General features: G+C 45.2%; 10 protein-coding genes, 1 long non-coding RNA gene, 3 other non-coding genes and 1 pseudogene across 38 annotated transcripts in view; 8 read left to right on the top strand and 7 right to left on the bottom strand.

Annotated features, from left to right (window-relative positions):
• LOC119040665 (uncharacterized) overlaps positions 1-39,036 on the bottom strand; it is a 59,206-nt gene extending 20,170 nt beyond the window's left edge. The window contains exons 1-3 of the long non-coding RNA XR_005080905.2: positions 38,967-39,036; positions 27,328-27,434; positions 23,500-23,588 (exon numbers count right to left, since the gene is read on the bottom strand). This is a non-coding gene — a long non-coding RNA (uncharacterized LOC119040665). The remainder of the gene's footprint in view (positions 1-23,499; positions 23,589-27,327; positions 27,435-38,966) is intronic.
• Positions 39,037-54,271: 15,235 nt separating this feature from the next.
• METTL16 (methyltransferase 16, N6-methyladenosine) lies at positions 54,272-154,378 on the top strand. 2 transcript variants are annotated; one of them, XM_037133747.2, is made up of 10 exons: positions 54,272-54,404; positions 58,461-58,588; positions 91,981-92,180; positions 98,908-99,048; positions 101,500-101,615; positions 109,583-109,725; positions 120,930-120,999; positions 122,157-122,246; positions 140,224-140,397; positions 140,731-154,377. In XM_037133747.2, the coding sequence occupies exons 2-10, from the start codon at positions 58,461-58,463 to the stop codon at positions 141,355-141,357; spliced, it is 1,689 nt and encodes a 562-aa protein (XP_036989642.2). In that variant the 5' UTR covers positions 54,272-54,404; the 3' UTR covers positions 141,358-154,377. The 2 variants fall into 2 exon arrangements, with proteins under 2 accessions (XP_036989642.2, XP_036989644.2); XM_037133749.2 differs by lacking the exon at positions 98,908-99,048 and having other exon boundaries at positions 140,731-154,378.
• Positions 154,379-157,203: 2,825 nt separating this feature from the next.
• Positions 157,204-172,916, top strand: MNT (MAX network transcriptional repressor). Its single transcript, XM_037133745.2, has 6 exons — positions 157,204-157,613; positions 163,026-163,587; positions 164,178-164,219; positions 164,358-164,469; positions 169,082-169,274; positions 169,445-172,916. Exons 1-6 carry the CDS (start codon positions 157,541-157,543, stop codon positions 170,212-170,214), a joined length of 1,752 nt encoding a protein of 583 aa, XP_036989640.2. The 5' UTR covers positions 157,204-157,540; the 3' UTR covers positions 170,215-172,916.
• A 2,447-nt stretch (positions 172,917-175,363) lies between these two features.
• SGSM2 (small G protein signaling modulator 2) lies at positions 175,364-210,245 on the bottom strand. 10 transcript variants are annotated; one of them, XM_053662763.1, is made up of 26 exons: positions 210,006-210,245; positions 206,315-206,390; positions 193,241-193,371; positions 193,090-193,139; positions 192,757-192,918; positions 192,403-192,470; positions 192,162-192,307; positions 191,701-191,835; positions 191,059-191,183; positions 190,587-190,654; positions 190,198-190,358; positions 189,908-190,034; positions 188,191-188,325; positions 184,368-184,521; positions 183,539-183,603; positions 183,303-183,448; positions 182,706-182,834; positions 182,113-182,295; positions 180,545-180,675; positions 180,038-180,410; positions 179,673-179,797; positions 179,251-179,333; positions 178,938-179,047; positions 177,765-177,861; positions 177,056-177,223; positions 175,364-176,872 (listed from the first exon to the last, which is right to left on the bottom strand). In XM_053662763.1, exons 1-26 carry the CDS (start codon positions 210,060-210,062, stop codon positions 176,784-176,786), a joined length of 3,294 nt encoding a protein of 1,097 aa, XP_053518738.1. In that variant the 5' UTR covers positions 210,063-210,245; the 3' UTR covers positions 175,364-176,783. The 10 variants fall into 10 exon arrangements, with proteins under 10 accessions (XP_053518738.1, XP_053518740.1, XP_053518739.1 ...); XM_053662765.1 differs by having other exon boundaries at positions 177,056-177,157; XM_053662764.1 differs by lacking the exon at positions 193,090-193,139 and having other exon boundaries at positions 193,209-193,371.
• A 1,122-nt stretch (positions 210,246-211,367) lies between these two features.
• On the top strand, positions 211,368-223,171 carry TSR1 (TSR1 ribosome maturation factor). Its single transcript, XM_037133718.2, has 15 exons — positions 211,368-211,481; positions 211,667-211,770; positions 212,110-212,329; positions 212,486-212,620; positions 212,954-213,378; positions 214,460-214,619; positions 215,113-215,270; positions 215,629-215,825; positions 217,145-217,307; positions 217,654-217,764; positions 218,662-218,794; positions 220,494-220,610; positions 221,018-221,158; positions 221,262-221,336; positions 221,464-223,171. The coding sequence occupies exons 1-15, from the start codon at positions 211,385-211,387 to the stop codon at positions 221,640-221,642; spliced, it is 2,415 nt and encodes an 804-aa protein (XP_036989613.2). The 5' UTR covers positions 211,368-211,384; the 3' UTR covers positions 221,643-223,171.
• On the top strand, positions 217,884-217,974 carry LOC119040700 (small nucleolar RNA SNORD91 family). The gene has a single exon (XR_005080911.2). It is a non-coding gene; the product is annotated as a small nucleolar RNA SNORD91 family (small nucleolar RNA).
• Positions 218,930-219,024, top strand: LOC119040699 (small nucleolar RNA SNORD91 family). The gene has a single exon (XR_005080910.2). It is a non-coding gene; the product is annotated as a small nucleolar RNA SNORD91 family (small nucleolar RNA).
• Positions 221,402-237,774, bottom strand: SRR (serine racemase). 13 transcript variants are annotated; one of them, XM_053662744.1, is made up of 10 exons: positions 237,583-237,774; positions 235,407-235,489; positions 232,796-232,974; positions 226,854-227,032; positions 225,357-225,480; positions 224,857-224,960; positions 223,632-223,751; positions 223,203-223,277; positions 222,503-222,712; positions 221,402-222,191 (listed from the first exon to the last, which is right to left on the bottom strand). In XM_053662744.1, the coding sequence occupies exons 4-10, from the start codon at positions 227,019-227,021 to the stop codon at positions 221,976-221,978; spliced, it is 1,017 nt and encodes a 338-aa protein (XP_053518719.1). In that variant the 5' UTR covers positions 227,022-227,032; positions 232,796-232,974; positions 235,407-235,489; positions 237,583-237,774; the 3' UTR covers positions 221,402-221,975. The 13 variants fall into 13 exon arrangements, with proteins under 13 accessions (XP_053518719.1, XP_036989617.1, XP_036989621.1 ...); XM_037133722.2 differs by lacking the exon at positions 235,407-235,489 and adding an exon at positions 229,117-229,228; XM_037133726.2 differs by lacking the exon at positions 235,407-235,489 and adding an exon at positions 229,159-229,228.
• Positions 237,771-475,148, top strand: SMG6 (SMG6 nonsense mediated mRNA decay factor). The gene is made up of 19 exons (XM_037133716.2): positions 237,771-237,961; positions 240,701-242,441; positions 242,984-243,176; positions 243,658-243,768; positions 247,013-247,119; positions 247,379-247,457; positions 254,686-254,796; positions 255,205-255,417; positions 292,718-292,779; positions 299,532-299,677; positions 349,178-349,294; positions 350,893-351,061; positions 363,210-363,411; positions 452,706-452,882; positions 456,772-456,918; positions 466,682-466,835; positions 469,851-470,062; positions 470,375-470,456; positions 473,425-475,148. The coding sequence occupies exons 1-19, from the start codon at positions 237,874-237,876 to the stop codon at positions 473,553-473,555; spliced, it is 4,242 nt and encodes a 1,413-aa protein (XP_036989611.2). The 5' UTR covers positions 237,771-237,873; the 3' UTR covers positions 473,556-475,148.
• LOC119040701 (U6 spliceosomal RNA) lies at positions 310,187-310,293 on the top strand. The gene has a single exon (XR_005080912.2). It is a non-coding gene; the product is annotated as a U6 spliceosomal RNA (small nuclear RNA).
• Positions 342,015-343,813, bottom strand: LOC119040662 (60S ribosomal protein L10a-like; annotated as a pseudogene).
• Positions 475,149-475,304: 156 nt separating the features above from the next.
• HIC1 (HIC ZBTB transcriptional repressor 1) lies at positions 475,305-479,898 on the bottom strand. 2 transcript variants are annotated; one of them, XM_037133720.2, is made up of 2 exons: positions 479,773-479,898; positions 475,305-478,322 (listed from the first exon to the last, which is right to left on the bottom strand). In XM_037133720.2, the coding sequence occupies exon 2, from the start codon at positions 478,300-478,302 to the stop codon at positions 476,158-476,160; it is 2,145 nt and encodes a 714-aa protein (XP_036989615.1). In that variant the 5' UTR covers positions 478,303-478,322; positions 479,773-479,898; the 3' UTR covers positions 475,305-476,157. The 2 variants fall into 2 exon arrangements, with proteins under 2 accessions (XP_036989615.1, XP_036989614.1); XM_037133719.2 differs by lacking the exon at positions 479,773-479,898 and adding an exon at positions 478,652-478,902.
• A 9,301-nt stretch (positions 479,899-489,199) lies between these two features.
• OVCA2 (OVCA2 serine hydrolase domain containing) lies at positions 489,200-490,963 on the bottom strand. Its single transcript, XM_037133766.2, has 2 exons — positions 490,631-490,963; positions 489,200-490,302 (listed from the first exon to the last, which is right to left on the bottom strand). Exons 1-2 carry the CDS (start codon positions 490,803-490,805, stop codon positions 489,803-489,805), a joined length of 675 nt encoding a protein of 224 aa, XP_036989661.1. The 5' UTR covers positions 490,806-490,963; the 3' UTR covers positions 489,200-489,802.
• DPH1 (diphthamide biosynthesis 1) lies at positions 490,215-499,799 on the bottom strand. Of its 2 annotated transcripts, XM_037133765.2 has the most exons (13): positions 499,315-499,443; positions 497,234-497,386; positions 497,049-497,112; positions 495,408-495,529; positions 494,842-494,999; positions 494,588-494,709; positions 493,014-493,082; positions 492,459-492,615; positions 492,221-492,321; positions 491,631-491,709; positions 491,231-491,371; positions 490,977-491,084; positions 490,215-490,302 (listed from the first exon to the last, which is right to left on the bottom strand). In XM_037133765.2, the coding sequence occupies exons 1-12, from the start codon at positions 499,370-499,372 to the stop codon at positions 490,995-490,997; spliced, it is 1,314 nt and encodes a 437-aa protein (XP_036989660.2). In that variant the 5' UTR covers positions 499,373-499,443; the 3' UTR covers positions 490,215-490,302; positions 490,977-490,994. The 2 variants fall into 2 exon arrangements, with proteins under 2 accessions (XP_036989660.2, XP_053518737.1); XM_053662762.1 differs by lacking the exons at positions 490,215-490,302; positions 490,977-491,084; positions 491,231-491,371; positions 491,631-491,709 and adding exons at positions 491,734-491,931; positions 499,780-499,799 and having other exon boundaries at positions 492,229-492,321.
• Positions 499,800-503,033: 3,234 nt separating this feature from the next.
• RTN4RL1 (reticulon 4 receptor like 1) lies at positions 503,034-570,777 on the top strand. The gene is made up of 2 exons (XM_037133769.2): positions 503,034-503,521; positions 567,643-570,777. Exons 1-2 carry the CDS (start codon positions 503,509-503,511, stop codon positions 568,965-568,967), a joined length of 1,338 nt encoding a protein of 445 aa, XP_036989664.2. The 5' UTR covers positions 503,034-503,508; the 3' UTR covers positions 568,968-570,777.
• Positions 570,778-573,118: the final 2,341 nt, after the last annotated feature.

Here is a 573,118-nt window from a genome sequence, read left to right as displayed (position 1 = left end):
CCACGTGTCTCAAGTTCTTTAGATTCTATATTTCCCATACTATTCTTGCCCTCCCCCTATCTATTTTCTACCTACTATCTATGCTACTTATTCTCTGTACCTTCTCCCCCCTTCTCCTTCTCCCACTCCCCTGTTGCTAACCCTCCATGTGATCTTCATTTCTGTGGTTCTGCTCCTGATCTAGCTATCCTCTTAGTTTGGTTTTGTTTTAGGTGTGGTTCTTAATAACTGTGAGTTTATTGTCCTTCCACTGTTCATCTTTTTTATCTTCTTTTTCTTAGGTAAGTCCCTTTAACATTTCGTATAATAAGGGCTTGGTGATGATGAACTCCTTCAACTTGACCTTATCTGAAAAGCACTTTATCTGCCCTTCCATTCTAAATGAAAGCTTTGCTGGATAGAGCAATCTTGGTTGTAGGTCTTCAGATTTCATGACTTAGAATACTTTCCAGCCCCTTCTTGCCTGCAAAGTCTCTTTTGAGAAATCAGTTGAGTCTGATGGGAACTTCTTTGTAGGTGATTGTCCCCTTATCTCTTGCTGCTTCTAGGATTCTCTCCTTCATTTTCATCTTGGCTAATATAATTATGATGTGCCTTGGTGTGTTCCTCCTTGGGTCCAACTTCTTTGGGACTCTCCGAGCTTCCTGGATTTCCTGGAAGTCTATTTCCTTTGCCAGATTGGAGAAGTTCTCCTTTGTTATTTGTTCAAATAAGTTTTACAGTTGTGGCTGTTCCTCTTCCCCTTCTGGTACCCCTATAATTCGGATGTTGGAGTGTTTAAAGATGTCCTGGAGGTTCCTAAGCCTCTCCTCATTTTTTTGAATTCTTGTTTCTTCATTCTTTTCTGTTTGGTTGTTTCTTTCTTCCTTCTGGTCCACTCCACTAATTTGAGTCCCAGTTTCCTTTCCATCACTATTGGTTTCCTGTGCATTTCCCTTCATTTCAGTTAGTTTAGCCTTCATTTGTTCCTCTAACTTGTGATTAAAATCAACCAGTTCTGTGAGCATCCTAATCACCAGTGTTTTGAACTGTGCATCTGAAAGTTTGGCTATCTCTTGGTCGCCTAGAATTATTGGTTCTGGGGCTTAGAGCTGTTCTTGAGCCATAATGTTTTGGTCCATTCATGCCTGCTACCTATGGATGAGGGGTGGAGGCTTAGGTGTTCACCAGGGCGGGGCCACCCAAATTGCTGGGTTGTGACGCTATGTGTGGGGGTGGGGTCAAAGAGGGGCAATAACATTTGTTCTGCTCTCTCTCAGATTTCTGTCCCCTCTGCCACTTCCCACAAGCAAATTGGGCCTTTCTGGTGAAAAAAGTTAAATTCTGAGACCTGCTACTACATGGATAAACCTTGAATACATTATGCTAAGTGAAATAAGCCACACACAAAAGGAATATTGTATTATTGTATATTAAATATTATAAAAGTCAAATTATAAAATATCATAATTTGCTATATGATAAATGGGATTTCATTCTAACTTGCATCCTTTATTAGAAATGTTGAACATTTTCCCCCTCTATGTATTTGTAATCAATTTTTTGCTTGTTTGTTTATTTGGTAATGTTCTTGGTGCATTTTTCTACTGTTGAATCCATCTTTTCCTTTTTGACTAGTAAGCAATATTAATGGTTTGTCTGTTACACATACTGCAAATATTTCCCCCAGTTTGACATTTTAAACTTTTTCTGTGGTGGGATTTGTCATAAAGAAGGTTTTTGTTTTTGTTTTTTCAATCAGAACTGCTTTTCTTCATGTTTTCTACCCTTAGGGTCATATTTAGAAAGTCCTTCTGTTCCCCAAGATTATAATAATACTCAATTTATTTTCTTTCTGGAACATTTACAGTTTCATTTTGCACATTACTTTGCATGTGCTATAATGTAGAAATAATAATGACCAATATTTTAGGGCACACAGTTTGTGTGATATGTACCATGTTCTGTTTTTTTTAACATATCTTTTTTAGTATTCACAACAAACAAGGTAGTTACCTTTACTACCTTGTTTATAAATATGGGAGAAATGAGGTTTAGGGAGGTTAAGTATCTGGCCTATAGTTACATAGCTAATCAGTGACCAAACTGGCATTCAAACCCTAAGTCTATTTACCCTGAGAGATCTTAATTATTGCTGTATATATTTTCTATCCACCTCCAAAATTCATTAGTCAATTTTTCAAGTATTATTTGTTGTAAAACCCAGCATTTCCCTCACTGATCAAAATGCTGCACTTATCATTTGGTAGCTTTTGCAAAGTTCTTGGGTCTATTTCTGCCCTTTTCTGTTCTATTGATTCCTCTGTCTATTCCCGTGCCAGTAACACACCGTTCTAGTGACTGCTGAATTATTTATACATTCTATTATCTGGAATGCCAAGTCATCCCTAGATTCTCCTCTGTTTCAAAGTTTTCTGATCTTTCTTCATCCTTTATTCTTCCAGAAAAACTTTGGAACTTTGCTGCAAAGTCCCCAAGAAATTCCATTGAGATTCTTGCTGAAAAATAAGAGTGTGAGGGGAGGCTGGGGATATGTTGCCTGCTGAGAACTGAGTTTATCAGGTTCCTCAGTTCATAGCATATATGGTCTGTGTAAGGCCCTTCACTTATCTTAACTCCTCTCTTATTCTTGGTCTACATTCTCCTTCCCCCACCCCCTTGTAAGTACCCACTGTTATGTGTTTTACATGTGCCCTTGGATATGTATGTATTACTGTAAAATACATACCTCTGTTTTCCACCTGTGCTTTAAACATATATAAATTGGTCTAAGGATCTTTTTATGTCTCTTTTCTTAAATTCAACACTTTGTTTTTATAACATATTTATATTCCCATATGTAAAAATCTAGCTGATAGTGTAATGGGATATAGGCTGGGAGGCCCCAGGGACCCCCAAAAGGGAATTTGTAACAGGGTCCAGAACTTGGGGTATCCAGTATTACAGGATATCCCCGAAAGGTCTGGCTGAGGGAAGGGAGACAAGGAGCAAGATCATTGAGGGTTATTTTACATATCAGTAACAGCAGACTAGTCTTTTAGCCTGAATGGAGCTGGAAGGTTTGCATAACTTTGACTCATGATGTAACTGAGAGGCAGCTCCCCTTACCATGCCTGCACCAGAGCTTGGAGATGGTTCAATCCACACCACAGAGCCACACCTGCCAAGACTAACTACGGCAGCCAAAAAAAGGCTGAAAAATACAGGAGTGCTGGCAGGTGTAGCTGATTGTGGGAGGAGTCGGAAATGGGGCTAGGAGGAAGTTACAGGCTGTGATTTAATCTAAAGGCAGGCCACCACCAGGTATGAGAGACAATGGAGGACCATGTAGGAAGGACAATTCAAGGCCATGTGGGAAAAAGAGGGGTGAAAGGACTCCTGCTGGTAGGCCATGAGGAGGTGCCATGTGGTTTTCAATTAAGAACTGGAGATCTCGGTGGTGACAGAGCTGATGGTACTGGAGACTGTGGGAGACTTGCCTGGCTGAGCATGGATTACTGGGAGGAATGGTAGCCAAGCTACAGACTTGTATTTCTTTTTCCTAAGATATGGGCAGGTACCCCTGATTGGCCTGCTTGGACAAAGCTGGGGAAGGCAGGACTGTGTGTGTGTGATTGTGGGTGTTTTAAAGGATCTTTGGGATTTTAAAGGTGACATTCCCCCATTACTCTAAACCTGTATAACTTTTGAATAAATAGTTCCGTTTTACCAAACTCTGGCATTTCGAGCCACAATTCCAAACACCTGGTGGCAGGCAAGACAAACCTGCCCAGAAAAATCCCAGGGGAAGGAGGGGGCTTGTTTTGTTAACAGTATCTGGGCTCTTCCCCCACACCATGGGTTCCTTTCAGTAACAATAGGTTCTACTGCTGAGGAGCATTATAAAGGATATACCCAAATATTCCACTAGTGACAGACACCTAGGATGCCCCCAACTCCTTATTTCCACAACGGAGTTGCAATGAACATCCTTGTACATGATCCCCTATGGACCTGAGAAGTCTCCAGAGGACATACCTTGGATTGAGATTGCTGGTTGTTGGGTCTTGGCATCATTGACATCCTCAATTCTGCTAGATTTCTTTCTAGAATATCTGTACCAGTTTGCACTACTATAACAGGGTGCAGCCAAGAGGAGGGCCCCAAATATGGATTTGTAATGGGGTCCAAAAGAGCTTAGAGATAATTGGCTCCTGACCACAGGGTCACACCTGCCCAGAATGCTGCCAGCTGTGGCCAATTGTAGGCAGAGCCAGAAATGGGGCTGCAGAGGAAGACTGGTGCTGGGATTTAAACCTGGGGGTGGCAGCCATTTGGCTTCTTTTTGGGACCACACAGCTTGGGCATCTTGTTAGTACCACCATGTGGCTTTGGCAGAGGCAGGACCATGAGGCTTTGCAGAGGTTGGGACCACGCAGCTGTGGAAAAAGAGGGAATCACCATGCCACCTGGGCAGAGGGCAAAACCATGAGGCTTTGGGGTGCTCCCTTTTGCTATGTGGCTTAGGAAGCAGGAGAGACTTTGCCTGGAAGAAAAGGGGCAAAAGAACTCTTGCTGGTGGGCCATGAGAAGGTGCCACATAGCTTTGGATTAACAGGAGATTGTGGTGGTGACATAGCTGATAGTGCCAGAACTGAGGGGCTGCCTGAACCATGGACTTCCACTTCTTTTCCTGAGATACGGTACCCGAGACTGGGCAAAGGGGAGAAGGAAGAACTGTGCATTTGTGGGTATTCTAAAGAACTTTAGTATTTTTAATGAAGACATTAAGTCATTAATCTAAGTCTGTATAACTTTTTAAAAATATATTTTATTGATTATGCCATTACAGTTGTTCTATTCCCCCCCTTCATTCCCCTCCACCCTGCACCCCCCCGCCCCCACCATTCCCCCCCTTTAGTTTATGACCACGTGTCTCAAGTTCTTTAGATTCTATATTTCCCCTACTATTCTTGCCCTCCCCCTATCTATTTTCTACCTACCATCTATGCTACTTATTTTCTGTACCTTCTCCCCCGCTTCTCCTTCTCCCACTCCCCTGTTGCTAACCCTCCATGTGATCTTCATTTCTATGGTTCCACTCCTGATCTAGCTGTCCTCTTAAGTTTCTTTTTGTTTTAGGTGTGGTTGTTAATAACTGTGAGTCTGCTGTCCTTTCACTGTTCATCTTTTTTATTTTCTTTTTCTTAGGTAAATCCCTTTAACATTTCATATAATAAAGGCTTGGTGATGATGAACTCCTTGAATTTGATCTTATCTGAAAAGCACTTTATCTGTCCTTCCATTCTAAATGAAAGCTTTGCTGGATAGAGCAATCTTGGTTGTAGGTCTTCAGATTTCATGACTTGGAATACTTCTTTCCAGCCTCTTCTTGCCTGTAAGGTGTCTTTTGAGAAATCTGCTGACAGTCTGATGGGAACTCCTTTGTAGGTGACTGTCCCCTTATCTCTTGCTGCTTCCAGAATTCTCTCCTTCATTTTAATCTTGGGTAAGGTAATTATGATGTGCCTTGGTGTGTTCCTTCTTGGGTCCAACTTCTTTGGGACTCTCTGAGCTTCCTGGATTTCCTGGAAGTCTATTTGCTTTGCCAGATTGTGGAAGTTCTCCTTTATTATTTGTTCAAATAAGTTTTCCACTTGTGGCTGTTCCTCCTCCCCTTCTGGTACCCCTATAATTCAGATGTTGGAGTGTTCAAAGATGTCCTGAAGGTTCCTAAGCCTCTCCTCATTTTTTCAAATTCTTGTTTCTTCATTCTTTTCTGTTTGGTCATTTTTTTCCCTCTTTCTGGTCCACTCCTTTGATTTGAGTCCCAGTCTCCTTTCCATTACTATTGGTTTCCTGTGCATTTCCATTCATTTCAATTAGTTTAGCCTTCATATGTTCCTCTAACTTGTGACTAAAATCAACCAGTTCTGTGAGCATCCTGATCACCGGTGTTTTGAACTGTGCATCTGAAAGTTTGGCTATTTCTTCATTGCTTAGATTTATCGGCTCTGGGGCTCTGAGTTGTTCTTGAGCCATGTTTTGATCTGTTTGTGCCTGTTACGTATGAGGAGCAAAGCCTTAGTTGTTCACCAGGGCGGGGCCGCCCAGGTCGCTGGGTTGTGAGGCTGTATGTGGGGGCAGGTCAGAGAGGGACAATAGTGGTCCCCTCTGCCACTTCCCGCCACTGGGGCCTGCATGGTCTGTCTCACTGCTCACTCCTTCACTGTTTTATCTGCGCGTGAATGTGTGACCGTGGTCAGCCCTCAGTGAGTCTACCGCCTTGCGCCCTCAGTGGGTCGGCCCGCTACTCCACACCTGGTATACGCCCACGGTTGCCAGCGTCCCTGGGTTGCGTGACTGGGTTTGTCCAGTGGATCTTTCCTGCCCGACCCTGCTCTGCTGCTGGCTCTGCCCCTCTTTCCGGTTTGCTGAACGATTCATTGTTGTCAGACTTCTGTATAGTTCAATTTTCTGTGGTTTGGCTGCATTTTTGTTGCTAAAACTTTGTTGTTTTTAAACTTGGTTGTGTAAGAAGGCACAGTGCTTCCACCTATGCCTCCATCTTGGCGGAAGTCCCCCTAAGTCTGTATAACTTTTAAATAAATAATTCCTTTCACCAATCTCTGCCATTGAGAGACCTCTTTTCTCTGGCAGCAGGCAAAGTAAACCTAGTACAGGGGGAACCCCAGTAAAAAGGGGGATCCTTTCAGTAATAATATATTGTTCACCACCCCATCTATTCTGTAACACTAACATAATAATGCAAGAGGATTTTCATTTCTCTGATTCTCACTATCACTGGCTATTTTCCATTCTCTAATTTATGCCCCTTTGACAGGTATAAAATGGTATTTCATTGTTTTAATTTGCATTACCTGTGAATTTGAACTTTTCTTCTTATGCTAGTGAGTCATTTCCATTTCCCCTTCTGTGAGTTACCTATTGATACCCTGTGCCCTTTTCTATAATGGGCTTTCTGTTTTGTGTGTGTGGGTTCTTTTATCTTTTACATATATGTATTTAATTCCTCTGGAGTGCAGATTAGTGTATAGTAGGTAGTAGGAATTATACTTTATTTTTTCTCCAAATAGTTAGGCAGATTTCTTGATGTCATCTACTAAATAATTTGTCCTCTTCATGGTGACTTATAGTGTGATCTTCATCTTATAGCAAGTTCCCAAAGATGTATGGCTCCATTTCAGGGCTCTCTATTCTGTTCTTTTGGTTTCTGTATCTATTCCTGTAGTGCATCATTCTTGCTTTATGACTTTGGCTTCATATTATCTCATAAAACCTGACTGACCTAGTCCCCATACCCCTCCCCGCATTGCTCTTTGTTTCCAAAATTCATTTAGTTACTCTAACAAGAATAAGTTTGTCGGATTTCTAAAACAATCCTGATGGTATTGCATTTAATTTACAGATAAATTTTGGGAAAAATCGACTTGTTAAAGTAGTACAAGTACACACATTTAAAAGTAAAATAGAATTATAAAGTTATAATAGCGTTCAGCAGTCTCCTGCTCTGTGCCTCCTCATCCCTAAACCCCACTCCTTAGGAGCCACCACTTACAGTGTCTTATCTCTTTCTTCTAGTATTTCTCTCCACACCTCTAAACAAGGTACTTACAACTGTCATTTTAAATGTTCCTATTTTAAATGTTATCTATTGATTTCTTACAATAGAACAGGACTTTTCTCTATTTTGCAGCAGACATTGACATACAGACACGTATTCACCTACACATACTCCTTCATCTTCCCAGTATTAGTTTTATTACTAATTATTAAAATTAATTATTACTAAAATAATTATTTAAAAATAATTATTAAAATTAATTAATTGTTAAAATTAATTAATTATTAAAATTAATGCTCAGTGCTTAACTTTTTTTAACATTAAGGCTCAGTTTCTTTATCTTTTTTTATTGTTCAAGTACAGTTTTCTGCCTGTTCCCTCTACCCCAACCCAATACCCCAGCCCTCCCCCCTTATTGTCTATCTGTCCTTTATACTTGTTCCTGCAAACCCTTCACCCTCTTCCCCTGAAATTCCCTTCCCTGTCCCCTCTCTGGTCACTGTTAGCCTGTTCTCAATTTCAGTGTCTTTGGTTATATTTTGCTTATTTGCTTTGTTGATTAGGTTCCTGTTAAAGGTGAGATCATATGGTATTTGTCTTTCACTGCCGGCTTATTTCGCTTAGCATAATGCTTAACTTCTTATAACCATGTAAAATTGTTCACAGGTAAGCCATAAAGTATGCCATGAATGTATGTCTTTTTTTTTTTTGACAACTTTCTGTTTTCCCTGGGATTAAAAATGACCTTGCTTTTCCCAGACAAGAAAAAGCTAAAGGAATTCATCACCACCAAACCAATATTACAAGAAATGATAAAGTGACTCCTTTAAGAAGAAGATAAAAATATGAAGAATAGAATGGCAGTACTACATACCTATCAATAATTACTTTAAGTGTAAATGGATTAAATGTTCCAGTCAAAACACATATGTGGCTGAATGGATAAAACAACAAGACCCACCTCAGATCAAAAGACAAACTAAAAAGGGTAAAAAAATACATTTCATGAAAATAGAAATTTTAAAAAACTGGGGTAGCAATACTTGTATCAGACAAAATAAAATTTAAAACAAAGGCTATAATAAAAAACAATCAAGGAACCAGCAATTCCACTTCTGGATATTTATATAAAGAAACTCAAAACACTAATTCAAAAAGACATGTGCATCCCTATGATCATTTCAACATTACTTACTGAGATACGGAAGAAAGCTAAGTGTCCATCAGACGGTGACGGCATGAAGAAGTGGCACATATGCGCAATGGAATATGACAGCCATACAAAAGGAAAAAAAAGAAATCCTGCCATCTGTAACAACATGGATGGACCTACAGAGTATTATGCTGAGTGAAATAAGTCAGACAGGAAAAGACAAATACCACATGATTTTACTCATATAATACATAAGAAAATAAAATGAATGAATAAAACAAACTCATAGATACAGAGAACATTTTGATTGGGGGGTTTGGGGGAATGGTGAAAAAGAGGAAGGGATTAAGATGTGAAAATTGCCAGTCATAAAAATAGTCGCAGGGATGTCAAGTACAACATAAGGAATGTAGTTAATAACTATGGAATTGTAATAACTATGTATGGTGTCAGATGGGTACTAGATTTATTGGGGTGATCACTTCATAAGTTATATAAATGTCTAATTACTATGTTGCACACCTGAAACTAATATACTAATATAATATTGTATGTCAACTATAATCAAAAAATAAAAATTATTGCCCTGCCTGGGTAGCTCAGTTGGTGAGAGCACTGCGCCAGTACACCAAGGTTACAGGTTCAATCCCCAGTAAGGGTACATACAGGCATCAAGCATTGAATGCATAAGTAAGTGGAACAACAAATTGATGCCTGTCTCTCTCCCCCCTCCATTCCTATCTCTAAAATCAATTTTACAATTTTTTTAAAAAGAAAAGAAAAAAATTGTTTAAAAAATGACTTTGCTTTGTTGGTTGGCTGGTTTCCTATGCACCTAATACATGCTCAAAATCTTCAGAATCTATCTCTAAAACTGCTCTGAATGTACTCAAACACAGCTATCTTGGTAACATTGCCTAGACATTTAGGTTGGAAACCAACTTTTCTTTAGAATTTTGAAGACTTTTCTCCATTGTCTTCTAGCTGCATATATACATATGTTTTCATCTTGTTCTTATATAGATTTTTAAAAAATTATTTACTTAGATATAATTGACATGCAACATTATATTAGTTTCAGGGGTACAACCAATGATTTGGTGATTGTGTATTAACCATATGACATAAATATAGCTGATATTCATGATGAGAAATCCAGTGTCATTTTGATTCCCGACTCTGTTTGTGACGTGCCTTATTTTACTTAAGATTTCTGTTGCTTCCAGTGTCCTGATATTTCAGGAAGATTGGCTTGGTATAGGTCTTTCCTCAACAAACATGCTGGATAATTAGTAGGTTCTCTCCATTTGAAAACTCATTCTTTAATTCTGGGGAATTATCTTGTGCTTTAATACTTTTCCTCCAATTATTTTTTCTGTTCTCTTATTTGCTAAAGTTCCTATTATTTAGTTCTTGGGTCATCTAAACAAATAATCCTTTCTTTATTCTCTTCTCTCGCCCTCCCCCTTTTCATTCTATATCTTAGATTTCTTTAACCTTATCTCCCAACTTTTTCTGCCTATATATTTTAATTTTCAAAGAGGTACTTCTTACTTGTTGAATGTTCTTTTAATAAAGCATCCTGTTCTTATTTCATAAATTGATGCCTCTCTGACCACTCTGGGAATATTAATCATACTTTTTTTTTAAGTTCTGTTCTCCTCTCTCCATTGTTTCTATTTCACCTGAGGGACATCAAATGTCTGGTCCTTATCTGTCCTTTTTTTAAATAAATATTTTATTTATTTATTTTTAGAGAGAGGGGAAGAGAAGGAGAAAGAGTAGAAGAGAAACAACAATGTGTGGTTACCTCTCATGTGTCCCCTACTGGGGACCTGGCCTGCAACCCAGGCATATGCCCTGACTGGGAATTGAACTGGTGACCCTTTGCTTCACAGGCCTGTGCTCAATCCACTGAGCTACACCAGCTAGGGCTCCATTTATTTTTATGAGCGAGGCACACAAAGGTAATTAGAAACTCTGCATAGGTAGGGCTTGATATCTGGTAGCTTCACTGTGGGTGAGGGACTCAGCCATTTGTTTGACTGACCCACACATATCAGTATCTGTACAAACTTTTCTCTCATGTAGTCAATTATCCAGAGAGAAACCCTCCAATTCCAGAGTAGAAGTTGGTGGGAAGTAGTAGTAGTCTCAGCAGTCAGTGTTCCTGACACCAGGGAGAAGGAAGGAGGCTATTAAAGTATGTAGACTTCCACTTGATCTTCCTCTCTTCAGTAAAGCACAGTATTTCTGCCCTACTCTCAGCTATGCCAGGTGTTCCCAGTCCAGAACTTCTTTAATCTTTCTAGGTAGAGTACCTCCCATCTTCTGTTGGGAAGAAGTTACCTGCATTTGTAGCCTTGGAGAGTGAACTACTTCTTTATACACACTGTCTGCTAATGCTTCTGCACTTAGCTCTAACCTCCACTCCCACCTTAAGGATATTCAATACTTCCAACTTCTGAGGCTTTTTTCTTCAAAATGAATCTGCTGTTGCTTCCTTCTTGCAGCCTTATTTCTCTGGAGGACTTAAGCAGACCAGAGACAGCTGACACCTAAATCAGTTACTACTAATTCATTCTTTTTCCATCTTTCAAAATGTAGTTGGCATCACTTATATGTTTCCTCTGCTACTGTTCTCTGAACTATGGGGCTTACCATAGTTTTAGTTCTTTCCTGTGACTTTAATAGGGTAACAGGAGGAACCAAAAAACATTTAGATTTAATTGGCATGATTAACTAGACAGCCTTTAAGTTTTCTGTTTTCATATACCTTTCTTTTTCTCCTTTACTGCCTTATATTGAATAGGCTAAATTCTCTATTGTTCATTTAAATGGTATACCTATTTTTTATTCTTCTTGTGGTTATTCCTAAATAATACAGTGCTGACAAATGTTTGCCAATTGGGTCTGTGAGGGAAACAAAAAAAGCCCTGATTTGTAGGGTTTGCCAACTTCCATGGTATAAATACTCCAATCATGGCCAATTTCAAACTTCCAAGGTAACATCACTGAACATGGAGTCTGAAAGAGAGGTGCAGCAGAGCACCACTATATGATGTTTCTACCACACATACACAGTAGATGTAAATAACATCACAAACAGAATGAGCAAAATATATTTACAATAAATTTTGAGTCTTACTTTTTAAAAACTATAATTAGTTTAGCCTTGGCTGATGGCTCAGTGGATTCAGTGCTGGCCTGTGAACTCAAAGTTCACTGGTTCAATTCCCAGTTGGGGCACATCCCTGAGTTGTGGGCCAGGTCCCCAGTTGGGGGTGTGCAAGAAGCAACTGATCAATGTTTCTCTTCCAAATTGATGTTTCTCTCCCTCTTTTTCTCCCTTCCTTCACTTCTCCCTAAAAATAAATAATATCTTACAAAATAAATATGTATACACAGGGTGGGGGGGGCTGGGGTGGGAGAAATAGACAAAAAACTGTACTTGAAAAATAACTAGGAAGACTTCCACCAAGATGGAGGCATAGGTGGATTTGCCGTGCCTTCTCACACAACCAAGTTTAGAGACAAGTAAATATTAGCAACAGAAAACATAGCCAGAACATAGAAAATTGAACTTTTCGGAAGTCTGTTAACAACAAATTCTTCAGTCTGACCGGTAAGGGGCGAAACCAGCAGGTGACAGAGCGGGGTAGCACAGGAAAACTCGGTCAGACGAACTCAGGTGCGTGGAATCCAGGCGCAGGGTGGGACCTAATGAGCAACCGAGCGAGCGACCAAGCGAGCCACCAGCGAGCCACTGCGGGGAAACAGCGAGGGAGCAGGGCTGTGGGTTGACTGTGGTCGCGCATTTGTGCGGGGATGGACAAGGGAGTGGGCGATTGGACCGGGACCCAGTGGGTCCCCACAGCAAGCGGCAGGGAGGGTGCCGCCATTTCCCTGCTCTGACCCCACCTCCACATACAGCATCATAACCCAGCGACTCTGAGTGGTCAGGTCCTGGTGAACCACCTAAGGCGCTGCTCCTCACCCAGCAATGAGAAACAGCAGAGGGGGCCACCATTTACCTGCTCTGACCACGCCCCCACATACAGCATCACAACCCAGCAACCTGGGAGTCCAAGGCTCCACTCCTCACACTTAAAGGGTGGGAACAGACCAAAAATGGCTCAAGAAGATCTCAAAGCCCCAGAGCCTATAGATCTAAGCGATGAAGAAATAGCACAACTCTCAGACGCACAGTTTAAAACATTGGTGATCAGGATCCTCACAGAACTGGTTGATTATAGCCACAAATTAGATATACATATGAAGGTGAAACTAATTGAAATGAATGGAATTGCACAGGAAACCAATAGTAATGGAAAGGAGACGGGGATTCATATCAAAGGAGTGGACCAGAAGAAAGCAAATAATGGCCAAACAGAAAAGAGTCAAGAAGCAAGAATTCAAAGAAATGAGGAGAGTCTTAGGAACCTCCAGGACATCTTTAAACGCTCCAGTATCCGAATTATAGGGGTACCAGAAGGGGGAAAGGCACAGCCACCAGTGGAAAACTTATTTGAACAAATAATAAAGGAGAATTTCCCCAATCTGGCAAAGGAAATAGACTTCCAGGAAATCCAGGAAGCTCAGAGAGTACCAAAGAAGTTGGACCAAGAAGGAACACACCAAGGCACATCATAATTACCTTACACAAGATTAAAATGAAGGAGAGAATCCTAGAAGCAGCAAGAGATAAGGGGACACTCACCTACAAAGGAGTCCCCATCAGACTGTCAGCTGATTTCTCAAAAGAGACCTTACAGGCAAGAAGGGGCTGGAAAGAGGTATTCCAAGTCATGAAATCCAAAGACCTACAACCAAGATTGCTCTATCCAGCAAAACTTTCATTTAGAATGGAAGGACAGATAAAGTGCTTCTCAGATAAGATCAAATTCAAGGAGTTCATCATCACCAAGCCCTTATTATATGAAATGTTAAAGGGACTTATCAAAGAAAACAAAGTTAAAGAAACATGAACAGTGAAAGGACAACAAACTCACAGTTATTAAGAACCACACCTAAAACAAAAGCAAACTAAAAGGACAGCTAGATCAGGAGTGGAAACATAGAAATGAAGATCTCAAGGAGGGTTAGCAACAGGGGAGTGGGAGGAGAAGGGGGGGAGAACGTAGAGAAAATAAGTAGCATAGACAGTAGATAGAAAATAGATGGGGGGGCAAGAATAGCATGGGAAATATAGAATCTAAAGGACTTGAGACACATGGTCATAAACTAAAGGGGGGTAATAGTGGGGATTTGGGGGTATGGTGGAGGGGAATAAAGGGGGGAATAGAACAACTGTAACAGCATAATCAATAAAAAAAATTTTAAAAAAGGAAAAAAAGAGCTTCCCAAAGAAAACTAGAGTTCATCATTACCAAACCATTGTTATATGAAATGTTAAAGGGATTTATTTAAGAATAAGAAGAAAATCAAACCATAAGTGATAAAATAGCAATAGATACATTTCTATCAATAACTAAATCTAAAAAACAAACTAAGCAAACAAGAACAGATAGACTCATGGTTGTCAGATGGGAGGAGATTGTGGGGAAATGGGTGAAGAGTTAAGGGGATTGAGAAGTACAAATAAGTAATCACAGCATAGCCATGGAGATGTAAATTACAGTATACAACATGGAGAAGCCACAGAACTTATACACATGACCCATGAACATGAACAATGGTGTGGGGATGGCCTGAGGGCGTGGTTATGCTGGGTGTAGAGGGGAAAAGGGGAAAAAATTGGGACAATTGTAATAGCATTATTAATAAAATATAATTTTAAATGTTTTTTGTGTTATAAAATCAACTTTTAATGACAGTATATGCTTTAAAAATACTTTAAGTAAAATTTTATGATTTGACATATATATATGTATATCTGTGAAAATCTTACCACTATCAAGCCTATGAAAATTTGAAGCTGGAAAGTAAACCATTATGTCTACTAAATTTTTGTTGTTTGTTGATCTGAGAGAAAAAGAGAGAGAAACATCAATTTGTTGTTCTACTTATTTATGCATTCACTGGTAAATTCTTGTATGAGGCCTGACCAGGGATCGAACCCTCAACCTTGGTGTATCAGGGTGACACTCTAACCAATTGAGCCATCTGGCCAGGGCCAATCTCCACTATTCTCTGATTCAGAATTTTTGTCTCTACAAATTTTTTTCTACTAAAAATGTCTATTTACTGATACAAGAAAAAAGTGAATAAATTCTAGACAGGCAAAAACAAAATACAGACACTAAAGGTAAGGTAGGAAGATAAACTGCCTGAAGAAACTATCATTTATAAAGTAGTTTCCATATAAATTATCTATACCTTATAAACCACCCCTAAAATTACTGCCTTGTTCATGATTCTGTGGGTCAGCAATTTGGGTTGGTGTAGCCTGGATGGTTCCTCTGCCAGTCTTAACCTGGAGTCATACATCTGTCTTTAGTCATCTGTGGTCTAAACTGTGACTAAATGGTGTAAAATGGCCTCATTCACTTGTCTGGCCATTGGCCAGTTGGACATAGTCAGGCTGCATGCTGGGCATACTTTGTTATCTTTTGAGCTTTGTATTAGGTTATTTCAGGCTTGTTCATATCTGTCTCAGGTTTACAGCCACAGACAGAAGGGGGCAGGCCCTTATGTATGAGCATATTTTAAATCTCTATTTGTATCACATTTGCTAATGTTTCATTGGCTAAGACCAGACCCAAGGAGTAAAGGAATAATCCCTACCCCTTGATGGGAGGTGCAAAGGGACTTGCACATAAATGTCAGTAAAATCCTTGCAGCCATGTCTGTAAACTAATGACTTCTCCTACCACCTATTTAATATGTATTTAGTTAGTAAATGTTATGGAACATAAGCTAGGTTCTAGGTGTAAAGAGAAAACAGACACATCATCTGTGCTGAAGAAGACTGGATTTAGTAAAGAACACAGACAACTAAGCTAACATCACAATGCAGTGCAATTGGAGCTACAACAAAATTTACAGGATACTGTGCTAGGAGGTGGGAGGGCACATGTTTCACACTGGGTCAGGGACACAGGAAGGCTGCCTGGAGGAAGTGACTGCAGAGAAGAGTCTTGAGACCCTCTTAATTTGCCTCTTCAGTGGGTAGAGGGGCAGGGGGAGAAGGAAGAAGGAAACATTGAGAAATGAAGTGAAAGACGTAGAAGCTTCTATCAGCCTTCAACCTTCAACTATCCTGCTTTCACTCATTAAGTGTGAAATCACAAAATTAAGATGGAAGCCCAAAGTTAAGCAGAACAAGAGCAAAAATGTCAAAACCATTTTTTCCTGAAGCTCATCAGTGTCCCAGTGCCATCAGATTTTCCTTAAAAGCCCCTTTGTTAAAGTGATTTTCCTATAGAAGGGTTGTGGACGGAGTGGCTACTGCTTACAGCATCAGGTCTGGAGCACAGTCTTTTCCACTTATTCTCAGAGATGCCACCCAGCACAAGTTACTAGAAGAAGGCTATGATCAGCATCATGGCCAAACACCCTAAAGAAAAGCAAAAGAATGAAGAAGAAAATGTCACAGCGGTTCAAAGTACATGGTGCTCAATAAATACTGATTTAAAAAAATGTTTGGGACTTTCGGCCAACATATAGACATAGGTAGACACACTGTGCCTCCTCGAACAACCAAAATAAGGACAACAATTTAGAAACAAAATAACAACCAAAACTGAGAGAAAAATTGAACTGTAAGGAAGTCCGACAACCAAGGAGTTAAAATAGATACATTCATCCAGACCGGTAGGCCAAGCAGAGTCAGGTGGCCAAGTACAGAGGGGTCAAGGCACAGGAAGCAGTGACACTGGGTGAGCAAGGCATCCTGGGTGCACAAGACAGCACCAGGCAGACCCTGGGTCCCCAGGAGGCAGCTGGCAGACCCCAGGCATGGGGTGGCAATGGGCAGACCCACTCAGGTGGCAATTGAGAAGTGGGACACCGCGTGCAAGGTGGCTGGTTGACCAGGCAGCTGTCCCACATTCGCACTCAGATAACTGGGGAGAGAGACAGATAGCACAACCCAGGGGCTAGTACCTGGAAATGAAGCCTCAAAACACTAATTGAAAATACATGTGGGGGTTCAGACACAGGGAGAGACTCCCAGCCTCACAGGAGAGTTTGTTGGAGAGACCCACAGGGTCCTAGAACGCACACAAGCCCACCCACATGGGAATCAGCACCAGAAGGGCCCAGTTTGCTTGGGGGAAGATGCGGACAGGACTGAGGTGTAACAGAGAGTGGAGTAAAGTGCCATTGTTCCCTCTCAGACCTCGCCCCACATACAACGTCACAACCCAAAGACTGGGTTGCCCCACCCTGGTGAACACCTAAGGCTCTGCCCCTCACACGTAACAGGTGCGAACACACCAAACCATTATGGCTCAAGCAGAAGAACAGCTCAAAGTCTCAGAGCCAATACTTCTAAGTGACAAAGAGGTAGCCAACCTATCAGATGCAGAGTTCAAAGCACTGGCGATCAGGATGCTCACAGAACTGGTTGATTTAGTTACAAATTACAGGAACAAATGAAGGCTACACTATGTGAAATGAAGAAAAATGCACAGGGAACCAATAGTGATGGAAAGAAAACTGGGACTCAAATCAAGGGAGTGGACCAGAAGAAAGAAAGAAATGACCAAACAGGAAAGAATAAAGAAACAAGAATTCAAAAAAATGAGGAGAGGCTTAGGAACCTCCAGGACATCTTTAAACACTCCAACATCCAAATTATAGGAATACCAGAAGGGGAAGAGAAAGAGCAACAAGTGAAAAAGTTATTTGAACAAATAATAAGGAAGAACTTCCCCAATCTGGCAAAAGAAATAGATTTCCGGGAAGTCCAGGAAGCTCAGAGAGTCCCAAAGAAGTTGGACCCAAGGAGGAACACACCAAGGCACATCATAATTACATTACTCAAGGTTAAAATGAAGGAGAGAATCCTAGAACCAGCAAGAGATAAGGAGATAGTCACCTACAAAGGACTTCCCATCAGACTGTCAGCTGATTTCTCAAAAGAGACCTTACAGGCAAGAAGGGGCTGGAAAGAAGTATTCCAAGTCATGAAATCCAAGGACCTACATCCAAGATTACTACATCCAGCAAAGCTTTCATTTAGAATGGAAGGACAGATAAAGTGCTTCTTAGTTAAGGTAAAGTTAAAGGAGTTCATCATCACCAAGCCCTTATTATATGAAATGTTAAAGGGACTCATCTAAGAAAAAGAAGACTAAAAAAACATGTATAGTAAAACGACAGCAAACTCACAGTTATTAACAACCACACCTAAAACAAAAACAAACTAAGCAAACAACTAGAACAGGAACAGAACCACAGAAATGGAGATCACATGGAGGGGTAGCAACAGGAGAGTGAGAGGAGAAGAGGGAGGGAAAGGTACAGAGAATAAGTAGCATAGATGGCAGGCAGAAAATAGGGGGAGCGTAAGAATAGTATAAGAAATGTAAAAGCTAAAGAACTTATGACACAAGGACATGAACTAAAGGGGGGATTGTGGGTGGGAGAGGGTGTGCAAGGTGGAGGGGAATGAAGGAGGGGAAATGGGACAACTGTAGTAGCATAATCAATAAAATATTTTTAAAAAATGTTTGGAAGGAAGGATACACAGCCAACAGTTGTTTGTGTATTGACCTCTGGTGTGGTCACTGGAATTTAGGAGAAGCAGAAACTTTCATGATTGTTTATATTTACTTCTATATCATTTGAATATTTAACAGTCAGCAGATAGTACTGCTAGCATTGTAAGTTTAAAGACTTTGAAAAGAGAGCTAAAGGTCTGAAACCTTACCATCTGATATTACTACTACCACCAATAAAAATAAGTCTTAGTGCTCAGTTGGTATGTGCTAAGCATTTTATAAGTATTTAACACATTGCTACTCTGTCAGTTAGGTATAATCGTTTTTCTTACTTACAGATTAAGAAACTGAAACTCAGCTAGGTTGTATAATTTGTTCAAGGCAACACATCCAACAAGTGTCAGAGTGAGAGTCTGACTCTGGGTCATTTGGCCAGAGAGCCTATTCATAACCACTGCAGTGTACCAAAATACTGCTATCAGCTCCGGGAAGGGACAAATATTCCTGGAAATCTGAGAGTTAAGCCCAAGGCAGCAGGTGTAATTTCTTTAAAGCTCATGTTTTACCCTTAAACTTCACTATAAATTACTTTCTGTCTCATAATGCAAGTACATTTGTTTGAAAATAAAAGCATGCAAGTTATTTGCCATCAAGTCAGATGAATGCTCCAGGAAGATGCCCCATGTCTATCCTATGGCTTCATGTGTCCTGGACACCCCCCTGTTTGTGTCCAGAGAACTGTTTGCCCCAGGTTGAGAAACACAGTCAAAATCAGTATTGTGTTGCTTCTCGCCTTCTCTGACAGATTAGTGAGGTCAGAATGTTTTCCTAAGATCCTGAAACAGATCAAACATCAGTTAACTCTGGTCTCCTTCAGTTCCAGTTCAGAGGATCTTATTAGTAGAGCACACCAAGTGACCTGTCTGGTGACAGCTGACAGATTGGCGGACCTGCCAGCCAGGGTGTGACATTCCTCAGGCTGGCCCCAGCTGACTCTGACTTGGTCAACTGTTCCTTAGAGTTCACAGCCCACTTTCCAGGAATTCACACACAGTGACTGCTGCCATAATACAGTTCAATCGTACTCAGCTCTAGAAGGTTTAGTAAGTGCAAAAGTTTATCCACAAAGAAGAAAAATTGGAAGTAGGTAGTGGTACTTGTTACACACCATTGTGAATGTAATTAAAGCCACTGAATTCCACATTTAAATAAAGTTAAAGTGGCAAATCTTATGTTACATATTTTACCACAGCAATAAAATGGTAAAAAAAAAAACCCACAAAATTATCCTCAGACAAACAATATTTGGTCTGGGTCTCATGAATATTTTGGGATTGGGAAATGGAAACTGTTCCAGACGGATGGAACCATTAACCAAGGGGAGAGCAAATCTAATCCTGTAACCTCTCACTGAAATCCCTTCAATTGTTCCCCGTTACTATTGGGATAAATACCAAAAGCCTTAACAGCTTCTGAGGTCCTATGTGGTCATCTTTCTGATCTCATTTTGTGCCACTTCTCCCCTTGCTTTTCCTGTCCCAGCCACCCTGGCCTTTCTTCTTTTCCTTTCAACATGCAAAACTCCTCTCCACTTTAGGGCCACTGCAAAGGGACTTTTTCCCTTCGCTTGAAACCATTTTATACCCCACTCCATCCTTGGCTAACTCAGTCCAAGCATCACTTCCTCAGAGAGCCCCCACTATGGCTCATATTCTATGTTATATATGCTGATAAAACCACATATCTTCTTGTTGTAAATGAAAATCACAGAAAAACTCCAAATAACAGGGGCTTAACAAAACTAAACCTCATTTCTCTTTCATGTTCACAAGTCCTGGGCTGCTCCATGGTGCCTGGAACTCAGGTTTGTTCTATCATTTTGTTGCATTACACATGGCTTTCACTCTCAAAGTCACTTCATGATCTAAGACAGCAGCTGGAGCTTCAGCCATTATGTCCACATTCTCACAAACAAGAAGAAGGAGGAGGAAAAGAGGGCAAGCCTCCTCCCTTTAAAAACATTTTCTGAAAGTTGTACATACCATTTTTGCTTACATACCAGAATTTAGCCACATGACCACATCTAGTTGCAAGAAGGCTGATAAATGTGTTCGTTATTGTAGGTAAACATATATACACCTGGTAGTGGACATTTACTTATGTTACTCATAAAGAAGGGAAGAATGGACAGCACAGAATAAAACATTTCTGTCAACAGAAAGCTCTTTTGGACTGCATGGTGTCTAATGCAGATCAAAAATTGCCATGTGTGGGCCAAATTTAGTTCATAGCAGTAAAGCATGATGATTAAGAGTAGTCTCTAGAGCCTCATGCCTAAGTTCAAATTCTGCTCTGCAACTTATTAATCATATGACTGGATAACTGCCGCGGACCAGCCTCGTCAGGAGAGGGGAGGGGGCGGAAATGAGTTAAGGACGCAGGGAGTCAGGTTGGAGAGGTCTCAGCATCCCGCTGAGCCCCGAACTCCGTTTATTCAAGGCTTTTATTACAATTTTGGGGAATAAGCAGGAGGGGGCTGTACCCAAGCCAGTTTCTTTGTCCTTTCTGCAAAGTTACTCTACGGAACAACAGGGGAACACAGGGTGCTATCAAAACTTCTCTGTTTATCAAGCACCGGTGCATGACCTACCCTTCTACAGGGAAACAGGCTGTCTAGCTTTCTTGGGAGACCTATTGTCTAGCCACAGCAGGTTCCAGGCAGGGAGCCAAGCAAGGTGGAGAGGAACTGTGCCACGGGCAGCGGCCTTGCCAGCTGACCCCGGCCCCCCGGCTTTGCCAAGGGGGGCTTACGGTCACGTCTCCACGAGCAGTAGCTATGCCGGCCTGACCCCCTGGCTTTGCCAAGGGAGCTAGTGGCGCCCACAGATAACCTAATTTCTTTGCCTCAGTTTTCTCATTTGTAAAGTAGAGGAAATGACAGCAACGACTTTACAGGTTGTTATACAGACCAAATAACTGATACTTATAAGTACTTAAGAAAGTACCTGACATATAATAAGTACTCTTAAATACTTTGATTTGCCTATTAGTTACTAACAAATGAAATGGAAATCAAAATGAAAATCTAGGCTTCTGTCTTCTTTTTTTCCCTTTTGCAAAGCCTGGCAACCCAGCCTCACATCATTCCTGATATGCTATGACTGGCCAGAACAGAGTGGCAGCTGCCCAGTTAAGATGGAGCATAAGCCCCACTCAGAGCAGGCATCTTTTTCTAATTTACACAAAGACAGAGTGTACGCTAGTGGGCAGCCCTGGCAAAGGTGCCAAGCACAGGGACATCAAACAATGTCTTAAGGAGGGGGAATGTCAGGTGGTTATCCAGGGTACTGATCACTAATGTTCAATTTTAAGCTGTAGTCTAAACTGTAAAGTGTTGTGATTCTGTATTTTAAAACTTTAATGGAGTCTGCTGCACACAAAGTTTGAGGCTAGTATACAGCATTTTGGTGAAAGGAAGGAATGTGGTTGTCCGGAAAGGAACAAAAGATGATGATGAAAACAGCAAAGACTGAAAATTTTGTAGTCTCTACAACGAGCCCCTTGAAAAATCTTAGGAGCTCATTTGGGAGTGGGCACCAGAGTATGTGGAATAGAGGCTAGAATCCTTGTATTTGAATAATTAGGAAAGCATGACTCACTAAGGCTGGAAATATTGGCAGTCTCCCGAGGTAGATATCTGGGTTATAGACTCATACACCTTGAGAACAGGGAATGAAGAATTTACAACTTCATAATTCCCTTTTATTTCTTAGTATATCATAAATGTCTTTTCATGGCATTCTTTTACATCAGTGATTCTCAAGGAGGGGAGAGGTCATATCAGAATCAAACCACCAGGTGCTTCTTCATGCCACACAGTTGGGACAGTCAGGAATCAGGTGAGAGAACAAAATCACTTCTGATGTTTAAAAACAGAATGGATTCAACACAAAGATTAAGTGATGACCAAACCCCTGGAAGGGTGGGAGGAGCAGGCTCAAGGCTTGCTTTCACAAATGCCTCCCAGGACACTCCCAGGGAGCCATTCCCTTTTCTGCCTTCAAGAAGTTGAGTTCCAGGATATGCTGCTCTAGCTACAAACCAGGTACCAGAAAGCTGGGACCAGGAGACTGCTGCCACCAGCCCAACCTGGACACTGGCATTTGGAATTCTGCCACTGCTGCCCCCAGAATTTCCTATCAACATCCCTGAACCTGGAGATGGCACACTGGCAATCTCATCTCAAAAATATGGCACAACCCCCACCCCACTTCCAATTTTCAAATCTCGCAGAACCTAATTTGCACCCAGAATCCTAGCTGCATGAATGTAGCTTCATCCTTTCAGCCTCTGTAGCACAGAAGACCCCTGGAATCAATGATGATTCAACCATATCATTTACAGAGATTCTAGTGTGTCAGCTCTAGGAAATCACTCTTTGTTATATGCAAAGCTGTTTTTATCCTCCTTGCTACCCAGGTCCCCTTGTTCTAATAATAGTCCCCTGATTTTCCTTTTGAGAACCACTCTTCCTACTTGCAACCATTGCAGTGGCTGAGGCTGACCCCAGATCTCAGTCCCAAGGGAGGGCACAGGTCCCAGCCCTGGGCAACTAGTATACTCCATCTCCTATTCTTGCTCATTGTGTCATCCCTCAAAGAATATGTGAAGAGGTGGATACCATCCCCCTGGAGGCATGGGGAACAGAAGAGACAGCCATTTATCTTGGACTGTTGAGAATTTACCAACCTAGAACCTGGGGGCAGAATACTATGATTCACCATCACTTTCTGCTCTAAGACTTGGCAATTGCCTGACTCGTGTGATGCAGATAAGCAAGTCATTCATAGGTATCTTGCAGAATTTTAAACTATCTACAAAAGACAACCCTGGTTTGAAATATTCTGTCCTTTAATTAAATGAAGCACTAGACCACAGTCTCAATATAACATCTTCACACTCAGCCTAAACTTTTTACACACACACATACAATTCTACCTCTACCTCTCGCCTTCCGTTAATCTATTCTCTCTATGTTGGGAACTCTACCCTCAGTACCAACATCCACAGATGCTGGTCACTCATCTCTCCAGAAAGTGGACAAAGGAACACTAAACTAAAAAACAGAAGGAAAAAGAGGTAGAGATAGTTACCTGCTTAGGTCCTGGTGACTGAGTGTTCCTAGAGACACAAACCTGCTATCCATGTTGTTTAGTCTTGTATGGCAGAGCACCTCGACCACCTACAATAAAAGTAGCTGTGAATGAGACAAGAGGGCTGGCTCTGAACCTGGTCAGCCAAGTGACCCTGGGTGATCTCTCTGGGCCTCAGTTTCTCATTTGTAAAATAAATGGGTTGGGCCCACTTATTTTTCTGGTTTTGATGGTTTATAGTCATACATCAGGTCAGTGTTGATTTGAGGGTAAGATGACATAAGACATAACATAGTTTATTTTAGAAATGCCCCACTTGTGAAGAAGATAAACAGGATTGTATTAAAGAGCTCTGAGCTGAGCCAGGAGCCAGGAAACCTGTGCTCTGGTACTTGCTACATCATAAACTCTGCATCAGTGGGTAAGTAGTGTGGCTTCTCTGTGCTTTAAAGGAAGAGGCTTAGAGCAGATGGTATCTAATGGCCTTTCCTATTGTGAGATCCTACATGAGCCCACTGCTGGGGAAATAAATCAGAGGGGGAAGTGAATACCCTCTGTGGGTGAAGGAGCCACACCTGACAGGTTTGTCTGCCTCCTGGATTCATGGGAGTCTTCCCTGTCCTTTGTGTCTCTCTTACTTCCAACGGCCAGGGTTAAGGAGCTGGCACATCTGAGGCCCAGATGGGCTGAATGAGCAGGACCTTCAGTTCTGCTGAGTCCTCCTGTGGCTGCAGTCCAAGGGTTGAAGACCAGACTTTCCACGAAGCTTATCAGGGTACGTCACCTGCTGAACCCAGGTGACTTCTTGGCAGTGGACTTTGTTTGATCTATTAAGTGCCTCAGAAGTGCCACTTTGACTGGCACCCTCACCCATACCAAACCCCATGCTGTGTGGGTCTTGTGACCTCTAAGTCTTGATAAAATGAAAGTCAGTAAAGGGCCCTGGCTCATGTGGCTCAGTGGATTGAATGCTGGTCTGGAAACCAGAGTCACTGGTTTGATTCCCAGTCAGGGCACATGCTTGGGTTGCGGGCCAGGTCCTCAGTTGGGTGGTGTGAGAGGCAACCACACATTGATGTTTCTCTCCCTCTCTTTCTCCCTCCCTTCTCCTCTCTCTAAAAATAAATTTTAAAAATCTTAATTTTTAAAAAGTCAGTAAAGGGAAATTGTCCTCGGAGATTTTCCAGACTGAGACACTTCAGAAAGGTATCACAGGGTAAGATACACTTTTGAAAAAAATGTGGACTAAGGAAGTCTAATGGGAATAGACTAAGGGCTTGTGGGAGGAGGTACAGAGTGGGGAATTCTGGAGGTATGCACATGGAGAGCAAGGCTTGAGATGAGTGAAGTGAAAAGATGCATAAAGTCCAAGAAATCTATTTCAGCTAGACCTTCATGTGAATAACAGATTAAAATGTATATAAAATAACATTCCAAGCAGCCTAAGTACATATGCTACCTTCCAGTAATATCCTCCCTGATTTTAAAAGTAAAAATTATATATGGAAAAGAATAACTTAGAAAAGAGAAAGCAGCTATAACTCTACCACCTAGTAATAACCACTATTAATATGTTGGTATGTTTTCTTCTGGTCTTTTTTAAAAAGATTTTATTTATTCTTAGAGAGAAGAGAAGGAGAAAGGGAGAGAAACATTGATGTGAGAGAAACATCTATCAGTTGTCTCTTGTATGCACCCTGTTCATAGGCCAAATCTGCAACCCAGGCATGTGCCCTGACCAAGAATCCAACTGGTGACCTTTTGATTTCTGGGGTGATGCCCAACCAACAGAGCCACACCAGTCAGAGCCTGGCCTCTTATACATATGTACACAATGTAATTTTTTAAAAGAATTTATTTATTTATTTTTTAGAGAAAGGGGGAGGGAGAGAGAAAGAGAGGGAGAAAAACATCAGTTGGTTGACTCTTGAACATACCCTGACCAGGGACCAATCCTGCAAACCCAGGCATGTACCCTGACCCAGAATCAAACCAGCAACACCCAACCAACTGAGCCACACTGGTCAGGGCACACAATATAATTTTTAAATGGATAATAATGCATGCACTTTTTTCTAATCTGCTCTTTCCACTGAATATTTTTTCTTCCCAGTCAATATTGATTCTCGTCATCATTTAAAATGGCTGCATAATGTTAGATCATGTGGATGTACTATTTTTTATTTAACGATCACTAGATATTTAAATAATGCTTATTTTTAACCATTGCAATCATGCTTCTTTGAACCTCTTAGCACACATATATACCCTTGTACATCTGTCCAATTATTTCATTCGGATAAATTCCCAAAGTGGAGGTAGTAGGCCAAAGTGTATTATACATACTGACAAATTTCCCTGTGGAAGGATTGTCCCAGTTTGTTCTCTACCACCTGTGTCTCTGATGCTTGATCATCCTGGGTTAACAGCTTTGGCACTTTATGTCTTAAGACCGTGGCTGCATATCTCTTCTTTAACATCAACATTTTACAGATTTTATTCTTTGATTCAGTAATTACACTTCTGTGTAAATGTTTAAAGAAAATATCTAAATTATACATACATAAAAGGTACAGATAGACAGGGAGATAGATTGATTAACTGATTGACTGATTGATGTGGGGGGTGCAGGGGCTGTGACTGAGCAAGCCAAATATTTTGGACAATCATTGTCCCTGTGGACTGGAAAGAGCACCATTCCTTGTGTCTGGGCTTTATCCATCTTTGATAATTGAAGGAGAAGGGACAGGCAATTACTCCTAGTTCCTTGGACAGTGCCAGGTTGTACATAGGGTGAATCTCCTGCTTATACCATGCTTTCTCGCCTCTAGAACCTCCCCTCCCCTTCCTTAATGATATCAGAGGCCTTGGCTCATATATAGTTGTCAGCCCTACCCTGTCTGTCAAAGGTCACTGCTGACATGTACCCAAGTATTGTTGCAGCATTAGTTATGACGCAGAATAATGGAATGATAAGCAGTGTGTTCTTTCCCCTCCCTTTGGGTTGTGAGACTAGAGGCCACCTAGAGAAGTTGTTTGTATAGAACCACAAAAGAAAGTCAACAGAATCTCAGTTTTTAAACTCATAAACTATATATTCAAGTATAAGAGTGAATGATGTATGAAGAGACCTGTTAAAACATGTCAAGCAGCCCTGGCTGGTGTGGCTCAGTGGATTAAGCCATGACCTGTAACCCAAAAGGCCATGGGTTCAATTCCCAGTCAGGGTGCAGGCCTAGGTTGCAGGACAATATTTCTCTCCCCCTCCTTCTCCCTCACTTCCCCTATCTCTAAAAATAAATAAGTAAAATCTTTAAAAAAGAATTTTAAAAAATATGTCAAACAATGGTCAAAAACTATTTTCCCCACCTCTACTCTAAAAAAGATAAAACCTATTAGAGAGAGAAGAGAGGTGGAGAATGTGAAGAGAAAACAATACAGCAGGGACTGTGCACCTGGCTCCATATGAAGTTCAATAAACCTCCCAGTTCAATTAACTGGGGGGTTGAAAATACCTTGATTCCCAGGCAAGGCCCAGGCAGGTAGCAAGCCTCATAGGCAAATCTCCCACCTTTATGGTGCAGATTCTATGTAGTAGAAATGACAGCTTGGTATATCTAGGTTTGAGGTAAGTAACAGAAGATTCTCCCAGCCTCTGGGGGGTCAGAGGCAGGGGAATCTTCTGGCTGAGTTAGGAGGATGCCACATGGACAGATAAGAACGAGGCTACATGTCAGCAGATTGCCAGCACAGAAGAGGGACCCTTCCCAACTTCCACTCACATGCCACCACTGCCACCCTTCTGGGGGCCAGACAGGGACTACTCACCTGATACACTGGAACAGGAGGCTACCCTAAGGCAATGAAGAGAAAGCTCAAGAGGTAGTTGTCCCCTCTCCATTGACTCCGTCAGCAGCAGAGAGGTAGGTGAAGAGCTGGGAAGAACAGAAAGATTCTGATTATAATTGAGTTCACCTAGAAGGACTTGATTATGTTTTTTACTTCTAGAAATCTGAGGCTTAAGAAAGATATTTATTCAGTTATAGAAAAATAAAGAAAGTTATTTTATCCACACATCAATTCATGCAACTGTGAAGTTTGAGCCCTCTTTTTTTAAAGATTTAATTTATTTACTTTTAGAGAGAGGGGAAGTTAGAGAGAAAGAGAGGGAGAAGGAATCAATGTGTGAGAGAAATATTGATTGGCTGCTTCTTGCATGTCCCAACCAGGGACCTGGCCCACAACCCAGGCATGTGCCCCAACCAGGAACTGAACCTGTGACCTTTCGGTTTGCAGGATGATGTCCAATCCACTAAGCCACACCTGTCAGAGTTGAACCTTCTTTTACAATAGAGAAAACACTGGGAAAACTGAGGAATCCAATAAGAGGGGAACAGTTGTAGTGTTATACAATCATTTACTGTTTACAAATACTATACAATAATATAAAATGTATGTCCTTTTTGATTACAACAATGTTTAAAAGAAAAATTTAAAAATTATAGTTGAAATAAAATTTGGGAAATAAACAAACAAAAACTTCAACTGGTTGTCTTTGGAGGGAAAGCTGTGGGTAATTTTTTCTTCTTATTTTTTCTTAATTTGTCTTCATGAGCACACTTTTCGTTACAATTAAATTTATGTATTTAAATATTTATGTGTGTGTATTACTTTAAGCATGGCTTGATTCATGGCCTAGAGCTTTGAAGAGGTTGGAGAAAAGAGGGAGAAAGGTAAAAGGGATTTTTCCAGGCCCTGTTGAACTCTGTTCAGTTCAGTGACTGAACTGGTCATCAGTTCAGTCACTCTCTTTCTTCCTGCCTGGTAAGTAAATGTTGGGTGATCTCATGGATAGAATGAGCCACAAAATGATAGGCCATGATGAATGGGATCCTCTGTTCATGAGAAATACAGGAAAACTCGTATAGTTTCAATTTTATGTCAGTGGTTCTCAAAGTGTGACTCTCAGGTCAGCGGTCTCAGCACTGCTTATTAGAAGAGCAACTTCTCTGGCCCATTCCCAGACTTACTAAGTCACAGCTTATGGAGTGGGACCAGCTAGGGATATTCTAACAAGCCCTGCAGGGGATTCTAATGCCTGATAAAGTTTGAGAACCATTTTCTTTTTCTAAGTTTTATTTTAATTTATTTTAAGATTAAGCTTTTAAAAATAAATATTTTATTTTTAATAGTTTTAGATTTATAGAAAAATTCCAGGACTTCCAGCCAAGATGAAAGCATATGTAGATACTTTGCTTCCTCACACAACCAAAAGGATAACAACAAATTTAAAAACAAAAAATAACCAGAGTTCCCAGAAAATTGAACTGTATGGAAGTCCGACAACCAAGGAGTTAAAGAAGAAATATTCATCTAGATTAGTAGGTGGGACAGAGGTGGGCAGCTGGGGTAGAGAGGACTCTCGGCAAAACGACAGCTGGAGGATCGGGTGAGTGAGGCTGCAGCTGGCACAGTGGACAGTCCCACATTATGTGTGCAGAAAAAACAGGAGGAACAATTGGGGAGTGAGACAGACTGCTCAACCCAGGGTTCTAGGGCTGGGAAATAAAGCCTCAAAAATCTCTGACTGAAAAAAACCCATTGGGGTAAGGCATCAGGAGAGACTCCAAGCCTCACAAGAGAATTCACTGGAGCGACCCAGAGGGTCCTGGAATGTACAGAAGACCACTCCCCTTCTGGAATCAGCACCTGAAGGACCTAATTTGCTAGTGGGTAGCAGCAATTATCTAAGGCCCTGCCCCTTACTACATAATAGGTGCTCAAAGATAAAAAATATATAGCCCAAATGAAAGAACAATTCAAAGCTCCAGAAAAAATACAACTAAGTGATGAAGAGATAGCCAACCTATCAGATGAAGAGTTCCAAACACTGGTAGTCAGGATGCTCACAGAAATGGTTGAGTATGGTCACAAAACAGAGGAAAAAGTAAAGGCCATGTAAAGTGAAATACAGAAAACCAACAGTGAAGGGAAGGAAACTGGGACTCAAATCAACAGTTTGGAGCAGAAGGAAGATATAAACATTAAACTGAAACAGAATGAAGAAACAAGAATTCAAAAAAATGAGGAGAGGCTTAGGAACCTGTGGGACAACTTTAAATGTTCCAACATCCAAGTCATAGGGGTGCTAGAAGGAGAACAGGGAGAGCCAGGAATTGAAAACGTTTTTGAAAAGATAATGAAGGAGAACTTCCCCAATCTCATGAAGGAAATAGACTTCCGGGAAGTCCAGGAAGCTCAGAGAGTCCCAAAGAAGTTGGACCCAAAGAAGCACATGTAGATACTTTGCTTCCTCACACAACCAAAAGGATAACAACAAATTTAAGGCACATCATAATTGCATTAGCCAAGCTTAAAGAGGAGAGAATCTTAAAAGCAGCAAGAGAAAAAGAGAGAGTTACCTACAAAGGAGTTCCCATAAGACTATCAGCTGATTTCTCAAAAGAGACCTTACAGGGACAAAGGGGCTGGAAAGAAGTATTTGGAGTCATGAAAGGCAAGGACCTACATCCAAGATTACTTTATTCAGCAAAGCTATCATTTAGAATGTAAGAGCAGATAAACTGCTCCCCAGATAAAGTCAAGTTAAAGGAGTTCAACCCCGAACTCTTATTATATGAAATGTTAAAGGGACTTATCTAAGAAAAAGATGATCAAAACTATGAACAATAAAATGACAACAAACTCACAACTATCAACAACTGAACCTAAAAGAACATAAACAAAAACAAAAATGAACTAAGCAAACAACTAGAGCAGGAACAGATTCACAGAAATAGAGATCACATAGACGCTTATCAGCAGAGAGGGGGAGGGAAAGAATGGGGGAAAAGGTACAGGGAATAAGAAGCATAAATGGTAGGTACAAAACAGACAGGGGGCCCTGGCTGGTGTAGCTCAGTGGATTGAGCTCAGTGGATTTGATTTGTGGGCTGCAAATCAGGGTTGCTGGTTCGATTCCCAGTCAGAGCACATGCCTGGGTTGTGGGCCAGGTCCCCAGTGGGGGGCCATGTGAAAGGCAACCACACATTGATGTTTCTCTCCCTCTTTCTCCCTCCCTACCCCCCTCTCTAAAAATAAATAAATAAAATCTTTTAAAAAATAGACAGGGAGCCCTGGCTAGTGTAGCTCAGTGGACTGAGTGCGGGCCTGCAAACCAAAAGATTGTGGTTCGATTCCCAGTCAGAGCACATGCCTGGGTTGCAGGCCAGTTCCCAGTAGGGATGCACAAGAGGCAACCATACATTGATATTTCTCTCCCTCTCTCCTTCCCTTCCCCTCTAAAGATAAATGAATAAAATCTTTTAAAAAAATAGACAGGGAGAGGTTAAGAATAGTATGGGAAATGGAGAAGCCAAAGAACTTATATGTACAACCCATGGATATGAACTAAGGTGGGGGAATGATGGTGGGAAAGTAGGTACAGGGTGGAGTAGAATAGAGCAGAGGAAAAAATGGGACAACTGTAATAACATAATCAAGAAAATATATTGGAAAAGAAAGAAAAGAAAGATTTCAAAGGTATTACAGAGAGGACATTATACCCCTACACCCAGCTTTTCCTACTGTTCCCATCTTACATTAATATGATAAATTTGGACAACCATTCTAATGAATAACCACTGATGAGTTCACTTTAGATTAGTCACTGGGGTAGGTATCAGTCCTGAGGCTGGACGGAGCTAGGAAAGGTGCTTACGATCAGCATCATGTTTGTTCATGTTTAACTAAGGCTTTAAGATGGTTTAATTCATTTTATCCTCAGTAGATGCCTTTGAAATAGGCCAAGGAATTATCTCCACCTAACAGATGAAAAAAACTGAAGATCAGAAAAATTAAATGATTTGCCCAAGATCACACAACTAATAACTTTTCCAATAGGCCAACTCTCATTGATAATATATCAATAATACATCAACAGCACATATATGTTATCTTATTTAAACCTCACACATATTTTGTAAGGTAAGTACCATTGTTATATCTTCATTTTATAGACAAGAAAGCTGAGGCACAGAGAGACTAAGTAACGTACTTTTGAACATACAGCTTTTTAAAAAAGAGGTTCAAATAGTGGGGTTTTTTACAGTTTACATTAAATATTATTTTGCATTAGTTTCAGGTAGACACACAGCTTTAAATAAAGGAACTGCAGTGGAAACTTGGGAAGTCTGATTCTAGGGCAGGTGTTCATAACTATTGAGCTATATAGTATATAATGCCTTTGAAATGTTTCAGCTTGGTGAGACTAAATTACATTTCCTAGAGTTCCCTTTTCTGTATGTTTCCAGTAAGCATGATCCATAAGTTTCTTGTGGGAGCTTTAGAGGGTGGCAATAGAGCAGCAGCTAATGTAGCTGACATATGGAGTGGATTATCTGCTGCCTCACCTCATTGACGTGAGGCAGCAGCTGTGCGTGTAACTGCTTCATCTTCCCTTGAACCTTCCTTCAGCCTGACTTCGGGGCCAGGTATGGGTGTCTGGCTGTGCAAAGAACCCTGGCCTCTGCAGGACACCCACACCATCAACTCCAGAGGCCATAAGAACTGACACTGACTTCAGTCAATCCTCATGGGCTCAAGCTCAAGCCTGTGAGTTCCAGCTTATTTTTGTTCTCCTCCACTTCATCTCCGTTTTCTATTCCCAACTGCCTGCTCTGTAGACTTCAAGGTTCTGTGTCAGACATGAAGACAGCAGCCTATTCATGAGTCTAACACTTCAAAAGGCCAAAACTTAACATGTCAGAGTTTGCAGTAAGAAAAAGTTTGTTGATCAAGAAGGCACCTACTGAGAAGATGGGAAACCTAATAGTGCCTCAAATCCATCTTGCTCACCGGGGAAGGTTGAGGAATTTTAAGGGGCTCGGAGAAACAATTATGCAGAAGTGCTGGTGGGTCAAGTTTTAATTGGAGGACCTCGGAACTTGGCCATTTATGGTAAAGATGCATCAACACGAGATCTTCCTGGACAACATGGACCTTTGGCTTCTGAAAGGATTCAGATGTTCAAGTTCCAATTATGTCCTGGTTCTTTGTTCTGCTGGGGGTAAGGGTGGAAAGACCTTGTTTCTGGGCACAGCTGGATGTCGAAGTTCTCTCCCATGCACATGCTTTGATTGCATGATTTGCAGTTTTGGTCCGCTGTTTGTGTGATGTAACCGGGCTAAAATAAATTTTATAGTTTTAAATACGTATATCGGAAAGGAAGAAAGGCTAAGAATCAATATTTGAAGCATCCATGTCAAAAAATTCTTTTAAGTGACAGATTAAACCCAAAGAATGTTAAAGAATAAATAATTAACATAAGGGCAGCCCTGACCAGTGTCGCTTAGTTGGTTGGGCACTGTCTAGCAAGGCTGAAGGTCGCCAATTTTATTCCTGATTAGGGCACATGTCTGGGTTGTGGCCTGGTCCCCGGTTGGGGCACGTGTGAGAGACAACTGATCGATATTTCTCTCACACATTGATGTGGTTTTCTCTCTCTTTTTTCCTCTCTTCTTCTCTCTCTAAAAATAAATAGATAAAATCTTTTTTAAAAATGTAAGAGCAGAACTTAAGGAAGTAGAAAGCAAACATACAATAGAGAATATTAATAAAGACAAATGGTATTTTGAAGAGATTAATTGCTAAAATTTTGGCACAACTGATCAAGAAAAAAAGGTTTAAATAACCATTATCATGGAATTTTAAAAAAAGGGATAGTACTACAGAATCTACAGATATTTTAAATGAGATTACAAACAACTTTAACCCAATAATTTCTACATTTTGTTGAAATGGGCAAATATTCAATATAATAAAAATAAAACTTCCCAAAATGAACACAAGAACAAGTAGGAAACCTGGATCATTCTATACTTACAAGTAACTCTAGGCCCAAATAGATTTATCATGGCATTCTACAAAAATATTTAAAGAAGAAACAATGCTAATTTTACACTAACGTTATCTCTGAGCCTCAGTTTCCTCATCTGTAAAAGACCGGTTTGGCCCAGCCAAGTTCGTGTTTGCCCTTGATATCCCTCTTGGTGCCACTTCTGCTAGGTCCTGGTCCTGGGTGAAGTTGAGGACTTTTGGCTTTAATGGGAAAAGATTCCTTAATTCTGTGGGTTAGGACCTACTGACCACCATCAGATGAACGGTAGTCACTGGGGTCCTGTCCTTTATGCTCTATCATTTGCAATGGAGGTTGCTATTTTAACTCAGGTCCTCTTCCCATGGTCCTGTGACCCATACCACTGTCCTGCACTCCCAGGGAAGCATAGGAAACTTCAAAGTGTCCTGTAAGAAGAACCCCAGGAATAAGGGTACATAGGGTCATGGGTGCAATATTTATTTCAAAACCTGCAGACTTACCCTTTTAAGCATCAAAACTTTATTTTAACCATCTTGCTTGGAGATTGTGCTAAGTCTGTTACATCCAATACTTCTTCCTAAGTATAGATAAACAAGCCTACATTCTTTAGTTCTTCCTTCAGACTATGGGGTCATAGTGATGAATGTCAGTTATTGTAATCTCAGTGAAGCAAAATATAGTTATTGACTCCTGCACAAACTAAATCTTTCCAATTTTCTACAATTTTTGAATTCTTGTCTGCCTTAAAACAATTTTTCTCTCTACATGTTAAGCTGTTTGCAATCACTTTAGGTATTATAAATGCGTTTTCTAGCCCTGGCTGGTGTAGCTCAGTGGATTGAGCTCGGGTCTGCGAAACCAGACAATCGTGGTTCGATTCCCAGTCAGGGCACATGCCTGGGTTGCAGGCCAGTTCCCAGCAGGGGATGTGCAAAGGGCAACCATACATTGATGTTTCTCTCCCTTTCTCCTTCCCTTCCCCTCTAAAGATAAATAAATAAATTTTTTAAAAAATGTGTTTTCTTAGCAGCTACAGATCTCTTTTCTACTCTGCTGCTTCTATTTTTCTGTGAGTTAAAAAAAAAGAGATAATCGGGAATGTGAATTCTGTGTGTAAACTAGGAGTAAATAAACCCCACTGGAGATAAAAAATTTTTATTTAGATATTAACCTATGTACACAGTCTCCTCCTTCATTCAAGCAGACAATAGGTCTTATGCTACTAGTCTTGGGGAGAATTTGTGGCTGCTATTAGTGAAATTGGGACTGAGAGAGATGAATTTCATCTGACCAGGGATTCTTATGACTTAGGCCTTTGAACTTGGATGGGGAAAAAATCACGTTTTTCAGACTTCCGCCAAGATGGAGGCATAGGTAGAAACGCCATGCTTTCTCCCACAACCAAGTTTAGAGACGACATAATATTAGCAACAGAAAACACAGCCAGAACACAGAAAACTGAACTTTTCGGAAGTCTGATAACAACAAATTCGTCAGCCTGACTGGTAAGAGGGGTGAAACCAGCAGCTGGTGGAGCGGGGTTGCACAGGAAAACTCAGTCAGATGGACTCAGGCACACAGATCCCAGGTATGGGGTTGCAAAGGGTGAACCCAGTGAGCGACCCAATGAGCGACCGGTGGACCCAGCGAGGACGCAGGGGGGCAGGTTGACTGTGGTCCCACATTCGTGCGCTGATAGACCAGCAAGAGAGTGGGCGGTGAGACGAGACCAAGCAGGCCGGAGCGGCGAGAGGCAGCAGAGGGAGCTGCCATTTCCCTGCTCTGACCCCGCCCCCACATACAGCGTCACAACCCAGTCATTGAGTTGACCCACCCTGGTGAACATATAAGGCTCCACTCCTCATAATTAACAGGCACAAACAGATCAAAAATGGCTCAAGAAGATCTCAATGCCCCACAGTCCATAAATCTAAGCAACGAAGAAATAGCAAAACTTTCAGATGCACAGTTCAAAACACTGGTGATCAGGATGCTCACAGAACTGGTTGATTTTAGTCACAAATTAGAGGAACATATGAAGGCTAAACTAATTGAAATGAAGGGAATTGCACGGGAAACCAATAGTGATGAAAAGGAAACTGGGACTCAAATCAAGGGAGTGAACCAGAAGGAAGAAAATAATGGCAAAACAGGAAAATATGAAGAAACAAGAATTCAAAAAAATGAGGAGAGGCTTAGGAACCTCCAGGATACCTTCAAACGCTCCAACATCCAAATTATAGGGGTACCAGAAGGGGGAAAGGAACAGCCACCAGTGGAAAACTTACTTGAACAAATAATAAAGGAGAAGTTCCCCAATCTGGCAAAGGAAATAGATCTCCAGGAAATCCAGGAAGCTCAGAGAGTCCCCAAGAAGGTGTACCCAAGAAGGAACACACCAAGGCACATCATAATTACCTTACCCAAGATTAAAATGAAGGAGAGAATTCTGGAAGCAGCAAGAGATAAGGGAACAGTCACCTACAAAGAACTTCTCATCAGACTGTCAGCAGATTTCTCAAAAGAGACCTTGCAGGCAAGAAGGGGCTGGAAAGAAGTATTCCAAGTCATGAAAACCAAAGACCTACAACCAAGATTGCGCTATCCAGCAAAGCTTTCATTTAGAATGGAAGAACAGATAAAGTGCTTCTCAGATAAGATCAAATTCAAGGAGTTCATCATCACCAAGCCCTTATTATATGAAATGTTAAAGGGACTTACCTAAGAAAAAGAAGATAAAAAAGATGAACAGTGAAAGGACAGCAAACTCACAGTTATTAACAACCATACCTAAAACAAAAGCAAACTAAAAGGACAGCTAGATCAGGAGTGGAAACATAGAAATGAAGATCACATGGAGGGTTAGCAACAGGGGAGTGGGAGGAGAAGGGGGGAGAAGGTACAGAAAATAAGTAGCATAGATGGTAGGTAGAAAATAGATAGGGGGAGGGCAAGAATAGTAGGGGAAATATAGAATCTAAAGAACTTGAGACACGTGGTCATAAACTAAAGGGGGGAATGGTGGGGGTGGGGGGTACAGGGTGGAAGGGAATGAAGAGGGGAATAGAACAACTGTAATGGCATAATCAATAAACTAAAATTTAAAAAAAGGAAAAAACCATGTTTTTCTTTTCATTAATCTGTATCTGAAATGTAGCATTTCCTTCCATTATGAATGCAGGCAATAAACCACTGTCGTATTAACAGTGCCAAGCCTTTTTCATCAGCAGAAATCAGCTCTTTTCTTGTCCTATCATGGGTGTTGCAATATGTTCAAATATTAACATTTCTCAGTACTTCCAAAGTATGAAGTTATTAGATCCATCACTAGATCTTCATATTCAGTCTAAAAAACCATGCATTACTACATGGTGTCTATTTTTAAAATACCATGATAATTGTATATACTTCAATATTTCTCCCCAGGCTGGAGGAAGGAAATAAGGAAGGAGCAGAAAGGGCTGTGAGACTGAGAGCAGGCGCACAGGTCCCTGCAGAGGGCATAGCTACTCACTGCATCCAGGGACTGTGTCCCATGCCACCAAGTTGGGAACAGAAACTGCAGACAGCCACTGTGCCCTGTAGGGATAAATGCCTGAGGGCTGAATAGCCCCTCCCAAACAAACCCCTCCCAAAACTGTGCAAAACTTTGGAACCCCCTTCAAAAGCTAAGTTCTGTTTTTCATACAACTGAGTTTGAAGGCTAAAGTTTGTGGCAGCTGTGAAGTCTCCTCTAGTCACTAAAAGGCATAGCTTCAATTATGGAATTTCTGTGCACTGTAAACATGAACAGCATGGGAAAAGTTAAACATCTGTGCTCGGATTGTATGATCTAGCCTGGACCTGCTATGCATATTGTAAAGTTAAATGAAAAAAGAGCCCCCCCTTTGTGTTATAGTAGGTAGTCTCAGATATGACAGTTGAATAATAATAATAAAAACAAAACAAAACAAAACAACACAAGCTCTAATCAGGTTGCTCGGGGCCTTTGATGGAATCCTGAGCAGTGGCTACATTTCAGATGGGGGCTGACGTATGGCAGTCTGTGTGTGCCAGCGCTGGGAGAGGCCATGTGCAGTTCTGGTCTCTCCATTTGCTGCCTCCCCGGCCAGGGGACACAAATGGGACCCCAGACATCTTTGTACTGAGTCCAGTCTCCACTGCCTCCATTAGAGTGGCAGCCTCACAGGTCAACTCAGCCCTCTGTCTCACTTTCTCCTGTTTCTTCATTTCAAGATAAACGCTCAACTCAAGGGCTAACGGAAGGACCAGGCCAAAGCTTCCTCCTCCATTCTACCTTGTCTACAAACTCCCTCCCCAAAATTAAATACCCACTTGGGGTGAGGAGGAAAAGAGAACTCCCTGCTCCCCTCAACTCTTGTGGAGAGCTTGCTTTCCCACCCCTACATTCCCTCCTCAGGCCTTTCTTGCCCCCAGTGTACCCCAACCCCTGCAGGGAGAGAGGGAAGGGTCAGAGGGAGAGGTAGGGGTAGTGTCTAAATTTTTGTTATTCCCTGAATCCTCACTTTGCCCTTTTATAGCTGGGCCTAATGTGGGAAGAAGAGCCTCAGGCCTCAGCCTGCCAGATTGTGCAATGGACCAGCTGACAGGTAAGGAAGGCCTCTCCCGCCCTCAGATAATGTCAGCAGTTTCAAAGGCAGTATCTTCTAAGGTTGACTGAATAGCTTCTTGCTATTGGATGAAGCTCAGGTAGAGCTAAGCTAGGCTGTAGGTCCGTCTCCCTCACCTCTATCCCTTGGCAACAGGGAGGCAAAGGGATGGAGAGACTGGAGACTGGGTTGTAGTCCAGAATCTGTCAGTAAAGCATCACTAGTCCATCCAAGTCTCCTTCCCACTTTAGTCTTAGTTGTTCCATCTTTAACATAAATGGGTAAAACTAAATGAACTTTAACATCTTTTTCATCCTTTAATGGTCCTTGCACATTATCTATGTTCCCAAAAATACTCTCTCTAGGGCGAACCAATAGGCTCCATGGCAATGAAGGGCCTACCACAAGCCACACAGTCAGGCAGGGGAAGAGGGGATTGGAACTCGCCTATTTAGAATCCTAATCTACTCAACTCTATTGTTCAAGGCTTGACCTCACTCAGGAAGGAGCTCTACCCCTCTTCTAAAGGTTGGGTGTTCTTTCAATTAATATACATGCATGAGGGGAACGTTGGAGGCCCAGGAGAGTTCTGCTCCTGCTGCTGAGCTCATAATCAGGAAGAAAGCCAAGAAAGCTCATGACCAGGAAAGGAGAAGGAAGCCTGGAGGCCCAGCGAGATGTGACACTGGCCGATGAAAAATGATAGATGCTAATGATGCATTAGGATAAGAAAAAATAGGTGCTAGAATGGCTTACTTGTTCAGAAAACAATGTTCCCAAATATATGTTGTTGTCAGAGAAAAGTGGCATCTTATCTAAACATGCAATCAGCTAGGCTGGGAAAAGAGGCCATGACTTAGTGACACATACAGTCTGTGAGAAACAGATTGGAAAGGGGCAGAACAGGGGCTTGTGACTGGTTGCCTCTCGCACACCCCCAACTGAGGACCTGGCCCACAACCCAGGCATGTCTACTGACCAGGAATCAAACGCACAACCTTTCGGTTTGCAGGCCAGCATTCAATCCACTGAGCAACACCAGCCAAGAGTGGATTTTTATAAGCTTCTGTTGGTCTCTTCAGGCTTGACATTTTGCTTCCTGGTCCACACGCCTGTTGGAGGAGACATGGGGTTCAGAGGATAAATAACCTTGAGAGACCACAGTAGTGACTAGAAGTTTCATCTTTCTCCCTCTTTATTTTTTATATTTTGAAATATTTGATATAGCCCAAAGAACATATGTTACATATATGTAGTCATATGTATAATAAAACAAACACTTGTAAACCCACCACCCCACATAAGAGCTGGAACATCACTGTCTGTGCTCTAAGATCTCTCCTTACCCTGAGTAGTGGCCACGTTTCGGGTGGGGGCTGACGTATGCTGACAGCTCTTCTAAATTTGTCCCACAATGTTTTGCTTTCCTTTACATTTTCCTACACATAAAGCCCCAAACAATAAATTGTTTAGTTTTGCTTATTTTTAAATTCAACAAGAATATATATTATGAATTACTTTTTCACTCATATTTCTCAAATTCATCCATGCCAATGTGTATATAGTTTATTCATTTGTACTAGGTATAGTATTTTATTGTGTGAATACATCACAAATAATTTATCCATTCTTTTGTCCAAGGGCATTTGGATTCTTTCCAATTTTTTGCTGTTTTGGTGTCTATGTTTGCTGGACTCCAAGTATAAGAGCTTCTCTGGGGTGTATACCTTGGAGTAGAATTACTGGGTCAAATTGTTTTTCAGAGCAGATGGACCAACTCATGTTCCACCCATCAGAGTTCCTGTTGTGCTGCATCCTCTCCAAGATGGGATTATTCTCCCACTTTCCAGCAGGATCCCTAACTTGGGTATCTCTGCTGGGGACCGAGTTAGGCTCCCACCTTTCCCAGACAGAGCCTATGGATTTTAAATGCCCCAGTGAACATGCTGAGCTCCTTCTATGTACCCACAGTCATTAACTGAATAATGTTAAGCACCAGGGAGAGGAGGAAATGACAGTTTAAGGATAAACTAGATAGTTTGGGGGTAGACAGTTTAGGTCTTTCCATGTGACTATCAGAATCATTGGATCCTTTCATTTATTTACTTATTTTTCACACAAGGACATTTTTTAAACTGATTTTCTTAGACAGGAAAGCAGGGAGAGAGTACTTAGAGAGAAAGGGAGGGAGAAAGAGAGGGAGAAAAACACTGACTGGTTGCCTTTTAGTATGTGCTGAAATCTACCCCGTCCAAGGCCCCAACCCACAACCCAGACATACGCCTTCACTGGGAATCGAATCCCAGACCTTTTGGTTTTCAGGATGACGCGCAATCATCTGGGCCACACCGGCCAAGGTGATCAACGGATCCTTTTAGAGATTAAAAGGAGATTTGTTTTTTATAATTTTTAATTTTTTCTAAATATTGTCATCTTTATCATATAAAAATTTCATTGGCTTATCAAAATCTATGATTGCAAATACCTAAAACTTTTCACAATTCACAGGAATTGTCAGCCTAAGAAAATGAGCTCACTGTTGGCTATTCTAGATGATGCATTCCATGAATCTTGGTGAAACCAACTTTTTTGGTGTAACAGAATTTACAAAAATCACCAGATATATGTCATTTATCTGTCTCTAATGAGACCATGAGGCAGGCAGGACCCTTTACACAGATTTCATCTGAGAATTGCCACTTCTTCTTGAACCATTACACGAGGCAGGTTTGACAACTTTTTATTTGCATACTAAAAAATTGAGCACTCCATTTGTTAAAATAATTTGAACAAAAAAATGGCACTCTGATTGAAGTGTATTTTACAGCCTGCAGGACACCTTGGACCCGCTGGGTTTTTACTCTAGGTCTTACTGTGCTCCCACCCAGCTCTTCCTTCACCCAGTTTCTCCAGTGAACACTATTTACCTCCCTCTACTCTCTCTTCCACTCTCTAAGTCAGTATTTCTCCAAATGTGGCCCACCACCCAACCACACGACAAGCAGCTAGCGTGTTTGTTAAAAATGCAGATTCTCGGACTCCTCCTCAGACCGAATCTGACTCTCTGGAGTGCAGTTCTGGAGCCCGCAACAAGTTCCCCAGGTGATATGTGTGCATGCTGAGGCTTCAGCGCTGTTGCTCTAAGCACTGCCATATGGGAGGTAATGCCAAGGTCATCTCCAGGGACATTCAGACACTCTCCCTACAGCTCCTCCATAAGGGACGAGTCAAATTCCACCTTCTCATGACCCTTCCCCTACTTTCACTGTTCCCCAGGACAGCAGGGATAAGAGGACCACTGAAATTGTAGCGTCTGTGTGTACAAGATGTGCAGCTCAGCAATTTTTTTTTACATAAAAATAAACTGATTTCTGGTCAACTAACATAATGGTGTATCTTTCCAATGGAATCCTGTGCAACTATTAAAAGTGACCTTATATTTTGATGACTGCATCTCCATTTTCATTGAATCTTTTTATTAAAAAAAATTTAATATTTGAAAGAAAAATACCATATGATCTCACCTTTAACAGGAAGCTAAACAACAAAACAAAAAAGCAAACAGAATAAAAACGAAAGACACTGAAACAGAGAATAGGGGGGCAGTGACCAGAGGGGAGAGGGGAGAGAATTTAAGGGGAAAAAAGGGGAGGGATTTAGAGGAACAAGTATGAAGGACACAAGGACAAGAACTAAGGGGGGTGGAAATGGGAGGGAGGTGGGGAGCACAGGGCGGGTTGGGCTGGGATGGGAGAGATAGACAGAAAACTGTACTTGAAAAATAAGTAAATAAAATTTAAAAAAAAAGAAAGTAGGATGACAGCTAATTGGGTGGGGAGAAGAGGGGTTGAAGGATTGAACAAAAAGGAAAAAGGACTCATGGACATGGACAACACTGTGGTGATTGCTGGGGGGAGGAGGTATAAGGGGACTAAATGGTAACGGAAAAAAATACAATAGAGATTACATTAAAAAATTTTTTTAAATATTTTATTTATTGGTTTTAGAGAAAGGGGAAGAGAGGGAGAGAAATGATGTGTGAGAGAAACATGGATTGGTTGCTTCTCACACACACCCCAACCAGGGATTGAATTTGCAACCCAGGAATGTGCTCTGACTGGGGATGGAGCCAGCAACAAGTCAGGGCAATTTAACATGATTTTTAAACATATACACCCCAATGTTCATAGCAGCACAATTTATAACAGCCAATTGCTAGAAGCAACCTAAGTGCCCATCAGTAAATGAGTGGATGAAAAAACTATGGTACATTTATACACTGGAATTCTACACAGCAGAAAGAAGGAGCTCCTACCCTTTGTAACAGCATGGATGGAACTGGAGAGAATTTTGCTAAGTGAAATAAGCCAGGCAGTGAAAGACAAATACCGTATGATCTCACCTTTAACTGGAACCTAGTCAACAAAATGAACAAGCAAGCAAAATATAACCAAAGACACTGAAATTAAGAACAAGCTGCCAGTGACCAGAGGGGAGAGGGGACGGGATAATGGGAGAAAAGGGTGAAGTGTTTACAGGAACAATTATAGAGGACATATGGACAATAACAAGGGGGGATGGAAACAGGGGAAGGAGAAGTGGAGGCTGGGGTGGTGGGGAGAGGTGGGGGGAAAGGGCGGAAAACTGTACTTGAACAACAATTTTTAAAAATATTTAAAAAAAAAAGATTTGGTGAGCCTGGTACCCTGAATGATTGGGCATCATCCTGCAAAGCTAAACCTCTCTCCCTCTTTCTCCCTCCCTTCCCCCTCTCTAAAAAACAAATAAATAAATATCTTTTAAAAATTAAATAAAAAACATATCAAATTATAGTTTCCACTTTTGTTTGAATTTCTTGCAATATGTAGACGTTATCTTTATAATCAGAAAAATACAATGAAACACAAAATACAAAAACATCCAAAAGCATTTGCTGGATATTTTTAAAGGAGCTGGTTTAGATTATTCAACAAGTCCTGACAACAAACATCTTTAAATTATCAAAGGAAACACTACAGGAAAAATTTTTCAGATCTGAGGAACCTGAGTTTCCAGATTAAAAGAGCTCACCAAAAGGCAAGCACAAACATCCCTGGCTGGCGTGGCTCCGTGGATTAAACACTGGACTGGGAACCAAAGGGTCACTGAATTTGATTCCCAGTCAGGGCACATGCCTGGGTTGCAGGCCAGGTTCCCAGTGAGGGGCATGTGAGAGACAACCACACACTGATGTTTCTGTCCCTCTCAAAGAAAACATAGAGTACTGAAGTCACCATAATGTAATGCCTAGAATTGAAAAACTGAGAAATTGTAGGATATGCATATTATTTAAAATACGGTTAAAAACAAGGGAAAGAGTTGAAAGTAATTGCCTCTGAGGAATGGAATAGAGATATGATAAAAGACTAGTGTATTTTGCCATAAGCCTCATGGTAGTATTTTTTTAACTACGTGATACATGCGCTGGGCCACAGTGTCTGCGGTGTTTTAGATGAGATAAGATACATTCACATGGACTACTGAGTCCTGTGGAGGAAAAGGGACAGCACGGCTACTCTCTCAAGGGGAGAGTGCCCCATCCCTTGCCTTGACGGGTTTTTATTGGTTTTCAATTTGCATAGGAATACCAGTAAAGTTCATTAATCATTGTCAGGCAGTAAGGATCAAACAATAGATAGCATACGAAGAACTACAAGGGCCTATTCTGAGTCAGGGTCTGTTAGCTACAGGGCTACAAAACTTTGGGAAACAAACTCATTTCCTGCTTGGACCCTTATCATTTAATTGAGAGTATTCTTATCAAAGCAGGTTTCACAGGATTTTATGTATTCTTTCTTAGGCCTGATCACCCCAGGACCCATGCTTTCCAGCACAGGGCTGCACTGTCCTTTGTCATTGTTTCAGGCTTATGTCAGGCAGGGGAAGTAAGGCAGCCAAAAGATTAGGAGACTTCTCACAGACAGAATGAGGACTCAGGCTATGTCAAAGCCGAGGGATGAGGGTTCATCACCCCCTTTTACTGCAGCCCCCCTAGTCCTTCCCAGGGACCTCCCTGTGATCGTGCCTGTCTTAGGTCGTTCCCCTCTTGGGGAATCTTACCCATCATTGGCTAACCAATCAAGCATTGGGGGCCAGTTATGGATGAAGTAAAAGGAGCAGAAGCAGCTCTCCTGCCAGGGAGATAAGCTTTGTCTCCTTAGTGGCTTATGGTTCAAAGGTCGCTCACTCAGCCTTAGCCATGGGAGGGTTACAGCTTCTGAAACCAGGCAGGGTGGTTCCCAACAATTATGCACACTTATTATTTTTGTAATGAAAGTTGGAACATACATACATTGCTATTTGAATGTAAAATGATTCAGTCATTAATTTAAAAAGTCAAACATAGCTCCAGCTGGGTGGCTCAATTGGTTGAAGCATCATCCTATACACCAAAAGGTTGTGGGTTCAATCCCTAGTCTGGGTGCATATTGGAAGCAACCTGTCAATGTTTCTCTCTCACACAGATTTTTCCTCTCTCTTCTCTTTCCCTCTCTCCCCTGCCCCTTCCTCTCTCTCTGTAATCAATAAAACATGTCCTTGGGTGAGGATTTAAATAAATAAAAAGTTAAACATAGAGTTACCATATAACCTGGTAATTCCACTCCAAGAAATATAGCCAAGAGAATTGAAAACAAGTGTTCAAACAAAAACTTACATAGGAATAGTTCAGCACTATCCACAATAGCCAAAAAATGGAAACATCCCAAATATCCATCAACTGATGCATGGATAAGTAAAATGTGGTATATATCCTATAGTGGAATATTATTCAGCCTTACAAAGGAATGGATTGATATATGATGAGTCTTGAAAACATTACCCTAAGTGAAAGAAGCCAGACACAAAAGGTCACATATTATATAATTACATTCAGAATAGGTAAATCCATAGAGACAGAAAGTTGATGACTGGTTGGCTAGGGCAAGGGGGAGGGGGAGTGAGAAGTGACTGCTTAATGAGTACAACGTTTCTTTTTTGAGCTGATGACAATGTTCTGATGATGGCTGCACAACAACTACTGAATTGTACACTTAAAAATGGTCAAGTGGTGGATTTTGTTATGTAATTTTTATCTCAGTAAAGAATACCCAATTTGAACTGCCTTAAACAACAAAAGAGATATTTTGAGTTTAAAGCATTAAAACACACACACACACACTCCAATATGCATGTTTTCCCTCCATTCTCCCAGGCCTAAATCTACTGTGCTTCAAGGTCCCGGTACACTGAACTGCAAGAGGGGTTGGGGAGGCCAGGGCATTGTAGTGGTAGACGCCTGAGAGCCAACCAGGGTTACAGCTCGGCCAGTAACTTGTTGTAAGACCTGCAGAATTCTTAACCTAATTTTTAGTTTCTTCACCACTAAAATGGAGCGATAACAGTTCTTATCTGTATGATGGTGAAGATTAGAAGAGATAACCTTTTTTAAAAGCCTTACCAAGTTTAAAACATCAATGTGACAGAGACTTTCATCGGTTGCCTCCCGTACCCAACCCAACCCACAGCCTTCTGTGTATGGGAAGACAACCAACTGAACCACCAGGACAGGGTGAGATAACATTTTCAAAGTCCCAGGCACAGTGTCTGCCCCACAGTAAACACTTAGATAATACTAAACATAACCTCACTTAGTGGACTCTTAGTTTAATATTAGTATTAGACAACCCCTAAACACCAACTTGTGGAAATGATCCTCCTGCTCCTAGAATGAGCAGTGTGAGCATAATGAAGCAGAGCAGGTAAGAGAGGATTTCCAGAAAACACAGTATTATATTTATTGAGTGCTTACTCAGTAACAGGCTCTGTTCTAAGGCCTTTTCCCATATGAGCTCAAACCCCTTGCCCACCTGACCTGCCTGCTAACACCTGTCTCAGGGAGAGACGTGTTCCTGGGGCCAAAGATGCTGGGGTTTAAGATTAAGACCAAGCAGCAGGAAGGAGGCTGGCACTGATCAGAGAATTTTGGGGCAGTGGTCAGCGGCTTCAGCAGGGACCCAGAGGTCAGGTGAGGGTGGACCCGGGCAGGAGCAGGATGCAGTACAGCCTTCAAAGAAGGCCTTCAGGGACTTCTATACTGTCTGCCTGCGGAAGGTCCCCGAACAGGAGGACAGTGAGGTGAGCAGGGGTGGGGTTGGGCCACAGGAACCAAAGGGGCTTTGAATTCCACTGGACAAAGTGGCCAGGCCCAGTCCCCCAGAAAACCTCCCCTGAATGAGCCCTGCCCCTTCTCTAGAGCCCTCTCATTCTGAGCTGCCCACTAACCTTTCCTGTTCACAGAGCTCAGTTTACTCACTCTGCTAGTCTGAGTTGTTCGCAAAGTTGCATTTTATCCTTTTTAAACAGTGGGCAAAGGTTCCAAACTGTGTGCCTCTCATGAGCTCCAGCAGACCTCTGGGCTCCATGAAGGCAGAGCTGGTCTTTCATCTCTGTAACCCCAGTGCCTAACATTTTGTAGACGCTCAGTGATGGTGGTTGAATACATAATGAATGGCTATGTGACTGAACTGCCTTTCTTGGGACCCAGATCTCACCCTTGGCACTCTAGAAGCAGAAGCAGAGGGCTATGACAGGAGCCCTGGCCCAGAAATACTAACTGGCAGTTACTATAACCCCTTACATGTACATACTGACAGACAATGTCAAAGCATCCTCATTACTGTTTTCTTCTTTAACTCCTTGGTTGTTGGACTTCCATACAACTCAATTTTCTGTTAGTTCTGGTTGTTATTTTGTTTCTAAATTGTTGTTGTCCTTATTTTGGTTGTGTGAGGAGGCACAGTATGTCTACCTACGCCTCCATCTTGGCCAAAAGTCCCCTTATACTTCTTGTGGCTGGTCCAATACTCAAGCTGATATAGGACAGATTATATCAATACTGTCTTATAAGATTAGGTCCAATACTTAATCTGATATAAGACAGGTTAACAGGAACCAAATTTAATTACTTGTATACATATGGGAATTCCATAAGAATAGGGGGCCAAGAACAAATTGGAAGCTGACCCAGGGAGAAAGAGGGGAGGGTAATGGTTTAGATTTCAAAGGGAAGGTAGACACTTCACAGGTAGATGAGAAGGTGTGAACGTTGGTAAGCAAATTCTAGCCCAGCCACCCAGAAACAATGGGACACAGAGGGGAGTCTAACATTTGTTCATATTATGCTAAGGTGATAGTTAACCTTCTTTAAGCATGTTTTTACTTCATGTTAGCCAAAAGGCCAAGAAGCTATCTTTTTCTATCTGAATTTCTTTAGGCAGGTAAGGTGGGGGTGAAGGGGTATAAAGGTTTCTCCTTGAGTCTTTCGTTTCTTAAAAATAACCTGCTTAAAATAATCAATATCCAAAAAAGGTATATTTTGGGGCAGCAAACTCTGGTCCCCCTCAATATACATATATACTCAGGAGTTCATGAAGTTTATCTAAAAACAGTCACTCATAACCAGAGTTCACAGAATACCTGAGGAGAATACCAAGTATACACATGCAAAATACTGATGTTAGAGTCCAACCTCATAATTTCCTGGAATGGGATCAAAGAGTGTGGATTTTTTAAAAAATGCTTTCCATGAAAAAACAAAAATGCTTTCCATGGCCCTGGCCTGGTAGCTCATTTGATTAGAATATTGCCCCGATGTGCCAAGGTTGCAGATTTGATTCCTGGTCAGGGTGCATACAAGAATCAACCAATGAATTCATAAATAAGTGGAACAACAAATTGATGTTTCTTTCTCTCTCTCTCCCTCTCTCTTTCAAATCAATAAATAAATTTAAAAAGTAATTTTAAAAAGCTTTCCCTGGATTCTGATGTGCATTTTTATTGTTCTAATGCAAAATTGTTGATCACAGACCAATAAAAGAAGCACACAAATAACAACAAAGAACAAACTGGAGTAAGCACATTAATGTAGTGACAAACCAAGTACTATGGACTTTCAAAAGAGGGAGAAGTCACATCTGGATGAAGGAATCAGGAAATATGAGTAAAGTGGCAATCTGTGAGGGAATATAAAGTATGTATAGGTTATGGACCAGTTGAAATTGTGGGAAGGAGAAGAAGAGGCCATTTCAGTAAGAGAGAGCAGCTTGAGGAGAGAGAGAGAGAAGCAGGAAAGAATACAAAGTGTGAAAGTGTGTTCAGGGACCAGACCATAGTGAGTTTGGCTGGAGGCTGACTAAACATGAGAAGAAAGGAGTGGGGACTTTCAGTCAAGATGGTGGCGTAGGCAGACACGGCTCACCTCCTTGCACAACCACATCAAAATTACAACTAAATTATAGAACAACCATCACTCACAACTGTCAGAAATCTAGCTGAATGGAAGTCTGACAATTACGAAATTGCAGAAACCATACCCATCCCACCTGGTAGGAGAAGCAGAGATGTGGAACAGGCTGGTCCCTCACCCCACATGTGGTGGATAAAAATTTGGGAGGGATATCTCAAGAGTGAGGAGTCCCAGTCCCACACCGGGACCCCAACCCAGTGTTGCACTACCAGGAAGATAAGTACCCATAACTTCTGGCTGCAAAATCCAGTGGGAATTGAGTTGGTGGAAGAAACTGCTGGAATCCCAAGCAGCTCCCCTTAAATAAAACTATGAACTATAAAATGGCAATAAGTACATATCTACCAACATTTGAACCTAAAAAACAAACAAACAAACAAACAACAGGAACACAGACAGAATCATGGATATAAAGAGTGTTTTCATGGTTGCCAGATGGGAGGACAGAGGGGGAGATGGGTAAAAAGGTGAGGGGATTACAAAGTACAAACAGGTAGTTACAGAACAGCCATGGGGATGTAAAGTACAGTGTAGGAAATGGAGAAGCCAAAGAACTTATATGCATGACCCATGGACATGAACAATGGTGTGGGGATTGGCTGAGGGAGTGGGGGTGCTGGGTGGAGGGGGGCAAAGGAGAAAAAATTGAGACAACTGTAATAGCATAATCAATAAAATATAATTAAAAAGAAAAGAGAGAAATGAGTGGGACTCTGTTGTGAATGGTCTTATAGGTCAGACTGAAGTCTTATTTTTTTAAAATATTTTATTTATTTATCTTTAAGGGGGAAGGGAAGGAGAGAGGGAGAGAAACATCAATGTATGGTTGCCTTTCGTGGGTCCCCTGCTGGGAATTGGCCTGCAGGGAACTGGTCTGCAACCCAGGCATGTGCCCTGACTGGGAATGGAACCGCGATTGTCTGGTTCGCAGGCCCGCGCTCAATCCACTGAGCTACACCAGCCAGGGTGAAGTCTTATTAAATACAAATGGGAGAGTGTATACTGTAGAGATGCTGATCCTCTCAGAATGGATATGTATATTTAATGTAATAACAATTTAAAATCCTGAAAGAATTTTTGTAGCAAACTTAATAAAATGGTTTCAGAGTTTGTCTGGAAGCATAAACTTGAAAGAAGAGTCAGACAATAAAAAGCTATGATAATTAAAACGCATGTGTGCATGTGTAGAAGTAGGCAGACAGATCAATAAAACAAGTCTAGAAATAAACCTAAGTATACATTGGAACTACATAAATTACTAAGAGGACAATTCAAACTGATGGGTCAAATATGGTATTTAAATAAAACAAGCAAGTCACAAAAAAGATAAATACTGTATGATTCCACTTATATAAGCTATCTAAAATAGTGAAATTCACAGAGATACAAAGTGGAACTTTGGTTACCAGGACCTAGGGGGAGGGGAAAAGGGAGAGTTGTTTTTCAGTTGATAGAAAGTTTTGGTCTTGCAAGTTGAAGAAGTTCTAGAGGTCTGTTTTACAACAATGTTCAAAATAACAGTTAAAAATGGTTAAGATGGTAAACTTTATGTTATGTGTGTTTTACCACAATTAAAAAATTTTAACAGTATTCCAACATTCAGCCAGCCATTGGATAAGGTCCATACCTCGTTAGATTCCAGGTAGAATAGATACAACAATGGTGAATATTTAGAGAATGAACACCAATCCTCCTCAAACTGTTCCAAAAATTGAAGAGGAAGTAACACTTCCACACTCATTATGAAGTCAAGATTATCCTGATACCAAAAATCAGACAATGATACTATCAAAAAAAGAAAACTACATCAATATCCCTTATTATCATTAATGCAAAACAAAATTACATAAAACATTGATCCTCCACAAAATACTAGCAAATCAAATTCAATACCATATTACAATACACCATGACCAAGTGGGTCTACTCTTGGAATGCAAGGAAAGTTTAATATATGAAAATCAATCTATTAATATACCACATAAATGGAATGAGGGAAAAAAACAAATGATTATCTCAACTGATGTGGAAAAAGTATTTGACAAAGTTTAGCATCATTTCTTGATAAAAACACTCAACAAAGTAGGAACAGAAGAAAACTACCCCAACATAGTAAAGGCTATATATATGAAAAGCCCCAGCTAATGGCATACTCAATGGTGAAAGATCAAAAGCTTTTCCTTGAAGATGAGCAGTAAGACAAGGATGCCTGCTCATGCCGCTTCTGTTCAACATAGTACTGGAAGTCCTAGCTACATCAACTAGGCAAGGAAAAGAAATAAAAGGCATAAAGATTGGAAAGGAAGAAAAAAGGGATCTTTGTTCACAGATGACATAATCTTATATGTAGAAAACCCTAAGGATTCCAGGAAAAAAATAAACAAATTCATCAAAGTTGCAGAATGCAAAATCAACAAAAAATTAGGTGTATTTCTGCATACTCACAATGAACAATCCAAAAACAAAACCAAGAAAGCAATTCCATTTGCACTAGCATCAAACATATAAAATACATACTTATGAATAAACATAATCAAGGAAACTATATCAGTTTGCTAGGGCTTCCACAACAAAATACCATGGACTAGGTGGCTTAAACAACAGATACTATTTTCTCACAATTATGGAGGCCTGGAAATTCAAGATCAAGGTGTCAGCAGAACTGGTTTCTTTTGAGGCCTTTCCTGGGCTCGCAGATGGGCACCTTCTGGCTGTATCCTTTTACGGCTGTCCCTCTGCACTGTCTGTGACCTAATCTCCTCTCCATATAAAGTCACTAGTCATCATGGACTAGTGACCACTCTAACAACTTAACTTGATGTGGGTCTTTTAAAACTCATTCAGTCTGGTACACAATGAACACTTAATTTGAAGATTTCTTTCTCAGCTTTAGGAAATTTTCTTCCTTTCTTTCAAATTCTGTATTCTCATCTTGTGGAATTTATGGTCTGAAGGTGCATTTATGGTCTGAAAAATACAGTCATATCTTCTGTTTTGGGGACTTGGAACAGGAGGGAGAGTAGTCAAGTGTACACTTGGACCCAGTTCTTCCATTAGCTTTTAATAGTTGGAAACTTACTTTCCAAGTTCTTGAAGGAATTCAGCATTGTTTTATAAGAATAAAAAAGATGATGTACTAAGTGTGAAGTAACACTTGAGTAGCTCTCTGTTATGGGAATGTAAGCAGAGAAAGTCATTATTCTGGGATTAGGACATAGCTTTTTTGAGTTAATTAAGGTGGCCATTAGGTTTCTAATATATTAACTTAGTCCCCAAGAAAGAGCTGGATAAATTTATATAAGGAGGCCAGGGTCTTCTGGGCTAGAAGGAATTGATACTCAATCACTGCTCTCTAAGACAAGAGGTTAGAGAGCCCTATGGATATTGACTGGCTGGCCTTGGCCAAAGGACAGTGGCAGGGAAGAGTAACAAGGTCTTTGAGTAATTAACTTCTGTAAGTGGGAGTCCAGACTGATGTCCTCTGGGGTTAATTTCAGCACTGCAGATGGCTGATGCTCAAAGCAGTTCTGGTACAAGCTAAGCAACGTTTCAGAATTAGCAGCATTGCCCACTGAATGTGCAGAATCAGTTTCCTACTACAAAGGGGCAGCATAAAGCAAAGGTATAATTAACTAATTGGATGCCTATACTTTCTTTGCTGGTGTGTGGAAGTTGGACAGACTTCTCGTACCAGATTATATTCTTGGTGATTTGAGAGTAAATCAGGGAGATGAAACCGAAGAAGCTGATGTTGAAGATCTTATTAATCTATTTTATGCAATCTCTAGATAATTTTCATTCTATGTAAAAAATTTTATAGGAGATGTAATTATCATTTTACCACAATTTTAGGAGCAAGCCAACTTACGTCCACCCATAGGGAAATTAGTGAAAAAATTGTGCTGTGTCCATACAATGGAATAATGCTATGCACCCATCACAAAGAACTATACAGAACTATATAACTGAAGTAGGAGAATCTCCAAGACTAACATTTGAGTAGAAAATATATAATGTTTTTATAAAATTATTTAGTTATATATAATATCCTTATGAATATATACAGGTCCAGAAATTAGGTTACCAAAATTTAATGGCAATTGGCTCTAGGTGGTGATTTAGATATGTTTTGCTTTCTTTTTTACACTTTCCTGTATTATTTAATTTTTTAAAAAATTTACTATAATGAACATATTTTATCTTTATGAAACAGTTTTTTAAAAATGGAAAGTGACCAGAGATGTTATAAGGAATGATAGTAATATAATAATAGTAGAGTAGTAGCTTACTGTATATCAGAAACTATGCTAAGTATTATATGCATTATCTGACTTATTCTCACAACTCGGTGAGATTACTATTCAGTTTTGTGATATTGAGGAAACCGAAGCTTGAATAGTTTAAGTACTGTCCATACTCACAGGGTTAATAAGGGGTGGGGGCAAGATTAAAGTCCAAATTCCCTGGCTACAAAGCAAGTCTCTCTGGTTTGAACCACAAGAGAGTTGGATCTCTAGAGCTAACAGAGAAATTCAACATCTTAAATATAATCTACTTTCAACCCTACTAGTCAGAAAAGGTATTTCCTCTTTTACCTTTCCAGAAGAAAGCACTAAATATAGTAAAAATCTCCAGCACCGAAGTCACTACCAACTAAAGACAGAAAACCTGTGGTATTTGCTACAATGGTAGATCCAATGAACCATACCTTCCAGTACTGGAAAGCAGCATAGTCCCCTCTTCTTGAATATGGCCCTTTGACTTGCTTTAACAAACAGAATATGGTGGAAGTACCAGTTCTGGGCCTAAGCCTTGAGAAGGCCTTTCAGCTTCCACTTTTGCCTTTTTGGGAGTCCTGAATCACCATGTAAGAAGCCTGACTACTCTGCTGGGGAAATTATGTGGAAAAGTCACTTGGAGAAGGAGAGGATTTGAGACTACAGAAGAGAGAGACCCAGTCATTCCAGCTGAACCAGCCTCCAGTTAATGTTACTACCAACAGCAAGTACTGAAGAAGAATGGCCTGGGGTGGGGGTGTCCTAATCCCAGCCCACACTGGGATGTTTTTAATTACACATTTTGGAGTGGTTTATTACATAATAGGTAATAAAAACACCTCTTTAACTTTCCTTGGATGACTACTGATACACTCAGTTCTGCATAAAGGTGAGATCGCCATTCCTTACTCCCTAATTCTGTTTTATAGCAATAGTTTACCAGAAGCTTTCACATTAATTACATGGACCTAGGGAAAAAAAAAAAAATTTAATGGAAACCGGTACTAGGTGAGGATCCAGAGACTTTACTCCTGGTTTTGTTACTAGTTGTATAACTTTTGCAAGTAATCACCCTTTAATCTCAATTGTAAAATGGGGAAACTAATGCTCAATTTTCCAGAGGGTAAATATTCATGTAACCGAGTTGAAAAGAAAATGAAACGCATTTAACAGCGCTTTCAGCTCAAGAGGCAGGTAAAGAAATACAAAGAACATGGACTTGATGTCATCAGGGTGTAAGATCTTGAACAAACGACCCCAAATTCTTCCTCTGTAAACGAGACTACTCTGTCTTATCTCACCGTTTATCTGTGATGTTTAAATGAGATATCCAGGAGACCTGTTGCACAGTAAGCGCTAACTGCCCGCCATCAAATCCAAAAGCACTTTCCCCTGCCCCTCGCCCGCCGCTTATATATTCTGACCAACCCCAAAGACTGATTAGTAAGTCTGTAGTGAGGCCGAGAATGCAACTTTGTTTCAAAAAAAATCTACATTTGTAAAAAACAAGTTACCTAGCAGATTCTAATGCAGGTACCTTCTTCACGCAAGACTCCACTTGCTACCACCCCCCTTTTTCTGTCAAAGGGAACCGCGAACTCCAGATCTCGCGACAGTTTCTTCTTTCTTCAGAGTCTACTACAGATCGCGCGAGGTGTTGATGGTCCAATCGCGAAGCTAGATGGCTGCTCAAGATGGCAGCGCGCTGGGAGCGTACGTTGTGCGTTTCTAGGAGCTTCGCGCTGCGGGTAGCTTAAGATTCTCGTGTTAGAGGCCCACTCCAAGTTGGTGGTTGGCTGGAATTTGGACTCCATAGGTGAGTCGTTTATTATCCTTCATGCGGGTTGCTAGTTTACTCCATCCATGTATCACTCATGTTTCTCATTCCCAGGTTTTGGGCCCGTGGGGTGCTTACTTCGGGGTCTTAGGAGAGACCCAGTTGGGGGTGGGGTTGGGGGGCGGGGAGTTCACAAATAGACTGCAGACTAGGATTGAACGAGGGAAGACCCTGAGGGCTGAGGTGGTTTAGAGATACCTGAAACTGAGGTGGGAACACAGACTGAATGGGTAAAATGAGGGTGTGGAAGGAATGGAAGAGAGGGAGAACTGGTGGTGGCGGAACCACAAAAAGTCGGATTTATGAGGGAAGGCAACGGGGTAAAAACGGAGGTTGAGGTTGAAGTGGGAGGACTCTGTTATGAAGAAATTAGGACTTACGAAAGCGGAATTCAGACTGCGTTAAGTGGTAGTTGAAGATTATTTAAGGGTCAGGAGAAATCTCCTTGGCTTTTTGGGCGGTCTCGGGCAACCCGGAAGAAAAAAACCCAACCCTAGGACTGAACCTTTTTGAGAGTCGAGGTAGGGGACTGTTTACCAAGAACGAGGATGCTGTTTTTCAGTGGTCTGGACGGTGAAAATAGTTACACATCATGTTATTAATCAACAAGTCTTACTAAGTCCCTACTCTCCCAGGCCCTAATTTAGATGCTGGGAAATCACAGTGAACAAAATAGACAGGAGGTGTTCCCTCATGAAGTTTTTTGGCAGGGCCATTTTTTCAGAAAGTAAAATAAGTAAAACGTATGGAATATATGGAATGTCAAATAGGTAAATTCATGTAAAGATTGAAGCTAGTAAGGGAGACCAGGAGTGTGTTCACTTTAAGTAGAGGTAGTCAGGAAAGACATCAGTGAGAAGGTGACATTTGATTCGAAGACCTGAACAAGGCCAGGGTATCTTGTATGTATGTATTTCTGGGGAAAGAGAAATCCATGCAGACTATTAGCAGATACAAAAGTCCTGAGACAGATGTATACCAGAATTGGTAAATAAGGAGGTCAATGCAGCTATAGTAGAATGAGCCAGGAAGACAAAAGTAGATTAAGTTAGAGAAAAGGAAATGATAATGCTGATCCCAGGTAAGAGCTGACACTCAAATTGAGGAATCTGAGAGATTTGGCTAAGAACCCATTGCTTGTAGAAGGAGCTTGGTTAGCAAAGAAGTGGCTTTATTGACTCATTCTGTATCTGTTCTGACCAAAAAAGATTAGTAAGGTAGGAAATGAATTGAATCTGGCATACATGAATGTAAAAGGGTCTGTGTATTATAATAAACCTGACAGGCTCAGTGACCAAAAGTAACCACACAAGATGGTCTGATCACAAATTCCAACTGGGCAGGTCATAGCGGGTAGTTAATATCAGGCTTTATCTTATGAGCTCTGTGTATTGTTCTTAATGCATCTAACTTAGCATACTTTTGAATTGTCAGAGTAAATGAAAGAAGAAAAATGAAAAGACCAGTATGTCTGGAGTACAGTGTTGGAAGGGGTAAGTGGTAACAAAGGAGTCTGGAGGGATAGACAAGGCCCAGATGTATGCTTTGTTAATAGTAATAGTTTTGGACTTTATCAGCCTAATAGCTTTAGGAAGCCACTGAAGGGATTTAGCAAAAAATACTTAATGATGATGTTTCAGCCAGCTGAACTATCCATCCGGGGCAGGTTTTAAAATTTTATCCTAAGAGTAAGGCTTTGAGCAGTTGGGTATATGTGGAGGTGGGAAAAGGAATAGAGAGAATAAAGGTGGACTCTGGGAAACCAGTTAAGAGACTGTTAAAGCAGTGTAGGTAACTTGTATTGGGCTCATAATGGTGGAGATAGGGGAAGATACATGGATTTGAGAGGTCCTCAGCAGACTAAGTCCGCAACTTGGTATCTTGGGCTGTGAGAGAGAAAGCAATCAGATGATTCCTAGGTTTCTGGCTTGTATAATACTGTTTAGATGAATGCTCACTATGAAAAAGTAGAAAATGCAGAATGGTATAAAGAAAATTAAAATTGTCTTCTGCCCTGGCTGGTGTGGTTCAGTGGATTGAGTGACTGACTGTGAACCAAAGGGTCACAGGTTCGATTCCCAGTCAGGGCATGTACTTGGATTGCTGGCCAGGTCCTCATCATGGGGCCTGCAAGAGGCAACCACACATTGCTGTTTTTCTCCCTCTCTTTGTCCTTCACTTCCCCTCTGTGTAAAAATTAATAAATAAAATCTTTTTTTTAATTTCTTTAAAAAGCCCTGGCTGGTGTAGCTCAGTGGATTGAGTGCAGGCCTGCGAAACAAAGGATCGTGGTTTGATTCCCAGTCAGGACACATGCCTGGGTTTCAGGCCAGTTCCTAGCAGGGGACACACGAGAGGCAACTGTACATTGGTATTTCTCTCCCTCTCTCCTTCCCTTCCCCTCTAAAGATAAATAAATAAATAACTAAATCTATAGTCTTCTTTAAAAAATTTCTTTTTGATCCTCACTTGACATTTTGTAAGATTGCGTTTAAAGAGGGGGCAGGGAGGGAGAGAGGAACATCAATGTGAGACAGAAACAACAATTAGTTGATTTTTATAGGCTCACCGATTGGGGACCGAACCCATAACCAAGATGTGTCCTCACTAGGAATTGAACTTGTGACCTTTGGTATTTGGGACAATGCCCAATGAACTGAGTCATACTGGCCAGGGCTCTAAAATATTTTTAATTTACCAACTACTTAGAGATTTACTAAACCACTGCAGTGGCCTGTCTTCTAGTTTTTATTTCTTGGTATAAGTGCATTAACTTTTTTTTCCTCTTTATAATCTGGTAGGAGACAAAATTATGTTTGTTTTCATTTGGTTTTAGCTTCCTAGGAATGACAAGACTGAAATTTATAAAGGAAGTTAGAATAGAAGATATTTTTTGAAACTTCAGTGATCTTTGGTACCCTAAAAAATTCACCCATGCAAGGCCACTGTAAAAAAACTAAGTTCTGATTATAATATTTCTAGCTATAGATTACAGTACCTTCTACCACTCTGATGCTTTTAAAGGAATGGTTTTTAATTTTCTTTCTTGGTTCGGGAAAAAAAATCATATGTTGTGTAAATTTTTTATTGTGGCAAAATATACTTAACATAAAATTGACCATTTATTTGTAAGCGTATGCTCAGTGTCATTAAGTATATTCATAATGTTGTGCAATATCACCCCTAACCCTTTCTAGGAGGTTTTTTAATCCTAAGCAGAAACTGTGTACCTATTAAAGAATAACTCATAATTCTTCTCCCCCCCCAATCCTTAGTAACCTCTACATTACCTGTATGAATTTGCCTAGTCTTGGTACCTCATATAAGTGGTATAATACAATATTAATATAATATATAGTATTTCTTTTAAGTGTGGCTTATTTTCTTTAGCACAGTGGTTTTAAGGTTTGTCCATGTTATAGCATGTATCAGAATTTCATTCCTTTCTGTGGTCGAGTAATATTTTATTGTATCTATATACCACATTCTGTTTATCATTCAGCAATTTGTGGATACTTGGTGGTGTTTCCACCTTTTGGCTGTTGTGAATAATGATGCTAGGAACATTGGTAGGCAAATAAATGTTTGAATCCCTGACTTCAGTTTTTTTGCTTATACTTTGGAAATACTGGATTATATGGTGATTCTGTTTTAACTTTTTTAAGAGTCACCAAACTGTTTTCCATAGTAGTTGTACTATTTCATTTTCCATATGCAATACATGAGGGCTCTAATTTCTTCACATCCTTTCCAACATTTGTTATTTTCCTCTAAAAATTTTTTTAATAGTAGCCATCCTAATGAGTAGAAGTGATATCTTATTATGGTTTTGATTTGCATTTCTCTAATGACAGATGATGTTGGAGCCTCTTTTCATATTCTTATTTGTTGTATATATTTAAAAACATAACTTCTACTTTCTCACTTGATTGGCAAGGATGTGTTGGCTGAAACTGTTGACTTGGCAACCAGCTTTTCCTCATTAAGATTTTTAAAACAAAAATGCTGATCCCCCCCTTTTCTTCTTTTTTAAAGATGGCTCTGAGTAAATCAATGCATGCAAGAAATAGATACAAGGACAAACCTCCTGATTTTGCATATCTGGCATCCAAATACCCAGATTTTAAGCAACATGTTCAGCCAAGTCTGAATGGAAGAGTGAGGTAGGTAACAGATGACGAATTCTTGATACTGTATTATTCTAGTATAATATGAATGGATACAGTGTAGTGGAAAATGTACTGGGCTGATTGTAGACCTAAATGCTAATCCTAGACATTTTATTAAACATCTTATCTGACCTTGGACAAGTCACCCTCTTTGGGTTTCTTTCTTTTAGATTATTTTTTAATCCTCACCTGAGGGTATGTTTTTTTATTTTTTTATATAGAGAGAGAAAGGAAGAGAAATGCTGATGTGAGAGAGAAACATTAATTGGCTTCCTCTCCATACGTACCCCAACCAGGGATCAAACCCTCAACCTTTTGGTGTGTGGGATGATGCTTCAGCCAACTGAGCGACCTGGCCAGGGCTCTGGATTTCAGTGTTTTACTCTATAAAATGACAGGATTGAAGCAAATGTTTTTAAGTTTCCTCCAGCTTAAAAAAAATCGAAAAAATTTCTCGGTATCTAAATTATTTCTTACCCAGAAGAGATCCCAGAGCAGCTGCAGAGACCTTAGAATTGTGCTGAAAAACTTGGTGGCTGGTGAGGGTCTAAAGTCCTTTTTTCAGTGTTATATTGAGGTAGGAAGATAATAACTGTGACATCAAAACTGTGAATTCACAGATATTAGGATGGTACTACAATAAGTCAAAAAGTTGATTTTGAAAAAATTAATAGTATGAGTGCTTCAGGAAATGGTTGACATTAATGATAATGGTATGGGAATGACATGTTGGCAGTATACCCTTCAGAAGGAAATGTTTGATTGCATTCCTAAACTCTAAGTTACAGAGCAGGTGGAAATTCCAAGCGCGCCTAGGGAAAGGTGTATTGATTTAGCTGTGGGGAAAAGGAGGAACAGGATTTGTGAGGAAGACAGAAGGTAAGTGATAGTAGAATTATAGGGCTGACTTCTTCCTTCCTCCTAGCAGTCTTCTTAAGTAATAGAGGTCTTAGGGCAGCACTTAACCTGAGGCTCAAGATACCTTAGAAATCATATAAAAGTGTTTTCAAAATATATATGCATTCATTTTTCTGGGAAATAATCCTTAGTCTTCATAGGATTCTCAAAGTGATCTGTGACATTACCTCCATCCCCAAAAGGTAAGATCAGATGCCCCAGAACCATGTTTTTAAACTTGCTTACTTCATTCAGTGAAAAGTTGAGCACAGCCTCAATTATGAATGCTTGAACTACTTAATATTTATTGATTAACCATTTTGTGCTAAGTTCTAGGAAAGCCATTATAATAAGAAAGACATGTTAGGTATGTATGGGGGCGACTTTGCCCTCCAGTCCCCCCATCCCCCATGGATGAAAGTAAACACTACCAAGACATGATCTGCTTTGGGAGGAGAGGTGCTAAGTTTCTCAGAGGAAAAAGGCCTTGAGCCCCTTCCTCCAGGGGCTTTTATTGGGTTGTAATACACAGGAATACAGGGTGGCAAGGATCAAACAGATAACATTTCAAAGAAATCTGAGGGCTTACTCTGAGTCAGAGTCTGTCAGGAAGGGGGTTTGCAAGAACTTTAGGGTTTCCTGCTCGGACCCTTAACAAAGCACTCTTATCAAAGCAGGTTTTACAGGATTTTTTAGAAGTTCTTTCTTATGCCAGATTTCCCCCATCTGCTCTAGCAAGGCAAGGTGCTGTACTCCTCCCCATCAGGTTTTCAGGCTTAAGTGGATTAGAGCCAGGAAGCACTTCTCCCAGAGGACATGGGGACTCAGGCTATGTCACATAGCTGGGTGGGGACAAGGGTCCATTGCTCGCTCTTTGTTGCAGCCCCCCAAGTCCTTCCATGATGGCCTCCCAAGTGATCAAGTCTGGCTTAGGTTGCTTCTGGCTGTGAGGAGTCTTACCCGTCTCTGACTTCCGACCATACTTTGGGGGCAGGGAGAGGAAACTGAGGCAGCATTCGCTACCAGAGACAAGCCTTTGTCTCCTGTGGCTTGCATTCCGGAGGTCACTGGCTCATCCTTAACCATGGGAGGTAGTTACAATTCCTGAAACCAGGCAGAGTGGTCCCTAACAGGTATGTATTACATGTCACTGAGTTGGCTTCCACTCTTGGTGACCCTGTGAATGAGTGATATCCGCAGTGTCCTCTTCCTAACAGCCCTGCTCACCTCCATAGACTCATTCCTATGGCTTCTTTTATGGAGTCCATCCATCTCATACTTGGTCTCCCTCTTTTCCTACTGCCTTCTGTTTTTTTCCAGCAGTATTGTCTTTTCCAAAGAACCCTGCTTTCTCACAATATGCCCAAAGTAGGACAGCTTCAGTTTTGTCATTTTTGCTTCCAGCAATGTTTCTGTCTTTATTTGCTCTAGAACCCATTTGTTCATTTTTCTGGTGATCCAGGGTCCTTAGAGCTTTCCTCTAACACCATATTTCATGTGAATCAATGTTTTTATCATCCTTCTTCATTGTCCAGCATTCATATCTGTACATAGTAGTTGGGAATACGAAAATGTGGGTGTTCTCTGATGACACATTTGTTCCTGGTGATCTTTCCTAATTCTTCCATTTCTGCCCTTCTGAGTCTCAGCCTTTTTTTGGTTCTTGGCTGTAGTCTCCATTTGAATTGATGACTGAACCAGTGTAAACAAAATCATTAATATTTTAGTATCTTCATTGTCAACGTTAGAGTTGTATATTTTTTCTGCTGTCTTGATTTTTGCTTTGATGTTCAAGTTCAGTCCTTTGGCACTTTGTATTTCACTTTCATGAGAAGTTGTTTCAAATCATTGCTACTTTCTGCCAGTAAGATAGTGTTATCTGTATATCTTAAGTTATTAATGTTTATTCCACCAGTTTTCACTTTTTATCCTGAGTCTGGCCCAGTTTTTTTGTATAGGCTTTTCCAAAGATTTCAATAGGAAAAGAAAGGCAAAAAAAAGAAGAAGAAAGGCATTGTCACTGCCATATTTGGAGTTTACACACTAGTGGGGGAAGTATATGCATAAACAAGCAGTTAACCTTGTTTGCCTCAACGTGGTAGAATCTGAGGGGTGCAGTTGAATCACATAGGAGGAAGACCTGACCCTGACTTTAGAATTTAGAGAACCATTTGAAACAGAAGTGGTATTCTGGTTGAGTTCTGAAGAATGAATAGGAGTTACTTAGGTAGCAAGATGAGTATTATAGGCAAGGGGAGCAGCATGTGCAAAGAGCACTGAATAGTAGCAGAATTGCTAAGTTGAACATGCCTAGCATGCAGTAGACAAATGACAGGAAATGGGGCTGGGGAGAATTATGCTTGCAGTACTTCATAAGGCCCAGTGAGGAGTTTGGAATTTATCTTAAGGACATGGTGTAGAAAGTTCTTGTGTCTTCAGAGTTATCTATCCCAGTACTTATCCACTGAAGTTGTTTTTTTTTCTTTTAATTCTTACCTGTGAATATGTTTATTGATGTTAGAGACAGGAAGTGACAGAATGGGGAGAAGCACATCAATTGGTTGCCTGCCATACATCCCCTGACTGGGAATCAAACCCGCAACCTTTTGGTGTACTGTACAACACTCCAGCCAACTGAGCCACCCTACCAGGGCTCCCCTAATTTTAAAGGAGGGGAATAACATGTTCAGAATTGTGTCAGACAGTGTATTCTAGGAGCATTGTGAAAGATGGATTGCAGGGGGAATTAAGATTGGAGGTACAGGAAAGTAAGTAGAAAATGGTTTTAATAATCCAAATTAGATACATTGGTGGCTTAACTAGGTAGAGACAATAGGAATAGAGATCACTGGATGAATTTGAGAGAAATTCATGAATAGAATTAGCAGGACATACTAGAAATTAAGAAGTAGGAGCCAAGTATGGTTCTCTCGATTTCAAATTTGCAAGAGGCTATGCAGTAGTGCCATTTACTGAAGTAGGGTCCAAAGGGGAATGAGTTGGTTTAGGGGAGATGATATTTTCAGTTCCCAGCATATATAGAGGGAGAAGTCTGGGATATTCAAGTGGAGTATTTTGTAAGCTATTAAAAATAGTAGTCTGAAGAGGGACACATAGGTGACAGGGGGGTGGGGGGGAGGTGTTAGTGAAAGCCCTGGGTCTTTGAACTGAATACTGAAGGATGAATAGAAGCAAGGGGGAAAATTCCAAGTACACGGAACAGAATTTTGTGAAAGGCATGGTAAGTTTGGAGAACTGCGTGTAGATGGAGCTCAAATGGATATAGGACAGCGGATTGAGGAATAAAAGAAGATGAGACTGAAAGGAAAACAGAGCAAGTGACAAAGACCCCTTCATAGCATGCCATAGAATGGACCTGATTGCTTAGACATTGAGGAACCAGAGAAGGATTTTTAAGATGGTTATAATTTTGAAGATGGTTTGAGATTTATATTAAAAAAAAATAACCCAGAGAGACCAAACAGATCTGTTATCATAACCTTTCTGAATAGACATTTTTTAAATAAATATTTGTTGAATCATGAGAATAATTTCTTTATAAAATCTACTTGCCATTTACATATGGCATACCTAAAACAAAATTACAGATAAATGAAAACAGGATGGGCAGAAATATACTAGGCAAATGAGAGTTCTCTCCAAATCTGAAAAAGCAAAAAAAAAAAAAAAAAACCCATAAAATTGGAAAAGCTACTGTTCATATTGATAAAAGACAGTTTTCAAATAAGATTTTAAAAGGAAGACTTTTAGCATTTTGAAAAATACTTCTATAACAGAAATATTTTTTTAAAGTGTTTGATGTAATTTGGAGACATTTTTCTTTGTATTTCTACCCAAATAGAAATACTTGGTTAGAAATACTGTTAACTGTTAACCAAACAGTATCTTAGTTAATAACCAAAACAATATTTTGGTTAATACCCAACAGTATTTGGTTAATACTATAACTAAAAATAAACAGAGAACAATGGTCTTAAGATACTTCCAGAGGATCCATGAAGGCTACAAAGACAGTTATATAAAAATATTTACTTTGTGTATGTTCTTTTTCTTTTAAGATTTCATTTATTTATTTTTAGAGATAGGAGAAAGAGAGGGAGAGAAACACTGATGTGTAGTTGCCTATTATGTGGCCCCCACTGGGGTCCTGACCCGCAACTCAGGCATGTGCCCTGACTGGGTATGGAACTGGCAACTCGCAGGTTCGCAGCCCACGCTCAATCCACTGAGCCACACCAGCCAGGGCTGTTCTTTTTCTTAAGGAGTTGGAGTTCAAACCTTTAACTTGTAATTTAGAACCTCACTTTTAAAAAGGTTATTGACCCCCAAAAGGGTTAAGAACTTCACTTTTAAAAGGGTTATTGACCCACTGTTAGAGGGTCTAGTTACATAATCGACTTAAAATTTTTTTTAATGTATTTATTGATTTTAGTGAGAGAGACACACACACCCACCAACATTGCTTTCTTGTATGTACCCTGAGAAAGGACCGAACCCACAACCTTGGTGTAGCAGGGTGATATTCTACCTGTGAATCAGCCACCTGGCCAGGGTGATTTAATCAAGTTTTTTTTTGTTTTGTTTATTTATTTTTAGAGAGGAAGGGAGGGAGAAAGAGAGGGAAAGAAACATCAGTGTGTGGTTGCCTCTTACACGCCTCCACTGGGCACCTGGCCTGCAACCCAGGCATGTTCCCTTACTGGGAATTGAACCAGTGACCTTTTGGTTTGCGGGCCAGCTCTCAGTCCACTGAGCCACACCACTCAAGGCAATATAATCAACTTCTTAACCTACAAAATGAATGCAATTTTTTTCAAACAACTTTTCAGGCATATAACATTAAGAAGTATAAAACATAATAAATAAAAAAAGATTGATAGTTTTCCAAATCCTACTTGGAAATTATAATTGCAATAAAAGATTCCATTCCCAATAGCAAAGGGAAGTAGGTTTGGCAAAAAAATGTGTGAAGATTTATGTAAAATAAAAGAATTACCCTCAGGAGCCCAGAGGAAGACATGAATAATCTAGGTACATAATGTGTTTCTGAATGGGAAGACTCAATGTAGTGAAAAATGTCAATTTTCAACAGTCACTATACCTATAAAGTTTTCGGGAGAAAAAGTGATACAGTGTTTCCAAATGAGTAGTAGAAATGCATAAGGGTGTGAACTTTCCCAGATGGAACTTTAATGTGAAGTTAACTATATTGTGAAGGTAGAGTCATTAAAATCTTAGTATAGTAGTATTAGAGCAAGAACGGGCTATAAGTAGTTGTCCTTCCCAGAATGACTTTTGGTAACACACTTAAGTCTAAATAGCAGAACCTTTGCAAATGCAGGCTAGATCAGATGGTGATTCCTCCCAGTCATTGTACTCCATAGTGTACCTCCCAGAGGGAATACAAAGTAGGGAGGGTGAATCTTCCCTTCCTTATCAGGTCTTGAACCCTGTGTTTCTCATAATTTGAATACCTCACAGTGCTGTGAATGATTAAACAGAATTTCCAGTGTAACTTGAAGCATATTGGATTTTTACTTTGTGTCTTTACTTTAGGACTTGACTCTGAATTAAAACTACCCCACCATGTAAAGACTGTAGTGGAGAATAACGGTAGCATTTCAGGTCATTAGGGGTGGGAATGACAGTAATGGATTTTTTTTCTTTTTTAAAGCCAAGAACTTTTAAAAAAAGATTTTATTTATTTATTTGTTTAAAAACTATGTTTTATTGATTATGCCATTACAGTTGTTCTATTTCCCCCCTTCATTCCCCTCCACCCTGCACACCCCCTCCCCCACCACTCCCCCCTCTAGTTTATGACCACGTGTCTCAAGTTCTTTAGATTCTATATTTCCCATACTATTCTTGCCCTCCCCCCTATTTTCTACCTACCGTTTATGCTACTTATTTTCTGTACCTTCTCCCTTATTTGCCTCCTCCCATTCCCCTGTTGCTAACCCTCCATGAGATCTTCATTTCTATGGTTCGCTCCTGATCTAGCTGTCCTTTTAGTTTGCTTTTGTTTTAGGTGTGGTTGTTGATAACTGTGAGTTTGCTGTCCTTTCACTGTTCATATTTTTTCTCTTCTTTTTTTTAGATAAGTCCCCTTAACATTTCATATAATAAGGGTTTGGTGATGATGAACTCCTTGAATTTGATCTTATCTGAGAAGCACCTTATCTGTCCTTCCATTCTAAATGAAAGATTTGCTGGATAGAGCAATCTTGGATGTAGGTCTTTGGATTTCATGACTTGGAATACCTCTTTCCAGCCCCTTCTTGCCTGCAAGGTCTCTTTTGAGAAATCAGCTGACAGTCTGATGGGAACTCCTTTGTAGGTGACTGTCCCCTTAGCTCTTGCTGCTTCTAGGATTCTCTCCTTCATTTTAATCTTGGCTAAAGCAATTATGATGTGCCTTGGTGTGTTCCTTCTTGGGTCCAACTTCTTTGGGACTCTCTGAGCTTCCTGGACTTCCTGGAAGTCTATTTCCTTTGCGAGATTGGGAAAGTTCTCCTTTATTATTTGTTCAAAAAAAGTTTCCACTTGCTCTTCCTCTTCCCCTTCAGGTACCCCTATAATTCGGATGTTGGAGTGTTTAAAGATGTCCCGGAGGTTCCTAAGCCTCTCCTCATTTTTTTGAATTCTTGTTTCTTCATATTTTTCTGTCTGGTCATTTTTTTCTTCCTTCTGGTCCACTCCCTTGATTAGAGTCCCAGTTTCCTTTCCATCACTATTGGTTTCCTGTGCATTTCCCTTCATTTCAATTAGTTTAGCCTTTGTTGGTTCCTCTAATTTGTGACTGAAATAAGCCCGTTCTGTGAGCATCCTGATCACTAGTGTTTTGAACTGTGCATCTGATAGGTTGGCAATTTCTTGGTCGCTTAGAGTTATCCGCTCCGGGAGTTTGAGTTGTTCTTGAGCCATGTTTTGGTCTGTTCGAGCCTGTTACAAATGAGGAGTGTAGCCTTAGGTGTTCACCAGGGCAGGGCCACCCAGGTCACCGGGTTTTGACACTGTATGTGGGGGCGGGGTCAGAGAAGGAGCAATGGTGGTCCCCTCTGCTGCTTCCCACAGATGGAGCCTGCACGATCTGTCTCACTGCTGGCTCCTTCACTGGTTTATCTGCGCTCGAATGTGTGACCAAGGTCAGCCTCCAGCCTTGCACCTTCACTGGGTCCACCCGATGCTACCCCACACCTGGGATCTGCCCTTGGCTGCCTGCACGCCTGGGTTGGGGGTCTTTTTTGCCCAACTGGCTCCGATGCTGGCTCTGCCCCTTTTACGTGTCTGGCTGAATAGTTTGATGTTGTCGGACTTCCATATAGTTCAATTTTGTGTGGTTTGGCTGCGTTTTTTTGTTGCTAAAACTTTGTTGTTTTTCAACTTGGTTTTGCGAAAAGGCACAGTGTTTCCACCTATGCCTCCATCTTGGCGGAAGTCCTATTTATTTATTTTTAGACAGCGGGGAAGGATGGGAGATCTGGCCTGCAACCCAGGCATGTGCCCTCACTGGGAATCGCACTGGTGACCCTTTGGTTTGCAAGCTGGCATTCAATTCACTGAGCAACACCAATCATGGCCCAATAATGGATTTTGAAAAATATATTTTATTGATTATGCTATTACAGTTGTCCCATTCCCCCCCTTTATTCCTCTCCACACCCTCTCCCACCGAAATCCTCCCCCTTTAAGTTCATGTCCACGTGTCTTAAGTTCTTTTGCTTCTACATTTCCCATACTATTCTTGCCTTCCCCCTATTTTCTGCCTGCAATCTATGCTACTTAGTCTCTGTACCTTTCCCCCTATCTCCTCATCTCAGTCCCCTATTGCTACCCCTCCATGTGATCTTCATTTCTGTGGTTCTGTTGCTGTTCTAGTAGTTTCCTTAGTTTTCTTAATTTTAGGGGTGGTTGTTAGTAATTGTGAGTTTGCTGTCATTTTACTATACGTGTTTTTTATCTTTTTTTTCTTAGATAAGTCCCTTTAACATTTTATGTAATAAGGGCTTGGTGATGATGAACTTCTTCAGCTTCACCTTATCTGAGAAGCACTTTATCTGTCCTTCCATTGTAAATGAAAGCCTTTCTGGATAGAGCAATCTTGAATGTAGGTCCTTGTCTTTCATGACTTGGAATACTTTCTAGCTCCTTCTTGCCCGCAAGGTCTCTTTTGAGAAATCAGCTGACAGTCTAATGGGAACTCCTTTGTATGTAACTGTCTCCTGTTCTCTTGCTGCTTCTAGGATTCTCTCCTTCATTTTAATCTTGGCTAATGTAATTATGATGTGCCTTGGTGTGTTCCTTCTTGGGTCCAACTTCTTTGGTACTCGCTGAGCTTCCTGGACTTCCAGGAAGTCTATTTCCTTTGCCAGATTGGAGAAGTTCTCCTTTATTATTTGTGCAAATATTTTTTCCACTTCTTCTTTCCCTTCTGCTATTCCTATAATTTGGATGTTGGAATGTTTAGAGATGTCCTGGAGGTTCCTAAGCCTCTCCTCATTTTTTTGAATTCTTGTTTCTTCATTTTTTTCTGTTTGGTTGTTTCTTTCTTCCTTCTGGTCCACTCCATTGATTTGAGTCCCAGTTTTTTTCCCATCACTATTGGTTCCCTGTGCATTTTGCTTCATTTCACATAGTGTAGCCTTCATTTGTTCATCTAATTTGTGACTAAAATCAACCAGTTCTGTGAGCTTCCTGATCACCAGTGCTTTGAACTCTGAATTTGATAGGTTGGCTATCTCTTTGTTGCTTAGAAGTATTTGCTCTGGGGCTTTGAGCTGTTCTTCTGCTTGAGCCATAATGTTTTGGTGTGTTCGCACCTGTTATATATGAGGGGCAGAGCCCTAGATGTTCACCAGGGCGGGGCAACCCAGTCTCTGGGTTGTGACGTTGTATATGCTGGCCGAGTCTGAGAGGGAAGTATTGCGCTTTACTCCACTTTCTGTTGCGCTTCAGTCCCTTCCCGCTTCCCCCAAGCAAACTGGGCCTTTCTTGTGCTGATTCCCATGTGCGTGGGCTTGTGTGTGTTCTAGGACCCTGTGGGTTTCTCCAGCAAACTTTTCTGTGAGGGTGGGAATCTCGCCCTGTGCCTCAACCCCCCACGGTATTTTCAGTCAGTGTTTTGAGGCTTTATTTTTAGGCGCAAGGACCCTGGGTTGCGCAGTCTGTCTCGCTCCTCAGTTATCTCCGTGGGAATGTGGGACCACTCCCTGGTCAGCCAGCCACCTTGCTCATGGTGCCCTGCCTCTCAATCACTGCCTCGCTGGGTCTGCCTGTTGCCACCCCATGCCCAGGGTCTGCCAGCTGCAGCCTGGGCGCCCAGGGTCTGCCTGGTGCCATCTTGTGTGCCCAGTATCACCACTTCCTGTGCCGCATTTCCTCTCAGCCCAGCCGCCTGACTCTGCCTGGCCTACTGGTCTGGAGGAATGTGTCTATTTTAACTCCTTGGTTGTTGGACTTTCATATAGTTCAATTTTCTGTCCATTTTGGTTGTTACTTTGTTTCTAAATTGTTGTCCTTATTTTGGTTGTGGGAGGAGGCACAGTGTGTCTACCTATGCATCGATCTTGGCTGGAAGTCCAGCCTGGATTTTTAATAGATGCAGTTTGGAGAGCCATGGCAGGGGTACGTTATATTCTCTTTCCTACATGCGATGTGAAGGAAATTCCTGATCGTTTAATTATTTCAATATATTTATATTTTTAAGCACCAGAAAAACAAAATAAAGGTGAATGTCTATAACTTTGGGTGAAGGAATGGTCTTTCTAGGAATGCTCCAAGGATAGAATTAAGTTTTTTAAAAAGGTAGATTTAACTACATAGGAAGTAAAAACTTTACATATTAGGAAATACTAAAGGTAAAAGGCGATGAAACAATATAAATGTTTCCAGTATATAACAAAAGTGTTAATTTCTTTTATATATAGAACTCTAATAAGACAGTAAGAAAAATTTAACAGATAAGGTCAAGGATAAAAATGGGTAATTCACAAAAGGGTGAAATGGACTAAATTAGCAAAGATAAAATATTACAGGGTTCAGCAGTGGCAGAAATGTAGTTAAGTGACAGTGATAAAATACTGGCAGAATTGCACCTTGAAAGTTCTAAAAAGCATATGTAAATGAAAAAATATAGGCGGGGTGGGCTCATAGGGGAGTAATAGAAAACTGTACTTGAAAAATAATTAAATTTAAAAAATGAAAAAAAATAAGTATTTGAGGATGTTTATCCCAAGGCTATTTATAACAGGAAAATTGAAAATAATTTAAATACTCAGTAGATAGGTTCTTAGAATGAAGTTTTGTACAGCAGAATAGCATGTAGTCTATAGAATGGATGTTGAGGACTTCCAGCCAAGATGGAGGTGTATGTGGAAGTACTGTACCTCCTTGCACAACCTAGTTTATGAACAACAAAGACTTAGAAATCAGAACACAACAAAAGCAGAAAACTGAAATGTACCAAAGTCCAAAAACAACGAACCATTCATCCAGACTGGTAAGAGGGGCAGAGTCGGCGGCCAGCAGAGAGGGGTCATAGCAGAAAAAAGTGGGCAGACCAACCCATCTGTGCAGGTGGTGTTTGGCAGATCCCAGGCGAGGGGTGGCAATGGGCAGACCCAGTGAGGGCGCAAGGCGGCTGGCTGACTGTGGTCAAACATTCATGCGCAGATAAACCAGGTGAAAAAATGGACAGTGAGACAGACGGCGCAACGCAGGGGCTTAGTGCCAGGAAATAAAGCCTAAAAGCACTAATTGGAAAAACTTTCAGGGGTTGAGGTGCCGGGAGAGGCTCTCAGGCTCACTGGAGAGACCCACATGGTCCCGGAGGGTACACGAGCCCACCCACCTGGGAACCAGCACCAGAAAGGCCCAATTTGCTTTTGGGAAGCAGCAGAGGGGACTGAAATCCAAGAGAGAGCAGAAAAAACGCCATTGCCCCTCTCTGACCTTGCCCCCACATACAGCATCACAACCCAGTGACCTGGGTTGCACCACCCTGGTGAACACCTAAGGCTGTGTACCTCATACATAACAGGCACAAACAGGGCAAAATATTATGGCTCAAGAAGAACAGCTCAGAGCCCCAGAGCAAATATTTCTAAGCAAACAAGAGATAGCCAAGCTGTCAGATGCATAGTTCAAAGCACTGGTGATCAGGATGCTCACAGAACTTGTTGATTTTAGTCACAAATTAGAGGAACAAATGAAGGCTACACTATGTGAAATGAAGCAAAACGCACAGGGAACCAATAGTAATGGGAAGAAAACTGGGACTCTAATCAAGGGAGTGGACCAGAAGGAAGAAAGAAACAACCAAGCAGAAAAGAAGAAACAAGAATTTTTTTTAAATGAGGAGAGGCTTAGGAACCTCCAGGACATCTTTAAACGCTCCAACATCTGAATTATAGGGGTACCAGAAGGAGAAGAGGAAGAGCAACAAGTGGAAAAGATATTTGTACAAATAGTAAAGAACTTCCCCGGCAAAGGCAATAGACTTCCAGGACATCCAAGAAGGTCAGTTCCAAAGAAGTTGGACCCAAGGAGGAACACACCAAGGCACATCATAATTGCTTTAGCCAAGATTAAAATGAAGGAGAGAATCCTAGAAGCAGCAAGAGATAAGGGGACAGTCACCTACAAAGGAGTTCCCATCAGACTGTCAGCTGATTTCTCAAAAGAGACCTTACAGGCAAGAAGGGGCTGGAAAGAAGTATTCCAAGTCATAAAATCCAAAGACCTACAACCAAGATTGCTCTATCCAGCAAAGTTTTCATTTAGAATGGAAGGGCAGATAAAGTGCTTCTCAGATAAGATCAAATTCAAGGAGTTCATCATCACCAAGCCCTTATTATATGAAATGTTAAAGGGACTTATCTAAGAAAAAGAAGATAAAAATGATGAACAGTGAAAGGATAGCAAACTCACAGTTATTAACAACCATACCTAAAACAAAAGCAAACTAAGTAGACACCTAGATGAGGAGCAGAAACATAGAAATGAAGATCAGATGGAGGTTTAGCAAGAGGGGAGTGGGAGAAAAAGAAGGGAGGAGAAGGTACAGTAAATATGTAGCATGGATGGTAGGTAGAAAATAGACGGGGGGGGCAAGAATAGTAGGGGAAATGTAGAATCTAAAGAACTTGTGACACATGGACATGAATTAAAATGGGGGAATGGGGGGAATGGGTTTGTAGGGTAAAGGGGAATGAAGGGGGGAATGGGACAACTGTAATGGCATAATAACTAGAACATTTTTTTAAAAAAGAATGGATGTTGCAGTTTATAAAATGTAATTTTGTTTCAAACTAAAACCAAAATATTTGCACTGATGTGCACAGAAAGGGACTAACAGGTTGTGAACTCTAATGCTCAGAATGGTTTTGTGTGACTTAATGACTCACGTGACTTAAAAGTTTTTTGCTTTTTTTTTTTTTTTAAATATAATTTTTTTATTGATTATGCCATTACATTTGCTCTATTCCCCCCCTCCCTTCCCCTCCCCCCTGCATACCCCCTCCCCCACCATTTCCCCCCTTTAGTTCATGAACATGTGTCTCAATTTCTTTAGATTCTGTATTTCCCCTACTATTCTTACCCTCCCCCTATGTATTTTCTATCTACTATCTATGCTACTTATTTTCTGTACCTTCTCCCCCCTTCCCCTCCTCCCACTCCCCTATTGCTAACCCTCCCTGAGATCTTCATTTCTCTGGTTCTGCTCCTGATCTAGCTATCCTCTTAGTTTGCTTTTGTTTTAGGTGTGGTTCTTAATAACTGTGAGTTTGCTGTCCTTTCACTGTTTGTCTTTTTAATCTTCTTTTTCTTAGGTAAGTCCCTTTAACATTTCATATAATAAGGGTTTGGTGATGATGAACTCCTTGAATTTGGTCTTATCTGAGAAGCACTTTATCTGTCCTTCCATTCTAAATGAAAGTTTTGCTGGATAGAGCAATCTTGGATGTAGGTCTTTGGATTTCATAACTTGGAATACCTCTTTCCAGCCCCTTCTTGCCTGTAAGGTCTCTTTTGAGAAATCAGCTGACAGTCTGATGGGAACTCCTTTGTAGGTGACTGTCCCCTTAGCTCTTGCTGCTTCTAAGATTCTCTCCTTCATTTTAATCTTGGCTAATGTAATTATGATGTGCCTTGGTGTGTTCCTTCTTGAGTCCAACTTCTTTGGGACTCTCTGAGCTTCCTGGATTTCTCGGAAGTCTATTTCCTTTGCCATCTTGGGGAAATTCTCCTTTATTATTTGTTCAAATAATTTTTCAACTGGTGGTTGTGCCTTTCCCCCTTCTGGTACCCCTATAATTCGGATGTTGGAACGTTTAAAGATGTCCTGGAGGTTCCTAATCTTCTCCTCATTTTTCTGAATTCTTCTTTCTTCATTCCTTTCTGTTTGACCATTTTTTTCTTCCTTCTGGTTCTCTCCCTTGATTTGAGTCCCAATTTTCTTTCCATTACTATTGGAATCTTTTGTATCCCCATTCATTTCAAAATTTAGCTTCCATATGTTTCTCTAATTTGTGGCTAAAGTCAACCAGTTCTGTAAGGATCTTTATAACCAGTGTTTTGAACTGTGCATCTGAAAGACTGGCTATTTCTTCATCGCTTAGATCTATCGGTTCTGGGGCTCTGAGTTGTCCTAGAGCCATTTTTGGTCTGTTCGCGCTGTTAAGTGAGCGGAGCGAAGCCTTAGTTGTTTACCAGGACGGGGCGACCCAGGTCGCTGGTTTGTGAAGCTGTGTGTGGGGGCGGGGTCAGAGAGGGAGCAATGGCGTTCCTCTCTGCTAGCCCAGCGTTTCCAGTCACTCCGCACGCATGGGGTTTATCCGATCGGTATTGCGCCGGCTTCCCTTCTCACTGGCTTCTCCGCACGTAAATGCGCGTGACTGAGCGACCCACCGCGCCCCTTCTTTGTGCGCTCCGGCAGCCAGCTCGCTCGCAATCGCGCCCTCGGTTCCCTGCGCGAACCGCGCACCGCCCCGGGAATGTTTTCTTGCTAACCTGCTCCGCTGCTGGCCTGGCTCCTCGTACCGGTCCAGCCGAGTATCTAGTTGTCCTTTGGACTCCGTATTGTCGATTTTCCGTGTGGCTTGGTTGTGACTGCTGTTAAAAATAGTTGTTCTTAGATTTGGTTGTGCACAGAGGCGAGGTGGACCCTCCACCTACTTCTCCATCTTGGCGGAAGTCCAGTTTTTTGCTTTTTTAGGAAAAAAGCATTTGTGTGTGAAGGGTGAGGCAAGCATTGAAGGGCTTTGTGATACCTTGTGGCTGTACCGTTTTCATCATCTTGGTGAAGATCTAATAAATTGAAACCCATGTTGGAGTAAAATCAGGAGGGTTCAGCCATTGTTGTGTTGGCGGTTCACTGTTAGAATGATTGATATCTTAACCATGAGTCACAGAATATATCCTTCTAAATGCCATCTATGATGGTAATACTGTATTCATCAGTAGCTGTTCAGGAATCATTTTAGGGAAATCTGACATGAGCCTATTGACAATAGGCTATTTTGTGAAGCTGGAGGTGTTAAACATCAAAGACTGCTGGAGTAAATTGCTAATTTCATGTGAGAGCTAATCTTAGTTCCTGTGATCTCAGAAATGAGAATGAGCCCTGGCTGGTTTAGGTCAGAGGATTGAGCGTTGGCCTGCAAACTCTTTAAAGGGTCTCTGCTTGGATTTCCAGTCAGGGCACAGGCCTGGGTTGATGGCCAGGTTCCTGGTTGGAGGCATGCAAGAGGTAACCTGTGTTTCTCTGTCTCTTTTTTTTTTTCCTTTCTTTTCCCTCTCTCTAAAAATAAATAAATAAAATCTAAAAAAAGAAAAAAGTAATGAAAATGAAAAAGATCTTCCCTGTGCTCAGAATTTTTGAATGTCCCAGGGTGCTGAAGTGACCTAAATACTTAACTAGTAAAGTCGGACGACTAGACTTTGTCCTACAAAAAGATTTCCAGCCGTCAAATTAGTGTCTGTATTTTCTTAGAAGTAGGAAAGTTAACTTCTTTTTTTTTTCTTCACACTGTACAACCACCTTCAGTGCTCACAGCCCAGAGAAGGAGGCTGGGCAATGGTTCGAGGCTGCAGTTTACTCTGGCACGGGTAACTTTTTTTTTTACTAGTAAAGTGGAAGAATCAACTCTTCATTGATTTTTCAGCTTTCTTTCTTCAGTTAGACTAGCCTCTGCTTGGTACATGCTATACTTTATGGTGATTAGGATGTGGTTCCTTATTTAAAATTGTATGCTCTAGTCTATCAAAGTAAATACATATATATTTTTTGAATAACAGAACTGTGTTTAGAAATAACTCAGAAGACACTAAGGAAACAATATATTGCTACTTCTCTTGCTCCCAAGAGTTTCATGAAGCTGTGCAATGATCAAGCTGCAGTATTATTTCTTTTTAATTTTTTAAATCCTCACCCAAGGATATGTTTATTGATTTGAGAGAGAGAAGAAACATCAGTGTGAGAGAGAGGTATTTTTTGGTTGCCTCCTGAATGTGTCTCAGTTGGGGATGGAAACTGCAACCCACATATGTGCCTTCATCAGGAATTGATGTATAGGATAATGCTCCAACCAACTGACCCACCCAGCCAGGGCTTTGCCATTGTTATTTTGATAGAGATACAATCATACATTTTGTTTTTACCACTACTTGATGACAATTATAAACATTTTTTGTATAGTTGTGAAACACTTATGAAGGTGATATTATATAAAATATGTTCAGATAATACAAAAATATGAGTATGAAAATCTCTACTCCTCCTCATCTACTCACACATTGAGAAGTGGTTCTAGCCCTTCAGTACTTTTTAAAAATTGATTTGAGAGAGAGAAACATTGATTTGTTGTTCCCCTTATTTATGCATTCATTGGTTGATTCTTGAATGTACCCTGACTGGGTATCAAACCTGCATCCTTAGCTTACTGGGCTGATGCTCTAACCAACTGAGGGACCCAGCCAGGGCCTTCCAGACTGTTTTTCTTATGCGTGTATAATTCATACAGGGTCTTTTTTTGCTTTGCTTTTGTTTAATTTTTCAAGAATGTGATCATTTTCTACATACATGCTTTCACTCAAACTTTTGGCTTTATTTTTTAATCAAGGAACCTGGTTTATACAAGAATATGTGGATCATTCCAGTCTTACTCCTTTTAATGACTACGGAGTATTCTCTTGTGTGGATGTATTTTAACTTTTTCATCCTACTCACTATTGTTTACTTTAGGTCATTCCTAAACTTTTTTGTAATATAAAACACATTTACTTGGGCCTGTGAACCAGACAGTTGCAGTTCGATTCCCAGTCAGGGCACATGCCTGGATTGCAGGCCGGTTCCCTGCAGGCCAGTTCCCAGCAGGGGACGCACAAAGGCAACCATACATTGATGTTTCTCTCCTTCTCTCCTTCCCTTCTCCTCTAAAGATAAATAAATAAAAATCCAAAAAAAAACCCACACATTTACTTAACTGTTTCTCTTACTATTGGACTTCTTCTTATTTAAGTTTCATTGAATTTAGGATAAGTCACTCGGCTTTGCTAGAAAATTACTATACTCTGAATAATACTTGGAAAGAGTAAAGAGGTATTAGGATGACCAGGTTTTTCTTGTTGTTTGCTCTTTAGCTAGCATGGGGATCTGCATTTAAGAGATAATCCAGGTAGTTTCTTAATATTTTGCAAGTAGGATTTTGGGTTCTTTGGTTCATTTAGGGCTGTCAATAATAATCATTTCCACTGTTTCAGGATCTTTACTTTTGTATATTACTAATAGTTTATTTAACCCATGGCAGTCTTAAGGGTTTGTTTTTTGTTTTTAATGATCTATTTATTTATTTATCTTTAGACAGCGGGAAGGGAGAGAGGAAGAGAGGGGAACATCAATGTGTGGTTGCCTCTTGTGTGCCTCCTACTGGGGACCTGGCGTGTAACCCAGGCATGTGCCCTGAGTGGGAATCCAACTGGTGGCCCTTTTGGTTCTCAAACTGGCACTCGATCGACTGAGCCACACCAGCCAGGGAAGTGTTAAAGTTTTTAAAACTCAGTTGTAAAGAGGAATGAGTTAGTGGAAAACACAATGGAAAGTCATGTGTTCAACAACCAAATATTATTATTACTACTACTAGTAGTATATTCTTTTTTAATTTATTTATTTTTGATTGATTATGCCATTACAGTTGTTCTATTTCCCCCTTCATTCCCCTCCACCCTGCACACCCCTCCCCCACCATTACCCCCTTTAGTTTATGACCATGTGTCTCAAGTTCTTTAGATTCTATATTTCCCATACTACTCTTGCCCCCCCATCTATTTTCTATCTACTGTCTATGCTACTTATTTTCTGTACCTTCTCCCCCCTTCTCCTCCTCCCACTCCCCTGTTGCTAACCCTCCTTGAGATCTTCATTTCTATGTTTCCACTCCTGATCTAGCTGTCCTTTTAGTTTGCTTTTGTTTTAGGTGTGGTTGTTAATAACTGTGAGTTTGCTGTCCTTTCACTGTTCATGTTTTTTTAACTTCTTTTTCTTAAATAAGTCCCCTTAACATTTCATATAATAAGGGTTTGGTGATGATGAACTCCTTGAATTTGATCTTATCTGAGAAGCACTTTATCTGTCCTTCTATTGTAAATGAAAGTTTTGCTGGATAGAGCAATCTTGGTTGTAGGTCTTTGGATTTCATGACTTGGAATACCTCTTTCCAGCCCCTTCTTGCCTGTAAGGTCTCTTTTGAGAAATCAGCTGACAGTCTGATGGGAACTCCTTTGTAGGTGACTGTCCCCTTAGCTCTTGCTGCTTCTAGGATTCTCTCCTTCATTTTAATCTTGGCTAATGTAATGATGATGTGCCTTGGTGTGTTTCTTCTTGGGTCCAGTTTCTTTGGGACTCTGAGCTTCCTGGATTTCCTGGAAGTCTACTTCCTTTGCCAGATTGGGGAAGTTCTCCTTTATTATTTGTTCAAATAAGTTTTCCACTGGTGGCTGTGCCTTTCCCCCTTCTGGTACCCCTATAATTCGGATGTTGGAGCGTTTAAAGATGTCCTGGAGGTTCCTAAGACTCTCCTCATTTCTTTGAATTCTTGCTTCTTGACTCTTTTCTGTTTGGCCATTATTTGCTTTCTTCTGTTCCACTCCATTGATTTGAGTCCCAGTTTCCTTTTCATTGCTATTGGTGTCCTGTGCAATTCCATTCATTTCAATTAGTTTCGCCTTCATATGTTTGTCTAATTTGTGGCTGTAATCAACCAGTTCTGTGAGGATCCTGATCACCAGTGTTTTAAACTGTGTGTCTGAGAGTTGTGCTATTTCTTCATTGCTCAGATTTATAGGCTCTGGGGCTTTGAGATCTTCTGGAGCCATTTTTGGTCTGTTCTGGCCCTTTAAGTGTGAGGAGCGGAGCCTTGGACTCCCAGGTCTCTGGGTTGTGATGCTGTATGTGGGGGCGTGGTCAGAGCGGGGAAATGGCAGCCCCCTCTGCTGTTTTGCGCAGCTGGGTGAGAAGCAGAGCCTTAGGTGGTTCACCAGGGCCGGGCCACTCAGAGTCGCTGGGTTATGACGCTGTATATGGAGGCGGGGTCAGAGTGGGGGAAATGGCGGTGCCCTCCGCTGCAGCTTGCCACTGGAGCCTGCTGGGACCTGTCCAGTCGCCCACTCCCTCGTTTGTCTATCTGCGCACAAATGCGTGACCACAGTCAAATCTCTGCCCTGCTCCCTCGCTGTTTCCCCGCGGTCGCTCACTCGGTTGCTCACTAGGTCCAACCCTGCCCCTGGGTTTCGCGCGCCCGAGTCCATCTGACCAAGTTTTCCTGTGCAACCCCTCTCAACCAGCTGCTGGTTTCGCCCCTCTTACCGGTCAGGCTGAAGAATTTGTTGTTATGAGACTTCCGAAAAGTTCAGTTTTCTGTGTTCTGGCTGTGTTTTCTGTTGCTGATATTTAGTTGTTTCTAAACTTGGTTGTGTGAGAAAGCACGGCGTCTCCACCTATGCCTCCATCTTGGCGGAAGTCTACTACTAATAGTAGTATATTCTAACTCAATTAAATACTCCATCTACTTTCTCTCATATTTTCCCCTTATCACAGGAACTTTACACAATCTCCTATTCCTTCTTTTAAATATTTAATCCCTCTCTACCAGCTTCTCCCCTTTGACTTTTTAAAAAATAGAGATATAATTTACATACCATAAAGTCACCATTTCAAAGTATACAGTTTATTAGTATGTTTACAAGGTATACAAGCAGCATCACCACTATCTAATTCCTGAACATTTTCATCACCCCAGAAGGAACATCGCACCCATTAAGTAGTCACTCCCCACTTTTCTTCCTCAGCCCCTAGCAATCACTAATGCACTTTGTTTCTACAGAAACCTCATATATTTGGCCTTTGTGATTTTTCCACTGAGTTTTAAATGTGTTTTAACTTTTCCATTAAAAAATTTTTAATGAACCCCCCCCTCCAGACTTTTCATGGCCACATTTCTCTTCTCCCTTGCACAGCTCTACTCCCTAAAGAATTGTCTGTTTTTACTCTCTTCATTTTTTTCATATCCTTAATCTCTCTCTCGTTCCAGAATGGTTTTTAATGCTACCACTACCAGAGTAGCTCTTGAAAAGGTTGCCAGTGATCTTGTCACTAAATTCAGTTTCAGTTCTCAGTTGATTACTGAGAAGCAGGTCACTCAGCTCACACTGTTCTCCTTCACGGACACCCTCTTCTTTTGGCTTTCTTGGCACCATACCACATTTTCGGGTTTTCTTTCTTCCACCCTTTCTGTCTTTTTGTGTAGCTTTCCCTGAATTGATTGTGTATTCAACCAGTAAAAGATTCTTCAAGGCTCAGTGTTAAGCTCTTTTCAGTTTGTATTTTCTCTTTACGCACTCTCCTTGCCAGGGCCTCACTTGTTTGTAAACCACTTACACATTTGTCTCTGCAGACTGGTTTTTCTGAGCTCTGTACTTAAGATCACCGCTTACTCAGTATCTCCACTTGAATGTCTCAGATGCAGCTCATATTTATGACATTGCTCCTCAGAAATGGGTCTCTGCCAGAGTTACTGCTTTCCGTGAATGGCACTATCTATCCTGTTGAACAATCCAGACTCATAGGAAGTACATCCTCCTGCACCTCACATATTAGTCCATCACCAAATCTGGTAAATTTTTCCTCCTAAATCTCTCTTAATTATTTTCTTTCTTTTTTTTTTTTTTTTCCTATTTTTGCCACTGCCACTTTTGCACAGCCTCTAAACTCAGGTAAAGCAATTGTTTCCTAATTGGAGCCTATGCTTCCATACGGGTCTGCCTGTCTGACTTTATTTCATCCCAGATATAAATGGTTAGCATAGATTATAATTTTCTGATGTGATTATAACAGCTTTTACTTGCACTTTAATAGAATCCTATATTAAATGATAAACTTGTATTTGCCCTAATTATTAGGCTCTACATGATCTGGCCTGATTTTCTCTCCAGCCTCATCTTGAGCTGTGTATGCTTACGTTGCCCTCTGCATTTTAGGCATAGTGGCTCTCTCAGTACCTGGAATTCCCCATAAATTTTCTCCTGCCTCAGGGTCTTTGTACCTGCTGTTCTCTTTATCTTACCTGGGACCCTAGAATGCAGTGCATGTTTCCTTCCCCTAGTGCTTTCCATTGTTAATTGTTACTCTACTCTCCTTAACTCAGCTACCTCCTCAGGTAAGCCTTCTCTGACCTTCCTAAGACAGTTCCACTTAGTATGCAGGTTTCATAGCACCTTGTACCTACCTACATTTTACAGCATTCTTCACAGTTACAACTTCACATGTATTTGAGTGATTTCTTAGATTGATACTTATCCTCTACCCAGACCCTCTGCTTCATGAAGGGAGAGATTATATCTGTTTTTGCTTACTGCAGTATCACCAGCATTTTACAGAATGCTTGGCGCATAGTTTGACACATAGCGACTGTCTGTTGAATGAATAAAGGAACAAATGCCAGCTATCACAACTTCTTAAAAATCTAACCTATTCCATATAACTCAGTTGAGCAAAATAGTGCTTGAAGAGAGTGAAACTTTTTTTAAAAAGATTTTATTTATTTATTTTTTTAGACAGGGGGAAGGGAGGGAGAAAGAGGAGAGAAACATCAATGTGTGGTTGCCTTTTGTGTGCCCCACACAGAGAACCCAGCCTGCAACCGAGGCATGTATATGCCCTGACTGGGAATCAAACTGGCGACCCTTTGGTCCACAGGCCCGTGCTCCATTCACTGAGCCACACCAGCCAGGAGAGTGAACCATTTTATATTTTATCTTTAAAAGTGTAGAATAGCCAAATACTCCAACTTAAAAAAAATAATTCCCTTACAGTAGAGGGTACAACCTGTGAGCCTGCCTACATGGATTTTAAGAATCAGGCAAATTTAATATAAAATTATGGGTTGCTGGTTCATTTGAAAATTTTAGAGATTTGGCATAACTGAGCTACAAATCCCCTTGACATTAATTACCTAGAACAGAGTGGTGGTCATACCCTTTGAAATTGTTGTGTCCTCTTGTGTCTTTTGACATAGAACTGCTAAAAGTGTGGTCATCGAGTGACTGCTTGGCCACAATCTCTTTGTTACTAGCCACAGAGATAGAGGACCTTGTGCCACACATTTAATTTAGTTCAGCAGCTTCTTTGGTTGCATGACTTTCTTCAGTGTGTTGATTTACATTCTAGCACAAGGCTCCATATCTTGTCAGGCACTGGCACTTCAAGTAGCACCTTATACATATTTGAGTTTGCAATTCCTGATTTTCACAATTTTATTTAAATGCAAGTACAAAATAACATTCAGACGTACTAGGACAGTAATTAAGTCAGTAGATACTGCTCTTAGGAATATTGTTGAAGATTATTTTATAATGGATGTAGATTAAGTTCTTCAATACAAAAGTTCTGAAATTTTACATTTCAGATTTTAAGGCATTGAACATAGACATTTTATTGGGATTTATATTTTTTTGTATGTTTAGCAGTGAAGTTTAGAAATAGACTGAGCTACTATTATAGGATAAATGTGAATTTACTTGAATGCCACAGTATGGTACTCAGATGTGAACTTCTTTTCATGTGTAAAAATTGACTCATCTCTGTGCCATTAAAGAAAGAGTTGGCTCATCTTTTTTACACACTTGATTGCTTTCACAGGAATAAATATACAGTATGCTTGTATTTTTGTATTCTTTCACCTTTTTGTTGCTGCATCATTCATTATCTTGTTGAACCTGAGTTTGTACTGCTTTTAAATGAGGAAGAAATACAAAAGTAGTGCATGGTTTTTTTGTTTTTTTTTTTATTTGAAAATTGAGGCACTTGCTCTATGATCGAGTGAAGCAGAAATAGGTTCATGGTTGCTAGCCCAGGATTAACTCTCTGTTATCAGTCCCCACAAGTGACAGAATTAATATGTCTCTACTTCTCATGTCTAGAGGGAGACTTAATATCCCTTTAAATAGACTTAATATATTTTAATGAGACTTTTTGTTGCTAACATATATTGATATAATACACTTTCACTGTTTTATAGAAACAGGTCTTCAAAAGATCACCAATTCCCACCTAATGTAAACTCACTCCTTTTTAAAATTATTCTCCTGACTTTGCCTCCAGCATTTTGTATTTTTGATTGTTTCTACACAGGTTATTCCTCTTCTCATTTAATCCTTTTTCCCCCTCAAAATGTAAGATTACCTATTGTAAGATTCATGACTACTGTTTCTTTTTACTTACAGTTGACTGGAATACTGTTACTTAAGCTTCAGTTTTCAGTTTTTGGATTTTGATTTGGTTATAGTTTTTGTTTACAGCATAGTCTATCATAGTTGGTTTTGTCTTTATGATCTGAGTCTTACGAATTTACCGTTTACATGTATTCACACTTGTTTTATGTTGGGCTGTTTTAATTGCTTCCTTTTTTTTCTTTATGCCGTATGATCTGGGTTTCACCTCCCTTTTATTTACACACACACACACACACATTTTTTTTAATTTGAATTTCTCTCCAGGAAATTTTTTAAAAGATTTTATTTACTTTTAGAGAGAGGGAAAGGGACCGAGAAAGAGGGAGAAAAGCATCTATGTGTGAGATGTTTCCTCTCACATTGCTGCCAACTGAGGACCTGGCCTGCAGCCCAGGTTTGTGGCCTGACTGGGAATCAGACCAGAGACCTTTTGGTTTGCAGGCCAGTGCTCAGTCCACTGAGCCACATCAGCCAGGGCTATTTATATATTATTAAAGAGAGGAGAAGGGAAGGAGAGAAATATCAATCAGTTGAATCTTGGCGTGCCCTGATTGGGGGTGTAACCTGCAACCCCAGCATGTGCCCAGACTATTAATTGAACCTGCGACCTTTTGCTTTGCAGGACAACACCCAGCCAACTGAGCTTACCTCCTTTTTCTTTGTCACATAATTTTATTTGATTATATTAATTCTCTTAATTTTTCTAGTGTTTATAGTCTTAAATGTCAGCTTTTATCTCTGCTGCTTTTGTTAATGCCAGAAGAAATCTTGACCCCATGTATAAAAGATAAGGAAATAATGTACTGAATAACTTTTCTCATTTCCCCTCCTGAATTTTAATTATGTGTACATTTTCATAGCCGACAAGCATGTACATTGTATTTTGTAGCTACAGTTCACAGGTGTTTTAATCTTAGCTCTCTGCTTAAAATAGTTTCAATGCTCACTGCTAGTCTTTGTGCCATAGTTTTTTCATCTGTCTCAATTGGTTGAACTTTTTCCATTGGGAATTTTTTAACAACAGGATCAAGAGAACTGTTATATTCCTTGAGTTCTTGTATGCTCAGAAATGTTAATCTGTCATCATTGTGATTAAAGTATAATTTGGCTGAGTATAAAATTGTTGAGTAACATCCTTTTTTCCCCAAAGGGCTCCAAAGTCACTGTTCTTTTGTATTTGTACCTGCTGGACATCTGAAGCCAGCTTTCTTTACCTTGCTGCCTACCTCTCCACCCCGTAACAGGTGATTGAACCTTTTTGCTTTAGATGTCTAAAGGATTTTTTTCTCTTAACCCTGGAAGTCTAGTAACTTTTCTGGGTATGTGTTCATGTTGCTAATTTTGCATTAGTTTTTCTTGGGACACTGAGTTTTTTGTTTTTGGAAAATTATCTCTAACCATATCCTAGAATACTACTTTGTTCTATTCATTTGGTTCTCTTATTCAGCAACACCAGTTACGTGTATGAGAAGTCTCCATTATCAACCTCTCCCATATTTATTATTTTTCTCTAATTTTTATTTTTTAAAGGTATTATTTATTTTGTGGGGAGAGGGAGGAAGAAAGAGAGGGAGAGATACATCAAAGTGCATGAGTGATACAGTGATCAGTTGCCTCTCTTACAGCTCCAAGTGGGGACCTGGCCTGCAAACCAGGCATGTGCCCTGACTAGGAATTAAACTGGTGACCTTTCAATTTGCAGGTTGGCACTCAGTCCACTTAGCCATACCACCCAGAGCTATTTTTCTCTAACTTTTAAAAACTTCTTGTTCCTTTTTATTTTATTTGTTTATTTAGGTAGAGTTCACATACTATGAATTTCACCCTTTTATTTGTTTATTTAAAGATTTTTTAAAATTTATTTTTAGGGAGGGAGGGAGGAAGAGAAACATTAATCAGTTGCCTCTTACACGCCTCCTCCTGGGGGCTTGGCCCACAACCCAGGCATGTGCCCTGACCGGGAATTGAACCAGCAACTTTTCAGTTTTGTTAGAAGACACTCAGTCCATTGAGCCACACCAGTCAGGGCTCAAGGACTTTTTTAATTCTATGGGCTATAATCCCTTTTTAGCACTCTTCATTCAGATTGCTCCAGATTTGGCCAATGGAAACCCTTTCAAGGTGGCCTGTGTCCTTTTGACTCATCCTTATCCTCATCTTTGAGCATTTTCAGTTCTCTGATACAAGAAAATATTCCAGACTAATTTTGTGCTTTCATGACTCCAAACCTAAAACAGCCATTTACGTAAAGAACTCTGATTCCTTTTAGTGGTTGTGCTATTTCGAAACCAAATTCTGGAACTCTAGGTTTGCTCATTACTATGTAAGTGTCATTGCTTCTAAGCTGTTACTGTATCTCTTTAGATTTCACTATGGCCATTTTCTTTCTGTTTGCTGTAAATTATATTAGAATTTTGTTCTTAATATCTTGTATTTTTCCCTGTAAATTAGTAGCCTGAGCATTCTTAAAGATCACAAGAAACAATTATATTCAAGTATAGAGTATAATTTTTATATATACAACTAACAAATTTATATTCCTGAAATCTAATTCTGCCTATCATCACTCTTTTCACAAGTTCTTTTATCATTAAAATTGCGTTTTTCTAAGAGTAGGACATGTCGTCTAACAACCACTGTATATTCTTAATATAATAATACTGTGTGCTTATATCATGTAGCAAAAATAGAATTTTTATGAGCTCAAAGTGGATTATTGAAATTTATCTTCAGTAACTGTTTCTATTGTTTCATATCTCTCTAATTTGCTCCATTAATTTTTAAACGGCTACCTTAGTACTAGTTCACAGTGTTCTTTATAGAGCCATAAAATTTTACCTGGAAAAACCCTTAAAGTATTGTGTCCAATTCCTTAATTTTACAAATGGAGGCACTGAGGCCTAAGAACTGAACGGACTTCAGGTTCATGGCTAATCAGTTACAGAACCAAGATTAGATCCTACGGTAGGTTTCTGAAGTCACATACTAGAACATTTTTCCTTTTTTTTTTTTTTTAAATTTTTTTAATTGATTATGCTGTTACAGTTGTTCTATTCCCCCCTTCATTCCCCTCCACCCTACCCCCCATCCCCACCATTACCCCCCCTGTTTATGACCATGTGTCTCAATTCCTTTAGATTCTATATTTCCCATGCTATTCTGGCCCCCCCCCATCTATTTTCTATCTACTGTCTATGCTACTTATTTTCTGTACCTTCTCCCCCTTCCTCCTCCCACTCCCCTGTTGCTAACCCTCCTTGAGATCTTCATTTCTATGTTTCCACTCCTGATTTAGCTGTCCTTTTAGTTTGCTTTTGTTTTAGGTGTGGTTCTTAATAACTGTGAGTTTGTTGTCCTTTCACTGTTCATGTTTCTTTAACTTCTTTTTCTTAGATAAGTCCCTTTAACATTTCATATAATAAGGGCTTGATGATGATGAACTCCTTGAATCTGATCTTATCTGAGAAGCACTTTATCTGTCCTTCCATTCTAAATGAAAGTTTTGCTGGATAGAGCAATCTTGGTTGTAGGTCTTTGGATTTCATGACTTGGAATACCTCTTTCCAGCCCCTTCTTGCCTGTAAGGTCTCTTTTGAGAAATCTGCTGACAGTCTGATGGGAACTCCTTTGTAGGTGACTGTCCCCTTAGCTCTTGCTGCTTCTAGGATTCTCTCCTTCATTTTAATTTTGGCTAATGTAATGACAATGTGCCTTGGTGTGTTCCTTCTTGGTTCCAAATTCTTTGGGACTCTCTGAGTTTCCTGGGCTTCCTGGAAGTCTATTTCCTTTGCCAGATTGGGGAAGTTCTCCTTTATTATTTGTTCAAATAAGTTTCCCACTGGTGGCTGTGCCTTTCCCCCTTCTGGTACCCCTATAATTCGGATGTTGGAGCGTTTAAAGATGTCCTGGAGGTTCCTAAGACTCTCCTCATTTCTTTGAATTCTTGCTTCTTGACTCTTTTCTGTTTGGCCATTATTTTCTTTCTTCTGGTCCACTCCATTGATTTGAGTCCCAGTTTCCTTTTCATTGCTATTGGTGTCCTGTGCAATTCCATTCATTTCAATTAGTTTCGCCTTTATATGTTTGTCTAATTTGTGGCTATAATTAACCAGTTCTGTGAGGATCCTGATGACCAGTGTTTTAAACTGTGTGTCTGAGAGTTTTGCTATTTCTTCATCGCTTAGATCTATGGGCTCTGGGACTTTGAGATCTTCTTGAGCCATTTTTGGTCTGTTCTGGCCCTTTAAGTGTGAGAAGCGGAGCCTTGGACTCCCAGGTCGCTGGGTTGTGATGCTGTATTTGGGGGCGTGGTCAGAGCGGGAAATGACGACTCCCTCTGCTGTTTCTCACAGCTGGGTGAGGATTAGCGTCTTAGGTGGTTCACCTGGGCCGGGCCACTCAGAGTCGCTGGGTTATGACGCTGTATGTGGAGGTGGGGTCAGAGCGGGGACATGGCGGCGCCCTCCACTGCCGCTTGCCGCGGGGACCCACCGGGCCCCGGTCCAACCGCTCACTCCCTCGCCTGTCCGCCCGCACACAAATGGGCGACCACAGTCAACACACAGCACCGCTCCCCTGCTGTCTCCCCCGCGGTCGCTCGCTAGCGTGGTGGCTCGCTCGGTGGCTCACTAGGTCCAACCCTGCTCCTGGATTCTGCGCGTCTGGATTCCGCGCCTGAGTCCGGCTGACCGAGACCTCCTGTGCAATCCCGCTTCACCAGCCGCTGGTTTCGCCCCTTACCGGTCAGGCTGAAGAATTTGTTGTTAACGGACTTCTGAAAAGTTCAATTTTCCGTGTTCTGGCTGTGTTTTCTGTTGCTAATATTTAGTTGTCTCTAAACTTGGTTGTGTTAGAAGGCACGGCACATCCACCTATGCCTCCATCTTGGCGGAAGTCCAGAACATTTTTCCTGTAGGTATTGGAGGAGCTTGAATCCATGGTACCTATCTGAAGTTTCCATGGTAATCACGTGGATAGAACATTCTTTTGTCTTTGCACTCAAGCATTAGGGCATTGAGTTTTTCAAAATGATTGGTCATTCGATGACTTAAAAATGGAACAGAAAAGAAGATGGGTCAGTTCTTTTATAAAGTTATTTTTTTTTAATTTTCAGTTACAGTTTACATTCTATATTATTTTGTATTAGTTTCGCCTCTATAGCATAGTGGTTAGATAATCATTACATTACATTACAAAATGTTCCCCCTCCCCTGAATTTCCAGTACCCACCTGGAACTGTATATAGTACAATATTACTGACTATATCTTCTGGTATACTTTATATCCCTGTGACTATTTCTGTTCTCTTTTCATTGCCTTATTTATAAGTAAGATCTGTTGGTTTTCTTTTTTAAGCTTTTCACTTTAGCAACATTTTGATATCAAAATAAATTGGCACAAGTTTCTTAAAAAGTTAAATTTAAATGTATTATATAATTCATTCCTAGGTATCTAACCAAGGGAAATGAAAACACATTCATGTGAAGACTTGTATGTGAATATTTATAGCAACATTGTTCATAATAGCCAAAAAGTAGGAACAGTACAAATGTCCATCAAGTGGTAAATAGATAAACCATAGATGTGGTTATTTGTATATTAAACAAACCACAATGTAGTTATCCATACAATGAAATATTACTTTCCCATAAAAAGGAATAAAGTACTGATACATGCTACACCATGTTTAAACCTCATAAACATTGTTCCAAGCCAGCAATTTTCAACTGGTTTGCTGCCACTGGCACACAGGTGTCTTACAAGAATTTTTAAATGTGCAATACCTGACTATTTAGTCACGGGCACTGAACTTTTTTTCCTTTTCAGTGTCAAATTAAAAAAATGACAACAGCCAACACAACAATAACAGTTTAGTGTGAATGAATCAAAGTTACACCTCCCCCCCCCCCCCCCCCCCAGATTTGTAAAAAATAAAATACTAGGTTGGCCAAAAAGTCTGGTCAGTTTTTTCCATAAAATAAAAGACATTAAAAATGTTTTTCAATATAGTTTATTGATTATGGTATTACAGTTGTCCCATTTTACCCCCCCATTCCCTTTCGCCCTGCACACCCTCTCGCTTCCACATTCCCCTCCTTTAGTTCATGTTCATGTATCACAAGTTCTTTACCTTCTACATTTCCCATACTGTTCTTACCCTCCCCCTGTCTATTTTCTATCCACCAGTCTATGCTACTTTTTTTCTGTACCTTCTCCCCCCTTCTCCTCCTCCCACTTCCATGTCACTAACCCTCCATGTGATCTCCATTTCTGTGGTTCTGTTCCTGTTCTAGTTGTTTATACTTAGTTTGTTTTGGTTTTAGATGTGGTTGTTAATAATTGTGAGTTTGCTGTCATTTTACTGTACATGTTTTGTATCTTCTTTTACCAAGGTATATCCCTTTAACATTTCATATATTAAGGGCTTGGTGGTGATGAACTCCTTGAATTTGATCTTATCTGAGAAGCCCTTTATCTGCCCTTCCATTCTAAATGGAAGCTTTTCTGGATAGAGCAATCTTTGATGTAGGTCCTTGGCTTTCATGACTTGGAATACTTCTTTCCAGTCCCTTCTTGCCTGTAAGATCTCTTTCGAGAAATCAGGCAACAGTCTGATGGGAACTCCTTTGTAGGTAACTGTCTCCTGTTCTCTTGCTTCTTCTAGAATTCTCTCCTTCAATTTCATCTTGGCTAATGTAATTATGATGTGCCTTTGTGTGTTCCTCCTTGGGTCCAACTTCTTTGGGACTCTCTGAGCTTCCTGGATTTCCTGGAAGTCTATTTCCTTTGCCAGATTGGAGAAGTTCTCCTTTATTATTTGTTCAAATAAGTTTTGCATTTGTTGCTCTTCTTCTTCTCCTTGTGGTATCCCTATCATCCAGTTGTTGGAATGTTTAGAGATGTCCTGGAGGTTCCTAAGCCTCTTCTCATTTTTTTCAATTCTTATTTCTTCATTTTTTTCTGTTTGGTTGTTTCTTTCTTCCTTCTGGTCCACTCCATTGATTTGAGTCCCAGTTTCCTTCCCATCACTATTGGTTCCCTGTGCATTTTCCTTCATTTCACTTAGTGTGGCCTTCATTTTCTCATCTAATTTGCGACCAAATTCAACCAATTCTGTGAGCATCTTGATCACCAATGCTTTGAACTGTGCATCTGATAGGTTGGCTATCTCTTGTTACTTAGTTGTACTATTTTTGGAGCTTTGATCTGTTCTTTCATTTGGGCTTCTTTTTTTTTTTTGGTCTTGATGTGCCTATTCTGTAGTGTGGGCCGGAGCCTTAGATGTTCACCAGGGTGGGGCAACCCAGTGGCTGGATTGTGACACAGTATGTCAGGGAGGGTGTCAGAGAGGGAACAGTGGCTCTTGCTTCGCTCTCTGTTGGATTTCAGTCCTTTCCACCACTTCCCCCAAGCAAACTGGGCCCTCTGGTGCTGATTCCTGGGATGGTGGGCTTGTGTACATTCTAGGACCCTGTGGATCTCTCCAACGAACTTTTCTGTGAGGCTAGGAGTCTCTCCCTGCACCTCAAGTCCCACAGTTGTTTTCAATCTGTGTTTGAGGCTTTGTTTCCTGGCGCTGGGACCCTCGGTTGTGTGGTCTGCCTTGTTCCCCAGTTTTGCCTGGTTTATCTGCATGGGAATGTGGGACCGCCCGGTCTGCCAGCTGCCTTGTGCGCCTTGCCACCCCCCCTTACCCCCTTACAATTCCCCACCTCACTGGGTCCGCCAGCTGCTGCTTTGCTGCAAGTTCTCTCCGCCCCTCCTACCAGTCTAGATGAATGTTTCTTTTTTAACTTCTTGATTGAAATTCTGGATGAATGTTTCTTTTTTAACTTCTTGGTTTGTTAGACTTTTATATAGTTCAATTTTCCATCAGTTCTGGTTGTTTTTTTGGTTCTGAATTTTTGTTGTCCTTATTTTGGTTGTGGGAGGAGGCACAGTGTGTCTACCTATGCCTCTATCTTGGCCAGAAGTTAAGACATTTTTAATTTTTACCAATAACTTTATCAGTTTAGATATTTTGGGTATGTTGGCTATCTCTGCTGTTGGCTTCTAGTGAATAAAGGCCAAAAGTGCTGCTAAACATCTTCCTGTGCATAAGACAGCCCCCAGGAAAGGATTATTTGGTCAAAATGTCAATAGTACCAAGAAACTTTGGAAACCAGTTTGGCACATTCAGTCAGTCACTGCACAAATATACTGCACAAATCTTTTTTTGTTTCAGTTGCATTTTTATCTTTCTTGAAATAATAAAGCGTAATATGCTAAAAATGTTGCGTATTATCTTCCATCTTCAATATTAAGCTGCAGAAAAATTCACCCATTTTGATAACTTTTTTTTTAGATTTTATCTATCTATCTATCTATCTATCTATCTATCTATCTATCTATCTATCTATCTATCTATCTATCTTTAGAGGGGAAGGGAAGGAGAGAGGGAGAGAAACATCGGTGTATGGTTGCCTTTTGGGCATCCCCTGCTGGAAACTGGCCTGCAGGGAAGCAGCCTGCAACCCAGGCATGTGCCCTGACTGGGAATCGAACCGCGATCCTTTGATTCGCAGGCCTGTGCTGTATCCACTGAGCTACACCAGTCAGGGCTTGATAACTTTTTTTAATGTACGCTGATATGACAGCTGTCACAATATAATTTTTAAAAATTGTTTCAAATGAAGTTAAAGACACCTAAGTGCTATTAAAACCATGTTATGGAAAAAAATCAGCGAACTTTTGGCCAACCCAATATATTTTTTGGAGTGCCACAGAATTTTAGTAACTAGTTTATGTATGGATGAAAAATGTTGAAAATCACTGTGCTAAGTGAACAAATCCAGAAAAAGGAACATGTATTGTGCGATTTCATTTATGAAGTATCAACAAAAGGCAGATTTATGGAGACAAAGTACATTACTGGTAGACTAGAGCTGAGAATAGAAACAAGAAATGACTTGCAAATAGGCATGAGGTTTCTTTTTTGGGCTGATGGAAGTGTTCTAAAATTGGATTGTGGTGATGGTTGCACAACTCTGTGAATATACTAAAAACTACTGTATTGTATACTGTAGGTGAATTTTATAGTATGTAAATTACACCTCAGTAAAGCTGCTAAAAATGGTCAGATTTTTAAATTTGATATTTGTAATATTTCTTATATTATCATATCCTATTTTCATTATTAAAAATTTTCATTTCTAAGTTTAATTTTCAAAGACTGCTAATGTCAAATCAGGTTAATTGATAATGCTAAAAATGGCCAGCATTTCTAAAATAGTTGCTGGGCATTATACTAAGTACTTTTTACAGATTCTCTCAGAAGCACTATGATATAGGTACTGTTATCCCCATTGTACAGCTGAGGAAATAATGCTCAAGTTGTCTTAAGTCACATAGCTAGCTAGATAAGAAGTCAATCAGGCAGGAATGCAAGAGAGACATTCTTGTCCTCTATCTTTCATGTGTGAAAATGCAGTGTTTGGGGTGGAAATTTATATACTGTTTATACACTGTCAATGTGTTAAACATTCTTGTGTGGATGCCACTGTGCTGAATACCTCACACAGCTATTTATGTGTCATGTCTTGGGACATTCAAATGGGTGTTTGGTATTGCCTGGCTGCCATGAAGCTTATACAGCATAGCAAATCTTATTAATCAGTTTTACTTCTTTTTCTCCACCCTAGTCTTAATTTTAAAGACCCTGAAGCAGTCAGAGCTCTGACTTGTACCCTCCTGAGGGAGGATTTTGGACTTTCTATTGATATTCCATTGGAAAGACTAATTCCTGCAGTTCCCTCGAGACTCAACTATATTCATTGGGTAGAAGATCTGATTGGTCATCAGGACTCTGATAAAAGTACTCTCCGAAGAGGAATTGACATAGGTATGTGGGGGTTTTTTTGTTGTTTTTTTTTAATTTATTTTATTGATTATGCCATTACAGTTGTTCTATTTCCCCACTTCATTTCCCCTCCACCCTTTACACCCCTCCCCCACCATTCCCCCTCTTTCATTTATGACCACATGTCTCAAGTTCTTTAGATTCTATATTTCCCATACTATTCTTGCCCTCCCCCCTATTTTCTACCTACCATCTATGCTACTTATTTTCTGTACCTTCTCCCCCCTTCTCCTCCTCGCACTCCCCTGTTGCTAACCCTCCATGTGATCTTCATTTCTTTGGTTCTGCTCCTGATCTAGTTGTCCTCTTAGTTTGCTTTTGTTTTAGGTGTGGTTCTTAATAACTGTGAGTTTATTGTCCTTCCACTGTTCATCTTTTTTATCTTCTTTTTCTTAGGTAAGTCCCTTTAACATTTCATATAATAAGTGCTTGGTGATGATGAACTCCTTGAACTTGACCTTATCTGAGAAGCACTTTATCTGCCCTTCCATTCTAAATGAAAGCTTTGCTGGATAGAGCAATCTTGGATGTAGGTCTTTGGATTTCATGACTTGAAATACTTCTTTCCAGCCCCTTCTTGCCTGTAAGGTCCCTTTTGAGAAATCCGCTGACAGTCTGATGGGAAGTCCTTTGTAGGTGACTGTCCCCTTAGCTCTTGCTGCTTCTAGAATTCTCTCCTTCATTTCAATCTTGGCTAATGTAATTATGCTGTGCCTTGGTGTGTTTCTTCTTGGGTCCAACTTCTTTGGGACTCTGAGCTTCCTGGATTTCCTGGAGATCTATTTCCTTTGCCAGATTGGGGAAATTCCCCTTTATTATTTGTTCAAATAAATGTTCCACTTGTTGCTGTTCCTCTTCCCCTTCTGGTACCCCTGTAATTCAGATGTTGGAATGTTTAAAGATGTCCTGAAGGGAGCCCTGGCTGGTGTAGGTCAGTGGGTTGAGCGCGGGCCTACCAACCAAAATATCGCAGTTCGATTCCCAGTCAGGGCACATGCCTAGGTTGCAGGCCAATTTCTAGCCGGGAACACACCAGAAGCAACCATACATTGACGTTTCTCCTCCTCTCTTCTTCCCTTCTCTTCTAAAGATTAAAAAAAAAAAAAAAAAGAATGGCCCTCCAGTTAGGGTCTTCATTAAAAAAAAAAAAAAAGATGTCCTGAAGGTTCCTAAGCCTCTCTTCATTTTTTTTGAATTCTTGTTTCTTCGTCCTTTTCTGTTTGGTCATTTTTTTCCTCTTTCTGGTCCACTCCTTTGATTTGAGTCCCAGTCTCCTTTCCATTACTATTGGTTTCCTGTGCATTACCATTCATTTCAATTAGTTTAGCCTTCATATGTTCCTCTAATTTGTAACTAAAATCAACCAGTTCTGTGAGCATCCTGATCACTGGTGTTTTGAACTGTGCATCTGAAAGTTTGGCTATTTCTTCATGGCTTAGATTTATCGGCTCTGGGGCTCTGAGTTGTTCTTGAGCTGTGTTTTGATCTGTTTGTGCCTGTTAGGTATGAAGAGCGGAGTCTTAGTTGTTCACCAGGGCGGGCCACCCAGGTCCCTGGTTCGTGACGCTGGGCATGGGGGCAGGTCAGAGAGAGGCCACCCAGGTCGCTGGTTTCTGACGCTGTACGTGGGGGCGGGTCAGAGAGGGACAATGGCGGTCCCCTCTGCCACTTCCCGCCACTGGGGCCTGCACGGTCTGTCTCACCGCTCGCTCCTTCACTGGTTTATCTGGGTGTGAATGTGTGACTGTGGTCAGCCCTCAGTGGGTCTGCTCGCTACTCCACACCTGGGATCTGCCTACAGCTGCCAGTGTGCCTGGGTTGCGTGCCTGGGTTTGTCCAGTGGATCTTTCCTGCCTGATCTTACTCTGCTGCTGGCTCTGCCCCTCTTACCAGTTTGGCTGAAGGGTTCGTTGTTATCAGACTTCCGTGTAGTTCAATTTTCTGTGGTTTGGCTGCGTTTTTGTTGCTAAAACTTTGTTGTTTTTAAACTTGGTTGTGCGAGGAGGTACAGTGCTCCCACCTACGCCTCTATCTTGGCAGAAGTCCACGGTATGTGGTTTTAAATTCTTTTTACTAAATGTCAGTTTTATAAATTTCTCAAGGTCAGAATCTTCGTAAACTCCTCTGGTTATTCATGAAAGAATGTGACTATAGATATTACTGCTCTTATTCCTATACCAGCGTTTTCTGCCACTGATTTCTCTTAAGAAAAAGTTGTCAGCACCGAATAGAGAGCAGATAGGTGAGAGGAAGCGAGGCTCTTGTTTTTTAGCTTTTCAGATTACGGTATTAGTATCTGTGTATATTGGGTATTATTTTTACTCTGAATTATTTAGCATTAGTAATGTAGTTTCCATATTGTGTTTTTTAGTGATGGCCATTTGGTAAAAGATCATGTGGGCCTGAATACTTTCAGGAACCTCTTGAGTGATTATTTGTAGAGGGTATTTAATCCAAAATTAAAAAGTGAAGAAAAGTCACTGAGTTAGAGTAAGATGTTCTCAATTGTAAACTGCAATGGAGGAGACTGTTCAATCTGATTCATTTAGAAGAGTAAGTGGATATACAGAAAGAAAGGAAGCCAGGGTGTGTTTTGCAATTATAAATGTATTATATGTTTGTCATAGCTGATATTTCTATTTGATAACATTTAAATTTCTTTTTAATTCTGTGACCTTTACCAGTCCTTTATGAAAAAAATTAAAAGCTTTGTGGCTCTATTTTTAAATATAGTATAGTTGATAGCAGACACCATTTTTAGATAGTAAATGTTTAATTATGACATTTGCATGCATTTTCAGTCCTTGTCACGCATGGCATTTTTAGCAGCATTCATTATTGACCCCTCCTTTCTTTTTAATACACTTTCCATTGGCATCCATGACAACAGATTCCTGGTTTTCCTCTTTCATTTGTAGTCTCTCTTCTCCTCTTTTCCAGCTCACTTTCCACTAGGTGTTCAAATCCTAAAGCTCAGTCTTTAGCTCTTTTCTTGTTTAGCACCTTACCACTAGGCAATTTCATCCACATCTAGGACTTTGTTTTCCACTTCCATGCAGATAACCTACAAATTTATGTATTTCTTCAATTCAGATTACTTTTCTAGTCTCATATACATGAGAAACTTGAATATCTCAGAAACATTTTAGACTTTGCCATGTCGAAGACCAGACTCATATTCTTTCTTTTGAATCTTGATCCTCTTGTGTATGTGTGTGTGGTGTTTTTTTTAATGTTTTAAAAAAAACATTAAAGGAGAAGGGAAGGAGAAAGAGAGGGAGAGAAACATCTGTGTGTGGTTGCCTGTCACACAACCCCTACAGGGGACCTGGCCCACAGCCCAGCCATGTTCCCTGGTGGGGAATTGAACTGGCAACCCTTTATTTCACAGGCCCATGCTCAATCCTCTGAGCCACACCAGCCAGGACTCTTCCTTTGTTTTTTATTTCCCCTCTCCTCACTGAGAATGTCTGTCACCATATCCTGTTGATTTTCTCTCAAATATTTCCTAAATCATCTACTTTTCTTCATATCCACTGTCACCATCTCAGTTCAAGTTACCATTAACTCTCCTGGTCTACAGAATAAGCTTCTCATCTACTCTCTTGTCATCCACTCTGGTGCCTCTCTATTCCATTCTCCAGAAAGTAAAACTCATATCTGATCACATCTTTACTACTTTAATGGCTTCCTATTGTTTTTGTGAAAAATACCCAAAATCTTGACTTGGCCTATGAAAATTTTCATTGTCTGATTTCTGCCCTCTTTTCTAGGCCTCCCTAGAGCCTCATCTTATGTGCTTCTCTCTTTTTTTTTTTTTTTTCTGCACTCTTTAATTCTTCTGTGAAGGCATTATACCTCCAGGCCTATGTACACATTGTTCCCTCTATATGGATCTTCCCACCCTTACCTTATGAAATAGTCTCATTTACAGTAGTTATTAACTCAAGCCTTATTTCATCAGGAAAGCCTTCTCTGACCTTTCAGCATAAGTTCCTTGATTATGAACTTTGGAAAACCATGTTTCTTCCTTGGCGTTATTTTTTAGTTTTTAACTACACATTCACTTGTCTGATTGATTAATGTCTTTCTCTACCACTAGGTTGCAAAGTGCAGAGCCTGTATTTTGTGCTTACTAACAAGGCCTAACAAAGGTTCTAGTACATAGTAGGTATCCAGTAAATGATTCGTTTAATATTGATAAATATGTGATTCTTTCAACATTCAAAAATATGAACAACCCATATAAGCTGAGCAGAATATAAAAATAACGGAGTTTAACAAAAGCTTTTGCTCTTTTATGTTAATGGCAGAAGATTGGCTTGATGGGTTGTAGAAAGCTTAAAAAGCTTGAGAGCCTATTTGGTACTAATTTATTTTAATTATGCCCTAACCCTTCTAGAATAACACTTGGGGATATAGGAGGTTAATGGATTTTAGCTCTTCATAAGGTGCACTGGTGCTAAAATCACATTCATTCTAATTAGGGTTTTATATAAATTCTTCCCCCAGACTCCCTTCAGTGTGCTCTAATTCTATGATTGTACACTTTCCATTTTTATTTATCATTACAAGTTCTTTTTTTTTTCTTCCATGTAAAATATTGTTCAGCTTTCTGAGGTGCTTAGGATGTTAGAATGCAAGTCTTGTGGTCTAAAGAATTGAGAAACTTGATTTTTTTTTTCCGGAAGATAAGCCTTTACCTGTGTCTGTCATTAAGCAACTGAAGAAAACTTTTTCATGTGTTTATTTGTTTTGCTTTAAATAAAATTGAAATATAAAGAGAGAGGCAATCATGTGAGAATCAAGGGCCTGGGGTCTGGTCTGTAATTTTTTTTTCCATGCAAAGATGAAAGTGCTACTTGAAATTCCTTACTCTGAGCGACTGTGGCTTACCAGAATGGCTAACAGGTAGCTAAATAACTGGCATCTGAGAGGAGCTTGAGTACCCTTTACCATCCTTTCCTCATGTTGTCACATGTCCTCAAGGAGGTGTGTGTTCTGTACCATCAGGGCCTGGATGTAAACATGATAGAAAATTTAGCAATCATGGTGACTGTCAGAGAGCTTTAAAGTTCTAGCCATCAGTTGTCCTGTGTTTTACTAGACTGTTCAGAATACTTAATGAGGAAGCAGTAAAATGAGTCTGGATTTCCTCTGGGTTAGGAGTATCTCTAGCTTCCCTTCTTCTGCACCAAGATATGACCAGGGAAAACAGGCCTGGAGTGGCTGGTATGGGCTAACTACTTAGACCCTTAGGAGAAACACCAGATTTTCTTCTCTTTAAAGTTTAATTGGCTGCCCTGGCTGCTGTGGCTCAGAGGATTGAGCTCAGGCCTGCAAACCAGAGGGTCACTGGTTTGATTCCCAGTCAGGGCATATGCCTGGGTTGCTGGGACACTTCCCCTCTCTAAAAATTAGTAAATAAAATCTTTTTAAAAACCATAAAGTCTTACTGGCCAAGATTAGTCAGTGGTTATAAAAACAGTATTTGAGGTTAGTATATAGTCCATCTCATCCATGGTTAAGGGTTCTACATACAAATTTAGGACCAACCCCTAGTTGTCAAAGAGTGATCTTTGCCTGGAGCATTTGCCTCTGAATGTCTTCCTTAAAATTTTGGTGGGGCAAGCCAGTGATTGATGTTTTGGTTCTGGATGAAATGTGTTTCTATGTCTCCACATCTAAGATGCATTTTCTCTTTAGTTTTAGCTTTTGTTTTTTTTTTTATAAATTCTGGTTTCCTTCAAGTAACAATTCACAGATATGTGAAGAATTGAGTGGTTTGTTACCATAAAAACTTTATAACTTATATATTTTTTCTGTTTTGGGGAGTGGGGTGTCTAATTTAGTACTGTGGTGCTTTAACAATTAGCATTGATTTCTTTTAAGAAAATCCAGTTTTGTGTGAAATTTAAAATGAAGACACTTTATAAATCAAATTAAAAAATTTAAAGCTTTGTTTATTTATTTTTAGAGGAGGGAAAGGAGGGAGAAGAAAGGGAAACGTCCATGTGTGGTTGCCTCTCATGAGCCCCCTACTGTGGACCTGGTCCACAATCTAGGCATATGCCCTGACTGGGAATTGAACCAGTAACCTTTGGTTCACAGGCTGGCACTCAGTCCACTGAGTCACACCAGCCAAGGCCAAATTAAATTGTTTTAACAATTTTCAGTTAATTGGTTCTGTATTCCTTGATCACCAGCCAATTATGCACACTTTATTTTACATATAACATACAAGGAAAAGAGATCAGCAAGATTTGTATCCTCTAAGAAATTTGAATCTAATTATGAGGCAAGACTACGACACATGAAACAACGGAGGAACCCAGTAGCCACAGTATGTACATAATTAGGTACCAGCTTGTGAATTAAACTGTCAAGGCCATAAGAAGTCTAAGAAGGTAGCCCTGGCTGATGTAGCTCAGTGGGTTGAGTGCCGCCCTGCAAACCAAAGGGTCACCAGTTGGATTCCCAGTCAGGTCACATGCCTGGGTTGCAGGCCAGGTCCCCAGAGGGGGCCACATGAGAGGTAACCACACATTGATGTTTCCCTCTCTCTTTCTCCCTCCCCTCCCTTCTCTCTAAAAATAAATAAGATCTTTTAAAAAAAAGAATTCTGAGAAGATAAGAATGGTGTTTTTGCTTGCTATTCTTACCTCTTCCTCACGTATGTGCAGTGTGATTTGGATTTTCACTTTACTAGGTACTGGGGCATCCTGCATCTACCCTTTACTTGGAAGTACCTTAAATGGCTGGTACTTCCTTGCAACAGAAGTCGATGATATGTGCTTCAACTATGCAAAGAAAAACGTGGAACAGAATAACTTATCTGATCTTATAAAAGGTTAGTTCTACAGAACAAATGTCCCTTTTAACCTTTACTTATTAACCTGTTTTTCTAATTTAACACATCTTATCTTTTGCTTTAATATACAAACTTTGGTAATTGAAAAAGCCTGGTACATTGTAATTAGATTTGCTGTGTTTTTTGTTTTGTTTTGTTTTATCAGAAGTAATTCAGAAAGAAATACGGTAAATACAGTCAGTCCTCGTAATTTGTGGATTCTGTACTTGTGGATTTGCCTACTTAGGGTTATTTTTAACCCCAAAATATATGTTCCTGGTGCTTTGGTGGTCATCTACAGACATGTGCAAAGTGGCAAAGAACTTGAGCCACCCAACGTGCATGTTCCCAGCTACAGTTGAACAAGGCGATGCTCTGCCTTCTTGTTTCAGCTCTTATACTGTAGTCAAGGATCCTTTCCATGGGCTGTTTAGTGCCACTCTTTTTTTCACTTCCGTGCTTTTTCTTGGTGATTTTGCTATTTAAAATGGCCCCTAAATATAGTGCTTAAGTACTACCTAGTGTTCCATAAGTATAAGAAGGCGTGATATGCCTTACAGAGAAAATATGTTAGATAAGCTTCTTTCAGACAGGGTTATAGTGCCATTCACCATGAGTTGTGTTAATTAACCAACAATGTATATTAAATAAAGTGTCTTTAAACAGAAACATGCATAAAAATTGGTTGATGAAAATGTTGGACCAGAGGCTTGCAGTTACCTAACTCATCTTTTATTTCTTTTTTTTTATTATTTATTTTTTTATTGATTATGCTGTTAACAGTTGTTCTATTCCCCCTTTCATTCCCCTCCACCCTACCCCCCCGTCCCCACCATTAACCCCCCCTTTAGTTTATGACCATGTGTCTCAAGTTTAGATTCTATATTTCCCATACTATTCTTGCCCCCCCCATCTATTTTCTATCTACAGTCTATGCTACTTATTTTCTGTACCTTCTCCCCCCTTCTCCTCCCACTCCCCTGTTGCTAACCCGCCTTGAGATCTTCATTTCTATGTTTCCACTCCTGATCTAGCTGTCCTTTTAGTTTGCTTTTGTTTTAGATGTGGTGGTTAATAACTGTGAGTTTGTTGTCCTTTCACTGTTCATGTTTTTTTAACTTAGATAAGTCCCTTTAACATTTCATATAATAAGGTCTTGGTGATGATGAACTCTTTGAATTTGATCTTAATCAGAGAAGCACTTTATCTGTCCTTCCATTCTAAATGAAAGTTTTGCTGGATAGAGCAATCTTGTATTTCTTTTCACAGCCAGTTAATTCAGTATACACTAATTCAGTGATTGTGATGACTCGATAGAACACAAATAAATGTTCATATACTGCAAATAGTGAGGATCAACAATATAAAAAGTAACTTAGTCACTAAGATTTTAAAAGGAAGAAAACCCAACTGTTGATTAAAATATACCATTTTTTTTTTTTTAATTTCAGTACATGGAACTGTGCTACAAATAGTTGAATTTCCTTAATAATCAGTTACTTTTTATTTTTGTGTTTATTTAATATATAAAGGGCTGGATATTCTGTTTTGGGGTGTTTTTTTCCATTAAAGGGAGTCCCATAAAGAAACTCCCAAAAGTCTCTTTATGGAAGAAATAGGCTTTTCTTGCTAGTGTTAAACATATGATTGTAAGAAGAGATAGTGATATTGTTGATGCATTTTTTAAGGTATCCATCTGTATTACAGATAACTCTAAAATCTAGCTTTGAACAGTGAACATTTATTATCATAGTTTCAATGAATCGGGAGTTTGGGCATGGCGTAGTTACGTGGTTCTGGTTCAGAATTTTTCATGGGGTTGCCATCATCTGAAGGATTGACTAGAGGTAAAGCTCCTTCCACCCCGACTGGTGCGGCTCAGTTGGTTTGGTGTAATCCTGCATAGTGAGAAGTCACCAGTTCAGTTCCCCATCAGCACATATGCCTGGTTACAGGTCCCTGATTGGGGCACATACGAGAGGCAACTGATCAGTGTTTCTCTCTCACATTGATGTTTCTCTCCCTCTCTTCCTCTCTCCCTTCTCCCCTCTCTAAAAAGAAGTAAAAATTATTTAAAAAATATTTGCTTCCAAGATGGCTCACTTCGATGGCTCTTGCCAGGAAGCCTTAGTTCATTGCCGTGTGGATCTCTTCCAAGGGTTGCTTGGCCATCCTTACAGCATGTCAGCTGGCTTTTCCTAGAGCAGGTAATTCAAGAGATAGGACAAGCAAGAAGCCATATTACTTTTTATGGCCTAGCCTCAAAAGTGACACCCTTTTACTTCCATCATGTTCTATTCAATAAAAGCAAGTCTGTGAATTCAGCCTATACTTAAAGAGAAAGAAGTCAAGCTCTACCTTTTGAAGGGACTAGTATCAAAGAATTTGTGGACATACTTGAAAACTACCACAGCATTTATAGTAGTTAACAGTTCCTATGTTTTCTCCTAGTGGTAAAAGTACCACAGAAAACACTCCTGATGGATGCTCTTAAAGAAGAATCGGAGATAGTCTATGACTTTTGCATGTGCAATCCTCCCTTTTTTGCCAATCAGTTGGAAGCCAAGGTAAAATATTTTCTCCTTTAAAGTAATTGAATATTCATCTAAGTTTACTTTGTTTGCAAAAATAAGAACAAAAAACAGCTTTTGTTTGGGAATCTAAATGTGGCTTCTTTGCTAATTAAGCATATGAAAACACAAACATAATTTAGATTGACTTAACAAGAAAGGACATTTATTGGTTTACATATCTGAGAATCCAGCAGTAGTGTTGACTTTAGGAACAGGTTGATCAAAGGGTTTATAGTAGTATCAAAGGTGAGGCTCAAGTTTTGCAGGTTTGTCTTGGCTCTGACCTAGCCCTTGGTTGGTTTTGTTTCCAGGCTGGTTTAATTGTGACAGAGTAATATTTGAGGAGGGGGAGAGAGTGAGGGAAGAGCTCTTTTCTTCCCTAAACTATTCAACTTTTGGGTTTCTTCTGATTGGACCAATTGAGGTTACAGTGTACTGCTGAATTGGGTTAATTGGCTTAGGGAGGAGGTTACTGTTTTTACTGCCACCTATCATTTGATAGGAAGCAAATTTCCAATTTAGTCTTTACAACTTCCAATGAAAAATGTATATGAATATGGAAAGAAATGACACTGGATTACAAACAAAGAACCTGCCCTGGCTGGTGTAGGTCAGTGGATTGAGCACAAGCCTGTGAAGCAAAGGGTCGCTGGTTTGATTCCCAGTCAGGGCACATGCCTGGGTTGCAAGCCAGGTCCCCAGTAGGGGACACATGAGAGGCAACCACACACTGATGTTTCTCTCCCACTCTTCTTCCTGTCCCTCTCTCTAAAAATAAATAAAATATTTAAAAAACAAGAAAAAACAAAGAACCTGGACTTCCGGCCAAGATGGAGGCGTAGGTGGAAACACTGTACCTCCTTACACAACCAAACTTAAGGACAACAAAGATTTAGAAACAAATACACAATCATAACAGACAGAAAATTGAACTGTACCAAAATCTGACAAAAATGGACCATTCACCCAGACGGGTAAGAGAGGCGGAGTCGGCAGCCAGCAGAGAGGGGTCCCGGGAGGAAGATGTTGTGGTTGGCAGATGCTGGGGTGGGGAGGAAACAAGCAGACCCAACCCAGTGAGGCACGCAAGGTGGTTGGCTGACTGTGGACACACATTCGCAAGCAGATAAACCAGGCAAAAAAAGGGGGGGGGGCAGTGAGACACACCATGCAACCCAGGGACCCAGCTTTGGGAAATAAAGCCTAAGCACCAATGAAAAAAACTTGGGGGTTGAAGTGTCGGGAGACATTCCCAGTCTCACAAGAGAGTTTGCTGGCGAGACCCATAGGGTCTTAGAACGTACAGAAGCCCACACACCCAGGAAACAGCACCAGAAGGTCCCAGTTTGCTTGGGGGAAGTGGTGGAAGGGACTGAAATCCAACAGAGAGCAAAGCAAGAGCCACTGTTTCCTCTCTGACCCCCTCTCTGACATACTGTGTCAACATAGCCACTGGGTTGCCCCGCCCTGGTGAACACTTAAGGCTTTGGCACACACTGCAGAACAGGCACGTCAAGACCAAAAAAAAAAACAACAAACAAGGCCCAAATGAAAGAACAGGTCAAAGCTCCAGAAATAATACAACTAAGTAACAAAAGATGCCAACCCATCAAATGCACAGTTCAAAGCATTGGTGATCAAGATGCTCACAGAACTGGTTGAATTTGGTCACAAATTAGATGAAAAAATGAAGGCCACACTAAGTGAAATGAAGGAAAATGCACAGGGAATCAATAGTGATGGGAAGGAAACTGGGACTCAAATCAATGGAGTGGACCAGAAGGAAGAAAGAAACAACCAAACAGAAAAGAAAGAAGAAGTAAGAATTGAAAAAAATGAGAAGAGGCTTAGGAACCTCCAGGATATCTTTAAACACTCCAACATCCGAATTATAGGGGTATCAGAAGGGGAAGAGGAACAGCCACAAGTGGAACACTTACTTGAACAAATAAAAAGGAGAACTTCCCCAATCTGGCAAAGGAAATAGACTTCCAGGAAGTCCAGGAAGTTCAGAGTCCCAAAGAAGTTGGACCTAAGGAGGAACACACTAAGGCACATCATAATTACATTAGTCCAGATTAAAATGAAGGGGAGAATCCTAGAAGCAGCAAGAGATAAGGGGACAGTCACCTACAAAGGACTTCCCATCAGACTGTCAGTGGATTTCTCAAAAGGGACCTTGCAGGCAAGAAGGGGCTGGAAAGTATTCCAAGTCATGAAAACCAAGGATGTACAACTAAGATTGCTCTGTACAGCAAAACTTTCATTTAGAATGGAAGGACAGATAAAGTGCTTCTCAGATAAGGTCAAGTTCAAGGAGTTCATCATCACCAAGCCCATAATATATGAAATGTTAAAGGGACTTACCTAAGAAAAAGAAGATAAAAAAGATGAACAGTGAAAGGACAGCAAACTCACAGTTATTAAGAACCACACCTAAAACGAAAGCAAACTAAAAGAACAGCTAGATCAGGAGTGGAAACATAGAAATGAAGATCACATGGAGGGTTAGCAACAGGGGAGTGGGAGAAGGAGAAGGGGGGAGAAGGTAGAGAAAATAAGTAGCATAGATGGTAGGTAGAAAATAGATGGGGGGGAGGGTAAGAATAGTAGGGGAAATATAGAATCTAAAGAACTTGAGACAAGTGGTCATAAACTAAATGGGGGGGAATGGTATGGGAGGGTGTGCAGGGTGGAGGGGAATGAAGGAGGGGAATAGAACAACTGTAATGGTATAGTCAATAAAATATATTTAAAAATAATAATAATACCGATATCATGGGGCTATCGTGAGGATGAACTGAGGTTTGGAAGGAGCACTAAGCAGTTAGCTCAGAATCTAGTCTGTGTTGTTATTACAGGGTGGGGCGAAAGTAGGTTTACAGTTGTTTGTAAGGAAATAGTACAGTAATTAATAAATACTAATACAACAACAACAACAAAAAAGGGAGTATATTAATCACAAGGAAATAAAGGAGTGTATATACTTAAAGCTTTGAGAGAATAAACTGTTTTCAGAGTCGGTAAGATACCCCATAAGTACCAATTACGTAACTCATAACAAACTCCAGATGTATTAAATATTTTTCAGGGGAAAGGAGGGAAGGGGACAGGAATTAATGAACAATACCAACATTCTAGATTGGAACAAAAGTTGAAGCAGCATTTAAGAAATCTTTTTTTAAAATATATTTTATTGATTATGCCATTATAGTTCTATTTCCTCCTTCATTCCCCTCCACTCTGCACGCCTCCTCCCCCACCATTCCCCCTCCTTTAGTTTATGACCACGTGTCTCAAGTTCTTTAGATTCTATATTTCCCATACTATTCTTACCCTCCCTCCTATCTATTTTCTACCTATGGTCTATGCTACTTATTTTCTCTACCTTCTCCACCCTTCTTCTTCTCCCACTCCCCTGTTGCTAACCCTCCATGAGATCTTCATTTCTATGGTTCCGTTCCTGATCTAGCTGTCCTCTTAGTTTGCTTTTGTTTTAGGTGTGGTTGTTAATAACTGAGTTTGCTGTCCTTTCACTGTTCATCTTTTTTATTTTCTTTTTCTTAGATAAGTCCCTTTAACATTTCATATATTATGGGCTTGGTGATGATGAACTCCTTGAATTTGATCTTATCTGAGAAGCATTTTATCTGTCCTTCCATTCTAAATGAAAGTTTTGCTGGACAGAGCAATCTTGGTTGTAGGTCTTTGGTTTTCATGACTTGGAATAGTTCTTTCTAGCCCCTTCTTGCCTGTAGGGTCTCTTTTGAGAAATCCACTGACAGTCTGATGGGAAGTCCTTTGTAGGTGACTGTCCCCTTATCTCTTGCTGCTTCTAGGATTCTCTCCTTCATTTTAATCTTGGCTAATGTAATTATGATGTGCCTTGGTGTGTTCCTCCTTGGGTCTACCTTCTTTGGGACTCTGTGAGCTTCCTGGATTTCCTGGAAGTTTATTGCCCTTGCCAGATTGGGAAAGTTCTCCTTTATTATTTGTTCAAATAAGTGTTCCACTTGTGGCCGTTTTTCTTCCCCTTCTGGTATCCCTATAATTTGGATGTTGGAGCGTTTAAAGATGTCCTGGAGGTTCCTAAGCCTGTCCTCATTTTTTTTTAATTCTTGTTTCTTCATATTTTTCTGTTTGCTCATTTTTTCTTCCTTCTGGTCCACTCCCTTGATTTGAGTCCCAGTTTCCTTTCCATCACTATTTGTTTCCTGTGCATTTCCCTTCATTTTAATTAATTTAGCCTTCTTGTGTTCCTCTAATTTGTGGCTAAAATCAACCAGTTCTGTGAACATACTGATCACCAGTGTTTTGAACTGTGTATCTGATAGTTTGGCAATTTTTTGGTCACTTTGAGTTATCAGCTCTGGGGGTTTAAGTTGTTGAGCCATGTTTCAATCTGTTCTCACAGGCCGGGGCTGCCCAGGTTGCTGGGTTGTGATGCTGTATGTGGGGACAGGGTCAGAGAGGGAAAAATAGCGGTCCCCTCTGCTGCTTCCCACCGCTGGGGCCTATGAGGTCTGTCTCACAGCTGGCTCCTTTGCTGGTTTATCTGTGCTTAAATATGTGACTGCAGTCAGCCTGCCGCCTTGAACCTTCACTGGGTCCGCCTGATGCTACCCCACACCTGGGATCTGCCCTCGGCTGCCTGTGTGTCTGGGTTGGGGGATCTTTTTTGCCAAACCCGGTCCACTGCTGCCTCCGCCCCCAGTACCAGTCTGCCCGAATGGTTCATTGCTGTCGGACTTCCATATAGTTCAATTTTGTGTGGTTTGGCTGCATTTTCTGTTGCTAAAACTTTGTTGTTTTTAAACTTGGTTTTGCAAGAAGGAGTAGTGTTTCCACCTATACCTCCATCTTGGCGGAAGTCGAAATCTTTTTGTCTTTGATGCAGATAAATTATAAGAACTAATATAGCCATATCTGTAGTACATTTTTTTAATATTGCAATACCACATATATGCATAAAAGTACATGCTATAAATGTAAACTGGATTTTCTAAAGTGAACACACCTTTGGAATCAACATCCAAATAAATACAATGTAGGGTGGGGCAAAAGCAGGTTTGCAGTCGTGAGTACCCAAAACACAGCATTCTTGATTGATTGACTTATTTATTTTCCATGGAAACAGCTGTAAACCTTCTTTTGCCCCACCCAGTATTACTAGCATTAGAACTAAATAACTTTTTATAACACACCCACTTAAAAGGTAGAATTTAATTATTTTTTGAATATTTACCGAGTCGTACAGCCATTGCCACAATGAATTTTAGAACATTTTCATCATCCCCTTTTCCGCCCCCTTCACCTCACCCCCACCTCCCCTCCAAAAATCCAAAACCAGTTAGTCTCACTTTTAGTTACTATTTCTATGGATTTGCCTGTTTTGGACATTTCATATACATGGTATCATACAGTATGTGGTCTTTTCTGATTGACTTTTTACTAAGTATAGTATATATTTAAGGTTCATTCATATTTTGGCATCTTTTTTTTTTATTTGCCAAATAATTTTTTATTGTATAGAAGTAATACATTTCACCTAGCCATTCATTAGTCGATGTACATTTGGGTTTTCATTTTGGCTGTTACTAAAATGGTGCTGTGAAGAATCGTGTACAAGTATTTGGATGTGTTTTCATTTCTTTTGTTTTTTGTTTTTTGTTTTTAATTACTTTATCGTTGTTCAAGTACAGTTGTCTGCATTTTCTCCCCACCACTCCCCCCAACCCCAGGCAAACCCACCTCTCTACCTTGCTTCCACCCTCCCTCTTGGTTTTGTCCATGTGTCCTTTATAGTAATTGCTAAAAACCCTTCTCCCCTCTATCCCCTCCCTCCTCTCCTCTGATTGTTAAGATTGTTCATAATGTCAGTGTCTCTGGTCATATTTTGTTTACATTTTTTTTGTTGATTATGTTCCAGTGAAAGGTGAGATCATATGGTATTTGTCCCTCACGTCCTAGCTTATGGATGGAACTGGAGAGCATTATGCTAAGTGTTTTAGTTTCTTTTGGATATATAGGCAGGGGCCCCCCAAAACCCCAGAATTATCTTCTGGACGGTGGGCATCTTGTAGTACATAACTTCCCCACTAGCTGAGTGTTCTAGGAACCCATCTGTTTCAGTGGTCCAGCTGGCATTGGACCACTTCAGTGAACTTTTTTGAAGGCTGTTTCAACACATTTATTCATTTCATGATGGGTAATCTATGAGCACAATTCCCCACACGGTGCTCAGTGTTTATCTGTTTTTGACCAAAAACAGCAGTACCCTTGTGCCCCACCCTCCCTGTTTCCCAGATCTAGCTCCAAGAGACTTTTTTGGTTTCCCCAAATGAAAGAGTCCTCAAAGCGGAACATTTTTGCTCATGTGGAAGAGGTAAAACAAAAAACAGCAGAAGCACTAAAAAGCATCAAAGTCAGTAAGTTCAAAAACTAGAATTTACATACTAATTTGGTGAAGGAAATAGACATGCAAGTCCAGAAAGTGCAGAAACTCCCAATTATGGATGCAAAGAGGCCCACTCCAAGACACATTCTTATTAAAAAGCCAAAGTTTAACGATAAAGAGAGTCTCTTAGGAGCAAGAGAAAAGACGTTAATTACTGGAAGGTTGCCTTATAGGAGAGGGGCCGAGGATAACCAGTGAAGAGGTGAGAGGATTAAGAAGTACAAATGGGTAGTTACAGAATAGCCATGGGGATGTAAAGTACAGAATAGGAAATAGAGTAACCAGAGAACTTATACACATGATGATAGACGTGAACGATGGTGGGGGGAATTGCCTGAGGGAGTGGCGGGTGCTGGTTGGAGGGGGCAAATGGGAAAATCAGCATAACTGTAATAGCATAGTCAATAAAATACAATTTTTTAAATATTTTAAGCAATGAGAAAAAAGTCTTCATAGATGAACAGGATCAAATGGAGAGTACTATGAAGGTGACCAAAGTTTAAACATGTGAAAATAAATACACAATTTTTATAACTAAAATCTGGGGGAGGTTGGGTGCCTCATCCCACCAGCAGCGGTGTTTAGAGTTTTAGTTTCTTCACATCCTTGTTAATTATGGCTATCCTAGTGGGGATAAAGTGGTATCTCATTTTAGTTGTGATGTGCCACTTGTCTGATGGCATTGAAAATTTTTACATTTGCCTATTGGCCGTTTGTATATTTTTGGAGAAATACCTCTTCAGATCCTTTGCCCCTTTAAAAATTGGGTTATTTTTATTTTTATCATTGTAAGAATTTTTTTTTGTATTATAGATACAAATCTCTCATTCGATATACTATTTGCAAACATATTCTCCCATTCTGTGAATTGTCTCGTTACTTTCTCGATGATGTCCTTTGCAACTCAAAAGTTTTAAACTTTTATGCACTCCCATTTATTTATATTTTTTCTGGTGGTTGTTGTTGCTTATGCTTTTGGTGTCATACTTAAGAAACTGTTGCTTGATCTAAGGTGAAGATTTACTGTTATGTTTTTTCTCTGAGTTTTATAGTTTTAACTTTTATATTTATATCTGTGATCCATTTGAATTATTTTTTAAATGTGGTATGAGGTAGGAATGGACTAAATTTTATAGGTAAAACCATTAAAGTGCTAGTGGAAACATAAGTAAATATGTATATAGTCTTTGGGTGGAATACTTACTGTACATGATACCAAGGCAGAAAACATAAAGAAAAAGTGACAGAATTGGGTGCATAAGAAAATAAAATTTTTGTATGTTTATCCACAAAGATGGAAGGTAAATGATCCTAGGAGGAATATTTGTATGAATGCAGATTTTAAAGTGTAATATTGGAATGATTATATGATTTGTAAGTCCTAAGTCTAGCATGATATTTGGAAACTAAAATTATATATCAGCACTCTTACTCAGAACTAGACTACAGTCAAAGACTCAATCTAAAGGTGTAAAATTTACATCAGGCTTTTGTTTTTGTTCAGGGAGTGAACTCTCGAAACCCTCGAAGGCCGCCCCCTAGTTCTGTGAATACAGGGGGTGTGACAGAGATCATGGCAGAAGGAGGCGAGTTGGAGTTTGTTAAAAGGATCATCCATGACAGTTTACAACTGAAAAAAAGATTAAGGTAAGTTGATTATTACAATCTGGTAACATTTTCCCCTGTGTAGTTCCAAAATAAAAATGCGACACTTAGAGTCAGCGTAATCACAATGATCTAAAAAACGAACATAAAACAATTGAAAAGGTAGCAGCTCCTGCAGTCTGCAAAGACCCTGTTTCTGAGGAGCGCTCATGCCTTTAATTGATTTGAGTTTCCTGTAATCATCTGTACTACATGGACAGAAAGGAGGAAAATACCATATATTACTTTTATTTCGGTACTGTGATGGAACAAAACTGATTGAAATATGGCTTTTGATTAGAAAGCAGATGGGTTCAAATCATTCCCATGAACCAGAATAAATTTGATGCCTAGTCCTCAAAGCAATTTGTGTTCTTGGAATCATTCTCCCAAACAACGACAGATGTGAGGATATTGAACTGTCAAGAACTTAATGAAGGGAAACTGAAATCACTAAAACAGTTCCAGAGGAAAGTTAAGTTAAAAGCTAATTATTTTGAGCAACATACCTGTTATTAAGCAGCATAAGGTAGTCAAAAAGAGCTATTTGCCTCACTTGACTTCTCACCCTGCCAAGTGTTGTTAAACGTGGTAGTTTAAAACTAAAAGGTTTTCAACCCTAGAATTTAGCTTTGAGACATAGAGAAGATTTTTGTTTTTAAGATTTTATTTACCTTTTTTTTTTTTTTTATAGCAAGGGGAGGGAGAAAGAGAGGGAAGCATCAATATATGGCTACCTCTTGAGTGTCCCCTACTGGGAACCTGGCCCATAACCCAGGCATGTGTCCTAACTGGGAATCAAACTGGCAACCCTTTGGTTTGCAGGGCAACACTCAATCCACTGATCCACACCAGCCAGAGCTAGAGAAGATTTTTTTAATTGAGGTAAAATACACATAACAAAATTTACCACCTTTACCTTTTTTTTTTACCTTAACCATTTTTAAAGCATAAAGTTCAGTAGTGTTAAGTACATTCATATTGTTGTGCAGCTGATCTCCAGAACTCTTTCCTTTTTGGAAAGGTAAAACTCTATACTCACCCAACCCCTGATAATCACTGTTCTATCTTTTGTCTTTATGAATTTGATTGTTCTAGATACCTAACATAAGTGGAATCATATCATTTATGTTTTTTTCTGACTGGCTTCTTTCACTTACCATCATGTTCTCCGGGTTCATCCATGTTATATTGTTTGTGTCAGAATTTCCTTTTTAATGCTGAATAATATTCCATCGTGTGTGTGTGTGTGTGTGTGTGTGTGTGTGTATATAGCACTTTTTTTTTTTATGGACATTGGGTTGCTTCTACCTTTCAGCCGTTAAGGGTAATGTTGCTGTGAACATGGGTGCAAGTAGCTCTTAACACTCTGCTTTCAGTTCTTTTGGGTGTATTCCCCAAAGTGGAATTGCTGGATAGGGAATACTTTTTTCTTTTTCTTTTGGATTTATAGGTGTTTAAAATTGCTTATTTTAGTAAAAGGCCAATTTCAAAATAAAATATCCTGATTTGTTAAATGAGTTTTTAAAAAATATTTGTGGGAAGCAACTGGATTATTGGATGATCTCTCATAGAAAATTCACACATTGTTGAAGCCAAAGGTTAATAAATTATTGTTTTAAATTGATCCATTCAAAGATCCGTTACATATTTAGAAAAAAGAGGCTAAGTAATACTGAGCACTGAGAAGAGTCTGAGTAGGTAACATAAATCTAAAGAGCCTGAAACTCATAAAAAGAGGTAATCTGGGCCATTTCCAGTACCTGTCATCTTTTGAGGGGACTGGTGGTAACCAGGAAAATGGAGAAGGTTGTTTTCAGGAGACTTTTAATCAGTAAATTTCTGTTATTTCCAAAGTCCCTTTGAACTACAAAAATATGTTGTTAAGTAATACCAGTCTAAGGGAGAGAAATTGGCCAATATGTTTCAAGTCTGCCTGTACCTGGCTCTGTGGTAGCCCATGAATTGAAAAAAAGGAATACATTTGCTAGGAAGGATAAATTTTGAGAACCTGTCATGTCTCTAGAGTTGACTGGAGCTTGGTGGCCCCTTACCCAGTTCTGATTTAAAACCTGGTTTCAGCCCTGGCCTGGTGGCTCCATTCACTGGAGTATCATCCCGTGCACCAGTGGGTTGCGGGTTTGATCCCTGGTCAGGGCACATAACTAGATTGCAGGTTTGATCCCCAATTGGGAGGCAACTGAATGATGTTCCTGTCTCACATCAGTGTCTCTCTCGAAAATCCATGAACGTACTTGGATGAGGATTAAAACAAAAAAAACAGGGTTCAGGAGTCTTGTCTGCTCCAGCAAGTTGGGACAGATGAATTTCTTGAATGTATTATTTGCAAATACTGTTTACAGTTTCATACTGTGCTATGGCAACTTTCATTTGTACATGTATTACTTGTTCATGTCCTCCTGCATATTTTTATGGTCAACATAATGTTTATGCTACTATGCAATTCTCAAATTTTATAATGCTGTGGAAACTGCATGTTTTAAAGCTCTAAAAATAGATCTCAGTGATGACACTCGAGATAACTCCCCTGTAGCACCTGCACTTTTGTATCTTAAGGAATTTTGCAGCTGGGAGTCCTTTGGGGGGTACAAGTTGTACCGCCTCTTAGTTTTACAGATTAGAGACTTGGGACCCATTATCTCCTGATTCTGGTCCAGTGCTCTTCTCACCACTCCATTTAGCCTCTGGGGCCCAACCTGCAATTGGACTTTTAATTAGACAGCCTTTTTAAAAAAAAATTGATACAATTGACATACAGCATTATCAGACAGCCCTTCTGTCAGCGATTTGCAGGTGTTTGTTGTGCCTATGACTTGAGTTTACTTACTAGCATTTTCTTTTTTAGAGACTCACTCTCTTAACCTTTTAAATAAATTAGGAGACTTTATCAAACTTCTTATGGCCTAAATTTCACTCTTGTCATTGGTTAGTAGTTCTGTAGATGATGCCCTTTATGAATAATTTTACTATTTTTCCAGGAATTAAACCTTTGTATCTAACAGTTCCAACTTAATACTGGTTTCACCTAGTCTCCCTCATTTTCCTTTTTTCTTTTCATTACGTACCCCCAGCCAGATGGTGGATGCTTCTTGAATTTGGGTATAATCCAAGTATTTGGTGATGGGCAATAAATTTAATAATCTGGGCCTTTGAAAATGTGATTCAGAGGACTTCCGCCAAGATGGAGGCATAGGTGGATGTGACGTGCCTTCTCACACAACCAAGTTTAGAGACAACTAAATATTAGCAACAGAAAACACAGCCAGAACACGGAAAATTGAACTTTTTGGAAGTCCGTTAACAACAAATTCTTCAGCCTGACCGGTAAGGGGCGAAACCAGCGGCTGGTGAAGTGGGGTTGCACAGGAAAACTCAGTCGGATGGACTCAGGCGCGGAATACAGACGCGTGGAATCCAGGCGCGCGGAATCCAGGCGCAGGGTTGGACCTAGTGAGCGACCGAGCGAGCCACCAGGCGAGCGACCGCGGAGGAGACAGCGGGGAAGCGGTGCTGCGTGTTGACTGTGGTCGCGCATTTGTGCGTGGGTGGACAGGTGAGGGAGTGGGCGGTTGGACTGGGGCCCTGTGGGTCCCACGGCAAGCGGCAGTGGAGGGCGCCACCATTTCCCTGCTCTGACCCCACCTCCACATACAGCGTCACAACCCAGTCACAACCCAGCGACTCTGAGTGGCCCCGCCCTGGTGAACCACCTAAGGCTCTGCTCCTCACCCAGCTGTGAGAAACAGCAGAGGGGGTCATCATTTCCCGCTCTGACCACGCCCCCAAATACAGCATCACAACCCAGAGACCTGGGAGTCCAAGGCTCCGCTTCTCACACTTAAAAGGCACGAACAGACCAAAAATGGCGCAGGAAGATCTCAAAGCCCCAGAACCTATAGATCTAAGCGATGAAGAAATAGCAAAACTCTCAGACACACAGTTTAAAACACTGGTCCTCAGGATCCTCACAGAACTGGTTGATTATAGCCACAAATTAGACAAATATATGAAGGCGAAACTAATTGAAATGAATGGAATTGCGCAGGACACCAATAGCAATGAAAAGGAAACTGGGACTCAAATCAATGGAGTGGACCAGAAGAAAGCAAATAATGGCCAAGCAGAAAAGAGTCAAGAAGCAAGAATTCAAAGAAATGAGAAGAGTCTTAGGAACCTCTAGGACATCTTTAAACGCTCCAACATCCGAATTATAGGGGTACCAGAAGGGGGAAAGGCACAGCCACCAGTGGAAAACTTATTTGAACAAATAATAAAGGAGAATTTCCCCAATCTGGCAAAGGAAATAGACTTCCAGGAAATCCAGGAAGCTCAGAGAGTACCAAAGAAGATGGACCCAAGAAGTAACACACCAAGGCACATCATAATTACATTAGCCAAGATTAAAATGAAGGAGAGAATCCTAGAAGCAGCAAGAGCTAAGGGGACAGTCACCTACAAAGGAGTTCCCATCATACTGTAGAGCTTCCCCTCCCTTTCTGTTTTTTAAACCTGGTGTTAGTATAGTTATGAAGTGTTACAAGTATTAGTTGTAGGGAACAATTGTATTGGTTTTTTTCTTTCTTTCTTTTTTTTTTTTAATTTGTCCTGACTGGGAATTGAACCAGCAACCCTTTGATTCACAGGCCAGCACTCAATTCACTGAGCCACACCAGCCAGGCCAAGTGTAGATTTTATAACTGAGCTTTTAGTTAATCCCCCAACTGAAAGGCTGTCCAGTTCTGTGAACTTTGACATGCCTTTGTAAAAGGGTAGGTCTGTAAGATTGATGCGATACCTTTTATGAAATTAAATAACAGAAGAACATAGCAGTCAGCTCAAGCCAAAGATAGGATAATGTGAGTTCAGAATGAATAATGACAATAATGTATTATAATCACCAAGTAAAATAAGCAGTGCAGTATGTAAGGAAGATAAAGAAAATGTTCTTCATTACAGTAGAATGCCAACTGATTAAATGTAGAAGGAATAATAAATTTAGAAAAATCATTTCATAATTGTTACAGTAATAATTGATTTGTGAAAGAATCAGCAATGGAAAATTTGGAAAGAAACAGGATATTTACATAGTTTCAAAGTATCTCCCCACAATTTGTAGTTACAAAAAGAAATATGGTAACTTCATAGTGGAGAAATCTGGAGGAATACCACCTTGGTTAGGCGATCACCTCCTGATACGAGGCACCTAGAAGGGCACAGCAGCACCTTTCTTCTCTTTATGCCCAAAATGTAGAACTTGAATCTATGAGGAAGCTTTAAACAAACCACCTTGAAGGATTTTGTAAGACAGTTCTTAAAAAATATTAAGGTCATGAAAGTGAAAAAGCATGCTGGCTGATGTAGCTCAGTGGGTTGAGTGCTAGCCTGCAAATCAAAAGGTCACCAGTTCAGTTCCCAGTCAGGGCACATGCCTGGGTATTGGGCCAGGTCCCCAGTTTGGGACACTCAGAGGCAACCACATATTGATGTTTCTCTCCCTCTCTTTCTCCCTCCCTTCTCTTCTCTCGGAAAACAAATAAATAAAATATTTAAATGTACAAAATATTTAGGTTTAAAGGGGCATAATGGTATCTTTAGGTAAGTATCAAATGGTTTAGAAAAAATATATACACACAGAACAAGGAAATGGAGGAAAATGTTCATTGGTGAATCTGGATAAAGAGTATACCGAATCATTGCAACTCCTGCATGTCTGAAATCATTTCAAAATAGTTTCCTTGAAGCCTCCTGTTTCAGAAGAATTGCTAAATGCTGTAAATAGAAGAGTGCTATTAGTACAGTAATTGTTAAAATAGTATAATGGCTTCAAAGTCTCTTGGGTAACTAGATCTTCTTTTTAATCATTTTTTTCTACCTGCATTTTGATTAGTTGTCACAGGATTCCTGTTGAGAGGAGTGAGGTTAACACAGAATTTTTAATACAACCAGTTTACTACCTCTGCTTCCTTTCTATAAGAAATATAACTTGCAAAACACAGTGAAGTATATTGATGAGATTAAGTCTTAAAAAGATTCATAATACAGTATTCACCTTTTACAGCAAGGGTTTAAAGAAAATATGAACTCTCCCAACCTTTTTTTTTTCTCTCCCAAGTTTATATAAAGTACCAATGACATATTTTACCATTATAAGACTTAGACTTACTTATCCAAACATTTGCTTTTCTTCATCTCCTGAGGGAATTCATAGTATCTTTCTTTTGTCTCTTCTGGGCTCTTTCTGTGGCTTCTGGTGACTATGATCTAATCTGCCCGGGAATGTTAATTTTAAAGGAAGTGTGTTAATTAACCTACTTTATAGGTCACTATGTGAGTACTAATTGCTCTTTTTTTGTATTTTATTTATTTTTAGAGAAAAGGAAAGGGAGGGAGGGAGAAAAAGAGGGGGGAAAACATCAACCAGCTGCTTCTCACATGCCCCCAAAAGGGGGCCTGACCTGTAACCCAGGCATGTACCCTCACTGGGAATCAAACCAACGACCTTTTGGTTTGCAGGCCAGCACTCAGTTACACTGAGCCTCACCAGTCAAGGCAAATTGCTGTTTTTTTTTCTTCATCTTGTTCTTAACATACCAAAGGCTTTAAAGTTCCTTTTAGCCCTGGCTGGTGTAGCTCAGTGGATTGAGCACTGGCCTGTGAAAGGGTTGCAGGTTTGATTCCCAGTCAGGGCACATGCCTGGGTTGCAGGCCAGGTCCCCAGTAGGGGACACATGAGAGGCATCCACACGTTGATGTTTCTCTCCTGCTCTTTCTGCTTCCTTTCCTCTCTCTCTAAAAATAAATAAATAAAATATATATTTTTTATTTTTCTTTTTAATTCTTCATTTATACAGTGTCTTCTTAAAGGGAACATACTATTTTTCTTCCAAACATTTTAAAACCACTAAATGAAATTGATTATGTTCTAGGTAAATTCACCCAGGTTTGTTTAAAGTACTTTAGAACAATTATTCCTTTGTATTTTCAAAGGGAAAGGGGATTGATGAAACAAAAATAGGGCAGTCACCTGTTCTTGAATGCACAAGTAATGAAAACAAAATATTTGTTAGTAAACTCTATTTCTAAAATAATATAATAGTGTATTCCCTTAATCTGTAATTTCTCTTTAAAAGTAATGTGCACCCTGGCCCAATGGCTCAGTTGGTTGGAGCGTTGTCCCTGTACACCAAAAGGTCGAAGGTTTGCTTCTTGGTCAGGGCACATAGGAGGGGGACCCACCCCCCAAAAAACTGGAATTTATTTTAAAAAATTGTGTATTCTTACACAATTATGCTTAAACTTTAGTCACCTTTAGAGTTCTCCATTTGTTACACTACACCTATTTAGACTTTTTTCCACTGCTCAAAACAGATTTTGAACTGGTCAGTTTTGGTGCCCATTAACGTTTTCACCATTTTTTGTTTCACCTCTTCCACAGAAGCAAAAAATTTTCCTTTGAAGACTTTTCACGTGGGAAAACAAAAAAAGTCTCTAGAGGCAAGATTGCGTGAATAGGGAGAGTGGGGCACACGGGTCATGCTGTTTTTGCTCAGAAACTGCCGAACACTCAGCATGAAATGGGCAAATGCGTTGAAACAACCTTCAAAAAAAATTTACTGAAGCTGAACGGAGCCTCTCTCAACAATGCCAACTGGACCACTGATAGAGATGGGTTCCTAGAACACTCGCCTAGTGGGGAAATCGTGTACTGTAAGAGGCCTGCGCTCCAGAAGATAATTTTGGGTTTTGGGGGGTCACCCCTCATATATAGATTGTGGTTTGGTTCCCAGTCTACATATATATAGGAGGGAACTGATTAATGTTTCTCATGTTGATGTTTCTGTCTCTCTAAAGTCAAGGGAAATATCCTCAGGAGAGAATAATAATAATAATAACAATAATAATAATAATAATGTGCAATTAGCACTGACTGGATATCTCAGTTGGTTAGAGCGTAATCCTGGTACACCAAGGTTGTGGGTTCGATTCCAGGTCAGGGTACATACTATAATCAAACAATGAATGCATAAGTAAGTGAAACAATAAATTGATGTTTCTCTTTCTCTTCCTCTCTCTCTCTCTTTACCCCCTCTCTAAAATCAATAAATGAAAAAGTTTAAAAAGTAATGTGCAATTAGATAAATTTCAAATGACATGGGTAATTGTGATGATTTGAAAAAATGCAGGATAACTATGGATTGCTAGTGTAACTTAGCTGTTGTAAGCAGAGAAACATGAAACATTACTCTAGTAACTATTCTTTATCTACATTTGAAGATATAAGATACATCATATTTAGAAATTTATATTCAAATGATTTTTGAGGTATAACTTACATACAAATTGAAGTAAAATTCTCCAATTTTAAGTGTACAGTTTAATGAGGTTTGACAAAAGTGTATGTAACCACCACCACAATCATGATACAGGACATTTCCATCACCCTAAAAAGTTCCATAGTGCCCCTTTGCCATTTGCCTCACCCATGTCAACTTCCAGTGACCATTGATCCTTCTGTCAGATAGTGTTTGCCTGGGCTAGACTTTCATATATATGGGGTCATACACAATGTAGACTTCTGTACCTGTCTTTGCATTATAAATATTTTTTATTTTTTATATATTATGATGTTTTGACTCCTTGAAAATCTTTTTGGTTAGAGACAGACTCCCCTACCTGGACTAGCCATTTTTTAGAGATGGCAAAGGGCCCAGCTTGAGCATGCCTTTGGTCTGCAAACTGAAGACGATGTGGGATGGAAATATTATAGACATAGATATAGATAATGGAATAGTACTCAGCCATAAAAAAGAATGAAGTCTTACTACTGACAACAACATGGGTGAACCTAAATGGTATTTTGCTAAATCAAGTCTTGGTCTGTTTCTAATTGACCAAGACTGATTTTTAAATCCTGGTCGTGAGTTATTTTCCTGCTTCTTTTAATGTGTGGTAATTTTTTATTGGATCCTATACATTGCAGATCTTATGTTTTGTGATGCTGTCATTCATTGTGTTTCTTTTTTTAAAGAGTGTTGGATTTTGTTCTGATGCTTTCTTATTGGTGATCATTTGATCCTTTAGAGTCTTGATTTTAAGCTTCAGTAAGGGAAATACAGAATAGGTTCTAGTCCCATTATAAAACAGTATGCTTTCCAGAACTCTACTAGATAGATGCCACTTTTATCAGCAAGGGCTGTCTGCTTTCTCTAGGGTAACCACAGACTAATCCCATCTGTCTGTACTCGGAATTGTTCAGTGTACTGCTGTCTAGGAGTAGTTTCCCTGGCCTCACAGAATTCTGCCTCACCTGTGCAAGTAATTATTTTGCAAAATATTCCAGGGAACTCTTCTGCAGGTGCCCAGAATTCTGTCTATGCAGCTCCTGCTTTTGTATTTTGCCATTTAAATCCTTACTCCTTTGGCCTCTCACAACTCCAATGTCTAGCTCATCATTTCAGCAGGATTATTGGGCTCCGTGTGTGTGAGTTTTCTTCCCTGCATTGCAGTTTGGAAATTTCCTTCAGGTAGTAAGCTCTGGCAGTTGTAGGACTCACCTTGTTTGTTTCTCTCTCTGAGAGCATAGGTCTTCAGTTATCCAGTGTCTGAAAAACAGTTTTTTCATATATTTTGTCAAGTTTCTAGTTGTTTATGGGGAAAGGGAAATTCCCGTAGTAGTTAATCTTTCATAGGCCACAGAGAAATCCCATATAGTGTTTATACTTTTCAAACTTTTTAGAGTAATTGGAAGACATAAATTCTGTTCCTTTATTTATTTGTTTGGTTTTTGTTTATTTATTTTTAGAAAGAGAGGGAGAGAAACATCAATGTGTGGTTGCCTCTCATTCGCCCCCACAGGTGGCCTGGCCCACAACCCAGACACGTGCCCTGACTGGAAATCTAACTGGCAACCCTTTGGTTCATGGCCCGCAAGCATTCTACTGAGCTACACCAGTCAGGGCTGTTCTTTTATTTTTTAATCAGTTCACTCCATCTTCTCTGCACTTCCTGTTCCAGATTTGTACTTACTACAGAAGAAATATATCTCATGTTGAAACTCTAATGTAATATATATCGTTAAATTGTTATAGGTGAGGGAGGGCATGTGAAAATACAGGTTCATAATATGTAATTTTTAAAATACTTTATTTATTTATTTTTTAGAGAGAGGGGGAAAGGAGGGAAAAAGAGGGAGAGAAACCTCAATGTGTGGTTGCTTCTCATGCACCTTCTACTGGGAACCTTGTCCATAACCCAGGCATGTGCCCTAGGAATTGAAATGGCCTTTGGTTTGCAAGCCAGAACTTAATCCACTGAGCCACACCAGCCAGGGCTATAATTTTTTTATATGGGGAGGGGGTATTTATATAGTACGTGTTTATTGTTGTTGAGGTATAATTGACACATTATATTAGTTACAGGTATATATGTTTCAATTGTTATTTATTAACTAATTTCTGTCCTAAGGCTAAATGGCCTATATTCTGAGCATCACAGGTAAGACCTCTCACTCTTTCACTGTCTATACAGATATATAACAGCCCTGAATGGTGGTGAGTCTAAGTGGATTTTTCTTTTTTAAATTGCTTTGGGCTTACTTTGTTTGGCTAGATTTGTTTTTTGTATAAATATTTTATATACAAGTCTTATTTTTGTCCCTTATAACTTAATTGAGCATTTGTTTGCTACTGTTCTTATCTTGTTCACTGGAATAATGCTTAATTTAAAAAACGTAACCACATGCCCTGGCTGGTGTAGCTCAGTGTATTGAGTGCGGGCCTGCGAACTACACGATTGCGGTTTGATTCCCAGTCAAGGGCACATGCCTGGATTGCAGGCCAGTTCTCAGCAGGGGATTCGCGAGAGGCAACCATACATTGATATTTCTCTCCTTCTCTCCTTCCCTTTCCTCTAAAAGATGAATAAATAAAATCTTTTTAAAAAAAATGTAACCACATAGCCCTGGCTGATTAGGTCAGTTGGTTGCAGTGTCCCTGCCTCTGCCAAGGTTGTTTGTTTGATTTTGATCAGGGCACATACAAGAGGCAACCAATGAATGCATAAATAAGTGGAACAACAAAATTACTGTTTCTCTGCTCCTCCTCCCCTTTTCCCTACCTCTCTCAAATCAATTTTTTAAAAATGTAACAACATAAACAGTGTTTTACTTGTCTGATTTTTTTCCCCAGGTGGTATAGCTGTATGCTAGGAAAGAAATGCAGCCTTGCTCCTCTGAAGAAAGAACTTCGGATACAAGGGGTAAGCCTTTGTCATTACTGTTCTTGTGTTCCTACTTTAATGCTACTCGGAATATAGAATTTTCCTTTATACTTTCAATCTCTAAGTGGGTTTTTTATCTTTGCTTATTTTTTTATTTTGTAATTTTTGGACTAAAATGGACTTTTTATAAATTATTTATATAAGGCCTTGTTTGACAATTATTCATAACAAAGAAAGTGGCAAAATAGGATGTAGAATGTCGGTGTAGAATGTCAGAGAAATTATAAAGGATGTCAGTATAGAATGTCAGAGAAATTATAAAGAATGTCAGTGTAGAATGTCAGAGAAACCAAAAATCAAAAAACTTGGTTGGTATCTACCTTCTTCTGACCTCACATCTGACTCCTTTATAATTGTAGAAACTCAGGGCTACATAAGTTAAGAGACTTGTTCTAGATTATGCATCTAGTTATCAAAGAACAGCTAAAACCAGAACAGTCCTCAGCATAGTTTGTTTCCCACTATGGTACAGTCCATACCGGTTCAGCCCCTTGATTCTGTTTTGCAAAGCAGGTGGCAGATACATACTTCACCCATCCTTTCCAATGCCCTTCCCATTTTGCGCTTTTGCCTGAGTAAGCCTGAGCAGGATGACTTTTCAGAGAAGGAGATCAAATGTAGGGTCAGTGGTAGAAGCCAAATTTCTAATTGCTGGTTTATCTTTGACATCCTATTTATCTTATGTTCCCTACCACACCTTTTCTTTGTTAAAATTAGAACAGCTACAAAATAGTTTTTTCTTTCTTAAAATCTGGTAGACAAAAGGGAGACTACATAGCTGTGTTTAGCCATTTGGTGGCTCTCTTCCTTAGAAAAAGAAAACAAACAAAAAAACCATTGGAATCATTGTACCAAAGATTCTTGGAAGAGCTGTGTTTGGGTGTTTCATTTATTTGGATTGCAAGCCAGAACTATAAATTCTCTCTAATGTTTTATAGTAGTGGGGGGGGGCATCTCGTAACTTTGTTGAGATAATTTATTCATTGATTTTAGGCCATTGTGCATAATTGTTTTTGATAGTAGTGTTTGTTAACTGAAAAGGAAAGACCAACACACAATTTCACATGAGGCAGCAGCCAGAAACATATTGATAGAATGACTTCAGTTTGATGAGATGCTATGCTTATTGGTTTCAGGTTCCTAAAGTCACCTACACTGAATTCTGTCAAGGTCGGACAATGAGATGGGCTTTGGCTTGGAGTTTTTATGATGATGTAAGAGTACCAGTAAGTAGAGACCTTGCTTCAATTTCTCCAAATGCCAGTACGTGGTGGGTTTTAGTAGGTCATAAATGAACTAAATTTGTACTGTCTTGTATCCCCGAAGTTCGCTCCAAATGCTTGCATCAGGATGGAAAGTGCTTGTAAATAAGAGAGTCCTGGAAGGCCAGCTGTGGTCACTGAGGGGCCTTATGAGTTGGTGCAACACAGTGATTCTTGCTCAGCCAGCGTAAATGAATTGGAAGTGCATCTTTTAGGAATTACAAATTCAGATAATATAAGTTGTAGAAACACTTTGTGGGTATAATTATTCTTTTGGACATTCCTCAAGAAGTGAAGTGGAAATCTATTTTTCTTTGCCTGCTGTTGCTTTCCTAGAGTAGCTGTCTCCTAGGGCTCCTGGTTGTACACAGAAATTCACCATTTGGGTTTGCAGGCTTTTGATGTGTAACACTTAGAACACTTCACTAGAATGATCCCTATGTTGGCTTAAGATTAACACTAGAATGCTGATCATTTTTTGAAGCTGGGTGATAGATCATTATCCTATTCTTTATACTTTGTGTGTGCTTGAGCTTGAACATTTTTTGTAATAGAACATTTTTTCTTTTAAATGATTTGTTCACAAACTTCTTGCCCTCTTTGCTGCTATATGTAAAGGAAAAAGACTTAGGAACTGGTGAGACTGAATATATTTTCTGGGCTATACTGAAAAGTTGTAATAGAATAGCATCTGTTTGTTCTCACATTTCCCTCATAAAAGTAATTGACTCTCGCTGTCTGTAGTCTCCCCGCTTAAGTTTAGGCACACTTTGCTCTGTCTGTGCTCCTCCTGCCCATGGTGTTGATGGAGGCCTAGTACCTGACCCTTCAGATCTCTAGACCTTTGCCCATAGAATAGGGTAATTCTCAGTGCTCTTCTCCAAAGGTTTTAGCTGCTCTGTCTCTAAAGTCATCTTAAATGTTGCTGTATCTTGAGCTTCTTTCCCCACTCTCATAGGGCAGAGGAATAGAGACACATGCAGATGTAGAAGGGGACAATTTGCAGATGTTTCTGAATACACGAGCTTGAATTTGAAACTGAGCCTGTCCTTCCTAACACTCTGCAAGTAGGTATGCTGCTGAGTTGAAATAAGTTTCACAGTCAAGTTTGAATGACCTATCCCATGGAAGCCTAGACCCACCTCTCTGTATAGTGATTGCTGTAGGGTATCTAAAGGTTAGAGTTTGAAATAGTCACTGGTTAAAAAGATGTTTTTGCTTTTTGGACCTTGCTCCTTTTTCTGTCATCTTCTAGAATACTATGGCTGTCACACCAGATTGTTAAAATCATTAGTAATGCCCTGGGTTATTCCTGTGCAGACGCTAACAGCTGCAGGAAAGTGGAACTGCACCTGTTTCCAAATGTTTTCTGTTTAACTTGCTTCCCACATTTGTTGGCACTGCGGGTGGAAGAGCTCATAATGAGCTCTGGCACTCTTCACGTCATCTCAGAGACCAGAGGTGCCCTCACACTCTTGGATTAGTAGCTATTTCAGATCAAAGTATCAAAGGGTACTGTTTCTGTGTTAGCAAAAGCAGCTTATTTTGAAAAGGAATGTTGTAAGCGTTCCTCCGGTCTGTCTGTCTTTTAGGCCATCCTTGAGCCCTTTTCATAGTTTCAACCATCAAAGAATGCCTTTTGCTGAGTCTCCAGTTTCTTCCATGCTAGGGTACTCATCCCTCCCCATCACTGTCCCAACCCAAAGCTCTTAATAATGCATTCTCAGGTGTTCCATTAGGTGCACTTAAACTGCTACAGGGAAAATGGCAATTTCTGACTTGTGGTAACCCAGCAACAGTTTCTTAGCACTGGTGCCCTTGATCAGTAACTGCTTTTCCAGGGGTAGTCCCAGGGCACACATGAGGTTTTTCGTGGGCTATTCTCTTGGTTCTCCTCCTCTCTGCTTGGACCACCCCTTGCTTTTTGAAGGAGTAACTGTCACCTGATTTTCCCCCTCTTGCTACTTTTGAGGGTGGAAAAGAAAGATGCTACTTTAGATGAGGAGAGGAGGCCAAGAACTAGAGCTTGTTAGGCAGAAATATTGACCTACTTCCCTGCCTCTCGTCCCCAGTACGGCCTTTTCAGGGTAAATGTGCAGGTTACTATGGCAACTTCTGTTTTTACTTATCTCAGACCTAACCGACTCCTTTCTATTGGTGCTGAGTGCTGAAAAATTTTAATTCACTCCTGATTCAAGTGCCTACACCAAGGCCATTGCTCTTGTCTGGATTTATTTTAGCAACAAAAAGACAAGTCTTAGTGTTGATAGCATTTTTGTACAATCATTTTTGATTGATGATGGATATAAGGAAGCATCTTGTAAGGACTGTTTCTTTGCAGAATTTTAACAAGCTACTTAGAATGCCTCTTTGTCCCAGCTTCTTTCTGATTGCTCCAGGCATTATTTTAGCTTTGCTTTCAGAAGTTTGATGCTTGTTAAAAGAAAAAGGAAAAATAATGTGTCTCCAGCAAGTTGGACACTCTTGGTATGAGCCTTGCTGAAGAACTCTGGTTTTAAAAAATTCTTCCTCTGCATTCAAGGTACTTCCTAGGACTTCCCTGCCTAGGGAATAATGACTAGAGAGCCTTTGGGATTGGAAAGCAAGGGGAGGGAAGGGGAAAATTAATTAGGTCGCCTTGTTAGTGTCAGGGTTTGGGGTCTCCTGACAGTGGCTGTGCTGACAACTCCATAGGTTTTCAAACAAGTTCCAGATAGATTAGGGATTCCTTGTAAATGTCCCAGGGGATGACAGTTGGGGGACAGACATCAAGTTGGTACTTCAGGCCTCACTCTCATTTTAACCAGAGCTAACTGCTTTTAGCAATGTTATGTATTGATTTTATTTGTTTAAAGGATTCATCATTAAGAAATGGTTTGAAAAACAGTACTATACCAAGTTATACATTATAAAACAGATGTGATGATTAGGGAGTTGAGCTCTTGAGAAAACCAAAGCTAAGGACCCTCTTTTTTATTTACTTTTCTTATTAAGTATGATCTTCATTGTGATAATACCAAGGAAATGACACCATTTTCTGTCTCTTGTGATTAGTTTTAGTGGGGAGAAAAACACATGAAGCATTTATGCAAAATTGTATCTGAGTAAGTCCTGAAATGATGGTAGGGACCAGAGTGGTTGAGAATTAGAGTTAGGAAAAGGCAGCGGTTCGGGCTGGGCTGTCAGAGGTGACTTCATGGAGGAGGAATTTTACTGTTGGTACTCAGTATTTTCTGACCGTGGAAAGCAGTGATGTAGCACAACTAAGGTGCAGCATTGTGAGCAGAACATTAGTAAATTTGAAGAACTGGATGTTGTCTTTGTTATTTGAATGGTTTACTTCACACGCATTATCTATCATTTCATATAAACCTGACAACAATCAAGTGAACGAGATGGTATTATTTCCACTTACTAAATGAGTAAACTTGAGACTCTGAAACATCAGGTTGGAGCCCAGTTAGTCTGATTTCAGAGCCTGTACTCATAGTCTGATACTCTGCTTTCTGCAGTACTGCCTTTTGTTCCACTCTGGTCGTGTAAGAGCCTGCTCATGTGGACCCTCAGGTCTACATGGTCTACATGCTTGTAGACCATCCTCAGCAAACCCTCTTTTCGTATAAGAGTCTCTTGGACTCATCCTTAGCTCACCTTTCTGCTCAAAAAGTCATGAGTGGCTACCTACTGCCAGTGTCCTTGTTTGGCTCAGTGGGCCTTCCAGATCTCTCTGACTTTATCCTAATCACTCCCTGTTTTTCTGACTATACAGTTTTCTGCCATATTGGCACGCAGTCAGCTTTGACTTTGGCATCATAAAAGCCTTTGTTCACAGTCCGTTCTCTGTCTGGTCCTTTTCTCGGACTTCCCTCTACTGCAGCTCAGCTCAGTTCCAATTTCTGCATAAAGCCTTCTTAACTATTCCGCCCATAGAAATCTCTGGACTGGTACTTATCTTTTTCAGTCATTTGTATATACTTTGAATTGGTCATTTGTTTAACTCTGACACAGTGGATAAACACAAACTATTGTACGGTATATAGAAAATGCCTTTTGTGAGCTGGCCCCTGCCTAGTTTTATGTTGAGTAGGTTATTTAACTTCTCTAAGCTTCAGTTTCCTCATTTGCAAAATGGGGGGGTAATGATAATACCTACCACATAGGGTTTTATGGATTAAATATACTTAACACAGTGCCTGCTAAATAGTAAGTTCTTGGTAAAATATATTGTATTATCATTTTCCAGTTTGATGCTACAGTAATGTTGAGTTACTGCTGAGATTCTTTTTCTTTTTTTGACATAAGAGAATACCTAAGTAGTCACTAGATTACTAAAAATTATCAGGAGCGTGCTCTCTGACCATCAGACTCCTCATCTATCAAGTTAGTTCAGATACTACCTTCTGTGAAGCTTGTCCTGACTCTTCTGAAATAGATGTGATGATTAGGGAGTTGAGCTCTTGAGAAAACCAAAGCTAAGGACCCTCTTTAAGTATGATCTTCATTGTGATAATACCAAGGAAATGACACCATTTTCTGTCTCTTGTGATTAGTTTTAGTGGGGAGAAAAACACATGAAGCATTTATGCAAAATTGTATCTGAGTAAGTCCTGAAATGATGGTAGGGACCATTGGGACCCTTCTCCTGTCTTCACTGTAGTACTTGCCTGTATTCCTGTCATTATATCTTTTATGTAGCCCCAACCTAGCATAAATGTCTGGTTCTCAAATAGTAATCATCAAGTGAATGAAAATAAAGGAACAAATGATATAGGACAGTGATTCTCAGACTTTTCCACTGAAGTACCAACGATAGTAGAAAACAGTTACTGACAAACCCCTGAGCATCAACATGACGATAAAGCAAGCTATGCCCATGAAGTGTCCTATACTTTTCTCTTTTAAAACCCATTTGAAGTTTGTATTCTATTCCATAGATGTGTTTATTTTCATTTTTAAATATTAAGTAATTTTAATTCTGAGTCAAATTGACAATCTAAGAATACCCCATATTTATCATTTGGTTCCATTATTATTTTTACAAAGTATGACAAATAATGTTAATTTTATAAATCATAAAAAAGGTTAATTCTATTTATAGAATCATTTCTTTTTTAATATTTTATTTATTTATCTTTAGATGGGAAGGGTAGGAGAGAGGGAGAGAAACATCAATGTATGGTTGCCTTTCGTGCGTCCCCTGCTGGGAACTGGCCTGCAGGGAACTAGTCTGCAACCCAGGCATGTGCCCTGACTGGGAATCGAACCGCGATTGTCTGGTTCACAGGCCCGTGCTCAATCCACTGAGCTATACCAGCCAGGGCTAGAATCATTTCTTTTTTAATATATTTTATTGATGATGCCATTACAGTTGTTCTATTCCCCCCTCATTCCCCTCCACCCTGCACACCCCCTCCCCCACCATTCCCCCCTTTAGTTTATGACCTTGTGTCTCAAGTTCTTTAGATTTTGTATTTCCCATACTATTCTTGCCCTCCCCCCTATCTATTTTCTACCTACCGTCTATGCTACTTATTTTCTCTATCTTGTCCCCCCTTCTCCTTCTCCCACTCCCCTGTTGTTAACCCTCCATGAGATCTTCATTTCTATGGTTCTGCTCCTGATCTAGCTGTCCTCTTAGTTTGCTTTTGTTTTAGGTGTGGTTGTTAATAACTGTGAGTTTGCTGTCCTTTCATTGTTCATCTTTTTTATCTTCTTTTTCTTAGGTAAGTCCCTTTAACATTTCATATAATAAGGGCTTGGTGATGATGAACTCCTTGAATTTGACCTTATCTGGGAAGCACTTTATCTGCCCTTCCATTCTAAATGAGGGCTTCGATGGATAGAGCAGTCTTGGATGTAGGTCTTTAGATTTTATGACTTGGAATACTTCTTTCCAGCCCATTCTTGCCTGTAAGGTCTCTTTTGAGAAATCAGCTGACAATCTGATGGGAACTCCTCTGTAGGTGACTGTCCCCTTATCTCTTCTTGCTTCTAGGATTCTGTCCTTCATTTTAATATTGGCTAATGTAATTATGTTGTGCCTTGGTGTGTTCCTTCTTGGCTTCAACTTCTTTGGGACTCTCTGATCTTCCTGGACTTCCAGGAAGGAAGTCTGTTTCCTTTGCCAGATTGGGGAAGTTCTCCTTTATTATTTGGTCAAATATCTTTTCCACTTGTTTCTGTTCCTCTTCCCCTTCTGGTACCCCTATAATTCGGATGTTGGAGTGTTTAAAGATGTCCTGGAGGTTCCTAAGTCTCTCCTCTTTTTTTTTTTTTTTTGGAATTCTTGTTTCTTCATTCTTTTCTGTTTGGTTGTTTCTTTCTTCCTTCTGGTCCACTCCACTAATCTGAGTCCCAGTTTTCTTTCCATCACTATTGGTTCCCTGTGCATTTTCCTTCTTCACTTAGTGTAGCCTTCATTTTTTCATCTAATTTGCGACCAAATTCAACCAGTTCTGTGAGCATCCTGGTCACCAGTGTTTTGAACTGTGCATCTGATAGGTTGACTATCTTTGTTGCTTAGAAGTACTGGCTCTGGGGCTTTGAGCTGTTCTTCTGCTTGAGCCATAAGGTTTGTTCTGTTCGCACCTGTTATAGATGAGGGGCAGAGCCTTAGGTGTTCACCAAGGTGGGTCATCCCAGTCTCTGGGTTATGATGCTATATGTGGGGGTGGGGTCAGAGAGGGAGCAATGGTGTTTGCTCCACTCTCTCTTGGATCTTGGTCCCCTCTGCTGCCTCCCCCAAGCAAACTGGGCCCGTTCTGGTGCTGGTTCCCGGGTGTGTGGACTTTTGTATGTTCTAGGACCCTGTAGGCCTCTCCAGCAAACTCTCCTATGAGGCTGAGACCCTCTCCCAGCACCTCAACCCCTGAAAGTTTTTCCAATTAGTGCTTTTTGTCTTTATTGCCTGGCACTGGGGCCCTGTGTTGCGCTGTCTCACTGTCCGTTTTTTCACCTGGTTTGTCTGCATGTGAATGTGTGACCATGGTCAGCCAGCAGCCTTGTGTGCCTCACTGGGTCTGCCCATTGCCACCCCACACCTGGGATCTGCCAACTGCCGCCTGCACACCTTGGGTCAGTCCAGCAGCCACCGCTTTTTCTTGCCTTGACCCCTCTCTGCCAGCCACCAACTCCGCCCCTCTTACCAGTCTGGATGAATAGTTTGTTGTTGTCGTCGGTCTTTTGTACAGTTCAATTTTCTGTCTGTTTTGGTTGCATTTTTGTTTCTAAATCTTTGTTGTCCTTAAATTTGGTTGTGCAAGGAGGTACAGTGTTTCCACCTATGCCTACATCTTGGTGGAAGTCTTTTTTTTTCCGTTTTTTGTTTTCCCTAATTCTTTTCCAAGGACTTTTTTTTTTTTTTTAATGATTTTAGAGAAAAAGGAAGGGGGCTGGATGTGGGTGGCGGGGAGAGAGAAAAACATCTATATGAAACAGCAACAAGATTGGTTGGTTACCTTCTGTATGCGCCCAAAGCGGTGATCAAATCCACAATCCATGTATGTATCCTGACTGGGAATCGGTAACCCACAACCCTCGGTGTATCACCTGGCCGGGGTGAGTAGTTTCTTTTTTAAAATTAAAATTTAATTCTACACATACAGAAATTTAAACATCAAATAGTACAAAAGAATTTATCATAAGCAAGTTAGCCCCGTCACAACCTTTTTATACCATCCCACTCCCCAGAAAGCACGTATAATAGTGGGTTCTGTTTTCTATTGTGGTGCCTCCATAGAGCACTCTCTTTTTTTTTAATCCTCACCTGAGGACATTTTTTTTTCACTGCTTTTAGATGGGGAGTGGGGGGAGAACATCAGTGTAACAGAGGAACATTGATTGGTTGCCTTCTGTAGGCTCCCAGGCGAGGGACCAAGCTCGCAACATAGGTATGTGCCCTAACCAGGAATCAAACCCCTGACCTTTGGGTTTACAGGACAGACGTTGCTCCAGCCAACTGAGCCACACTGGCCAGGGTGGTGGTACCTCCATAGCTCTTGATCTGTGCTGTCCAGTATGATGGTCATGAGTGTCTTGACTCTTTAACTTAAATTAAAATTCAGTTTCTGAGTCTCACTACCTACATTTCAAGTGTTCCAATAATCACATGTTGCTAGAAGCTACCATATTGGCCAGCACAGATATAGAACATTTTTGTCATCACAGAATGTTCTACTGGATAGCAGTACTCTAGAAAAAGATATACTTTCACTTTTACTTCTTCGTTTATCAACTTCAGGCCATTTTAATTGCCTTGGTTCTGTTTCTATTCAGATATAATTTTGTAACCTTTTAAAAATGGAAAGGTATGTGCTGTTACAAAAAGATACTAGTTATAAATTTGAATCTTAATGACTTATTTACTAGTAACCCAAATTCCTCTTATGCTCACTTGTAATTACTAACTCCTCCCTCCTGTTGGTGATCTTTAGTATCTAGTTTTTTTCATACAAATTATGTATGTGGGATTTATCTGCATTGGTTTGAGGAAGAGTTTGTCCTTTGAAACAGTATTACTGTATCTTATGAGTATACTACAGTTTATCCATTTTACTATTTAGAGACATTCGAATTGTTTCCAGTATGAATAATGTTTCTGTGAACATTCTTGTACATGACTTTACATTTCAGTTGAATATGTATTTAGGAGTGGAATTGCTGGGTCATGAAGTTTAACATCTTTTTAGATATCCACTGTTTGGGTATTCTCTTTATGTCAAGTGTCTGCATTTCTTGCCTATTTTATTACTACATTTAAAAAAAATGGAATTGTTCTGGAGGGAGTGGGGGTAGAGGGATTGAACAAAATAAAAAAGAACTCGTGGACGTGGACAACGGTGTGGTGATTGCTGGGAGAGTGTGGGGGATAAATGGTAATGGAAAAACACAATAACAAATCATGTAAAAAGGAGAGTCAGAGTGTAGCCATTTTCAGTATTTTTCTGGATACAGGCCTCCTTTTAGTACAGGATGGGGCGAAGTAGGTTTATAGTTGTGAGTGCATAAAGTAGTTTTTATATTATTACTTATTTATTATTGTATTATTTTTTATATGAATAACTATAAACCTACTCTTGCCCCACTCTGTATGTTACTAATATTTTCTCCCAGGTGTTAGCTTGTCAACACCTTTGTATAAAAAACAAATCGTAATTTTAGTTTAACCCAAAGTGCCAGTCTTTTCCTTTGTGGTGGTTAGTGCTTTTTGTGTCTTGTTTAAAAAAATCTTTCCTGCCTTGGCTGGTGTGGCTCAGTGGATTGAGTAGAGCTGGCCTACGAACCAGAGGGTTGTTGGTTCGATTCCCAGTCAAGGCACGTGCCTGGGTTGTGTGCTAGGTCCCTGGTTTAGGTGTGTGAGAGACGGCCAGTCAGTGTATCTCCCTCGCACATCCGTGTTTCTCTTTCTTTTTTTCTCCCTTCCCTATTCCCTGAAAATAAATAAATAAATTTTTGAAATCTTATTTCAAGGTCAGGAATATTTTCTCCTATATTATTTTCTAAAAGCTTTATCGTTTGATCTTTCACATTCAAAGTTTTTCCTTTAAAAACTTTTAAAGGAAACTTTTGATTATGATAAATATCAAATTTATGAAAAGATAGAACTCCCATTTATTTTGCTCCCATCTTATCTATCACCGGTATCACTGTTGACAGTTGGTGCCCATTCTTGTTGCATCTGTAGCCCCATGTACTCCTTTTCTTCTGCCCTCAAATTCTGAAGCAGATCTCAGTGTGTTGTTTCATCCGTCTTTTCATATTCATCTCTAAAAATAGATTGTTTTTTTAAAAACCGCGATACCACAATCACAACTGAAATGATTTACAATAATTCCTCTTGTCAGCTCTATAGATGATCAGATGATTTCAAGTTTGTCAAACTAGGATCTTAAGTTTTACACATTGTAGTTGTTGATGTACCCTTTAAGCCACTTTTACCATATAAATGTCCCTCCCCTTTTCTTCCTCTCCCTACCTCCTCTCCTTCCCCCCTTAGCTCGCTCCCTCTTGCTGGTTGAAGAAACTGGGATATTTGTCCTCTGAAGATTTTCACATCTAGATTTTTCGGAGGGCATTTCCATGGTGTTCCTCAGACCCTGTCTTTCCTGTAAATTAGGATTTACTTCTAGAGATTTGATAAAATACAGATTTTATTTTGGGGAATGAAAGGACAAGTCTGCTTTCTAGGTGTATTGTATACTTCCATCGGGAGGCACATAGTGTTTGCTTGTGTCTTTTTCTAAAGTTTCTCTAAAGAGAAATTTACCTGCCCTGACCAGTGTGGCTCAGTTGGCTGGGCATCTTCCTGCAAAGTGGAAGGTTCAATTCCCAGTCAGGGCACATGCCTGAGTTTCAGATTCAGTCTTCCCTCAGGGTCCCTTCCTCAATCTCTAAAAATAAATAAAATCTGTTAAAAAGACTGAGTTAGAGAAAATTGCCCTTAGCAATTACTTTGTTACCCAACAATTCATCTGGTAAAAGCAGGATAAATGCCTGGTTATTTTGCTTTGTTTGTTTGTTTGTTTGTTTGTTTGTTTGTTTAGAGAGATGGGAAGGAGAAAGAGGGAGAGAATCATCAGTGTGTGGTTGCCCTACTGGGGACCCAGCCTGCAAACCCAGGCATGTGCCCTGACTGGGAATCAAACCAGTGACCCTGTGGTTTTCAGGTCCATGCTCAATCTACTGAGCTACACCAGCCAGGGCAATTTTGCTTTATTTTTAAGAATGATGAATTGGTGGTTTCCTGGCACCTCCAAAAGTGACCAAAGGGGGTGATTTAGTTTTTGTTTTTGAGTATTATGAGCTCATGGATTTACACTTTGAAGATTTTTTAATCTATTATTACACTTAACTATCTTTATGGGTGCATAGATTGTCCGTCCACCTTCGGCCCCTGGGAGTTTCTTCAAGTTGATTCCTGAGTCATCTTACTGTGACCATTATATATAGTCTTTGGTAGCTTCCGTGCTTTGTAGTGTGACAGGTTGTCCTGGCTTGTGTCTTTTTCTGTCCCAGACCTGGAGTCAGCCATTTCTCCAAGGACCTCTAGTTTATTTTAGTGGAAATGGTATTTAGAGGTATTTGTCTGAGCACTTGGTTGGTCATTACTGAGTTGGTCATTGTTTCTAGGCTTTTTCAGTGGATAGAGCTAGAAAATTTTTTTTTTGAGATTCTATTCATTTATTTTTAAGAGAGAGGGTAAAGGAGGGAGAGAGAGAGGGGGAGAGAAATATTCATGTGCTAGAGAAACATCTATCAGTTGCCTCTCGTGTGCCTCCAACCAGGATCCCAGGCCATAATCCTGGCAACCTTTCGATTTGTGGGGACAATGCCCAACCCACTGAGCTACACCAGTCAGGATGGAATTACTTTCTTTTTAAAGATGAAATACATTCTAAGTGTATGCTGTACTTTCTATTCATTTTCTATTCAATATCACCATTGTCCGTCTATATCTCCTATTGAAAAAAATCCCATGTCAGCAAGCTCAGTCACTGAACGGATACTGTTGTAACATAGCTGCCCAGTCACTGAATGAACACTGTTGTAACATAGCTGCTCAGTCACTGAATGGATACTGTTGTAACATAGCTGCCATCTGTTTAACCCGCTGTCACACCACAGGTCTCAACACTACCAGTAACAGAAAGATTTGTGAAAGTAGCAAATTTTTGCTTTATCTTTTTTTTTGTTATTGTTCTTTGGGGACAATCTCACAGTGTCTTTGGTATTAATTTTGTTTTGTAATTATATATTTACACGATTTCAATATCAGATCTTTAAAAAAGGTGATGTAATCAAAAGTCTGGCTTCTTTCTCTTGTCTTTCACTCTGATCCCTCACTGCTTCATGGGTTATGATTTAAACAGTTTATCCTTCCACTTTTTTCTTAAGGTGGGGAGGGAGGGAGAAAAAGGGAGAGAAACATCAATGTGAGAAACATCCACTGGTTGCCTCTTGTACACACCCCAACTGGGGAGTGAACCCACAACCCAGACATGCGCCCAGACGGGGAATCAAACTGGCAACCTTTTGCTTTGTGGAACAGTGCCCAACCAACAGAGCCACACTGGTCAGGGCTCCACTGTTTACTTTTTCATACAAGGAAAGGCACCTATAGAGTTATAACTACCCTCCTCTTAGATAGGTAGCATTCTACATAAATTTTTCTTTCCCTTTGCTGTTTTATTTTTTACTGTTATTACCTATATGCTGGGAATGATCAGGACATTTTGAACAGTGACCCATCTAATTACGATAATAGAAATATCCACTGGACTGTTAACAAGGAGGCTGCACCCTTAGGCAACAAAATATTCCATTTATTTGTTGGCAGCAGAAGTGGCACACATCTGAATACAGCGCAGTTGGGAGGTAGTCTGGCTGTCCTTCCCAGCTCACCTTCTTTTTGTTCCATCCAGGTGTTATTGTCAGCCCACTGGCTCTGTCTCTCCAAAAATTGAGGGTCTGTGCTGGATCCTGGTTCACAGGCTATTCTGCTTGTGCCTAGGGGGCCTGGGCATGTAGCCCTTCAGAGTGCAGCAGAGCAGCAAAGATCCCCATGCCAAACGTGCTCCTTTCTCCTCCATACCACTCTTTGACAAGCTGCTTTGTCAAAACAAGGAGGCTGTAGCTTCATGCTCAGCAGATGTCATGAATGACTCCCTTTTTTTATTGCAGATACTAGAAAGAATACAGTAATTTCATGTAGCTTGTGGCTTCATTGGGAGTTGTTGCCTTAGCTATTGTTGACAGCAGAGCCTTGGCAGTATGGCAGATGCTACATGGATTTGTGTCAAGTTACACCTAATTTGAGAGTTTCTTGACTGATTGCACCAGTGAAATCTAGAAATTAAGAGTGAGGATTTAAGAAATTTATACACAGTCCTGCTAGTTAAAGCATATTTTCAAATTTAAGAACTGTTTTTTTGTCCAGTTATGGTTTTAGTCTAATGTGTTTTTAATAATGCAACAAAATAACATTTGAAGGTCCTCCACCTGCTGATTATTATTCATTGAATCCTTGCAATTCAAAAGGTACAAAACCTGTATACACTGTGGGATTTACTGCTCCCCACCAAGCCTCTTTCACATTGTAATTTCAGCTGGGTAACATTAACATCTTCTAATGTGAAATCAGTTGTAAATTTATCTGCTGGTCCTTTGCATTAAACTGAATTAGCCATTGTAAAGAATTGATTTTTTTAATTATACTTTAAAATGACAGATTATTTATGTTATCTTGCCTGTTAAACTAAATTATGACAGTTTGAATATAGCACTTTTCATTTAAAACATTTGTGGTTGAGCCCTGGCTGGTGTGACCCAGTGGACTGAGTGCTGACTTGCGAACCAACGGATCTCCTGTTCAATTCCCAGTCAGGGCACATGCCTGGGTTGTGGGCCAGGTCCCCAGTGGAGGGGTGCATGAGAACCAGTCATACATTGGTTGTTTCTCTCCTTCTCTTTCCCCCTCCCTTCCTTTCTCTCTCTCTCTCTCTGGAAATAAATTTAAAAAATCTTTTTAAAAAAACTGTGGTTTGAGATTGTAAGCATATTAACAAAAGATCATCTCAATTGGGGAAAAACAAACAGCTTCTATTTACTAGTGTTGTGGCAGGTAATAAAATTTACCTACTACCAGGGACCTGTGGGGTTGATTTCAACTATTAATTTCTAAGGACTTGCTCCTGTATTTCATTCTGGCCCTGCCTACCAAGAATTTTCAGTACAAATCTGAGGGGGAGAGGAATGATTGCTATAAGCCAGGCTTAAGTTCATCTTTAATCATTTAAAAACTTTGCTTGAGAATTTTGAGAATACAAATTATCTCACTTGAGTACTGATATTGTATAATAGAGTAAAACTAAAATAGGAAACTGTCTATGTATATTTGTATATCCAGATTTGTCAATTATCATTGTGTGTGGAAAACTGGGGCCAGGGTACAAGGTAAAAGAGCCATATCTGAGACAGAGGAGTTTCATTTTAGTCCCGGGATACCTGGGCAGTAAATTGCCTATTTTGTTGTTTCTGACTCCTTTAGGACTTGGAAAGTGGATCCTAGACAGAATTCTTGCTAGGTTTGGTGAGGATGCATTTCTCTCCTTTAAGTTGTAGAAATGATGATGAGTCCATTCTTTTGGAGAAAGAAGATGATTGCAGGCTGACTCTAGTGAGACAAATAAGAAACACAAACATAGCAGCACTGTCTTCACTTTGCTGGTTGGAATTTGTGAACACAAAGGATTACCACTTCCGTCCAAAGGGATGTAAACACTGTCCTTTCACCATTTGTCGATAACCTTTGGTGTGCCGGGAGGGCTGTTAGGGATGGCCCTGTTACAGTGGCCTCTCCGTAGTGATAGCCTTGGATGGATGTTGGGAAGTATAATAGGGAATCTGATTATTTTATTTTTATTTTTTATTTACAGTTTACATTCAATGTTACTTTGTATGATTTTCAGGTGTGCAGTATAGTAGTTAGACACTCACAGGCTTTACAAAGTGTTGCCCCCTAGTATTTCCCCCCAAAGTGTCCCCCCCTCCCAGGAGTGGCACCATACATAGTACTTACAGTATTATTGACTATATTTTCCATGCTGTACTTTATATCCCTGTGACTATTTTGTGGCTACCAATTTGTAGTTCTAATCCCTTGTTCTTTTTTTTTTTATTATTAAATTTATTTTTTTAAATTGATTATGCTGTTACAGTTGTTCTATTCCCCCCTTCATTCCCCTCCACCCTGCCCCCCATCCCCACCATTACCCCCCTTTAGTTTATGTCCATGTGTCTCAAGTCCTTTAGGTTCTATATTTCCCATGCTATTCTTGCCCCCCCCCCCCATCTATTTTCTATCTACTGTCTATGCTACTTATTTTCTGTACCTTCTCCCCCCATCTCCTCCTCCCACTCCCCTGTTGCTAACCCTCCTTGAGATCTTCATTTCTATGTTTCCACTCCTGATCTAGCTGTCCTTTTAGTTTGCTTTCGTTTTAGGTGTGGTTGTTAATAACTGTGAGCTTGTTGTTCTTTCACTGTTCATGTTTCTTTAACTTCTTTTTCTTAGATAAGTCCCTTTAACATTTCATATAATAAGGGCTTGGTGATGATGAACTCCTTGAATTTGATCTTATCTGAGAAGCACCTTATCTGTCCTTCCATTCTAAATGAAAGTTTTGCTGGATAGAGCAATCTTGGTTGTAGGTCTTTAGATTTCATGACTTGGAATATTTCTTTCCAGCCCCTTCTTGCCTGTAAGGTCTCTTTTGAGAAATCTGCTGACAGTCTGATGGGGACTCCTTTGTAGGTGATTGTCCCCTTAGCTCTTGCTGCTTCTAGGATTCTCTCCTTCATTTTAATTTTGGCTAATGTAATTATGATATGCCTTGGTGTGTTTCTTCTTGAGTCCAACTTTTTTGGTACTCTCTGAGCTTCTTGGATTTCTTGGAAGTCTATTTCCTTTGCCAGATTGGGGAAATTTTCTTTTATTATTTGTTCAAATAATTTTTCCACTGGTGGTTGTGTCTTTCCCCCTTCTGGTACCCCTATAATTCGGATATTGGAGCGTTTAAAGATGTCCTGGAGGTTCCTAAGACTCTCCTCATTTCTTTGAATTCTTGCTTCTTGACTCTGTTCTGTTTGGCCATTATTCGCTTTCTTCTGGACCAGTCCATTGATTTGAGTCCCAGTTTCCTTTTCATCTCTATGGGTTTCCTGTGGAATTCCATTAATTTCCCTTAGTTTAGCCTTCATATGTTTCTCTAATTTGTGGCTATAGTCAACCAGATCTGTGAGGAAGCTGATGACCAGAGTTTTAAACTGTGCGTCTGAGAGTTTTGCTATTTCTTCGTCGCTTAGATTTATCTCTGGGGCTTTGAGGTCTTCCTGCGACATTTTTGGTCTGTTTTGGCCCTTTAAGTGTGAGAAGCGGCGCCTTGGACTCCCAGGTCGCTGGGTTGTGACGCTGTATGTGGGGGCGTGGTCAGAGCGGGGAAATGGCGGCGCCCTTTACCCGCCGTGGCTGGTCCAACTGCCCACTCCCTCGCCCGTCCGCTCGCCCTCGCCCGTCCGCTCGCCCGCAGACAGGCAATCGCAGTCAACACGCAGCACCACCTCCCCACCGTCTCCTCAGCAGTCGCTCACCTGGTGGGTCGCTCGGTCGCTCACTAGGTCCAACCCTGGGCCTGGAACCCATGCGCCTGGATTCGCGCGTCTGGACTCCGCGCCTGGGTCCGTCCGACTGGAGCCCTCCCGTGCAACTCCTCACGAGACGCTGGTTTCGCCCCTTACCGGTCGGGCTGAAGAATTTGTTGTTAACGGACTTCCGAAAAGTTCAATTTTCCGTGTTCTGGTTGTGTTCTCTGGTGCTAATATTTAGTTGTCCCTAAACTTGGTTGTGTGAGAAGGTACGGCACATCCACCTATACCTCCATCTTGGCGGAAGTCCCCTTGTTCTTTTTTACTCAGTCCCCAACCCCTCTCCCCTCTGGCAGCCATCAGTCTGTTTCAGTTTTGTTTATTTTGTTTGTGAATCCAATTCTTGTGCCCCATCCTCCTATACACCACCATCTTTCTTCCTACCCAATTGAATCTCCTTAGTGCAAAATATTTAGGCTCTCAGTAGACTAGAAATTGTGTTTCTTGTGCTGGGTGGTTGAGTAATAACAGTACTATTGGCTTAATGTCAATATGAATTTGTCTCATCAGGTTTTCTATCAAAGAATAAACTATTTTGTATATATATGTAGAGGGAATGGGATTGCTGATTAGTTGTTAAAAGGCCTCACCCAGTAGTTAGACCCTTCTGTGTGTGTTTGCACCTGATCTGACACTGTTTCCAGGTAGATTTGGAGTTAACAGCAACACAGTTAATCCGGGACTCAGTTTTTGTAGGAAAATATCTGCAAGGCTAAGTAGGTGTTTCTCTTTTTAAGCCTTTCTTCATCTTCATCTGTTCATCTTGACCATGACCTTAAAATTACCTCAGTTTTTTTTAAGTTTTGATAAATTTTGTCAAGTATGAGACTGTCTCCAAAAATAAAGTGTCCATAATATATCTGGTCTTAGCTGAGTTTTTTTTAAATATTTAAAAACTTCTTACTTTAAAGAAATAAATTTTAAATACAGCAGTGTCATTTGATTTATAGAATGGAACTTGAGTCCCTCTAGTGGGTAGAGTACAGTTCACTTTCTAAGCTTGAAATAGAAAGAAAGATAACAGTTTTGAATTATGTGGAACCAGCTTTCAAATTCACTGTTCTCATTGGTTCTGGTGCCCCCTCTCCACAACTGAGAGGCAGTGCCAAGCCAGTGGCTCTACTATGAAGCAAGATCCAGCAGTCCTCATTTTCCACCCGTGTGATCCTAGCACCCTGCTCATTTTTAGCATGTGATCTCACAAGCTGCAGCTCACCAGCTATTTTCTTTCAAGCCTTAGCAAGTATGAATTCAAACTACAAGTTGGAGATTTTTAAGCCATGAAGTTCTTTATAAAAAAGAACACAGTGCCTTCAGGAGTCCTTGAGTTGCCATGAAGGAAATAATTATGCGGGCCTATTGGGGACATCACAGGTAGATAAGGACATTTAGTTATTGGAGGAGTTGTCACATATGACAGCCAGAACACCAGAAGCATGGTGTGACAGAAAGAACCTGGGTTTGGAGTCCCATCCTAACTTTGCGGTTATTGCCTATGTGGCCTCGAGCTGGTCACACAGCCTCTCTGTATTGTAGTTTTTTTTCTTCTGTAAAATGGGGAAGCGATAGGCCTGTTTTCAGGGTTAACTATTACAAACATACATACCAAAAAAAGCCTTTGTGTTTTGAGTACTCTGTGATTGGTAACAAGTCATGGACATTTCCTGGCTGAGTTCATTATAATGCATTAAATTATTTGGATAACTTTCTCCTCTTCTCCCATGCCTTCTTCTTCTTTTAGTCACCACCAAGTAAGCGAAGAAAACTAGAGAAGCCAAGGAAACCCATTACATTTGTAGTGTTGGAGTCTGTGATGAAAGAATTATCCCTCAAAGTGTCACCTTTGGGCTCTGAGACAGTGGAAGGCATAGTAGTTGTAACGACATGGATTGAAAAAATTCTCACTGATCTGAAGGTACCTAATTAATAAACACATTGAAAAAGTACTTATAATCTCTTTCTTATTTTCTTTTCCTTTTTTTAAAAAAGATTTTATTTACTTATTTTTAGAGAGATGGGGAAGGGAGGGAGAAAAAGCGGGAGAGAAATGTGGATGTGTGAGAGATACAGGGACCTGGCCTGCAACCCAGGCATGTGCCCTGACTAGAAATCAAACCTGCAACCCTTTGGTTCCCAGGCAGGCACTCAGTCCAATGAGCCACACCAGCCAGGGCTCCTTTACTTTTATTTAAAGAAGTTTTGAGTAGAAAAGTGATTTCCTATAAATTTTTGTTTTATCTCTAAATAGGTCCAGCATAAGCGAGTTCCCTGTGGAAAGGAGGAAGTTAGTCTTTTCCTAACAGCCATAGAAAACTCCTGGATTCATTTAAGGAGAAAGAAAAGAGAACGAGTGAGACAGCTGAGACAACTGAGAGAAGTTCCTCGAGCTCCTGAGGATGTCATCCAAGCCTTGGAAGAGAAAAAGTTCACCCCCAAAGAGTCTGGCAGTAGCCAAGATTTGGCTCAGGGCCCTGGGGAGAGTACTGGGCCTGCTGTACAGGAAGGCGAGTCAGCCCCTATGAGGGGCCATGGCTCAGTCCAGGATTCGCTTTCTCAGGAAGAAAACCCAGAACCCATGGAGGACGAAAGGAGTGAGGAAAAAGGAGAGATGGAGGGTTTGGAAAGTTGTAAAGGCTCTAGCAATGAAACCCAGGACCAAGAGGCTTCTGAGCAGTTCAGCAATCCAGTGTCTGAAAAAGGGAACCATCTTCAAGGAGTGGCTGGCCATTACCTATTCAAGTGTTTGATAAACGTTAAGAAGGAGGTAGATGATGCCTTAGTTGAAATGCATTGGGTTGAGGGTCAGAACAGGGATTTGATGAACCAGCTTTGCACCTATATACGTAACCAAATCTTCAGGCTTGTTGGTAGCTAACTCCAAACTTCTAGCATAGTTGGGAAAGTTTTATACAGCAACTTGTTTTGGAGTGGCCTGTGGGTGGCAAGAGGAATTCTACCATTGGCCTATTGGTAGGTCACATTATGTGGTATTATCTTTAAAAACAGGAAAAAAATTCATTTTTTAACCCCCCCCCCTTTTTTTTTTTTTTTTAAGTTTCAGGGCATTGTAGTATGGTAGTTTAGGAGGAAGAATTGTGGTTATCAGCAGCAACAAAAAGCCATCAGAAGACTCAAAAGGGATTTAAGCCTGACTTAAACTGATCACCTTAGCTTTAGATTTCTTCTGAGGCCAGAAGAATTATTTTTGGAATCTGGTCTGGGTCATAATTGTGTAGAGCATCGTGCTTTCTCACCCCCCAAATGGAGGCAGGATACCTGGGCAAATAGGCTGTGTACCCTCTTGTAGAGATACTCTGAAGACTGAAGACTTTCTCGGGGTATATATGATTGATTACCCCTGTGTCAGTACTAAGAAGAGAACTGGACTGATGGTAGGTAGCAGGAGAGTCAGGGAGAGAAAGCTTAGTAATGCCAGAAGAAGGGCCAATCTGGGCAGCACCTGGAAACGTCACGTTCCTGACTCATGTCTGTTTTGATGAAACTTATTTCAGAAACAATTAGGTAAGCGAAACTCCCAGATGTGACTGAGACACAACAGAATGAAGCCATACCCCATGCCTCTGGCCTTTTGAAAGTACTGTTTTGTAGCAGTTTTACTAGTGTATGACATTTGAAATGGAGCTTTGTTTTGTTTTTTTAATATAAGAGTATTCAGAACTGAAAACTGTCCATCCTGTTTGAATCCTAGGGTTGGGGAAAATATTTTCTTGGCTTTGAATGGGTAAATGATGGTAGAAATGAGTAATGGAACAAGATATGTGATGTAGGCTGCTTAAGAAATGCTCATCTATTGGCAAATAAGCTGTAGCTGATCAAATACTGCCTTTTGTGGGTTCCTTTGTAAACCTCCTCTGTGCTTACCTGTTAGCGTAGAGAATTCTGAGGTCAAGGTAACCCATGTTCTTAAAACACATTTCCAGTTGGAATGTCAGCTCAGTGGGAATGCCTCTGGAAACGGGTTTTGTTTTTTGTTCTGTTAGAGTTTTGGTTACCCTCTGCTTAGCTTCAGTTTCAGCAGCCTAGTGTTCTGTTTAATCTGATGTTTTTAGTATGGTGCCAGAATTCCTTGTTATCTGCAAAGAAGACTGGAGCTGCATAGTTAAGCCACACTTTTGAAAGGTGGCTGTTGGTTAGGGCAGAATACTTAATGACCTCAGCATATTTTGACGGTAGCTTCTAGACCAGGCCCTCCGTAAAGATACAGGAAATGAAAGGACTATAATATACCTCACTGTGGCAGTGGATCCTGAGCTGCAGAAGATAACATACTAACCCATCATTGTTCTTGACCTGGTCTGTGACTCTCTAGAGCATCCATAAACCTCCTGGCTTGTTTTTAAAAGCTCTGTGAGCATATGTGGGGTTTTTTTGTTCGTTTGGTTTTTTCCTAGAAAAGAGTGTTTTTGAGTTAGAGTGGTCAGTAACCCACTGAAGATTAGGTAACGCTATTCTAGTCTAACTTCTCACTTGACAGACTGAGGAAATAAATCTTGGGCTAGGTCACACAGAGTCAGATTTAATCCACGGCCTTGGATTCCTCCAATCCAGTAATCATCTGTACCCATCCACACTGTCCTGCTGTACTTACCTGTGGTGACACAGTGAACTGTATGCCAGACCCAAACCCAGTTTCTACCTTGATGGAATTTTAGGGTAATTGAGTTAGGTGGCATCTATTCATTCAGCAAGTGGTCAGTAAATATTTATTATTTACTTGTTTGTTTCATTAAAAAAGAGTAGCATGTTACTCATTAAAGATTTGGAAAAGTGAAAGAAAACAGTAACAAAGTCACCCCTAGTCTCAGCCTTCTCAAACACAACCACTACTGGTACTTTAGTATTTCCTTCTAGTCTCCCTTTCTGTAGATGGGGTGTGAGATTGTGTGGGTTTAACTGAGGTCATGCTGATGCCATTTTCAGTTTTATGTTATGCTGTTTTTCATTTAACACCTTATAGGTATTTTTCCATGTTATAACAATAGTGTATTTATTTACTCTCCTTGCCTGTTCAAAATGTATTTCAGTCACAGTATTAGCCTTTGTTTAGATCTAGTACTTAAAAAAAAAAAGATTCCCAGGGAAAATGCTGAGTAACTGGAGGCATGAAAGATTTGTCTTGTGTCTTTGTGTTTCAGTGCCCCAGGTTTAAGGCTTGGTGTCATGGATGAGCTTTTATAGATATTATGTTAATGCTCTTAGAGTTTAAAAAGTACGTGACAAGGGAAGCTTCTATTGCCAGAGCTGAGTGCCTTCTTTGGTATTGGATGTCTTCATTTCCTTCTCTGAGAATAGTTTATCTAATGAGAGAACACTGAAAATTAATAAGACATAAAAATAATTTCAAGTATGCATATACTTTATAATTGGGTGATAATGTGATAGTATATACCTTTGGTATGGGGGAAAGGAATTTATTTTCTTTAAAGAAATAGGTTATTGACCCATATATCATGTTGAATGATATTTGCCTTAAATGTCTAGAGTTCAAGTTCATGTTGGTGGATTGGTATGGAATTAAATCTTTGTGATATTATCTTAAATTCTATTCTGGTCCCTGGCATTGGCTTACGATCTTCTATAACTCAAATGGGAACAGAAGCTGGACTTGTTTTCCAGTGGGTACTAAAGCAGCTTTTGTTCTTTGGAATCTGCTTTTCTTCCAGCAGGTTGGTTCTCTCACCCCACATCCTTGCCTGACTGTTCACTAACCAGAGCATCGCTGCCTGTCCTAGCAGGGTTGGAGTCTGTGGTGGGGTTTCCACTGATCTTAATGGTTCATATTGATTACTTAAAACTTTAGTATACATATTTAAAACATGAAACCTCTTTTGTTATAAGTCAAGGCTTATGATGCAAACCTACCAAATCCTACAAGTAATAAAACTGTAAGGTTTGGAAAAGATGCAAAACCCTGTGGAAATCCCAAGGCCTCTTAAAAGGTGTTAGCACCTCCATCTTAAGCTGCAGCATTTTCCTCCGTGGCCACATGGGGGCACCCTTGGCTCTTTTTATCAATTAACTGCACCATGGGAATAGTTAAAATTGTGTCTTTGGTATTTTCTTGAAATACCCATTTGCTACCCAGATAAATATTTTTATGTAAGTAAAACGTAAAAAATAAAAGTAGGAGAAAGAAAAAAACCCACTATTCCATGTCTTTTTTAATCGGCATAATCTTTCAATGCTTTTAAGTTTCTTTATGGTCCTAGTTGACTCTTCATTTTCTTTCCTTTTCTTTCCATCTCTCCTGCTACTCTAGAACATACCAGGTTGGGTTAGTCTTTTGGATCAAGTTTTTATTAGTATCTTGTTAATTGGGGTACTGGAGGGGGGGATGTTTAATGATCTTAAACAGTAACTTTTCAAAAAGCCTTATGTTCAAGGAACAGAAATAGCTCTAAGAAAGAAACTGTTTTCAATGTTCTTTTTGTCTTTAAATTCTTTCGGTTTGTCTGGCCTGGGTGACTAGGAGGCATATAATGGTGTTGTTTACATCAAAAGTTGACATAGTTGGTTCTGTGTTGTACGTATTCTGGGGTTAGCTGGGCCTTCTTTCCCACAAGGGGGGTTTCTGTGTAGAACATGTGTACTAACCCTGGGGTCTTTGTGGGCTCAAGAGGAAGATCATCTACCCTTGTTTGCATGGCATAGGCTCAGGTGTTATGGGTGGACACCCAACAGATCTGCACATTAGGAGGAGAAAGTCCACTTTGGGAAACTAGAGCTGTCTAGGAGTAGGACAGTTGCAAAAGTGCAGCAGTTTTACCGCCACCCAGGAGCTACTCCCAGGAAAAGGACCTAACCACGTTATTTTTTAGGAAAGTTGGGGCTTGGAAGACTTGGTTTGCTGAATGGGCAGTAACCCTAGTAAAACCCAGGAGAGGCTTACCAGTAGAATGAACTGGCTTCTGCCTCCCGGAGCAGAGCATTGGCGGTCTTGAACCTTTCTAATGTTTTCAAGTGTTAATCTCTTGGTGCTCCAGCTACCCCAGTATTAGCCCTGCGTGGGGCTCACCCTACTAGCAGCAGGTCCTCTGCTGTGACTCACCCAAATGGCTAAAACAGCAGTTTGTTATTTTAATTGCTGGTTGGAACAGCTAATGCTGCCTTTTGGAGACTATGCTTTTACTCTGTGTTGTGACTGAGTGAAGCCTTGCACGGCTGGATGCCCTTTGAGGTGTAGGCTACCCGCCTGTCTCAGCTCAAGCAGAAACCTCAGAGACTGCGCTGTCTTCAGGGAAGTGGAGGGTCACCACTGGTCCTTACTTTGAGCCATGGAAATGAAATAAGGAATGAACCAGAAAGTACAGATGAACTTGGCAGAACTGGCTTCTATATGATGTTCTTAAGAGGGCCGTGGTTGTTTTAAGTCACAGGTGCTTTTTCAGCCACCCTAAGGGAATGAAAAACAGAAAAGAGTACAGGCTTCACAGTTCATCAGATGTCAGTTTATGTTCCAGTTCCACTTACAGGGTAAGTCGGTTCCACTAAGCCTTGGCGTCCTTATACATAAGATGAAGAATTCTTGCCCCCCAGAGTTGTAGCAGCAGTTAAGTGAGAGAAGTACTAAAACATTTGGAAGCATACATAGACAAGGAGTAGGCTTTTCAACCTATTCATCTCTTTATTCTTTTGAGTTTTCAATTTCTAATCAAAAAATCTTCCAATAAACTCAAATGAAAAGGCCAGGGCCTCTGGTGTATAATAGCAGGTGTAGACTACCACTTTCCGACCAAGAGCAAAACCCAGGCTTCCATGTACTGGAGGATGAACGGTATTGATTAGCCATTTTCTATATAAATTGTCACATTTAGTAACCCCCTGCAAGCGGTGTGGTGTCCCTGTGTGATAACTTGATGAAATAGAAGCTCAGAGAACCTAAATGACTTGTCTTAAGGTTATTAACAGAGCTAAGTCGGCTGAACTCAGGTTCAGAGATCCAAGATACCAAATCTCAAGATTTGAAACAAGTGCTACATTTAGGGTGGAAATCCAGGCTAAATTGACCGGCCTCTAGGGAAGGAGATGTCAGTTATTTGACACAGGGAAAAGAGAAAAAGCATCTCTTATCCAGCCTCACAATTTAGCTCCTTGAAGTAATATTTTCCAGGTCATGATCAATGACAAAGATTTAATAAGTGAGATTACTTGTAATTCTTAATTTATGCTACCAAATCTTCATAGAATTTTGTATTTGGCAGTTGTGCAGATAATTACGTAGTCAGTGAAACCATAAAACACCTTTTGCATGTATGTGTTGGATCAGAATCATGTAAATAACTGATAATTAGATAATGACTTTTAGACAATACCTAGTGTATAATAATTGAAGAAGGATTTTTAAAAAATAGTAGACAGCACTAAATATTTCATGTATAGGATGCAGAACTGATGTGCTTTTTAATCTTGCTGGAGAGGGTAGTTGTCAGAAAAACAGCAAGTCATCTTTGTCAGGTAGGGTAGATGAACTCAAAATCTGGAAGAAAGAAAAGACTGCCTGCCGTCTGGTAGACCCATTCAGGGAGTGTGGCCTGAGAGTCTAGAAGCCAGAGCCAGGAGGTTCTCAGCTGGGGGACTTGGCTGGCCCCAGCAGCCTGTCAGCCCCCTGGGAAATGCACTGCTGCTGCTGCTGTCCAGGAGAGAAGGCCATCCAGAGAGCACTGCTGGGCCTGGGACTGTCGCTGAGGCAGGCCTGCTCCCATAGATTGGCTGGGAAAGGGGGTTCCCAGTCTGATGTGACAGGATCCTTCATTCAGACCTGGTTGTCCCAGGGTTTCTGCCTTCAGGGCCAAACACGGGCATTATGGACCAAACCCTGGCCTGTATTTCAGTGACCTCTAGACGAGCACTAATGAGGACTTCTTCATTCACAAAGGGAAGTACAGTACTTCCTCATCTTCTACACCAGGGGCCAGGCAAGAAGGGATAGCTCATGCTCTGACTAAAAGGAGCTAGCTTTTATTCAGTTTCTGCTGGTTATTGCCATGCAAAAATATCACCCTACCAACATCCAACCTATGTTGGTGGATCATTAAATTTTTTTGAGGGAAGCCCGAAATCCAGATTTATGGGAAATTTACCTAATTGTAAATCCTGACAACTAATTATTATATAAAAACCTGGTAGACTGTCAGCTTGTGGCTGCTTCTATTCCTAACTCTCATTTACTTCAGCTACTGAAGTCTAGTTCTGGCCACCCTCCTTTTTTAGAGTTATTCTCATCTCTTTAAGAGAGTATCCCAAAGATTCTGTCCATGGGCCATGTTCACTCTTTTCTCCCCCTTATGGATGACCTCATATACTTCCATGACATCAACTAGTGCTCACCCATACATTCATGCCCAGATCTAGCCCTTTTCTGAAGTTCCTTTATCCACATATCTAACCAGCTAAATACAGAACATCAACCCCCGGGACTGTGGCTGTGTCAGATTCAGCTAACTGTCTGCACCCGCTGCTTCTCCTTTATTCTTGATCACCATCCATCCACCTAGCTGTCCAGTCACTGTCCAGACATGAGTTTGTCATCTGTGCTCCTCCCTCTTTTCACCACCAGTTACTACAGTCTTCCACCTTAGAAATAGCTTTAAATCCAGCCCAACCTCTTTATCCCTAGTGCTGCTGTGTTAGTGCTGTTCCTCATGTCACCTGAATTCTGAGGGTAGCCAGAACCATTTCTGGGGAATGTGAGAGCTAAGCATCAGAAAGAGCAGGTTTAGGTAGGATTGAGAAGGGAAGACAAATCTGCTTTTGAGGGTAAAATGAGAGACCTTTCAGAATAAAGACTTAAGATGGAAAGTAGACCCACAGCAACAGGTCAAAGTAGTTGAGATCAAGAACCGTGAGGCCCTTCCTCATAAAGCACGGGAGAATTTTTTTCCCCTTTGACACCATTTCATTTTACAAAGTAATACATTTTCATTGTAAGAATTACTCAAATGAAGTTATTTTACATTTTATCTGTCTTAGTATTTTTAAGTATATTTTACAGATTATGTTATTACAGTTGTCCCATTCTTTTTTCCCCTTTATTCCTCTCTGCCATGCAGTCCCACCCCCCACAGTTTTCCCCCCCTTAGCTCATGTCCGTGAGTTATACATATAAGTTCTTTGGCTTCTCCATTTCCTGTACTCTTCTTAACTTGCCCTTGTCTTTTTTGTACCTCCCATTTATGCTTCTTATTCCCTGTACCTTTTCCCCCATTCTTCCTCCCCCTCCCCACTCACCTTCCATGTGATCTCCAATTCTGGGATTCTGTTCCTGTTCTAGTTGTTTGCTTTGTTTTTGTTTTCATTGTTTTTCAGGTTCAGTTGTTGATAGTTGTGAGTTTGTTGTTTTACTGTTCATATTTTTTATCTTTTTCTTAGATAAGTTGCTTTAACATTTCATATAATAAGGGCTTGGTGATGATGAACTCCTTGAACTTGACCTTATCTGAGCAGCACTTTACCTGCCCTTCCATTCTAAATGACAGCTCTGGATGTAGGTCCTTGTCTTTCATGACTTGGAATACTTCTTTCCAGCCCCTTCTTGCCTATAAGGTTTCTTTTGAGAAATCAGCTAAGAGCCTTACAGGAACTTCTTTGTAGGTAACTGTCACCTTTTCTCTCGCTTCTTTTAAGATTCTCTCCTTCATTTTAATCTTGGCTAATGTAGTTATGATGTGCCTTGGTGTGTACATCCTTGGGGCCACCTTCTTTGGGACTCTCTGAGCTTCCTGGACTTCCTGGAAGTTCATTCCTTTGCCAGATTGGAGAAGTTCTCCATTATTTTTTCAAAAATGTTTTCAGTTTCTTGCTCTTCCTCTTCCCTTTCTGGCACTTCTATGCCAGATGTTGAAACATTTAAAGTTGTCCCAGAGGTTCCTAAGCCTCTCCTCATTTTTTTGAATTCTTGTTTTTCATTGTTTCAGTTTAATGTTTATTTCTTCCTTTTGTTCCAAATTGTTGATTTGAGTCCCAGTTTTCTTCCCTTCACTGTTGGTTCTCTGTATAGTATTCTTTATTTCACTTTCTCCTCTTTTTTGTGACCATACTCAACCATTTCTCTCTTTTTTTAAAGATTTTTTATTTATTTATCTTTAGAGGGGAAGGGAAGGAGAGAGAGAGAGAAATATCAATGTATGGTTGCCTCTTGTGCATCCCTGCTGGGAACTGGCCTGCAACCCAGGCATGTGCCCTGACTGGGAATCGAACCGCGATCCTCTGGTTCTCAGGCCTATGTTCAATCCATTGAACTACACCAGCCAGGGCTCAACCATTTCTGTGAGCATCCTGATTACCAGTGTTTTGAACTCTGCATCCAGTATGTTGGCTACCTCTTCATCACTTAGCTGTTTTTCTGGAGTTTTTATCTCTTCTTTCAGTTTGGCCACGTGTCTTTGTCTCAGTGCACCACCAGTCTGGATGAGTTTTTTTTTTTTAACTCCTTGGTTGTGACCTGCATACAGTTCAGTTTTCTGGCAGTTCTCATTTTTGTTTGTAAATTTGTTGTCCTTCGGGTTGTGCAAGGAGACAAAATGTATTTACTTACACCTCCATCTTGGCTGGAAGTCCCTATCTTAGTATTTTTATATGCATATATAATTTTAAACAGCAAATGTGGGATCATATTGTATATTACTGTTCCATAATCTTTTTCATTTAGCAATATATGATAACCTTTTTCTGATTATAAAATTATTCTGTATCAGAAAACTTGTGAAAATAAAAATTACCAGTAATCACACTGCCCAGACACAGCCATTGTTAATATCTTGGTACATTAACCCTCTTCGTCTTCACATGCTATATTGTGAGCATTACTTCACTAACCCAATTGTTCCGTGTTGGGAATTGAAGTTTTCTGGTGTTCAGTATTATAAATAATGCTTTATTGAGTATCTCTCTAAAAATATTTGTTATTGGTTTAGTGTAAACTTACATAAGAATCACTGAAGCAGAAGATAGGGACTCTTTTAAAGGTTCTATATGTATATTGCCAGTTTGCCTGTTAAAAACTTTTGGGCTACTTTACACTTTCATAGGTGCCTGTTTTTACCACACCTTTGATAGCATTAGAAGTCTAATTTTTAGAAATCCTTTTATCAATTTATTATGATATTGATAAGGTCAAACATTTTCATGTATTTATATGTACAACATAGAAATATGTTATACAACATTTTGTTGTATATACAGGGTCTGATATAAATAACACCCCTTTTTTAAAATTTATTTATTTTATCTTTAGAGGGGAAAGGGAAGGAGAAAGGGAGAGAAACATTAATGTATGGTTGCCCTTTGCGCATTCCCTGCTGGGAACTGGCCTGCAGGGAACCGGCCTGCAACCCAGGCATGTGCCCTGACTGGGAAACGAACCGCGATTGTCTGGTTCGCAGGCCCAAGCTCAATCCACTGAGCTACACCAGCCAGGGCAATAACACCCCTTTTAATTACAAAATCTTTTACTATAAAATCATAAGCATGTAATTCTATAACACAACAATGGCACACTCAAGCACACCATATGACATTTTAGGTGAAATGTTCAAATTAAAAGTATAAATTATTACACCCATATTATTACCCTACCAACCACACTCAAGCTGGTGTTACTTCTGCTGGACCCTGTATTATTTCATATGTTGTTTTACAAACTTTATATTTGTGTTCATTTTTTATATGCAGGTGTTCTTTCTGTCACTGAATTGCAAAGGCACATCTTGCCAATATTTTCCTCTGTTTTATCATTTATGTGTTCCTTTTATTTATGGTGATCTTGTTTTGTTTTCACAGTTAAGGAATTTTTTGAGGGTTTGAGTAATCAAATTTGTCAGGCTGTTCCTTTACATTTTCTTTGTTTGCCTTTATGGGTAAACACCTCCTTCACTACACTTGGAGCAGAAAAAAATGTCTGCCCATATATTATTATCGTCTTTTTTGGCATTATTTTTTACATTTAACACTTGAATTGGTGTTGGTTTATGGTATGAGGTTTAAGGACCCCTGTTTAATGAATGGTTCAGAGTTATCACAGAGTTATGCATCAGAGAGATAACTGATAATCTCTAGCACCACCATCTGAGGCATCTGTGCTGGGAACAGGGACTTGAGCAGAAGGGGGTGGGAGGTATGTACTATCCCAGCCCCCAGCCTGGAAGTGGTGGGACGAGAGGCACAGGCCGATGTGTTGCTCCTGGAGTGTCCTGAGTATCCCCATTACTGCCCAGTGTATACTCTCTCCCAGTAGACGCTGAGACCTTAGTAAGAATCTTGGTTGCAGGCCCTGGATCTAGGCAGTCCAGCCAATGACTGGCCACTGCTCCTGGCCTTACATAGTCTTCTGAGAGGGTACCAGTTACAGCGCAGGTAGCTGATCTCTTGGGTTTTAAAGACTTGGTCCTGCAGCCTTGCTTTTAGGTATGAACTTGGATTGCTAGGGCAATAGAATAGACCTTAGGCCTTTCTGTAGGGCTGATTGTATTCCATCCCTTATGATCTGGAAGCGGCCTTCCCTTTCATCAATATTCCCCCACCTGCACTGATCCAGCTGGCTCTTGACTCACATTATAAGACTTTACCTCTCTCTGCTAACTGCCCAGTCTCACTCCCATGACCTGAAATAATTTACTCTAAAGCCACATTCTCCCCCCTCCTGCCCCCTCCTCGAGGAATAAGTGAAACCCTCATCCTTCTCCTTGTGCCTTTCCACCCTTTATCATCTTCCTCCTTCCCAAATCATCCATAGGCACCATATCTCTAGCTACATAGAGTGGCTAGCCTCTCTGGTTTCTCAGAAAAGCTCATAGTGTGTGACTCCTCCCTTTTTGCTTTTGAACTGCATTTCTTTCCTTATTACTCAGTGTCCACACCCAGGGCGGTTGCCTGAATAAAAATCTGCCTCTTCCCCCAGTCACCTTCTTAGGCTAACTCCAGGAGAAGAGAAGAATCTCTGCCCATCTACCTTGGCCCAGTTAGAAGCCATTAACTCCTCAGAGTGGTCTGAGACAGTATAGTGTCCTCTGAGTCCTCTGATTTGTCTTCTCATTTATCTGCTAAGCTTGTTTATTGAGCACCACTAAGCAAAGTTAATGAGAATTATCTTTAGCCAGGAAGGGAGAGGTTATCTCCCCGTCATCACTTATTTCTGTGAGGTCTTCGAGGACTCTGGACTCACTGACCCTGGCTGGGCTGTTCACACAATCTAAGGAGAACCAGGCCACTTCTCGTCCCAGCTGACACTAAGCAGCTTTGTGACCTTGGATGAGAGGTTTATCTTGAAAGTTTGGACCGAGTGATCTCACTCTTCCAGCTGTGACAACATGTGAGGCAGTGAAGAGGGAAAAGTACCTGAATGGGAAGGTGGAACTTAATTGTACCAGTTTTGTAGGTTCAGGAGAGGTCCTTTGACAACTGACCAGGTAGAAGAAGCTAGGTAAAGACTTAGATGGGAACTGCCAGCTCTGCGGCGCCCACTTCACTGATGACTGAATGAGTACCCCATAGGATACACCTCTATCAAAGTAATTAAAAATCTTGCTCACCTTTCAAGGTGGGCTTATCAGGAATCAGGGTCAGTTGGCTAACCCAACCTTAAATCCACTTCACTTCTTATCCCTTCTAACAAAAATATGATTACCTGGGAACCTAACCTTCTAAAATGAGTATCTCAGTACTCTTAATGGTCTTTGTGTAGTCCTATGATCTTGTGCTACATCCAGCAGGGTGGTAGAGAGCAAAGTTAATCTTTTCCTAGGTATTGTATGGAGTAGAGTTCTGCTCTCTGACCTTTTACCCAACTCTGGCTTACCAAAGGGTCACCTGGTCTTGGCTACAAGGATACCCAGCCCAGTGCCTGGCACATGTTAGGCCCACAGTAAATATTTGTTAAAATAATGTCTGGTGTGTCCCTGGGTGTACTAGTTTCTGTTCCTTCCTCTACATCTTATAGCTGATTTTCTTCTCCTGGTTTTGTTTTAATTATGGTAAGTGAAAAACTCCCTAAAACCCCTTGCAGAATTTGAGAGGTCAGGCCTGGAGTGTTAGGACATCTCTGGGACCTGTCTATGGCCATACCACCCTGATCGCGCCTGATCTCAGAAGCTAAGCAGGGTTGGGCTTGGTTAGGACTTGGATGGGAGGGCATCTCTGTTATCTAATGTGAATACCTGTACTTTTGGCATCACACCTTTCTCCTATCTCATTACTTATGCTTTGTACTGGTCAGGAAACTGATTTTTCATAGCTCTTGGAGTTGTGTATGTATGTTAAACTTGTTGGGGTGAATAAGGGGTGGAAGATAGTCCATCAAGGAATGCATGTTCAAAAACTGAGGGACTTAATCTGGGCATTGGGGTGTACAAGACTGGAGGAAGAAGACTAAAAATAGAAATCTCGTGAGAAAGCACACAGTGATGGATGGCCATGGTGTCTTCCTGCCCCAAAGGTACTAAAGCACCTAGAAGCCATAAAGAAACTTCAGAACAACTTTTTGGAAATGGCTGGGCTTTGGATCATTCCCAAAATGTGCTAACCTTCCTGCTCAACATCAAAAGGATTTCTTTTCCCTTTCCCTTGAATGAATACAATCGGCAGCGTCGTTAGTTCCACCCCTTTGAAACAGGAAGCTGAGACTAAAATGTTAAACGGCCCTTCTGTTCATTCCCTTCTCCTTTTATTCCCCACCCCACCCCCTTTACAGAGATATTTGTCCATTCCCCACGTGCAGGGACTATAGTAGATGAGAAATTCTGTTTGACCATTTTCAAGCTTCTGTAGGCCACAACAGGGCCGGAATAAACCTCCTTTCTAAACCCTTGCTTTTGCCTAACATCCCCTGGCTGCTGTCCCCACATGACCCAAATAAACAGATGATCATGTGAAGCCAGTAAGGCTGTTTGTTTTAAATAGCAAGCATCTCCACTAAGCTCTAGAGCAGATGGGGTATTGGGGGCAAGGGAGAGGCTGGCATTTGAATCTCTTCACTTTTATCTCCTGCTTCCTCATCCCCGAAGGAAAAGGTGTCTTTAGAATATTACTTTTCAAAATGGTACCTTCTTAATGATAGAGCTGGTCCCTGATGAGAAGAATCAGGAAAATTGGACTTCAGCCTCCAGATACTTCAAGAGCTGTATGTGTGCCATGACTACCTGAAGGCAGAAGGGCACTCTGGTTGTGGCTCCCTGAGCATCATGGGCCACTGGGCAGAATGGTTCAGTGCTAACCCCAAACAAAATGAGAACTTTGTCAACATTATTTCAGACCACTAGTACATATACATTACATATACTGTTTACCCTCCCTCTACCACACACACCTATATAGGGCATTTAAATTTGCCATTTTCTTTGGTCATGAAGTCAGCCAAGCCCAACCACATCGGTAGCAGGTTGCAGACACCTTAGACCGGCAAGGGTGTCCAACCTGTGGCTCAGGATGACTAGGAGTGTGGCCCAACACAAAACCTTAAGTTGACTTAAAACATGAAGATTTTTTTGTGTGTATGTGTGATTATGTATCACAAAGTAATGTGTGGCCCAAGACAATTGGAACAATGCGGCCCAGAGATGCCATAAGGTCAGAAACCCCACAAGAGGAAGCAATGTCAAAACCAGTACAGATCTAGCCCTTCCAGGAAAATGGCATTCATCTATCCCCTCAAGAAGAACTGAGCTGTTCTCTAATCCCCCGTTGCCTTCCAGCTTTATCATAAAATCAGTAGTACTCAGGCATTTGTTTGTTTGTAATGGCCTCTCTGACCAGGTGCAGATGCTGGGGCATTAACTGTAAAGGTCAGGGACCTTTGAAGACTAGTGCTGGCAAACAGCCCCCTTACTCCCGTTCACTCGGTTCTTGGTTTCCAGGATCTCTGCAGATTTCCTTTCCCTAGTATGTACTGTGCCCTCAAAGGTAAGGTGCAAAGCCCATAAGAATGCATCTGTACCAGTTTTCAATAGTCTAGCACTCTGGTCCCCAAAATAGGAACCTACTCCAAGGCACAGTGGGGATGGGATGGATTAGCTGGGCGTCAGCCACTGAGCCCTCATAAAGGTTTGCTTCCTATGAACCCAAATGGTGGTGTCCCAGTGTACTGGTTAGCAATGAAAGGAATCTTAGGCCGGGACCGAGGGGACACTGGGCCTGCTGGCATTGGGACAACCTACCTGAACATACAGGGTGCCCCAAGTATGCCTTCAGCAAACGTGTGTCACTGCAAACTACCAGGGGTTTCTGCAGCTTCCACCAAAGCAGAACAGGGTTTCAATTAAAAGATTTTGGTGGTTGCAATCACAACTTCCCGTGTGAGCAATTTGATGTTCCTCCAGGACCTTTTTCCTAATTGGGGACCATGTCCTAGAACTGTCCAAAAAAGGCATCCATGGGGTCACGAATAATTGCTCCGCCCTACGGAGCAACTAAAATACTGAGTAATCTTAGGCAAGTCCTTTCTAGTCTCTGGACCTGTTTCCTTATCTAAAAAGGGAGGATTTGAGCAAGCTGATCTAAAAGTTCTAACTTTCTGATTGCTCCCCCATACGATCTCAAACACTAGCGCCAGAAGCGGTGGTTAAGGAATGTCAGCCAGGGGTCCCACTGCCCTCCCCGAGAGCGTTGTTGAAGTCTGGCAAACAGGCCCCGCCCCCGTGCCCCGCCTGCTGCCTCTGTATCCCAGCCACCCTGAGGGCAGGGCTTCCGCCCTCCACGTTGTTGTTCCCGATTTGAGCCACGCCCCCTTAGTCTGGGCTATGGCTACCTCTCAACCTCCCCTCGCGGGTCCCAAGTAAAGGGTGGCCTCTGGGATGGCACCCTTCGAGCCTCAACTCACATCAGATACGAGTGGACAAAGATATTGAGGGAAGGAGAGACTTTGTTTTAAAGAAAGGATGGTGAAAAATCAACCCAGAGCACAACAGCGGAATTTCCCTCTCGGTGTCCCACCCTTCGCCCAAACAGCAGCCCACGAATGTGACCCTACTAAACACTGGCCCTTTAAACAGAAGGCTGGCGGCCTGGGGTGTCCATGTGGAGCTGCTCCATGCCGTGTTGTCCTGCCCGCCCATTGGCCCAGAGCCCGGTGACGTCAGCTAATAGGATGCTAACGTCCTGCGGGGGGAGGAATGGAAACAAAATGTGGAGTCGGATCGCCACTCCGCTCCCTCTGCCAGTTCTCTGTCTGCCTCTTGCTGTCAGCTCCGCCCAGGGGCGGATCCCGGAGGAATTGCGACAGCCGGGTGGCTGCAGGAATTAGGTCACGTGTGGGTAGTGAGTGGAGACTCAGGGATCAGGCTGGTACTTACCACCCCAGGGTTTCCCTGACCAAGAATGTCCTTGTTTGAGCTAACTTAAGTGTTGACTTTTCCGTCCTTCCTTCCCTCCGGCAAGACAAATTTCGTTGTGAATGACCCAAACACACAGCCATTGCTCAACTTGTGAGATGCAATCGGGGCGGGGTGAGGCGGGAAAGCGGAAATGAAGGGCGCGAACCCGGCTCGAGCCTCTCCCACCCCCACCCAGACCACGTGTGCTCGCGTCGTACTTGTAGTGGGCGGGGAAAGCTCGCTCGCGACCCCGCCCCTCATTCCGTAAGACGCCACGGCCCTGTGGGTGGGGGCTCCGGTCCGGGCTTTGGCTGCGGCCCCGGTGTAGTAGCGGGGGTGGCGGCCGGGGGCAGCGCGGCTCCTTCCCTTGTTGTGTGTGTCGGTGCCTCCTCGCCATCTTGTTGCAAAGCCTTTTCTTGTCGGCGGGACTCCTGGGGGCCGCGGGGCGGGAGGCACTAGAAGGAAGGAAGAGAGGGAGGGGAAGAAGGGAGGCAGTGCCTCCTTTTTTTTTTTGCATCAAATTATTTTAAATTTGCAAATTATATTTTGCAAAATTTTGGGAGACATTGATTTTCCCCCCGTTGCTCCCCTGTTCTTCCCTACGGAGTGCGCTGCGCCGCCCAGCCCTGTCGCCCCCCGGACGTGATCCCTCCCTCCTGCCAGCCCGCCAGCCTGTCCTGTGCCTGGCTCCCGGGCCGCAGTCTTGGCCCCGGCGCGCCCCCGGCAGCTCTCGGCGCGATGAGCATAGAGACGCTACTGGAGGCGGCCCGCTTCCTGGAATGGCAAGCGCAGCAACAACAGAGAGCACGTGGTGAGCGGCCGGGCTGGGCCCCTGGGGCACGGGGAAAGGGGAGGCGAACGACCCCAGTCCTCAAAACCACGCCAAAACCGCAGGCTGGATCCCCTCCCGGGCGGCCCGCGAAACCGAGTAGCGCAAGGCTTCTCGCAAGAGCCGCCGCCCGGGGAGGGAGGAGTGTTGTGGGCAGTGAAATTAATTAATGACTTCATTAACATGCAGCGAAGGACCCGGTTCCTGTGAGCGCCACCGCAGCTGCCTGCCACCCCTTGTGCACCTTTCGTGGGGGCTCCTTTCGCGTGGGTCAGCGGTGCCCTCGGTAGCTCTGAAAATGTGTGAGCCGGAGGTGGGGTGGGGTGAGCAATGGTGTTGCGTAGGGGGGCAGACCCGCGTGTGCGTGCGTGTGTGCACGGGGGATGTATGAGAGCCTCGAGGAGAGCGGATGATCAGATGTGTACACGGGCGAGTGTAGAGTGCACACGAGTGGGCGTGTGTGTAACGGAGTGGGGGCTAGGAATTACTCTAGGCGGAGCAACTCCCCGGTTTCCCTGACCCTATGGGGAGGGTGCGGGGGGGTGCTCCCGGCATATCTACGCGCCACTTGGGGCGGAGGCGGCCTTTGCAGAATGAAATGACATCGCGTGTCTTATGATCCTGGCCAGCCCCGCCTGACCCCGCCTCCCAAAGCTGGGGCTAGGTCGCGCGTCAGGGGTTTGGGTGAGAGCGGGCTGGTTGGGTGTTTGAAAAACGGCCCGCAGGTCACTGAAGGCAGCCCCTGGTCCCACCTTTTCTACGCCCCACTTTAGCCGAAGTGGAATGTGGCTTGTCTTCGTGTTCCATACCCGCTCTCGGCTGGAATGTTGCGTGTGTCTGCGTACCAAGCCCGTTGGTTACACCGGGTGGTGACGTGGACGAACCCCGCCCCCGACCACGTGCACTGGGGACACTCCCGCTAGGGACGGCTCGGCCCGGCCCCTTCTCCTTGCTTGGCGCTCAGCCGGGGGCGGGGCCTGGGCGGGGCTGGCCAGGGTCCTGGCGCCCGGCTGGGCTCTGGCTTTGGGCGCTGGGCATCTCTCTGGGCGAGCCTTTGCCCTGTGAAGGAGAAGCCGAGCTCACCTGTCAGTTCTCGCTGCAACCGCCTGTTTTTGATCATGGGGAGAGGGAAATCCTTAGAATTGCAAAGCAACAGGATATCTAGAGCTCACATATTCCCACTGACCCCAAAACGTTCTCACCAGAACCTCCTGGCAAAATCCCTGACCACATTGTGAAACGAGCCGAGCTAAGAAGGGGCAAACTTAGGAGCTCCCTCGACAGGGGTGAGAGGAAAGATTTCGGATGCTTCCTATCCCCACCCGTCCTTGTTAATGGCCCTCAGCTTCAGGGTGCTGCAGAAATAGGGACTGGGGTAAAGACCTCCGTTTTCCCGGGGCCTCAGGCCTGTATCAGTCCGTGTGTGTGTGTGTGTGTGTGTGTGTGTGTGTGTGCGCGCGCACAAACAGTATCCGGGGACTCCTGCCCTCTCCGAACCTCCCCCTCCCAACCCTTCAGTCAGGTTGGTTGTGGTAGAGATTTCGCTTCGCCCTCCTTTCCTTTCTGCCTATTGTTGCTTCAGTGATGAGTCATGCAGAAGGTAGTAGTGTGTGTTATGTGTGCGTGTTCGCGGGTGCGCGCGCGCTCATGCGCGCGCCTGCAGCCGCTGCAGCTCGGTGAGGGGGGAGTAGCAGCAGGCCAAAAACGGGGGAGTGGCGGTCCGCTGACCTAGTTGAGTTCACTGGCCTCTCAAGGTCAAGAGTCGCTCGAAATATGTGAGACCAAGATGCTTGGGTATCTCGAAATTGATGGGCTGAGACCTCATAACACTGCCCCTCCCCCTTGTCTTTGGGGTCTAGAGCTGGGTCTGGAGGTGGATAGTGCTGGTAGTGACCGAGAACTCCTGCGTGCCCAGCGGCAGGGGGAGGAGAGTGCACAAGATTTTGGAGAGACTGAGTCACCTGCTGCCATCATCAGCACAATGCAATTCAAGAATACCTATTTTTGTGCCCATTGTGTACCAGGCACTGTGCTAGAGGTGAACATGACTGACCCTAACCTTGTCCTAGGGAAACACTTAACCCTTATTTTATCTACAGTCTAGTTGGCTATATGAGGAAAAGAAGACACCCCCCCATTATGTGTCTGCCCTTTTCCAAAATAAGTCCACAGCTGACCAGTAAGAAGGACAGGGATGAATATGTGCAACACAGTGAAGGAACCTGAGAATGGTTCTCTCCTACAAAGTTGCAGAGCCCTGCCCTCTCCCCCAGGTGGTGAGAACCAGGGGCAGGGAGCAGCGTTGAGACCTGTCACAGCCTGTTGGTGGGGCAAGGTTCTTAAGGATAGATGGATGCTGGAAAGGCAGATACACACTAAGAACTTAAGTACAGATGGCTAGATCTGGCCATGGATTTCAATCTCCAGAATTCTTTTTTCTCCTTATTCCTGAGGGTATGACCTCTGACTGGGGAGGGGAAGAGTGGGAACCTGCTGACCAGAACTGCTGTCCTGGGTTATGTACCTGATGAGCAGCTCTGAACAGGGAGCCTCTTGTGCCTGCCCCCATTTTACCTAGAGCAGTCAGTTTGCTCATGTGGCGAACCTGAGGATGTCTGTGCCTATGAGAGAGAGCAGAGAGGGAAGGGCAAGGCCATCCTGGTGGTCAGCTGGAGTTTCTGGTCATTTCCAGCAGTCATGGAAGTGGCTCCATTGGGACCCTCTTCTGCCTTGATCAGGGGGAGCTGGCCAAGTGTCCACAGGTTTCTGACCTAAGGCGTACCCTGGGCTGCCTTATGTGCCAAGCTCCCTGATAGCATGCAGAAGGGGAGAATGCCCCTGAAATTTGGGGGCCACCAGGTGTGGATGTCTCAGGCCCCAGCCCTGTGCCTGCTGAGCCCCTGGGCCACAGTGATGGGGGATGGCTGAAGGGAGCACAGTCCCTGGTACTCTCCTCTATGGCCCCTGGATCACTCCAGAGGGGTCATGCTAAATTCCCTGGGGTGGGGTTAGGGGTCAGCTGTGGGACAGAGCCCAGGGAAGGTACCAGAGTATGTTTGTGCATAAGTGGGAGTTAGAAGGGAGGGTACCCATGGGTGCAGCAGACCATTATTTTAAAGAGCCTAAACCCATATGCTCCTGAGGGACTGCCAGTTTGCTTTCCCCACTTAGTCTTCCCTTCTGCAGGGCACTGGGAGGGAGAGAGTAGCTGCTGGGTTGGGATTGAGTCAGAGCTGCCAGGGAGGAGGCAGGAAGCTTTGGTGGGCGGGATCTGACTTGGGCCATGCCTGTTCTTCACCACCAGTTTTTCATGTGGATCCAGGTGTGGACTTTGGCCCTTCACCTAGGTCTTTTTGATTGCTATGAGGGAAAGGGTCGGTGAGGAGGTTGCCATCTTCTGGGTGAGCTTTGGAGTTGCTTTAAAATATGGGAATATGAGATCTGCCTTGAATCTGAGACCCCAGGGCACCAGTCCTTGGGGTTTGGGGCCCAGTCCCTCCTCCTGCTTATTGGAGAGTGGCACATTTGACCCAAGGCCAATGAAAGTTTGGGTGCTGGCTCAAAGGAATGGAGGTGGGGACTGTGTTGGGCTCTGAGTTCCAGAGCCTTGTCTTGAGAAGGGGGAGGGAGATTCTGAGGGGGAAAGGAAGCAGACTGGGGATGTCCAAGGCTGGGCCTGAGAAGGGCTCCATGGCTGGAACTCAGCAGGTTTCTTCCCAGTGTATTCTGTGGGAAGCTGGTTTACTGTGGGGCTGTAACATAAGTCAGTCCTGGCTGGAAAGGCCTGGGAGAGCCAGGCCTCCCCTTACTGGAGTAGGCCTGCTCTGGCCTGGTAGCTCCCCTTCCTGAAGGGCAGGTGAGATACGGAAGAGGGGAAGAGACCTGTGCTGACCTGTCCAGTCCCTGAGCTCTGGCTGCTGGGAAACCACTGAGTGCTTCCCCCTCAGAGCATGTCCACACGTCCCCCTCTACTTCCTCCTCTGCCTACTCTCTGCAGGAGGGAGGGGTCCCAAGCAGGCCTGGCTTACTCAAGTTGTTGATTGGCCAAAGGGCCCTGAGTTATCCAGTTTTCTTGGGGGCCCTGAGCCCAGCAGACTGGTGGGGGTTGATGCCCCCCTGCTGAGGGGAGGCAGTTGGGCGACCTCACCCTCAGCCCCATCCCTTGTGGGGTGGCCTGTTTGGGGTGTGTCCATGCTGTCAGCTGGGTTAGTCAGCAGTGTGGCAAAGCCAGGACAGGAAGGAGGGCAAGCTGATCAGCCTGCTCCCTGGCCTGGGGGCTGTGGCTGCTCCCCAGGGTCCTGGTAGGGCCCCCAAATTGGGCAGGGTGGCAGTAGAGTGGGGTCTCTGGAGCAGGAGAGGCCACTTCCTTCCCCTGTTCTTGGTCAGCTGCTGAGCAGGCCTCCCTTTCCTGCAGGGCTTTCTTTCAGCAGAGATGCTGGACCAATGGTGCAAGGTTGCCCGAGCTCATTGCCTGGCGCAACTTCTATTTAAACATATGGCCTTCCTTTCTGCCTGTCTTCTATGTTTCTAGTTTGTGCTGCTGGGGGGGTGGTCGGTGAGGGGTAGGGAGGATGAGTCCTTGCGTGACAAAGGGCAGAGAAGGACCAAGTATGTTTTATGTGGTCCCTGAGGAAAACAGCCTAAGAATCCTGGGCCTAGTTCCCTCACATGTGAGCTGAAGGCGATGCCCTGCCCTACACTGTGATGGGGGGCTCTTGTTAGGAGCCAGGTGTGTGTATAGACACCTAGTGAGTACATGGTGACATAGTAAGTACCAAGCATCCACCCTGTGTTGAAGAGATAAGGCTGGGACTATGACTTGCTGTGTGACCCTCAACAAGTCATTTTGCCTCTCTGAGCTCATTTATCTCAATCTGTGAAGTGAAGGTACTGCCTGCCTTCCAAAAGATAGTTGGTAAATATTGTTGAAGGTCTTGCTCAGAGGCTGTCATCTGTCCATCATGGACTGGCCACCTCATCTGTCACCCTTTTACTCCTGACCCCCACTTGTCAACTGCCTCACCCTTGAACCTTCAGGTGACTAGGCCTCCATCATCCTCCCTGCCAGCTCCCACTCCACTGAGGCCTGTGTGTGCTCTCCTATCCTGCATTATTATCCCGGTACTTGTCCCTCCCCCCCCCCCCTTTCAGGCCTTAAGCTCCCCAAAGGCAGGGACTGGGTTTCTTTCAGTTGTTCACTGCTGTGCCTCCAGCACTTAGCCCAGAGCCTAGCTGGGTGTGGGTGGGTATTTGTGGCATCTCAGTCTGAGCAGAGGTGTCACTGAGCCCTGACTGGGACAAGGTAAGAGGATGGGTTATGGTCAGAGGACAGGTGAAGCTGGGGCCCAGGGCTCTTGGCCCTGCTGTGACATCCCTTGTGTTCTCTCTGTGTAGAGGAGCAGGAGCGGCTTCGCTTGGAGCGGGAGCAGGAGCAGAAGAAGGCCAGCAGTCTGGCCAGGCTGGCCCATGCCCTGCCTGTGGAGGAACCCCGCATTGAGGCACCACCCCTGCCTCTGTCACCACCAGCGCCCCCACCAGCGCCCCCACCATCACTTGCCACCCCAACCCCACTGACCGTCATTCCTATTCCAGTAGTGACCAACTCCCCTCAGACTCTTCCCCCACCCCCACCACTGCCCCCTGCAGCCCAGCCTCTGCCCCTGGCACCTCGCCAGCCAGCCCTAGTTAGCACCCCCGGACTCAGCATCAAGGAGTCTGCTTCCCTGCCCACCAGGCCACAGGTGCCCACCCCTACTCCCCTACTGCCAGACTCCAAGCCCACCAGCAGCCCCAAGCCGTTGCAGCCCCTCCCTACACCAATCCTGACCATAGCACCACACCCTGGAGTCCAGCCCCAGTTGGCTTCCCAGCAGCCACCCCCACCCACTCTTGGGACCCTGAAGTTGGCATCAGCTGAAGAAGTCAAATCCAGCGAACAGAAGAAGAGGCCTGGGGGGTGAGTGAGGTGTGGCAGAGTTGAGGCTGGTGGGATGGAGAGAACTGCCCACCCCCTGGGCTGTTTGTGCAAGAGGAAGTACTCTCCCAAACTAGCCCTTTGGATTCATGCCCTCTCTGCCTCTCCTACCCCAAAGCACTCTCCTTTGTTTGGATATTCTCACTGTGCCCATGCCCATTCCCATTCCCACCCCAGGAGTGGGGAATGGCTATTGCCCTCTGTTCTTAGGCTTCTGTGTTCTCTAATCCTCTCCAAGGCTGGGGCTGTTAGCATTTGTAGGCCTTTGGAAAGAGGGTAGCATTATGGGCCTCTTGGTTGAGAGGGCTGGGGTCTACTGGCTTTCTTCTGAGTCGTAGGAGCCCTTCTGTCTCAGAGGTGGAGAGGTGGAATGGAGGATTAAAGAGCTTGTAGATTATGAGCATACATGTGCCCTCCAGGAAGTGAATGCACCAGGGCACGGACTGAACATCTCCATTTGCTGTTTTTATAAAGTCGAAAACAAAAAGCCTGTGGCACTTGGGGGGATGGGGGAGGGGCAGGAAAGCCGCCTAATCTGGCCTTCCTGAGCCTCCTGTATGTCTGGGTTGCAGGATCGGAACCAGAGAAGTCCACAACAAATTGGAGAAGAACAGGTGTGTATGCGCGCGTGCCAGTGATCTGGTTCTACCCTTGGTCCCTTAAGCCCTCCTTGGGCCTTCCTGCCCCTCCCCCACCGCTCCCCCTTCCCCCTGGCGCGCCCTGACCAGCGATGCTCGACCTCCTTTCCTCAGGAGGGCCCATCTGAAGGAATGCTTTGAGACCCTGAAGCGCAATATCCCCAACGTGGACGACAAGAAAACATCGAATCTGAGTGTGCTGCGGACCGCGCTGCGGTATATCCAGGTATGGGGGAGGGAGGCCTAGCCGAAAGAAGGCAGGCGTTGGCGACGGCCGCAGCGCAGAGCCAGCTTCCTCCCCACTCCCTCTGCCCTCCGCCCCTAGCCGCGGCCCCGCCCGACTCCACGCGGGCGCTGAGCACATGGCCGGCTGACGTCAGTGGGGCTCCCCGCCCGGGAAGGGGCGGGAGAACGCGTGCGCAGGGAGGGCGGTGTCTGAGCTCTCTGCTACCATCCCCCGCGGGGTGGCTCCAAGGAGCCCTGCCAACTGTAGGGCCCAGAAGCTCTGTTGTCAAACCCGGCGCCCGTCCCTGTTCTACCACCTGGCGCTGTTAATGCACCACGGGTGAAAAGGGCGTGGAGCGGCCCGGCGCCTCCCCCCCCCCACCGCCCAGGGGTGGAAACCAGATCAGCAGCTCGTGGGTGGGTGGGGTCTCCTGGGCGTGGCTCTTTCTACTTGGCGGCGAGCCGTTAGAGGCCCCCCACTTTCACCCCAGAAAGATTACGATCCCTCCAGTTCACTTAGGTGCCACAACCTGTTAACCTGGGAGCTGAGGAATTGCAGCGGTCTGACTTGGTGACAAATAGACCCTACGACACTGAACCTTTAAATATTACGCTCTGCTTCCGTCTTTCCCAGGGGCCTTCCTGGACACTGCGGTATCGCGGGTGGGGGTGCGCCCGCCAGATAAGACTGTTGTTGCCATGACGGCCTGAGTTTCGGTTTCCCTGGAAACCGGCCGAAGGTTCCGCTTGCCGGGAAGGAGACTGTGGGGGTGGGGCGGGCTGCCACGCACGGCTGCAGCGGAGAACAAGTGGGAAGAGAGCCGTTGGGGGAGTGGGAGGGGCCTAGGGCTCCCAGCCCGCGCAGAGCGGGGGCGGAGGAGCCTCGGGTCTCCCTGTCAGCGCGCTTGAGAAGCTTGGGGGCTGGGGCGGTGAGCCAGCGACGGGCGCCACCCATCCCCCGGCCTAGATCGTGGGGTCACAGCCCTGAGGTAACCGCTGCCTGACTCGTCGGAGGGCGGAGGCGCTGCTTTGCGACTGCTCCCAGCCGGCGGCCTCCTGGAAACGTTCACCCTTCCGCCCGCCCTCCGGCGGAGGGGGCGGGGCTGGGGCTGCGGATTGGTGGGACTGGGGGGAGGCGGGGCTTCTGGGCGCGCGGAGGGAGGGTGCGGCCCGCAGGAGTGACGCAGCAAAGCCGGGTCCGCGTGGGTGCGCGCGTGTCCCTGGAGGGGCGGGGTGCCGCACAGCCTGCGTGTGGAAAGGAGGGGGAGAGGCTTCGTTGTGGGCTTAGGACCGTATTGGGAGGGTTAATTCTGGGATGTTTTTGCAGAATTTGGGCTCTAAGTATAAGTTATTTGTCTTTCAATGATACGGCCTGGAACCAAATCCCTATCCAAATGCTGTGACATTCTGTGAATATCAGTTTTCTCTTCTGTATTGCAGTGATGCTAAATAGTCGGGGGGGGGGGTACCTTCATCATGGAATGTTAGGAGTATTGGCCCTCTGTAAAGATTAACTTCGTACTTACTGAGAAATAGGAAGGTTCCGGCTATAGACACATATTTAGGAAGGGAAGTTTTGCTTGCATGATGTATGGGGTTGAAAATAAAAGTGTGGCCCTGGCTGGGTGGTTCAGTGGATTGAGCGTGGGCCTAGGGACCAAAGGATCTCCAGTTGGATTCCTGGTCTGGGCACCTGCCTGGGTGGCAGGCCAGGTCCCAAGTTGGGGGTGTACTACAGGCAACTGTTTCTCTGCCTTTCTCCCTCCCTTCTCCTCTCTAAAAATAAATAAATAAATATATTTTTTAAAAAAGTGTGTGTCTCTGTCCTCATAGGTTCGGTTTTGTGGCAGATTATAAACAGGATTGTCATGAAGGCATAAAAGGGACAGAGAATGCATTTGTTCTGGACAGTCAAATGCTGAGGTCACAGCATTTGAGCTGAAACCTGAAGGTCTCAGGGTGACCTAGACAAAGTAGAGGGCAGGCATCACAACAGAGGCCAAAGTTTCTCCTGCAGGAGGGAACAAGGTGTGTGTTTTTGAGTAAAAGATGGTCAGGGTGGTTGCCATAAAGAGATGGGGGTGCTGTAGAGCACTAGATGGGAGTCAAAAGGAAGTGCTGGGGGGACCATGTAGGGAGTGTAGGCTGAGGGCTTTGGGTGTGTGCCCTGGCAGTAAGCTGTAGGAAGACTGTAGCCCCGCAGCCAGACCCAGAGTGGCTTAGGGGATGGTGAAGGATTTGAAGAAAGCCACGGTTAAGTGGACAGATAGGAAGGGAAGTAGTTAGGTACCAAACCACACATGCAGGTAGTCTTAGAAAGGGAATGGGTTTAAAATGAAGCAATGTAGACTAAAGTTAGACCCTGGGAAATCTTTCCAGGGGCCCCAGGCTTGTAGAGAACTGGGCTAGGTAAGTAGAGGAAGTTTGGGCCACTGATGTTCTCCTTCCCTGAGCTAGAAGTCTACCTGCTCAGCTAGCTAGCAGGTGAGTTCAGGATGGCCACTAGTGAACAGCAGCCAGGCCGGAGTGAAGGTTGACTTACCGCAGGCCTTGTCATTGATGTGGCCTCATCTGATGTCATGTCTAGCCCTGGCCTCTTGGGTTGAGAAGCCAGACAGGTACATGTGGGTAAGGGGAGGGATATTTCTGGCAGAAATATGAGGAGAAGCAGATTAGTCTCCAAGATGGTAGGAGGAGTGTGTGACCTGGGACTGGCAGCAAAAGTGTAAAGCTCCCGGGTTTCAGACTACTACAGAACAAGGCTGTGTCTGGGGTGTGTGTTGCAGGCACTGATGGTTTGCGGTACCTCTTACTGTTGAGGTCAGAAATGTAAGGAGTTAGGGTGCACAGGAGGGAATGTGGGGAAGTTGGGCTTCGTTGGTGTGAGAAATTGAAGGCACTGTCATGCCCAAAACAGGCAGTGAACAGTCAGGAGGGGCTGCTGCAGAACTGTCCATGAAGTATTTTGTGATAGGAGCCATTGTCTGATAAAATGCAACCTGTTTCATTAAATGCTCAGGGGTGTGGTGGTGGTCAGGAGGATGTACAGGTGAGGGCATGGGGTAGGGAAGGACAGTGGAGGAGGTGTGCGCCCAAGTGCGGTCTTGGAGCGTGAGCTAGTAAGACTGAGAGTGGTGAGATGGGAGGGGCGGTGTGTGAGCAGCTGGGTATGCAGTGTTGGGAGAGGCACACAAGACAGCAGGTGAATTTGGTATATGAAGAGCCAGTGGGCTGTGCACCTGGCTGTTACTGGCAAATCTTTGGAGGCCAGAAGTTCAGGAGCATTGCAGGTCAGAGACCCAGGAGGCAGCCAGGCTGGATTGCCTGTGTCATCTGGTTGACCCAGCAGTCATGATATGCCTGGACCAAGGAGAAGCCTGCAACAGGGTAGCCTGCGGAACTTAGGTAGTTTTAATAGTGTCAGAGTCAAAAGGTCATGGAGGACAGATGAGACTTTGGGAGTGGAATGAAGCTGAGAAATAGGATGTGAGCTGTCATCTTGGAGCTGCTATTAAGCCCCATGTGAAGGGAAGCCGGAGACCCTTCTGATGGGAGAGTAGTGCCACAGTTGGGGAGGTGGGGCATCCAGCCCTGAGATGACGGGTCAATCTTAGAGGCCAGGTGGCCTGTGAGAACTTGAAGGAGAGATGGCATGGTACGTAAGGGAGCTCCCCATGGTGTTCTTAGTGAAGTGGGTGGCATCAGCTCTTTGGGGGCAGAATCAACATGGAACCTGCAGTGAAAGACAGAAGCCTCTCCAGGGGCCTTCAGTCAAGCCAGTGGTGCTGTCCAGCACTTGAAGAGCTATTTCTCATTGATCACTGCAACTCAGGGACTGGTGTGAAAGGAGGAGCACATTTCAGGGGTTGGGGTTGTCCAGCAGCCTGGGGAGTCTGGAGGCTGCGGGCAGTGTGAAAGTAAAAGCTCTGGGGAGGTGTCACAGGTGGGCACTTCAGGGAGTAACCCAGGAGATTGGGACAGGAGGTGCAGAGCCAGCAGCTGCTGGAGCCAGGTGGAGACAGTTCAAGGGATGAAATGGGGGAGGGGGTTTTGAGGGGTTACAAAGGCTCATGGGTCATCTTCAAGGGTGCTGAAGTTAAGGAGACTAGTGAATGATGAGGTGGAGAGAAGGGCTGAATCATTTGGTTGTTTGAGGAATGGGTTCCAAAGAGGGTAGCTCGTGGCATTAGTGAGTGACATGATGGCATCATGAATGGTGATGTATAAGTCTTGGGTAATGTCTGAGGAATCTGTTACACCTTTTGTGGTTGGCAGAATGAAGGGACGTGCTGCTAGGAGGGTGGATGGGGCAAGAGAGCAAAACCTCTCAGGACAGAGTTGATAGGGAGAAGGGGGAGCCACTGGCCTGGATCTGCACTTTCTTTCATTGGCATCTTTTGGAGAGCCCACATTTCCTGGGACACGGCCCCGCTGGGCACATCCATGGCCCAGGAGGCAGATATGGTCTCCAGCAGCCCTTATCAGCCTGGGTGCCCTGGTCACTGCAGACCTGCCCTTGTGGACCAGGTGCTTCGCTGTGGGGGTGTCTGAGGTACTGTGGGCCCTGAGGTGGCTGCTCAGAGTGTCCTGCTTTTCCTCGCCCTGCTCTCCAGTCCCTGAAGAGGAAGGAGAAGGAATACGAGCATGAGATGGAGCGGCTGGCGCGGGAGAAGATTGCCACACAGCAGCGCTTGGCAGAGCTCAAACATGAGCTGAGCCAGTGGATGGATGTGCTAGAGATTGACCGTGTACTCCGGCAGACGGGCCAGCCTGAGGACGACCAGGCTTCCACCTCTACTGCCTCTGGTGAGCCCCCCCTTCAGCTGCCAGGCTTCCCAGCCAGGCCTTTGCCCACTGGAAAAGATGTTGCCCACTGCAGCCCCATAATATTCCCCAGACCCCCAGGGGTGTCTATTTCTCCAGCCTTTTGTTCCCAAGCCCTTCTGATCTATCCTTGTCCTCGTGTCCCCCCACAGAGGGTGAGGACAACATAGACGAGGATATGGAAGAGGACCAGGCTGGTCTGGGCCTACCTAAGCTGAGCCATCGCCCCCACGTGGAGCTGCCGAAGCCACCACCCAGCACTGCCCCTGCCCCTGCCCCTGTGCCTCTGCCTCCCCACCCACACCCCCACTCCCAGCCTGTGGCTTTGTCTCCTGCCCACCTCCCTGGGCAGCAACCTCTGCCACAGCAGAAGACACCTCTGCCAGCCCCTCCCCCCGCACCAGCTGCCCCCACCCAGACGCTGGTGCCCGCTCAGGCCCACTTGGTGGCTGCGGCAGGGGGGAGCTCCACAGTCATCTCCCACACCGCCACAACCCACGCCTCAGTCATCCAGACTGTGAACCACGTTCTCCAGGGGCCAGGTGGCAAGCACATAGCGCACATTGCCCCCTCAGCCCCCAGCCCTGCTGTGCAGCTGGCACCTGCCACACCCCCAATTGGCCACATCACAGTGCACCCTGCCACCCTTAACCACGTAGCCCACCTTGGCTCCCAGCTTCCCCTGTACCCACAGCCTGTGGCAGTGAGCCAGCCCGTGGCGGTGAGCCACATTGCCCACACCCTCTCACACCAGCAAGTGAATGGCACCACCGGGCTGGGCCCCCCCCCGACCGTTATGGCCAAGCCTGCCGTAGGGGCTCAGGTGGTGCACCACCCCCAGCTGGTGGGCCAGACAGTGCTTAACCCTGTAACCATGGTCACCATGCCCTCCTTCCCTGTGGGCACGCTCAAGCTGGCTTGAGGGTGAGGCCGCGCAAAAGACCCCCAGTGGGGGCATGGAGGGGGACCTGTCCCCATACTCTCCCACCAGCTCCACACATTCCAGCCAGGCCCATCCCATCTACCCCCACTCCCAGGCCTCCTAGGGGAAGGGGGTGCAGAGACTCTGAGCCAGGGGAGGGAGGGGCCCCCCCCAGGGAGCTGGGCATAGGGTAGGGGTCAGCCCACTGCACGAGGACTTGATAAAGTGGTGAGACGCACTCTGGTGGACATGCTGCCTGTTGGCCTGGTGCCAGTCCTGCCTTCCCGTCCTGTCCCCTGAAACCAGTTCCATGTGGGCGTCCTGTTCTCCGACTTCTCCCTCACCGCCTTCCTGTGCTGCTGCTATGCTTGTCTGGTGATATGGCAAGAGTCCGGGCCCTCCCCTCCAGAGCCTCAGCCTTCCCTTCCCAGGCCTTTGGGGGGGAAAGGCGGGGCGGGCTGAACTGAGGCAACTTGGCCCAGAAAGTTGGGGCCCACTGTGGACCCTGCTCTGAGTACAGGTGACAGGTCCTAGAAGTGGCTGGTCTGGAGTCCTGCCCAGACAGGTGGGAGCCCCAGGCCAGGGCTCTCCTACCCAGTTGCAGTCACTGTGATTCCTTACAGCAGAAACTTACTTAAGATGGTTCTCTACCAACAGTAAACCAAACCCAAGCTGCTGCCAAGCTTCTAAGCCTCTCAACCCTTACTGGGCTCCTGACCTCTAGAGGGCAGGTTGAGGGAGGGGTGGGAAAGGAAGGGCTTGGCCGAACCCATGGTTCACCCCACCGCCCCACCTCCCAGCCTGGGTCTGGACTGCGCTGCTCTGGAGTCCTGTTGCCACCTTTGTGGGGCTTTCAGCTCCAGAAGGCATGCATTTCCCTGATTCCTGGGCCTCTGCTCAGTGCTCTCACTCCCCCGAAGGATGGGTGTTTGGGGTGCCCCCTGGGACACGTGGACCAGCCACCGGTCTGGGTTCCAGGATCCTGAAGCCACACTGTTGAGACAATCAGGAAGTTCAAACCCAGCCCTTTCCCAGATAGGCCCTGGGCACCTGTGGAGAGGGGCGGGGCCACACTGGCAGGGCTGCTGCAGCTGCCCCAGCTCCTATGTCTCCAGCGGCATCTCTTAGCTGTGAACGACCCCCTGTCTCCGGTGGGCTCGTTGAGTGTGCCCTCTCTAAGGGGGCTGCCATGTGCCACTGCCTTCCTCTGAGGAAAGGTCTGTCCTTCGGGGCCAAGGCTAGGGGAACAGGCGGTAGGAGATGCTGCTTTCCCTGCCTCTGCCTTGGCAGACTGGCTTCTCTTTCTATGTGGGCATTTATTACAGGTGGCCTTGTGTCAGACACACACCATGCACACTTGGCTCCCCACCTGGACACTCACCAATGGCCTTTCCGTGTAGGAGGAGGAAGAGTGTCCCTGGATGTGAAGTTTGCACTGACGGGCGGGAGTAGGGGGGTGGAGTGGCGGTCAGTGTTGAGACCCAGGATCCTCCAGAAGAGCCCCAGCAGAGGTCTTAAGTAGATTTCTATGTCTAAGAACAGCCTTTCAGTTCCTTCTTGGTCCTGGGGACCTTCCAGGGGCCTTGGCCTCATTTGTCTCCTGAGGGTGGGGGAAGGGGAGGCCTCTCGGACCCCACAGAGGCCTCCAGGAGGGAGCTGCACGTAGCCTCCCCTTTCACAGGCTCGCTGCCTCCCTGCGCCTGCAGCCACTACCCCCACCCTGGTGGTCCGAAGAGCCTTTTCCCCACAATGACAGTGGGAAGAAGGGAGGGCAGGCCTGGCACCCCGGGAACAGGTAGAGGCACTGGGGGAGCGCCTCCACTCTGCTCACCTCCCTGCGTCCTGAGACCGGTCCAGAGTTAGAAGAGTGTTAGCCAGTCTCCCCCCGGGCCGCACAGATACCTCATCCGCCCGCTGCCCGTGCCCCTCTCCGCCCCCAGCAGTGGGGGCTCGGAATCTAGTGCCGAATGACTCTGTCCAGATTGGTGACGATGGGTGTTGTTGCTGTTTTTGTTTGTGAATGCTGTGACGCTGTGTGCCCGAGAGGGCAGCCGCCGCCCAGCCCTTTGGGCACTCCCCCCCTCTGAGAGCTATCAGGACCTTGTCTATCCTCACCCTGTGGGACCGCCTGCCCCGCCCCTCCCCCCAGCCCTTCCAGCCTGGGGGACGCGCGTGCGGGCGCGCGCACGCGCACACACACATCTTACCTCTCATGCGTGTTTTACTTTTTGATGTTCTGAGTGGCTCACTGGCTGGGAATCTTTACCTCGGGGAGAGGGGGAGGTTGGTTCCTTGGGGGGCCAAAGAAGGGCAGGGATGCCTGGAGGGAATGGCGGGGTCACCAGAACCCCTGCTCTCTAGGAACAGCTGCTTCTCCCCCATCCCAAGGTCCCACCCCCAACCCCCAAAGAGGTGGCCCTTGTTTACAGTGAGGACTCGGTCACTGTGTCTCCGTTTCCTGAAATATAAATTGTAGTGACCCCAGATGTAGAGATTTTTATGTGTTTGGATACATCTGCTGTGTGGGAAAAAAAACTACAAAAACCCTACTTTTGTACATATTGTATTTTTACTATTGAACTGTATTCTAGTGGCTGTTCATGCTCCAAGACTTTAGGTATCGAGACATGAATACTATACATGTAATAAGCACTTGCCTGGAATAAAATATAAAATTGAAATAAACTTGCACTGAAACCTGAGATGAAGCTGCCAGCCTGGAACATCTGGGTCCTTTTGCTGAGAAAGAAAGTAGAGACTCAGGGACCTCCAGCGAGAGACTGCAGGTTCTCTCCCTGATGGCATCTGGGGAGTGGTCCTCTTCCATGCTGGTCAGTTACAGGAGAAGATGAGGGCCCTTTCGTCTTCTTCCAGTGCCGCATCTTCAGCAGGCTCTGAGAACTACAGTTCTGGTCGTCCCTGTGCTTTTGCAGTACCTCCTCAAACCACTTTTACAAACACTATCTTGTTTTATCTTATAACACAGTGAAGTAAATAAGCCAAGAACTAGCCTCATTCTGGCAGAAAAGGAAACGGGTTTGAGACAGCTATGTGACTTGTTACAGTCGCACAGCTAGGCTGGGACCCTGTGTGGCTTGTCTGACCTCTCAACGGTACAGACTTCTCCCCGAGCTTGTGCCTTCCTGCCCTGGGGCCTGTTGTGGAACTGGAGGATCTTGAACTCAAGAAGGATCCAATGGGAAAGGTGGAGGGTCTGTTCACAGAAGGTGAGAGACCGGGGAAGAGATGTGTTCATGGGGGAGAGGTTAGGACAAGTTAACTGGGGAGTCCATAAAACTGTCTTTTGTTCCTCAGGGAGAGGAACAAGAAGAGGAAGAGGTCAAAGGCATGTTCTAAACTGGGCCTGCAAACCAGGTCTGGAAAGCCTTTGTCCCTGTAACTACATCTTCTCTCCCCAGTTTGGGGGAAACCAGCCCTTTGGGCAGGCTGTCTTGGGAATAAGTGGGGAGGCGAGAGAGCAGTCGGCCGGGCCTAGCCATAGAGCAGACAGGTGAGTCACCCTGCCCTTCTTAACTCCCAGACACCTGCTCCAGTCCCAGCCCCAGGTCGGGAACTGACTCAGTTTCTCTTCCTGGGTGGATCTGGGGGTGTCATCCTTGGGGAAGGGAGTGGTGGCCACTAATGTCTTGCAAGGGTTCTATTCTTTGAAAAAAGGCCAGCTTCAAAAGACCACACCTAGTGACCCTCCCAACTGGCCCACAATCCCATCAGCCCCTTTCACTTGTGAGATGCTGGCTCCCTCTGCTGGTAGTTTTGGGGAGAGATGCGTGCCTTCAATTAAGGGGAGGCCAACCTGCCTGCCTACCTACCGTTAGGCTTACTTTCCTTAGTATTTCCTGAGTGCTCACTCCGTGTCAGACACTGGGCCGGGCACTGGGGACAGACATGAAGACTGCCTCTGGTAGTGACAAGCCAGTATCTTTTGAGAGCTATCACTATATCGTAAGAATAGGCAGAAATTCCCCACTGTGCACTCAAAAGGACAGAACCCACCAGCCCCAGCTCATCTGCAGCTGCAGGAGAGGGGCCTATCGCCAGGGCATTGGGAAGCAAAAAAATCCCAAGAAAGAATCCACTTACCAGCTATGCTGTGAGAGAGGGAGACTTACTTCCAGAATTAGAGGGGTCCCCGAGATGTTTGTAGTGCCATTCTCACACTTCCTATTCCTCCTATCCACACACGATACCTTCAGCTGCCCCATCATTTTGGGATTCCCTCCGGTCCCAGACCATTCGTGGCCAGAACTTCTGGGTGAGAGTGTGCGAAGGAACCAGGCCACTTCCAGGCTAATATATCAGGGGCCTTTAGTGCACTTTCAGGTTGAGTCACAGCAGAGGAAATTCTGATTCTCCAGGCAACAGGATCAGCTCTGGGGTGGGGGGTGAGCTGAGGGCAGTGTTCCCTTGAGAGCCGTGTAAGTTCCCCTGGCCCCAGAGCTTCCTGTGTCGTTTCCCACCCGGGCAGCTGGGAGTGAGTTGACAAGCCCTAATGCTCTGAAAGTCAGTGCCTTCTAGATCAGACCAGGTGCTGGTAATGGGAGCCCTCTACCTGGGACCCTGGCTGATGGGCAGCAGTCCTCTGGAGTGGGGGAAGGCAGGCAGGAACCTGCGATTTGGCCCTTTCCGTGCCTCAACAGGTTTGAGCCCTCTTGATGCCACCCTCCCCCAGGGCCTCCAGTCTGAAGCAGGTATCCCAGAGACAGTGTTCAGTGGGCAGGAGCCGAGGCTGGCAGGGCAGGGTCCTTCCCCACTGGTTGGAGGGGCCGGGTGGCTTTTGCAGATTCCCAGTCAAGCTCCGGTTTATCACTGTAGCTGTTCAGGAGGGCAGGCCAGGGGAGCAGTGGGACAGGGGCCTACGCCAGTCCACGGGCTGCGGGGGCCATTGCTCAATCCGAGACAGGACTGCTGGCCCTAAGGGCTTTCTCCACACCTGGAGTCTGCTTGTCATCCCCACCTCCACCAGCCTGTATCTGAGGTCCCTCTCTCTTAGAAAGTCTGGTTCTCTTCTCACCATCCTTGCCTTGTGGTGTTGGCCTTCTTTGCCGCTCCATTGCGGAGATTATAGAATTCCCCAGCACACAGCCACTGGCTGTCCTGTGCCAGCACACAAGCAGCCGGAGCCTCCAAGCATTGCCGAGTGCTGTGTTTATTGGTTTGTCACACTGAAGAGCAGTTTTTGAGCCAAAATACGTACAGACTCTGTTCCTCACAAAACCACTGAGTCACTAAGGCAGGCACACAATGGCCTCTGAGCTTGGTAGAGGCCAAGGACTCACGGACACGGGTGGGCAATGGGGCGGGCTGGCCCCCAAACAGGCCGTGCAGTGCCCAGGGCAGGGGTGCGTGGGGAGGCTGTGCCAGACACAGGACTTCTAGGCCCTTTTTCATGTTTCTCAAGTATAGGAAGTCTCCAGACCTTAGTCTGGGGGCAGACTGAGGGCAGGCCCCCGCCCTGGGGCAAGGCCAGCTAGCCTGCATGTGTTGGGGGTGGGGAGGGGATGACAGAGCAAGCAGCATGACGTGCGCCCGCCCCCCAATGTGTGAGGATCTTCCAAGGGGGGCTCTGGGTCCGAATGCCTCTCAACATCCTGAGAAGCCTCTGGAAGGCAGAGCTAGCCTTGCTCCTCACCAGCAACAAACAAGGGGGACCCCGGCACCTCCTTCCCTCCAACCTCAGGGGCTCAGCAGATGCCCAGGACAATGGGCTGCCTCCAAGTTTTGGGGTCACCTTTGATAGGAGGCTGTGACAGGATCGCCTCCCTAAAGAATTATCCTGGGACTCCTCTCTAGAGGAAGGGCTCCGACCACATTCCAGACCCTTCAGCTGGCAAAGTGTCACCGACATGGCTTTCTGGGGTGGATCTGGGGTGTGAAGCAAGACAAGGCGGCAAGAGAGCGATCGTACAGATACACGCATGCCTGCTGTGCGGGCTCGGGGAGTGCGTGGGGTTGCCTCAGGTGGCCAGAGGTGGCGGCAGTGCTACTGAGGTGGGCTGCTCGCACCCAGGGCCCAGCTCCGGACGGCCCTCAGTCTCACAGGAGGGCCTGGAAGGCAGCCATTCTGGCCGCCCCAGCTGGGACTGGCACGCAGGCACTGGGCCCACAAAGGGACTCTCAGAGTAAATACACCAGAGGCCCCTTGCTTCATGTGACCCTCACCAGAGGGGCCCAGGCAACTACGGCCCTGATCACTCTAGAGGGCCCCAGGCTGTGCCAGGAGAGGATGTGGGAGCAGTTCAGCCTGAGGCTGCTGGTGGCAGTGGGGCTATTTCCAGGTGTTTGAGAGGGGAACAGAGTAGGTATTCCCCAAGTCAGCTGCTCCCTGAGGCCGCCCCTTCCCACCCTGGCCCCCCAACTTGCTTCGCAGGGCCAGAACTGCCCGGAGTCAGATCCCAGGCTCACAAGCACTTTGTTAGAAACACAGCTGGGCAGGCAGGGCTGGCTGAGAGTTGGGGCGGTCTCCGCAGTGCTGCCCCGAGCCTTTCCCTGCAGGGCCCAGGGCACCCGGAGCCTAGGCTCTGGCTGGCTGCTGCCTCGGCTGGCAGCCCTCACTTGTTCTCTATGAGCATCTGCACCTTGTGGACGAGGTCCCGGGCGATCTGCAGGATCTCCTGGGCGTCATGACGCTCAGCTCGTTCTGCAGAAAACATGGACAACTGTGGAAATGCCGGAGCAAAGGCAGTAGTCTGGGAGGGGCCTTGGGGCTGCCCACCCACTCGGTGTCCACCTGCTGGACTCCTGACATCTGCTTATGGGGAAGCCGACACTTCTGAGCCCCTCCAACCCTGCCCAGGCCAGGATGGGCTGGACAAGCTCCTACCGTTGAAGAACTTGATGATGTCGGTGAAGTCCATGTTGTTGTCACGGATGATCTCACGGTAGGCCTCCACCAGGGCCAGGGCAATGAACAGGACGAAGTGCTCTGAGGAGATGTGCCGGGCCGCCCAGATCACCTCCCACACAGCGAACACGTCTTCATACGGCAGCTCTGGGCACAGCCAGGGGCTCAGGCTGAGCCTGGCTGCGCACGGGCCTCCAATGGGCCACAGGTGGGGACAGAACTCCGGGGGCCGAAGCCCTGGGGTACTCTCCCCTACAGACAGCCCAGTCCAAGGGGGCAGGGTTCCCTGCCTCAGGCCAAGACCCTGTCCTCCTCGGTAATTCCTGCACCCTGGGCTCATTCGGACTCTACACCACCCTCTCTTCAGCTAGAGCAGCTCTACTTTTACAAACCCTGGTGTTCAGGGAAGATTTGGTTTGATAACAGTTCCCAAAACCATTGCCTGAGGGTGATTTTCCACTCTGTCCCCGTTTTGGATTCACCCAAGGAGCTTTGAAAACCTCGATGTCTAGGCAGCCAGCCACACTAGCAGTCTGACACTGGGTAGAGCCCAGGGCACTGGTATTTCTAGATAGAAAGTTCACCAAGTGGTTCCAAAGTGCAGCTAGGATCCAGCACCACCGCCTTAGGGGAAAAAGGATCGCCTACTGCCCCTGACCCCAGACCCACCAGCCAACCCTTCTCTCACCTCTCTTAAAATCCAGCAAGAACCAGCGGTAACAGAAGTAGAAGTGGGTGTAGTCCCCGTTCTGGTGCATCAGTTCAAACAGCTCCGAGTCCAGGATCTTGTGTGAGTGGAGAAAGGGAGGACTGACCCCACGTCACCCTGCCCTCCACCAGGCCCCTTCTGCTGTGGTGCCCGGCAGCTGCACTCGAGCCCTCCTGTGCCCCCGAGGCTGCGCTCTGCGGCCCGCCTGTCTCTCTGGGTTGCACTCTCTTTGGAGCTATACCACGTCCTGAGTGTTTGGCTGCATCGTCAACCACACCACTCACCAGAACTGCATTCCCTTACGGACATCCCACCTCGATTTGTAACATTGAAAACAATGTACGTCCCAGAAGCAGACTCACAGATACACAGAACAGACTGGTGACGGTTGCCAGAGAGGAGGGAAGTTGGGGCCTGGGCGGAAAAGGTGAAGGGACTGCGAAGTACAGATCGGTGGTCACAGGACTGTCACGGGCATGTAAAGTCCAGCACAGGGAATATGGTCAGTAATGTTGTAATGACCGTATAGTGTATGGTGCCAGGTGGGTGCCAGACTTATGGGGGGACCATCTCACCTCATAAATTAGGAATATGTCTAACCACTGTGCTGTACACCTGAAACTAATAGAATATTGGATTTCAGGGGGAATCCAAGGTGGCGCAAAGTAGGTGAAAGTTACATTCACTTCCTCCCAGATACAAACGGGAATTACAACTAAGTTACAGAACAGTCTCCCTGAATAACCAACTGAAGACTAACTGGACAGTCTTTTTACTAAGGGTTTACAGAAGAAGCCACACCGAGGCCGGCGGGAAGGACGGCTCAGGGAAAGGGCCGGCCCTGCTCCCACACGCGCCGGCTGAGAATCCAGAGGGGCACCTCAGCTGCCAAGGTCCCCCTCAGAAAGGTGGGGCCTCAAGCCCACGGCGGGCTCCTCCCAGCCCAGAGCTCGGGGGAACCAGGAACAGGAGCCCACATTAACGTCTGCTTGTGTAAGTCAGCTGTACTTAGAAAAAAGAATGTGTTTCTGAAATGAAAGAAATTAAGCTTATACATAAAATAATTTGGGGGACACTCCCTGGCCTCCCTGTGGAAGATGGAGAAGCCCAGTAGTGTCTGGTCAAGTGCCCACAGGTGGCAACAGACCTCACCTGGATGAGGGAACGCATGTTGGCAAAGTGGGTGTCCATGGCGCCCCCATTGGGGAAGTTCTGGCTCATCCTCTTCATAAGGTGGCTGAAACAGCTGTAGGCCAGCTGGTCTGAGGGGAGAGGGGAGTGAGGCCATAGGGCAGGAGACCCCAACACCTCACTTTACAGGGGGTGTCCTGTGGCCCAGGGGACAGGGTTGGCTAATGTTCTCACCCACCCAAACCTAGCAGTCCTCTTTTCTTCTCCAGCTTTTGTGAGCCCAACCCTGGCACCATTCTGGAAACACTCCCCCATCCCGAGCCCCATCACTCACCGTCATCAAGGATGACCAGGAGAGGTGCCAGCAAATCACACATGCCCTGCACATAGCCCATGTCCAGGTGTTCCCACACGTAGCTGAAATGCCAGGGACGGTCACTGTGGGTGTGTGCCATCCTCCCCTCCCCTCAGGTCCTTGGGAGACAGCCTCCAGAGCAGGCCACTACTCAGACAGACGTCAGCCTTTGCGTGACCCTCCAGCACTGGCAGAACAATGGTGAAGAACCCAGCACCCCTGTTCTCAAGGCACTCGCTCGGGTTCAGGCAGAGGGGTAGTGTGGGGGGGCGGCCCTGGAGTGAGCAAAGTCAGGCAGGGCTTCCTGAGGTGTGGCTGAGCTGTGATCTGAAAGGCCCTACGAGTGAGGAGGGGTGGGGCAGGGGCCCTGCCACCCGCCAGGCCCCACCCTGCAGCGGCACCTGCACATGACGTCTCTGAGCCTCTCCAGGTTGGGGGATGTGAAGTACCAGTAGTTGCGGTCACATCGCTGCACGTCCTTGTCAATTCGGTGCAGATTTAAGGCCACAGTGTCCAGTAGTTCTATCTGAAAGAGCGGGGGCCCCTCAGGGGTGAGCTGGGCGCCAGCAGCGACATTCACAAAGAATGCCAAGGGACTGAGAGTTCAGTCCTCTAGGGATGCGGAGAGACAGGCTTGGGGCCCCCCAAGATGGTCAGGGCACCCCTCCTTCCACCCTCCAGCCTGTGCCCACGCGCGGGGATGGCAGGGTGGGTCTGGGGCAGGCTGACTGGGGCAGGCTGAGGACAGGGCCTGGGGAACACCCACATACAGTGTAGGCAGAGGTGCACACGGCCACCAGCTCCTCCCCTGCCTCTGAGGCCTTCTCTTGGCTGGGATCTCGGGGCTCAGAGAAAGCGTGGACTGAAGGCACTGGCCCATCAGAGCCTTCCTCCCCACCGCAGTCCTCCTCGAAGCCCACACTCGGCCCCTCATCAATGCTCGACTGGATGCCTGAGGCCACGGAGTAGTTGCGAGAGGAAGGCAGTCCCGAGTCCGGAGAATCGAACTCCACTGACTGCTGCTGCTCCACCACGGCAGTGCCCGGGGGCCCTGCGCCTGCATCCTCCTCAGGCTCCTGTCTGGAATCTTCAGTGCCTGGGGGCTTTGGGGGCTCCAGGTCATCCACAGAGATAAACACCTGGTGGGAGAGAACAGAGGGAGGAGCTCACACCTGCACTCCAGCACCTTCCCTGTGCTCAGTGTCTCCTTCCTGGGGGCACAGTGGAGGAGAAGGATGGAGGATTCCATCTCTTCGTAATCTCCTGCTCTCACCCCATGGCCTCGGGCATGGCCTCCCCTGGGTGCCAAGCCTGTCTGACCCAGCTGACCAGGAGGGAAGTCAGCTTCCAGGCAATCATGACGTCGGCCCTATCCAGTCCCCTCCTCTGGCTTCTTCCTGGGGCCTGACGAAAAGTGAAACACTCGGGGTTTCCTGCGGCTGCTGAGCGTAGGAGGGGCACTCGAGGCCTGGACACTCCATGGCACTGCGTGGCCAGGGTGAGCTGTGCCATCCTAGGAACACCGGAGGGAGTGTGGCTGCCCCTCGGGGGAACTGACGTCTCGTGCGGCTGTAGGGCAGCCTGGGGGGCACCAGGTTGAGGGTGTTAGGGAAAACAAGTTCTTCCTTTCTGTCAGTACCGACTGTTCAGAACAAGGCAGGAGATTTTTGTAGGGACTGCCTCATCGGTTGCATTAGCCTCAAACAAGCTGAGAAGTAAGAAGTGAAAAGAAACATGTGCTGCTGATTAGAAACAGACCATCACCACGGACAAGTCACGGGGAGAAGAGACACGCGCAGACTGGTTTGCAGTTTTGCTTTTTTTTCTCTTTGGACTGTGTAGGGAAGGGGGTGCTAAAGGGAGTTTTCACTTTGGGCAAGAAGCGTGGTCTCAGGTAAGGCCACGGGGTGAAGGCAAACCACAGCCTCCAAGCAGGGCAGGCGAGGGAGCCGCAGTCCGCGAGCCAGGCCTCGGGGCTCTGGTGCAGAATAGGGACTTTGCAGAACCCGAAGCCAGGGGAGGGCGGGGGCTTGCCAAGAGGGGACTAAGGACAAAGCAAATGGAAAGGAGAGTGTGCCCTGGTCATTTTGCTACAGCTTGAGTTTTCTGTTAATATTAGTAAGGATTTAGTAAAGTAGCAAGAATACACATTATTTAAAGTGGCAGTTTTAAAGAAAAAAAAGTAAGTTAGTAAAAGAATGTCCTTAAAATGGAGACTTATCCCTTCTGGACGAGCCCAGCTTCTGGGACGCATCCACCTACAGGCGGGGGATGGCCCTGACCCAGGCAAGCCGAGCAGGCTCCGCACGGTCCTCTCTCACGGTGGTGACTGGCGGTGACAGACTCCCACGCAGGAGCTCCCGCCAGTAGACACAACAGCTCCTCTCGGAGTGCTGCCCTGGTCTCTGGCAACAGCGAGCAGCGAAGTCTGTGCCGGCAAAGGATAGCAGAGCTGGGAGGGGACACGGAGGCCCAGAGATGGGGAGACAAGTCCCTCAGCTTCTCAGTAGTGGACCTGGACTAGAAGCCAGGGCTGCGTATTCTTAGCCTTGAGGCCTCTCTGTAGGGAGGAGGGACTCCCCTAGTCCCCATAAATCCACCTTTCCCTGCTAGTCCATTAAAACAGAGCACAGCGCACTATCTTGCTTTGTTCTTGCACACCCAGAGAAGTGACAGTCACTCCATGTGTCAGTGAAAGAAAACGAGACACAGACACACAAAACCCTTTCCAGGGCTCCCACACCAGTGAGCACTAGAGGTGGGGCTGGTGCTCGGGACTCTGGGGGCAGAACGCGGGTCGGCGGCACCCCACCCCTCACCCCTAGGCCCTGTCTGGCTCACGTCATTACTGATGGTGGAATCTCGGTGGATGAGGCGCTGCACATGGCTGTCGATGCTGCTGCCCGAGGAGAACTTGGTGAACGTGGCCGGGTGAGCCTCCCGCTCCCGCTGCCGCACCACGGCCTCGCAGGCCTTCCACTCCGCCAGTACCCGCTGGTACCTTGCTGCCACCACTGTGTCCACCTGTACTAGGACCACACCATGACCGTGGGGGAGGGCGTCCCTGGGCCCCTCCTCTGCAGGGGCTGGGACAGCTAAAGACTAGGCTTGGGGTCCCGGCTGCGTAGCTCAGTTGGTTGGAGTGTCATCCCGATACGCCAAGGTTGTGGGTTTCATCCCCGGTCAGGGCACATACGAGAATCAACCAATGAACACATATATAAGTGGAACAACATACCGATGATGTACACTCTCTCTCTCTCTCAAAAAAAAACCCCCAAAAAGCAGGCTTGGGCCTGGCCATAAAGACATTTTTCTCTGCTAACATTGTCCTCGGCCATGTTTGAAGAGGCTGGGCCTTCTGAGGCCTCTTTCCTTGGGTCCCTTGGCCCGACCACCCGTCTCCCTGTCCCCATGGGAATGGGCTTCCCCACCTGCTCCATCTCCTTCTTGCTCATGCCGAACTTGTAGTGGCCAAGCAGAAAGGGCCACACATCCTTGCGGATCTCGTGCTCCACGCCTCCATAGTAAACTTGCCGCAGCAGCTCCAGTTCCTTGTAGTTCTGAGGGGCCCAAGGGGTACAGGCTGTGCCGTCCCCACAGTCCCTGTGGTCCCTGGGGGACCCCGTCCCACGGAGAGCTGGGGCTGGGAACAGTGCCTGGGTCCCTCTGCTGCAGCCCAGGGAAGCCCTGCTTTGGGGCAGTCACACCCCGCCTGCCTCACATTAGAGCTCGATGAGATCCCCTCCTTCTCGCAGGGCAGGAATGAAGCCCAGAAAGGTGCAGAGATTTGCCCAAGGTTGTAGGGTAATATGGAAGCAGAATGAACCAGTGCTCTTCCCATGGAAACCCACAGCCCCAGCTGCCAGTCTACCAGGACCCAGGCCTCTCCACGGCCATCAGTTCTGGCCTGTCAACCTGGACCACTGCCACCTTTCACCTGAACGCCCAGCCGGCCTGTGACAGCTGCTCCAGAGCAGACTGCACCCAGCCCCCAGCCCGGCCTTGCCCCAGCGCCCCAGAGTGTGTACCTTTTCATCCTTCTGATACTTGCTCCACACGTCCTTGGTGAGGCCCCCTGACGCCCCTGGGGGCCGGGCAGGCGGGATGATGTTGTGGTGCACCAGTGCCGACAGGTGAGTCCGCACCGTGGACAGGTGGCGGCAGTGTGCCAGCCCTGGGGAGGGGTTGGTGAGCCAGGAGGTTGTGATCACCGAACCCGCCCCCCGCCCCTGCCTCCCATGGCCCGACTGCACCCCACACTCACAGCCATAGAAGGCCCGAGACACGATCTGCCTCTTCATGCTCTCGCACAGCAGCCTGAGGGGCAACCTGTGGGACCAGCCTGGCTCAGAGGGCCGTGTGCCCTCTGGTGGGGGAGGGCGAGAACTAAGGACCTTGGGGGAGCTCTGGGTGGTGCAGGGAGAGGTCACAGCTCAGCGGCATGTTGGGGGCTCCCTGTGGCTGCCAGCCAGCCAGCCAGCCAGGTAGAGCTGCTGTGGGCCCAGACTGGCCTCCAACCACCCAAGGGACCTTGGGTACCAGCTTCACCTCATGTGAGTGAATTCTGGTTTCCTCAAGTGAAAATGGAGAGAATCACCTTGAAGCCCTCAGAAGTAACAGGTGAAAAGAAGCAACAGGTAAAGGCAAGGGGCCGGCAAAAGCATCAGTGCTGGCACATGGAACTGGCATGACCGCCGGCACATGCAGGAGTCCAGGGACCTGCTGCCTGTTCCCAGACACACACCCTGGGGGCGGGGCCCGTGTCTGCACTGGGCAGGGGGCTCACAAGGACTGAGCGCCTGCACTGCCAGGCATAGCTCTGGGTACTCCCACAGGTTCTGTACCTCATTTAGTCCTCACAAAAGCATTAGGAAGCATGTGGTATGAGCCCCGCTTTACAGAGGAGGAAACTGAGGCTCAGTCACATAGAGGCTCGTAGAGACAGTAACTTGCCAAAGTCACATGCGTATCAGAAATGAAATTCAGACCCAGGTCTAACCAAGTCGAGGCCACCGTGCCAGGCAAGTGACACAGACTGGCCCGTACACACAGATGGACAGACCCGCATGGCGATATTCTCCCTGCCCACTCACCGGTCTGGGACACAGGTGCAGCGCTTGGGAGTTGCATATGGGGAGCTGCTGGTGGAGCAGGAGAGGCAGGGAGAGCCCTGGCTACACGGGGGCTCTAGGTGCCAGGCCGGCAGGCTGGGCCCAAAGCCCTGCATCTCGATCATGTCACCAGCATCTGAGGACAGGAGGGGGGCCGTGGTCAGGGTCTGGCAAGCCTCCTGCCCCAGCCACCCTGCAGCACGCCCACCTCTGTGCCCAGAGCTGCAGCATGAAGCCACCCATTGGTGGAGAGCCACGGGGGTGGCACCTGCCGGGTCCAGAGCCCAGAGATGGCAGTGGTGAGAGGGAGGTGCGACACTTCCCAGCCTCCACCTGATTTTTCTGCGTGTGAGGGAATACTCTGATCTGTGGATGACTGTGTTTGTTCTCTCCAACTTGCTATCAGCAATGGAAAACACTTGCTTTTGTAGAGGAAAGAGAAAGCAAGAGAAGGAACAACAGAGGCCTGAGCTCCCTGAGCTGCTGCCAGCAAGCGTGTTCTTCGGTGACTCAGCCTGGTCCCCTCAGACAAACTCTGAGAGGCACAGGCAGACGCCCGGGCCCGGAACACTGCCAGCTTTCCTGTGCCAAGTCTCCACTGATCAAAGCCCCTGAGGGCCCCTGGGGGTTCTAGACCTGGTGGCCAGCGACGAACGAGGGTCAGAGCTCCCTGGGCAGGCCTCGCATCCCTGCTGCCCGCTCCCGTGGGTCCTCCCTGAGTTCCCCGTCTTCGCCCAGCCTGACTGCGCTCAGCACAGTGTCCCCCCAACCCACACACACACAGGCGGGCTGACAGGAAGGGCCAAGGTCCCAGGGCTCCCAGGCCACCACTGGCTTGAGGGCAGCAGCTGGGCACACCATTCCACCAACCACCGGGAAGAATGTCCCCAGGGGCAGCCTCAGAAAACTGCTCCTTAGACACATCTGCACCCCAAGTACAATAGATGGAGCCTCCTGCGCCAGCCCAGCTGGTCTGAATGAGAAGTCGTGACCAGTGAGAGCTTCTAGGGCCCAAGTGGGGCAGGGCACAGCCCAGGGGGCACTCCGGCAGGTCCAGTGAGCCACGGAGAGGAAGCAAAGTGAGGGCGGGAAGTGAAAGGACTAGGAGGGAGGGAGAGAACAGAGAAGAGTGAAGAACGGGGAAAGAGAGAGCTGTGTGTGCGCGGCGAGGACTTCTTTCAAGCAGTGTTGCTTTCTGTGAGCCCTGGTCTGCTGAGTCTGGAGCAGACCTTTATCTGCTTTCTGTGGGGCCAGACTCCAGCTCTAGGGGTGCCTTGATCAGGAGGGCTGAGCTGAGCCCCCTCCCGTCCTCTCAGGGGCTGCCCGGTCTCGGCCAGAAATCTCTTCCCAGACCCAGGGTGGGATTTTTGTAGCAATCTGGCCCTTCAGCTCCACCAGGAGGCAAATTAAGGGAACACACTTGGTGTGGAGGGGCTGCGGCTCTGGGAATGAGGCCTTGCAAGCCATGCAGAAGACTCAGGGAAGAGAAGAGGGGAGGACAAATGCGGGTGGCGTGGGGTGGGGTGGGGCAGAGGGCCCAGTTCAGGCCAGGACAGCAGGCAAGGAGAGAGACCAGTCTTGAGAGGAGCTGAGTGGGAGCAGGCCCAGCCAGGCAGGCAGCAGGCAGCAGGCGTGCAGGCAAGGGGGGCAACAGGTGCAGAGGGTGGGCACGCAGGGAAACGAGCTCGTGCTGGGAAAGCAGGGCTCAGCCAGGGCAAGTCTCCTGGGTCAATGCTCTTCACCTTAATTCTCCAGGAAGGAGCTGAACCAGCCAGCATGGAACGCTGCATCTCTGAGTTAACCCAGTGCAGACAGTGGGAGCTCTGGAGTGACTGGGCAAGGGGTGGCAGGCTGGGAGGGGGCCGGGCTGGGTCAGCTTTGACTCTGACTCTCTCCTCTGAGCTTGAGGAAAGTTTGAAGCAAAACAATCAGGGTGGTTGAACCCCACAGCCCCTAAGACTCCGAGTGAAAGGTGCCTGGCCTGGAGCAGAATTAGAGTGAACAGCATCTCTGCTCTGTGGGAGGCAGCAGGAGAAGGGGGAGGGGAAGGAGAGGAGAGTCTGGACACCCGCCACTTGGTTCACATGCACAAGTCAAGCATGTTGCAGGCCTGAAAAGCAACAGCCAGCAGGACGGACTCAACAGTGTTGTCATTATGGACTGGAGTGGAGGTGGGGCCTCTCGCACCATCGCCCCCAACCACCTGCTGACTCTGCTCCCCTGCCTCCTCCCCTCTCCCAAGTACTGGAGTCCCAGGGGCTGCATGCTGACGTACTGGGTGGATCTCACCCCCGAGTTCCCCAAAATAATTCTGAGACAAGCCCCGAGGCCTCTGCACCCTGTGGGCCTGGACGTTTCTCTGAACCCGGAGGCCCCGGTATTAAAACTGGTCAGGGAGGGGCCTCCTACCATCAAGTCTTCCAGGACAGGGGCTCGGCTGGAGCCCCCCACCCCCCAGCCTGACTACCAGTTCCTGGGGGTAAGAAGGGTCAGCCTGGGCCCTCCTGACTCAGCTTTTCCTGATGTTGCTTAAAGTCAGTTAACCTGTAATAAGCATCAGCCCCAAGCCCAGGCTTACAAGGAACCAGGCGGCAGGCTGTGTACAGGTGACAAACATCGAGTGAGGGTCCCCAGGGTTCCCACCTGGGCTGGCCTGCACATCCAACTGGGCTGGCTGGGAGGGAGGGCAGTCGTGAAGGGGGGCATGTGGTGAGTGGGGGGCAGCTGGCAGGGCCATGCTGAGGGGGTGCTAGGCGTGGGCTAGGCCACGGGACTTGGTTGCCCAGAGAGAGGGAGACTCATCACTGAATTGGTGGTTAAGGAACTGGACTCTTCAGCAGAAATTTGTGGAGCATAAAGTGAATATCACGTGTCCTTAGACACCCTCTGTAGGGCTGGGAAAGGGGTAAAAATTAACTCTGTGGCTTGAGAATGGGGAAGTTCCCCTAAATTCCAAGAGAGCTGGCCTTTTGTAATGCATGTCCCTTGGGCACCCCAGCCTAAGTCTCACAGGTTCCCTGGGTGATTACACTCCAGAAAGTGGGGTCCCTCTTCACTGGCCTAGCTCTGTGCTAAGATGGGTGACAGACAGAGCAGCTGTGGGCACTGGGCCGTGCCATTTACAATAAAGGGACTTCTGCAATTGTGTACCCTGAGGCCTGTGAGGGCAGAATGCACCTGACTTATATCCCTGGCAGATGTATCCAGATTTCATACTAAAGCACCAGGCAGTGCCTGCTGGAGCACCCAGGCTTGCTGGGTAAACTGAGCCCTGGGTCTCCTTCCATGGCAGCCCCAACCCCTCAGCTGACCCACTGGTGACTCCCGTCTGCATGAGCCGTCTAGCCCCTACCCCCGCCCAGGAGGGGCCTGGTACGTCCGTCCTGTTTCATAGAGGCAGGACTCGGAGGCACAGGGCCGAGAGGCTGGTCTGCCCAGCCAGCAGGGGAGGAAGAGAGAGGCGCTGCCTTGGGCCTGCCCACATGACGCCCGGGAGTGGGAAAGGGCTCAACAGCCATTCGGGGTTTCTGGGGGAAGCCAGACCATCAGACCTTCCCACCTGGTGGGTCTCTTCCCTCTCCTTACAGACTCAGTGGGGACCCCACTGCATTTTGTCGCATCCACTCTTCTTGCCAACACCTTCTTCCGCCCTCCCGGACCTGCCTCTCGATGAAAGGGAACCACCCTAGGTACAAGTCCCATAATGCCAACACTGCCATTTGAGCCCTGCGGTGGGTGGCAGGTGGGCCCAGGAGGGTGGGGCAGAAGGACAGGGTAGGGCAGGGAGAAGGGGAGGGATAAAAACCTTTCATCGGATTGGGAGCTGTGAGGTTCCGCGAGCAGATCATTGAGAGCATCGCGTGTAGCTTATCCTCCTCTTCCTCATCATCGTCCACCGAGGCCGCGCGGCTGGCCGCTAGGTGGTGGTAGTTAATAGTGACTGCTCAAAGAGAACAGCGAGAGAGGCAGAGCATAAGGACCCTAGTCCTGGGGCAGGGGAGACCAGACTCCGTCCTCCTGGGGAGCAGAGGCATCTGGGTCACCTTCAGCCTACAGTGCACGAAGAGTGGAAGGGGGGACCTGAGAGTCTTTGGATGATTTACTGGGGAGAGTATGGAAGAAAGTGGGGGGACAGTAGCAGCTACAGAGCTCCACTCCTCGGAGAAGACCCTCCCTAGAAAGAACAGACAAGAGAGAACCGAGGGGGGGAGCCAGGGCAGGGAAGGACGGGGGCCAGCTGGGATGGGCTGGCAGCACAGGCGCTCCCCAGCCCTGGCTCAGGCTGGGCACCACTGTTGGCGGCTGGATCCCAATCATCCTTCACCTTGCATCATGGTCAGGCCGGGCCAAACTCGATTTCCCTGAACCCTCCTCTTCAGACTAAAAATCCAACCTTTTCCTCCAAGGGTTTCCCAAGGCTGCTCTCGAGGAGCCTGAGTCACCCTACTGGGTTTCAGCTCTGTGGAGCCCCCGCTTGCCCTCCAGGGAAGTGGATCTTGAAGTGAAGTGACCAGAAGTGGGAAATGCCAAGGCTTGGAGAGAGGAAGTGCAGGCTGAGTAATCTAAGCCGAGCGATCGCCGGAGGTTAAATGCCAAGCTCGCCAACACGCCTGGCAGATGCGTCTCCTAGTCAGGCACATCAGAGGGGAGCGGGTCACCACATCTTGTGCCCACCAAGCCTGTTGGAACTCCTTGTGCTGTGGGTATGTGTTTGCAGTCTGGAAAACCCGTCTGTTAATACAGAGGCAACTTGTTGACAACTAACTGGCACAAGTCAGAACATTTAGGAAGCAGGTGCTCTGGCGGCAAATGATCTAGGCTGGCACATCCCCTGACCTTCTTCCCAGATCAGTGGGTCCGGTCCGGAGAACAGGGAGCAGAGCCTGCTGCCCGGAAAAGGAACTCTGGTGTCGGTCGATACCTGGTGGGGCCCAGCAGTGCACAGCCAGGTGGGGCAGGACCCACCAGTGCCAAGCGGTCTTTCAGCCCCACCCTCGTCCTGCTCCAAGCTGAAAGTCTCACCCTTTTCAGCCGCACGCCCTACTCCAGTTACAGCTCCTCTCGTCAGTAGCTGGTTTGAGAAGGGTTCTGGCTCCAGCAGAGTCAGTGAACAATTTGCATCACCCACAAAGAAGCACTGACCCCGGCACCCAGGCCTCATGGAGGTCAGGCAGTGGGCTGAGGCAAAATGGAGAGTTCACCTCCTGTATCTGGTCTCACCACATTCTTACCCCTGGGGCAGGGTGTGAAAGTATGACTAAGAGAATATCGTATAGAGACTCCTGGATCGGCTGAGCCAAGATTCTTGGGGTGACAAGGGGAGGGAAAGAGCAGGTAGAAGAAAAGCAAACTCTCGGGAGGGCAGCTGCAGGTAAAAGGCCCAGTGAGAGACTAAGCCCCGAACCTCTGGCCTTATCCTGGCCTGGTCGTGGACCCCGCCTGCCGCCCCCCCTGGGTGAGGCTGTGCTCCCCCACCGCCCCGAGCACCCTTCTCCTCCGCAGAAGCAGTGAGGGACACTCACTGTGCTCGTGTCTGTGACCAGGGTAAACAATCCGGAACACGTAGTCCATGGCCCACCCCGTGCCCATCTCCTCCACATCCACAGGCCGCACGCTGCCGCGTTTCCGTAGCTTGGGGAACACCTTCCCCTGGGGAGGGAGAGGTGGGCAGTTAGCTTGTGCAGGGTGGGGTCCATTCCAGGGTCCCACCCAAGGCTGCTCCTAAGAACTCCGTGTGGGGAAAGGAAGGGAGGTAGGCAGAGAACCCACCTCACACACCCCTTCATCCACAGCCTCCTAAGCCCTGAGGTACCTTCCCCTGCTGGGTCCAGAGTGGGGGCTCTAGCTGTCCTCGAGGCAGAAGTCCGTTCTCCAGGCAGGACAAAAAGGACAGCAGGTGTCCTCCCTGTGGGAAGTGCAGCGGTGGCCTCTGGATGCCATCCTGGCTCACCAGTACGAGTGTGCCACCGTTCTCTGGGGGTGGGGGGTTGAACATGGGTGAGTGAGGAGGGGCCTCCGAGACCTCCTGGCCCTCATCGCAGCCCAGCTGGCCAGGCCCCCAGACTTGGTAAGAGGACAGCAGGGCTAGAGTGTGGGGATGACAAACGGAGGACAAGACGCCCAATGGGCCGTGCTCGGCATGTGACCGGGAGAGGCAGCCTCTCCTCCCCCACCCCTGTACCCAGGACAAAGGAGGCTCACTTTGCTGGTGGCAGTGGATGCAGACAATCTGACTGAAGGGCACAACCAGGGCATAGTCCCAGTAAACACTGGAAAGAAACCAGACTGGTGTCACTGTGTCCCAAGACCAGCCATCCTGCCTTCCTCATCTCCTGGCCCCAGCACCTGTGAAACTACCCTGAAGACAGGATCACTGCAGCCAAGAAGTAACCTCAGCCAGCCATGCCCCTCTGGGCTCCATGCTGCCCTCATGGCACAGAGCCCGGCAGTGTCAGATGCCTAGAGCTTGGCTCAGGCAACCCTCTTAATGCCCAGGCCTGGCTGGGTCTTAGAGAGCTTGGGAATAGTTCCAGGCAGCCTCTCTGCGATTCTTGGCATCCGATACAGTGTGAGGCCTGCCTCCTGGAGCAGGCTACGCTTTTCCACCCCCCGGCCTGGTGGCAAGCTCTTACTCCCTTCCCTGGCTCCTGGGAGTGAGTCCCAAAGCCCCCACCTCTTTTCTAGCTCAGAGTCCCCCAGAGTCCCATTCATGAGCTGGTTGGGAGTCCACTTCAGGGTTAGGCTCTCTGCAGACTGATGCAGGGAGAGGTAGCCAGGGACAGCCTCCATGTCCTCCTTCTACAGGGAGGAGACACACAAGAAGACAGAGATGACGAGGGGCTGGGAGTCTCCCAGGGATGGCCTATGGAAAATGAACTCCACGTGGGAGTCCGCAGGCCAAGCCGGGCCAGTCACGGGGCGCTGGACTGGGGGCCCGGTGAGAGCAGGGGGAACGTGAGCCACATGTGGATGTGGGCATATCCTCTTCCTGGCTGGCCTGGAGCCACTGGCTCTGCCCTGTCCGTCTCCTGATTGCCAAGTATGTCCTGAGCCAGCCATACCCGAGCTGGGCGTTCCCCCCCCGCTGGCTGCCATTCCTGTCCCCAGACGGCCTGGTTCTCAGTTTGCCAGAGCAGATGCCATTTCCGGCTCCTGCAAGTTCATGACTGGGTGTGAGACAGTGAAGTGGGGGTGAGATCCTTATCTCCCTTCTCTCTGGTCAAGCCCCTTAGGAAAGGGATACACATGTCTGGAAGGTTCCGGTCCCGGGGCCTTTGGAGGAGGAAGGTAAGGGGCGGGCACCAGGCTTTCCTACCGGCTGCACCAGCACGTTGTTCTTGCCATAGAGCAGCCGCGTCCTTGAGTTCTGGTGCAGGGACTCCACGTACTCGCGGGCACAGGCGGCCAGCCTGTCCTCCGAGGTGCTGCCGCTCGAGTGCCGCTTCCGGATCTGCACAGAGCCCCAGCTCAGCCCCAGCCCTGGGACATCAACCTGGGAGGTTGAGGACCCTGGACTTCCTTGCGGACCCTCTCTGGACGACACCACGGCTCCTTCCTGCCCCTGGTTTGCTGTCAGCCGGGTGTGTCCCTGGGCATTATGTGTTCTTGGCATTAAGTGCCAGTGTGGGGAAGAGGCTCTTCTGAGGTGGCCACTACCTTGGGGCATCTCCAAGTCCCGGCCTGTGTCTGTAAAGAACATGAAGGCCAGCTGCTCCCCCCTACATGCCCATGGGCATAACTTGGATGAGCACACGGGGCAGGAAGAGGGATGCCTACTCCTAGGGCTGGGCGTTTTGCAGGGGAGTCCTGGCGATTAAAGGGACCCCGGATACGGTGTCTCTGGACAAGCTCATCAGCAGAAGGGTCAGTCCAGTAGTGATCGGCTGTCTTGAGCTTGGTGTACTCCAAGGCACAGGGTCCCACTGTGGAGACAGACACAGCCACTCAGATGGTACCCCCTACACCTGCCCCTAAGCCCCCATTGGCCCAGCAGAGGCGTCTCTGCTCTTAGGCTCACCTAGAAGACAGGCCAAGATGGGACCAAACACAGGGTCTGCCAGTAACGCCTCCTTCTCATAGTACTTGCTGCCAGTGGGAGAGACAGACAGGGGCACTGCTGGGCTCCCGGACTCATCCCAGGGCGGTCAAGCTCACCAAGCAGGGACATTCCCACAGAGACTATTCTTGTTAGTCACCAAGAAGGAATAAACCCAAAAGAACGGAGCTTGGTGGGGTGCCTGGTGTGGTCTATGCTTTTGAGGAGCTACAGGTGACAGTGGGCGTGCCTGTGGCTTGTGCTGGACATCTGAGCATGCTGAGGGGTGGGGCTGAAGGAAAGGTCAGGAGGTGGGCCCCAGGAAGGGGCATTCACCTGCAGTTCTCCACCAGGTACTGCACGACCCTGTCCAGCACCTTCTCGATGAGCGCTGTGCGTACCCATATGTGTTTCAAGGCCTGTGGGCTGAGGGCTGGGGCCTTCCCACTGGCAGAGCCCTGTCTCCGCAGGGTTTCCTGGTTACTCACCAAGGGTTTCCTGCAAAGAGGGGTGGGCTTTAGGAGTGCAAGAGCCCAGGGCCGAGACCCAGACTAGTGGCACTGGGAGTGGAGTTTGGTGCCCTAAGACCAGAGCCCAGAGGACTGACTAGAAGCCGGGAGCTGAGGGCAGGGGGATAGGGCCTAGTGCCTGCAAGGGGCCAACACCTACCCTGATGCTGGTACCGAGATGCCCCTCAAGAAATGAGCCCAAAAGCCAACCTGGGAAGTAGCCAATACCAGATGGTAAGAGCAGAAGGGAGGGGTGGGAGGGCCAGGCCCAGAGCTCACCTGCCCTCTACTTGTTGCTGCAGCTCTTGTACCTTGTGGCAAATCTCCCCAGCCACTGGACACGTCTTCCCCACCTTGGTGAACAGAGCAGCCACCTTGTCACTGCGCAGGAAGCCGGCGGCGCGGCGTCTCAGCTGATGCAGGAGGCAAGCCTCCACCACACCTGGGCCACAAGGGGAACCAGCACTTAAGCCTGGGTAAGGGGGAGAAGGGAGAACACTCCTCTTCCCCACGCCTAGGGAGCAGAGAGGGGCAAGGGCAGGCCTAACCCACGGTAGGAACAGGAGGGGGGTGTCAGTTTTAGCCAGGCCAGCAGCACCAGCCTCCTTCTAAAATTCTCCTTCTTATCCATCTGCTCCTGCCCTGAATGGACCTGGGAGCACAACGCCTCTCTCCATATGCAGCACTGTCCCTCGGCAGTGAGGGCCAAAGTTGCCAATTCCAGGTGGCATGGGTGGCTCCACCCCCTGCCCACTTACTGGACCAGGGGCCCAGGGAGCATACAGCCCAGCAGCCCTCCTGAAGAGCATGGATGATCTGGTTGCTAAGAAACGGGCTCTAGAGAAGGAGCTGAAATATTGAGGAAGCCATTGCAGAGATCAGACCTGACAGCAGCTCCTGAATTATTGATGAGCCCAGCAACGGAGAGTGAGAGATTTCTATCTCCCAAGCAGGGAGGGCTTCCCTGCATTCATTCATGTTGTTAGGGACCAGGCTTCCCCTCTCTGCCTGGACACTGCCTACTGCAGACAGGCTCCACGGGAAGAAAAGCAGGGCTCAGTGGGGAGAGTGGGGAGTTACCGTGGCCATGTATAGAATCTAAAAATACTTGTGTGTGTATATGGGGGTAGGGGGGAAGAAGGGACTTGGCCATTATTGAGGCCAAGCTAACTGCTTTACAAGAGAGCAGGAAAAAGTCCAGAAAGGGGAAGCAATTTATTTGATTACAGAAACATAGTGGTAGTGTTAGGACTAGGACCCAGGGCCCCAAACCCTGGCCTGAGCTTCTGGCACCTTCTGCAGGAGTGTTAAGAGGGCAGGAAGGTGCCACCTTCACGCCACAGGTCCTGTTTTCATGAGGACTGGAAACAGTGCTGTGCTGGAGCAGGGGAGCCAGGCCAACAGGGTCTGAGCTGTTGCAGCCACTCATACTTTCTCTGGAAAACTTGTGTGACTAATGCTCTGAGTCTCTGTTTTACCGTCTGTGAAGTGGGGAATCCTTCTAAGGACTGGTATGAATGTTACGAGATCAACAGGATCCCACTTGCATGGGGCACTTGACCCCCATCAGTCCCTGACTCCTCACCCCTTTTTGTCCAGACTCTGTTCTTTGGCTCACCTGTAAGGCCTGGGATTTTGCAAGACCTCTCCTCGGCAGGGAGAGGAGAGGATGCATTGGCGACAGGATCACAGAGGTGGGTGGAGATGCTGTTCTCTTAGAAACAGGGGAAATGAAGCTTCTCACTTATTGTGACTAATATTAGAACAGGAGACCCAGACTTAGGACATAACCACTGTAAAAGAGATGTTCTCACCTGTTTTGTCTACATTTTAGTAAGTGACAGGCAGTCACTGCTGTCTATAAGTTTTGTTTGGCCTCTCTTGTCCCGAAGTCAAAAAGCTGGAGAGTCCCGGGAGACTGGCCGGCTCAGTGAGGGCATCCCAGGACAGGGGAACAAGGCAGGACCCTCCCGCCCCTGAGTCCTTCCTGCTGGAGCCTCTTCCCTGCTCAGCCTTTGAGGACCTCACACGTGTTCATACGGGAAGGGCCCCCCAAACCTGGAATTATCTTCTGGAGGGTGAGCCCTTTGTAGTACAGGCTTCCCCCACTAGGTGAGCGTTCTAGGAACCCGTCTGCATAGGTGGACTAGCTGGCGTTGTTGTGAGAGGCTGTGAGAGGATTCAGTGAATTTTTTTTTAAGGCTCTTTCAACACATTTGCCCATTTCATGATGGGTGATTTACAAGGGCCCCTGCCCACACCACGCTGAGTGTTTGGCAGTTTTTGACCAAAAACAACATGACCCCAAAACCCCACTCTCACTACTCACTCCATCTTGCCCTGAGCGACTTTCTTTTGTGTTCCCAGATGAAATAAGTCCTCAAAGGGAAGTGTTTTGCCGATGTGGAAGAGGTAAAACAAAAGATGGCAGAAGCACTAAAAGCCATCAAAATTGAGTTCAAAAGCTGTTTTGGGCAGTGGAAAAAGTTTTGATAGGTGTATTGCCTCAAATGGAGAGTACTTCGAAGGTGACTGAAGTTTTAACATGCAAGAATACACACACGAGCTTTTACAAATAACGTCCAGGTTTGGGGGCCTCCCCTCATATGTCTATGTCCACATGTGCATGCGGAGACGACATCTACACATGTGATGTGTGTACGGGGCACGTGCTGGAACCTTTGCTGAAGTATCCACATACTCCTTTCCTTAACGGGTCCCCTTGGTCCCTGGAGGTCTTGGTGGCTTTGGGGATGGGGCACAGGCAAGAGACCATTTCACCCCAGTCTCTAGGTCCAGGGGCTGCTACAGCCACAAGTCTGCACCTGAAGAAGGCAGTGACTGTTTTCTAGGGCTGCACACCTCACCCAGGGCAGGAGAGAAGCAGCACTGAACAGGCCACACTGGCATCACGTGGCACCCATCCTGCAGACAATCAAGTGCCTTGGTGACGTGACTAATGGCTGGGATAATGAGTCATTAACCTCCCCACCTTCCCCAGGAGATTGAATGCAGCCCTGCTGGGGAGCCTGGGAATGGCAGGCAGCAGCCCTCCCATCTGCCTGGCCTCACCCATCTTCCTAGGCAACCTCTGAGCAAGGGCATCAGGGTGCTCTGGAGTGAGCGAAGACACTCATTCCGAGCAGGGAACGTGGAGAGAAGCCCAAATTGCACACCCAGTCTCCTGCTCACCCCACAGCCAGGGTAGGTGCCTGGGCAATGTCTGGGGAAGATAAACACCTCTCACCCCTCTGCTTTTCAAGCAAAGCGAACAACCCTCTATGTCAGGCATTCGGAACCCAGTTCCACAGGCTCCTTGGCCAGCGATTGTTCAAACTACCCCGTTCTTCCCCATTCCCACAGGGTTGTCTCCATAGAGAATCAGCACGTGCATGAACAACGTTCATTGTGCTGAGTGCAGCATGCAGGCAAAATAACAACATAGAAATAGTAAGAAGTAGCATAGATGGTAGGTAGAAAATAGATAGGGGGAGGGCAAGAATAGTATGGGAAATATAGAATCTAAAGAACTTGAGACACATGGTCATAAACTAAAGGGGGGGATGGTGGGGGAGGGGTGTGCAGGGTGGAAGGGAATGAAGGGGGAATAGAACAACTGTAATGGCATAATTAATGAAATATATTTAAAAAATAAAATAAATAAAGTGATGAAAAGCAAGGAAAAAACAATAATAACACTAATAATAAGTGAGAACTGCTATCCTAAGAGAGTTGGGGGATGGGCTTCTGGAGCTCCAGTGACCCCTGAAACTGTGTGTGAATCTGTTGATGTGCTCCACCACCCTTAAGGTGAGTGCTTTTATTCTGGACAGAGGGTTGACCCATGGCTTTCAGCTTCTAAAAGGGGTACCTGACCCCCCAAATTTAAGAACCTTGCTCTAAGATGTTTAGGTTGAGTGGAACCATAGACCTTCAAAACTCAGAGACGCAAATATAAAGACTCTCTCGCTCCCACCCTCCCTTCAACAGTGAACGTCCCCCTCGCAGCTGCAGTTCCAGAGCCTCAGCACAATGTCCAACTCCCCTGCTGTTCTTGCTCCTCGGGAGAAGCCCATGCAGAGGCCCGTGCCTCTTCTCCCCTCCGGCATGAGGGCCCAGAGCAGCAAGCAGGAGAACGCTGCTGCCCTGCTCCTCTTTCCACCCCAGACAGCCGCCGTGGAGGGCCGTGGTGGGGGATCCCTGTCACAGCTGGACCCATCCCCCTCTAACTGAGCATTCTGGGCCCTGGTCACCCAGATGTAAGGCCCACAGGACCCCTTGTCCCAGTGTGTCCGGTTCACCCACAGCCCTCCGGACACAGCAGAACAGAGGCGGGCAGGCCTGACAGCATTCAGCTCAGTTCATGTGCGAAAGCACAGGCCAACTTATAAAAACCAACAGTTTTTGTTCATTAGTTGGTGAAGAAAGGTTTGGTGAATGAATCGAGACAGAAATAGAGACGTGACTCAAGCGTGATCATCTTCTCTCCTCACCACGGCCTTCTAGTGGCCTTCTGAGTCCCTGTGCCAGGTGGGCTCGGGGCACCCTCTCTGCCTCGTCATCTCATGCTGCTGACAGGGAGGTTCATGGGACTGTACCTCTGGGCAGGAGTGGAACTAACGTTAACCCTGAAACCTTGCTGTGGACATCTCCCTTCGCCCAGAAGGTCTGGCACCGTCTTCCCAGGGAGACACCAGGAACGGCCGGCCCTGCGTCTCTGCCTCACTAGCCTCTGACGTGTCCTTGAGGTCTGTCAAGTTACAGGGTTAACAAATGCAAAAGAGGTGGAGACTGTAGGTGCTAATGGAATACAATAAGGCCCCCTCCTATAAACCCATTACACACCAATTTGATCATTTCAAGGAGTCCAATTTGGAATGGAGCAGGTTATTAGTAGACAGAGATGGAAAGGACTTAGAAAGGGACTGAATCTTCTCATGCCTCGCTGGAGGGAGGGCTGACTGGTACCGCCCCCATGATGGCAATGTGGCACAATCTATCAGCATGACAAGGAACCTCTGGTCCAGTAACTCCTCTCACAGAATCTAGTCTACAGATATAACTGCAAGGTTACTTGGTTATAACAGCAAAGGCTAAAAACCATCCACGTGTCCATCAACAAAGGACAGGTTAAGTAAATATGGCACATTCACAGAGGAGAATATTATGCAACTCTGAAAAAGAATGAGGATTCTCTCTAGAAACTAATAATGGAAGAGCAAGATGCAGAGCAGTATAATTGCATGGTACCCTGATTATAAAAAAGAGTGGGATAAACAAGAAAAGTAATTTTTATTACTAAAAAATTCTGGAAGGATACACAGAGACAAAAGTGGTAGTGGTTACCCACATAGGGATCAGTAAGTGAAGGGGGGCCAGGAACAATGTGAGACTGCACTGTGTATCTTTTGTATAGTTTTGATTTTTGAACCAAGTAGATACACTACCAATTCAAAATTATTATTATAACAATCGAGTGGGTGCCCATTCCAGCCAGATACCAGTAGTCCATCATGGCATGATACCAGAGATTCTTTCCAAACTAGAGGTGGACCAAAACTCACAAAACCCACAGGTACCCACCTATTCCTTCACCAGCTCCCTCAACAAACAGTCTCCTAGTCGGCTTGGCCTCCCATCCCCACAGGAGCATCTGGGCTCTGCTTAGGAAAGCCACAAGTAACCTGAGCTGGTCAGGGGCCAGAGAAACAACTCAGTGGGCTGAGACACACTCAGGTGTCTCGGGAGCCCACAAAAATGGACAAAAGCTATGGTTGCCCAGCCCAGGAAATGCAGAAGTGGTTCAGTCAGTCCAGGAGTCCTCAGAAAAGACCTGCATATCTATGTTTAAAGCTGCACTCAGGAGTCAAGGGGCCTACATAAACCCAGACTGGTAATAGAAGGACGTGCACAATGACCTTCAAGGAACTAGGCCTAGGGAAACAGCACCCAGAGTTAGCACAGCATGAGGTGCAGGCCGGGCCTGAGGCTCTGAGCCAGGAGGGGTTCGTCCTGGGAGGAGCAGGTGTTCCCTGCTCTCCCCTCCCACCTCTGCCAGCTGCTGCCTGTGCGAGGGTTGCCATAGAGCCCCAGTGAGGAAAGCACAGGGTGGAGGGGTGGAGCAGCCAGCCACAGGTTTGGGGGCTCTGCTCAGAGCAGAATTTTTAAAAGCCTTGGGTGGTGGAACCAAGACTGTCAGAAGAGGAGCAGCCTTGCTGGTGCGAAAAGAAAGGGTGGGATGGGTGGCGTCTTTTTAAGTTAGGAACTTCCTCTAACTGCTAATGGAGGAAGTCAATATTTATCTGCAGCAAGGAGGTGGGAGGAGCAAAGAGGCTGGGCCGGTGCGTGTCATCAGCCTCTCTCCTCCCAGCTCCCCTGGCTGGTACTTCCACCCAGGGACTCAGAAAGAGCCTTTGTATGATAACTATGGTACATTTTCCCTCAGCCTGCACTGGGTGATGATGGCTGTTTGCTTAAGTTTGAGGTGGCAGCATTCAGCCTTGTTCAACACCCTAGAACAAGAAGGCACTGCCTTGATATTGCAGAACTAAGATGAGCAAAATGAAATTCATACCTCACATACACATCTTCCTCACCCCACTGGGAAGGCAGGGCGGGGCCAGCAGGCATAGTACTCCAGAGGCATCCCAGGGATCCAGGCCAGTGCTGGCCTCATGCAGCTTGGCAAGGGACACATTGCCTCCCAGAGTATCTATGGACACCATGCTTGGTGACCGGAGCTGTGTCTCCCTGACAGCTAACTGCTCCTCAATGCCCCACTCCTCCAGGCTCCACCACTGGGCAGACCCCACAGGTAGACCCATCCCTGGGCAGCTCAGGCTTTGCAGCAAGACAGATACAGGTTGAAATGCTTTCCTTACTAGCTATTTGATTTTGTGCAAATCACTAAGTCTCTCTGCGCTTCAGCTGCAACTGGGGAAGAGAACAGGCACCTCAACGGGTGTTGAGTGACTGAAGGTAAAGCATATGCCGAGGTGCAAATAGCTCCGTGACCACGCCCAGCACACTGAAGGCGACCACAAACCGGGTGCCTTCCCTCCTGTGCTGCAGATGGTCTGCAGTGCTCCTCCTCCCGAAGGCTGCCCGTTCCGCCTCTCAAGGGTGTAGCTCCAGCTAACATCCGTTCTCTTTCCTGTATCTTTAACGTTTCCCTATGAGATACTTTCCATTTGTATATAAACATTCTGTAATTTTTCCAACTTAAAAAAAAAGACACCACCACCACTATCACCTACCTTGGCCCTACATCCCCATTCAGGTGGGTGTTGAACCATTCAGCTGCTCCCCTTTATGTAAAATGTCTCAGGGAAGTTACCTATATTCACTAACTCTATCTACTTCTCCCATCCTCTCATTGTTCCCCCCCTTTAAAAAGAAAAACATTTCATTATGAAAAATTCCAAAAATACACAAAAGAGGACAATACGACAAACCCTGCATTCTCACTTAAGCATGACAAAGTCATGAGCGACCTTGTTTCAGTTATGATGACTCCAACCACTTTTTCGCTTTCCCCCAGATTATTTTTAAAAACTTTTAAAAAGATTTTATTTAAGCCCTGGCTGGTGTAGCTCAGTGATTGAGCGTGGGCCTGCTAACCAAAGGATTGTGGTTCGGTTCCCAGTCAGGGCACGTGCCTGGGTTGCAGACCAGTTCCCAGCAGGGGACACACAAGAGGCAACCGTACATTGATATTCCTCTCCCTCTCTTCTTCCCATCCCCTCTAAAGATAAGTAAATAAAGTTAAAATTTTTTTTATTTATTTTCTTTTTAGAGAGAGAAAAAGGGAGGGAGAAAGAAAGGAAGAGAAACATCAATGTGTGGTTGCCTTTCATGTGGCCCCAACTGGGGACCCGGCCCACAACCCAGGCATGTGCCCTGACTGGGAATCAAACTGGCAACCCCTTGGTTCACAGGCTGGCGCTCTATCCACTGAGCCATGCGAGCCAGGGTGCCCCAGATTATTTTGACGCAAATTTTGTTTTAAAAATGTTTTAATTGACTTTAGAGAGAGAGAGAAACAGTAATTTGTTTTTTCATTTATTTATGCATTTATTAAGTCTTGTATGTGCCCTGACCAGGGATCAAACCGGCAACCTTGGTGTATCGGGATGACACTTTTACCAACGGAGCTACCTGGCCAGGACTAGAAGCAAATTTTAGATAGACATCATAGACTTTCATCTATAAATATTTCAGTATGTACATTTCAGTATGTATCTCTAGAAGATGATTCTTTTTAAACACGTGCATAGTACTTTTTAAACTTCCTGATTGAGTTCCTGGAGTACAAATTTCTCTGACTGTCCAGATGCTTCAAACTCTCAGAAACAAGAATTCCCAGACGGAAACCTGGGGAAGGTTCTAGGAGGCTTCATGGGGAAGCCTGTAGGATCACTTTCAAGAACAAAGTAGAATGTCCTCGGTGGTGTGATGACAGCTACTGCATCCCGGGCTCCCTGCAGCGCACTTTCCCGGCACCCTTCCTTTAATCTGCACACTGGCCCTCGGGGGCAGGTTCGGAGTTGCTGAAAACTGGCATACATACTTAATGACCCGGTCAGGGGTGAACCCAGGTCCGACAGGACTCTAAGCTCTCAGCCTCGGACCTCAGACACGGACCACAGCAGCACACACTGCCCTCAGCCATGGCCCAAACCAGGGTGAGGGGAGCCAGTTCCCCAGAGGGCCTTCATTCCTACTCATTCATTTCCGGAGGGAAGGTGGAAGCCAGATAACCTACGAATGAGCTGTTCATTCAGTGCGGGTGGGAAGAAGTAAGAAGGAACCCCTTTCACTGAAAAGAGAAAGACTAAAAACTGCCTGGAGTCTGAACCTCAGTGCTAAAATACCTCTGGCTGCAATATCCCAGGTGAGACGCAATCCTTCCGTAACGCCTGCTTCTCCCCTAGCTTATTAGCATTTCCTTGCCATTCCCCAGAGGAGCTCACTGCTGCCGTCCTTCCCGGCTAATGACAGCTGCTTAGCAACAGGGAGCGGGTTAATAAAGCCCTGATATTGTTCCCAGCTCCACAGGCTCCACCCCTGTCTCCCATTACAGCTCATCTTTAGCCCAAAGCAACCCTGAGGTTAACAGATCTTTGATCTGTGCTGGGAGCGTCAGGAAGTGGGGCTGCCCAGGTCTGGCCTGGCGCCTGCCCCAATGCCTCCTGAGGAGAAGAGACAATTGTGAGTCTGAGAACCAAGGGGCCAGGCCAGGAACCTCTCTGCGGACCATGTAAATCCGCTCTACCACCAAAGGTTAAAATCCAACCTCAGCACCCAGTCAGAACAGAGCAAACAGAAGTACAGGCACACCTTGTTTTATTGCACTTTGCTATATTATGGTTCACAGATACTGCAGTTTTTTTAGATGTTGCACTTTTTACAAACTGAAGGCAAGATCCTCCACTAACAAAAAGCTTATGTCTTGCTTTGTTGTGCATGGTCCGAAACAGAACCCCCAACATCTCTGAGGTACTGTGGAGGCAGACACACCCAGACCTGCAAGAGGGTGGGGCAGGTCCAGGGAAAACACCAGTATTCCTGGCTGATGCCTAAGTTGAGTATGCCCTCTTTAAGCACACACATTGTTATTACAAATGTGAAAGTTCAAAAGTGAAACCTGGGACAATTTACTGTTCAACCTTAACCTTGAGTTGTCTGCAAGCCAGAGTTAGAAGCACCTTGCCCTCCGGTGTCCAGAGGAAGGGGTGACAGGAGATAATGGGCCTACAGCTGGGGGTTCAATAAGCCATGGAGAAAACAAGAAGCATTATTCTGATTCAAGGGTAAGTCTACATTAAAGTAAAAGTTTCAAAGACCATATTATGAAACAAAGTGCAAACCTGACATGACTTGACAAACCACAGAGTGGTAGGTTTGGGCCTACTCTCCAAGCCCCAGACTTCACCAGCAGAAGGGGGAGGTCACATGGGTCCTGATCCTCAGGTCTGGGGGTTCATAGGGGCTGCCTCAGTTGGAGCGGCACTGCAGCCATGCTGTGTGGTCAGGGAACAGCGCGCAGAGAACCCCTCCCTGCCAGCCAGGTTTTGCCAGCAAAGCTTCCTCACAAGGTCTCTCTACCTGTGGGGGCCTGACGGGTTTCTGGACAGGCAGGTTTAGTAACCACCAGAGCAAACACACAACAAATGCACACTGCTTGCCAGTCCCGGGAGTCCCATTCTTACCTACGGGTACACGGAACCGGGGTCTGGTGCAACTTCCCTGAGTTTGCCCAGGGCCAACTCTTGAGTCAAGGATTGTTCCATTTGGCTCTCCAGGAAGGTTCTGTTTCCAGTTTAAATGTCTCTATTCTAAAGAAATTCAGACGAGTTCACCTTACCCAGGCCCTGCCCTCCTCAGTCACTTCCTGGCCCTCCTCTAGCAAGAACAGAGGGGTCCAGGGCCCAGCATTCCCCAGAGCTCTAGGGAACGTCATGTGGCCACTCCACGGTTAATCCAGTCTCCGCAGCCTTCACCTGATCCAACCTCTCAGCACCTTCCCTGCACGCCCATTCCTCCCAGAACGAAGATGATTTCTGGATGTTGTTAGAACAGCAAGACCCAGTATAAGGCTGAATGTACTTCAGACTAAAAATGTATTCTTGAGCATCTTTCCAGAAGATGAAGGAGACTGGCATAGCAGAATCTTCAAAAAGTCAGAGAGGTGGAGTTTTCCCTCAAAATCTATCTGTTCTTCCCTCTGCCTGCCCCAAGAATCCCTGATTATGATTCCACTGTGTGATGCACGTGAATGGCTTGCAGGCCAGAAAAAAAGTTGATAATCACTGCTTTAAGCCAACCTGCTCACGCCCAGGTTGAGATTTACCTCACTGAATATCAAGTCTGACAAAGCGTGAGGATTCCTTTTTCAGTGGGTTCACATGCCCCAGCCTGAGCCTTATACTGTTGGCAGCCCCCACCCTGCACGTCCCCCCTGTGACTGTGCACCAAGCCCAACGCAGAGGCAGCAAACTGGCAGAGGCTGGCAGATGTCTTTTGTGTGGCCCACACAGTTTTCTGGAAAAGGAAATTAGCTATCAGCATTTAAAAACTGAGAAATTTCATATAATATCTCAGATTTCTGAGTTCTCTTAAGTAAAACAGAGGCCATGGCGGCCGGCCTGGGCTGGCGTTTGTGCAGGAGCTGAGTGGTCGCTGCCTCTTCAAACAGGGCAACCGCTGTCCACTTCAGCCCGGCCCAGCCCCCGCCACGGCCTGCTGTCTCACAGCTGGACAGCTTCTAGTGGACCTTTCTCACCTGACCCTGTATGCATTTAAGTTTGCAGTTCTTGGACCCAAGACACCTCCTGAGATCCAGCAGATCAGAGTTCCTCTTGCTCCTGGGCTGACTTGTGAACCCGGGTGACTAGGGTCCAATTCATAAACCCTTTCTATTTCAGCAATTGAAACTGGTCAAAAGAAGAGAATCATTCCTTCTGAAGATGATGCCCTGACTGCTGGAGAGCCTTGGGCTTTCAGGCAGGAGAAAACCACAAAAGCCCCATTGGCTCCTAGAGGCCCCTGGACTGGTTAAAAGAGAGCTAATGGTTTCTTCTCACCCTGATTGGCCTGATGTGGAATGCCTATTGCTTTTCTCCCTGCTTCTCTTTCCCCACTCCTCCATGGCCACCCACGTGTGGCTCCCATGCACAAGCTGTTTGTGCTAATTTATTTTGTTTTCTGTGGGTGCACCGGACAAAGCCTGGCATCAAACCACTCAAAATTGGGCCGCCAGCAGAGCCCTTCTGGTGACAATGACAAACAGTGGCTGACGTCAAGGGAACACAGTACAAGTAGAAAGGAGTAGAGCCCTAATACTCTCAGAGCCGCTTATTGCAGGACTAGCAGGTCTGTTCCCTTAGCATAGTTTCTACCCAAGAAAAGACTCCTCTTTGTAAATCCGGGAATCATTACATCATTTCAAAGAACAGGGGAAACACACTCAAAAGGGAGACGGTAGGAACTCAAATCCGGCAAACCTAGCTTCAGCCTCAACATGCCAAAGAAGAAAAGACGGGCACTTTCTGAGCTCTTACAGTGCTAGGAGCACTCACACGCCTCATCTCAATCCCCACAAAAATTCCTTGAGGTGGGAATCCTCCCCATTTTTAGAGGAGAAAATCGAGGGTGACAGATGTTGAGAAACTTGTCCAAGATGACTTCAGAAGTAAGCCGAGCACCGGGATGTGTGTGAATCCGCCTGTCACTCAGGCTCTGCTGGCAGGCCGCCTCTCCCCGCTCGCCCTCCCATATCTGCTTTATTTTTCTTCATGGCTATTATCACACCTGTTATTGCATGATATGTTCATGTGTGTGTTCATTTTCTGTCTCCCCACAGGATGTAAGCCTCTGTGACAGAGACTGTCCACCTTGGTACTGCTGTTTCCCTGCCTGGAGAACAGCGCTTGGCACCCGGTGGACATTCAGTCTTCAGGGCTGGACCAATGGGAAGAGCAGCTCTATCTGCCTCACCAACACCACCGCCAAAAAGTTTCCCCTCCACATCTGCTCTGTCCTCCCCCTCAGAAACGCACAACCTCCCTCCTAACCCCAATCTCAGAGGTCACATAAACCAACATAGAAATGGCAAAAAGCTCTGTGTCTTCTCAGAAGGGGAGTTGTAGGGGAGGTTAAATCCCTGGAAATCCAAGAAAACTCTGCTATGTGTAGAGACAAAGGCAAAACTGTTCATGTTTGGGGAAGCGATGGTTTATTACGGACTTTCTCCCTTCTTAGGCAGGAAGGCTTCAGCTATCCTTTCTATCCTACACTCATGTTGTTTTACATCCAATCAAGTGCTTGGAGATTTGGGATGCTGAAGGAACACGGGGCGGGGGGGGGGGACGACTAATGAGAAAGTAGATGTGGCACAGAAAGCATTCAAAAAGCACAAAGCCTTCCCTAAAGTTAATATAAGGATAAACCAGATTGGTGGCTCCCAAGCCCTAATTACCTAGGACAATGCTTCTTAAAGTGTGGTCCCTGGACCCGCAGCATCAGCATCATCTGCAAATTTGTTAGAAACGCAACTTCTCGGGCCCACCCCAGACCTACCAGAACCAGCAACTCCAGTGTTGGGACCCATGGAACTGTTTTAATACCTTTCAGGTCACTCTGATGTACGCTAAAACTTGAACATGGCTGTTTGAGGGAACTACGCATGCGTAGATCTCTGGATCCCGAAGACCCTTATTCAGCTGGTCTGGGATGGGGCCCAGGGAGATTTCAACAGCTTTTTGAGTTGATTCTGACTTGCATCCAGATTTAAAAACTATGAAACCTGAGGTCCCATCTTTCCCTGACCCCAGGACAGTGTTTTCCATTTTAAACCCATCTCCCATGATCCCCCGGTCACTCACCACACAGAGCAATGATGTGGCTGCTGTCTTCATGCACAAACTTCCTGGTGACGGCCTCCTCCATGATTTGCTTCACCTGTTGGCAAAAGGGCAGTATTGTCATTTTCTTCCTGATCAAAGGCCTGTGGGCAAGTAAATATTGTGGCTCTACCATCCTGTCTGAGTTTAGACTCTTACAGAGCAGATCACAGGATAGGAGGGCGAGGGGAAGCAAAGTGTCCTCTGCACAGATAGCTCTGAGCATCGTGGAAAGGCAACCAAGGAAAGAGATACCATCAAGCCCACCAAGCCCTCAGCACCAATGTTCCAGCCCCGGAGGAAGTGTCTGCTGTGGCGGACAGGGGCAGGATGCTGTTCGCTCATCTGTACTCCATTGGAGAAGGATTTCTGGGCAGACGCACTGTCCTTTAGGGACAAACTGCCTCAGTACGGGCTGTGCATAAACAACCTGGCCCTCTTTTTCTCCCCCTTCTCTGAGGTTAGGGGTAGGTCCATCGAGGCCTCAGGGACACTTTCCACATGCTCACAAGCCCAGCTTTCTTTCTGTCTAGGGAACACCCTGATGTTTGGGTTCCTACCCAGACATAGAAGCTTCCAAATAACTTGCAAAGTAAGCAGTTACATCTTTAAGAAAACACCCACACACACAACTTTCTTTATTGGCATGTAAACATATAGAAAAGGGTATATATCACAATTATACAGCCTGATGCATTTTCAAATGGAACACACCTGTGAAACCAGCATCCAGATTTAGAGACAGAATACATGACCTGCACTCCTCATGCTGCCAAGTTTCCTTCTAGTCACCACTCCCCTCAAGGGCACCACTATCCTGCCTTCTAACAACACAGTGTAGTTTTGTGGGTTTCTGTACTTTTACTAGATGGAATCACTCAATGTAGTTTTGTGACTGTGTTTCTTTTGCTCCCTGGTGTGATTGTGAGATTTGTTCATGTTGTGTGTAGTTGTACATTGTTCATTCTCCATTGTGTGAACACTCCACAACTGACCGGCATTTGGGTAGTTCCCAATTTAGGGCTGTCATGAATGGTGTTGCCATGAACATTCTGGATATGTCTTTGGGGGAACACAGGTGCTCATTTCTTTGGATTTATATTTTCAGGCAAGGAATTTCTGATGTATTATTTTCCACTTTACTAGCTTTTGCCAAATTGTTTCCAAAGTGGTTGTACCAATCTACACTCCATCAGCAGTATATGAGGTTCTAGGTGCTCCCACCATGTAAGCCAAGTGCTTTTGATGTCCTGGGGGAACTGCCAGGAAACAGATACTAATCCTAGAGATTAGAGGAATGGATTACCTCAAGCCCAGTGTAAAATCTTTCAGATAAAGTAAGCTCTGGGCAGAGCTAGGTTTCGCCATTCATTTTGGACAGGCGTGAAATGTCCCGATGCTGCCCTTGCTCCTAAGTCCCTCACCTAGGACTGTACCGTGAGAAGCGTGGTAAAGCACCTAAAGCCTAGGGGTAGGGAGGTAGGAGATGGAGGCTTCTTCTTGCTGGAACTGCTCATGGTCAGCGGTTAGGTAAAGGGGGTTCAGACCCATCCTGTGCTCTAAAAAACTCTTAAAAGTGCCCTGGCTGGTATGTCTCAGTGGCTTGAGCACTGTGCAGCAAACTAAAAGGTTGCTGGTTCGATTCCCTGTCAGGGCACATGCCTGGGTTGCTGGCCAGGTCCCTCGGTTCTCCTTCCCTTCCCCCTCTCTAAAAATAAATAAATAGAAGCTTAAAAAAAAAGTCACAAAAGTTTCCTGGATTACTTACCAATGGGTGTTTGCATTAAACAGAGCATAACATCACAGCTCAAAAATTTATAGGCATCTGAGGCCAGAATGGCAGTTTTAGGTTAGGAGGACCTACAGATGTCCCTAGAATTTGGATACCAGAGGCCCACTGTGAAAAATCAGACTTGCCTACAATTATCCCCACTGTCTCTACTTGTGAGAGAAGAAAGGATATGTTTCTCTTGAAATCAAGGATTGAAAGGGGAAGGGAACTAAGTTCAAAGCAGGTCTACTTTTGTCAGGTAATATACATAGCTGTGGCATATTCTGGACATTCCTCACATTTGTTTAGAATTCATTCTTAGAGTTGTACAAACAGCCTTCTAAGTACTGAAAAAAGAATCACTGTCTATGTCAAAAATCTTTCATATCATCTCTGACCAACCCAAAACTTGGATCACACTAACAATCCTAGCACCTCTGACCATAGTTTCGGTATGGCTACTTTTTTGTTATTGCTTATATTGTTCACGTAAGTCTCTCTCACTAGACTACTTGTTTCCAGAGGATAATCTCTGAGATTTGAGATTTCCCTTTTCTTTGGGAAGACCAGAGTTGAGCTTAAGTGCTGATTTGATATACTCCTAGCCTAAAAAACTTTGTCTTGGCCACAGCAAAGGTACAAAGAAGCTTCTCACACACAGCTGGAAAGGTTATGGCTTCAACCACTTCTTAGCCAATGAAAGGGAAAGGAGCAAATGTTAGGGCACAATAGCCAGGCCACAGTCAATGCAAGAGAATGGCCTAGAGTCCTCCAGGATTCTATGAGAACTGAGTCTTCTCCAATCCTGAAACTCTAGGAAACACTATGGTAAACTTCCATATGTGAGGTAGATATAATTATCCCTATTTTAGAGACGAAGAAATTAAGACTCAGAGAGGTTAAGTAACTTATTCAAGATCACACAGAACTAGGTCCAGACTATTCTAAAATTTACACATTGTTACCTTCTTCGTAGTTTTCAAGATCAGTAGATTTAGTTACCAAATCTAAGGCATCAGAGTGCCTACTGTGTGCCAGGCCCTGGATACAGAGTAGAGGACAAAATAGAAGGGTCTCCTGCCTTCGTGGAGTGTACACCTCCGGCAGACACGGAGGTAGGTCAGAGTTGTTCATGGCTCTAGAGGCCTAATCTATTCTAATCCACACTGCGGGTTTGAGCTCTGGAGCTCTCCAGCTCTCACAAGGGGGTGAGTCATTCCTTTGGGCACCCCCCACCAAATTGAAATGGGCTTTAGGACAGGGTCAAGGTGAAGGATGCTAGTAGAGGGGCCTATTTTTCTCTTTCCGTCATGGAGGAGGGATGCTCCTCAAAAAGGGAAAAAACCTGAGTCTGAAAAACAATTCTCAAACTCGCCCCCCACAACCCTGTCTCTGGGTAAGGAGGTGGGCGTGGATTGAGAAGCAGTTAGGTGAGCGGCGAACCCTCCGGCAACTGCCACTCAATTCCCAGAAGGATACCAGAGTGGGGTATAGGGCAAAGAGGGGCTAAGTCCCCAAATCACGGGTTCCACCGCTCTAGGAGGCCAGCGCGGAGCCCCGCCCCCTCCCCAGTCCGCGCGGGCAATGAATGAGCAGCCTCAGTTCTCCAGAAATCGCCGCCACCCCTCCCCCGACCTGGGTCTCCTAGCGCAGCTGCTGTCACTGGGCGGGGAGCTGCAGGATCTCGGAGCAAACAAACCCCGGAGCACCGGCCTAGCCCCTCCGGCCGAGGGGCGCTGACCCTAGAGTCCAGAGACCGATGGGAGCTTCAGCTAGTCCAGGACCCCGCCCCCGCCCGGGGGCCTGCGAACGCCCCCGCGAGACCGTGGGCGGGGACCTTTCCACCCCTTGGGCCGTCCGGGGAGTGATGCGAGACCCCGGGGGTCCTGGCTCAGACTTTACCTCCTTTTTCACGTTCCACAGCAGTTTCTCTTTGACTGCGTGCTCCGCGCTGCCCATGGTGCTGCGGGTGGCAGAGAGGCTGCGCCGAGCGGCCCCTTAAGCCCTCCACGAGCCCTCGCCGCCTCCGCGCCTCTCGGCTCAGCGCCCCACGCGCAAGGCGGAGACCTCGCCCGCTGAGCTCCCCGCCCGCCGCCGCCGCCGCCGCCGCAGCCACTGCCCGTTGCTCGGCTCCGCAGCCATCTTCCGAGCCCAGCACAGACGTCAGGCAGCTGGCCCGGCCCCTTCCCACAGCCGGGGGGCGGGGGGTGCGCTCAGCGACCCAGGGCTGCCGCCCGGGCGCGCGCCACGCCGGCCGCTGTCATGGCAACACGCCGGCTCCAGTCCTCAGGGCGCTAACCCGCATTATGAGCGCCTGCAGTCAGGCCTGTACTACGACCCGCGGCGAGGCGAGGCGCGCCCTAGACCCTGCGGCTGGCTGAAGAGAAAGTTGCTCGAGCGGAAGCTGGCCTCAATCCAGCTAAACGCCCCCCTGATTTCTATTCGCTCGTTTTCCCGACGGGAAGGTCCGGGGGCCCCGTGCGCCTCCATTCTGGCTATGGGGAAGGCAGTAGTCCTCTGGCTGAAAGGCCGGAGCTCCATCATTAGTCTAAGCCCCCTGCCCTCAGTTGCAGATTGTCGGTTGAGGAGTGAGAGCACAGAAGACCTGAGCCTGAAGAGGCTGGCTAGCCTCCCTCCTCCGTAGGGTCATTATGCCCAGTTCGGTCTTGAAGCTCTGTGGGTGAGACGGTCTTGCAGCTCCGTCATGCCCAGTTCAAGAGGGGTAGGCGAGATTTGGGGTAACTAGGACCCGCGGGAACTTGTGCAGAGGTCGTGAAGTTTAAAGAAACGCTTTCCACGCAATTTGCCTTTAGCAGACGCCCACGAGGAAAATGAGGGTGAGAAAAGGTTGCTCAAAGTGACAAAGCATATACTACTGCAAACTGAGGTGCGGCGTATAAAACTAGTTGAGGGGTTCATTCAGCCTTTGCCGCACGAAAGGAGAATCTTACACTCAACTTCTTTGTAAGTGATGCAACTTGATAGAGCAAAAACTGAAAATACAGGTGAGCAAAACACCCTCCGGTGCTAAAAGTGCACATTTAAAGTCTACATTCACCGTTTTAAAGCCCCTAACCGCAGACAGACGCGTGGGAAAAGTTTACTAAGCGGTTTTGTGGACACGCGGGAGCGGCGCTATGACAGGCTGGTGGGAAGGACCCTCGCTAGAAGACTGGCGGATATTTGGTCCAGCCACGAGGAGGACACGCCCCCAAGGACGGAACCGGAAGTGCCTTGTCCAGACCGGAAGTGGTAGTGATTCGGTACACGTGAGCTGCAGGATGGCAGCCCACCGCTCTGGTCCGCTCAAACAGCAGAATAAAGCTCATAAAGGCGGGCGGCATCGAGGTCGTGGATCCGCGCAGCGGGATGGCAAGGGTGAGAACATAGGGTTGGAGGAAGATGGGCTGCTGAGTCGATTTTAACTGCTTTTGTCCTTGCGGAAACTCAGCTCCCAGCCCGGCCTGGACCCAGTTTAAAGGCTGTAGATGGATGGAAAGAGGTCCCCTTTCTTCACCTCCTTCTGGTGCCCGGCACAAAATCCCTTTATAATCTTCCTCCAGGTCGTCTAGCACTGAAAAGCCTAAGTAAGAAGGTGAGAAAGGAGCTCAGCAGAGTAGACCAGAGGCACCGCGCCAGCCAGCTCCGAAAGCAGAAGAAGGAGGCGGTGAGAGGAGCAGGGACTGGGGATGGTGGGCCTTCACAATCGTCCTAGGCGGATAATGACTCGTACTAGAAAATGTGACCCTGGGAAGGGACCGAGGTGGATAAATAACCCTAGAGCACGTCTCAGTGTGCAGGTCTAGACTCATGCTAGAGCATTCTTTGCTTTGGTCCGAGCCCCTGCCCCATTCCTTGATATACTCGTCGCGTTTTACAAGAGATTCGGGAGGGGTGGTGGTTGGGGGAAGAGTAGGACATTCGTAGTGTTGTTGGAAGGGCAATATTAGAACAAACTACTAAAACATTGAGGTGTTCTCTGGTCTCTGGTCCTTTGTATTTGCAGGTTCTGGCAGAGAAGAGACAGCTGGGCAGCAAGGATGGCCCTCCTCATCAGGTACTCGTGGTTCCCCTGCACAACAGGATTTCTCTGCCAGAGGCGTTTCAGCTGCTTCAGAATAGGGACACTGGAACAGTACACTTGAATGAATGGGGAAGCACCCACAGCTTTATGCTGTTATGCCCCGTCTTGAAACATCGATGGTTTTTCACATCTGCCAGGCCAGGTTAGAGTATACAGTATTTTCTATCATTATGTATTGAATAGTGGTGTGTGTGTGTATATATATATATATATACACACACACACACACACTTTTTTTGTTGTTAATATGTGCTGGAACTGACCACCTCTTTTTACTGACTTTGTTTTCAATATTTAGGGGATCTGCACACTGTACTAGACTTGGCTAAAGTGGCCGATACCATCCTGTTTCTTCTTGATCCACTAGAAGGCTGGGATAGTACTGGGGATTATTGCCTTTCCTGCCTCTTTGCCCAGGGCCTTCCCACCTATAGTAAGTGATTTGGGAATACTGGAGACCATGGAAAAGTGATTTAGCATTTATTGTGCTCCTATAATTGTTTCAAGGTGCTTACAATTTTCTTTTTTGATTACAGTTTACATTCAATATTATTTTGTACAAGGTGCCTTTGTATTTCTGGATTGCCCTTTGCCCAGAGGAAGAAGAGTATAAAGTTTGGTTTTACTTTGTAATTTCTTTAAGGCTGCTGAGTGTCGGTTTTCGAGTGATCTCTAGGTTCATAACTGCTTGTTTTGTGAACTTGCTTGGGGGATTTTCATGTAGTGAAGCAAGAGGTCATGAAGCTCTTTTCTCTTTTGTTCACAGCACTAGCAATCCAGGGGATTTCTGGCCTCCCACCAAAGAAACAAATTGATGCCAGAAAGAAGCTAAGTAAAGTTGTAGAGAAGCGCTTTCCAGATGACAGACTCCTTTTGTTAGACACTCAGCAGGAGGCAGGAATGCTGCTCAGGCAGTTGGCTAACCAAAAGCAACGGCATCTTGCTTTTCGAGATCGGCGGGCCTACCTATTTGCTCATGATGCTGACTTTGTGCCTAATGAAGAGAATAACTTGGTGGGGACCTTGAAAATCTCAGGCTATGTTCGTGGACAAGCTATGGATGTAAATAGCTTGCTGCATATCATTGGACATGGTGATTTCCAGATGAAACAGATAGATGCCCCCATGGACCCTTTCCCTTTAAATCCTAGAGTGATCAAATACCAAAAGAACCCAGGCGTGGCAATGGAGGTAAGATTGATATTCTTAAAAGACTATATTGCAGATTCATCTGTAAGCTGGTATAGGCTGGGTGCTAGTTTCAGAGAAGGTAGTGTGCATGCCTAGACAACTACCCTAGTCCCTGGAAGTGACTGCTAGTTTGAAGTAAGGTGCTAGTGAACTACTAATACCTTGCTAGGTTACATGTTTATCCAGCACTCTGTAGATTCCTTACACAGCAGTTGGCTCTTGTGTCTTATAGAAGACACAAGAGTAGTCTCTTTCCTCAGACAATTAGATCAGGAAAAAATGGCAAACACGTGAAGTAAAGATTGAGAAAATGTGGGTGAGGTACAGACCTGTTGTGGGAGTTGAGAAAGTAGACTGACAAGCTTCACAGAGATCACACTTCAGCCAGGTGTTGAGAAGGATGAATGGGATTTATGAGTCTTAGATGAAAGACTATCCTAGAACATAGAGATAACATAAACCTAGCATAATGATGGATCAAAGGGTGTCTTTGAACTCTGAAGAACAATCAGCTGGATGGGAGTAAGGTATAAAATAAACAGATACAGCCCTGGCTGGTGTAGCTCAGTGGATTGAGCACGGGCCTGCGAACCAGACAATCGCAGTTTGATTCCCAGTCAGGGCACATGCCTGGGTTGCAGGCTGGTTCCCTGCAGGCCAGTTCCCAGCAGGGGATGCATGAAAGGCAACCATACATTGATGTTTCTCTCCCTCTCTCCGTCCCTTCCCCTCTAAAGATAAATAAATAAAATCTTAAAAAAATAAATAAATAAAATAAAATAAAATAAAATAAACAGATACAAGTGAGGCCAGATTATGAAAAACCTCAAGAGCCAAGCAGAGATTTATGAGTAGACTTAAAATACTGGGAAATAAAACCATTTGCAAAAACTCCACAAGTTTTTGTTTCATTTTATTTCTTTCATCTTCTACTCGAGGACTATGTTATTTTCAGATATTTTGGTTATTATTGCTTCTCGGCCTTTTGGCTAAGATCAAGTGTAGATACTTTGGTTACTATGTTAGACCAGTAGATTTTTGGTTAATGTTTGACTGACCATCACCTGCTTTTGGTTTTTAGATTTGTACTACAGATGCTGTAGCTGATATGGAGGAAGACCTTAAAGTCTTAATGAAAGCAGACCCTGACAGACAAGAATCTTTGCAAACAGAGGTTATCCCAGATCCAATGGAGGGGGAGCAAACCTGGCCCACTGAGGAGGAACTGAGTGAGGCAAATGGTTGGTAGTGGCAAGGTTGTTTTTACAGTAATTCATATGGCCTGGAGTTGTGAGGTTTGCCTAGCTGCTCACAGTTAATAAGTGGAGTGGGATGAGAATGTATTTGGAGGTCTGTCTCCTCTCACCCCCAAATGCTATATATAGTGTGCTTAGTGTTATTATTTGCACTAAGCAAATATTGCACACAGCTTTGCTCAATTTCTCAAAATTACTTGGTATTGTTTTCTAATGAATAGATAAATAACTTTGGATTCATTACAAGGTTTATTTAGTTGTATAAGTATTCAACTTACACAACTAAGTAATTGTATTACTAGCATTAGCAATCTAAGTAATTATATTACTGCCTCTTTGAGGCAGGTGAATTAAACTTGGAAGTAGTAGTCTGTTTTGCTCATAGTGTCTGCTAGAATTTCTAGTGTTTTGATTGAGTGAGAATACCCAAAGTAATAGGGGAAAGGTGGTATATAATTACTTGTTTGGGCTTTTACAGATGTCTTGAAGGAAAATTCCAAGGTGGTAAAGAAGGTTCCCAAAGGAACATCCAGTTACCAAGCTGAATGGATTTTGGATGAGGATGGTGAAAATAGTACAGAAAGAGATGAATATGATGATTTAGAGCATGAGAATTTCATGGAAGAGGAATCTCAGGTGAGGAAATGGTCCGATCGGACACTTCTGTGTATAGCCCCAAATGCAAGGCAAAGTGCAATCCTAACCTTCAGGTGCATGTGTGGTTAGTTTTTCAAGAATGACTTTGTAGTTGTCGGGAATGAGATTAATTTTATGACCGGAGTGTCTTAGAGTTGAAACAGTTTGGACTAGGTGCCTAATAAAGTTATTTTATTCTTAGTTTCAGTCTTTTAGGGTAGAGGTAGGTATGGGTGTCTTCTGAAAGTGTAATCTTTTTAATTTAATTTTTATTTTTTTAAATTTAATTGTTGTTCAAGTACCTGCCCATGACCCCCATCCCAGCCCACCCCGCTGAAAGTGTAATCTTACTCCACAGGATGAGAGTAGTGAAGAGGAGGAAGAGGAGGAATGTGAAACTATGACAATAGGAGAGTCTGTGCGTGATGATCTGTATGATGAGAAAGTGGATGAAGAGGCTGAGGAAGAAATGCTGGAGAAATATAAACAAGAAAGACTGGAAGAGATGTTTCCAGATGAAGTAGATACGCCCCGTGATGTAGCTGCTAGAATTCGGTCAGTCAAGTCCAAAATCAATCAGTAAATTTTAACTTAAAATTTATGTGGCTCAGAGTTGTATCAGTGTGGTGCAAAAGAAGAAAACAGCCCTGACCAGAATGGCTCAGTTGGATGGGCAACCTCCCACAAAGCAAAAGGTGCAGGTTCTATTCCTAGTCAGGGCACATGCCTAGGTTGTATGTTTGTTCCCCATTTGGGGTGCTTAGGATGTTTCTCACATCATTGTTTCTGTCCCTTTCTTTCTTCCTCCCTTCCCCTCTCTCTAAAAAAATTAATAAAATCTTAAAAAAGGAAAAAACTGGCCCTGGCTGATGTAGCTCAGTGGATTGAGCGTGGGCCTGTGAACCAAAGTGTCGCTGGTTTGATTCCCACATGCCTGGGTTGCAGGCCAAGTCCCCAGTTGGGGGTGTGCAAGGGACAAACACACATTGATGTTTCTCTCCCTCTCTTTCTCCTTCCCTTCCCCTCTCTCTGAAAAATAAATAAGTTCTTTTTAAAAGAAAACTGTTCTGCCTCCGAAGAGCTAACATTCTATGGGAGAAGATAAAACCTACATTCAGGAAACAGTAATGCATTATTAGCTTTTAAACTATGTGGTATAGACAAATAATGTTACTATAATGACTGAGAAATACTCAGATTAATTTGCAAATGCTTCCTATGTGAACTAATACTCAATTGAAGTAGTGTTTGGAGATTGGGGGAATTTGGGTGGAACCACAAAAATAAAAGCATGGAGGTGTAAGTGATCATTTCTGCTCTGGGGGTCAGTCGGACTAAACCCAGAGAGTTAGTTGGATATTAGAGAAGGAAGCCTTTCATCAAAGGTTGTGTTCCTCAGGTTAAGGAGCCACTCCCTGATAGGTACCAGTAAGTCACTGTAAATACTTCATCCTTTGTCAGTGAGAAGCTTGGGTTTGGTTTAGAAATACTTGTTAAAAACTGTTTTTGGCCCTGGCTGGTGTAGCTCAGTGGGTTGAGCTTGGGCCTGCAAACCAAACAACTGTGGTTCGATTCCCAGTCAAGGCACATGCCTGGGTTGCAGGCCAGTTCCCAGCAGGGGATGCACGAAACGCAACCATACATTGATATTTCTCTGCCTCTCTCCTTCCCTTCCCCTCGCCTCCCCTCTAAAGATAAAGAAATAAAATCTGAAAAAGTGTGGTCTTGATTTAGACTGCTCCATTATCTTGGGAGATACTGGTAAGAGTTACTTTTAAGTTAGAGCCTGAGCCATTTTATTGACTTGAGTGAAAGGGGAAGTAGCACCATATAAATTTGACTAGAATTTTTTTTCAAAATCTCCTATGTTCTAGATTTCAGAAATACAGAGGCCTTAAAAGCTTCCGCACATCTCCATGGGACCCTAAGGAAAACCTTCCTCGAGATTATGCTCGGATTTTTCAGTTTCAGAACTTTACTAATACTAGGAGACGCGTCTTTAAAGGAATTGAGGAAAAAGAAGCTGAAGGAGCTGAGGTACCTGCCTTCGTTTATTGACGTCTGCAATTTGTTCCCAGTTGCCAAGGTGCCCCCTCCTTCACTCTTCTTGGCAAAAGTCCCTTATTTGGTTTTGTGCTGTCCATACCTGAATTAGAGGTGCCACTGGGTCATTGATAAGAGTGGTATTGGGAGCAAAGAGGTATCAGAAATGTTAACTAGAAAAGTTTAATCCGGAGAGTTGAGGCATCTGTGAAAGGCAGTTTTGAAGGGTGAGGGTTGGCTTTAGGGTAGTATGAGACTTTTAACATAGTATGAGAACTGTTTCATCATTTTTGAGGCCTTAAGGGTAAAAGTGTGATTGTGCCCTGCTTTCTTCTGGCAGGTTGGCTGGTATGTCACACTCCATGTCTCTGAAGTACCTGTCTCTGTGCTTGAGTACTTCAAACGAGGAGCACCCTTGATCGCGTTTTCTTTACTGCCTCATGAACAGAAGGTTAGTATTTGGTGGGAAATGGTGGGAAATGGGAGTTATGAAACTTTCTGACCAGTTTTGCCTGGTAGTCTAAAATTTTATGACATGCATTTTGCTCATTGGATTAGGAATAGGGGTGACAGAGAAGTCAATGATGGTTTAACCCAACATGTCTGAACCTGTCTGAAGCATCTCAGTGATGCATCCTGTGTGGAGATGACTTCTCTGAGATGATTGTATTTGTCAGATCAGATTTTAACCAAGGGTTGGCCGGTTAAAAACAGAAGGTTTTTGCTGAGGTGTAGATCTCTTTTCTCTTGACAGCCAGCAGTCATGTAGATTGGAATGTATGTGAGACCTTTGGTCTTCAGCCAGTGAAGGTAAGGGTTGAGAAAGAGAAGGGGCTTGAATAACTGATTTTGAGTGAGTGCCTTGAAGTCACTGACCATGTGGCAGATACCGAGCCATTGCATGTTAGACATGAGAGTGTCAACTAGTATAGAAGGGTAAGTGAAAGCTGTGAAACCAGCCTATGTTCAGCTCAAATGCCAGTTGTTGGTGGAGGTAAAAAATGAATCTGGCTCTCATTATCTATACTACACTATGAATTAGCATAGTCAGGTTTTGTTTTTTTATTTTTATTTAAGATTTTATTTATTTTTAGAGAGGGGGGAAGGGAGGGAGAGAAACATCAGTATGTTGTGGTTGCCTCTCACACACCCACAACTGGGCACCTGGCCTGCAGCATCAAACCAACAACGCTTTGGTTCGCAGGCCAGTGCTCAATCCACTGAGCCATATCAGCCAGGGCAGCGTTGTCAGTTCTTAAAGTGAATCTGAATCTGTCAGTTTTGTTTGCCGCCTTTCAGGGTAAGCTGTTCTAGATACGAAGTACTCTTTTTCTTACTTGGCCCCTAGATGTCAGTACTGAATATGGTAGTAAGTCGGCATCCTGGCAACACTGAACCTATAAAAGCTAAAGAGGAGTTGATCTTCCACTGTGGGTTCAGGCGCTTCCAAGCCTCCCCTTTATTTTCTCAGCACACTGCAGGTAAGCAGTGGGGAACCTTCTGGGTTCTCGTCTATCCTGTTGTCTTTTGGGGGCCTATAACTATTGGTGGGGAGGTATAGAGTACACACTTTCACATTCCAGGCCTCTGGGTTAGAGATATTTGCAATACTGTGGTTTAGGAGCCAATGATGTATTTATTCAAAATGTCTGAACCTGTCTGAAGCATCCCAGTGATGCAACTTTTGTGTGATACTGAGGCTTCTTTGTCATGAGTATTTATTCCAAAGTAGGTGTGTGTGTGTGTGTGTGTATTCACTTTCAGAGAAAGGGGAAGGGAGGGAGAAAGGACAGGGTTGGGGGAGACATTGGTGTGAGAGAGAAACATGGATCGACCTGGGCTGTAACCCAGGCATGTGCCCTGACAGGGAATGGAACTGTTGGCCCTTTAGTTCACAGGTCAGTGCTCAATCCACTAAGCCACACTAGACAGGGCCCCCAAAGTAGATTTTTTTTTTTAAGATTTATTTATTTTTAGGAAGGGAGAAAGAGGGAGAGAAATATCAGTGTGTGGCTGCTTCTTGTGCACTCTCTACTGAGGACTTGGCACCACCCCAGGCATGTGCCCTGACTAGGAATTGAACCGGCGACCCTTTGTTTCACAGGCTGGCACTCAGTCCACTGAACCACACCAGTCAGGGTCCAAAGGAGATTTTTCATCAGAGTTGGCCACTTTATAAAACTGATGTGTCAAAGTATGGAATCCTTGGCATCTGATACACCAGTGGCAGTGTTGGTGAAGGCTAGTGGGTTGCCCACAGTTGGGTAAAGCAAGAGATGTGTGGTTTCTGAGATGTTGAGACTGGATGGGTGTTTGGAGAATGGCGACCAAGGACACTTTGATGGCAAAAATTATTGTACTACATATTAGGAGTGGGAAGCGGTTTTGTGTACTAAGTTGAGGGCTTATGAACATCACCTACACACCCTTAGCTCATCAGTGGCCAGAGGAAAATGATGAATGATGTGGGAACTCTGGGCAATTTCTGTTCTCATCAGCCATGCTGTCCAAACGAGGGATTAACTGTTCTTTCCCTTAAAATATTTTATTTCCCTTGACTTTAGTATTGAAAAAAAGAGCAGGGTTTCACTGAAGGTAAACACAGAAGCTTCAGATAGTTCTCAAGATCAGAGGTCAGAAAATCATGGCCCTTGGGCCAAGTCTGCCTCACTGTTTGTGAAGTTGGAAACTTTGCCTTTTTTTAAAAAATATATGTTGACTTGGCTATTTTGTGCTGCAATGACAGAATTGAGTAATTGGAACAGAGACTGTATAGGCCACAAAGCCTAAAATACTTACTCTCTGGTCCTTTGTAGAAAATATTTGCCAATCCTCACTCAAGATTAAGAGGTGTCAATTTAGTGGACGTATTCTCTATAAAGCACTGGTTCTCAAATGAGGTAAGGGTAGAATGTATTAGAATCACTGGAGAACTTTTTCAAACAGAAAATATAGTCCAGGCTCCAAGATTCTGTCTCGAGTTGAAAAATCACTGATAGGTTGGGTTATATCTTACAGGTACATTGAGGCAGGAAAATATTTTGAGATCTAGTGGGGTAAAGAAACATAAGTTGCCTTGGATGTAAAAGCTGCAAAAATACAGCTTTACACAGGCCTCTGGGTTACCTATGGTTCCTTTAAATGTTTCTGGTTTTCATTTTTTAACCCTTATTATGACAGCGGATAAACATAAATTTCAGAGATTCTTGACTGCTGACATGGCCCTGGTGGTGACAGTGTATGCCCCCATCACTTTTCCTCCCGCATCTGTGCTGCTTTTCAAACAGAACAGCAATGGTAAGTTGAATTCACAGAGGTAAACAGACCTGCAGGTCCCCAACCGATGGAACATGGGTTTCTGTATTTCAGTTTGGGAGTCAAATGATATGGAGGTGATAATAGTTTTCAGAATGTCCCAATCTCAGCCTCTCGGCGGGTCTAAGGCAAAGATGACAAATGGGGTTTAATCTTGCATGTAAACTTGAGCTCACTGGTAGAGACTGCTCAGTGCTATATTTCAGACAAGTTCTGGGGACACGCTCAGTGGGAATATCACTTAATGATATTTGCTGTGGACCCATGAAGGCAACATAGTACATCCATACTTTAAGGTTTTCCTAAGATCTATCAGAGGTCTTTAAAGTGGACTAGAGCAGTAAGTGCTTTGGCCTGTAGACTCCCGCTGCTCTGCTTTTGCCCCTTAGGAATGCACAGCCTCATTGCCACAGGCCACCTATTGTCTGTAGATCCAGATAGGATGGTCATCAAGAGAGTTGTTCTGAGTGGTCATCCTTTCAAAATTTTCACTAAGATGGCAGTGGTGCGTTACATGTTCTTCAACAGAGGTAGGTGTGAGGGTTGGGCTCTGATTGCCTATGTGGGTGAGGGTTGGGTTTCTGTTTTGAAGGTAAATGTTGCATCTTGGTCTTCTGTGTATTTCATTCTAAGAGGATGTGCTGTGGTTTAAACCGGTGGAACTGAGGACAAAGTGGGGCCGCAGGGGACACATCAAGGAGCCTATAGGTAAGAGAACGTGGCATTTGGAACATGATTTAGGTTTCTGTAGTGCTACTAAATCACTATTGAGGTAGAAGACCATCAGTAAAATTTTTTATTTTAATTTGACTGGTTTGCTGTGTTTTCTTTCTAGGTACTCATGGCCATATGAAGTGCAGTTTTGATGGGAAGCTAAAATCTCAGGACACAGTACTGATGAACCTCTATAAACGAGTTTTTCCCAAATGGACTTATGATCCATATGTACCAGAACCAGTACCTTGGGTGAAAAGTGAGATTTCTTCAAAAGTGCCAGAAGTGGACATGGAGTAATGGATTCGGTGGGATTCTGTCTCATTGTTACTAGTTAGCAACCTAGGGAGGGAACCTACAGGTTGTAATTGGGCAAAGTTTGTGTCTACTTTAGCCTAGAAGTCTGCTGTCCCTTTTTGCAAAAGGTTTTTCTTTGCCTTGATAAGGTGTCTCAGATAAGTATGGATGTTTTTTGATTGCTACTTCATCCAAAAAAACTATTAAATCTTACTGAAATACACACTCTCCATTAGGATTTTGAAAGCTCTCTAAGATGGGAAGTTAATTGTGACTAGGAAACAAAATTAACAAGTGTCTGGAGACACTGAACCCCATTTCTTCCTTATGAATAAACTAAACAAAAACAGATTGATAAGGAGTTGGCCTTTCAGCCTGCTTCATCCAGGTTACGGAGGTTAAGTCTACATTTCCACCACTGAGCACAACACAAATGTTCCTTACTTCTGGGGAAATCGTTTGAAAATGCTGAGACAGAACAGCAGCCACTCCAACACCAGCTGTAGGTTCAATAAGCAATTTCATCCTCTCCCACACCAGTTGGGTTGCATACTGTTGGTAGAGAAGGGAGTAAGAATTAGTGAAATGGGGGGAGGAAAGCCTAGTTGCTGGGCCTTTTCAATTAAAGCCTAATTAGTACATGTATGTACATATGTACATATATACATACATGCTTGCCAATGAAGAGCTGTGCTTTTTCATTCTAACTCTGCTACTGTTGAGGGCTCTCCCAATATCTCAGGTACCCTCCCCCATGTCATGAGTCAAGTCCCCAGTGGATGAGTTGCTACTTATAAGAAGTATCTTTTGGTTAAAAAGTTATTACATTATTTTGTTAACTTTCTTTCCTGTTGGCGCCTTACCTTGATTTCATCCTCTCTGACAGTGAAGACTTCGTCCACGAGGTCCCTTATAATAGGCCAGGTATTTAAGCCAATGCTGGATTTGACACCATCTGCTATGGTTTCTGGAGGATAGGGGTTGGGGGTCAGTTCCCCTTTCAGTTTGGATTGGTAGCAGTCATCTGCATTCAAGGGTTCAGCAGCATATACCTTCACACTAGGTCTCAGAGCCTGGGAAGAGGAATATTAGACATGTCACCATCAGCCACGTGTTTTGCCTGCATGCCTGCAGTAAAAGAGGCAGTACAGGTAACACATTTCTAACCAGGCAAGAGCCTTCTCTGTGATATGTAATGAAAAATTACTTTAAAGCACTTAAAATTGTGTGCCTAATAATGGCCTTCATTTGCCTAGGTCACATGTGGTTCTATTGGTAACTTGGGAAAACAGCCCCTGGCGTGAACAGAAGGTTGGTGAGAAGGAATTGAGGGAAAGGACTGATAGGGTGCTACTCATTGTAATTGCTTTTGTGCTGTAAAGTCTCAGATTAAGAAAAATCAGATAGTGTGGTAGAGAAGAGTCTTCAATCTCAAGTGCTAAGAAATGATGGGAAGGAACAGCAATTCAGGGGAAATGTTAAGCAAGTGCCACATTATACTATGATGGGAAATAAAACCCTCTGTGCCTAAAGTGGGGAGTCTTCCAGGAGTTGTTTTCTCACCTTAACTGTAATTGCAATTCCAGCAACCATTCCTCCTCCTCCTACAGGTACCACCAGTGCATCTACCAAGGGAACCTTTAGTGAGAAGAATGTAAAGTATAAATAGGTCTGTTAAAAAAAAGCCCTGGCTGGTGGGCTTTTTAGCTCAGTGGCTTGAACAGGGGCCTGCGAGCTAAGGAATCATGGATCGATTCCCAGTCAGGGCACATGCCTGGGTTGCAGGCCAGTTCTCAGTGGGGGACACACGAGAGGCAACCATACATTGAGATTTCTCTCCCTCTCGCCTTCCCTTACCCTTTAAAAATGAATAAAATCTTTAAATAAATAAATGTTAAAAAAAATAATCAGTTTTTTATGTATAGCAAATAGTTGATTCTATAACCAAACACCAGATTTACCACTAGCCCAGTAAGAACTGATGAGGCTTACCTGGTTCAGCACTTCCATAGCAATCGTCCCCTGCCCAGCTATCACTGCAGGCTCCTGGTTGGGATGTACCATGATGCCTTCTGTTTCTTCCATAATTTGTTTTGTAACTTTTTCTCTGGCCTGAAAGCACATTAATTTAGCTTACTTGATTTGTATTTAGTAGTGTTTCCAACAAGTTAGCTCTCATTTAATGCTTTATTGGCCACCTCCTTTTTTGAGACTGGGCATGGGGGACATATCTGAACAAAACAGTCCCTGTGCTAAAGGGAGCTGTGTGCTGATGGGGGGGCTGGGATATGTAAGTAAACAAATGGTTATGTCTACATGCTATGGAGAAAAGTTAATTCACACAGGGTACCTAGGAAGGGCCTCTGGTAGAGTGACATTTTAATAGATGTGAATCGGACCTATCTCTAGAACATTCCAGTGAAGTAATTCCAAGTGCTAAGACTACAAAGTAGGAGTGCTTGGCCTTTCTGAGAAATTGCTGAGTGATTGGTTTGGAGTATTAGGGGGAGCATAACAATAGGGTGAGATTGGAAAGATAGGAAATGGGCCAGTTCATCTAGGCCTTAGGTGATTAGAACTTCGGTTTCCACGGTGTATGAGGTGGGAAACCATTGGCGGATTTGGGGCTGACAAGTTCTAAGTGGATAGATCTGGTTGCTCTTTGAAAACAGACTAGTGGGACAAGGGTGGAAATGAAAGGCCAGTTAGGAGGCTACTAAATCTACATGGTAATGGTAGAGGGTGTTACAAGTAGTTGGATGATGGAAATATTTTGAAAGAGCTAAGATTTGGATGTGGGATGCAAAAGAGTTACCAAGATGACTTTTTTTTGAGCAACTTAAAAGGATTAAAGTTGCCATTTACTGAGATAGGTGAAACTGGATGAAGACTAGTATAGGGCGAATAAGATGCGTGGGTTTAGACACAGCAAGTTTGAGATGCCTAATTAAGATATCCAAGAGGGAACACTGGGTAGCTGTTGGATATACACATCTGGGTTAAGGGCAAAGGTCAGGGCTGGAGTTAGCGTGTAGGTGGGCAGTACTTTATAAAACTAATAAGATCATTTGAGTAAGTGTAGATAGAGAAAAGGTTGGGTGTGCCAATATTTAGAGATAAAGGGAAAACAGGAGTGAGAGGAAGTATCCAATAAAGTAGGAAGTTTCATTTGACAGTGAAAACTTAAGGTGTTACTGAACATGGCTCTCTTCCTCACCTCATCACTCTGTTCACTGAACACTATGGAGGCTCCATAGGCTTGTATTCCCAGTTTTTTACAGTTGGGAGCTGTCTGAGGCACCACAATATAAGCAGGAATTCCTGAGATGGACAAACACATTCAGTTAGTATAAATCAGGAGGATTTAGGATAGAAGTTTCTGTTCTGTTGCTTGTAATCAGATACATACTCATTCACTTCCCACAGCTATCATTAATCTCACTAAAAGTAAGGATACTTTTCCACTTTTTCTTTTTTTTAAGATTTTATTTATCTTTAGAGGAGAAGGGAAGGAAAGAGGGAGAGAAATATCAATGTATGGTTGCCTCTCATGCATCCCCTGCTGGGAACTGGCCTGCAACCCAGGCATGTGCCCTGACCGGGAATCGAACCGCAAAACTGGTTTGCAGGCCGATGCTCAATCCACTGAGCTACACCAGCCAGGGCTTACTATTCCACTTTTAATGATCCTACCCAGTACCCTGAGAAATCAAGTACCTTCCAATTTGGCAGCATAGGCAAGAGCCTGACCATGATTTCCACTGCTGTGAGTAACAACAGCTTTGGGCTTTTCTGAAGTGGCAGGAATCAAACCTCTGATTGCATTGAGGGCACCACGAATCTAGAAAAAGAAGAAAGTGAAATTTATGTATTTGATTAAAGTTTCTTTTAAAAAGACCAAGGAGCTTTACTAGATTTTCTCTAACACCATACATTCATTCCATCACTAAATCTTAACCAATTCTACTTTCTAAATATCTCGCATGTGTCTGCTGCTACCTTGGTGAAGCCTCATTGCTTGCGTTACCAAACCTCAACTGATCCCGCCTTAAGGATCATTCTCATCTAATATTTCCACTAGGTTATGAAAGTGATCTTTTAAAAACAAAGATTATCTTTTTCTTTGCCTTTTTTTTTACAAGTTGCATGTAGCCTTTCAAATACATGTACTGCCCCTCTCAGTGTTGTAGGCACCAGAATTTGCTTCTAGTTTCCCTCTTACCAGGTTAGCTCACACCCCTGTACCTCTAAGTATGCTCATATTTATACCTGTAGTATTTTTACCCACTCCATGATCTGGTTAAAAGTAGTCATCCTTTAAAACTGATCAAACATCATGTTAACTTCCTTGATCTCCCAGGCAAAATAAGTCGCTTCATTCTCTTTCACCGCACTTTGAAAGTCTCTCTCTCAAGACTCTCAAGACATTCCTCATAAGTCTATTTGTTGACCAGCCTGTCTTCCCCTGCAGGATACAGGGCAAGGCCTACTGTATATATGCCCAATAAGCCATGGCTGAAGCAAAGGGCAAGAGAGAATGGAGAGTTTTTGTTCTGTTTTAGTATAAAAGCTCTCAGTTAACGGGAGAGAGGAAAGGTAGATTCTTGAAGTCCTAGAGCTACCACTTCATAGGTGCTGACACAGTACTAAATGCAGCTTTCAGATTTTTACCTGAAAGGATCTTAAAGTTCAAGTAATGGTTAGAAAATCCAGGTAATGAGTCAACAACAGAAGCCTATCTTTTTGCATAGGAAAGACACTGACATAGTTTGTGTAATAAGACTACACAAGGATTCAGTTGGGTTTAGACATTTTATATTCAGAGTAAGGTAGTCAATAGCAAGTTGACACCAAGTGAGTGCTTACACTTGGTTATGCAGTGGTCACGTGTGCCCGTCTTGCCTTGTAACAGTCCAGTCTGCTGTCTCCGTTTAATTACTAGAAGTTCCTTCTTTCATTCTCACGTCCAAGTTTATAGTCAGTAAACTAGATCGCCCTAATTATAAGCAATGTTGAGATTGTGTACAAGTGGCTCCTCAACACCTGATGCTAAGTAACAAAGTTGGTCAAAGGAAAACTTCTAGGACCCTTTCTTCAGCTATAAAAAGGTATGAATTCTATCTACCTCACTGGGTAGTCAGGAGGATCAAATAAATTTAATATATGAAAAGGGGTTGAAAAGGTACATGACACACTATCAAAAGGGATTTTTACCTTAAAAGATCCAGTTTTCTGGAAGAGTTCACATTTGAAGAAAAGATTGCGCCCTGTTACTTGATTCAAAATGGAGCTAGTTAGCACTGGTGTAAGGTGGATAAAATCTCGAATGTTGATATGAGCTTTTTCAACATCAGCAAAGGAGATGCAGTACTGAGCACACATGGTTCTGAAACCTGGGAATAAAAAAGGGGCAAAAGCAAAGTCCAAGACAATGTGTTCATTGAAAAGGTTTTGAAAATGCAAAACAGTTCCATAGAATATATAGGAGTGAACTACAGTGCAAACCATGAACTTAGGTGGTAATGTATTAATGTAGGTTTAATGGTAACAAATGTACCTTTCTGGTGAGAGATGTTGATAACAGGAGCAGCTATGCACGTATGGGGCAGGAAGGCTTATGGTAAATCTCTACCTCTGGATCAATTTTGATATAAAATTTAAACTGCTCTAAAAATATTTTAAAAATACAAGAATATGCCTAACATAGGAAAATAGGCCTGGGGCCTGTGGTGTTAATGTGGGAAGTGTCTCCATTACTGGGGCTCCAGAATCTTTGTATAAAAGGGAACTTATCTTGAAGCTGAGTTTCTTAGTAAATATAAGGTTTTTTTCTGGCGCTTTTTTTTATTGAAAAAATTTATTTGAATTGTTGTTCAAGTACAGTATTCTGTCTTCTACTCCCATCCCAGCCCACCCCCCTCTGATGAAACTTCATTGGAAGTAATTGGTGATGAGTATGGAAGGCTTTATTAAATTTCACCTCTTATCCACACCATCCATCACTTGGTTGCCACTGGTCTCTATATTTTCATCATTGTAAAGAACTGCATTCAAAATTTGCTATAAATTTTTATTTTTAAAAAAGTATTTAACAATGAAAAATTTCCTACATTCCTATCATAGTAAATTATGATCATTTTCTATGTTTCCATTTTTTTCAATATACATACTTTATGTGGCAGTTAAAGTCAAAGCAAAAATAACATTTTGTTTACTACTCCATTTGGCTCAATTTCTTCAAAGTCTTCATAATTATAATTTTTAGTAACTATTATGCTTCCATTTTCAGTACTTTTATTGTAGCATTTAACCATAACACTTCTCTTTGTTTTTCCTTATTAACTAACAAACAAAGGCAATGAATGGTCAACAGAAAAACAGAATTTAATTTGTTTCTTCCCCAAACACAACTGCTATCTAAGCTCTGGTGTTTATCTTTCCAGACTCACATATATATGCAAACAAAACTTGACAGGTTTGGTAACTTTTTTTTTTGACGGTGTTATGAATATTGATCTTTGCTTATCAATAGGTATACTTATGCAAAATTTAAACAATTTATTGCTTTTAGAGAGAGAAAGGGAGATAGAGAGAAATATTGATTTTTTGTCCACTTATTTATTGCTTGATTCTTGTGCCCTGACCAAGGATTGAACCCACAACCTTGGTGTATTGGGATGGTGCTCTAAAACAACTAAGCTACCTGGCCAGTGCTTTGTAAATGGCCTAATACTACTTAATACTACTTTTAAAATGGCTTAATACTACTTTTTCTTTTTTTTTCTTTTTTTTTTATTGATTATGCTGTTACAGTTTGTTCTATTCCCCCTTTCATTCCCCTCCACCCTACCCCCCATCCCCACCATTACCCCCCTTTAGTTTATGACCATGTGTCTCAAGTCCTTTAGATTCTATATTTCCCATGCTATTCTTGCCCCCCCATCTATTTTCTATCTACTGTCTATGCTACTTATTTTCTATACCTTCTCCCCTCTTCTCCTCCTCCCACTCCCCTGTTGCTAACCCTCCTTGAGATCTTCATTTCTATGTTTCCACTCCTGATCTAGCTGTCCTTTTAGTTTGCTTTCGTTTTAGGTGTGGTTGTTAATAACTGTGAGTTTGTTGTCCTTTCACTGTTCATGTTTCTTTAACTTCTTTTTCTTAGATAAGTCCCTTTAACATTTCATATAATAAGGGCTTGGTGATGATGAACTCCTTGAATTTAATCTTATCTGAGAAGCACTTTATCTGTCCTTCCATTCTATTCTTTAAAAAAAAAAAACAGAAACAAAAACATAGCTTTACATAACTCTGTGGTTGAACATTTAATTTTGGGGGGCTATAATAAATAATGATGTAATGAATAATACTGTTGTTGCAAGATCTTTGTGTATCTCCATGCCTGCTTTGGGTAGATCCCACCAAATGGTATTTTGCATCAAAAGGCATGCACACTTCTGAGATATTTGATACCCACCCCCGCCGCCAAATTGATTTCCAGAAGAGTTGTAGATTATACCATTTTATACTCCCAACAGCAGTTTCCAAGGAATGTCCATTTTCCTTCATCTTTGCCACATCATTTTTGTCTGTCAATTTAATGAAATGTCTAGTAGTTAGAATTTTGTTTTCTTTAAACAGTGATTAAACTTTTTTTTTCTGTATATCTATTGGCCACTTATTCTTTCATGAATCTTTAGCATACCATTACTGGCTGAATCATCTTTTTCCTTTGAAACGTTACATTTATCAAAATTAAATTTTTATTAATGTTTGGGCTATTCTGGACTTCATATTTTGTTCCATTTATGAGACTGCCAGTTCCTTTTTCAGTTGTTCATTGTATTATGTTCTTCCCTGATTACTCTTTGAAAATTTATTGGCTTTTCTCACAAATAATTCTTCCAAAGGAACATTCGACATCCTTCATTAAGGTTGTCAGAATTTCCACTGTAAAATGAACAAGTGAATTGGGGGTGTGACTGACTTTTAAAAAAGAGTCTTCCTGCCCACAAACATAGGTGTCTTTCAATGTAGTAAAATTGAAAGTAAATTTAATAAAGTAAAATTTAGTAAAGTTTTTGTTTTAGGTTTCTCAGTAAAGTTTTTATAGTATATTTGGGTCCTGTACATATGATTAAATTTCTGCCTAGGTACATTTTTGTTACTTTTGGGGTATTTCTTTCCTTCGATTTTTATATTGCTTACTGGTGATATATATAAAAACTAATAATTTGCATAGTTATCATGTAATGTGATATTTAATAGACTATCTTGTTATATCTAATAATTTTATAGTTCATTCTTCAAGTAATCATGCTATCTACAAATCATTTGTCTTTACCTTATACATACCCCTCTGGTGGCCCTGACCAGAGTGGCTCAGTTGATTGTGTGTCCTCCCACAAGGCAAAGGGAAGCCAATTGATTCCCAGTCAGGGCACACACCTGGGTTGCAGGTCAGGATCAATGTTTCTCTCTTATATCAGTGTTTCTTTCCCTCTCTTTCTCCCTCCCATCCCTCTCTCTAAAAACAAAATCTAAACAGAAAAAAATTTTGTAAAAATATTTATCTTTAGAGAAGGAGAGAAATATCAATGTATGGCTGCCTCCCATGAGTCCCCCGCCGGGAACTGGCCTGCAACCCAGGCATGCGCCCTGACCGGGAATCCACCCGCGATCCTTGGGTTCACACGCCTGAGCTCAATCCACCGAGCCACACCAGCCAGGGCAGAAAAAATTTTTAAAAATATCCCTCTGGTAACTTTTTCAGTGACTTCATAGTTACTGGTTTAATGTAGATTTGCCACCTCCTCCTGAATTAATTTCAGTAACATTCTTGGCAAAATAATATCTAATTTAAAATTAGTATAATATACTATTAATATTTCTAAGTATTCTTCATATCTGTGGTATTCACTCATTTATTCATTCATGAAATACTGAGCACTTTCTATGTGTAGGATACTGTTTGTTTGGGGTTACAGTTTTAGACAAATAGACTTGTCTTTGCTCTCATGAAGCTTATGATCTAGTGAAATGATGTGTAATAAGTTATCCCCAAATGACCATGTATTTACAAATAGTGATAGGTGATATTAGGGAACTGCGTTATGATAGGATACTATAATATGGGGCCTTATTTAGATCAGGTAAGGTCCTCTATGGAGAAGTAAATTTAAGTTATGACCCATGAGATGAATGGGCAAATAAGAAAAGTGTTTCAGGTAGAAGAAAAAACATGTGTGAGGCTTTAAGGAGGACAAGAGGTTGGCATATTCCAGGAACTAAAAGGAGGGCAATGTATCTGAGAAGAGTGATCCAAGGGCAGTGTGATAAGAGGCGAGAGTGAAACTGGTTGGCAGGGTCTAGATTGTAAGGGACAATGGATCATGGATTTTACTTAAGAGCAACAGAATGCCATTGGAGAATTTTAAACAGGAAAGTGACAGGTTGGAATTCATATTTTCAGAAAATCACTCTTATTATTTTATGGTGAATGAAAAGGAAAGAGATACGAGTGGTATCAGTCATTTCAGCTAAGTAGTGTTATGAGTTGTCCACATGAAAGACAAGAGGGACCTGGATGATGAAAGTGAAGGTAGAAAAAAACAAACACTCAAGATACATTTTGGAAAAACAAACCTTATTTAAAAAATGGGAGAATCTTGACTGGTGTGGCTCAATGGGTTGGGCATCGTCCTGTAAACTGAAAGGTCTTTCATTCAATTCCTGGTCGGGGCATGTGCCTGGGTTGTGGTCCAGGTCCCTGGTTGGGGGTGTGTGTGAGGCAAGTGATCCATGTTTCTCTCTCACATTGATGTTTCCCTTATTCTGTCTCCCTCCCTTCCCCTCTCTCTAAAAATAAGTAAAATCTTTTTAAAAAATGGGTGGACTTATATAGACATTTCCAAAGAAGATATACATACAAATGGCCAACAAGCACATGAATAAAGATGCTCAACATCACCAATCATCAGGGAAATGCAAATTGAAACCACAATGAGACAATACTACCTTATGCCTGTTAGAATGACTATTATTTAAAAAAACAAACAGGAAATAAGTGTTGGCAGGGATGTGGAGAAACTGGAGCTCTTGTGCATTGTTCGTGGAAATGTAAAATGGCGTAGCTACTATGGAAAATAGCATGGTAGTCCATCAAAAAGTTAAACATAGGTTTACCATATGACCCAGCAATTCCACTTCTGGGTATATACCCAAAAGAATTCAAAGATCTCAAAGACGTATTTGTACACCTAGGTTTATAGCAGCATTATTCACAATAGTCAAAAGTGGAAGCAATCCAACTATCTCAATTTTTTTTTAATTGATTCCAGAGAGAGGAGATGGTTGGGAAAGAGGGAGGGAAACGTTGATGGTTGCCTCTTGCATGTGCCATGAGGACCAAACCTGCAACCCAGGCACGTGCCCTAACCAGGAATCAAACCCTGTGACCTTTTCATTTGTGGGATGACACCCAACCCACTGAGCCACACCAGCCAGGGGCCCTACTATCTATTGACAGATGAATGGGTAAACAAAATCTGATTTTATATTTATATATATATATAATGGAATGTTATTCAGCCTTAATGAAATGGAACGTTGTTCATGCTACAACATGGACAAATCTTGGGGACTTTATGCTAAGTGAAATAAAAAAGACACAAAGACAAATACTTATGATTGCACTTATGTGACGTACCCAGAACAGTTGAATTCATAGAAAGTAGAACGGTGGTTGCCAGAGGCTTGGGGAAAGGGCAGGAAAGTTATAGCATTAGGGTATAGTTTCGGTTTTGTAAGATGGAAAGAATTCTGGAGATTGGTTATATAACAATGTGAATGTATTAACACTATAGGACTGTACATTTAAAAATGGTTATGATGATACATTCCATATTATTTGTAATTAACCACAACTAAAAAAACACACAGAGAAAAAGTTACATTTTGGAGATTATAATTAGGCCTCTTGGCTGCAAGTGATAGAACCCCAATTTGAACTGGCTTAGGCACAAGATAGATGTGATGAGATTTATTGGCTCATGGAACAAAAGGAAGAATTAAACAATGGGAAGGGCATGGATATGGACCTTCAGGAACAACTGGAACCAGGGATTTGAGATTTTCCAGGACTCTCTGCTTCTCACCTCTGCTGCTTTCTGCATGTCAGCTTCATTCTTTTTCATTGCAGATCAGTTCCACATGGCAGGATGCGTGGCTGCTGACAGCTCCTGTGTTTTACATTTTATGGCTTCCACACTGAAGAGGGATTTTCTTTCTTAGTTTCAGTTCAAAAAATTCTGGGTAAGGACTCTGATTGGCCCATCTTGGCCCAGGACCAGTAGCCAAGGGTGTGAGGTCATTTAAGACAATACAATGCAATAGTCAGAAGTATGTACAGAAACATGAAAAAGAAACAGAATGATTCCTGTAACACATTATCAATAATGTACATTTAAAACACATACATACATAACATACTATATATTATTTTAAAATATGTGTGTATCCAAGGACATTTTTCAGGCATATTAGGGCGACGACTTAAGTGGGGAGGGTAGGAACATAGTAGGAATTGGAATGAAGGGAAAAAAGATAAAATGAGAAAGGCCTTGATGATGTGAACCAAACAGTATGATTGCATTAAATTTCTGTACCTGAGGGAAAAGTAGAAGCAAATAAAGAGAGGGAGACAGTAAGAAGGAAAAAAAGAAAAAGACAAAAAGAAAAAGAGAAAGCATTTCTGTGAGTGAGGGGCAATTTTTGAGAAAAAAAGAGGAGGATGTTGAGGTGAAAAATTCCATAAATATCCACTACAGAGACAGAAGAGACAGATCCTAATACTGGATTGAATGTGGCAAGTGAGAGAGACAAGAACTCCTGGGTTTTGTCTTGGTGGTAATTTATTGAGATATAAGAATGACAAATAAGTATTTTAGGAAAATCAGAGATTTGATGAGCTAAGTTTGAATTACTTATGAGACATCTGGGAGGATGTTCTTTAGCTTTTTTGTTGTTGTTGCCAGAAATGTGTGTATTTTAATATCTACTTTATTCCTGAAGAATGAGCTCTTCAATTTATTTATCAAGTACTGTTCTTTCTCCCTTATTAATTTCTGATTTTATTTCTTTCTTCTATGTTCCCTGTAATTTTCATTCTTTAAAATTAATAATAAAAATACCTGAATATTGCTTTAACAATATACTACAGGTTTTGTGTACAATATTTTCATTAACCTTAACTTCTAAAGAACCCATGATCTTAGTTTTGTTTATTTTTTGACCTATGAGTTAATTAAAACTGGTGTTTTAAAATTTTTCCAAATGCTTATAATTTTTAAATTTGTGGTTATTCATTACTCGTTTTACTACTTTATGCTTGGCAATCATGACCTGTCCAATTTTTGTTTGTTGTTTATTGATTATGCTCATAATGTGACCAAATCCCCACTGGAATAATTTAAAACATTATAAAAATGTATAGGCCTTTTAGTCTCTTCCATTAAATTGACTCTCTCTTCCACAAAGATAACCACTTTAAAAAGTTTGGTATGTATTCTTCCACAGCTTTTCATAAATTTATATAGAAATTTACATATGCAATAAATAGGTTTTGCTGCACTCAGAGTCATACTCTATAAACAGGGGTGGGCAAAAGTATGATTACAGTTGTTTGTATGGAAAATACATAATAATACAAGAACAAACTTTGTGTTTCACATACTCACAGTTATAAATGTACTTCTGTCTACCTCTGTATTCTGCAACTAGCATTTTTTAAACTAACATAACATCTTGAAAACTGTCCCATGTCAACACATATTTCAATTTTTAAAGTGGTGGAAAAAAATTTTAAAGAATTAAAAAAATTTGATTCTTAGAGTAAGGGACAGGAAGAGAGAGAGCGGGGAGAAATTCTGAAGGAGGGAGGGGGAGGGAGGGGGAGGGAGGGAAGGAGGGAGAAAGGTAGGAAGGGTGGGAAGAGAGAGAGAGAGAGAGAGAGAGAGAGAGAGAGAATTTTTGTTCTTATTTATGCATTCATTGGTTGTGCCCTGACCAGGGACCAAACCCACAATGTTGGTGTATTGGGATGACACTCCAACCAAATGAGCTACTTGGCCAGGGTCATATTTCAATTCTTTAAACTCAGAAGCTTTCATTTGATACAGGTCTAAAATATGGTTGTCTTTTCATTTACTTTTACCTGGTATTTCATGCGCTCTTTAAATCTGAGGGTCGAATTTAAATCTTCTTTAGAATATTTTATTTAATATTAGTGAGAGGGGAAGGGAAGGAAAGAGGGAGAGAAACAATGATGTGTGAGAGATACATGGATTGTAGCCTCTCACATGCTCCCAACCATGGACCTGGCCCACAATCCAGGCATGTGCCCTGGTCAGAAATCAAACCAGCGACTTTTGGTTCACAGGCTGGTACTCAATCCACCAGGGTGAATTTAAATCTTAAATTCAAAATTTCCCATCCAGTTAGTGAATTTTTTTTTTTTGACCATCGAAAGAATTTAATGTATAAACAAACAGCACAGGAAATGTGAATTTTCTTGTATTATTTCTTTGATTAATGCTCCTCCACAGTCAATTCTGTTACCACCTTCTGGAGTTCATATTTGATTATTACTTTTCTGAATCCATTCTCCATGTCTCCTATCCTTACCTCTAATAGTTTTGTCTATTATTATATTTTCATTCTAAATTCTGGTAAATTTTCTTGAACTGGTTTAACTTCTGCATATCTCACCTGCAGTTCACTGACACTATTGCATTAATTTGGCAACAGTGTTTTTCCTGTTCACACAACTTTTCTTCAGATTATTTTTCCATCTTAAAAAAAAAAAAAAAAAAACCCCAACTGATGAAATGTCCAATTTCATGAACCTTCCTTCCTATTTCTTTCTTATGTTTTAAAGACTGTCATTTGCTCTGACCACTTAAATCACTTCCCTTTATTTGATTTTTATTGGGGATATACTGGTTAATAAAATGACATAGGTTTCCGGTGTACAATTCTAACACATCATCTGTATATTGTGTTGTGTGTTCACCACTCCAAGTCAAGTCTCCTTCTATCATCATTTATCCCCTTTACTTTCTTCCACCTCCCCCACCTCTCCTTCCCTCTGGTAATCACTATATTGTTATCCATGTCCATGACTTTTTTTTTCTTAATCCCTTTACTACCATCCCCTGCCCACACAGGCCTCCAAACTGCCTCCTCTCTGACAGCTGTCAGTCTCTTCTCTGTATCTATGAGGCTGTTTCTAGTTTGTTAGTTTAAAAACAAGCTAGATTCACCCTGACTAGGTGGCTCAGTTGGTTGGAGTGTCATCCCTACACCAAAAGGTTGTTATAGGTATGATCCTTGGTTAGGGCACACACCTAGGTTGCAGGTTCAATCTCTGGTGGGGGAGTGTATGGGCGGCAACTGATTGATGTTTCTCTCTCTCACTCTCTCTCAAATCAATAAAGATATCCTCGGGTAAGGATTAAAATAAATGAATAAATAAATAAAATAAACTAGACTCATTATATTCCATATATAAGTGAAATCATATGGTAGTTGGCTTTCCCTGATTGGCTTGTTTCACTCATAATGTTCTCCAGGTCCATCAGTGCTTTTGCAAAAAGTAAGATTTCCTTCTTTTTATGGCCGAGTAGTATTTCACTCCCCTACTTTTGGACCATTGAATATTTTACTGTACCTTACTGACTTTCTATATCTGCTTAACCTTCTGGTGGCAAGTGTCTGTCATGTAATAGGAACTGAATGAGTTTCCTCAGAGATGATTCAAATCCTTTAGGTCCACTCTGAGGAATAATTCATAACTATTTAAAAGCAGGGATGTCCAATTTTTTGGTGTCTCTGTTCCACACTAGAAGAGTTGTCTTGAGCCACACGTTAAATAACAAACACCAACAAAAACTGATGAGCAAAAAAAGGTTTTAAATACATTTACGATTCTGTGTTGGGCCACATTCATAGCCATCCGAGGCCATGAGTTGGACACCCCTGGTGTAGAGATTCAATAGCCTGCAGGGATTGGAAGGAGCAACAGATGGAGGAAAGCAGCAGCCTTGGGGCATGGTGTTTCATCACAGTTCTGAACGGGAGCTACAGAACAAGCAGTTAAAGTACCAGTCTCCTGATTTAAAGATGGGGAGAAAAAAAATCAAACTGAGCTCCAGGGAACTCAAGTAAGTAATTTTTCCAAAAATCCAATCGTACAGAAATTCACAAACCGACTTACAATACCTCCTGATTTACTTCCACACTAACCCTGCCCTCAGCAAGAGCCAATTACAGTGTACTTTTTAAAAAAATATATTTTCTTTATTTTTTAGAGAGAGGGGAAGGGAGGGAGAAAGAGTGGGAAAGAAACATCAGTGTGTGGTTGCCTCTCATGTGTTCCCTACTGGGGACCTGGCCTGCAACCCAGGCATGTGCCCTGACTGGGATCGAACCAGGGACCCTTTGCTTCAGAGGCCTGTGGGCCATCCACTGAGCAACAGCAGCCAGGGCCAATTACAGTGTACTTTAAAAAAAAAAAAAAGGCAAGAGGTTTGGGGATGTACTTTACCATAAAGGAGAATACTTGGATCTGGTACTCATCAATTGTATCACCCAGGTAATATAGTAAGGTTCTCTGAGATTTCGCTTCCTCATATTTGAGGACGGGGGGGTGGTGGTGGGAATAACAATAATTACTCTTACAAGACCTTTAAGGTCCCAAAATAAAGGCCTGGGGCACTAGTCCGGCCCTGTGGTGGGAGACCCTGGCCTAAGGTGAGTGGAGGAGGCCGGACTGTGGGTTGTCTTTGTCAGCCCGAGCCCCAGACCAGCATCAGTATTCTCAGCAGAGGCAGTAGTCACCGCCGCCACCGCCCGCCTATCCAGACTTCGCCCGGCCTCACCTCACCTCAAAGGCGCCGCGCCTCCAACTCCAGCCTCTGCTCACCTTCCCCCGACACCGCCTCTGCGCATGCGCAGCGCCCGTCTCCCACGCCCCGGCTCACGTTCCGTGTCTTCCCCACAGAAGTGCCTGAATGTTTTTCCTCCCAGTGCGGCCACCGTCGTTTGGGGAGGAGGGCGGGAGGGGGCGGGGAAAAGGGTGGGAGGTGGATGAGCGCGCGCGCCGCTCCTCCGTCGTGGTTTCCTGGCTGCGCGCGGCGGTGGCGGAGTAGCTGCAGCTGTTGCAGCAGCAGTGAAGATGGCGGAAGGGTTGGAGCGTGTCCGAATCTCCGCGTCTGAGCTGCGAGGGATCCTGGCCACTCTGGCTCCGCAGGCCGGGAGCAGAGGTGAGTCGCACCGCCCAGCTCCTGGGCCGGGCCTGCCCGCCCCGCCTCCCTCTCCTCTGCCTCCTCCCTGCTCCGTTCGCTGCGCTCTGGAGCCCCCGCCCCTTCCCTCAACTGTGGGGGCGGCGGGCGGAGGGCTGTCCTTCTCCCCGCTCTACTAGCCCAGGGTCTGTGTGGGGTTCCGCTCAGCCAGCTCGGGCCCCCTGTGGACAAGTCCAACCCTAGTGCCTGCCTCCACCCCCTTTCTTACAGAGAAGGTGACTGTTCCCCTATTGCCCCAATCGTGTTAGACAGCCCGAGGATTCTCAGCCGTCAGGAGACAAGACAAGGAGTGGGCGCTGGGGTCTGGTGGAGGCCCCGGCGTGTATCGTTCACAGAGCAATCGTCTGCAGGCCTGCCCTGTCACCTATTTAGCAGCGTTGGAGAGAAGGAACTGAGGAAATTGTGGAGGAAGGAAGCTTGGGACTTCCTTGCTGAACTTTTTTACCCCAAGACAGCTTTCTGAAGACTGCGCCACTGAGGGATCCAGGACCTCAGTTGACTCTGCTCTGGTTTGGCTTTGGCATGTGTGGGTCCTGTTTTTATCAGAGAGAATGCTCAACTTGCAAGTTAAAGTCTAAAGTCTCTAGGCACACCAGGAAGGCTCCTACGAGGATTCTAGTGTCTCCCCTTTGTTAGGCAGTGGAGTTGTGTAGAATGGTAGTTATGCTTCTGCAGACCTGTGGCCAAAGTCTATAAAATTGGTTTTCGTTGGTCAACCGAATTGAGTTACTCAGGTTGTTTTCTCCCTCTGCTGTGGAAATTAGTAGTAGCTCTTCTTCCCTCCACTTCGCCTACATTACAAAGGCTGCTGAGGGTGATTTATTCTGGAGTTAAACTGCTTTATTTTATTCATAGTTGATGAAGCAGTCTTTTAAACTTCTGATAATACTGGAACAATATCTTAAACATCAGGGGTTTTTTTCCTTCTGTTTTGTTTTGCCCATAGGTGTAAATGCCACAGCATGTGATACCGATTATGAGTTTGTTTACATGGATGTTTATAGGACAATACTAGGATTTTATATAGCATTCTATTTTGTGTGCTCTATAATCTCAGTAATCCCTGTCACTTTTTTTTTTTTTTTTTAAGATTTTATTAATCCATCTTGAGAGGGGAAGGGAAGGAGAGAGGGGGAGAAACAATGTATGGTTGCCTCTCATGTGTCCCCCGTGGGAAATTGGCCTGCAACCTAGGCATGCGCCCTGACTGGGAATCAAACTGAGATACTCTGGTTCACAGGCCTGCGCTCAATCCACTGAGCTACACCAGCCAGGGCTTGTCACTTTCCCATTGAAATGTTTAGTGGATATTTGTAGTAGTCTCTCCCCTTAATAGATAAAGGTAACAGAAACAAAAAGTAGAGACTTGCTAATCTGTCATTAAGTAAGTTCGTGGAGCCCGGAGAGTGACTTCTGAAGTCCTGTGCTCTTATCCTTATTTTAAAAAAAATATGTATTGATTTTATTTTTTAAAAGATTTTATTTATTTACTTTTAGAGAAAGTAAGGGAGAGAAACATCAGTGTGTGGTTGACTGTCAGGAGCACCCCACTAGGGACCTGGCCCACATGTGCCAGGAATGTGCCATAGGCTGGGAATTGAACCTGTGATCCTTTGGTTCACAGACCATTACTCAGTCCACTGAGCCACACCAGCAAAGGCTATATATTGATTTTAGAAAGATCAGAGAGAGAGAAACATTAATTTGTTGTTCTACTTATTTATGCATTTATTGGTTAATTCTTGTGTATACACTGAACCTGCAGCCTTGGCATATTAGGATGACATTCTAACCATTTGAGACACCCAGCCAGGGTCATGTGCTCTTCTTATTCTTGAGTGCCCTCAGTCTTTGGTATTTTAAGAGCATGTCACAATACTTTCATCATCTTCCAGGGAAAGCTCTCTTATGGAACTTTTTCCTTCTCATCTTCCATCATCATAGTAGCAGTTAGTCTCAGTATTCCAATGATGATAGTCTGAGCAGTATTTCCTTGGAATAATTCTGTTGGCTGCTGTTAGAGAGCTGATGATCATGAGTGGGGTTGAAGAATGTGAAAGGAACTGCTTCCAGTTGGCTTCTACAGGAGGTATATGATTGGGTAATTGGTATCCTAAAGAAGAGGATTGTTCTGGCCAAGTCCAGAGACTGGACTTGCAATTTTTTTCTCCAAAGATGTCCAGAACCATGGGTTATTATGCATATCCTGCCTTTTCTCTTTTTTCCCCATCTTTTCCTGCTAGTATGTTAAAAGGACTTAGCCACCCTAGAAAAACATTAGAGGCAGAAGAAAAGATTAAAGGAGACCTTAGCGCTCTAAATTAGAGAACAGTTTAATGCTGAAATGTTTGGAAATCTTTTATTTTGACTATGATAGCATAGTTTAGAGTCTTAGGGGTCTGAATATGACTTGGTAACACAGGTTTTTTTGTTTTTTTTTTCTTGTTTTCCTATCTGGGGTTTCCTAAGAACTCCAGCACAAGTTCTTAGCCTTGCCAGTTGCTGAATAAATATTGTAAACTTAGTAGAATTTCTACTTCTGCAGAAATTTTCTTCCTTGTCTGTCAGTAATAGCATTTTGATGTATAACTCTTGCTTGATTATTCTGTTAATTTACCAGAATGACATTTTTTCTCCCTTCCCTCTTTATTCTTTTCTTCTACCTCCTCCCCACCCCCATCACTTTCTATAACATCACAGAAAACATTAAGGAGCCCAGGCAACGCAAAGATAACAGGCGCCCAGATCTGGAAATTTATAAACCTGGTCTTTCACGTCTAAGGAACAAACCTAAAATCAAGGAACCCCTTGGGAATGACGAATTTAAGGATGAAATTGTTAATGACAGAGATTCTTCTGCTGTTGGAAATGGTACACGGTTCATTAAAGATGTCTGCAAGAAACTGGACAACCAACAGCAAAATGGTCCTATGGACCCAGAAAATATTCAGGCACAAGAATCCTTTCCTAGGACTGCTGGACAAGAGGATGGAAGTCTAAGAATTATCAAGAGAACAAAGAAGCCTGACATGCAGATCTATCAACCTGGAAGGCGTTTGCAGACTGTTACCAAAGAGTCTACTAGCCGAGTGGATGAGGAAGAAATCCTCAGCCAGGTAGAACAACTGAAAGTAGAAGAAGATGAATGTAGGGGACATATGAAAGAGGAGGTTGTAAATAAACCAGACAAAAATGAGGCACACAAGAGCTTAAATTGTGACAGAATAAGGACTGCAAAGGGAGAAAAAGGAAAGAGGATCGAAAAAGGGGAGGGGATAAAGAAAGTGAATGAAGACCCAACACAGGGGAAGCTGGGTTCTGCAAAGCGCTATTCCCGCTCGGACAAACGAAGGAACCGCTACCGAACTTGTAGTACCAGCTCAGCTGGTAGCAACAACAGTACTGAGGGAACTGGCCTGAGTGATAATGGATGCCGCCGCCGCCGCCAGGACAGGGCCAAGTTGAGGCCGAGACTGAAGAAGCAAGTGTCTATGTCCTCAACTGACTCCTTAGATGAGGACAGAATTGATGAGTCTGATGGGCCCAGGAGGAGCTCGGAAAGGAAGAAACATTTAGAAAGAAGCTGGTCTGGCCATGGAGAAGGAGAGCAGAAAAGCAATGGTAAAGAAAATCGAGGTACTCTTCATGTCACTTTCGATGCAGAAACCATGAACAAAGATTCCCCCATGGTGAGGTCAGCCAGGGAGGATGTGGATAAGATAAAGCCTGACAAAGGCTTGAGTAGTGGGGGCAAAGGCTCTGAGAAGCAGGAGTCCAAAAACCTGAAACAGGAACTTCGGGGTCGTGGTCGTGGCATTCTGATTCTGCCTGCCCATACTTCCCTGTCTGTCAATTCATCTGGTTCTCCAGAATCTACACCTCTGGGACCTCGGCTTTTATTTGGATCTGGTAGTAAGGGATCTCGGAGTTGGGGCCGAGGAGGCACCACTCGACGATTGTGGGACCCGAACAATCCTGATCAGAAACCTGCTCTAAAGAGCCAGACACCCCAGTTACATTTCTTGGACACTGATGATGAAGTCAGCCCTACATCTTGGGGTGACTCACGCCAGGCCCAAGCATCTTATTATAAGTTTCAAAACTCTGACAACCCCTATTACTATCCCCGGGCACCAGGCCCCGCCTCCCAGTATCCTTATGCAGGCTATAACCCTCTGCAGTATCCAGTGGGCCCTACAAATGGTATGTACCCTGGGCCTTACTACCCAGGCTACCCAGCTCCATCAGGACAGTATGTTTGTAGTCCTCTCTCTGCTAGCACCATGAGTCCTGAGGAGATGGAGCAGCACATGAGGAACATACAGCAACAGGAACTACACAGGCTTCTTCGGGTGGCTGATAACCAGGAACTGCAGCTCAGTAATCTGCTGTCCAGGGACCGCATCAGTCCTGAGGGCCTGGAAAAGATGGCTCAGCTTAGGTATGGTGTGTTCCATCCTGGCTAAAGGGAAATGGGGATAAGCTGGGAGGTGCATAGGTTCCTATGGCTGAGGAAGTTAGAAACCTTTTGGGTAAGCCACTGGGTGTTATCTCTTTTTCATATTGATTTTTGTAAAGGAAGGGCAGTTGGGGAAAAAACAACTGAAAATTTTATTTTTAGCTTTAGAAACTATGCTTTCCACTTTTTAAGGAGAAAAAAATTAACCTTAAGGGAACATGGAGTATGGAAATGGAAAAGGAAAGACTTTTCAGAATGCCAAGTAATGAACAACATATAACTTGTGAAGATCTTATGTCAGCTGTTAAATTTAGGTGGAGGCATATGGGGGGAAAAACTTTCCTAGACATAACTTTTTAAAATGGCATTCTATTATGCAGGAAAGAAGCTAGGATGATTACTATACCTGGTGGCATTTTGGATTTTCTACCAAGGAAGATGCTTAATTTGTAGGAAACTCAAATCTTGGGTCTGGCCTTTCTGTGGTGTATTTGGAGCTAGAAGTTGCATGTATTTTATTCCAGAGCTGAACTGCTGCAGCTATATGAGCGCTGTATTCTGTTAGATATTGAGTTCTCTGATAATCAGAATGTGGATCAGATCCTGTGGAAGAATGCTTTCTATCAGGTGATTGAGAAGTTCAGGCAGCTTCTCAAGGATCCGAATGTTGATAACCCAGAACAGATTCGGAACAGACTTTTGGAACTCTTGGATGAGGTAAACCATCATCTTTTTGTCCTCAGGAAAAAGGCTTCAGCATTCTGTAGTTGTGGTGGATTTTTACCATCTGAAATACTATATGTTGTAACAGAACATTGACAAAAAACTATGCTCTTTTCTTAGGTTTAGGCCTGCCTTATTCCTATGGCTTCCTTGAGATCATAAATTACATTTAGAGTTAGTTTTTAGCTTGGAAGTTCTCTGAATGTCTTAGCTAGGGGTAGGGGAGTTTGGAGGGTGGGTAAAAGAGTGTGTGTGCAGATGTTCATATCTTTAAAATCATGGAGCGGCTTATGCAATGGATTTGTCTTTTGCTTAGTTGGTGGCTACTAAATACTGTATATGCCTCCCTTTACATCAGATGGCTGAGCTTTAGCAGAACTGTTGATCACTTGCCCCAGTTTCTGATGGGTAGACTGAGTCCGAACTTGCTGATTCAGCATTTAATTTTTTAATTTCTTATTTTTTTTCTTTATAGGGTAGTGACTTTTTTGACAGTTTGCTTCAAAAGCTACAGGTTACTTACAAGTTCAAACTGGAGGACTACATGGATGGCCTTGCCATTCGTAGCAAGCCATTACACAAAACAGTAAGCCAGTTTATCTTAAATTGATTTATTCATTTAGTAAGCATTTATCTAGTGCCAGTTATGTGCTAGGCATATACTGGGTGTCAAGGATACCAAAAATGAAACACATATTCCATTGGGGTGATAGTAATTAAATCAATAATTGTAATGTCAAAAGTACTGTGATAGTGATATATATAGAATGTTAGGGAAGTGGAACTGATTTAGATGGATGGGGTCAAGGAAAGCTTCTCAGAGCCTGTCAAGTTGAGTTTTGAAATAATGCATAGGAGCAGAAGGGGCAGTTTCAATACAGGGCACAGTGGAGAGAATCAGGCCTTGTTGGAGAAGTACAAGAAGTTCGGTATGCTGGTGTCCATAATGTGGAGTTGGGCTGTACAGGAGATAGAGCTAATGAAGTAGGAAGGGACAGATCATAAACCCTTGCTGAAGAGCTTAGGCTATTTTCTGAAAGCACTGAGGAACTACTGATTTCCAATAAATGGATATTGTAGATTTGTTCTTCCAATGAATCATTCTGGGAAAATGGGTGAGTTTGGGCAAGAGTGGAGGTAGGCGAGTCAGGGTGTGTGGGCCCGAAAGAAGGTAAAGGTATTAGAGGTAGAAAAGAAGAGACAGATTGGAAAGATATAGGGGAAATAGAATTGAACTACTGGCTGACTTGGTGTGAATGATGAGTTCGGAGGCATGAAGAGAGTCTAGATCATCTCCCAGTTTGTGGCCTAGGAGAGTGGCTGGGAAGAAAGAGGTTAGTTCAGTTTTGGATATGCCTAGGTGGAGGAGCCTGAGAATGAACAGATGAACATTTTGGTTGGTCTGGAGCTCAGGAGAAACAGCTGGGCTGGTGATAATAGATAGAGGGGTCATCAATGTATAGGTGATAGTTGAAGCAGAAGTTGGGATAATGGGAGGCTAGACAGAAAGTGGGGTTATCACATTTCAAGGTGGTGGTGGGTAAATTTGTCAAGTGCTGTAGAATCATCAAATGCTAAGATTACTAAAAAGTGTTCATTGGATTGGATGGCCTTATCATGAGTTACTTTAATTGGAGGGAAAGGAAACCAGATTGTAGTGAATGAGAAGTGGAACAGTATATATAATGAGAGAGTAATAGACCATTCTTTTTATTTTATTTATTTATTTTTAGAGAGATGGGAAGGGAGGGAGAAAGACAGGAGAGAAACATCAATTTGTGGTTGCCTCTCACGCGCCCCTTCCTGGGGACCTGGCCTGTAACCCATGCATGTGCCCACTTAACCCGCTGAACCACAGCAGCCACAGCAATATATAAACCATCCTTTTAAGAATCTTGGCAATGAAGGCAAGGAGGGGAGATAGTTAAAAGAGAACATACTGTTAAGAGATGTTTGTTTATTTGGAGGTTGTTAAGCTGGGAGAGACTTGAGCATATTTATGTTGAGAAGAAAGGGCCAGGGGAAAGGAAGGATTTAAAGATTCATTAGAGAAAGGGGTGTGATTTATGCAGAAGAGGCTTCCTCTTGACTTTCTGTTTTTTCTGTTGAATTGTTATGCATAACTCTATTACTAATCAGTAAGTATTTACTGAGTCCCTGCTAAGTGCCAGGTGCCATTCTAAGCACACACAATTAATTTATTATGAAATAAGAAAGCCATGATCCCAGCTCTTGGAGTTTAGAGCTTGATTAGGGGTGAGTGCAGGTGTTGAATTAGTAGTTGCAGATGTAGTGACTTTTGCAAAGGATATTGTGGAGGTATATATCATAAAAGGGCTTAAAGCTGGGGTGTCAAAACTCATTTCCACCAGGGGCCACATCAGCCTTGAGGTTGCCTTCCAAGGGCCAAATGTAATTTTAGGACTGTATAAATGTTAACTACTCCTTAAGGAGTTGAAATTATATTTGGCCCTTGAAAGGCAACCATGAGGCTGATGTGGCCCCCCAGTGAAAATGAGTTTGATATCCCTGGCTTAGAGAATGGATCACAGAGGATTGAAGAAGTCACAGTTAAGCTGAGGCTGAACACCTGAGACATTAGTCAGGTGTATGTGAAGATGCAAGAATGACAACATTCTAGGGAGAGTGAACGGTGTATGTAAGGACCTGAAGTGGGAAAGAGCGTGGTTTATTAGGGGGATGGGGAAGTGTCTAGTCTGACTGGGGCTCAGAGAGTAAGTAGGATAATGGTGCTGAAGAGATGAGCGGAGGTTAGATCATCTAGGACTTCACTGTGAGGGGAATGGAGAGCCTTTGTTGGAATGTGTTTTTTCTTCCCCTTGTTGAGATGGCAAAGTGGCTGTAGTATAGAAACAGAGCTGGTTTCCTATGGAAACAGTCTTTTATCAGTTAAATACCAAGGATTCTTGGTGTTTATTCATAAAATGTGAGGAATAGTCAGGACTCCGAAGACAGGTGATATAGTGATATATAACTTTACTAGGCACTTTTTGAGTTATGTGTTAGGAGGCTGGTATGCAGGAGCTAGTTATTTAGTTAGTAAATGAGCTTCTTAAAGCTTTGTGCTTTTTTTCAGGGACATGGTGATTTCTCACGTGTGGGGCGAAGTGATGTTCCTCAGGGAGGTCTTTAGGTTGAGCACATGTCTTGGGGCTGCTGAGGGTTTACTCTTTGTTTTCTCATTGAGTGACAGATGCCAAGCCCATCAGTAAGAATATATACAATACTATACAGTACTGTCACATTGTAGGTATTTGGTAAAGGGTACTGTTTTAGGGAATTATTTCGCAAAGGGGATTTAATGCAGTAATACAATGTGTTGATGTTAACAATTTGAAGAGATAAAGTCTATAATGATAGTAGGAAGAAAACAGTAAACAATTGCCTTTATATTTGTATATCATTTTAAAATTTGTAAAGTATATTTATTCTCTTCAGTTACTCTATGGAATAGGTATTTTTACATTCAAATGAAGAAACTGAGTCCCAGAGACCTTCTTGAGATCGTACAACAATTACATGGAGAGTCAGGCCTCCTGGCTCTTACTTTCAGAATGTTTTCTTCCATTTGCCTGGGACTCAAAATAAGAATGACCCCTCTCCCTTCTGCGACTCTTTCTCAGTAAATTTTTCATCATACTGTTCACTTTTTTTTTTGCTAGTCTAGGTTAAACTGAAAACTTTTAACTTTATTGAGGATTGTTAGTGCTTTATTAATGCTGCTCTGTCATTTTGACCCTATCTCTGTCCTTTGGGATGGAAATTGAGAGTTTCTTGGGAATGCTATTAACTAATTGTTTTTCTTAAAGGTAAAATATGCCTTGATCAGTGCCCAGCGGTGTATGATTTGTCAAGGAGATATTGCTAGGTACCGGGAGCAAGCCAATGACACGGCAAACTACGGGAAAGCACGCAGGTACCATTGCCTCTTGTACATTTGCTTTTCTCCCTATGTGGCTTTGAGCTATGCCCTACTAAGAACAATAGGCCACCTGACCTGCCTCTTATAGGGTGTCCTACAGGTGTCCTTATTGGTCTCTGTAGTCGTACTTTACCACTCCAGGGTTATATCTAATACTCCAGCTTATGTCTTAAGTGGTAAGGGATATCAGGTAATGAACTGGGAAAGAGTTGATAGGGAACTAGCATTTTTTCAAACTGTTTTTCTATTCCAGTTGGTACCTGAAGGCCCAGCACATTGCTCCCAAGAATGGGCGCCCCTATAACCAATTGGCTCTGCTGGCAGTGTATACGGTAAGAAATCCTATGGACAGGGGAAGAATTCTGCAGGCAATATCTTAGAATATGGATTTTGATAGCATCAGCTCCTAGAACTAGACTTCATCTATTCAGCTAGAATACTGTAACCCAAAATATATCCCCTTATGTCTCCTATTCTCAAACTCCTTTTTTAATTTTTTATATTTATTTATTTTTATTTTAATTGTTCAAGTACAGTTTTCTGCCTTTTACTCCCATTTTAGTCAAACTTCTTTAAAAAAAAAAAGATTTTATTTATTTATTTATTTTTAGAGAGGGGAAGGGAGGGGGAGAAAGAAAGGGAGAGAAACATCAATGTATAGTTGCCTCTTGTGCACCCCCTACTGAGGACCTGGCCCACAACCCAATCATGTGCCCTGGCTGGGAATCAAACCAGATACCCTTTGCTTCGCATTTCAGGCTCAGTCCACTGAGTCACACCAGCTTGGACACAGACTCCTTTTATTACTATTACTTTTTGAGATAAGTTGTCAGGGATCCCTCACTTCAGTTGAGTATGTATGTTTTTCACTTTAACTGCACTTGAGTTCCTTGGGGAATGCTCTTGCTCCAGCCAAACCACTGTTTTTCATCAAGGTTTCTACTCTGAATCTTGTCTTGCTTCCCTTCCCTATCTCTTTGAACCAGGTTACTTATTTCTAGAAGGAAAATAAAGCTCCGTCTCCCTTTCCCTCTTAAAAGTCCTCAGTTAGCCCCAAGTACTCAGATCCTTGTTTCCTTCATATCATTTCTTTATTCCTCTTAACTTTTCACCTAAGGAGTCTTCTTAGCAGAAGCACAGTAAATGCCAAATCATACCTGTCCCGATTGTGCCCAACTCCTCTAAGTGTGGCTATAACAGAGACCCTTGGGATCTGACAGAGTTCCTAGTGAGGAAGCTGAATTGGAGGGGAAAGGGTGGGGGCCAATGGTAGGTATCAAAGGTTCAAGTATAAGAAGCAGCTAACATGCTCATTAGCAGGGAGAGTTTTCTTAATGCTGTAAAATTCATTGCCCAAGTAATGTTGGAGTTATTCCACAAAAGATTCAAAGAAATACCTAATACTTAATTATGGATTGAAATTGTTAAATAATGTGGCTTACTGATAAACTTCCTTCAGAATCTGTTGAATCTGTCTTTGCTTTTTACTTTCGTCTTCTCTTTCTGATTTGTTTTTTCACACTTCTCTGTGGCTTTATTTTCCTCTCCCCTTTCTCCTTATCTACTGTTTTTCTTCTTTCTCATTTCATCTCCATGTCTAGTTTTTCTTCTTTGTAATTATTGAATTGTCATGTTTCTTGTTAATTAGAAGATATAATTTAATTTTTTTTCAACGGCTTTAAAAATTGCAGTAAAATTCACGTAACTTGTAATAATTTATTATTTGTAAAATCCATTGGCATTTAGTATATTTATTAACAATACAACCATCAGCTTTCTCTAGTTCCAAGACATTTTTACTACTTTATTTTTTAAGGTGTTTTTGAGTTTTTTAAATTATATTTTATTGATTATGCTATTACAGTTGTCCCCATTTTCCCCCCTTTGTCCCCACCCACTCAATACCCCCTACTCCCTCAGGCAGTCCCCATACCTTTGTTCATATCCATGGGTCATGCATATAAGTTCTTTGGCTACTCCATTTCCTATACTGTACTTTATCTCCCCATGACTATTCTGTAACTACCCATTTGTACATCTTAAACCCCTCACCTCTTTTACTCATTCCTCCAAACCACGCTTCCCACCCCCAGTCTGGCAACCATCAAAATCCTCTCTGTGGCCATGATTCTATCTCTTTTCTACTCGTTTCCTTAGGGGGTTTTTTTTGTATGCAATTGTCGATATGTATTTATTGCCATTTTATTGCTTATAGTTTTGATCTTCTTTTTCTTAAATAAGTTCCTTTAACATTTCATATAGCCCTGGCTGGTGTGGCTCAGTAGATTGAGTGCTGGCCTGCGAACCAAAGGGTTGCCAGTTCGATTTCCAGTCAGGGCATGTGTCTGGGTTGCTGGCTGGATCTTCAGTTGGGGCTGTACAAGAGGCAACCACACATTGATATTTCTCTTCCTTTCTCTCTGTCCCTTCCCCTCTCTCTAAAAATAAATACATAAATAAAATTAAAAATAAATAAAATCTTAAAAAAAACACAACATTTCATATAAACCCAGTTTGGTAGTGATGAGCTCCTTTAGCTTTATTTTGTCTGGCAAGCTCTTCATCTGCCCTTTGATTTCAAATGATAGCTTTGCTGGGTAGAGCAGTCTTGGCCATAGGTCCCTGCTTTTCATGATGTTGAATATTTCTTGCTAGGCCTTTCTAGCCTGCAGTTTCTTTTGAGAAGTCAGCTCTCAGTCTTATGGGAACTTCCCTGGAGGTAACTAACTGCTTTGTCATGTTGCTTTTAAAATTCTATCCTTATCCTTATCTTTAACTTTTTTTTCTTTTAACATTTTTTTAAAGATTTCATTTATCTTTAGGAAAGGGAGGGAGAAAGTGAGGGGGAGAATATTGATGTGTGGTTGCCTCTCACACTCCCCCTACTGGGGACCTGGCCTGCAACCCAGGCATGTGCCACAACTGGGAATTGAACCAGTGACTCTTTGGTTCACAGATCCATGCTCAATCCACTGAGCTACACCAGCCAGGGCTCCATCTTTAAAAAAAAAAAAAAAGATTTTGTTTATTTATTAACAGAGGGAAAGGGAAGGAGAAAGGGAGAGAAACATTTGTGTGTGGTTGCCTCTCATGTGCCCCCTACTGGGGACCTGGCTGGCAGGTTTGTTACCTTCATTTTCTTCTTTTGATTAGGAGTAACCTAGTGGGTATGAAGTAATATCTCATTGTGGGTCCCCCACATGAAACTCAGGGACTTTTTTCTTTTTTAAAAGTTTTATTATTTATTAAATATTTTATTTATTTATTTTTAGAGAGAGGGGAAGGGAAGGAGAAAGAGTGGGAGAGAAACATCAGTGTGTGGTTGCCTCTCATGTGTCCCCTACTGGGGAGCTGGACTGCAACCTAGGCATGTGCCCTGACTGGGAATTGAACTGGAGACCCTTTGCATCACAGACTCTGCTCAATCCACTGAGCTACACCAGACAGGGTGGGACTTTTTTCTTTAATATTTTTTCTTTTTACTTTTTTGGTCAGTTTAGATTTACAGAAAAATTGAGAAGAAAGTACAGAGAGTTCCCATATACTCTCTCAACTCCTTTCTTTCTCCCAGTTTTCCCTATTAATTAACTTCTTACATTAGTGCTGTATATTTGTTACAATTAATGAGTCAGTGTTGATGCTTTATTATTAACTAAAGGCTATGGTTTACATTAAGACCCACTTTTACTATTGTACACTCTGGGTTTGAACAAATGTGTGATGACATGTATCTACCATTATAGTATACAGAATAGTTTCACTGCCCTAAATATATCCTGTGTCCACCCTCCACCTGTTGTCTCTTTTCCCTCCTCTGAACCTCTGGCAGTCGTCGATATTTTTACTGTCTCCATAGTTTTACCTTTGCCAGGATGCCATGTAATTAGAATCATACTGTATGTAGCTTTTTAGGTTGGCTTCTTTCACTTACCTATATGAATTTAGTGTTATGTTCATGGCTTGTTATCTCTTTTTGTTGTATGGATGTATCACAGTTTGTTTATCCATTCCCCTAATTGAAAGACGTCTTGACCGACTTCAGGTTTTGGGTATTATAAATAGAAATGCTGTAAACATTTGTGTGCAGGTTTTTGCGTGGACATAAATTTTCAGCTCATTTGGGTAAAATCTGGGAGTGTAATTACTGTACCATATGGTAAGAGTATACATATGTAGTTTGGGGGGAGACTGCCAAATTGTTTTCCAAAGTGTCTGCACTGTTTTGTGTTCTCACCATCAGCGGATGAGAGTTCCTGTTGCTCTGCATCCTTGCCAGCATTTGGTGTTGTCAGTATTCTGGGTTATGGTCATTCTAATAGGTGTAGAGTGGTATCTCATTGTTTTAATTTGCATTTCCCTGATGACATGTGATGTGGAGCATCTTTTGATAAATTTATTTGCCATTTTTGTGTCTTTTAGGAGGTGTCTGTTTAGTTCTTTTGCCCATTTTTTGATCTTTATTTATTTTTAGAAGGGGAGAGAGGGAGAGAGAAACATCAGGGATCAGGCCTGCAAACTAGGCGTGTGCCCTGACTGGGAATTGTTCCAGTGCCCTGTTGGTTTGTGGGACAATACCTAACCAACCGACCTACACTGGTTAGAGCCATTTGCCCATTTTTAAATTGGGTTGTTTGTTTTCTTATTTTGAGTTTTAAGAGTTCATTGTATATTTCAGATACCAGTTCTTTATCAGATATGTGTTTTGTGAATATTTTGTCAGCTTGCTCCTTTTTTTTTTTTTTTTTTTTGCATTTTCTTAGCAGTGTCTTTTACAGAGCAGAAGTTTTTAATTTTAATGAAATCCAACTTGTCAGTTTTTATTTTATGGATCGTGATGTTGGTGTCATATCTAAGAGGTCATTGCTAGATCCACGGTTACCTAGGTTTTTTCCTATGTTACTTTCTAGGGGTTACATTTACGTAGTTTTTTGCATTTTACATTTTGGGTTAATTTTTGTGAAGGGTGTAAGATCTGTGTATAGATTCATTTTTTTTGCATGTGGTTATTCAAACAGTTGTTCAACCGCTATTTGTTGAAAAGACTATCCTTAATCCCTTGACTTGTCTCTGTTCCTTTGTCAAAGATCAGCTTACTTTATCTGTGTGGGTCTATTTCTTGACTCTGTTTTGTTCTGCTGATCTGTGTATGTATTCTTAGGTCTGTACCACACTCTTTTGATTATTGTAGCTTTATAGTAAGTCTTAAAGTCAGGTAGTATCCATCTTCTGACTTTGTTCTTCTCCTTCAATAATGTATGGGCTGTTCTGGTTCTTTTACTTTTTCGTATAAACTTTAGAATTGGTTTGTTGATACCCACAAATCCAGTGACTTTGAAGTGATATTTCATTATGGTCTTGTTTGCATTTCCCTAAGAACTAATGATATTGAGCATCTTCAGTATGCTTAGTGGCAGTCTGGAGAAATGTCTGTTCAAATCTTTGCTCACTCTTTTTAAAATTAAAAATATTAAAATTTCTAATTGTAAAATGTACATAAAATTTGCCATCTTACTGAATTTCTTGAAAAGATTTTATTTATTTATTCTTAGAGAGTGGGGAAGGAAGGGAGGGAGAGAGAGAGGAAGAGAAACATCAGTGTGTGAGAGAAACATTAATTGGACCTGACTGAGGACTGGGCTCACAATCCAGTCTTGTGCTCTGACTGGGAATTGAGCCAGAGACTCAATTGGTTGGTTTGTGGGATGATGCCCAACCAACTGAGCTACACCAGTCAGGGCCCATCTTACCCATTTTTAAGTGTACCGTTCAGTAGTGTTAAGTACACTTACATTGTTGTTCAACCAATCTTCAGAACTCTCCTCATCTTAACAAAACTGAAACTCTGTACCTATGAAACAACTATTCCCCCTTCTTCCCTCCTTGTAGCCTCTGACAACTACCCTTATACTTTCTGTTTCTATGAATTTGCCTATTCTAGATACTTATATAAGTGGAATCATAAAGTATTTAGTATTTGTCTTTTTGTGACTGACTTACTTTACTTAGCATTATATCTTCAAGGTTCATTCATGTTATAACTTGTATTAGAATTTCCTTCTTGGAGAGCATTATGCTAAGTGAAATAAGACAAGTGGTGAGGAACAAATACTATATATAATCTCACCTTTAACTGGCACATAATTAACAAAAGAAAAAGCAAACAAAATATAACCAGAGACATTGAAATTAAGAACAATCTAACAATAGCCAGAGGGAAGGTGGGAGGGGATAGAGGGGAGAAGGGTTTTTAGCAATTACTATAAAGGACACATGGACAAAACCAAGAGGGAGGGAGGTGGGTTTGGCTGGGGTGGGGGGGAGTAATGGGGGGGAAATGCAGACAACTGTAATTGAACAATGATAAAATAAAAATTTAAAGGCTTTATTTATTTATTTCTTTAGACAGAGGGGAGGGAAAGGAGAAAGGGAAACATCAATGTGTGGTTGCCTGCCACACACCCTCCACTGGGGTCCTGGCCTGTCACCTAGGCATGTGCCCTAGACTGGGAATCCAACCAGCAGCCCTATGGTTCGCAGGCTGGCTCTCAGTCCACTGAGCCACACGAGCCAAGGCAACAATAAAATAATTTTTTTTTAAAAGTTCCTTCTTAAGGCCAAGTAATTCTCAGTTGTGTGTGTGTGTGTGTGTACACACACACACAACATTTTGTTTATCCATTCTTCTCTTAGTAGACATGTTCTACTTTTAGGTATTATGAATAATGCTGCTATGAACATGAATGTACAAATACCTCTTCAGGATCCTGCTTTCAGTTCTTTTTCAGTTCTGGGTATATACCCAAAAGTGGAATTTCTAGGTCATATGATAATTCTCAGTCTTTTGAGGAGCTCTCTCATTTCCTTATCTAACATGGGAACAATAATAACTATGTGGTAGTATCTTTCCTTAGCTTAGAGGTAGGATCTACAAAGTGGTGATCTCTTATTGCCTTATTTTAGTTATGCTTACTCACTGATATTGCCATTGTTATTTACAATTTTTAAAAATATTTTATTTATTTTTAGAGAGAGTGGAAGGGAAGGAGAAAGAGAGGGAGAGAAACATCAATGTGTGGTTGCCTCTCATGTGTCCCCTACTGGGGACCTGGCCTGCAACCCAGGCATGTGCCCTAACTGGGAACCAAACCAGCGACTCTTTGCTTCAAAGGCCTGTGCTCAATCCACTGAGCTACACCAGCCAGGGTGTTATTTACAATTTTTAAAAACAATAAATAAATGGCTGGGTGAGTCGAACATTTTTTTCTCTAAAAACAAGATATAATTGGCTTTTATATTTTATGAGGCTCTTTATTTTTTCCCCCTTATGAATACTTGGCTGAGAGTACCTCTGCATATAAGGAATAGTATTGTGCAAGAAAAGATCTCTCTGATATCATTGCCATGGCTTCTTCCACAGATAACATTCTGATTTTCTTATTGAAATTCCTCACAGCTTGGGGTACAGGTTGGGAGAGATAGTAGGGTTTCTTGGGTCAGCTGGCTTAGGCCAGATTCGGGAAGAAAATTGGTTGACTCAGTGTCTCTGGCCTCTTTCCACAGAGGAGGAAGCTTGACGCTGTCTATTACTATATGCGCAGTTTAGCTGCCAGCAACCCTATCCTGACTGCCAAGGAGAGTCTCATGAGCTTGTTTGAAGAGACCAAACGAAAGGTGAGTGGGGATGAGGCAGAATCATTTCTTCCTAGAAGAATGTGTTTCTTTTAGTGCCTCTTTGTCCTTTCAGGAATGACTAATAATGTGCTCAAGGGGTCCTCATGGGCTGTACTGATGGAAGTCAGTCAGTGCCAGTGTAAAACCAAACTTGTCTTTAGGAGATCTCTCTGGGGCCCTTGAGTGTACAGGTTTCATAGCATCTAGTTTATAGAATTAACAACTTTTATGAGACAAAGCAGATCGTACTCTGCTCCTTTTTTTTATTTTAATTCTTTTACTTCGGAACTGTGGCAGAGTTTTTACATTTTACAGTCCTTGAGCAACAAACTCAGGTGAGGTAAGCAGTTGTCTTTACTAGCTAAAATCCTTGGAGAGTCTGAGCTTGTGTGTTTGTATGCTGTGCAGGCAGAACAGATGGAAAAGAAGCAACATGAGGAATTGGAACTGAGCCCTGACCAGTGGCGGAAAGGAAAAAAGTCTACTCTCCGGCATGTTGGCGATGACACTACTCGCCTGGAGATCTGGATTCATCCATCCCATCCCCGCTCCTCTCAGGGCACTGAGTCTGGGAAGAATTCTGAGCAGGAGAATGGGCTGGGCAGCCTGAGCCCCAGTGACGTAAGTTCCTAAGGGTGATGTAATGAGCAAGAGGAGCTAAGTGAGTGTGGGTGCCCTGGTACACACAACTATGAGGCTCACTGCACAGTCACTGCACACACATTTATTATGCGCTTCCCTCTCTCACCACCATGTGGCATTGTAGAATTTAGTAAAAGTAATTTTTCTAAACGAAAATTTAGTAAATTGAATTTGGGTATTGAATTTAATACCCAAAACCTAAAATCAGTCAAGATGTCCTTCAATTAGGGGAATAGATAAACAAACTGTGATACATCCATAAAACAAAAAGAGATACCAAGCCATGAAATTTTTCTAAATGAAAATTTAGTATAGGATAAAAATTTTTTGCTGTTTTGGGTTTGGGTGATCAATATGATTCTTTAGGATTCAGTGTGGGATTTTGGTGAAGCTAGAAAGAGAGAGCATAGTAGTTAGAAAACTACAAATGGCTAGTTCATTAGGCCTTGAAAGTTAAAAATTCATAGTGGAATGAGTGGTGGGATAAACTGGAACCAGATCTTGAAGGGTTATGCAGTAAATCATTTGACATTTATCTGAAGGTAGTAGGGAACTACCGAATGCTTTAAGTAGGGAAATAACATGTCATACATATTTTAGAAATATAACTCTGGTTGCCCTGGCTAGTATAGCTCAGTGGATTGAGCGAGGGCCTGCAATCCAAAGGATTGTGGTTTGATTCCCAGTCAGAGCACATGCCTGGGTTGCAGGCCAGTTTCCAGCAGGGGGCACACAAGAGGCAACCATACATTAATATTTCTCTCCCTCTCCCCTTCCCCTTTAAAGATAAATAAATAAAATCTTAAAAAAAAAAAGAAATATAACTCTGGCTGCATGTGAAAATTTGTGAAAAGTTTGGCGAAGACTAGAAATAAGAATAGTAGGTGGGTGCTACAGTCATCCAAGATGTGAAGAGGATCTGAACCAGAAAATGGCTTTGGAGATCGAGAGAAGTGAACAGATAAGAGGCATATTAGGAAGGTAGATAACCCAAAGGACTTAATTGGGCGTGAAGCACTGTGGGAGAAGAGGGAGTCAAAAGTAGCACCTGGGTTTCTGGCTTAGCAACTGGTTGGATAATGGTCCATTCTCTGAAATAGGGAATAAAGTTGGTACTAGTGGAGTTAGTTTTAGGAGAAAGATGCTGAGTTTGGTTTTGGACGTGTTGGAATTTTTATAGGACATCGAAGTGGAGAGTTTTAAAAGCTAACATATCTGAAGCTGAGGAAAGTAGTCTAGGTCAGAGGTGAAGATATTTGAAGATACCCTCTTATAGATGCTAATAAAGTCATGAGAGTAGATGCAGTCCCTTTAGGAAAGAACAGAATAATAAGTAGGTTAAAGATCTAAGAAAAAAGGAAATAGAAGGCAGGGAGAGGTCCTTGCAGAGGATGGGAAAGGAGTGGGATTCAGAGCACAAGTGAAGGGATTAACCTAGAAGAGGGTGAGAGATCCTTCTTTCTTATGCTTGAGGGAAAGGAAGAATAGATAATTGGGGTTGCAGATAGATTTGTGGGTATTGGAGGAGGAAGATGAGGGAGGGCCTTTTAAAAAAATTTATTTATTTTTAGAGAGGGGAAAAGAGAGGGAGAGAAACATCATTTTGTGAGAGAGACATCTATCAGTTGCCTTTCCTACACTCCTGGTTGGGGACCTGGAGGCCCATAACCCAGGCAAGTGCCCTGACAGAATCAAACCCATGACCTTTCTTTCAGTTTGCAGGCTGGCACTCATTCCACCAAGCCACACCAGCCAGGACGAGGGAGGGCCTTTTTGATGTTTTCTATTTTCTCTTTGAAGTTGAAGGCATGGTTGTCTGCTAAGAATGAGTTAGTGATGGAATAGGAAGACTTTTCCTTTGTGGTTTAATTTACAATTTTTATTTATATTTTTGTATTCTTCTTAGTGTGTAGCTGTTTTCTGGATGACTTGAAAAAGTCGTGGCATATAAATGAAATTGCCAACTTCCTATGTTCCATAGCATGCATGGTCCCCTATGGTAAGGTGTTTCTGAGGAGGTGCTGCAGTAGTAGAATCCTTTACTGCTGCCCTCTTCCAGTTTGGGTATTACAGTCCCTGGACACCTTTTTTGAATAAGGGAAATTGTTCTGTTGTCTTAGCTCCACTGTTTAACAATATAAAATGAAAGTAATAATGACAATAAAGCCATTTTATGGCTTTCTTTGGCCATGGCCTAAAAGTTGGAGATTATCCCTCATAAAGGTTAGAACTAATCTCTTGTAGTTATGACCTTTCTCTTCCATTAGGTGTTTAATTTATTTTTCAAGTAATGTGTTTGTAAGTTTGTGTTTTTATTCTTTTTTTTAAAAAGATTTTATTTATTTATTTTTAGAGAGAGGGGAAGGGAAGGAGAAAGAGTGGGAGAGAAACATCAATGTATGGTTGCCTCTCAAGTGCCCCTACTGAGGACCTGGCCTGCAACCCAGGCATGTGCCCTGACTGGGAATCGAACCAGCGACCTTTTGTCTCACAGGCCTGTGCTCAATCCACTGAGCTACACCAGCCAGGGCTTTGTTTTTATTCTTATGTGCATTTCAGAAAAGGCATTTTAAGCATGTGAGCTGTCATTGATCCCTTATAATTTTATTAATTATTTTTAGCATACAAATATGTGAATATATAAAAAATTATTTAAATAATTGCACATGTATGTGGAGTAAAATGTGATAAATCTGTTTTCTGAACTATTTGTGAAACTGTTTATATATTTTCAGTCTATACATCATTTTTGGGTAATTTTTACTTCCCTTAATTTCTTTTAAATTTACATCTGTGAGTTTGGGCTTTTAGTTCTAGATTACCAGCCCTTGAGGCAGAAGTCTGCAGTTTCATAGCTCTTCGTTTATCCAGTCAGGAAACCACACTGTGTTTTTTTTTTTTTACCTGCTTTTTCAGGCCCAACTCAGCCTCCCATATTATTTTATTTCTTAGATCAGGCCCCAAGAACTCAGTTTGCTTTCTGTGTTCCTCAGAACTTACAGTTGATGGGAGTGGGGATTTATTCACATCTATTTGAGTGATTAGGCATTGGGGATACAGAGATTAAAACAACCAAAAATGATCTTCAACCTCAGGAAGCACTCAGTCATGTGGGGAAGACCCAGCAGCATAAATATATGCTTATAACGCAGTGTTCCAACTGCTATGAGAAAGGTAAACATGAGAGATGGAGGGAGCATGCAATCCGAGCACCTAGTCAGAACGTGGTTACGGAAAGCTGGGATGGAGAAGCGTTTTGCAGCTGAAGAATGATGTAAAGGACATTTCCACTCGGAGGCATGAAAGCTTGAAAGAGGCACGGCTTAGAAAACTGCAAGTAGTTCAGTATGCTGGAGGCTAGGGTGTGGGAAGTACTCTTCCTAGAGACCTGAGTCATTCTTTACCCCTTCTTTTTTCTTTTTTTTTTTTTTTAAGGATTTTATTTATTTATGTTTAGAGAGGAAGCGAAGGAGAGAGGGAGAGAAGCATCAATGTATGGTTGCCTCTTGTGTGTCCCCTGCTGGGAACTGGCCTGCAACCCAGGCATGTGCCCTGGCTGGGAATTGAACCACAATCCTCTGGTCACAGGCATGTGCTCAATCCACTGAGCTATACCAGCCAGGGCTGTCTTTACTCCTTCTTTTCTTGTACCCCTATATCCAATCAGTACCAAGAGCTATTAAATCCACCTACTAAACAATTTGAATCCATTTACCTTTCTCTATTTCCACTTCCACCATGCTAGTCCAAGCTCTCATTTTAGAAATCCACGGACTATTGAAAGAAGTTCTTAATGGCCTTTCCACATTATTTTGGGTCTTCCTTTGGCCTTTCTTCTTAGACAGTAACCCAAATGAGTTACTTGATCATGTCACTTCCATACTTGAAAGTCTTTAGCTGAATCTGTTTGTTCTTAGAATTAGGTCCAGAATTTTTAGCATAGTCTAAATCATGGGCCCCACATGATTTAGCTCCTGCTGTTGCTAACCTTGTCTTATACTTCTCTGTCCCTCTTTGTTGTTCTCTGGACATAACTGCCTTTTTCCTTGAAGGGTCCATGCTCTTTTCTAGTCCTTTGACTGTTGGGCATTCTCTCTGCCTGCAATGTTCCTCTCTCCTTATCAGTTCCATTCTTGCTTACCCTTCAATCCTTAGCATGAATATCACTTCCAATGCCAGGTAACTTTTTCCTGATTCTCAAACCTGCTTTTTTTCCCTTTGTAATACCACATTTCTTTTTTTTTTTACATTTTATTTACTTATTTTTTAGAGAGACAAGAATGGAGAAAGAAAGAGGAGAGAAACAGTGTGTGGTTGCCCCTCATGTGCCCCCAACCAGTGACCTGGCCTGCAAACCAGACGTGCTCTGACGGGGATTGAACTGGCAACCCGTTGGTTCACAGGCCAGAGCTCAGTCCACTGAGCCACAACATCCTGGACTCTTTTTTTTTTTTTAAGTATATTTTACTGATTATGCAATTACAGTTCTCCCATTTTTTCTCCCTTTTATTTCCCTCTACCTTGCACCCCTTTTCCCCCAGCATTCCCCCTCCTTAGTTCATGTCTATGGGTTGCACTGCAAGTTCTTTGGCTTCTCCATTTCCTATACTGTTTTAAACCTTCCCCTGTCTATTTTGTACCTACATTTATGCTTCTTATTCCCTGTACCTTTTCACCCATTCTCCCTGCCGCCCCCATGCCCATAACCTTCCATTTGATATTTATTTCTGTGATTCTGTTCCTGTTCTAGTTGTTTGCTTAATTTCCTTTTTTTAGGTGCAGTTGTTGATAGTTATGAGTTTCTTGTCATTTTACTGTTCATTTTTTGATCATTTTCTTTTTCTTAGATAAGTGCGTTTAACATTTCATGTAACAAGGGCTTGGTGATGATGAAGTCCTTTGGCTTGACCTTATCTGGGAAGGACTTTATTTATTTAATTTTAAAATATTTTTTTATTTATTTTTAGACACAGGGGAAGGGAGAGAGAGAGGGACAGAAACATCAATGTGCGGTTGCCTCTTGCGTGCCCCACATTGGGGATCTGGCTAGCAGCCCAGGCATGTACCCTGACTGGGAATTGAACCAGTGACCCTTTGTTTCTTAGGCCAGCACTCAATCCACTGAGCCACACCAGCCAGGTGGGAAGCATTTCAACTGCCCTTCCATTCTAAATGATAGCTTTGCTGTATAGAGTAGTCTTGGATGTAGGTCCTTGCCTTTCGTGATTTTAAATATTTCCCAGCCCCCCCAGTGAGGGCAAGGCGGTGGACTCAATGAGGGCTGACCACAGTCACATATTCACGCGCAGATAAACCAGTGAAGGAGTGAGCAGTGAGACAGACCATGCAGTCCCCAGTGGCAGAAAGCGGCAGAGGGGACCACTATTGTCCCTCTCTGACCCTGCCCCCATATACAGCATCACAAACCAGCGACCTGGGTGGCCCCACCCTGGTGAACACCTAAGGCTCTGCCCCTCATACGTAACAGGCAAGAACAGACCAAAACATTATGGCTCAAGAACAGCTCAAAGCCCCAGAGCCAATAATTCTAAGCAACCAAGAGATAGCCAACCTTTCAGATGCACAGTTCAAAACACTGGTGATCAGGATGCTCACAGAACTGGTTGATTTTAGTCACAAATTAGAGGAACACGTGAAGGCTAAACTAATTGAAATGAAGGAAAATGCACAGGAAACCAATAGTGATGGAAAGGAAACTGGGACTCAAATCAAGGGAGTGGACCAGAAGGAAGAAAAAAATGACCAAACAGAAAAGGATGAAGAACAAGAATTCAAAAAAATGAGGAGAGACTTAGGAACCTCCAGGACATCTTTAAACGTTCCAACATTCGAATTATAGGGGTACCAGAAGGGGAAGAGGAACGGCCACGAGTGGAAAACTTATTTCAACAAATAATAAAGGGGAATTTTCCCAATCTGGCAAAGGAAATAGACTTTTAGGAAATCCAGGAAGCTCAGAGAGTCCCAAAGAAGTTGGACCCAAGGAGGAACACACTAAGGCACAACATAATTACATTAGCCAAGATTAACATGAAGGAGAGAATCCTAGAAGCAGCAAGAGATAAGGGGACAGTCACCTACAAAGGACTTCCCATCAGACTGTCAGCTGATTTCTCAAAAGAGACCTTACAGGAAGAAGGGGCTGGAAAGAAGTATTCCAAGTCATGAAAACCAAAGACCTACATCCAAGATTGCTCTATCCAGCAAAGCTTTCATTTAGAATGGAAGGGCAGATAAAGTGCTTCTCAGATAAGGTCAAATTCAAGGAGTTCATCATCACCAAGCCCTTATTATATGAAATGTTAAAGGGACTTATCTTAGAAAAAGAAGATAAAAAAGATGAACAGTGAAAGGACAGCAAACTCACAGTTATTAAGAACCACACCTAAAGCAAAAGCAAACTAAGAGGACAGCTAGATCAGGAGCAGAACCATAGAAATGAAGATCACATGGAGGGTTAGCAATAGGGGAGTGGGAGGAGGAGAAGGGGGGAGAAGGTACAGAGAATAAGTAGCATAGACAGTAGTTAGAAAATAGGGGGGAGGGCAAGAATAGTATGGGAAATATAAAATCTAAAGAACTTGAGACACGTGGTCATAAACTAAAGGGGGGAATGGTGGGGGAGGGGGTGTGCAGGGTGGAGGGGAATGAAGGGGGGGAAATAGAACAACTGTAATGGCATAATCAATACAATATATTTTTAAAAAATAAAAAAATAAATATTTCCCAGCCCCTTCTTACCTGTAGGGTTTCTTTTGAGAAATCAGTTAAGTCTTATGGGAACTCCTTTGTAGGTAACTGTCTCCTTTTCTCTCGTTGCTTTTAAGATTCTCTCCTCTTTAATCTTGGCTAATGCAATTATGATGTGCCTTGGTGTGTGCTTTCTTGGGTCCAACTTCTTTGGGACTGTCTGAGTTTCCTGGACTTCCTGGAAGTCTTATTTCCTTTGCACTCCATTATTGGGGAAGTTCTCCATTATTACTTCAAAAATGTTTTCAGTTTCTTGTTCTTCCTTTTCTCCTTCTGGCACCCCTGTGCCAGATGTTGGAGCATTTAAAGTGGTCCTGGAGATTCCTCAGCCTCTCTTCAGTTTTTTGAATTCTTGTTTCTTCATTCCATTTTGGTTGGATGTTTATTTCTTCCTTCTGTTCCAGACTATTGATTTGAGACCCAGTTTCCTTCCCTTCACCATTGGTTCCCTGTGTATTTTCTTAATTCACTTTGTATAGCCTTCACTTTTTTCTCTATTTTGTGACCATATTCATCCATTTCTGTGAGCATCCTGAATACCAGTGTTTTGAACTGTGCATCTAATAGGTTGGCTATCTCTTTATCACTTAGTTCTTTTTATGAAGTTTTGATCTGTTCTTTCATTTGGGCCATATTTCTTTGTCTCAGAGCACCTGTTATGTTGTAAGGAGTAGAGTCTTAGCTGTTTGCTACGGTGGGGCAACCTAGGTTGTTGGGTTGTGGTGCTGTATGTGAGTGAGGGGTCTGAGGGGGAACAATGCCATGTGCTCGGCTTGGCAGCTTTCAGTCACTTCCTTTGCTACCCAAATCAAATTGGGCCCTTCTAGTGCTGTTCCCTGGGTGGGTGGGTTTATGGGTTTGTGTACATTCTAGGACCCTGTGGGTCTCTTAAACAAACTTTCCTGTGAGGCTAGGAGTTTCTCCCACCACCTCAACCCCCACAGGTTTTTATAGCCAGAAGTTTTGAGGCTTTCTTTTCCTGCGCTGGAACCCTGTGTTGTGTGGACTACCTTGCTCCCCAGTTGTCCCTCCCTCTTGGTTTATCCGCATACATAATGTGAGACTGCCAGTTGCAGCCTCACTTAACACAGTTGTTCATCCGACACCTTGCTGTGAGTCCTCTCCACCAGGGCTGCCTGGTCTTCTTTCCTACCAGTCTGAATGAATGTTTCTTCTTTAACTCCTTGGTTGTTAGACTTCCATACAGTTCGATTTTCTGGCAATTCTATTGTTTTTTTTTATATATATTTTATTGATTATGCCATTACAGTTGTCCTGTTCCCCCCCTTCATTCCCCTCCACCCTGCACACCCCCTCCCCCACCATTCCCCCCCATTTAGTTCATGAACATGTGTCTCAAGTTCTCTAGATTTTATATTTCCCATACTATTCTTGCCCTCCCCCCTATTTTCTAACTACTGTCTATGCTACTTATTCTCTGTACCTTCTCCCCCCTTCTCCTCCTCCCACTCCCCTATTGCTAACCCTCCATGTGATCTTCATTTCTATGGTTCTGCTCCTGATCTAGCTGTCCTCTTAGTTTGCTTTTGCTTTAGGTGTGGTTCTTAATAACTGTGAGTTTGCTGTCCTTTCACTGTTCATCTTTTTTATCTTCTTTTTCTAAGATAAGTCCCTTTAACATTTCATATAATAAGGGCTTGGTGATGATGAACTCCTTGAATTTGACCTTATCTGAGAAGCACTTTATCTGCCCTTCCATTCTAAATGAAAGCTTTGCTGGATAGAGCAATCTTGGATGTAGGTCTTTGGTTTTCATGACTTGGAATACTTCTTTCCAGCCCCTTCTTCCTGTAAGGTCTCTTTTGAGAAATCAGCTGACAGTCTGATGGGAAGTCCTTTGTAGGTGACTGTCCCCTTATCTCTTGCTGCTTCTAGGATTCTCTCCTTCATGTTAATCTTGGCTAATGTAATTATGTTGTGCCTTAGTGTGTTCCTCCTTGGGTCCAACTTCTTTGGGACTCTCTGAGCTTCCTGGATTTCCTAAAAGTCTATTTCCTTTGCCAGATTGGGAAAATTCCCCTTTATTATTTGTTGAAATAAGTTTTCCACTCGTGGCCGTTCCTCTTCCCCTTCTGGTACCCCTATAATTCGAATGTTGGAACGTTTAAAGATGTCCTGGAGGTTCCTAAGTCTCTCCTCATTTTTTTGAATTCTTGTTCTTCATCCTTTTCTGTTTGGTCCTTTTTTTCTTCCTTCTGGTCCACTCCCTTGATTTGAGTCCCAGTTTCCTTTCCATCACTATTGGTTTCCTGTGCATTTTCCTTCATTTCAATTAGTTTAGCCTTCACGTGTTCCTCTAATTTGTGACTAAAATCAACCAGTTCTGTGAGCATCCTGATCACCAGTGTTTTGAACTGTGCATCTGAAAGGTTGGCTATCTCTTGGTTGCTTAGAATTATTGGCTCTGGGGCTTTGAGCTGTTCTTGAGCCATAATGTTTTGGTCTGTTCTTGCCTGTTACGTATGAGGGGCAGAGCCTTAGGTGTTCACCAGGGTGGGGTGCCCCAGTCGCAGGGTTGTGATGCTGTATATGGGGGCGCGGTCAGAGAGGGGCAATAGCATTTGTTCTATTCTATCTTGGATTTCTGGCCCCTCTGCAGCTTCCCACAAGCAAACCTGGACCCCTGGTGCCGGCTCCCTGGTGTGTGGGCTTGTGCACCCTCCGGGACCCTGTGGGTCTCTCCAACAAACTCTCTGTGAGCCTGGGAGCCTCTCCCAGCACCTCAACCCCGAAAGTCTTTCCATTTGGTGCTTTCAGTCTCTTAATTCCTGTCGCTGGGGCCCTAGCCTGAGTGGTCTGTCTCACAGTTCGCTCCGTTTATCAGCGTTCATGAATGTGTTACCACGGTCAGCCAGCCGCCCTGTGCCCTCACTGGGTTCGCCCATTGCCACCCGACACCTGGGATCCGCCAACCACTGCCTGCACTCCTGTGGGCCTGGGTTGGTCTAGCCAATCTTTCCTGCCAAACCGGCTCCGTCGCTGACTCCTCCCCTCTTACTGGTCTGGGTGGATGGTTCATTGTTGTCGGACTTCTGTACAGTTCAATTTTCTGTGTTTTGGCTGCATTTTTGTTACTAAAACTTTTGTTGTCTTTAAACTTGGTTGTGCGAGGAGGAACAGTGTTTTCACCTATGCCTCCATCTTGGCCAGAAGTCATATCACTTTTCTTATCAGGTAATTTTAGGTTTAAAATAAATATATATTTTTAAGATTTTATTTATTTATATTTTGAGGGGAAGGAAAGGAGAGAGGGAGAGAAATATCAGTGTGTGGTTGCCTCTTGTGTCTCCCCTGCTGGGAACTGGCCTGCAACCCAGGCATGTGCCCTGACTAGTAAATAAATCTTAATTGAATATATAAACGAGGGGAAAAACAGTGAAGGATCAGGGTGGAGAAGATAGGACGGGTCAGATCCTTTATAAGTATTGAAAAGTTTTCATTCACGTATTGCGGATTTTAAGCAGGAGGAAAACATCAGATGGTGTAATAATCACTCTTTTTCAGTACTTCTGAAAAAATACTTCTAGTATTGGAAAGATTTAAAGGAAATTTAAAAAATTGCAGATGTACCCCCAATTAATTGTATCTAACCAATAACGTACTTAAAGTTTAAAGTGACAGTCACTTGTATTCTTGTCTTCAGAGATGCCATAGTTAACTATTGGATGGAGATTCTCCCAGACCTTTCTGTAAGCATTTATATGTGTGTGCATATGCACACGCACTCATAGATACATGAAGTGTATTTTTAATAAAGTGGGGTTATACTATATATATTAATCTACAGGTTGCTTTTTTAAGTTATCATAAGTTCTGCTATAATGTCACACATACACTTCTGAAAATCACTGCAGTATGTAAAATCACACAGTAAAAACCACAGAGCTTATGAGGAAAATGGGGTTAGGAGAACAACACTTAAAAACTTCTTCAGTGACATATTTTTTAAAAAGAAGGGAACCTAATAAAATAGTTGTACAATTTTATACATGTTCTTTGGTTAAGAAAGAATGTAAATACTGTCTTGAAAAGGACATAAAGTTTGCTTGTAGAAGTGGGCTTCAGAAGGATTGCAGTTTCTGAGTTACTGTGAAGTGGTGGCTATTTGACATTAGATGGGCAGGTTAACACCAGACGTTGATAGGTGTGGCTCGTAACACGAGTTCGTGTGGTGAACTGCAATAGCTGTTCTGCGTATTCCTATGCAGCTCAGTTCAGTTGGGTTCAATTTTCTGTCTTCACCTGGTGTTTCTCATGAACAAAGTCACACATGAGTAAATGTAAAATTTGTGTTGTGGTCATATTGCTTCCTAATATGTTAATCACAATGAAATGAATTCTTATTTTCAAAACAAGCATTATAGCAGAATTGACTTTATTTCCACTAAGAATAACTTTTCTTAGTATGTTCTTATTATGGCTGCATGATATCTCATTATAAAGATGTATATTATTTATTTAACTCACGTGTATAATGTAAATATATGCTGTCTATTGCTTGTTCATTTTAGTTGTCCTTTTTGGGTGATTAGCCTTAATAGGAACTGTTCTTTGCCATCTCCTAGAGAGTTTCTAGCATAAACTACTAAAATTCAGATCCATGAATAAGAAATAAAATTCGGCTTCAGATGGATGTTAGTAATGACAGTAGACTCTCAGCTACTTTGTTATCTCTCCCAAGCATGGGCTTTGGATCCCTCTGTGAATTCGAATGGCTGCAGGAGGTTAGCTTGTGGGTTGTTGGTTTTCAGCCTTGAGATGTGGTTTGGGTTGCACATGCAACCTGGGGAGGAACTGCCAGGCTCAACTGTAAGTGGCATGCTCTTAAATTATTAAGACTTCCATTTAAACTTTTCTACGAGGTAGGCCACTCAAATTTAATTCCCCAGGGTTCCAAGCATTTTTTATTTAGTAGATATGCTTTCTGGTATGCCTCAGTTTCCTTTGGAAATCAGAAAAGAGTGTGGCTTAGCACATATTCTTGTTACTGATAGTGAGTTAATTAAGGATATTAAATGATAGTACCAGGAATAATTTTTACACTGAAAAACAAAGGTCTCTGATAGAACTACTGAGGATTTTCTCCGATCTGATTCCTTCATTAGCATCTTGAATAGAATGTACATATGTGTGTCCACTGTGGAAAAATGAGCAAATAAGAATGGAAGCCTTTGATGTTTGTCTCTCAAACTTTAGTGAGTTCTTGTGTTTTGGCATGATTTGGTTTACCGTTTCCAGCATTTTCTTCAACAAACTGTGACTATTGTACCTACAACATGCTTAGTGCTGTGTATAGAAATATATCTTTAGACAGGTGAAATGTCATTGTATATTTGGCCAATCTCTTGCCAAACCTTCCTTCTCTTTTGCCCTCCTGAATGTGTGTTTGAGTGTTTATACTGGGCTGTACGGTAGCTCCTAATACCTGTTATTTGGCCTCTTATTTTAATTTTCAGCTTATTTCACCCACCAAATATTGTTTGCTTTGGTCTTTAACTCTTGTTCCTTGTTCTTCTGTCACATTTCATTATTTATTTTGTTTCTTTGCATAGTATCTGTTCTAAGGACTTGTTCAGGTTGGGAATTTAATGCAGTTACCCCTGAGTTTTTGGAGTAGAAGGCTGTGTTTCAGGTCCAGTGCTTAATGAGACTAAAGTTTAGTTTACCTGTCCTACTGTGCCAGCTTTGTGGCACAGTAGGACACAAACTCGAAAAGCAAACATGACATTGGTATTTCTTTTGAGAGCTTAGAGTCTAGTGTATGGGTCAGCAAACCTTTTCTTGAAAAAGGCCAGATAGTGAATATTTTAGACTTTGCAGGTCATGTGGTCTGTGCTACAGAAACTTAGCTCTGCTGTTGTGGAGCTGGAGTAGCTATAGACAGTACGTAAATGAGTAAGTATGTCTGTGTTCCAGTAAAACTTTATTTACAAAGACAGGTGGCAGATTACATTTGGCCTGTGGGCCTAGTGTGCCAGCCTCTGGTCTAGTTGAAGGAAGGGCTACATAAACAGAATGTTTCAGTATACAGTCAGTTACTGTTATTTGCATCAGTTATATATGTTCTATAAAGCTGTGACAGATACTGAATTAGTGAGTACTGAACCATTGCTCCTAAGGAAAATGCAGGCTATGAGCCTCTGGTTATAAGAATTTCATCAGTATGTAACCTTGTTTTGTGTATGTTTTTGTTTAAAGACATACCTTATTTAGTATTGTTGATTAATTAACATTGAACTCATGCCCAGCAGCACTATTAAGTCATGCTCAAACTCGTGTGACATATTTTTTCTTTTTTTTTAAGTGATTCTTTTTTTTTTAAAGATTTTATTTATCTTTAGAGGGGAAGGGAAGGAGAGAGGGAGAGAAATATCAGTGTATGGTTGCCTCTCATGTGTTCCCTGCTGGGAACTGGCCCACAACCCAGGCACGTGCCCTGACTGGGAATCAAACCGTGATCCTCTGGTTCGCAGGCTCGCACTCAGTCCACTGAGCTACACCAGCCAGGGCATGACATATTTTTTTCCAGAAGGCATATCACAGCTGCCTTGTGCCTACACAGCATTCCAGCACTACATTTGGGGACCATTTTAATCAACAAAATCAACAACAGAGAGCACAAAAATGTGAAAAAATGTGGCTCTAAATAGATTGTGAAAAGGATACTTGTTTACAGTATGAGAGCTCAAACAAGAAGTCAGAGTCACCTATTTGACCTCAACTGGGAACATGTTTTGGGCAGCTGGAATTTTTTGCCACTTTGTATATGTCCACAAATGATTTTGAAAGTACCATGAGTGTAGATTTGGGTGTTATTAGTAAGTTTAGTGGGGAGGTGAATTCACAGTTTGAAATTCACAGATAATGAGGACTGACAGGTTTTTCAGTAAGAGTTCTGAGGGAGGTGGGCATTGATAATCATGATATCATTGATTATCATGAATTATGTTAATTCAACAAAAGCAACACCATTTCATTCATTAAAATTTGTGGGGTGGGGCCCTGGCCAGGTAGCTCAGTTGCTTAGCATGTATTCCTGATATACCAAGGTTGCTAGTTTGATGCCTAGTAAGGTTGTGCATGCTCCAACCAACTGACCCACCCAGCCAGGACCCATCGAAGTATTTTAAAGTGAACCATAGATATCACATCACTACATCTCTGTGTATTTCACTTACATAGACATTAATTTAAAAATTAATGGACATTTCTTACATACCACAGTGCCATTGTCATGCTTATTCTTGGCATCATTCAGTATCTGATCCATAACTTCATTTCCCAGGTTATCTAACAAATGTCTTCTACTAGTCAGTTTGTTCAAATCAAGATCTACATGTTGTATTTGATTGTTTTGTCTCCTAAGTCTATTTTAATAAAGAAGCAGCCTGCGTTCAGTTTTTAAATTTTCTTCACATCATTTGCTTGTTGAAGAAGCAAGTCCTATACAATTCTTAATTCTGGATTTGTCTGTTTCCTTGCAGTGTCCCTATTCCCCCACATATTCTTGTGAGAGTTAGCTCTAGAAACTTGGTTAGATTCAGGTTCAGCCTTTTTGGCAAGAGTACTTTTGTAGGTGGTGCTGTATGCTTCATTTTGAACTACATTAGGTGTCTGATTATCTTTCTTTTAGTGATGCTAAGACTAATCACATGGTTCAGGTGGTACAAATAGTGGCTTTTGTTTGTTTTGTTTTAAATTCTCAGTCAGTTGCTAACTAACCACAAAATAATCAAGATCCGGCAATGATTTACCAGAACCTAGTAGCAGCTACCCCCTTTTTAGTTTGTCACTAGCCCCCACAACTCTCTTGTACTTGCACTTTGCTCACTTAACATCACCTTTGTAGGCATTAAATTTTGTGACCCATGCCTTAAGAGTGCCACCAGAATGGGCCATTGAAGTCCAGGTTTTTAAAAAGAGCTATTTAAGTTGTTTCTCTGAGATTTTGTTTAAGGTTGGCAACTCAACCCCAAACAGGCCTGACTTTGGAAATAGAAGGTGACTTAATCTTTGGGCCATAAGTGTTTTGCTCGACTTAATGTGACACTGTGATTGGTGTTGACCCAGAAACTAGTTAGCAGTATGTCCTGCTACCAGGCCAGCTCACTCTTTGCCTTCAGTTCATTAGTGGGCCTGCAGGTGTCACTCCTGTTTCCTAAAGAAATTTGTACCTCTGGAAACTGAGGCCCACACACACAGCTCGAGGGCAGATTTTTCTTCCTCAGCATCCTGTTGCTCCAAGCTTGGTGAAAAGTGAGAAATTATAATACTTAAGTGTGTGAGTTGAAAAGCTTCAGGTTGTGTTCTGATAGTCTGAATGCCACCCACCAAACCAATTGGTTAGAAATGAACTTATCCTTTCATGTAGTTTTTCTTATTCTTAGGCTTTTTAGTAGTTATCTGAAATCTTTGGCACAGTGAGAACCTTGTTTTCCTGGATCTTGGATTAATAGTTTCTACCTGAAATTTTGCATGCTGCCCTGGTCTGAATCTCTTGTGTTCCTGTTTCCATGGTGGTTTTATTTTTCAAGGATCTACTATAAATTGAGAATGATGACTTTTTTCTGACTAGTTCTGTGAGGCTGAGTATATATATATATATATATATATATATACACACATATATTTTTTAATATTTTATTTATTTATCTTTGGAAGGAGAGAGGGAGAGAAACAAACATCAATGTATTGTTGCCTTTTGTTCGTGCCCTGCTGGGAACTGGCCTGCAGGGAACTGGTCTGCAACCCAGGCATGTGCCCTGACTGGGAATTGAACCGTGATTGTCTGGTTCGCAGGCCCGTGCTCAATCCACTGAGCTATACCAGCCAGGGCTGAGTATATATTTTTACGAGTATATGAGTATATATATTTTTTCTTGCATTTAATCAAGAGTCCAGCAAAGTAAACATTGGCCAACAAAGGAGCACAGTTTCACTGTGGGAAACCCATATCAGGTGGCCTATAGGGTAGAGCTTTCACGAACTCAACTTGTTATATTTTTGCTTCAAGACTTGTTTTTGAAAAAGTGTGTTTATGCATGTGGCATTTTCTTCAGACCCATCATTTGTCTTGCTTTTTAGTGCCCCTTGCATATTTTGTGCACCTGAGCTGCTGCCGCCACCGCCACCGCCGCTGCCACCAGCACTGTGCTGAAAGGAAAGCTGTGACATGTGGGTGGTACATGCCTCCACCTTTCCCTCACTCCCCCTAACCCCCCGCCCCTTGAACACAACTACAGGTCAAAGCATGGTTTTACAAGGCCTGCTTCCCTAGGCACGATGATGTGCCTTGTAGTGGAGTGAGCTCTGATTCCTAGGTTTATGAACCTTGGGGTTGACCATTTTAAAACTAGTGCCATGATGAAGCTCAAAAAAGCTTTTGGCCTGATTTTCGCTGGAGAGCATAAACACTGATTTAATCTACAGTGATAAAGAAGAATTGAGTCTGTGCTAGTAGGTAGGTATTTTATCTGTGGTGATTTCATTATTTCATTGTCCCATAATTATCATAGCAGAGAAAGTTAGCTTAATTTTTTTGCCTCATGAATATAAAGATTCTGTATCTGTAAGGTAGATATCATACAGATATTCAGGGTTGCTATGGGGATTGTATTAACTTCACTTACTTTTGTAGTCTTTTACTTTTCTAAAATAGTTTGTAGTATGTACCTCATGGCATACTCTTTTACCCTGGAAGCTATTTTAAAGTATTCTGTGAGCTGAGATTTGGGAACATAGGATGACAGGGGTTCATAAAAGCCTCAGTCTATAGGAAGAGGTTGCAGACTGGCTGTTTTTTCTTAGGCCATAAGAAACAGCTGATTACTGTCAGGACAGGACTGGGTTTTTCAGTTATTGGTCATGTGAAGTGTGCTGTGAGGAGCAGCCCCTAACAGGCAGAGACTGGGGCTACTTGCCTGTATCACTGCTGGACTCGGGCTGGTGTCTTTCTCTGTGTCTTTGTGGTTGGCAGTGAGTAGAAGTTCTCAAAGTACATTGGCCCTACCTACAAACCCTTAACGCGCCACATGACCTCGGTCACCAAACCACTTCAGGGCTTTATTTTTATCCTAGCCGTTTTGTTTCAAGATGTGAGGTTGGTTTCTTTCCTCTAACAGAGCAAACTTCTCTGAGGGAAGAAACAGAGTGCCAGGGTGCAGTTGAGGCTGGTTAAACACCAAAACCACACTCTCTGTCTTTCTGGGCTTGAGACGTGACATAAGCCATGCTGCAAACACCAGCTTCCACACTGTGGAGAAACCTCATTTATTTTTTTGTGTTTATTTTGTTTGTATTTTTAGACAGGTAAAACGTGGGGTAAAAAGAGATAGACCTGCCCATTCTCCTTTAGCCAGAAATGTAATTCTAAGAATGGACGCTTTTTAAAAATCCAGTATTTCCCAGCTTAAGGTTTTTTGTCTTCCCCAAGGGTGTTGATGAGAACTCTCACAACTCACCAGGTCTCAGGAAACCAGATTACCAACATATCCTGTTCGCGTGCATGTGTGTATTCTGTGCTACCCACAGGCCACTTTCCACCCCACGTGACCTTTAGTTACCATCCGGAAAGTCAGGACCCAGATACCAGTCAGAGTTTCCAGGCTTTGGTTAGGTTTAGACAATTTAGAAAATGTTAACAGTAGTAATTTAAAAGAGACTTCTGAGTGGCACGCATGGTGAATAGGAAGTAATATATATCCTGCAGGGAGAGGGTAAGACTGCCTACCTGTGTTCTTTCCAGTAACACATTTGAAAATGAACATTCAGAAGAAAACTTGTGACTGACATGCACAGAGTGGAAGAGAAGATGAGAGAACTATTTACTTGATTTAAAGTCAAGTATATGTCCCAATTCTTAGATTTTAAGTCTAAATTCTGAAGCTCTTACTATGTTCGTTAAAATTCTAGTATACATTATTAGAGTTATATGTAACATACTTCATCATATTTTATTTTAGTCAACATCTCAATATAAACATACCTTAATGGGTCAGGTAATGCTCTAGAGCAGGGGTAAAGTCTACTAGTGGCCTGCAAGCTAAGATTGGTTTATTACATTCTTTCATAAGCAGTTGTTTAAAAAGAACATGTAACAGATGTGTGTGGCCCGCAAGGCCTGCGTAATTTACTGTCTGACCCTTTACAGAAAATGTTTACCCACTACTCTAGAAGCTGGGAAGGTTGAAAATAGTAAACGTGGAGGTCCTTCATTTAGGAGATTAATTGTTAACGAGGGTGTAACTGCCTTTTGGCAGGGACAATTGTTAATTTTGTGGACCTGTCACCTCAGGACATGTAGCATCCCTGGCTCCTCTGCCCACTAGATGCCAGTAGTGGCCTGCATACATTTCCAAGCACTTCCTCGGAGAGGTGGTACTGTTCTGGTTGAGAACTACCAAGTGAGGAGCTAGATGAGCTCAAAAACACCTTGTTAAGGTTTCCTTCTTCATTGCTCCCAGTCGGAGGAACAGACTCTTCGTGGAATTTGGCTCTTCGTGGGATATGGGATCACTCATAGTGAGAGTGTTTGAGTAGCTAGTGGAATAGAGCGAGTTTTCAGTAGCATGGAATAAAAAGGTTTTAAGGAGACCATTTAATGAGATTGTTTGTTGCTGTTCTGCCATTTCAAGAATTGTTGAAATTGATGAAAGGTTTGTTTTGGTGTGGCTCATGGTATGAAAAGCATGTTCCTCTCTATGTGAAAGGAAAAGTGACCATCTTTGGTCTTAATGACCAGATGATTTTGAGATCTGTGGGAATCTGTATGGTGTACTTGAGAGACTTGTTCAAAGCCAATGAAAAGATGTAGTTTTGGCATCTTGTGAATAACCTGATATCCAGACTTAAGCCAGAACTCTGGGCTTAGAGAATTTTCCAGCCTGGGAGAGTTGACTGAAACAAGTCCTCCTTTGGCTCTTTACCAAGTTAGACAAGGGAGCAATCAGCTGCTGAGTTCCAGCCAACTGGAATGTATGTAAGGGTGGACTATAAATCGTCCCTTAGGACCCAGTTCCTAGCCTGTGAAGAGCCTTCCAAATAAGAATGAGACCCTTACACTGGATCCTTGTTCAATCTGCAGCTGCTATAGAAAGAAGTAGAGTAGTGAGGGGATGTGTCTCTGGGAGCAGCTCATTTTATATAGTAACATACTGCCTTGTGTGGGGTAAGAGACTGTACTGACCTTTTTGTTTTCCCCATGTTGCCTTTCTCACTAATTTCCTATATTGGTTTTTGTTTCTGACCATACTCTTGGGGGAGATGCATTTGTAGTTCTATAATTCTACAATTCTTCTCTGTTCTTAAAGGTTCCACAATTTTATCTGTCTACTCTATTTCACTGTCTTGGATTTAATGTTTGGGCTAAGATGTAGAATATGAAATAATTGTTTTCTTGGCTTGTGGTCATCCCCCAGTCGGCAGACTGTTTGTTTAGCTCCAGGGGAAAACTCTGGGTTTTTCCCCTCTTGGAAGCCTTTCATTTTACTCATAAATATTTAATACTGAAGTTACTGCTCAGTTTTTATTTTCCCAAGTACTAGTGTATAGATTCTATAGACCAGAAGGAGCTTAAAATACTATCAAGACTCTTTTTGATGCTTGAGTCTCCATAAGATGTATTTACTACACATTTTCATTTTTAAGAACTTAAAATGAAACAACTGGTGATTTTTCCAGTTGTTTGTCTTCCATCTATCCACTAATCCAAAAATTTATTTTTGAGCATTTACCATGAAAATCGCTAGTCATCTCTCCTGCTATTGTGCTTTTCATGCCATTCATGCCTAGAACCACCAGAGAGCTGTTCACCTCAGTGGCATATTGGTATCTACTAGTATTGCTTTGACCGAGTTGTACTTTGGTGTAAGGTCATCAGCTTATGTTAAGATGAATAATAATAAAGAGGCCTAGGGAATCATTGCTATTTGCATTATATGGTGTTGTCTTTGTGGAAACCCATGGGAGAAATTTCTTTTTTTAGTATCAGAGATAGTCCTGCTATGTGGTTTTTTTAAACCTCATGCACAGTTATGAGTTTGTTATTCAGAATAATTCTATTTTAATTGTTCCAGGGGTTAGAGCTGAATTTGTAACTTCCTTTAGTAAGTATGAAGGACTTCCTGGCATGCATTTTGTGTTGTGTCCTTACTACCAATGACCTCTAATCTTTTTCTTTTAGTCTTCTCTTTCTTGTTTTTGATTTATTTTATTTTGCAGTCTAGTGTATACCTTTGTTGTGTGCTCCTTTAAGAGGTTTCACAGTTTTATGTGGGCATTTTCCTTTTTTCTTTCTTATTCACTTGTAAAACCTCATTTTCTCAGGGCAACTAGTTATCTTTGAAAGCATCAAGCTTTTTCTCTGTCCCCATTCAGTTCATTTCCATAAATATTTAGTGAGTACCTTTATATGTTAATCATTATTCTAGTCACTGCACATAGAAAGGTAAATGATATTGGTCCTTCCCTCAAAGATACAAAAACCATCCAGTAGGAAAAATGGATACATAAATACTTGCAATAAAGTGTTACAAGTTTAATAATAAAAATAATGTACGCTGTACAGAGGTAATACAGAAGAGAAAGATACTAATTCAAGATGAACAGGAAAAGCTACCCAGAAAAGTGATCTGTGCTTAGTTTTGAAGGATGAAAGAAGTTCTTTAGGTAGATGTGGGTAGCAAACTTTCGGGCAGAGGGAACAACATGGATATAAACGATGGTGTGGTTAGAAACTGCGAGTATTTGCTTCTGAGATTCCTAGCCAAGAGTGTATCATTAGACTATCCTAGGCTATGGTACAGGTCTCCATATTGATGCTGTCTAATCAATCAGCTGGAACTGAAGATTTATCACAAAGAAGATACTTACGGGCTTTTGATTTGGCTCAAGCCTAGAAGTGGTTCCTTCAAATAGTCCTTCTCTGCTTTATTTTATGCATTAGCAAAGGTTGAGTCATCCTAAAGTCATGCCTTCCATCATTCTGAGAAGCTTTCTGAGCCAAGCTCAACTTGGCTTTGGAATAAGTTATGCTTTTTGTTGTAACTGTTGGCAATAAGTCCTATTCTTGCCTTTCACATGCACAGTAGGACTGCAATTACTGAAGCATATAGGAAAGAGGAGTGAGATAATGTTCTCTGTGGATTTGCATTTTTCTGGGTTGTTACTTTTTTGATAAAGATGTAAAACCTTATTCTGTCTAATAAGATTTTGAGCTGATTTGTGCTACAAATCTTTGAAATGCTAGGTTCTAATTAGTAAAGCAAACTATTCTCTGAGGAATTTTTTTGGCTGATTTTCTTTTATACTTCTGGACAGATCTGTAAAACAATATGGCTTCTAAAATATTTCGAAGTGACATATATCAAAATGTTGAATAAGGCACTGATACATATATGCCCCTTGCCCCTGAGATGCCGTCCCTTGTGGCTGTGGCAGACTAGGAGTCAGATATTCTGGATTACATTCCTGTTGTTATTCTTGAACAGATTTCTTAATCTCTTTCCTTGTTTCTACATCTGTAAAATGGAGATATAGTCTACACCATCAACAGATCTGGTATTTAACACCAGTGTAGCTTTCTGAACCTGGATAGAGCCCCACACTTTTAGGACACTCAGCTTCATTTCTGTCACCTGAGAGTTACAGTCTTGCTGGGGCTTAGGGCATATGGGGCAAAGGATACTAGCTGTAGAATAAAGATATTTTTTGTGGAACAGCAGAAAAGGTGCTGATAATTAACAAAAAAACTTTACCACAGTATAATATACATTCAGGAAAGTGTATATTATAAAAGCCATACAGGTTGATAAATTGTCACACACCAAGTGTATTATGTAACCAGATTGGTTTTTGATTTGTATCACTTTTGTTCTTCTCTTTAAGTATAAACTCAGAATCTTTCCTGTACATTTAATAGTAATATAGTGACAGGGATGGAGCACTGTTTTCCTGCTTTCTGTTATGCCTAAGATTGGATCAAAGGTAAGAAATTTGAAGGTGTCTGCTCTTTTGATCTAGGTATTTTGGGTCTGGGAACCAGCACAGAAAAGGCATGACTGACAAAAAACTAGGTGGAAACAGGCCTTGCCTCCAGTTGCAGTGACACTGAGCCTCTCACCAAAAGTGCTATGGTTTTTGCCCTTCATGTTTAACTGCCTGGCTGTTGGCGGGGGAAGTGACATCATGGCTTGCCTGCTCGTGGAGATGCTTGGGTCCAGCTGGGATGTTAAATCCTACAAATTCTGCATTGCCGTGTTTATGGCCTTGTCTTTGGTGTCCAGGTAAATGCCTGGCTGTACCAGGTTATGCTGTCCATGTGTATTCTAACAGTTTCCTTCTCTTTCTGCTGCTAGCTGCCAGTGAAGTAGAGGTGCCTCTGTTGATAAAGAACAGATACAGAAGTTCACATCCAAACCTGAATAACCATTTTTAACTTGAAACACTTTTCCTAGGAGTTGATGCACCAGAATCCTTCCCTTATTTGGTGCCTTGCTTAAATCTGAAGCTTGTACAAGATTGCCAGAGCTCCCTGTACTGGTTATTTGCTTTTTGGTGCCCACAGCAGAGTGGTTTGTGAAACCTTTGTGACCACATCTTTCTTGAACTGAAGCTTTGTTCTCCTTTGGGTTCTTAGATTAGTTCTTACCCCTCCCTTTCCTGAGCGATTCAGGGGTTTTCCTGTATTGTAGTAGGTGGTAGGTAGGCTGGAGGGTAAGTTTTCAGATATTTGTTTCTGGACTATGCACTGCCCCTTGATGATAGTGTGTGAATGCACACATATTCTTTGGCTCTTGAAAAAAATATTTCCTTATTATTAATCAGGCAGGTTCTGAATTTATTGAGAAAAGTATTAGGGATTTTATTTATTTTATTACTGCTGTTTTACTGTTGTGGAAAACTAGCTTTTGTTCACTTTTGTCTTTTCTCTCTCCTGGCTGCCATTAGCCTGGGGTGCACTTGTTAAGTGTGCTTTCATTGACCTGCATGATATGATCTGGACTGGAAGAATCTACTTCCCTTAATTTGCAAGACTTCCTAGTTGGTTTGGCTTAGTGGTCTCTCAGTAAATGATAGCTGGAATCATTGGTGGGTTTTTGCTTGGGGTTGCTTTAGTTTTTGGCTTTTATAAAAATTTTTAGTGTCTTTCCTGATTCTGCCGAAAAGGCTGCCTTTTTAAAAAGTGAAAGATTAAGAGCTCAGACTCTGGTGTCTGGGTTGACCTTGGGCAAGTTACATGACCTCATGACCTCTCTGTGCTCAGTTTCTTCATCCATAATGTAGAAATAATAATAGTCCTTACCTCACAGATTGTAATGTTAAATGAGTTTATAGACATTGTGTGTTTAGAATAGTACCTTACACATGGAAGGTGCTGTAGTAGTTTTGACTGTTATTAAGGTGGTTGGTATGGTATACTTGTTTTCTTCAGCTGGGAAAACTTGAGCACTTCTTTTTTTAAAGATTTTATTTATTTTTAGAGGGGAAATGAGGGAGAAAATCACCACTCCCTCATTGGTTGCCTGTTGTGTGCCTTCTACTGGGGGGACCTGGCCTGCAGCCTAGGCATGTGTCCAGACTGGGAATTGAACCTGCAGCCCTTTGCTTTGCAATCTGGTGCTCAATCCACTGAGCCGCCCCAGCCAGGGTTCTTTTCTTTTTTTAAAGATTTTATTTATTTATTTCTAGAGAGAGAGGAAAAGAGGGATAAAGAGGAAGAGAAATACCAATGTGAGAGAGAAACATTGATTGGTTGCCTCTCATACACACCCCTACCTGGGACCAAATTCTCAACTCAGTCATGTGTCCTGTCTGGGAATCAAACTGGTGACCTTTTGCTTTGCAGAATGACGCTAAACCAACTGAACCATACCAGTCAGGGCAGAAAACTTGAGCTCTTATTGTTCGAATAACTTGGGGTACTTTGTAACTTTCAGAACACAGAGTGAGCTCTGTAAGTTCAACCTGTGTTTAGTTGGGGGCTGCCCCCAAGGTTCTGAAAAGTGAAGTCCCGTCATTAAAATCAGATGTTAGGCCACACTCTTCCACAGTATGTGAATTACATAGCTGGACAGAATACTGGGTAGGTTTTTCAGATCTTTTGCTCCCATTGGCTGAACCTTGTTTGTTCTTCATTGTCTTTCATTCCTACCATATGGCAAGCCAAAAATTGTAAAAGTGGGGGTAGTGTAATCTTTGGAGCCAGCTGTCTCACAGTTATCCATCTCTTCATCTACTCATCCATGACCTGTATCCATCGTCTACTCATCCATCAGATAATTCTTAATGTCCTGCCCTGTGATATCAGAATGAATCATTCACTAAAAGACATTACAGTCTAGAGCTGTGCTGACCCCTGTGATAACCACTAGCTATATATGGCTATTTAAATTAATTTAAATGAAATAAAATAAAAAATCCAGTTCCTCAGTCACAATAACCACCATTCAAATACTAATTACCCACATGTGGCTAGTGACTACTATATTGGTCAATGAAAATAAAGAATATTTCCACTATGGAAAGTTCTATGGACAAAGCTGGTCAAAAGACAGACATGTGTGTGTATAATTAAGATGTACTGTGATACCCACTATCACCAAGATGTGTGAAATATTCTTTGAGCCTGGAGGATAAGGTGTCAGACTCAGCCTGGAGGTAGAGGATTGGGAGAAGTTTAGGAAGGAAAGTAGGATTTTATTAGATATAGAAAGGAGTGCATGAGAAGGTACTAGATGGAGAATGGGCATAACAGTGGAAAGAACATGGTGAATATAGTGTACCATGAATAATTTTTTTGTTGTTAAAGGGTAGGCTGTATCAGCAAGGGTGGAGGCAGGAGGAACAGCCAAAGACCAGACTAGAAAGGCTATTTGTCCACTAAGTATTTATTGGTTACCTTCTATGAACTCACTGTGGTGAACAAAATAAATACACAGAGTTCTTGCTCTCATGGAGTGCATATGTGTGTGTACACTCACAAGTGTAAAAATTAGTGATAGGTGCTATATAAACAGGATAAACTACAGCAGTGATTTTTAAACTTTGCTGTATAGTACAGTCACCGGGAGCTTTAAAAAATCTTGATGCCCAGGTCTTATCCCATGCTAATTAAATCAATGTCTGGTGATGGAAGCCAGGCTTACATGTTTTTAAAAGATGTGCAGACAAGTCCAGTGTGCTATAAAGTTTGGGAATCACTGGGCTAGAAAGTAAATTAAATACACCGGCCCCTGAGTGAGAACATGCTTGGCACATTCAAGAAACAGGAGGCAACAGGAGTGGAGAACGATTATTACATAGGCCTGTTACAGGCTAATGTAATATTCTGATGTTAACTAGGTTGTTTTGTCCTGTCTCTCGGGCTGGATTGCAGTAGCTAAAGCTGCTGTTACTCAAGATCTGACTGAATCCTTAAGTCCTGATAGAATTCTGTTTTTCTTTGAATACCTTTGTCTGGGATTGGCCAAATTACCCTCCCAAAAGAGATAACTTCTTAGAATTAATGCTGAGTATGTTATTTCCCTACAGTGGTAATATTAGTACTATACTATTTTTCTTGTGTTTTTTGTGTGTATTACTTGGATCATCTATTTAATCACTATTAAATCTATGTATTTTAATAGGTTCTTCAATAGTCACTTACTATGTACTAAGTATACAACACTGAGGCCCCTTAAAAATATTATTGAAAGGAAATAAGACTATTTAAATTACCTCTAAAACTAAAACCAGTATTTTATTTAGTGTCTTTTGCTAAAGACTCGTACTTGGTTCTGGGCCACTGTTGGTCTCTGTAAATTGAGTTGTTCAGAATTAGAACCACTGGTAGTTAGGAACAGGGATCATAATTGAGTGTGAAATAATTATTTCTTTTATTCTTCCCTTTCTTCTCTATCTCATTGTCGTTGGATGACAGCAACAACTTCTTAACTGGTTTCCTGGCCTTCACACATTTGATACCCTCTTCCTGCCCCCAATTGGTAAATCAGTACCTACAATGTCCTTTTAAAAATGGTGGTTTTCTCATGTCACTTCCTTGCTCAAAATCTTTTGATGGCTTTAAGGTCAAATTCTTTATTGAGGACACCCACAACTTGGTTCAGCCTTTTCCTCCAACCTCTCTTTTTAAAAAAAATATATATTTTATCAATTATGCCATTACAGTTGTCCTGTTTCCCCCCTTCATTCCCCTCTACCCCGAACACCCCTCCCCCACCATTCCCCCCCCCTTTAGTTCATGAACACGTGTCTCAAGTTCTTTAGATTCTATATTTCCTATACTATTCTTGCCCTCCCCCTGTCTATTTTCTATCTACCGTCTATGCTACTTATTCTCTGTACCTTCTCCCCCCCTTCTCCTCCTCCCACTCCCCTGTTGCTAACCCTCCATGGGTGATCTTCATTTCTATTGTTCTGCTCCTGATCTAGCTGTCCTCTTAGATTGCTTTTGTTTTAGGTGTGGTTGTTAATAACTGTGAGTTTGCTGTCCTTTCACTGTTCATCTTTTTTATCTTCTTTGTCTAAGATAAGTCCCTTTAACATTTCATATAATAAGGGCTTGGTGATGATGAACTCCTTGAATTTGACCTTATCTGAGAAGCACTTTATCTGCCTTTCCATTCTAAATGAAAGCTTTGCTGGATAGAGCAATCTTGGATGTAGGTCTTTGTATTTCGTGACTTGGAATACCTCTTTCCAGCCCCTTCTTGCCTGCAAGGTCTCTTTTGAGAAATCAGCTGACAGTCTGATGGGAAGTTCTTTGTAGGTGACTGTCCCCTTATCTCTTGCTGCTTCCAGGATTTTCTCCTTCATTTTAATCTTAGCTAATGTAATTATGATGTGCTTTGGTGTGTTCCTTCTTGGGTCCACCTTCTTTGGGACTCTCTGAGCTTCCTGGATTTCCTGGAAGTCTATTTCCTTTGCCAGATTGGGGAAGTTCTCCTGTATTATTTGTTCAAATAAGGTTTCCACTCGTGACTGTTCCTCTTCCCTATCGAATGTTGGAACGTTTAAAGATGACCTGGAGGTTCCTAAGCCTCTCCTCATTTTTTGAATTCTTGTTTCTTCATTCTTTTCTGTTTGGTCATTTTTTTTCCTTCCTTCTGGTCCACTCCCTTGATTTGAGTCCCAGTCTCCTTTCCATTACTATTGGTTTCCTTTGCATTACCATTCATTTCAATTAGTTTAACTTTCATATGTTTCTCTAATTTGTGACTAAAATCAACCAGTTCTGTGAGGATCCTGATAACCAGTGTTTTGAACTGTGCATCTGAAAGTTTGGCTATTTCTTCATCGCTTAGATTGATCGGCTCTGGGGCTCTGAGTTGTTCTTGATCCATTTTTGGTCTGTTCACAACGTTAAGTATGAGGAGTGGAGCCTTAGTTGTTTACCAGGGCGGGGCCATCCAGGTCGCTGTATGTGGTGCTGTATGTGGTCGCTGTTTGCGATGCTGTATGTGGGGGCGGGGTCAGAGAGGGAGCTATGGCGGTCCTCTCCGCTAGCCTCGTCTGTCTCACCACTCACCCAGGCCTGTTTATCCAATGGGAATTGTGCAAGCCTGCTGCCCCGCACCGTGCGGTGTCAATGCTCACCTCGTCACTGGTTTATCTGCACACAAATGCACGACTTACCGCAGACAGCCAGCCGCGCCTCTTCCCAGTGTGCGCCTGTAGCTAGCCTGCGATCAGCGCCTTCGGCTGCTTGCGCACCACCAGGTCAGGGATCTTTTTGGTCAAGCAGCTCCGCTGCTGGCTTCGCCCCTCTTACCAGTTTAGCTGAGCATTTCGGGTTTTTTTTTTTCAGACTCCATATTGTTGATTTTCTGTGTGGTTTGGTTGCGTTTATTGTTGTTAAAAATAGTTGTTCTTAGAATTGGTTGTGCGCGGACGCAAGGTGTTTCCACCTACGCCTCCATCTTGGCGGAAGTCTGTTTGGTCATTTTTTTCTTCCTTCTGGTCCACTCCCTTGATTTGAATCCCAGTTTCCTTCCCATCACTATTGGTTTTTTTGAATTCTTGTTTCTTTATTCTTTTCTGTTGGTCATTTTTTTCTTCCTTTTGGTCTACTCCATTGATTTGAGTCCCAGTTTCCTTTCCATTACTATTGGTTTCCTGTGCATTTCCCTTCATTTCAATTAGTTTAGCCTTCACGTGTTCCTCTAATTTGTGACTAAAATCAACCAGTTCTGTGAGCATACTGATCACCAGTGTTTTGAACTGTGCATCTGAAAGGTTGGCTATCTCTTGGTCGAGTAGAAGTATTGGCTCTGGGGCTCTGAGTTGTTCTTGAGTCATAATGTTTTGGTCTGTTCTTGCCTGTTAAGTATGAGGGGCGAGCCTTAGGTGTTCACCAGGATGGGGCCACCCAGTTGCTGGTTTGTGATCCTGTATGTGGGGGTGGAGTCAGAGAGGGGCAATGGCGGTCCCCTCTGCTGCTTCCTGCAAGCCTCTGGGGCCTGCGCGGTCTGTGTCACTGCTTGCTCCTTTGCCTGGTTTTTCTGTGTGAGAATGTGTGACTGCAGTCAGGCAGCTGCCTTGCACCCTCACTGGGTCCATCCATTGCCACTCTACGCCTGGGATCTCCTAGCTGCCACTTGCGCGCCTGGGACTGGTCGATTTTTCCTGCGCAACCCCGCTCCGCCAGCTGCTGGCTCCGCCCTCTTACTGGTCTGGCTGAATGGTTGGTTGTTGTTGTACTTTCGTACAATTCAATTTTCTGTGTTTTGGCTGCTTTTTTGTTACTAAAACTTTGTTGTCTTTAAACATGGTTGTGTGAGGAGGCATGGTGTTTCCACCTACGCCTCCATCTTGGCTGGAAGTCCTCCAACCTCTCTTTTGCAGAATCACTCACTTGGCCATGCCAGTCTCTAATGTACCATTCTTGGGATCACCACAATGCTTATGACACATAGGCAGGACTCCCTACCCCCTCCAAAACCAACTGATTAATTTATTCAACCTTCAGATTTCCACTCAAGGGTTTCTTCCTTTGGAGATTTCTAATGCTTCTATTGTGGAAATACACGGCATCCTGTGCTTCGCCAGTCATGATACTGTACAATTGTGTCACCTGTAGAGCAGGGATTATCTCTGCCTTGCCCATAGTTCATGCACTGTGTCGTGTACATAGAAGATGGTAAATTTTTGTTGAATGAGTAATTGAATGATTGGAAGGACTTCATCATCCTTGCTCTCTGTTGACCCATTCATTTATAAGATGGGTTTGAGCTTGTGTATTTGCCTTTGGAGAACAACTTTCTGATTTCCATCCTATTCACCAAATGGGAGGTTCAACTATTTCCTCTTCTTTCTTTGTGCAGTACAGACACAGGGTGTACCAGCTTCTCTACTTTTTGGGTGGATGAGCATGAGAGTTCCCAGGCACTGAGAGACATGAGTCAGAAAGAAGAGTCATTCAGAAAGTAACCCAGTCAGAGCAACAATGTTGCCCTTTGGCTGAACTTTCTCTCTTTCTCTGTATACCTAGAAATGCTAAGCTGGTGGCATTTTTGAGCTGGTTGCTATAGATTGTCAGACCACACAACAGGTATTCATAAACTTTAATCTGGCACTTTCCTTTGATTAGGGAAGTTTTGGGAACTGTCCAGGGACCCCCAGGCCTAAGTGAAATCTTTATTGGGCTGGTGCGTTCTGTTTCTACCCTGTCACTTAGCCCCATGGTGGCTTCCAAGGCAAAAACCTGGAGAACCCCATTTATGTGTCTTTGTAGCCGTTAAAATGTTTGAGTTAAAAAACTTGAGAGCAGCACTCTTTTGGCATTTGGGTGTATGTGTGCACATGTACACAATCATACAATAGAATGGTACTTGCTCAGAAGCTGGCCAGAAAGGTTAGATTGAATTAGAATTATACATTTGTGGGCCTGAGATACTAGTGTTCTAACAGTTTGATCTAGCCCAGGGATCAAACTATTTCTGTAAAGGGCCGGATGGTAAATATTTTAGGCTTTTGGACCATACATTTTCAGCCACAGCTACTCAGCTCTGCCTTTGTGGGGGGAAAACAGCTATAGACAATAGCTGTTTGTAAACAAACAAGTGTGCCTTTGTTTGAGTAGAACTTTATTTATGGACACTGAAATTTTAATTTCCTGGGCCATGAAATATTCTTTGGATTTCTTTAACTATTAAAAAATATAAAATACACTTTGGCCAGTGTGGCTAGTTGGTTGGGGTGTCGGTCCCATAACCAAAAGGTTCTGGGTTTGATTCTCTATCAAGGCATAGAACTAGTTTGTTGGTTTTTTTTTTTTTTAAGATTTTGTTTATTTGTCTTTAGAGGGGAAGGGAAGGAGAAAGGGAGAGAAACATCAATGTATGGTTGACTTTCGTGCGTCCCCTGCTGGGAGCTGGCCTGCAGGGAACCAGCCTGCAACCCTGGCATGTGCCCTGACTGGGATTCGAACCTCGATTGTCTGGTTCGCAGGCCCGCGCTCAATCCACTGAGCTACACCAGCCAGGGCCATAACTAGTTTTTGAGTTCAGTCCTTGGTCTGGGCACTTCTGGAAGGCAACTGTGCTTTTCTCTTGCATTGATATTTCTCTTTGTCTCTTCTTCTGGCCCTTTCTTTTTCTTCAGAAGCAATGAAAAAATGTCCTTGGGTGAGAATAAATATATATACCTTTTTAGCTCATGGGCCATGTAAAAAACCTGTGGCAGGCTAAATTTGACTTTTGGGCCGTAGTTTGCTGACTCATGATCTAGCTATTGTTTTCCCAAGTCTGGCTGTTTTTCAAAATTACCTAGAAACCTTTTTTTTTCTTCTTTTTTAAAGATTTTATTTATTTATTTTCAGAGAGAGGGGAAGGGAGGGAGAGAAACATCAATGTGTGGTTGCCTCTGGCATCCCCCCCACCAGAAACCAGGTCCACCACCCAAGCACTGGGAATCAAAGCAGCAACCAGGTTCACAGGCCTGCACTCAGTCCACTGAGCCACAGTAGCCAGGCACTGGGATACCTTTTCAAAATACTGACGTGCAGTTCCCTTCTCTCGTTCTCTGAAGATTTTGCTTCTCTAAGGTGAGGGAATCTGTATTTTTTACAAAAGTTCTTGTGATGCACAGACACTTAAGAGTTATAGAATCACTGATACTGATCTCATTCAACCTTTTCATTTTATAGTTGAATAAACAGCTTTAGAAAGGTGAGGTGAACTTGTGGTGGGGAACATGCAATATCATATACAGATTATGTATTTAGAATTGTACACCTGAAACCAATAATTTTATTAACCAGTGTCACTCCAATAAATTCAATTTAAAGAATGATGTGGTGACTTGCCAATAATTATTTAGCAAATAATGGTATAACCAAGATTTGAACCTAGATCTTTGACTCTTATGATCAGTAGTCTTTGTTTATACCATTTTGTCCTACTACCATTTTGATCTACTCTCTCCCTTCAAATGAATGAGCAGTAAATACAAAATTACAAAAACAATTACAAAATTGTGGTTCCTTCTTTTTTTTATACCTAGTGCCAGTTTCCCTCCTGAGAGCCTGCTGGGTATTCTGGGCTTGGCTGTCCCTCTGCTTGCTTGCTGGGTTTTCTTGAGCTGACTGCTGATTTGACATTTTGCCCAATTTCCCTCCAGTCTGTTGGCTTTAAGTAGGAGAGATAATGAAATAATAGCTAGTAAATTGCTTTGAAGTAAGACTTTGTTGAGCCAGCACTAAGCTGCAGTGTGAGGGTGAGAGCCGTTGTTTCAAGGGGTGCATTAGTTAAAGAGGTGGTTTTAAGAGGTACGTTTTACACTTTGAATTCACATGGCTCAGATCCAGCTGTCTAAGTAGGACATCTCTACCTGGAACTTGCGCTTAATTAGAGCTAATTGAGCTGTCATCCTGTCCAGAACAATTCAAGGGCGGAGAAACTAAAGATGAGGAGTAATCACCATTCTTGCTTTACCTCAGGCTCGGTGTGGCTCTTTATGTCCTAGAAAGTTCAATACTGAAAGTTGTAATGAATAAATTTTATGTTTACCAAATCATTATTGCATTACTGACTTACTGATAGGGTTCCCACATTTTTTGTGCCAGGCTGCCCCCCCCCCCACTCCCATTTCTTTAACCTCTCCTTAGATCTTACCTCTCACAATTGGAGACTTGCCTTGCCTGAGGGACAGTCACAGTAAAAGAAACATAGTGCCCCCTGGCACCTTCATAGCCCTTAGGCCTTGTCTTAGGTTTCAGAGAATAAATGGGGAGTTGGCAAGTTGGTATGTTGTTTGTTTATCTTTTGTTTTTGGACTATAAGTTCCTTGGCATTTGTGACCCTGTCTTGCTGGTTTGCTCTTGACTCTGCCTGGCATAGGAACATGATGAAGGTGAACAGCAAAGCCTCTGTGCTCACACTCTCTCTTACCTTGTGATGTCCTCAGTGCTTTAGGCTGATGATAAATGGACTTTGAATGCATGCTCTGAAAGTCCTGGACATTTACTAATAGGTACCATTGAAATTTGGTCTCCACCTATGTTGTGTCATATCTAAGAGGATAGAGCCCACTTTTAAAAATACAACAGAGTTGGGATTTTAAAAAATATTTGTTATATAAAAGTAGAAACCTTCCCAACAGATAAATTAATGATAATTTATGCTCCCCAAAACACTTTAAAAATGTACATTGGAATTCCTTTTAATACTGACTGCTTTTACTATCCTTCAAATGATTCACTTTTCAGAAATTTAGCTTTACACATAACTATTTAGAAGCAGGAGCAACTATTTAGGAATGGAAATTGGGCATATTTCAGACTCTTCTCCTCTTGTGTTGTATTTTTGCCTCTGAGCAGCTTTCTTTCCCTTCTTTGTTCCAGAGTTCACAAAGCACTTATGCAGTTTTGAGTGATAATTACCAGGCCTTGCATAAAACACTTACTCTTCAAAATGCTTTAATTTGTATTATTTATTTTTGTCCTTTCAGCTCTGAGTTAGGTAATGGCAGTGGTAGAAATTACATTTTACAGTTGAGGAACAGCCCAGATCATTTTACTCAAAACCTCATAGTTAATGGCAGGACAGACACCATTGTGAGTGTCTAGAGACTTAGCTCTCCAAACTACTGCCATTAGTGTTTCTTTGGGTCTTTGCTTTTAGATGGTACAAAAGGCTCAGGCGACCATCTGCAGTGATTTGGGTTTGGACTTGAAATAAAGAATTAGGAGCCCTTTCATAATTACAACACTGTCTTTCAGGGCTATACCTAAGAAGCATTTTTAGTTTCTGGTGAACAGTGTGTAAATGTGCAAGAAAGATCTGGAGGCAGATAGTCTCATCATTGAAGGAGTAACATTTCTTTCTCTACCTGAGTGAGACCATCTGAGTGTATTGGTAAAAAACAAAAAGTTGCAAAACTGCCCTGGCTGGCATAGCTCAGTGGGTTGAGCGCAGGCCTGGAACCACATGATCAAGGTTCGATTCCCAGTCAGGGCGCATGCCGGGGTTGCAGGCCAGTTCCTGGCCGGGGACTCATGAGAGGCAACCACACATTGATGTTTCTCTCCTTCTCTCCTTCCCTTCCTCTCTAAAGATAAAATAAATAAAATCTTTTTTAAAAAGTTGCAAAAATGAAAGTCAGTCCATGATGTGTTGGAGAGGGAGGAAGCTTGGGGAGGGAGGAAGCTCAAAGACTTTCCTTACGAAGCACTTAGTGTCAGTTTGTCCAAAAGTTCTGCCTTAGTGCTAGACAACTTCCTATTGTTACATACAGTGTTGCTTAGGCCCATGTTGATCAATGCGTAACAGACCTACTGTCTCACTATAACAGGTAAAATGCATCTACGTTTTTAACTCCTTTCTTACTTTAAGTGTTATTGGTGATAATAAAAAGAAAGTACAGCCCTGGCTGGCGTGACTCAATGGATTGAGTGCTGACCTGCGAACCCAAGGGTCACTGATTCAATTCCCAGTCAGGGCACATGCCTGGGTTGCCAGCCAGGTCCCCAGGAGGGGGGGTGTGAGAGGCAACCACACAATGATGTTTCTGTCCCTCCTTTCCTTCTGTCTAAAAATAAATACACAGAATCTTTAAAAAATTAATTTCTTAGCATAACTGACAAAGCTAGAAAGAAAAGAAAAAAGAGAAATTATAGTTGACCTTTTAACAATGTGGGAGGTCAGGTTCTGATGACCAGTCAAAAATCCAAAAATAATTTTTTTAGATTTTAATTTTTTTTATTTTTAGAGAGAGAGGGAAAAGGAGGGAGAAAGAGATGGGAGAGAAACATCAATGTGTGGTTGTCTCACACACCCCCTGCTGGGGATCTGGCTTGTAACCCAGGCATGTCCCTGACTGGGAATCGAACCAGCCACCCCATGGTTTGCAGGCCGGTGCTCAGTCCACTGAGCCACACCAGCCAGGGCCACATACAACTTTTGACTCCTCAAAAACTTAACTACTAACATCCTATTGTTGATCTCAAGCCTTACCAAGAACATAAACAGTCGATTAATACCTATTTTGCATGTTATATGTATTAATGCTGTATTGTTACAATAAAGTAACCTAGAAAAAAGTTATTAAGAAAAACATAAGGATGAGAAAAATACATGTATAGAATTTAATGGAAAAAAATCTGTGTATAAATGGACCCATGCAAATGGACCCTTTATTGTTCAAGGGTCAACTATGTGTTTAGGGTGACAGATACTTTCAGACTGAAAACAAAGCACTGGTTCTCATTAAGTAAGATCAGGGAGAACGCTGGATCTTTGAGAAGTATAGATAGAACTACAATATTCAGAAACCTCTTGTTGCTCTCATTTTACTCCAGGAGGCATTGTGGGTCACACAGTATGAGTTTCCTACCTAATAGGTAAGAAAAACTTCAACGTAAAATTGAACTGCTTTTTAGTTTGTTCCTATTTTCTCATCAGCCCTTCATGAATAAAGCTCACCAGTTCTCTTCCTGAGATAGATGCAGTAAAAGGGAAGGAGAATTTTTTGGTATCAGAGGACCTGGCTTCAAGTTCTAATTCTACTATTTACTGTTTAAGTTGCTTAAATTTCTGAATTGCCTTGTGGCTTGGGGGATGGTAATTGCCTTGAACGAAATGGGTTAATTGTTTTGTTTCTACCAAAGTACCCTATATATATGTATATATAGCTAACTATAAAGGGTTTGTCCTAGTAGTGGATGAGTTAACCAGTTTATGGTTGACAGCTGTGGGAAAAGGGGTAATTGAGTTAAAATAGGAACCAAGAGAATGTATATATATTTTACTTTATTTACTCACTTATGCATTTATTTTCAGAGAGAGGGGAAGGCAGGGAGAAAGAAAGGGAGAGAAACATTAATAGGTTGCCTCTCACACATGTCCCAATGGTGTTGAGGGGTTGGCAGGAGAACCTGCAACCCAGGCATGTGCCCTGACCAGGAATTGAACCAGTGACCCTTGACTTTGTGGGATGATGCCCATCCAACTGAGCCACTCCAGCTAGCACTTACCTTTTTATTGAAATAATTTCATACTTGTAGAAAAGTTGTGTGAATAATACAAAGAACTCCCATAAAGTCTTTACCCAGATTCTTCAGTTGTTAACATTTTACTACTTGTTTTATCATTCATTGGGAGAGAATGTTCAGCTAACACTCGAGTGTTTACAGCAGGTCAAGCATGCTTTTACTTGCCCTATCTCATGTACCAACCCATTAATATATGGATACTGTTATCTCCATGTGTAGAGAGAAAAATTTAGGGAGGTTAGATCAGTTATCTGAGATCCCACAGCAGGTAAGTGGCAGAGATTTGATAGGAAAGTCTGTTTTTCACCACTTCCCTCTGCTAGTAAATCTTAAGGATTTACATTTTACCCCAGATTTTGCGGCTAATGGTGATATAACCATTCGCAATTTATTTTTGCAGCAGTTTTTCATCTTTCCCTTCTGTTCATGGAACTCAGTGTCCATGGCCCTGACCCACCTCACTGTAGAGAGAGGTTACCTTCAATGAAGCATCCTGAGCTTTTTAACTACGTAGCTCACTGATATAGTATTGCTGACTAAATGTAATTCATTTATGCAAAAAATAAAGATTGGAGCTTGTATGTAGAATTTGCTCTTGAAGTCATTGGTGAGGTGAGAATGCACTTCTTTCCCTACATCTAGCTTCCATTTGACATAGATAGAATGACCATAACTTAATTGATATTCTGCTTTGCAAGGGGATAAACCAGAAGAATTTTTCCTGTTGGGCAGAGTATCCAGCGTGCTGGGCTATTTCTTGCCCCAACCACCACCCTGAGATCAAGATTGTTACTCTTGTCTGGCTTGTCTGAGCATATTGCTTCTAGGAGACCAGGGAAGATGACAACAGGGTTTGATTTTTTATTGTCTCCACTTTCTTTGGAGTTGATTTGTTCCCCCACCCTTGTTTTGTTTAGAGGAATCTTTCCCCTCATAGCAGCAGGTTTTAATAGCAACAGGTTTTCTAGAACATCGAACTGGGATTTTAAATTTGTTAGCTCATGGGCCAGATGTGGCTGGCATGTTTGTGCTTTGGGCTTGCCTAATATTAAGATTTTTTTTTGTTATTAGCCAACATTTAAATGCCAGAGAATTTCATATAAAACCCCAGCTTTCAGCTGTTCTTTAAAAAAAAAAAAAAAGGAAAGAAATGGTAGTACAGGGTCTACAAAAAACAACTGGAATGGACAAAGCCATTGATTGCTACTGTCACCACCAGCCTATTTCAAACCTGGTCCCTGTAGACACTTGAATATTTTGCTCCCGACCTTGAACCTGAAATTTAGTCTTAAAGCATGAAGAAGTATAGCTTTAGCTGGTTGTCTCAGTTGGTTGGAGCATCATACCATACACCAAGGTTGTGGTATTGGTCCCCAGTCAAGGCACTTATGGGAGGCAACCAATTGATAATGCTCATATCCATGTCTGTCTTGTCTGTCTGTCTGTCTCCCCTCCCTTTCTCTAAAATTAATAAACATATCCTTAGGTGAGGATTAAAAAAGATGGAGAAATATAATTTGATGAACTAGTTAGTGGTAGGTTACTTTACCCTTGTTTACCAAAGAAGACTACTGTTTTGTTGGTTAGATAGAAAAATAGATCATAAATAAAATTAGGGACTTATCCAAAATCTGTATTATCCTTGTCCTTGTCAGTTTCCATCGCTATGGGTTAAGGGTGGCTCCTAGATCTCAGAGCTAGCTGCAGGAGGCATCTTTCTACCCAGTTTAGTTGGGATTCAGTGCTTCATTCCTTGCGCACAGTGCTGCCAGCAGAGGGTGCTGTCCGCTCACCGAGCTTGCTGTCATTTGGCTCAGTTGAGCAGCAGCTGTTGGGCATATGCCCTGGGTCTGTATGAGAGTTTGGGCATGTCCATTTGGTTCCCATCCCTAGTGCCCACCCCCTAGACCCTGGCCAGGTTATTGTGTCACTAGGGACTCTGTTCAGTAACAGGAAACTGGGGAAAGTTTAATTGTTTTCTCCTCTCTTTTTCCCATGCAGCTGAACAAAAGGTTCATCCTCAGTTTTCTCCATGCCCATGGGAAGCTGTTTACCCGGATTGGGTAAGTGTGCAGGATGTTTATTTTATTTTCCTACATTACAAGTCATTTTGGAATTTAATATTGTTAGCAACTAGACTGTGTTTGTAACTGAGGGCACAGGGTGTGAATTCTTAGAGGCCTCCACCTTCTCTTCCCTTCACTCATTCTCCTACTTTGCTCATGAGGTTTGGGAAATACTGCTTTCCACCCCTGTCTCTTCTTTCTCTACCTTTACGAAAGCCCCATTTAAACACAGTTTTTTCTCAAACCCCATCCCTTGTCCCTCTGGGTTTCCCTTTCCTCTGTGTTCCAGCTCAGCCCCTAGTGAGCTCCTCAAGAAAGTCGTGCTCATTTCCTGGGCACAACTGTCAGTGGTCCTCCTTAGTGGGAATATTGTCCACTCATTTTCCCTTAAAGAGGGAGTAACACTTTTTTCCCTCCAACATTTTCTCTTCTTCCTGAACCATACCCCTTTTTTCTGTGCTCAGGTTCCTGTGCCACATCGCTGATCTCAGTAAATGCTAAAGCTTTGCTGTGGTTTCACCATTTCTCGTGGATTTACATAAAATCTCAGGAAGCTGTTGTGTGCAAAAACCCTGTTACTTCACCCATTAAATCCCTGGACAGAGATCAAGTTTTGAGTGTTCCTTTGGTGGATCAGAGTTTTTCTTCACTGTGTAAAACAAGTGATCCTAAAAGCCTGACTAATGCCCGCCCACTAGATCAGAGGTGTGCTCAGTGCCTCTGTAGAAGAGCAGTAGGTGGTGGTGCTCTGAGACATCTCTTCTGCGTTTTAATATTGTCTGAATTGGAGGTTTTATTGTGAGCTACCCTTTGAGGTGATTTGTTTTTGGATTATAGATCCCACTGTTGCTGTCAGTGTTTCCCTTTCACTTTCTGTCATAACCTTATAAGTTTATCTGTAATGCTCTAGAAGTTTTCCTTAGTGGGAGAGACTGAAAAGCTTTGTCCAGCTTTGAAGAAACATTTTTTATGAATGGTGAACTAGAAAGTGTGCTGACTACATATTCATTTGTCATCGACTTGGTCAAGAGGAAGGGGCAGTGACAGCCATCACAAGGGTGGGCTTAATCTAAATGACTTGGAGTGTTGCCAGTAGATGTATCTCTATTAGTAGAAATAAGTGTGAGGTAATTCACTTAGGAAAAGTAACTAGGTGCATCAGTAGCTCCCCTCTTACTATCTCCCCCACCCCTGTGTAAGCTCTGTTCTGACAAGAGATTTTGCCTTAGTGCCTGTCATGTAGTAGATGCTCAGTAAGTATTTGTTGTATAAATGAGTGACTTGTCACAGAAATGGATAGACTAAAAGGCTAGAGAGAAGGAACTAGTATTCTAGTAGGTTATAGTAGACTCAGGCCAATCATTAGTGAGTTATATAAGTTACAAGTGAGCAGTTACAAGTGAGCAAAATGATAACATCACTTTATAAAATATCGCATCATAGCCAGGAATACTATTGTGCTGCACTTAAAATAGCTACTGTGGTTCTTTATGTCTTTATCATCTTTTTTCAGTTTTCATTTTTAAAATCTTTCTTTACGTAACTACTTTTTCACTCAGTTTTTCTCTTGTTTTCCTATGTTCTTTTAAATGTTCATGTACCATGTTGCTTTAAGTCAGGACTTCTCAACCTCTGTACTATCGATATTTTGAGCCTTATAATTTCTTCATTGTAGGGAGCTGTCCTGTGCATTGTAGGATGTTTAACAGCATCCCAGGCTTCTACCCACTTCATGCCAGTAGCATCACTCCCCTCCCCCCCAGGTCGGGACAATTAAAAATGTCTCCAGACATTGCCAAATGTTCTCAGGGAGTGAGAGGTGGTTGCAAAATTGTTCCTGGTTGAGAACCACTGCTGTGGGTATGTGTTAGGTCTTTTAGACACTTATGGGACCAAAGAAGGTACAAATCTTGGTCCAGAATGTAGAAATATTTAGGATATATTTTTTTTATCAAGTTAGGACATTAATATTTCCCCCACTTTTTAAAAATTCTGACATTTAGATACATATATTTTGGAGGAGGGTTAGGAAAGAACCACAATAATGGTTAAAAAGCTAGAAGATGATTGCCGAGAGGGAAAAATTAATCTTAAAAAAGTTAAGGTAAAACAAAGGTTTATTTAAAGACAGCTGTGGGTTCTCCTTACTGTGTTTAACTATAAAAGTTATAACCAGATAATTTTGATTTCTGTGGACAACAGCAAGAGAAAATAGGCTTATGTTGCAGCTGGAGAGATTTGGGTTAGGTGTAAGAAAATTTTACACAGGGATATGTTCAGGAATTTCCTTCTTTGGAACCCTTTAAAAAAGAAGAGATTATCTAATTTGTCAGAGGTGGTTTGCTGTGGTCAGGATTACTTTTCAGTATCTCTTCCATACCTGCATATAAGATATTCTGTTGGCAAATGATAAGGCCACTCTAGCTTCACCTTCATAAAAAATGAGTTACAGTAGTGTTCACATGAGGAAAACATATGCAAATTCTAGGCACTCTGGCCCCTTGATGAGTATTCCTCCTATGCTGTCCTGGAGGTAAAAGAGAATTTTGCCCCATATTTATTCTGAAAGGCAGAAACAGCAATAACTTTCCTATTTAAAAAAAAAAAAAGTATAGACGTCTGTAAGACTAGAAAAGCAGTGAATCCAAGCCACACACAACAACATGGATTGTTGCCTAATTACTAAGAAGATGTGAAATATGGGAAGCGTTGAAAACGAATTAAGAGTGAGGAGATTGTAATGGGGAGCAGCTGAAGACACATGGACCGTCCCGCCTGTCTTTTGAGAAAAGCCCAATCATTGCTCTCCAGTCTTCGTCTTCTCTGTGCCCAGCGTTCCAGATTGCATCAGCATATGCTTGAATGCCTACTGTGTGCAGCATGAGTTTCTTTACTCTCAGCATCCAGTGAAAAAGAGGTTCAGAGTGTTAGATGGAATCATGTGCCAAAAGAGTTTGTTTTTCACCACTGACTAGTTATAAGGCCTTGAGAGTGAAGGAGTCAAAGCCTCTGGGGGCTTCGGTTTCCTTATCAGTAGTTTAAATAGGTGATATCCAAGGTCCACTCCAGTCCTTAATGTTCTGCAGCACTATAATTTCTTTCTTTCATTTCTACCCTTGTCATATGGCTTAGTTTTGTTTTTTGTTTGTTTTTGCTACTGGGCTGCTTTTGTCTTACTCAGTTTTTAAAAATTAAGAAGTTGAGAAGAGTTATGAAGCCTGATTCTTTTCTGAAGACAGTGTTGTCTCAGCTCTGTTCCTGAGCATCTGAGAGGTTGGGTCCTGCCTTGTTAGTCACTGTCTGAGTCACTCCTGGGTGTAAGTTCCAGTGTTGTCTGAAAAACTGTTTTTTTAAAACTGCCATTCAAATGAGACAAGGTGTCTCTAGAGATCGTTTTGGAAAGTAGTCCCTTAAGTCAGTGAAACACACATCCTGAAAATGATTATATCTTCTGCAGTTTTAAAAGATCGGACAGAATTCTCTTAGGCTTAGGAAGAAGAATCTGCCAGGGGCGCCAAGTGGCTCCTGACAGACACTTGCTTTTCTAGTGAGAGGCAACAGATCAGAACTACACTTGGACTCTGCTGAGGGAGGTTGAGAAGCTGGCGGCCTGTAGACTTTTCATTTGTGATAAATAGAATAATTTTGCTTCTCATTATCGCCTTGGTTGAAGTTACCAGTTTAGTTTTTACTTGCTTGCCTAGTCATGCTGTTTGCACAGCTTCAAGATCTCTTGGAATTCAAGGCTGATATATTTATTTTGGTCTTTGGATTGTTAAAAATATTATATTTATATTTTTATTTACTTTTAAAATTATAAATGTTTTATGTAAAAATCTATAGTATGCATTGTAGGAGAAATCTTTTTATTGTATACAGTGCTTATTGTAAAATACTTAAAAAACCCAAGTAAAAGAAGAAATAAAAAATTACCCATAATCTCACTATTCAGAGATAACTGTCTGCTGTTGGTACTTGATGTATTTTTTTCTATGCATCACACACACACATTTATTTTTTAAAATATGCATTAAAAGGGCTCGCATTAAACTATATCCACATGATTAAAAATCTAATACAACTTTTAAAAAATAGAATTCAATTTTACAGGTGTGCCTTCTTAATTACCTGCTATTATTGAACATTCTAGGCTGCTTCCAATTTTTTGCTGTTAAAATTACCATCTTTTTATGCTTTCTCTCCTCCTCTGCTGCTAGTGCTATTGCTGCTTCTTGGCTAACAATTATTACATAAGTAATACACACAATCTTCTTATTAAAATGTAGCGTTACAGCTAAGGCTAAATTTCTCTCAACTCTCTCCCAACTCCTATGTTTTCCAGAGATAATACTAGACATTCAGTTGTGTATTCTTCAGACCTTTTTACTTCATTTACGTATTTACATATGTATCCATAAAAATGATCATTTTATTTTGTGTGTTTTTTCTAAACATAAATTGTATTCTGTCATTGTCTCTGTTTTAGTATAATTTTTATTCTATAATATGGATTGTAGCAAAGAGAAAGATGTAGAACTACTTAAGAGGTAGTTTGAGGCCAAAATCAGATACCATTTTAGGTACAAAATTGGGAATCAGAAACCTCATTATTGAGCTCTGAAGAAGTCTTTTATCTGTTTGTCCCTTGGTTACTGCCTGACAAAGCTGATTTTTTCTGAGTAGATCCATCTTCCCTCATAGCTCAGAACTGAAGTTACTCTAACTTACATCCTTATGCATTTGATTTTTTTTCTGTTTTTGATGTTGAATTAGTTGAAAGGCAAAGGGAATAATTTTTTTTTAATTTCAGAAAAAGATGTGGACATTTGGCCTGGTACTCTTTTCAGACCCCAGTCTGACCTAGGGAGTGCTAACGGGTGTTCCAGTTCCCATCCCAGGAGAGAGGTTTCCTCTGACACGGCTTCGAAGCAAGACTGTCCCACATGACGTTCTGTCATGTCGTTCTGTGTTGGCTCTCTACCGCCTTTCAACACGGAGACACATGGCTTTGAAACTTGCCCAGTATGACTGCTTTTCAAGCAGAGTGAACTCTGCTGTTCTCTTAATGAGAAGTGCTAGCCCCCCTCCCCACCTCCAACCAGAAAGAGTGCTGCACAGTGTCAGGATTTAAAATGAAACCTTTGTTACAGCCCATGGGGAAAATGGATCCAATCCAGCTCCAGGCATACCGCTCTGCCATTCCAAACCTACCAAGAGTTTTAATGGTTCTGAAACATTTTAGAGAAAGAAGAAAAAAAGAGGGATTTTTTTTTTGGTGGTGGTAGTGGTTGTGTATGGGGGGAGGTATTTTTTGCTGGGGATGGAGCACTTAAAATGGCATATGGGGATGGGCAAGAAATGCATGGCATGTTGTGTGCCAATGAAAATGAAGAAAAGGGAACTGGAATATAAACTGTAATTGACCCATAGCTGTGGCATGATTTCTGGATACCAGAAGGTCAGTAATAAGAGTTTCCATCCAGGGGCAAGGAATGAAGATTGCCAAGATGCCAGAGAGCCCTGGAGTTTGCTAACCTGGGGAGGGTTCTAAGCGGGGAAAGGGTCAGGTTTGGGTTAAACTAGAAGTACCTTTTTCTAGGACTTGAAACTGTTTTTGCCTTTTTGAGGAGGATTCCCTTTCCTGTGGCTTTTCAGAAGCTCTATATAAATCCAGCTTGAAGCTCTTCCTTACCCCATCACCCTGTGCACTATAAGCAGTTTGTTTGTTTTTTTTGATGGGGGAGGGCTTGAGGATGGATAAAAGATACTTTGCTGACCGTGAATTGTTCAGCATGGCCCTGGGGCCCAGTGTGCTTGATTTCTCTCTAGCACCAAGTTTGAATTTGCTTTTTATTCCTGAGGACTTCAGCTGTGGTTTGTTGCTATTGCCAAAGGAGCTCCAGGCATGCACCACTGTTTGGAATCCAGTGGCCACATTTGGCAAGCAGTGGTTTGAATGACCTCTCTTTAGGAGCCCTAGGTCACTGGCTGGATTTCTACCTCCCTACATTACAGGCTCTTCCTGTATTGGGAGTGGCAGTTGGCCAGGGCATTATATTTCCACTGGCCTGAGAACATACAGACCTTGATGAGTAGAGTCTTGTGAGAGCAAGAAGGGCAGCAACACAGGAAAGGCTGAAACAGATCATTGAGGACCTAGGTCTGAGGATTCTAAAAGGGGAAACTTGGGATCCTTAGGTAGAGCAATTAGTGTGATAGTGCCTATGAAGATGGCAAGAAAACTCTGGTTTCTTGGAGTAAAACCTGGAGTGAAGATCCGATCCTTAGATTCAGGAACCAGAGAGTTTGGGAAATATGTAGGTCTTAGAGCTTAAAGGAAATTTGTTTGCTATTTAGAAAAACTGATTGTTTCAGAGACAAACTTTGATTTCATTTCAGCTTGAATTCAGTTATTGCCAGGGGTTAGGAAATAGCATACCAAAGTGTAATAACTCATGGCGATTTATCCAAAATTGAATTGATTCCATCTCCAAACCCTGAGCTATTCTGTCTCTTAAATTTATCCACAACATTAGAATAGCAAGAAGGTTTGTGAAAGTAGCAAACAGTCATTGTAGGCATTAGTTGTGTGCTTTCAGAGAGAGAGAGAGAGATGGAGAAAGAAAGAGAGAGAGGTGGTGGGAGGGAAGAAGGAAGAGGAGAGAGAAAAGGTGTGTGTGTGTGTGTGTGTGTGTGTGTGTAAATGCTCTTGAGGATGTCCCTCACTGATGGGCTGGATGTATTTGTAGGATGGAGACATTCCCCGCAGTGGCTGAGAAGGTTCTCAAGGAGTTCCAGGTATTGCTACAGCATAGTCCCTCTCCTATTGGAAGTACTCGCATGCTGCAGCTTATGACCATCAACATGTTTGCTGTACACAATTCCCAGTTGAAAGGTAAGGCATGTCCAATTTCTTTATGTAGACAGATAAAGATTAATCTAGCTTCTTTTCCATGCTACCATACCAGTACACCTGCTCCTAACACACATGCACACACACCCACACACACCCTTCCCTACCATTGCCTCTCATATACTAATTTTACTCCCTAAAATCTGTATGACTGTCTAGTGCTTGGGTGGGATGAAAGGAGGGAATCATGGGTATGGAGCTTAATTTGCAAACCCAGAGATGCTGTTGCACATCTGGCCATGCTAAAGGCAGCAGCAAGGCCTCTTGGAGTCTGCAGACCCAGAGCTTCTCCCCTGGGAGAGGCATTGCTGAAATGTTTCATTGCAGAGACCATACGCTTGGCAGCGATTGGGAATAGCTGTTTCTGGACTCATGTACCCTGTTTGTTCAGTATGGAAAAGTCTAGTTCCCTGTGGGATATCCCTTGTGGGAGCCTGCCAGGGAGTAAGAACAGAGAATTGATGAGCTTTGGTGACTCAGATTGGAAGCACAAAAATCACCAGGCCCAGAGTCTGGCTAACATACTGGTGTGCATTCTGAAATGCTTTTTTGAACACTGGGGTTTGTTTTTTTTTTGAGGTGTAGGGAGTGTGGTGCAGGAGTGGGGAATGCTGATTGGCAGGGTTTTTTAATGTTCTTTATAACCAGGTCATAGCCAAAGTATGTTACTAGGATTTCTTCCCTTCCCTTCCCACCACTTAGGTAGGGATATGTGCTTTGACTTGATGGAAAAATATGTAGGATAGGGATGACATTATTTTGTATGTTTGTTTGCATGGGAGATTTGGTCCATGCTGCCAAAGAATTGTTTTAGAGTATTGACAGAGTAAATTTGGTCTCAGGGTTGAAAGGTTATTATCTGAAATGCCAAGAAATGGGAATTGCCCCATGGAGATTCCTGGCATTTCTGGACTAGTGTCACTAGTTCTCTTATGCACTTTTTTTTTTTTTTTTTTTACTTTCTTTCATTCTGAAATTGACTTACTTCCCTTCCCACTGAAATTTGGGGGTTCTACATCAGCTTGCTGGTGGGAGGTTTATTTCTCCCCTAATAAGTAGGTATGCCATCGTTTCCCTAGGCCCTGTGCTTGTCTGCTTGGGTTTTCAATCACATCTGAATCATAGAGGACTTTCTCCTCTCAAAGTTTCCTGCTATAGCATTTAAAATTCCCAGCAGAAGGCAAGATGCAGAAGCTGAGGTGCCATTTTGAACTTGGCTAATTATTCCTGAGAACAGCTCTGAGGAAGTATGCAGTCCTTGGGGACAGTGGTGGTTTCCAGGAAAGAGGAAATAAAGTTTGTAAGTGCTATCCTGGTGAGACTGAAGTCCAGAGGGGCAGAAGATTGATTCCTTCTTCATTACTCTCCTGGTTCTGCTATGAAGTGGGAAGCTCACTGGACTCAGGAAATGGGGTTTCTTGAGATGCCCTCCTCTTCATTTTCCTGCCTTCCTCTAACCTCAGTCTGCAGAGTTCAGTCAGCTACCTGTCACAGAGCTGCAGCCTCTGCCAAGGTGTTTTTCTAGCATCAAGTGACCTGTAATCTTGGGAGGTGTGGATGTAAAGGACATGCAGCCCTTACCTGTTAAGCATCTGTTGTCAGCAGCTTCTGCTCCATGGAAAGGAATACACTGCGGCCTTTCATAGGCTACCCGTGAGTCCTTTTCTTGTAGCTGTTGTTTAGTGAATGTTAAAAAATACAGACGAAAGGAAGGTGAGATGGTAAGACCAGAGAAAGAAGGAAATTGGTGGTTTCCCCATTGGAGGCCAGGGTACTTTTTTAAAAAGGGCTCTTTTCTGTGGTTGGACCCACTAGCCAGGAAGGGCATGTCAGAGCCTGTACGTGAGAGCCCACTACTCATTTCTGGCCTTGTCCTGATGCTCACCTCCATAAGGCAGCTGGGGCCAAGGGAAGGATGATATGAGGTGGTCAGAAGCTCCAAGGGTGTTTCAGGGAAAAACAGCCTGGGCCACAGGATATAACACTTAACTAGGACAGAGAGCTCTGTGGACGTGCTGCCAAGTACCCGGTGTGCAGCTGAGGCGGCTGTCCAGACCCCACTGTGTGGGCTGCCATTGGGAGAGGAGTGAGCAGAGCACTCAGCGGGACTGGTTGGTGGGAAGATGCACTTTTCCATTTCCCAGCATATGAGTCATCTTCTCTGGGGCCCTGTGCTGTGCTTGTATGGACAGTGGCAAGAAGGGGGTGTTGTGGCTGAGTAGCAGCATCTGTGCTGGGGGTGGAAAGGGAAGGGGGTTGGGGAGAGGGTAAAGGTTTAAATCCTTCACTAATCGGCAGCAGTTTGAATCACATTTTTATGAGTAAGGAAGTGATAAATCAGCCCTTAGTGTTCAGCCCCCAAGTCCTGTCCACCAATGCCCTTCTAAAGTCTTCTCTCCAGGCCACTCTGCTTGCTGTCAGAGTCGCCAGCCACCCAGCTGCAGGACCTGGGCTGTCTGAAACCAGGAAGCAAGGGCCTGATGCTGCCTGGCCCTCCCAGGTGCTTGGGGTCTGTGATGATTTGGCAGTCACTGCAAGTTACAGAACATCTGGGCCATCATTTTTCTTTCCATTCCTTCTTGGACATGTCTTTCTGGGTGGGTGTTTGTGTATATCAGTTCCTGGACTCTGTGGAGAAGGAACGTTCCAGCCTGAAGCAGGGATGATCTGTGGCCCCCAAGGCAACTAAGGTCCTCTTAATCTGGGCTTCCCTGTTGTAGATGTGGACCGAGTGTGATTTGGAGAGCAACAGGGACGTCTTACTAAAGTATGTCCTTCATGATACCGCTAATTAATTTTTGTGTGTGTTTTCAGTGTTTCCCTTGTATTGCCTGTTCTTTTTTCAAAGTACCTATAGTCCAGGGGTAGAAATGATACTAACACTTTAGTGTGATTGCTTTTTATACATGCTTTCTTTGTGGTCAAGAGAGATAAAAAAACTGTTGAAAAGCTTTGGATACCTCACAAGACAAAATAGAGGAAAAAACTCACAGTGGTGAGAGAAAGGCATCCTTTCCCATTTCCTAGGCTATAGTTTTTCCTGGAGCTCAGGGAGGCAAAGGTTGTGAGGTCAGATTTGCCCCCCTGTCCATAGGGGAAAATGAATTGAGTTATGCCACATCATTTCGCCAACTAAACTTTCAGATCTTAACTTTCATGGGTTCAGGGCTATTGGTGGGAAGGCCATATCTCCTGCTGTAATGAGCACTATGCAAAAACCCTTCATCAGTGGGACTACAGAGAGTCTAGAGTCCTAGTACTCTGTAGTGAATTGTTTGGGGACAGATAAATCTGAGGGATGTTTGGGGTCTCTCAGCATAGTACCTGGAATTTATTAGGCACTCAGTAATTATTGAAAGTATGGATGAAGAAGGCAAGCCAGCTCTTACTGTACAGTGTGTTCCTTACCTGGCTTGTGTCCAAAATTGTCTTTTGGCGAGTGATACATGGTGGTGATAGGTGGTTCCCAGAGTGATGTCACCACTGATAATTGCTCTGTGACAGTTCCGAGCCCGAAGGGAGAAGTGGGGCCTTCTTCAAGTGCCTCAGCATTTAATACTTAAGTAGCCATCTGATTGGCTGATGTGATACTGGAGGGTGGACCATTGATTTAAACCACAAGCACTCTAAGAATTTTAATTGTTTTTAATTTCGTAATTTAAGGAAATAAAACTCTAGTTTCTTGAAGAGGAGTAATCGAAGCAACATTTGTGGTAGGGCATCACTGAAACCCCATTGCATCTCCCATCTGTGCCCAATTTGCTCCGATCTGGCCTTTTTTTCTCTCTCTCTTCCTTTCTCTCTCTCTCTCTCTTTTTAAAAAATATGTTTTATAATTCCTGGAATCAAAACCATTTCAGGCACACACTGTTTTATTTTACTGTATTATTGGATTATACTTCCTATAAATCATTGGATGTTATTCATCGGCCACCACTGGAATAACTTCCCTTTTCTGTGCCCTGGGCCCCTCTTTTTCCTCCTCTACCAGTTCGTAGTGTGGCCTCCATTTCAGCCTTGCAGAAAAGCCCTGGTGGCAGCATGAGGGCACCCAAGAGACACCTCTTGTGTGTGCCATTGGTGGTCTCTGCCTTTAGGGAACATTTAGGGGCTGGGATTGAGGCAGGGCTAAACTGGCATTCCTTTCATCATCAGTTATGCTTGCTTTTATGATTTGTTAGTAATCCGGAATTGCAGGAGGTAGACAGAGTGCCACATGTGCTTCTCCAGAGAGATAGAGAATCAACAGCTGTCTATGGGACTGATATAGCTCAACTCAAATGTGTGGGGTACTTGAGATGGGGATTTCACACCTTCATGACATTATTGTGTCTAGAGGTTGACTCTAATTGGAAAGTTCGATTCAAAACCGAAATGTCTTTGTCTTGAGCATGCAACCACTTTAGAGACTTTCAATAAAGCCATTTGCTCCCTGTGGCAATTCACTTCTGTCTGAGTCTCTTACCTAAGCAGAATGTATGAAGTGCCTAATCTTCTGCTTGTCAGAACAGTTGTACAGGAAATCCACCTTTCATAAGGGGTTAAGCCTGAGTTTAGCTGTATAAACTGCCCTCTCATTCCTCCTTCTATATCTCTGGTGGTAGAAGCCCTTGGGCTTTTTCTCCTTAGGGATCCATGGGTAATCAGCAGTAATCTACAAGGTAATCACCACTGCCTGGCCTTCATTTTCAGGACTGCTCAGTTTAGAGTAGATTAACAGAAAAAGAGCTAGCCTGGCCAACAAATTTTGCGAGAAATGGATTGGAAGGTCAGAAGAGGCTAGGCTTTAGAAGGCAGGTCAGAGGAAGATGCATCCTTCAGCTATGCCCTCTGTCTCTCTGGGGAAGATAAAACTATCAACAGGCTGCTTCACATAGACTTCTTCCCTCAGAATTCCCTGAAAAAAAAGTAAAGAAGTAAGTTTGTTGAGGAACCTTCCCAACTCTGACTTTCAGGGTCCTTGTTTTTTTCACATTGAATTTATTACTTCAGACTGGGAGAGGAGGAGCAGTTACAAAAAGTTAAAGGAGAAAATTCAGTTGTACTAATAAAATTAAGCATCTTATCATGTTATTTGAAGAAATGTCTGTTTTTGATGTCCCAAGGTAACATCAAACAGCGGTTTGATGTCCATGGCTGCTTTGGCATGGGGCACAGAAATGCAGTATCCCTTCATTGCCCAGTAGTTAATGTGCTGGACACCTCATGTCTGTTGCCATTTCATAGCTTCTCAATGTGTGTGTGTGAGCGTGTGTTTTGATACAGGATGGATGTATTCTTAAAAAAAAAAAAGAGACAGTATTGGGCAGAACGTTGGCAGCAGGATTCTCAGCTACCTCTCCTGAGCTCTCCTTAAGCTTTTCCTGAGGAGTAGAATTCTAAACGTGTAGCTTACAGAGGGCTCAGGTCTAACACGTTCATTGAATACACAGAGGAAGCAGGTGTGTTCTGGGCATGGAGGTTGGGGGGAGTAGGTTACACTTTGCACCCTAACAACTAAATGCTGGTGTGGGGAGGAATTGTAGCATTCAGAGGTAGAGTTTATTAATGGCAACAGAATGACACTGTGATAATACCTAATTTTATAGTTGATACAAATTAATTTTCATTTGATTTCTCCTATTAACCCTCTTAGACAGGTAAGACAGATATTTTGTCTTCATTAAATTTTTTTAAATTTATTGATTTGAAAGGAATTTTAATTTAGTGATTTAAGAGAGAGAAAGACATCAGTTTATTGTTCTACTTATTGATGCATTCATTGGTTGTTTCTTGTATGTGCCCTGGCTGGGGATCAAACCTGCAACCTTGGCATGTCTGGATGATGCTCTAATCAACTGAGCTACCTGGCCAGGGCTATGTCCTATTTTATAGTTGATAAAAAACATTTCAGAAAGGTTAAGTAATGTAAATAAGGTTGCACAACCCGTAAATTATACTCACGTCTCAAAGAGTCCAGCTTGCTATATCAGAAGACACAAAAACTTCTCTGGAATGAATTGAGACAGCTTAACAGTGCAATCATCCCCTGCCCCTAAGTCCCCTATCTGAGCAGATGCTGTCCTTTGATGAAGAAAGTGATCCTTGCATCTGATATGCGACTTAAGGAGGAACTGAAGTAAAGATGAGGAAGTTGTGGGGGAGTCAGAATTCTCCCAAGTTCAAGTGGGGCCACAGGTAATAAGCTGGCAGAAGAATATGGTTTGGAGAAATCAGGGTTGTCTGGGGTCCATTTACAATTGTCCTGGGGTCATAGGTGAGAGGATGTCTCCATTTCACAGTGGAAAATGTTTATTCTTGACCAGTTAGTAAAAAAATTGTTTGGTCTTTCTCTTCCTTTGGCCTAGGTAGTATCTCTTGAAAAAAGGAAGGGGGGGGAATTTTTTAGGAATATTGTTCCTTATTTTCAGCATCTTTTTGTAGTATACATGCTTTTTAGAAAGAGGCTTTCACATGCCATTCATAAGAGTAGACAATGATTCTTTTTTTGGCCTGGGGGTGAAGGGATGTATATATCATTGATAAAGGAGTATGAGAGTATAAAGCATTTGAAAGAATGGTCAAGTGAATATATATGTAACCACCACCCAGGTTGAGAAGTAGAATATTATCAGTACTTTAGAGGGTCCTTGTGCATTTCATTCCGATTGTCCCACTCCCTTGCCCTTTCAGGTAATTACCATCCTACCTGTGAAATTCATTCCCTTTTTAAAAAAAGTTTTTAAATTGAATTTGTTGGGGTGATATTTTTTAAAAATTATATAGGTTTCAGGTGTACAATTGTATAATAATACATCATCACCCTGCTTTTCTGTGTAGTATTATTATCTGAGTATATACCCCCTAAACAAAACATAGTTTGGTTTTGTTTGCATATAAATGGAATCATGCTAATCATATTATTTATATCCTTTCTCTTTGGCTTATTTTGGCCCACATAGTGTTTGACTTCTGTTTATATTGATATGTGAATTATTCATTTTCATTGCTACAATACTACATTTTATTCATTTATTACAGTTTATGTGTTCTTTTTATGGATATATGTATTTTCTCTTTGGGGATATTATGACCATTGAATTCATTGACAATTATTGTAATTCTTGGTATATTTGGATTTATATACTGTACTATTGACTTTTTAGAATCAATTTTATAGAGGTAAAGTTTATATACAATAAAATGTACCCATTTTAATGGTGCATTTCTGTGAGTTTGACTAATTTATATACCTAAGTAACATTTTTCCCCCTGTAATCTAAGTGACCATCATTGTAATCAAGATACAGAACATTTTCATCATCCCCAGAACTGCTCACTGTGCCCATCACAGTTGCTCTCCATCCCTACCCTGGCCCCAGGAAACCTGATTTGCAGTCTGTCACTATACACCAGATGTGTTTTTTCTAGAGTTTTATATAAGTGGAATCATTCCGTGTGTGTACGTTTTTGTGTCTGGCTTCTTTTGCTCAACATAATGTTTCTGAGATTTATTTGTGGTGTTATATATTACCGGTATTGCATTCCTTTGTATTACTGTATAGTATTCTGTTGTATGGATATAGTACAGTTTTGTTTATCTAGTTACTGTTGATGGAACATTTGGGTTGTTTCTAGTTTTGGGTTATCATGAATAAAACTGCCACAAACATTTGTACAAACTTCTTGTGAGCACATGTTTTCATCTTCCTTGGGTAAATACCTAGGAATGGATTTCTTGGGTCACATGGTAGGTGTTTGTAAGAAACTGCTAAGCTGTTTTTCAAAATGTTTTGAACCATTTTACATTTCCTCCAGCAGTATCTGAGAATTTCAGTTTTTTTGCATCCTTGCCAACATTTAATACTGTCTGTCTTTTTTACTTTATCTATTCTAGTGGATATGCAGTGCTGTTTCATTTTGGTTTTAATTTCTGTTTCTTAGATGACTAAGATGATGAATGACTTTTCATGTACTTACTTGCCATTTGTATCTCTTCTTTGGCAAATGTCTATTCAGATCTTTTGCCCATTTTAAAAATCAAGTTGTTTGTCTTTATCAAGTTTTATACAATTTGGATATAAGTCCCTTATCAGATAAATGGTTTGCAAATATTTTTTTCCCAGCACTTTTCCATTCTCCTATTCTGTTTCATTTTTTGCTCCTTACTTTTGGGTATTTTTTAACATATATTTTATTGATTATGCCATTACAGTTGTCCCAATTTCCCCCTTCATTCCCCTCTACCCTCCACACCCCTCCCCCACCATTTCCCCCCTTTAGTTTATGTCCACATGGCTCAGTTCTTTAGATTCTATATTTCTCCTACTATTCTTGCCCTCCCCCCTATCTATTTGCTACCTACCATGTATTTTACTTATTCTCTGTACCTTCTCCCCCTTTCTCCTCCTCCCACTCCCCTGTTGCTAACCCTCCATGTGATCTTCATTTCTATGGTTCTGTTCCTGATCTAGCTGTCCTCCTAGTTTGCTTTTGTTTTAGGTGTGGTTGTTAATAACTATGAGTTTGCTGTCAGTTTCACTGTTCATCTTTTTTATCTTCTTTTTCTTAGATAAGTCCCTTTAACATTTCATATAATAAGGGAGTCCTTATTATATGAACTCCTTGAATTTGACCTTATTATATGAACTCCTTGAATTTGACCTTATCTGAGAAGCACATTATCTGCCCTTCCATTCTAAATGAAAGTTTTGCTGGATAGAGCAATCTTGGATGTAGGTCTTTGGATTTCATGACTTGGAATACCTCTTTCCAGCCCCTTCTTGCCTATAAGGTCTCTTTTGAGAAATCAGTTGATAGTCTGATGGGAAGTCCTTTGTAGGTGACTGTCCCCTTATCTCTTACTGCTTCTAGGATTCTCTCCTTCATGTTAATCTTGGCTAATGTAATTATGATGTGCCTTGGTGTGTTCCTTCTTGGGTCCAACTTCTTTGGGACTCTCTGAGCTTCCTGGATTTCCTGGAAGTCCATTTCCTTTGCCAGATTGGGGAAGTTCTCCTTTATTATTTGTTGAAATAAGTTTTTCACTTGTTGCTGTTCCTCTTCCCTTTTTGGTGCCCCTATAATTCGAATGTTGGAACGTTTAAAGATGTCCTGGAGGTTCCTAAGCCTCTCCTCATTTTTTTGAATTCTTGTTTCTTCATTCTTTTCTGTTTGGTCACTTTTTTTTCTTCCTTCTGGTCCACTCGATTGATTTGAGTCCCAGTTTCCTTTCCATCACTATTGGTTTCCTTTGAATTTCCCTTCATTTCAATCAGTTTAGCCTTCATTTGTTCCTCTAATTTGTGACTAAAATCAACCAGTTCTATGAGCATCCTGATCACCAGTGTTTTAAACTGCGTCTGATAGGTTGGCTATTTCTTGGTTGATTAGGGTTATTGTCTCTGGGGCTTTGAGTTCTTCTTGAGCCATGTTTTGGTCTGTTTGCGCCTGTTACATATGAGGAGGGGAGCCCTAGGTGTTCACCAGGGCGGGGCAACTCAGTCCCTGGGTTGTGACGCTGTATGTGGGTGCGGGGTCAGAGAGTGGTAATGGTGGTCCCCTCTGCTGCTTCTTGCAAGCCCCTGAGGCCTGCGCGATCTGTCTCACTGCTCGCTCCTTCACCTGGTTTATGGGTCTGGCTGAACGGTTCATTGTTGTTGGACTTCCATATAGTTCAATTTGCGTTTTTGTTACTAAAAACATACTTTGTGGTCTTTAAGACAATAAAGACATACTTTGTTGTCTTTAAGCTTGGTTGTGCGAGGAGGCACAGCGTTTCCACCTACGCCTCCATCTTGGCCACCCTCACTTTTGGGTATTTTCTTTTCCCCATTCCTTCCTCTCCCCTCACTAGCTTACTTTATTTCTTTTAGTGGTTACCCTAGGAATTAAAACATGCATACTTACTTTGTCAAAAGTCAGAAGTTACTCAGCATTTTTACTCCCCTCCTAAATAATACAGAGACCATGAAACACTTAAATTCTATTCATTCTCTTTTCATTTTATTCTCATTTATATGCTGCTGTTGTTGTGTATTATAAGTCTTTTCCTTTTAAACTCTCTGAGACAAATTATTTTTGTTCGTTTTCATTATTATTGTTGTTACTGTTTTGCTGGTAAATGTGTATTTAGGCTTGCCCTTGTATTTACTACTTTCTTTTCATTTTCTTTTGCATTTCAGACCCTCCACTGGGATCATTTTCTTCCCACCTTAATTATAGCCTTTAAAGTCTATTTAGTGAAGTTCTGTTGATGACAAACTTTTTCAGTTTTTATGTGTTTGAAAAATGATTTATTTTTCCTATTCCTAAAAGATCTTTTATAGGTATTCATGGGTAGTAGAACTCTAGGTTACAATTATTTTCCTTCAGGCCATTTAAGATATTTTTCTGTCTCTGGGCTTTCACTGTTAATGATTGAAAGTCAGCTGTCACTATGATAATTTCTCTTTTTGAAATAGTCTGTCTTTTCTCTCTGAGTGCTTTCCAGGTCTTTTTAAAACATCTTTGGTGCTCACTTCAGCAGCACATATACTAAAATTGGAACGATACAGAGAAGATTAGCATGGCCTCTGCGCAAGGATGACATGCAAATTCGTGAACCGTTCCATATTTTTAAGAGGAAATGAAGAATACAATTTCCGAATTGAAGAACACAGTAGAAAGTTTCAAAGGTAGGTTAGATGAGGCAGAGGATAGGATTAGCAAGTTGGAGGACAAAGTAGAAAGCATCTCACAGAAAGAGCAAGAAAATGAAGAGGCTCAGAAAGAATGAAGAGGGATTAAGAGAAATGCAAGACAATGTGAAACGTAATAATATCCGAATAATAGGAATACCAGAAGGAGAAGAAGAACAAGGGATTGAAAACATATTTGAAAGAGTGACAGAAAATTTCCCTAATTTGATGAGAGAAAAAGTCACACAAATCCAGGAATCACAGAGAGTCCCCATCAAGAGGAATCCAAGGAGGCCCACTTCAAGACACATCATCATCAAAATGGCAAAATTCCAAGACAAAGAGAGAATCTTAAAGGCAGCAAGGGAGAAAAAAGAAGTAACATACAAGGGAGCCCCAAAAAGGTTAGCTACTGACTTCTCAATGGAAACACTCCAAGCAAGAAGAGAATGGCAAGAAATATTCCAAGTAATGAGAAACAGAGGCCTACAACCAAGGCTACTTTACCCAGCAAGGCTCTCAATCAAGATAGAAGGCCAAATAAAGAGCTTCCAAGACAAAAGAAGTCTAAAAGAATATGCCTCCACCAAACCAGCTCTACAAGAAATACTAAAAGGACTGCTTTAAGGGAAGGAAGGAAAAGAGGGAGACAGAGAGGAACACAGGTACAAAAATGGCAATGAATAAGTGCCTATCAATAATAACCTTAAACGTAAGTGGATTAAATGCTCCAATCAAAAGACACAGAATAGCTACATGGATAAGAAAGCATGACCCACACATATGCTGCCTACAAGAGACCCACCTCAGGACAAAAGACCATCACAGACTAAAAGTGAAAGGCTGGAAACAAGTTTTCCCAGCAAACGGACAAGGAAAAAAAAGCTGGGGTAGCAATTCTCATATCGGACAAAATAGACTTCGAAAAAGGACCATAAAGAGAGACCCAGAAGGTCACTTCATTATACTCAAGGGAAGAATCCACCAAGAAGATATTAACATCGTAAACATATATGCACCAAACATAGGGGCACCCAAATATATAAAGAAAATCTTGGAGGACTTCAAGAAAGATACTGACAGCAATACAGTTATAGTAGGGGATTTTAACACCCCACTATCAAAAATGGACAGATCTTCCAAACAAAATATCAACAAGGATATTGCAGCATTAAACAACACCCTAGATGAAATGGACTTAACTGATATATATAGAGCCCTTCATCCCAAAGAAGCTAAATACACATTCTTATCAGATGCACATGGAACATTTTCAAAGACAGACCACGTGATAGGACACAAAACGAGCCTCAAAAAATTCAAGAAAATTGAAATTATACCAAGCATCTTCTCTGACCACAAGGGACTGAAATTGGAAACCAACCCCAAAGAAAAAAACCCAAAGCACCCAAAGTCATGGAGACTGAATGGTATGCTATTAAACAACAAATGGGTCAAGAATGAAATTAGGGAAGAAATCAAAACGTTTCTGGAAACAAATAAAAAGGAACTCACAACAACCCAAAACTTATGGGACACAGCGAAGGCAGTCCTGAGAGGGAAGATCATAGCAATACAGGCCTACCTAAAGAAGATAGAAACATTTCAAACAAATACCCTAACCCTACGCCCGCAAGAACTCGGGGAACAACAACAAAGACAGCCCAGAGCAAGCAGAAGGAAGGAAATAACCAAGATTAGGGCAGAATTAAATGACATAGAAACTAAAAGCACAATTCTACGGATCAATGAATCCAGGAGTTGGTTCTTTGAGAAGATAAACAAAATAGACAAGCCTTTAAGTAGGCTCATCAAGAAAAGAAGAGAGAAGACACAAATAAACACAATCAGAAACAAAAGAGGAGAGATTACATTTGATACCACAGAAATAGAAGGGATTGTAAGAAATTACTATGAAGAACTGTATGCCAAGAAATTTGAAAACCTAGGGGAAATGGACACATTTCTAGAAAAATACAGTCTTCCAAAACTCAATGAAAAAGAAGCAGAAAATCTAAACACACCAATAACAGCAAAAGAAATTGAAGCAGTAATCAAAAAACTCCCATTGCACAAAAACCCTGGACCAGATGATTTCACAGGAAAATTCTACAAAGCATTTAAGGAAAAGCTAACCCCTATTCTCCACAGACTATTCCAAAAAATCTAGAAGGATGGAAAACTCCCAAATTTTTTTTATGAAGCCAGCATCATCCTAATTCCAAAACCAGATAGAGACACAACGAAGAAAGAAAACTTCAGGTCAGTATCGCTGATGAACATAGATGCTAAAATCCTCAACAAAATATTGGTGAATCGCATCCAACAATATATCAAAAAGATCATACACCATGACCAAGTGGGATTCATCCCAGGAATGCAAGGATGGTTCGATATTCGCAAATCAGTAAACGTAATACATCACATAAACAAAAGCAAAGACAAAAACCACATGATCATGTCAATAGATGTGGAAAAAGCTTTTGATAAGGTACAACACCCATTTATGATAAAAACACTCAGCAGGACTTCCGCCAAGATGGAGGCATAGGTGGATGTGCCGTGCCTTCTCACACAACCAAGATTAGAGACAACTATATATTAGCAACAGAAAACACAGCCAGAACATGGAAAATTGAACTTTTCAGAAGTCCGTTAACAACAAATTCTTCAGCCTGACCGGTAAGGGGCGAAACCAGCGGCTGGCGGAGCAGGGTTGCACAGGAGGACTCGGCCAGACGGACTCAGGTCCGCGGAATCCAGGCGCAGGGTCGGACCTAGTGAGCGACGGAGCGAGCGACCAGGCGAGCGACCGCGGGGCAGTGGGGCTGCGTGTTGACTGAGGTCGCGCATTTGTGCGCGGGTGGACAGGCAAGGGAGTGGGCGGTTGGACTGGGCGGCAGGTCCCCACGGCAAGCGGCAGTGGAGGGTGCCGCCATTTCCCTGCTCTGACCCCACCTCCACATACAGCGTCATAACCCAGCGACTCTGAGTGGCCCGGCCCAGGTGAACCACCTACGGCACTGCTCCTCCGCACCCAGCTGTGAGAAGCGGCAGAGGGGGTCGCCATTTCCCCGCTCTGGCCACGCCCCCACATCTAGCGTCACAACCCAGCGACCTGGGAATCCAAGCCGCCGCTTCTCACACTTAAAGGGCCCGAACAGAAAAAGAATGGTGCAGGAGGATCTCCGAGCCCCAGAGCCAATAGATCTAAGCGATGAAGAAATAGCAAAACTCACAGACGCACAGTTTAAAACATTGGTGATCAGGATCCTCACAGAACTGGTTGATTATACCGACAAATTAGACAAATATATGAAGGCGAAACTAATTGAAATGAATGGAATTGCACAGGACACCAATAGCAATGAAAAGGAAACTGGGACTCAAATCAATGGAGTGGAACAGAAGAAAGAAAATAATGGCCAAACAGAAAAGAGTCAAGAAGCAAGAATTCAAAGAAATGAGGAGAGTCTTAGGAACCTCCAGGACATCTTTAAACGTTCCAACATCCGAATTATAGGGGTACCAGAAGGGGGAAAGGCACAGCCACCAGTGGAAAACTTATTTGAACAAATAATAAAGGAGAATTTCCCCAATCTGGCAAAGGAAATAGACTTCCAGGAAATCCAGGAAGCTCAGAGAGTACCAAAGAAGTTGGACCCAAGAAGGAACACACCAAGGCACATCGTAATTACATTAGCCAAAATTAAAATGAAGAAGAGAATCCTAGAAGCAGCAAGAGCTAAGGGGACAGTCACCTATAAAGGAGTCCCCATCAGACTGTCAGCGGATTTCTCCAAAGAGACCTTACAGGCAAGAAGGGGCTGGAAAGAGGTATTCCAAATCGTGAAATCTAAAGACCTACAACCAAGATTGCTCTATCCAGCAAAACTTTCATTTAGAATGGAAGGACAGATAAAGTGCTTCTCAGATAAGATCAAATTCAAGGAGTTCATTATCACCAAGCCCTTATTATATGAAATGCTAAAGGGACTTATCTAAGAAAAAGAAGTTAAAGAAACATGAACAGTGAAAGGACAGCAAACTCACAGTTATTAACAACCACACCTAAAACGAAAGCAAACTAAAAGGACAGTTAGATCAGGAGTGGAAACATAGAAATGAAGATCTCAAGGAGGGTTAGCAACAGGGGAGTGGGAGGAGGAGAAGGGGGGAGAAGGTACAGAAAATAAGTAGCATAGACAGTAGATAGAAAATGGATGGAGGGGGCAAGAATAGCATGGGAAATATAGAATCTAAAGGACTTGAGACACATGGTCATAAACTAAAGGGGGGGTAATGGTGGGGATGAGGGGTAGGGTGAAGGGGAATAAAGGGGGAATAGAACAACTGTAACAGCATTATCAATAAAAAAAATTTTAAAAAAACCACTCAGCAAAGTGGGAATAAAGGGAACATTCCTCAATATAATAAAGGCCGTATATGAGAGACCTACAGCCAATGTCATACTTAATGGGCAAAAACTAATAGCTTTTCCACTAAGATCAGAAACAAGACAAGGATGTCCACTTTCACCACTTCTATTCAATATAGTATTGGAAGTTTTAGCCACAACGATAAGGCAAGAAAAGGAAATAAAAGGCATCTAAATAGGAAAGGAGGAAGCAAAACTGTCACTGTTTGCAGATGACATGATAGTGTACATGGAAAATCCTATAGACTCTACCCAAAAACTGCTCAAATTAATTAATGAATTTGGCAAAACAGCGGGTTACAAAGTCAATATGCGGAAATCAAAGGCATTTTTGTATACTAACAATGAATCAGCAGAAGCAGAAATCAAGGAAAAAATCCCATTCGATATAGCAAAAAGAAAAATAAAGTATTTGGGAATAAACTTAACTAAGGAGGTAAAAAACCTGTATGCAGAAAAGTACACAGCCCTGAAGAAATCAAGGAAGACAAATGGAAACATATACCGTGTTCATGGATTGGAAGAATTAACATCATCAAAATGTCCATACTACCCAAAACAATATACAGATTCAATGCAATACCTATTAAAGTACCAATGGCATATTTCACAGACATAGAACAAACACTGCAAAAATATATATGGAACCATAAACGACCCTGAATAGCAGCTGCACTTTTGAGAAAGAACAAAGTAGGAGGGATCACAATACCTGATATCAAACTGTATTACAAGGCCACTGTAATCAAAACAGCCTGGTACTGGCATAAAAACAGGCACATAGACCAATGGGTTAGAACGGAGAGCCCAGAAATAAACCCAACTCTCTACAGTCAATTAATATTTGACAAAGGGGGCAGTAACATAAAATGGAGTAAAGATAGCCTCTTCAACAACTGGTGTTGGGAGAACTGGACAGCTATGTGCAAAAAAATGAAACTTCAGCACCAACTTACACCATGTACCAAAATAAATTCAAGGTGGATAAAAGACTTAAATATAAGCTGTGACACCATTAAAGTCCTAGAGGAGAACATTGGCAAGAACATCTCAGATATTTCACGCAGCAACATTTTTACTGATATGTCCCCTAGAGCAAGGACTGTAAAGGAAAGAATAAACAAATGGGATCTCATAAAAATAAAAAGCTTCTGTGTGGCTAAAGAAAACAGTATTGAATTAAAAAGACAACTGTATGGAAAAACATATTTGCCAATGATACCTCAGACAAAGGTTTAATCTCCAAAATATACAAAGAACTTACATGACTCTACTCTAAGAAGACAACCAACCCAGTTAAAAAATGAGAAAAGGACTTGAACAGACACTTCTCCAAGGAGGACATACAGAACATCCAGAGACACATGAAGAGATGCTCAATATTGTTAGCTATCAGAGAGATGCAAATTAAAACCACAATGAGATACCACTTTGCAGCGGTCAGGATGGCTATCATAAACAAAGCAACAAAGAACAAGTGTAGGAGAGGTTGTGGAGAAAAGGCTTACTTCACTGTTGGTGGGATTGCAGACTGGTACAACCACTGTGGAAAACGGTATGGAATTTTCTCAGAAAAATAAAAATTGACCTGCCTTTTGACCCAGCAATTCCACTGCTAGGATTATATCCTAAGAATCATGAAACATCAATTTCAAAGAACCTATGCACCACAATGTTCATAGCAGCACAATTTACAATAGCCAAGAGCTGGAAGCAGCCTAGGTGCCCGTCAGTAAATGAATGGATCAAAAACTTGTGGTACATATACACAATGGAATTCTATGCAGCAGAGAGAAAGAAGGAGCTACTACCCTTTGCAACAACATGGATGGAACTGGGAAGCATTATGCTGAGTGAAATAGGTTACCCATGAAGCTTGGAAACTGAAGCTCAAGTTCATCAGGTAGCAAATGTTCTTAGGGTGAAACCTGGCTACATGCCACACTTACATCTCTAGTTCCTTGTCTTTATTCAGTCCCTGATCAAAGGATTTCTTTTCCATTTACTAATTCATCAGTGCTTTCTAAAAAGATTTAAAAAATACTTTGGGGGTAATTATTTGGGAGAATAATTCTAGGCACCTAGTCTACCTGCCTTTTTACTAGAGGAAATAGTATGATTCCTTTTCCCTTTTTTACCATCAGACTCTAGTATTCTTTTAGCTTTGCCTGTGAGCAGTGTGACTGGGGCACCTCTGTGTAGGGTGGCAAGGGCAGAAAGGCTTCTCTTCCAAAGAATAGCTCCTTTTCAGCTCCTAGTTTTATGGCAGTTGGTGTTACTGGGCTCATATTTTTACATTTTTCCAAGAGGTTTTCAAGGTATAGACTACTTAGAGGACTATTTGGGTGGGAAGAAAGGAGAGAGAGGCCTGCAGCTGGAATGATAGAAGCCATTTCTTACTAAGAGCATATGAGCTGGAAATCTGGAAAAGAGTGCTCTCTAGTTTCAGTCACATTACATTACATATCTGGTGAACCCTGTTGGCCCGTAAAATCCTTTCCATTAGTCAGGGTGCTCTGTGCTTTTGTTTTTGACTACTGCTGTTCTAAGCTTAGAGCTGTTTGGTTTGCTCGTATGTCTCCGTTTTCTTTTTAGAAGACAGATTGTCTTTTTTTTTTTTACTTCTTTAGTCCCTTCTTCAAAGATCAGACTCCCATCTTCAGGCTTACTTCAGAAAATGCCCATGTGATCCCTTGCCCCTAGTGCCAACAGCAGATGTAGCAATTGACACGCTGCAGGGAATTTCCAACTGCTGGGCAGGTTTCTGAAATCCAGACACGTGCTGTTCACACTTTGGCTTCTGAAGCAAGGATTAGTGGTTGAAGGGCGGGGGCCGGGACTGGTAAGGGACTGGAGGGAGAAAGATCTTATAATGCCTGCCCAGGGCTTAAGGCTGTGTCAGCTTTCTTCATCTCTTCTCCAGCTGGCGTTGGCAGGGTAGAGTAAATCACTGCAGAGTGAACTCACTGGAGGCTTCTTTGAGGCACACCTGTGACGTCATCCTGTTATCATTGCTTGTTCTGAATAACCTCCTTTTACCTCTCCCCTGAGAGAGGGTGATGCCCAGAACTCATGTCAGGGCAATGAGAAGAGAGAAATGTTTGGTAATCATCGTTTTGAGATGCCTGCTAAGGACACAGTTGCAGGCTGTTGACACATTCTTGAAGATTCCACATTGGGAGAGAAAACAGTGTTTGCAAACATTGCCTGAATACCTCTTGCAAATAAAACTGCTTTTAAAACATGAAGAGAAAGTCCAGAAATACTTGAAACTTTTAAGTAATCTCTTTGTTACCTGTCTTCCCCTGCCCCCACCTCCTAACACACAGACACACAAACACATATACATGCTCTATACAGCCTTGATTTTTTTTAAAGTATCGGATCATGTCAATCTGCTCAGAATCCTCAACTGGCTTCCCATTTCTCTTAGAGTAAAAACTATAGTCTTTACAAGTCCTTTTTATATGGAAACTCCCCAGCCTCCCCATCCCACATTGCCTTTCTCTGACCTCTTCACTACTCTTTTCCCCCTGGCTTACTTTACTTTGCTTCAGGCACATTGGCCTTCCTGCAGGCCTTTTGATAAGCCAGGAATTCTTCTGTGTTTGGACCTTTGCATTAGCAGTTTTCTCTACATGGAATTCTCTGCCTTCAGCTATCTGCAGGGCAAATACCTCATCTCTTTGCTTAAATGTTACTTTTCATGAGTCCTTCCCTGATGATCCTGTTAACACTGCGGCATTCCCACCCTGTACTTGGTTGGGATCTCCCCTCTCCTGCTCTTTCTTTCTTTCTTTCTTTTTTTTTTTGACACTTATTTTCTGTGTAAATGTTTATTATTTATTTTCCCCTACTACTCTGCAAGAATGTAAGCTCACTGCAGATAGGGATCCTTGACCTATTTTATTTGCTGATGTATTGTGAGCATCTAGAACAGTGTCTAGTGTGCTGCAAGTTTTCTATATGTTTTGAATTGTGTTCAAACAAATCAGTCTGGGCAATGAAAATTGAATGGTAAGGCTAGGGGTATCTGTTTTCTTGGTCATTGTTCATAATCTTACTGTCTTTCCTTGTTTTTTGTTAAAGTGACATTTCTGAAAATGTAATATCCAAATGCCTGTTTTCCATCCTGGTGTTAAATTAAAATACATTTAGTATTTTAATTTATACGCAATGCCTTGGTATTGAGTGTTAATTCTGGAGCCAGTGTCTTTGGGGCTCTGGAAAAGCAAAATTTTTTGGAGAACAGCCTAAATTCTGTTTTTTTTCTGGTCTCCTAAATCTTTCATCATTTATTCTCTGTCCTTTCTTCCTTCCCATAAATATTCTTTTATTTCTCCTTCTCTGCTTATTTACCATATTTTTACTGTCACCATACTGGAGTAATTGTTTTGTTTATGAAAACTAAAGATTTTACTCTGGCTGGATATCTCAGTTGGTTAGAGCATTGTCTCGATATACTAAGGTTATAGGTTCAGTCCCCAGTCAGGGTATATATAAGAGTTACCCAGGGAATGCTTGGTGGGTGGAGCAGCAGATGGATGTTTCTTTCCCCCACCCTACCCCCTTTACTTCCTCTCTCTAGAATCAATAAATAAAAAGAAAAAGAAAACTTAAAAAATTATATATCTCATTAAAAAAAGATTTAACATTTTGGGTTTTGTTGAGTGTACTAAAAAAATAAGAAAGAAGGAGGAAACACCTGTAAACCAACTTCCTAGCAGTGATGTTTCTTCTACATCTATGTATGAATTTTCAAGTTCTTCTACACCGTGGAAAGGTTACTGAAAATGTTTGATTGAACTGCTTTAACCTATTATATGTACTCAGTTATAAAATTTTTTTTGTAAACTTCTTTTTTTTTTTTTTGAAGATTTTATTTATTTTTAGAGAGGGGGGAAGGGAAGAAAAGGGGGAGAAACAGTAGGGTGTGGTTGCCTCTCATGCGCCCCCTGCTGGGGACCTGGCCTGTAACCCAGGCATGTGCCCTGACTGGGAATTGAGCTGGTGACCCTTTGGTTTTCAGGCCCACGCTCAATCCACGGAGCCACACCAGCCTGGGAGTAAACTTGTTTAATGGTTGAATAATGTTTTCATATGAATATTTGACATTTAGTCATTACCTTTTGGGGGGGGGCATTCCCCCCGCCACTTTTCTAGTGTTATAAATAATGCTATAATTAGCATCTTTGTACATAAAACCTTTGTTTGCATTATATATTGTTTATTAGAATACATTTTTAGAAGCTCAGTTTTAGGGCTAAAGGATTTGAAGTCTTAAAGCTTTTGATATGTGCTGCTGGATTACTTTCGTGCAAAATTGTGCCATCTTCCACTCTTATAGCAGTGCTTGAGAATGCGAAGCTACCACCTCTTACTAGCATTGAGTGTTTTTTATGTTTTACAGTCTTTGGCACAATGACTACATTCATATATTTGTTGAATAAATGATAGATGAATACCTATCTTTTTTAATGGATTTTATTTTTGAGAAGTTTTAGGTTCAAAGCAAAATTGAGTAGAAAGTACATAGTTGCCATATATCTCTTGCCCCAAACATGCACTACCTCCCCTGCTATCAATATCCAGAACCAGAGTGGTACATTTGAGAGAATTGATGAACCTGTATCGACAGATCATCATCATCTAAAGTTCACAGTTTACATTGAGTTTGGTGTTGTGAATTCTGTGGGTTTTGACAAATAAATATATAATGACATGTATCTACCACCATAATATCATACAAATAGTTTCATTGCCCTAAAAATCCTCTGTGCTCTGCCTGTTCATTCCTTCCTTGCCCTGACCTCTGGCAATCGCTGATCCTTTTACTCTCTCCATAGTTGTGCCTTTTCCAGGATGTCACAAAGTTGGAATCCTGATTGGCTTCTTTCACATAGTAATATGCATTTAAGATTCCTCCATGTCTTTTCATGGCTCGATAGGTCATTTCTTTTTAGTGCTGAATAATGTCTTGTTGTCTGAATATATTAGTTTATTTGTTAATCTACCAAAGGATATCTTGGTTGCTTCTAAGTTTTTGCAATTATGCGTAAAGCTGCTATGAATGTCTATGTACAGGCTTTTGTGTAGACAAAAAAGTTTTTAACGTATTTGGGTAAATGACAAGGATTGCGATTGCCAAATCATGTGGTAAGGCTATGTTTAGTTTTGTAAGAAACTGCTAAGCTGTCTTCCAGCCTATCTTGTTTTAAATTTTATTTCTTTGTATATTGATCAGCTGATCCATGCTGATCATGGACAGTTTTTTCCTATGTTTTTTTAACCATTTATAGTTCTTGGTAGTCTTGTCCTCTGCTCATTTTTCTATCCAGCTTAGTATATTTTGTATCAATTTATTTGAGCTTTATAGATAGTAAATGTAGTCTTTTCTGTATTCAGTGATAATCTTCTTAATTGTATTTGATTTTAATTATGTTCATGTTTTTTATATAGAAAAGTTTTTAAATAGTTAAAAATGTCATCTTTTCCCTTTTTGATTTATTCCATTGCTCTTAAGTTTGAAACGGTCTTTCCACTGGAGAAATTTTTAACTAGCTCTGCATATATATCTTCGTTCTCATGAGTTGGAGGGAATTCCAACACCATTTGTTATGTAAGAGATTCGAGGAACTGCTCTTACAGGCCTAATTAATGCAGTGGCATGTTGTGAGAGTTGATCTTTTATATCAGATATACAAAAGTTCCCAACCAACAGATCAGCCCATTTTTATACATTATGTTGAGTGAGGTAAGGTTGGGGTCATCATGAACTCCATTGTTAGGGTCAGACCTGTCACCTCATCTTGCTTCAGGTGAAAACTTGCCAGCTGGGAATAGTGCAAGGTTGGAAAGCTAGCACGGGTATGTAGATGAGCAATCCAGTTGTCCTGCTGTTTCAGGGAGGAAGGAGCATGGTTGCCTTTTCTGGCTATCCTACTTTTCACTAATGAATGAACTGTCTGTGCATAACAGAATATTACTGAGAAAGTACATTATTTTGGAGTAAAAGCTCTTGGAGTAAAGCATCTATTGAGCTGAATAGCCAGGGAGTAAGGTGGTGTCTGTGGAGGGCCTGTGAGCCACCAGTGCATGAGACCATACTCAATTAGAGACACTTGAAGATTTTATTTATTTTTTAGAGAGTGGGGAAGGGAGGGAAAAGAGGGAGAGCAACATTGATGTGTGAGACAGAAACGTTGATCTGTTGCCTCTCTCATGCCCCCAACTGGGAACCTGGCCCACAATCCAGGCATGTGCCCAGACTTGGAATTGAACTGGCACCCTTTCAGTTTGCAGGCCAGTGCTGAACCCACTGAGCCATACCAGCCAGGGCTCAGCCAGAAACATTTGGATTCGGGTATTTCCCATAATTTCTGATGGCCCTCATTGATTAGTCCAGGCTTTGGAAACACAGTGAAAAGTGTACTGAGGGCAGCATTCCTACTGTGTGAGTCACCGCGCCTGACTATCTTGGACTCGGGGATGTGCTGGAGGCCAGAATATAATAAGATATCTTTGAAATCTTTCGCTTTAAGGAACTTAGAGAGCAGTATAGGGATGAAATGAATATATGCTGCCTAGTATGGGGAGTCAAGTCATAATGTTTCTGTTTTCTAAATGATTGACTCTTGGGATGGGATTCATGCCAAAAATATGGTCTTCCCTTTCTCTGCAGGCCATGAGGTCCCATAGTTAGAACTCTACAATTGATCACCTTTTTCTAAAATAATACATATTCTACATACATTCATAGAAAGACTGATAGATACTATCAAAACAATCATGATTCCCTAGGATTGTGGAATTATTGTGGTGTTTTAAATTTTTCTTCTTTTGTTTCTCTGTATTTTTGTGATTTTCTGTAATGATCACAATATTTTTGTAATAAATGTATTTTTAGGAATCATAATGACAAAAAATATTCGAAGTTAGTTAAAACTAGGTTCTAATTCTGGTTCTGTTATTTGCTGTAGCATACAAATTACAAAGCACTTCTTAATCTGTTTCTACATCTAGTGTCTTGTGCATAAAAGATATTTAATAAATAAGTGTTGAATTAAATTTTCTCACCATAGTGTATTTGCTACTGATCACCAATATTTTTCTTTCCTTAAGGGAAGATTGTATTTCCTCTCTTGAACTTGAATTTCAAACAAACCAAGTTTAGTTCTGAGAGTTTAATAACTGTTTTGTTTTCTTTTGACATTACCAATTCTTCTAATTATCTTCTTTCATTCCAGAAGAACCAACAACCTGATAGACTATTAAAGAATATTCAGCTACTCTAAAAAAAATGCCATTATTTTAGCTTCATAAAATGCATAGATCCCTGAACTATGATATTTTATCAAATCTTTAATAGTGTTCAAGGCTGACTTCAAAATTAGGTACTAATTAACAATGGTTGATTAACTCATCAGGATCTGGAATTGTATAAAATGAGTTTAGATATATAAGAAACAAACTGTTAAGTTCTTTAAAAATTAATGTCTTTATTGCAGCTAAGTAATTGTGCTCAGTAAAATGTTCATGTGTTTTTTAAAAATTCTTTTAAGGCTGCCTTATGTAAGCTCCATGATAATAAAGCCATTAGAATGCCTTTGAGCATCATCACCAAGCCCTTTATTTTATGAAATGTTAAAGAGACTTAATCTAAGGAAAAGAAGATAAAAAACATGTATACTAAAATGACAGCAGACTCACAATTACTAACCACCCCTAAAATAAAAACAAAGGAAACAATTAGAACAGGAACAGAACAACAGAAATGGAGATCACATGGAGGGTTAGCAACAGGGGAGTGGGAGGAGGAAAGGGGGGGAAGGTACAGAGAATAAGTAGCATAGATGGCAGGCAGAAAATAGGGGGAGGGCAAGAATAGGTATGGGAAATGTAAAAGCTAAAGAACTTAAGACACATGGGCATGAACTAAAGGGGGGGAATGTGGGAGGGAGAGGAGATGCAGGGTGGAGGGGAATGAAGGGGGGAAATAGGACAACTGTAATAACATAATCAATAAAATATATTGGGGGGGGGAAGAATGCCTTTGAGATGGTAATGCAATAGTAGATCACTTTGAGAAACCAGAATTAAAATCTTAGACATACCACCCTGACTGGTGTAGCTCTGTGGGTGGGTGTCAGCCTGTACTCCAAAAGGTTGCAGGTTTGATTCCCGGTCAGGGCATGTGCCTAGATAGATGGTGGCTGGCATGCGAGAGGCAACTGATCAATGTTTCCATCCCTCTTTTTCTCTCTCCCATTTCCTCTCTCTAAAAATAAATAAAATCTTAAAATCTTAGACATACTTTCCCTCATTTTATTTTTAGCCCCAAACTATGGTGCCCTCTTTATTCCTCTGAAGCAATAGGAAGGCAAACTTATAAAGAAATTTCTATTAACTAATGATCTTCAGCCCATGCACAGTCCTTTCCAAGGGAGATTGGGACAGCTCACTGAGCCATTATGGTACCTGCTGTCCAAGTTTCACCCTTGTTTGAGGTCCTTAAAGGCAAAGAAAAGAAAGTTCTTTTGGGAAGTGGTGGAAAGGCTTCCACACATGTGTGCTATTTCTTTAAAAGAAAGTGTAGCGGAAGTGATGCTGTAGGGAACATCTGCACTTGGGGCTGAGTGGAGAGAGCGAGATGCGCTACAGCTGGTGTAAGGCCCTGGCAGGCTGAGGCGCTGCTGTCTATTGGGGTTTACTTCTGTCTACATTGAAACATGGCCTAGGAGGGGGTTGGTGGCCTGCTGCCAGCCTCAGTTAGCCTGCCCTTCTCTTTCCTCTTTCCTCCTCAACACCCCCCTCCCCAACAATTCCCCTCCCTCATGCTTTAAAGTCACATTTCCAGGCCAGACGTAGAATTAATCTCTGGGCACTTCACATTGCTGGCAGCTGAAAGCAGGATGTGGGATCTTTTTTTTTCCCTTCTCTCTCTGCGTCTTGGCTGACTTTTTTACCTCTCGAAGAATTTGGAAGGCCGTGAGATCCCCCCCCCCCCAAGTACTGTGGAGTTTTTCAGCACACTGATCACCCTGCTGCGGCTTCACCCTAATAGACTTCATATGTTGATGCAGTTGACATCAGTATCAAACTATTTTACATGTGATCTGGTGTATTTCCTGAGGAAATCTGCAAGATATTTATTAAGAACTAATAAAATAAACCTCTCCATGAGTTTTTAGGTAGTTTTCAATTTTTCATGTCTCTCTCGTTTCCTCTTATCAATGAGTTGCTATTTTCTCTCTTTACTCTGACCATCACAAAAGGAAACAAAAATAAATGTTTTAAACTATTCCTGAAGGGACAGAGAAAATAGTTCTGCCATGATGTATCAGCCGGGGCTGTATTTTTAGTGCAGCATTGTAGAAACTAAAAATATCCTGTTATAGTGGATCCTTTTTATAGGTCTGTGTGTGTGTATGTGTGTGTGTTTATAACGTACGCACAAGTGCCTTTGTGCATCAGCAGCCGCTCTTCTCATTACAGCTGGACTCCATTAGTCCTTGAAAATTAATGTAATCCCAGTTAAGAAAAAAATTAATTACTCTACCAGAGCTGCATTTTATCCAAAGCTAGTGTTAGCTCCCTAGCTGGCAGCTTAGTTTTAGAGGCTCCAGGGGCCCATGGAATTGTGGCTTTGGTATCACAGCATTTGCTGCTGTGTTTTTCCCGTTGAGAGCATTCCTCAGTTCTTTAGGGCTAAACATGTGGCATGCAGAGAGCAACTGCAGACCTCGCTACCTCAGTGAAATACCATGTTCCAGTCCAGTCATCCCCAAAAGGGATGTCTGCCACAGGTTTAACTCACCTGCCATAGCAGGGTTTCTTATCAGGGTTCTTTAAAAAAGAGACTCTTTGGCAGTGGTGTTCTCTGGAGGAGAAATACGGTTTATCAAAGTCCAAGAGATGCATGGGATTTGCCTAGGAGGGTTTTTTGTGGACAATGAAGAATGACAGTCATGTTTTCTTCTTACTTTTTGTCTAAGGTTGGACTAGTTTGTTTAATACACATCTTTTATTATAAATGAGTGTGTCAGAGTTGACTGCTGGTTCCTAGTCAGACTTCTCAGCACCAGTCCTAGATGAGGAGCTGACTGGCTCAGCATGTGAGTAACGTTTCCAGCTTTGTAATCAGTGTTCTGGGATGAGGTACAGGGCACAGCCCAGAGGTTGTTGCAGTCAGCCTGGCCTTCATGATACATCTCTTGTGCAATTGCATGCATTTGTTGTTGTTGTTTTGTTTGTTTTTCCTCTTTGGGGGCTTGGATTGGATGGAAGGATAGAGTGGGACGGGTAGGAAGGGTGGCTGTTTGTTTTCTCACTGGTCAGACTCTCCCAGCTCTCCGCTGAGAGTACGGCCCGGATCCATTAGTCTTGGACTGCAGTTCTCTTTTTCTGCTGAGCTGGGGCGTGGGCAGCAAAGGTCTGTCTAACTCGTGACAGGCTTCTCAAAATGCCATGATGGCATGGATCCTCACAGTGCTGTTTAGAACAAAAACAGGGTTAGTGCCCTTTTGTTTCTTTTTGGGCATGGGCTCTGAGGTCTGTGCACCTCATGTTCTCTCCGGCCAGCCGGTGACTCTTGGTCCTCCCCGCCTGCCCCCACCCCCGGGCTCCCTCCCTGTCATCCCCTAGCTGACAACTGTTTGAGCCCTCGGCTTCCTGTACTTGATCCCCAGGCAGTGTAGTTCAGTAAAAGTAGTAATTAGGCCTTTTACAAATTTATTTTATTAGTGAAGAGAGTTGGTAAGTAATGGGCTGTAATTCTAACACAGCCAGTTTGGAGATTAATAAAAAATTTAAAAAGAGCAGTTTTTACCAGAGGCAGTGGGCCTGTTATTTTGAGTTCTCAGCTGAGCCGAAATCAGAGCAGCGTGGGACCCATGGTGGACTGTGCTGCTGGGAGGATACAGAGCCACGTTCCTTGTTGTTACAGTCTGTGCAGTGCCCGTCCTTGAGGGTGTTTTACGCTGGCATTGGAAAAAAGGAAACCTTGTTTTCCAAGAACTCTGCTCTCTCTCAGCTTGATAAGCATTTAAAAATAAAAGCTGCACAATTGAAATTGGCAGTGCATCTTCATTCTTTTGTCTCTCTGTTTATTTTTTTCCCTCATCCCTCAACATGTGTGCTACAGCCCATGGTTATTACACCCTCAAGAATGATGGCCTGGAACTCAGCAAACTCGCACCAAGGTCTGCCCGCCCTCCCCTGTTTGAATCAATCTAGCTGCAGCATCAGGGCCTAGCACTGAGAGAGGCCCAGTGGATCAGCCTCAGCAGCTCCATCTGTGGCACATTTCCCTTTTTCAAGCTGCTGCCTGGAATTTTTAGCTTCTCCAGAATCCCGATTGTCAGCTCGATCTTTCTTGTTAGTTTTTGCAGTTTAACTTAATTGATTTGTTTACTTCACCATTGGAGGAGCTCAAAAAGAAAGTGCTTTGGCAGTACTCAGGAGTAGTCCTGGCTTTTTAAAAAGATTCTTCTGAGCTAAAATTTTATAATACCGACCCAAGGAAAAGAAAAGCTATTATAGTTTAGGCTAGGGTGAAGATAAGGGTTTGTCTAGGAATAGACTCTGTTTATGAGTTATTAATAGTATATGCTTTCTCTGTTACAAGTAAGTGTTACAGTTTAGGAGATCAATTTGAGCATCACCCTGGGGTAGATGAGTTGAGCAGAAAAAAGAACCAAAAACCCTCACTTACTATAGCATGTTAATTTTTTATGCAGAAATTGGCTTTGTAAGTCAGTGCCAAGCCCCGCTCTAGTGTTACATACAGATTCCACTGGAGTTCTGCATCTGTGACCTGAGAAAGAATTGCCGTGTCTCTGGCTCTGTGAATGAAGATTGGCCCTCCTGCTTGGTTAGGTCCCGGTAAAGCCAGCTTTGAAACACCATCACTTGTTTTAGCATTTCTGGTTATCATTGCTTAGTTGGTTGAGTCAGAACCTGAAAGTTTGTTTTTGGTTGGGGTGTGGTTTCAGGTTTGTAGACTTCCCAGTTGATGGCTGTGAAGGGTTGGTGCCTGATGTAACTGAATAGGGTGTTACTTCAGGTTAGTAGTCCTTGTTTTTGCTTGGCTGGTTGGACTGAACCTGGTATTACTGTTTCCCAAAGCATATTTTTGGTTTGAAAACTGAAGGTCAGCAGTTCGCAAGTGCTGAACTCAAAGCCAACTCTATGGTTTGTCTTGTGCCACTGGGCCAGCAGCACTGCATCCCCGATCGATTGATCTGCAACAATATGAGACCACGAACAGCAACTGCCAGACAAAACTCCATCTCACCCCATTTCCCTGTCCAACCTGTCGCTCTGCCCAGATCCCCTTTCTTTTTCCTTGTATGTCTGTCTCACTCTTGGTTATGTATTTTACTTTTTTGGGTCTATCTTTTTCCATCTCCCTGTCTCTTTCCATAACAATTTTTAATAATGTTTTAGTTAGTTCCAGCCTTTTCCCTGAATGGATCCCATTGGAAAATGCATTTGAAAGGAAACAGTTATACACTTCCCTTCCTTTGAAACTCTGTTGGCACCTTTTCCACTGCAGTAAACCATACAACATGTATTTTCAAAGTTTCCAAACACAGACATGCTGGCGTTAAATTTATGAAAAAATATTTTATTCAGCTGTATGGTAACTGTGACTCTCAGAGATGCCAATCAGATTCGAAATTGGTGCTGACTTGGAACTCCAACATTTTCAGATCTCTTCAGGAAATACAGCCACATTAGGGAGTCTGCAATGTTTTGTGCCTTAGCCTTTGACTGCAGGTTGAGCAGGAGGAGTCGGGGCAAGAGATGTAGATGTGGGGATCCCCTCAGCCACACCCAGAAAAAACAGGAAAAGTCAGTGAGTCATTGAAGAATATTGCATAATTGTGTTGGGCACAGGAGCAGAAGGTAAATTCCCTCTATTCACAGAAGGTAAATTCTTTTCTGTTTACTGCAGCCAAGGATTGGAGGTCACATAACACCTGTTTGTGTAGTATATTATTTCCTTCATGGTACCATGGCTAAGAAAAGTTTGTGTTTGAAGCAGTAATGGTTATTGCAAATGTCTATAACTGATTACCTCACTCCTCCCTTTTTATACTTACGGTGTGATGCAAAAAAAGACAATTATGTTAGAATCAGTTTTATTTGAAAGTTTGTGGGTTTGACTGAGGTTTGAATTTGCTCCATAAGGACAGTGATCCTTCTCAAGGATCCCAGCTGTTTATTCAGAAGGTCCTTGGGAAATCTCTCAAAAGAAGCATTTTAGAAGGGGTTTCTTCCAAATGGCTCAAGCAGCTGACCTCTGTCTTGGCTCACTTGGCTCACATAGGTTTATATACTATGCCATTTCAGTTTTTCTTACTTGGCTCACATAGGTTTATATACTATGCCATTTCAGTTTTTCTTTGCCGACCAGCCTAGCAGTGAGTGGGTCTGCTTCAGGGCATTCAAAGAGACTCTGCCTGTTGTCTAGGACAGAAGCTGTTGAAGACAAACCAACAAAAGCTGAGCATCCTGTATGCCAAATGTCCCACCCAATTCAATAAACAAGGGTTTGTTAAGCATTTGTTGGATGTCTCATTCTTAGCTTTTTGGGTAGAACTTGCCTTTGTTGACTGCAGACTTTCTACAAATGCATTCAGCGATCATAAACTGTATCCTCTGTTCTCTCCTTCCTCATTGCCTGTTTCTTCAGTTTCCTCTTTTCTCACCCAGCATCCTAAATATTAGCACTTCATAAAAATATTATCTTGGCCTTCTTCTCTTTGGTTTTTCCCTTTGGTGTATTGTAAAATCTCATGGTTCTTGTTGTCGCCTCTCTGTGGATGGCTCCTAAATTTCTTTACTGCTCAGATCTTTTTCCCAAGGTTTAGTTCACATTTCTAACTTCTTTTGGACATTTCACCTGGAATCTCAAGCTTACAAAGACTTGACTCACTGCAAAGCAGGTTCCCCAGGAAGCAAACTCTTAAGATGGAGATTTTGCCCTGCAGGAAGTTAGCTGGGAATGCTTGCAAGGTCGCTACCTGAGGGCGTGTGAAGGTAGCAGGTTATAGCAGGGGGAGAAGTTACACAGCACTCCAGCTTTAACAGAGGCTCTAGCCAGTTCTACAAGGAGCTGTGGAACTGGACTAACTCTTTAGAATAGTCCCAAATTGGGTCAGATGGGCTGAATCTTCTTCTTTATACTTCCTCCTGCCCTCCATTAGCCAGTGAGTGGGTGTGAGTTATCCCTGGGAACAGGCAGTGACATGGAGGAGGTGCTTTTCCTCAGCTTAGAGAAAGTCTAGGGAGGGATCAGCCCAGACCTGCTGCTGCCAGCACTCTAAGCTGTTGGGAGAATGAGTGCTTTAGTCCCAGAGGGGATCTGACTGCTGCACCACATCATCTGCTGCCCTGCCAATATTTCTGTTATTGGTACCAGTGTCCTCCATATACCTCAGCTGTCTTGGCTTCACTGTTTTTATTTTTAAGTTGAGGTATAATTTACATAAAACTATAATGCCCAGATTTTTAAATGTTCACTTTGATGAGTTTTGACCAATGCCAGCTCCACTTTTTTCTTCATCCTGTGAGTGAGGGGCATTTGAAAATATTAAGAACCATCTCAAAGTAACTTAAACAAGAAAGGAAGAATATTGCAAGGGATTTGAGGACAACATTATTTTGGAATGAAGAAAGCCTTTTCCTGCTCCTCTTCTTCTTTCTGCATATTGTTTGTCCCTCTGCCCCACTCCTTCCTGGCACATAGTAAGGATTTAGTGAATAGTAGCTTTAATTATTATATTATTTTTGTATACATTTTTACATACATACATACATACATACATACATACATTTTGTATGTATTTTTACGAATAGAATTATCTCACCCTTTTTAATGGCTATCTGTTCCACTGTATGTCCATCCCGTAATTTATTTAATGTACTTTACACGTGAGAATTTAGATTGTTCATAGGTTTTTCCTGTCTAAGCTGTTTAGCAGTGAATTTCCTCATGCATGTAATTTATCTTTACCTCTGAAGATATTTTTCACTTTCTTCTTTGATACAACGTGCGTGAACCCTATTAAACTTCAACTCCTTTATATAAGTATATATAAAGCACTGTATACCTATAGTTCCAATTTATATCTGATTCATTTTTGAAAGTTAAATGCCTTGTACAGGGTATGTAGTAGATGCTTAGTAAACACTGACTGTGCAAATAAGAAAATGAATTGATCCAGCACTAAGTGAGGGACTACTCAGAATAGATCAGCCCCCATGACCAGGCACACTGATAAGTGTTTGAAATTTACTGGACTCTGCACTGTAGACCCTGCTCTAGTGGGATTTCTTAGCCTAGTAGGGGAAGTTTGATGGGTTGTAAATCCTGTGCTAGGGCAGCTTTGAGCCACATGCCTGGTGCATATTATGGATAGAAGTATCTTTGAGTCCATAGGAAGGAGGCTTATCAAGCAGCACAGTTCAGGCTTACTATTATTTTGGGTCTTGAAGAAAGGAGTTGGATAATGGAGAAGAAAGAGATAGGCATTGGAGAGTCAGGGTGGAAGAATGGCCATTCAGGGCCACGGAGGCGGGTTTGCTATTTTACTTCTTGGCTGTTGTCATTTACTGTCTTGTGGTGTGGGTGCTTTTTAAGAAGCAAGTCAGTGCTCTATAAATAAATCTGTTAGGTCTTTTGAACCAGCCGGAAGCAGGTCAGTTCTGTCCTTTAAATGGAGGAAATCTAACCGAGAAAATGAATTTGAACTGGTGCTTAAAAACCGTCTGCTTGGCAGGGGTGCTAATCCCAGAGTTATAGAGCTTTGTTCTCTGTATCAGTGTTCAAGTATAAATTTAGCGTTTAAATCTGTTTGCTTTATAGTATGCTGTTGTACTTTTTGTTTTAGAAACATCTCCCAAATGTTCATAAATCAAATTATACCGTTTAGACCATTTCCCTTTAATATCCATTCATCTGTGTTTATATATGTATGTTTTTAATAGCACATACACTTTAAGATATCCTTTGGTCTTTTTAAACAAGAATCTTCTATAGTGTATGTCGCTTTCTTATTTATCTAGGGTTTTTCTTTGAGATTTAAGAATACTTCAGTCTTTAGTCATCCACTGCATATAGATAGCACTTGCACTTGAATTTTTCTGACTCTTAGTCTCTGTCACATACTGAATTTTGTATAAACAAATGAATTGCACATCAGGGATCTCTCTGCTTAAAGAAACCCTTCCTGATCCTTTTGAACTAAGAATTATCTCCTAATTTAGTATTATTTTAATTTAGTTTTAAAGATTTTTTTAAGTACTATGTACTTACTAATACATAAAATATTCTTATAGCACCCTGGCTGGTGTGGCTTAGTGGATTGAGCACCATCCTGTGAACCTAAAGGTCGCCAGTTCAATTCCCAGTCAGGTCACGTGCCTGGGTTATGGGCTTCATCCCCATTTGGGGGCATGTGAGAGGCAGCCACATGTTGATGTTTGTCTCCCTCTCTTTCTTTCTCCCTTTCACTCTCTCTAAAAATAAATAAAATCATTAAACAAATATTTCTATATCTATGTTTTTGGAAAAACATTCTTAGATTGTGATACATGTATTTTGTCTCATCACACAGATAACTTTAGGATCATATTTCTTGGGTATTTCTTAACAATATGTAGTATAAGGCCATGTGTTATAAAGACCTTTCAAAATCATTGTTTATTTTTTTCAAACAGTATCCCTTGCATAGCATCCATGTTAAAAAAAATATTTTAGAACTCAGTGCTGAGAAAAGATTTGTTTTTCCTGAGGAACTGATATACTTACTCCTTTCCAATAATGACAACTATACAGTTGCTGGTGTTTCCTTTTTTGCTTTCACTGCCAGGAAAATCAGAGGCAAATTTTAAATTTATATATGGCAGACTGTTAATCCATGTGATTGACATATTTGTGTTTCCCTTTTTCTTGGTTCTACTTTCTGTATCTAATGTTATTTTATTGTAGGTACTTTTGCCTTAAGTTGTCAAAAAAATTTATGGAATAGGTATAAAAGAATAAGTAAAAAAATTTTGTTTTTTTAAAAAACTGTTGTTCAATTACAGCCATCTCACTTTTCTCTGTTGCTCTCCCTGCCCTGTCCCCGCCCCATTCCCAAGTGTATCCACCCCTATTGTCAGTGCCCATGAGCCCTCTATGTTCCTTGACTTGCCCCTTCTCCTTCTTTATCCCTACCACCCATTAGTCCCCCTCCCCCACCCCTCTGGTTACTGTCCATTTGTTCTTTATTTCCATGTCTCTGCTTCTGTTTTGCTCATTTGTTTGTTTTGTTGATTAGGTTCCACTTATAGGTGAGATCATATGGTATTTGTCTTTTACCGCCTGGCTTACTTCATTTAGTACAATGCTCTCCAGTTCTGTCCATGCTGTTGCAAAGGGTAGGAGTTCCTTCTTTCTTTCTGCCATGTAGTATTCCATGGTGGAAAAGTTTTTTCATCTACTCTTACTGATGGGCACTTAGGCTGTTTCCAGCACTTGACTATTGTAAATAATGCTGCTATGAACATTAGGTTGCATAAGTTCTTTTGAATTAGTGTTAAGTAAAAAAATTTAAATCTAGTTTAAAAGAGTGTATATAGATTTCAGTAAGTATTGTTGACAACTGACTAGTCAGCAAACTGAACACAAATTAGAAAGGGCTGTTAGTAAAGGGAATGACCTTTCTAGAGCTGCTGAGTTGGGACTAGTTTGTGCCTCAGTGGGTTTCTAGTTACCTTCATTGAATCCTACCTTTTCTTTGACATAATTGCTTTATTTAGCTGTTATTCTGCCAACCTGTTTTCTACTTTAAAACTACTTGTTACATAGTGGGTAGGGTTACATAGTCATTACTTACTTTAGTTTTCGCATTGATCATGCGGATTAACACTTTGAGGAACTTCTTAGGATTTCTTTGAAGAATGCTTGTGAATTGCTAGAGCAGAGCTAGATGAAAGTGCATATCTGGATATTTACAGGGTTCACCTAAGAATCACGACTTATCAGTTGGCCTAATTTTTCAGTGCATCAAACCCCTCCAGATTTGTTTGATGGCTCTAATCTTTGCATTCTGGAAGCTTCTCGGGAGTTGAAGAGTCCCCTTCTATCCTGGGTACCTCTCTGCCATGCTTATCTCAGAATTTTGGGTGGGGGGCATTTTTCACAAATTCTGTCACACTATTTTAAAAATTATTCAGGAAGCCATAAAATGAAAAATTGGTTTAATCTGTTAATATGGAAGCTGAGCAATTCTCCACTCCTCTGCTTCCCATATCAAGGGAGATTTCTCTGAATCAAGAATGTCTGCAGGCATTCTCTCTCATTAACTTGTACTTTAAGCTCTAAGTGCTCCTGAAACTTCATACCAGCCAAGGCGGGTTTCAAGCTGTTTGTCTGAATCAGCTGCCAAATCTCTGCCTGCTCTATCAGAAGGCATGTAGCTGTATTAATTCCTTCTCACTGTTGCAGCAAAAGCTTCCTTCTAAGTTTGCTAACGGGCAGGCCTCCTTCCCTTCTCTTCTGCACCACAACCTTAAGTAACTTCTGATACAAGACACCCCAGGTCTGCTGGTGGAATTTCATAGGGACTTACCTGCCTGATGTAATTAAGAAGCTGTCATTCTTGTTACTCTTATCCCAAATTTTGGGAAAGAGGTAACCTTCCCAAAACTTTTGGCAAGCAACGTGGAAGCAGAAACTCTGTCCTACAAGATCTCTTTATAACTTTCACATGAAACGATGAAATGGCAGGCCCCCTTCTTCTGGGGCCTGTTCCTGAGGGATTGCTGGTAGCAGCATGCCATTTTGTTGGCAGCAGTTCAGCTGCCCAAGAGGGGTCATGTTTTTTATTTTTATTTAAAACATTTTTTTAAAGATTTTATTTATTTATTTTTAAAGAGAGAGGAAAAGAAGGAAAAAGAGAGAGGGAGAGAAACATTAATGTGAGAGAGAAACATCTATTGGTCACCTCTTGTACATGCTGCATCTGGGGACTAAAACCTCAACCCAGGCATGTGCCCTGACTAGAAATCGAACCTGTGACCTTTTGCTTTTGCCAGACAAAATCCAACCAACTGAGCCACAGCAGTCACAGAGGAACATGTTTTTTAATGATGCTGGAATGAGGCATGAAAATTCTGGGTGACAAAAATGCTAATTCAGAGACACAGGTAAGGTAGAAATGGCCAGAACATATTTTGATTAATGATCGATTGATTGATTGATGGGTTTCCCAGGAAATCTGTAGGAATACCATTTCTAAATTGCATGGGTATTTAATGGAAATAGTTAAAGCACTTGTTTAGAAGTGTTTTCATTTTTCTCTGTAGAGAGTAGAAATGGTTTGTTGTCTGTGTTACCAAGATGTATTGATAGAGCCCCCAGGACATTTCTTGACTCTAGAGCACCTTATAAAGGTGGAGGGAAAGCCAAACTGTCCTGTAGAGAAGGCCTAATACTTCTATAGATTATTTTCTCACCTACCAGTTGTGTTGTAATGCTATAAAAAAGTTTGAAATCAACCAGATTAAGAATCTGAATTCTGCCCTGGCTGGTATGTCTCAGGGGGTTGAGCCCCAGGCTGCAAACTGATAGGTCGCAGGTGTGATACCCGATCAGGTGCATGCCTGAGTTGCAGGCCAGGTCCTTAGTTGGGGTACACAAGAGGCAACCGATTGATGTTTCTCGCATCAATGTTTCTCTTCCTCTCTTTCTCCCTTCCCCACTTTCTAAAAAATTTTTTAAATTAAAAAAAAAAATCTGAATTCTCTACTTAGTCATTTATCATCTGTGTGACCTTGATGAAGAAAGTTAATTTATCCTCTCTGAGGCTTAGTTTTCTTGTCTCTAAAATGGAGAATGTCACTGCCAGTTTGAGTTTCAGATTAGATAACATATGCAAAACACCTTGCCCAGGCCTTGGTATGATTAGGCACTCAGTAGATACCTAGTTTCTTTATCAAATTAGCCTCTAAGTTATGAACTCAAGATTTGAAATAAGAGAAAGAACTTATGGACACAGACAGCAGTGCAGTGATGGCAAGGTGGAGGTAGAAGAAGGTATAGAGGTATAAATGATGATGGAAAAAAATAAAGTAAAAAATATTCCCCCTCTTTATTCCCCTCCACCCTGAGCATCCCCTCCCACACGCATTCCCCCTTTAGTTTATGTCCATGGGTCATATATATAGGTTCTTCAGCTTCTACATTTCTTATACTATTCTTAACCTCCCCCTGTCTATCTTCTACCTCCCATTTATGCTACTTATTCTCTGTACTTTTTCCCCTCTCTCTCCCCACCCACACCCGTGCATATAACCCTCTATGTGATCTCCATTTCTGTGATTCTATTCTTATTCTAGTTGTTCGCTTAGTTTGTTTTTGTTTTTGTTTTAGGTTCAGTTAATAACTGTGAGTTTGTTGTCATTTTACTGTTAATATTTTTTATCTTTTTCTTAGACAATCCCTTTAACATTTTATATAATAGGGGCTTGGTGATGATGAACTCCTTTAACTTGACCTTATCTGAAAAGCACTTATCTGTCCTTCTGTTTTGAATGAAAGTTTTGCTGGATAGAGTAATCTTGATGTAGGTCCTTGCCTTTCATGACTTGTAATATTTCTTTCCAGCCCCTTCTTGCCTATGAGGTCTTTTTTGAGAAATCAGCTGACAGTCTGATGGGAACTCCTTTGTAGGTAACTGCCTCCTTATCTTTTGCTGCTTCTAGGATTCTCCTTAATTTTAATCTTGGATAATATAATTATGATGTGCCTTGGTGTGTACTTCCTTGGGTCCAACTTCTTTGGAACTCTCTGAGCTTCCTGGACTTCCTGGAAGTCTATTTCCTTTGCCAAATTGAGGAAGTTCTCCTTTATTATTTGCTTAAATAACTTTTCAATTTCTTGCTCTTCCTCTTCTCCTTCTGATACCCCTATAATTCAGATGTTGGAACATTTAAAGGTGTTCTGGAGGTTCCTAAGGCTCTCCTCATTTTTTTGAATTCTTGTTTCTTCATTCTGTTCTGGTTGAATGTTTATTTCTTCCTTCAGGTCCAAATTGTTGATTTGAGTCCCAGTTTCCTTCTTGTCACTATTGGTTCCCTGTACATTTTTCTTTATTTCACTTAACATAACCTTCATTTGTTTATCTAATTTCTGATCATATTCAACCAATTCTGTGAGCATCCTGATTACCAGTGTTTTAAACTGTGCATCTGATAGGTTGGCTATCTCTTCATTGCCTAGTTGTATTTTTTCTGGAGCTTTGATCTGTTCTTTCATTGGGGCCCTTTTTTTGTTTGTCTCCACACGCCTATTACATAGTAAGGGGCAGAGCCTTAGGTATTCACCAGGGTGGGGCAACCCACGTCTCTGCTTTGTGATGCTATATGTCAGAGAGAAGTCCAAGAGGGAACAGTGCCTCTTGCTTCTTTTTCTGCTGGTTTTCAGTCACTTCCCCTGCGACCCACAAGCAAACTGGGCCCTTCTGGTGCTGATTCCCGGTTGGTGGGCTTGTGTACATTCTAGGACCCTGTGGGTCTCTCCAACAGACTGTGAGGCTCAGAGTTTCTCCTGCTGCCACCTCAACACTCACAGGCGTTTTCAGTCAGAGGCTTTGAGGCTTTATTTCCCCTGAGTTGTGAGGTCTGTCTCACTCCTCAGTTGTTCCTCTTGGTTTATCTGCACGGGAATGTGGGACTGCCCAGTCTGCACTCCGCTGCCTTGCTGGGTCCACCAGCCTCCATCTTGCTTCAAGTACCTCCTACTTCTCTGAATGAATGTTTCTTCTTTAACTCCTTTGTTGTCCAACTTCCATACAGTTCGATTTTCTGTCGGTTTTGGTTGTTTTTTGTTTTTAAATTTGTTGTCCTTCTTTTGGTTGTGTGAGGAGACACAGTGTCTACCTTTGCCTCCATCTTAGCTGGTAGTTCCTGTAAAGTAAAAAAATTTGAAACAATTTTTTTTGTTGTTTCAAAAGTCAGACTAGCCTTTCATTCTAATATTTTTAAAGTTTTAAACAGTTTTGAGATAAATTGATGTCTTTTAGACTAACACATATTTAAAGCATACAGTGTAGTGTATTTTGACATATGTATACATTTGTGAAACCATCACCATCATCAAGATAGTAAACATATCCTTCACTGCCCAAAGTTTCCTTGTGCCCCTTTGTAATCCACTCTTTCTTAACCCTCCCAATCCCGAGACAACCACTGATCTGCTTTCTAGCGCTATAGACTAGCTTGAATTTTCTAGAATTCATTAGTGTATTTGTGTTCTGACCCACTGCGTATCTCTCGTACTCTGCATAACAGTTTTGACATTTGGCTCTGGCTTTTGTCTCTCAGTGGATTAAACACTGGACTGCTAACCAAAGGGTTGCAAGTTCGATTCCCAGTCAGGGCACATGTCTGGGTTGCAAACCAGGTCCGCAGTAGGGGGTACATGAGAGGTAACCACACATTAATGTTTCTCTCCTTCTCTTTCTCCGTCCTTTCTCTAAAAAAAAATAAATCTTTAAAAAAAACCAGTTCTGACCTTTGTCCATGTTGTTGATTGATTGAACAGGTTCCTTTTTATTGCTGAGTAGTCTTCCATTGTATGGATATAGCACAATTTGTTTATTCTTTCCCTTGTTGTTTGACATCTGGGTTTACCCAGTTTTTGGCTGTTACGAATAAAACTTCTATGAACATTCAAAGTGTAAGTCTTTGTGTGGATATATGCTTTCATTACTCTTGGATAAATACATAGGAGTGGTATAGCTGGGTCATTTGGTAAATGTGTGTTGTAAGTGTTTGAGAAACTTCCCAACTATTTTCCAAAGTGTTTGTGTCATTTGTATATGAGAGTTCCCATTACTTCACATCCTCACCAGTACTTGTTATTCTGTCTTTCTGATTATAGCCATCTCAGTGGGTATGGAGTTGTATTTGTGGTTTTGATTTTTCTAATGATTAATAATATTGAGCATCTTACAAGAGCATATTGAACATGTACTCATTTGCCATTCATATATCTTTGTTTATTTTTTTAAAAAGGTTACTAAGTTGAAAGACCTCTTTACATATTCTAGGTGTGAGTCCTTTGTCAAATATATGTTTTACAACTATTTTCCCAGTTAGGAAATTTCTCTGGCTTCTCGTTTCATTTTTGTTTTTTGAAAATTTTTTTATTTTTATGAAATCTATTTTTTTTTAAAGTTTGATCTTTACAGATTTACTGGCAAAGAGGCAATTTAACATGATATTGTAGCTGATGCTGCCAATTAAAAAATTTTCTTAATATTTATCTGATTAATGGTCCAAAGCAACGCAGCACTGAAAATGCATAAGCAGTTTTATTTATGAAGAAAACAGTGCTAAGGCTCATGCTTTTATGCAACTTTTCCCCACCGACTGCCCTTGGTAAAGAATGTACATACCATTAGTCTAAGATTTATACCTTTACTTATTTTTTGAGCAGCAAGAACATGTTTAAACAGCTCTCTTAGCTTCTGCAATTCATTCTTCTTGTCATCTTTCTTCACTTTCTCATCACCTTCACTTTGTGCTGCTTGACATGGATTTTACTGATCTGATGAATCATAGCCTTAATGATGAAGTTCTCTTGCTTTACTCCTTATTCTTTGGACAGAAGGTCTATTTTCAGTGAACTTTCCCCCCTTTCCTCCTTTCGGTTGCCCCTAGCAGTTTCTTGCTCAGTCCAGATCAGGAGTCACACAGCTGGGCATCTACAACAGCTCAAGCAGCACCAGATGAGAAAAGGGGGCTTGTAGCTTCTGCATACAGTAATCAACTAATTGAGAAAATGTCCCCAAAATGTTTAAGTAGCTTTTTCTATGTGAAAGAGAAGTGTCTGGAATCCTATGTCAGATCTTTTTTACTTTTGTTTACTTATTTTAAAATTTTATTTTGAAATAATTATAGATTCAAGAAGTTGGAAGAAATGCACAGGTAGGTCCTGAACACCCTTCATCCTTCCTTCCAAAATATTAGCATCTTGCAATATCAAGTGCCATGAAATTGATATTGGTACAATACACAGACCTTATTTAGATTTCAGCAGTCTCACAGATGCACTTGATTATGTTTGTGTGTGTAGTTTTATGCAGTTTTATCACACAGCTTCATGTAACTGCTGCCACAATCAAGATACAGAACTGCTGCATCACTACAAAGCCCCCTCATGCTAGCCCTGTAGAACCATCCATCCCTGCCACCTTTCATACCCAAATCCTAACCCCCATTTTCTACCTCTACATTATTTCAAGAATTTTATCTGTCTGCCTCACCAGTTTGGCTTGGTTGGAGTGTCATCCAGTAAACTGAAAGGTTGTAGGTTAGGTCTCCTGTTGGGGCACACACTAGAGGCAACTAATTGATGTATCTCTGCCTCTCTCTTTCCCTCCCTTCCCCTCTCTCTAAAATTTGTGCATTGTCTTTGGGTAAGGATAAAAAAAATTTTTTAATATATTATATAATAGGATTATACAGTATGTAACCTTTAGAAACTGGCCTTTTTCACTCAGTATAATTCCCTCATTCTGCATAGCTGAGTCGTATTCCATGGCATGGATGTTTCACAGTTTCTTTAACCATTCACCCACTGCAGGACATTTGGATTGCTTCCATTTCTAGGCTACTATGAATAAAGCCGCTGTGAACATTTATGGGTTTTTTTGTGCAAAAAATAAGTTTTTTGTGTGCAAAAAATAAGTTTTTCATTTCTCTGGGATAAATGTCCAAGAGTATAATTGCTAGGTTATATCATAAGTGCAATTTTAGTTTTAGAAAAAACTGCCAACCTATTTTCCAGAGCAGCTGGCTATATTATTTACATTTTCACCATCAGTGTATGATCCAGTTTCTCTGCACCTCACCAGCTTTACAATTTTTTATTTTAGCCATTCTGGTAAATCTTTAGTTGATATCTCATTGTAGTTATAATTTCCATTTTCCTAATGGCTAATGATAGTGAACTTTTGTTTTTTTAATTCTCACTTGAGAATGTGTTTTTATTGATTTAGACAAAGAGGAAGGGAGAGAGAGAGAGAGGAGGGGAGAAACGTTGATCAGTTGCTTACCATACATGCCCTGACCAGGGATAGAACCAGCAACCTAGGTATGTGCCTGACCGGAACAAACCTGTAGACTTTTGGTACACAGGATGATGCTCCACCAATTGAGCCACTAGGCCAGGGCGATAGTGAACATTTTTTCATGTGCTTATATTTCATCTATATATACTTTCTGGTAAAATGTCTGTTGCCCATTTTCTAATTATATTGTTTGCTTTCTTAATGTTTTGAGAGTTGGGTTTTTTTTTTTAGTCTAGATACTAGTCCTTTGTAAGATGTGTCATTTGCAAATATATTTTCCCAGTCTGTAATTTGCCTTTTCATCCTTCTGCAGAGTCTTTGCAAAGTAAAAGTCTTAAGTTTTTATGAGGTCCAGTATATCAATTTTCTGTTTATAGATTACACTTGAAGACTTTTTCTTATTCTTTTCCTTAAAGTTTTATGGTCTTATGTTTTACATCTAAGTCTCTGGTTCATTTTCAGTTAAGTTTCATATAAGATGTGAGATGTAGGTCAAGGTTCTTTTTTTTTTTTTTTGCCTGTAGATATCTAATTGCTCTGGCACCATTTGTTGACAAGGGTTTCCTTTCTTTGACTTAATTGGGAAATATCTTTGCTGAGATTTTGGTAGTAATTGCGTTAGACCTATAAATCTTTGTGGGGAAAACTGACATCTCTGCAGTGTTCAGTCTTCCAGTTCATGAACATGGTAAACCTCTTCAGTTATTTGGGTCTTCTTTGATTTCCTTTGTCAACATTTTATAATTTTCAGCATAGAGATTCTTTACATATTTTGTTAGGTTTATACCTCAGTATTTAATTCCATTGGCATTATTGTAAATGGCATTGTATTTTAAATTTAGCTTTCCACTTAATTGGTATCAGAGCTTTTTGTGCAGAATAATGGTTGGAATAGTCTAAGGTTTTCATGTTCATTGCAAAGAAGGATGGAGCAGTTGGAGTTTGAAGTTTGAATTGCATGCATTTGAAAGTCAGGTATGGAAACTGGGTGTATTAGCAGACAGATGTGAATTTAAATCCCAGCTCTGATACTTGCTGGCTGTATGACCTTGGGCAAGTCATTTAAATTCTTTTTTTTTTTTTTTTGGTGCCAGTATGGTTTATTAAGCTGTGCCTTAATACAGGCGCTGGGGCTTGCCCATGGTGCTCTTGATGTACAAAGCCCGGACATTCTGCCAGTTCTTTTTGAGTTGCGACACCAGGAAATTGATAGCTAAGTGGATATTGTACACAAGCTCATCATCTGTCATCTTCACGTGGCCAACAGCCACTGCCAGACATAGCACCTTCTTCATCTGGAACTTAATTGTGGATTTGACTTCATCAACTTTGGCCACCATGTTCTCATTGTGGGTCAACAAGGAAGGGAACTTGCCAGCCTTATTCAGGCCTGGGCCCAGGATTCGTGGGATCTGCTTGATCAGAGACTCTGAAGCCAAAAAAGGATCATACTTCTTGGCCAGCTTTTTGACCAGTTTCTTATTCTTGTTGAGTTTCTTCAGCGCCTCAATGTCCATATGGGGGATGTCCACATGTCCACAACCTTGGCCTTATCGCAGTGCTGCTGGTCCCCCAGAACACGCATGGAGAACTTGGGACGGGGGAGGGGGTGGACTTAAGCCTGACGGTGCCCGAGAAGCATTTGTCCTTCTGGGGGTCATAGTTCTTCAGGCTGATCTGCATCTCCACTGTCTCCAAAAACTTCTGGTGCTTGCGCTGGTTCCCGTGCAGGACTTCCCGCACCGCCTTTTAGAAGGTGTTGCAGGAGACTGCTGCTCATGACTCCTTACATGGCAAAAACTGGAAAAGGGAAGTCATTTAACTTCTTTGAGCCTGTCCTTAACTATCAAAAAGGGAGAGTAATACCCCTTTGCAAATCTTTTGTAAAGCTTTGAGATAATGTATATAAATGGCTTTGTGCTCAGCACAGGTCTCAATATATCTTGTTATTATTTCTGGCCACAGTGGAATGGTGTCGTTTATGGTTAGGATTCACAAATGAGAGAGGCAGGTATACCTACTGTTATGAACAACAAATGTTTCTTGAACCCCTGCATAGTGCTAATTTTCAAGGACATGAAGTCTTGACATAGCTATTTTCCTCAGGGGGTTTATCATTTAGTTGGGAAACATGTTACATATATAAAAATTCCAGGACAGGGTATCGCTTGTTAAGTTCCAAATGCATGGGGCAGACAGTGGGTAGGTACATCAGAGGACTTTCTCTTCCTGGGTTTTGTTTGTCCTTTTGGACCTTGTTCAGTGAGGTGGCTTTGGCTGTTGTTGATGAGAGAATGTGTGGGGGTGGGAGGGGGTGTGTACAGATTTAGGGGAAGGGGGTCATGTGGGAATATGTAATTAATTTTTATACTTTCCCCAGTAAACCATCGACCCTTTTTATGATGTCATGAGGGATTCCTTAATTTTGCAGCTGCTTCCTGATTACGTCAGAGAGGAGCCTCTCACCCTACAGCCTGGAGCTGCACTCATACAAGAATTGGAAACAAATGAAGTGCTGAATATCTAATGGCTTCCACAGGGAGAGCCAGTTCAGACTTCCCAGGCCTCCTTATGCAAGGTCTTCCTCAAGTATTTCTGACCCCCTGAAGTGTCTTTGTTCTGGAAAGACAGGACTGGCCCAGAGCCAAGTGGGCAGGCGCCTTGGGACTCCTTGATGCATACCTCTCTCCCTCCAGGTGTTCTGCATTCCCAAATTTTTGCCCCTTTCCTGGGCCTTGGTGGTGGATGTTATCCTTCATTGAGGTCTCAGGATCCTCTGCAACCTGCTGAGATTATCAGCAGGAGAGTTTTTGACCTGTGTCAGTTCATCCCTTCCCTCCCCCACCATCATCTCCATCTTCTCTTGATTTCCTTTCTGCAGCATTTCTGCCATCTGTGCACTCTTTCACACTCCATCTTCCACCTTTCTTAGAGAAAGATGTTGCATTTATTTGGCATTATGAAATTTATGAAGTCCTATAATATAATTTCTCTGAATTCAAACAAGTTCATGCTGTTAGTTTCTCAACTGGTCTCCCTCCCTATTGCCTTCTTCTAGCTACTCTAACCTGTCCTAAATGCTTTAAGTAGATTACTCTTCATGAAATACTCACCTCTGCTCTGTTCAGAAACCTTGAGCCAAGTACCTTCTTCACTGCTTGTCAAGTCAAGTCTATGTTGCTTGCTGTAGTATTGTAGGCCCTGTGCTTTGTGGTCCTGTTACACAGCAGGCTGAGTACAATGCTTGCTGTCTGGGAACATACATGGTGTTTCCTTACCTACATGTCTTCTTAGTACATGCTGTCTGTCCCTCCTTTACCCTACCAGTCCCACCTTTGTTCATCTTTTGCAGCCCTACTCAGAAGTGCTCTCTTCCATTAAACCTCTGATATACACTAGCAGGGAATGATTTCCTTTCTCTCTGGTAACAGAACATCTCACTTCCACCTTCTTATGGCATGTAATACATTGTTTTGAATTATAGTTATTTGGGTATTCATGTATTCTTTCTGTCTTCTTCATTAGATTATCATCCTCTCATGGACAGGATCCTGTTTTCCTTTGTATCCTCCAAAATTGGGCACCCAAGTAAATGTGTTTTGAAATAATGGGAGAGGTTACCTTGTTAGGAGGTTGGGATTTCCTTTGCCCCCACATCTAACTAGTAAAAGAAGTTAGGGTTTTACAATCCTAGAAAATACAAAAGGAGTAACAGGCCTGACTGTAAGGCTGTAAGGGAGGAAACATCTTCCATGTTTCTCTGGCTTATCTCCGCCGTACCCTGTTCGGGGATACATCATGGCTTGCCTTCTACCCAGTCAGCATTACTATGTTCTGCCACTGTGCACAATTATGTTCTTAGGTGTATTAGTGCTTGATTCTTCTGACTCACTTACGTATTTTGCTCCTCAAGGAATGAAATTGTGCCTCAAATGGCATGGGCTGTTTTTGCTCTGAGATTTTTGTCCTATACGGTGACTGCCTCCTTCCCCTCCTCTTCAGCCAGTAACTGCCACAGAGAACTCTGTGGCTCAAATAGCAGTCGAAAGATGCTCTCACTGCCCACTTCCTGTACACAAGGAGGTTTTGGTGGACTGTTCAGGAACTGTGCCAGCCCTGTGTCTGACTGGTGACTGACTCATGAGAGAAGCAGCCTTATGTCTGAAAGATAAGAGCCAACAAATCACCTCCAGGTGGTAATCGTTTGGAGGTGACCGACCATTCATTTCCTCTCTTTGGGAAAAGCCACAGGGGAGGTACTCAGTGAATTAGTGGTCTTGCCTGCATTCTTCTCCAACTGTTAGTGAAATAGCCAAGCAAATAGTTGGTTCTCTCTACTAGACTGGCTAGTGGAACCCAGTGCCCTCTGAACCCCTTCCGCTGCTGTCAGGGTATCAGACTTAATGTGTCATCCATCCTGTGCCTTCCCTTCATTACTCTTCTCCTCTTATCAGGAAGCTGGCTGTGTGCACCAGGGGGACACTCTGCTTGTTCATTGCTGCTAGATTTTTTTTTTGACTAGCCAGACCTTGTCCCTACTGATACTGGCTCCCTCCAAATCTTTCCCTGACCCAGGAGTTGGTCAGAAGTGATGGTTCTGAATTACTTTCCCTTTGCTGGGCCCAAAGGGTCCAAACAGGTGGGCCTGCCTCTCCTCCCCTCCTCTTCCTTCTCTACCCCTTGTGCCTCACTCCTGTTTCCTGCAGGAGGATGCTTTGCCATCCTGGAGCCATCAAGCACAGCTTTGCTTTGGCAGCACCGTCTCACTCACACACACACACACACACACACACACACACACTTTGGAGAGGGGACGTGTTTATCACTTTTCCTGGAGATTATCTGTTTAAGCACTTCTCTGACAGTTACAATAACAAGGGCAGTGTGTTGTGTTTCCCAGCAGAAGGACACTTGCTGTTGAAAGATGTATAGCACTAATTAGAAATACATAACATCCGGCCACATGGCAGCCTTCTCCCGGTCGCTCCATTTCCTGATTTCATACAACTTTGACGACAGTTGGTTTATGTTTTCCATGAATATGTTTTCAGAAAAATGAGAAAGTCTCACTGTTACATGGGAACGAGAAGAATATTTCTGCTTGAGCAGGTATTTGGCCACAGGATGAGTGGGAACAGTGGTCACCTGCCCATCTCAGAGCATTTGGGAAGTGGCAAAACTAAGTTCAGACCTCAGGTGACTTTTTTGGTAAGAAATATTTTCATCTGACTTCCTTAGCCAAAACCATCCGCTTAAATCCTGAGCAGGCCTGCTTTTGGAAAGAAGGGGAAAGGCTGTTTCACAATGTTAATGAGTTCTTCAGCTCATGTCAGGCTCTTGCTACCTGACACAAAGCCAGAGGAACCCAAGTAAATACCAAGGCAAACAATGCTTTTTCCTTCCCCACCCCACATCATTTGTTGGCCTGGCCCAGCCCAACTCTAGGAATATATGGGGCATTCGTCAGACTGGGGCCAGTTTCTCAGGTCTGCCCCCAAAGTGGGTGGACTCTGGAAATCTAGATGCTGTTTTCCTGCCCACTTGTGTGAGTGAACTTTTCAAGGAGTGACATCATATGGCATCTAGCCCACAGAGGCTCTGATGAGGTGAAGAGCATCTCTTGAAGATACCGTAGCATTACTGTATTTCTCACTGGAGGTGCTGGGTTCAAGTTGCTGTACCTACTTGGGTAAATAACTGGTTTTCCCCCCACCTGACTAAAATATCCTGTGGTTTCAGGGACCCTGTTTCATTTGTAGCCATGTTCTCCACAATACTCAGCACAGAGTCGAGCACATTGCAGTTGCACAGTATGTGCTTGTGATACCATTGAATCATGGGGATGGGCAGACCCTGCAGAAAGGGCTCCATATGAAGTGGTCAGCCAGGCTGACAGAAACCTAAGCATTCCAACCCCCAGGTAGCTGTGTTATTAACACTTGCTTGATCAGAGCAGAAAGGTTAGTGGTTTTTACCTCCGCATCAGTCAGACCAGACACCCAGCAGGAGTGCTGTCAGGCCCTTTCCTGGGAAGGTGGGAGGCAGGGAAAGGGTTGAAGTGATACAAACATGGTCATGAAGCTGCCTTTGACAGGCTGCTCTGAGGTAGTTCAGCCCTTCAGACCTTTACAGCAGAGAGGCTCCAATTGCTCCCCCACCTGGTGCCTAAGACCTTATTACAGGAGGCTTAAAAAATGAGCCAACCTGGGCTCCCCAGAGGCCACAGGTGTCATTACTCTTAAGCCATTCAGTCTCTCCCTTGAGCCCTAACCCCCACTTTGAATTCTGAGAAATAATCTAGCCTGAGATTGCCATTTATTATAGAAATAGAATGGGCTTGGTGAAAGTCATTTCCTTGCCCCATCTCGTTATAATCTAGGCTAATGAGAGTGTCTTGTCGTAGCCTTTGGGCTTCTCGAAATATTAGTCTCTTGGAGCCAAGACTTCACCCCTATCCCTTCCATGGACCTTCTGTGTGCAGGTAACTTCTGCCTGAATGCCCATCTGATGAAGGGACACTAATGTGTACTCTGTGTGTTATCCACCAGGATGTGGGCTTCACTTGTTCTAGTTTCCTCTGGACTTACTCCTCTCTTCTAGGTTTTGTTGCTAATTAGAGGCAGGCTGCTGGCAGCGCTTGGCAGGAGCCTGGGCTGAGTGGGGATGGTTTGTCTAGACAGTGCTGCTGCTTACCAGAGGAGTGGAGGGGAATGTTGGCAGTTTTTCTTGGGATGGTTTCTTCATCTTCTCCTTTCCTATTTCTATGCTTTCCTCTTGGTTCTTAGATACTTGTTTTCTGTCTCTAACAGAAGTTCAGGGCCTTATCAGTAGTGATCTATTCTAATCACATGGATTGTTACCACTTCCTCAATGCCTGCCATAGTAGAGTTGGAAAGTTAGAGAGCGATATTCAGAACCAGTAGGCATATGGTAGGATGGCTGGAAAGCCACAATAGAAGAATTGCTACACTGATGCTATTCATATGTTGGGACCTTCTGAGTAGCAGCCTGCTCCTTCTCACTCCCATGGTTTTCAGAAGTGGTTTGGAGCTGGCTTTGTGCACTCCAGTCATGTTTGCTCCTGTGGCAAATACAGGAATAACTGGAGTCAAGACTTTTAGTTAGGTTTCATTTGACAAGACTAGTGTCAATTAGGAGAGTGCTAAGGGGACTCCCCTTGGCTATCAGGTTAAAACGCAGGCAGGGACTGAGATCAAACATGTGGCTAATTATCCTTTTAACACTTGGAGATTCCTAGGTTCTCCTATATTACAGAGGGAATTAACAGATTAACTGCTGCCAGAGGGAGTTAGTCTGGTCCCTGATTTCATCTCCTGTGTTTACTGGGTGTCTCTTCCTCTGAGGCTGCAGATTGGGCTTCTGCCTTCATTTTGTCACCAGTTTCTCTCAAGTCTGGATGAAGTGGCTATCAGGGAAGGCTACTCATAAGGTGCAAGGTTTGGGGTTGTATATGTAGCTTACTCCAAATAATACCTCCGGCCACCACCAAGGTGGCTCCTTTCACTGAACTGTAGCCAGAAGGAAGTTAGTCAGGCTGAGAAAGGGAGGTGGGGAAGGATGCTAGTATTGGGAGCCAGATTTATTTTTCAGCCCTAGGGGAAATAATTTGTGAAAATAAACAGTAATATAGATTAAGTGCTTATTGTGTGCCATACACTGTCCTATATAAAAGCAACTCATTCAGTGAAAATACATCATTTGTAAGTGTCGTGTATTCTTTTAAGAGGAGGAACATAGAGGAGGTAAGGATGGGATCAAAGGTTGTGATTCAGGAAGATAACTTTTAAATTTGTATTTTTATGATTTTAATCAGTGATTGTACTCCTGCTATGTATACATTAGAGAGACTGAGTTAATTAAATATGCATTTTTGTAACTCTGGGCTCACACCAGTAGCTAACTAATGAAAGGCAGAGAGCCTTCAGCTCCAACTCAGACTGCCCACCTCGGGGTAACTGGTTCTTGGGAAGTGATGTGATACAGAATTTATACAGTTGATCCCTGTAATAACCTTCTGAGTGTTTACCCACACACCAGGTATCATGGTAAGTGCTCTGTGTTCATTATTTTATTTAGTCTTCCAACTCCCCTTTGACAGAGGGAATATCACTACCCTCTGGCTTAGGTGAGGAGAAGGAACCTGGTGATGTGACCAAGGATTGTGCACATGGTGAGGTAGGGAAGAGTAGCCCTTGGTCCCCAGCTTGCTGATGGAATTTCATCTGCCTCTCCTCAGACTGCTTCTCGGAGGAGTGTCGCTCTGTGATCCAGGAGCAAGCTGCGGCCCTGGGCTTGGCGATGTTTTCTCTCTTGGTGAGGCGCTGCACCCACTTACTTAAGGAGTCTGCCAAAGGTAAGCAGATGAGGAACCCCTCTGACTGGTTGGCTTTCCAGCTGCCTGGGCCCTGTGACAGTAAACTCAGAATACTACGCTGCTTCCTCACTGTTCTTTCCCTCTATTCCATTCTTCTCCTTCCCAATATGCCCTCTTTCTTTTGCCCGCCTAACTAGTCCTGCTTCCTTTTCCAGTCTGATTACCTTTATGGCCCTCTCTCCTCCTTATGGAACTGTCCCCTCCCTCTTTTCTCCCTCAGTAGTTAGGGTTTTCACTGTTCCTATGAGCTATTGTGAATTCCTACCACTTTAAAAAAACAGAAAAGTAAGTTTTCCTTTTTGTTCATAATCGATCTTTTGGTTTCCCCCCTTTAACTGTAGGTCTTTCTTTGTCTGGTACCTGGTAGGTGTTATAGTGGCTGTGAACCAGCCATCTTGGGAGACTCACTGGGCTGGAGCAGAGACTATTTTTAGCCCTTGTGTTAAGCAGTGTCCTGTATCCTTTAAGGCTGCCCTTAGAATTCCAATCCTGATTGCTGAGCCATGTAAGGCAGGGCCAAAGGTTGTACCTTTCCTTCAGCTCCTGGATTAGTATTTGTGAATAGTTTGGCCCCTCTCTCATCCTCCTGCAGTCATCAGCTTTGTGAATGCCGCTAGCCTCTGAGGCTGGTTTTTATTTTTGAGGGAGGGGGGGAGTAACTTTTAATTTGGAAACAATTTCAAATTTATAGAAAAGTTGCAAGAAGTATGCACAGAACGTGTGTGTGTGTGTGTGTGTGTGTGTGTGTATCCTTCACCCACATTCTCCAGTTGTTAGCATTCGACCCTACTTGCTGTAAGTTCTCTCTCTTTCCCTACACATACATCTACTTACGCTTATTATTTTTCTTCTGAACCATTTGATTATAAGTTACAGACATGGTAGCCCTTTACCTCCAAATACTTGATTTTGTACTTCCTAATAACAAGGACATTCTCTTACATGACAGTACTGTTATCAAAATCAGGAAACCAACACTGATATAGTACTGTTATTGAATCTACAGACCTTATTCAGTTTGTACCAATTGTTCTAAAAATATGTTTTTTTCTGGTCTAGGATCTACTCCAGCATCACACTTTGCATTTAGATGTCATGTGTCTTTAGTCTCCTTCAGTTTGGAATGGTTTCTTGATCTTTTTTTGTGTTTTATGACCTTGCCATTTTTAAGTGTGTGGAGCATTTATTTTGTAGAATGTCCCATGATTTGGGTTTCTCTGATATTTCCTCATGATCAAATTCAGGTTAGGCATATTTGGCAGAAACTCTGGTGCCATCTCAGTACTATGCTGAAGGAAAGCTAAAACAGGGGGCTAGAGGCCAGAGTAGTAACTTTAGCCAGGCCACAGGTGGAACAGAAACAGCTCTCTGCAGGGGCAGACCCAGTGCACTCGTTCTCTCTTTGTCCTGCTTTTCAGAATCCTTTTAGGTGCTGGCACTTGTCCTCCGCCTCTGGGCCCAGCTTTCCTGTGGACTTGGTCTCCCTTTCCTAAGAGCTTGCTGCCGTCCCAGCACCCTAGGCCTCACTCGGGGGCCACAGCAGACATAGGCCCAGTTCTCACCCTTTGCCTCTGCAGCTCAGCCGTCCTCTCCTGAGGACGAGGATGACCAAGATGACATCAAGGTGTCTTCCTTCGTCCCGGACCTGAAGGAACTGCTCCCCAGTGTGAAGGTCTGGTCAGACTGGATGCTCGGCTACCCAGACACCTGGAATCCTCCACCCACATCCCTGGATCTGCCCTCACAGTGAGTCAGCCTATTCATTCCTTCAGCACTGCTGGCTTTGGCCAACCTGTGTTTCCAGTTCTCTTCTCTGTCTCCTTCCACCCACAGCCCCTTGTTTCTCTCTTCCCTCCCAAATTTAACTTTGGTTTTACTCCTCCTTGAACACCATCCTTGTCTTCCGATGTTTTAGGTTATTTTTGTCTATGCTCCAGGCTTTTCCTCTTTCTCTCTCAGTCTTTCTTTTTCTCTCACTCCAAAACTTGTTGTGTTTTGTTCTTTTTTCTTGCTCTTGCTCTCTCATTCACTTCATATTGTTCATGTTCACTGTTTCTGCAGCTTCCTCTTGAGTGTCAGTGTGCATGTGAGAGACTTTGTCTCTTTCTCTCCCATTTAGTTTATCTCTCTGCATCTTTCAGGCTGTTTCTCACTGCTTCTTGTGCTGTCTCGTGCACTGTTTCCTTGCCTTCCTCTCGCAGCATTGTGTATGGGGAAGGGTGAATGCATGTACCTCTTTACTCCATTATCTTCTCTCCATGGGTCTCATCAGCATACCCCACCTCTGTCTCCCTGTCTCTGTATTTCAGGGCGTCTGTCAGAGCATTTGTTGGTGTGAACATGTTCGTCTGGGAAGTATATGTGTGTGCCTGAGTGTGTCTGTGTAGATCTGTTTGAATTTGTATGATTTTTTTCTCTTTTTAAAAATTGTGGAGATACACACACACATCAAAACACTTAAAATATATATAACAAAATTTGCCATCTTAATCATCTTTAAAATTTTTTTACTTACTGATTTCAGAGAGAGAAAGAGAGGAAAGGGAAAAGGGGGCGGGGAGAGAGACAGACAGAGAGACACATTTGTTGTTCCATTTTATTTATGTAGCCATTTGTTGATTCTTGTATGTTCCCTGACCGGGGAGCAAATCTGCAACCTTGGTATGTCAGGACGGTGCTCTAACCAGCTGATCCTGGCCAGGATTCAGTGACATTTTACATTCTGATTGATGTGCAACTGCATCTTTGTATCTCTGTGTGTATCCCTCTGTGTTCCTGTATGGGTCTGGTGGTCTCTGTATGTCTGAGTGTCTGTCTGTATTTCAGTGTGAGGGTCTGTGTGTTCCTGTCTCTGGGGATCAGTGTGTCTTTCAGTGTGCCTGTTCGTGTCTGTCTGTCTGTCTGTGTGTCCATGTGTTGTATTCATACCTATGCCTGCGTCTCCATCCTTCCTTGGGTTTGTAGATCTGTTTGTGGGGTTCTTGGGTCCCCAGGGGTCTGCTTCAATGTGTGTCTATAGTGTCCATGTTTCTGTGTCCATATCCATGTCTTCCTGTGTTTTGTGTCAGACTCTGGGTCCATGTCAGTCCATGTCTGCTTGGTCCTCCCATGTCTCTCTGTGACTGTGGCCTGTGGGAGTGTGTATTTGTACATGTGTCTGAATGTCTGTGCCAAGGCCATCTCTACCCAGGTTCATGTTTGTCTGGGACTGGGTCTCTGTTAAAGGGGGGATTTCTGTGTATGTGGGTCTGCCTGTATCTACCCACCTTACCTGTGTATCTTCGTCAGTCTCACTTAACTGCTTGCTTGCCTCTGCCTCTCCCTTCTGCCTGTCTCTGTCTGTTTTGGCGTGTCCCTTCCTGCTTGCCTCTGTCTCTTTGTCTGCCTCAGCTGTTTTGTGTGTCTGTGTCAGAGGTTAGCAAAGTGTGGCCCATGAGCTAAGATGGTTTACACTTTTTTCATGGTTGAAAAATATATTTCACAAGTCATTAAAATGATATGGAAGTATGATTTCAGTGTCCAAAAAGTCATATTGGAATATAGCTATGCTTATTTGTTTATTATTGTTTGTACTTCATCAGTGGTTGCTTTCACCCTGCATGAGTCGAGTTGATAGTATTGGGTTGGCCAAAAAGTCCATATGTCTTTTTTCTATAAAATAAAAGATACATTTTTCATTTTCACCAATAATTTTATTGATTTGGATATTTTGAATATGTCAGATATCTCCCGCATGGTGTAATATTGATTGTTCTCAGTTAATGTCTTGATTTGGTTTTTATCAGCTTCAACTGGTCTGCCTGACCATGGAGCATCCCAGTGAAAAATCTCCAGCACGAAATTCACAAACCATTTTTGACATGCTCAGTAAGTCACAGCACCTTCTCCATATACTGTACAAATCTTTTTTTTTTTTTGCACTTCAGTTGCATTTTACCTTTTCTGAAATAATAAAGCATAATATGCCAAAAATATTGCTTATTTTCTTCCACCTTCAATATTAAAATGGCTACACAAAAATTCACCAGTTTTGATGTTTTTTAAAAAATGTACACTGATAGGACAGCTGTCACAATATAATCTAACAAAATTGTTTTGAATGAAGTTAAAGACAACTAAGCACTACTACAGCCATCTTATAGAAAAAAACAAATGAATTTTTTGGCCAATTCAGTAGTTGTGACAGAAACCTTATGTTCTGCAAAGCCTAAAATATTTGCTATCTAGTCCATTACAGAAAAAGTTCACCAGCTCCTGATCTATATCCATGTTTCCATGTGTCCCATTTTTTCCTTATTAGTGTTACCGTATGCCTGTGTATTTGTGTTGGCATGATATATATTCTCTTTGCGTATAATGTAGGTGCCTGTCTCTGGTCAGCTGTTAACTGTCCATCTCTCTTCCTCCCTTTCCCTTTCTCTTCTTTTCCTATCACTGTCTCTCTTGGTTTCTCCGTCTGTGTCTTTGCCTCTCTCTGTTTCTCCTTTATAGAGAACAGATTTTCTCCTCCCTCTTCTTCCATCTTTATATTGTGGTCTCTGGCAGGAGTAGTACACTGAGAGCCCCTTCTGGCTCCTTGTCGGGTATGTATGTATGTGTTTGGTAACAAGCATCCATACCCAGCATCTCATCATTCTTCTCCAGTGCTCCTCTGGGAGGGGGAAAATACAGGAGCATACAAAGTGGAGACCGAGGCTCCTGCAGACAGTACTTCTAGGGAATGAGGAGAGGTGCTTCTCTGGGCTGGGGACCAGCCAGCCATGTGAGTCTCTAGTCGTAGGTGACCCACAGAAGGAATACTTATGCAGAGATTGCTGGCCAGCAGTTATTGATCTTTCTGTGTGGACTGTATAGTTAACTCTTCCTCCCCTTTCTTTCCTCAAATTTCTTTCTTGTTCTTCACCCCAAGATGTGCGCCCCTGGACTATTTGGCCCTCTTTCCCTATGCCTCCCCAACTCTAACTCTGTAACTGTGTGAGTAATGCCCACAGCATCAACAGTTCTCTGCATTCTTCCTGTAAACCCTCCTAGGCTTCCCAAATGCATTCGGACTGACGCCTCATGAGCCAGGGTTAAACCCTGAGCTGGACAGCTGGAGCCACACAGGTGAACTGACAGACCTCCTAGCTAGTGGTCAGCTGTTTCCTAGCCATGCTTCCCAAAGAGTTAATATGTACAGCCTTAAACTTTCCAGGCTGTTAATCTATAATGCCAACTAAGCAATTTGCAATTTTGGAAAGAAAATGACAAAGAAAGGCTCAGCTCCCCAAGTATCTGAAGCCACTGCTTCTGAGCATGTGCAGGAGTCACAGAGTGTTCCTCCCTTACTTTTGGGGGTTGTGGAAGCAGACTCTTTGTCCCTGAAGCCTAGGTCTTCCCTGGGTCACCTCACCTGACGACCATATGTCCCTTAGATATCGTCCATCCAGCTCCTGTTTACCCATATCCTGGGCCATCAGGCCTGTTAACTCTCTTCTGTGGCTGTCTCCTTTCATCCCTCCTCCCTCTCTTGTCCCCTTTGGCTTTTGTTTGGCTGAGGAAATGGAAAGCTCACACAGGAAGTGCTGGGCCTCATTTGCTTGAGGTGCTGAGTCTGTTTTTTCTTTGGATGCTGCAGCAAATGGCCCGTTGCCGGCTTCTGCGAGCTGCTGCCCATCTTTGGGCAAGGGCTCAATCAGCAGCTGGGCACGTGGTCATGAGCTACAGCCATCCCCAGCTGGGCTTTACCTCCTAGGTAAAGAGAAGCTGCTACAGAGAAGCAGAGGGGGTCGAAACACTTGACAGACTTGCTTAGTCTTTTCAGACTTTCACAGCAGGGAGCAAATCTGACCAAATAATGTACTGAATTGATTGTCCAGTAAACGAGTTCCTGTAGCTGTGGGCACCACTTACTCTCTAATGAATGCAGTCTAGGCTAGAGAAGTCAGTATGGTAGAGAATAGAGCCCCCTTCTGCACTGTATCTCTGTTGGATCAGCACTGATTATCTCTAGAAGGCAAATTTAAGCGTAAAGGAGGGACATTGTTGTCCTGGTGCCTGGCCACAAGGCGTGGTGGTTTTGAGGGCTGGTGCCAATGTTGGACAGAGAAAACCTGGCCTGACCATCACTGAGGATAATCCTACCTCATAGCCTTCAGGTCCAAGAACTGGAAATGTGGAATATGAATTTATCTCCTTCCTTTCCAGTTTCTCATATGGTCACCTAACACTGAGTAAATACTATGGTTGAGAGATTGGCGAGGTATGGTGGTTCTCTGGGTTTCAAAGTTGCGCCTTATGCCTACTGATCTTTGATATTGTGGAACCTTTTCTTTAAGACCATAAGGAATGACATACTCAAGATAGTTCTGTAGATGTCAGAATAGTAATCCTTCTGACACTTAAGGTCCTTGCGTGATCTTCATTTTGGAGGGTTTAGGAATGCTCTTAATAGAGTAGGAAGGAAAGGGCTTTCATTTAACATCTCTACTTTGCATGCTCTCATTCGTCTTGGCCTGCATTTGTTCTCTATGAAGACAAACCCCTCATTGATAAGGTGGCCAGATAGCCTACGTTTTAGTGTGCTTCTCCTCCAGAAACCTCACCCCCAGATTGTCTCCCTGACACATTAATTTAATCCTGTTCCCTGTCTCTGTTTTGTTAACTGTCTTTCCTTGTACAATTAGAGAATCCTTTCAAAGCATTCTCCACTCTCTCAAGGGTATTTCAAAGCCCATCATTAGTCTCCTTGATTCTCTCCTCTGGCCCATATTTCTCTTCTTTCTGGCCAGATCTGCTTTTCCAAGGCAGTAGCCATTTAGGCACATGCAGAACACTTAGAGTGATGATTATAATAGAAGATCACTGACACTACAGAGTGATAAGGGCAGGATTTCAGGGCCTTCCCACATGGTGGCACTCAAGTATGTGTGCTGCCTCAGCATGTCAGTAGGTTGACTTCCCATTTGTACCTGTTGTAATAAATGGCTTTATATCCCAGGAGATTTTGGTACAGAGAATTATAGCAGGGTGTGGAAAGTTGCCTTGGGCCTCTGTAAGAGACAGTGTCAAGTGCTTTGGTCTGTTTAGATCAGACCATAGTGTTTGGAGGGGCCATCTACTAATAGGGGTTGGGAAAGGAGTGGGGGCCCAGTTTCTGTGCCAGACCTCTCATTAGAAGGGAAAGCCAGCTACTCTCCACTTTACCAAATAAGCATGAGTAAGGTTGTGAGTGTCAGGTAATAGAAAGGAGCAGAGCAAAAGGCTTCCACAAGTCTAAGCATAGTGACCTCTTGTATCCCAGGATCTTTGGCAAGGCTAGGGCAGTGGGACAGCCTACCTCATTTCATCTTCTCTGCTGAAGCCAAATCTTCCCTCATCTTGATCTCTAGTTCTCAGTAAGTGAAAGAGTCAGGGGACTTTGAGAACATCCAAACCTAGCCCAGCTGTGGCAGTTGGTTTATTGCTTTCAGCTGGTACTTGAACCCAGGTCCTGGTCTTGGAGGCTTTCCCAGGTTTAATCCCCAGAGCTTTCTCTGCAGCTGTATGACACTGCGCTGACCCCGAATGAGGATAGGAAAATAGAACCAGTGCCAAGCCAGAGTCTCTTTTTCATTTGGAGTCTGGCTGTCTGCCCATGACCAGGGTTACATAATGGGAAACATAGCTGGGGCTCTGGAGAGCCCGCGTTTCACCAGGCTGCCCAGACCTTCGCATTCTGATGCTATATATCTTCCTAATTGTAGCTCAGATGCATTTATCACACTGTTGGATTGGAGTACTATAAAAAAAAAAACTCCAAAAATTCCTGGACTTGCTGCTTTTTCATGGTTTGTCTTGTAGAGTCTACAGAGCATGCTGGAAAAGGCTTACAGGGATCCCTCTGAGGTACTGTCACATAGGGAGACATAGATGTAGGGAGTATTCAGTAAGCTAATTTCCTCTGGGCGTCTACATGTGTTGACCCTGTAGGATGAGATAGAAATTCTTGAGTTAAAAAACAGCTAGTTCACTCATCCTCATAGGGCAGCTCTGAAATAAGAACTAATCCCAAGTCTAATCAGCACCCCTTCAAGGACGCTTAATACATCTTCCCAAAAGGGCATTTTAGGAGGTCACTAAGTAATAGTCCATCAGCACTTCCCTGAAGGAAGTGGTGGTGACTGTGGGAAGCCCCTTTGCTACCCTGGCTCCCCACCCAGTCTCCCTGGCTCCGGGTTAGGGCGTCAGCACTACAGCCTGGCACCGAGGGGTTCCTCTTCCTCCAAGTGCTGAGTGTGGGGCACACGTGATGTCTCCCATGGCAGGAACCTCTATCCCCTCCCCACTCTTCCCACAGGACTCCTTGTGAGAGGAAGGGGTGTTGGCCTAAGGCTTCAGTCTGACCCCAGCAGGGTACAGCAGCTGACCCCAGGGAGAGTACTTTCCAGCTCTGGGCCAAGGTCATTTGGGTCCAATGTGTGCTAAACTAAGAAGACGTATTGGAGTGGTTACAGCTAAAATTTAGAGAGGCGGGAACCGTGAGAATCCGCACCAGGGAGGCCACCAAGGGCTCCACTCATGCTGTGGAGATGTCCAGGTCCCTTGGGGGCTGCTCTTTCCCAAACACACTGTACTGATGGGTTTTACACACCACAGTGATGTGACAGAGGCTATACTGTAGCTTGGGAGAACTAAAATCAAATAAGGCACTGACCTAGCTAGAGGTTGAGGGAGGCATAGTCAGAGGTACTTGAGGAATCCTGGAGTGAGGTTACTGTGACCTGTTGTTGGCCATAGGGCTCCAGCTGCACTTCTTAGAACATAGAGAAGTTTATGTCCTTGGAGTAGTGTGGGGTGTGAGTTTCAGAATTTGACTTGCCATATTGGGCAAAATTAAGTTGGGCACTTTCCCAGGAGCCCATGTTGACTTGTTGGATTCAGGTCCATTTCTGCTATTAGCTGCTCACCACATGTAGTTTTCTCCATTTGGGCCAGAAGTCCTGCAGGGGTCTTATGTTGACCATTGAACCCTATGCAGAGAGTTGTGGGTAAAATATAGTGGTCCACAGGCCAGCAAGTTTTGAAAGGAGAATATTGCATATCTCTTGTTATGGCCATTTTTCTTTCCCCTTTGTGTATAATAGTCCATGGGCTTTCCCTTTTTCAGCTTCCTTGTGCCTAGTTTCTCTGCCATCTTGGCTCTATTTCCAGAGCTCCTCGCCCCAGGAACCAAAAGACCCAAATTGTTTCCCATCTGTACTACTTCTCTGATCTTCCATAGCTCCAAAACACAATGCAGGGCTTCTTCTCACTCAGGTCTTTCCGGGTTTGCTCTGCAGCTGTGGAGTTTGAATGTTAGTGTTTAAACAAGCTGGTATTACACAGGAAATGGCCACCTCCACAGGCCCCTGCAGGCTTGTAACATGGGGTCATTGTACTTGATATTAATCACCAGTCAGCCTATTCCCCCAGTAAAAATATGAAGGGGTGTGTGAGGGCTCACTCTTCCTTAGACTTGCTGAAAGGATGGCCTGAGCCTTGGTCAGGCCTTAGTGCTCCACTCTCCAAACCATCTCCCTCCCTCAGTCCTGCCCTGGATGGAGCTTGCAGAAAAGTTCCACCTGACCTCTTCCCTATAAAGCTGGCAGATCAGCCTTTTGTTCTGAGTTCTAGGAAGGAGATGGATTGTTGTGGTACAGTTTGCCTCACATATCTCATACCTTAATCTTTGAGAGCATGTTGTAGTTGAATAACATCTCACATGAGAAAACTTCAAAATTGTAGAAGCACAGAAATCCACTGGTCCACCTGAGACCAGGGCTTCCCAGTTCCTTGTACTAAAGCTACTTTTCTAATGTTGTTTGCAGAACTAACTCCAGCCTGAAGGGTTAATCTGATTCCCCAAGTCAATATCCCCCAAACAACCAGCCAAAAGTGTGTGTTGGTTCATTTCTGTGAAATGTGTTTCCCCAGTCACCTGGGCTGGCCTGGGCTGCATTGTATCGGCCAGCAGCTGCACTGCACTCAAACTGACAGCTACATTAAACCTTGGAATTCTGAGGCAATAAAAAGTAAATTAACTCTTATTTTTTTCCTTTCCTGGTGGAGTAAGTGAATGCATGTCTGTGGAGAAGCGAGTGAGCCTTGGTCCTGAGTGCATACCTCTAACTAGCCACTGCTGGTCGGTCCCAAGCTAGGATCTGGTGTCCAGCCAGGGGTCTGCTTTCCTGGTGTGTGGTGTGTTCTGTGGGGTTGGGCCACTGGGTCACCCTGCAACTCTGATCCCTGCTCACTAATCACATCACAGCTGCTGAGAGGCTCCCTTGCCACCATTCTGAGCGCCATAAATGGACTCATTGGATGCAGTTTCATGTTCTCTGGCTGCTTTGTGTCTGCTAGGTGAAGAATGCACCCTATCTTTAGTGGGATTTTGTGAGCTCTGGGACTTTCCCAAAATATGAGTTGGGACCAGAATAAGGTAGAGGGACTTGCCTGAGCCCATAGCACTCTAGAGGGTTCATTTAGAACCAAAGGTGGTATGTGATTCTCTGAAAAATCCTTTTGGAGAGTCATTTCCAAAGCATTTCTAAAAGATTGAGAGGTGTTTAAAGCTCCTCATAGCCATCAGGATTTGACTTGGACTGCTTAGCCTAGGCCAACCTTGAGTCCTTTGATTCCAAGGGCTGCTGTAGGGTGAAGGCTGGAAGGTACTCCTAACTGGGGTAAGGAACTAAAGCAGGAAAAAGCTAAGCTTTCCCCTTCTATTCAGGAAACCCTGTGTTTAACCCCTGAACTGACCTTTCAGCCCAGAGGCCTGATTGGGGTAAGCTGAGGTGATACTGCCCAGGTTTCAGGAATTACCTCATCTGTTTGCAAATATCTTAACTTTTGAGTTCAGGCATCTCACCTCTTCCTTTTAGTATTAGTTTCTTGACACTCCCTTCTTCCCCACCTTCTGTGGAGAGTCATAATATGGCCCACGGGTGCCTAGTTAGTTGTATTCTTGTCTGTGGTGCCACTTTGGAGTTGGGAACTCAGGACACATCCTATGTCTTTTGGAACCAGCTGCTAGTTACACATCAACACTGGAGTAGGAACTCTCATCCACTTGATTTTTGCAGTGAGTTTTAAGGTTTGGCACAAGATGGATGGGTGGTGATGGGCAAAAGGCAGATGTGGCAGGGGTCCCTAATGGTGGCCAGCAATCTCTGGGAGGAGTCGGTTTTGGTTTATCTGAGCCTTAGGGGACAGGGGAGCATGGTAATGAGAACCACATGGTACCACATATTTCTTCGTCTTAGATCCAACATGGTAGGGTGGGAGGATGAGAGAGGGATGTGGGGGCCTCCCACTGTGGCAGCCATGGGTAATTTTCTGCTGCTTCTCTGTGGCTGAGGATGCTGCTGCCCACACCTCCCACCCCCAACTACATCCTGAAGCAGGCTTGACTTGCACAGCACCAACCAAAGCCCCCAAGCCAAGAATTCAGCTGGGAGACTTTTCACCTTCTTCCTTCTCACTGTCGTCTTTCCTGTTTATTTTCCAAATTGCTGCTCTGCAGCCGAGCAGTGCCTGTTGGCCAGAGATCACCAGCACTGTGGGATCAGACTCAGGCAATGGGCTCAAGTGGCCAGCAGGGCACTGGGGGAGGAAGCGGGGAGCTGGAAGAGCCTCCCTGTGCGTCTCCCATGGGCAGCGCTAACCTCGGAGGCGGCCCTGAGCAGCCCTATCACATCCGGTGCTTGTCTTTGCAGCCGGGACTGGAGGATAAACTATCAGAGCTGTGGGGCAGTGCATCATTCCTCTTATTATTTTCTTCTCTGCAGATGGGGTCGTGGAAAGTTCAGTTCCTTTTAACCCTCAAAGTTCTGTTTATTCTACAGCTGGTAGCCTGAATGCCGCGTTTCCCATTACATCACAAAGGGGCTCGGGCAGATCACTGCACAGAAACGTGTTGCAACTGTTTATTTTTTTCCATATTTAAACATTTCTGACAGCCAAACCCAGCTGAGCCAAAAGATGAAGCTTTGTGAATGAGTCTGGTTGTTGGTGTCTGTGCAGAGAGAAGTTTTAAAAAACCTTTGTCCCTCCGGTGATTCTTCCCAAACATGTTCTTTTTCTTGGGCAAAGCCTGTGAAGAGAGTTACTTCTGCTGTACACGTGTGTTGATTATGTGCCGTCGTGTGATTAATGGTGCTGTGTTCTGCCTGGTTCCCAGGACACTCTTGAAAACAAGATGTTTCATTTCATTGCCTTTTCCTAGTGCAGTGATTACAGTGAATAAACCAGTGCAGGCTTCTTCCACCTGGACCCAGTCAAGGAGTCTCCACACTTCTACTCTACTTTCTCTTCCAGCCTCACCTTCAATGGCATGTCCCTTGAATGCCCTCCTTTCTGCCAGCCTCCCAAAATTCCTAGTCTCCAGGAGCAGCAAACTGCTTAAATCTGAGGCCCCTCCCTAGCAGATTTGGCTCATGCGCAATAACTCATCTGGGAAGATTCCAGAATGTAGCTCATTCATATACCTCTCTTTGCTTCTTGCCACTTCACCTCTTGAACCTAATTATAAAACTTTTCTTTGTAATTCTTTTATGGGTCTCACTTTTTTTGGAGTACAGCTTAGCATCTGTACGGTACTTGCCTATTCCAGACTCCCTGGTCAGGTGGTCCTCTGGGGAAGAAAGCCAAGTATATAGACTTGGCAGGCCCTGTATCTGACTGCGGTTTGACCATTTGAGCTATGTCTTGGGCGGGCAAAAAGAAAGTTGTAAGGATCCTTAGCTCCCATTAAAAGAGGGATCTGCACCACAGTAGGTTTTTGACAAATAATGGTAACAGAGAAATGAACCTTCTTTTTATAATTCTACTCTGGAGTTTGAACCGGAGAGAACCAGACTTTGCATTTTCAAGGTTTCTCCTCAGGGTCAGCTAGGACCCAGTGATATGCAATGATGATGACCATCCATTCCATTTTCCCAGGACTGAGGTATTTCTGGGAACACAGGGCTTCGCTGCTAACGTAGGGACAGTCCCAGGCAAAGCAGAATGGTTGGTTACATTATGTCTAACCTTCCATAAGTGAGGGAAAGAGAGAGAATAGGATGGCCAAGATAGCACTGATAGTGGTTCATCTGCTGAAATGCACGGGAAGCTTGGCAGGCCGGGAATGAGGTTTTTGTTGGATGTGTGCTTAATTGTTTTTCTGCTTATATGTAGGAAGAGATTTCTAAAGCATTGAAGGAGGGAGGGAAAAAAACCACATGACTCTTTTCTGTGATGTGACTAGCCCCTCTGGTTGTGAAAGAGGTGGGGAGATTGGCACTCTTGTTGTCTGTGTGGCATGTATTTGGCTGGGAAAAAGTGGAGGGATTTGGGGAGCTGCCTCAGGCACTGAGTATCAATTTAAAAAAATTTACTGATTGATTTTTGAGGGGGTGGAAAGGGAGAGGGAGAGAAACATCGATTTATTGTTTCTCTTATTCATTTCTCTTATTCCTTGGTTGATTCTTATATGTGCCCTGACCGGGGATCGAACTCGCAATTCTTGGCATCGTGGGACAATGCTCTAACGAACCAAGCTGCTGGGCCAGGGAGGCCCTGGGTGACTAGAGTGTTTGAGTAAGTGTTGTAGGCACACTGTCTGGAAGGGTGACAGGACCTGTATTAGGCAACTGATTTCTCTAAGTTCTTTTCCCTCTCAGGTTAGAATTGAAAACTCCCCTTAATCAATTTCAGTGTTTGCATAGATAGGACATACCTTCACCAGATTGCTGCTATGGATACAATTTTGTATCCTAGCTTTTGGGGTAAGATTTCCTGGTAGATGCCAGCCATAAACAGCATTTGCCACAACTCCCTCTCTGCACATAAGTACTTAGAATACTTTAACCGGTCCCTCTTTAGAACTCTTATTTTCTTACCTTATTTCTCACAGGGTTGCTGTGGATGTGTGGTCGATGCTGGCTGATTTCTGTAACATACTGACTGCGGTGAATCAGTCTGAGGTGCCACTGTACAAGGACCCGGACGATGACCTCACCCTTCTTATTCTGGAAGAGGATCGGCTTCTCTCGGGCTTTGTCCCCTTGCTGGCTGCCCCTCAAGACCCCTGCTACGTGGAGAAAACCTCGGATAAGGTCAGCCCCGGGCCAAACATCACTCCCCATTCACCCTTCCTCTTAATTCTCCAGACTTTTTTATTCTTGGGAAGTTTTCTGTGCAAACGGAACATGATTAAGTCATTGAGAAGGGTGTTAAGGGAAAATATCGACCTTTTAGCCGCTGACATCCAGCTCTGTGTCCTGAAAAAAAAACCCCTCTCGACTTCCTTTGGTGTGTGTGTGTGCTTGCTGGCATGTTGTATATACGATCATTTCCTCACTTGTTTAAATAGTCCAGCTTGTGTTGGCAGTGCTCTCACTCAACTCCAAATGGTTTGCATCATGCTTAAAGCACCCTCCTTCTCCCCCACCCCTCCCCTCCAGCCACAAAACTCTGCACTAGGAAAACAGCCAGGGCTTTTTCCCTTTTCTAAGGAGGAGAGTGATAAATAGGTGACTAGAGAGAAGCAGACACCATGTGTTAACTTACAAAAAAAGCTTTTAGGAATATGAAGCATTCCCCGCTGCCTGGTTTCTATTTTTCTTCCTCCGAGACCTGTGTTTTCACCTGAACTTTTTTCTTGTCTGTTTACAGAAAACAAAGTCCATTGCCTGTTGCCTTGGTGGGGACTGTGGAACTTAGTCTCTGTCTAACAGTTGTGTCTTTGGCCAGGTGCAGAGAGGAAGGCAGTTCATTCTGCTTCATAGTCCCTTGTAGCAGTTGCTAAACTGGGGAAGTAGCATCCATAGACCCTGGGAGCTGAGTCTCCTGTACTATTCAGGGGAATTCTATGATTGAGCTCTCTGTGGAATTGTTAGCATTGTGTCCCCTGAGAGTGAGGCCTTTGGGGAAGAGGCCACAAGTGACCTCTCAGAAAGAAGTCTTTTGACTTACATGAAGTATGCATAGACATGTAGGTAGATTTTTTAAGTCACATAGTAAAAACTAAATTCCAAGCAGACTGCAAATATAAGAGACTTTATATTGAATGTGAAAGTTTTTAGTCTTGGCTGGTGTAGCTCAGTGGATTGAGCACCAGCTTGTGAACCAAAAGGTTACAAGTTTGATTCCTGGTCAGGGCAGGTTGGGAGTGTGCTAGAGGCAACTGATTGATGTTTCTCCTCCATCTCTTTCTTCCTCCCTTCCCCTCTCTCTAAAAAATAAATAAAAATTTAAAAATCTCAAAAAAGTCTTTTTAACTTGTTCTTAGTAGAAAACAGTGTAAGTTTCTTGTAGACATGTAAAAAGAAAAAGATTTATCTATAATCCTTCTATCCAGAGGTAACATCGGTGTTATTTTTGCTGACCATTAATACATAATCAGATTTAACTTCTAGTGTGCACTTACACTTTTTTAAAAACAAAACTAGTGGTCATATTATACATATTATTTGTAATCTGCTTTTTTATTTAATATTTTAATGTATTCTTTTTGAAGATTTTATTTATTTTAGAGGGGAAGGGAGGGAGAAAGAGGGAGAAAAACATCAGTGTGTGGTTGCCTCTCATGCGCCCCCAACTGGGGACCTAGCCTGCAACCCAGGCTTGTACCCTGACTGGGAATTGAACCAACAACCCTTAGGTTCACAGGCTGGCACTCAATCCACTGAGCCATACCAGCCAGGGCTTTTGATGTATTCATGTATGGAATCATTTTTATGATCACTTAATATTCTTTTATATGCCAATATTTCTTTATCTATTCTTTGCTTTATTGAACCAAAGGATTATTCCAAATTTTTGCACTATCAATAGTGAAGTGATTTCCTATTACAGAAATTTTGTATATATTCCTTTTGGTTAAATTTCTGTGACTAGATAAAGGTTCTAGACATTGACATTCCAAAAACCCATATTATTTGGCTGCATTTAATGGCTAATGGATTTTGGGAATGTGAGAGCAGGAGAAATATTCATTGTATGCTTTTCCAATGAAAAGTTGGTATGAAACCTTGCTCTTCTAGTTTCAGAAGGAAATAAAAATAGGGAGTTGTAGTATGTAAGGCTGAGGATAGCTAACACAATGTTTACACTTTGTAGATGTTCCATTAGAAAAGAAACTGGATAACCATGGCTTGAGTCAGGGAATTCACGTATTGTTACGTGATCACAAAGCGGACTTGACTCCAAAGGACGCTTTTGAGAGTTGGCTCTTGAGTTAGCTATCTTTCATTCCAGAACAAGGAAGAAGTCCTAACCAGCTTCAGACTTCCTGAGTCCTCTGTCCTCATCAGCTCTCCCACTGTTGGTTTCAGTAAATGATAATTATATGATCTGGCCAGGGAACACAGAGCCAGTGGTTCATGTCCTCAGCCTGTAGTAGTGATCGACAGGCTGCCATGGCAGCTGTAGCTCATTGAGACTAAGGTAGGGCTTTGCTTCAAGGACCGTGTAATAGGTGTGTGAAGTATAACATCTCCAAATCCAAACTGAATTTTTCTCCCCCATACTTGGTTTTTCTTCAGTCTGTTCATCTTGGTAAATGGTGACTTTGACCTCTGGGTCACTCAAGTGAAAATTCTTGGGGTTATTCTTGGTTCGTCTCTTTTTCTTATACCTCCATAACTAATCCCTCAGCAATTCATGACTTCTTTCTTAACTTTCAGAATATGTAGATTGGACTCATTCTTACCACTACACTCTAGTTCAGTTCATTAAAATGTCTTCTAACTGGTTTCTCTAGTTCATCCCTCCTCTTATTCCCCAGTCTATCTTCCTCCTTCCTTCCTTCCTTCCTTCCTTCCTTCCTTCCTTCCTTCCTTCCTTCCTTCCTTCCTTCCTTCCTTCCATCATTCCTTCATTCCTTCATTCCTTCATTCCTTCATTCCTTCCTTTGTTTAGACAGAGGGGGAGAGGCAACCACATTGGTGTAATTGTCTCCTGCATACCCCCAATGTGGGACCTGGCCTGCAACCCAGACAATGTGCCCTGACTGGAAATCGAATCAACAACCCTTTGGTTTGCAGGCCTGTGCTCAGTCCACTGAGACACACCAGCCAGGGGCTCCTCAGTCAGTTTTCAACACAGCAACTAGAAGGATCTTTTTAAAATATCAATAAGATCATGTCACATCTCTGTTTAAAACCTTCTGTCAGCTGTTCCTTTCATTTAAAGTAAAAGCCAAAGTTTCAAGAACAGCCAACAGTGCTATCAATGGTTTGGCACTACCTATAACCTCTTAACTCTCTGACCTCAGCTCCTGTTGCTCTCGTACCTAACATACTCTAGTCACATTGGCATACTTGCTGTTCCTCAAATAAGGCATGCACTTATGCCTAAGAATCTTTGCACTTGCTTTCTTCTTTTTTTTAATGATATTTTCTATTTCTCGGGATAACATTTTTTTTTAATTTTTATTTATTTATCTCTAAAGGGGAAGGGAAGGAGAGAGGGAGAGAAACATCAATGTATGGTTGCTTCTCGTGAGTCCCCTGCTGGGAACTGGCCTGCAACCCAGGCATGTGCCCTGACTGGGAATTGAACCGCGATCATGTGGTTCACAGGCCTGTGCTCAATCCACTGAGCTACATCAGCCAGGGCGCACTTGCTTTCTTCTTAACCTGGAAAGCACTCTGTCCCCAGATAGCTGTATGGCTCTCACTCCCTTCTCAGTGCCACCTTGTTAGAGAGATCTTCCCTAGTTACTCAATATAGAATGTTACCCAACTTTCATTTTCTTTTATTATGCTTTATTCTTCAAGGCAGGGAAAAATAACATTTCTTGAATATTTAGTGTGTATCAGCCCCTGACCTAGGTATTTCATTAAGTCCTCAAAATAAGCCTGTAAGTAGGTCTTAGTACCTTCATTTTTTTTTTCAGAGGTAACTCAAGCTTAAGAAAAGGGTGAAGAATGATGATAAACTCATGGGCTATCTCCATGGCTGACCTAGAAAATTAGTATAGATGTATGAGAAGGAATCTTTAGGAATTCTTGACCTCCTAGGTGTCTGAGAAGGATAGATATTTTCTCCAGCTTCTAGTTTTCACTCCCAAGAAATGTAAGATATCCATCTCAGGGGTGAGTAGCGGCAACATTGCTGGTCAAGATTAATCACATGTTTGGTCCAGCTGTGATGCTCATTTAATAATTACTGAGCGTGTCTACATTACACTGTCTTGGACATACAACATGTAAGATCCAGACATATAAGGCAAAGTTCCTCCTAGTTTGGGAGCTAGTTAGTGGCATATACAAACATGTGAGAACCAACGTAAATTAATGTGAACCTACAATTAAGGAGGAACTCTTGACATTTTGTTGAGCTTACAGTCTCTCAATGAAGGTGTTGCTTAAGGAGTACTGATTTGTCATTAACATGTCATTGTATTTCCCAAGCATATTCTATGAACTCTAATTTTGTAAGTTTTTGATTGTTGGGTGAAAGAGTTTCATGATCATGTAAGTTAGGGTAAAGAAGTGTTAAACAGGACTCATTACTGTAAGACTTCTTGGAGCTTTTTAATAGAGTATACATTGTGAGGATAGCCTTTGCAGTTTTTTCCAAACTTACTTCACCCTTGATCTTTCTGATTTACTAAACATTTTACAGGATTAATATTCTACCTAAAATAAACAGACCCCAGTAGAAAACCCAGATATCGGATGAGCAAGGGGTGAGGAAGCAGGTTGCCATTGGGATTATCCAGAAGATAAGGAATACAGATTAAGCTAAAAGCAATAGAGTGGAGCTGGTTACATTTTGAGAGAAACATTGCAGATGTTGAAACCAATTAGAGCCATCCAGGGGAAAGAAAGTGATCTTAAATTCACCGAGTGGTTGCTAGGCATCCAACTCCAGAGGGTAAGTAGCACACCCAAAGTCATACGGCTAGTAAAGAAGTGTAAGATTGGAACTCTTATCTGTGTGACTTCAAAACCTCATGTTTTGATGAATGATTTGATGTCTAGGATTTACCTCAAAGTAATCTGGGGAGGGTTGTGGAGAGGGGTATTAATGAAAAAAGGACAGATATTGGTTATTATTAAATATTGATAATTATTGATTAAATTGTAATCATTATTACTAAATCCAAATAATGGATTCATTGAGTTCATTATAGTATTGTACTTTTGTATATGTTCCAATACTTCATAGTAACAAGTTTTAAAAGAGGTAATAAATAGTCCTCCTAAAAACAAAACAAGTAAAAATTTGTGTCCCTCCTGCTTAGGTGATTGAAAAAGTAATCAAACTATAATAATAATAAATTTAAGCTCTTGCACTCACTAATTATGTTCTTCTAGTCACAGTGCTAAGCTATTTACATGAATTTTCTCATTGAAACCCCAATAACCCTCTAGGCAGATAGGAAAAATGATGAAAAGGCAAATGTTTTAGGAGAAAGATATTGAGTTCATATTGTGCCTTAATATCAAAAAGGCTTAATTATCATCTTCAAAATATATGCATGTGACTGTGTAGCTGGGTGGTACTACAGAAGAATCTGTTTAGTGACGAGTCCCATCTTTCCTTAGGCTCCAAAGCTCTAGTTATTTAATGAATACCAAAGCATTTATTCCGTAAGTAGATGTAAGCAATCCTCATTCTAGCTTCCCCAAGTAGATTAATCTGTGTGATGTTCTTTGTCTTTGCCATATATTGTCTGACCCAAGGAGTAAGTGAAGAACTTCCCAACAAGCAAATGTTGGGACCACTCTTCAGCTTGATAGGGAATAAGTCACGTTGTAAGGCCGTAAATCTCACATCTCATCCCATCCATTCTCAGAGTCATCTTTGCTTTTCGTCTGGATGTAGGATCCCAGGAAACTGTATCATTAATAAAAAACATAGTTGAGGTTAAATGAGGCTTAAATTGTCCAACTTTTGGAAGTACTGGCTTATCTGCTTGCTTGTTTGTTAAGTGACTTTTTTGGTACATTGTTTATTGGTTCTGTGAACCAAAAAAGTATTTGAAATAGAAAATATAAAAAAGCACAAGAAAATAAAAATCATCTATAAGCTACCACCTAAAATTAACCAGTGTTAATGTTAATAGTTTAGTATGTGTGTTTCCAGTCTTTTTCAGTTCATGCTTATGTGTGCACTTACTCTTTTCCTTTCATGAAGCTGGAACCATACAAAGTATGTTTTGTTCCTGTTTAATGCTTTTTATGCCCTTGTTGTTTTATGCATATAGTTTGGGCACAAATGTTATCTTTGTTGTTTGGTGGTCTGGAAAATATTTATTGTAAGTGCTAGTTACCAGTAACTAATTTTTTGAAAAACATATTTGATCCTTTGTTCTGAAATTATCAATACCAAAAATTAAAAAAAAAAAACTATTGACTTTCCCATATTTAAAATGTGGAAATTAGGGCTATTTGCAATATGTATTTTCTTTTTCACCCAATTACATTTTCTACATTTACAATAATTTTTTTTACAATAATTATTAAGAATTAATAATTATTAATTCTCACCAACAGTCTTTAATGCTCACCAACAGTCTTTTTATTCTGTACCTTTCCCATTTTTATGTTATCTTCATCTTTTATTCAAATGCAACATGAGGAATTTTGTTTGGCAAAGACGTCATGATGCTTTTAAAAAATTAAGATGACTTGTAAAATATAGTAGTAAAACATATACTTATGCTAAAGAATCAAACAATTTACAAAAATAAATAGTCAAAAACCACCATCCAGGGATAACTGTTGCTAACAATTTGATAGTTTTCTTTTTAAACTACTTCTGTGCCCATTGAAACATATCTGTATACATCTATTCATATATCGTCAAAATGATCTCCTCCTTACCTTGTTCTTTTTGTTAAGGACATTCTTCATGACTGAAGTGTCTTGAAATTGTCCTAATTTTGTCCTTGTATATAAATGGCAACTTAGCTTAGGTTTACTTTTTTTCCCCCTTTTTAAAACTGTAAATATTATTCCATTGCATTAATAGTTAGAAAAAATTGGATAAAAGTCTGATTTTCTTTTTTTGTAGGTAATTTTTTTTTGGTCCAGCATGAGTAATTTTTTCTATTCTTGAATTTCAGATTTTATGAAGATTTGTTTAGATGTTGGGCTTTATACTTAATTTTTTACGGTACTTAATGCATATTTTATTCTTTTTTTAATTCATTTCTAAAGACTTTATTTCTTTTTAGAGAGAAGGGAAAGGAGGGAGAAAGAGAGGCAGGAAAACATCTCTTGGCTGCCTCTCATATGTGCCCTGACTAGGAATCAAACTAGTGACCCCTTGATCTGCGAGATGACACGCAACCAACTGAGCCACCCCAGTCAGGGCCCTAGTGAGCTTTTTAAATATGCACATCCAGTTCTGCCTTTGGACAAGAAGGGTCTTTGATTGCTAATGTTCTGTCTGTTCTTTCCTTCAATAATTTCTCTTCTCCCAGTGCACTGAATCTCCATTCTTTTCTTGTATATCTTTCTTTCTGTCACTTTAATTGCTTACTGCCTTGCCTCTGCATTATTGGAGGGCTTCTCAAGTTTGTTCTGTCTGTAATTGATTCAGAATTTTGTAGTGCTGATTTTACTATTTACTTCTGATTCAGATTTTCAGCCTATTTCATTACTTGTTCTCTTACATTACTTCTTTATCTTATTCTATAGCCTTTATATATAAAGATTGTTGCCTGCCTTTATCCAGATCCCATCTTTCTGTCTTTGTTTTTGCCATTCATCTTTCAGCATACTTCACAGGTTCTGTGCTGTAAAAAATTCAGTTATAAGAGTAAAACAGATACTGTCTTCCTCACCTGACATTTATCTCCCCAAATGTGCTTTGTTTCTGTCTCTTTGCATGGTATGTTCTCCCTTTTTTATGTTGCAGACTCTCTTTATAGACTCCAAGTTGGATTTCTGCAATCTGATTTTGGCAATCTCATTTTGTATTTCTTCAAACAAAAAAGATGATTTACTCAGGTCTGATATTTTCTCCAAAATAGGTTACGTAGATTCTCGCTGGATATCCTTTGTCTCCAAATATTTCCCCTTCTCAAGTGTAAGGTGGTTGATATAAGTTTGTAATGCTAAGTCACCACCCTGACAGGCATGAGGAAACCAAGTGGTGTGCAATCTCGATAAATGAATTTACTTTGTACATTTTCTGTTTTGTGTATTGTAGAGCCACTATACCAGAGCTAATTTCCTGTGTCCAGTCTCTTTCACATAAATGATAAGACAATTTCTAACCTTCTTCATGAAGCTGTGGCCTACCATGTCAAGAAGACATGTCTCCTCTCTGGCTGCTTCCTTTCCCTTCTCTACTCTCTGGGCCTCTCTGAACAGCTGATTATGGGTAGTACTGCTATGTAACAGTGAAAAAGCTTCCAAGTAGTGGTCTACATCTACCCCGGGTACACAGACTTTGCAGTAAGTGGATCAAAATGTGGCCCACATCTTTAATCCGTGAAACCTGTTAAATATATTACCTTATAAGGCAAAAGGGCCTTTGCACATGTGATTAAATTAAGGATCTGGAGGTGGAAAGATGATCCTGGATTATCTAGGTGGGCTTAATTAATTACAGGGGTTTTAGGAGGATGCAGAAGTGTCAAAGTCAGAAAAAAAAGATGTAATGATAGAACCAGAAGCCACAGAGAGGGAGATTTGTAAATAGTATACTGCTAGCCTTGACAATGGTAGAAGGGACCATGAACCAAAGAATGTAGGTGGGCCTCTAGATGCTAGAAAAGGCAAAGAAACAGATTCTCCTCCCTCCCATAGATCCTCCAAGAAGAGCACAATCCTGTCAACACCTTGGTTTTGGGAATTCTGACCCCCAAGAACTATGATAATAAATTGTGGTGTTTAAAGCTGTTACATGTATGGTAATTTATTACAGCAGCAGTATGCAACTAATACACCCTTTCAAAGTGGAGAATTTTGCCAGGCTCTTCATTGTTTAGTTCTGCATCTTTTTCTTTTTCCATCCTTTTAAATTATGAAATATAAGTAGGAAAATGCATGAAGTAAGAACTCAGTGCAGAGTGAGCCACTGTATAACCACCAAGCAGGTCAAGAAATCAAATGAGACAAGGGTGATTAATTACCCAGTTCCATTCAGCTTATCCTAAGCAGTACAGTAAGACGAAAAAGAAATAAAGTATAAAAAAAGATGATTGGAAAGGGAAAAGTAAAGCTATCTTTATTTGCAAATAACATGATACATACTTAGAAAATCCAAAAGAAAATAATGATAAATGATTATAACTATTAAGTGAATTTAACAGACTTTCTGGATATAAAGTCAGTATACAGAAGCCATTCTATATTTACAAACTAACATCAAACAAAATGAAAATTTTTTTAAAGTTACTTTCTTAGGTAAGGAAGTAGTAAATGGACTCTTAATGACCTGCTTCTAGCTAGCTATCCATCTGACAGTAATACTTTATGTCGGTGGCAGATGGATGGCATTTTCCCATTTAGCAGCTATTCACTGTCTGCTGTGCACCAGGCACTGTTCTGTATAGCACAGCCATAGCAGTGAACACAGTAGACAAAGGTGGGATCATGGGTCATTGGGGATAGACTCTGTATATTCATTTTGGTCACTTTAGATGGAATATTAGAGGTAGAGTTAACTCAGCAGTCTATGCTTCTTACAGTTTTTTAACTATAACAATATTAAAAAAATCTATGGGGTTTTTTTTTCAAGATTTTATTTATTTATCTTTAGAGGGGAAGGGAAGGAGAGAGGGAGAGAAATATAATGTATGGTTGCCTCTCGTGCGTCACCTGCTGGGAACTGGCCTGCAACCCAGGCATGTGCCCTGACTGGGAATTGAACCGCGATCCTTCGATTCGCAGGCTCATGCTCAATCCACTGAGCTATACCAGCCAGGGTGAAAAAAAATCTATGTTTTAATATAGATGTTCATTTTAGAAATACTAGACAAATCAAGATTAGCAGTAAGGAAAATAAAAGAATCATTGGTCTTTTTATAATGGTTGGATAGATGTATAGACAGATTCTTTGCTTTAACAGAAATAAAATCAAACTATATACTGTTTTGCAATCTACTTTATTCACTTAGCAATAAATATATCCTGAATATGTTTGCATGTTTATCTATAACATGAAGTTTAAATGGCTACATTATATTAACTTTTATGAACGTAACATAATGCTTAATTAGTCCCCAGTCATTAAACATTTTAGGAAGTTACTGATTTTTCAGTTTTATAAATGATGCCATCTCAGGAGACCTTAGACAAAAATCTGTACATATATCTTTTATTAGTTCATTAGGCAAATTGTCAAAATAGGATTAATAGGTCAAGGAGGGTATGCAGATTTTTAAGACTTTTAATAAGTAATGCTGAACTGCCCTCCAAAAAAGGTACAATTATTTAAACTGCAGAATATAAGTGTCTGTTTTGTAGCATTTTCACTAACCCTGAATGGTTTAATTTTTTTGTAACTTTGCCAGAGATGCACAAAAATGGTATCTCACTATTTTGATTTTTATTATTTGATTAAAAAGTATTATGCTTATTAGTTATAAGTATTTATGTAATTATATTAAATTGCCTTGTCATCTTTGTTCATTTTACAGTTGAAATGCTCATCTGTTTGCTTCCTCGTTATTTGTAAAAGCTATTTGTGAATAACTTTTGAACTCTCTTTCGTTACCCATGTATATATAAGAGGTGTTTTATTTTTATGTCAAATGAGATGAGAACTTTCGGAAACTTGAGAGAGGTATAGCACTTTACTCTTTAGGCAGTTAAGAACATGCTGGATAAGATTTGTTGTTTGTTTTTACCCTATCATTCAGTTTCTGTCAATCCATAGATATCTTAAAAAATCACTTCTAGACAGATATTTAGAAATGAACTATGAACTGTACCTGTTTTCTTGTCTATTTTGTCTGTTTAATCAGAGGAGCTTTTGATATAGGTATAAACTTAGTAAAAGTTATAACTGTTTTGAAAAGTCCTCTGGTTTATACTTAGAAAATGTTATAAATTCAGACCTTTTTTTCCCTTCTTCTCGCTTTAGGTCAGGGGCATCAAACTCATTTTCACCAGGGGCCACATCAGCCTCGCAGTTGCCTTCAAAGGACTGAATGTAATTTTAGGACTGCATAAATGTTGCCATTCCTTAACAGTTAAGCAAGAGCTTGGTGCTGCCACCAGGTAGAAACAGGGTGCTGGGCCGGATAAAACAAGGTGGAGGGCCAGATTCCGTCCACGGGCCTTGTGTTTGCCACCTGTGCTTTAGGTGCAATAAGTACCTTCATGAGCCACTTCATTTGATGATTGATTTCACCAGTGACCCCCTGCCACTGACTAAATCTGTACTGTGTGTTTTCCTCTGCCTACCTCCATTGTTGATTTCCCTCACTCTTTTTGTGCTCTTTCTCACCTCTTTACTGATTGTTTATAAATTTATAAAATTACTAATTACTATGATTTGCTCCAGTCCCTGATTATATCAGTTACTGCCTAATTTATAAATCTAATTCCCCAAATAAGCCCTGTTGAATTCAGTTATCTTTATGCCCATGTTATGGATAGATCAATGACTAGGTGTTCTTTTTGTTCTAGGGTAGTAATTCTTTTTTTTTTTTTTTAAGATTTCATTTATTTATTTTTAGAGAGAGGAGAAGGGAGGAAGAAAGAGAGGGAGAGAAACATCAATGTGAGGTCGCCTCTCATGTGCTCCCTACTGGGAACTTGGCCCGCAACCCAGGCGTGTGCTCTGATTGGGAGTCGAACCAGCAATCCTTTGATTCTCAGGTCGGCACACAATCCACTGAGCCACACCAGTCAGGGCTAGGATAGTTAGTAATTCTTATGCTTTAGCATTCATCAAAATCACCTGGTTGTTAAACAACCATTTGCTGAGTGCCAATCCAATAGTTTCTGAGTAGTTGGAAGGAAGAGAGAAGAAAATTGCATTTCTAAACTTCCCAGGTGAAGCTGATGGTCTGGGTTCCACACTTTGAACCACTGTTTTTAGGAATTTGGTGGCTGCCAGGGTTATAGCCATCAGGCAAAAATTTTGATATAGGTGAAAATAATAAAGATTTGTGATGTAAGTAGTCTTCCTAATTCTGTTTTTAACTCTGGAACATAGAGCATATTATCTGAGAGTTCATTACTTTTCCTCCATTTTGTCTAACAGCTTTCTGAGCCCTTCAGGAAGAAGGTATATTCAGAATGCTGTGAATACATGTTTCCTCAATATATATGAGGAGTTACATGGGTCTCCTTTCCCAAGAGGACCCTGAATGAAACAACTTTTATTAAGTGCTTATCATCTGTTAGACACTGTTTTAATGCTTTACATTATCTCATTTAAAATTCACAAAAGCCCTGTGGGAATTTGAACTGTAGGAAGAACTTGCCCAGGATGACAGCTGCAAATAAAGGGAATCAGCTCTGGCCCATGTGACTCAGTGGTTGGAGCACGGTCCTGTGACGTAGAGATTGCAGTTCAGTTTCTGGTCAGGGCACATACCTAGGTTGTGGGTTCATCCCCAGTCTGGGCATGGGCACGCGCAACTCCAGTCTCCATGGGTAGATCTCTGGTCTTGGTGAGGATCCCCCGTCTGAGTGCATCCAGAGGCAACCATTCGATGTTTCTCTCTCTTCAGTGTTTTCTCTCCCATCCTTTTTCTCTCCCTCTAAAAAAAGCAAATGAAAAGGACCTCATGTAAGGATTTTTTAAAAAGAGAATAAAGGAATCAAATCTGAGCAGTGCAGATCTAGAACATACACTCTTACTTGAATATAAATACAGTAGTAGACTGGTTGAACAGACACATTACTTAGTACTTCCAGTTTTCTTCTCAGCTTTGTCCGTATCCCCCCTGCCCTTAATTTTCAATGGGAGCTTGATTTCTCACTAGAAGCTTATGAACTATTGATCTGGTTTAGGGAGATAACCTGATCTCTCATAATAACTTCTGAGGATGAACAAAGAAGTAAAAAAGTTCATATGAATGGAATGGGTGCTCAGATTGAATTTACCTCTCCAGGCTAGATGTTCTTCAAATCTTGTCATGTCCTGGGTCCAAAGATATTTGTGTGTAGAACATTGATTTTCAACTTTTTTCATCTCATAGCACACATAAACTAATTACTAAAATTCTGCAGCACACCAAAAAATATACTTTTTGCTGATCTAACCAAAAAATAGGTATAATTTTGATTCATTCACACCAGATGGCTTTTGTTGTGTTGGCTGTTGTCATTTTTAAAAAATATATTTTATTGATTATGCCATTACAGTTATCCTAGTTCCCTCCTTCTTCATTACCTTCCACCCTGCACACCCCCTCCCCCACCATCCCCCCTTTAGTTTATGTTCATGTGTCTCAAGTTCTTTAGATTCTATATTTCCCATACTATTCTTGCCCTCCCCCTGTCTATTTTCTACCTACCATCTATGCTATTTATTCTCTGTACCTTCTCCCGCCCTTCTCCTCCTCCCACTCCCCTGTTGCTAACCCTCCATGTGATCATTTCTATAGTTCTGCTCCTGATCTAACTGTCCTCTTAGTTTGCTTTTGTTTTAGGTGTGGTGTTAATAACTGTGAGTTTGCTGTCCTTTCACTGTTCATATTTTTTATCTTCTTTTTCTTAGATAAGTCCCTTTAACATTTCATACAATAAGGGCTTGGTGAAGATGAACTCCTTGAATTTGACCTTATCTGAGAAGCGCTTTATCTGCCCTTCCATTCTAAATGAAAGCTTTGCTGGATAGAGCAATCTTGGATGTAGGTCTTTGGATTTCATGACTTGGAATACTTCTTTCCAGCCCCTTCTCGCCTGCAAGGTCTCTTTTGAGAAATCAGCTGACAGTCTGATGGGAACTCCTTTGTAGGTGACTATCCCCTTATCTCTTACTGCTTCTAGGATTCTCTCCTTCATTTTAATCTTGGCTAATGTAATGATGATGTACCTTGGTGTGTTCCTTCTTGGGTCCAACTTCTTTGGGACTCTCTGAGCTTCCCGGACTTCCTGGAGGTCTATTTCCTTTACCAGATTGGAGAGGTTCTCCTTTTTCACTTGTTCAAATAAGTTTTCCATTTGTGGCTCTTCCTCTTTTCCTTCTGGTACCCCTGTAATTCAAATGTTGGAACGTTTAAAGATGTCCTTGAGGTTCCTAAGCTTCTCCTCATTTTTTTGAATTCTTGATTCTTCATTCTTTTCTGTTTGGTTGTTTCTTTCTTCCTTCTGGTCAACTCCATTGATTTGAGTCCCAGTTTCCTTCCCATCACTATTGGTTTCCTGTGCATTTTCCTTTTCACTTAGCGTAGCTTTCATTTTTCCATCTAATTTGCGACCAAATTCAACCAATTCTGTGAGCATCCTGATTACCAGTGCTTTGAACTATGCATCTGATAGGTTGACTATCTGTTCATTGCTTAGTTGTATTTGCTATGGAGCTATGATCTGTTCTTCCGTTTCGGCCCTTTTTTTTCTTTTGTCTTGTGTCGCCTGGTACGTAGTGAGGGGCAGAGCCTTAGGTGTTCACCAGGGTGGGGTAACCCAGTTAACAATTTTTTTTACTAAGATTGCTAGGAAGGGAACTTTTTCCAGTATTTTTAGTACTTAAAAAAAAAAAGAAATCTTTGCTTTTGTCTTTTTAACCATATTCTTTTTCATTTTTTTCAGTGGTTTTTCTAGGACCAGCAATTTGCATTCTTAATTTTCAGAATATATTTAGTGTTCGTATTGTATTTTACACTTTACATCTTATGCTTCCTGTTTCCTGCTACACACTGCAAATGTAATAACCTTAAAACAGTATAATTCCATTTGCCCATTCCCTTTTGTTTTTCACAGTGTTTTACATTTTACTTATTATGTTATAAAACCTGCTGTACCATGTCTTATTTCTACTTAACAGTTAAATATACAAACAAAAATAAGACATATATTTTCATATTAATCCATTTACAGTATTTACTGATGCTCTTCATTCTTTTCAATAGATCTAAGTTTCCACCTGTTATCATTTCTTTTCAGCCTATGAGACTTTAGCAGGTTGGCTAGTGACAAATTTCTGTAGCCTTTGTTTATCTAAAAATATCCGTTTCTGTTTACTTTTAGTTCTAATGGATTTTTTTACTAGATAAAGAATTCTGGATCAAAGATTTTTTTCTTTCAACATCAAGATGTAGTTCTGTTATTACTCAGTACCCACTGTTTTTTCATGAGAAATCAGCATTCTTGTGTTTGTGTAATGTATCATTTTGGGGGGGTTGCTTTATATATATCTTTTTATCTTTGATGTTCAGAAGTTTAATTGGGACTTGCATAGGTGTAGTTTCACATTTGTCCTCCTTGAAGTTCACTGATCCTCTTGGATTTGTAAATTAGTGCTTTTCATTACATTTGGGGTGTTGTTCAGACTTTATTCTTTTTTCTGCCTCAGTTACCTTCTCTTCTCTTTCTGGAATTCCAATTATGTATTTGTTAGACATTTTGATACATTCCCACAAATGTGTGAGGCTCCATTTGTCTTGTATCTTAGTTCCTATTGATCTGTCATCAAGTTTACTGACACTTCTCAATATACTTTTAAATGTATCCTTAAACTTTTTGTTTCATTAGTTGTTTTTCCTTTCAGTTCAAGAATTTCTTCTTGGGCCCTGACTGGTGTGGCTGAGTTGGTTGGGCCTTGTCCTGCAAAGCAAGAGGTAGCTGGTTCCATCCCCAGTGAAGGCAGGTGCCTGGGTTAAGGCCTAGTCTCTGTTTGGGCCGTGCGAGAGGCAGTCGATCCAGGTTTCTCTCTCATATCAATGTCTCTCTCCCTTTCTTTCCCCCTCTCTTTCCTTCTCTCTAAAAATAAAATCTTGAAAATTTTCTCCTTGGTTCTTTTATATAATTATCTCTCCCTACATTTTCAATTTGTTTGCTCATTCAGAATTTCCTTTCATTTCTTGAACATCTTTCCCATTAATATTTTGGACATACTTACAATAGCTGCTTTAAAGTCTTTGCCTGCCAGTTCCAACATCTGAGGCATCTCACATTTGATTTCTACTGAATATGAATTGCATTTTCCTTTTTCTTTTTGTCTGGTGAATTTTTTTTTTTTTGAGAATTTTTTAGTTTATTTGAGCCTAACTGATACACATGCTGGGGAGCAAGCTCTCAAATTTTTGTTTAAAATCAGTAGAGATTGTAAATAATTTGTTGGAGAGTTTCTGGAGTTTATTGCCTTCCTCTGGAGAGGTTTTTTTGTTTTTTGTTTTTAGTATTAACAAGCAGTTAAATTACTGATTGATCATCTTGAACTTGTGTAGGCTTGGTTTTTATACGCTATTACTAGACACATAGCTATGTAGACACCTAGGATGTTTCCTAAGCTCCATTAACTTAGTGACACTCAACCTCCAAACCCTGACTCCCCTGTAGATTTTGTTTTAGGGTCTACTTCTTTTAACTTTTTTTTTTTTTTTTTTTTAGAGCAATTGGGGAAGAGAGAGACAAACATCAATTTTTGTCCCACTTTTTTATGCATTCATAAGTTGATTCTTGTATGTGCCCTGACCAGAGATTGAACCCACAACCTTGGCATATTGGGACAGTGCTTTAACAACTGAGCTGCCTGGCCAGGGGTTAGGATCTGTTAATGTAGATCTAGATTAGGTCTAACTCTAGGGAGTGTGGCCTCTCTGAAATCTCAGATTTTAACTCAGAGGTGTTAAAATCTTTTCACTCTGGCAACACTGGAATTCCACCTTTCCCAATCCTTAGGCAGTGTTCTTCCCCCGGCACCTCTGGTATTCTCTGTGTTCCACTCTCCAGCCCTGTAGCACCTGCCGTCTGGTAAGGCTTTGGTAGTCTTGGCCCACATATGTATCATAATTTTCTTAGGATTCAGCTTTCTGTGTAATAGTTGGGAAATTATTCTGTGTCATAGTTCCATAGTTGGAACTGCTTCTATTCTCAAGCAGTTCACAGTCATTTCTTGAGTTTTTCTTCTGTCATGGATCACAGTCTTGCACTGCCTGTTGTCCATTGCCTACAGACATTCACCTTATGTGTTTTATAGCTGTTTATGGGGGGAGGACTCCCAGTTACTCCATCGTGGTCGGAAATAAAAGGTGGACTGATTTGCTTTGTAATTACAAAAGTAATTCATACTCTCTGCAATAATATTAAAATAACATAGAACTATAGAAAATAGGAGTTACAGGTCCCTCTCTTCCAAAAATGATTGCTGTTAACAGTTTGGTAACCATCTTTACAGAATACAAACAGTATTGATTTTTCTAATAAAATTTAAATGCATGATATATATATATATACACACACACATATATATACATATATACATATACATACATATATATATATATATTAAAAACTTTTTCTTTTTTGCCTGATATACCTTGGAACTGTTTCTAAGTCAGTACATGTAAATCTACACCATTCTTTTTCAAGTTACATGATGTCCCCTTTTTGTTACTACAACAGTACTGAAGTGAACTTCCTTGTTCCTACAAGTACTTCAATCTTGTGTACTCCAGGATTGTTTTTGTAGTGTAGATTCCTACAAGTAGAATTGCTTTGTCAAAAGACATACATGTTTACTATTTTGACAGATACTGCCAAACTGCCCTCCAAAATGATCATACCAATTTATACTCCTATTAACAGTATATGAGTGTCTGGTTCTTATTTATTGTCACCAATACTGTGTATTATTATCACTATTTTAAGTTTCTGCTAATTTTCTGGGCTTAAAAAGGAAATGTCAGTTCAGCTTGCATTTGTTAACTATCAAAATAAAGGCTCTTTCTCTTTATTTTTGTTTATATATTTTTTCTGACTTGCGCATTTATGGCCTTGTTCATTTTTATGTTGTTATGTATTATTATCAACAAATAGATATATTTTTTATTTTATTTATTTATTTTTAGAGAGAGGGAAAGGGAAGGAGAAAGAGAGGGAGAGAAACATCAGTGTGTGGTTGTCTCTTGCATGCCCCAAACTGTTGTCCCAGGCATGTTTCGTGACTGGGAGTCAAACCAGCAACGCTTTGGTTCTCAGTCCTGTGCTCAATCCACTGAGCTGCACCAGCCAGGGCCACAAATAGATATATTTTATTTTATATATTGCAGGTATTTTCTCCTGGTTTGTAGCTTGTTTTATAATCCTGTTTGTATTTTTTATAATGTACAACTTAAAATTTTTATATAATCTGTCCTTTTCTTTATGACCTCTGTGGTTTCTTATCATGCCTTCTTCCTCTTTGTGTACACCTAGTATTGTTGCTGCTAACTGTTTAACTTGATTTTTCTAAAAAGAAAGTTTGTGATTAACAAGAAACATTGTGATTTACCCTAGCTTTCATTGGAATTTTGGCTGTTAAAGTAGGGACTGCCAATTTTTAAGTGCTCCAAATATTCTAGAATTGCAGTCATTTGGAACAAAGGCTTTTGGAGGTTTGATGTTTTTGTGGACAATTTTTTGTGATATCATTATTGTCAGGAAAAACTAATCTTTAGCTGCCTAAGAGTAAATCCAAATGTTTCTTAACTACTAGTAAACTCTGAGATAGCCAGATGAAATCATGGAAAACCTCATTTGTAGTGAATGCTTATCTAGAAATAGAATTTTTTTCCTTATGCACATAGCCCCCTCTAAAGTGAAGAAGAGAAAAATGAGAAACTGTTCTTAATTCTAGATTCTAGAGTGTAGTGGAAAACGTGCTTTGCATATGTGCAGCAAAAAGCTTTGGAAGTTGGAATTGCACAATGAGTATAGGTTGAGCAATTGCTTAACAAGGCATACACAGCGATGTGGGGGGGGGGGGGCATCCTTTGCTCTTGTGCAATTAGGGAACTCCAGGGCTGCCCGAATAGGGGATTTCCTTTTATTTCTTACATGCCATTTTAGAAATTCACTTTTTCCCTCCTTTTCTATATTCTTTTTTTTATTCGCTTGAGTTCTTATTTGTGATTGTCTTTTTTCTTTTTTCTTAAGGGAAGAGATTAATTAGCCAGACAGCCACATGTCCTCACCTCTGTGTCTGTGATTAGAAATGAATCTGGGCCAGGTTCTACAGATGGTGGTAGCTGAGGATGGTTGCTGGTGACTTAAGGATTTCTAGTTCAACTTCTCATAATTGTGAAACTCAGCTGGTTTTGAGTGTTTGAAATGAGGATTACTGATCAGCCAGCATTCCCTGATTTCTTAGTACAGTATTAGAATTTTGCAAACTTTGTAATGAGTTTTCTGAGTTTTTTGCCTGTTTTTCTTTTAACGGCAAATGACACCTCCTGATGAAGATCAGCTGCAGACTTTACTAAAAAAAAATAAAGCCAAATTTTAAGCTGAACGTATAGGAGCCAGCCAGTTAGAGCCAGAGCTATACATACTTGCTTCTCTCTTGTCAAAAGAAGTCCTTGTTTTCTTCCTTCTTCCTTCTTCCCTTTAGCCTGTTCAGTCATACTCGTATTAGATGGTACTTAGTAAGCATGCTCCTGATTCTGATTCTCTTTCCTCTACCTTTGTGCTGGGGGTACTGGAATCTCTTGGCTCTCAATTTTGTTCTGTTCCAGAGGAACAGGAGAAGTAGTTGGGTCAGAGTGCCAAAAAGCAGAAGTTAAGTATGTGGATTTCATAGCCGCATGTATGAGTGTTTGTGGGGCAGGGAACCTCTAATGGAAAACATTTGTGTTGCTTCAAAAACAGAGCGAGGCCTGGTTACAGTCTGTCTGCTCTGTCTGTCAGTCTGTTCCCTACCAGCACTAGTCATTGTTCTCCTGGGAGTCTCAAGCATATTGTGGTTTCTTCTGCTCTTGCTATCCCCTAATCATGCCCGAGTTTTTGTGTAATGGGTGGCCCCATTCCCATTTTGGAGTGAGACTGCAATGGTGGTGACTAATGGCTTTGAGGCACTCAAGACCACATATTGGGTTAGAGACCCTTTTTAGGGTTAGCCTGAGAAGAGGGAAGGGTCTCCAGCACAGACAGTAGTAGAGGCATGCTGAGACACATACAGACACTTTTTCAGTCCCTGCTTTTACTGCTAGCAAAGCACAAAACTGAAGAATGGAGACCAGAGGCAAAGGTTTGCTGTTTGGGCTTGCCATTTCATTTGTAAATGCTCCTAAGGGATGCACCTGGGTGCCCAAGCTTGTCTCTGACAGGCTGATGTCAGTCAGGTTGTGTGGCTGGATCTCCTTTGAGGAAGACAGAAGAGAAAGTGCTAATTTCCCTGAGGATAATGTCACTCCAAGAGGGACCTGTAACTTGAGCTGTTTCTTTTTTTTTCTCCTCCAGACCCTCTGAAATTCACATTTGTTCATCATTTTAAAAAAAGAAAGAAAGAAAACAATAAAAAAGCAACAGCTCAAAGTTTTCTGGGTCCCCAAGAAGGCACTTCACCAATGTGGTTTTCACATTTTCAGGTTTTTGGCTGGTGAATAAGATTGAGCAGAAATGCTCCTTCCCCTGATAACAATACATTCAGATGCAGGATCAGGAGCCTGTGGATTAAAACCAGACGGTGGATGATTAATATTTTTGCTTATGGAGGTAGACATGGCAGCTTCCTCCATTTAAATGAAAAAGCCCTTTCTCTCCATTTGTATGTGTGCATATGCTTACATGCTTGTGCTCTTCGAAGGTGGGAGCTAAGTTTCTAGCTTAGTTGTAGTTTCCAAGTACCATTTCCTTCCTCTAACTTGAAGCACCCAAGAAGTACTAGAAGGATTAAGCTGTGAAACAGAGGTGTGAAGATAAGCCATTAAAATGAGAATGGGAATATGTTCTCTTTTTCAAGCTGCTTTCACAGCTCTCCAGGTACTGCTGCAGTACACATCTTTATTCACTCGACCTTCTCTACCTTCTCACTCCCTGTGGTCCTGTGACCTCATTATAAGAGGTATAATTTTTCTTTCAGAATACTGCATCTTTGAAAGTACCCATCCCCGTCATTTCATTATTGGAAATAATGATATTTAAGGAAACTTTATTACACAGATATACTTTTATGTTTTTTGACCTCATTCACTGACAACATGACAGAGATTTCTTGGAGAATACTTCTAATTACAGGTTGGAAGGTATTTGTTTATTATTTTTAAAAATATGTGGTCAGACTTCTTCTTATTAGGTTCTGTGCACATTAACCCATTCAAGCCAGGAGGACTCCAGTTAGCCTCGGCCTCTGGTTTCCCCCATGATTTTTAAACTTGCCCTTTATAGAAACAGAGACCCCTACCTCTGCCCAAATGAAGCAGGAAATGAAAGGGGAAGAGGAAAGCGAGACTGGGACTTAGTATCCTATAATCTACATGAAGAAGGTTGTATTGTCTCTGCAACAATGAAATGTCTAGGAGACAAAGGCTGTAAAGGTCCTTTTATCCCAGCAGAAATCTGGGTTTATTTTAATGTTGCTTCCAATTGGGCTTCGTGTCAGCCTTGTCACACACGGCTGTGTGCATTCAGGTATCCAGAGTCACAGGGTGGAATGATGTTGCTCCAGTTCATCTCCTTCCCCAGAGACCACAATTTATTTGCTTGTTTACCTACAGGGTCCGGAACAAATAATACCCTTTTTTTCATTACAAAATCTTTTATTACAAAATCATAAGCATGTAATTCTGTAACATAACAATATCACAAGCACACATATGTCATTTTAGGTGAAATGTTCAAAGTAAAACTATAAATTATTACACCCATATTATTACCCTACCAACCACACTCAAACAGGCGTTGTTTCCTCTGGACCCTGTACATTAGAAATCTACTCTTTGTTATATACTTTTGACAAACACTTAGTCATGTAAGCATCACCACAGTTCACGTACAAAGAGCATTTCTGTCACCCAGTACTCCCTCATGCAACCAGCCCTTCCCCCTAGTTCCAGTCCCTGCAGCCTCTGGTCTGTTTTCTGTCCTTATAACTTTGCCTTTTCCAGAATGTCATATGAATAAATCCATATAGTATAGATATACCACAACTGGTTTATCCATTCACCAGTTGGTGAATTACTGATGAATTTGGGTTGTTAGCAGTTTGGGGTGATTATGGATAGAATTACTACAGACCTTCTGTATAGGTTTTATATGAACTTAAGTTTTCATTTCTCTTGTGTAAATATCTAGCTGAATGAATGAATAGATAAGACATTTGGTAAGTGTGTCTTTAACTTCAATAGAAACTGCCAAACTGTTTTCCAAAGTGACTACCATTTTGCATTCCTACCAGCAAGCAATATATGAAAATTTCAGTTCCTCCACATCTTCGCCAACACTTCGTACTGCATTTTTTAAAAGTCATTTTAATAAGTATCTCATTGCAGTTTTTAAAAAAATATATTTTATTGATTATGCCATTATAGTTGTCCTATTCCCCCCCTTCATTCCCCTCCACCCTACAGATCCCTCCCCCACCATCCCTCCTTTCGTTTATGTCCATGTGTCACAAGTTCTTTAGATTCTATATTTCCCATACTATTCTTGCCCTCCCCCTATTTTCTACCTACCATCTATGCTATTTATTCTCTGTACCTTCTCCCGCCCTTCTCCTCCTCCCACTCCCCTGTTGCTAACCCTCCATGTGATCTTCATTTCTATGGTTCTGCTCCTGATCTAACTGTCCTTTTAGTTTGCTTTTGTTTTAGGTGTGGTGTTAATAACTGTGAGTTTGCTGTCCTTTTCACTGTTCATATTTTTTATCTTCTTTTTCTTAGATAAGTCCCTTTAACATTTCATACAATAAGGGCTTGGTGAAGATGAACTCCTTGAATTTGACCTTATCTGAGAAGCGCTTTATCTGCCATTCCATTCTAAATGAAAGCTTTGATGGATAGATCAATCTTCGATGTCAGTCTTCAGATTTCATGACTTGGAATACCTCTTTCCAGCCCCTTCTCGCCTGCAAGGTCTCTTTTGAGAAACTGGCTGACAGTCTGATGGGAAGTCCTTTGTAGGTGACTGTCCCCTTAGCTCTTGCTGCTTCTAGGATTCTCTCCTTCATTTTAATCTTGGCTAATGTAATGATGATGTGCCTTGGTGTGTTCCTTCTTGGGTCCAACTTCTTTGGGACTCTGAGCTTCCTGGATTTCCTGGAAGTCTATTTCCTTTGCCAGATTGGGGAAGTTCTCTTTTATTATTTGTTCAAATAAGTTTTCCACTTGTGGCTCTTCCTCTTCCCCTTCTGGTACCCCTATAATTTGGATGTGGGAACGTTTAAAGATGTCCTGGAGGTTCCTAAGCCTCTCCTCATTTTTTTGAATTCTTGTTTCGGCATCCTTTTCTGTTTGGTCATTTTTTTTCTTTCTTCTGGTCCACTCCCTTGATTTGAGTCCCAGTTTCCTTCCCATCACTATTGGTTTCCTTTGCATTTTCCTTCATTTCAATTAGTTTAGCCTTCATATGTTCCTTTAATTTGTGACTAAAATCAACCAGTTCTGTGAGCATCCTGATCACCGGTGTTTTGAACTGTGCATCTGATAGGCTGGCTATTTCTTGGTTGCTTAGAATTATTGGCTCTGGGGCTTTGAGCTGTTCTTGAGCCATAATGTTTTGGTCTGTTCGCACCTGTTACATATGAGGGGCGGAGCCTTAGGTGTTCACCAGGGCAGTATAACCCTCATGGCTGGGTTGTGTCGCTGTATGTGGGGGCAGGGTCAGAGAGGGGTAATGGCGGTCCCCTCTGCTGCTTCTTGCAAGCCCCTGGGGCCTGTGCGGTCTGTCCCACTGCTAGCTCCTTCTCTTGGTTTATCTGCACATGAATGTGTGACCATGGTCAGCCTGCTGCCTTGCACCCTCACTGGGTCCATCCGTTGCCCTCCCCCACGCCTGGGATCTGCTAACCGCCACCTGTGCACCTGGGTTGGTCTGGCCAATTTTTACTGCGCAACCCTGCTTCACCAGCTGCTGGCTCCACCCCGCTCCACCAGCTGCTGGCTCCACCCCTCTTACCATTCTGGCTGAATAGTTTGTTGTTGTCGAACTTTGGTACAGTTCAATTTTTCTGTGTTTTGGTTGCATTTTTGTTACTAAAACTTTGTTGTCTTTAAACTTGGTTGTGCAAGGAGGTACAGTGTTTTTACCTACACCTCCATCTTGGCCCAAAGTCTCATTGCAGTTTTCATTTGCATTTCTCTAATGGCTAACGATGGTGAGCATTTTTGCATGTGTTTATTTGCCATTGTAATATCTTTGGTGAAGTGTCTTTTGATCTTTTGCCTATTTTTAAATTGGATTGTTTGGGGTTTTTACTGAGTTTTAAGAGGTCTGTATATATTCTGGATGCAAGACCTTTGTCAGATATATGTGTATTGCAAATATTTTCTCTCAGTCTGTGGCATGTCTTTTCACTTCAGAGACCAAGTTTTGACTGATTAAATGCTGAGAGCTAGAGGTTTCAGGCTCTCTTGGTGGAGGAAAGTAAGGAAATTGAGACCTTAGTCAGCAGAAAGATGTTAGGACCACCCCTTTTGAAGCTGTTTATTTAAAATAAAAGAAGGGGGAAAGAAGTGGACCAAAATCGAGTTGTGCAGACAGATGTCTGAAACTTTTTAAAAATTCCTCTCTCTCTCATTCCTATCTATGATGCAGATTCTGGGATCTTACCTTCAACTGGGTTCTTCAGTTTCTGCCGTCACTTCAAACTCATTGAGGTCTCTCTAACTCTGCAAACTCCAGTGGAATACATGAGAGGGCAAGCCAGCTTCTTGCCTAGAGTATATTCCAGACTGAAGTTGTTTTTGATAAGTAATCATTTCCAAGCTCTAAGTGATAGCCTCCAAGTTGTCACCCACTTTGAAGTGCTTCTTTCATCTACAGCTGGACTCTTTTTCTAAACAAGCATCAGCAGAACCTAGTCGAGGCTCTGCCACATAGGGTTCTGCCATGAAAAGCAAATTGGCAGCAATAGGCAGCCCCCTGAGGCAATGGAATTCAATTCTCAGAACATATATTAAATGTGGATGAGATATTTATTTATCATGGGACTCTTTCATGTTGCATGGAATTTTTTCCACAGGCCAGCCTACTTAGGTACAGGGGAGAAAATATGTCTTGCCCCACTGGACAGATGTCAAGAAAAGGTAGTATGTGCAGTCTTGTCACTTTTTAATTGCTGACACTCTTAACGTAGTTATCTTAAACAGCATTTGCCACTGGCTAGACACTAGCAGAGATTTTCCTTTCGGCACATGACATGGATCACTAACACTGCATGTGATGGTCAGAGGAGGGCTGCTTTAGCCCTAGAAGTCTGTCCGTTTCTCCAGGATAATGCAGTCTGGTCAAGGCTCTCTGGCTTCTGACCCCCCAGTAGGAATGATGCGTACAGAGAAGAATTTCTGACCCTTTACTAATCTCAGTTATTTAATGCCTTTTTGTAAATAAAGCATCTTTTGGGCAGGGCAAACTTAAATTTTTCTTTGCTGTCCGTATAGGTACAAATTTCTCACTTTACTAGGGATAAATAAATGCAATTAAAGATAAAACTGTAATGCAGAATAATAGTTCAGACTTTAAAAACAAAGGGAGCGGTTAAAAACAAGTTCTGCAATAAATCTGCAAGTGTGAAATCTAGGGGAAATGATCCCATCTGGAAAACTCTACCAGTGGTGCCGTGGCTGGTTTGTGGAGCAGTGCGGATTGTGGAGTGAAAAAAGACCCTGCAGTCTTGAAAGATGACAGGCTCCTTAATTGATGTCCATTTCAGCTGGTGCTGTGCCAGCTTATGTTGGCCCCAGTCCAGCGTTCCTGTAATTTGGGAGCCAGGTGTGAAGCATTTTTGTTCCATCTTGTTCCCCAGCATCTACAGAAGTCTCACGCATCTCACTTGAAGCAGCAGCACTCTGTAGGAAACAGATGTACAGGTATGGGTGGAAGGAAGTGTCACAGCTGGGTTATGGATTTTTTTTTTTTAATCTTACCCCACACTCATGAGATCTGGGCTTGAAACGTGGGGGAAAGAATATTTCACAGCCTCAGTATAAGGTGTGACTAACAAATACCCTAACTACTCATTTGCAATTTTTAAAAACATTGTATTACTTTAGCGTTACACTTCATATAGGCAGAGATCTGTAGTGATTTACCCTCTGCCTGACTCTGGGAAACAGTAAGTGTGTAGCATAAAGAACATTTCAGCATGGCCATCACAGTTGGGTGTGATCATTTCCGTAGCATATAAGAGTCAAGGGAGCCCTGGCTGGTGTAGCTCAGTGGCTTGAGCATGAACCTGTTAAGCAAAGGGTCACCAGTTTGATTCCCAGTTAGGGCACATGCCTGGGTTGCAGGCCAGGTCCCCAGTAGGGGCACATGAGAGGCAACCACACACTGATGTTTCTCTCCCACTCTTTCCCTTTCCCTTCCCCTCTCCTTAAAAATAAGTAAATAAAATATTTTTAAAAAGAGTCAAGGGAATATAATCTGAGAGATTAGCTACCTCTGACTAGGTGGGAACATACTGTGTTCTTTGGGGGATCTTGATGAACACACTTGAAAGACACATCATCTGTCCAATACATTGATAATAGTCCATTCATGTTCAAGAGTATGGACACATTTGGCTCAAGAAGATATTCTTCCTAGAGTCCAACCTGTATTCTTTTTAGCCCTCAGGCTAAACTGAACACTAAAGAACGGGCAGCTCTGCCTTTCAGGCTTACAAAACATAAGCAGGATCCTCCCTTTGGGAACACTGAAGTCCTGTGGACATAGAACTTAAATGTTGGGATCAGTGCTTTGCCACTGGCTTACATTTTGATGTTAAGGCAAGTTTTAGCCTTTGAGAACTAAAAGTCAGCTCTGTTTCCTGGAGGGCCCAACCCATAAGCAGACAACTGAAGGAATGCTTTGTTATTCCTTCATTTAACTTAGAATCTCATACAGACAAAGCTGAGGATAGTTTTTGGCCTTGAGAATCAAACCATGAAGTCAAGGAGTAACTTAAAAGCCTGTCTAGGTTGCTTTTCGCTCCGAATGTGCCATCATCACAGGACAGTTTGGTTCACTGATAGTTTTAATCTGTTCTTCTTTATGCTTTCAATACCAGAAGCTAGAAAATGCCTGTATCAGACATTTCAAAATAGGAGCTAGGAAGAGTGATTTTCCTTTAATTAAAGTCTTAGTTAAAAGAGGTTCATTCCATTTTTAAAGTCATAATTTTTTAAATATATATAATATAAACCTTACATTTTAAAAAAGATTTTATTTATTTATCTTTAGAGGGGAAGGGAAGGAGAGAGGAAGAGAAATATCAAAGTATAGTTGCCTCCTGTGCCCCCCCCCCCCCCAAGGCATGTGCCCTGACTGGGAATCGAACTTCGATCGTTTGGTTCACAAGCCTGCACTCAATCCACTGAGCTACGCCAGCCAGGGCTAAACTTTCGGTTTTTAAGTGTACAGTTCTATAGCATTAAGTATATTTGCATTGTTTCTTGTAATCATCACCACATCCATCTACAGGCCTTTTTCATCTTTCCCAGCTGAAACTGTACCCATAAAACACCAGCTCACTCCTTATTTCCTCCCTCTCCCACAGCCTCCGGCACTCACCATTTACTTTCTGTCTCTGAATTTGCTCTACAAACCTCATCTAAGAGGAATCATGCGGTATCTGTCTTGTGTGTGACTGGCTCATTTTACTTAGCATAACAGCTTAAAGGTTCATCCTCTTGTAGTACATGTCAAAATTTCCTACTTAAGACTAAATATCCCATTGTATATATACCACATTTTGTTTGTTCACTCATCGATGGATGGACACTTGAGGCACTTCCACCTTTAGGCTATTTTGAATAATGCTGCCATGAGCACAAATGTACAAACATCTGTTCAAGTCTGTGTGTTCTTTTTGGGGACATACATTCACAAGTGAAATTGCTGGATCATGTGGTAAAGAGTTTCATTTTTTGAGGAATTACCCTACCGCTTTGTACAACACCATTTTACATTTCCCCCAACAATGCACAAAGGGTTCCATCTCTCTACGTTTTCCCCAACACTTGTTATTTTTTGGGTTTTTTAAATAGCCATTCTACTGAGTGTAATACATCATTGTGGCTTTTTAAAAAATATTTTATTTATTTATTTTTAGAGGGGAAAGGAAGGAGAGAGGGAGAGAAATATCAATGTATGGTTGCCTCTCACGCGTCCCCAGCTGGGAACTGGCCTGCAACCCAAACATGTGCCCGGACTGGGAATCGAACCTTGATCCTCTGGTTCTCAGGCCCGTGCTCAATCCACTGAGCTGTGCCAGCCAGGGCTCTCATTGTGGTTTTGATTGGCATTTTCCTAGTGACTAATAATGTTGAGCACATTTTCATGTGCTCATTTATTGTATACATTTAAAAAACATAATTTCTACTTTGCCACTGAAATTGGCTTTTGGATACCAGATCATTAACTTTTTCCTTACGAGGCAAAGGAAGGCAGGGTGGAATAAACAGAAGTGTCAGATGTATTCTGAAACTGACTCTGCTATGGGTTGTTTTGCTGCCTTGGACAATTCATATAGCCTCTCTGGGCTTCTGTCTCTTTTCCAATAAAGCTAGGAAACCTGTAACTGCCCCTATCAACTCAGAGAGCCGTTGTGAAAATAAAAGATGATGTTTGTGAAACTACTTGTAAAGATTTTACAAAAGTGGAGAAATATGTATTCAAATATACATTTTGCCTATTTAAAAATTAGATTATTTATCTTGCTGAGTTGTAGGAGTTCCTTATATGTTCTGGATGAAAAAGTCCATTAGCAAATATATGATCTGCAGATAGTTTCCTCCATTCTATGGGCTGATTGCATTTCACTTTCTTGAAATTTTAATGAAATCTGTCTTTTTTTTCTTTTGTTCCTTGTACTTTGGTGATGCCAAGACATTTTTAAACAGTAAAAACTTGATGTTTATGACCAAAAACACCCTTATAAAGGAAGTTCTTTTACTTTGAGGCACATACTTTAGGTAACTATCCTAGACACAAGAAGGGATTGTTTACCATGACAGTAATTATAAAATTGGATCAAATTGACTACAAAAGAATTTTGGGAGGCCCCTTAGAAGGCATCATAGTCAATCTTTTACCTAATTAAGAAATAATCTCCCAGGGTCCTCCTAGCCTCTGCTTCAGATACTTTCCAAAGTTTGCTATATCATGAGACAGTCACTATGAAAAAGTTTTTTCTGAAACTGAACACAATCTGTAATTCCCATGTGCTGACTTTAGAGAGATTCTCTTAGTTACAAGGCCTTTTTTTATTTCTTTTCTATCTGGCATGTCTTAGTATACTTAAAATTCTCCCTCAGTTTACTTTTCTCTGTGGTAAATATTTTACCAGCACAATCAAATAGATTATTTTTATTTTTAATACATTTTATTGATTATGCTATTACAGTTATCCCATTCCCTCCCCCCTTTATACCCTTCAACCCTACACTTTCCCTCCCATCCGAATTCCTCCACTTCAGTTCAGGTCCATGTATCATACATACAAGTTCTTTGGCTCCTACATTTTTTATACTATTCTTAACCTCCCCCTGCTATTTTCTGCCTACCGTCAAATAGATTCTTGACCAGTGCTATCAAATAGAACTTTCTTTGATGATAGAAATGTTCCATTTCTACACCGTCCTATCTGGTAACAACTAGCAACATGTGACAATTTAGTACTTGAAATGTGGCTAGTGCAAATGAGAAACAACAAAAAAAAATTTAAGGTTTTTTATTTTATTTATTTTTAGACAGAGGGGAAGGGAGGGAGGGAGGAAAACAGAGGGGAAGGGAGGGAGGGAGAAAAACAGAGGGGAAGGAAGGGAGAGAAACATCAATATGTGGTCACCTCTCCCACACCCCCTACTGGGGACCTCGCCCACAACCCAGGCACATGACCTGACTGAGAATCAAACCAGCGATCCTTTGGTTTGCAAGCAGGTGCTCAAATCCACTGAGCCACACCAGCCAGGGTGAGAAACAAAAATTTTAATTTAATTCTAATTAAGTTGAAATATCCACATGTAGCTGGTGGCTACTAATATTAGTCCAATTCTAGATCATTCTGTTGGCCACATTATCTATACCACTGGTTCTCAAATTATGGTATTGGGACCAGCATCATGAGATTTACCTGGGAACATGTTAGATAAGTAATATTTTAGGCCCTGTTCCAGACCTATGAATCAGAAATTCTGAGGGTAGAGTAGAGTCCAGCAGTCTCTCTTTTTTTTTTTTTTTAATATTTTATTATTTATTTATCTTTAGAGGGGAAGTGGGGGAAGGAGAGAGGGAGAGAAACATCAATGTATGGTTGCCTTTTGTGCGTCCCCTGCTGGGAACTGGCCTGCAGGGAACCGGCCTGCAACCCAGGCATGTGCCCTGACTGGGAATCGAACCGCGATCGTGTGGTTCGCAGGCCCGCGCTCAATCCACTGAGCTACACCAGCCAGGGCCAGCAGTCTCTCTTAACAAGCTTCCAGGGCCTAATTCTTGAAAGCCAATTCTAGTCCCTCAAGGTTCCTGTTAGAAAGCAGTGCTCCTGCACTGTCTGATGTACAAGTATTTCATGTGAAGGAAGTTGCAGTGGCTTTTTTAAAAATTTGAATACTACTTACTACCTAGGTAGCACAATGTATATTATAAAATAAATAAAATGTGGTTATGGATAATTTTTAATATGAAGTGCCAGCACAGTTCAAAAACATAAAGAGTTAATGAGAACTTCTCCCTAAATCTCACACACAGTCTTATAGTGCTGGAATTAAAACCCTAGGCTTTTGATTCTCACAGCCTGGTATGCTTTCCATCTATCAGGTTGTTTCATGAAACAGACCCAACCGTTTGTTTAATTTGGTGTCTCCCAGAAGAGGAAAATCTGGCATATATTCCTTGGCATGTATTTCACCCTGCTCCCTTCAGAGAGCATTTCTGCCTGTTCCTGTAATACTTCCCTATTGTTAGGGTACCTGTTAGTCACACCTGAAACCCCTGGAGTACCTCCCCTCTTTAGGGTTAACAGAATTCACCTATATATAATTATCTTCTTTTAATATGATTTTTGTCCTCTTATGCTTGGAACTCTGAAGAGGAGCTGGCTTGTTCTGTTGCTGGCCCTGAGCCAGATGTCATAACTTCAGGCAGTGCCACGCTACACATTTCCAGCAGTTTGAAATGGAGAATGAAGTTAGAGATAAGATCAGCAGCTTTAGGTGATGGCATTGTTTCAAATAAACCATGCATGACCCAAAGCTTCCACTTCAAATGGGGAATGAAATTGCTTCATCCTTTGACAGCTTGCTCCATGAAAGAAATTTATCTTCACTTAATTGCTTTAGATCCCAAGAGGCTACATTCAGTAATTTCTAGAAGATAATTATATCAAATTTTTAAAATATGTGACTGAATGTGAATATACAATTATAGTGGACAGGGAAGGCGAGCAGTGTGGGACCAAAGGTCCTGCTAAACTTGCTCATAAGTTTCTGTTCTCATTATTGGGAGTCTCCTTGGGTCCTAGACCACTTACTCTCGGAATCCGCTGATTGAGATACAGGATCCTTGGTATGATCCTGTGCTGCTGGGGTTAAACCATCTTGTCTAGTATACTAAAGTAGCTGCATAGCATTTTACTGAAACTCCTGCTCAAGCTGGAAGGGGTTGGGCTGGCTGGCTGACTTCCGCTGCATGTCTTCATCTCCTCTGGCTGGGCAGTCTCTGTGCTGTGAGCCAGAGCCACTGGGGGTTCCGGTCAGTGGCAGCTGAAAACTAGCAAACTTGTTGATTTTAAGACATGACTATTTAGATATTAGGGATAAACTTCCTGTAGGTTGGGACAGACTTCTTAATCTAAGCATATTTGAATCTCCAGGCCTCCCTTCCCTGGCCTTTGTATCTGAAAGAGTCTCAAGCTTCCACTGTCATTTTCACTAATCCCAACTACAACCTGCCTTTACCCCATATTTTTTCTATCATTTCTAAAATTCCAGGGTTTTTACTCCCACTCCCTACTGAATAACTCACTTTCTACGTTGTGATATAACAACCCCTAGGAAAATCAGAGGTATCTTCTGAGTGTGGACACAGTTCTTCTGGGTCGTCTTTCACCCCTTTCTGCCTGCATCTGCCTTTAAGACTGTACAGTGAACATTAGGTTGTGATTTCCTGGAAACTAATCTCTGACAGACATCCCCAAGTGTCTAGTGTGGTGCTGCTGATCTCATCAGGGATTGATAAATACTTCCTGTGTAAAAGCCAGTGGGGCATAACTAGATGACATGTTTTGTAGACACTTCTACCCTAAAGACAAGGGAGATCTGACTTGGAGATCTAGGGGACTTTGGGATTCTGTATTAAGATCAGTGAATACTTTGGCAGACCTCTCCCTCCTGAGCCAACATAGGAGGGAAAGGGCTGCCAAAAATCAAGGTGGTCCAACTCACACAAGAATCTTCAGAGCCAAAGATTTCCATTTCCCACCAAGTTCTATCCAGGCCAGTCCCGTGCTTCTGCTCACAGAGGTCATTCCTCCAGGTGTCCTTTTCCCCTTGTTGCCACTCCATCAAGGGCAGCCATATTCTTCAAGTCAGGAGAATGTTGCCTTTTCTTTTAAACTCCTCCCCAAGAAACCTGACAGCTATAATAAGTAAGTAAATTTGCATTTGAAAAAGGTCACACTGGTATGCCTCTAAGGGAAATCTGCAGCAAGTACGGTCAGATCATTTCTTGGATTCACTTCAAGGGGTTTTGAAGGAATTATACTTTCATTCACATCTAAAACATGAGCACCTGAGTAGCAGCCTGGAGGGGTCATCAGGGTCAGAGTGTTTGTTCTAGTATGTATCTTTGGAGCTAGAAACACATCTTTTCTGTATTGTTACCATCTCTGGTACCCTCTTTCTGGAGCTTTTCCTCTGTTCCACCCATTCGCCTAATAATAGATGCCTAAAAGAAGTTGCCCAGTCCTGGGCTGAAATACCTGTGTGTCTTAATTTAAATGTCTTGGGTTGCCCTGACCGGTGCGACTCAGTTGGTTGGGCATCGTCCTGCAAAAGCTAGGGTCACCAGTTTGATTCAGGTCAGGGCACATGCCTAGGTTTCAGGTTCAGTCCCCTGGCAAGGTGTGTACAGAGGGCAGCTGATTGATGTTTTGTTTTTTGCATAAATGTTTCTCTCCCTCTCTTTCTGTTTCCCTTCTCATCTCTCTAAAAAGAAATAAATGAAATATTTTAAAAAATAAAATGTTTTGGGTTTTCCAGGCAGATGCAGCGGGCCAGTAAATTAATGATCACTTGTCCTTTGTGGGACTGGGTTAACATTGTGGAGAGGTGTCAGACCTTCATTAGGAGTTAAATCACCTGCAGTATACTTTCAACCAACTTCCCTTTCCCCATCATGAAGATACTAATTCTCACATTGATGGATTGCTTACCTGACAGTTTCATTTACTATACCAAGCTTCTCATGGCCAGTAACCTTGCTTCAGGCCATTTATTTTAGTTTGATCTTCTCTTAGTAGCAGAACTTGCCTGTTTCTTCTCCTGTTTTATTTAATAAAAGAGCATACCAGACTTACATTGTATACATAGGGACTTATCAGGAATAACTGAATTTCTGCTATCTTTAGACAAAAAAATTGGCTTTTCCAGGGAATTAATCATCTTTGGAGTTTTGGAGTTGTTTGTTTGTTTTGGTGGGTTACATAAACCCAGTTACTCTCATGTGTTACTAAAGCTTTGCCCAAAGAATGTCTGTCTCAGGAGTGTGTATGTGTGTGTGTGTGCTTTGAACAAATATGTCTATTGCTCTGGAAAGAAGATAATAAACCCAATTCTCAAATACGAAAATGGGGACTTCCCAAGGATTTAGGGTTATATCAAGAGTAGAGCCCTGGCTGGTATAGCTCAGTGGATTGAGCAAGGGCCTGCAAACCAAAGGATCGTGGTTTGATTCCCAGTCAGGGCACATGCCTGGGTTGCAGGCCAGTTCCTAGTAGGGGACGCACGAGAATCAACCATACATTGATATTTCTCTCCCTCTCTCCTTTTATTCCCTTCTAAAGGTAAATAAATAAAATATAAATAAATTAATTAAAAATTTGAAAAATAGACTAAGAGAAAGTATTGTAGCATAGTTATTGACAAGAAGTAGGATAAATCAAATAGGATGAGGAAATACCACACAATTTTCTTCTCTTTCCTCTGTGAGCTATATTGTCCAATAACAGACACACAGTAACCGTGTGTGTGTAATTAAATTAAAATTAAATAAAGTTTAAATGTAGTTCTTCAGTCACACTAGCCATATTTCAAATGCTTAATAGCCATATGTGATTAACGGCTACCATATTGTTAAGAATGGATATAGAAGACTTCCCTTATTGCTAGAAGTTCTGTTGAGTAGCTCTGCTTTGTGGTAAAGTCAGAAAGTATGACTTGATTATTAAGGCTGGGGGTAATGACAGGAAAGCTATTGAGAAGGAGATACTGGGATTTGAAAGGCCAATGTCACTTAATTAAGAATGAATTAGCATCAGAGATAATGGACTCCAAGGAGTGGAAAATTATGAGATTCCTACTGGATAATTCAGTAGTATATTTAAGCAAGATTCAAGGTACAGGGTGTTATCTCACCTAATAATCAATTTTCATGATAACTGTAAGAAAGTTTTTTATTCTTAAAAAGTGTCTTTTCCTAGACTCTTTTTCTAATCTTCTTAGTCTTTATCTTTGTGCCCCACATCATTATCACCTGCTTTTCCTTTCTGAGTGTCTTTCTTGTTTTCATTGATAAAAATTACATCAGATGTCTACATAGTACTCTTAAAATGTTACCTCACGTGATTGCCACAGCAACTCTGAGGTATTAGTCACTTTTTTACAGGTGAGAAAACTAAGATTTGGAAAGACTAATTTGCCTGAGATAATCTAATAATAATAATAGGCTTGAGTCCATATTTATTATGAAGTATTAAGTTTGAGTAAATATGAACCCCAACTGCGGAGGCTATTAAATATATAGGGTTTTATGCTTTCACATAAAAAAAAAAAAAAAAAAAAAAAAGGAAGAATGCAGAAATAGGCCTGGTTTTTTTTTTTTTTCTTAAATAAATAAACAAAAATTTCTGGGGGGGGGGTGTATTTTTAATAAAAAAGAAAAGTAAAGGAGGTAAAAAAAAAAAAGCAAAAAAAAAAAAAAAAGGAAATAAAAAAAAAAAGGAAAGGGGAGGGAAGAAGGGGAAAAGAGGGGGGAAAGGTGGGGGGATAAGGGGAAAGGGAAGGAAAAGGGGGGGGGCAAGAGGGGGTGGGGGGGGGGTTGTAAATTTAAAAAAAGCCATTCCAAGGCTAGTGTGAGGGCTGCACCAAGTTGGCAGGCACCAAGGCTCTTCCAGGTGACCACTACCACATCCTGCGGTGTGGCCCCCTTCCAGGATGGCTGCTGCAGCATCGGCGGGCAGCGTAATAGAGAAAGAGGACAGAAGAGGACTCCTTCATACTTTTAAAAATATTTCTTTGAGATTTTACATAAAACTTCTACTTACATTTCAGTCACCTAGGTACTGTAGCTGCAGAGAAGGCTGGAAATAGAGTCACCTCATCAGACAGAAGTGTACCCAGCAAAAAAAAGTTCTTTTACTAAAGAGAAGGGGACTGGGTATTGAGAGGTAATTGGCAGTCATTGCCCAAACAGGCATTTTGATTTTTGATTTAGTGCTTTCCCACTGTTTAATGTTGTCTCTGTTTTATTAGCTAATGATTTAGTCACCCAAGCCTTCAGAGCTAGCAGTTTTTCCAAAGAATTAAACATAAGTTCTCTTTCTCCCAGATGAATAATTACAATAAAAGCTACCATTTATTGAAAACTTACTATGTCCTGTGTGTTATTCTAAGGGCTTTACGTATATTAAAACCTTTAATCTTTACAACAATCCTATGTGGTAGATACCATTATTAGCCTCCCTTCTATATTTAAGGAAACTGAGGTACAGAACCATTAAGTGACTTGCCTGAGTTTTCACAGGTAGTAAATGGAAGAGTCACACAGTTCAAGACCAAGAGGCCTAGCTCCAGAGCTCATACTCTGAACCACCACTACTCCACACAGCCCTGTGGAGAAGTGTTATAATTGCCTGAAAGTCACTGGGGGCCTTCACCATAGCCCAAGGGAAGAGCCTTTCCAGACACCTTCCCATGGGCATGTCATTCTCCTCAGGATTATTCACAAGTTATGTTTATTGAGAAGTGATACATTTGATGCGTCATCTTGTTTTTCCATTCCCTGTACTCTTTCTTGTTCTGTCCTCCGAAACCTGAAGCTGGGTACAGATGAAATGGCATGCTCTAAGTTTTTAGAAAGTTCATATCCCTGAATTCATGTTGGAAGTCGCATAGGAAGATTGTGCTAGATAATTAATTGTCTGTGGAGAATCCAGAGCATCACAGTGTCTGTATCTTGTTAATAGAAATTTTGTTTCCAAATGTAATTTTTGTTTTGTCTTCACTCCCACCTCCCCTGCTCTGATGTTCAAGTTCTAGCTGGAGCTGGTAATAGCACCGCCCATATTCATTCCATGTCTTTCCCATAGACGCTGCACAGAGATTGGTCCTTGAACTTACAGCCGATGCATAGCCTGCACCTTGTCTGCGTGGTTTGATGGTTTGACGTCCTTCCCTTAATTTACTTTGGTAGGCTTGACTTCCAGTATTCATTTAACATGAGATATTGAACAGTTATTATTTGTAGTGCAAAGAATTCTTTGGAGAGACAGATACCTTCTCTTCTCCATGGACTTTATGTTCTGGTTAAAGGGAGACATGCAGCAAACAACTAAAAAATAATAAGCAAAATAAATTCAGCTTCTGTTAAATATTATGAAGGAAATAAAATGGGGCATTTGATAAGAGACTAAACTGTGAGTTGATTTAGTCACATAACCTTGTTCCAGCATCTACTACCTTGAGCTACAATTTTACCACCATTGAAGTAGAAAAGAAGCTGAACTTTGAAACTGTCTTTGTGACTGATCCTAATCTCCACGCAATTGTTTAGTGGTTTTTTTAAAAAGACGTGATGCTTACATCAAAGAAAAATAAAATAGTTAACAAATACCTGGATACATTTCACCCAGCTTTAAAAGAAATAAGGACTTCCGCCAAGATGGAGGCATAGGTGGAAACACTTTGCGTCCTCGCACAACCAAATCTAAAAACAACAAAATTTTAACAATAAACGCAACCAAACCACACAGAAAATCGACAATACAGAGTCAGAAAACAATGAACCGCTCAGCTAAAACGGTAAGAGGGGTGAGGCCAGCAGCGGAGCAGGTCAGGCAAAAAAGATCCCCCGACCTGGGCGTTGCGCAGGCAGCTGAGGGCGCAGATCCCCAGCGCGGGCTAGTTATGGGCGGAACCCAGGGAAGAGGCACGGCTGGCTGTCTGTGGTTGGTCACGCATTTGTGCGCAGATAAACCAGTGAAGAGGCGAGCATTGAGACTGTGCGGCACAGGGCTGCGGGCTCACACATTTGCGCTCAGATAAATAGGAGGGGGCGAGCAGTGAGGTGGACTGGACAAGCGGAGAGGACGCCATTGCTCTCTCTCTCTCTGATCCCGCCCCCACATACAGCGTCACAAAACAGCGACCTGGGTGGCCCTGCCCTGGTGAACACCTAAGGCGCCTCTCCTCATGCGTAACAAGCACAAACATATAAAAGCATGGCTCAAGAACAACTCAGAGCCCCAGAGCCGATAAATCTAAGTGATGAAGAAATAGCCAAACTTTCAGATGCACAGTTCAAAACACTGGTGATCAGGATGCTCACAGAACTGGTTGATTTTAGTCACAAATTAGAGGAACATATGAAGGCTAAACTAATTGAAATGAATGGTAATGAACAGGAAACCAGTAGTAATGGAAAGAAAACTGGAACTCAAATCAAGGGAGTAGACCAGAAGAAAGGAAGAAATGACCAAACAGAAAAATATGAAGAAACAAGAATTCAAAAAAATGAGGAGAGGCTTAGGAACCTCCAGGACATCTTTAAATGCTCCGACATCCGAATTATAGGGGTACCAGAAGGGGAAGAGGAAAGAGAACTTCCCCATTCTGGCAAAGGAAATAGACTTCCAGGAAATCCAGGAAGCCCAGAGAGTCCCAAAGAAGTTGGACCCAAGAAGGAACACACCAAGGCACATCATCATTACATTAGCCAAGATTAAAATGAAGGAGAGAATCCTAGAACCAGCAAGAGCTAAGGGGACAGTCACCTACAAAGGAGTTTCCATCAGACTGTCAGCCGGTTTCTCAAAAGAGACCTTACAGGCAAGAAGGGGCTGGAAAGAAGTATTCCAAGTCATGAAATGCAAGGACCTACATCCAAGATTGCTCTATCCAGCAAAGCTTTCATTTAGAATGGAAGGACAGATAAAGTGCTTCTCAGATAAGATCAAATTCAAGGAGTTCATCATCACCAAGCCCTTATATGAAATGTTAAAGGGACTTATCTAAGAAAGAGAAGATAAAAAAGATGAACAGTGAAAGGACAGCAAACTCACAGTTATCAACAACCACACCTAAAACAAATTAAGAGGACAGCTAGATCAGGAGTGGAAACATAGAAATGAAGATCTCAAGGAGGGTTAGCAACAGGGGAGTGGGAGAAGGAGAAGGGGGGAGAAGGTACAGAAAATAAGTAGCATAGACAGTAGATAGAAAGTAGATAGGGGGAGGGTAAGAATAGTATAGGAAATATAGAATCTTAAGAACTTGAGACATGTGTTCATGAACTAAAGGGGGGAATGGTGGGGGAGGGGTGTGCAGGGTGGAGGGGAATGGAGGGGGGGAATAGAACAAATGTAATGGCATAATCAATAAAATAAAAATATATTTTTTTAAATAAAGAGAAGAAATAATACCACTCTGGTCAAATAGCTCAGTTGGTTAGAGCATTATCATAATACACCAAGGTTTGATTCCCCGGTAAGAGCACATACAAGAATCAACTAATGAATGCACAAATAAGTGGAACAACAAATCAGTGTTTTTCTCTCTATATCTATGTCTCTAATTCTCTTGCTCTCTCCCTTCCTTCCTCTCTCCCTTAAAAAAAAATTAGTAAATATAGATACATTTGAAACTGCTTCTGTATCCCTGTTGAATCCCATTTCTCTCTCCTTCCCTAAAGGTAATCATTGTACTGAATTTTTTATATATCTATGTATCTTTTTACCTATATTATGTTTATATCCATAAATTACATAACATTATTTTGCATGTTTAGACTTTATACACATGGCATCTGCTTTGATTTTCTTACTCAACGTAAGTTTTTTTTTTAAAGATTTTATTTACTTTTTAGAGAGAGGGGAAGGGAGGGAGAAAGAAAGGGAGAGACAGAAAAATACACATTGATCCGTTGCCTCTAGTACGGCCCCTACTGGGGACCTGGCCCACAAGCCAGGCATGTGCCCTGACTGGGAATTGAACCAGTGATATTTTGGTGTACAGGCTGATGTTCGATCCACTGAGACACACCAGCCAGGGCTCAATATAACAGTTTTTAGATCTAACCACGTTGATCTGTATAGGTTTTTCCCCCCATTTTAATTGATATGTCATAGTTTATTATATGAATATACCACAATTTAGTAATCTTACACATACACAATTTTTACCATTATCAGCAATACTGTAGTTTTTTACTAATGTGTAAGTTTCTCTAAGAAATCTATGTAGAAGCAGAATTGCTACACTGTAAGGTATACTCATCAGTTTTACTAGCTATTGCTAAATTGGTTTCCAAGGTGATCATACCAGTTTACCTATAAAAATATGAGCTCCAACTTTTTTACATTCTCACCAATACTAGACATTTTAAAACTTTTAATTTTTGCCAATTTAATGGGATTTAAATCATATCTTGTTTTCTTTTTCATTTTCCTCATTACCAGAGGGGTTAAGCATTTTCTCATATGCTTATTACTCATTTGAGTTTCCTCTTTAAATTCCATGTTCATACTCTCTTCATTTTCTTTTCTTAGTTCTTCTGATTGTTCTTACTGATTTGTAGGCCTGGATATGAATCCTTTGTCAGCTGTGTACATTGAAAGTCTCTCAGTCTCTAGTTTATCTTTTAAATTTATTTACAGTATCCTCATTTGTATAGAAATCCTTTTTCTGATAAACTCACTTGTTTCCTTAATATTTTATCTTTTAGCATGTATCTTATTTAAGAAATTCTTCCTGGATATGCATATAGGATATGCGTACAGTGTTGGCCCTTTATTGCTAATTGTTGAAGCTGGGTTGTAGCAGTCACATTTATTTATTATACTAGTCTCTACTTCTATGTAAGTTTGAAATTTTCCATAATAAAAATGTTTGAATATAACAAGTCCAGTGGAATGCATTTAGTAGCAAATGTGCTTGTTTGTTGTATAGAAAAATCAGTTGCCCTAATTTAGAAGCTAAAGCTCTAATTTGGTAGTTAAAAGAGTTACTTTTATCTCTATATAAGATTTGGTCATTTAATTTTTTTTTTAAACCACTTTATTGTTAGGTTAAAATGTTACCAAGAAGAATTGCAGTTCTACCTGAAAAAAAAAAGAAAGAAAGAAAAGCCTATCTACCCTGAGGTCTCAGGAAACATAACATACCTGTATTTTTTCTTCTAATCGTTGTTTTTTTTTTTTTTTTTTACTTTATACATTTACATCTTTGATCTGTCTGGAATTTATTTTTGTAAATCAGAATTCCTATGTGTGGATCATTTTCTTAGTTCTCTCTGATCCAGTGAGCCAGTCAGTACCATCATTCTGGTTTTATAAGCCTTTTTTTTTCATCTTTTTAAAATTGATTATTCTATTACAGTTGTCCCAATTTTTCCCCCTTTGTACCCCTCCACCCAGCACCCCACTCCTCTGGCAGTCCCCCCTCCTTTGTTCACATCTGTAGGTCATGCATATAAGTTCTTTGGCTTCTCCACTTCCTACACTTGCTTTTAAACTCCCCCTGCCTATTCTGTACCTACCAATTTGCACTTGTTAATTTCTTCACCTTTTCCCCCATTCCCTTAGATTCCCCTCCCCACTGGCCACCATCTCAGTGTTCTCCATATCTGTTGGGTTTATAAGTCTTTAAAAACTAGTAGGATAAATTTCTCCATCTTCTTATTGTTTTACAGATGTCTTGAGTCTTCCTAGTCCTTTCTGATGAGTTCTACTTTTCAAATTCCACCAAAAATTCTTTAGGTGGAATTTTGTTTGTAATTATAGTGACTCAGATTAATTTGAGGAGAATTGTCATAATTATGATACTGCATTCTCATCCATGAACATGATATACTGGTCTTCTTTTATGCCCTTTGAAGGTGTTTTGTAATCTTTTTCATAAAATCTTCGTAGTTTTTATTGTTAATTTGAATACTGTATTTTCTAGTTGATTATTAATAGTATAAATATACGTACTATTTTTCTGTTGCTCTTCTGTCTACTAATTCTATTATTAGTTCTAATAGTGGCAATAATAACAGCAATTCTTACTTTCTCTCTCATTTTAATATCAATGCGTCTAAAGTTATATCATTTTTTTAAATATGTGTTTATTTTTAGAAAGAGGGGAAGGAAGGGAGAGAGGGAGCAAAACAACAATGTCAGAGAAAAATGTCAATTAGTTGCCTCTTATATGTGCTTCCACCAGGGACTGAACCTGTAACCCAGGCAGCAACCTTTCACTTTGTGGGACTACACTCAACCAACCAAGCCACACCAGTCAGGGCTAAAGTTATATTATATCTGTTTGCTGTAGATTTCTGTTAAATATCTTTTTTTTTTAGTTTTATTTATTTATCTTTAGAGGGATGGGAAGGAGAGAGGGAGAGAAATATCAGTGTATGGTTGCCTCTCGTGTGTCCACTGCTGGGACCTGGTCTGCAACCCAGGTATGTGCCCTGATTGGGGATTGAACTGTGATCCTTTGGTTTGCAGGCCCGTGTTCAATCCACTGAGCTACACCAGCCAGGGCTGTTAAATATCTTTTATCAGATTAATGATGATCCCATCTATTCCTGATTTTCTGGGTTATTTTTAATCATAAATAAATGAGGGTTAAGTTTTGTCGGGCTTTTTTAAGATTTTATTTTTAGACAGAGGGGAAGGGAGGTGGAAAGAGAAGGAGAGAATCATCAATGTGTGGTTGCCTCTTCCACTGGCAACCTGGCCTGCAACCCAGGCATGTGCCCTGACTGGGAATCAAACCAGCGACCCTCCAGTTTGTTGTCTGGCATTCAATCCACTGAGCTACACCAGCCAGGGCAGGGTTAAGTTTTATTAAATATTTTTTCTTATTATGTTGATGATCAAGTGAGTTTTCATTTTTGACCTGTTAATAATGGGATAGGCCCTGGCCAGTTACCAGTTAGCTCAGTTGGTTGGATCGTTGTCCTGATACACCAAGGTCGCAGGTTCAATCCCCAGACATGGCACATACAAGAATCAAACAGTGAATGCATAAATAAGTGGAACAACAAAAATTGTTGTTTCTCCCCCTCTCTCTTCCTCTCTCTCTGAAAAAAAATTAAAAAATAATGGGATACATGTTCATAAATTTCTAGTGTAGAACTACCATTTTCTTTCTAACATAGCTCATTGTATTTCTGTCCCCAAAATGAACACATTCTTGACCATTCTTATTTCATAGAAGACACATCTTATTTTTTATATTTTCTTAAATGTTTCCATTCTGCTACCTGCATGCCACTTATTCTTTCTGCACAGCTATGTGTTTTATATCTTTAATTGATAGGGAAATACAGAAGAAGAAACCCAGAATCAAATCTGAGTATGATACACAGAAAGGACAGCCTTACTTCAGTGAGGAGTTATGGGAATAAAATTTTTAAGTATAAAAAATACATTTTATTTCTATATAATAAACGAAATGTTAGAGAATAACATGACAGAGTTGGAGATACAGAGGACAATTCTAGTGGCGTTGTTTAGGAGGGGCGAAAGAGTATAAGCAAGAGCTTGTTAGCAGTGTGATGGCTAAGGGGCGGTGACGAGACTCTAGCTGAGACCAGTGGCAGCAGCAACAAAAAGGAAAGGGCAGATATAAGAGCAGCATTATAGTATATGACTTGGTATTTCTTTAAATATAAATAGTGTAGTGGGACTTAAAATGTAAGAGAATTAACTGCTGTGTGCAAGTCCAGGCGAATTAGGAGGTTTGTCTGTAAATTTTTTTTGTATTGTAATATTTTATTTATTTATTTTTAGAGAGAGGGAAAGAGAAGGAGAAAGAGTGGGAGAGAAGCATCAGTGTGTGGTTGCCTCTCATGTGTCCCCTACTGGGGACCTGGCCTTCAACCCAGGCATGTGCCCTGATTAGGAATCGAACCAGCAACCCATTGCTTCACAGGCCTGTGCTCAATCCACTGAGCTACACCAATTGGGATATTTTAATTTTTTATTGATGTATAACATACCTGCAAAATGCATCATTCTCTTTTATTTATGTGGTCTTCTTTCTACTTTTGCTTATGTGTTCTTTTAAAATCTGAGATCTATATAAAACTGTCTAATCACAATTTGATAAAATAAAAACAGCTATATTTATAAAGGTATAGAAGGAAATGCATCATAATACAAATTATTATCTCTATACAGTAGGATTACAGCTGTTTTTATTTACTTTTCTTTTTCCTTAATTTTTTTTTAGTAAACATGTTTTACTTTTTATAGGGAAAAATAAATAAATATAATTAGGATAAAGGAGGGAAGAATTGAATATTTGCACAAAATTTTGAATTTAAATAACTAGAATATTTCAGCTACTGTTGATTAAAATGGGAAAGTTGGAAAAGGAAGCCTTTGGGGATACAACATGTTTGAGATTGGGAACATGAAGATTCCCCTGTGTTTTTCTTCTAAGAGTTTTCTAGTTTTAGCGCTTACATTTAGGTCTTGGATCTATTTTGAGTTAATTTTTTACACTTGATCTTAGCCAAAAGGCCAAGAAGCGATGAGTTAATTTTTTTATATGTTATAAGGTAAAGGCCCAACTTTATTCTTTTGTATGAAGATATACAGCTTTACCAACACCATTTGTTGAAAACCGTCCTTTCCCCAGTGAGTAGTCTTGGTGCACTCACTGAAAATCAACTGACCATATTTGTGAAGGTTTCCTTCTGGACTCTATCTCATTCCAGTAGTCTGTACATCCTTATGCCAGTTCCACACTATAACTTTATGTAGTAAGTTTTGGAATTGGGAAATGTGAGTCCTCCAACTTTTATTCTACTTTTTCAAGATTATTTTGGCTATTTGGGGGTCCCTTGAAATTTTGTTTGAATTTTAGGGTCTGCTTTTCTGTTTCTGGGGAAAAAAACTCCATTGGGATTTTTATGGGGATTACATTGTTACCTAAATAATATTAAGTCTACCAATCCATAAATAAGAGATGTCTTTCTGTTTATTGGAACTGAGTTTTTAATTATACTTAATTTTAGGTCATTAAAACTTAAGTTTAAATAGTCACATTTGAGCCTGGCTGAGTAGTTCAGTTGGTTAGAGTTCCCATCCTAATGTTTGCCAAGGTTGTAGACTCAGTCCCCGATCAGGGCACATACCAGAATCAACCAGTGAGTGCACAAGTAAGTGGAACAACAAACCTCCCCCTCCCCATTCTCTCTGAAGTCAGTAAGTAAGAAATTGTAAAAGAATAGTTCCCTGTGGCTAATGCCTACCATGTTGGACGACATAGCCCTAGAGAATCAGGCCTATGAGAATCCTCAGGCCTGCTTTTCCTTCTAAAACATTGGGCTCTGGTGACGTCTGCGGAGGCTTTGTGGTACCTGAATTGTTATTGGCCTCAGGACGACTGTACCATACAGAAAGTGTGGTTAGAGATGCCTGCATGCAGGAGGGTTTAGGTCCCTCCAGGCAATATATCTCTATTTTCCTTCCTTTCCCTCTCCTTGAGAAGTAAGATTCAGGTCATGTAGCACCAGACCCTGTCTCCTCTTTTCCTTTTAGAAATGCCTGGCCTACTCCAGAACCAAAGGGAGCCTATTGCTTTTTAAAAAATTACCAAAAGACAGACTGCCTCTGGCTGAAATAGACCTCCTTTTGCCATGTCCAGTTTCCATATAATCTTGGTGCCCAAAATGGAGCAAGTGTTTATTAAAAGAAATCCCCCCTCTAAATGAAGATAGTGGTTATTTTAAAGCATTTGTACTATGTTCATCACTCTGATGCTTCTCTCATGGGAATAACAACAAAAAGTGCCCTTAGGTGCAAAGAATCGTTGTACTTTTCATTCCATTTACGTTGAGGGTCAAGAGACTCAGAGATCCCTGCATATCCGAAACAAAAAATAAAAGATGAACGTTATAATTAATTCATTTAAATAGGAAACGTCCTTTCTATGTCCATTCTCACTGTCTTGCCAGGTAAAAGTGTCATTTAGGATGTACAGGAGCTGATTTTTAGTTCTGTTAACAACAGTCTCCCTACTGCCACTTTCCCTGGCATCTCTCTGAAGACTGCATAGGGAGATATGCAGATCTTCTCATGGTAAACAGGAGAACTTAAATAAAATTGGGAGTCTTAGAGCCTTAGAGGCTATCAAGACACATCCCTGCAGTAAGAATATGGTTTAGCCTTGCACAGCCAGGAGCAGTGGGTTTGTGGTATTTTCTGTGAACATTGTTTTGACTCCCCTGCAAAGGAGCGTTCCAGTCATCTTCTAGACCAGAAATGGAACCTTATGTCCCGCCTAGCCCATAACCACTCTGCATCAGACTCTCCTAAAAAGCGGCTTGGAACATCCCCTCTATATTCAGAATTGGACTAGCTTAGCAGCTACCTAGTTCTCTAAAAATGATTTCTTCATCTTACTACCCTATAGCCTGTATCCCACACTCACTCATTCTCACCCCTCTCCTTGTATGGAGATAGCTTCTTAATTATACAGCATTTGGTTTTTCCCACACTACAGTTCATCTGTCACCACTCAAGCAAAATGTCTGCGCTAACCACTTGGGTGTTCTGGTATCAGAACTTAGAAGTGTCCCAACTGTCCCACCCAGCCTCCTTAGCCCTCCTCTTTCTCTTCTGGGTTGTTGTGCTGGAATGATATTCTTCTTGGATTTCAATGTGTGCAGTCTTACTTGGGTGGAGCCTTGAGTTGTTCACAGGAGTGCTGGTAATGTCTGGCCTTCAGTGCTGCCAAAGGCAAAAAGCTGGCCTCTTCTCAGTTTAAAACACATAGTTGGATTGCTGGGACAGTGTTAGATGGAGGGTGGGGTGAGCAAATACCACTCTTCCTACTGTGTTTTCAGGAAATGATTATACAGCAGCTAGGAGTGCAAATGAAGTAAAAAGAATACAGTGGCACCCCCCACCCCTCAAAACAAAAACAAGTGAAAACACTCTCTCGCTTACTCTCTTTCTCCCCTCTCCTCCCTCTCTTTCTCTCTCTCTACCCCCCCTCCACACACACTCCTTAGGTTCCATCACAGATCCACACCTTTATTGTTCTGCTTAGCTTAACCTGGGTACTATTTCAGAGCAAAGAACCTTTGTTCAACCGTCTCCGTTCTCTTCCCTGGAAGAGAACTCAGGCATAGTCTGATGAACAAGAGCTGAACTTCCCCTTGAGGCAAACTGTGGGTTCTATTTCCCTGTCCTCTCTCCCCTCCCAAGGGCATGTGGGATGTGGGCAGAGGCATATAAATGGGAGGAATAACCAGTGCCAAGATTTAATCCCTCAGTTAGGGAATGGGCTTTTCAAAACTAGTAGTAAAATTGTTTGCAGAGACACTTGTCAATGAAAGGAGTCTCTGCCATCAATACACTTCCATTCCTTTCTTCCAGCTGCCTCTTTCCCGTATACAACTCTTTTGCCTGGTATCTCCATGGGGTTTAAGCCATATGGCTCTTGTGAATCTTGTCTGGAGTCTTCTAAAGTGACAGATTTTGCTGTGCAGAGTACAGCACCGCTGGGTCTGCCCCGCCCCTCTCAGCAGCTGTATGCCACTGACCTAGGTGGCGACTGAGCCTGTGTGTGTGTGTGGCCCAGTCAGTGACAAGCCTCCCACCCAGGCCTGGGGAAGCCCTCAGCCAGTGTGGTTCCTGTGGCAGCAGCCAAACATGCCAGAGCTCCTCATACCTTCAGGGCTGTGGTGTAACAGCCAGTTTCATGCGGTGGCATTGTTTAGCATTGGTTGACTTAACTTCTCTGTCCCCACCCTCAGTGTTTCAGAGAATCTGGCCATCACCCAGTAGAGAATAAGCTGGCATTTGCAGAGTGGCTTCCTGCTGCCTTCTTATAATAGGAGCCAGGACCACCTTTCATTTCTGCCTTCCTACCCCTGTGGCAAAGGAAAAGGGCTCCCCTGTGCTTAGCCTCCTGTTGTGGGGTTTCAAATGGCCTGAGATCAGGACACGGCTATCTGCCAGGTTAGCTGCCCAGATAAACATTTATTGTTTACAGGGACGTGTTTCAGCTGCTCTGGCTGATCCCACTGGTGAGATCTTGTAGTTTCTTGAGGTTTTAAGCCAGTTTGTAGGGCTGACATCCAGACAGAACTTCTGGAGCTTGAGAGGCTCTAAATGACCAGCCACTTTTAAGTTAGCTTACCCACTGCCCCCTTCCCATCCAGTGCCAGAGCCAAATTTTTATCTCTCATTTTCCAGTCTGCCTCTGTATTTACAACATTTCTAGCTTTAGAATTTGGGAATTTATAATATAAGAGCCAATGTTATGACACAAGCAGCTGGAGACTTCTTTTAGGTGGCAAAACCAGCATTCCGACACCATGTTTTTTTTTAATAGTTATAAGACAGCTATTTAGTGAAAGCAAGAGAGATAAAGACAGATTTTCTTTTTTTTATTCAAACGACCATGTCCAGTACATCCAAATGTTCATTGTATTTTTATTTTTTAGTGATATAATTGATTTCCAACATTTTATTATACTGCAAAGTTGAAAGGATTTTATAATGAGCTCACTTACCCTCAGCATCTATGTTCTGTCATTTTCATTTTACTGTACTTGCTTTGTGATGTATCTATCCAGCTCTCTCCGTCTATCAATTTTTTATTTGTCATCAATGAAATTTCTCTTAATCCTTCAGCATGCCTATGTATGTCATTAACTACAGTTCAATATTTGCTTATGACTTTTTCTTTTCATACATAAAATGAAATGGACAAATATTAATTGTACCTTTGAGACTCCTCCATGTTGTTAACATTTATTAGTAATTCTTTTTTATTGCTGAGTAGTATTCCATTTTTTGACTGTGTCACAGTATCCATTCTCCAATTGATGAACATCTAGATTATTTCTAGTTTTGAGCTTTTATGAATAAAGTTGCAGTGAATAATTGTAGGCAGATACTTTTGTAGACATGTGTTTTCATTTGGGTAAATGCCTAGGATTGGAATTTCTGAGTCATAAAGTAAATCAGCGATTTTCAACTGCTGTGCCAAAAGAAATTTTAGAACATGTAATACCTGACTACTTAGTCAGAAGCATTTACCTCTGTTCCCTCAGATTATCAAATTAAAAAACGACAACAGGCAACACAGCAAGTTGTCTGGTGTGAATGAATAAAAATTGTACCGTTTTTTGTGTGTGTCAAATTGGCAAAAGTATATTTTTGGTGTACCACAGAAAACAGTTGAAAGTCACTGGGATAGGTGTTGTTTATGGGAGACTGCTGACCTGTTTGCAAAGGTGATTGCATCATAATACACTTCCACAATGAGTTCCAGTTCCTCTGCCTTCTCGTGAGGGGGTAGAATGTATCATTTTGGTTTTAATTTGCACTTTCTTTATGATTAATAATAGAAGTTACATACTTTTTCATGTACTCATTGGCCATTTATAGATATCTTTTTTATGAAGGATCTATTCAGATCTTTTGCCCATTTTCTTTTATTGAGTTGGCTTTTGTTATTGAGTTATAAGATTTCTTTATGTATTCTGAATACAAGTACTTTGGTTTATGTTTGTGAGCACTTTTACTCAGTCCATGGCTTCCATGTTTCTTAAAAAAATATTTATTTATTTTTAGAGATGGGGGAAATTAGGGAGAAAGAGAGGGAGGGAAACATCAGTGTATGGTTGCTTCTTATGCGCCCCCTACTGGGGACCTCGCCTGCAGCCCAGGCACTGGGAATAGGACTGGTGATACTGGTTCACAGTCCAGCACTCAATCCACAGAGCCACACCAGCCAGGGCTCTGTTTGCTCTGTTTCTTTTCTTTCTTTCTTTCTTTCTTTCTTTCTTTCTTTCTTTCTTTCTTTATTTCTTTCTTTCTTTCTTTCTTTCTTTCTTTCTTTCTTTCTTTCTTTCTTTCTTTCTTTCTTTCTTTCTTTCTTTCTTTCTTTCTTTCTTTCTTTCTTTCTTTCTTTCTTTCTTTCTTTCTTTCTTTCTTTCTTTCTTTCTTTCTTTCTTTCTTTCTTTCTTTCTTTCTTTCTTTCTTTCTTTCTTTCTTTCTTTCTTTCTTTCTTTCTTTCTTTCTTTCTTTCTTTCTTTCTTTCTTTCTTTCTTTCTTTCTTTCTTTCTTTCTTTCTTTCTTTCTTTCTTTCTTTCTTTCTTTCTTTCTTTCTTTCTTTCTTTCTTTCTTTCTTTCTTTCTTTCTTTCTTTCTTTCTTTCTTTCTTTCTTTCTTTCTTTCTTTCTTTCTTTCTTTCTTTCTTTCTTTCTTTCTTTCTTTCTTTCTTTCTTTCTTTCTTTCTTTCTTTCTTTCTTTCTTTCTTTCTTTCTTTCTTTCTTTCTTTCTTTCTTTCTTTCTTTCTTTCTTTCTTTCTTTCTTTCTTTCTTTCTTTCTTTCTTTCTTTCTTCCTTCCTTCCTTCCTTCCTTCCTTCCTTCCTTCCTCCTAGATTTTATTTATTTATTTTTAGAGAGGGGGAAGGGAGGGAGAAAGAGAAGGAGAGAAATATCAATGTGTGGTTGCCTCTCATGTGGCCCCCACTGGGGACCTGGCCTGCAACCCAGGCATGTGACCTGACTGAGAATCGAACCGGTGACCCTTTAATTCGCAGCCCACGCTCAATCCACTGAGCTATACCAGCCAGGGCTGTTTATTTTCTTAACTGCGTCTAGGTGAGCAGTTTTCAATTTTGGTGAAATCTAATTTATCCTGTTTTTCTTTTATGGCTGTTACTTTATGAGAGCTAAAAAAACCTCAAGTTATATACACTCTCTCCATTGCCACCCCTCTCCCACAGTTTCCCATTAACAGCATCTTGTGTTAATGTAGTATATTTGTAACAGCTGATGAGTGGATATTGATACATTGTTAACTAAAGTCCATAGTTGACATTGGGTTCACTCTTTGTGTTGTACATTGCTATTGATTTTGACAAATGTATAATGACATGTATTTGGCATTATAATGTCACACAGCATTAGTTTCACTGCCTGTGCTCCACCTATTCATTCCTCTAGTTCATGGCAACCACTGATCTTACTACTGTCTCCTTTGTTTTGCCTTTTTCAGAATGTCATATAGTTGGAACCATAAAGCATGTAGCCTTTTCAGATTGTTCTTTTTTTCACTTAGCACTATGCATTTAAGGTTATTTTTGTGGCTTGATGGCTCCTTTCTTTTTATTCTTTTATATATATATATATATATATGTGTGTGTGTGTGTGTGTGTATGTATATATGTGTATATATATATAATTGATTATGCCATTACAGTTGTTCTATTTCCCCCTTCAATCCCTTCCACCCTGCACACCCCCTCCCCATCGTTACCCCCCTTTAGTTTATGACCATGTGTCTCAAGGTCTTAAGATTCTATATTTCCCATACTATTCTTGCCCTCCCCCCTGTCTATTTTCTACCTACCGCCTGTGCTACTTATTTTCTGTACCTTCTCCCCCCTTCTCCTCCTCCCACTCCCCTGTTGCTAACCCTCCATGTGATCTCCATTTCTATGGTTCTACTCCTGGTCTAGCTGTCTTCTTAGTTTGCTTTTGTCTTAGGTGTGGTTGTTAATAACTGTGAGTTTGCTGTCCTTTCACTGTTCATATTTTTTATCTTCTCTTTCTTGGGTAAGTCCCTTTAACATTTCATATAATAAGGGCTTGGTGATGATGAGCTCCTTGAATTTGACCTTATCTGAGAAGCACTTTATCTGTCCTTCCATTCTAAATGAAAGCTTTGCTGGATAGAGCAATCTTGGTTGTAGGTCTTTGTATTTCGTGACTTGGAATACCTCTTTCCAGCCCCTTCTTGCCTGTAAGGTCTCTTTTGAGAAATCAGCTGACAGTCTGATGGGGACTCCTTTGTAGGTGACTATCCCCTTATCTCTTGCTGCTTCTAGGATTCTCTCCTTCATTTTAATCTTGGCTAATGTAATGATGATGTACCTTGGTGTGTTCATTCTTGAGTCCAACTTCTTTGGGACTCTGTGAGCTTCTTGGATTTCCTGGAAGTCTATTTCCTTTGCCAGCTTGGGGAAATTCTCCTTTATTATTTGTTGAAATAAGTTTTCCACTCGTGGCTGTTCCTCTTCCCCTTCTGGTACCCCTATAATTTGGATGTTGGAGCATTTAAAGATGTCCTGGAAGTTCCTAAGCCTCCTCATTTTTTTGAATTCTTGATTCTTCATATTTTTCTATTTGGTCATTTTTTTCTTCCTTCTGGTCCACTCCCTTGATTTGAGTCCCAGTTTCCTTCCCATCACTATGGGTTTCCTGTGCATTTCCCTTCATTTCAATTAGGTTAGCCTTCATTTGTTCCTCTAATTTGTGACTAAAATCAACCAGTTTGTAAGCATCCTGATCACCAGTGTTTTGAACTGTGCATCTGAAAGATTGGCTATTTCTTGGTCGCTTAGAGTTATGGGCTCTGGGGCTTTGAGTTCTTTTTAAGCCATATTTTGGTCTGTTCGCACCTTTTACATATTTGGAGGGGAGCCTTAGGTGTTCACCAGGGCAGTATAACCCTCATGGCTGGGTTGTAATGCTGTATGTGGGTGCAGGGTCAAAGAGGGGCAATGACGGTCCCCTCTGCTGCTTCTTGCAAGCCCCTGTGGCCTCTGCGGTCTGTCTCACTGCTCGCTCCTTTGCTGGTTTATCTGCGTGCAAATGTGTCACCTCAGTCAGCCTGCCACCTTGCGCCCTCACTGGGTCTGCTCATTGCTACCTCACACCTGGGATCTGCCCACGGCTGCCTGGGCGCCTGGGTCAGGGATTTTTCCTGCCTGACCCTGCTCTGCTGCTGGCTCTTCTTGAGAGCAGTGACACTTTGGGTCCTATGCCCACTTTTTAATCAGATTGTTTGGTGTTGTTTTATAATTTTTTATATAATTTGTAATTAACTCTTATTTGGGAGCTGTTGTTTACAAGTATAGCCTCTCATTCAGTTGGTGGCCTTTTTGTTTTGCTGTGCAGAAGCTTTTAGGTTTGATATAGTCCCGTTCATTTATTTTTACCTTCACTTCCCTTTCCTTTGGGGTCACATTCATAAAATCTTCTCTAAGGACAGGGTCCATAAGCTTAGTACCTATGTTTTCTTCTATGTAATTTATTGTTTCAGGTGTTATATTCAGGTCTTTGATCCATCTTGAATTAGTTTTTTGTACATGGGGACAAGCTAATCTAGTTTCTTTTTCTTTCATTTTTCTTTTTTGTTTTTGCATGTGGCTTTCCAATTTTCCCAGCACCATTTATTGAAGAGGCTTCCTTTTCTCCATTGTGTGTTTCTGACTCCCTTGTCAAAAAGTATGTGTCTGTATATATGTGGTTTTAAATATACCTGGGGTCTCAATTTTGTTCCATTGATTTGTGTGTCCAAGTCAGGTACTGTGATAACTCCAGCTTCATTCTTTTTTCTCAGGATTGCTTTGGCTATTGGGGATCTTTTGTGGTTCTCTATTATTTTTTCTTTTTCTTTAAATACATTTTATTGATTATTGCTATTACAGTTGTCCCATTTTTCTCTATTATTCCCCTCCACCCAGCACCATCCACCCGCTTCCCCCCCAACCCCCCACCACTTACCTCATGTCCATGGGTCGTACATATAAATTCTTTGGCTTCTCCATTTTCTATACTACTCTTAACCTCTCCCTGTCTATTTTGTACCTACCATTTATGCTTCTTATTCTCTGTACTTTTACCCATTCTCCCCCTCCTCCTCCCCTCCTTGCTGATAACTTTCCATGTGATCTCCATTTCTGTGATTCTGTTCCTGTTCTAGTTGTTTGCTTAGTTCATTTTTGTTTTTTTAGGTTTGGTTGCTGATAGTTGTGAGGTTGTTTTCATTTTACTGTTCATAGTTTTTTGTCTTCTTTTCCTTAGATAAATCCTTAAACATTTCCTATAATAAGGGCATGGTGATGATGAACTCCTTTAACTTGACCTTCTCTACGAAGCACTTTATCTGCCCTTCCTTTCTAAGTGATAGCTTTGCTGGGTAGAGTGTTATTGGATGTAAGTCTTTGCCTTTCATGACTTGGAATACTTTTTTCCAATCCCTTCTTGCCTGTAAGGTTTCTACTGATAAATCAGCTGATAGTCTTATGGTAACTCCTCTGTAGGTAACTGTCTCCTTTTCTCTTGCTGCTCTTAACATTCTCTCCTTATCTTTAATCTTGGGTAAGGTAATTATGATGTGCTTTGGTGTTTCCTTCCTTGGGTCCAACTTATTTGGGACTCTCTGAGCTTCCTGGACTTCCTGGAAGTCTATCCTATGTCAGATTGGACAAGTTCTCCTTCATTATTTTTTCAAATAAGTTTTCAATTTCTTGTTCTTACTTTTCTCCTTCTGGCACCCCTGTGATTCAGTTGTTGGAGTGTATAAATTAGTCCCGGATGTTCCTCAGCCTCTCCTCATTTCTTTTTGAATTCTTGTTTCTTCATTCTGTTCCACTTGAATGTTTATTTCTCCATTCTAGTCCGAACCATTGATTTGAGTCCCAGTTTCCTTTCCTTCACTATTGGTTCCTTGTACATTTCTCTTCATTTCACTTTGCAAAGCTTTCACTCTATCCTCTATTTTGTGACTATACTCAACCATTTCTGTGAACATCCTGATTACCAGTGTTTTGAACTGTGCATCTGATAGGTTGGTTATCTCTTCGTGGTTTGGTTGTATTTTTTCTGGAGCTTTGATCTGTTCTTTTATTTGGGCCATATTTCTTTGTCTCAGCACACCTGTTGCATAGTAAGGGGCAGAGCCTTAGGTATTCCGTAGGGCAGGGCAACCCACGTTCCTGCATTGAGGTGGGGGAGGGGTCAAAGAGCAAACAGTGGTTCTTGCTCATCTGTCTTCCGCCCTTCAGTCACTTCCTCTATTACCTACCAGCAAATTGGACCCTTTTGGTGCTGATTCCCGGGTGGGTGGTTTTGTGTACGTTCTAGGACCCTGCAGGTCTCTCCAATGAACTTTCCTCTGAGACTGGGAGTTTTTCCTGCTGCTGCAACACCCACAGATTTTTACAGCCAGAGGTTTCGAGGCTTTATTTCCCCAGTTGTTCCTCCCAGTTTATCTGCATACAATGTGGAATTGCCCATTCCTCCAGCTACCGCTTTTCCATGAGTTCTGTCTGCCCTGGCTACCCATCTCTGACCCTCCTACTGGTCTGGATGAATGTTTCCTCTTTAACTCCTTGATTGTCAAACTTCTATACAGTTCAATTTTCTCGCAGTTCTGATTGTTTTTTGTTTTTAAATTTCTTGTCCTTCTTTAAGTCGTGCAAGGAGGCACAGTGTATCCACCCGTGCCTCCATCTTGGCTGCAAGTCTTCCATTTCTCTCATGTTTCCATATTAATCTGATGATTTTTTTGTTCTTTTTCTTTGGAAAAATGACATTGGGATTTTGAAGGGGATTTCATTAAATCTGTATATTGCTTTGGATAATATGGCCATTTGAACTATGTTGATTCTTCCACTCCATGAACACAGAATATTGTTGTTTCATTATGTCTTTTTCAGTCTCTTTTAATAATGCTTTGTGGTTTTCAGTATATTGGTCTTTCACATCCTTCTTAAGTTTATTCCTAGGTATTTTATTCTTTTGGCTGCAATTGCAAATGGAGTTTCTAAAATTTATTATTCTGGAGTTTTGTGGCTACTATACAGGAAAGCATTGAATTTTTGTACATTGATTTTTGTATCCTGCAAATTTACTGTATTAGTTTATTGTTCCTAATACATTTTTGGTGGTGTTTTTAAGATTTTCTATACACAGAATCATGTCATATGCAAAAAGTGATACTTTTTCTTCTTCCTTCCTAATTTGGATGCCTTGTATTTCTTTCTCTTGCCTTATTGCTCTGGCTAGGACTTCCAGGACTATGTTAAATAAGAATGGTAAGAGTGGCCATCCTTCTCTTGTTCTTTATTGAGTAGGAAAAGCTTTTAGTCTTTTGCAGTTGAGTATGATATTGGCTTAGGGTTTGTCAAATATGGCCTTTCTTACATGGAGGTATTTTCTTTCCATACCAATTTTATTAAGTGTTTTAATCATAAATGAATGTTGTATCTTATCAAATGCTATTTCTTCCTCTATTGATAAGATCATGTGATTTTCTTCTGTTAATGTAATGTATTATATTGATCATTTTTCATTGTTTAACCAGCCTGTGCCCCTTGAATAACTCCACTTGATCTTCATATACCATATTTTGCCATGTATAATTCATTCCCATGTATAATGCACATGCACATTATGGCCCAAACTTTCAGAGAAAAAAATCATTTAAATTTTTTTCTTTTCATTTAATATATTTTGATTATGTTATTACAGTTATCCCATTTCCCTCCTTTCATTCCCCTCCACCATGCACCCCCTCTCCCACCCACATTCCCCCCCCCTTTTGTTCATGTCCATGTATCATAAGTTCTTTAGCTTCTACATTTCCCATATTATTCTTGCCTTCCCCCAGTCTATTTTCTCCCCACCGTCTATGCTACTTATTCTCTGTACCTTTCCCCTCTCTCTCCTCCTCCCACTCCCCCTACTCCCCCCACACCCCTGTGGCTAACCCTCCATGTGATCACCATTTTAGTGATTCTGTTCCTGTTCTGTTTGCTTAGTTGTTGTTGTTGTTGTTTTTTAGGTCCAGTTGTTAATAGTAGTGAGTTTGTTGTCATTTTACTGTTCATATTGTTGATCATTTTCTTTTCCTTAGATAAGCCTCTTTAACATTTCATATAATAAGGGTTTGGTGATGATGAACTCCTTTAACTTACCTTATCTGAGAAGCACTTTATCTGCCCTTCCATTCTAAATGAAAGCTTTGATGCATGAAGCAATCTCGGATGTAGGTCTTTGGATTTCATGACTTGGAATACTTCTTTCCAGCCCCTTCTTGCCTGTAAGGTCTCTTTTGAGAAATCAGCTGACAGTCTGATGGGAAGTCCTTTGTAGGTGACTCTCCCCTTACCTCTTGCTGCTTCTAGGATTCTCCCCTTCATTTTTATCTTGGCTGATGTAAATATGATGTCCTTTGCTGTGTTCCTCCTTGGGTCCAGCTTCCTTGGGACTCTCTGAACTTCCTGGACTTTCTGGAAGTTTATTTCCTTTACCAGATTGGGGAAGTTCTCCTTTATTATTTGTCAAAATAAGTTTTCCACTTGTTGCTGTTCTTCTTCCCTTTCTGGTACCCCTATAATTCGGATGTTGGAACATTTAAAGATGTCCTGGAGGTTCCTAAGCCTCTCCTCATTTTTTAAAATTCTTGTTTCTTCATTCTTTTCTGTTTGGTTGTTTCTTCCTTCTCGTCCACTCCCTTGATTTGAGTCCCAGTTTTCTTCCCTTCACTGTTGGTTCCCTGTGCATTTTCCTTCATTTCACTAAGTGTAGCCTTCATTTTTTCATCTAATTTGCGGCCAAATTCAACCAATTCTGTGATCATCTTCATCACCAGTGCTTTGAACTGTGCATGTGATAGGTTGGTTATCTCTTTGTCATTTAGTTGTATTTTCTCTGGAGCTTTGATCTATTCTTCCATTTGGGCCATTTTTTTTGTCTTGTGTCTCCTGTTACGTATGAGGGGTGGAGCCCTAGGTGTTCACCAGGGTGGGGTAACCCAAATACTGAGTTGTGACACTGTATCAGAGAGGGAACAATGGTGCTTGCTCCACTCTCTGTTGCACCTCAGTCTCTTCACACTTCCCCCAAGGAAACTGGGCCCTTCTGGTGCTGATTCCCATGCATCCACCCGTGTAGATAGGCTTGTGTGCATTCTAAGACCCGTGGGTCTCTTCAGCAAACTCTCTTGTGGGGCTGGGAGTCTCTCCATGCACCTCAACCCCCACAGGTATTTTCAATCAGTGTTTTGAGGCTCTGTTTCCTGGCGCTGGGACCCTGGGTTGTGTGGTCTGTCTGGCTCCCCGGTTTTGTCAACTGTTTTATCTGCACACGAATATGGGACTGCCCAGTCAGCCATTCTCCTTGCGTACTGTGCCCAGCTTCAAAATCTTCACTGGGTCTGCCTGCCGCCTGCATGCCCAGGATCTGCCTACTGCCAACTTGCATGCAACCCAGGGTTTGTCAGCTGCTACCCAGTGCCACTGCTTTTTTGCCGGGACCCCTCTCCACCCAGCCACCCGACTCTGCCCCTCCTACCAGTCTGGGTGAATGTGTCTATTTTAACTCCTTGGTTGTCATACTTCCATACAGTCCAATTTTCTGTCAGTTCTGGCTGTTATTTTATTTCTAAATTGTTGCTGTCCTTATTTTGGTTGTGTGAGGAGGTTCATTGTGTCTACCTATGCCTCCATCTTGGCCATCCAAGTCCCATTTTAATTTTTTAATTCAGGACATTGCTGAAGCTAGGATAGAGGTGTAGGTAAATACACTTTGCCTCCTCACACAACCAAAAGAAGGAAAACAACTAATTTTAAAAACAAAAAATAACCAGAACTGACAGAAAAACGAACTGTATAGAAGTCTGACAATTAAGGAGTTAAAGAAGAAACATTCATCCAGACTACACCACGGTGACGTGGGTTGCTCTGCCCCAGCAGATACCTGAGGCTCCACCCCTTACAACAGGTTCACCAAGACACCATTTGGTACCTTCTTCAGGTGCCAAAGGAATATGGCCCAAATAAAAGAATAGATCGAAAGTCCAAGAAAAGAACTAATTAATAAAGAGGTAACCAGCCTATCAGATGCACAGTTCCAAACACTGGTAATCAGGATGCTCACAGAAATGATTAAGTAGGGTCACAAAATGGAGGAAGAAGTGAAGGGTATGCAAAGCGAAATAAAGAAAATGATATAGGGAACCAACAGTGAAGGGAAGGTAACCGGGACTCAAATCAACTATTTGGACCAGAAGGAAGAAATAAACATTCAACTGGAACAGAGTGAAGAAACAGGAATTCAAAAAGAAATGAGGAGAGGCTGAGGAACCTCTGGGACTAATTTAAATGCTCCAACATCCAAATCCTAGGGGTGCCAGAAGGAGAAGAGGAAAAGCAAGAAATCAAAAATTTATTTGAAAAAATAATGAAGGAGAACTTGTCCAATCTGGCATAGGAAATAAATTTCCAGGAAGTCCAGGAAGCTCAGAGTCCCAAATAAGTTGGACCCAAGGAAGCACACAGCAAGGCACATCATAATTACATTACCCAAGATTAAAATGAAGGAGAGAATTCTAGAAGCAGCAAGAAATAAGGGAACAGTCACCTACAAAGGAGTCCTCATCAGACTATCAGCTGATTTCTCAAAAGAAACCTTACAGGCAAGAACGGGCTGGAAAAAAGTATTCCAAGTCATGAAAGGCAAGGACTTACATCCAAGATTACTCTATCCAGCAAAGCTATCATTTAGAATGGAAGGGCAGATAAAGTGCTTCACAGATAAGGTCAAGTTAAAGGAGTTCATCATCACCATGCTCTTATTATATGAAATGTTTAAGGGGCTTGTCTAAGGAAAAGAAAATGATAAAAAAAAATATGAACAGTAAAATGACAACAAACTCACTACTATTAACAACTGGACCTTAAAAAAAAACAACAACTAAGCAAACAGCTAGAACAGGAACAGAATCACAAAAATGGAGATCACATGGAGGGTTATCAGCAGGGAGTGGGGAGAATGGATGGAAAAGCACAGGGAATAAGAAGTATAAATGGTAGGTAGAAAATACACAGGGGAAGGAGGTTAAGAATAGTATGGGAAATGGAGAAGCCAAGGAACTTATATGTAGGACCCATGGACGTGAACTTAGGTGGGAAATGCTGGTGGAGGGTGATGCAGGGTGGAGGGGAATAAAAAGGAGATAGAAAATGGGGCAACTGTAATAGCACAAACGATAAAATGTGTTTAAATAAAAAAATTTTTAATTCAGTTATTTATGTTTAGATACTTGTTTTTTGTATTATTTATTTTTGAACATATTATGACACTAGAAATGTTATGTAACAAAGAATTACAAAACACAAGAACAGACAACAAGGTATTTCAGTAGTATCCATGTATAATGCGCATCCTCATTTTTCCCCTCAAAAATTGGGGCAAAAAGTGCATATTATACATGGCAAAATGCAATATTTTTTGAAATGTACTGTTATATTTGATTTGCAAGTATTTTGTTCAGGATTTTTACATATCTGTTCATCAGAGATACTGATTTGTAGTTTTCTTTTTGTGTGTATTATCCTTGCCAGGTTTTGGTATCGAGGTTAGGTTGGCTTCATAGAATGTGTTAGGAAGTGTTGCCTCTTCTTCACGTTTATGGAAGAGTTTGACAAGGATAAGTTTTAAATCTTATTTGAATGTTTTGTAGAATTCACTGGTGAAGCCATCTGGTCTTGGACTCTTTTGGTGGGGGGTGGTGTTGATGTTTGTTTCAGTTTCTTCTGCTAATTGGTCTATTTAGATTTTCCAGTTCTTCATGATTTAGTCTAGAAAGGTTATATATTTCTAGGAACTTATCCATTTCTTCTAGGTTACTGAATTTAGCAGCATATAGTCTTTCATAATATTCTAGTATGATTCTTTGTTTATCTGTGATGTCTGTGGTAACTACTTTTAGTTCTGATTTTGTTTATAGGAATCTTTACTGTTTTTTTCCTTAGCCAATCTAGCCATGAGTTTGTCAGTCTTACTAATCTTTACAAAGAACCAGTTCTTTATTGTATATATTTTTGGAGGGATAGTCTTTTTGTTCTCTGTTTCATTCATTTCTGCTCTAATTTTTTTTAAAGATTTTAATTTATTTCTAGAGAGGGTAGAAGGGAGAAAGAGAGGGAGAAAAACATCAGTGTGTGGTTGCCTCTCATGCACCCCCAACTGGGAACCTGGCCCAAAACCCAGTCATGTGCTCTGGTTCGGAATCAAACTGGTGACCCTTTGGTTTACAGGCCAACACTCAGTCCACCAAGCCACACCAGTCAGGGCTATTGTAATATATATATATATATTTTTTTTAAAGGTCTTTCTTGTAAGGGTTGTGTCTCTTTTCCAATCATTTATATGAAAAATGCTTTAGACAATTTGTCACTTACCTTCCATAGATTAATTGTCTGTGGAATTATCTTTCCATTTATGATATTTGTTTTTATGCTTAGAAAAGCCTTCCTTACATAAAGTCAAATGAATAGTTCTAATTCTCACTTTTTTACTTTTTAAAAGTTACTAAATCTTTCATCTGAAATTTACTTTGCTGAATTTATATGAAGTAAAGATATCTTATTTTTTATTTTTTTATATTTGTTTATTCTTGAAATATAACTTTACTATTTTAGTTACTATAGCTTTATAATATGTTTTAAAACTAGTGCTATCAGTTTATACATACCCCTTTATATGTTTTATGGCATTATAGCTTTGCCTTTTCCTACCTATTTATTCAGTATGCAAACTTCAAATTAATTATAAGTTCCTCTAAACTCCCCCCACTCCCAGAAAGAAATCTTCTTGGTATGTTTTGAGATATTGAAATATAATTTTATAGTGAAGTTTCAGGTATAAAACATGATTTGATTTATGTATGTATTCCAAAGTGATCGCCACTACAAGTCTAGTTAACTATCACCATAAAATTGCTGGGGTTTTTTTGTTATTGTGATGGGGATTTTTAAGTTCTACTCTCTTAGTAATTCTCAAATATACAATAAAAAATATGAGACACTTAGGAATTTATGTCAGTTTTTCACAGTACCATGCTAATCTTATGTGTGGCATTCCAGTTTTAGTATATGGGCTGCAGAAGTAACCATTTCTTATGGTATTTTTAATTGGATATTTACAGTTTCTTTGAAAAAATTTTACATTGTTGAAGGTTTTTTTTTAATTCAAGCAGTATCCTCTGCATATCAGTTCTTTTATGTCTATCACAGTTTTTCATTAATTTTCTTACTATAATGGATTTTTTTCCATTACAGCTTCTAAATAGTACTTGGGAAAAGCTAACTTACATATTTATATCCACCTATCACATCAAACTCTCTTATGAATTCTTTTCTTTTAGCTGATTGCTTTTGATTTTCCGAGTATATTCATTTCACATACAGCTAATGAAATCTTTCAGTTGTCATATATCTTCTAATTTCTACTTCATTGCTTTGACTAAAGCTTTTAAAAACATTAAATAATAATGTTGAAAGAAATTTTTTTCTTGTTTATTTTAATAGGAGTACTTTAGTGTTTTAAACATTTCTATAATGTTTCTATTGTTTTAAAAGACCTAGATATTAAGGGATTGTCTTTTTATTTTGATTTACTGAGTGTCTGCCTAGAATAAAAAGTTTGTTCAAGTTTTAACAAGTGCCTTTCAGCAACTGTTAAAATCATTTATTCTTTAATTTATACGATAAGATAATATATTTTTTAAACTTGACCTTTTTTTTTTTTAGTAGAATAAACCCTGTTTGGAGTCAGTATAGTTGTATTTTAATGGTCTGCCAAATTTGATTTGCTGTTATTTTATTTAGGATGTTTACATCCATTTTCATGGTGGGTTTGGCCTCTCTTTTCTTTCTGCTGTTCCTCCTACCCTGCTCTTGGGTATTTGCATATTAGGATGTGCTGACTTTGTTTTTTGAAATGGGAGCAGCTTTTCTTTTTTCGTGACCTGGAAAGTATATGTTACTTAAGAATCATTGTTGACTCATGCTCATAGTCTACCTTTAGTGTCTCAACAATCATAACTCTCTACCTTTGAAATGTATATAGAATCCAGCCATTTCCCCCTTTTCACTAGCACCACCCTCATCCAGTGTTACTTTCTCTTGCTTAGACTGTTGCTGTAGCCTTGTTCTGATTATTTGCCCCCCTTCAATCTAATTTCAAGACAGCAGCGCCCTGGCTGGTGTAGCTCGGTGGATTGAGCGCGGGCCTCTCGAACCGGACAATCTCGGTTCGATTCCCAGTCAGGGCACATTCCTCGGTTGCAGGCCAGTTCCCAGCAGGGGACACACGAAAGGCAACCATACATTGATGTTTCTCTCCCTCTCTCCTTCCCTTTCCCTCTAAAGATAAATAAATTTAAAAAAAAAAGACAGCAGCTGAAGTGATCTTTTAGGGATGTATATTGGGTTATTTAACACTACTGTTCTAAGTTTCTTTAGACTCTGGAGGGGTGTCCACCCCACAACCTGCAGGCAGGCCTCATGTGACCAAGGATGGCTATGAATGCAGCCTAACACAGAATTGTAAATTTGCTTAAAATCCGTTTTTTGCTCATCAGTTTTTGTTAGTGTTTATGTATTTAATGTGTGGCTTGAAGCTACTCTTCTACTTCTAGTGTGGCCCAGAGACACCAGAAGTTTGGACACCCCCTGAGAGAGGATTCCTCTCTCAGAAAAAAATGGTAAGCCCTGACCTCATCTCTTGCCACTGTCCTGTTCACTGGCCAAACAAGCCTACTCACTCTTTGGTCCTGCCAAACACTTAATGTCGCTAGACCTTTGCACTTCTGCCACATTCACTATTACCCCACCAGCATTTACTTTCAAAAATGTTCTTCAGATGTTGAGTCATCCTTATAGAAATTTCTTTACCAGAGTGCCATAGAAATAAGCACTCTACCCCAGGCACTCTCTGCCCTCTTACTGTATTTTATTTTTCTTCTTAACACTTAACCATCACCTGACAGTTGGTTCTTTTGTTTTGTTTGCTTATTTATTTTTTCCCACAAGACTGTAAAAATTTTGTTTTTATTTACTGTATTAGTGCTTAGAACTGTTCCTGGAGAATAAACCCCTCCCACCATACCACTAATAAATATTTATTGACCAAATATGTGAATGATCTGAAGGAACTCACTTATAAAGGCATCTCTGGAAAGAAAAACTTTGGTACCTCCTTTTTCCATTTCTTCTCTTATTATTAGTCTTTTAAAAATTTTTAGCTCTTGTGTCAAACTTTTCAGGCAGAATTACTGAGACATAATGAATACATATAAATCATTTGTCAATTTTAAGTATCCAATTGGTTAAGTTTTGACAAATACACAGTAGTATAAACACCACCACAGTCATGACATGAAACATTTCCATTATTTCCTGTGTCACTTAATGTTAACTTATCCAGAAAGTCATTCATTTCTCTAAAAGCTTCACATTTAAAAATTTTTAACTAACTAAAAAATTAAAGATATATTATTATATCTACTTTCTGTTCTGTTAGAGTGGTTGGTAATGTGGGCTGTGAAAAGATTCACAAAGAGAAGAAAGTGCAGAAAGTAAAGGTTTTATTTTTACTTTCCCAAGGGAGGGAAAGGCCTAGGTGTGGAGAAATGCACCAGCAGCAGCACTGAGGGGTTAGGGTTTTTTGTTTTGTTTTTTTACATTTTTTATTAATTTTATTTTCTTTTTCTTAGATTTTATTTATTTATCTTTAGAAGGGAAGGGAAGGAGAGAGGGAGAGAAATATCAATGTATGGTTGCTTCTCATGCATCCCCTGCTGGGAACTGGCCCCTGCTGGGAACTGGCCTGCAACCCAGGCATGTACCCCAACTGGGAATCGAACTGCAATACTTTGGTTCGCAGGCCCATGCTCAATCCACTGAGCTATATCAGCCAGGGCAGGGGTAAGATTTTTGAGTTTTTATCAGGTAACGGGGTGGTTGTAGAGCAGGATGTTTCGGTTAGGCTGCAGCTTGTTTCGATGTTATTTTGGAGTGCATTGGTCAGTGGTCGTCGTGGTCTGGTATGGACTATTCTATCTGTAAGTTGCCTGGAGCTTTTGAGCCTTCAGGGGGCTTCTAGTAATTTTGTAGTCCTGAGGATAAAGGCTCATAAAACAATTAGGCTCAGCCATGCTAGTGCTGCAGAAGAGGACCTGAGAAAGTAGGTTTTGTCCTATTATATTTCTCATTTTAATTTTATGGTTTTCTGGTATTTTCTTAAATTTGTTAGCAACTTTTATATTTTAGTTTTCAAAAACTGGCTTTTATATTTATTGTTTAGTAAATTATTAATTTTTATTTCTATCTTATTTTTTGTTTTTCTTAAGCTTTTGTTCTACTTCTGTTGGATCTTCTATGTTTATTTGTTCTTGATTAGTGTACTTAAAAGTTTTATGGCTTTAAATATGCCATTGTTAATACTTTGGCCACATTCTGATTCATTTAGAGGGAGGAAAAAAGAGCAAGAAAGAGAGGGGGAGAAACATCAATGTGTGAGAGAAACATCAATTGCTTGGCTCAGACTCGCCCCCAACCCAGACCCTGGCCCACAGTGTAGGCATGTGCACCAACTGGGAATCAGACGGGTGACCTTTTGAGTCACAGGCTGCGCGTTATCCACTGAGCTACATCAGCCAGGGCTATATGTATATTATTCTAATGATTGTATTCTATACGGTCTTGATCATTTTGATTTTTCTCTTTGATTCTAAAGTTATTTGGTGGTGGTTTTTTTAGGTTGAATTTCTTAAACTGTTTTTTATTATTTTCTAGTTTGGTATATTTAATTCTGTAACCTAATAATTAAATTTAAAAGATGTAGAGACTTTTATCGAATTCCATTCATGATGGAGGCATAGGTAGAAATGCTTCACTTCCTCACACAACCAAAAGGGGGATAACAACCAATTCAGATACCAAAAACAACCAGAACTGCCAGAAAACCAAACTACATGGGACTCCAACAACCAGGGAGACAAAGAACCATTCATCCGGACTGGTAGGGGGGTGGAGACAGGCAGCCGGGTGGAGAGGGCACAGCAAGGCAGCAGAGCGTGTTGGGGACCGGCAGCAAGGCAGGGGCTGGCAGATTGGGCCCTCGCACATTCACGCACAGATAAGTCAGGAGGAAAAACTGGGGAGCAACAGATTGCAGAACTCAGGGGTTCAGCTCAAAAAACTAAAGACTCAAAACCTCTGGCTTTTATAGTCCTTTTGGTGTTGTGGCAACAGAAGAAACTCCCAGTCTCACAGGAGACACTGTTGGAGAGGCCCCTGGGGTCCTAGAATGTACAGGCCCACTCACCTGGGAATCAGCACCCGAAAAAACACAATCTGCTTATGGGAAGTGAGGGGAGTGACAGAAAGTGGAGCAAGAGCCCAGCAAGCAGTATTGTTCCCTCTCTGACCGCTTCCCCACAGACAGACCACAACGCAGTAATGTGGGTTGCCCTGCCCTGGCAAATACATAAGGCTCCACCCCTTACAATGTAACAGGCGCACCTGGACAAAGAAATATGGCCTAAATGAAAGAACAGATCAAAACTCCAAATAAAGAACTAAGTGACGAGGAGACAGCCAGCCTATCAGATGCAGAGATCAAAACACTGATAATCAGGATGCTCACAGAATTGGTTGAGTAGGGCCACAAAATGAAGCAAGAAATGAAGGGTATATGAAGTGAAACAAAGAAAAATATAAGGGGAACTAACAGTGAAGGGAAGGAAACTGGGACGCAAATCAACAATTTGGACCAGAAGGAAGAAATAAACATCAGCCAGAACAGAATGAAGAAATAAGAAGTCAAAAAAATTAGAGGCTTAGGAACCTCCAGGCAACTTTAAACGTTCCGACATCTGAATCATAGGGGTGCCATAAGGAGAGGAGGAAGAGCAAGAAGCTGAAAACTTATTTGAACAAATAATGAGGGAAAAATTCCTCAATCTGGCATAGGAAATAGAATTCCTGGAAGTCCAGGAAGCTCAGAGAGTCCTGAAGAAGTTGGACTCAAGGAAGCACACACCAAGGCACATCAATTACATCACTCAAGATTAAAGGTAAGGAGAGAATCTTAAAAGCAGCAAGAGAAAAGGAGACAGTTACCTACAAAGGAGTTCCCATCAGCTGTTCTCAAAAGAAACCTTACAGGCAAGAAGGGGCTGGAAAAAAGTATTCCAAGTCATGAAAGGCAAGGACCTACATCAAGATTACTCTATCCAGCAAAGCTATCATTTAGAATGGAAGGACAGATAAAGTGCTTCTCAGATAAGGTCAAATTCAAGGAGTTCATCATCACCAAGCCCTTATTATATGAAATGTTAAAGGGACTTACCTAAAAAAAGAAGATAAAAAAGATGAACAGTAAAATGGCAACAAACCCACAACTATCAACAACTGACCCCAAAAAACAAAAACAAGAACTAGGCAAACAGCTAAAACAGGAACAAGATCACATGGAGGGTTATCAGTGGGGAGGGAGAAGAAGGGAGAATGGGGGAAAAGGTACAGGGAATAAAAAGCATAACTGGAGCCCCAGCTGGTGTAGCTGAGTGGATTGATCACAGGCCTGAGAACCAGAGGATCACGGTTCAATTCCCTGTCGGGGCACATGCCTGGGTTGCAGGTCAGTTCCCAGCAGGGGATGCACTAGAGACAACCATACATTGATATTTCTCTCCCTCTCTTCTTCCCTTCCCTTCTAAAAATAAATAAAATTAAATTTTAAAAAAAAGTGCCAGTAGGTAGTACAGAATAGCCATGGGGATGGAAAGTGCAGTATAGGAAATGGAGTAGCCACAGAACTTACATGCTTGACCCATGGTCATGAACAGTGGTGGGGGGATTGCCTGAGTGAGTGGGGGGTGCTGGGTGGAGGGTAGAAAATGAGGAAAAATCAGGAAGACTGTAATAGCATAATCAGTAAAATATAATGTAAAAAAATAGGGGAGGTTAAGGATAGTATAGGAAATACAGAAGCCAAAGAAGTTAATATGTACGGCCCATGGTCATGAACTAAGAGGTTGGGGACGTACAGGGTGGAGGGGGTAAAGGGGAGGAAAAAATTGGAACAACTGTAATAGCATAATCAATAAAATATACTTTAAAAAATAAATGCAAAAGACGCTGAATGAATATTGAGAATGTACTTTTAGTGTAGAAATTCAGTACGTAGGTATTGAATAGTTACAGTATCTAAGTCTGTACTACTGTTATTTTTACCTGCTTGATATGTTAAAGAGTGGAAGTGGCATTAGTGTGCCACTGTAGTTGTTTTTGTCAATTTCTTGTTTTTCAAAGGATTTTTTCCTATATTTTCATTTCAGTTCACTTTTTTAAAAAACTTTTTGTAATTTATTTATCTTTAAAGGGGATGGGAAGGAAAGAGGGAGAGAAATATTGATGTATGGTTGCTTCTCATGCATCCCCTGCTGGGAACTGGCCTGCAACCCAGGCATGTGCCCTGACTGGGAATTGAACCCCGATCCTTTGGTTTGCAGGCTTTTTGCTCAATCCACTGAGCTACACCAGCCAGGGCACAGTTCACTTTTGTCTTGAATCTGGCTTTGTTTTTATTTTGTTTTGGTGTTTGTCTTTGCCTTACAGATTTTGGCCTATTACTTTCTTTTTAAAAATTTTATTGTTTTAGGTCTATCTCTTCTAAACTGTATATATACACTGCAGCTTTAAAAAAAATTGTATTGTGGCCCTTGCTGGTGTGGCTCAGTGGATTGAGTGTGGACCTGATAACTAGGGGGTTGCAGGTTCAATTCCCCGTCGGGGCATATGCCTGGGTTGTGGGTCAGGTCACCAGTGAGGGGCGTGGTGCGTGAGGGGCAGCTGCACGTTGATGTTTCTCTCCCTCTCTTTCTCCCTCTTTTCCCCTCTCTCTAAAAATAAAATATTTTCAAATTATTTTTATTTTTATTTTATTATTTTTCAAGTACAGTTTTCTGCCTTTTACTCCCTTCCCAGCTCACCGACCCCCCATGCTCCCCACCTCCCTCCCATTTCCACCCCCTGTTTTCAAAATTTTTATTGCGGTCGAATTCATATAACATAGATTTAACTATGTAAAGCTAATGATTCGGTGACATTTGGAACATTCACAGGGTTGTAGCTACCACCTGGATACTCATTGCATTTTAATTCCACTTATTTATATTTAATTGTTAAAATCCAGTACCTCCAATTATTTTTCTCTGCTTATCCAATAGAAAAATTAAACAGACTATAATAGTTTCTCATTTTAGTTAAGTTTATGTTCAGGTGCAAGAAACAGAAAATCCTAAATAACAGTAACTTAAATAAGATAGAAATAGGTTTTCCTTTCAAATGAAGCAAGCCCAGAGATTTTTTTTCTGTTTTGGCACTGATGGTGCCACAGACTTGAGGTTCTTTCTTTTTTATTGCTTTGCTGTACATGGCTTTTATTTCCAAGGACCCCTCAGTGTCTAAGATAGCTGTTGGAATGCCAGCCATTTATTTAATCTTCATACAAGCCTGTGGGGAGTAGAAACAGTTAAAGAGGGAATGCAACTTATAATAAAAAATTTTAGCCCTGGGGCCTGGCTGGTTGTAGGTCAGTGGATTGAGCACGGGCCTGAGAACCAGACGATCGTGGTTCGATTCCCAGTCAGGGCACATGCCTGGGTTGCAGGCCAGTTCCCAGCAGGGGACGCAAAAGAGGCAACCATACATTGATATTTCTCTCCCTCTCTCCTTCCCTTCCCCTCTAAAGATGAATAAATAAAATCTTTAAAAAAATTTTTTTTACCCCTGGCCAGTGTGACTCAGTGGATGGAGCAGCAGCTTTCAAACCAAAGGGCCGCTGATTCCATTTCCAGTCAAGTCACATGCCTGGGTTGCAGGCCAGGTGTCCTGTTGGGAGCGTGCAAATATCTACTGACCGATGTTTCTCTCCCTTTCTTTCTCCCTCCTTTTCCATCTCTCTAAAAAATAAATAAGTAAAATCTTTTAAAAAGTTGTTTAAAGACACCTCTCTTTTTAAGGACCTATCCTGGAAGTTTGTACATACTTCTGCTACATTCTTTTGGCCAAAACTGTCATATGGGCAAACCTAGCTGCAGTGTAGACTGGGGTATATTTTTATTCTAGGTAGCCATAAGAAAAGCTAAAATCAAGAGTCTTCTATGATAGAGCCTGATCAGTGTGGTTCAGTTGGTGGGGTGTCGTCCCACAAAGTGAAAGGTCACCACTTCGATTCCCAGTCAGAGCGCATACCTGGGTTGTAGATTCTGACCCCAGTCAGGGCACATATGAGAGGCAGCCAGTTGATGTTTTTCTCCCTTCCCCTCTCTAAAAATAAACACATAAACTCTTTTTTTTTTTAAGTTTTCTATTGCAGAGGAAGAGAAGGAGAACAAATAATAGGAACTAACTAGTCATTTCTGCTGCACCTCCCATGCATAAGTATAGGATATTCTACTTACTCCTTCTCTCACAGTTCCTCCAGTTTCTTCATTTTTATAGATATCAGTGAGATATTAGATAATGGTAATTATTTATTAAAAGCTTACAATGTGCCAGTATTTAATCTTCATAATAGTCCTACCTGAGGGTAAGTACTCTTATTATCCCTGTGTTACACAGATAAAAAAAACTGAGACCCCGAAAGGTTAACCACCTCACCTAAAGTCACACATCCAGTGATTCAAACCCATGCCTAGATTAGAGGTATGCCTCTATTGATCTAGAGGTAAGGCAGCAGCTGCTAAGGTTCTTCTGATACCCTGGTGGGATCCCTTTGTGCTCTTCTGAGTGTGCCACAACCCACTTTGGTTCTTGTCCTAGTCGCTCCAAGAGCATTAGTGGGGCACTGTTGCTATGGTCTCATCTATATACTTACCAGGCAGACAAAGGGTTGAACATCACTTGCTATTTTCCTCATTCCAGTCCCATCTGCAGTTTGTCTTGCAGAAAATTACTCATAGTTTCTGGTATGTGGTTTCCTAGTACCAATATATGCTTTCTGCATTTTTCCCCAGTCATTTCAGTGGAAAACTGGAAGGGTGGACAAAATAGCTAGAAGCATGTGCTTAAAGCCATTCTAATTACAAGTCGATGCTAGTTTTTAAAAAATGAGTTTCTGGTCTTCCAAGTTGAATACTTTGAAAGTCATTGTTCATTTTATTAAAGTGAACATTGTTCTTAAAATGTGCTTGCATGGATTTATATCTGTGTGGCTTGTTACTTTATAACAGGTAGCTCTGCTACTCTTCCTATAAACTCAGGAAATCCAGTGTCCCTGAAGATACCCCTCAAGTCTTTCTGTATGAGTCTCAACTCTGCAGCTCCGGATTCCTCCCTCCCCTCCCAGGCTGAATATGAGTAGAACCATAGCCCAGAGGCCCAGTGAGCTGCACTAAGAAAGATAAGACAGTGACAGATATCCATAATGGGGTAGGAGTGAGAGTTTTAAATACCTTTATTTGAAGAGAATGCCACGTCACTTTCTTGCCATTAGGGAAGAGAAACTGACCCTGGGATTAGGGATGACCTAGCTGGTGCTCTTGAGCCAGAGCCCTTGCCCAGTTTAGCTTGTTGAAGACCCACCTGGGGAGCAGGGACTGTTTCTCACATTCTTTGTAACTCTAGTGCTGGTTATAATTTTCAGGAATTAGTAGTAATTCCTGATTGGACACATTTAGAAGTTTGGGGCTCATTACACCTGGCTTTTGTTTGTTTGTTTGGCTTTTAATGTAATTAAAGTGTATAGATCCTAAGTTTTATTTTTTTATTTTTTAGTGGAGAAACTTTTTTTTTTTTTTTTTTAGTTTTTACATTGTAATTCAAATACAAGATCTTGGAACAGACCCTTAAGTAATAGTTCTTAAATAGAAAATTTAACTAGGAATACCCTAAGTCCCATTGTAAAGATACCTCCTTCCTCAAGAATTAGACCTGATCAGGGTTCAGACCCACTGATATGGCATGGGAGGGGTAAAGCACAACTAAAGACCTTGGCACTTCTATAAGAAATTTAAATAACAGGCAGACATATAGAGATTCGTAAATATGTACTTGGTGCCAGCTGAACCACAGAGAAGATACTGCATTTGTGGTCCAGAGAAGTTAAATATTTGTGGTCAATTTAAAATTCAACATAAAACTCTCATCTGTGATGGAAAATGTCCAGAAATCTGCATGGAATCCATACAAGCTACATAAACTCTCAAAGGGCTCTGCTTTCACCCAGCTGGGCTAGAAGAGGCTGTTCTTTTTTACCCTGCACATAGCTGGCAAACCCTTCTAGGAGAGAAGGTGTGCCTGGCACTGTGATTACCTACCTTAGAAGGCCCTTTCTGCTTTGTGGCTCACTCCGCTCACTCCTCCACATCTGATCAAACGGCATGTTACCCAAGAGCCTTTCCCTGTCCATCTTACACAAAATAACAATACTCTCCCTACTGTGTTAATCTCTGTCCCTCTTTTCCTACTTTTTAAAAATAGTGCTTTCCTGTACTTATCTGCTTATTGTTTCTCAGTCTCACCAGAATATTAAGCTCCACGACCTAAGGAGCATTGTTTTATTGATTGCTGTATTCCTAGTTCCTTAAATAAGGCCTGCCACACATAGCAGGTGCTGAATGAATATTTATCGTATGAGTTCAGTGGAATACCTTTAGTGTTTTGGGTGTACAGTCCAGGAAACAAAGAGTTATACCCTGTTCCATAATGGGGTACTGTTACACGGTAGAACCCAGACTGTGAGATCAGCCAGAAACACCTCAAATACTTAACTTTCTATTCCATGGTAGCTGCGTGGTTCCTGAGAGGGAGACTGGCACTTTCAGGCAGTGCCTTAGCCTTCAGATGTACAAAGCACTTTTTCCCATAACACCTGGGTAACATGCCATGATGGCATTAATACAGTTTAATTTTCATGTTGCAGTGTTTGTTTCTGGCCTTCAAATTTGTTGAAGAATCTTTGGTTTGGGGGCTCTTTCTGGGCGGCTCGCAAACTTGAACACATACATATACTTTCCATGTTCTTTCTGGGATGTAAGTGCAGCCCCTCTTACCCAGCTTTTTGTCATTTGAGACCCTGCCTGGTTGAGGGGACTGCTTTTGCTGACCACTCCCAGGCCTATTGGACCTGATGCTGAGTGATGAGCTTGACTGATTTTCCCCTGTCTGCTTTTCTGTGCTGCCTTTGCAAGTTCATCCCATCCTCCCAAGACAGAGAAACTCTGTTGCAATAAACACATCCAGTTTTCTGGATCTGTTCCAGAACCTTATTGTTGAATGCATTCGGTATGAAGTGTGCTTCACAAACGATGTTGATGATCTCTAAGATATGCTGTCATGTTTCTAAAAATGGCAGTGTGTATCGCCATATATATAAATATATTTATAAAAGGTATAAGAAGAGCCCATGGTTAATCATATATGACAGTACATGCATAAATATCTCAGGAGGCTATACCAGAGACTGGCAACAGGGTTAGGGAACAAGGGTTCTAGAAACCAGAGGTGAGAAGATTTTGTTTTTAAAATTCAGCCTTTTGTACTGTTTGTTTTTTTCTTTGTTTGTCTGTTTTTAACATGTGCCATGTATTTAAACTACAAATTTATAAGCAACTTTGGTTTGGCCTGGTACTTGAAGCCAAGATAACACTGTATCTTCAGTGCCTCCTGGAGGAGGTGCTAACACCAAACTTCTTTCCTGCTTTGTCAGTAGCAAGAGCGGCTTTAGCCTAAATAACAGAATTCAGTGACAGCTTTTAGTTCTGTGTTGTCCATTTTTTTAAAAAAGTTTAGGCTGTGTGTGTGTAGGCTTCCCTAGTGGAGGCTGGTACAGAAGTTTTCTCTCTTTCTTACTAGTATGAAGCACTGAAACTGTACTTTAAACTAGTTTATATGGTAGTCACTCATTTTCCACAGGGGATTTATTTCAAGACTCTCAGTGGATGCCGGAAAGTGCAGATCGTACCGAACCCTGTATATACTGTTTATTTTCTACACATACATATCTGTGATAAAGTTTAAACTTGACTGTGGAGTCATTATTAAGTAAAATAAAGGTAACTGGTACCGAAGCACCATGATAACAGGATACTCAGTCTGATAACTGAGGCAGCTACTAACTAAATAATAGGCAGGTAGGGTATATGACATGGATATGCTGGGCAAAGGGATGATTCACACCCTGGGCAGGACATAGCAGGACGCTGAGATTTCATCACACTTCTCAAAATGGCACACAATTTTAAAATTATGAATTATTTCTGGAATTTTGCATTTAATAATGTCGGACCAGGTTTGACCAGGGATACCTGAAACTGCAGAAAATGAAACTGAGGTTAAGGGATATCATTCTGTGTACTTCAAAAGTAGAATAGGCAGCATTCATAGTAACCAGCTTGCTCTCTGCACCCTGTTCTTAGTCTAATAACTTGGAAAGATTTAGTAAAGAATCAAAAGTACATTCTTTTTTTAAAGATTTTTAAATTTTATTTTTAGAGAGAGGGAGAGAAACATCAATGTGTGGTTGCCTCTTGTGCGCCCCCTACCAAGGACCTGGCCCGCAACCCAAGCATGTGCCCTGACTGGGAATCAAACCAGCAACCCTTTGGTTTGCAGGCCAGCACTTAGTCCACTGAGCCACACCAGCCAGGGCTCAAAAATATATTCTAATAGTAGCTTTTTTATTTCTTTTTCGAATCCTGTGAAGATATATTACATAGATTTGGTGATCAGGAGTGGATCAGATGAGATACTATCAACTCTAATGCCATTCTGCCATACTGACCTGCAGAAAAATACATCTCCCTCATCTAAATAAAAGTCATAGTCTTCATTATGCACTGTTCTGATCATAAGAAAAGCCCATATAAGTTACTCTGTCTGGCTTTGGGTTTACTCTCTGTAAAATGGGGATGACAGTGGTCCCATCATAGGATTTAAGGATCAAATGAGGTAAAATAAGTGAAAATGCCTAGATTATTTTTTTAAGTCTGCCTTTCAACATATATGTTCTTTTTTTTTTTAATGTTTTATTTATTTATTTTTAGAGAGAAGGAAAGGGAAGGAGAAAGAGTAGAAGAGAAACATCAATGTGTGGTTGCCCTTCATGTGTCCCCTACTGGGGACCTGGCCTGCAACCCAGGCATGTGCCCTGACTGGGAATCGAACCGGCAACCCCTTGCTTCACAGGCCTGTGCTCAGTCCACTGAGCTATACCAGCCAGGGCTCAACATATATGTTCTTCATAATAAATTGAGGGGGCAGTAGAAACTCCAAAGAAACAGCCGGTTATAATCCAGTCCTACACCAAATTCTCATATAGCTTCCCAGATTATTCTATAGTTTCTGTTGCTGTTTTCTGTAATTCATAAGGATTTCCTCAGATTCTCTACCATCTTCATTTTTTACCCTTTCAACTGTTGCTATTGTCTGGTGGCTTTGGGTGTGTAAAAGAAACAAACAAACTTGCTAGATTTACCTTTTAGGCTATAATTCAGGCCCAGCAAGAAGTTAGGCAGAATTCGGGTCGTTTTCAGAAGTTAAGGCATTATCCCAGGATTCCCTTATAATAGTAACCTTCAAGGGAGAATTTGTGTGCCCTTGAAAGAGAATAGCAAATTCCACTTTGGAGACAAAACCATGCCGTCCTGGGCATTGCAGTGCTTCCTATGCTGGCCTCTTTGCAGCACCATCCATCTCTGCAGTCCCACCCCACTCGGCCCTTGGCGCATAGTCTCATGAACATGCCACCTGCCTTCTCTCTCTCTGGCCCTATCCTTTGGCTGCTTGATTTACTTTTTTCCACATCCTCACCCTCTTCCAGTTCCAAGCTAAATAACCTTCACAGATGGCTTGTTTCATCAGAGCTGTTTAAGAACACAGGACAGTGAAATGGGGTCCAGAAGGAGCTGCCAGAGCCCAAGGCTGCCCTTCATACATACACTCAAGCACACTTTGTCGTCAGCTCCCTAGAAGTCCATGGACAGTGAGCAGAAAGCCTGGCAGGTTGGGTGGTAGAATGTCTCTTTAACACTCTAATCCTCTAGCAACTAGCAACTAGTTCTCACTTAGATTTACAAGTCAAAACCTGGAACGGATACATTGCACACTCCATTTTCCACGGAAGACAGAGCACTTTGTAGTTGGCATTTCTCCCCCACTTTTTTACAGCATGGAAACCCAACAGGAAATGGCAGTCCCATTTGTGTTTTGGATCATGTTTTGAGTCCTCACTGAACTTCTTTGTGAACTTCTGGAGAGGTCTAGATCTCTGCCCTGCCCGACCTGAAGGGCAGTATTCCCAGCTGTCAGCATATCCTTGGGAAGAGGGTAAACTTCAGTCGCCTGTTAGAAATCCTGCAGATGAGAGAAGACCCAGAATTTTACTCTTTCTTTCCTGTCAGCAAGGACATGTAAGTTTCCTGTCTGCCTTGTCATCAGCTTTGAAATACTTTCCTCCTGCATCCCCCATGTATGCAGTGGGCTGTAAGCCGCTGCCCCATTCATTATTCCAGCACCCTCCTTCCCTGTTATAATCAAACGGGTCTGGTTCATTTTGTCCTTGTGACAAGACAGCCTTTTCCTTGTCCTCACAGTTATGCTTGTGGGACGTAAGACCTCTCTGATCATAGTCTCCATCCCTTTCCCTTCCCTCTAACTGCAGTCTCTGTAAGGGTCTCTGCAGCCTCCGAGGTCACTGAGGAAAGGCAGTAATGTGCTGTTTACCACCGTGGGAGGCTCTTTTCTCTTAGTAAGCAGAGGTCCCTTGAAAGACCCCCTCCCCTCCTCCATTAAAAGCCGTGCTGGTGGCTTAATCTGCTTGAATTTGGGCATAACTGGGCAGGGAATGATGGTATGTGTGGAGTGGTCTGATCAGAGGGAAGTTAACTCACAGAGAGAGCAGCCAGTAGAAGAAGAATAGAAGGAAAGAAAATTGTGTAGCAAGAAACTATTCTTTCTCTCTCTACCCCACCTTCATGTCTTCCTCCAAGATCAAGGGTTGCCAGATGAACAACACACTGTTGTTTGCACAGTAAAAGATTCTTGGATTGATGGATTTGTGCAGCCTTTGTGTGCCAGGTGGAAGAAGGCAGCTTCGATTTTCTTTGTCTTGTCCCAGTGTTCTCTGATGAACCTTTCTTTTTACAATACATCCAGAGGTCAAGACTGTGTACTGCAGACAACTTTTGGGGGGATACTCATAGGTCTTAACTTGGCATTCAACAGTGATGAGTTTCCCATATTCATTGGTCTCATCAACTGGTTAGCTTAGGTCTTGCCCATGTTGTGTCCAGGGAAATGAAATGAATCTGAGTGATAGAACTCCTCTTAGGGCAGGTGCTCTGAGACATTTTTAATTTTAATATCTCTTTTCTTGCCTGTAACTTAGCCAGGCACCATTTGGTTTGTGTTAATCTAAATGCAAAATCATCACAAGTGTTTATTGTATCCTGGGGGCAGCGCTATGGGCTGCTCAGGCTGGTGGGGGAGGGGACTTGTCCTTTAGTGAAAAGGACTTGAAGTAGGTCCCTGTCTCCAAAAGTATCATTACCTTCCTAAGATGCTTCAAGGTCTAATGAACTGGTACAGACTTTGGAGTAAGACGGATCTAGGCCCAAATCCCAGCTTCACCACTTACTGGATGTTTCTTTCCTTAGAGCTTCAGTTACCTCTTGCTCTTTCTATCTCACAGGCTTGCTGTGATAATTAAATGAAATAACGTAATGCCTAGCAACCATCAGTCACCACTTTATCTCCACCACAGCTTTCCCAGTAAAATGGAATATGCCAGCCATCAAGAAGCTATGACCAGTGAAAACTGTGGAGGAAGTAAAATGCTGGCTTGTTCTATGTGCCACTACCCTGTACCTCTGAAACAGGCGTCTTGGGTGCTCATGAGTTTTTGTTTCTAGAAAGTGCCCAACCTGAGTTTGTCCAATATTCTTTTTTACTTATGAGGACTTATTTCATGACCAATACCCCAGGGCTTCAGAATGTCTAGATGGTGGTTCTCCTAGGAGGCCAAACCTGTTTTCTCTACGCCACCACAAAGGGGTTGCTGACAGGCTGGTTTTCAGAAACAGTTCTTTACCTCTCTGTACTTTGTCTTTTCTTAAAGAGCCTTTCCTGGCTTCAGATCTGGTGAGAAGTTAGCCAGAGAGCTGGTCTTCAGCCTCCTATGGGACTCAAGTTTGGCTTGTACCCTCCGAGTGGCCTGGAGGGAGCTACAGGGTGTTGGACATGGCCATGGGAAAGAAACGGCTCACAAAAAGAGTGCCGTGCATGAGCCAGCTGCTCCCACTGCCTGCTGGAGCAGGCTCAGTGAGGCCTCTGACAAGAGTCTTCAGAACACTAAACAGGTGATTAAAACATCAGTACAAGTCTTTCCAAACCTCACAGAAAGCCAAAAAGTTAGTTTGGACACCAACAGAAATTTTCCACTCTGGAGCTTTATAAACTGGTCTGCTGTTTCTTCCTCTGCTCCGTGGCCAGAGGGGAGCTCTGTGCTAACGATTCCATAAAACCCTCCAAGTCTTCCTTAGTGGCTTATCATACGAGAAGAACCTATACCACCTTTTTCCATCAGGAACTATCTCTAGCCTCACTGTTAGTTCAGACTCTGAATCATCAGGCCATCCAAAAAGGCCAAGCCCCACTCCTGGCACTGTCCCCGTGACAGAGCTGAGCTCCCCTGTCAAGGTCAGTGGCAGAACTGATCTGACTTTCCTCTCCTCGCCCAAAATCATAGAAACCTGTAAGAATGGAAAGAGATCTTCAGAATCATCTGTATCTTGCAAACAAGGTCAGGAACTTACCCAAGTTAGGAGAACATGATGTGAACTTTCCTCTAGACACTGCTTTCCCCAGACCTGTGGCATGTCACCTACCCAAGAGAAGTATACTCAGACCAGTAGTTGCCAGAAATCAGCGATGAGAGTCTGCCCCCCTTTGAATTTCTGTACTAGATCAGATCTCTCTCCTTGTGGGGATTGTGAACCTCTCCGCCCAAAACACAGGTAAATGGTCTGGATCCACTGAGAATTGTGGCAGCCAGACACTTAAAAGGTACTTGCCCTGGCCGGTGTGGCTCAGTTGGTTGGAGCATCCTCCTGTGACCAAAAGGTTCTAGGTTCATTTCCTGGTTAGGGCACATACTTAGGTTATGGGTTCAATCCTCAATCCCGGATCCTTGCTCTGGGCATGTACAGTCCCCTGTCCTGGCACATACAGGAGGCAACTGATCAATGCTTCTCTCTCATGTCCTAGTTTCTCTCCCTACTGCTCTCTCTAAAAGCAATGAAAAAAAGAATGTCCTCAGGTGAGGATAAAAAAGAAGGGAAGAAGAAAAAAAAAAAAGGGGGAAGAGACACATTCCAGCTCCTCTGCTTACTAGCTGCATAACCTTGAGCAAGTCATGTAACTCTGTGCCCTGATTTCCTCATCTGTAAAATGGAGATAATGACAGTACCTACTTTTGGGGGTTGCTGTTGAAATTAGATGCGTCAGTTCATGAGAAGCATTTGGCTCAGTGCCTGGCTTGTAGCAGCCATTCACTGTCGCTGGTAACTTTTAAGGATGAGTGACGCCCACAGTGGGTTCGTTGTTATGCCTTAGGAGACGCAGTGGTGTTTTCCACAGAAGCAGCTCTGATGAGTTGGCAAGAATATTGGACTAGGAAATTGTTGCTGGCTTTCAAATCTCATGTAAATTACTCAAGTTACAGATTTCTCAACTCTTTTATCATCTTTTTCTCAACTCTTTTACAATAATTAACTGCTTCATAGGGTGCTAAGGATTTTCTAGATCCTAAGAGAGCCATTAATAATATAAGGTAGTATTTTTTTGTACTTATCTAAAGTGGCATTTGATCAATTTGAAGAATTGACCAAAATTATCACCACCTATCCTTTCAGCCTATTCAAGCAGTGATTGTCAACTTCAGTGTTCACAAGTACCTGGAAAACCTGTTCAAAGTGCAGTCCAAGGCCCTATCCCCCGAAATACTTGTGTATTTAGTCCAAAGAAGTGTCCAAAGGTCTGCATTCTTAAAAAGCTCCTATGTGATTCTGATTTGGGTGGTTTGGGGGGGAAAAAATTTGTTAGTGTTTAGAAGTGAAGGAAGGATACTAATAATACTTACTTAGTTTCTTCTGTGTGCCAATATTTGCCTTAGGTATACCTCATCTCAAACGTGAATAGACTTTAGTTAGCAAAGCTTGTCTTGTCTCCAACTGTGAGACGCCATTGGCCACCTTTGATATTTAGGACTCTAGATGTAGGACCTGAAAATGCAACTTTAAAGCAGCCTTCTACTTCAGCCCTAACCTCAGATAATTTCCACATTTTTGTATTTTTATATAAAGACATGAGTATAATTTTTTCCAAGAGTATAACAGTACTTTGAAGAGCACAGTCACACCTCTTGCTGAGGTATGTTTTCCCTTGCCCGGGGTCCACAGCCTTCCACTTAAGGCAAGGTGTGATGTGTCCAGGGCTTAGCTTCTTGCGGTATCTTATCTGAAACTAGGAAACTGCAGGCACCTTGTCAAGGAGAGTACCTGTTTCTCATTGAGCCCAGACTTCATGGGGACACCACCCCAAGCAGAAAGTAGCGTCTCTGAGTCTGTCCAGGGCGTCTGTGTTGCACAACATGAGGAGCATGATTCACACAGTAGACAGTGGTTGGCGCTCCCCTGTGATCGCGGTGTCCTCTTGAGTTGTCCTAAGGTCGCCATCTGTCTCCCATGATGAGTCATCCACGTTGTCCAAGTACTCCTAGTATGTGTGGCAGGTAGAGTTTCTGTGTGTGTGTGTGTGTGTGTGTGTGTGTGTGTGTGTGTGTGTGTGTGTGTGTAAATTCGAATTACAGTGCCGACCCTCAGGAAACTTACTTAGGAGAGAAGATAGGACAGATTAATGGGAGAAAGATACTGGGACACATAAACAAATCAACAGATCAAGTTTATGGATGTCATGACCATGAGAGAGAATACATTCTCAGAAAACAAATTTAGGGTCCAAAGAGAACTTGACAGGCTACAATGAAAGAAGTAAATAAAATGAAATCAAACAAATAAGAATTAATGCATAATCTACCTTATCTAGAAAGTCAGCTGCACATAGCAAGTAGCAGGCAGCACAGTACTAAATAACAGAGCTCCTTATAGTGTGGGGAGACCTCAGGGAAGACATGTTATGAAAGGGACAGTTAGTGAAGTCCTTGCATTCAGTGAGGGGAGATAATATTAGTTACATATATGAAAACAATTTAGGGATTTTTTGATTAAAAGCTCACAACACGCTGTTAATGCAAGGTGGTGAGCAACAAAACCAATGCCATTTCAGCCTGTTCACAGAATTGAGGTATCCAGAACAGAAAAAGGATATGTTCTGCTCTGTTCTCTGCTGCCAGATCACACGTGGGTACTCACACTAGGAGACACAGTAGTCTCAGTGAAAGTCTTAGTGAAAAATAAACAGGATGTTGAGGAGACAGTTGAAGTGAAGAACAGTTGAAGGAAGGGGGACTGTTTAGCCTGGAGAAGGTATAGCATAGCAGACTTCAAATAATTTGAGGCCAGTCATGTAGAAGCAGAATGAGTTTTTTTATGTGGCCCCAGAGAACAGAATTAGAAGCACTGGAGGGCAAATTTGGGCTTAAAAAGGGACAGACATCTCTACCTGTTAGAGAAGTCCAAATATGGAATGGGTTCCCAGTAGGAAGTGAGCCCCCTTGTAGATTTCCAGACAGTAACAGACCTCTCATACAACATGGTCTGGACTGAAAGTTAACAGGGAAAAAAGTCTGTTAAGTAGGTAATCATAAAAATTACTTAGATGTTTCTTAAATATTAAGTAATGGTGGTTTTAAAAGTTTCCTCTGGGTCTTGAATCCTTTCCCCTGAAATATTAAAGAAAGGGTTGAATCACTGGGAAATGGTCTTGAGGAGGTTCTAGTATGGCTCAGAATGATCAGTAACTCCTTTTGTGGCATATAAATGATACAGATGTTGAGGGCTTCTAATGAGGTCAAAGAAGGCGAAGTCAGTATAGGCCTAGCCCATAGCTGCTGAAGAGACAACCGTGCCTTTGGAAGAAGTTAGTGTCAGGTTATGGTGGAATCCCTCTCTGGAATGAAAATGCTGTGAAATCAAGGACTGCATCTACCATGTTCTCTTGTGTGCCCAGGATGTCTAGCATAGTCCCTGTCACATATTTGGACCTTAGGAAAAATTTGTGGGCAGTGGGCTGGCAGGCTAGGTAAAGGTTTCTTGAAAAGAAAGGCATTTTATCAAACATAAAGGAATGAATTGATTGCACAAAGGTAAAGTTACCATAGATTGGGGAGATAATCTGTAAAGTCTCAGGTGCAAAGGGGAGCAAATGGTGTGCAGGGGAATTTGAACAGGGTTGCCTGGGGCCTGGAGTTGAGGGTTAGGGAATAATAACAAATCAGCGCACCCTGGCTGGTGTAGCTCAGTGGATTCAGTGCGGGCCTATGAACCAAAGGATCGAGGTTCGATTCCCAGTCAGGGCACATGCCTGGATTGCGGGCCAGTTCCCACCAGGGGACGCATGAGAGGCAACCATACATTGGTGTTTCTCTTCTTCTCTCCTTCCCTTCCCCTCTAAAGATAATAAATAAAATCTTTAAAAAAAAAAAAAGAAATCAGTGTGGCTATACACAGCGAGGGGTAGGTGGGTGGGTAGTAGAGATCCTGCCTTCCTCACAGCCCTTCTGCCTACAAGGGATGAATAAAGGAGCAGTGTGCCAAGTCTCTACAAGAGGCTTTTCTTCACCTCAGGCTGCCTCTTCCTTTTCCCTTGAGGGGAGAAGGGTTATTTATCTCTTGATGGAATCTTGGAGGTCTGAATATGACAACCACCCCACACACACACACACACTGCAGCAGGGACTTTGCTTTGCTCTCTGCTGAGTCCTCAGGGCCTAGAGTAGTGTCTAGTGCACACAGTAGGCACTTTGTAAATATTTGTTAAATTGAATGCTGTCTAAATGTGTTGAATGCCATCTGTGTCTCAGAAAGGGCACTCTCCCCCATACACACGCAAAAAATAAAACCAGGGACAAATTTGGTGAAAGAGCCTGAATACAAAGCTAAGGGGTGGTCTCCTTATCCTGCCTGTCTAAACAGCAAATAAGAATGTGGCTCAGAGCAAGTAGAGCCCAACATACAGTGTTCCTGGCCCGAAATTAACTGGCAGCATAGAAACAGACTGCATGTGGATATTTGCAGACTGAGACGCAAGGACTTTCATCCCCAGGGGCTGAGCTTGTAGCCTCCCCTGCTGGTTTAGTAAGTGAGGGCCCCAGTGCCTATGTTCCAGGTTTCAGACCAGCTAAAGCCAGCCAGACCTGAAAGGCTTGTGTTGGCAGTGCCAGTATCCGCCCCAACCCCTGCCAATTTGGGTGGCTGCTCAGAGCACTCTGCAGGGGAAGCGGATTGGACTGCAGCCTGAGCTACTGCTGCCTATAGTTGTTCTCTGTGACATGCTCACTGTTAAGAAGGCACCTTGCTCATACGGCCGGAGCTCAGAGTTCTAGAAGAGAATGGTTTCTTTCCATGAGGGAACAATTCAAGAAGAGCAGGCTGTACTCTGCCCAGCAAAATCCAGACTCCTGTCTGGCTTTGTTCAGAATGATTGTCTGTCACACTCAGGAAATACAGGTGAGTAGAAAATGCCTCATGGGACTTTTTTCATTTCTCCTGCATTGAGTGACCTGGAGCAGGGATCCAGTGGGGTCTTGTTGAAGAAGGATACCATTAACAAAGACGAAGCCACCCCCCACCCCCCAATATGAAGGGACCAGATGGTCAAGGCAGTTGTGATGTTCACAATTTTATTTCTGATGTGTGCTTTAGTGGCTTGTTTCCCCAAACCCTTACAGCCTCTCTAGAGTCCTGTAGAATGCATGCATGTTTGCTTCTGGTTAAGTCCAGGAATTTTTAAGGAAAATTAAAAAGAGAGACAGCTAGAGAGAGACCAGGCTTTCCCTGCCCAGAAACCAGGATCCAGTACCTTAGCTCTGAATAAAATATTTCATCAGCTTCAACATGCAGATGAGCATTCCAGGGCCTCTTCCCTCAGCCCTAGGCTGTGTGCCGGCCGCATGCTTCCTTCCTCACCTCCGAGTCTGGCTTCTACACATCTCAGTGGTGTTAGGTGGAGTGCCCCTGCCACCACTGAGCAGAGTAAGGCAGCAAGGAAGAAAAAAGTAACAGCCACTAGTTTATTGTGCACTTACTGGGTCTAGGCACTCTGCTAAATATTTTATATGCATTATCTCTTTTAAACCTCACAAATAACTTGAGCAAACAGGCTCTAAGGAAACACAGCTAGGAAGTGGCAGTTAAAACTTGAACTCAAGTTTAAGCCTTATGATCTCAGGTTCAAGTCTCATAGCCTATGAAGCCCTTGCCAAACCCCTATATTGCCTCAACTTGCCTCTTCCCAAAATGGACCCATTTTTTTCCTACTGTACTTACCTTCTCACTGCCAGTGTGTATTCCACAACTCCTCTGTTCTCCCAACTCTCTCCACTATGAACAAAATCTCCCACTCAGTAACCAGTACCTATACCTTTTGGAGTCTTCAATAAAATTATTGGCTTATTCGCTTCCCCTGCACCCCCAAGTCTTTCCATCTAACGGTTTGCCAGTGCCCATGCACCTCTCTCTAGGAAACTTAAGGCTGGCGTGTGTGCGTGCATGTGTGTGTGCAGACAATGGATATAGGTGGAGTTAGCAGGCTGCCATACTGCTCTGAACAGGCATCTGTGTGTTGCCATCTGATTGGTAATGACCCGCATTGCCTCCACTGAGAAGGAAACAGTTGTTGGAACCAGACACGTGGAATGGTGTGACCGGTGTGGGTTAGCCAGTGATGTTAGCATTTCATCTTGTGACCCACTGACCCCTCAGTTAACACAGACAAACCATAGAGTTAGGGAGGGCTGGGTTTGGGTGTTGGGATCAAAAGGGACTGAGGGAGAGATCTGTGCCAAGCTATCTTGGCATAGAAATGAGGTCCTGTTACAGCAGGGATAGGGAAAGAGTGAAATGCTGATTTCACTTGGAGTTGATCCCCTTGGACGGTATGCCCAGGGGTTGTCAGGATATGCCTCTGGCACCAACCCCCATGTCCTTTCCCCCTCTGACCCCTTGTCATTCAGCTACAGTATTGGTTCTTCCTTTCTCTGCACTTCTGACACTTGCTCACAATTCAGGACCAGTTTGCTCTGATTCAGGTAGGCTGCAAATGTGACTCTCTGTTGTAAACCATTGCTTCTGTCTTCAGAGTGATAGTGCATCCTTGTGGCCAGCTTCCCTCCTCCTTGGAAGCTCCTCCTCCTCCTAGGACTGGGAGTAAACCATTTCCTCTGTCCTCCCAGCTCCAGAGGATTCCTTGGGTCTGAACTTTCACTGGCAGTCCTCTTCCTTAGACTGACCCTCCTCCCTTGGCCACTACAGAATTGCCCTACCCACCATCAGTCTCCTGTGAGGGTGAGTCGTGTATAACCAGAGGTTCCCAGTTGTGAAAATACTTTAGTCTGAGTTCAGTTTCTTGTAACCAATCCTGTAGACTTGGCTCATTAAAGATGATAATTAACCCATTGCTAATTGACCTCAGAAGCCAGCCAAGCAGCCTGTATTTTACCAGCTTTGGTGGTGGATTTGTAGGCTATTTTAAGGTTTCTTAATAATTTCAGCAAGACTTCAACTTTCCTGTCTGCATCTTACTTGCTCTAAGGACATTCTGTAAAATTAACAAGCTATAAAGTTTGATTGAAGGTTTCAACAAATGTGAGAATAATTGACTCCATTTAGAGAAACAAGAAAAACAACCTGTAAACTTGAGTTTGTAGGGGAAAACCCGTGTGATTTTTCTCTTTAACCAGAGGAGCAATAGCAAGCAGTACTTTTTAAGACCAGGGGGAAAAAAAACAGAACTGGCTGATAATGCAAGTTTAGATTCTGATTCCCCAAAACCAATGTTCAGAAAAAGAAATTGTGCAAAATCTAACCAGCCACTGTAGTGCTCATGCCTTCCAAGAGGCCTGTCTCTATGGGGAAAACAGGGACCCAGTAAAGATGGAGGAGCTCCTAATTCCCTGGAGTTTGCCTCCAGAGAAGCCTGCCTGGTTCAGCTCTCTGACCCCTCCGCCTGTTCCCTAGTTAGGCTGAGAGTTTTTCTCCCTTCCCTATGGCCGCTCTGAGGTGTGCCAAATCTCACAACTCAGAACACATCAGACTCTGGTGCCTGGTGCTTGGTTCCTTTCCTTTCTCACCCTCCGGCCTTCCATAGCTTGGCTCTCTGCCTCTTTCTGCCTGGGCATGTCCCTTGTGGAGTGGCTGTGGAGAGTCACCAGCATTCAGAGAACTCCATTCCTTGCTTATCTGTCATTCCTCTAAGGTACCCCAAGTCAGTAACTCAGTCTGCCTCCCCTCTTCTCTCTTGACCTAGAGATTTCTTCTTTCTTTCCTCAAGACTTAACCTTCCTCTTAACTCCAGCCTCCACTTTCCCCTGTGCATGCTCACCTTATCTCTTTCTAAGGAACTGAGCCTGAGACTGACCAGGCTCCTGTATCGCCTTGCCACATCTCACTTTCAGTTTTCCTTTCTACTTGGTTCCTTGCGTGTGGACCTGATCTGGGTGATAACTGGAGCCCTGAAGCTGGAGGTTTCAGTTCCCGCTGATGGGGCACGCTGCCTCAGCTGGTCTTCAAGAGAAGGGAAAGGGGCTTTCTCTGGGTGCCTTTCTTTCAGCTCTTCCCTGACCTAAAGTCTCAGTTTTATTTTCAAAGCTGACTGGAATGGTTTGTATGAGACATTTTGTCCATTAACTTTGGAGTTCCTGATAGTCAGCACAGGTCATCTCCCTCCAGAAGGGCCACAAGTGCCACTGAGAAGGTGCTGAGTCCCACATTTCCTGGGGCATTCCTTCCCTAGCCAGGGGGGCCTTTCCCACTCTAGCCCCAGTCCAGCACAACCTGTTAACAGCCCAGGAAGGAACATGCTCCTGCCCAGCTCTTTCCCCTCTAGAGAATCTAGAGTTTGCCCAGGGCTACAATGTACATACCACTTACATTCTCTGTTTTTCATTGATATAGAATGGAAAAATGTACTCATGAAAAGAGCTATTGTGAGGATTATGTCATAGACTTCATCTGGACTCCTTCCTCTCCGAGCAGAGAGCCTAGCTTTAACCCCTCTCCTACCAGGAAGTCTTCCTTGGTCAGCCAAAGATTATCTTGGAGTTGGCTCTTTGTGGGTGGTTTGAAGGGCTGCTTCTATCGTGATGTCCCTTGTTAACCATATATGAACCTTTTTTGCCCAACTCAAGTTCTGGAGGCTTTGTCTAAGAGAATATTCCCATAAATCTGTAAAACTCCAGGGCTGAGAGCACTGCGGTCCACACCCCTCCAGGCTCATTCCCCCTACCATACAGCAGAATGCTTTAGCTGGCAGGCCGGCAGACTGGAGACAGAGGCTGCTCTGTGCCCTGGGCAAGGCCCAGACTTTCTGCCTCTCGGTTCCCCATCTACCACATAGCTGGAGTCCCATTTCTCATTCCCACAGTGCACTTTGGAAACAAGGAAGCTATGCACAACCTTGGCTGTTCTTTCCGCTAGTTCAGATGCAAAGGAGCAGGGACATTCTTCCAAAAGACTGGAAGAGACTGGAAGAGAGACTTTTGTCTCTCCAAACAGGTGGAATCCTTTTCAGGCCTCTTAGCACCAGCTCAGAGACCCCATTGGATCAAAGGCCTTTTGAGAATCAGCCAGGAGTGCCCTTGCCCTAGGGAAGGGACTAATGGCCATAGTAAACCAAATCTGGCGGGGAAACCAGGTGCCTTCTAAATGAGTGAAAATGAAAAAGGGTGGATGGGGGCCGAGGGCATTCCGTTTTGCTTTTGAGTCCCTGTGAGTGACAGTTCCCACTGATTTTCCAAGAATGTGCTGCAGGCGGGCTCAGGATGTCTGTATCCCTAGGTCCTGCTGTGCCCTGGAAATCCCCATCTCCAGGAGTCCCACGTCCACACATGTGGCCTTTCTCCTCCTTGGCCAGGAATCACACACTTCCTGAGCCATTCCGCATGCCACCCAGCCTATGCTCTTAGCAGTGAGAATTCTCCTGCCCTCCTATTCAGCACGCACACAACTACGGGCACATTCCTCTTCTTGGCAGATCTCTGCTGCACATTGCAGGAGTGCCAGCACACCTCTCACTGTCCCAGTGATGCCAAGGTCCCTGGCAGGCTTTGTCTCCTTTTCTCACCCCTTAATTCCTGCCTCTGCGCCACTCAGCATTAGCAGCCTCATACTGAAAAGGAAAGTCCTGGACCCATTACATAATTCTCCATAGTGCAAGCAGTAGCTGGGGCATAAGGTCAGAGGTCATAATGGGGTCAGGTGGCTGACACACACTGTAACGACAAGGTGGTTAAAATTAGACCACAGAGAGGAAACTGGCAGTCTTGTGGAAATGCAGAAGTTTCCTCTGCAAGTGTGAGGCTGGGGATGCAGGGAGGCCACTGTGCGTGCTGCCTGCCAGGCTATTACTCATTTCAGCTCTGTTCTTTAATGCCTTTTAGCCCCTGCTTCTGTATTTCTAACCTTCCTCATCACATGTTTGAGTACACACAGTGGAATCCATGGTTACCTGCCCTGGTCCAAGGAGGTCTTCCTTCCTCTTTCAAGGAGGTGTAAGCCCAAGACCAGGCACACCAAGCTCAAGATGGCTATTCTTTCCAAAGCCTTTTCTGGGTAGCTGAGCACTCTCAGTATCAACCTGTCAGGTGGATGTGGTTGAAGTGCTTATTAGCCTGAGATTTAGGCCTGTAATGATCCAGGACCATTGGTCAAGGTGAGCATGGGCCACTCCTAAGCAGGGAGGGTAGCAGGTTTTGCTGGGAAAGATGGTAGAGGATGTAGCACTAGCTGGCAGAGTGGTGCTCATTTCCACAGCGTCCTAGAGGATGTGCCTACCTCTTCGCTCCTTGTGGTACCAGCCAAGTTTCCCTGTGCCCGTCAGTTCTTACTGTGAGCGTCCTGTGTGCCCCACTCCCTGGCAAAGGGTGCTAAAGGGCAGGTGCTAAGGCGATGTAGTCTTTGCCTCCAGTGGGGTTATTGTCCAGGTGAGGGAGTAACAAATGCACCTGTAAAACAGTGAGCAAACAGTCAAAGACAGACTCCAAATTAGTACTTTACTGTGCGGTACAGACATAGAATTCCCTTTCACGTTGTGGAATGAAAAAGCATTGGGGGGCAGTGGACACTTAATACGGGCTAGAATCAATGATGATGAGAATGGGCTGCCACCCTGTGGCATATCTGGCCACTGAAGTGTGTTTCCCTGCATGGATTGGCCTTTACCAGCTTCTGAGCTCTGGATCAAGTAGGGCCCCTCCTCTGCTTTGGAGAGTGCCCTGTCACATGGAGGAGACCCCAGGGGCCAGAGCTGACGAAAAGGTCATGAGAGGGCTCGAGCAAAGCAGATGGGTTTGCAGGTGAAGCCATGTGTGTGTGGTCTCACAGGAGGAGGACCCCAGATTAGGGCGACTATGGAAACTTCATCTGAGACACTTACAAATCTGACAGTTGCTCAAGATATTGAATTTCATTTCAGCTAAATCAGCCCCAGGTCCTCTGACAGCACTGGCTTATGTGCTGATGTGTCCACATGGGAGCAGGATGGCAGGAACCCCTGGAGGAGCGGGGCTTTGGTGAAACACCCCCCACCTGTTTTTTTGCCTGTCTCCCTTCTCCTGACAACAATTTCCTTCCTGACCCCAATCTCTGGAGTATGAGAAGTTCTTAGGTGGGGCAGGAACCCGTCAGGGGAAGCCCAAAATGATCTGGCTGAAATGAAACAGCCAAGAAAGCCCTCATCATTCATTTTGCACTGAGGCTGAAAGTTCTCCTTCTGGGAGTCTGGAGAGAGGGGAGCTGGGAGAAGAATGGAGAGTAGCGGTGAAATATCAGGGCTTCAGGGAAAGAGAGGCAAAACTCCATAGGATACCTGTCATTGGTTCTGGGGTTGTCTGCTACATTTGAGATGCCCTAAGAAGAGACCCTGGTGATTTCCCTCCCCTCAAAGATCTTGGTCCTCAACCTACCCTTGGCCCTCAACCCACCCTTGGCCCTGGCTCACCGTCCCTCACCTGCACACCTGGTCTATCTCCCTTGCCCAGCAGTTCTGACACATCTCTCGTGTGCCCTGCAGCTAGCAATGTGTCTCATCTTCATCTTCCCTTTCAGAAAACACTGTTTTTCTTCTCTCCCTTTTGCCCTGTAGGTTATTGCAGCCGACTGCAAAAGGGTCACAGTGCTGAAGTATTTTCTGGAAGCCCTTTGTGGACAAGAAGAGCCTCTGCTGGCATTCAAGGGTGGAAAATATGTGTCAGTGGCACCCGTCCCAGACACCATGGGAAAGGAAATGGGAAGCCAAGAGGGAAAACAACTGGAAGATGAGGTACTATGCGGGAAGAGCCTGCTGTGGCCGAGGGAAGGCTCCCCTTCCCTCTCCCTGCAGCCCTGCTCTGCCCATGTCTTCAGCTTCTACCCCGGGTTATTTATAACCACTCGGAGCAGTGTCAATGTTAATGTGACCAGCCAACTTCTCAAGAGTGCACTCTGCTGGTGCCCCTTCCTGCCAGTCCCACCCCAGTGCCTCCTTCTCTGCTACGAGTTCCAGATGCTTCTTTTTAATGTTGCATTGGAGGAGAAGGGAGGGAAAGAAAGAGTTTAATAATGTGCAGCTCTGGAGGCTTAGGAAAGGGAGTGGAGGGGGGGGTGTTAGGGTTCAGGCTGAGGATCAAGTTTATAGATGTGTGGAGCTCAGCACAGCACAGGCCTGAACTCCAGCCTCTAGCACACGTACAGGAAGAGCTGACATTGCTGGCCCCGTGTGGAAAATCACCCCCTCCCCTGGCTTACCCTCCTTCCCTCATTCCCTCCCTCCCTCCTGCACATCCTGATGTGATTAAGGAATTCTCCTCTTGTTTGTTTGCCCTTGGTTGTTCCTGTAGCCCTTGCTTCACTCTGGACCGTGCGCGTGCTCTAGCGTGCACACGCGCAAGCCTGTGTACCCACCCCTGTCAAAGCCTGCTGGCAGTTGCCCTGCCATGCATGTGTGTACCCTTGTGGGGGTGACTGCTGTCATGGGTCTGTGTGTGCTGGGCTTGTATGTCAGTTGAACGCTGCTGCCAGCTTCCCTGCTGTCCATGGGTTCTGAGTAAATGTGAATGTGTAACAGTGTTGGCACATGTATGTGTTTAATGTCACTGCCAGCTGCCCTGCTGTGTGTCTGGGTGTGTGTATATACACTGCTCACTTTTGCCTGATGGTTGATTTTTGCCTTCTTTTTACCCCACAGTGTTAAAGACAGAAGGGACTTAGGTGGGAAGGAACGTGGGACTTAAGGAAGGGACGGAAGCAATTCCAGCCAGAGGCCAGGTCACCCGTAGGCCAACTCAGTCATTTGGCCCACAACAGTCTCAAGCGCCTGGTGGAGCAGGGTGCGGTGCAGGGATGAAATCAGCAACAGGCCAGGGAAGCCAGATGTCAGCTGGAAGCTGTCGTTTGTGATCTGAAGGAGTGATAGAGTGGCCATCTTTGGTTCAGAGTCTTCAGACCAGCAAAGTCTTGGACTGGCTTCATTAGAATAACTGGAGAACCCCACCCCACCCCTGATGATACAGGGCTCAGCTTCCAGGACAGAGGTGGTTCCAGGGATAAAGCTGAGCCCATGATTCCAGACTCTCCAGATGAAACCCAGGCAGGGAATAATGGGAAAGAATGAGCTGTCAGCATGGGAGGAGACAGTGGGGTTGCTAAAACCATCTGGGTGTCCAGGCCTCAGGCAGGCCAGAGCAGTGCCATCTAAGCCCTGGGGACTGTGTAGGGAAGCGTGGGTGGGGCAGAGCTAAGTCGGTTATCTCACCCACACAGTACAGCCGAGGCAGGCAGTAGAGAGTCAGCAAGGCCAGCTCTCCAGAGTTGCTATAAGAGATGTCCTCTGGCCAGCAGAGCCTGCAGTGCCAAGTCAGTTTAGGCAAGTGAGGCCCAGAGAGAAGGGCTAAGGAGGGGCTCTTTCACCCCTTTTTAAAAATTATTTTTTATTTTATTTGTTGGTTTTAGAAAGAGAAAAGGAGAGAGGGAAAGAAAGAGAGAAACACTGATTTGGTATTCCATTTATTCATACATTCATTGGTTGGTTTTTGTATGTGCCTTAACGGGGATGGAACCCACAACCTTGGCACATCCAGACTATGCTCTGACCAACTGAGCTGCCCAGCCAGGGTGGGCAACTCTTTCACTCTTACAAGGAGCAGACCAGCTCTCCGGTCCCAGATCTTGGCTGTGCCACACTCTCTCTCTCCTAAGTGTTATTAACCAGACAAAGGTTGTGACCCATGCCATGCTACCCACTTCTTCCTTTTCCCACGAGCCTCCTGAGTTCCTTTATGTTAGTGGTCCCTGGGAAACCCTGCTTACCCTGGTCTGTGTAATTTCATAACCCTGCACTTCCTCGTTTGCTGTGAGAGCTGAGCAAACCTCAGACAAGCCTTGCTGACCCTCTTTTGACCTCAGTCAAGCTCACTCTGAGACCCATGATAACCCAGTGTATCCCTGATCAGAGCAGGCAGAGGCATTGTCCCCTCACAGGCCAGTCAGGCATGCCACTTACTCCAGTCCAGGTTAACCCCACAAGCAAGGAAGTAAATGGTTAGTGTCTTCCTCCTTCCCAGCGCCTGGGCCTCTCTGGAAGTAAACCATGTGACACTGTAGCCTGTGGGTTGTCAGATGAGTGGTGACTATGGGCAGCACCCCAGACTCCTGTCACTTCTTAAGAATAGTGATACCTCATCTCTCCCCAGTGAGACCGGGTCACTTAACCTGGTGGGGAAAGAAGAAGCACGCGTTTCCTCTTACATCATTCCTCATGAAGAGAACAGAGTCTAGTTCCATAAGGATGCCACCAAAACACCTGTCTTGCCACCCTAGATTCTGCTCCCAAGACACGGCATCACCTATCTACCCACACACTTTACCAACCACTTTCAGCCAAGAAAATCCATTGAAATACCATCTTGCAGTAGTCAGTTAGAGGAGAGAGCAGTATGCACTGAGCAGGTCTTAGGTAGGCCTGTGGAGACCTGGTGAAGCTGATCCACTGGAGGATGGGTCTGGGCTCACTGTCTCCATTCAGAACCCCACTGCTGTGCGGCTTGGTGTTATTAGTAAGAGCACAGGCCTTGGAATTGAACTCACTAGAGTTCCAGTACCTGCTCTGCCACTTACTAACTTTGTGACCTTAAACAAATTGTTTAACTCTAAACTTCAGTTTGTTTGTTTGTTTATAAAATAGGGATTATAATATCATCTGTTTCACAGGCCATCGTGAATATTAAATGAGTTAATACATGAAAAACAGCCTTGTCCTTGGCCAATACTAAGCTCTCGATAAATGGTAGCTGTTACTGTCACAATCATTGTTGTTCATATCATCCAGTTAGAAACTCAGGAATCTTCTCCTACTAAATCACTCCCTATTACCCATGCTAACCCTGTCCCTCAAAGGAAGTGTCTTGGGCAGCTGCATGTTCTCTACTGATCAAGGCCAAAAGTGAGAGAGTAAGGAATGGAGCCTGGGACCACCCAGGGTGCAGTGGCTTCTGAGCTGAAGCTGCAAGCAGGGAGGTGCCATCCCTGGGGAAGGCTCCACGGGCCTGGCAGGAGACTCCACTCACTGGCCAGCTCTCTCCCAGCCTACCCAGGCTCCAGGGCAGCTGAGCAAGGCCATGTCATGTGAATTCCTCTAAGGGGGCCCAGCAGCGCTGACACCACCAGGCTGTGGTTTTAAAAAGAAACCAGGGCAAGGTCTGCTGAGCTACAGCATCTGCTCCCTGACGCCGTCTGGGGAAAGGGAGCTTCCACCCCTTACTCCCAGCTGTTGGCCAGAATTGATTCCTATCAGATCATTAGCATGAATTAGATTTAAGTTGGGTGATTTAACTTTCTCTGTTGTTTTCCCCTTTGGTGTTTTCAAAATGAAAATAGACCCAAAGTTTGACTTTGTGAGTGTGCAAAGGAGAATGAAGAGCTGTGAGTGTGTGTGACTTATCATGTGGATCTGTGACTCTCAAATTCAGAAAGAGCCATAGAGTACAAAAAGGAGTGATTGGTTTGGGGGGAGGAAGTGACAGCTTCTTTTTACCCCCTCACACCTTGGGGCTCTTTGCAAGAAATGGTCTGAATAAGCATGGAATGGGGGTGCTGGAAGGACAGAAGGGTGAATCTTGTAAGGGTCATGGGCTCACAGTCTCCTCTCTTCCCTTGCCTCATTTTGCCACCCAAAGGAGGAAGATGTGGTGATTGAAGACTTTGAAGAAGATTCAGAGGCTGAAGGCAGTGGGGGTGAGGATGACATCAGGGAGCTGCGGGCCAAGAAGCTGGCTCTGGCCAGGAAGATAGCGGAGCAGCAGCGTCGCCAAGAAAAGATCCAGGTGGGGCTGCCTGGGGAGGGGTTTCCCATCAGGGTGTGCAGACCGGGGAACGAGGGAATGTGAGCAGCAAGCAGGGGTGAGCAGGAACCCCAGTTTTCTTTTTCGGTCACTAAATTCTGGTAGCACATTTGAGGCCTGGAGGCTCCCTCCTTCTGGGCTCCAAGGCAGGGGCAGGTTCCTCTAAGAGAATCTAATGAAAGCTTCTCCCCCTGAGATCGGCAACTTCATGATCTTCCACATAGTTTCAGGAAATTTGTTTTTAATTTTTTTTTTTTAATCTTTAGAAGGGAAGGGAAGGGAAGGAGAGGAGGAGAGAAATATCAATGTATGGTTGCTTCTGGTACATCCCCTGCTAGAAACTGGCCCCTGCTGGGAACTGGCCTGCAACCCAGGCATGTGCCCTGACGGGGAATCAAACTGCGATTGTGTGGTTCACAGGCCCATGCTCAATCCATTGAGCTATACCAGCCAGAGCAGTTTCAGGAATTTTGAACCTTATTCTAACACTGCCCAAGAGGCCAGGGATTCTTTTTTGAGAACACCCACTCTCAGGGGCAGGATGCCGTGGCCACAGTCTGCTTATCTGGACTCCCAGTGGGATGTCCAAGCCCCTTTGCAGACACTCTAAACCTTCCCAGGAAGCAACTACTGCACAAGGGATTCCTCTGCCATCAGCCATTCCTCTACTTCCAGTAAGTTTTTCACTGTGGCTCTTCCAGTTCTGCCCTCGTGCACTATAAGCTTACTTCCTCTTATCTAGGGCCCAGTGCAGACAGGGAAGAGCCAGTCAACTGCCCCACTTAACCCTGTGCATAGAGGAGCATCAAGCCTCTTTAGGAATGTCTGTTTTCAACTCTCTTCAGATGCCCCTCACCTATGGCAGAGGCCTCTGTGCGTGTGGCCAAGCAGACCTGATCACAGACCGGGCTCCACCACTTACTAGCTTTATGACTTTGGCCAAATTGTTTTAATTTCTCAGAGCCTGTTTTTCCTCATCTGTAAAGTGAAAGTGATAACAGCACCTACCTCTTAGAATTGCTGTGAGGCCTGCAGAAACTGGCCGGTGTGAAGTGCCTGAGCACAGTGCGTAGCATACAATATGTCCTCTGTAAATGGTCACCATGCTCTGATATTACCCCTCTTGCAGAGCCCTGCCCTGCCCTGGGAAGGGAATAAATACCAGTTGGGATCTGTTGTTCTTTAGACGGATTCCTGTCCCCTGAACACGGGAGTCAGGTGGGTGATGCCTCTCCCAGCGTCACCTCCTCAGCCCTCCTGCCGTCTCTCAGCTGGGGCCCCGCACAGCAGCTTCAGCCTCACATCACCTGTCTTCCTGTCCTGTGTCTCTTTTCTCCCCAGACCATCCATCTTCCCAGAAGTTTTACTCATACCCACCACCTCCATTTCTTGACTCTCAAGTCCACCACTGGTCTAATCTGTTGTGTCATAAGTCACCAAGTACCCGTCTTTATCAAATCTCGGTCCCCATCAGAGTTGACTTCCCATAGCTTTGGACCCTGAAGCCATCTTCCTTCAGCTTCAGTTTTACACAAGTGAACCCTGTCTTCTCTCTCTGTGTTGACCTATGCTTCCTCACCACTGTTCTTTGCTTGGTCTCGTCCTTTCTGTTCCTTCTTAGTTTCAGTGCACAGAGTTGGCACTCAGCAAATATTTGTTCAGTGACTTAATAGATGGTAACAACTAGAGCATCATCGTAAATTCCTCACTGGGTTTTAACCCCTCTACTCTGTTGTGTTTTTTTTTAATCAAATCTATCTGTTCACTCATCCCCTTCCCTCCTCTCTATTCTCATTGCCACTACTGCTAGTCTAGTCCAGATACCGATGTGGAATACAGCAGTCCAGGCCTGTGCTTTGCACAGCTCTGGAGGGTGTCGTTTACCAGGTGGTTTGTGAATGGCACATCTTGGAATTGTGTGGTGCCCTGTCCGTATACTGGGTTCACTGCCTCTAATGCATCTGTATGTGTTTTCATCATTGTCTCCCCAAAAGAGTCGTTCCCCCACTCAGAAATTATCAGTGCATTTGCTTGGCTAATATAATAAAATCTAATCTCTTATTATGGCATTCATTGCCTTCATGTGTGTTCCCAACCTCTTCTTCCAAACCTTGGGAACCCTTACCATATATTACATTGGTTAAATAATTTACCTTTTCTGAGCCGGCTTCCTCGTCTATAAAATGGAAGTGGTAACAGCACCTGCCTCGCCCCTCAGCTCAGCAGAGCATGTGAAGGGCCGTTCCGGACCCGGGCCCCCTGCCTGTGCAGCAGCACTACCCTTCCTCTCCCTCTGACTCCCAGGTTCTTATCCATACTCTTCCCTTTTCTCCGCTCCACATTCCTGTTACCTGTTGAAATTCTCTTCCTCCTACAGTCCCCAGATGAAACACTATCTCCCCAGTGAAGCTTTCCCTGATTCCTCCCAGGAGGAATTAATCTCTCTCTGTTCAGTGTACCTATAGCACTGATTTATGCTTCATATGTGAAACTTATATCACATCTCAAATTACACTTATTTCTGGACTTCTTCCTTCACTTGGAGTCAGGTACCCTGTGTTCAGCTCAGTTTAGGAAGTGGTGGTGAGCATCTACTATGCCAGTGGTCAGGGAATACGGGAGTGACAAAAAAGTCCCATCCCAGAATACACAGTGGAGTGGAGAAGCCAGTGATTTGACGTATGAATGAACGTTGTTACAGAAAGGAAGGACAGGATGCTGCAGGTACCTGTGCTGTGGGGCCGTGGCCTTGTCTAAAGCGCCATGTTCAGTTCTGCCTCTCCAGGGGCGAGCAGTACCTTCCAAGTAGGAAGCCTTGTATGAGACTTGACTTCCGGTGCCAGTGGCTGCCCACATCATGTCCTTTAGAGCAGGCTACTCAGGCCCAGGCACCAAGGGCCTGCTGTGGTTTGGCCAGAGCTGGGCTGCTGTGGTCCCTTTAAGAACAGGCCCCACATGAACCACTGCTGGCGGCCCTGCCTCTTGTCAGCCTTCTTCCTCCAGCCTCACAGCCACAGGAGGATTTCTCAGCAGAGGAAAAATTCCCCCCTTTCCTTCTCCCCCCACCCCTTTTAATGCCCGGGGCCCTTCACTTCCATAATTCTTCATTTTCCAGCCTTGAACGTAAGCCAGACACATCTGTCTGGCCATATGCGTGAACCCTGGAGTCTGTGCCGAGGTGGCTGTAAAACAGGGCCGGTGAAGGCCCTTCTGGGAGAGCACACACATGTGTGTGCCCTCGGGCCGTTGGCTCCCTGCCCAGAACCACGGGGCTGCAGCGCTCCAAACCCATGTTAACCTTTTCTTATTTTTCCTCTTTTTGTTTACTTTAAGGGGGGGAAATCCCAAGGAAAAGGGGTAAATTGTCCTGGGAGTGGGGGAGAGGCTCCTAGCTAGAGAGGCCATTATTGTTGGCAGGTACCTGGGTCACACTAATACAATAAGGAAGAGAAGAGCATCGAGTGAATTAAGATTGGAGAGATGGGCTGTAAATTACACTACTCTGAACTCCATCAGTCTCCAGGGGTGTTAACCGAGAGGTGTAAGGCAAGTCCCCAGCTCCCAGCGCCTTTTACAGATGCAGCAAAACAGGAACCACACATGTTTGGGGAAGGGGATATGAAGATGGGGTTGAAAAAAATCCTCCTGGCCCCCATGACGGCTATAAAGTCCAACTGAGATCTGGAGCTATAGCCACTCCCCCACTTCCCTGCTCACACCTAGACCCCTGGGCCCAAGCTCATCTGTGGGTCTGGGGGAGGTGGGGCCTGGCCTCACTCAGCAGCCTGTCCTTCCCTGCTTCCGGCATTGCACAGAGGCTGGTGAGTGGGGCCGACTGGAGGTCAGAAAAGGGGTGTGGGCAGCTCTCGGGGCCTGTGCAGCTGGAGCCCCAGCTTCCAGACAGGCCCCTGGATGCTAAGGGGCCAGATCCGCCCACGGGGGGGCTTTGAGGCCACACTCTCCAGCTCAGCCTAGACTTTGCCTGTTGCCTGATACAGCTGTCTTCATATCGGATTGGTTCTGCCCACCTTGCTGCCTTCTACCCTTCCAGTTCTTTTCATTCTCACTGCCTTTCTTGGGGGGGGGGGGGTGTCCAGAGACCGCAGCAGGGTACATGGTTTGTCTGGGAAATTGGTCAGAAGTGTTTCATTCCTAACCAGGCCCCCAGGGCAAAGCAGTCACTGAAAATCCTCCTCCAAGCATGAGGCGTGGCCTCTTGGCACCTTGCACTGGCCCTGGCCCTATGAATCCCCCGCCTCCTCTCTGCCTCCATGAGGCTTTGCTGTGATTTGTGCTGCTGTCGAGCGGGGTCAGGTTTCCTGAGCAGTTGCAAACATCCCACCTGAAACATAACAGGCTCTTCCTCTGGCCACAGCTATTGTTTCCCTCCACATTATGGCCACAGTCTTGCTCTGTAGCCAGCAATGACATGTGTTCTGAAAATAGCTTCACTCCCCTGTCCCCTTCCCGCCCACCCACCCTCCTGAAGATGCAGTCACTCCTTTGTGGTGGCCCCAGGAGTTTTGCTCTAAATATAGCTGCAACCCATTCACGCTGCCACCCAGCTGGGGGTGGGGGGGGCACTGTGGAACAATGGGGCACGCACAGAGCCCCCCACACCTGTATGGAAGCTAGCGGAAGACAGACACTCAGCTCTGGCTCCTAGCTGTCGGAGGCAGGGTGGGAGCGAGCGCACTACCAGGCCAGGGGCACGTTCACTCCAGGGCAGGAAAGCACATCAGCCTGTGGAGCCAGGCGACCTCCCTCCCCACTCAAACCTGTTCCAGGGCCTGTTCCAGCTTCTCCGCAAACTGTGGCACTGGGCCTCTGGTGTGCTTCAGCTTCTCTTGCCTCCCTGGCTTCAGCAGCATCCACAAGGTTCTAGTCCCTTACAGAAGGGTCAGGCTGTTGGCTGGACCACCCTTAGGCTGCTGCCTGAGATAAGTTCAAAGGTGTCATGCTTCCTTTCCCTTAGGAAAGGGCATACTTCTCCGGCATGCTCAGAACAAGAGTTATCAGGCAGAATTCAACCTGATTATCTTTCAAATGTCTTCCAACACTGAGATTCCATGATTTAGCTCATTGAGCCCCTGTGATACACCAAACTCTGTGCTTGGTATTATAAAATAAAGGTGCGGGAAAAGGCACTTCTCCTTGAGCTCCTTATGATCAAGTTTGAAAATAAGATCAGTCTTCACAAAACAATCAGAAGTAGCAAGCAAGTCATCATACTTGTCACTTTGAAAGAGAAAGCAAAGTGTATGTTAAGCTCTGTGGTACCGACTTTGGACACCTCCAGAGAAGGGGTCCTAAGTACAACTTTCGCATGAGCACCCTGAATGAAGATGCTGAGTATACTGCCCCCAGGGGAGGCTGGTGGCTCTGCCTGTTTTCTATGCAGCAGCCACTCCCTTGGTCTCTGTAGCTGGAGAAGGAATTGCCTCCTGTGCTGGAGATGGGGAAGGGCCAGGCAGAGGACTGCTGATTTCTATTATGACTCATGGTACTCTTAAAAAAAAACTATGCTGTTGATTATCTTACCAACTATTCCTATTTTTTATTTCATTTTTATTTTTCATTAAAAAAATTATGCCTCAGTGGATTGAACGCTGGCCTGCAAGCCAAAAGGTTGGCAGTTCCATTCCCACTCAGGATACATGCCTGGGTTGCAGACTAGGTCCCCAATTAGGGGCACATGAGAGGCAATTAATCAGTGTATCTCATACATAGATGTTTCCCTCTTTCTCCCTCCCTGCCCCTCATTCTAAAAATAAATAAATAAATAATTTGAAATGAAAAATACACATTTTTTTTAAGAGTACCACAAGTCATAATAGAAATCAGCAGTCCTCTGCCTGGCCCTTCCCCATCTCCAGCTCTGCTCCCTAAGTAGTTTCCCCAGATATTTACCCTCCTGGATATATAGAAGTTGAAAAATGGAGCTGGGAAGGAAGCTTGTTCAGTTGCTGGTACATGTATCAGGCATGTTGCTAGACACTTTCACGTACAAGGTGACTGTGGAAATTTGCGGTATTAACAAAACTTCTCATTTCTGGTGAAGACACTGCTCTACTGAGAGAGGCCCAGGGATGAAGGATTCTGTCATCCCAGGAAGGCAGGACACAGCCACACTCCCTGCGGAGCCCTAAGGAGAAAGGAAGCCTGAGGCCTTCTCGTGTTCTGGGCTCCTCACGCCCCACAGCTCCTTTGCGAGCTCACTGTATTACCTGTATTTGTGATCCTCGGTATCTCAGTTTCCATGGGGTTAGCATCCCCAAATCATCGCTAGTGTCTAGAAGAAGGAATTTAGCCTCTGCAGAACTCCTCCCAGGGACCCAAGGCCGTTCGCTCCCTCATCAAATGTTATTGCGGACTCTCTCTTTCCTAGTTCCCCACCAGCTTGCTGAGTGATGCTCCCTTACTTCAGAGAAAGTTGGTCACTTAGCACCTTCCAGATGCAGAGTTATTTTTCTCTTTCCCACTTTATGACAACTTGGTCCTTATTGCCACTGGTCTGATTCAAAGTATTCATGCTTTCCGTGACTTCCCAGTTCATTGTCCTAAAGCACTGTGGCCCAGTCTTAGCTGCAGTAAGAAGGGCTCCTGTGGAACTCTCCTTCCGGGTCAGCACACTGGATTCCAAGCCAGGGCCAGTCTGTCTGAAATGCAGCATTCCAGTTGCCCCCACCCCCACCCCCACCAGAGGCTTCTGCAGCTTTTTACTCATACAAACAAAAATAAATCTCACTACCGGCCTCTGAACTCCACAGCAGCATGCTTCCCCCTTCTCCCCAAGCGTCCCATGGCTGTGAGTAGGGACTTGGCACTCTCCCCACCGACATCACTTTTTCACTCCCTGCGCATCCTGTGTCCTTCTCTCACCGTGCGACCCAGAGATCAGAATGGGACGTGACGGCCGGCACAGGCGCCGCGCACAGCTGCCAGGAATCTGACGGGTAAAATCTGGAAAAGTTGGGAGGGCAAATGCTAAACACACACACACACACACACACACACACACACAGCCACTCAGAGAGGGCCGGAAACACAGACACCCACAGAAAAGGGCTTGCTGACTCCCGATCCTTTCTCAGTCTGCCATTCGTTGGAGGGGACTGGGCCAGTCTCATGACCCAGGTATGACCCCTTTCAGGGGCCCAGTGGTACCCCAGGAGGAGAGGGAACAGCTTCATTTTATCTCCTGAGCCTCCATGAGGGCATGCGAGGAACAGGAAGCAGTTGTGTGGTGACTCACTGGGCAGAGCCAGGTTAAGGGAAGTTGTCTGCGGGTGTCCTGGGGACCGGATGATGGCAGTGCAGCTCAGACCACCCTCATACATTTGACCCCACCCCACCCCTGGGGAACCAATAAGTCTGTCCTCTCCCTGAGAAGCTGTGGCCTCTGTTCACCTTTCTGGCCTGAGCCAAAACTCAGAGAACTAGGAGCTCCCCTAGACCCTGCTCGTAGATTTTCCTTCCGTCCTGCTGTCAGAAGACACAGGTGGGCTTGGTTAGCCCCCTTCCTCCCTTGGCCATTGGGCTTAAAGGCCCTCCCGTCTCTTGCCAGCCCTAGAGGTATGATGGTTTGAGGTCTTGGGAGTTCGCTGTTCACACAGGGTCAAAAATAGCAGCCAGTTCCACTTCCTTAGAGTCAAACCAGGGCTGGAGTGTCATTTCTGGAGACAGAAAAACTGAGATGTGAAAGGAGTCAGTGGGGCAGCGGCACAGACACACTGCCCGGGACCCAGGGGCCCTGTCAGCGCGGTGCTCGTCCCTTCCTCCCAGTGCGATGCTTGTTCTCCCTCTCACCCAGAAAGAGGTTTCAGGACCTGTGACACCAAGACAAATGTTTCTGGCAGTGGAAAGGCTGGATAGGGGACACTGGGAGCTGAGAAAGTGAGTGAGGAACAGGGATCCTGAGGTTTTCTTGGTGTGAGGAAAAATAGTAGAGAGTTATTAACCCAACCTGAGTGCGGACTGCATCCTGTTCTTCCAAAATGCTCAAGCCGCTTGCTACATACACAGTGTCGTATGTCATCTATCTTTGTAAGAAAATTAGTTTTACAAAAATGCCCCAGCCTAGTTGGGTGGACTGTGTGTCACTCTCTAGTTGGCAGCACCGTGGGCAGGGGCAGTGACCCAGGCCCCCTGGGAAGGTGGCTGGCAGCAGTGGCACTTTACCCAAATGAGGTGAGAGCAATAGGAAAACCAGCAGACTGGGCCTCCCAGCTGTATTTCTCATGCCTGCCAGCGTGCTGTGGCTTGTGCCTTCCACCAGCTGTGGTGGCAGTGGCAGCAACGACTTACTCATAGGGAGAGGTCCCCAGCAGGTCACAGAGAAGCCACCCCCAGCCTTCAAAGACATGCCCTTTCAGTTTTACTGTCATTGCCAGTGAAACCTGAGCACCTTCCTCACTGACTGTTAGTGGCCAGGGCCCAGCACCGTGGGCCCCATCACGCTTGGCACGCACATCTGCTCCCGTGCCCTGCGCCTGTGTTTGTGCTCCTGCCAGCTGGTGTGCGGTAGAAGGCCTGGCTGGGACGGGACAGAGCTGGGACTTGCTCACCTGTCCCTGGCCCGTGTGAGTACCCTCCAGCTCCATACATCGGGAGCGCACTTTCCGGGCAGGTGCCAGCAAATCAATTTGCTTCTTGGTCATGACCCCCAGAAGAGGAAGCCACACAATAGACTTTGCCCTGTAGTGACAGGCATACCCAGAGCCACTACCACATATAAGGCTTTGTTAAACTGGAGAAAATTGGGTTTTCCCAGGTGTGCACAGAGCTTCCCCAAAAGACTAACAGGCACTGGGCCATGTGCTCCCCAAGGTGTGCTGCACCAGCCACTGGTGGCCACATGAGGTGTTTTTTTAGTGGTGGTGCGCAGGAGACACTTGGACTTTTCATTGTGAAAATTCAGTTTGCACTAGTAAACATACATGCCTTGGCTGTCAAACCCTTGATACCATGGATATTACTGCTTAAGAAGGAGCTAAGCAAAAAGATCAGTTGATTTAAAGTCAACTTGAAGAAAAACATCAAGTAAATAATAGTACATATAGATTGTACAGAGTAGTGGCAGAAGAGTGCAAATAGAACACAAAAGACTAGCCTTTGGGAAACACTGCACGGCGTGGGTCAGGGGAGGGGGCAGTTCCGATCAGTCTGAGTGCGGACCTGCCAACTGAGTCCTGCCCTGTCCCACCAGATGGGCTCCTGCAGCTGTGGGTGACTTCGGTATTACTAGTTGTCAAGCATCACTTTTTTTGTAGAGCCTTTGAGTTTAATTTCTTTTTAACCACACAGTGGAATAAACTGAAATACAAATTCTGTTTGGGATCCGTATGTGCATATATAAAGTGGGTGGACTGAGAGGCACCCCCCTGTACTGTATATGAAACCACCTCCGTTATCCAAGGAAACTAACTCACCCTTGCAGGGTTTTAGCCCAGGTTCTTACATTCAGAGACCTGTTATTTTTAATACAGCAGGTCCTTTCTCAGTCCTAGGCAAGGTTTTAACCACTCCCCATTCCTGGGGCCATTTGGTATCTGTTGATTTTTATTGCGGTGCTTTGCCCAGCCCTTGGACTTGTCCCTCGGGCCTGACAGGGGCTGGCTGTTCCTCTAGAGGGGAAAGAGGTTCAGGGGGCAGGATGCTGACACACTGTGGAGTCAGGGCCCTGGCTCACCCACCCACTTGCCTGCTCACTCTTTGGCTCACTCACCACTCTGTGTCCCTGTAGGCTGTCCTGGAGGACCAGAGTCAGATGAGGCAGATGGAGCTCGAGATCAGACCCTTGTTCCTCGTACCAGACACCAACGGCTTCATTGACCACCTGGCCAGTCTGGCACGGCTTCTGGAGAGCAGGAAGTACATCCTGGTGGTGCCCCTCATCGGTGAGTCAGGCCAGAGCAGCCCTGCACGTGCACCGCAGCCCCCTCTACACACATGTCCCTGGTTCAGGGGCCAGGCAGGCAGAGCCCCGCGGGGGCTGTAAGGCAGGATTTGCAGGGAAGTAGGGAATGTGTGGGGCAAGGAAAATTGTTTAATAATCAGAGCAGATGAAATTATTATGGCTGATCCATGGCTTATACTGTGTGAGCAAATGGACTCCTGTGTCCCAGCAACCAGAGGCTGCATGAGCCCAGCCCTTGTTTTTATCCTTATAAAGCTTGCAGTAAAACAGCAAAGCTGGTTCCCGTTATTGGTAAACACTCAGCCCTGGCAGATAACGGCAGTGCTGCTGGGTGGTCTGGCAGGGAGGCTGGGAGGATTTTGAAGTGGTTAGATGCCTTTGGTCTGATTGTCTTGTAGCTTTTCATGATCATTCTGTTGGTTCAAGGTAGCATTCTTCCGGCCAATGTCACCCTAAGGCTGAGATGACAGAAACCCTCCAGAGCAAGCCCTTGGCTCATGCCTGTGGACTCCTGCCACTTAGTCCCTTACCACTGTCTGGTCATTGGTGCTGGTGCGGGGTCAGCATCTCAGGGGCCAGCTAGCTTACTTCCATCCTCAAGCAAAGGAGCCCAGCTGGGCTCTCTCCAGGAGACTGTCTAGGCACCCTTAGTTCTTGGAGCTCTGTGGTAGGTCAGCCTCAGGATGAGCTTTGGGCTCTGGGCTCCTGTCTAATCTAGCTGATACAGCTGATGTAGCTGAAGACTGTCCTGTGCAGAGGGAGGGTCTGGGAGAGGATTGGAAAGCCCAGGCTTTTTAATGTCCCTTTCCCAGCAGCCACTTGGGGCAAGTCAGGAGCCCTGTCCCCTGGAGAAGCCCCCAGACTGGCAGTCTGCCTGCCGAGCCACCTCTGACATCCATGCCAAGATGTTCCATTGGGCCTTCCCTCCCAGTCCCAAGTGTCTTAGTGCCAGATGAGGGTGGAAACAAAGGGCAGGAAACATCCGCCCCTGCAGAGGCTATAGAACCCTGGGGGGTTGTGGGAAACACGTTAGCACCACCTGAGAATGTTGGCACAGAAGCAGCCCTCGTCCCGCCTCCACCCTCCCTGTCTTCCTTCCCCCTCCCCATGTGGCCTGGCCAGAACCTCTTAAACCCAGGCTCTCAAGCTGAAGGGAGGGTTTTCTGTTCTTCAAAAGTAGAGCAGCTTTTCTCCCCACGGCAAAGCAGCAAGACCCTCACGTTGTTCTAACTTCCCCTCACTGGCTCCTGGGGTGGGACAGCTTTCGGGCTTGTGTGTGTCTGTGCTTTCTTGCCAAATTTTCAGGGGGAAGAAAGTAAATTGGACACGTTTTTGCTAGATGGTCAGGAAATTACAGAACTGAGAGAGGTGCCATCTCAGGAGCCCCCTAAGACTTAGAAGGAGCCTCAGACACCATTCCAGGCTAGCAGGGTTCTTCTTCACCAGCAGGGATTGTGCACGTACTGTGTACGTAGTTTCCTTGTTCCTGGGTGCTCCAGTGAATGGCAGAGCTGCAGCCACTGGTCTTGAGGGGCTTTTGGTTCAGTGGAGAAAGCCAGATTTGGTAGGGAAGGAGCAAACATATGAGAAAACCCAGAGGATACATGCCAAATAAATAGATGGCCCCAGGGGTGTTGGGAAATGACAACTCTGTGAAAACAGTCCAGGCCAGCCTCTTTGAACCTTCCTCAGCTGGTCAGGGCCTTGGACTCGCAGGGTCTATAGAAGGAGCTCCTGTTTAATGAGGCTTCCTCAGAGGACTCCTGCCCTCTGTCCAGAGCAGAAAGGGTTAAGCCACCAGCCTTCCCTGCTTGTTTCTTGTGCTCTTTAACCTGCTCTGTGCTCCTTAGGCCTGACCCCAGCATCAAGAAGCCCCGCCTGGTGCAGAAGCACAAACAAGCTTCCCCTTTGAAGCCTGTTTAGCTTGGAAGCAGGAAAGCAGATTTTGGGATGGAATACCAGTTTTTTGTGTTTGATGTTCTGTTTGCTGTACCATATGCCCATCTCCCCAACTCAGCCATGTACCGTGTGTATCCCATAGCCTCAGGTTGCTGAAACCATGGGCATCGTGTGTGTGTGTGTGTGTGTGTGTGTGTGTGTGTGTGTGTGTGTTCCCACACAGGCCTTTTCCAAAGAGTGTCTCTGAATACCCAGACAGTGAGTGCCAGGCTCACCATGGAACAGCATGCTCATGCTGATTCCCCAAGCCATGAATCATTGCACCGAGGAGAGGGCCTCAGACCCCAAACTCTCCCGGAGCCCCCAAGGAGTGCATATTTCCCACTTGACCTCAGGCTTTTGGCTGGAATTTTGGAAAGAATCTTCACCAGAAAATGAAGCCGTGTCCCAGACACATAGGCAGGCAGGCAGACAGACATACACACACGCACACACACATTCAGTATCAGAGGAGGTAGATGTGCCAAGGGCATGGTTTGGGGGAATACCAGGGCTCTTGCAGGCGAGGCCGTGACTGCTGATTCCCACTTGGCGACCTCCCGCCCTCTGCCGGGACGTAAGGCATAGAACTTTGCCCCCTCTTAAACTGCTGTAGTCAGGGCCCAAGCAGATAAGGGAGAATGCCTCTTCTCCTTCAGCTGTTGCACACCCTCACCTCTCCTGAGGGATCCTTTCTATTGGATCCTATAACTGAAGAACGCAATAGAGGGGCCTTCTTTCCAGGCCCCTCTATTCTTCTCAGAAGAAGAAACCCTCTATTTCTTCTTCTGAATAGAGCAGCTCCAGAAAAATCCCTGTAAGTTCTTCCCAGGAGAAGCGCAGGGCCTGGAGGAAGAGGCAGAAAGGAGAGAGTGCTGTGCAAAGTCTGGGGTGTTTCTTGCCCCCAAGGTCCCCTGCTTTCCCTGGAAGGCTCCTGTGGAGCAGGGTGGATTCTGTGATCGGGGAAGGGGCTGGCTTGGAAAGCGAGGCCTAGGGTGAAGACAGGCGCAGTGTTTGATTGCGGACTCTGCTACCTTGTGGAACTGTGTCTCACCAGTGATCAATGAGCTGGACGGCCTGGCCAAGGGTCAGGAGACAGACCACCGGGCTGGAGGCTACGCTCGTGTGGTACAGGAAAAGGCCCGGAAGTCCATCGAGTTCCTGGAGCGGCGATTTGAGAGTCGGGACTCTTGCCTACGGGCCCTGACCAGCCGTGGCAATGAACTCGAATCCATTGCCTTCCGCAGTGAGGACATCACTGGCCAGCTGGTAAGATCCCCAGCAGAAAGGGAGTGCTTATAGCCAGCCGTCAGAACAGGGTCCCAGGGAGGGAGGGGCTAAAGGAAGGTCAGGCAACCTGAGCAGCTGAGGGGCAGCCACCATCGAGGCCTGGGAGCAGGAGTTCCACGTCCCGTAAATCACCCTTGGCACAGCTGGACTTGGCCAAGCAGGGCCCGGGCGTGTACTGGGGGGACTCTGGGAGGTGACCCTCCCCAGCACCCCAGAGGCAAAGTACACCTGTGCCTCCCCCACACGGCACCCCTCCTGCTCAAGAGTGTCTCTCACACTGTCTTCTTCCAGGGTAACAATGACGACCTGATCCTCTCCTGTTGCCTTCACTACTGCAAAGACAAGGCTAAGGACTTCATGCCCACCAGCAGAGGTACAGCTCTGTCCCCTACCCTGCCTGGTCCTGCCCTCCTGGAAGTCAGACCCTCCTGTCTTAGCTCCCCCGCCCCCAGGCAGTGTCAGGTAGGCCCCAGGCCCACTCGGGGCAGGCCTTGCCCGGGAGGCTGGGCTCCACAGTGAGCTTTCCCACTTGGCGTGCATCCATTTCCTTTCTTGGGTCCTCAGTGAGTTCTCTGACAGCAAGAATGTCTTTATGATTCAGTGTAGCTTATTCTGGCCATAGTCTCCTGAACCCAGCCCTCTGCAGCTCTGAGAGGACAGTCCCCAGTGGTCCCTGCCCCAGTGGTCCCTGCCCCATGCTCATCCTTTTAGTTCATGCCTAATGTGTACCCTGTATCAGGCCGGCAGTGGAGGCACGTCCCCAGTGAGTAGTGGGTGTCTCCCTTCCCCTCCCTGGGGCGGTAAGCTGCAGCACTTCTCGGGCTGGCCCGAGCTAGAGGCAGGTGAGAGCCTGAGCACCTCACTCAACCTGGAACTTTCCTGCACAGCCCTTGGAGTCAGGGAGGCTCCAGTGTCTCCTGCTCCTGACTCCCAGGAATGTGGCCTTTCTTCTTTTGGGAGGAAGTCCTAGGACCTCCATCTGGTTTCTGTCTACATACATGTCGTGTCTTATAGTTGGTTTTTAGTCACCATCACCCACCTCCTCTGCTCGCTTTCCTAGCCCTGGCTTCCAGGCTGGTCTGGGGACCGACTGCTATCCTGCTGCTCCTCCCACCCACCCACATCAGTGCAGCCACTCACTCCTGCCTGAGTCTCTGTCCCAGGGGCTGAGAATGAGTCCACAACGGCCCTTCTTTAGATGGGCCCTGCCGTGTTGCTTACACGCACTATCCTTAGAGCCAGAGCTGGAGCATTTGAATGGTGAAACGGAGTCCTGGCTGAGCCAAGCAGGGGCCGGGGCTCTGCTCCCAGGCAGCCCCCCAGGGTGAGGGGCACCTTCCGAGGGAGAGGAGGGCAGGAGTGCAGACGGCCTTGTTGGGAAGTACGGTTCAGATACTGCTGCGGCCCCACCCAGCCTCAGAGCTGTTTCATTCTTAGCAGAGACACATTTTGGCTTTGGCCCTACTAATCTCCCCACCCCCACCCCCACTTCACCCCAAACAGCCTACAGGAACCCATTGCCATCCTGGGGACCGCCCCTATCAGAATTACATCAGCAACGGCTAGTGTAATCAAACCCCATTTGTCAGTGTGAATTCTTAGCAGATTAACTTGTCAGATTCACAGAGAAACTGTCACCAAATGTTTATGTGTAAACGATGTTGAATTTTAAAATCATGTGGATTATGGCGGATGGTGCCTGACAAGATGACAGTCTCTGGTTTCTAACAAAGTGAAGTTACCAGTGTCAAAACAGAGGATGTTTATTGTTAAAAATGTCTCAAAGTATCCACAGAAACCCCTGCAGACCCCTGCCAGCAGTGCTGGGCCTTGGTTGGCTGACCTAAAGCCTGGGACTCTCCTGGTCTGAGTCCCAGGGCAGGAATGGTGGAGCTGCAGACAGATGTGGGCAGCCGGCCGGGAGCCCCACACAGCACTGAGCACCACCACCCCGCCCTGCCCAGCACACCCATCCCCAGGGGTGTCAGGCACAGGCATTTGAGCGGCTCAGAGCACCCCCTTTACCCATGGCCACCTTCCTCTCCTACTCTGCCCACCACAGCCCCTCACTGCCCCTCACACTCTCCTTCCACCTCCCCCTTCTCTCATCACCATCAACCCCAAGAGCCTCTCCCTCCCTCCCTCCCTCTCCCCCCAAACTCCTCCCAAGGCCGACAGCCAGTTCTCAGCCTCCCTGCCTGAGCTGGCAGGCCTCAAGACTGCTCCATCCCGCATGAACCTTTGCAGGCCCCAGCCCAACCAGCACCCCACAGTCGGTCAGCCCCCCCCCCATGCTTTCTGTGCCCCGCTGCCTGCTGGACTGGCTGAGGAGTGGGCTTGCCACCTGAGGGGCCTTGCCAGGGGCAGGAGTGTGGAGGGGGAGGTCACTTGTGCAAGTACTTGGCCCTAGCTGAAACTCCCCAGTACAGTAAAAGGTTCAAGAATTTGGGGAGTAGAGAAAGGTGGAAGGCATCCTGCTAAAAGTCCCCTAAGAAGAATGAAGGCTCTCTGTCTGTGCCAGTATAAAAAGGTTTTTAAAATATACAAAATTTGAACAAAGTAAGTAGGGCTAGGACTGTAATGTTGCAGGGGTACAAGCTCATATACCAAGTATGTATACTGGTGATGTGCACAGAGCCACCTGGAAGATTCACAGAGCTGCCCAGGGGGACAAGGTCAGGGACACAAGAAGGGAGAGGACTGGGAGCATGTGCCTAACTTTCCCTTTCCTTTTTTCTCTTCTGTGCTGTGAAGAGAGTTCCCCCATGGATTACTTTTACTTAACAGGAAATCATTTGGCTACAGCCTCAGGCCCACCTTGAGACAGCTTTGCCAAGGACCCTTTTGCCCTGTCCCCTCAGGGCTCCTTTGGGCTGACCCCTCTCCTCCCGTCTGCTGTTCCATCTTGTTTTCTACTCTTACTGCTGTAGAGCACTGACTGACCTGCTGGCCCGGCGGGAGAGGATGTACAGTACGATGAGTGTTCTGAGGCCAGCCACGCAGTTAGGCGCCGTGGGAGGAAAGGGGTTTCTTCTACTTCCTCAGTTCAAACTCCTGCGAACGGAGTGTACAGAGGCTGGTGGTTTGGGCAGCTCTCAAGACGCAGAACTGTGCGGAAATCAGGGCTCCAGCTCAGCCCAGCACGGCCAGCCCTCCCTAAGCCGGCAGTGGGGGGCGTCCTCAGCAATCATCTGTGTGAGGGAAAGGATTTGAGGAAAGGCCAGAAAGTGCCTGGGCTTGACCTCCCAGGACCACATCTCCCTCCAGAGAGAGGTGAGGGAGGCGCCAGTGCCCCTGCCTCCTGCCCTTAGTGAGGTGGTTCTGCTCTTTTATGCCAACAGAGGAGCCAATCCGACTGCTGCGGGAGGTGGTGCTGCTGACTGATGACCGGAACCTGCGAGTGAAGGCACTGACGAGGAACGTGCCTGTGCGGGATATCCCGGCCTTCCTCGCGTGGGCCCAGGTGGGCTGAGGGGACCACACTGGGGCCACCCCCCGTGGAACCGTTCCTGAAAGGCCGCCAGGTGCCCAGTGTAGCACGGAAGATGCCCACATGCCTGAGCCACCAATCCACCCAGACAATAAACCATCCTCTTCCAACCCACGCCGTGGCCATGCTGTGGGGGAGCTGCTCCTCACAGAGCCCCTCCTGAGGGTTGGGCAGAAGCTGCCGGGCCCTCCTGGGCTGAGGTTTAGCAGGGAGGTGGCTGGCTGCGGTGACAGCAGGTGGGCGGGCTAGACAGGCCGCCCCTGCTCTCAGCCTTTCTCCCTCCCCCTGCCTCCTTCACGGGCTGGGGGACGGCCTTCTAAGCTTAGGGACTCCCACTTTCTCAAGTGGAAATGGAGCCAGGGGGTTAGACTTTCCATCAGATGCAGAAGAAATCACAGGTCCCTTTGATCTTCAGAACCCCTGTCCTGAATGTGTCTAAGAGGCTTGGTCACGCCACGCAGGGAGTGCCCAGGGTGTGTCTTTTCTCCTTGAGGCCTGAATTCCCACGTGGACCCAAGTTAGGCTCTGGACAGTGTGCTCCAAACAGCAGCCCCAGACCCCCTGCCCCCACTGCTACCCCACCCCACCCCACCCCAGACACACACAGCGGCCCACAGCGCTTCCCACCCTTGTCAGCCTGGGTCTGCTGCACTTTGCCGCTTGCTTTCCCCGTGGATGGTCATGGGTCTGAAGGGAAGGGACATCTGGTCTCAGGCCCACACTTCCTCTCCCCTCTTTGGCCTTCCTTTTGCTCTAGTTCCCACTGAACAAAATTTCCTCAGACTTTTCTCAGTTCTTCCCTCCCCTCTCCTTGTCCTCCACCTTTACCCCCTGAACCATCCCCACCCTCCTTTCTGAGTGGTCCCTCTCACCCCCCAGGTCCCCCAATTTTCTCACCTCACTTCCTTGCCCTAGGGGTTCTCACTTTGAACCTCCCTCCTCCTGCAGTACCTGTGGCAGGACCCTAATGACGCTTTCCCATCCCTGACCTTCCCCAGGCCCGTGCTCTGAGGAGCTTCCAGACGTAGCACCTGGAAGACAGCATCGTCTGGCCTGGACTTCACACCCAGCTTCTAGCTTTACCCTAGAAGAACTAGACACAGGGGCCTTTGAGTTTTTTGTTGCCTCTTCATCCGGCACCTGCGTTCACAGCCTCACTCAGGCTTCCTGCTGGGATGCGCTGTCACAGCCCAGGGACCGAGATGAGGGGAAGACAGGGTTTTGAGGAGGGGCCAGGAGTATGTTTTGATGGGACCAGAGGGGGCATCCCCCAGAACCCCTGTCAGGCTGTGTAGCCTGGCAGAGGACGGGAGCAAGGCTGTGCCCAGCCGAGGCCCAAGATTATGCCAGAAAGGAGGACTGTGCCAGAGAGCCACCTTCAGTGGTTTTGGGGTATTAGTTCCCCAGAGCCTCAGAAGACTGGGCTCTTTGGGGTACAGTGTCCCCAGTCTCTCCTTTGAGATCCTCTCCCCTGGATGAAGGCTAATGACTGGGTGGGTGGGAGACCCGGCTCTCCTTTCTGTCCTATTTGCAGCACTGGTTTTGTTTCCTTAATAAATTTTTAGTTACGAAACATACCTGACCTCTTGCTGATCTGTCTCTGGGACTGGGGAGGGAAGACCGTCCAAGCCTCTGCACCCTCGTGAGGTTCGGGTTTGTCGTCCCTCCACCCACCCTGGTGCTGGCACCCAGGTCCCAGTGCAGGCTGGGAGAGAGGTGAGGGTTCCAGGGTCCTTGGTTACTGCTTTATTGCTGTTCGGTTCGAGTATAGAAAATGGAAGCGGCTCTGGAAGAGCCTGTGTACAAGGTAGAAAATATACAAAAGAAGAGGGAGCTAAGGAGACCACGTTCCAGCCCAGCCCAACCTGGGCTTGGGGTACGGGACTGCCCGGGGCGCATGCAATAAATATGGTCCGGGGGGGCCCCAGGAAAGGGAGGAAGGGACACGGCAGGAGTGGGAGACCCGGTAGGCAGCACTGTCTCGGCCCTCTGTCTTCAGAGGAAGGGAAGGGTTGGCCCTGGGGCTAGTGCCACTTGTGCAAAATGAGGAACTTCACATTATCAGTCCCGGGGCGGGCGGGAGCGGGGGGCGGGGGGGCCCTCCGGCCGGCTCAGTCCCCTCCCAGCTCCCCAACTCTGCCCGACGCTCCGACCCCAGCGGGGAGATTCACAGTGAGAATGGGTGTGGTCGCAAGGGCCGGAGGTAGGGCTGGGAGCATCCCGACAGCGACACCCCTACCCCCAGGAGCAGCACGGAGCCTGGGGAGGGGGCCGATGAACCACAGGAAGAGGCGGAGAAGGGCCGGGGGTCTCCTTTGGTCAAAGCTGATATCAAAAATATAAATCTCCCTTCCCCCAACCCACCCCGTCCCGGGGTTTTCCCCTGACCCCCATCCCCGGGCTAAGGCACAAAGCAGTGAGGCCAGGTGAGGCCGCAGGGAGGTGGGGCCGCCGCCACTGCGGTGCTGCGGCCGCTGCTACTATATAGTCGCGGCTCGGTTTGCCTGCTCGCTGCCGCCGCTGCTCCCTGGGGGTGCGGGTCGGGGCCACGCGTCGGCGACGATGAGGGCTGGCAAGGGACGCTCTAGGTGGGGGAGAAACGGTCGATGGTCCGGCCGTCAGGCCCGGCAGCCAGGTGCGCACCCTGGCTCAGCACCTCGGCCGCCTTGTCCGGACTGAGGCCCAGCTCCGCGGTGAACTTAGCCAGTGGGTAGAGGCTCTCGAGCGCCACCTTGGGGTCGTGCAGGAAGTGCGTGGTCTGCGCCAGCAGCTCTGCCGCGGCCGCCTTGTCCTGCTGCTTCAGGCTCAGCTGTTCAGCCGTGAGGCGGGCCACAGCAAAGACGCCCTCGGGGAAATCGAGCTTGCCCTTGCCGTCGGGGCCGGGGACGCCGGGCAGCGCCCCCAGCCCCGCCAGCGCCCCGGCCGCGCCGGCCGCGCCCCCCACGGCGTGCATCTTCATGTGGCTGATGAGGTTGCGTTGCTGAGCGAACTTGCCGCCGCACACCTGGCACTCGTAGGGCTTCTCCCCCGAGTGGATGCGCATGTGCTCGGTAAGGCGGTACTGGCGCGTGAAGCGCATGCCGCACGCGTCGCACGCGAAGGGCTTGAGGCCCAGATGGCTGCGCATGTGGCGCGTCATCGTCCCGCGCTGCGTGAACTTCTTCCCACAGATGGTGCATGGATAGGGCCGGGTAAGCCAGTGCGTCTTCTCGTGTTGCCGCAATGTGGCCGGGTCCTTGTAGCTCTTGTCGCACGACGCGCAGCGGTATGGCCGCAGCAGTTCGCCCAGTCCGCCCGGAGCCCCAGCGACCTTGTCCCCACCGCTTCCGAAAGGGGGGCCGAGGCCGGCGGCTCCCGCCGCTACCTCGGCCGCCTCAGCCCTGCTATAGAGCGCCTCCTCCTCCTCCACGTGCGCCTCCACATGCGCATTCAGCTGCTCCGAGCTGGGGAAGCCCTTGCCACACGGGATGCACACGTACAGGTTGTCACCGAAGCTCTCAGGCTCACCATAAGCCAGGTGTGGACATGGGTAACCCTCGAGGTGGCCGCCGGGAGGGCTGGGATCCTCGCTGCTGCCAGTCTCCTCGCTGCTGCTTTTGTAGTCGTCAACGTCGCCGCCTGCACCAGGCCCGTCCAAGCTGCCTGGGTAGCGCGGCGGTGGCGCCAGGCCGAGCGGGGGTCCCCCGGGCGATGTGGCTGGGTCCCCGCCGCGCTCCTCGCAGCGCTCGCCCGGGGAGCCGCGCTCCCGACCTAGCTCGTCACCGTAGCTGCCCAGGCCTGGCTCGTGCTTCATCCAGCGGTAGAGGAGGCTGGGCCCGTCGGGGCGGCCGGGGGGCTCGGGTCCCGGACTGCCGCCACCCCCACGGAACGGATCCGGAGGCGGTACGACCTCCTCCAGCTTCTGGAAGGGCAGTGACGACAGCGGCGGCAGGACGAGTGGTGGCTCCTTGTAGGCTGCGGGGCCAGCGCTGGGAGGGCTGTCTGGGCGAGGAGGCAGCTCACGCTCGCCCGGTGGCCGCTCCGGAGGCACGGAGCCCGGCGGGCTTTTCTTGGACAGGTCCAGGCCGCAGAGCGGAGAGCAGCGGCGCTCCGGGGCGCAGAGAGCGGCTGCCGGGCCAGGGCCGGAGGCGTACAGCTCGGCGCAGTGCGTGTTCACTGCGGCCTCGGGGCCCGAAGGCGGCTCGGCGCTGGGCTGCGGCGGAGGCCCGGCTGGAGACGAGTAGCACGTCTGGATGACGGGCGTGGCGGCCCGCAGGCCCCGGCCCGGCCGCCCGTAGGGTGCATAGCCGCCGCCGCCACCGCCGCCGCCCCGCAGGTGGCAGTACTTGCCGTGGCGCTTAAGGCGCTTCTTGCACAGCGCCACGAGGTCAGGGATCTGCAGGTAACTGGCGGCGGCCAGCACGGCGCCCAGGCTCGGCTCGGTCCCCGGAGCCACAGCCGCTGCCGCCGCGGCCTCCGCGCCATCAGCCAGGCGGCCGGTGTAGATGAAGTCCAGCACCAGGCGGAACACGGCCGGGCTCACCATGTCATGGTCCAGGTTGAGCAGGTTGTCATGCACCACCAGGGACTTGAGGTAGGCGCTGCTGGCCGCCAGCACGTTCTTGTGCGCGCGGAAGAGGGCGTTCTGCACCACGATGATCACGTCGCACAAGAAGCCCTTGGTGCGCTGGTTGTTGAGCTGCAGCAGCAGCTGCCTCGAGTGGCCGGGAGCCTCCATCGTGTCCAGCATCGTCTGCCCAGCACAATCTCCTGCGGGGACACACACCGGTCGGGTCAGGGCCGCATGAGCCCTCGCGGCCGGTTCCCCAGACCGGCGCCTCTCCCTTCCACTTCCCCTTCCCCTCAGCGAGGCCAGAGCATCGAGCACCACCAGCCTGGGCACTGGAGGATGAGTGGCCTCCGAGTGTGGACGCCTGGGTGGGAGGCCCGCACCAGAGGGAGCAGGACAGTGGCTGCTGGAGAGGAGGCCAGGCTGGCCTGCACCCCCTTGGCCAGAGGCACCCGGCACGCAGGCTGGGTTCTGGGGGCTTCGAAGGAGAAAACTGTTCTGACGAAGTGACCCCTTCGGAGACAGTTACCCGATTTGAGGAAAATGTCCGCTTCAGGAAAAGTCATTCAGGGCCGAGAAGTTTGCCCAAGTGGGATCTAAGGGAGCCGAGTGGAAGGCGCCTCCCGCCTCGGGAGAAGTCGCCCTAGTTGGGGGAAGTGATCGGAGGAGGGGAGCGCCGTGGTCTCCGTGGCGCCGCCCCGACCGGGGGCTGTCAGGCCCTAGTTGGGGCCGGACCGCGGCTGCGGCACGGGGAGCGGAGGCAGCCGCTGCGGTGGCGGGCAGAGCTCGAAGGCCGGGCCCCGGCGCGGGGAGGGCGTTATATCGGGGCAGGAGGCTGAGGCAGGAAGCAGGTGGGGGGGAGGGGGGGAGCCACGCAGCTCCCAGGGGAGGGAGGGGGCAGCGCCCCGGGCGGGCACCGCGCGCAGCCGGCTGCGGCCCTGACCCCGGCCTGCGCCCCACCCGAGTCCCGGCCTGGCGTCGGCCTTAGGTCTGCGTTCACAGCCCGGCGCCTCCCTCCCCAGCTCCCCTCGGCCCCTTCTCCACCGGAGCTCGGCCGCCCCAAACTTAGGAAAAAGTTTCCCAACTTCAGACAGGCCGGGAGGGGCGCGTCAGCCCCAGTCCCCGGGCTCCCAGCTCTTCCTCTCGCCCCCCATTTCAGCAAAGCCGGGCAGCGGCGGGGCCCGAGCCGAGCCCTGAGCTGCCCTGCCCGCCTGCCCGCTCGCCGCCCCACTCCGTTCTCCGCCTGGCCCGCAGGGCCTCGCGGCCCGTTACCTGCGGCCGCGGCGGGCCGGGCTCCCCTCCCTGCGGCGGTGGCAGCTCCCAGCCGGCGCCCCACCCGCCCCGCTGCCAGGCGCCGAGCTGTGCCAGGGCAGCGCCCCTGCCAGCCCCGCCCGCCGGCTCTCCCCTTCCCTTCCCCTCGCCTCTCCAGCCCATGTGCGGGCAGAGCTGGCCCCGGCCGCTGACCCCGCCGTGAACCCGGCGCAGAGCAGCGACCCGGTGGTCTTGGGTCCCCTAGGGGCGACACCCGGAGCTCCGAACCCCAGCCGCGTCGGGACGCTCGCACTGGAGGATGCACCCGAGGCGGCCAGAGCGCGAGGACCGGGCTGCCCCGGTCCCCTGTCTCTCCGGGTCCCCAGCCCGACGACCCACCTGGGGGGCATGTCGGAAGCCCCGGGCCCGGCTACCGGCGGATCCAGGGGGGGACGTGGCTGCGCTGCGCTGCCCTCCACCCGCCGGGCCGCCGGTCGGTCTGTCCTGCTGGTCCGTCCTCCCCGCGTCCTGGTCGCGTCTCAGCCCCGCCGCGCTTTCCGCACACTCTTATCTGGAGCGGCCCGGGCCGGCAGGCTCTGGCTGCGGCTATGGCGCCACCTCGCGGCTACGCGGGGCTTTGCGCAGCACAGCCACGACCTCCCTCCCGCGCACCTGGGCTGGAGGCACGCAGATGCGCAGCAGGATCGCGGAGGGGGCCTATTCTCGGGTTCGCCCTCCCAGATGTGCCCATCTGGAGACCCAAGCCCCGAATCTTTGAGCCCCAGACATCCCGGGGTTTTGAACTAAACGCTTCCGTGTACATATTTCCAGATTCTCACATCGCCCCAAGTCGGAGAAGTCCTGCCCTCAAGGAAGAGACTCTGGTGACAGTAGATGGTGGGAAAGAGGTTACGAAAATCCTAAGGGAGAAGAAAATAGACAAGATCTCCTTAGACATTCCTGGTGGGGGCTATTTCTACGCACCCCCAAGCACACCCGCCCTCGGACACATGGGCTAGGTATGCAGAGAATAAGCCCGTTCGCACCCAGATCCTCTCCAGGTATTGACACCCGTGGGCGCGAATGTTTGCATAGACCTCGAGAGGTTTACGCAGCTGACCTCTCCCGGGAGTTCTAGTCCTGACTCTCTGGGATACTCCCGGGGGCTGCCACGTAGCCCTCCGTGAACCTGGGGAAAAGGGTTCCCAGACAGCTTGCCCTGAACTTGGTCTCTGGAGGAGCCCCAGGATATTCGACTGGGAATAACACCTCTTGGGGGTCTGGCAGAGGCGACTCCAGCCCGATGATTGCCCAAGCGAGCCGTTTTGAGGGACCCGATTGGACGACGTCGCCTCCAACCCGGAGACCCAAAAGAAACGGGACAGGAGGGCCTGCAGCCTTGCGGAAGCCAGGTCCCGCGCCCCACGTGAAGGCCAGATCTGGCAAGTGACCGCCCTTCTGGGAGGGAGCGGACCCGCACTGGCGCGCGGGCACTCGCCGGGCTCCGGAAGTGTCCCCCGCGGCGCGCGGCGGCTGCACCGGTCTGGCAGCAGCACCGGTCCCGCCGCGGCCCACGCTCCGCCTCCTCCCCCTCCTCCTGACCCCCGCCCACACGTGAAGGGTGGGAGTGGGTCTCCGAGCCCATCCGCAGCTTACGATTGGCTGCGCCTCCCTCAGCGGTGGCGGGAGAGGCTGGGGTGCGGAGTTACCATAGTAACCGGTGAGGTTCGCCCAGATCTCGTCTCTCCCAAGGCCTTGGAGAGCTTAGCAACCACTCAGGGTTTCTGGGCGGGTGGGGACCACGCTCGCCGCGCAGGGTGCGGTCATCGGCACCCCAAGTCTCTCCAAAGAGGTAGTGGCTGAGTCACTCATTGAGGGGACGTGGGCGAGGCTACTCGCTGTCCCAGGTAGACACCAAGGGTCCGGTCGCCCCCCAGAGACTCCCCTTCCTCTGCGGGAGACTTCACGGCCTCGGAGCCCAGGAGGCGGCTCCTGGTCTCTACAGGTCCTTCTCGTCCTCACCGCGTCCTGAGTCTGCCTGCGCCCACTTTCTACTCCGTGTTTCGGGTCAACCTTACTCCGATCTTCTCTTCCGTCTCCCCATGGTACCCTCAATAGGGAAGTGGTGGGATTCTGAGAATGAAAATGGGGGGCTCCCTCTGTGGGCAGAGGGATCTGTTGTGCGCTGAGAGAGAAAAGTGAATGGAGCGCTAGAGGGAGACCAGAAGGCTCTTCGGACCCAGAGCCTTTTTAGAGCTCTCTTAAAGCTGGGCTTTGATGCATGAATAGGAGTTCTCCCTGTCACTCACACCTAAGCAGGAAGGTGTGTCTGGAGAAGATAACCTCTGGGACAAAGCCTGGAGGCAAAATAATAATAATAATAATAATAATAATAATAATAATAACAACAACTCAGGACAGCTAGATGCCTTTGGGTCTGAAGGGCCTCTCTGACTTTTTCCCTGCTGCTGTATTTTATTCTCTGGACGGGGCCAGATCCGAGCTCCCTGAGGAGTTTCTTAGCCCTGCGTCTCTTTTGCGCAGAGGAGTCTGTCCACTGTAACCCACCCCCGTGTCCCCTCTGCCCACTCTGCATGTTTTTCCTTAACACTCTTCCCAGAAACCGGCTTTCCCAGTTAACTCGCTGCCCCAGGCTGTGCTTACGTCTAAGTGGGCGGGTCCCACGGACTCGCCTCGCAGCCTCGCTGACTTCAGTTGACCCCTCCCCCCAGTTCCAGCTGCTCTGGCCTGGCTCTGGCCTGGCCCTGGCCCTGGCCCGCCCCAACCCCACTTCTCTCACACACTCCCCTGCCTCCCTTAGAGTCCTTCTCAACTGATGGCGGCAGGCTGGGCCAAGATCATTCATTTCCCTGCTCCTGTCCAGAGAAACTCTGCCCCGCAGGGCATGTCCAGTTCCTGACCATTCTGCCCTCCAGGAGGTGGTCCTCGCTCGGCCACCCCCTTGAGAGCCCTGTCCACCAAGCTGCTACTGAGCCCGTGGTCTCCTTCACTCGTCACCACCTGCGTATGATGAGCTCTGCCCATGCCCGTCATTCCGCACATGGGTCCTAAACTCCTCTTGCTGGGTGTCCGGCTGTGAAACCGACACCGCTGGCTTGTTCTCCTGGCTCCTCTCCCTCTCGCTCCCCTTCTCCAGCCACCTTTTGCCCAACTTCCCCACAGAGGACGCCCCTTGCTCATATCCGGAGAGTCCAAGCCACCCTACTCAATCTCTCTGCCTTGCTTCGGATCTCCAGCTCCCGACGGTACCCTGACACCCGCCCCCCAACCCCGCATTCCTTCCAGGCCCGGCCTCCTCCTGCTTCCAAGGCCCCTGAGCCGCCCTGCTCCTCTCCCCTCCGCTCCCTACACCACGGCCCTCGTGCTGCTCTCTGAGGGTCCAGCTCCCTCTCCTGTCCCGTCCCCCCGTGATGACACCTCAAGGCCGCTGGGGTGCCGCCGCGGGGCACCTTGCGACGTCACAGAGCCGTCGAGTGGAGGGACTGAGGCGGGGGAGTGGGGACTACGGGATGAGAGGACCTTGGAAGACCGGGGCGGGGGCTAGGGTTGCGCCCCAGGTGTCCCAGAGCGAACGGACACGTAAGGGGCCTACCCGACCTCCACGCTGCCCTCCCGCGGGCCCCTCGTGGACTGGAACAGGGGCACGGGCTGCCCTCCCTGCTCCTGCTTCCGGGCGTGCGCCTCTCTCTCCCGGCTCCCCATCGCCGAGGTCTCCACCCCCCCCCTCGCCACTATAAATAGCCCCTCTTCCCGTTTCCTAAATTCCCCGCTGACGTCGGCAGCGCGTCAGTGTGTAGGAGCCGGCTGCATGAATGAGCCGCCGCACGAGTACTACGCGCGACTATAAAAGCCGCGGCGCCAGCCGGGCTGCAGGAGGCGAGCGGGCGCTGGCGCGACGCAGCCGGACAGGTAAGCAGCCAGTCCGTCCGACTGGCCGACAGGCGACAGGCACGGACAGGAGGGCAGTGAGGAGAGCGCCCCAGCCGGGCGGCAGGCTGGGGGCTCCTGCAGGGTGGGGCTGGGGACGGGGCTGGGGCGAGGTTTCCCTTGCAGCTCGTGGCTCCCGGGCCGGAGGCGTACACAGAACACTCTGCAGCGCTTGCCCTGATGGAGAAGGGGCCACTTCTGAAGAACATCGAACAGGGGACGGACCCCAGAGTCCCCGCGGCTTTTCCTGGGGTTCCTGCGCCATCCCCCCAAGAAAGTGGGGCGAAGATGCTGGCGCCTCAGGAGACGCACCCCCTCCTAACCCTCCCCGCAGCGCGGTGACTCAGCCTCGCTGCCCCCAGCCGGCTGAGCCAGGCACCGGCTGCGGATTTCTTGGGACCCCCGGCCTGCATTCAGCCCCGGTACCCCTTCCCCTTCCCGCCGAGCTGGTGCCTCTGCGTCCCCGTCGGCCGGTTCACAAGCACAGGACAGCCTCCCGCCTCTGCGCGAGGAGCTGTCCTCTCAGGACCAGGCGGGGGCGGGGCCATGGCAAGACAGCCCCGCCCCACCCCCACCCACGCCGCCGGAAGTGTCTTTCAGCAGGGACATCTTTGACGTCACAGGGCTTTGACGTCAAGGCCCGCGTGCCCGTCCGCGAGCGCTAGGGCCGAGAAAGACGGGAGTCGCGGGGGAGGAAGAGCAGCAGCGCCCCCGGCTGCGGGTGGCGGAGGCACTTCCCTGCACCCCTTCCTTCCGCGGGCAGCGCGCCGGCACCTTGGCTGTAGACTGCGTACTGCTAGGGCCACCCTCAGTAACAGTCTCCAGTCACGGCCACCGACGCCTGGCCCCGCCCCAAGACCGCGGACCTGGCCGCCTGCTGCGCCCCCGGCCCCTCTGTTCCCTGGGGTCCTCAGCCCCGTGCTCGCTGCTCGCGCCGCCGCTGTCCGCGGTGCTGATCCAGAGCAAGCCCCGCCGTCAGGCGTCCCTTCTCGGGTCCCCAGGGGCTGCGAGGGGCGGCTGGCCACACGCACCCCACAGCCCGGTAGCGTCCGGCGCTGCGTCGCAGCCGCGAGCGCCGCCCCCGCGCCCCCACCCGCAGTCCTGACGTCAGCCCAACTGGAGCTGCCGCGCGCCCCGCCCCCGCGTCTCCAGGGCAACCGTGGCTTTCGATTGTTACTGTGGGAACTGGAGGTAACAGTCTACAGCCATGGTCGCCCCGCAGCACGCCCACGCACCGCGCCACGCTGCTCACCGCCTGCTCAGTAAGGGGGAGACCGAGAGGAAGAGAAGGCGGGGTGGGGGGGGGGCGAGTCAAAATTCAAGGTATCTGCGGGGGTGGCGGGAGTTTTGGCGCAGGCGGGCGGGTTCTTCCAGGGTCTAATGACCGCGCTTCCACCCGAGCAGAGAAGGAAGCCGTGTGAGCGCAGTTCTGTCTGCCCATCCAGCTCAGTGACTGTTTTGTTCTCCTAGCCAAGGTATTGCAGACAGAGGATGGCGAGAAAAGGGGTAGTTAATGAAATTTGGGTCCTTTTTAGCGCCTCTGTGGGAGGGAGACTGCTGGGACTCTGAGGCAAGAACAAAATGTTTGCCTCCTGGGTACTGAAGTGGGTAGACAGAGGAAGGTTTTCCTAAATATGCCACAATCTCACTCTTCCGAGAACCCTTAGCTGAGTAGGCAGAGGGCAGAGTAATTCTTGAACCCATTTTCTGGTGGAGTTGCAGCCTCCCTTCTTTCCTCTCCCCACTCTGCTCCTCTGAACCATGTAGGATAAGGAAGATTCCCAAACCTCAGGAAGCCAGTGGGCCTGTAAAGTTAACCAGGCCCAGGAACTGTTGTCTGAATTTACTAACATCCTCCCCTCCGTCTATCTCTAGGTGATGGATCCCAGTTGGAGACTATCTCAAAGTAGCCCTAAAGAGGGGGAGTGAATCAGAAGGGCCTGGTAGCGTCGTCCGGCGTTGTGCCAGGCCCAGATTGTGCCAGTAAAGTGTGAGCCATGACCTCTTCAAAAACATTGTGTAGGTCACCTACCGCCACCAACGTCACCTATGGCAGGGGCTGACTGTTGGATATTGGGTGCAGGACTTCCCTAAGGACAATACTGGGAATGATTAATGCAACCCAGCCCTGCCAACAATTAATCCAATTTTTAAAAAGATATTATTTATTTATCTTTAGAGGGGAAGGGAAGGAGAGCGGAAGAGATATCAATGTATGGTTGCCTCTCCTGCGTCCCCTGCTGGGAACTGGCCTGCAACCCAGGCATGTGCCCTGACTGGGAATCCAACCGAGGTTGTTTGGTTCGCAAACCCTCGCTCAATCCACTGAGCTACACCAGCCAGGGCCCAATTTTTCTTTACTTTTTCCATACATCTTCCTTTCCATTAAATTCTTTTTTTTTTTTTAGATTTTATTTATTTATCTTTAGAGGGGAAGGGGGGAAGGAGAGAGGGAGAAAAACATCAATGTATGGTTGCCTTTCGTGCTTCCCCTGCTGAGAATTGGCCTGCAGGGAATCGGCCTGCAACCCAGGCATGTGCCCTGACTGGGAATCCAACCACGATCCTGTGGTGGGCAGGCCAGGGCTCAATCCACTGAGCTACACCAGCCAGAGCTAAATTCTTATTTATTTTTATTTCCTCCTCTTCTAAATTTCTAAGACAGCTGGTGCCAGTTTCACAGCTACTCGGCGCTCACCTGCTGCCTTCCTCCCACCCAGGGACCCTGGGGTCATATATTAAAACGAAGTCGATTCTGGAATCCAGTGGACATCGCTGGCAGATGCAGTGCATGTAGGTGGGAGCATGCACTACAAAGCAGGTGGTCCAACCAGGCTTTGTCACCAACTGGTTGTTACTTAAGGGGCCATGTTGCTTCTAAGCTTTCTGTAAAATGAGTTGATCCTTTTGGGCAAGCCTGATGTGAGGATCAAATAGGATGATGTAAGTAAAAACCATTTAAAACCACAAAATGCTATTTTGCTCTTAAGTACTATTCAATTAGGCCACTATGTCTGTGAGGGGGGTGGTGTTGGGGAGACCCCCGGTCTGGACACTTAGGCAGAGTGAACACGGGAGGGGCCTCCGAAGACTCAGTTGCTGTCTGAGCAGGACCTCAGGGACTCGGGCTGTTGAGAGGTTCTTTGCCAAGGGACTCTTCCAATCGCTTCAGGGATCTAAAGTGGAGTGAAAGGTAGGTAAGAGAAATGCAGGGATGTTCTTGAAAAGAAGAGACCAAGTCTTTTGCAGTTGGACCCCATCTGGAGAACCTGGACAGAGGGGAAAATAACCAGAAGACTGACTGTACGATGTTAAAGAGTTTTTTAATATCTTGGAAATAATTTAATGCAGTCCACTCCCCAACTTACTTTATGAATTAGGGAGGTGAGGCCAGGAGAAGACATTTAGCCCAACCGTAGTGAGTGGTGGTCTGTGCTCCCCTTCAATGGGGCAGCAGAGAAAACAATGACTAATAAAGGTCAATCATGAGAGTTCGGGAATCTGAATGAACTTTGGGTAAGTTACTTAGCCTCTCTGTACCTGTTTTCTCAGTTGTAAAGTTAATAATAGTATCTCCCTCAGAATTTGTGAAGATTAAATTAGACAACTATAAAGCTCTATTTATCACAATGACTGGCATAGTTCGCACTGATTAAATGCTATTGCTCTTTCTAGCCTCTGGATCTCCTTTTCCTTAGTTATAAATTGAGAATGTTAGGTCAATGAATCTTGAGAGCTTGCTCCCCCTCCCTAGTGGAGTGCCTGAGAATCACAGGGCAGGCTTTTATCAAATGACATTAACAGAGACTTACATTTTACTCTCTAAGCAGTGGTTTTCAGATGGCATATTGTGTGAAAATAGCCAGATAACTTGTCAAAGTAAATTCCTGGGTCCCAGTGATTGACTCAGTGGATCTGGAGTTTGGTCCAGGAATCCAAGGTTTAACATGATGAAGATGCAAACGGTCCACAGAATCTTTGTGTGTGGGTGGGTGAGTGCAGGGGGCTGTACACAGACCCTCTAGGATTCTCAGCTGTTCCTGGAGGGCATGATGCCAGGCAACAGTGTCTCGCTTGTTGGAACCAGTGGATCACATGACCTGCCCTTTCAGGGGGATTTTATGCCTCTTGGGGAAAATTCTCATCCCAGGCATGAATGCTTCTACTACACCCAGTACTGCTTCCTTCACCCTTCTGACTTTAAGCCCTGGCTTAAAATTCATTCCGACTTCTCTTCTTTCAACCTTCACAATAACCCAAGTACCAGTAGCTATGGTACACAAGCCATCGTTTTCACCTCTTGGGACCTTGCTACAGGGGCAGCCTGTGATGGCCACGAGAGTTCGTGAACCCTGAACTGCAGAGCCACTGCATCCACTTCAAACCACTTATTTCCAGAGAAGCCAGGAATCCTAATTTTTTTGTGAAATTACTAAAAGTTTAAACTCCATAAATCTGATTTTTTCTAAAATTGTGTAGGCCAAATCCAACAGGTCTATAGGAGTAATTCAGTCCGTTTTAGACTCTCCACCTTTTACCAAGGAAGAGACCCCTTTACACAACAAGAGCAAGGCCCTGCCTGGTGTGGCTCAGCTGGTTGTCACCCCACAAAGCTAAAGGGTCACCAATCGATTCCCAGTCAGGGCACATGCCTGCGTTGTAGGATTGGTCTCTGGTTGGGGTGCAGAGAGGCAATTGATCAATGTTTCTCTTCCTTCTCTTTCTAAAGAAAGTAAGTACAATAAAAAATAAAATAAAAAATACACCAAGAACAAGGCAGAGACAGAACTGTGGCAAAGAACTTTCCTCGCCCCTCACTTTCTGCTGTAAAGATCCTAAACCCAGTAAACTGGGTGTGTCCAGGCAGGTAACTCCAGCTGTAGAAAAAAAAATTATCTTGGACAGCTGCTGTCTACTGTGCAGAACTTAGAATTTGGGGTAATTTAAGGACTGTTAGTCTGGTTGTCTCAGGATGGGCTGGAGTATTTGTGCTGCATCCCCAAACTTAGTTTCTGCTCCATGACTTAAATCCCCGGGGGGAACCATGCTTGAGGCATAGAGAGGATCTGTTCAGATGTTCTAGAGGAACAAGTTGGTGAGCCTGAGGAGGTGGGACTGAAGTCAGAGAGCAGCTGGGGCAGAAGGTGGGGTGCTGAAGGTAGGGAAATGGCTGAAGCGGGCAGGCTTTAGCGCACCGAGAAACAATCACACACCCAGTAGGCAGCTCAGGCTTTGGCTGGGACCCCTACAGTGCAGCATCAATCTCCGAAACTATGCAAATGGGGGCAAGTTTGCAAAGGGTTTCCTCTAACTTTGGCCTCCATCCAAGGTTTATCACCATCCCACCCTTTGAGCTCATAGTTCACAGGAGCCAAGGCGGTTATGGAGGAGAAAGCGGAGAACACAAGAAGCCAGGGTCTGACAAGAGGCCAGCACACAGCTGTCGGGGATCACGATGGAAGAAGCCTGGACTTAGTGTGGTCCAGGTGGAGCCTTATGTGGTAATCTTTTCCTAGAACTTCTGATATAAATCCTTCCCTGACTCAGCAAGACCTCCTTTCCTTCAGGGTGGTACTGAAGACCTCCACCAAAAATGTATGAGCGTGTGTACACACATACACAAGCCTCTCCTGGGGGCTCCTAACTGGAAACACCTCTGTTTGGAGCTGCCCTGGAGGCGGTGCAGATGGGGAAATTTTTTTTTAAGACTTTATTTTAGAGGGGAAGGGAAGGAGAGAGGGAGAAATATCAATGTATGGTTGCCTCCTGCGTCCCCCACCGGGGACTGGCCCACACCACAACCCAGGCACATGCCGACTGGGAATGAACCTCGATCATCTGGTTCACAGGCCCACACTCAATCCACTGAGCTACACCAGCCAGGGCCAAAATTTCTCTTTATTTTTTTTGTATCAGGAAAAGATGCTCAAAATCTAAATTGCTTTATTTTGTGGCAGTCACAATGGTGCCAACCCCTGCTTTTTCCATGTTGGAGTACTAGATACCAAGGTGAAAGTCTGTTAAGGCCTCCTGCTCCCCATTTCCTTGAGTGCAGAGCTGGGCTTATATAATTTTTTTTTTTTTTAAGATTTTATTTATCTTTAGAGGGGAAGGGAAGGAGAGAGGGAGAGAAACATCAATGTATGGTTGCCTTTCCTGCGTCCCCTGCTGGGAACTGGCCTGGCAGGGAACCGGCCTGCAACCCAGGCATGTGCCCTGACGGGGAATCGAACTACGATTGTCTGGTTCGGAGGCCCGCGCTCAATCCACTGAGCTACACCAGCCAGGACTAATCTGTTTTTTTTTTAAGAATTGATATTTGTCTCTTAATTGGAGATGGTGAGATGGTGAGGGGCACTAACAACAGTGGAGATTCCAGGGTAGGGAAAAGGGGAGGGCAGGAATCAGAGTCTACCCCAAATTCTGTGTCCCGATTGGGGGTGGTAAGTAGGATATGGAAACCCAGGCATTTGTTGATCTTTCACTCTGCAAACTGGTCCAAGAACTTAAGGTAGGCCTGGCGCTGGGGTGCAGCTACTGGAATGAAGTGGCCACCAGAGTGGGTGAGAGTGATGGATCCCGTGAATCGGCTAGCCAGCTCCATACTCTCCTGACAGGGGATGACTTGGTCAGTGTCCCCGAAAACATGGAGTGAAGGCAGTGAAAAGGGGCCCTGCAGGATGGATTCCCGGAGGCCAAGGCCCCTAGGACAGAAACCGGATACCAGGATGATAAACCTTGGCAAGGGGAAGCGGGAATCGCCTGCTTGGCCGAGGGCACACACAAAGGCTGCTAACGCAGCCCCCTGGCTGAAACCAAGGAGCCCGTCGAAAGGTCCCAGAGTGTTCAGTGCCCGTGCCACCGTTCCCAGTGCTTCCTCCAGTCCTCTGCACACTGTGGGCTCTTTTAGTGCGAAGAAAACGTCTGTCTCCTGTTCTGAAAACCACCAGCCTCGAAGCTGCTCCTCCGGAGGGCAAGACCCTACAGCGATATGGGAGATAGGGGTTAGGGCAAAGGGGAATGCTGCTGGAAAGAAATGAGAATGACAGGGAGAGGCGGCTAAGGAGAGAGTACAAAGTCTGGGGGAAGTGAGGTTGGGAACAATGGCATGGAGGGGTGGTGGTGCGGTACAAATCAAGGTGGAAATCTGGGAGGCTGGGGTGGCAGAAATGACAGGTATGGGCAGAATGAACTGGAAGGGTGGGAGGAATTAGTGAGGATACAGGGAGAAGGGGTGCTGAGGATATTATGGAGACGAGGCAAGATGCAGAAGACTCGTAGTGCATTTCCGGGACATGACTCCTCTCACCGGACTCCAGCAAGGGGCCCGCTGCGTCCACTATCGGGTGCGGGCCACTGAGGCACACGAGCTCGGCGCGGCCCCGCAGCGCTTTCCTCAGCGCTCCGGTCTTCTCGCGGAAGCCCCGCTCGCTCTGCCGGAAGCCAGCCAAGCACAACACTCGCAGAGGTCGCTGGGCCGCCATAGCGGTAAGCAGCGCGCCAGAGAACGGAAGCAGCCTTTCCCCGAGCGGAAGTTGAATTACAGTGGGGGGCGGGGCCAAACGTCAGCACCACCCTGAAGGCGGGCCTCAGAGCTAGCGGGCGTTCCCATAACAACACGGAAGGGTAAGGCGCAGCCAAAGCAGAGCGGATACCTGAGACCCAGGATCATCTCATTGAGCAAGTGGCACCACCTTCTCATCTCTGCAGCTGCAACCCTCGCAAGTCACGTCTGGAGAAGGACGCAAGGGCCCCTCCTGCACCTGAAGTCGCACACTTCGGTCAGGATCCGGCTTCTACGGCGTCCTTCATCCCTCTCTTGTATTTTCAGTAGCGGCCGCGAGGCGGCGGCCACAGCTCGCGTCGCTAGGGAGCTACCACTCCTCCCTCCTTGGGAGTCCCTGCCTACCTTCCCCAGCGCAGGCCGCAGCGGGGCCTGGGCGGGCCCGTCCCGTCCGTGGTTCACTGTCCATGGACCCAACGAGCTGCTGGCATAAAAGTCCATGGGGTAGGGCTGCTGCCAGGAAATGTCCTTCAGGGCCACCGCCGCCTAAGGGAGGAGAACCGGACAACACTTGCCAATATTTTTCTGCACAGGATTATTTAATCCAATCCTCACAAGGGTCCTTGAAGGTCCTATTCTCAACACACCACAGAGGAAATGTCAGGTTCAAAGAGGTTAAGAGATTTGCCTAAGGCCACTTGGTCAGGAAGTGGCCCAGCTGTAAATAAGTGCTGCCCACCTACCCGACTCCACTTTAGATCCCAGAACCAGGTATAAAGCCCACTCTCTCAAATGTTGGTGTTACCTCATAGGGTGTCAGCAACGGCTTGGGGAAGGCTGTGCCCCAGTCAATGGAGAGGCGTGGGCATGCCACCTGTACCCACCTGTGAAGGGAAGTCAGATCAGACTCAAGGGAGGACTTCCCCCTCTCCTGGACAGCAAGCTGAAAAAGGTGACCATGTCCCCAACACAGCCAGTGAATGCTTACTATGAATTCTAAAGTAAAGGCTGGAACTTACTGCTGTTTAGAATAACACTTACAGTGTTGCTTGTTTTCTCCACTGACTACATGCTTTCAGAGGGCAGGGAGGGCCTGGGCAGCTGCTCTGTGATAGTATCCCCAGAATCAAATTTAGTGCCTGGTACAACACAGGTGCCAACCACCCCTCCCACTCATCTCACACAGAACCACTTTGAAGCTGCAGTTGCCTGTGAGCTCCAAGACAGACTAAGTATGACCTAGCCCCTGCTGGATGAGTGTTCTGTAAACATCACAATTTCATGATTCTGGAAGCAATTCCCATTGACTCCAGCCTTCAGTATGTGCTGGGCAGGAACCAGCTTCCAAACTTTCTTAGCCAGGCCTAGCTAGGTGGGTGAGGTGGGGAAACTTACACATCTACCTGAGGAAGCAGGCTAAGCTTGCTGGGAAAGATCTCCGACAGCAGCAGCCTCACAAAGGGAAGTTTGGAGGCTCGGAGTCTAGATTCCAGGTGCTGTTGGTAGAGAGAGGGAGGCAGAGCTGGAGTCACCATGACCAAACTGCCAAGGCTAAGTTCTTCAGCCTACTGATTTTTCCTGCTGGGTTTCCCAGTCAGTCCCCTCCTCCAAATGCCGTCCCAAGCCCTCTGACCTCCAGAATCTTGGGGCTGCCCTGGCGGCCCAGAGTGCCCAGGATAAGGCCCCAGGATTTAGCTGAACGGGCAGTGGCTATGGCTTCTTGGCGGTTAGTCTGCATTCGCTGATGGTCGTAGTGTTCTCTGGATAGAACTTTGCTGTATGGGTCGTATCTGGGGAAAAAAGCTGTCAGGGTCACAGTGATGGCCACTCATGGGACTTGGGCTGTACACACAGCCCCCTGCCTCAGCCCCTCGGTGTCCTGAAGCTTCGGGCTCTATGCAGGTAATTAGGAACATAGGCAAGAGTGTGGACTGTCATTGGGAAGATCAGACCCACAGCTCGAGCAGGCAAGAGTGGAAGAGGGTTTTAAGACGTCTGTGTGAATCCCAGGGGACGGGTGGGTACTCTGCAGCAGCAGCCCTTGGTTCGACATCCAGATTCAGGACCCAAGTACCTCAGATCTTTAAGGCTGGGGGCTGTTAAGTAGCCAGAGAATGAGGAGGTTTTGGCTGACTGAGGGCCCCAGTGACAGAGAATCCCACCCTCTCCCTAGCTGGTCAGCCCATACCTGTAAGCAGGGACATGGGGATTGGCAATCATAACAGACTCCAGATGGAAGCGGCCATCTCCAAGATATCTGCAGGGGGTTAGAGAGGAGGCGGTAAGTGTGGGAGGGGCAGCAGCAGAAGCAGGCACTGGCTTGGGTTCAGAGGACTGAGTTCCTGGCTGGCTGTGCTACCACCTGTGTGTGAACTGGAATAAGTCATCTCACCTCCTAAGGTCTTGGTTTTCTCACAGGGTAAACTTGGTAAAACAAGGAGTTTGAGTTGGATTACCATAAAGCCCCTCCAGTTATGCAGAATCTAAGAATGCCCCCATCCCCTAACATTCTGGGGGAGGAGTAAAGGCATGTCTGAGGCCAGGAAAGGCCACCCCAGGCTGTGGAGATCCTAACTTGGAAGTGGGGGCCCAGATTCTCCTTCGCTCAATACAGACAAGGGCAGCAGTCAGTCATCTATCCTGTAAATGAGGTTTCAGGGTATACACTGGCTCCTCTCTGTCCTAACTACCTAACTACCTCTTGAGTCCAGTTCCTGAGTTGTGACAATAGCTACTGTTTACTGGGCTCCTGCCTTCTGTGCACTGGCCGGGCTAAGCACCTGGCATGTGTGACTTCACTCAGTCCTATCCAGTAATTCTCCAAGCTACTACAGTGATCCCATTTTACAAGATACAACTGAGGTTCAGGGACGTTAAGAAACTTGCCCAAGTCACAACTACTAAGCACTATATTTGGGACTCCACACTAGGCCTAACTCCCAGAAGGCTGTACCCAGCATGCCCTGGGAGATGCTACCTCTAACAGTGCCTTCCGAGAGATAAAGAGGCCAGAGCAGGGAAGACAATCTGCCACAGCAGCTCCTTCCCTGGGCACCCACACTGAATTCTGATGAATGGCTAACACTCGGGGTGTCCCTCCCTCCAACACACACACTTCGCATGCCCCACAGGTAGACATCTGAAAGCTCAGTTATGCAGGCACAGGGAAAAGTCACTTGGGAAGCAGGACTGCCAGGTCAGAGCTGGGGACAGCCCTGATGTGGGCCTGTCCATGGGCAGGGTGCCTGTGTGGGCACAGCAAGGCCAGCATCTGTAGTCCCAAAGATGGGGCTCAGTCAGGGGAGTGCCCCTGCCTGCTTTCCTGCCATTAGCTGGGAATGGGGCTCCCCTCCCCAGTCCCAGCTGAGAGCTGTCGGCTCTGAGGCTGGCTGCATTCACACAACATTAAGCATTTCCATTACCTAAAATAATTAGGCAGCAGGAGACACGCTGCTCCTGCTTGTTAGCTGTCCGGATGCTAAATTAATGGGGCTACAGCCTGGGTGTGCCCATCCATCTTCTCCAATTATATTCCCACCATTTCTAGCCCACCTTCAGCCCCTATCAGACTCTCTGATTTCTGCCTCACCCGGGCACAGCCTTTTGGATGGTGGACAGCGCAGTGGAGAGGGAAACAGAACACCTGAAAACCTGTTTGGTCTCCGTCTTGCAGGGTGACCTTGAGCGAATGGTTAAGGAGTTTTAGACTCTGAGGGTATACTTTGTACATCTCTACAACTGGCACCCCCATTTTTCACTTACACAACAGCCTCTGCCTCTCTGGGCAGGTAGGGGGATGTGCAGCCCAGAATCTCTCCAGGGGACAGGGGCTTGCACTGTGGGACACTCACACGATACTCAGCTTTCAGCTCCTGGGCAACTGCCTGTAGGGAAAACGGGAGAAGGAAAGCGAGTGGATGCAGGGCGGGGGAGAGCCCGGGCCGGAGGACCAGCCTGCAGCACCCGGAGGGGGACCCGGAAATAGGTGGCAGACTGGCTGCTTTCTGCCCACGTACCTGCAAGGTCGACACAAACTGTATGGTGCTGACCAGGGCAAGGGCGCTGGACGGGGGAAAGGTGAGGCGGAGAGAGTCCAGTAGGTGGGCAGTGTCTATCCGGATGTCCACAAAGACATACAGCACCCGAAAGTCTTGGGCAGAGGTGTCCATGGGAACTAGGAGGAGGGAAGAGTTCAGGAGACTTTGTTTTGGAAGGAAGGAGGGGCAGAGGGCCTGGCCTAGGTCAAGGTCTCTGAGCAGCCAGGACAAGTGGCTTCAGGCTAGGGATAGAAGTGTGGTGTTGGGGGGGATGGTGGGCGGTCACAGGTCCCTTAGAAGCTCTTTCTCTGTCACTTGGCTGGGGGCCCAGTCTGCTACACCATCAGAAGTCTTTCAAACACCCGCATCTGGGACAGCAGCATGGTTTCCAAGGCAACAAAATCCAAAGGAAAACGCAGGAAGGCTGAGACCATCCCAGAAACCAGGAAGGACCTCATGCCCACAAGGCGCTGTGATGAGGACCAGCGTGCAGTCCTGCCTCCCTACCAGCCCTGCCAGGGTCCAGGTGTGCTGGTCTGCCATACCCAGGCAGCTGTGGCCATAGTGCACCAGGAAGTCAGCTCCCAGGGCCCTTGCAGTAAAGTCATCCACGCAGCAAGCCCCATAGGTCACATCACCCATCACCATCACTTCGGCCTCTGTGAACCTGTGGGGGCAACAATGGAGAGGTAGGGAGAGAGGAGCTGAGCCCTGAGGTGCCTCCCCCATAGCGACACAAGGAGTGAGGTGGAAGAGAGACCTCACCCTCAGGAGGCACCTCAGGGCCCAGCTCCTCTCTCCCTACCTCTCCCAATCCCTCGGGTAGGCAGCTACCATTTCTGCCAACAAAGAGGAGGAGGGGCCCAGCTGTCACCTCCTCCAGCCCCGGCAGCAGCTCCTGAGCCAGAGGATGGTCTCTGTAGCACCTTGATTCCTCTGCTCATCCTCAGACTACAAGCGGAACCCCCAAATCTCAGACTGGCATACACAGGGTCAAACAAAGACCCCTCGATGGCCTGACTCATCCCACCCCGAGCAGTGAGCATGCACACAAGTGCAAAGGCACCTGCCCCCACACACTGGCACTGTGGGGCACGTGGGCACGCACATGTGGGCACGACGACCTCCCTGATGCCCAGACCCCCGCTGCCTCCTCACCCTTAGTCAGGGCCCTCTGTGCCCAGGATGGGGGCACCCATGCGCAGCTCCCCCACAGCACATGGCACCGCCCACACACCTCATGTGTCAGGAACAGTGGGCTCTGGCCAACACATTGCCATGGGATCTGCTGCCAGGCCTGAATCACTGTGGGACGGGGGTGGGTGGGGAAGACCCCTCACCTCCTGAACCCACTTCAGGAATGGAGCAGAGCACCAGCTCTTTCCCGAGACCCATCCCCAGGCATGTACCCTGTCTCAGTGAGTGGGGTCTCCCCATGCCTCTCCTGGGAGCAGGCTGGGGAAAGCTTAACTGTCGCCAGTCACTCCCCAACCCCTCCTCCCCCACCCCCAAATCAGGTTGTACAGAAGCAGATTATTCAACTCCTTAGAATGCAGCCCAGGCATCTGAGTCAGCCTGAGTACTTAATTTTTTATAGATTAAAATGTATGCAAATTAGCCCAAGCCCCAGAGAGCATCCCTAAGGGGCAAGAGGGTGGGAAGAGGAAGTGAGTCTGTGGCAGCAGGATGAGGAGCCGGGTGGGGGAAGGGCAGCAGCAGGGAAGTGGGAGGTTCCCATCATGAGATGACCTCCCCTTTCTCCATTCCCTCTCCCCATTCCTGTGATGGAACCAGATGGCTGAGCACTCACCCCCACCCCCCAAGGATGGCTCATTGTATTGAAGAAACTTAGACAAGGGGGTAGAGGAACTGAATACCATCTCCAAGGCACCTCTCCCCCGCCAAGCCCCTCCCTGCCCTATTCCCCAAGATGTGCCAGAAAAAAAGGCTCCCCCTAGCCAGACCCTGCGCTGACTACTCAACCCATTCCAGGGTCGGTACTGAGGATTCCTAGGTTCCTCCTCAGGCCCCACCACCTGCTCTATCTTAATTTTGTTTTTTTCCCCCTTTGTGTGTCTATGGTTGAAGGCAGAGATCCAGAAGAAAGAATGAGATCAACAGGCAAAGCAGTAATTAATGAGCATGGGATCTCGGCCCAGCTCCTTCTCCAGTGCCCTAAGCCTCACCTTTCCAAGATGTCCACAATGGTGCAGGCGAAGAGGAGGAGGCCTTCAGGCATCTGCAAGGCCACTGCAAGACAAGGCAGAGACATGAGAGCAGGAGGATGGGAAGAGGCTGGAATGGGGTCACTGCCCCTAACCGGCCAGGCAACCTCTCCACCCCCACCCCAGCTCAAAGCTTGGGGGCTCACCTTTCTTGGCCTGGGCCTGCTGGATCCTCCAGATGGTCTTGGGGATTTCAAAGTTATAGTTGGAAGGAAGAACTCGAATGGCTGCCTGCAGCTGGGGGTTGTTCAGGATCTCAGGGGGGATCTGATTGGCTACGCGGCGCCGAGGGGCTCGACCTAGATGAACATTGAGACCCTAGTCACACCCAGCTAAACTACTAGCTCTACTCATATTTCAATCCCAGATCCCAGATGTGTTGGGGCTTGGCCCTGCCATCTTCCCCACTGAGTTCATCCTGGAGCTGGAAAGAAAACTCATTATTAAGCCAGGAAGAAACCTGCACAATGAATTTCCATGTTGTGAGATTATTGGAAATCAAAGACTTGTGCCCATGAATGGGGTATGGTTCACCCCTCACCTCGGGAAACCAGATGTGATACCAGTGGACCGAATTGAGGAGCCAATGGAAAACAAATCCATACAACTGCTCCTTGATAGAGAACAGTCCTAAAGAAAAACCATGAGCCAAGGCAGCCCAAGTATTCTGGGAGAATGTCCCTCCTCCTGCTACCTGAGAATACCTTGAGGTTCTGAAGTCCTAGATAAGAGATCTGTCAGCAAACTGTTCTAAGTGCTCATTTTAATGGCTGCTTTCCTTACCTGAGCATACTGATTATGTCTACAATGGTTAGTTCCTGCACTCCCCTCTTCTCATTTAAAAAGGAAATAAACACCAAGCACTTAACTGACTTCAGTTCCCTAGTCCTATTGCTCCACCCTGCCTCCTACCCCAGTAAGGACGGAAAGAACAATTTAGTCAGACTGTGGGCAAATAGGTAAAGACAGAAAAGTGGCCTCAACCTTTAGGGGGCAGTAGTGTAATGGGGGCAAATGTCGGTATGTAAATAATTACAAACCCTTGATTAAAGTTTTTTTTAATCCTCACCCAAGGATATGTTTATTGATTTTAGTGAGAGGAAGGAAGAGAGAGAAACACTGATCAGCTGCCTCCTGTACACGCCCCAACCAAAGATAGAACCCACAACCTAGGTGTGTGTCCTGACTGGGGAGTGGACCACAGCCTTATGGTGCACGGGATGATGCTCCAACCAAGCCACCTGGCCAGGGCCTAGTTACCTCTTTAGGAGCCAGACAGTTTGAGAATTTGGCAAGAAATTAATTTACTGAACAAATATTGGTTAAACCTGTACTATGTGCCAGAACTTCTGCTAGGGCCCCTCACTATAATAGGCAGGTTCCTCCCAGACCTGGTCCTTCACCCTGTGTGTGTGGTGGTGGGGGGAGGGGGGCTTGGGAGGGAGTAGGTGGGTGGGTGGGGCAGTGGTGGTGATGTTGCGGAGCAGAACTAGCATGTTTAGCTGGGACCCTGAGACTAGATTTGAATGTCATCACTGCTATGGTTTTGTTCAGTTATTTCAAAAGCCTTGGAACAACCAGCCCAGTGTCTCTGAGCCCCTCACAGAAGCTCCTCTCACAGGTCTACGTCCCTTGTGGTTTTGCTACACTATCTGGGTAGTCTTAGCAGCTCAATTTGTCCCAAGAGTCAGTAGGTGCCTCCTCCTTTTATCACGTGGCTAAATCTTCTGTTTACATTAGTGTTCCTCGGAAGACTGAGGTACCCAAGGGCAAGGCTGTAGTCTAGTCCCCGCACCTTGCACAGGCCTGGTATTCTGTGAGCGCTCAGAAAGTGCCTGATGACTAAAACCACTTGCCCCGACCCTGAAAGCACACCCAGCGAGACCACTGTGGAATGCCTACTGCAAAGCTCCTGGCTCCTCACCGCCCCCCCCCCCCAACCCCAGTCAGGACGATCTTTCCCGTGAGTGTTCACGCGTCTATACGAGGGCTAAGGCAGGGGACAGTGTTTCCGGCTTAAGAATTGCAAGTTCCTAGAAGGGGCTGCTCACAATCCCGCCCTAAGTCTACAAAAGAGACACTGGTCCCCCAGGCTCGGGTGACAGCCGCCACAGACAGACGCCGGGAACTTCCAGGTCTGGTGGAGAAAGGAGGCTGGTCCTGTCTCTAAGTTGGGAGGCCTACCCCGAGATGCAAGGTCTAGAGGCCGCTGCGTTGTAGCACCCACCTCTGCCAGGGCCGTTTCGGCCGCCCAGCTCCGCTGCCTCGGCTGTGACCAGCGCCATTACCGGCCTGCCCACGTGGGAGCCAAAAAGACAGCCCTAGAGGAACGTAGAGAGCGCAGCCATCGCAGTTGCTGGCGGAAGGACCAGAGAGAGGCGGGGACAGTGAGGAAGAAGAAAGGGGCGGAGCTATTGTGGCCCAATCTCAGCCCGCAAGGTCGGGACTCGCGAGAGCCCCTAGTGGCCCCGTACTACCGCGGGTACACTCTCCCGACCACCCAGTCCCCTCCTCCCCCGCGCCGACCCGAACCTGGCACTCCCAGACCAGACCTCCCCTGCCTGCCCGCCCACGCCCGGCCGGACTTCTGCGGGCTGAGTCCTGTGATTGACACCACGTCTTTCTGCTCCGCCCCCCACCTCCTCTCCTAGTGAAAGCAGTGGATGCGTGTGGGTGGGGCCACATTCCCTACCTCGGCGAACCCCACGGCCTCACAGAACAGAAGAACTCCGTGCCCAGCTCCCGACTGCCTCGATGCTGATTTCCGAAGCGCCGCTGTGCCCTCACCCACCTTTCTAACCCACAGTGTGGAGGGTTCACATGTGGAAAACTGCTACCAGGAGAAGGTCCTGCGCTTGAGGGCGCTTTCCTGTAAACGAGGGGCAGTCCAAGGACGCAGACTCCCTAAACCTTCGTATTCTGGCCAACGTTTGCCCTGCCTAGGCTGCCCCTCAGGCCTGGGATGGACTTTCTCCCACTTAGTGGCCTGAGGTCCCGGGATCCCAAAGGAAAGACACAGCAGCCAGTGAGACAGCCTTGACCTTTGGAAGATCAAATTACTTTCAGGACTGGCCCTCAGCAAGGTCTGCCAGATAGAGCAATGGTTCCACAGGGCCGTTTGCCCACCCAGCCTTCTGGCACCATCTTCCCCTCTCTGCAGTGGTGTAGTGAGCACAGCTGGCCCTTTAAGACAGCGCTGTGGCCTCAGGCTTCCCTGGAGGCCCTCTCAGCTTGGAAACTCCTAATTAAGGTGCAGAGAGAAGTGAAAAACAAGCAGCCGGGGACTGGCCCTACCTACCTAGGAGGCTGTCTAGAGAGGAGGGATGCATGGCTGGGCAGGGAGGGAGTGAGCAGCCCTTGGCGTCCCCTTGGGAGGACGCGAAGGGGTCAGTGCTCTGCTCCTTGGGCCACTGTCTCATGCTCCTAAGACAGTCACAACTTTGAAAACGAATGTGGCCAACAAGGGTCCCAGGAACACACCTCTCCCCTTAATTCGAGTTCAGCCTGGACTTTCCCATCTCCCCCCAGTTTCTCGGGATCCCCAGGGATTATCAATTCTAGGGATCCCCAGAGTCCAGCTCCTCCCAATTCACAACACAAAGGTCCAGCCTGTGGGCAGCTTTAGCTCTGGCTGCAGTTATAAGTTCCAAGGGGGAAAAGACTGGCTCCAGCAGAGCAGTGGCTGCTTCTTAGCAGACACCCTGCCACTTAGGGTTTTTTCAGAGGTAGAGGTGGGGCCTGTTGATAATGGAAGCCCCCCACCATCTTCTTGTAACAGTCTCTGTGCTAAATGAGCTTCCCCGGCCCCCATTAGTAAGCCAGATGATGTTTGGGAGAACTAGACATCAAAAACAGATGGGAGCATGTCCCCCAAGACCCTGCAGTGCAAAACGTTGGGGGCTGCTATTGAACTTGGTCCAAGAACACCTCCATCTGTCTGTGGGGGTCTCCCTGCCTGAGTTACTCAGCAGTCTGAGTAATTACTGCCTGACAAAGTGGGCAGAGCGCACCCCCACGTTACACCACAACACCTGCCTACAGTCACCCCCACCCCAGCCCTCCTGAAGCTGAAATAACTCTGCTTCTCACACTCACGCCCAGCTCCAGCTAGCTTTGCCTAAGATGCTGGAGTTTGTGGGGCAGGGACACATGGGGTGGTGGCAGAAGGAGTAACACACCCCAATTCGAGCTGACAGTTTGGCCCTGATCTGCTGAGCAAGTGATTTGGCCTCCTTGGGCCTCAGTTTACTCTCTGGAGGCCTCTGCAAGTTCTCAGTGTGGCTGAGTTCAGCTGCAGTGTCAAATGGCCGGGGCTAGGCAGGGTGCGGGTCGTCCAGCCCCAGAGCTGGTCCAGGCTAAGAGAAAGGATGCCCCACATCCTGTTCCTACCCCAAGATGGGTCAATCGTCTTAATCTTCAGAACAAGGTTACTTCCTCACCTCCTAGCATTTGCACACCCTCTCCTGCCCGAAGTGGCCTTTCTCCTCCTCAGCCTGTTGAACACAGCCCTCAGGACCTAGCCCAAGTGGCACCTCTTCTTTGATGCCCTCCTTGGTGGCCCTTCACCCCCCTACAGAGCTAACAGGGACCTCTCTCACACTTTGTATCTCCTCCTGTAATGCTCTAAGATGGTTTGTGGGTCTTTCTTCCCCAAGTTTCTGGAGATTCAAGTCTATAAACAGCTCACACCTGAGCTCAGGGCAGAGAGTGCATGTGTGAGTGAATGAATGACACCGACCTTTTTGACCTTCCTATCATGCCAAGTTTTTCTCCAACGAATCACACAACTCATTCTCTCACTTCAATTATATCTCTGCTTAGACGTCACCTGCTCAGAGAGCCTTCCCTAACTCCCTCATGTCAGCTCCAGAATAATAGCTTGTCTTTCAAGCATCATCTCATCTAGACTTTCCCCATTAGGTTCTTATTAGACTATAAACTCCACAAAGGCAGGGAGTTTTCCCATCTTTTTCATTGGCTGAAGTCCCAAGGATAATAGTGCCCTACACATGATAGACTCTAATAGATGTGTTGAATGAGTGCTTTAACCCACTTTTTCCTCTTCCAGGACCCGTCTATCTGAGGCCAGTAGGGGGTGCCGGCCTCCACCCAGAATCTTTGCTAGCCCTACCCTTCCCAACGCTCAGCCCTGCCTGCCCCCTGCAGGACCTACATTCTTAGGCGGTGCCTCCTCCATTTCCTACGAAGCCCCTGGTGGGGTCTGTATAGTTCAAGGGGAATCAGAGGGCCCCCTAGGCGGAAATAACCCACTTTAGCCCCACCTTGGTTCTTCTATTTAGGGTTTGCAACTGGGCCTCCTAGAATGCTTGCCTTGAGGTCTAGAGCCGCCTGGGAGCACGCCACACCTCCTCCCAAAAAGAACAATGTCCTGGGACTAAGGGTGCGAGGCGGTTGGGTTCGTCGGAGCCGTCTCAGGCTGGGAGGAGCCGTCCAAAGAGGAGATGGGCAGGGGTGCGGACTTGTGATCGAGGGCTTTGGGCGGCGGTCGTCTCGTCTCAGCCGGTCGGCGGAGAGCACTCTTCCAGCCGCTGGGCTGGGTGACCTCCATCCGCGAAGGGCGAACGCGCGGGGGTTGGGCTGCGGGTGCGAGCTCTGGGGAGCCCATGGGCCAGGGAGAGGCTTTCGAGTGGTCAGAGGACCGGCTAGGGGACTGGGGCAGGTACTTGAACGGACGCGGGTGGGGTAACGTCTCCCGGGGCGGGCGCAGCGAAAACACCTTGGGAGGCGGCGCCGCACGGCTGAGCGCCGCTGCCCTGGGAATAGGACGGCACTCGGCACCGCGAGCTGAGAGCACTTTCATAAATTTTGTATGGGAGGCGCTCCGTGAGCGGGGGCGGGGAGCGGAGCGAGGGGGAGGGAGCTAGCAAGCGAGGGAAGGAGGGAGGGAGGAGGAGAGGTGGGGGAAGCTGGGGGGAGGAAGGGAGGCGCCCCGCTCCGCCGAACACTCGGTCCTGCAAACGCGCGCCGGGCGCTTTCCCCGGAGCTCCGCGTTGCATGCGAGCGCTCTTTTGCAGCAGCCGCGGCGGCTGCGGCCCGAGGGGGCGGAAAGGAGGGGGCCGCGGCCAGGGGGCGGCGTCCCCCCTCAAAACCGCCTGCAAAGTGCTCTAGGCTGCAGAAGCAGGCCGCCGGCTTCGCGGAGCGAGACGCTCGTCCCGGAGCTGAGCGACCGCGCACGGCTGCCGGGCAGCGCCACGGTTGACGGTGGGCGCCGGTGCCCTCTGAGCGGGGCTAAAGCTCACCATGCCCCTGCGGGGCCGGGCCGCGGGGCACAAGCGGATCCCCGGTTTGCCCCCGCCTCGACGCGCTCGGATTAGCTGCGGCCAGCGCCCAAGGATTTGAATCCAGACCCCGGGAGGGAGCGCGCCTAGGCCGACCTCGGAGTGGCGGACCCGCGGCCAACATGCTTCGCAAAGGTGAGTTGGAGCCGCAGGGGCAAGTTGGAGTTGGATGCGCACGGGGCAGAGCCGCGAGCCTTGGATCCACCGGAAAGCTGTGTGGTGCCGGGGGCTCCGGCCCGGAAGCAGCTCCTGGCGGGTTGGAGGGCTTTGCAGGGACGTACCACCGGGGGGATGGCTGCTGGAGCTCAGTCTCGGCCGGCGGCTGGTTGCGAGACATGGGATTTGCCCCGTGGATCAAGCGACCAGGCCTGGGGATCAGGCTCGGCGAGGTCATTTTGAGACCACTGTGAGTTGTCCGGTGATGGAAAGGGAGCCGGCCTCCTGGGACCTTTGCTTTGCCATTACAAAGTTTTGCACTTGCAGGCTCAGTCCCCTGCGCGGGCACAAGTCGCCGGCTTCTGCTGCTGGGGGCGGGGGGGGGGCACATCCAACCCGTGCTCCAGCTCAGCCATAGGTCAGTCACCAAGTGGCGCGGGCGCTCCTTGCGCGCCCTAGCTTCCCAGGTGGGGCCCGGACGCTGGCACCTTCCTCGCAGCCCAGCTTTGGTCTCCAGGCTCCGGGCATCCACCGGTCGAGGGCGATGGCTTGCGGATAATGTCCGCTTCCTCAAACTTTCTCTATGCCTGGAGTGGAGAGATGAGAAGGCGAAGGCCGTGCTGGCTGCGTGCGCTGCCTGGGCCAGGCTGAACTTGAGATCTGGCTCTTTGACCACTACCCTCCGGCAGCCCGGCTCATTGCCGAGCGCTGCAAAGTTGGAGCGGGCGCTGGGGAAATCCCGCCGCGCCCCCAGGTGGCTGCCGCGCGGGGAGCGGGTAGTGGGGCGCAGGGAGGGCAGGTAACCGTGCTCTGGGCCCGTGGGCCCCACTACCCACTGCCCCGACCTCTGAGTCTTCCTCTTTCCCCTCCCAAGTCCGAGTGGGCTTCCATTCCCCGCCGGGACCCGCCCCTCCTCCGAGTCTCCGGCCGGAGCCGGGAGGCCGGTGAGCCGCGGCGCCTGCGGCGGGCAGTCACGGCCCTGCGGAAACAGGCTGAAGCGGGAGTTCAGGTATCGGAGGGGCCTGATCCCTGCGCTCCGCGCTCTAGCCTTAATCCGCCCCTGTTTCCATGGCAACAGGCCGAGTTGTCGTAAGCGCAGGATTCTGACCTCACAGTAGGATGGAGAAGGAGAAAACCGGTAGGGGGAGGTGGCCGGAGGAGGGGGAAGCGAGCCTCAAGGTGGGCGGAGAGGAGCTGATATGGGGTTGCTAGAAGAGACCCCATAAGTAGGTCAGACAGGTGGGGCAAGAAATCACGCCTTCGCTGGGAGCGGTAAAGGCTGTGTGATGGTCCCCCCTCGCTCACGCTGACCCGGTATCCTGGGTTACTACCCCTGTCACATCAATACTCACAAACTTGTATGTGGCTTGTGCCCTCCACGTGGGTCAGCCGGTGCAGTGCTGGGGAAATGACATGACTGCCTTTCAGCGCGGTGTGGGAAAAGTCTCTCCTGCTGGTTGAGAAAACACTTCACTGATACACTCCAGTTCTTTGTCCCTGCAGAAAGAGACTACAAGTCTTTTCAGCAACCAGTGTGCTGGCCAAAGTGTCTCTGCGCGGGGGAGGTGATTGATACAGAAGATCTGGGAAACTTGGGCCTGGAGCATGCAAACTTGCCCCAGTGGAGAAGACTTCCCAGGCAGTTTTAAAAGGCCACTATGTCTGCCTGCAGGTCTGTGATGGAGATAGTGAAGAGGACTCAACATCTCATTTTCCTTTAGGTTTTTTTTGTCTTTTGTCAGTTTGCAGTTAGAAATGAGCCATGAAGCAGCCCACACACTTTGTTTAGATTGTTGAGGTGCCCAGGGAGGCTTGAGCAGCCTCCAGGAGCCTTTTCCCCATCCTTGCTAGCCAGAGGCCCAGCTTGGGCTGAGCCCAGTGCATTCTGGGGGCTGCTCCCTGGGGGAGCCTCTTACCCTGCTCAAGAGGTGGCCCGGGAGGCTTGGCAGTCCTGTGTTTTCTGCTAAGGCTATTTTTCCCTTCCTGCACAGCTTGGTTTGTGGGAGACCTTCTACCAACAAAGAGGTTTCCACCTGGATTGGCCCGAGGAAACAGAAAGGAGAAGGCCCTGCTCTGTGCCCTGGAGCCTGCTGCTGGGACATTGCGTAGCAAAGGAATTTTATTTTTAATTTTTTAAAGTTTATTTACTTATTTATTTTAGAGAGATGGGGATGGGGAAGGGAGGGAGGGAGAAAGAGAGGGAGTGAAACATCAATGTATGGTTGCCTCTAGCACACCCCATACTGGGGATATGGCCTGAAACCCAGGCATGTGCCCTGACTGGGAATCAAACTGGCGATGCTTTGGTTCACAAGCCTGTGTTCAATCCACTGAGCTACGCCAGCCAGGAGGACTTTTATTTTGGTTCTCTCCTGCGCAGTTGTCTCCTGCAGCCCCATATCTGATCCCTAGGACTTGTCTGTTTTACACATGTGCAGGACGCTCAGATTCTCAGTAACTGCCCAAGGCCAAAGGTGTGCCTGACGGCAAGGGAAGTGGCCATGGACATTTCTTCTTCTGAAATTGTTCCTAAGGGCTCCAGTAAAAAGTGTTATAGGGTGGATTGCAATTTCCCTGCCTATCAGGAACAGAATGCCGTAGAGGGTGCTGGCCCCGAGGGAGTTTCACAGTTCAGTTATGATTTGGAAAAGGGTTGAAAAGGTGAAAACAAAAATTAACCCTCCCCAGGTCCTGGGGGAAGGCCTTACCTTTCTGCAAAGGGCAGGGTTCATGGCCTTGACAATGGAGCGATTTATGGAGTTAGGAGGCTCAGTGGTCTGAAGCCTCAGAGGAGGAAGATGAGAGTAGGCATTGGACCATGAGGGAACATCTCTCCGATTTCGGGTTGTTCTATTACAGCTAGTGAGGTGCTGTCCCCTGGAACGACACTTTAGCAGGTGCTGCCTTGCATCTCTTAAGGAACGGACTCTGCCAGGCACAGCCCCACCTTGGTGAACCAGAGCACCCCGAGTGGGTCTTGCTGCTGGAAGTGCTGGTAGCTGGAGGCTTCAACAGACTGCCCTGCCAGCTTTTCCATACCCTGGCCTGCCCTGGTGCAGCCAGGGGTATGAAAATCAAACCTCAGGTCCAAGATGAGAGGCAAGCGAGACCTCACGCCACCCAGTACCACCCAGGAAGGAAGGGCAGCTTGCTGGGGATTTTGCTTTGCCAGAAGTGGCCTGCTTAACGTCAAAATCTATGGTTTTCATGTTTAGAGCTATAAAAACAGAATGCAAATCAACAGCAGCCTCTGGGCTAATACAGAACCTTAAAGTTTTTGTCTTGTTAAGCAAAGAAATAGAGTGCCATGTAGGCTTTGTTAAGTGGCAGTCTAATTAATAATTTAAAATCTTGTAGCTGTCTTTCATTAGAATTTATCTGTACATCAACCACAAAATCAGTCAAACACACTCGTTTATAAGTTAATGCCACCCCTGAATAATTCAGCAAGAGCTAGATTAAGGCCTGCAACCCAGTAAGATGCATTTTGTCCTTTTGGTTTCCCTAGCCAGATGGGCTGGCCTGGTGGCCAGATTGGGTTTCCTTTGTGGGAAGAAGGGAAGGCACCCGGAGGACAGCACGGTGGGGCTCAGATGCTCGGTTGATTGGAATCCAGAGGTTCTCTAGACGGCCAGAGAGTTGCCGTGTGAACAGGTGTGAGCAGGCTCTTGTGTCTTGGAGCTGCTGGTAACATGGCCTACTCCAGCCCCGGTGGCGAGGGGGAGGGAGGAGTGTTCTGGGGACGGACAGCTGAAACACTCCTGCTCCTGCTGCAGAGGAGGTGTAGCCAGGACAGCCAGGGCCCTGCCTGGGGGGTTGAGGTGTGAGGCTTCTCCAACGCAGGTGCAGAAGGAATTTCAGTCTTCCCAGACCAACTCCGTCCCACTCGAGGAATGCAGCCAGTGTCATCTAAACAACCTCTTTAATTGGGAGCTTCTGGGCTGCTGCCTTCCTCAAAGCTCCTGGTCCTTATGCCAGGAAAGAGAAGCCAGGAGGAGGAATTTTCGGGGAGCACCAGGACACCTCAAGAGAAAGGAAAGGCAGAGCAAGTTGCTAATAAAGTCCACATGTGCGTTTTCTTACTGTAGCCAAAATAAAGACAAGGAAAGCAGTGCGGGGTCCCCACATGAACTGAGACAGTGTAGGGACAAGTTCCTGTCATGCCAACACCTCGCTGCAGTTCACAGGTCCATTTTCTGCAGAGAAACCGTAAAACCCAACACCCCTCATGGCTGCAGGAGGGACCAAGTTTCCGTCTCTGTCGCAAGTTACCAACCCTGAGCCCTCTGGAGTGCCACATCGGAGGGCTCACCAATTCTGGGCGGGGGGCAGGTAGATACCTGGCACAGACAGTGGGCTTGATGCCAGGAGAGGGTGTTGGCCAAGTTGGAAAAGAGGAAGTCTCGTTAGGAAAAGGAAAAGGAGAGGGTAGGTGTTTGCCCTTTGACCTGTGGCAGAAGTGACAGCAGATGGGACCTAGGAGGGAGGCCTGTGGGCTCCAAGTCCAAGCTTTGGAGTCAGGGCCTGAGAAGGACAGAGCAGAAGTTCACTTGCTGGAGATGAGAAGGAGGGGCAGGCACCATGAAGGATGTCAGGAACGGATCTGTTTGGTACCATCTGCAGCAAAGTAGTGGTTAAGGTTAAAGCAGAGAGGAGATGACAGGGAGGGAACAGATGGCCGAGGAAGCAAAATAGCTGGCGAAACAGGAACAGAGCCTCCAGGGACAGCAGAAGGCAGGACCTCCGCGCAGAGTGCCGGAAGCAGCCCTTTTTTCGGGGTACGCTAGCCAGACCGCCCTGGGTAGCAGTGAGTTAGAGAGAGGAATGGGGTGGGGACTTCAGGGTGAGGGCTCGTTGGAGCTGGCTAGGGGTTCCAGGAGCAGGGACCTCCTCAGGTGTCACTGACGTGGGACTGGAGGCACAGCTGACTTGGCGTCCATCACCAGCGTGAGGCAAAGCCTCTCTGGGACAGCACGCCTAGCCCAACCTGCTGGGAGGAGGAACAGCTCTAGCTGGCAACAGGGGCAGGGCCTGGACCCTGCTTCCCAGCAAACCTGCCCTGGGTCTCCTTCTGCCAGTCCCTGTCCTTGTGCTGACAGCAACTGCTTATAGTTACTGATGGGCCGAGTTGAGTGCATGCCGCGCCTTCTCTTGTGCCCTCTCCACGGTCCCCCCTCAAGATCAGTCTGTGTTTGTCCCTGCCATATGGGTAAGGAAACTGAGGCCTGCATAAATGAGGTCTCTTGCTCTGGGCCACTCAGCTGGCACACTGTGGACTCAGAGTGCAGTCCCGGCGCTATCTGCTACCACACTCTGGGCCTCGCGTGCTCAGCCTCTGCGCTCCACTGCCTCACGTGCCCATCTGCTTTGATTTATGTGACATTTGTTTTGCAGGGTGCTGGGTACTGCGGAATCATTTGTATCTTGTTACAGAGCTCCCTGGTAGTTCCCCTGCATTCCCCTCCTGGGTTTTCTCCAGGAGTGTCTCCAGCTGGGACATGGGGCCTCTGGGACCCTGAGTCACTGTCTCACATGTGTCCTTCTGTCCCCCTTTACGTCTGGGTAGATGTGCCCATCACCTGCCGTCTTCTGCTTTGGTTTCTTCATTGTAGACAGAGGTGGGCCAGTGGGCCACTACCAGTCTGCCTGCTTTCACGACCTTGAGAAAGGCCTGGCCATGGTTTACTTCGGGGCTGGGCCCTCCGCAGCATTGCCCTCCCCAGATTCCTATTCTGGACTGACCCGGTGGGTTTGCTAACAGTGATATACCCGACTGGGTGGTGGTTGTCTGGGAAGCAATAGCCCCGGAACACCCCAACCCAGGTGGGTGGCTGTTGGTGCTCCAGATGAGGTAGGGCCCCCACCTGTACCTGCCCCTCTTCCTCCTCCTCCTCCTCCTCCTCTGAGTGGTACTCACTCCTGGGGAGCTTCTCCACAGCCCAGCCCGTGGGGAAGCGGGATGGTAACTGTGGAACTCAGAGCTGGGCTCCCGAAAGGGCTTCAGCCACTTTCCCGCCATGGGTATGTTCCAGAGAGTCCAATTCTTCCTGTGCTTTTGGAAAAAAGAAAGAATATGAAGTAAGAGAAAGAGTTTAGATGATCTCAGGGCTTAGAAGAGCAGACCCCCATCTCTGAGCGAGGAGCCCCCTTCTACTACGGTGAGGCAGGGTGTGTGATGGGACAGATTCCGTGGGTGCTCCTGAGTCTAATCAGCCAGCCAATGTGGGGTCGGAAGCTGGGAACAGCCCCTGCTACCTGATTCAGTGCTGGCACAGCAAGGGGGTTGGGACAGTGTTCTGTGTGTGTGTGCAAGAACTACACCTGGTGAGCCCTGGCCAGTGTGGCTCCGTTGGTTGAACATCGTCTCTGGAAGCAAAAGGTTGCTTGTTTGATTACCGGTCAGGGCACGTACCTGGGTGGCGAGCCAGGCCACCATTTGGGGCGTGATTGATCGATGTTTTTCTCTCACATTGATCTTTCTCTTCCTCTTTTTCTTTCTCCCTTCCCCTCTCTCTAAATAAATAAATAAATAAAATCTTTTTTAAAAAAAGAAAGAAACACCTGGTGAGTTCACGACAGGCTCTGGGAGCATGCGTGGCCAAGGTCAGGGCAGAGCGGAGCATCCGAGGGCTTGCTGGCCTTGGAGGCCACACAAGCACTCACGGCCTGGGTCCAGCGTGGCATCGGTGCCACGGGTGGGCTGGCGAGCGGCTCGGGGGGGGTCCCCAGGAGTGGGCAGTCTGGTACCGTGCATGCCACGTGTGTACAATGATAGTTGAGGGGCTGCGTGGCTGGTCCATGCAGGGTGGGTGGGCATGACTCATTAGGTAGCTGCTGTAAGACAGACTACAGCCCCTGGAGGTGGGGCTTAGTGGCAGCTTCCTGGAATGATTCCAGAGGGCTGTGGCCCTGGGGTTGGGGCGGGTCTGCGGGAAACGGAGCAGAAGTCTTCCCAGGTCAGGAGAAGAGCTGGGCTCTCAACTCTCAGCCCACAGAGGTGGTGTGAAAGTTTGCTTCTGTCTCTAAAACTGTCCTGGTGGAGCTTGTCAGCTCTCTCTCTCTGTCTGTCTCTGTCTCTGTCTGTCTGTCTCTGTCTGTCTCTGTCTCTCTCTCTGGGCACTTGAGCCAACACAGAGTGAAGGGGCCTTTACATATATGTATATGCATCTATAGAGAGATTCATGAGGCCCTAGGGGGAAAATTGGCATTCTTCTTACGATGATTTATTTATAGGGCGATTAGATGATGGGGGTATGGAGGCTAAGGTGCCTCCATTAGTGAGAAACACACAAGGCAGGAAGCCTTGCTCTGCATTTGACATTTAGTGAGGCGACTCCTACCAGGGAGCTGCCTTTTCTTTTAGAAGGTTTGCCTTTAATGTTCTATTCATGGGCTTGTCTGAGCAGGCTGGGGGAAGGAAGGAGCCTGTGGTGTGGGGGCTTCGAGGCTGGGGCCGCCCAGCCCTGGGAGGCAGGGCCCGGGCAGGTCACCCGGCCAGGGTAGGTAGCTCGAGGAGGCCCGACGCCGGGAAGAGCAGCTCTGCCCCTGTGCCTCGGGCAGCCGGTCACCCGCCAGCCGCCTCTCTCCTTGGCATTCGCTTCGGGCATCATGCCGTGTGTGTTTGCTCTCCTGTCTGTCTCTGTCTTCACCGGCCACCGAGCCGTGCGACCTTGGCTTTGGCCTGGCCGAAGCCCTGTTCTTCTGGGATTGTGGAAAGAATACCAAACTTGAAGTCCTGGGGCCGTGTTCGGTTCCATCTCAGTGGCTGACTCACTAGACCCTGGGCATGTTTCTGCCTCTCTAGCCTCAGTTTCCCCATCTGTAACATGACGAGATGAATGGTTTTCCAAATGTTTTTCAGCAGTAGAAGAGTTTCTTCAAATGATCTCCAGAGTCAGAGCCCAGAACACAAACCGGATCACGCAGAGCTGGGACAAGGGGCCGCCTCCTCCGGCCTCATTGCCACCCAGCACCTTCCCCTGGGGTCCCTCCTGGCAGGACGCCACACCCAGGAAGGCCCCTGGGTGTGACGTATGTTATGTGCTAACAGAGAGGACACTGTCCTGTCTGCATGGTTTGAGCTCCCTCCTGCAGTGGGGGTGGTGGCTTCCTCCTCTCCGTTTGGACACCTCGTGACCATTCGCCGTCTGGGAGAAACTGTACTTGGAGTCTCCTTGCCCTCCCTGCCACACACACACTCCTCGGCTCAGACCTCCAGCTGTCTCCTCCATCACTCCACTGTCACTGCTCTGGCTTGATGTTGACCTTACCAGACATTTTCCTCCTCTCACCTGACCTTCCAGTGGCATTTGACTCTGTCGGCCACAGTTTCCCCTTGGCTTCCCTGCTGGCAGCTCCCTGGGCTTCCTCTTCTGGGGCTGCTGCTCCCCAGCGTCTATGCTGCCTTCACCTCCTCCTGCCACCCTTCAAATGCCGTGCCCTCCTGCACACGCAGCGCTGGGGGGGGGTTGCGGTTCGGCACAGGCTGCAGTGCCCATTCGCTGGCTCCCCCCATGTCCCATCTCCAGTTGAGATGTTGCTTCTGATGTCCGGAGCCAGCATTCCAGCTGGTCCCTGATACTCCCAGAGCTCAGTGCACACCTGCTCGCTCCTTCGCCACTTCTCCCCCATCTCTGGCTCCCGCACCATCCTCCTCCCAGCCACCCTCAGTGCCCAAACCGGACCCAGGGATGAGCCCCCCTCCCCCTCCTCAGTAGTCCACTGGGAAGTGCTGTGTTCTCCCTCCGTGTCCTTCACATCTCCTCTCTCAGCCTCTGCCCTGTCTTCTCCCAGACATCTCAGCAGCCCGCCTGCCTCTGCGCCTGCCTTCACCCAAACCGGCCTTTCCACTGTGGCCAGATTCTGCGATGCTATACAAGCGTGTTCCTTGCTGGAAAACCTTCAATGAGTCCTTTTTCTTTGGAGGATAGTCCAGACTTCCCGGCCCGGCTGTCAAGTCTCTCCCCTTTGCCCTACCTGCAGCTCCACCCTCCCCTCTCTCTTCCGCCCACCTTGAACTCTGAGGCCCAGGTCTAATGAACTTCTTTCAGTTCCACTGAATCATGCTCTCTCTGCTGTAACGCTTTGCACAAGCAACTTACTCCGCTGAAGACACCCTTTGCCTTCAGTCCTGTGCTTCAGGACCCAGCTTACACTTCACCGCCTGTAGGAAACCTTCCCGCACCTTCTGAACTAGGGGAGCGGTCCTGAAATTGCCGTAACACTCTGTGCTTTCCCGTCATTGTACTCCACCAATTTTATTGCAGTTACGTTTGTATTGTCGTCTTCCCCATTGGATGGCAAGTTCCACGAGGAGACAGACTCTTTACCTGTTGCCCCTCCAGACCTGCTCTCCGCCCTTCTCCTGCTGTCTGTCCCGGGATGTCGGCCTGTCCAGCTCCAACAGTGGGCTCCCGTGCCCTCTCACTTCCAGCTGGGTTCAGCCAGTGGTGAGTCGCCATGGCTCCCCTGTCCCTCCCTCTGCACCCAGAGTTTCTCCCAGAAGTGCAGCCTGAGACAAGGATTCAAAGGCCAGTCTTTTGTTTGGGAGGCACCTTAGGAAATGCCAGTAGGCGCGTGGGGAACTGAGAAAGAGAAGGGAAGGAGCCAGTAACGGGTGCTTGTCAGGCCAGTTACCGCCCTGGCGACCAGAACTTCACCCTCGGGGGAACTTCAGGACAGCCTAGAACAGGCACCTCAAAGTTAGCTCACCCAAAGGGCAGGGAGCGGGTATTTATACACACCTCCCACCCGGCCTTGGCTGAGTGCTGCGCCTCTGGGGCGATGAATTCACAGGCACTTTAGGCCTGTTCTGTGGGTGAGCAAAGTCGGCTCTGCTGCTAGAGAAAGCCCTCAGGCAAAGAAATGCAGGTTTTGGCAGTTGGAAGTCAGGCTGGTGTTTGCTGAAATGGTAAAAGCAGGGGATAGGCAGGCCCTCACAGCATCTGCTGTCGGGCTCCTGCCAGCAGGTCTCAGCAGCTCTGTCTCCAGGTTCAGTGAGAGCTCCTTCCCCCGGCTCAGCCCCAGTTTTGGGGGGGGTGGTAAAAAAACATTATCTCTTAGGGTTTTCACACCCCTTGTTTTCACCTTTATTATGTACTCACCAAATTACACAATCTGAGAGTGCTCTCTGTTTTTCTTACCAAGACCTGACTGAAACAGCATCCTGAACAAAATAAAATGTAGCCATGATGTAGACATTGAGTAGACAGTGTTGAGTCAACAGCTAATGTCTTATCTTTATGAGTTGATAAGAAATGATGATTTAATGTGTATTTAAGTTGGAACCCAAGAAACTTACTACCAAAACCTAATTTTTCAAATGTTCTATAATAGTATGAAAAATTGAATCATGATTAGTTAGGGCTTAAAAAAAAGGAAAAACAAAAAACTTAGTGCCAGGAACCAGCAGGAAACAGGGTTTTGGTTTTTTGTTTTTTTTTACTTTGGTTTTTTTTTTAAGGAGGAGAATGCAGAAAGGAGTCTTACAGTTTTCCCTGTGCAGTGACTCATTAAAAGCAAAAAAAGGTCCTGGCTGATGTGGCTCCGTGGATTGAGTGCTGGCCTGTGAACCAAAGGGTCGCAGGTTTGATTCCTAGTCAGGGCACATGCCTGGGCTGCAGGCCATGTCCCCAGTAAGGGGCGTATGGAAGGCAACCACACATTGATGTTTCCCTCTCTTCCTCCCTCCCTTCCCTTCTTTCTGAAAAATGGATAGATAAACTCTTCTTTTTTTTTTTTAAGATTTTATTTATTTATCTTTAGAGGGGAGGGGAAGGAGAGAGGGAGAGAAACATCAATTTATGGTTGCCTTTCGTGCGTCCCCTGCTGGGAACTGGCCTGCAGGGAACCAGCCTGCAACCCAGGCATGTGCCCTGACTGGGAATCGAACCGCAACTGTCTGGTTCGCAGGCCCGCGCTCAATCCACTGAGCTATACCAGCCAGGGCTAAACTCTTCTTTTTTAAGGCAGTTCTTTTTAGCCCCAAGTTACAGATGAGGACACTGAGGCTCACATGGCCACAGAGCTCAGCTAGGGCCCAGCACTGCTGCCTCCCAGGAAGCGAGGAGCCACAGAAACACTTCGGTGGGGAGGGAGCCGTGTTGGGAAAAGAAACAGGACTCTCACTCAGAAAAGTTTAGGCTTGTACTTGGCAGATTTTTGTGGAACAAAATTTGCACTACTGATTCTGTGGCAAATGAAAAACCTCGGGTGGACACCCTGGGCTTCAGAGATCTGAAATGTTGAAAAGAGGCTGGACCGAACACAAAGAGTTCAAGTTGCCAGGTGAAGCCGAGCTAGCCCTGGGGCCTGGGGTGTGAAGACCCTGCCTCTTTTGTCTTCTCTGCCATAGGTGAAAATGACTCCTTACTCTGAACTGCTCTCTCCCTGGTTGTTGCCCAGGCCGGTGGTTGAAATAGAATCTCTGAGCAGAGGGAGAGAGGCTGGGGCAGTTCACAAGGCCATGCACAGGAGCAAGTGCCAGCCAAGGGGGAAATGTTGCCACCTGATCTGGGGTGGGGGTTGGCCTGGGGCTGCCTCGGAGGATCAGAGGTTATTATCTTCCTGTAATTCACCCACTGCCCCCCACCCCTTGGGTTGGTAGTTCTGCCTTAATGAACCAGTTGGATTACAGAGATGGGATGATGCTTGTTCAAAAATGGAGGATTATTGCAGACACAGGCTTGAACTGGACTCCAGGACCCTCCAGAACAGGAAGTGGCAGCTTGTCTGCCATCCCTCTCTCCTTCTGCCCGGCCACGCTGCGCCTGCTTCTGCCCCATGGGCTGCACCTGGGACGTCCATCTTGCTCACGGCCCAGTGTGGTTGCTTGCTCTTCGGGGTGGCTTTTCACCTCCTGCTCCTCCTGATAATTGCCCCCCATTCTCGGTCTTCCCAGCTTTATTTCCCAGAGGAAGACCTCCAGCCTAGCCAGCTATGTTTTTCCGCATCACACCTGTTACAGATCACCGTCACCAATGGATTACCTGTGCGCGGACAAGCTGGCGGCCTTTCATCTTGTCAGCCCGAGGGGTGTGGGGAGGCCCCTTCATTTGACAGACATGAACCGCTATCGAGTGCCTGCCTACTGCTAGCTTGGCACTGAGGGTGAAGCAATGAATGAAAACCAAGTAAGTCTCCTGTTCTTCTGGAGCTTATATTATAGCAGGGAGAATAGACAGTAAATGACCAGCTATATTCTGTCAGGTGGGGGGAGGTGCTTTGATCAAAATAAACAGAAGTTAATTAAGGAACAGAGGGGGACCAGAGAGCTGTTATTTAGAGACTGGCTGGGGAATCTTTCTGATGAGGTGACATGTGAACAGAGGCCTAAGTGAAGTGAGGGCAGGCTCTCTGCAGCCATCAGAAGCTCTCGCTTCTGCTTGGGAAGAGTTCTCCAGACCGAGGGAACAAGTGGAAGGGCGCTGAGGCCGGAGTGTGCTCTGTATAATCCCAGCTCCTCTGGGACCTTGACTGTGGGCAGAGCGGGTGTTCTGAGGTGTGGCCGAAGCTCAGGTTCCTTTGGAGAGGACCAGGGTTTGGTGTCAGCCCCAAGCCCACCAGCCACTTGGCCAGGCGGAAGAGTCAAAGCACAGAGCAGACAACAGCCATGATGACCACCCCCCACAAGGAGTGGTGTGTCTGGGGATTCCCCTTCCCATTGGCTTGGACATGTCCCGTGGCTGCGGCTGTGGCCCAGGCTGCCACAGAGTACAAGGACAGAGGCCAGTTCCCTTTTACCCCAAAGTATGAGGCAGCGAACTTAGTTCTGCATGTGGCCTTGTCTTTCTCTTCCCGCCTTGTTTATATGCCAGCCTTTTCTCCCAGAGGACATTTTTTGAACTTTTCAAATAATGCACATACATGGCAGAAAACGTCGGAAAACCACAGATTGGCAAAAAGAAGGAAATTGCTATCAATCCCACAGCCCAGAGAGTGGAAAGCGCATCCCTTCCAGGACATTTGGTGTCTCCTTTCTTTTATGCTTCTCACCTACACTCATGCAAATGTGCCCTGTCTTATTGAATTAACAGTATACCTCAAATGCCTTTCGAGGTTCATAATTCTAAACCTGTTTTAATGGCTACAAAATGCCCATCATGTAACTGCCAGTCTCCTTGGGTTGTGCATGGAGGCTGTTTCCAGGTTTTTGCTGTTAGGAACCATGCCACAGTCAAGACCTGTGTACATGCCTTGGCCCACGTGCTGTGTGGGCTACTGGGCAGGGGGAGGAGAGGAAGGTGAGGAAGGTGAGAGGTCAAGGTCTCCACAGGGAGCCTGGTGGGTGGAAACCATTGTTAGAGGTCGGAGATGCCCCCTAGATATTCGGGCTTCACACTCCCCCAGCCAGCAGCCAGACAGCTCGGAAGCTTTTGGAGGGTCTGCACGTGTGTGTTTTGAGGCTGTGGACATGGCCTAGCTCTCTACTGAGGCAGGTGTGGGTGCCCCAGAGGGGGAAGATTGACAGAGGCGGCAGTCTTCCTTCAAGTGGGAGTGGCTTTTGGCGCGCGAAGCTCTTGAGGATGGAATATGAGAAAGACTATGCTCCTCACTTCCGATCTGGACCAGGGGATTTGTGTGATTTGGGGCTCTTTGCTAGAAGGGACCTTCTAGCTCATTTGAGAACGCCGAGGCGCGGAGAGCTGCGGTCACTTGCCTGACATTACACAGCGTTGGGAGCCATTGGCTGCTGGGTTCCACAGAATGCCCAAGATGCACTGGCTGATGAACACTGCTAACATGCCTCTTCTCTCCAGAACCCCCTTGCCAGCCTCTCCCTGTACCTGCACCCCAGGACAGCTGGCGTTAGTGGCCTCTCCAGCCGTGCCAGTGATTGTCCTGGCTCAGTGAGGGCTTTCTCTCACAAGAGGAGAGGCTCTGGTAGGGACATCTCGTTCCAGGGGTCAGTGGTCAAACCCTTCATCTCCACGTGGGGTGGTTTAGCATACAGGAACTGGCTAGACCCAGGTTCAAGTCCTGGGAATGACCTTACTTCTCGGAACTTGAGTTACTCCATCTGTAAAATGGGTCTAATAAGAGTACCTATCTTATAGGGTTGTGAAGACTAAATGGGATGATGCTGATAAAGTTCTTTTTTATTTTATTTTATTTATTTTTAGACAGAGGGAGTGGGAAAGAGAAAGAGAGGGAGAGAAACATCAATGTGTGTTTGCCTCTCACACACCCCTCACTGGGGACCTGGCCCACAACCCAGGCATGTGCCCCAACTGGGAATTGAACTGGTGACCCTTTGGTTCACAGGACAGTGCTCAATTCACTGAGCCACACCAGCCAGGGCTGATAAAGTTCTTTTGACCCTGAATAGCTCAACACATACCGCCCTCAGTGGTGGTAGTAGCGTTAACTTCTGGAGCCGTCCCTCCTGCCAGCCAGCGTGACCGCCCTTGGAAGGTTTGCCTCCACATGTCCAGGACTGAGTCTATGGAAATGGTCAGACTGACACAGGACAGCCCTGGCTAGGGGCAGGAGTCTCGGGACCAGCAGGGACAGGTCACCTTGGTGGGGGGACTGGCTCTGTCCTGAACGCTGCCTCCTCCACCAGGGGCCAGGGAGAAGTCTCCTATGGCAGTGCAGGGGGAGCTGTGGAAACCATTTCCCACGTGGTTTCCACCGGCTTAGAAAAGTGAGCTGAGGCTGCAGGCCTCCCCAGAAAACAGCTGCATCGCCCCTAACTGCCGGCCCGCAACCCTGGCCTCATGCGGCTGACTCTTCCTTCTCAGCAGGGTCTCCCTGAGCAGAGAGGAAAACCCAGCCCCGGCCCTGGGCCTTGGGCTCTTGGCCTGGGCGACAGGCACTGCTTCCAGCCCCTTCCTCTCGTACTTATTTCTGGTCTGCTTGGGTTCTTCTGCTGCCTCCGCACATGGAGCCAGCCAGCCGAAAGTAGGGACTGTGAAACCAGACAGGCAGGAGTCAGGGCCTTGCTCTGCCACTTATCAGCTGCCTGATCGTGGGCAAATGCTTTCAATTCTTTGGGCCTCGGTTTGGTCATCTGAAAAGTGGGCTAATGCCATTACCTCTCGGAGTCCTGAGATTTGTGATAGAAAAGATATGAAGTGCTTTTCTGGCAGGGAGCAAGGCCTCCATGAGATGTTGTTATTGTGTTCTGTCTTCAGCATCCTTATCTGTTCTTCAGCAGCCATGTGCAGAGCCTACTGTGTGCCAGGCTCTGTGGACCACACACACCAAATGAATGCCACTGTCCTCTTCCTGGTGGCCTTGCCTTCCTGGTCTTTTTCCTCATCGTGGATCCCTCTGTACTGTGTTCTGGAATCCATACAAAAGGTGTCGCCTGCCCGCCTGCAAGATCCAGCCTCCGTGGGCCTCAGGGCCTTTGCAGGATGCCTCCCCGCATTGCGCAGGCGGACAGCCTGCCCCTGTGGCAGGCTGACACCGTCCTGGGAAGGGCAGGGTGTGTCGGAGGAGCTGGCAGTGCCCCTGGGTGAAGCCCTGAGAAGTCTGGGGTGAGAGCCGCCACCTCCTCTCCCTGCGGGGGAAGCTGGAGCAGCGTCACTCACCGCCGTCCCGGAGAGAGCAGTGACCCGGAGAGGCCTGTCGCTGGTGCAGGGTTTGTCCTCAGAGAGCAGAGGGGCAGTGAGAGAAACAGCTGGCAAACATGTCTGCCACGGGCTCAGACTGTGCCGCCCAAAATGGGGCGCAGACCCTTCGAGCTCCTCTGTTGAGATGGGGTCCAGGCTCCCCGGTGCCTGGGGTACGGGGCTCCCTGGTGGGAGGCCCCCTCTCCAGTGCCCAGCCCTTCCACCCCACTGGGAACTGGCCAGGGTGTTTTACTAACAACCTAGCCACATTACAGTCTCAACGGAATTAGTCAAAATAATAATAATAGTACAATTTTTTAAAAAGAGGAAGGGGAAAGAAAAGAAAATAGCCCTTGCATGCATGCCGCTGCTGTGGTGTCTGCTGGCACCTAAGATCTGGTACTATCTATTTTTTAATAATTGAGGCTAATAAATATGTATTTCTTTTTCCTTAACCCCCCCATCCTCCGCTGCTTGTCAGCTCTCTGCGTCTCTCCTCTGATCAGACCAAGTCTTTCCCAAGCCAAAAAAAAAAAAAAAATCCTTTAAGCAAAAAGGATTAAAGCCTTGAAAGTAGGTCTGCCTAAGCTCCCCCCCACCCCTGCCCTTCCCCTTCTCTTCCCCAGTGTTGGTGAAGAGAAGCCCCTGTGGGGAGCTCCGGACGGGGTGGGCTGATGAAGCAAGTCCCTGGTGGGGGCCTTGGGCTGGGAGACCAGGGGCTGCCTCCTCGCATCCCACCCAGGCCCAGTCCTGGCCCGGCCTGAGGCGGCAACGGAGCCGGCCCTCCCCTGGCCCCTGAGGAGGGGCCGACCTGAGAACCAGGGCAGGAAGGAGGGCTTTGGTCTTCTTCTCTGCTTGGCGCTGCAACCTGGCTTGTTGCTTTAGGGGCCTGTGTGACCTTGGGGGTAAGCACTTGAACCTCAGTTTCTCCATTTGTAAAATGGGAATATAAACAGTATCTACCTCACAGAGGATCAAATAAGCTAAAGATAGTCCAGTGCCTTGCACATGAAAAAGACAAAATACACAGAATTATTACTTTCACCCAATTCTTAGACACACAGGACAGTCTGTCGCCTCCCTGTCCCATGGGCCTCCCCAGTTCCCGAGGGGCTCCCAGGCACACCTGGTTTCCATGCAGGATGCCCGACACCCTGTAAAGGGGGGGCTGGAGCCAGGGCTGGATGATGTGGTTAGGAGCCTTGGCCAAGGCTGGTGGACCAGTAGGGGATAGAACTAGAACTCAGAGTAGGACTTGCATCCTCTTGCTCATTTCCTGTCCTCCGTCCCATGCAGCTTCCTGACAGAGCACCCAATGTCCTCCACCCTGGGCCCAGGAACCAAACCAGGAGCCAACCCAGGGAAGGGCTGGCCTGGCTGGGAAGGGAGCATCTGGGCAGTCATGGCTGCTGCTTGGCAAACCCACCTTCTCCCCCTCCCCCTGCAGCTACCAGCCTTCCCAGTTCTGCTGAAGCAGCAGCCCCAGCCTAAGTGGGCCTCCCTCCCTCTGAGCTGGGCACATCCATGTGGAGCTGGCTGCAGGTGGCTGGCCTTCTGCCCCTGCACCCACCCAGGCCCGGGATTCCTGGCCGGTCCCAGTGGTCAGTGCTTAGCCACATGGCTTCCAGGACCTTGCTGCTTGTGCCTGGTGACAGGCCTGCCCTGGCTGCTCTGGTCCTGCAAGGCAGGAGAGGAGAGGCAAGGCCAGGAAGGCCGGAGGGCAGGAAAAGCAGGGAGGGAGGTGGCTATTTATAGCTGGCTTTGCTTTTGTTCCTTTTCCAGCAATGCTTCTCTTTAAATAGGAGCAGGGCTGGAGGCTGCAGCTCTTCCCCAGCCGCCTGTAGTCAGTGCACAAGCGTGTCTGCTTATGTGTGTGTGTGGGGGGGGGGCGTGTATAGGGTGGAGGGTGGGCACCAGTGCGTGTTTGCGTGTGTGCAGGGATGGGATGGGGGGATTGTCGGCTATATGTGTACACCAGCAGGTACAGAGGTGGAGGTGGGTGTTCTTTGTGTGAGTGTGTGTGTATCAGCATGTACATTCTTGTGTAGGGACGGGGCTGCTTTTAGTATGTATGTGTGTATGCATTTGTTAGTGTGCACACACACACAGTGGGTGGGGTGGCCACTCCTTAGTGTGTGTGTATGTGTGTGAGCACGTGTATATGTAGCGATGGGGTCAGGTGGCCAAGTGTGTTTTTCTCCATGTGCAGAATGTGATGTGAGCAGCCCCTTTAGGATGAGTAGTCCAGTCACTCCTGTGTGAGCATGTGTCATAGTGTGCATCTGAGTAGGGACTGGGGAGAGTGACAGCTCTCAACTGTGTGTATACCAGTGAGGACGGCCCTGTCCCCAGTCTTTTGCCCCGCACTGTGCTTGTGCCGCGTGAGTATGGATGGCCAGGAGTTGGGTGTGTGCCCCACAGACGGGACTCCGGGTCCCCTCTGGCTGCGGGAAGAGCGGGTCAAACCGGCCGGCCCAGCAGGCGTTTTTAGGGCACTCCCGGACTGGGCCCCTGCAAGGCTGAGACCAGTCCGCTTGCCTTTCTTTCCCAAGCTCACGCGCTGGTGGGCAGAGCGGGCCTGGCACCACGCCACCTCGGGTGGAAAAGTACGACAGATGCGGGGCGAGCCTGGTGAGGCAGCCCTGGGTGTAGGGGGCGTACCTGCGCCCCCTCTGGCCCCGCATCTGTCCTCCGCTGTCTCCGGTTGATTTCGCGTCTGTAAAGTGGGAACGCGAAGCTCCCCCGGGGCTGCCGCGGGGTCAGATGCGACGGCGCTGCTCAGACGGCCTAGCGCGGCCTGGGCGCTCGGACCCGTCGCGAGTCCGGGGCGGGGCTCGGGCCCCGGGCTGCGGGCAGGACCGACGGCCGCAGCGAGCTGGGTCGCCCCGAGCGCGGCGCGGGCGAGGGGGAGGCGTGTCCGTGCCCGCAGCGGCGCCCGGCGGCCCAGGGCGATAACCCGGATCGGCCGGCGCGGCCCCGCGGCTCCGCCGGAGCAACCCCCGCCCCGGGGCGCGCGGCCCCGCCCGCCCGCCGGAGGAGGACCCGGGCTCGGCTCTGGGCACCGCCCTCGCCCTTGGGCCCGGCCCGGCCTCGCCGGCTGCTCCCGGTCGATGCGAGCGTCCTCCCCGCCCTTCCCCCCAAAGGCCAAACAAAACCTAGTAAATATTTAATCCGGGCCGGGGAGCCAAAGAGGCCTCCCCGCCCCCTCCGCAGCCGTCTGGCTCCTCCGCCAGCCCCGGCAGTTCTCCTCGGTAGTGAGGCGGGAGCTTCAGGGATCGATCGCGGCCTGGGCGGGGTGGGGGCGGGGGCCTGCGCCCTCGGGTGGCATCGTGGTCCACCCTGGCCCGGGACCGCAGGAGGCCCTAGCAGACCAGGGCCTTCCAAGGAGGCCTGTGAGGAGCGTGAGGACCCAGCTCCCTGACCTCTCCTGCCCACCCACATCTTAGAGGCTTCCTGTGAGTTTGGGTCCGGTGAGGGGGGAGAGGAGAGGCAGCCCAGGGGGCGGGGAGCAGCGGAACGGAGGACGTCCGAGTCCCCCTTGGTTCCTGAGCCGCTCCCAGCCTGGACCCGACCTCCAAGGATTGGTGAGCCAAAGCTGCAGGGGTCTTTGGGGAGGCCTGGGTGGGACAGGCACAGCCAGGGAGGGCAAGGAGAGAGGCTGGAAAGATATTTCTCTTGTGCTGCACTCCAGGCCTCCTGGGTATTGCCCTGGAGGATCCCTAGAGGGGTGATGACATTCTTGCTGTTCATTCATTCATTCATCCATTCAGGCAGCAGATAATTATTGAGCACCTACAACTGGCCAGTTATAGAGGCTGCCAGCAAGGCAGCATACAAGTCTGTGCCCTCAGGGAAATTACATTCCAAAGAAAGAAACGGTAAACACATAAAGTAAGTGATTTCGGATAGTGGGTGAATTTTGTGTAGAGAATAAACAGTGATGTGTTCGGCCAGGAAGAGGAACAACACTTGTAAGGTGGTCAGGGAGATGAACCCTGACAGTGGGTTGTGGCAAAGGCATCCCAGGCAGTTTACAGCAAGTGCAAAGGCCCAGAGGCAGGAAAGAGACTGGAAGGACTGGAAGCTGGGGCCGAGCAAGCAGGCTTGACGTAGGCAGCGGCAGACCCCATAGGGGTAGGGGTTTTGTGGGCCCTGGGAGGAATTGGGATTTTATTCTAAGTGCAGTGCAAAGGTGTTACAGGTTTAAACAAAGGAATGGCATGATCTAATTTACATTTTTAAAAACTGCTGCTGGCTGCAGTCTAGAGAACAGAAGACAGGGAGTTGAGGGTGGAGGCAGAGAGGCCAGGTTCTGGGGTGGGGGTCTGCAGTGGTATATGAGAGGGAGGCTGCTGTCCTCTTCAGCTTGGGCAGTGACCATGAAGTGGCCCTGTAGGCTTCTCCAGCTGGCAGCCCTGTCCCTGCAGCCAGAACAGCCTGTGCCTGGGCTCCTGGCTCGCCAAGTGCCTTGGCGCTGGGAGACCTGGGGTTGCCCCTGTCCTATCTCCACAGTGGGCAGCCCAGGAAGTTTTTAAAGGAGCGTTAGAAAATGTTGACATGTTTTTTGAAACAATTTCAGATCTGATATCTCTGCCAGATTGAGTTTGTAACTAGCTTTATTGTTTAAGCCTGCTGGGATTTCATCAAAGGCGTCTGCTGTTTACCCAGAACATTTCATTGGAGAAAATAGCAAACAGACCTGCATTTCTATCTGATTTCACTTTTTCCCTTTTCTCATGCATTTAAGTGCTTGTGAAAAGCAAGGCTGATAAGGCAAAGCAGCAAGGATCCAACCCTGAGGAGGGGGCTCAGAAGGATGTCAGCTGAGCTTTATAAACAGAGCAGAGTATCAGGTGGCTGGCCATGGCTCTGGCCAGCTGAGAGGCACCCTGCACCAGCAGCTAGCCCTACACGGGGGGCGCTGGGCAGGTGGGGAGCGCTGCTGTCTACCTCCACCCCGGCCAAGCACTCTAGGCCATCTCCTGGTGTCTGTTGTCTTTATCAGTTTCCAGACCATTTCAGACACTGAACATCAGACAGTGAAAGACTGAACATCAGCTCCACCTGGACAGCAATGGTGACCCAACTCGGGTGGGTTCAGTGAGGCAGACTCACGTTTTCCTGGGAGCAGGCTGAGTGAGGAAACAGATCAGAAGGCTGATGGAAGCTGATCACGAGAGTGCTGGGAGCACCGGCCACCTTCCTGCTCCTCCTCTGCCAATGCTTGGGACGCAGCCCCTTCCCCTGCAAGGCAGCCTGAGCCAGGGCAGGGCCCAGGGACTCCTGTCTCAGGCTCAGCGCCACCCCCCCCCCGCTGCCCCCCCTGAGGAATCTACACTGGCGTTATCACCCCCTGCCTGAGAGAACCCGACGCCTCTAACAGGCCTGTTGCCCCGAAAATGTTTTAGTGCAATCGGGGAAACACGGGCTCTGCAGCCTATCGGGAGAAGGTGTTCTGAGAAATTTGGGTTAATGAGCCCTGTTCAGTTGCTTGAGCGACAGCTAGTTAAATGCAAGGGTTGTTTGACATACAGGTCATCCTCTACCAGTTTTACGTTAGACCCACTTACAAGGTCAATTGATTTGAACCAATTAGCAAGAGGATAAGGACTTCTCTCGGACTGGAGACCTGGAGCTGGCCATCTAAGAGGAAGGATGACGATACCGAGGCGTTTTCTCAGTGCTGCATGCCAGGCATAACCACTGCGTTCCACTGCCTTCTGGCAGAAGATGCCTCCATCCGCAGCAAGAGTCAGCCCTCTCCTCTTCAGAATGAGCCCAGGAAGAGAGCAAGGGAAGGTCAGAGGCCTTGTCCTGACCGAGCTGAGCCCATCTAGGCCCCTGCTTCAGAGGCTTCCCTTCCCTGCCTGCCTTCCACAGCTACGCAGTGGAGGCTCAGGGGGCTGCTGGGGCCTCCGTGACTCCTTCCATCCCCGTGGGCGCAGGGCACCGCCCCAGGCTTCACATTGCAGCTGCAGGCCTGTGCCGGAAGGCCTTGCACGTATTTGCTGCCATGGGCGGAGGGCCTACATCCTCTTGATTCATCTTTACAAGAGCCCCCTTCCTGACCCCACTCCCAACCCCAGTCGATATTGTCCCCATTTCTAGACGAGGAAACTGAAGCTTGGAGCTGGGAGGTGGCAGGGCCTGCCTGTGCTGTCCAAGCGATTTGAACCCAGGCCCGACTAGGGTCTTTTCACTTTGCCACACAGCCTGCAGCCTTCTCAGGGGTTCAGTACGGGCAGGGACTTCTTCCAAGTTGTGGGTTTGGTAGGAACAAGCTCCAAGCTGGCAGGGAGTGGATAGAGTAGGCCCTTTGGCGTTTTCCGGCTGGAGAATATTTGGGGACAAGGCTGAGGAAGTTCAGACCGTGGGCAGCATTTGCCCTGCCAAATGCTGGTGGGTCCTTTGTAACACCCTGGGTGTGAGCTGGGGGTGGGGGGACACAGCCCTGCGTCCCGAGGCATCCCATCTCCCACCCAGAATCCCTGCACTCCTTTCTCTGTGTCCCCGTAAAAGACGGAAGGCCACGCCATCCCCTGAGACCCATCTACCATTTCAACACCTTACCCTCGCATCCGGTGTCTACCAATTCCCTTCCTGTGCACACTTCTCAGGGGCAGCAAAACTGGCTCCCCCCACCACGCCCCCTGCCAGAGACTAAGAAATGTGATCTGAAGGGTAGAACCAAGGAGCAGGGAGGCAGGTTTTCCTACAAAGAAGCTTTGAGCGTAAGTGTCCTATGGCAGGGGGGTCCCCAACCTCCGGGCCTGCACTGCGGGAGGTGAGCTGGAATGTAATGCATCTGCATTATCCTGAAACCATCCCGCCCCCGCTGCCCGGTCCGTGGAAACACTGTCTTCCGCAAAACCAGTCCCTGATGCCTAAAAGGTTGGGGACCGCTGTCCTAAGGAATGGGCCCGTTCAGAGTGTCCTGGGGTTGACACTGGGCACTGGGGGCTGTGCTCTTACTCCAGTTCTGCTGTGCCAGCTCAAAACACTTGACGTGTTCTTGGGAAATTGCTTCAGATCTCATAGCGTTTTCCTTTTAGTAGCCCCAGCCAGTGGCGAATCCTTGACCTTTGAGGGTGGGTTTGATTTTCTGGAAAAGGCCAAAAGTAATTCGAGGCTGTGTGTTGTGAATAAAGGAAATGAGCAATCTGCAGAATGTGGCTTTATCTCGTTGTTTTGTGGTTGGGATTTCTTTAAGGTTAAAAACGAGATGGGAGTCAAGAATTGGGCCTGTTTTCTCACAAGTTCCAGAAGAGCTTCAAGGGATGGGGCTACTGGAAATGGGGGGGGGGGCGCTGGGTCCAACAGTGACCACTTTGACAGAAGGGCAGGGGCAGGAAATGGATGCTTTATTGAGCCACTACTATGTGCCAGGAACTTTACACGCATTATCTCAACTGCCTGAAATCATTTTTGGAATAAGCCTGGTCTATAAAAAAAATTCATAAATAATCCATTATCTTGTTTATTCCTCTCAGTAATCCTATTAGAACAAAGGCTTAATTAGACCATTTCACTGGTGAGAAAATTAAGGCTCAAGGAGGTTAAATGACTTCCCTGGGCCACTGAGCTTATAAGTGTTGGGGCCAGGATTCGAACCCAGGATTGGCCCCCCTAAGTCAAGGCCAGTTCTTTTGGGGTTTGTAAATCCTGGTGCCCCTCCCCCACACTTCCTTGTCCCCAATAAGACATGCACTCTGTTTCATCATGTCACAGTGTTGTCATTCGGGCTGCATTCGCCACTTAAAAAAGAAAGCAGGTCAGGAAGGAGCGTGTGCCAGGGTGAAATGCTGACTGTGTGCAGAGGCGGACGTCATCAGCAGGCACCAGGGAATGCGTGGGTGACAATGGCAAAGCATGACGTATGGTGTTTATTAGGTCCAGGCCTGGGAGTCCCAGATGCCAAGCAGTAAGAAGTGGGAACTGCCCGTCTCAGCTCTCTCCTGGCTGCAAATGCTGAACACGCTTCTTTGACTCGACTGGACTCTTAGACAGGCTGACCCCGGGAGCTTCCCTGGCCACTGGCAAGACAGGGCTTCTCCGAATAATAATAATAATAATCCCAATAATACCTCGTTGATGGAGCACGCGCCGTGTGGCAGGCACTGTGCTAACTTAATGCCTGCACATGAAGCTTTGATCCCCCTGCATACTCTTGGCCCCCGACCAAAGGGGTCTGCACATGCTTAGCTTCCAACTGGGTCCCCAGCCACACAGGTTGGCTCTCTCCAAACCCCGAGGGGGACTCTTCCCTTGCGTGCAGTCCAAACTCTTGCTCTGACATGGCCCCTTATCAGTGAGGGAACCGGGGCCTGTATGCGCAAGGAAGGAGGGCAGCTGAGGCCCAGTGCCTGCACCTCTCCTGAAGACACAGCCCCAGCCCGTTATCTAAATATAGCAGCAATTCCACCGCCAGGAATTTACCCGACTGATCCCCTGGCACCTGGGGGCAGAAACACACACATAGGAGCATGCGTGTCGCCACCGCCGACAATCACAGACCCTGGAAACAACCTAAATGTCCATCGGCAGGGGGCCGACTGGGGAGACTACCACACCCTGCTCAGTGGGATTCTGCGCTCCAAGGACTGGGCGACTGTGTGTGTGCTGGTATGGGACGGATGCCAGGATGTATCACCGCAAAGTGGAAACGCAGTGGGAATACTCCGCACTACCATTTGGGTTTTAAAAAGCGAGATATGCTTGTACGTGAGAGAAATTTTTTGGAAAGACACAAAAGGGACTGTTAACAGTGGGAAGTCTCTGAAGAAAGATACTGGGGACTGGATGTGTGGGAGAGGAGAGGAGACTTATTTTTCATTGTATACCCTTTGTGTTCTTACAAAAATGTGGAGTTTTTTTTACTATGTGCATGCATTATCTTTTCAATTAAAAAGAAAGTAGGGAGAGGTTTTGAACAAACACCTTCCCTGCACCCCCAGGCTTCAACGGGCTTCTCTGTCTACTCTCCCTTCCCCGTCTGCAGCCAAGTCCTGCCGCACTGACTCACAGGCTGTGTCTCAGCGCCTCTCCCCGCGCCCCAGCCTGTGCCCACCCCTCCTCCAGGCATCCATTACTGCCTCTTACAGGTACTTAAAACCTACCTGTTTTGCCTTGAAATACAAATAACTCTAATCTACAGAGGAGGCTGAGCTTCACTGCACTTACAGAACAGACAGAAATGGGCTGGCGCTGGGAGGAGGCTCGCTAAGTGTTTGCTGAATCAAATCGAATCTGTGACTCGGTTGGTTACACCGATCCAGGTACTAATTGGCCAGGGTCAGACCCCAGATCCCACCCAGGTCACCTCCCTCTGCACCCGGAGAGGGGCTCCGCCCAGCGTGCAGCCCCAGCCCCTGCCCTGTCGGGGGTGTAAGTCACGAGGAGGTGGGGGCTGGGCGTGGTGCCCGCCTCTCACCTCCCTGGACACCACGCAGCTCGACTTCAGGGAGCAGGCCAGGCCGACCGGGGACAGGCCGGAAGGCCCGGCTCTGGAAAGGTTCCCACGCCAAAGAGCGTCTATACTGGGCTCCAAAAGCTCCATGGTGACTTTTTTTAAAACATTAGTCTGTTTGATTTTATCCCAAGAAATTCCTAATAGAGAATAAAAGGTGGAGTCCACTGTTAAGCATGACAGTGAACTGCCTGTGGTGTGTGTCCAACCTCAGCCGAAAGACGACCTCAGCTAGCATCTTCCAGGAGAAGTTAGGGCATGAGGTAGTGGGTGATCTCAACGGACTATAGGGTATCCTTTTTATTATTTATGTTATACATAACATAACATAACATGTACTGTTTTTTAGAGATTTTATTTCTTTATCTTTAGAGGGGAAGGGAAGGAGAGAGGGAGAGAAATATCAGTGTACGGTTGCCTCTCATGCATCTCCTGCTGGGAACTGGCCTGCAACCCAGGCGTGTGCCCTGACTGGGAATCGAACCATGATCCTTAGGTTCACAGGTCCACACTCAATCCACTGAGCTACACCAGCCAGGGCTAACAGTTACTATTGGAGTCATTTTATCCGTACAGTTTTGTGGCAGTAAGAGCCGTCACACTGGTGTGTGACCCAGGATGAACATTTTTCATGGTGACGCTGGCACAGTGAAAAGTTAGGGGAAGCCTGAGCAGGCGTGGATGTGGAGAAGGGGAACCCTGTGCCCCTGGTGGTGGGAGTGCGGACTGGGGCAGCCACTGTGGAAAGCGGTATGGAGATACCTCCAAAAATTAAATAGGGGCCCGCCTTTTGACCCAGCGATCCCACTTCTGCGAATATATCCAAAGGAACCCAAAACACTAATTCGAAAAAACAGAAGCACCCCTGTGTTCATTGCAGTGTTATTGACAAATCACCAAGATACAGAAGCAGCCCAAGTGCCCATCAGTAGATAAATGGCTAAAACAACTACGGGACATTTATACAATAGAATGCTACTTCCATTAGCAAAGAAGAAAGTTTCGCTCTTTTCGACAATATGAATGGACCTGGATCATGCTCAGTGACATAAGCCAGTCAGAGAAAAGACAAATACCATGATTTCACTCATATGCGGAATCTGATGAACAAACTGAACTAACGAGCCAAATGGAGACAGACTCATAGATGGAGAGCAGATGACAGCCAAGGGTAGGGAGGGTACGGGAATGGAAGGCTTGAGCGAAAAGGAAAAGGACTCATGGCCATGGACAGCAGCGAGGTGATTGTGGCGGCAGCGGGTGGTGTGAGGGGACTAGATGGTGAGGGGGAAAAATACAATTAAAAAATAAATAAAGGAAGCCTGAAAAATGCCCCTCCCTGGCCACTTCATTTCTGCCGAAGGAGGGCGTCCCTGGTCAGATGTGGCCTCTGTGCCGCTCCCGTCTTCCAGACACCAGTTCTGAGCCTCCTGCCAGGAGGCTTCTTCCTCCGCTGGTCTCCGAAATCACGCACAGTCTTTGGCAGTCCAGAAGAACATGCGTAATGGTCACGGAAGCCTCTAGAAACAGACATGTAGGTAGTATAGTGTGGTGATATTTCTCCTACTATTTCTTTTTCCTCTTCTCAAAAATTCACCAGCCCGGAGGAAGGAGAGAAGGTGTATCCCTTCGCCCAAGACCACTTTTTCTTTCTTGAAGTCACATCCCACCCCCAGTGGTTCTCTGGCCCCAGCCAGTGTGTGGTGCCCTGGGTGCCCTTCCCAAGACTGCGACCCGGCAGCTTGCCACAGGTTGCAAGACTCAGTCCTCTCACCGTGGGCCCTTCTTGCCTTTGCAAGGGTTGTGATGGTGAGGATCATTTGCCTGCAAGCACAGTGATTCAAAGTTTGATGTGCCTTCCCCCAAAAAAGCATCTATAATCTTTGACTATATTAATAGAAGTGTCCAAATCTAGGACGGTGAGGGACCTGCTTCTCTCTCTGCTGAGCGCCCACTGAGTCATCCTGTCTGTCGTCATCGTCCACCAATCCAGGCACGTTGCTTAAATTCATCCCCTTCTCTCCCTTTCCCCTGTCTCTACCACCCTAAGCTGGGGTCCCTCATCTCTCGATTGGACTGCTGCGTAGCCCCCCGATTGCCACTCCGGCTTGTTGACTGCAGAATCCACACCAGACAGGTGATGTTACAGGGCACAACCTAATCACACCACTTTGCTTAAAACCCTTCAGTGTCTTCTCACAGCTCTGAGAATAGAGCCCGGGCCTTAAGCAGGGCTTCCATTGCCTCCTGTGAGCTGGCCCCTGCGTGTCCCTCTGGCCTCGCCCGCCACCATTTGCCCCTCACGTGGGCTGATTTTCTGTTCCTCACACCTGCCAGTCTCCCTCCCCATAAAGGTCCTCCCACAAGTGACTGTGCTGCCAGCGATGCTGCCCCCTCCTCATCCCTCTCACCTGGGTGATGAAGTCCTTCTCCTTCAGAGCTCCGTTCCAGTGGCACCCCCTCTGGACGTGGTCCTGAGCCCCCAGCCTACGCCAGGTGCCTCTCCCAGTTCCGTGTGCCTGCAGCATTCACCATCCATTCACTCACTGAGCAAGCACCTAATGACACCAGCTGGGTGCCAGGCCCTGGGTGCTGAGGACACAGTGGTGAGCAAGAAGGCCCAGCCCTGCTCTCACGGAGCTCGCACTCTGGGCAGGTCACAGACCAGAAAGTGATGGCAGGGCTGGCGAGTGCTGGGGCGGCGAAGGCATGGGAGGCGGGGGTGGCAGCTGGGGGTGAGGTGCTCAGGGGAGCCTCCTGAGGAGGTGACGTTGATCGGAGACCTGAGTGAGATGAGGGAAGGAGCTGGGCTGAGGAAATATCCGATGCCAGGTCCCTGAGAGGAACAGTGCTTGGTGCATTCTAGGGACAGCAAGATGGCCTCCAGGGGCCTGGGACGTAAGGATGCGGAGGGCTAGGGGGGTGGCAGGGTGGACGGGCCACACAGGGCCTTGTAGGTCGTGGTGAGGTTGCTGACTTTTATCCTCAGTGTGACTTATCCTCAGTTTGATGGGCGGTCATAGGAGGGACTGGGTGACTTTTTTTTTTTTTAATTCCCGAGAGAGCAAGAGAGATGTGAGAGATAACATAGGTCATTTGCCTCTCATAGGCCCCCCCCCCCGGGACCAAACTCGGAACCTAGGTGAGTATTCTGATCAGGAATAGAACCCGTGACCTTTTGGTGTACAGGACGACGCTCCAGCCAACTGAGCCACACCAGCTAGAGCGGGACTGCGTGACATTTTTAAAGGACTCCTATTTTGGCGAGACCGCCCTGAGGAAGAGACGTGAGGAAGAGACTTGGGGGCAGAAGGGAGAGGACAGAGAAGTGACGAGACACTGCAGTCCCCAGAGGAGAGTGGCCGTGTGGACTCGGGTGCTGCGGATTAATGATTTAGTGTTGCAGCTGGTCATGCGTGTCCCCGGACCTTCCTCACATGGTACTCAGGGCGTGAGGACGGGATTGGATCCACCTCCTCGGTTTGTGTCCCCAGCTCTCACGCGGTCCCTGGCACACACGCACAGTGAGTTCCTGTAGAATGGGTGTGAACTGTGAAGTAGTGAGGATGTTGAAACCCGGCTCACGTTAGGGGCTCCTGAAGCAGCCATGTGCTGGCTGGCCCCGAGGGAGAGGTTCGGGGGACCTGTCTGCAGGTGCATAGAGGAGCCGGAGGCTTCAGGGTGTGGCCTGGGAGTTACTAGAAGCACCCAGGAGGGGGTGGGAGGGGCTTGGCCTGGACCCCAGTGGGTCAGCGGCTTCCTAAGTGGGGCTGCAAGCAGTGGAGGCATAACGTTCTTTTGTGAAAGGTGTGTGTGTGTGCAGGGGGGTCCTGTGAGGGAAGGACACAGGGGCAGGCCTGTCTATGAACTGACAACGCACATACATTACAGGCAAGTGCACATGCGGACTTTCTGGCCGTGAAATCACCTGCTTCAGAACTAGAAGGACCCTTAGAAATGGCGATGCCTGGTCACCTGAGAATTGGGACACTGTGGTTATAAATGACAGAAGTCCAAACTGTTGGAACAAAAAAGGAACCGCACAGACTCCTAAAACTGAAAGCTCCATCTTCAGGTGTTACTTGATCCCACGGTGCCGGTGAGGCAGTTCTTGGTGTCTTGTTGCGGCTCCCCTGAGCTGGCGCGGTGCTCAGAAGGCCCCAGTAGCTCTCGGCTGGTGGCCCCCTCCCCTCAGAAAGAGGGAGCTTCTCTCCCTGCAGCAGTCTGAACAACAGTGGCGGGCCGGATGTCCCAGGCCCAAATCTGGCCCTGAATCGGACACTGAGGCCTGGGAGTACGAGCTGATGGGGGCAGGGTGCTTCCATTGACGCACGCGGGCGCAGAGCTGGGCAGGAGCAGTTCTCCCAAAGGAAAATCAGGGCGCCGTGTCCAGACGCTCAGGAACATATCGCGGGGCGCCAGAAACCTGCACAAATTGTAGCCTGCCGGTGGCTCATTAAGGCTTTTTTCTTTCTCACCCCTAACTGTGTTCCTCAGAACCCATTTGTCCTTTCCTCCCTGTGGCAGTCCCTGCCTGAGGCACTGCACTTATCTTGTCTGATCCCTCCACGTGGCACAGGAGTCGGCCAGGCTTAGCGACTTTCTCCAGGTCGCGCAGCTCAACCGCTGTGGAGCCGGGACGGGCACCCAGTCCCGGGAGCCCAGCGGCGTTACCTGGTGGGTACAGCCTGAGTCTGGGCTTGGCCTGCCACACTCGAACCCTGGCTCTGCTATTTGTTACCTGTGGGGCTGTATTGGCTCCCTGGGGCTGCTGTAACAAATTGCCAAGAGTTTAGTGGCTAATACAGTAGAAATGTATTCTCACAGGTCACGAGTCCAGAAACCCGAAAGCAAGGTGTTGGCAGGGCCGTGTTCCCTCCGAGGGCGCTGCGGCACCGGCTGCTCCTGGCCGCTGGCAGCGCGGCCTGCGAGGGGCTCATCACTTCAGGCTCCGCCTCTGTCTCCCCGAGGCTTTTCCCTTCCCTGTCCTCTCCTCTTCTGTCTCTCGTAAGGACACTGGCACCAGATTTAGGGTCCATCTGGGTAATCCAGGCTGATCTCATTTCAAGATTCTTAGTTACATCTTCAGAGACCCTTTTTCTAAGTAAGGTCCCATTCACAGGTTCCAGGGATTTGGACACAGGCATATCTTTTTTGTAAATTTTTTTAAATAGTTATTCTATTACAGTTGCCCCAAGTTTTCATCCTTTGCCCTCCTCTGCCCGGCCCAGCCACGTTCCCGCTGCCAGTTCCCGCACTGTTGTGAACGTGGACACACGATTTTGGGGGCCAGTGTTCAGTCTGCTCCAGGGGCCTGGGGAAATCACTGCCCTCTCCGAACCTCAGTGTGTCATCTGTAAAGTGGGGATAATAACAGCCCCTGCCGCAGAGGGCTGCCATGGGATTGACAGTACGAGGTGATCCTCACCGCGTCCTCCGCAGAGAGCCATGCACTGAGAAAGGGCTGAATAAAAGCTAGTTACTGTTATTACCACTCTGACTCCAGATCCAGCGTGGTCTTCCTGTGCTCCTTTCCCAGCGGCTTTCTTCACAGGCAGGCTTAGCCCCCCTCAGCTGGTAGTACTCAGTAGCAGAGATGAGACAGGTCGTCAGTGTCTTGGTGAAGCCAGAGCTGCCGGGGTTATAGCGAGTGTCTTCCTCCTTGCTCCTAGGGTCCCTGCAGGCCCAGTTCCTAGACCTGCGGCCCAGAGGCAGGGCAGCCTGAGGCGGTCCCCTGCCAATCACCCTCTCACCCTGGCTCCAGGAGGCCAGAATGGGAACCCTGTGATTTAGAGTGATAAAATGTAAATTGCAGAGAGTCCACACTTCCCGGCTTCCCCTTCGGCTGAGATCCCATCAGCATCTCATTCAGTTTACCTGGGGCTCCTCCAGGCCTCATTTGGTGGATCTGTCGGTGGAGAACCTCCTCAGCGGCCACGACGGCTTGCCTCGTACATCTATCACACCTGCGCTGTGACAGTGTAATTTTTATCTCTGGTTGTTTATTTCTCAGATGGAACTACTTGTAAATTCCAAGAAGAAAATATATCCCTGTGTGTGATAGAACCGCCCAGGGCGATTAATCTGGGCTTTTAAACTGGGAGTGCAGTCCCGGTTGATGCTGGCTGCTCCGTGCCTAAGTGTCCAGTAATTAACCACAGCCACTAATTGTCCCCCGATGCAGCAGTGGCCCCGGGAGGGGTCAAACTCAGTAGGATCTGAACCAGCTGGATGGGAATGGGGTCCTCAGTTTCCATCTGCCAGGTGGCTAGCAGGCACTCGGGACACAGAGGGGGAGGTAGGTAGGTGGCTTGAGGCCAAGAGACAGGAGAGGTGGAAGGAAAGACCCATGTTTCAAGGCAGGTGCACAGTAGGTGTGAAAAGAAGGAGGGGCCTGAGGGGGCTGCTGCGAGCTACAGCAAAGGCACCGGCTTGTGCAGACCTAGGATCCGATCCTCCCCGACCTGTTACTGTACCTGCGGGGTGTCCCTTTACCCCTCACCCTGACAGAGGGGTTTCTTTTTTTTTTAAATATTATATTTATTTTTTTAGAGAGAGGGGAGGGGAAGGAGAAAGTGGGAGAGAAACATCAATGTGTGGTTGCCTCTCATGTGTCCCCTACCGAGGACCTGGCCTGCAAATCAGGCATGTGCCCTGACTGGGAATCGAACCACAATCTTTTGTTTCACAGGCCCGTGCTCATTCCACTGAGCTACACCAGCCAGGGCCAGAGGGGTTTCTTGACCTGTAAAATGGAGCAAAGGATATTGGCTCCACTGGGTAACTGAGGGAATTCAGTGACACTTCAAAGTATGAAAATGCTTGCTGCGCATAAGGTCTGGGGGCGGTGCTCAGGCCTGCAGCGGACGGAGGTGGCAGAAATCGTCAGGGTCCTGGGGGTGGGGGACTGTGCAGAGCGTCTAACGTGACGCCCAGTGGAGGTCTGGGCAGTGAAGAGACTCAGAAGCTGGGACGGAAGTGAGTCTCCTGTCACCGTTTTACGTTGTCATGTCATGCTGCCTCCATAGCAGGTACCTCAGCCTTGGCCTTTCTGCCTCCCACGGGGCCGCCCCTGGGCCTCGGGCACCCGTAACCCTGAAGTGATGTGTACTGCTCTGTATATGGGGCAATTCAGTACACCTGGGGTTCTTACAGATTCTTCTTTTAATTTAATTTATTTAGTTTTAGAGAGAGGGTAAGGGAGGGAGAGAAACATGGGTGTGAGAGAGAAACATCGATTGGTTGCCTCTCATACTCGCCCTCACCAGGACTGAGCCCACAGCCCAGGCTTGTGCTCTGACAGGGAATCGAACAGGCAACCTTTCACTCTGTGGGCCGATGCCCAACCAACTGAGCCACGCCGGTCAGGGCTTTCATAGATTCCCCTTGAAAGGGGACATATTCGTCCCCTTAAAAGGACCTTCACATTCAGAAAGAGTAAGAATTTTTGGATTCTGATATTGTGACTAAATGCAGGGGTGGGGGGGCAGTGAAGGGACAGATACTGACCACCTCTCCTGCCTGCGTGTGGTGTAAATACAGCCTCCGCCCTGGTGGGGGGTTTCCTTGGCCTCAGGGCTCCCACCAGCCCTTCTCATTCTAGACTGGGTTTCACTTTTCTTCCCCAGAATACCAGTGTACCCACTCCAGCCAGGAGCAGGCAGGCGGGAATGTCCAGGTTCTGGCATTCTGAGCAGGATTCAGATTTAGTGGAGCCTAAAGTTTATACAGCTTGGGGCCCCTTCTGTGAAAACACACAAGTCACGAATACAGGTTTAGGGGCAGGGCCTTTGGGGTTGCTGCGGATGCTTGGTTAACATCCCTGTAAATCTGCCTCGACTGGCCTCGTTTTTACTGGACAACTGTCCTTGGAAGGAGGGGAGGTCTCAGCCCAGCTCACCCACCAAATGGCCCCCCAGGGTCTGTTACCCACCCACCCCCTCCTGAGGTGTTTGCCCAGCTCCCTGCTGGCTGTCCTGCTGTGTGCTTCATCCAGAACCACGAAAAAACAGCCTGCCCCCAAGGAGCTCCCAGCCAAGGGAGACCCGTTCGTTTCCTGTTGCCCCACCCCTGCATTCACTTTGCTGCCCGCTGAGCCATCCCCTTCCTCATTTCCCCAGCCCAGCAAGTCACCCTGCCCCCTCACCCCATTTTCAGGGGTGCCCCGCAAGACCCAGATCCAGGGAGCCCTGGCAGTCTTCATCTGTGTAGGAAGAGGCAAGGGCTACCTGCAGGCCGTCTGAAGAGGGGACCTGGTGTCTGTGGCACTGCCCCTGCCCTTAGTTTCTGTTGAGATGAGCAGAGCATGATGCCGTGTCCAGGCCCAGGCTTGGGGCAGGTCCATGAAAGGCGGAGGGGCAGGGGCATAGAAGCCGTGAGCTACCTCTGTCTTGCCTGAGTCACTCAACTAGTATTTGTTGGGTATCAGCCACATGCCATGCACTGCCCTGGGGGCGTTATGATGGCGAGAAAGATGCTACCGTGAGCAAGAGGCTGACCACGGAGACCCTGAATTTGACTCTCGCTCTGTCACTTTCTACTTCTGGGTGTTGTGGGATCCTCTGAACCTCTCTGAGCCTCACGTTTGTCATCTAGAAAATGGATAATAACACCTTCCGTGCCTGGGTGTTGAGAAGGTTAAGGATTTCACACATGTGGGGCGGAGCACAGCACCTACCCTACGGTCAGGGCCTATAGATTCTCACCTAGTGTTATTATTTTGGAAGAGCCATTCCTGCCCCGTGAGTTCACACCCTTTCCTCCTCTCCAGCATCTGGTAAGTCTCCTTTTCTACCTGGTCCTAGAGCTTCCTGGGAGCACAGTGGTCAAGGCCAAGACAAGGACAGAGCTTCTGGGGCAGTGCCTAGGGTGGTGTCACTACGTCAGGCTTGGGGGGGCAGTGACTCGTGCCAGGGTCAGGATGGGCAGACGAGGCAGCTGCAAGGATGAAGGAGAGACACCCTCCCTCCCTGAAGCCCGTTTCCCCAGCCCCTCCGCCGAGACAGAGCTAAGTGAAGGGAAGACACGAGGATGGAGTCAGCCTTGTTTCTAGGCCTCATAAAAGGGCCGCTCTGGCTGGTGCCCTGGGCTGCCCACTGTGACCACAGCCATCTGCTAGCAGGTCGCAGGGAGCTGCTCAGAGCACTCTGTCCTGTCAGTGCCCCCTGACCTTCCTCGCCTGTGTGGCTCCAGAAAGCAGCTTGGAGCCAGGGACAGGGGCCGGTTCTGTCCCCCAGGGAATCCCTGCTGCATTTCCGATAAGAATTTAAACAGGTTGCTGAGCAGACCCACTAATTAATCTCTTGTTTTTGTTTGTTTTTATTTTTATTTTTACTATAAAAGTAAAACATGCCATCTGTGGAAAATATGAAAAGTGTAGAAAACTACAAAGAAGCAGGTGGGGGTGGGGGGACCCAGACAGCAAAGCAGAGTCAGGCACAACTGCGTACATACTAGTATGTTGTCTTTCCACCGAAAAGCAGAAGCTTCTAAAAACCCATGTAGCCCTGGCTGGTATAGCTCAGTGGGTTGAGCATGGGCTGGGAACCAAAGGGTTACTAGTTCGATTCCCAGTCAGGGCACATGTCTGAGTTGCAGGTCAGATCCCCAGTAGGGGGCACGTGAGAGGCAACCACACATTGATGTTAAAAAAAAAAAAAAGCATGTAAACACCAGTGTCAAAGGCTGCTTGGGATCCCACGGAATTAGTCTTTTGAAGAAAGCACACTTGAGCCAAGTGGATTTGTAGTACAGGGAGTTGGGGGAACCTCCAGGCCCGGGGGAGTGGGATGAATTCTGGGTCTTCAACCCCCAGGGGTTCCTAAAGGCTTCCCAGGAGCCCCCCAGAGGCTGGAGGAGTTTTGCCTCAGTCACAGAGATTGCCTTCTTCACATACTTCCCAGCAGGAGCGGCAGGGTCACTTGCACACGTGGCCTCCCTGCTTGCCTACTTGCCTTGGAGGTGGAAGGCAGTGAGTGGCAGAGGATCAGGAGAAGGGGGTGGAGAGGAGGGAGGCACTCCCCAAGGAGTGGGCTGTGCCATGGGGCAGAGGTCTCCTCCCCACTTGTTTTCCTGAAGGTATGTGCGTGTGTGCTGGGGGAGTGTCCAGCCTTGCTGAACTGCACCTAAGTAACCACTGTCCTGAGAAGACCAGGCCTTGGGCTGGTCTTAGGCAGGTCTTAGTGCAGGCTGATGAGGACCCCATAGAAATCATTACCTTAGGAGGAGAGAGAAAAGGCAGGGCCAGGCCAGCAGAGGCTGAGCCTCGAGTTCCCCCACCAGTTGGCCCCTCACGTAGTGTTTCTCTAGGATGGTTGTAAATGGAGGCAGCACATAAGGAAGGGGCTGCACCTTCTGCTGCCTGGTTGTTGCCACCGCATGGGTAGCAGAGTAGCCCACCCTCCTTCCCTGGGCCCCACCTCTGAGTGACCACTGCACGGGTTTACTGGGAGTGGCATTGGAACACGTGTGCTCTGGGCGGGAGTCTCCACAGCCATTCTGTGACTTGCGCCTGGTGGAAACGCTTCCAGGCCCTGTGAGAGCTATTTACTTTTCTGAGTTTGAGGACTAAAAACTTACCAATCACCATCCTAAATGGACTATGTGCATTACTTAATCCGAACAGCAGCCCTATGATGGGGGTCTTGTTTTTTCCCATTTTACATATGCAGAAACTGAGAGGTTGCTTGACTTGCTCAAGGTTACACAGCCAGCCAGCCAGTCAGGAGCTGGGACCCAAGTGCAGGCCTAGCTCCAAGCCATCCCTCCCAGCCGCTGTTCTTGGCTGCAGAACCCAGCCGAAAGCTTCCACTTGGATAGCTGTTGCAGAACTACACCGAATTCCTCCTCTGAAGGCGTCTGTTCCATTAGCAACTTCTTTGTTGAGTTGCTGTTTGTGTGCCAAATGAGAGCCCAGATTCCAGAGAGGAATGTGCCACCCTTCCCCATTCTCGAGTTTCTCTGAAATACTGGGTTTGATCGGAGTTGTGCGCGCGTGCGTGTGTGCCGGCACCACTGATTCCGAAGCCGGTGACCCAGCAGCGACTAGGGACAGTAGAGGAGGCAGGAACCCGCGTGCCAGCGCCCGGGAACCGCCCAAGCCTCTACCCCAAAGGCGATGGCGGTGCCTGGAGGTTGGTGGGACAAGGTAGCGGCTGCAGGATGCGTTGCGGCTGCCGGCCCCGCCCCCCCACCTCCGCCCGCTCCCACCTGGGCCGGCCTGGCGGGCGCTGGTTGGCTCCTTGGGAACGCTGCTCGCCCTATCACACACCTGCGCGGTTGCCAGGCAACCAGAACCGAGTTGTAACACCTCGGCGGCTAGAGCCACGGTGGTGGTTTTATTTCCTAGCTGCTCCAAGTTTTTCCTTAGAAGTTGTAGAAGGGGTTGGTGTCCCTCCTCAAAGGGACCGCACCCCCACGCACCCTAGTCCCCGGGCCTCCAGCCCATCCGCAGCCCAGCGGTCTCCAGCTAGACCGGCCTCAAGATCTGTGGTTCACTCCAGGGGTCCTGGCTGTGGTTCCCAGCCAGGCAGGCAGCAAGGGGCCTCTGCCGCCTTTTCTCAGCATCTTCACTGTGGAAGAGTCATCCTCAGCGGAACTGGGACTTGCCCCTGAGGCGAGGTGGTGGGATCCAAGGAGGACCCCGGAGGTGGAGAAGGACAGGCTCCAAGGTCGCTGGCCTCTGAACAACTTCGGGATGGCCATAGGGTGGGTGTGGGGCACGGTTGGACCTGGATTTTGGCTTTACACACGGGACATTATATGGGTGTCTCCCAAACTTTGGTCTCTGCCTCACACCTTCCCAGTGTCTCGTCCATCTGTGAGCCACTGCACTATTTTTTCACTTCTTTCATCTGCATATTGACCCACTTTAGCTTAAATAAATGTATTTAAAAAGGAAACTTGGTAACACTCCTGTAAATGGAGACTCAGTATCACTTGCCATAAATAGAAAGTAACTGCAGAAATAAATACAAAGAAACAAAATGTTATGAAATTTTAGCACATGGGATCTGATCTGGGAGGGCCATAATGATTTTTTTAAACCCTGCTTATTAAGCACTAGCTAAGCACTTTACATGGATTACCTCATTTGACCTGGTATTGCTAATGTTCCCATTTCACAGATGGGGCACTTGAGGTTCAGAGAAGTTAAGAGCTTTGACCAAGGGGCACGTAGACACTGAGTGATGAGTCTCATCCAAAAGCTTGGCTTTCAGCCGCGGCCTGTGCTGTCTCTCCCTGCGCGCTTGCACCGCTGGCTCCCTGCCCTGGGGACTGAGTGGCAGCCCTTTGCAGGACCAGGGCAAGGATTTTGAGCCCCACCTGCCGGGGTGTTTACCTTGCCCCAGGGAGTGTGACTCACTAGGTGCTCTGATAGGTAAACCAGGAGCCCTGTGAAGTGTCTCATTTTACAGCTCATGGAGGCCAGGCCACCTGCGGGGGGTCACACTGCTGTTGAGTGTGACTTCTGTCTCCCTCTGCAGTGCTGACTCTTGTGCACCTCCTCGGAGCTCCCTCAACCCCGTGCAGAGAGAGGATCCTTTCATTCTGAGCAACCCTTACAGCAGAAAGAGCCTTTCTCCTCTCACAGGGAATCACATCTCCATCCGGGAAAGAGGACAGTTGGCAACCTCAGCCTCAGCTGTGGATCTACACCTCCTCAGAGCTGAGTCCCGTCTCTGGAACTGTGGCCTTCTGTGGGTGGGTGAAGTCCCCGGGGGTCAGCCCCCAACCCCTGGCACTCCACACACCTCAGGAGGACTCCTGCACCAGTGGGCCGGGATGTTTGGTTTTCTTATCTGCCTTCCTGGAAATACAGTCCATCATCTGCCATCAAAATGAACGACTGCATTTCTCACTCCAGAGCTGGCTTGCTCTTACCTGGGAGAGGAAGAACAAGGGAGCCTTTGGAGAGGGAGGAAAATCATATGTTATTTTTAAAGGCATTTTGAATGAATGCTGAATAGAATTCAACAAAATTGCCTTAAAGGCTTGCTCTCTGCAGGGATGACATTTCTCATGGCTCCCAAGTATTTGGAAACTTAATTGCACATTTGTACGGGCTACTGTTTTCATTTCTTTCTGGTCTCTGAGGTGGGCTTTGAAGATTGTGCTCTCTCTGTAATTCTTTTTAATCTCAAATAAATTTTGCACACCTGCAAGGTAGAACCGCTTGAAAGAAACTGTGTCAGAATTGGCTCTCAATTTAATAAATCTGCAAATGGAGCAGGCTTCGGTGAGATGATAGGGCGTTAGCTCACCCTGAGCCTCCTGCCACAGGGGTGCAGCCTAACCCCACCACCCAAAGGGGCTGTGTTCTTTGCTGATGTTCCGAATTGCAGAGCCTTAGCTCACAACTTCGCTGAAATCCTTTCTCTACCCCAAGCTGGAAGCCAGGCAGCATGGGGGAGACCCAGTTCTGTGTGGGTGTTTGGGGCCTCTTAGGCCAAGACGCTAATAAGAGCTTTTTTAGGTTAATTGTAGAGCCGCGGTTCCCTGCTGCTGGCGACTTCCTGAAACCTCCCATGCCATACTGTCTCAGAGAACTAGAAGGTCCATTTCGGGGTCAGAGCTGCATAGTGAACAAGGTAGGACTTGGCCCGTAATGCTCGGGTCAGTAGGAAACCCCAGACTTGTGCGCAGCCCCTCCGCAACTCTGCCTTCTTTCTACCTGTGGGAAGAGGGTGGTGGAAGGGCTGCATGCGGCCTTTGGAAGCAGGCAAACCAGAGTTTGAATGCAGGCTCTGCCTCTTTCTGGCTGGTGAAGGTGCCAAGGATATCTGCTTGTTGTGCCTGGAGGCTGCACTGGATGTCCACACCTGTGGGCTCCTGCCCTGTGGCTTCAGGTTCCACCAGTGGGAGGCACTGGCAGGTGATGGATGTGGGGAGGAGAGAATGATTGCTGGGTATGCACCCCCCTCCCTAGAGGGTGGTTCCATCCCTCCCAGGTCCGAGTCCTTATCGGGCCCTCTCCACACAGCTTGTTACAGTTCTGATTTCCCAGCTCTTCCCTCCCACTTCGTGCTAAGGATGGTTGACATTGGTGGTTTCTTTCCTGTTAATTACTATCCCTGTGCATCCCCTGGGCCCTGCCTTTGGACTTTTGTCCATCGTCCCTTTATTAAAGTGTCCTCAACTCATCTAACAACCCCTGCTGGACACAGCCGTCAGAGCTTTGGTTCCCTCACATGCAGAGTGAACTTCGCTGTTGAGCAGTTGGTTTGTGTGGTTGACACTGAGTGCTGAGTGCTGGACCTGGGGCCTGAGGATGGCAACCTCAGCCCTCAGGGGTAGAAATGAATGGTATGGGGGACACTGGTCAGTCACATTCTGTCCTCGGGCCTAAGGCAGCTCACACCCTGCTCTCTGCTTTCTGCCCACGAGCCGGCACGGCTGACTGGTGGCACTGGAGAAGCAAAATCTCACTCAGGAAACTGGTATTTCTTCAGTCCTGTGACATCCCATAGAAGCTGCTCATCTGGCCAATATGTGCACATGCTTTTTTTTTAATTCATCAGTTTGGGAGAGAGAGCGAGAGAAACGTCAATTTGTTGATGCATTCATTGGTTGGTTCTTGTATGTGCTCTGACTGGGATCAGACCCACAACCTTGGCTTGTCCGGGTGACGCTCCAACCAACTGAACTACCCGGCCAGGGCCTGCACATTCTTTTTCATCTTTATTGATCGTTGTGGGGAAACAATATGATGTCCCCTGAGAATGCAAAAGAAACGAATGACGCCGGATATCCCAGCTGGAGCAGCCAGGGGTTGGGGCCCTGGACTTGTTTCTGAAGCCTTTTCAGTTGCCGCTTCTCTGCATGAAGCAGACACGTCCAGGGTCACCAGCTCCTCTCTAGCCTGGTTCACTCTGGAGTCTCATTTCGTTTTTCAGCCGGAGTATTCAGAACCCAACCGAATGATAGCAGAGAAAATGGGCCTTGGGCCCCGGCTGGGTAGCTCAGTTGGTTGGTGCATCATCCTCACGCCCCAAGGTTTCTGGTTGGATCCCAAGTCAGAGCACGTGGCAGAAGCAACCAGTGGATGTGTAAATAAGTGGGACGACAAATCAACACGTCTCTTATCTTATCCTCTCTCCCCACCCCCTTTCCTCTCTCCTTCTCAAAAACAAATCAATACTTTTTTTTTCCCCAAAAGAAAGAAAATGGGCCTGGGGAGGAGTCTGAAGCATCACTGTTCATGTGAGTGCCTGTCTAGGAATGTGAGAAAGACACAGAATGGGTCTCTGCTCCCAAGGGGATCACGGCGAGGTTGGGAAGCCAGCACTTAGGAAAGGATGGGAGCCCCACGTGGGAGGGGGCGTAAACAGGCACCGGTCTGGGGCAGACCTTTGGGGAAACTGACGGGGGGGGCGGGGGCCTTGGCCTTTGGGTGAAGACAGAGGGTGGAGAGAGCGCTGCAGGAGAGAGACCGCAAGGCAAAAAGTGTCAGAGGGGGCCGGGCCGAAGGGAGTAGTGTGTGGTCTGGGAGTAGCCGGAAATGCAGGGGAAGAGCCCAGGGTGGGCCTGGCTTATTCTGAAACCAAGTACTGAGATCCGGGTGCAGGACTTTGGGGGCCCTTAAAGGAGGAATTCTAAACTGGGGTTCCCAGGCAGACTTCAGAGCATCCTGGAACCTCCTGAAATTGTGTGGTACAGTGGCCAGGAGTGTGTGGGCTTCACCGTCGGCCGGGCCCACCTGCTCTAAATCCTGGCGCCCCTTTCTAGTTATTCCCTAACCTTTGTGCGCCTCAGCCTTCTCATCTATAAAATGGATCTAAATGGCAGTGTCTGCCTTGCAGCATGCTTGGGGCAGCGGCGATACTTCGAACAATGGACGTGCCGCACTGCCCTGCCACTGGCACAGGGGAAGGGCCCCCGGAAGGGGCAGCTGTCATCAAATGCTGCAGAACTGTGATTAGATAGAGTTGCACTTCTCCAGAGAGAGGGTCTCCTGTAGCTTTCTCGAGATTCCCTGAGGGTTCCCTGATTCAAAAAATGTTAAGCACCACTCTCCGCTTAAGAGGTTTAAAAATAGAGGCGTGTGAAGCAGCAGAGAGCAAGCAGTGCTTGTGCGAAGGAAACACGGCAGTGTGGGCCTGGGGGCGGGGAAGCCGGCACGGAGCCTTTCTGTCCGTCTGCGGGACCCCTGTCCCTTCCACTCACTGACCGGCTCTGGGAGCACTGACTCAGCTAGCCCCCACCCCACCCCCGCTGGATGCCAAGGGCCCCGAGACCAAGCACAGCGTCAGTGGGAAGGAAGATGTGCACGGCCAGTCTTCCGAGATTGCCCGCGAGCCTCCTGCCCTCCCGTCCTTGTGAGGGTCCCGTCCCACGTGGAGTCAGGCCGGCCTGTGACTCTATTTAATAACAGGGTGCGGTGGCAGTAGGCTGTGCCAGTTCCGGTCCCAAGCCTGAAGAAGGCCGGCAGCCTCGCTTCTGTGGGTTTGGGAGAACAGACACCGTGTAAGAAGTCCGTCTCTGCCCTGCCGGAGAGACCACATGCCAGACACGTGGGGAGGGACACAGGTGCAGGTCTGCCAGCATCTTAATTCCAATGACTCCAGCGGCTGCCACCACCTGGCCGAGGCCACGAGAGAAAGCCCAGGTGAGAACAACAGAAGAACCATCCTGCAGAACCTATTCAGCCCACTGAGCCCTGAGGTCATGAAATGGTTTTGACTTGAGCCCTCAAGTTTAGGATGGCTTGTTGCCCATGTGGAAATAAATGGAGACCAACCACATGAGAACAGATAAAGCCTGTGTATTCAGAGTTTGCTATTCTAATGGAATCAGCCATTGTCACTTATATTTCGGTAAGGGCTCAGTGGCAGGCGCAGGAGTGGGCGCATTTTATAGTAGAACACGGGGAAGGCTTCAGGACTGCCCTGATTGGAGGCTCTCGGAGCTGGTGGGGGGTGGCAGGAGGCAGGCTAACTAGATACAGAGGGAGGGGTCCTCTGGTTGGTTAGGAATGCATATTTGGTTTTCTCTGGTTGGTCCTAAGCTGGAAGTGGGGACAAAACTTAGGGAAGCTAACTAAGGCCTGACCGTTTGCGTCTGATTGTCATGGGGTTACTCTTTGTCTTCCCGGACTGTTTGCTAGACAGCTGGTCTGACTTCCTATGGGTCTGACTTCCTGCGGGAAGCAGGCTGGCTTCTTGGGTTGGTTACTTTGTAGACAATGGTATGGTTTCCTGGGCTGGTTAATGCAGATGGGGATGTCGGAGTTCTATTTTTATATGTGGTCTGGCTTTGCCTGTTTGTATATTCAGTCTCTCATGTAACAACAGGTGCCTGTGTGCACACTGGTAGTTATGATTCCACTGTGGATGAACAGAGTGGTCTAGGTAGGTCCAAGGTGGCGGTGGTGGGGGGACTCTCCCTAGCGTGTACCAAATTTGAAGATTTGGTGAGAAGTAGCAGGCAGATGAAAGGAAGGAGGGGTCTTCCAGGTGGAGGGGGCAGTGTGACCCGTGGGGGGCATGTGTGAGAGACCCCAACAGGCTGACCGCATGTGATGGGTAGGGAGCGCTGGCTTAGGACCCAGGGCACTGGACAGAGCCAGGTGGCCTCCTCGAAGAAGGATCACCGACAGCACAGTGATATAATCAAGCTGAGTTTAAGAAAAAGTCTTCAGATGGAGAAGCTAGAGGGGGCAGAGGTGAGTGCTGAACTGGTGAGGAGGCTACAGTTGCAGCTTCGAGAGAGGGTTCCAGAGTCCGAAACTGTGGGACCTGTGAACCGGACTCCAGGGAAGAGAAGAAGGCAAAGTCCAGGTTTAGTGCAGACCGAGGAGTTGGCAGTCACCGAGAAGGTGGCCCAGGCAGAGGGGAGAAGGTTTGGCGGATGTTTGTTTTGGAATTGCTGAGTAGGAAGAGGCTGGGAGGTCCCAGGGCAGGCGTGCAGGGAGTTGCTAGAGATTTGGATTTGGAACTGGGAGATCACTAAGGGAAGGACGAGTTAGTGTGGGACATGGTGGTCCCCAAGGGCTGTGGGTAAAATGACAAGAGGAAGAGGTGCCCCTGGCAGGGGCTGAGAAGGGATGTCAAGCGGACGCATGCTGGCGTCCACCCAGGAGAGAGCAGTGTCAAGAAAACTGGGGGAGATGTCAGGGGGCACTCTGCCCCCAGGGGCAATTGAGTTGATAGTGACGGAAACTGTTGGCTTTGGACCCGTGCAGGGAGTTTGTGTGTGAGAAGGGGGGGGGCTCCAGGGACAGGGGCTTAAATCGAGAGAGGAGGTAGAGGAAGTGGGCCTACTGTGGGGAGACAGACATTTTAAGCAGTTTGCCTACGAGGGGAAGAAAGAGGTGGCAGCTGCAGGGAGGTCTTGGTTAGGCGAGCTTTGCCATTCGGTGGGAGACTCGAACAAGTCTCTAGACAGAGAGGGAGCTGGCCACAACATGGGCAGGGGACCGAAGGTGCTGGCACCGGGGCGTAACAGACCAGGAGGCAGCTGTCAGGAACCTAGGCCTTGGGTGGAATCAGGCTGCAGGTGGAGCTGTTTTGGCCCACACAGGTTTTTGTTTTCTCTCTGTGTGTTTGTGTGTGTGTGTGTGTGTGTGTGTGTGTGTGTGTGTGTGTGTGTGTGTGTGAAATTTGCTACCAACCAATTGCATATAAAAATTCTGATTCCCAGTCTCCGGCAAACTCTAAAAGATCTGATAACCCAGGGCTCCCCCTTTCCGAAGGGCAGCAGTGGCTGGAGCCTGGGGCCTTCCAATGGGCCTGGCTTCCAGGTGGCCACCTGCCCCATCCTACCTTCTTCCCATCTCACCCTTTTCTGTGTCCTGCCTGTCCTCCCCCAACCCCCGGGTATTCGAATTGAAACCTTGGGCTGAGTAGAGGTGAGAGGGTGGGACCGGAGCCACCCTCAGGCAGAATAGGAAGGCTGCGCGTGAGAGAGCCCAGAGCTGAGGGGTTAAGCCTGGAGGCCAAGGGTAGGGATTGAAGGAGCCAGCGAGGGAGTGGGGGAGGTTGGCAGTGGCCACCGAGGGGACTGGAGAGAAGCTGCAAAGGCAGTGTAGACTGAAGCTGGCGCAGCCGCAGCGTGGGGACCAGCTGAGATTGTGAGCCAGGGAGGGACCTGCAGTTGCTGCAGTTCAACCAGTGGGTGAATGGAACGGGGGTTGGAGTGGGGGAGGGGGCGGAGGAGCCTGCTCCGGCCTCCAGAAGCCTCTGTACTCAGCTCAGAGTCCCTCGGCTCTGTCAGTGAGTGTGTACCACCCCTGAGACTCAGGGCCACACAGACAGAGCCCCAGAAGACAGAGCCTGGCTTCGCCCACCCAGGCGAGGGCCCTGGCCAGAAGCTCCATTTGGCACAGGGAGGGACTCATTCTAGGGGAGCCCTGTGGGAAGTTAACATGCTCTTCAGCTGCTGGCTCCTGTTCCTTGTGGCCAGCCCTCAGTTTCTCGAACACCCTTCCCCCCAGCTGTCTTCCGTCTGAAGCCTCCTGGGTCTGCCCCGCTGTGGCCTCGGGGCTAGTTCTCAGTCACCAGGGGGGGACCAACAGGACGAGGGTCTCAGTCACGTAACAGGTCCCAAGCACACCTCAAGATGCACGCTTCGCACCTGCACCCTGTGCATGAGCGCTGTGCTCGTGGTCTTCCCGGGAGGCGTGTGCAGCCCGGACACAAGTCGCTGCATCAGTAGAGCTGCAACGCAATTAGGCAACGTTGGGGAAAATTGCACGTGTCTCCTGGGAATACGGGAATAATGAGCCATCTCGAGGACTGAGGAGGCTGGTGGGGGCGGCTGACCTGAGCCAAAGGCTCCGCTCATTCATTAGTTCTGGAGGAGCTCCTGATTTGTCCCTCCTCCTGGCTGCGTCAGCGAGCGGCCCTGTTCTTCAGCAGAAGCATTAGTGGAGAGCCTAAAAGGGTGAGCTGGGCTTCGAAGCAGGAAGTGAGCAAGTTGTCCCATGTTGAGGTGGAGGAAGACAGAGCCACAGTCCTTTATGGTGGCGAGTGACCTTGGGGTCTGCACGCACAGAGTGGCCAGGGGTCTCGACCAGAAGAGGCCCCAGGGCAGCCCCACCCTGAGCACCCTTGAGGGTAAGCCAGACTCACTCATAAGTGCTCCCAACACACACCCCTCCTCCCCGGTGAACACACAGGCGCGCCTTCCGGGGCCTTCTGGGAGGAACTGGGGAAGAGACTAGCGCGGCCCCAGCCTGGCCTGCCCAGGGGTCTGCCACCTCAGCCCCTCCTTCTGCAGGAAGCTCCTGGCTTGTCCCCATGTGGGTCCACCCATGGCTTCTCTGGGAAGCCTCCTGCTACCCCCCCATCTCCCTTCCCAGTCCCAGGCAGAAACCCCGGTCAGCTTCCTCCGCCCCCCTTCCGCTGGTCCTCTCACCAGCCTCTCGGATCCTTCTCCTAATGGAAGCCATCAGCTCTGGGCGCTGGAGCGCACACCCCACATAGACACCTTGATTTCTTTGGGCTTTCCATCTCTCCTCTTCTCTCTCTCTCTTCTCTCCTCTCTTCCTCTCCTCTCTCCTTTCCTTTCCTTTCCTTTCCTTTCCTTTCCTTTCCTTTCCTTTCCTTTCCTTTCCTTTCCTTTCCTTTCCTTTCCTTTTCCCTTCCCTTTCTTCCTTTCTTCCTTCCCTCCTTCCTCTTCTCTTCCCCTTCTCAGGTCTGTAGCATTTCAGGTTGGGGATCTGCTGCAACAACCTCCCCAGGGAGCCCTGTTTGGGCTGGACTCTCTCAAACTCCTGGGTACACTCCTGCCCCTGGCCCTCCACCTGGGCGGCCACAGGGAGCTCTGTGGACCTTCCCCCATACCCATGAAAGCATGAGCCACTCTAAGGTAGCCACCAGGTCTCTGCTGCCTACGGTCATGTCCTCAGGGCCCATGCTGCTCTGGGCATCTGGCAGGTGCTCCAGCTGTGCTGTGCTGGAGCAGCTGATGACAGCAAAGCCCTTCCCCTGCTTCCGCACCAGACCACGCCCCTTTCTGGGGGCTGTCCCCAGGACCTTGCGTGGCACATCCTTCTGTGCAGGCAGCCTCACTGGTCTTCGGGCCGCACTCCTTTAGGGGAGCCCTCAGAGGGGTGTCAGGACCGGTTTCCTCCAAGCAGCACCATCCTGTGGGGGTCCCTGTTCCTCCCTCTGCCTGTTGTTCTTCTCCCCAAGGAGCAAGGAGTCCATGGGGCCAAAGAGATGTGCCCACCTGAAGCCTGTGCCCATCACTCTGGACCAGTTTTGTCCAGTAGAAATGTGAGCTGCACGTACTTTAAATTTTCTAGTAGCCACATTAAAAAAGTAAAAAGTGGCAGGTGAAATTAATTTTAAAATATTTTTACTTTACCCAACATATTAGAAACATCATTTCAACATGTAAATAGCAAGCATCCTTTTTCATACTAGGTCTTGCAAATAGCCACATTTCAAGTGTTCAGAAGGCACATGTGGGCAGCAGCTACTGCACGGGACAGCAGGCTCGGACCACACCCTCGGTGTCTGAGACCCGGCATTCTCTGCTCAGGTGGCCCAGCCCTCCCCCAGGGCCTCCTCTTCACTAGGAGTCCTGAGGGCAAACAGACTGCGCCCAGAAGCTTCAGGGGCGGGAATGGCCAAGGGCCGGGCTTGCCTTCGAGGAGGGGCAACTGCCCCCATGCATTTGTTTTCCTCCTCAGCTCAAAGTCCACTCAGATCTAGAGGCAGGGGTGATGGAACCTATGAGCACGGAGGGGCAGCGGAGGCCAGGCACAGCTCGGGAGCAGCAGGGGACCTTTGGGGTGGTGGGAGTCTGGGATCCCCCGGAGCAGCCTGGACAGGCCCGGCTGGAAGAGGGGAGAGAGGCTGGGAGCAGGTCCACAGACAGGTTAATGGCTCCCGCCGTGCACGCAATTGAATTTGCCCTCCTGAGCCTCCCGGCTTTGGGGAAGGCCTCTCTTCCTGGGAACTCAGCCGGACTCCCAGAGCCACAGGGCCTGCCTGGGTCGGCCAGGCCTGATTCGATCAGGAGCAGTGAAGGACACAGGGCTCACAAGCTGCCCAGCGCCTAGAGGGGCCAGTGGCTCAGCCCAGAAAGATGAGGCCAGGGAGGGCGTGTGGGGGCCATGCAGGGGCCACAGGTGCAATCCCCTCTCTGTGCCCCTCCTGAGAGCCCCCCTGTACTCAAAACACAATTGATAGTTGTCTACAACGTACATTGTCACCCCCTCCTACTTTTCCATCTCCCTTAAAGGTGGTCGCAGGGTGACTCAAAAGTCAGAAAGCTTGGAACCAGTCTGGTTCCTTGTGTCTTTGGGGGTGGGTGTCCTGCACATGCTAGGACCCGGGTGTGGAGGGAGAGGCAAATAAAAAAGACCGTCCTCTCAGTACTTAACATCTTGTGTCAAACCCAACCCCCAGACACGCACTGTGTCTCTTCTCTATGGAAGCCTGGGGAAACAATCAGGGGACGAATTGCAAACTAGAGGAGAAGACCGCCTAGGACTCCAACGTGGACATGTCACCTCATGCCTCCAGGTCTTTGGCCACGCGGTTCCTTCCACCTGGCACGCCCTCCTCCCTCTGCTCACCCTTGGAGGCTGCCTTCCCTCTGGGACTCCTCCGCCCCCTCACCCCTGTTTCTATGGCACTGTGGCTCGCTCGGTCTCATAGTGCGCTTGATCAGTCAATCAGCAAATAATTGGCAAGCACTTCCCCAGTGCCAGGCACTGTCCTGGGGGCGGGGACATCACCGGGAACAAGCCCAGGGGGGAAAGACAGTAAACATGTAAACAAATAATTAAACAGGATACACTCACAGAGTGTTATGTGCTGAAGGGGAAATAGAGCAGGGCACTTACGTAATGAAGAGTGACTGGGATGGGTGGGGCCTCTGCCTTAGACTGGGAGGTGACGCTCCGGCTGCGTCCTGGCTGCTGAGAAGGAGGTGGCTGCAAGGGCCTGGGGCAGAGGCTCCTGTCAGAGCAAACGCATTGTATCATTCCATTTGTATGAAATATCTAGACCGGGCAAATCCACAGGGACAGAAAGCAGATTAATGGCTGCCGGGGGCTGGGAGTGGGGTGGGGAAGGGTAGGGAGTGACTGCTAATGGCCAAGGGGTTTTCCTTTGGGAGGATGAGAGTGTTGGAGAGCTAGGTGTGGTGACGGTTGCACAGCGTTGTGAATGCACTAAATGCCACTCAACTGTACACTTTCAAATGGTTAAAATGGTACTTTTTATGTTACGTGTGTTTTGCCATAAAACAAAAACTGCCGAGGCGAAAACGAGCTTGTCGAGCTTGTCGTGGCCTAAGAACAGAAAGGCTCGGGTGGCTGGTGAGTGGAGGGTCGCGAAGGATGGAGCTGGGGACGGGTGGGGGCCTGTCAGGAGGATATGGTGGGCCGGGAAGGAGTGTGCGTTCTACTCTGGCGCCGTGGGAAGCCACCAGAAGACTTCGAGCAAGAAAGCAACAGTGGTGGCCCTCACTGTTTGGGAGGCCCCTGTGGCTGTGGTGTGGGCCACGAGGACAGGCTGCAGGCAGTGGGGATGGAGTGGTGTGGACGGATTTAGGATCTTCGAAGGTAGAACCAATGAGGCCTGATGGATTAAAGGGACAGAATGAAGGAAATGGAGGAACAGAGAACACCGCCCACACTTTCAGCTTGAGCAGCCAAAAGGAGGGAGTTGTGGTTTGCTGAGAGCTCGTGCGGGAAACACCTTTTGGACACATTGAGTCTGATCGGCTTATTCGATGCTCAGGTGGCAACGTCAGGCGGGCAGTTGCGGGGGCTGGTCTGGAGATGAGGCCTGAGACGCACATCTCATGCCCGCCTCCCCCAGCGGAGACGGAGCTTTCAACCTGGGCCTGGGTGAGCTGCCCTGGGGCGAGAGAAGGCCCAAGGGCTGGGCCCTAGGGAGTCTGGGTAGTCGGGCACAAAGACCCCCCCGCAGAGCAGGAGCTGCCAGAGAGGCAGGAGAAGACACAGCGGAGCCTGTCTTGGAGCGGAAGGAAGTGTTTCCAGAAGGGAGGGCCAACTCTGCCCAGTGCTGCTAAGAGGGGGAGTCCATGAGGACCAAGAAGTCGCTGCTAGATTTAACAATAGGATTAGAGGCCAGCCTCTCTGTGAGCCCAAGCACCCAGCACTCCCAGCGCATAGTAGGTGCTTATGGAAAGGTTGGTGGAGTTGAAGTGCTCGTGTTCTGCACTGGGTGACAGACTTCCCAGAGCTCAGAGGTTTGAGCTGAAAATGGGGCATCAGAGGGAAGTTGCAGAGGGGCTTGGGGCCCCTGGGAGCCTCGGCCAGAGGGAGCCCGGGGAGCCTGGGGGGGGCTGCCGGGAAGTCTGGAGGAGTGCAGGACCGCGGTTCGCCCACTGGCACATTTTGAGAGGGCCTTCCCTCCGCTTCTTCTCCCTTTTGCCTCTCAGGAGGTGATTTCATACTTCAATGTATTCCAGCTGAAAAAGGATCCGATTTTGAGCAGGTGGTAAGTCAGTACATGGAAATTTGATGTATTTTGACTAATGCAGTTTGAAATTTGAAAACTGCAGACAGTTTTATTCAAGATCCATTTTTATACCAACTCATTATTGGGAGAAACAGGCAAGACTTCAGGTTTCTGGGGGAGGACGTGTGAACCCAGGCCTGTCACCAGCGAGCCCCACTCAGCAGCTTGACCCAGCCGCTGGCCCGTGTGCCGCCGCCGCCCACCTCCGCCACCCGCCTCGGCAGCCCAGCGGTCCTGCCGGAAAAGCTTTCTTTAGCAACCTCTTTCAAGTATCCCCCTGGGGTTCCAGTCCAATTTAATCTGACCTTCAGCCCCACCTCTGTCGCACCAACTCCAGCAAATCCCTGGGGCTGGCACTTAAGACAAGTTTTGTGATACAGACGGTGGTGTTACACAGAATTTCCACTTCCTTCCCCATCTGCCTTGTCCATTTCCCCAGCCTCAGGAGTGTGAAGCACAAGAGGAGGAAATAAATAATGAAGACGGGGAGGAATGGAGTTACCGCCAGGGAGCAAGGACACAGTCCGTGGGAGGCGGGGGAGCTGCCCACCGGGGCTGGGGTGCTGGAGGGGGAGGGTGGGCAGGCGGGGAGAGGGGTTCGAGGGGCAGTGGCCTTAAAGGAGAGAGAGCTCTCTTCCCATGGATGCCAGACCAGTGTTGGTTTGAAGCCTGGCTCCACCATCTTGGGTAAATCACCACACTTTGTTGAGTCTTATTTTTCTCAACTACAAGGTGAGGGTTTGGGGGGACCATCCAGTGAGTGATGTGGATGTTCCCAGATGGGTAGATCCGATGCCTTTGACAGGAGAGATTGAACACATTAGTCTCCTTGGCTTCCCCACCCTGGAGATTTCCTCTTCATTTGGGGCATGTAACTCTTGTCTCTTCTGGGTAGCTCACAGGCTAGTTGGGGAGCCCAGCAGGAAAGGAGAGGAGTTTGACTCAATGAATCTCTGGTTTAGGGAAAGAGAAGTTTGGACAAAGCTTTATGGGTTAAAGATGTTCATTCCAACATTATTTAGTTTTAATGTAACTGACTCTTAAAAGAATCGATAGGTCCATTCACATACTAGTGAGTCAAAAGTTCCCAACAGGTCTGCTGTGAAGCTCCCCTCACTCCAGTCCCCGAGCTTCCAGTAGCGCTCCCGGGAGGCACCTGTTATTACCAGTTCTGCCATGATAATGTATAACGGTGAAACATGGGAAACACTCTGCATGTTTCGCAGATGAATTATGGTCTGTCCATACAGCGGTACACTCTGCAGTCTCTGAATCATGCCTGTTACCACACCGTTCGTGGGTTATTTAACTGTGTGTTGCCTCTGGCCTCAAGCCCTCAGCATATGCTGTTCCCTCTGCCCGGAATCCCCACCCCCACTGGCCAGAGCAGCCCCACAGTTCTCACCACTCCCGGGACCTCTGTCCCTTCACTCCTCCTTACGTGGTGCAGTCAGGACGTGGCCATCCTACCAGGCTGCACCCTCCTGGAGGGGAGGCGGGAGGGTTGTCGCTCTGCCTGCTGGGCTCTCCATGGCTGCCTTAGCGCCTTCGATGTGATGCAGGCGCCGGGAGAGCTGCTGGATGAATGAACGGTCGGTCGAAGTGAAGCAGAAAACACACGTGACAGAGCTGCATACACAGCATAATCCCACTTTTATTGCTTCAAATAAAATTTTTATTTAAATGTTATGTATCCCTACATAAGTAAAGGAAGTATTAAAAGAAGGTACAGCAAGGCACTATCTATAGATGGTTGTCAAGAGTAATGGGATTTTGGTGATTTTTTTTCTTCCTTTTTACATCCATACATTTAACTTTTTTTCATAATTGGCAAGTATTATTTTTAAATTAAAATGAACGATGAAGAATTTTTCAAAATCTTATGGAGGAAAATGGGGTTTGGGGACCACAGTGGCAAGCCTGTGCTGAGGACTACCTGGGCCAACACCCCCCCACCCCCGCTTGGCTCAGGGCCAGAGGCTGGTGGGTGCTGGCAGCTGGCCAGAGGTGGGCCCTGCAGGAAGTGCGGGGCTCTGGCCAGCAGGGAGGAGGGAGCAAGTCAAGGCCTGGGACCCAAGATCCTCAGCCAGATTCCGAAGGGTTGTTCTTTCTTTCTTTCTTTCTTTCTTTCTTTCTTTCTTTCTTTCTTTCTTTCTTTCTTTCTTTCTCTCTTTCTTTCTTTTTTAAGATTTTATTTCTTATCTTTAGAGGGCAAGGGAAGGAGAGAGGGAGAAAACTATCAATGTATGGTTGCCTCTTGTGTGTGCCCTGCTGGGAACTGGCTTGCTTGCAACCCAGGCATGTGCTCTGACTGGGAATCCAACCACGATCCTTTGGTTTGCAGACCCGCACTCAATCCACTGAGCTACACCAGCCAGGGCTGCATGATTTATTTCTTGTATTAAATAGTAAACACATACATCAAGATGTATGTATAAGGTATAGAGAATGAGAAAGTTAGCATCCATGAACCTGGTGCTCAGTTTAAGACACAGAACCCTAGACACACTTTCCCTGCAGGGGGTCTTAAGTGGAGAGATTCCGCAGAGGGGTCCAATGAGAAAGGGAGGTAAGGCCTAAAATGCCTGGCAAATCCATTTGCTCTTTTAGGCCTGAGATATCTACCCTGGGGTACTCTGGTGGGTAAATCTTATTGTATATCTACACTTACCCACATTAAGGCTGCCTTGGCTAATTAGAGCACTTATTTCTTTGCTTTTGGCTAGAATGATATCAGCTGAGTCATTCATTCATTCACTCACTCATTCACCAGACAGACATGGATGAGCTCTGTGTACCAGACACCAACTGGACACTGCAGCAGTTCCACACCGCAGGTGACTTGAAGAGATTGCTGAGCACTTTGAGAGAAGGGAGTTCTGAGGAAGGAGGAGGGTCTAACGGAGAAGGGGAGGGGTCTGGAGAGGCTTCCTGGAGCAGGTCCTGCCCCAGCTGAGTCCTGCAGTCGCTGTCTAACATTAAGTTAGACTTCTTGGGTTATAAGCAAGAAATCTAGGCTGGCTGACTAAGCAAAGAGGAAATCATTGGAAGGTTTTAGTTAGGACACTTTGGGCTGTAATTGAAAACACAACTCAAAGTGCCCGAAACAAGAAGAGGATTTATTATGTCATATACCAAGAAGTCTGCAGATCCCAGGATTGCTTATTGGCTCAATAATGTCATTATGGATCCAGGTTCTCCCCATCTTTTTGCTCTGTAGTCCTTGCCAAGCTGGTTTTGGCCTTTAGGTTGGTCCCTTTGTGGTCAAAAGCTGGAGCCTCAGCAGACTGCCTTTGCGGCTCTTTGGTCAGAATGGAGTCATGTGCTCCTGTCTAAACGAAGCCCTGACAATGGAGTGAAGACCCACTGCCTGGGCTGGAAAGGAGCGCAGCTCCTCCAGAGCATCTGGCTTCCTGATACATGAAGGAAATTTGGATCCTCATAGCCAAGGAGAGTGGTGTTGAGTGGACCTCTACAAAAAGAAAATGATGGGACTCAAACGAGAAGCTCAACAGCCTAACTCCAGACAGGGCCGAAACCAGGGTGGCTCTGGGGGTCGTGGTGGGAACGACTGGGGCAGTGTCCTCAGAACAGCTCATGAGGGTGAAACAACTCCAGCCAAGTCACTGTGCTTCAAGTTCAAGTTCACATTCCTGGAAGAGAGTCTCATTGGCTGAGTGTTGCCACTGATTGATAGCCCTGCTTCCAGAATCATCTGCCAGGGTGTGTGTGTGTGTGTGTGTGTGTGTGTGTGTGTGTGGCTGGGGGGGTGCATCCCCTGAGAGAATTTGGGGAGCTGCTGCCTCAGGAAGAAGGCACGGACAGGGGAGTAAAAAGCCCCTGAGCTGAGCTGAGTGGGGGAGAGAGCACAGAGAGGGGGGAAGCAGGGCCACGCTCAGCTGGAGGGACCTCACTTCAGTGAGGATTCTTATTTGCAAACCACAGACACCAGCCTTGACTAATTTAAATAAAAAGAAGATTTATTTTAAGGACACTGGGTAATTCACAGACTCTCCAGAGGGTTGGGGGCTCCACAGGCAGGAGCGGTGTCCCAAATGAAGACGAAGACATGTCCAAGCTTGCACCTGCAGCCTTCCCTCCACAGCCACTAGCCCGCTGGCTCTGCCCCTGTTGCCGCCATCGCAGGCACGGATCCTGCTCGGCCCCTGCATGTCTGCATCACTGACTCCTAGTCCTGAGTCTGGGGGTAGGTGGGGCGGGTGCTGAGTCCAGGCCTTGCGTCTTGCCCAAGCTGCAAGGGAGGCTTTGAAAGTGAGGGCTTGACCTTTTCAGGTTCCACAGAGAGGGAAGGGCTCACTTACATAATGAACTGGGAGCGCTCCCAAATTACAGGAAGAGGCTTTAATGGCCAGTGGCAAAAAAAATAAAAAAGAAAAGTGACAAATGTTCACAACATACTATCCTGAAGGCATTTGGGGAAGACTGTCAGCTGGTGGAAGCCAGAAACTGGGTCTTTTGTCCCCAGAGCCCTCTTGGCATGGTGCTGAGCTAATGCCCTGTCAGCAGGGGAGTGACAGGAGCAGACTTAATTGGAGGGGCCACGTAGTCCCAACCATCCAGCAAGAGGAGTGGGGAACTTGGGCAGCGGCTGGAGCAGTGGTCATTAGGAACCTGTGTTTGCAAAGACCTTCAACTTGCTTGTCTCCACACCCCCTCCTGTTTCATTCTGTTCTTTCTCCTCAAACTCCCACCCTCTTCCCTACCTTCGCTCTCAGCCGATGTGCCCCTCCTACTTCATGGAGAAAACAGGGGCTCTCCACCCACCTAATGCCACCATCTCATTACTGCGTCCCCTCCTGTTACAGGGCAGGAGCCCTGGGCCTGTGTCTTGGCCCTCTCATTGCTACTGCATCAGTTTTCTCCCCTCCGTCTCTCCTCCTGAATCACGCTCAGGAGCATGCAAACAAGCTTCCATCTTAAAAAACAAAAAAACCCTCCCTGGACCCTATGCCCCTCCAGGTCTTGCCCTGTTTCTCTGCCCCCTTCTCAGCAAAACCTGTGCCCCCAAATGCTGCTCCGACTCCCCTAGGGGTATTCTTTCCCACCCCAGACAGGCTGGGCCATGAGACCGATTGCAGCTAATGAAACATGAGCAGGAATGACGTGTGTCACTTGAAACAAAAGCCGTAAGAGCCAGTAAGTAGTTGGCCCCGTCAGCTGTTTTCTCTGCCAGGAGGCTGAGCAGAGCCTCGGCCGCCCTGCCTGAGGGAGACACCGGCCTTCATTGTCAGCCACTGAGATTCTGGGGTCACTTGTTACGTCGGCCCACCCTACCCCGTCCTGACTGATAACGGTGCTGTCTCCCCTTCCTCATATCACATTCACTTTATTTTACATTAAAAAAATTCTATTTTTCAATTATGGCTTGCACACGATATCATATTAGTTTCAGGTGCACAACATAGTGATTAAACATTTATATAACTTACAAAGGGACCACCCGGATACGCCTAGTACCCATCTGATGCCCGCCATAGTTATTACAGCATTATTGACTGTGTTCCCTCAGCTCTACTTTGCGTCCCCGTGGCTGTTTTTATAACCGGCAGTTCCTGCTTCTTAATCCTTTTCACTTTTTTCACCCATCTCCTCAACCCCTCTCCCAGTGGGCAACCATCAATTTGTTCTCTGTAGCTATGAGTTTGTTTATTTTGTTTCTTAGATTCCATCTATAAGTGAAATCATATGGTATTTGTCTTTCTGTATCTGATTTATTGATACTTCACTCAGTGCAATACCCTCCCCCACGCCCTCTTTATCCCACTCAGTATGCCTTCTGCCCCCCCTCCCCACCTTTCTCCCGGAAATGAACTTGCCAGCATCACTAATTACCACCGTGATTCCAAACCCGCTAGGCACTCCTCCGTCCTTACATAAACCCTCAGCAGCCCTCATCACAGCCGATTCCGCCTGCCTTCTTGAAACAGTCTTGGCTCCAGTCACATCACACTTCCTGGCTTTCCTCTGACCTCACCGGCCATTCCTTCAGAACTGTTGTGTTGCCAGAAACCTCAGTCCTGGATCTTCTTTCTCGGCTCTCCCCGGCAACCTCATCCATTCCCACGGGTTGAAATACCATCGCTGTGCTGGCAACTCCTCAGGGTGCGGCTCACCTCTGTTTTTACACACCCAGATGCCTCCAAGTAAACACCTCTGTACGGCTTCCCAAACTTTGTCATATCCTCACCTGAGCTCTTGGGGGCCCTGCACCTGCTTTCTCCCCCAGTCTCACTGTACTCGCCTCCTCTCGAGCCAGCCCATGGACCTCCCACCCCCTTTCCTCGCACTGGTTTATCTGTGTGTCCTGTCTGTTCTATATCCCAGACATTTGCCCACTACACGTCTGTCTCCACGGCCCCTCCTGCTCCAGGCCACCCACCGATAACAGCCACAGGCTTTGCTTCCTTGACTTCCTGCTCCCCCTCAACCTGTGCTCCAGAGCAGCCCCCCAAATCCTGTCATGTCACTCCCACTTCTGGCTCTTCAGTGGCTTCTTGCCACATCCACAGTTAGATCCACACTCTACACTGAGGTTTTTAAGGCCCTGGAAGGGCTGCCTCCTGCACTTCTGACCCCATCTCTTGCCCCCCTTTCCTCTCCCACACCAAGCACAGTCCAGACCCAGGGCCTTTGCACCTGCTGTTCCCTCTTCCTGGAATCTTGTTCCTTGGCTCCTTCTTATCCTTTAGGTGCCACTTGCCTCCATGTGCACACAAGCTAATGTCGGTCCCTTCATTTGTCTCAGCCTTAACCCCCATCTGGTGTCCCCAGTGCCTATCACCCAGCATCACTTGGAGCCCTTCTGGTTCCTTCTGTACGTCCCCCAGAGTGTAGGCTCCATGCAGGAAGGAGCCCTGTCTCTCCCTGTTGCAGCGCCAAGCACAGGACTGTTTCTCGAATGAATGAAGAAGCTGAGGGACATATTCAGAAGAAGGTGATCGATACCTGGATGTGGGTTCCTATTGCCTTTCACTGATGGCGAGGACTAGGAACAAGGGTGCCCAGCAGAGCTCTGCACCGCAAAGGCTGGTTTTCAGCTGCTGTTTTTGTGCTGCCCGATGCCAGGTTCTTCAGGATTCAGTAGACCCTCCCCCCACTCTCTCCCCTTCCCACACCCTCAGGAGCCACAGGCAGGTACCTCGATGAACACAGCCCTGAGGGCTGTCCCGTCCCCACAGAGACTCCCTGCCTCCCTGAACACCCTCAGATACCCTCTGCTTTCTGTGGGCCTATTGGGTTGCAGGGGGTCCAGTTCACTGTGGTTTGGGGGGAGGGAATCCCACAGGGTTCTGAGGGGAGGGGGCGGCCCCAGAGCCGTCTCTGCACCTCCCAGGGAGGCTCATTCGCAGAGGCTCTCCACCTTCAGGCTCTGTCCGGGACACTCGAACTGAGCAGCAAGTCTGAGTTAATTGGGACATAGTTTATGATGCCATGGGGGTCCTCACAAGGTGAAGGTTAGAGCCCTGGGCTCCCTGTAGAGAGCTGATGGCTCCAGACCGGGATGGATGGACTGGGAGAGGGAACAAAGCAGGGAGATCAAGACCCATCTCCACCTGCTGTGCCCTGAGGGCAGCCAAGGCCTGGAAGGGAACTTGAACTTGGGGTTGAGCCCCTAACTCCACTTGTAGTCTGATATCTCAGGGTCCCTCTGCTGGGCATCTCAGGTCTGGGAGCACCAGGGGGCACGGGGTGAAGGCCAGGGTTCCCTGCAGGGTGGGGAGAGCCCTAGGGGCTGGGCGGCAGCTCCCTTTGATAATAGTAACAGAAAAACAAATCATCACCCTTGGGGAGCATCTTGCTGTAGCCCCCTGGACTAGAATTTCAGGGGCACAGCCTCACTGCATGCTTTCAACACTCAGTAAGGCAGGTGTTCTCACCCTAGTTCTAGACTAGGATGCTGAGGCCTCTGAGCGTGAGTGAGCTGCCTGAGGTGGCCCAGCCGAAACGTGCTCCTTCTGAGGCTGGTCTCAAGCCCAGGCAGTAGTTGGGTGCACAGCTGCCCACACTGGACTGTAGACCTCCTTCCCATGCAGGGACCCCTGCAGTGAAGAGGTGGGGGACGCTGACAGCTGGAGGATAGGGGAGCCCGAGGCTGCTCCCACAAGGCCCTCTGAGAGCTTGGTAGCCCGATTAACATGGCATCTCTGGCCAGGCCTGTTCAGGGGACTGGGCGCAGCAGACGAAAGCTGAAAGGTGGTTTCAACGAGGGGCCGCCCACTCGGCAGCTGAGAGTGGTCCTAGTGTGCTGCAGGGGCCTGGAGTGCGTACGTAATTTGGCATGTCGGGAGGAGAGCGGGAGCTCGAGGCAAAGCCGGAGCAAGTGCTGCGGTGGGACAGGGACATCACAGGCCAGGGGTGCACCTCTCTTCAGAGTGGGTGCTGCCCCCTCGGGGACGGAGCTTGGGGACCTTTCAGGATGAAGGGTTGTAGCTTCCAGCGCCCTTCATGGTCTCCAGGGACAGATGTGTGCTCACACATGCAGGCATGTGTACTCAGATCTGTGCACAAATGGGTGCAAGTGGCATGTATACACATGCATGCATATGCACACATGTACACTAGTGCACACACAGGACCACCACCAGGGGCTGCAGGCACTTGGCCTGAAGTGCGGGTGTCTGGAGAAAACTCATGCTTCATGCCTGTCTGTCTGTCCCCTCCTCCTATGCCCCCCAATTTTTTTTTTAGGGTTTGCTGGGGTTGGGGCACAGTTCTGGCCCCCAGGTAGGGAGAATAACTTGTCCTGGTCTGTTTGGGACTTTCCAGTTTTAACACTGAAGGTTTTCGTCTTGGGAATCCCTGAGTCCCAGGCAAACCTGCACTGGTCACCCTGCCCCGCCCCCAGCCTCAGGCAGCCTGGTGTACACGCTCCCTCCCAGAGCTCTCCTGTCTGTCTGCTCTCACCCCAAGGCCGCAGTACTAATAAACCACTGTATTTATTCAGCACCTACTATGAGCTAGGCCCAAGGATTTTCTTCTTGAGCACCTACTGTGTGCCAGGCACCATTCTAGGCCCTGGGGTATACTAGGAAACGCACCAGGCAAAATCATTGTCTTCTCAGAGTTGACACTCGGTAGGCGGAGACAGAAAATAAACAAGATGCATGAATGATGTCATTTATTAGAAGAGGATGAAGAGTAGACAGAGAAGGGGCCCTTTTAAAATAGACTGCTGGGAAGGTGATGTGGGAGAGACCAGACGGTGAGGTTAGGAGCCCTGCAGATGTCCTGGGAAGTGTTCCAGGCTGCGGAGCAGCCTGTGCACCGGGCTGGACGAGCGCTGAGCCTGGGAGAGAACAGCCAGGAGAAAAGTGAGGCTGGGGCAGGGGGTGAGCGGGAGGGCAGGAGGAGGGGGTGGGCCGCCCCTGGGCCACCGTAAGAACTTGGGGGTGAGGCAAGCACTTACTGAGTGTGATGGGAGCCACGGAGGGCTGAACAGAGGGGCCACGTGCTCTGACTCACACTTTTGCTGCTGTGTTAGCAGAAGTGTCCAGGTAGGTTTGGGAGCAGGGGGACCCCTCAGGGGACTCTTGTGATGTGATGGTGGCCAGGCCAAGGTGGCAGCTGGGAGAAGTGGATGGATTCCGGATAAGTTCTGAAGTTGAGCCGTTGAGCCGACAGGATTTCTGATGGATTGGGTGAGAGGTGGGGGGGGGGGGGAGTCAATCTGATTCTGAGATTCTTGGCCTGAGCAGCAGGAGGGAGTCTGTGGGGAGCGAGCAGCAGCTCACCTTGGACGGACTGAGTTTGACAGGGATGTGGACAAGGCAGGCGGACACGGTCGTCTGCGGGCAGAGAGGGCTGAGTTACAGCTTCATAGATTAATACCCATTTTACAGGTGAGGAAAGTGAGGCTCACACAAGAAAGGGGATGTACTTGTTAAGCTGGGGAACCAGTACCCAGGTCTCTCTGGCTCCAGGGCCTGTGCTGGTCCCCACTGCCCTGTGCCATGAGACACCAGCCGCCCTGCCCAGCCCCCCATGCCTGGCTGTCAGGGCTGAGGAGGGAAGCCCAGCTTCGCCCTGACTGGCTTCTTTGTCCCCAGGGCTGGGCCAGGTTGAGGTGGTGGAGGAATGCCCACCAGGAAATGACTTGTGTCAGGGTGCAGCACAGAGGACAGTACCACGCGGCCTGAGGTGCCAGTAGCTCTGTGAGCATAGCTGGCCGGACCAGCGGAGCCATTCGGTTAGCATCGATTGGCTCAGAGACGAGCATCTGTCAAGGCTGGGGTGGGGGGGACTCCACCCTGTTCACAGGAAGGCAGGCTGCAGAGCCAGAAAAACTGACCTCCTGGTTATTGATCTCAGAGGCTCAGAGAGCCCCGTGGACCTGCCTTGGGCCCGTGGAGATTCTAGGCCATCAGGCTGTTCCTGTGCAGGTGTATGGAGGGGAGGCCCCTCTGGGGCCAAGTGTGGGACTCGTGGCAGGTTGAGATCTGAGACCTTGGGGCCAGAAGGGGCTGACCAGCCCTCCCATGGGGCTGGCCTGCCCCACTGCCTGGCTCACAAGCTGTGTGGCCTTGGTCAGCCCCTGCCCCGTGTGCTATGTGTCCTTATTCATGAAAAGGCGTGGTACCCATGGGCTGTTGTGAGGAGTCCATGTAAAGAAACTGGCCCGGGCTAAGGGCTGGGTCTTTCTTGCTTAGCTTCTTCCTTTGCTGCCAGGAGTGGGTCCCAGCCACACTGGCCACCTAGCCTGGGACTGGAGTAGGAGTCCTGTCAGTGTGGGTCCCAGCCCAGCTGAGCTGGTGTTACAGCTTCTTTGGGAGCTCTGGCTACTTAGACACTGGCAGAGGGGCCAGGATAAGAGGGGGACCCCGCCACCTGCTTCCCTACCTCAGTGCCTTTGAACATGCCCTTCCCACCCATCCCACTAGGTTCAGCCCCAATGGGACCATTCATAAGCACATCTTAGGAATGGGCTGCCAAGTGGACTGGGTCTGGTGCCTGCCCAGGCCCAGGCCACTCACCTCTGCCCCAGCAAGTCCCTGTCTGGCAGGAGAGGGGGTTTGGAGTTGCAGGAAGGAAGACATGAAAACAATGCCCAGTCTTTACTCCTACACAACCTCTTTGCTGGCAGGGAGCAAAGGGCTTCATGGAGGAGGCGACACAGGGGCTGCAGGAGCCTTCCCTGAACTTCTCCAACTCCCCCTGCACACCAAGGTGCCTGCTTTGGGCCTGGCACCTGGCCAGACTGCCTCATAGTGTACGACCCCTCTATCTGCTAGTCCCCTCCCTTCCCTGGCATACTGGCTACTCCAGGTCTCTGGCAGCCAGTGTTGAATGGAGGAAGGAATGAATGATGCTGCAGAGACACAGGTGAGCTCAGGCATGTGGGAGGACAGGAGGTGTGGGAGCAGCTGAGCCAAGCAGTCAGTCAGGGGCATGCTCTGGGAGGAGGAGGAGGAGGAGAGCCTGATGAAGGCCACGGAGTGAGGGAGACTCGGCCTGGCACTCGTTAGCCCCCTCAGGCACAGCAACCCTGCCTTACCAGGAGGGGGCTGAGGAGGCTGATGGGAGGGGGTGTGAGGCTTCTCCATGTTCTCCATGGAGACTGGGATCCCTGCTAATTTGCAATCTTAAAATGCACAGCAAAGGCACCGGCCTCCTTGTTAGTGCATTAATCAGCAATCAGTGGGTTGGGGCTCCCCTGGGCCACTTGGAGGGGCACAGAGGAATCTTGGCAATGGAGTGCCAGCCTTCCTGGGAAGGAACTCAGCAGGGGGACAGTCTAGGGCCAGGGCACCCGCTGGCTCAGGCAGGGGCTGCCGGAGGCAGGTGGGGTGGGCTTCGGGATCTGGTCCAGGGCCTCCAAAATGGGGTCAGCTCCCAGGGTGGAGAAGCAGACTCAGCTGAGACTCATTCCAGTACCCAGGGGGAGGGGACAGCTTCCATGGCGTGGGTCCCCTGGCATCTGGGCAGTGATGGAGAATGGAGAGCAGCTCCCAGCATGGGCTGAGCTCCCTGCCCCCTATCGGACCCTTCTCTAGAGGACAGGTATGGTGGCTCCTGCCTTGAGTCTTGCCTTTACCCTACCCCCTGCTCTCTGACCCCCTCCCACCTGCCCGAGTGTGTTTACATGCCAGCTGCTAAGTTCACACCTACATTTTTGGACAGTTGGCTTTGTCACCCAAACTGTGGTCTTCACCTGGTTTCCCCTGTGCCCTAATATCCCCTGGAAGCATCTGTCTGAGGAAGTGGTGTTGCTCTCTGTGGTTCCCCCCCACCCAGCTTCTCTGGGCATCATTTCAGAGATCCCCAGCTCAGAACCTTAAAAAGATATATCTACAACAGCAGGCAGAAGGGTGTCTGCCACCCTGCCCCTGCCAGGTTGTGGGGCAGGAAAACCCCTCAGCCCCCACCCACAGGGTAATTCTGAGGATCAGAGGAGCTTGAGCAGAAGTAGTTTGTCAACTCCATAAGCTGCACAAATGTCAAGTGGCATTATCGCTGAGCCTGCCCCAGCTCACCCCTGTGCCCATGGTAAGGAGCTCAAGGGAAAGAAATGCCTTTGCCTTTGTAGGACCCTGTAGGTGGGGTGGTTGGTATGGCTTCGTGTGTCCCACAAGCACAGGTTCATGGCCATGGCCCTGTCCCTTCAGCACAATGGCACCACAAATGTCTTTGAGCTAGGAGGGGCCCCTGGGGCCCCTCACAGTGGCAGGGTAGGCACTGACTCCCTGAGGCAGGGCTCCTAAAAGACAGCAGCCTGGGCTGGGGTGAGGAGTGGAGCTGAGCAAAGGAAGAGGGAGTATCAGGCTCTGGAAGGTGCGGCCAGTGTGGGTCGGGGCCTCCTCCCAGGCCCAGGTGTTGGAGGCCAGGCTGAGGTGGGCAGTGGGAGGCTGGAGGTCAGACCCAGGCTTCCACGTGGGTGGCATGTTACAGAAGGGACATGGGCTGAAGAGGCACACCAGCTTTGGACCTGGCCTGCGGGCGACAGGCTGTCTGGTGGTCGTGATGACAGTGGGGGCTGCACAGAGCACGGCCTGGCCCGGAGAGGCCCCCCACAGCTGCAGTGCCGCCACCACCACTGCCAAGGTCATAACTGCTCAGAAATTGTAACTGAACCCAATTATGCAAAAACCAAATTATGTGCGATGATTTTTATGTGTTGGAAACGTCAGGTCGAAGCCGGGTGATTACGAGGGGACGGGAAACAGCTGCCACTCTCTGGGAGCCCATCACTCCCAACAGCTGGGAGCTGTCACTTATTTACAACACCGCTTCTGCAGGAAATGAGGGGTGGCAGCGGCAGAGTGGCCTGCCTGAGCCTGGGCAGGCAGCTGGGGCAGAGGCAGGCCTGGGAGCCTGGCTGGGTGGCCAGCATGAGGATGGGAGCAGGACCCAGTGGCTGGAAGGGTCGGCTCTCTCGTTTTGCACACTCTGGGGACAGCTGGCAGCGGGAAGAGTCCGTAGAGTTGCCCTAGGCCCCCAGCTCTGCTGAGAGGCCGGGCTGGCCAGGCTGGAAGGGACGGGCAGGAGGCCAACTCGGGCAGGGACGAGCCTGGAGCCTGTCCCCCCAATACCGGCGCGCCTGCCGGGCTGCCAGGGGCAGCTGCAACCCTGGAAAAAGGCAGGTAATGACTGTCGTCCATAATGAGGCTGCTCCGATAATGAGCACAGGGCTATTATCTGACCACAGGCTGGACACATCCGAAAATAAATTATTTTAAGGATCCATTAACGAATGCCTAATTAATGCCCAATTAGAGGGAAGCTACAGAGGAAACGCTCTGGACAGTCTCGAGTCAAGGCCTGGTTTGCAACCACAGCCTGGGAGCGAGTGAAATGGGGAGAAGGAAGGAGCCAGAGGTGGACTCGAACGGGGGACAGCCTCTGCCTGGCAGCTTCATGGGCCCCAGAACCCTGTCAGCCCTGGTACCTCCCCAGTCCTTAGCACATCTGTGTCCTCTCAGTGCCTCTTCACAGCTGAGCTAGGGACAACTATTCCTATTTAGAAACGAGACATCTTTTGAGATGAACTTTGGTGTCACACGTGCATGCTTTGCTTATTTTGGGAAATAATTTAAATAATGAGACCCCTCATACTTCCATAGGAGATATTTACTTGGTTAGAACAGGAGTCTGAACAGCTACGTGTTCACACATTAAGGTAACATTAAGAAAATGTTAGAGCTGGCTGGGAACTGGAGGCTGGCCGCAGTGTGATGGCTGCCCCAGCAGGGGCTGACGCAGCCCGAGGGGGTGGGGCTAGGAGGTGGGGCGGGGGTTAGGGCTTGGGGACGTGGCTAGGGTTTGGGGGCGTGGCTAGGGAGTGTGCGTGGGAATCAGAGCCTTCGCCCCAAGCCTACCTCACAATCCAGGCAGGGGATAGAACCCCCAGTAGAGGTGGGGTGCCAGGATGTGAGAAGCAGTGTCTACCCCCTCTGCTTGGGGGCCTGGTTTGGGCCTGGTTCCTGCCTTCATTCCATCAGAAGCCAGGCCCTCAAGGGGGCCACCATCCCAGACTACCGAGAGCAAGAGGGAGCAGACAGGACGGAGCCCCAGCACGCCAAGGAGGGCCACGTGCGGTGCCGTCCTCCCCTCCCCCACCCAGTCCGGCGCCGCCTCGGGGCAGCCCCTGACCTGGCTGTGCTCTCTCCCCACCAGGGTGCTGTGTGGAGCTGCTGCTGCTGCTGCTGGCTGGAGAGCTGCCCCTGGGTGGCGGCTGCCCCCGGGACTGCGTGTGCTACCCGGCACCCATGACCGTCAGCTGCCAGGCGCACAACTTCGCCGCCATCCCCGAGGGCATTCCGGAGGACAGCGAGCGCATCTTCCTGCAGAACAACCGCATCACCCTCCTCCAGCAGGGCCACTTCAGCCCGGCTATGGTCACCCTGTGGATCTACTCCAACAACATCACCTTCATCGACCCTAATACCTTCGAGGGCTTCGTGCATTTGGAGGAACTGGACCTTGGCGACAACCGGCAGCTGCGGACGCTGGCGCCCGAGACCTTCCAGGGCCTGGTGAAGCTCCACGCCCTCTACCTCTACAAGTGTGGGCTCAGCGCCCTGCCTGCGGGCATTTTCGCCGGCCTGCACAGTCTGCAGTACCTCTACTTGCAGGACAACCACATTGAGTACCTGCAGGACGACATCTTTGTGGACCTGGTCAACCTCAGCCACCTGTTCCTCCACGGCAACAAGCTGTGGAGTCTGGGCCAGGACACCTTCCGGGGGCTGGTGAATCTGGACCGGCTGCTGCTGCACGAGAACCAGCTGCAGTGGGTCCACCACAAGGCTTTCCATGACCTCCGCCGGCTCACCACCCTCTTCCTCTTCAACAACAGTCTCTCCGAGCTCCAGGGCGACTGCCTGGCACCCCTGGGGGCCCTGGAGTTCCTCCGCCTCAACGGGAACGCCTGGGACTGCGGCTGCCGGGCTCGCTCCCTGTGGGAATGGCTTCGGAGGTTCCGCGGCTCCAGCTCCGCGGTCCCTTGCGTGTCACCGGAGCAGCGGCAGGGCCAGGACCTGAAGCTGCTGAGGGCCGAGGACTTCCGGAACTGCACCGGACCAGCGTCCCCACACCAGATCAAGTCACACACGCTCACCACCACCGACAGGGCTGCGCGGAAGGAGCATCACCCGGCCCGCGGCCCCGCCAGGGACAAGAGCCACCCACACGGCCATCTGCCTGGCTCCCGGTCGGGCTATAGGAAGCCAGGCAAGAACTGCACCAGCCACAGGAATCGCAACCAGGTCTCTAAAGCGGGTGCCGGGAAGCAGGCCCAGGAGCTGCAGGACTATGCCCCGGACTACCAGCACAAGTTCAGCTTTGACATCATGCCCACGGTGCGGCCCAAGAGGAAGGGCAAGTGTGCCCGCAGGACCCCCATCCGTGCCCCCAGTGGGGTGCAGCAGGCCTCCTCCAGCAGTTCTCTGGGGGCCTCCATCCTGGCCTGGATACTGGGGCTGGCAGTCACTCTCGGCTGAGGACCCAGGGCACCCGCACCCAGCACTGCCACATGTCCACCAAGGAACAGAATTTCTTTTCTTTTTATACAAGTGGAGGATCTGCTGGGTTTCAGACAGAGTCTGGTAAAGGCTTTGCTGCCGTTTGGGCCCTGCCCGATGGATTATAAACCCAAAGTGTACAGCCCCACCGAGGGGGGATTAGCACACCTCCCCCGGCTGTCCCAGCCAGCCCCTGCCAAGCAGCCACGGACAGCACCCGTCCAGCAAGGTGGCTCAAGTGCTCCAAGGGAATCCTTCAGTAGCGACAATGGCAGAGAGCCCCCACGGGAGCTGGGCTCTGCGGAGTCCGGTTATTGGGAGAGGTCGGAAGGGCCCTTCCCGTTCTTGGAGGAAGTAGGGCTCAGGAACAGATGGCACTCACCCGAGAGGCTGGCTTGACTGTCTGTCTGGGAGCACACGAGCAGGTGGCCTTTTGGCTTTTGCCTGAAGCCATGTAGTCAACCTGCCCTGGTTCCAACAGTGTGCCACCTTTAGTCCTTCCCCTAGGGTCACGCCTCTCACTCCCACCATCTCAGGCCACCCTGGCACACCCAGCCCAGACCCCGGGCTCCAAGAACCGATTACCAAAGGAAAGATCATCAGAGGCTGACATTTAGAACTTCATCACGTGCAATGAGGTTCTCACAGGAGGTGCAGTTTTATAACTATGTCCACTTATATATAGACACACACTCTACATATATATATATATATATACGAAGGCACAGGTCTCCTGCTCCACTCCCCTACCAAACTGTATGTCTTACCATGTTTATACTATGGAAAACTATGTCTGCTGAACTAATGATGGTACTGGCGATTTCTAGCAAGAAAAGAGTGATAGGAGTTTTGTCTAGAAGCCCAACCTGCAGCAACCATCCCCATGTAACCTGGGCTTGCCAGGGCCTTGGGCATATGGTCAGTGGGGAGGCAACCAAGGGCCAGAGAGAAGGGGAGGCAGCAAGAATCACTCAAGGGGACCAACACTCCTAGCCATTTAGAGTGTCACCTTGTTTCTATATGCAGCACAAGCGCATCTGCTGCCCGACACACAGTCACCCCACTGTAGTAACTGCTGGCGTCAGGGTGAGAAGCGAGAAGCTGCTTGTTGGATGTCAGGGAGCCAGGTCTGCAGACAGGCTGGACGGAGAAGGGGAGGAAGGAGCTGTGGGTTTCCCAGGCCATTGGGTGAAGCAGCCTTCACAGTGTTAGTCTGAGCAGGGGGGGCAGTGTCGGCAGCCTAGCGTTTTGCAGCGACGGTCTAGACGGGTGACAGGCCGGGGAAACTCTGGACAGGAGCCCTGGTCTCCAGCACGGCTCAGCTGCTGGGTTGTTCCTTGGGGCTCTCTGACAGGCGCCCCAGCTAGGGCTCCATGGAGGGTGGCAGGAGGGAGAGCATCGGGGGGCCCCAGCAGAGGAGAACAGTGTGGGCATTTCAAGAATCATCTCAGGCACTTCTGCATTTTGGAGGCCCTGTCCCTACTGGCCCTTCTGAAGATGCCCAGGGATGGGGAGAGGTCCGGGGGCCAGACTCAGGTCAGGAGTGGGATGTGCAGGCAATCGAGCAAGCCAGACAGGGCGCAGAGGCTCCGGTCCAGGCCAGCCATGCTGCTGGCTGGGGCCTGGGTGGACACAATCTCCTGTGTGCTTTGCACAGACCTGAATTTCCCCCCAGAGAGGACGTATATGAGAAGCAAGAAACACTGAATCCAATTAAGAGAGAAAAATAATAATTAAAAACAATTTCTCTTGGACAAGAATCCCGTTTCTCATTTCCTAACCCCGCATTTCCAAGCTTTTGTGGGGTGGGCGAACCTGCCTGGGCACGGCTCTGGGAACACAGCATGTTTGTTGGCAGGAGGAGCTGGTGGGGCAGGGGCACGCTGACTCACTGGGACGCGTGTGCACACACACACACACTCAGTTGTTCTTCGGTCCACAGTTCTTTTCTCGCCCGCACAGAACATGACTCACTTCCCACACTGCTGCGCTGGGTCGGCACCGGCTCTGTGGCTCTCCCCGGAGCAGGCTAGCTGGATCCTTCCTGGCCTGTTCCCAAGGGCATCGCCAACAGCAGCTGAATTAGTGATTCTTCAGGAGCTGGGAGGAAACTGCCGGTTCCTGCAGGCCACAGGCGTTTCCAGGAGCCCAGGGACCGACCCAGATAGCAGTGGACTGGCTCTGGAGGTTGCATCTGGTTCTTTGGCCTCGGAGAAAGGAGAGAGTTCCCAGATGGAGGGAGGAGGGCTGTGTTTTCAGGTCTGGACAAATCCCCCTCAGTACAAGGCTTCAAATGGGCACTAAAGGGAGCCCAGCGAGGGCAGAACAAATTGGTTTTGGCCCGAGGTTGCTCCCTGATGGCCCTCCTGCTCTTGCCCAGGCCAGTGCCAAGTCCTGGCTGTCCCTAGAACCCGAGGATGTTGCTGATTTCATTTCCAACTTTAGATAGCAAAGCCCTCAGTGGGAAAATCAAGAGTCCAAGCACTTTATTAAATTTTTTCATAAAACTTAGTAAGTCCCTGTAATATAGAAGTAAAATGTCAGGACAAGAAATGCTAATGTTCTATAAATGATCCGCTTCTGTCAAGCACAGCACAGTCTCTGGTTGCCGACGATTATTAGAGGCAAGGCAGAGGGCCCGGGACGCCGGGTGTATTTTTAGCAGCTTCTCTCACAGGGAGAGGGAATAAAAGCCGCTCTGCTGTGGATGACATCACTTGCCACTCAGCAGGTCACATGCTACCCAGTTATGACACCGCTGCCCATAATATCAGAGCAAGCTGGCAAGTCAGGGGCTGAGGGGAGGCCCCTGGTTTCACCAGACCCACCGTCCCTCCTGGGTGGTTCAGGGCAGGGAGGTGTGGGCTCCTGCCCTGGAATCCTATCCTCCCCCAAGGAGCTGAGGCCATTCCTTCATTCCCAATGGGACCAGCCCTTCTGTCGTCTTCACTCAGCACTCGCCCTGGGCCCCAGGAGGAAGCCATCTCCGCCCTCTCACCCCTCCAGCCACACAGCCCTTTACTTTGAGGGGTGACCTGCACGAGGGGCTGGGTGGCCACTGGTGGTCTGAGTCTCACTATACCGGCTCCTCCCATGACCCCAGAGCTCTGCTGGCTTCCTGCCCTTCATTCAACGAGAGCGGATCAAGGGCCTATGTATGCCAGCCACTAGTCCAGACCCTGGGGAACTAAAAATGAGAAGACATGGCTCTCCTTCAAGGAGCTCAGAGCCTAAATGTGGAAACAAGTATGGGATTGGTGAAACCAGTGTGGGATTATTTCCTCGGTCAGTGCCCACTCTACCCCCACCCCCCACAATGCGAAACTCACCTGGGGTAGGGGCAGTCAGGGAGGGCTTCCAGGAGGAGGTGGTACTCCATGACTCTCAGAGAATGAGGTGGCCAGAGAAGAGTGTGGGGCAGAGGGCTGGAGGCATGCAATAGCACCACATTTGGAGTATTAGCAAAGAGCTGTGAGTCGAGGACTGGGAAGGCTGTTTCGGGAGGTGCGGGAGGTGGGTCTGGCAAGGGAAAGGCCTGGTTTGCCTGCTGAGGGATTTGGACTCTACTCTGAAAATGGAGGTGTGTCCTCCAACTTGGGGTCTCTCCTCTACCCCACACCCCCATTCCCTCTCCAAGCATGTGGTCCCCACCAATGTCTTGCTTGCCAGTGTTCCTCAACAGTGGGTTTCATCATTGCAACTTGTCTCTTCTGCTCAGCCAGATCCTTTCCTCGTGCCAGCAAGCTGGAGCGCTCGCTGGAAATCTGCCTGGGCCAGAGTCCCATTCCCAGACACTTGCTGCTTCCAAGCTCAGAAAGGATCCCATTGCCATCTTGTCTCCTGTGCTCCCTTCTCTCCCATCCGTAGAGGGCTCAGCCCTCAGCCCCTCTTCTTACTTCCAAGCACAGCTGTCCAGATGCCACCTCAGCTGCCTTTAATGTGCCTGTGCTGGCTGACTAGCAGCGATCCCTGAACCTCCCAAACTGTGTCTCCCCGCTTTTCTCTCCTACTAGGGTTTTTCATTACCAGGGAGCCAAGAAGCCAATTTAGCAAATGTTTGCTCATCACCTAACTAATCACCCAGCACTCTACCACTGTGGCAAACGGCATTCCAGAAGGCCTGTTGGCAG

Source organism: Artibeus jamaicensis, unplaced genomic scaffold, assembly GCF_021234435.1.
Source record: "Artibeus jamaicensis isolate MK-2021 breed Jamaican fruit bat unplaced genomic scaffold, CSHL_Jam_final contig_2790, whole genome shotgun sequence".
NCBI classification, from domain to species: Eukaryota; Metazoa; Chordata; class Mammalia; order Chiroptera; family Phyllostomidae; genus Artibeus; species Artibeus jamaicensis.
Note: the sequence above shows the minus strand (reverse complement) of the source record. Positions and strands in the feature narration are given on the sequence as shown.

Bases quoted from the DNA above. Each gene is read 5' to 3' on its own strand.
- METTL16 (XM_037133747.2), top strand. From the start codon at position 58,461: ATGGCTCTGAGTAAATCAATGCATGCAAGAAATAGATACAAGGACAAA. The intron at 101,616-109,582 runs GTAAAATATTTT...GTTTTTGTTCAG, and splicing joins CCAATCAGTTGGAAGCCAAG to GGAGTGAACTCTCGAAACCC. The intron at 122,247-140,223 runs GTAAGTAGAGAC...TTCTTCTTTTAG, and splicing joins ATGATGATGTAAGAGTACCA to TCACCACCAAGTAAGCGAAG.
- OVCA2 (XM_037133766.2), bottom strand. From the start codon at position 490,805: ATGGCGGCCCAGCGACCTCTGCGAGTGTTGTGCTTGGCTGGCTTCCGG. The intron at 490,303-490,630 runs GTGAGAGGAGTC...ATATCGCTGTAG, and splicing joins GGGCCCCTTGCTGGAGTCCG to GGTCTTGCCCTCCGGAGGAG.
- SMG6 (XM_037133716.2), top strand. From the start codon at position 237,874: ATGGCGGAAGGGTTGGAGCGTGTCCGAATCTCCGCGTCTGAGCTGCGA. The intron at 242,442-242,983 runs GTATGGTGTGTT...ATTTTATTCCAG, and splicing joins GAAAAGATGGCTCAGCTTAG to AGCTGAACTGCTGCAGCTAT. The intron at 247,120-247,378 runs GTACCATTGCCT...TTTCTATTCCAG, and splicing joins AACTACGGGAAAGCACGCAG to TTGGTACCTGAAGGCCCAGC.
- TSR1 (XM_037133718.2), top strand. From the start codon at position 211,385: ATGGCAGCCCACCGCTCTGGTCCGCTCAAACAGCAGAATAAAGCTCAT. The intron at 215,271-215,628 runs GTGAGGAAATGG...CTTACTCCACAG, and splicing joins TCATGGAAGAGGAATCTCAG to GATGAGAGTAGTGAAGAGGA. The intron at 221,337-221,463 runs GTAAGAGAACGT...TTTTCTTTCTAG, and splicing joins ACACATCAAGGAGCCTATAG to GTACTCATGGCCATATGAAG.
- MNT (XM_037133745.2), top strand. From the start codon at position 157,541: ATGAGCATAGAGACGCTACTGGAGGCGGCCCGCTTCCTGGAATGGCAA. The intron at 164,220-164,357 runs GTGTGTATGCGC...TCCTTTCCTCAG, and splicing joins AACAAATTGGAGAAGAACAG to GAGGGCCCATCTGAAGGAAT. The intron at 169,275-169,444 runs GTGAGCCCCCCC...GTCCCCCCACAG, and splicing joins TTCCACCTCTACTGCCTCTG to AGGGTGAGGACAACATAGAC.
- SRR (XM_037133727.2), bottom strand. From the start codon at position 227,021: ATGTGTGCTCAGTACTGCATCTCCTTTGCTGATGTTGAAAAAGCTCAT. The intron at 223,752-224,856 runs GTGAGGAAGAGA...ATGTGCTTTCAG, and splicing joins TCAGTGAACAGAGTGATGAG to GCCAGAGAAAAAGTTACAAA. The intron at 222,192-222,502 runs GTAAGGCGCCAA...CTCTACCAACAG, and splicing joins TCAGAGAGGATGAAATCAAG to TATGCAACCCAACTGGTGTG.
- HIC1 (XM_037133719.2), bottom strand. From the start codon at position 478,688: ATGACTTTTCCTGAAGCGGACATTTTCCTCAAATCGG. The intron at 478,323-478,651 runs GTAACTGTCTCC...GTGTCCCCGCAG, and splicing joins GGACATTTTCCTCAAATCGG to GAGATTGTGCTGGGCAGACG.
- SGSM2 (XM_053662763.1), bottom strand. From the start codon at position 210,062: ATGGGCAGCGCGGAGCACGCAGTCAAAGAGAAACTGCTGTGGAACGTG. The intron at 191,836-192,161 runs GTAGGCATCCCT...GGCTCTGTGCAG, and splicing joins CAAAACGCCCAGCCCTAGGA to ATCCGGAAGCGGCACTCGAG. The intron at 176,873-177,055 runs GTAGGAGCTTGT...TGTTTTCTGCAG, and splicing joins CATCATCAAGTTCTTCAACG to AACGAGCTGAGCGTCATGAC.
- DPH1 (XM_037133765.2), bottom strand. From the start codon at position 499,372: ATGGCGCTGGTCACAGCCGAGGCAGCGGAGCTGGGCGGCCGAAACGGC. The intron at 497,113-497,233 runs GTGAGCCCCCAA...CTTGTCTTGCAG, and splicing joins GCAGGCCCAGGCCAAGAAAG to TGGCCTTGCAGATGCCTGAA. The intron at 492,322-492,458 runs GTCAGAGGGCTT...CTCTACCAACAG, and splicing joins GCAGCCCCAAGATTCTGGAG to CACCTGGAATCTAGACTCCG.